Raw genomic sequence first — 538,901 nt, 5'->3', positions numbered from 1 at the left:
TTGGGAGGCCCTTGGGGGCCTTCAGTTGTCTGTAAATCAGAGTTTCGGAGAACATCGGCTACTCTTAGAAAAGTCAGTGAGGTTTTGGTGCACTGAGTGTTCATTCATGAAGGACGGTTTGCTCTCACAATCTGGACCTTAATCTCCTGATTCTGGTTCCTAGGAAGGCATGGAGGAAACTCTCCTGCAGGCATCCCCAGTGGGGTATCTGCTCTATCTATTTCAAGAGTGAGGCCAATGGAAGGTTTTCTCTCATGCAGGGTGTAGAGTTGGAAGACCACACAGGGGCAGGTGTGAGATCATCTTGTAAGAAAACAAGCTTCTCCCTTGTCACCTGGAGAAACTTGCAAATCAATTTGCCATCTATTAATTTGCCATCACACTTCACATAAAAAAAGCATCTTCTGTGGGTTAATAGGGCATCAGTGGGCATCATTAGAGAGAAGTTGGGTGTGTGAGTAGCACTCATGAACCCAGGACTATCTCTGTATAGAACACAAGAAGTAATTTGTTAGCAAAACCTTTTGCAGCATCTTGTAACAGAGAGCAATGATAGTGCAAGATGGAAAATCCAGGAAAAGCAGTTTCACATGGTTCAGAGACAAGCACAAAGAAAATTAACACAGGAGTAGCATTCAGCACATTTAAAGAAAAAAAATGAACTATGTGGCTCTAAGGTAATCAAACCTATATCATCTGAGAAGCTACTTGCCCATTAGCTACTTAGCAGCCTTCTTGGTTATCAAATCAACAGATCAAAAAAAGATGAACTTCCAGTTCCAAAATGGCAGGATAGAAGCAAGCTGGCTTCACTCACCCTCCCTCCCTGAGAAAACCTAAATCAAACGTACAGTGTTGAGATTGTCACCAGCAATATCTGAGAACTCAAATATGAAGGTTAGGCTTTTCCAGGGGCACAGAGAAGCAAAAAAAAAAAAAAAATCTAAGCAGACAGAGATTTGGATTTCTATGTCTGCAACACATCAACCACAATCTGCCCTGCACCAATGATGCAGAAAAATTTGCCCAGACTTATGTGTTCTACACTGGAATACCTGAGATTGAGGCAGACAACCAGCTTCTCCACCATCTTGAGTTCTTGGCAGGAGAATCGTCCCTGCCTTAACCCACAGGATGCATCATGAGTGCCCATAAAAAGAAATCTCCCTGAGGACAGCCAGGCACAAAGGGTGGAAGTGGGACATTATCACCCACAGCCCTGAGAACTCTGCTGTGTTACTCAGACAAAAAGGACACCATTCAGAGTGGCTATTCAGCAGCACTATGCTGTAAGTGGTTCATTCCACAGGCCCACTCGGCACAACCCCCAGCCAGCCTTCCCACACTATCAAGTTATCCCATTTAGAACCTCCACCACTGGGGATGAGCAGTGCTGGGATCTGTTATGAAAGCTTAGGCAAACCTGGGCTTAAGGCATCATGTAGTGCCAAAAAGGAGGTAGTAACCCAGTGGTGGGGTGGGGGAGGGGCAGGTGTACAGAGAAAGAAATTGAAAAACTAAAACGAATCTCTAGCAAACAAATGCAATAAAAACCAAAACAAGCCAGACAGAGACGACTGGCATAAATAACTAATCTATCAATGCAAAGAAATAAACGTACATTCACAGGAAACAAAAGAAAACAGGGAACTGTGACCTCCACAGTCAAAGCAAGGATCTGGTGACTGACCTTAATGTGAGCTCTCCAACCAAAAATTCAAAATAGCAGTTTGAAGGAAACTCGATAATCTTCAAGATAATACAGAAAAGCAATTCAGAAACTTAGGAGAAAAATTTGACAAAGAAATTGAAATCATTTTTTAAAAATCAAATAAATTGTTGAACTACGGAATGCATTTGCTGACCTGAAAAATTCACTAGAGGTTCTTAACCGCAGAATGGATCATGCAGAGAAAGAAATCAGTGAGCTAAAACCACCTATTTGAAAATACAGTCTGAGGAAAAAAAAGTAATTAAAAAATGAAGGTGTGCTGCTGTCATGGAAAGGAACGGAAAAAGTGAGTAAATACAGCACCTTTAACTGAAATATCCAGGTACATGCATTGGAACTAATCAAGGAAATAACTCAACTCACGAAGAACAGAGAAATGTAAGGCAGGCCAATTCTCCACCTGGGAGTGACACAGAGCCAGGAGAACCTCCCCTGCCTAGGGAAGCAGTGAGTGAGTGAGAAACCCTGGGAACCCACGCTTCTTTGCAACTTCTAGTTCAGGAGATTCCCTAATGAACCCACTCCGCCAGGGCCTTCAGTCATAGCTATGTGGAATCTTGGCAGAGCAGCCACTCAGGCACATGCAGAGCCCCAAGAACCTTAGATACCCATGCTTCCCAGCAAAAGCAACTTAACTCTGGCATAGACCCCCATACATATATACCCTTAGAAAAGGGGTTGAATCCAGGGGGCTGAGCAGAGATTTTCTGCAGGTCCTGTTTTCATGGCACCTCACAGGATAAAACCCATTGGCTTGGAACCCCAGCCAGCCACCACCCTGAGCTCACAAAGGGCACTATCATGGCTGGGCCAAAATGATTGCTGATGATAAGCCAGACGCAATGGTATGCGGGACCTACCATCACTGTTAGGTGGGACCAGGCACTGTATCTCTGCAGGGCCATCACCCGGAATATTTCAGTCCACTATGTGCATTTTTCTGAGCCAGACAGATTTGCGCCGGTTTTACACCTCCCTGAGACACATCTCCCAGGGGGAGGAGTGGGAAACCATCTTTGCTGCTTCACAGCCTTAGCGAGTGCCTTAGGGCTCTAGGGAGTCTGAGTCAAATAGGGACTGGAGCGATCCTCTGGCACAGCCAAGAGGCTAAATAGAGAAGCAGTCAGACTGCTTATTCACGTAGGTCTCAAATCCTGTTTCTCTCCACTGGGAAAAATCCGTGATTAGGGTCTCCAGTCACCCCTGCTGGTGTTATGTGGCCATCAGCGGTTTTAAACCTCCCTGGAATGGAGCTCCCAGAAGGAGGAATAGGCTGCCATCTCTTCTGTTTGGCCACCTTAAGCCATTCTTGCCTTCGGGCTTTGGAGCATCTGAGACAACTGGGGGCTAGAGCAGATCCCCAGCACAGCACAGCTACCCTATGAAAATGTGGCCAGACTGCTTCTTAAAAGCAGGTCTCAAATCCCATTCATCCTCAATGGGTGGGACCTCCCAAGCAGGATTATAGCTACCCTGGAGATGTCTTCCAGCCAGCAGCAGTTCAAACTTCCCTGGGATAGAGCTCCCAGAGGGAGGGGAAGGCCACCATCTTTGCTGTTTGGCAGCCTTAGCTGTTCTTGCCTCTGAGCTTTGAAAAGTCCAAGGTCACTGGTCACTGGGAGCTAATGCAGACCCCTAGCACAGCACATCTGCTGTATGAAAATGTGACCAGATTGCTTTTTAAAGTGGGTCCCCGATCCTATTCCTCTTCACTGGGGGGTCCTCCCAACAACAGTCTCCAGCTGCTCTCACCAGTGTTTTCCAGCCAACAGCAGTTCCAAACCTTCCTGGGAAGAAGCTCCCAGAGAAAAGTTTGGGCCACCAACTTTGCTGTTTGGCAGCCTTAGCTGTTCTTGCCTGTGGGCCTTGGAGAGTCCGAGGTGACTAAGGGATTGAGTGGATTCCTACCACGGAACAGCTGCTTTATGAAAAAATGGCCAGACTGCTTTTTTAAGTGGGTCCCTGATCCTGTTCCTCTTCACTGGGTCATATTTCCTGAACAAGGTCTCCAGCTACTTCCTGCAGGTGCGTTCAGGCTGGCAACAGGGCCGTACCTCACTGGGATGGAGCTCCCAGAGGAAGGAACAGGCTGCCATCTTTACTGTTTGGCAGCCTTCACTGTTGCCACCTTCAGGTACTGGAAAATCCAAGGTGACTGGGGACTGGAGTGGACCCCCATTATACTGCAGCATTCCTATGGAGAAGTGGACAGACACTTTGTTACATGGGTCCCTGATCCTGTATCTCTTCATTCAACTGGTCCTCCTGGCCTGGGTCTCCAGCCAACTGCCACCAGAGCTATTGAGCCAGCAGCAATTCTGCAACTTCCCAAGACAGAACTCCCAGTGAGAGGGACTGGTTGCCATCTTTGTGATCTCACAACCCTCAACCTTGCTGTCTCCAGGCTCTGAAAATTCTTCAGGGACCAGAGGCTGGTGAAGACCCCCAGTACAGAGCATCCACTTCATGGAAAAAAGGCCAGACTCTTCTTTATGCAGGTCCTGATCCACACTTCTCCTTACTGGGAAGGAATGCTCAATCTGGGACTCCAGCATAACCACCCTACCCTCACCTGATCAGTTCGATCAGAGGCAGCCCAGAAGTAAAAGGAACAACCACATGCAGAGAGGAGAAAGAACTAATGAAAGAACTCTGGCAACTCAAATGGTCAGAGTGTCTTATGTCCTCCAAACAACTACACTAGTTCACCAACAAAGGTTCTTAATCAGCCTAAGTTGGCTGAAATGACAGAAATAAAATTCAAAATATGGATAAAAATGAAGATCATTGAAATTCATGAGAATGGCAAAACCTAGTCCAAGGAAACTAAGAATCAAAATAAGAAGATACAGGAGGTGACAGATTAAATAGCCAGTATAAAAAAGAAACTGATCTGATAGAGCTCAAAAACACACTACAAAAATTGCACAATGTAATCACAATTATTAACAGCAGAATATACCAAGCTGAGGAAAGAATCTCAGAACCTGAAGACTGGCTTTTGGAAATAGGACTGTCAGACAAAAATAAAGAAAAGGAATGAAAAGCAATGAATGAACCTCTGAAAAATATATGATTATATAAAGATGCCAAATATTAAAATTATTGGCATCATAGAAAGGGGTGAGTAGAAAGGAAACAACTTAGAAAACATATTTCAAGATATCATCCATGAGAATTTCCCCAACTTCGCTAGAGAGACCAATAGTAAAATTCAGGAAATACAGAGAACCCCTGCAAGATTTTATGCAAAAAGATAATCTCCAAGACACAGAGTCATCAAATTTTCCAAGGTTGAAATGAAAGAAGTAATGTTAAAGGCAGCTAGAAGTAAAGGCCAAGTCACCTACAAAGGGAACCTCATTGAGCTAACAGTGGACCTCTCAGCAGAAATTCTACAAGCCAGAAGAGATTGGGAGCCTATATTACATTCTTAAAGAAAAATGTTTCAACCAAGAATTTTACAACCAGTCAAACTAAGCTTCCTCAGCAAAGCAGAAATGATATCCTTTTCAGATAAGCAAACACTCAGAGAGTTTGTTATCATCAGCCCTGCCAGACGAGAGATCATGAAAGGAGCACTAAATATGAAAAGGAGACCATTACCAGCCAATACTAAAACATACTTAAGTACACCAACCAGTGACACTCTACAGCAACCACACAAATAAGTCAGCACAATAACCAGCTAAAAACACAATGACAGTATCAAATCCACACATATAAATACTAACTTTGAATGTAAATGGGCTAAGTGCCCCATTTAAGAGGCACAGAGTGGAAATCTGTGTAATAAAAGCAAGACTTAATGTTATGCTCTTCAAAACACCCATCGCACATGCAGTGACACTTATAGGCTCAAAATACAGGGATGGAGGAAAATCTACCAAGCAAATGGGTAACAGAAAAAATCAGGGGTTGTAATCCAAATTTCAGACAAAGCAGACTTTAAACCAACAAAGATCAAAAAAGACAAAAAGGGGCATTATATAATGATAAAACGTTCAATTTAACATGAAAACCTAACAATCCTAAATATATATGCAGCAAACACAGGAGTACCCAGATTGATAAGGCAAGTTCTCGGAGACCTATGAAGAGACTTAGATTCCCACATAATAATTGGCAGAGACTTCAAAATTCCACTGACAGTATTAGATCATCAAGGCAGAAAATTAACAAAGGTATTTAGGACCTCAGCTCAACATTGGACCACATGGATTTGATAAACCTCTGTAGAACTCTCCACCCCTAAAACAAGAAAATATACATTATTCTCATTGCCACATGGCATATACTCTAAAATCGACCACACTATTGGACATAAAACACCCCTCAGCAAAAGTAGAAGAACTAAAATCATACCAACCACTCTCTCTGATCACAGTGCAATAAAAATAGAAAAGAAAACAAAAAATCGCTCAGAACTATACAATTATATCAAAATTAACCTGCTCCTGAATGATTTTGGGGTAAATAATGAAATTAAGGCATAAACCAAGAAGCTCTTTAAAACTAATGAGAACATAGAACACACCAGAATCTCTGGGACACAAGTAATGCAGTGTAAGAGAAAAAAAAAGTGCTAAATGCTCATTTCAAAAAGTTAGAAAGATCTCAAATTAATGACCAAACATCAGAACAACAACAACAACAACAAAAACTAAAGGTGCAAACCAATCCTAAAGCTATCTGAGGATAAGAAATAACCAAAATCAGAGCTAAATGAAAGAAAATCAAGACTCTCCAAATTTTAAAAAAATCAGTGAATGCAGGAGTTGATTTCTTGAAAAAAAAAATGCAATAGACAGGCTTCTAGCTAGACTAATAAAACAGAAAAGAGAGAATTTCCAAATAAACACAACCAGAAATGACAAAGGGGATTTGACCATTGATCCTGTAGAAATACAATTAATCATCAGAGACTACTAAGAACACCTCTGTGCACACAAATTAGAAAACCTAGAAGATACGGATAAATTCCTGGCTACAGCCATGCTCCAAGCATAAGCCAATGAGAAATTGAATCCCTGATCAGACCAGTAGTGGGACCTGAAATCGAATCAGTAATAAATAGCCTACAAACCACAAAAAAGCCCAGGACCAGATGGATTCACAGCCAAATTCTACAAGATAACAAAAAAGAGCTGGTACATTTTCTACTGAATATATTCCCTCAAAAAATGAGGAGGAGGGACTACTCCCCAACTCATTCTATAAAGCCATCATCATCCTCATACCAAAACCTGGCAGAGAGACACATACACAAAAACCTCAGGCCAATATTCTTGATGAACATTTATGTAAAAATCTTCAACAAAATTCTTGCAAACAAAATCCAGCAACACATCAAAAAGCTAATCCACTACGACCAACTTGGGATTTAATCCTGGGATGCAACATTGGTTTCACATACAAAAATCAATACATGTGATTCATCATATAAACAGAATGAACGACAAAAAACACATGATTATCTCAATAGATGCAGGAAAAACTTTGGATAAAATTCAACAGCCCTTCATGTTAAAAATGCTCAATAGCTAAGGTATTGAAGGAACATACCTCAAAATAATAAGAGCTATTTATGACAGACCCACCATGATTGTGAGTTTCCTGTAGCCTCTCCAGAAGCTGAGCAGATAGTCAGCATAATGCTTCCCATACAGCCTGCAGAACCATGAGCCCATTAAATCTATATTCTTTAAAAATTGCCCAGTCTCAGGCATTTCATTATAGCAATATGAGAATGGACTAATACAGAAAATTGGTAATGAGGGGTGGGGCATTCCTATAAAGATACCTGGAAATGTTGAAGCAGCTTTGGAATTGGATAACAGGCAGAGTTAAAAAGAGTGGAATGCTCAGAAGAGGACAGGAAGATGAGGGAAAATTTGGAACTTTCTAGAGACTTGTTGAATGGCTGTGACCAAAATGCTGATAGTGATATGGACAGTAAAAGCCAGGTAAGAGAGGTCTCAGATGGAGACAAAAAACTTATTGGGAACTGGAAGAAAGGTAACTTTTGTTATGCATTACCAAAAAGGTTGGAGACATTGTGCTCATGCCTTAGGAATCTGTGGAAATTTGAACTTGAGAGTGATAATTTAAGGTATCTAGTGAAAAAAATGTCTAAGCAGCAAAGCATTCAAGGTGTGGCCTGGCTGCTTCTAATAACCTATGCTCATATATGTGAACAAAGAAATGAAATGAACAAAAGCCCATTTTCAAGGGAAGAATTGAGGCTGGCTACAAAAACTTGCATAACTAAAAAGATGGCAAATGCTAATAGCCAAGAAAATGGAGAATGGGCCTTGAAGGAATTTCAGAGATGTTCATGGAAACCCCTCCTATTACAGGCCAAAAGGCATAGGAAGGAAGAATTCTTTCATGGCCAGGCTCAGGGCCCCACCATCCTGCACAGCCTTGGGACACTGCTCCCTGTGTCCCAGCCATTCCAGCTCCAGCTATGGCTAAAAGGGCCCAAGATGCAGCTCAAGACACTGCTTCTGAGGGTGCAAGCAATAAGCCTTGGTGGTTTCCACATGGTCTTAAGCCTGCAGGTGCACAGAGTGTAAGAGTTGAGGCTTGGGAGCCTCCACCTAGATTTGAGAGGATGTATGAAAATGCCTGAATGTCCAGGCAGAAGCTTGCTGCAGGGATAGAGCCCTCATGGAAAATCTCTACTAAGGCAGTGTGGGGGAGAAATGTGGGGTTTGTGCCCCCACACAGATTTTAACTGAGGCACTCCCTAGTGGAGCTATGAGAATAGGGACACTATCCTCCAGAGCCCAGAATGGTAGACCCACCGAAAGCTTGTGTCATGCACCTGGAAAAGCTGCAGGAACTCAATACCAGTTCATTAAAGCAGGCATAGAAGCTGTACCCTGCAAAGCCTCATGGGTGGAGCTGCTCAAAGCCTTGGGAGCCCACCTCTTCAACCAGTCTGCCCTGAATGTGGGACATGGAGTCAAAGGAGATTATTGTGAAGCTTTAAGATTTAATGACTGCCCTGCTGGGTTCTGTGGCTGTAAATGTTATACTTTAACCCCCCCCCCCCTTACTTTTGGCCTATTTCTTCCTTATGGAATGGGAGTATTTACCCAAAGCCTGTACTCCCATTTCATTTTGGGAGTAACTATCTTGTTTTTGATTTTAGAGGCTCATAGGCAGAAGGTACTTGCCTTGTCTCAGATGTGACTTTAGACTGTGAACTTTTGAATTAATGCCGGAATGAGTTAAGACTGTGGGGTGACTATTGAAAAGGCATGACTGTATTTTAAAATTGAGAAAGACATAAGATTTGGGAGGGGCCAGGGGCAGAATAATATGGTTTGAATCTCTGTCCCTGTCCAAATCTTATGTCAAATTGTAAACCACAATGTTAGAGTTGTGGCCTGGTGGAAGGTGATTAGATCATGACGGTGGTTTCTAATGGTTTAGTACCATCCCCAGGGCTGTTTTCATTATAGAGTTCTCATGAGATGTGTTCGTTAAAAAGTATGTAGCTCCTTCCCCTTCTTCCTCCTGCTCCAGTTATGTAAGATGATCCTGCTTCTACTTTGCCTTCCACCATAATTGTAAGTTTTAGGAGACCTTCCCAGAAGCTGAGGAAATAGCCAGCATCATTCTTCTTGTATAGCCTGCAGAACTGTGAGCCAATTAAAACTCTTTTCTTTATAAATTACCCAGTCTCAGGCATTTCTGTATAGCAATGTGAGAATGAACTAATACAACAGCTATCCAGCTAGGTGAAAGATCTCTATAATGAGAAATATAAAACCCTGCTCAATGAAATCAAAGATAATATAAACAAATGAAAAAATATTCTATGCTCACAGATAGGAAGAATAAATATCATTAAAATGGCCACACTGCCTAAAGAAATTTACAGATGCAATGCTACTCCTATAAAACTACAAATAACATTCTTTTTAGAACTAGAAAAAAACTATTTAAAAATTTAAATGAAAATGAAAATAAAAAGAGCCTGAATAGCCAAGGCAATCCTAAGCAAAGAGAGCAAACCTGGAGGCATCACATTACTCAATTTCAAACTATACTGCAAGGCTACAATAATCAAATCAGCATGGTACTGGTACAAGAACAGACACATAGACCAATGGAACAAAATAGAAAGCCCAGAAGTAAGGCCACACACCTATGATTATCCTATGTTTGACATAGCTGACAAAAACAAGTAATTAGGAAGGGACTCCCTGTTCAATAAATGGTGCTGAAATAACTGGCTAGCCATATGCAGAAGATTCAAATTGGACCCCTTACCTAAACCATAAACAAAATCCACTTAAGGTAGATTAAAGACTTAAATGCAAAACCCAGAACTATGAAAATCCTGAAAGACAACCTAGGCATATGAACTGGCAAAAATTTGAACATATGAACTGGCATAAATTTTATAACCAAGATGCTGAAAACAATTGAACCAAAAGCAAAAATTTACAATTAGGTTCTAATTAAATCAAGAGAGTAAACAGAATAACTATGAAATGGGAGAAAAGTTTTGCAACTATGCATCTGACAAAGGCCTAATATTCAACATCTATAAGAAACTTAGTTACCAAAACAACCAAAAAAACCACGTTAAAAAGGGAGCAAGAGAAATAAAAAGACACTTTTCAAAAAAGGACATGAATTTGGCCAAAGAACATATGAAAAAAGCTCAGTATCACTGATTGGAGAAATTGCAAATTAAAGCCACAATAAGATACCATCTCACACTGGTCAGAATGGCTATTGTTAGTGAGTCAAAAAAAAATTAACAGATGCTGGTTATGTTTCAGAGAAGACAGAACACTTAAACACTGTTGGTCAGAGTGTAAAATAGCTCAATTGTTGTGGAAAACAGTGTGGTGATTCCTCAAACAGCTAAGAACAGAACTAGCATTCGACTCAGCAATCCCGTTACTGTTATATACTCAAAGAAATATAAATAGTTCTACCATAAAGACATATGCATGCGAATGTTCATTGCAGCACTATTCACAATAGCAAAGACATGGAATCAACCTAAATGCCCATAAATGATAGATTAGATAAAGAGAATGTGGTAAATACAGACCATAAAACACTATGCAGCCATAAAAATGAATGAGATTATGTATTTTATAGGAACATGAATGGAGCTGAAGGCCATTACCCTTAGCAAACCAATGCTAAGGAACAGAAAACCAAATACTACATGTTCTCATTTATAAGTGGAAGCTACATGATGAGAACACACGGACACAGAGGGGAACAAAAAACATCTGGGCCTTCCTGAGGGTGGAGGGTGAAGGATAAAGCAAGTGAGAAAAAATAACAGTTGGGTACTAGGCATAGTATCTGTGTGTCAAAATAACTTGTAGAACAAGTTCCCATGATACAAGTTTGCCTATATAACAAACCTGCACATGTACCTCAAACTTAAAATTAAAGTTAAATAAATCTAGAGAAGGCAGAAAAAGAACAATGTAAATGCACCAAAAAAGGTACAAATATAGTAGATATTTATCAAAATATATCAATAAAACTTTAAATGTGAGTGACCAAAATATACCAATTAAAAATGGAGATTGCCAAAGTGTCCCCCTAAAAAAGCAACTACAGTCATGTGCTATATACTAACTTTTTGGTTAATGATGTGCCTAATATATGATGGTGATCTTATAAGATTATAATGGAGCTGAAATATTCCTATTGCCCAGTGACATCATAGCCAGTCTAATGTTGTAGTGCAATTACTTTATTTTTATATAAATTTAATATAACCTAAGTTTAAAATGTTTACAAAGTCTATAGTAGTGGACAGTAGTATCCTAGGCATTCACTTTCTCTAACCATTCACTCACTTACTGACTTACTCAGAGCAACTTCCAGTACTACAAGTTCCATTCATGATACATGCCTATATAGATGTATCTTTTTCATCTTTTATACCATAATTTGCTGTAATTTTTCTATGTTTAGATACACAAAAACGTATTGTGTTACAATTGTCTACAGTATTCAGTACATAGACAACACACATGTCTGTAGCTGAGACGCAATAGACTATGCCATACATATAGTCTAGGTGTGTAGTGGGCTATATTATCTAGGATTATATAGGTATGCTCTATGATGTTCACACATGGATGAAATCACCTGACAATGCATTTATCAAAAATGTATTCCCATCATTAAATGCCTCATGTTTATATATGTAGTCTCCAAGAAATTTAATTTAAAGATTCAGACAACTTAAAAGCAAAGATATAAAGAGACACACCATATAATACTAATCAAAAGAAAACTGGAATAGCAATATTATTTTTATAGTAAGCAAATTTCAGAAATTATCAGGGATAAAGAAAAACAGAATGACAAAGGGGCCAATTCTCCAATAAGACATAACAATCGTTAAAGTGTATGCAGCTAACAAGAGAGTGTCAAACTACTTGAAGCTGAAACTAATAGAATTATATATTTCTATTACAGTTGGAGATTTCAATGACCCTCTGTTACTCACAGATAGATCACATAGACAGAAAATCAGTAAGAGTACAGTTGACCTGAACAGCACCATCAATGATCTAACTTATCACCAATGTCAATGATCTCATTGACATTTATAGAGTGTTTCATCCCTAACCACAGAAACAATGCAAATTATTCTCAAGCTTACATAAAACATTCACCAACATAAACCACATAGGATATAAAACATACCTTAACAAATATTAAAAAATAAATTAAACACCACACACCTAAATTGCACATGGGTCAATTAAGGAGTCTCAAAGAAAGAGACGACCTAGCCTCCCAACCTACATCTTTCTCTGGTGCTGGGTGCTTCCTGTCTTTGAACATTAGACTCCAAGTTCTTCAGTTTTGGGACTCAGACTGGTTTTCCTTGCCTCACAGCTTGCAGACAGCATACTGTGGGACCCTGTGATCATAAGCATTTAAAAAATCAGATTGTGAGTGGCTGGCAATATGGCTGAATAGGAACAGCTCCAGTCTGCAGCTCCCAGTGATATCAACACAGAAGGTGGGTGATTTCTGCATTTACAACTGAGGTATCTGGTTCATCTCATTGGAAATGGTTAGACAGTGGGTGCAACCCATGGGGGTTGAGTGGAAGCAGGGTGGGGGGGTCACCTTACCTGGAAAGCACAAGGAGTCAGGAAACTCCCTCCCCTAGCCAAAGGAAGCTGTGAGAGACTGTGCCGTGAGGAATGGTGCACTCTGGCCCAGATACTATGCTTTTCTCACAGTCTTTGCAACCACAGACCAAAAAATTCCCTTGGGTGTCAACGCCACCAGGACTCTGAATTTCAAGCACAAAACTGGAAAGCCATTTGGGCAGACACCAAGCTAGCTGCAGGAGATTTCTTTTCATAACCCAGTGGTGCCTGGAACACCAGCAAGACAGAACCATCCACCACAGAGCCAAGCAAGCTAAAACCCACTGGCTTAAAATTCTCGCTGCCAGGACAGCAGTCTGAAGTCCACCTGGGATGCTCGAGCTTGGTAGGGGAAGAAGCATCCGCCATTAATGAGGCTTGAGTAGGCAGTTTTACCCTCACAGTGTAAGCAAAGCCCCTGGGGAACTTCGAACTGGATGGAGCTCACTGCAGCTCAGCAAAGCTGCAGTAGCCACACTGCCTCTCTGGATTCCTCCCCTCGGGGCAAGGGATCACTGAAAAAAAGGTGGCAGCCCCAGTCAGGGGCTTATAGATAAAACCCCCATCTCCCTGGTATAAAGCATTTGGGGAAAAAGGTGGCTGTGGGTGCAGATTCAGCAGACTTAAACATCCCTACCTGCCAGCTCTGAAGAGAGCAACAGACCTCCTAGAACAGTGTTAAGCTCTGCAAAGGGACAGACTGTCTCCTTAAGTGGGTCCCTGAACCCCCTGCCTCCTGACTGAGAGACACCTCCAAGCAGGGGTCGACAAACACCTCATACAGGAGAGCTCCAGCTGGGATCTTGCAGGTGACCCTTTGGGACGAAGCTTCCAGAGGAAGGAACAGGCAGCAATCTTTGCTGTTCTGCAGTCCCTGCTGGTGATACCCAGGCAAACAGGGTCTGGAGTAGACCTCCAGCAAACTCCAGTAAACCTGCAGTAAAAGGCCTGAGTGTTAGAAGAAAAATTAACAAACAGAAAGGAATAGCATAAACATCAACAAAAAGGATGTCCACTCAGAAACCCCATCAGAAGGTCACCAACATCAAAGACCAAAGATAGATAAATCCACAAAGATGAGGAAAAAACAGCACAAAAAGGCTGAAGATTCCAAAAACCAGAACACTTCTTCTCCTCCAAAGGATCACAATTCCTCACCAGCAAGGGAACAAAACTGGAAAAAAAATGAGTGTGACAAATTGACAGAAGTAGGCTTCAGAAGGTGGGTAATAACAAACTCCTCCGAGGTAAAGGAGCTAGTTCTAACCAAATGCAAGGAAGCTAAGAACCTTGGAAAAAGAGTAGAGGAATTGCTAACTAGAATAACCAGTTTAGAGAAGTAAATAAATGACCTGATGGAGTTGAAAAACACAGCATGATAACTTTGTAAAGCATACACAAGTATCAATAGCTAAATTGATCAAGAGAAAGAAAGGATATCAGAGATTGAAGATCAACTTAATGAAATATAGCATGAAGACAAGATTAGAGAAAAAAGAACGAAAAGGAACACACAAAGCCTCCACAAAATATGGGACTATGCAAAAAGACCAAACCAACGTTTGATTGGTATATCTGAAAGTGACAAAGAGAATGGAACCAAGTTGGAAAACACTCTTCAGGATATTATCCAGGAAAACATCCCTAACCTAGCAAGACAGGAAAACATTCAAATTCAAAAAATACAGCGAACAACACAAAGATACTCCTCGAGAAGAGCAACCACAAGACACAAATAACCAGATTCACCAAGGTTGAAATGAAGGAAAAATGTTAAGGGCAGCCAGAGAGAAAGGTCAGGTTACAGACAAAGGGAAGTCCATCAGACTAACAGTGGATCTCTCTTCAGAAACACTACAAGCCAGAAGAGAGTGAGGCCAATATTCAACATTCTTAAAAAAAAGAATTTTCAACCCAGAATTTCATATCAAGACAAACTAAGCTTCATAAGTGAAGGAGAAATAAAATCCTTTACAGACAAGCAAATGCTGAGAGATTTTGTCATCACCAGGCCTGCCTTACAAGAGCTCTTGAAGGAAGCACTGAATATGGAGAGCAACAACTGGTATCATCTACTGCAAAAACATACCAAATTATAAATAACATCGAAACTATGAAGAAACTGCATCAACTAATGGGCAAAATAACTAGCTAGCATCATAATGACAAGATCAAATTCCCACATAACAATATTAACCTTAAATGTAAATAGGCTAAATGACCCAATTAAAAGACACAGACTGGCAAATTGGATAAAGAGTCAAGGCCCATCAGTGTACTGTATTCAGGAGACCCATCTCATGTGCAAAGACACACATAGGCTAAAAATAATGAGATGGAGGATATTTACCAAGCAAATGGAAGGCAAAAAAAGCAGGGGTTGCAATCTTGGTCTTTGATAAAACAGACTTTAAATCAACAAAGATCAAAAGAGAGAAAAAAGGCATTACATACTGGTAAAAGGATAACTGCAACAAGAAGAGCTAACTATCTTAACTATATATGCACAACAATACAGAAGCACCCAGATTCATAAAGCAAGTTCTTAGAGACCTACAAAGAGACCTAGACTCCCACACAATAAGAGCAGAAGACTTTAACAGCCCACTGTCAATATTAGACAGCTCAAGACAGAAAATTAACAAGTATATTCAAGACTTGAACTCAGCTCTGGAATAAGCAAAACTAATAGACATCTACAGAACTCTCCACCCCAAATCAACAGAATATGCATTCTTCTCAACATCACATCGTACTTATTGTAAAATAGACCACATAATTAAAAGTAAAACACTCCTCAGCAAATGCAAAAAATGGAAACCATAACAAACAGACCACAGTGCAATCAAATAAAAATTTGGGATTAAGAAACTCACTCAGAACCACACAACTACATGGAAACTGAACAACCTGCTCCTGAATGACTACTGGGTAGAAAACAAAATAAAGGCAGAAAAAGTAAGTTTTTGAAACCAACAAGAACAGACACAACGAGCCAAAATTCTTGGACATAGCTAAAGCAGTGTTCACCGGAAAGTTTATAGCACTAAATTCCTAGAAAAGAAAGCAGAAAATATCTACAATCGACACCCTAACATCACAATGAAAAGAACTAATGAAGCAAGAGCAAACAAATTCAAAAGCTAGCCAGAGACAAAACATAACTAAGGTCAGAGCAGAACTGAAAAAGACAGAAATAGGGAAACCCCTTTAAAAATCAACAAATCCAGGGACTGTTTTTTTGAAAAGATCAACAAAATAGATAGACTGCTAGCCAGACTAATAAGGAAAAAAAGAGAGAAGAATCAAATAGACACAATAAAGAACGATAAAGGGGATATCATCACTGATCCACAGAAATACAAACTACCATCAGAGAATACTATAAACACCTCCATGCAAATAAACTAGAAAATCTAGAAGAAATGGATAAATTCCTTGACACATATACTCTTTCAAGTCTAAACCAGGAATAAGTTGAATTCCTGAATAGACCAATAACACGTTCTGAAATTGAGGCAGTAATTAATAGCCTACCAACCAAAAAAGTCCACAGCCAGACGGATTCCCAGCTGAATTCTACCAGAGGTGCAAAGAGGAGCTGTGCCATTCTTCTGAAATCGTTCCAAACAATAAAAAAAGAGGGAATCCTCCCTAACTCATTTTATGAGACCAGCATCATCCTGATATAAAAACCTGGTAGAGGCAAAACAAAAAAAGAAAATTTCAGGCCAATATCCATGATGAACATCGATGCCAAAATCCTCAAAAAAATACTGGCAAACCAAATCCAGCATCACATCAAATAGCTTATCCACCACTATCACGTCAATTTCATCCTGGGATGCAAGGCTGGTTGAACATATGCAAATCAATAAAGGTAATCCATCACATAAACAGAACCAACGAGGAAAACCACAGGATTATCTCAATAGATGCAGAAAAGACCTTTGATAAAATTCAACACCCCTTCATGCTAAAAACTCTCAATAAACTAGGTATTGATGTAACGAATCTCAAAATAAGAAGAGCTATTTATGACAAGCCCACAGCCAATATCATACTGAATGGGCAAAAACTGGAAACATTCCCCTTAAAAACCAGCACAAGACAAAAATGCCCTCTCTCACTCCTCCTATTCAACATAGTATTGGAAGCTCTGGCCAGGGAAATCAGGCAAGAGAAAGAAATAAAGCATATTCAAATAGGAAGAGAGGAAGTTAAATTGTCTCTGTTTGCAGATGACATGACTGTATGTTTAGAAAACCCCAACGTCTCAGCCCAAAACCTCCTTAAGCTGATAAGCAACTTCAGCAAAGTCTTAGGATACAAAATCAATGTGTAACAATCACAAGCATTCCTATACTCCAATAATAGAGAGCCAAATCATGAGTCAACTTCCATTTAAAATTGCTACAAAGAGAATAAAATACCTAAAAATACAACTTACAAGATATGTGAAGGACCTCTTCAAGGAAAACTACAAATCACTGCTCAAGGAAATAAGAGAGGACACAAACAAATGGAGAAACATTCCATGCTAATGGATAAGAAAAATCAATATCGTGAAAATGGCCACACTGCCCAAAGTAATTTATACATTCAATGCTATCTCCATTAAGAGGGCATTGACTTTCTTCACAGAATTAGAAAAAAACTACTTTAAACTTCATATGAAACCAAAATAGAGCCCACATAGCCAAGATAATCCTAAGCAAAAAGAACAAAGATGGAGGCATCATGCTAAATGACTTCAAATTATACTACAAGGTGGGGAGGTTCCAAGATGGCCAAATAGGAACAGCTCCAGTCTACAGCTCCCAGCATGAGCGATGCAGAAGACGGGTGATTTCTGCATTTCCAACTGAGGTACAATGTTCATCTCACTGGGGCCTACCAGACAGTGGGTGCAGCCCACGGAGTGTGAGAGGAAGCAGGGCCTCACCCAGGAAGTGCAGGGGGTCAGGGAATTCCCTTTCCTAGCCAAGGGAAGCTGTGACAGATGGTACCTGGAAAATGGGGTCACTCCCATCCTAATACTGCACTTTTCCAATGGTCTTAGCAAACACCACACCAGGAGATTATATCCCATGCCTGGCTTAGAGGGTCCCACACCCACAGAGCCTTGCTCACTGCTAGCACAGCAGTCTGAGATCAAACAGCAAGGCAGCAGCAAGGCTGGGGGAGGGCCATCTGCAATTGCTGAGGCTTGATTAGGGAAACAAAGTGACCAGGAAGCTCAAACTGGGTGGAGCCCACCACAGCTCAAGGAGGCCTGCCTGCCTCTGCAGACTCCACCGCTGGGGGTAGGGCATAGTTGAAGAAAAGGCAGCAGAAACTTTTGCACACTTAAACATCCCTGTCTGACAGATTTGAAGAGAGTAGTGGTTCTCCAAGCACAGAGTTTAAGATCTGAGAACGGACAGACTGCCTCCTCAAATGGGTCCCTGACACCTGAGTAGCCTAATTGGGAGACACCTCCCAGTAGAGGGCTGACTGATACCTCATACAGCCGGGTGCACCTCTGAGACACAGCTTCCAGAGGAAGGATCAGGCAGCAACATTTGCCATTCTGCAATATTTGCTGTTCTGTAGCCTCTGCTGGTGATACCCAGGCAAACAGGGTCTGGAGTGGACCTCCAGCAAACTCCAACAGACCTGCAGCTGAGGGTCCTGACTGTTAGAAGAAAAACTAACAAACAAAAAGGACATCCACACCAAAACCCCATCTGTACGTCACCATCATCAAAGAACAAAGGTACATAAAACCACAAAGATGGGGAGAAACCAGAGCAGAAAAGCTGAAAATTTTCAAAACCAGAGCACCTCTTCTCCTCCAAAGGAACACAGCTCCTTGCCAGCAATGGAACAAAGCTAGATGGAGAATGACTTTGATGAGTTGAGAGAAGAAGGTTTCAGACAATCGGTAATAACAAACTTCTCTGAGCTAAAGGAGGATGTTCAAACCCATCACAAGGAAGTTAAAAAACTTGAAAAAAGATTAGACGAATGGCTAACTAGAATAAACAGCATAGAGGAGACCTTATATGACCTGATGGATCTGAAAACCATGGCACAAGAACTACGTGATGCATGCACAAGCTTCAGTAGCAGATTCGATCAAGTGGAAGAAAGGGTATCAGTGATTGAAGATAAAATGAATGAAATCAAGTGAGAAGATAAGAAAAGAGAAAAAAAGAGTAAAAAGAAACAAACAAAGCCTCCAAAAAATATGGGACTATGTGAAAAGAGCAAATCTACATCTGATTGGTGTACCTGAAAGTGATGGGGAGAATGGAACCAAGCTGGAAAACACTCTTCAGGATATTATCCAGGAGAACTTCCCCAATCTAGAAAGGCAGGCCAATATTCAAATTCAGAAATTACAGAGAATGCCATAGAGATACTCCTCAAGGAGAGCAACTCCAAGACACATACTTGAAGGAGAAATAAAATCCTTTACAGACAGGCAAATGCTGAGACATTTTGACACCACCAGGCCTGCCTTACAAGAGGTCCTGAAGGAAGCACTAAACATAGAAAGGAAAAACTGGGACCAGCCACTGTAAAAACATGCCAAATTGTAAAGACCATTGATGCTAGGAAGAAACTGCATCAACTAACGAGCAAAATAACCAGCTAACATCATAATGAAAGGATCAAATTCACACATAACAATATTAACCTTAAATGTAAATGGGCTAAATGTTCCAATTAAAAGACACAGACTGGAAAATTGGATAAAGAGTCAAGACCCATCAGAGTGCTGTATTCAGGAGACCCATCTCACATGCAGAGACACACATAGGCTCATCCCTGGGATGCAAGGCACGTTCAACATATGCAAATCAATAAATGTTATCCATCATGTAAACAGAACCAAAGACAAAACCACACGATTATCTCCATAGATGCAGAAAAGGCCTTTGAATCAATTCAACAGCCTCAATCCTAAAAACTCTCAATAAACTAGGTATTGATGCAATATATCTCAAAATAATAAGAGCTATTTAGCAAAAACCCACAGCCAATATCATACTGAATGGGCAAAAACTGGAAGCATTCCCTTTGAAAACTGGTGCAAGGCAAGGATACCCTCTCTCACCACTCCTATTCAACATAGTGTTGGAAGTTCTGGCCAGGACAATCAGGCAGGAGAAAGAAATAAACGGTATTCAATTAGTGAAAGAGGAAGTCAAATTGTCTCTATTTGCAGATGACATGATTGTATATTTAGAAAACCTCATCGTCTCAGCCCAAAATCTCCTTAAGCTGATAAGCAACTTCAGTAAAGTTTAAGGATACAAAATCAATGCGCAAAAATCACAAGCATTCCTATACACCAATAACAGACAAACAGAGAGCCAAGTCATGAGTGAACTTCCATTCGCAATTGCTTCAAAGAGAATAAAATACTTAGGAATTGAAATTCCAAGAGATGTAAAGGACCTCTTCAAGGAGAACTACAAACCACTACTCAATGAAATAACAGAGGACACAAACCAATGGAAGAACATTCAATGCAAATGGATAGAAAGAATCAATATCGTGAAAATGGCCATACTGCCCAAGGTAATTTACAGATTCAATGCCATCCACATCAATCTACTAATGAGTTACCTCAAATAATTGGAAAAAACTCCTTTAAAGTTAACATGGAAGAAAAAACAGCCCACATTGCCAAGACAATCCTAAGTAAAAAGAACAAAGCTGGAGGCATCACGCTACCTGACTTCAAACTATACTACAAGGCTACAGTAACCAAAACAGCATGGTACTGGTACCAAAATAGAGATTTAGAAAAATGAAACAGAACAGAGCCCTCAGAAATAATACCACACATCTACAACCATCTGATCTTTGACAAACTTGACAAAAAGAAGAAATGGGGAAAGAATTCCCTATTTAATATATGGTGTTGGGAGAACTGGCTAGCCATATGTAGAAAGCTGAAACTGGATCCCTTCCTTACTCCTTATACAAAAATTAATTTAAGATGGACTAAAGACTTAAATGTTAGACCAAAAACCATAAAAAACCTAGAAGAAAACATGGGCAATACCATTCAGGACATAGGCATGGGCAAGGACTTCATGACTAAAACACCAAAAGCAAAGGCAACAAAAGCCAAAATTGACAAATGGGATCTAATTAAACTAAAGAGCTTCTGCACAGCAAAGGAAACTACCATAAGAGTGATCAGGCAACCTACAGAATGGGAGAAAATTGTTACAATCTACACATCTGACAAAGGGCTAATATCCAGAATCTACGAAGAACTTAAACAAATTTACAAGAAAAAATCAAACAACCCCATCAAAAAGTGGGTGAAGGATATGAACACACTCTTCTCAAAAGAAGACATTTATGAAGCCAAAAGACACATGAAAAAATGCTCATCATTACTGGCCATCAGAGAAATGCAAATCAAAACCACAATGAGATACCATCTCACACCAGTTAGAATGGCAATCATTGAAAAGTCAAGAAAAAAACAGGTGCTGGAGAAAATGTGGAGAAATAGGAACACTTTTACACTGCTGGTGGTACTGTAAACTAGTTCAACCATTGTGGAAGTCAGTGTGGTGATTCCTCAAGGATCTAGAACTAGAAATATCATTTGCCCCAGCCATCCCATTACTGGGTATATACCCAAAGGATTACAAATTATGCTGCTATAAAGACACATGCACATGTATGTTTATTGCAGCCCTATTCACTATAACAAAGACTTGGAACCAACCCAAATATCCATCAATGACAGACTGGATTAAGAAAATGTGGCACATATACACCATGGAATACTATGCAGCCATAAAAAAGGATGAGTTGATGTCCTTTGTAGGGACATGGATGAAGCTGGAAACCACCATTCTGAGCAAACTATCGCAAGGAAAGAAAACCAAACACTGCATGTTCTCACTCATAGGTGGGAATTGAACAATGAGAACACTTGGACACAGGGCGGGGAACATCACACACTGGGGATTGTCTTGGGGTGGGGGGGGGAGGGATAGCATTAGGAGATATACCTAATGTAAATGACGAGTTAATGGGTGCAGCACACTAACATGGCCCATGTATACATATGTAACAAACCTGTATGTTGTGCACATGTACTCTAGTGCTTAAAGTATAATAATAATAATAATAATAATAATAACAATAATTATACTACAAGGTTACAGCAACCAAAACAGCATGGTACTGCTACCAAAACAGTTAAATAGACCAATGGAACAGAACAGAGCCCTCAGAAATAACACCACACATCTATACCAATCTGATCTTTGACAAACCTGACCAAAAAAAGCAATGGGGAAAGGATTCCCTATTAAATAAATGGTGTTGGGAAAACTGGCTAGCCATATGCAAAAAACTGAAACCGGACCCCTTCCTTACACCTTACACAAAAATTAACTCAATACAGATTAAATACTTAAACATAAACCATAAAACCATAAAAACCCTAGAAGGAAACCAAGGCAATTCCATTCAGGAGATAGGCATGAGCAAAGACTTTTCGATTAAAACACCAAAAGCAATGGCAACAAAAGCCAAAACTGACAAATGGCATCTGATTAAACTGAAGAGCTTCTGCACAGCAAAAGAAACTATCATCAGAGTGAACAGGCAAGCTACAAAATGGGAGAAAATTTTTGCAATCTACCCATCTGACAAAGGGCTAATATCCAGAATCTACAAAGAACTTAAACAAATTTACAAGAAAAAATAACCCCATTAAAAAGTGGGCAAAGGATATGAACAGACACTTCTCAAAAGAAGACATTTATGCATCCAACAAACATGAAAAAAAGCTCATCCTCACTGATCATTAGAGAAATGCAAATCAAAACCACAACGAGATACCACCTCATGCCAGTTAAAATGGCGATCACTAAAAAGGCAGAAACAACACAAGCTGGAGTAGATGTGGAAAAATAGGAATGCTTTTACACTGCTGGTTGGAGTGTAAATTAGTTCAACCATCGTGGAAGTCTGTGGCAATTCCTCAAGAATCTAGAACCAGATATACCATTTGATGCAGGAATCCCATTACTGGGCATATACCCAAAGGATTATAAATCATTCTATTGTAAAGACACATTCACATGTATGTTTATTGTGACACTGTTCACAATAGCAAAGACTTGGAACCAACCCAGATGCCCATCAATGATAGATTGGAGTAAGAAAATGTGGCACATATACACCATGGAATACTATGCAGCCATAAAAAAGGATGAGTTCATGCCCTTTGCAGGGACGTGGATGAAGCTGGAAACCATCATTCTGAGCAAACTAACACAAGAACTGAAAACCAAACACCACAGGTTCTCACTCATTGATGGGAGTTAAACAATGAGAACACATGGACATGGGGAGGGGAACATCATACACCAAGGCCTGTTCATGGGTGGAGGGCCAGGGGAGGGATAACATTAAAAAAATATCTAATTTGGATGATGGGTTGATGGGTGCAGCAAACCAACATGGCACGTGTATATCTATGTAACAAACCTGCACGTTCTGCACATGTATTCCAGAACTTAAAGTATAATAAATACACACATACATACATACATACATACATACATACATACATAATAGAAGTAACAAAGCAAAAGAAAAATATTTTGGAACTGAATAAAAATACAGCTTATTAAAATAGGTGAGATTCAGCAATGAGTTTTTTTAAAAAATTGTAGCATTAGTGCATATAATAGGAAAGAAAGTGGGATCTAAAATAAGTAATCTAAAAACAGTAGAGAGAAGAAGGCACTCTAACCATGAAGCAAGCGGAAGAAAATTAACCATAAAATGTAGGTGATAGGTGGGAAGATGGCAGACAGGAGGCAAGACCAGCTTGCAGCTCCAGCTCAGACAGACAGAGCAGCTTGTGGAGAATCACATTGTAAATTTTTGCTCCTGAACTATTGGAGGAATATACCAGGAAGGCTGAGAGACTCCACAGGCCCTCTGAAGGAAACAGATTCCTCCTGCAGCACCCAGGAGACAGCCCAGATACTGTGAGTGCCGAGATGTGACAGTGGAAAAGGGGAATTATCTGCCCCTGAACACACACTCTCGCTGGGAAACCTGAAGGTCTACATAATGAGGAAAGGATTTGACCTTACCTGAAGATGAGTCGATTTAGAGAGCCCAGCAAAATACAAGGGTAGAGGAACCAGTGGGAAAACCTGAGGGCTCTCTGGGTCCCTAGAAAAGCCATTTCTGACTTCTCTCACGGGGGTCCTTGGGGAGGGCTGCCAGAGGAACTGGGAAAAGATCAAAGGAACAAGGAAAGCTCCAGCTGAACTTTGTAACAATTCCAACTGAATGTGAAGTCTCCTGGCCAGAACATGGGGGAGGACGTGAATCCATTGTTAATACAGGACAAGCAGGGAGGCGTAAAAGCCCTGCTTGCTTTCTCAGCTGAAAGGCTAGTAGCCTGGGAAAGTTATCAGCCCTGCTCGCCCACTGCTGGGAAACAAACTCGGTAATGTTGGGGTGGATCACGGTAGAAATGAGACGGGTCTTTCGAGTTATATGAGAGCTGGGTTAGGCCTACAACTGCCATCTTTCCCCCACTTCCCAGACAACCTGCATGCCACAGCAGAGGCAGGCATCATCTGCCTGGAAACATAACTCCATTGACCCGGGAAGCACACCCTCATCCCCCAGAGCAGCTGCAACAAGCCCCACCCAGGGAGAATCTGAGCTCAGATATAGGTAAACCTGTCCCCACCTGTGGGTGGTCCTTCCCTACCCATCCTGGTAGCTGTAGGCAAAGGTCACATTCTCTTGGGAGTTCCAGGGCACCACCCACCATCTAATTTTCCTTACACTATCACAGCTGATCTCTTTTGAAAGTGCCATGTCCTAGCAGGAGGACAACAGGCATAAAAATAGTACATTAAGCAACCAAAACTAAGGACCCTCACAGAGTCCATTTCACTCTCCTGCCACCTCCACCAGAGCAGGTGCTGTTATCCACAGCTGAGAGACCTGAAGGTGGTTCACATTAGAAGACTCTGTGCAGTCAACCACCAGTACCAATCTGGAGCCTGGTAGTCCTGCTGGGTGGCTAGATCCAGAAGAGAAATAACAATCACTGCAGTTCAGCTCTCATAAAGTCACATCCCTAGGAAAAAGGGGAGAGTACTTAATCAATAAAACACCCCATGGGACACAGAAACTGGAACAGCAAATTGAGACCCAGATCTTCTCTCTGACATAGCCTACACAAATGAGAAAAGACCAGAAGAAAAATTCTGGTAACATGACAAAACAAGGTTTTTTAACACCCCAGAAAATGAACACTAACTCACCAGAAATGGATCCAAACCAAGAGGAAATCCCTAATTTACCTGAAAAAGAATTCAGAAGGTCGATTATTAAGCTAATCAAGGAGGCACCTGAAAAAAGTTGGGTCCAATTTAAGATAATTTTTAAAAAGATGCAAGATATGAGGAGAAAACTGTTCAGCAAAATAGCATAAATTTAAAAAATCACAACTTCGGGAAATAAAAAACACACTTAGAGAAATGCAAAATATACTGAAAAGTCTCAGCAATAGAATTGAAGAAGCAGAAAAAAGAATTTCAGAGCTTGAAGACAAGGTTTTCAGTTAAATCCAATCCAACAAAGACAATAAAAAAAAGAATTTTAAAAAATGAACAAAGCCCCCAAGAAGTTTGGTATTAAGTTAAACAACCAAACCTGAGAATAATTAACGTTCCTGAGGAGGAAGAGAAATCTAAAAATTTGGAAAATATATTTGGGGGAATAATCAAGGAAAACTTCCCCAGCCTTGCTGGAGACCTAAAGATCCAAATACAAGAAGCTCAAAGAACATATGGGAAATCTTTAGCCTCCTTAAAATAAAAATTATCCACCAAGTATTTTGTATTGAGTGAAAGTTAGACTCATAAATAAAGGAAACATATACTCTTTTTCAGACAAGCAAATGGTGAGAGAATTTGTCACTACCAAACCAGCACTACAAGAACTGCTAAAAGGAGCTCTAAATCTTGAAATAAAAACTGGAAACACACCAACACAGAACCTCTTTAAAGCATAAATCTCAAAGAACCTATAAAACAAAAATACGATTAAAAACAAAAAGGGTTACAGGCAATGAATAGAATGATGCTTGGAATAGTACCTCACATGTCAATACTAATGTTCAATGTAAATGGCCTAAATGCTCCATTTAAAAGATGCAGAATAACAGAATGGATAATAATTCACAAGCCAATTATCTGCTGCCTTCAAGAGACTCACCTAATACATAAGGACTCTCATGAACTTAAAGGAGTGGAAAAAACATTCAGTACAAATGAACTTCAAAAGCAAGGAGCAGTAGCTACTCTCATATCAGACAAAACAAACTTTAAAGCAACAGCAGTCAAAAAAGACAAAAAGAGACATTATGTGATGAGGAAAAGCCTTGTCCAACAGGAAAATATTAGAATTTAAAATATATATGGACATAACACAGGAGCTCCCAAATGTATAAAACAATAACTACTAGACTTAACAAATGAGATATATGGCAACATAATGATAGTGGAGAACTTCAATACTCCACTGACAGCATTAGACAGGTCACCAAAACAGAAAGTCAACAAAGAATTTATTTAAACTGCAACCTAGAACAAAAAAACTTAACAGATATTTACAGAACATTCTACCCAACAACCACAGAATATGCATTCTATTCATCAGCGCATGAAACTTTCTCCAAGATAGACCATATGGTAGGCCACAAGAAAAGTCTCAATAAATTTATCAGATGACCAGATAGCAAAAATTTTCTCCCATTCTGTAGGTTGCCTGTTCACTCTGATGCTAGTTTCTTTTGCTGTGCAGAAGCTCTTTAGTTTAATTAGATCCCATTTGTCAATTTTGGCTTTTGTTGCCATTGCTTTTTGTGTTTTAGTCATGAATTCCTTGCACATGCCTATGTCCTGAATGATATTGCCTAGGTTGTCTTCTAGGGTTTTTATGGTTTTAGGTCTGACAAAGGGCTAATGTCCAGAATCTACAATGAACTCAAACAAATTTACAAGAAAAAAACAAACAACCCCATCAAAAAGTGGGTGAAGGATATGAATAGACACTTCTCAAAAGAAGACATTTATGCAGCCAAAAGACACATGAAGAAATGCTCATCATCACTGGCCATCAGAGAAATGCAAATCAAAACCACAGTGAGTACCATCTCGCACCAGTTAGAATGGTGACCATTAAAAAGTCAGGAAACAACAGGTGCTGGAGAGGATGTGGAGAAATAAGAACACTTTTACACTGTTGGTGGGACTGTAAACTAGTTCACCCATTGTGGAGGTCAGTGTGGCGATTCCTCAGGGATCTAGAACTAGAAATACCATTTGACCCAGTCATCCCATTACTGGGTATATACCCAAAGGATTATAAATCATGCTGCTATAAAGACACATGCACACGTGTGTTTATTGCAGCACTACTCACAATAGCAAAGACTTGGAACCTACCCAAATGTCCAATAATGATAGACTGGATTAAGAAAATGTGGCACATATACACCATGGAATACTATGCAGCCATAAAAAAGGTGAGTTCATGTCCTTTGTAGGGACATGGATGAAGCTGGAAACCATTATTCTCAGCAAACTATCGCAAGGACAAAGAACCAAACACTGCATGTTCTCACTCATAGGTGGAAATTGAACAATGAGAACACATGGACACAGGAAGGGGAACATCACACACTGGGTCCTGTTGTGGGGTGGGGGGAGGTGGGAGGGATAGCATTAGGAGATATACCTAATGTTAAATGACGAGTTAAGGGGTGCAGCACACCAACATGGCACAGGTATACATATGTAACAAACCTGCACATTGTGCACATGTACCCTAAAACTTAAAGTACAATAAAAAAAATACAAAAAATAAAAAAAAAATTAAAAAAGGAAAAGTCTCAATAAATTTAAAAAAAGTGAAATTCTATCAAGTACTCTCTCAGACCACAGGAAAATAAAATTGGAAATCAATGCAAAAAGGAACCTTCAAAACCATGCAAACACCTCAAAATTAAATAACCTGTTCCTGAATAATCACTGGGTAAACAATAAAATCAAGATAAAAATTTAAAATTTCTTTGAACTGAACTATAATAATGACACAACCTATCAAAACCTCTGGGATACGGCAAAGGCAGTGCTAAGAAAAAAGTTCATAATCTTAAATGTCTTCATCAAAAAGTCTGAAAAAAAGACAAATAGACAACCAAGAAACTAGAGCAACAAGAACAAACCAAACACAAACCCAGCAGAAGAAAGGAAATAACAAAGAACAGAGCAGAACTAAATGAAATTAAAACAAAAAATTCAAAAGATAAATGAAACAAATTGCTGGTTCATTGAAAAGAGAAATAAAATTGATAGACCATTAGATTACCCAAGAAAAGAAGATCCAAATAAGCTCTATTAAAAATGAAATAGGAGATATTACAGCAGACACCATAGAAAAACAAAAAGATTATTCAATGCCACTGTGAAAAGCTTTATGTGCATAAACTAAAATACCTGGAGGAGATAAATAAACTCAGGGAAAGATACAGCCTTCCTAACTTAAATTAGAAAAAAAGAAAGCCTGAACAGACCAATAGCAAGCAACAAGATTGAAATGGTAAGTTAAAAATTACCAACGACATGAAAAAAAAAGTCCAGGAAAAGTCAGATTCAGAGCTGAATTTTATCAGACATTCAAAGAAGAATTGGTACTAATTCTATTGATGCTATTCCGCAAAATAGAGAAAGGGGAAATCCTCCCTAAATCATTCTATGAAGCCAGTATCACCCTAATACCAAACCAGGAAAGGATATAACAAAAAAAGGAAACTACAGACCAATAACTCTGATGAACATAGATGCTAAAATTATCAACAAAATACTAGCTAACCAAGTCCAACAGCATATCAAAAAGATAATCCACCATGATCAAGTGAGTTTCATATCAGTGATGCAGTGATAAATCAACATATGCTTTAACAAGTTTTAACATATGGTTTAACAAGTCAATAAATGTGATAAAACACCTAATCACATTTAAAAACAAAAGTCACATGAACACTAAATAGATATAGAAAAAGCATTTGACAAAATCCAGCATCCCTTTATCATTAAAACCCTCAGCAAAATCAGCATGCAAGGTACATACCTCAAGGTAATAAAAGCCATCTATGACAAACCAACAGCCAACATAATACTGAATGGGGGAAAGTTGGAAGCATTCCCTCTGAGAACTAAAACAAAACAAGGATTCCCACTTTTGCCACTTCTATTATACATAGTACTGGATGTTCTAGCCTGAGCAATCAGACAAGAAAAAGAAATCAAGGGCATCCAAATCAGTAAACAGGAAGTCAAACTGTTGCTGTTTGCTGATGATATGATTGTACAACTAAAAAAGACCCTAATGACTCATCCAAAAAGCTCCTCAAACTGATAAATGAACTCATCAAAGTCTCAGGATACAAAATTAATGTACAGAAATCAGAAGCTCTGCTATACACCAACAGCAACCAAGCTGAGAATCAAATTAAGAACTCAACCCCCTTTACAATAGCTGCAAAAACAAACAAACAAAGAAACAAACTTTGGAATATACTTAACCAAGGATGTCAAAAATCTCTCAAGGAAAGTTACAAAATACTGCTGGAAGAAATCATAAATGACACAAACTAATGGAAACACATCCCATGATCATGGATGGGTAGAATCAATATCGTGAAAAGGACTATCGGGGGAACCCGCCCCCAATATTTCAGCCTAGGTTCTATTTTCCATAAGTGTTGGCTGGCTGAGAAATAAAGAGAAAGAGTACAAAGAGAGGAATTTAACAGCTAGGGCTCTGGGGGTGCATATCGGTAGGACTGTGATGCCCACATGAGCAGCAGAGTCAGCAAGTTTTTATTAAGGATTTTAAAAGGGGAGGGGGTGTACGAACAGGGAGTAGGTCACAAAGATCACATGTTTCAAAGGGCAAAAGGCAGAACAAAGATCACATGCTTCTGACGAAACAGGACAGGGGCAAAATCAGAACTACTGATAAGGGTCTATGTTCAGCTGTGCACGTATTGCCTTGATAAACATCTTAAACAAAGGAAAACAGGGTTCGAGAGCAGAGAACCAGTCTGACCACAAATTTACCAGGGTGGAGTTTTTCCCCACCCTAATAAGCCTGAGGGTACTTCAAGAGACCAGGGCGTATTTCAGTCCTTATCTCAACCGCATGAGTCAGACACTCCCAGAGCGGCCATTTATAGATCTCCCCCCAGGAATGCATTCCTTCCTCAGGGTATTAATTATTAATATTCCTTGCTAGGAAAATAATTTAGTGATATCTTCCCTGCTTGCACATCTGTTTATAGGCTCTCTGCAAGAAGAAAAATATGGCTCTATTTTGCCCGATCCCACAGGCAGTGAGACCTTATGGTTGTCTTCCCTTGTTCCCAGAAAGTCACTGTAATTGTTCTTTTCAAGGTGCATTGATTTCACATTGTTCAAACACACGTTTTACAATCAATTTGTACAGTTAACACAACTATCACAATGGTCCTGAGGTGACGTACATCCTCAGCTTACAAAGAAAACAGGATTAAGAGATTAAAGTAAGACAGGCATAATAAATTATAAAAGTATTATTTAGGAACTGATAAATGTCCATGAAATCTTCACAATTTATGTCCCTCTGCCATGGCTCCAGCCAGTCCCTCCATTCAGGGTCCCTGACTTCCTGCAACAAGTGTCTATTTATGTTCTTTGTCCACTATTTAATGGGGTTGTTTGTTTTCTTTTCTTGTAAATTTAAGTTTCTTATCGATGATGGATAGTAGACCATTGTCAGATGCATAATTTGCAAAGATTATCTCCTATTCTGTAGGTTGTCTGTTTACTCTGTTTATAGTTTCTTTTTCTCTGCAGAAGCTCTTTAATTACATCCCATTTGTGAATTTTTGCTTTTGTTGCAATAGCTTTTGGTGTCTTCATCATAAAATCCTTACCCACCCCTATGATCTAAATGGTATTGCCTAGGTTTTCTTCCAGGGTTTTTATAGTTTTAAATTTTCCATTTAAGATTTTAGTTTTGTTTGTGTTGATTTTTGTATATGGTAAAAGGTAGGGGTCCAGTTTCCATTTTTTGCATATAGCTAGGTATCCCAGCACCACTAATTAAATAGAGAATCTTCGACTCGTTGCTTGTTTTTGTGAGGTTTGTTGAAGACAAGATCATTGTAGGTATGTGGTCTTTTTTCTGGATTCTGTTCTACTGGTCTATGTGTCTGTTCTTGTAGCAGTACCATGTGTTTTGGTTACTGTAGTCCTGTAGTATAGTCTGAAGTCAGGTAGCATGATGCCTCCAGCTTTGTTCTTTTTGCCTAGGATTGCCTGGGCTATTGGGGCTCTTTTTTGGTTCCATATACATTTTAAAATATATTTGCTAGGTTTTCTTTCTTTTTTGAGATGGAGTTTCACCCTGATGACCAGGCTGTAGTGCAGTGGTGCAATCTTGGCTCACTGCAACCTCCACCTCCCAGGTTCAAGCGATTCTCTTGCCTCAGCCTCCCACATAGTTGGAATTACAGGTGTGCACCACAACACCTGGCTGATTTTTGTATTTTTAGTGGAGATGGGTTTTTGCCATGTTGGCCAGGCTAGACTCGAACTCCTGACCTCAGGGGATCCATCAGCCTCAGCCTCCCAGAGTGCTGGGATTACAGGCGTGAGTCACAGCATCCATTTTCTTCTAGATCTGTGATGAATGTTAATGTTACTTTAATAGAAATAGCATCAAATTTATAAATTGCTTTGGGCAGTATAACCATTTTAACAATATTGATTTTTTAAATTTATGAGCATGGAATGTTTTTCCAATTGTTTGTGTCACCTCTGATTTTTTTGAGGAGTGGTTTGTAATTTTCCTTGTATAGATCCTTCACATGCCTTGTTAGCCATATTTTTGGTTATTTTATTCTTTTGTGGCAATTATGAATTGAAATTTAATCATGATTTGGCTATCTGCTTGACTGTTGTTGGTGTCTAGAAATGCTAGCAATTTTTGCCCATTGATTTTGTATTGTGAGAGTTTGCTGAAGTTGCTTTTCAGCTTAAAAAGCATTTGTGCTGAGACTATTAGGTTTTCTACATATAAAATAATGCCATCTGCAAACTAGGATAGTTTGACTTTCTCTCTTCCAATTTGAATACCATTTATTTGTTTCTCTTTCCTGAGTGCCCTGTCCAGAACTTCCAATAGTATGTTGAGAAGGAGTGGTGAGAAAGGCAATCCTTGTCTGGTGTTGGTTTTCAAAGGAAATGATTCCAGCCTTTGCTCATTCAGTATGACATTGCCTGTGAGTTTGTCATGTGTGGCTCTTATTGTTTTGAGGTAGGTTCCTTTATATTTATTGGGAGTTTTTAACATGAAGAAATATTGAACTTTATTGAAGGTATTTTCTGCATCTATTGAGATAATCATGTGGTTTTTGTCTTTAGTTTTGTTTATGTAATGAATCACATTTATTGATTTGTTCATGATGAACCAACCTTGCATCTCAGGGATGAAGCCAACTTGATCACAGTGGATACCTTTTTGATGTGTTGCTGAATTTGGCTTGCTAGTATTTTACTGAGGATTTTTGCATAAATATTCATCAAAGATATTGGCCTGATGTTTTCTTTTCTTCTTGTATCTCTGCCAGGTTTTGGTATCAGGATAACACTGGTCTCATAGAATGAGATGGGAAGCAGTCCCACCCATTTCAATTGTTTGGAATAGTTTCAGTAGAAATGGTACCAGCTTTTCTTTGTACCTGTGGTAGAATTCAGCTGTGAATTCATCTAGTCCTAGGATTTTTTTAGTTTGTAGGCTAATTATTACTGCCTCAATTTCAGAACTCACCCTCGGTCTATTCAGGGAATCAATTTCTTCCTGGTTCATCCTTGGGAGTGTGTGTGTGTCCAGAAATGTATCTATTTCCTCTAGGTTTTCTAGTTTATGTCCATAGAGTTATTTATAGTATTCTCTGATGCTTGTCTGTATTTCTGTGGAGTCAGTGGTGTTATTCCCCTAGTAATTTGGGAGTGTCTTTATTTGATTCTTCTCTCTTCTTTATTAGTCTAGCTAGTGGTCTATTTTATTAAGTTTTTCGTTAAATACTTGTTTGTGTGTGTGTGTTTTTGGAGTGACTGGTAACAGTTTTTCCTTTCTGTATTTAGTGCTTCCTTCATAAGCTCTTGTAAGATACGTCTGGTGGTAACGAATTCACTCAGCATTTGCTTGTCTGAAAAGGATCTTATTTCTCCTCCACTTTTCAAGTTCAGTTTGACTGAATATGAAATTCTGGTTTGGAATTTCTTTCTTTAAGAATGTTGAATATTGGCCACCAATCACTTCTGCCTTTAGGGTTTCTACTGAGAAATCTCCTGTTAGTCTGAAGGGCTTTGATTTGTATGTGACCTGTTCTTTTTCTCTGGATGCCCTTAACATTTTTTATTTCATTTCAGTCTTGAAGAATCTGATAATTATGTGTCTTGGGAATTATCTTCTCATGGTGTGTCTTACTGGGGTTCTCTGCATTTCCTGAATTTAAATCTTGGCCTCTCCAGCTAGGTTGGGGAAGTTCTCATGGATGATATCCTGAAATATGTTTTCCAATTTGGTTCCATTCTCCACATCTCTTTCAGGTACCCCAGTAAGTCGCAGGCTTGGTCTTTTTATATAATCCCATAGTTCTCAGAGGTTTTTCCCATTCCTTTCTGTTCTTTTTTCTCTATTCTTGTCTGCCTGTCTTATTTCAGAAGGATCATCTTCAAGCTCTGAGATTCTTTCCTCCTCTTGGTCTATTCTGCTATTAACACTTGTATTACATTGTGAAGTTCTTGTATTGTGTTTTTCAATTCTATCAGGTCAGTTATGTTCTTCTCTATTCTGGCTATTTGGGCTATCAAATTTTGCATTGTTTCATTATGATTTTTAGCTTATTTGCATTAGGTTACAATGTGCGCCTTTAGCTCAGTAAAGTTCATTTTTATTTACATTCTGAAGTGTACTTCTGTCATTTCAGTCATCTCAGCCTCAGCCAAGTTCCAAACCCTTACTGTAAAGGTGTTTTTGTCATTTGGAAAAAAGAGAACACTGGCTGTTTGAATTTTCAGTGTTTGTGCTGATTCCTTCTCATCTTTGTAGGATTATCTACCTTTGATCTTTGAGGATGCTGACCTTTGGATGGAACTTTTGGGTTGGGGGGTTGTTTTTCTTTTAATAGTCTTGCCCCCGTTTCATAGGGATGCTGTAGTTTGCTGTGGGTCTGCTCAAGTCCATAGTTGCCTCAGATTTTCCAGTACCTGGAGGTATCACCAGTGAAGACTGCAAAACGGCCAAGGTGGCAGCCAGGCCCTTCCTCTGAGAGCTTAGTCCCAAGACCGTACTGACCTGCTGCCAGCCCAAATACACCTGTAGGAGGTGGCTGAAGAGCCCAGTTGGAGTTCTATCCAGTCAGTAGGAACTAGAAAAGCGACTAAGTGAAAGAAGCAATCTAGCCACACTTTTGTTGAGCAGCTGTGTTATGCTGGGGTATCACTTCCACCCACAGTCAACTTGGGTTCTCTAAAGCCTGAAGGCTGGCATGGATAAGTCACTGAAACATCAAAGATAGAAGCCCACCACTCCCACTAGGAGCTCTGTCCCAGAAAGATTTCATATCTTTGTCAGCAAGAGAACATTGAAGGGAGTGGCTGGAGGCTCTGGTTGTGAAGTCCTCCTCAAAGAGGAGAAACAGAGCAGCAATCCATTTAAGGAAGCTGTGTGTTCACGCTTTTATAGAAAAGCTGTGATGCCTTTAATCCATCTTGAATTAATTTTTGTATAAGGTGTAAGGAAGGGATCCAGTTTCAGCTTTCTACATCTGGGTAGCCAGTTTTCCCAGCACCATTTATTAAATAGGGAATCCTTTCCCCATTGCTTGTTTTTCTCAGATTTGTCAAAGATCAGATAGTAGTAGATACGTGGCATTATTTCTGAGGGCTCTGTTCTGTTCCATTCATTTATATCTCTGTTTTGGTACCAGTACCATGCTGTTTTGGTTACTGTAGCCTTGTAGTGTAGTTTGAAGTCAGGTAGTGTGATGCCTCCAGCTTTGTTCTTTTGGCTCAGGATTGACTTGGCAATGCGGGCTCTTTTTTGGTTCCATATGAACTTTAAAGTAGTTTTTTCCAATACTCTGAAGAAAGTCATTGGTAGCTTGATGGGGATGGCACTGAACTATAAATTACCTTGGGCAGTATGGCCATTTTCATGATACTGATTTTTCCTACCCATGAGCATGGAATGTTCTTCCATTTGTTTGTATCCTCTTTTATTTCATTGAGCAGTACTTTGTAGTTCTCATTGAAGAGGTCCTTCACATCCCTTGTAAGTTGGATTCCTAGCTATTTTATTCTCTTTGAAGCAACTGTGAATCGGAGTTCACTCATGATTTGGCTCTCTGTTTGTCTGTTATTGGTGTATAAGAATGCTTGTGATTTTTGCACATTGATTTTGTATCCTGAGACTTTGCTGAAGTTGCTTATCAGCTTAAGGAGATTTTGGGCTGAGACAATGGTGTTTTCTAGACATAAAATCATGTCATCTGCAAACAGGGACAATTTGACTTCCTCTTTTTCTAATTGAAAACACTTTATTTCCTTCTCCTGCCTCATTGCCCTGGCCAGAACTTCTAACACTATGTTGAATAGGAGTGGTGAGAGAGGGCATCCCTGTCTTGTGCCAGTTTTTAAAGGGAATGCTTCCAGTTTTTGCCCATTCAGTATGATATTGGCTGTGGGTTTGTCATAGATAGCTCTTATTATTTTGAGATACGTCCCATCAATACCTAATTTATTGAGAGTTTTTAGCATGAAGTGTTGTTGAATTTTGTCAAAGGCCTTTTCTGCATCTATTGAGATAATCATGTGGTTTTTGTTTTGGTTCTGTTTATATGCTGGATTACATTTATTGATTTGCATATATTGAACCAGCCTTCCATCCCCATAAAAACTCTAGAAGAAAACCTAGGCATTACCATTCAGGACATAGGCATGGGCAAGGACTTCCTGTCTAAAACACCAAAAGCAGTGGCAACAAAAGCCAAAATTGACAAATGGGATCCAATTAAACTAAAGAGCTTCTGCACAGCAAAAGAAACTACCATCAGAGTGAACAGGTAACCTACAAAACGGGAGAAAATTTTCGCAACCTACTCATCTGACAAAGGGCTAATACCCAGAAACTACAATGAACTCAAACAAATTTACAAGAAAAAAACAAACAACCCCATCAAAAAGTGGGCAAAGGACATGAACAGACACTTCTCAAAAGAAGACATTTATGCAGCCAAAAAACACATGAAAAAATGCTCACCATCACTGGCCATCAGAGAAATGCAAATCAAAACCACAATGAGATACCATCTCACACCAGTTAGAATGGCAATCATTAAAAAGTCAGGAAACAACAGGTGCTGGAGAGGATGTGGAGAAACAGGAACACTTTTACACTGTTGGTGGGACTGTAAACTAGTTCAACCATTGTGAATATCAGAGTGGCGATTCCTCAGGGATCTGGAACTAGAAATACCATTTGACCCAGCCATCCCATTACTGGGTATATACCCAAAGGACTATAAATCATGCTGCTATAAAGACACATGCACACGTACGTTTATTGCAGCACTATTCACAATATCAAAGACTTGGAACCAACCCAAATGTCCAACAATGATAGACTGGATTAAGAAAATGTGGCACATATACACCATGGAATACTATGCAGCCATAAAAAAGGATGAGTTCATGTCCTTTGTAGGGACACGGATGAAATTGGAAATCATCATTCACAGTAAACTATCACAAGAACAAAAAACCAAACACCGCATATTCTCACTCATAGGTGGGAATTGAGCAGTGAGAACACATCGACACAGGAAGGAGAACATCACACTTTGGGGACTGTTGTGGGGTGGGGGGATGGGGGAGGGAAAGCTTTAGGAGATATACCTAATGCTAAATGACGAGTTCATGGGTGCAGCACACCAGCATGACACATGTATACATATGTAACTAACCTTCACATTGTGCACATGTACCCTAAAACTTAAAGTATAATAATAATAATAAAAAAGAAAAACTGTGATGTGCTGGGGTACCCCTTTTACCCCAGTCACCTTGGGCTCCTGAAAGCCCACAGGCTGGAATGGCTGTGTCACCCAAGCAGCAAAGATGGTGGCCTATCCCTCTCCTTGGGAACTCCATACCAGGGACAATTCAAATATCTGTCAGGCCAGAGAATATGGTCGGGGATGGCTGGAGGCAAGAGTTGGGAGGTCCCGCCCAGTGAGAAGAAATGAATCAGGGTTCCATTTAAAGAAGGAGTCTGACTACATTTTGGTAAAGCAGCTGTGCTGTACTGTGCTGGGGTATCCCTTCCTTCTCCAGTTGGCTTGGGTTCCCTGAAGCCCACAGTCTAGAACAGCTGAGTCGTCTAAACAGCAAAGTTGGCAGCCCAATCCTCCCCTAAGCACTCCGTCTCAGGGAGAAATCAAAATTCTAATGGCCATAGAATATAAGTGGGGGTGGCTGGAGGCCCTGGTTGGGAGCAAGAATTTTATTTTTATTCCTGTGGGGTTGGTCATTATGTCACCTTTGTCATTTCTGATTTTTTTAAATTTGAATCTTCTATTTTCTTCATTAGTTTAGATAAAGGCCTATCAATCTTATTTATTGTTTCAAACGGGAATTTTTGGTTTCATTTCTTTTTATGGCTTTTTACAATCAATTTTGTTCATTTCAGCTCAAATTTTGGTTATTTCTTTTCTTCTACTAGCTTTGGAGTTGGTTTGCTCTTGTTCTTCTAGTTCCTCTAGGTGTGATGTTAGGTTGTTAGTTTTATATCTTTCTAACTTTTTGATGTAGCTGCTTATTACTATAAACCTTCCTCTTTACAGTGCTTTACCTATGTTCCAAAGATTCAGGTATGTTGCTTTTTTTTCCCCTTAGTTTCAAATAATTTCTTGATGTCTGCCTTTATTTCATTGCTTATCCAAAACTTATTCAGGAGCAAGTTGTTTCGTTTCCATGTAATTGCATGGTTTTGAGAGATTTCTTGATTTCTTTTTTCCACGGTGGTCTGAGAATGTGGTTGGTATCACTGTGTGTTTTTTAAGATTTCTTGAGGAATTCTTTCTGGTTGTGCATGTGGTTGATCTCAGAGTATGTGCCAAATGCAGATAAGAAAGATGTATATTCTGCTGTTGTTCGGTTGAGTGTTCTGTAGATGTCCATTAGGTCCATTTGGTTGAGTGGCAATTTTGGGTCCAATCTAACACTGTTATTGGGATGTTGAAATCTTCCACTATTATTGTGTGATTATCTTAGTCTCTTTGTAGGTCTCTTAGAACTTCTTTTATGAATTGGGAGCTCCAGGATTGGCTGCATATACATTTGGGGTACTTATGTCTTCTTATTGAATTGAACCCTTAATCATTATGCAATACTCTTCTATGTCCTTTTTGATCATTATTGGTAAAATTTATGTTTTGTCTGAAATAAGAATAGCAACCTTGCTCTTTTTTGTTTTCCATTTGCTTGATAGATGTTTTTCCATCCCTTTATTTGAGCCTATGTGTGTCATTACATATGTGATTGTTATCTTAAAGACAGCAAATAGTTAGGTCATGCTTCCTTATCCAACTTGCCACTCTTTGCCTTTTAAGTGGGGCCAATTAGCTTGTTTATATTCAAGGTTAATATTGATATGTGATAATTTGTGTTTTTTTGTTTCATTTTGAGACAAAGTCTCACTCTGTTGTCCAGGCTGGAGTGCAATGGTGTCATCTCAGCTCACTGCAACCTCTGACCCCTGGGTTCAAGGGATTCTTCTGCCTCAGCCTCCCGAGTAGCTGGGACTACAGGTGTGTGCCATCATGCCTGGCTAATTTTTGAATTTTTAGTAGAGACGGGGCTTCACCATATTGGCCAGGCTGGTCTTGAACTCCTGACCTTGTGATCTACCAGCCTCGGCCTCCCAAAGTGCTGGGATTACAGGTGTGAGCCACTGCACCCAGCCTTTATTATTATTATTATTATTATACTTTAAGTTCTACGGTACATGTGCACAACGGGCAAGTTTGTTACATATGTATACAGGTGACATGTTGGTGTGCTGCAGCCATTAACTCGTCATTTACATTAGGTATATCTCCTAATGCTATCCTTCCCCCCTCCTCCCACCTCATGACAGGCCTCGGTGTGTGATGTTCCCCACCCTGTGTCCAAGTGTTCTCATTGTTTGTTTTTTGAGACAGAGTCTCGGTCTGTCACCCAGGCTGGAGTGCAGGGCATTAACTCACTGCAACCTCCACCTCCTGGGTTCAAGTGATTCTCCTGCCTCAGCCTCCCAAGTAGACAGCATTATGGGCACCTGCCATGACGTCCAGCTAATTTTTGTATTTTTAGTAGAGATGGGGTTTCGCCATGATGGCCAGGCTGGTCTTGAACTCCTGACCTCAGCTGATCTGCCCACCTCAGCCTCCCAAAGTGTGAGCCGCTGTGCCCAACTGATATGTGAGAATTTGATCCTGTCATCATGTTGTTAGCTGACGTTATGTAGACCTGCTTGTAGAGTTGCTTTATAGTGTCAGTGGGATATGTATTTAAGTGTGTTTTTGTGGTTGCTGGTAATGGTCTTTCCTTTCTGTTTTTAGCACTTCCTTAAGGACCTCTTGTAAGGCAAGTCTGGAGATAACAAATTCCCTTAGTCCTTGCTTGTCTGAAAAAAATTTATTTGTCCCTCATTTATACATCTTAGTTTGGCTAGATATAAAATTCTTAGTTGAAGTTTCTTTTCTTTAAGGATGCCCAACACAGGCCCCTGATATGATTTGGCTGTGCCTTCACCCAAATCTCATCTTGAATTGTAAATCCCACAATTCCCACGTGTTGTGGGAAAGGCCAAGTGGGAGGTAATTGAATCACAGGGGAAGGTCTTTCCCATGTTTTTCTAGTAATAGTGAATATGTCTCATGAGATCTGATGGTTTTAAAAAAAGAAATTTCCTCACACAAGCTCTCTTGTCTTCTGCCATGTAAGACATGCCTTTCACCTTCTGCCATGACTGTGAGGCCTCCCCAGCCACGTGGAACTGTTAAGTCCAATGAACCTCATTCCTTTGTAAATTGCTCAGTCTCAGGTATGTCTTTATCAACAGCATGAAAATTGACTAATAAAGTAAATTGGTACCAGTAGAGTGGGGTGCTGCTGAAAAGATAACTGAAAATGTGGAAGTGACTTTGGAACTGAGTAACAACAGGCAGATGTTGGAATAGTTTGGTGGGCTCAGAAGAAGACAAGAAAACGTAGGAAAGTTTGGAACTTCCTAGAGACTTGTTGAATGGCTTGGACCAAGATGCTGATAAAAATATGGACAATGAATTCCAGTCTTAGGTGGTCTCAGAAGGAGATGAGGAACTATTTGGGAACAGGAGCAAAGGTGACACTCATTACGTTTTAGCAGAGACTGCTGGCATGTTGCCCAAACACTAGAGATATGTGGAACTTTGAACTTGAGAGAGATGATTTAGGGTGTCTAGTAGAACAAATTTCTTAGCAGAAAAGCATACAAGAGGTGACTTAGGCGGTGTTAAAGGTTAAAGGTTAAAAACAGAGCATATAAATTGAGAAAATTTGCAGCCTGACAATTCAATAGAAAAGAAAATCCCATTTTCTGAGGAAAAATTCAAGCCTGCTGCAGAATTTTGCATAAATAACAAGAAGCCGAATGTTAATCACCAAGACAATGGGGAAAATGTCTCCAGGGCATGTCAGAGTCTTTTGTGGCAGCCCCTCCCATAACAGGCCCAGAAACCAAGAGGAAAAAAATGGTTTCATGGGCTGGGCCCAGGGTCCCTCTGCTGTGTGCAGTACAGGGACTTGGTGCTCTGCATCCCAGCTGCTCCAACCTTGACTAAAAGGGGCCATGGTACAGCTCAGGCCATGGCTTCAGAGTGTGCAAGCCCCAAGCCTTCCACGTGGTGTTGAGTCTGCAGGTGCACAGAAGAATTGAAGTTGGGAACCTCTGCCTAGGTTTCAGAGGATGTATGGAAATGCCTGAATGCCCAGGCAGAAGTTTGCTGCAGGGGAGGGGCCCTCATGGAGAACCTCTGCTAGAGCAGTGTGGAAGGGAAATGGGTTGGATGCCGCACACAGAGTCTCTACTGGGGCACCGCCTAGTAAAGCTGTGGGAAGTGGGCCACTGTCCTCCAGACCCCAGAATGGTAGATCCAGTGAAAGCTTGCACCATGCACCTGGAAAAGCCACAGACACTCATGCCAGCTCATGAAAGCAGCCAGGAGAGAGATTGTACCCTGCAAAGCAATAGGGGTGGAGCTGCCCAAGACCCATGAGGACCCACCTCTTGCATCAGTGTGATCTGGATGTGAGATATGAGTCAAACAAGATCATTTTGGAGCTTTAAGATTTGTCTTGTAAGCCGGATTTCAGACTTGAGTGGGGCCTGTATCCACGTTGTTTTGGCCAATTTCTCCCATTTGGAAGGGAGGTATTTACCCAGTGCCTGTAACTCCACTGTGTCTAGGAAGTAACTAACTTGCTTTTGATTCTACAGGCTCATAGGCTAAAGGGACTTGCCTTGTTTGAGATGAGACTTTGGACTGTGGACTTCTGAGTTAATGCTGAAATGAGTTAAGACTTTGGGTGACTGTTGGGAAGGCATAATTGGTTTTCAAGTGTGAGGGCATGAGATATGGGAGAAGCCGGGGGTGGAATAATACGGTTTTGCTGTGCCCCCATGCAAATCTCATCTTGAATTGTAACCCTTAATTCCCAAGTTTTGAGGGCGAAAGCCAGTGGGAGGTAACTGAATCATGGCAGCAGGTTTTTCCCATGCTAGTCTTTTGATTGTGAATATGTCTCAAGAGATCTCATGGTTTTATAAAGGGGAGTTTCCTCACACAAGCTATCGTCTGCCGCCATGTGAGATGTGCCTTTCACCTTCTGCAATGATTGTGAAACCTCCCCAGCCACGTAGAACTGTAAGTCCAATAAACACTTTTATTTTGTAAATTGCCCAGTCTCAGGTATGTCTTCATCAGCAGTGTGAAACGGACTAATACAGCCCTCAATGTCTTCTCATTTCTCAGCTTACTACTTAAAGGACAACTGTTAGCCTGGTGGGGTTCCCTTTGTACATGACCTACCTTTTCTCTCTAACTGCCTTTAATGATTTTTTCTTTTGCGTTGACCTTGCAGATCTGTACTATGTCTTGGGGATGGTTGTCTTGTGTATTATCTCACAGGAGTTTTCCAAATTTCCTAAATTTGCATGTCAATTTCTCTAAGAAGCATAGGAAAATTTTCATGGACAATGTCTTCAAATATGTTTTCCAAATTGCTTGCTCTCTCTCCCTCTTTTTCTGGGATGCCAATAATTTTAAACTCCTTATATAATCCCATATTTCTCAGAGGTTTTGTTCATTTTTTAAAATTTTTTCTTTTTCATTTTTGTCTGAGTGGATTTGAAGAACTGGTATTCCAACTCTAAGTTTCTTTTTTCAGCTTGGCCCTTTCTGCTGTAAATACTTTCAATCATATCATAAAATACTTGTAGAGAGTTGTTCAGCTCTAGAAGATTAGTTTGGTTCTTTCTTAAAATGGTTATTTCATTTTTCACCTCTTGTATTATTTCACTGGATTCCTTAGATTTCCTGGATTGAATTTCAACTTTTTCCTGAATCTTGGTGATCTCGGTTGCCATTCAGATACTGTATTCTATGTCAGTCATTTCAATAATTTCAGTGTGGCTAACAACCATTGCTCAGGACCTGGTCTTGTTGTTTGGAGGTAAGAAGGCACTCTGAATTTTAGAGTTTCCGAAGTCCTTGCACTGGTTCTTTCTCATCTGTGGGGGCTGAAGTCCCTTTAATGTTTGTAGTTTTCCTTTAAATGGGGCTTCCTGCTTTTATATTCTTTGATGACCTTGAGTGTTTGACTGTGGTATAAGTCACATTTTGTCAATTGGCTTCATTTCTGCATGATGTCAGGTTGCCAAACCTCAACTAAACACTCCTGGGGTGCATGCTCTAACCCTGTGGTGTTGGGACCAGGCCTGTGGCTTTTATTCTCTGACCCCCCAAGGTTAAGTACCTGCTGTGCTGGGGGAACTGAGGTGTTTCCAGCCCACTGACAAACACACTCTGGTGGAGCATATTGGCAAAAGTGGGGTGGCAGCGAGGCAGCAGTGATTCCCACATGCACACGCCAGCAACTAGTGGGCAGTGAAGTCATCACGCACATCAAAGTTGGTGAAGCAGCAGAAGGAGGCTATGCGGGAGTGCAAGCCAGGGAGTGCATGCCAGTGAGGAATGTCTGTGGGAAAGTGTGCACCAGTAATGGCCCACCTGTAAAAATACTCCAGCTAATAGGCATTATCTGCTGGCAAAAGACTTATGGGCAGGGCTGCTGGCAACTGCCTCAGCTAAGCAGCCAAGGCCACGACAGAAAGTAGATGTGGACATGCACGTACTCTGGGATAGGCCAGCGGAAAGGGGAACATTACCCATCTCACAGGCACGATAGCCTTGTTATGTCCAGGTGCAGCAGCCAACAAAAGCTAAAGCCATTAGAAGAGTATGGCAAGCCTTCTGATGTGAGCACCCATGACCATGAACAACTGCATCCGTTCCCATGCCAAACCTTCTGGGGCACATCAGTGTGCTGTATTCAGTAAACACATCTCACGTGCAGAGACACACATAGGCTCAAAATAAAGGGATGGAGGAAGATCTACCAAGCAATGGAAAATAAAAAAAGGCAGGAATTGCAATCCTAGTCTCTGATAAAACAGACTTTAAACCAACAAAGATCAAAAGAGACAAAGAAGGCCATTACATAATGGTAAAGGGATCAATTCAACAAGAAAAGCTAACTATTCTAAATATATATGCACCCAATACAGGAGGATCCGGATTCATAAAGCAAGCCCTTAGAGACCTACGAAGAGACTTAGACTCCCACACAATAATAATGGGAGATTTTAACATCACACTGTCAACATTAGACAGATCAACGAGATAGAAAGTCAACAAGGATATCCAGGAATTGAACTCAGCTCTGCACCAAGCGGACCTAATACACATCTACAGAACTCTCCACCACAAATCTACAGAATATATATTCTACTCAGCACCACACCACACCTATTCCAAAATTGACCACACAGTTGGAAGTAAAGCACTCCTCAGCAAATGTAAAAGAACATAAATTATAACAAACTATCTCTCAGACCACAGTGCATCAAACTAGAACTCAGGATTAAGAAACTCACTCAAAACCACTCAACTACATGGAAACTGAACAACCTGCTCCTAAATGACTACTGGGTACATAACAAAATGAAGGCAGAAATAAAGATGTTCTTTGAAACCAACGAGAACAAAGACACAACATACCAGAATCTCTGGGACACATTCAAAGCAGTGTGTAGAGGGAAACTTATAGCATTAAATGCCCACAAGAGAAAGCAGGAAAGATCTAAAATTGACATCCTAACATCACAATTAAAAGAACCAGAGAAGCAAGAGCAAACACATACAAAAGCTAGCAGAAGGCAAGAAATAACTAAGATCAGAGCAGAACTGAAGGAAATAGAGACACAAAAAATCCTTCAGAAAATCAATGAATCCAGGAGCTGGTTTTTGAAAAGATCAACAAAATTGATAGACCGTTATCAAGACTAATAAAGAGGAAAAGAGAGAAGAATCAAATAGACACAATAAAAAATGATAAAGGGGATATCACCACCGATCCCACAGAAATACAAACTACCATCAGAGAATACTATAAACACCTCTAAGCAAATAAACTAGAAAATCTAGAAGAAATGGATAAATTCCTCGACACATACACTCTCCCAAGACTAAACCAGGAAGAAGTTGAATCTCTGAATAGACCAATTAACAGGCTCTGAAATTCAGGCAATAATTAATAGCTTACCAACAAAAAAAAAGTCCAGGACCAGATGGATTCGCAGCCGAATTCTACCAGAGGTAAAAGGAGGAGCTGGTACCATTCCTTCTGAAACTATTCCAATCAATAGAAAAAGAGGGAATCCTCCCTAACTCATTTTATGAGGCCAGTATCATCCTGATAGCAAAGCTTGGCAGAGACACAACAAAAAAACAAAATTTTAGACCAATATCCCTGAGGAACATGGATGCAAAAATCCTCGGTAAAATACTGGCAAACCGAATCCAGCAGCACATCAAAAACTTATCCATCATCATCAAGTGGGGATCATCCCTGGGATGCAAGGCTGGTTCAACATACGCAAATCAATAAACGTAATCCGGCATATAAACAGAACCAACGATAAAAACAATGGGATTATCTCAATAGATGCAGAAAAGTCCTTTGACAAAATTCAACACCCCTTCATGCTAAAAACTCTCAATAAATTCAGGATTGATGGGACGTATCTCAAGATAATAAGAGCTATCTATGACAAACCCACAGCCAATACCATATTGAATGGACAAAAACTAGAAGCATTCCCTTTGAAAACTGGCACAAGACAGGGATAATCTCTCTCACTACTCCTATTCAACATAGTGTTGGAAGTTCTGGCCAGGGCAATGAGGCAGGAGAAGGAAATAAAGGGTATTCAATTAGGATAAGAGGAAGTCAAATTGTCCCTGTTTGCAGATGACATGATTGTATATCTAGAAAACCCCTTCATCTCAGCCCAAAATCTCCTAAAGCTGATATGAAACTTCAGCAAAGTTTCAGGATACAAAGTCAATGTGCAAAAATCACAAGCATTCTTATACACCAATAACAGACAAACAGAGAGCCAAATCATGAGTGAACTCCCATTCACAATTGCTTCAAAGAGAATAAAATACCTAGGCATCAAATTTACAAGGGACATGAAGGATCTCTTCAAGGAGAACTACAAACCACTGCTCAATGAAATCAAAGAGGATACAAACAAATGGAAGAACATTCCATGCTCATGGGTAGGAAGAATCAATATCATGAAAATGGCCATACTGCCCAAGGTAATTTAGATTCAATGCCATCCCCATCAAGCTACCAGTGACTTTCTTCACAGAATTGGAAAAAAGTACTTTAAAGTTCATATGGAACCAAAAAGGAGACCGCATCACCAAGTCAATCCTAAGCCAGAAGAGCAAAGCTGGAGGCATCATGCTACCTGACTTCAAACTATACTACAAGGCTAAAGTAACCAAAACAGCATGGTACTGGTACCAAAACAGAGATATAAATGAATGGAACAGAACAGAGCCCTCAGAAATAATGCCACATATCTACAACTATCTGATTTTTGACAAACCTGACAAAAACAAGAAATGGGGAAAGGATTCTCTACATAATAAATGGTGCTGGGAAAACTGGCTAGCCATATGCACAAAGCTGAAACTGGATCCCTTCCTTACACCTTATAGAAAAATTAATTCAAGGTGGATTAAAGACTTAAATGTTAGACCTAAAACCATAAAATCCCTAGAAGAAAACCTAGGCAATACCATTCAGGACATAGGCATAGGCAAGGACTACTTGTCTAAAACACCAAAAGCAATGGCAACAAAAGCCAAAATTGACAAATAGGATCTAATTAAACTAAAGAGCTTCTGCACAGCAAAAGAAACTACCATCAGAGGGAACAGACAACCTACAGAATGGGAGAAAATTTTTGCAATCTACTCATCTGACAAAGAGCTAATATCCAGAATCTACAATGAACTCCAACAGATTTACAAGAAAAAAACAACCCCATCAAAAAGTGGGTAAAGTATATGAGCAGACACTTCTCAAAAGAAGACATTTATTCAGCCAAAATACACATGAAAAAATGCTCATCATCACTGGCCATCAGACAACTGCAGATCAAAACCACAATGAGATACCATCTCACACCAGTTAGAATGGCAATCATTAAAAAGGAAACAAGAGGTGCTGGAGAGGACGTGGATAAATAGGAACACTTTTACACTGTTGGTGGTACTGTAAACTAGTTCACCCATTGCGGAAGTCAGTGTGGCGATTCCTCGGGGATCTAGAACTAGAAATACCATTTGACCAAGCTATCCCATTACTGGGTATATACCCAAAGGATTATAAAACATGCTGCTATAAAGACACATGCACACGTATGTTTATTGCAGCACTATTCACAACAACAAAGACTTGGAACCAACCCAAATGTCCAGCAATGATAGACTGGATTAAGAAAATGTGGCACATATACACCATGGAATACTATGCAGCCATAAAAAATGATGAGTTCATGTCCTTTGTAGGGACATGGATGAAGCTGCAAACCATCATTCTCAGCAAACTATTGCAAGGACAAAGAAGCAAACACCGCATGTTCTCACTCATAGGTGGGAATTGAACAATGAGAACACATGGACACAGGAAGGGGAACATCACACACCGGGCCCTGTTGTGGGGTGGGCGGAGGGTGCAGGGATAGCATTAGGCGATATACCTAATGTTAAATGATGAGTTAATGGGTGCAGCACACCAACATGGCACATGTATTCATATGTAACAAACCTGCATGTTCTGCGCATGTACCCTAAAACTTAAAGTATAAAAAAAAAATCCTTCTGGAGTCCATGTAGACAGGAGTTCTGTCTCGGCCAACTCTCTGGGCAGTTCTTTTTGCCATCTCAAATATCCATGGTGACTGTGTGGTTTCCTGCAGCTAGGATTCTGGGAGTCCGTGGTGAGAGTAGGCCATTCCACATCCATCTCACCCACCCTTTTCTAGGAGTCATTAAGAGCTGGATATGTGTCCCTGTGCTCAGCAACCCCATGCAGGGTTCCAGGCTTCTTCCCTTTGCATCCCAGGGTCTGCATCCTCCCACCATCCACTCTCAATGCCTTCTTCCAAAGATCTATTTGGAATGTGGTGGTCTTCTTGATGATCTAGACTGTCAGTGGGGAACCTCTTCCTTGTTGCATCTAGTTGGCCACTTTGGTTCCCTCTCTAGATTCTTACAATTCAAATTTATTTCACTGATCTTAAATATTTCTCGTTTTTTAATATAGGCATGAAAGCTATACATTTCTTTAAAAAACTCTTACTGTTTCATCTATCAAATTTTGATATGCTGTGTTTTCATTATATTTCTGCTCTATGAAAGATACTTGAGGAAAAAATAAGCCACATACTAGGAGAAAACCATTGCAAAACACTTATATAGTATCTAAAATATACAAATAGTTTTTAGAAGTGAAGAATAATAAAACAACCCAATTTTAAAATGGGGTGGAGACCTAAATATATATCTCAATAAAGAAGATATACAGATGACAAATAAGCATATAAAACAGATGATCAATCTTACATGTAATTTTGGAACTGAAAATCAAAACAATTAGATTCCATTACACACTTACTAGACTGGTTAAAATCCATAACAATAAAATATCAAATAGTAGCTAGAATGTGGATAACTGGAAGTCTCATTTATTGCTGGTGGAAATGTAAAATGTTATGGTCACTTCAGAAGACATTTTTGTAGTTTCTTACAAAACTATACATATCCTTAACACAGAATCTAGCAATCACACTCCTTAGTATGTACCTAAATGAGTTAAAACTTTATGTCCACATAAAACCCTGCACATGAATGTTTATAGGAGCTTTATTCATTATTGCTAAAACATGGACGCAACCTAAATATCCTTCAGTAGGTGAAGGGATAAACTGTAGTACATCAATACAATGGAATATTATTAAGCAATAAAAAATTTACCACTAAGCCACAAAATGACATGGATGAACCTTAAATAAATATTGTTACAAGAAAGAGGCCAGCCTGAAAAGGCTATACATTGTATGATTCTAAAAATATTTCATTTTGAAAAAGGAAAAACCATAGAGACAATAACAATATTGTCTTTCAACAGCTCCAGCATAGGTGAAAGAAATAATTAGGTGTCACACAAGGAATTTTAGGCCAGCGAAACTATTCTGTAAGATACTTTAATGACAGATACATGTAATTACACATTTGTGAAAACCTGTAAAATGTTCAATACACAGATTGAGCCCTAATGTAAACTATGTACTTTAGTTAATAATAATGTATCAATATTGGCTCACAAAATTTAAGAAATGTGCCACACTAATGCAAAAATGTTAATAATAGAGGAACACACAAATAACATAATGCTCAATGGTGAAAGACTCATTCCTATAAGATCAGGAACAAGACAAGGATGCACACTTTTGCCATTTCTATTCAACACAGTATTGGGGGTTACAGCCCTAGCAATTAGGCAAGAAAAAGGACATTTAAAAGACCCATATTGGAAAAAATAAGCAAAATTATCTCTTTAGTATATAACATAATCTTATATGTAGAACACCCCAAAGATTCCACAAAAACATGTTTGAACTAATAAATTCAGAAAATTTGGAGTAATCATTTGCATTTCTATATATTTTCATTCTCTGAAAAGAAAATAAAACAACTCTATTTACAGTAGCATTCAAAAAATAAAATACTTAGGGATAACAATAAAAAGGTGGACTTGTACACTAAAAAAAATAAAAATTTGTGAAAAAAATTAAAGCAGATATAATCAAATAGAGAGATATTCCATGTCCACAAATGAGAAGAATTAATATTGTTAAGATGTCAATATTACCTGAAGTCATCTATAGATTAAATGAAATCTTCATCAAATTTCCAAAGCAATTTTTGCAGCAGTACAAACAACCATCCTAAAATTCATATAAAATCTCAAGGGATTCCAAAATAGCTGGAACAATCTTTAACAAGAAGAATAAAGTTGGAATACTCTTGCAACCTGATTTCAAAACTTACCACAAAGGTACAGTAATCAAAACAATGTGGTATGGCCATAAATGACATAAATAGAGCAATAAAATAGAGTAGAAATAAGCCATTGCACATATAGACAAATGATTTTTAACAATGGTCCCAAGACAATGCAGTAGTAAGTAAGCACCATTTAACAAATGATGCTGGAAAACTGGATACATAAATGTAAAAGAAAAAATTTGAATCTTACATTACACCACATACAAAAATGAACTCAAAATTGATCAAAGACATAAGAGCTAAAGCTATATAACTCTTAGAAGGAAACACAGGAAAAAAGGCGTCATGACATTTGACTTGGAGATGATTTCTTGAACATGACAGCAAAAGCACGGATAGCAAAAAAAAAAGTTGAACTGTAAAAAAATTAAAAAGTTTTATGTATCAAGAGACACTATCAATATAGTAAAATGCAAACAGTTTGAAGATTTCTCAAAATCTAAAAATAAAATTACCATTCAACACAGCAATCCCATTACTGGGTATATACAAAAAAGAAAATAAATCTTTCTTCAAAAAGATACCTGCATTCATATGTTTATTGCAGGACTATTCACAATGGCAAAGCCATGGAATCAACCTAGAGCCCATCGACGATGGACTGAATAAAGAAAACATGGTACATATGCGCCATTGAATACTACACATACATAAAAAAAATCATGTGCTTTGCACAACATGGATGCAGCTATAGGCCATTATCCTAAGCAAAGTAATGCAAAAACAGAAAACAAAGTAACACATGTTCTCACTTATAAGTAGAAGCTAAATATTGGGCATACATGGACACAAACATGGAAACAATAAACACTGGGGATTCCAAAAGAGGGAAAGTATAAGAGGGGGCAAGGGTTGAAAAACTACCTATCAGGTACTGTGTTCATTACTTGGGCCACTGGCTCATTAGAAGCCCAAACCTCAGCATCACACAATATACCCATGTAACAAACCTGCACATGTACTCCATGAATAAGCAATTTAAAATATACTAAAATAACATCCCACAGAATGGGTGAAAATATTTGGAAATAATATATATGTATATACATAATGTCTTAGTCTGTTCCAGCCTCTATGACAAAATACCATAAACTGGGTAGTTTATAAAAAACATAAATTTATTTCTCACAGTTCTGGAGCCTGGGAAGTTCAGAATCAAGGTGCCAGCAGATTTGGTGTGTGGTGAGGGCTTGCTTCCCAACAGACAGCACCTTCTTGCTGTGTCCTCACATGGCGAAAAGGGCAAATAAGCTCCATCAAGCCTCTTTTATAGAAGCACTAATCCTTTTCAAGAGGGTTCTGCCTTAATGATCTAATCACCTCCCAAAGGCTTTACCTGTTAATGCTACCACCTTGGGGGTTAGAATTTCAACATCTGGATATAGGAGCCAAGATGGCCAAATAGGAACAGCTCCAGTCTACAGATCCCAGCGTGAGCTACAGAGAAGATGGGTGATTTCTGCATTTCCAACTGAGGTACCAGGTTCATCTCACTGGGGAGTGTCGGACAGGGGGTGCAGGACAGTGGGTGCAGCACACGGAGCGTGAGTTGAAGCACAGCAAGGCATCAACTCACACAGGAAGCACAAGAGGTCAGGGAATTCCCTTTCCTAGACAAAGAAAGGGGTGACAAACGGCACCTGGAAAATCAGGTCACTCCCACCCTAATACCGCACTTTTCCAATGGTCTTAGCAAACGGCACACCAGGAGATTATATGCTGTGCATGGCTCAGAGGGTCCTACGCCCATGGAGCCTCACTCATTGCTAGCACAGCAGTCTGAGATCAAACTGCAAGGTGGCAGTGAGGCTGGGGGAGGGGCGCCTCCCATTGCCGAGGCTTGAGTAGGTAAACAAAGTGGCCTGGAAGCTTGAACTGGGTGGATCCCACTGCAGCTCGAGGAGGCCTGCCTGCCTCTGTAGATTCCACCTCTGGGGGCAGGGTATAGCCAAACAAAAGGCAACAGAAAACTCTGCAGACTTAAATGTCCCTGTCTGACAGCTTTGAAGAGAGCAGTGGTTCTCCCAGCACACAGCTGGAGATGTGAGAATGGACAGACTGCCTCCTCAAGTGGATCCCTGAACCCCGAGTAGCCTAACTAGGAGGCACCGACCAGTAGGGGCAGACTGACACCTCACACGGCCAGGTACTCTTTGGAGACAAAACATCCAGAGGAACGATCAGGCAGCAACATTTGCTGTTCACTAATATCTGCTGTTCTGCAGGCTCTGCTGCTGATACTCAGGCAAACAGGGTCTGGAGTGGACCTCCAGAAAACTTCAACAGACCCGCAGCTGAGGGTCCTGACTGTTAGAAGGAAAACAAAAAGAAAGGACATCCACACCAAAACCCCATCTGTACGTCACCATCATCAAAGATCAAAGTAGATAAAACCAAAAAGATGGGCAAAAAACAGAGCAGAAAAATTGGAAACTCTAAAAATCAGAGTGCCCCTCCTCCTCCAAAGCAACAAAGCTCCTCAACAGCAACGGAAGAAAGCTGGATGGAGAATGACTTTGATGAGTTGAGAGAAGAAGGCTCCAGAAGATCAAACTACTCCTAGCTAAAGGAGGAAGTTCAAACCCATGGCAAAGAATTTGAAAACCTTGAAAAACAATTAGACGAAAGTCTAACTAGAATAACCAATGCAGAGAAGTCCTTAAAGGACCTGATGGACCTGAAAACCACGGCATGAGAACCACGTGATGAATGCACAAGCCTCAGTAGCTGATTCGATCAAATGGAAGAAAGGGTATTAGTGATGGAAGATGAAATGAATGAAATGAAGTGAGAAGAGAAGATTAGAGAAAAAAGAATAAAAAGAAATGAACAAAGCCTCCAAGAAATATGGGACTATGTGAAAAGACCAAATCTATGTCTGATTGGTGAACCTGAAAGTGATGGGGAGAATGGAATCAAGTTGGAAAACACTCTGCAGGATATTATCCAGGAGAACTTCCCCAATCTAGCAAGGCAGGCCAACATTCAAATTCAGGAAATACAGAGAACGCCACAAAGATACTCCTTGAGAAGAGCAACTCCAAGACACATAACTGTCAGATTCATCAAAGTTGAAATGAAGGAAAAAATGTTAAGGGCAGCCAGAGAGAAAGGTCGGGTCACCCACAAAGGGAAGTCCATCAGAGTAACAGCGGATCTCTCAGCAGAAACTCTACAAGCCAGAAGAGAGTGGGGGCCAATATTCAACATTCTTAAAGAAAAGAATTTTCAGCCCAGAATTTCATATCCAGCCAAACTAAGCTTCATAAGTGAAGGAGAAATAAAATCCGTTACAGACAAGCAAATGCTGAGAGATTTTGTCACCAACAGGCCTGCCCTAAAAGAGCTCCTGAAGGAAGGACTAAACATGGAAAGGAACAACTGGTACCAGCCACTGCAAAAACATGCCAAATTGTAAAGACCATCGAGGCTAGGAAGAAACTGCATGAACTAAGGAGCAAAATAACCAGCTAACATCGTAATGACAGGATCAAATTCACACATAACAATATTAACCTTAAATGTAAGTGGGCTAAATGCTCCAATTAGAAGACACAGACTGGCAAACTGGATAAAAAGTGAAGACCCAACAGTGTGCTGTATTCGGGAAACCCATCTCATGTGCGGAGACACACATGGCCTCAAAATAAAGGGATGGACGAAGATCTACCAAGCAAATGGAAAACAAAAAGAGGCAGGGGTTTCAATCTTAGTCTCTCATAAAACAGACTTTAAACCCACAAAGATCAAAAGAGACCAAGGAGGCCATTACATAATGGTAAAGGGATCAATTCAACAAGAAGAGCTAACTATCCTAACTATATATGCACCCAATACAGGAGCACCCAGATTCATAAAGCAAATCCTTAGAGACCTACGAAGAGACTTAGACTCCCACACAATAATAATGGGAGACTTTAACACCCCACTGTCAATATTAGACAGATCAACGAGACAGAAAGTTAACAAGGATATCCAGGAAATGAACTCAGCTCTGCACCAAGCGGACCTAATAGACATCTGCAGAACTCCCCACCCCAAATCAACAGAATATACATTCTTTTCAGCACCACACCACACCTATTCCAAAATTGACCACATAGTTGGAAGTAAAGCATTCCTCAGCAAATGGAAAAGAACACGAAATGAAGGCAGAAATAAAGATGTTCTTTGAAACCAACAAGAACAAAGACACAACACACCAGAATCTCTGGGACACATTCAAAGCAGTGTGTAGAGGGAAATTTATAGCACTAAATGCCCACAAGAGAAAGCAGGAAACATCTAAAATTGACACCCTAACATCACAATTAAAAGAACCAGAGAAGCAAGAACAAACACATTCAAAAGCTAGCAGAAGGCAAGAAATAACTAAGATCATAGCAGAAATGAAGGAAATAGACACAAAAAATCCTTCAAAAAACCAATGAAACCAGGAGCTTTTTTTTTGAAAAGATCAACAGAATTGATAGACTGCTAGCAACACTAATAAAGAAGAAAAGAGAGAAGAATCAAATAGACGCAAAAAAAATGATAAACAGGATATCGCCACTGATCCCACAGAAATACAAACTACCATCAGAGAATACTATAAACACCTCTAAGCAAATAAACTAGAATATCTAGAAGAAATGGATAAATTCCTCAACACATACACCCTCCCGAGGCTAAACCAGGAAGAAGTTGAATCTCTGAATAGACCAATTAACAGGCTCTGAAATTCAGGCAATAATTAATAGGTTATCAACCAAAAAAAGTCCAGGACCAGATGGATTCATAGCCGAATTCTACCAGAGGTAAAAGGAGGAGCTGGTACCATTCCTTCTGAAACTATTCCAATCAACAGAAAAAGAGGGAATCCTCCCTAACTCATTTTATGAGGCCAGCATCATCCTGATAGCAAAGCCTGGCAGAGACACAACAAAAAGAGAATTTTAGACCAATATCCCTGATGAACATTGATGTAAAAATCCTCAATAAAATACTGGCAAACCAAATCCAGCAGCACATCAAAATGTTTATCCACCATGATCAAGTGGGCTTCATCCCTGGGATGCAAGGCTGGTTCAACATATGCAAATCAATAAACGTAATCCAGCATATAAACAGAACCAACGATAAAAACCATGTGATTATCTCAATAGATGCAGAAAAGGCCTTTGACAAAATTCAACACCCTTTCATACTAAAAACTCTCAAAAAATTCGATATTGATGGGACGTATCTCAAAATAATAAGAGCTATCTATGACAAACCCACAGCCAATATCATACTGAATGGGCAAAAACTGGAAGCATTCCCTTTGAAAACTGGGACAAGACACGGATACCCTCTCTCACTACTCCTATTCAACACAGTGTTGGAAGTTCTGGCCAGGGCAATGAGGCAGGAGAAGGAAATAAAGGGTATTCAATTAGGAAAAGAGGAAGTCAAATTGTCCCTGTTTGCAGATGACATGATTTTGTATCTAGAAAACCCCTTCATCTCAGCCCAAAATCTCCTTAAGCTGATAAGCAACTTCAGCAAAGTCTCAGGATACAAAATCAATGTGCAAAAATCACAAGCATTCTTATACACCAATAACAGACAAACAGAGAGCCAAATCATGAGTGAACTCCCATTCACAATTGCTTCAAAGAGAATAAAATACCTAGGCATCAAACTTACAAGGGATGTGAAGGACCTCTTCAAGGAGAACTACAAACCACTGCTCAATGAAATAAAAGAGGATACAAACAAATGGAAGAACATTCCATACTCATGGGTAGGAAGAATCAATATCGTGAAAATGGCCATACTGCCTAAGGTAATTTACAGATTCAATGCCATCCCCTTCAAGCTACCAATGACTTTCTTCACAGAATTGGAAAAAACTACTTTGAAGTTCAAATGGAACCAAAAAGGAGCCTGCATTGCCAAGTCAATCCTAAGCCAGAAGAAGAAAGCTGGAGGCATCACGCTACCTGACTTCAAACTATACTACAAGGCTACAGTAACCAAAACAGCACGGTTCTGGTACCAAAACAGAGATATAGACCAATGGAACAGCACAGAGCCCTCAGAAATAATGCCACATATCTACAACTATCTGATCTTTGACAAACTTGACAAAAACAAGAAATGGGAAAAGGATTCCCTATTTTATAAATGGTGCTGGGAAAACTGGCTAGCCATATGTAGAAAGCTGAAACTGGATCCCTTCCTTACACCTTATAGAAAAATTAATTCAAGATGGATTAAAGACTTAAATGTTAGACCTAAAACCATAAAAACCCTAGAAGAAAACCTAGGCAATACCATTCAGGACATAGGCATAGGCAAGGACTACTTGTCTAAAACACCAAAAACAATGGCAACAAAAGCCAAAATTGACAAATGGGATCTAATTAAACTAAAGAGCTTCTGCACAGCAAAAGAAACTACCATCAGAGGGAACAGACAACCTACAGAATGGGAAAAAATTTTTGCAATCTACTCATCCAACAAAGAGCTAACATTCAGAATCTACAATGAACTCCAAAAAATTTACAAGAAAAAAACAACAACCCCATTAAAAAGTGGGCAAAGTATATGAGCAGACACTTCTCAAAAGAAGACATTTATGCAGCCAAAAAACACATGAAAAAATGCTCACTATCACTGGCCATCAGAGAAATGCAAATCAAAAGCACGATGAGATATCATCTCACACCAGTTAGAATGGCAATCATTAAAAAGTCAGGAAACAATAGGTGCTGGAGAGGATGTGGAGAAATAGGAACACTTTTACACTGTTGGTGGGACTGGAAACTAGTTCAACCATTGTGGAAGTCAGTGTGGCGATTCCTCGGGGATCTAGAACTAGCAATACCATTTGACCCAGCCATCCCATTACTGGGTATATACCCAAAGGATTATAAAACATGCTGCTATAAAGGCACATGCAGACGTATGTTAATTGCAGCACTATTCACAACAGGAAAGACTTGGAACCAACCCAAATGTCCAAAAATGATAGACTGGATTTAGAAAATGTGGCACATAGACACCATGGAATACTATGCGGCCAGAAAAAATGATGAGTTCATGTCCTTTGTAGGGACATGGATGAAGCTGGAAACCATCAGTCTCAGCAAACTATCACAAGGACAAAAAACCAAACACTGGCTGTTCTCACTCATAGGTGGGAATTGAACAATGAGAACACATGGACACAGGAAGGGGAACAACACACACTGGGGCCTGTTGTGTGGTGGGGGAACGGGGGAGGGATAGCATTAGGAGATATACCTAATGTTAAATTAAGAGTTAATGGGTGCAGCACACCAACATCACACATGTATACATATGTATCAAACCTGCACGCTGTGCACATGTACCCTAAAACTTAAATAAAAAAAAAAGAATTTCAATGTCTGAATTTGGTGGGTGGGAGGAACATACATTCGGAGAAGAGGAAATGATAGATTATCATCTGGAATATGTGTTTTAAAATCCCACAACTGAAAAACAACAACAAAAAACAAACAACCTTATTTAAAAATGGGCAAAGGACTTGAATAAACATTTCTCCAAAGAAGATAACACAAATAACAAACAAGTACGTGAAAACATGCTCAACATAATTAGCCATCAGAGAAATGCAAATCACAACCACAATGAGTACCAGTTTACATCCTTTAAGATGGCAATTACAAAGAAAATAAAGAAAAAATAACAAATGTTGGTAAGGATGTGAAGAAACTGAAACTCTTGTGCATTCTTGGTTGGAATGTAAGGTAATGCAGCCATTGAGGAAAACATTGTGGTGATTGTTTAAAAAATAAATAAATAAACACAGAAGCACCTTATCATCCAACATTTCTACTTATGGGGGTATGCCCTAAAGAATTGAAAGCAGGGACTCAAATAGTTATTTGTGTTCCCTTGTTCATAGCAGCATTATTCACAATAGTCAAAAGGTAGAAGCAACCAAAATATCCATCGATGAATGAATCGATAAACAAAATGTGCTGGACACACACACAGACACACACACACACACACACACACACACACAAATGATTATTCCACTATAAAAGAAGAAAATTCTACTATCTGATATTTATGAACCTTGGTGAAATTGTGTTAACCAAAATAAATCCATCACAAAAGGACAAATATTGATAATTCCATGTTTATGAGATACCCAGCAAAATGAGCTGAATTTTATTCCCCCAAAATTCTTATGTTGAAGCCCTAACCCCTAATGTGACAATATTTGAAGATAGGGCTTTTAGGAGGTAACTAAGGCTAAATGAGGTTATAGGGGTATGAATCCTAATCTAATGGGATTTGTCCACCTGTAAGAAGAAATACAATAGAACTTGCTCTCTTTCTTTCCATGTGCATGCATCGAGGAAACACCATGTGAGCACACAGAGAGAAGGCAGCCATATATAAGCAAAGAAGAGAGCCCTCACCAGAACCTAATCACGCTGCAACCCTGATTTTAGGCTTCCATCCTCTGGGACTGTTAAAAAAAAAAAAAAAAAAAACAAACCCACCAAATTTATGTTGTTTAAGCCACCCAGTTTATGGCATTTATGTTAAGACATGCAGACATGCCTAATATGCTTAGAGTAGTCAAATTCATAAAGACAGAACGTAGAATAGTCATTACCAGGGGCTAGTATCACTACTATGCTGTTTTGATTACTGCAGCCTTCAAATATAGTTTGAAGTCAGGTAATGTGATGCCTCTGGCTTTTTTTATGTTGTTTGTTTGCTTAAAATTGCTTTGGATATTCAAACTGTCTTTTGGCACTATATTTATTGATTTGTGCATGTTGAACCAGCCTTGTATCCCAGGAATAAAGCACTGCTGGATTTAATTTGCTAACATTTTGTTGAGGATTTTTGCATCAATGTTAATCAGGGATATTGACCTGATCTTTTCTTTTATTTTCCTTTCCTCTTTCCTTTCCTTTCCATTTTTCTTTTTTCTTTTCTTTCTTCCTCTCTCTCTCTCTCTCTCTCTCCCTCCCTCTTCCTTTTTCTTTTTTAAAGAAACTTGACCAAAAGACAGTACATAAACACTGGCAGTTGAATGTTGAATGTCACCGTATGCATGAAAGTATGTATTTTGTGGTAATGTGAGCTTTTAATAATAAGTCATATTAAATTCTTAAGTTAAATTAAGCAGGCCTGGCGTTGGCAGTGTAGCCATACCTTTCTGATGTTAGTAAAAACAAAATTGGCGACTTGAAATTAAATCTTGCCAAGGTTTTGATACACTTGTCTTAAGATATTAATTAAACACTTCAGAACACTGATACAAAGTGTCCAGATTCTCAGATGTTTGTTGGGTGAATTTTGTTTAGTTATGTGTGTGTGTTTTTTTTTTTTCAGTGAATGTCTGGCACATTGCAATACTCAAACATGTGGTTATCTTTGTTGTATTGGTGTAATCAGTGACTTGTAGATTCAGCAATAGCATTTGAGCAGTCAGTTTTATCAGCAAGCAATATTTTCAGTTAATAAGGATTCAAAAATCATGTAAAGATTTAAACTTGCCGAATGTAAAGATTGAACCTCAAGTCACCGTAGCTTTAGTAATTGCTTATTGTATTAGTTCAGGTTCTAGCACTGCATGTGCTGTGCATATTCTGATTTTATTAAATAAAAAGATGAACTGCAAAACAAAAAATTTTCTGAAAATAGGCTCTCAATATATTTTGTCTTGTAAAGTTTCTGCTGAGAAGTCTGCTGCTAGCCTGATGGAGTTCCTTCTGTAAGTGACCTGCCCCTTCTCTCTAGCTGTCTTTAAGATTTTTTCTTTTGCATTGGCCTTGAGGAGGATGGTTGTCCTTTATAGTATCTGGCTTAAGTTCTCTTCATTTCTTGGATTTGCATGTCAACCTCTCTAGTGAGATTAGAAAAATTTTCATGGACTATATCCTCAAATATAGTTTCCAAGTTGCTTATTATCTCCCCTTCTGTGTCAGGAATGCCAATGAGTCGTAGATTTGGTCTCTTTACATGATCCCATTGTTCTTGGAGATTTCGTTCATTTTTCTTCATTTTCCTCTTTATTTTTGTCTGATTGAATTGACTCAAAGAACTTGTCTTTGAGCTCTCAGATTTTGTCCTCAGCTTAGTTTATTCTGCTGTTAATACTTCAGATTAGGAAATTCTTTTTTTCATTAATATCAGCTTTATTTAGGTATAATATACATGCAATAAAATTATTTTTTAACATAAGCATTTAAACTGTATATTTCCCTATAACCACTGCTTTAACTACACCACATAAGCTTTGATATATTGTATTTTTGTTTTCATTTTCATTCATTTCTAATTTCTCTTGTGATTTATTCTTTGACCTATTGCTTATTTACGGGTGTGTCTGTGTGTGTGTGTTTAAATTTGCACACAATTGAGAATTTCCAAATTTTCCTTTTGTTACTGATTATTGATTTCACCCCATGGCTGGGTGTGTTGGCTCACACCTATAATACCAGCATTTTGGGAGGCCGAGGTGGGCAGATCACTTGAGGCGGGGAGTTCAAGACCAGCCTGGCCAACATGGCAAAACCCTGTCTCTACTGAATATACAAAAATTAGTAGGGTGTGGTGGTGAATGCCTGTAATCCCAGCTACTCAGGTGGCTAAGGCACAAGAATCGCTTGAACCTGGGAGGCAGAGGTTGCAGTGAGCCAAGATTGTGCTACTGCACTCCAGCCTGGGTGACAGAGTGAGACTCTGTCTCAAAAAAAAAAAAAAAATTCCATTGTGATTGCAGAAGTTTATATGATTTCAATCTTTTAAATTTATTGAGGCTCAATTTGTAGTCTAATTTATACTTGAGAAGAACATGTATCTGCTGTTGTTTAGAGTGTTCTATAGATGCCTTTGAGGTCTAGTTGGCATAGAGTGTTGTTTGAGTCTTCTATTTCTTTGTTGAACTTCTGTCCAGTTGTTCTATCCATTATTGAAAGTGGGGTACTGAAGCCTCCAGCTATTATCACTGAATTTCTATTTCTCCCTTCAATTCTATTAGTTTTTGCTTCATGTATTTTGGGGCTTAGGTGTTAGGTGCACATACATTTATAGTTATGTCTTCCTGATGGAGCAATCATTTTATAATTATAAAATGCCTCTTTTTTTGCTTCCAGTAATGATTTTTGTCTTACAGTCTATTCTGCCTGATAGTAGCATAGCCATTCCAGCTTTCTTTACTGTTTGCATGACATATATTTTCCCATCTTTTTACTTTCAACCTATTTGTGTCTGACTCAGTGTGTCTTCTGTAGACAGCATATAATTGGATCACGTTGTTTTTTAAAAAAATTATTCTGCCAATCTCTGCCTTTTGGTTGGAACATTAATCAACTCACATTTAATGTAATTATTGATAAAGTAGGATATATGCCTGCCATTTCGCTGTTTTCTGTGTGTATTTCCTTTTTGTTCCTCTGTTTTGCCATTACTATCTTCTGTCATTACTGCATTCTTTGTGTTAGGTATTTTTCTAGTATACAATTTTAACTCTCTTGTTGTTTCTTCCACTATGCATTTTTTGAGTTATTTTCTTAGAGGCTGCCCTGAGGATCGTCATTAATATTTTGACTTAAAACTAGTTCAGAATTCTTGTAGTGAATTTTGCAGCTCAAAAGTTCAGTTTGGGTCTTTCTTAAAATGGCTTTTTCAACTTTAAGCTCTTGAATCATTTTACTTGATATCTTGGCTTCCTTGGATTGAGTTACAATTTTTCCCAGGGATTTCGGTGACCTTTCTTGCCAGCCACATTCTGAATTCCATGTGTATCATTTGAGACATTTTGGGCTGTTTAAGAACCATTGCTGGGGAGCAAGTGGGCCCATTTGGAGGTAAGGGGACACTTTGGCTTTTTTAATTGCCAAAGATCTCGTGCTGATTCTTTCTCTTCTGGGAGGGTTGGTGTTCTTTTTTTGTGGTTTAAATTGAGTATACTCACTTGGCTTCGTTTTGAGTTTTCAGAAGGCTAATTAAAGCTTTGTACAGAGTCTTTGTTTTTTGTTAACTTCTTATCCTTGATTTTCCAAAGGGTAAAATTAGCAGTGTTTTTTGGTGTTGTGGTTTGGACTGCAATCCAGTAGATGATGCTTGAGAGCAGTGGGTGGTAGATAGGCTCATATTCAGTCATGTGACTCCTTTGTTCATCTTTGCATTTGAAGCTGTGCTCTATGGGACAGGGAGGTGATCTACTCACCAGGTCCACTTCTGAGCTTTGAGGGAGCCACCTCAGATCACTAGCACTGTGCCCTCAATTTTTTTGTTGCTGTTAAGAGTTTCAAGCCACAGGGCTCCTTTGAGCAGAAGTCTGGTAAAGAAATAGGCCAGACACTTATCAGGTGATCTTATGGAGAGAGGCATGCCTAGTTCCCAAACCAGCCTGCAAACCTAAATGACTCACCTCTCTCAGGTTCTGGAGAGTGCTTGTTCCTCTCCCACTTGAGTGCTGGGCACAGATCCTGGCTCAGCACTCCAGATCCACAGGCTTCAGCCATGGGCACCAGGAACTACTCGTGGCTTCCTCCTCCAGACTCTGGAGTTTAAATTCTGGATATTTTGTAAAACTCAGAGGGCTCCCAGCCTGCTGGAATGCACTCAGATGGAGCAAAGCACCGAGGTTGGGCAAGAGGGCTGTACTCTGAACTTGTTCTTGTGGGTGGCCAGCCAGGAGCCCTGGGAGTGGCTGGCAGCAGGCATGCAGGACAGACATGCACCAGTCTCATAGGGAAGCTAGCCTTGCTTTTTCCCTGGCAGTTATCTAGGGGCAGATCCTCTCAGAGGGAGATGAAGTGCTCTGAAAAATGAATGCTTATGGTCAGGCTCTGCTGGAGCTATCCTGTATACAAAGTCCCTGGCTTTGTGCCTGCTGCAGTTCCATCTCTATCTAATCTCCACGGAGATCCTCCTGCCAGCTCAAACATTTGTGGAAGGATGTGGAATCCCCTACAGCTAGGATCTCAGAGGTCCGTGGTGATGGTGAACACTCTCTCAGTTGCTTCACTTGCTCCTTCCCCAGTAGCTGTTTGGGGCTAGGAACCAGCCCTAACATTTAGGCACCACATGTAATGCTCTCAGCTTCCTCCCTCATCAGTGTCAGCATCTGCATCTATTCTCCATCCACATTTAACATTTTTTTTTCTCCAAAGATCTGTTCAAATTATGCTAGTTTAGCTGAAATCCTAGTCTCTGTATGTGGGAGTGACCCTTTGCAGCTGAATAAAGATGGCCATCTTGAAATTCCTTCCAATGACCATGTTTCTATCAAAAATTACTCATCATAGTTCATGTCTTTTGCAGGGACATGGATGAAGCTGGAAAACATCATTCTAAGCAAACTAACACAATAACAGAAAACCAAACACCACATGTTCTCGCTCATAAGTGGGAGTTGAACCATGAGAATAAATGGACACGGGGAGGGGAACATCACACATCAGGGCCTGTCCGGAGGTGGTGGCTAGAAGAGGGATAGCATTAGGAAAAATACCTAATGTAGATGACAGGCTGATGGGTGCAGCAAACCACCATGGCACGTGTATACCTATGTAACAAGCCTGCACGTTCTGTACATGTATGCCAGAACTTAAAGTACAATAAAAAAAGAAGAAAAAAAACAAATACTGAGAGGATGAAAAAGATAATACACATAATGAGGAAATCAAATTCATCTCTAGGGTTGGGACACATTAATCCATGTTACTGTAATTATGATGGGAACACCTCTGATTATTCAAATGAAATTTAAAAAATTACCCATCATACCAAAAAAGAGAAGTATCTCAAACTGAATGAAAAAAGACAATCTGTGTCTTCACCTCTGTGTGCTTTCTCTTTTACGACAGACCTCCAAGAGACAAGATCCATGTACTCAATCACACTAGGTCCATTTGACCTTTCTCATTCTTCTGTAGTCTCTTCCCTGTGGCTTTTGACAAAAATACTCAGTTCACAATATTAGCTGTCTGCTTCTGATGGGTAGGAGGTATATAATCAAAATACTCCCACCAAAGCACTCTATGGTCTAGACTTGATACATAAAATTTAGCATTCCTCCACAAGGATACCTTGAGGTAACAGGAGATATTTTGGTAAGTGAAAATAATTCCTGCTTGGAACACAGCTTACTGAACTCAGGGTTCCATTTCTTTTGAGTATTAGGCAGTTCTCAATAAATTGATGTATACTGAGGAATGATTCTAAAGAGGTCAGTGATGTCCTGTTTGAGAATAGATTTAGAAAACTGAAGGTACTCTCCAGCTCTACAATTCTGTATTAGGAACAATAGGGAAATGAAAAAGTGTCTCTATATTGCAGTCTAGTCAGTCAGCATCCTTACCCAGAGATGGCAACATCTATTAAGACCAATGCAATACCTTTTCATCTTCAACAAATGTTGTTTCATCTGTTTTTTATCCTTGGCATTGTCAAGAACTTAACTGCAGGTCCAGTGTATATTTTTTCTTATTTTTCCCTTTTAGCTATCTGCTAAAATGAGTAAATGCCACAACTGTACTTTTCCAAAGAAACATAACTATTGACAACTTATAGTCTGTCATGCAGGTCATCTTTCAAATCAAGGCTGAAATTTTCAACAGCTGTGGGAAAAACTAAAACACAGAAACATTGTACAATATTAGTGTTTTTTTAAAGAAATTGTTAGTGCATTATTGAGTATACTAAATATCTGTGATAGATTAAATTAGTTCTAATCTTACTTTTGATTTTGGGAGCCCAAAATAAAGGGAATGTTGTTTTCATGGTTATGCCTTGTTTATGGAGTCAAGTGTTGATATACTTGAGGCATGTTATGTGTCTTCTAATTAATATTTTTATCACCTTGAATTTGTGTCTCTTCCGAGCATTAAACTTTAAGATACTATGGATCTTAAATTCCTTATTAAAAAAATGAAAGTGTGAAAAAAAGAAAGAAAAAAGACAATCAATAGATGCCAACATCAAAATGACAGTGATGTGAAAATTATCAGATAAAGATTTGTAAAAAAAAACATGAAAAAGCTTCAATTACCAATTACAAACATATTGAAGCAAATAAAAAAATCACAGCTACAGATTCATTAAGTTGAGCAAACACAAAAAAGGAAAAAAACAAATAAATCCATGCCATACCACATGTTCTCACTCATATGTGGAAGCTGAAAATGTTCTCATAGAAGTAGAGAGTAGAATAGTGGTTAGAAGAGGTGGGAAAAAGTAACAGAGAGTGGTGTAGCCAAAAGTTAACAAACAGATATAAAAGTACAGCTAAAAGAATGGAATATATTATAGTGTTCTATAGTATTATAGAATGATTATAATTTACAATGTATATTGGAATACTATGCAGCCATAAAAAATGATGAGTTCATGTCCTTTGTAGGGACATGGATGAAGATGGAAACCATCATTCTCAGCAAACTATCGCAAAGACAAAAAACCAAACACCACATGTTCTCACTCATAGGTGGGAATTGAACAATGAGAACACATGGACACAGGAAGGGGAACATCACACACCGGGGCCTGTCGTGGGGTGGGGGGAGGGGGGAGGGATAGCATTAGGAGATATACCTAATGTTAAATGATGAGTTAATGGGTGCAGCACACCAACATGGCACATGTATACATATGTAACAAAGCTGCATGTTGTGCACATGTACCCTAAAACTTAAAGTATAATAAAAAAAAATTACAATGCATTGTGTATTTTCAAATTGCAGAAGAATGGATTTTGAATGTTCCTAACACAAAGAAATGATAAATGTTTGAGGTGATGGATATGTTAATCACTCTGATTGAATCATTATGCATTGTATACACCTATCGAAATACCACACTGTATCCTATAAATATGTACAATTATTATAGGTTAATTTTTAATTAAAAATAATAATAAAAGCAAAAAATAAAGCAATCCATGCCAAGACACATTAAAGTCTAGATTCTGAAAACTAAAGACAAAGAAAAGATCTTTGGTCGAGTAACTATAGTTTACAATAATCTATGATATATCATTATTTTTTATAAGCTCTTGCTCTGTCACCTAGGCTGGAGTGCAGTGGCTTGATCATAGCTCAATGCAGCCTTGAACTCTTGGGCTCAAGTAATCCTCCCACCTCAGCTTCCTGAGTAGCTAAGGCTAAAGGTGTGCACCACCACAAATCACTGAATACTTAATTTTTTTGTGAAGATGGCAGTCTTGTTTTGTTGCTCAGGCTGGTCTCAAACTCCTGCCCTCAAGCAATCCTTGCATCTTGGCTTCCCAAATTATTGGGATTACAGGCATAAGCCACCACACCCACATTACTAAATATTTCAGAAAAGCTAGAGGAGAATAATTTGAATGTGTCTATCATAAAAAGATAAATTTTAAGGTGAAGGATATCCCAATTATGCTATCTTGATATTTACAAATTATATAAATGTATTAAATTATCTATTGTACCCCCAAAATATGTATGTTTAATATAAATTAATAAAAATAATTTTTTAGAAAGAAAGATATTAAAAGCTGTGTGAGAAATGAAACTTGTACCTTTAGGAGAAAAGCAATTTGAATGACATGAACACCACCAGCAGACTGTGATAAATTATGTGTATATAATGTAACACCTAGAAAAACCATTATACAAGCTATACAAAGAGATAGACTGAAAAACATTATAAACTGGTAGTGAAATAAGCCTGTCACAGAAGAACAAATACTGCATGATTCCACTTATGGGAGGTGTCTAAAGTAGTCAAACTCATAGAAGCAGAAAGTAGAATGGTGATTGCTAAAGTTGGGTGAGGGGAAAATGGGAGTTGCTGCTAATGGGTATAAAGTTTCACTTGTGCAAGATGAATAAATCCTAGAAATCTACTGTACAGCATAGTGCCTACAGTTAACAATATTTTATTGTATACTTATAAATTTGTGAAGATAATCTTAAGTTACATTCTTATAAAAATTAATAATAATAAAGATGATGGGAGAAGTTTTTGGAGATGTTGGGTATGTTTATGCCATAGATTGTGTTGACGGTTTCATAGGTAAATACTTATCTTCACACTCATAAAGTTGTATACATTAAAAATGAACAGCTTTTTGTATATCAATTATACATCAAAAATTGTTTAAAAAATAAAAGAATACACATAGATAAAATGTCTACACACACACAGACACACATACACACATATATTGTACCAATTTCTGTTTTCTGGTTTTGATACTGTAGTTAAGCTAGGTAAGAGGTAACCATTTTGAGAAACTATGTGAAAGGCATATGATACCTCTCTGTACTTCATTTGCAACTTCCCATGAACCTATAATTCTTTCAAAATAAATAAAGTTCTAAAATATACCATTTAGGGTAGTATCAAAATTATAAATTAGAAATAATTTAAAAAGTGAGCAAGACCTATATATTAAAACCTAAAAAACATTGCTGAGACATTAAGAATAACTAAATAAGTGGTGTGATATACCATGTCCATGGATCAGAATATTTTACAAACCTCTCCTGAGTGGTTCACCTTGCCACCACTCTCTATTTCACTGTACATCCTCTTAAATTTGCATTAACTCCCCAGCTCCAGACAGTTTTTCAAAGCACAGATGTGGCAAATTTTCATTATTAGGCCCAAAAACTCAGCTGTTTGCTTAATATTGATTTACTTCAAGCACCTGGAATGAAAAAACATAGGACTCCTTAAGGTTAAAATCCCAAGGAAATGAAGGGAAAGATAATAGCAATAATGATTAGACAAGAGGAGCACAAAACAAAACCCACTAAGAGAATAAATGAACTATGACTTCAGGGAACTCTATATTCTCTAACTCCCAAACCTGCCTACTACTTAAACATTTACACTGGTTTATGCAATAATTATAATGAGTTTTCCTATCAGATAGTAGATTTGCGGTAAAAAAAAAATGTTTGCAAGTTTTTATAGCTTGTATTCAGTAGATGAGGGTTTGGATGAGGGATACCCAGACTTATATTAGTACACTCACCATTGAAATCTCTTGTTTAAAGATTGATATATGGTTGTTTCTACCTGTCTTCAGACTATGAGCACCTGGAGAAAATAAAAACTGGCATTTCATCTGTACATCAACTCACAGATCTCAGAACATCATCCTGTACAAAATGCCTCATGTAGCTAGTTTTGCTACTAGGAATTTCACTAATGACTCCAGACTTCTAGTTCAGAAGTCTTTCTATTTTATGAAAGAAATAAAAGATTAGAATATGGTGAACTCAGAGGCACCAACTTTTAGCAGTAGACGGTTTAAGGAGTTTCTCATTGCTACTCCTTACTTCCAAGGCTCCTGGGTTTCTTATCCAAACCTGTGGAAAAAAATAAAAGTTGTGGGCCTGATGAGGAAAATCCATGGATCCTAGGAATGAGATTGTAAGTAGAAATTAAAGAGCACTGATGAATGACCATACTTTATCTAGTATTCTGCCATAATGCACTCTTGTAAGCATCCAGAAGTGGGTCTAGGAACTCACAGAACTGGGAGTAAAAGAGGACTTAAAGTAGAAAAGCTTAGAACCCCTTACATACCATAGGATCCAAACAAGAGAGCAGTATACCTTTGCTCTTATCTTCCGGAGAAATAGCAGAGCCATCACTTGGGTCTGGAACCTAGGTCATTGTCTGTAATTCAGCTGTTCAGAGCACCATCCTGGGGGTTAGCAAACACTGAATCATACAATAATGGAGTGTATAAATAAAATTATTTTACTTACCCCTCTGTGTATAGCTTATCTGAAAATCTCATGGGGAAAAAGGAGAGAGAGTTAGGATAGGAATGTGAAAGCTCTGAATCCCCAGCCAAAATATTAACTAAAAACTTAAACACCTGACTCTTCCCATCTGACACAGGAAGACACCTAAATGTTTTTGAGTAGTCAATACAGGTAGAGAAGAGGAGACAATAAACATAAGGAAAACTAAAACTTTTAAAGGAATAAAAGACTGAATAAACCAGATGATTTTAGAGAAGATTTCAAGGCATCCTGAGAGTACTAGACTTGCCCTCATGGATATATAATGCCTGAATATAAAACAACTTCCTTCCTTCAGAAGCTAAAGCTTGCCCTAGAGAAGCCGATACCTTATAATCCCTGTTTTAAGAACCACGTAAGTTTTATTTTTCTTTCCAAGATACGAGATTAGAGAATTTTAGCATGCCTAGCCACTTGGAAATAGCAAGATAGTGCATAAAGATCACCTCTGTGAATTTTAATTGAAGGAGTAAAACAAAATTCCACTGGAAAAATGAAGGACACGCCAGATCCTGGGGAAGAGAATGCTGGCAAACAGTCTGCAGGTAAACACTGATAAAACTGAGTGAAGCTGCAGTACGTGAGAGAGGCTGAGAGCCTCCCTCTGTTACCATCTTTTCCACTGCGGATCTGAGCAACTCAAGCTGAGGGAGAGTAGTTTGTTCCTCCCAAATCCTGGAGCTAACTTGGATGGGAGATGCTGTGAGGAAAAAACACCACGAAAATGTGCAGATGTTTTCCCAGATGCAGGACTGAGAGTGGAATGCCATTTTTAATTAAAGCACATAAAGAGTCAGCCATCCTTTGCTGACCTGGATGCATGGCCATGCAGGAATTTTACTCTTGGGCCAGGAACTTGAAGAACTGCTCTGGAGTGGGGTAAGGGCCTCCACAGCAAGAACCATGAATAATGCTCCAGCAGTAGGTGATGAAATAGTGTTCTCTCCTGCCACAGGCCTGGGGAAGGAGGAGAGTTGCTACAGCTAAAGTTTCTCATGGGCAAAGAGACTTGAAGCCAGAGTCAGTGTGTTGACATGGAACCAATCTGTGTGTGCCATTGCTGGGTGCCCCAGTCTGTTCCTCTGAGATTGTGGTGCAGTGGGGCCCTCTCTGCTCCACCCCCAGAGAGAAATCCAGGCATTCAGAGAACCCACTTGCTGGCACCAGCAGCCTGAAATGCCCCACCCTCCATGGACACAGATTGTGGTGCAGCAGGGCCCTCTCCACTCCATGCCCAGAGAAATCTCCAGGTATTCAGAGAACCCCTGCACCCAGATGAACAGCCTGACCCAGTCCACCTTTCTTGTACATAGATTGAGGTGCAGTGGGGACACTCTGTATTCAACATGTAGGCAGATCTCCCGGCATTTCTAACACTTGTGTAGACTAGCACTCTAAGTTGCCCTACCATTCTTGGACATAAATTGTGGTGCAGGGGTGTCCTCTGTACTCCACATCCCAGCAGATCTCCAAAAATCTAGAGGACCCACTGTCCTGGATTAAGAGTATAGTCAACCACAATCCCCATGCAGAGAACTTAGGGATGAAGAAGTTTCACTGCTCCGTGCCTAGGCACATCTCTGGGCACTTGGCAGTCACCCACTGGATTCTCCATTGGTGCTGGTGCCTGTGCCTGCCATTGGGGGACCAGTAGGCAGCCTCACCCACCTTGTCCCCCCGTTTCCCCCAAGGCCCAGCACAAGAATTCAGAAACTAAAAGAAATCTGAATGTAGTGACACCACCAAAAAATCGCAATAGCTCTCCAGCAATGTTACCTAATCAAAATGGAAACTAAGAAATGTCAGATAAAGAACTCCAAGCATGGATTGCAAGGAAACATAACAATATCAAACACAACGTTGAAAATCAACATGAAAAATTTCTAGAGCAATCAAGGAAATAAAGAAAGAGATAAACATCTTAAGAAAAAAATCAGTCGGAGCTTCTGGAATTGAAAAACTCACTTAGGGAATCTCAAAATACAGAACAAAGATTTATCAATAGACTGAATCAAGCAGAAGAAAGAATTTCAAAGGTTGAAGACCAGTTTTTTTAACTAACCCAGACAGAAAATAAAGAAAAAAATATTTAAATGAAACAAAGTCTTTGAGATATATGAAAATATACAAAGCAATGAAGCCTATTAATTATTGGCATTCCTGAAAGAGAAGGGAGAAAAAGTAAACAACATTGACACTCTGAAAACATATTTGAGAGAGCAATTCAAAAAACCTTCCCTAATCTTGCTAGAGAGGTAGACAACTATATAGAAGAAATCCAGATGACACTTATGAGATGGTTTTGCTCTGTGTCCCCACCCAAATCTTGTCTCAAATCCCATAATTCCCACGTGTTGTGGGAGGAACCCAGTGGGAGATAATTTCAATCATGGGGGTGGTTAACCCCACACTGTTCTCATGGTAGTGAATATGTCTCATGAGATCTGATGGTTTTATCAGGGGTTTCCACTTTTGCATCTTCCTCATTTTTTCTTGCTGCTGCCAAGTAAGAATGCCTTCTGCCTCCCATCATGATTCTGAGGCCTCCCCAGCCTTGTGGAACTATAAGTCCAATTAAACTATTTCTTCCCAGTCTCGGGTATGTCTTAATTAGCAGTGTGAAAATGGACTAATACAACTTGCAAGATACTATACAAGGCAAACATCACCAAGGAATATAGTCACCAAACTGTCCAAGATAACTCCTAAAAATAAAATCTTAAAGGCAGCCAGAGAAAAAGGTCAGATCATGTACAAAGGGAAATCCATTATACTAAAAGGAGACTTTTCAGCAGAAAACTTGCAAGCCAGGAGAGACTGAAGATCTGCTTTCAACATCCTTAAAAGAAAGAAATTCCAACCAAGAATTTCATATCCCACCAAACCAACCTTTATAAGTGAAGGAGAAATACAATCTTTTCCAGATCAGCAAGTGCTAAGTGAATTTATCAACACTAGACCAGCCTTCCAGTAGATCATTAAGGAAGTTTTAAACATGGAAACCAAAGAACATCCGAGAAAAAAAAAAAACACTTAAATTAAGTACCTATTAAGTACCTAGCCCACAAACCCTATAAAGAAACCACATAATAGAAACTACAAACAAATCAACAACATAACAACTTCATGATAGGATCAAAATCTAATATATCAATATTAACACTGAATGTAAATGATATAAATGCCCCCACTTAATAGGCACAGAGGGGCAAATTGTATAAAAAAATTAACACCCATCCATCTGCTGTCTTCTAGGAACAAATCTCACATGTAATGACACACGTAGTCTCAAAGTAAAGGGTGGGAGAAAGATCTACCATGCAAATGAAAATAAAATAAGCAGGGATCACTATTCTGATAAATTCTTATAAAACAGATTTCAAACCAACAACAGTAAAAAAGATAAATGTTTCAATTCAACAAGAAGACATAAATATCCTCAATATATATGCACCCAACATTGAAGTACCTAAATTCATAAAAGAAATACTTCAAGACCTACAAAAAGACTGAGGCAACCACACAATAAAATTGGGTGACCTCAACACACCACTGACAGCATTAGACAGACTTTTAGGGCAGAACACTAACAAAGAAGTTCTGGACTTTCAATAAAATCTGCCATCTTTTCATGATAAAAATTCTCAACAGACTAGACATCAAAGAAACATACCATAAAATAATAAAAGCCATCTAAATAATAAAACCCAGAGTGAACATCATACAGAGTGGGCAAAAACTGGAAGGATTCCCCTTGAGAACTGGAGTAAAACATAAATGCTCACTCTCACCATTTCTATTCAATACAATATTGGAGGTGCTAGCCAGAAAAATCAGATCAGAGAAAGAAATAAAAGCCATTCACATAGTAAAAGAAGAGATAAAATTATATCTCTTTACAAAGGATATGATTCTATACCTAGAAAACCCTAAAGGCTCAGCCAAAAGACTCCTGGAACTGACAACTTCAGCAAAGTTTCAAGACATGAAAGCAATGTCCAAATATCAGTAGCATTTCTACATACTAATAATGTTCAAGCTGATAGTCAAATCAAAAATGCAATCTCATTTACAATAACCACAAAAAAATCCCTAGGAATACATTTAACTAAAAGGAGTTTTACAAAATAATGTTGAAATAAATCATAAATGACACAAACAAATGGAAGAACATTTAATGCTCATAAACTAGAAAAATCAATATAATTAAAATAACCATACTGGCCAAAGCAATTTACAGAATCAACATTATTCTTATCAAACTACCAATGTCATTTTTCACATAATTTAAAAAAAATTCTAAAATTTGTGTGAAACCTAAAAAGAGCCCAAATACCTAAAAGGAGCCCAAATAGCTAAAACAATCTTAATATAAAGGAAAAAAAGCTGGTGGTATCACATTACCCAATGTCAAACTATACTGTAAGGCTACAGTAACCAAAACAGCATGGTACTGGTATAAAAACAGACACATAGACCAGTGGAACAAAATAACCTAGAAATAAAGCTGCACACCTTCAGCCATCTGGTCTTTGACAAAGTTCACAAAAATAAACAATGAGGAATGAATTCATTACTCAATAAATGGTTCTGGAATAACTGGCTATCAACATGTAGAAGAATTAAACTGTATCCCTACCTTTCACTGTATACAAAAATGAACTCAAGACCTAAACTATAAGAATTCTATAAACAATGCTATAAACACCATTCTGTATATTGGTCTTAGAAATAAATTTATGACTTATTCCTCAAAAGCAGTTGCAACAAAAATAAAAATGGACAAATGTGACCTAATTAAAAAGAGCATCTGCACAGTAAAAGAAACAATCTACAGATTAAACAAACTGAAGAATGAGAGAAAATATTCACAAACTAACAAAGGCCTAATATCTAGAAACTATAATGAACTTAAACAAGTGAACAAGCAAAAAACAAAGAACCCCATTAACAAGTGGGCAAAAGACATAAACACTTTTCAAAAGAAGACATACAAACAGCCAACAAACATATGAAAACATGCTCCACATCACTAATCATCAAAAAATGCAAATCAAAACCATAATGAGATACCATCTTACAACAGTCAGAATGGCTACTATTAAAAAGTCAAAAACTAACAAATGCTGGTGAGGCTACAGAGAAAAGGGAATGCTCATAAACTGTTGGTGGGAATGTAAATTAGTTCTGCCATTGTGGAAAGCAGTTTAGAATTTTGTCAAATATCTTAGAACTATCATTCAACCCAGCATTCCCATTACTGGCTGGATATCCAAAAGAAAATAATTCATTCCACAAAAAAGACACAGGCAACCATTGCCGCAACATGGACACAGCTGGAGGCCATTATCCTAAGCAAATTAATGCAGAAACATAAAACCAAATACCGCATGGTCTCACTTTTAAGTAGGGTGTAATCATTGGGTACTCATAGATATAAAGATAGCAACAAAAGAAATTTGCGACTACTGAGAGGAGAGAGAAATAAAGGGCTAAGTATTAGAAAACTAATTATTGGGTACTATGCTAAGTATGTGGGTAATGGGATTACTCATAACCCAAACTTCAGCATCATCCTATATACTCATGTAACAAACCTGCAATGTACCTTCTGAATTAAAGTTAAAATTCGGTTTTCTAAAAATAAACCGTGTAAACTCCTCAAGAATGGGAAATGTAAACTCTTCAATAACCACTGTTGAAAAAACTGAATATCTGTATGCAGAAGAATAAAACTAGATCCCTATCTCCTGTCATAAGCAAAAATCAAATTAAATGGATTAAAGACCTAAACCTAAGACCTGAAACCATGAAATTACTAACAGAAAATATTGGAGAAATGCTCCAGGACATTGGTCAGCATAAACACTTCTTGAGTAAGACAACAAAAGTATAGGTAATCAAAGCAAAAAACAACAAATGGAAGCATAGCAAACTAAATGACTTCTGCATGGCAAAGAAAAGGATCAACAAATAAACAGATGACCTACAGAACAGGAGATAATATTAGCAATCAACTTATCTAACAAGGAATTAATAATTGGAATATATAAGTAATTCAAACATCTCAATAAAAAATTAATTTGATTAAAAATGGGTAAAGAACTTGAATTCACATTGCTCAAAAGATGACATAAAAATAGTCTACAGGTATATGAAAAAATGCTCAACATCACTAATCATCAGAGAAATTCAAATTAAAATCACAATGAGCTATCATCTCACCCCAGTTAAAGTGGCTATTATAAAAAAATGGGCAATAACAGATGCTGGCATGGATAAAAGGGAACACTTGTACACTGCCAGTGGGAATGTATATTACTAAAACCACTTATGGTATGAAAGTTCCTCAAAAAGCTAAAAATAGAACTGCCATATTGCAATCGAAAAACAGGTTAGTGGCTTACCACATGTAGTGTCCAATGAACAAGCGTGAGTACTGGTACAAAAAAAGAAATTCAATTTTAAAATTAGCTTGGAAGAAGTATCACATTTAAAGTGTCCTGCTGTAAATGTGCTGTTTTGCCTTTGCAGCAAAAAGTAGACATTTTTATAAGGTAGGGGAGGAAATGAGCAAGGGCAGGGGTTCCCTGCTAGCTTGTGCCTTATCTACCAGAAAGTTGAGTTGGCACCTTCCTGGGCAGAAGTAAGTTGTAAAACTGGCCAAGTGGGCATGCTTTCGGCATGCTCTCCTGAGGTGACCCCCTAGATGTGGGAGTTCCAACCTGGAGCACATAGATGAACTTGCCCTGGAGGGAATGTTCAACAAAGCTGACAAAAACAAGCAATAGGGAGAGGACTCCCTATTCAGTAAATGGTGCTGCGGTTACTGGCTAGGTATATGCAGAAGAATGAAAGTAGATCCTTACCTTTCACCATATACAAAAATTAACTGAAGATGGATTAAATATTTAAATGTAAGATCTCAAACAAAAAATTCCAGAAGCAAACCTAGGGAATATCCTTCTTAACGTTGGCTTTGGCAAAGAATTTATGGCCAAGTGCCCAAAAGCAATTGCAATAGAAACAAATTGACAAGTAGGGCCTAAATAAATAAAAGAGCTTCTGAACAGTTAAAAAGAAAGAAAGAAAGAAAGAAAGAAAATCAATAAAAACCAGACAACCTACAGAATGGGAGAAAATATTGACAAACTATGCATCTGACAAGGGTCTAATATCCAGAATCCTTAAGAAACTTAAGCAAATCAACAAGTAAAAAAAAAATAACCCTGTTAAAAAGTAGACTAAGGACATGAAGAGACACTTCTCAAAAGAAGATATACAGGCGGCCAACAAACATGAAAAAATGCTCATTACTAATCCTCAGAGAAATGCAAGTCAAAACTACAATGAGATATTATCTCACACCTTTCAGAATGGCTACTATTAAAAAGTCAAAAGACAATGCTGGTGAGGCTGTGGAGACAAGAGAATGCCTATGCACTGTTGGTGGAAATGTAAATTAGTCTAGTCTCTGTGGAAAGCAGTTTGGAGATTTATCAAAGAACTTAAAAACAGAGCTACCATTCCACCCAGCAATTCCATTGCTGAATATACACCCAAAGGAATATAGATCATTATACCAAAAACACACATGCACTCATATGTTTGTCACCATGTTATTATTCACAATAGCAAAGACATAGAATAAACCTAGGTGCCCATCAATGGTGGATTGGATAATGAAAATGTGGTACAAATATATCATGAAATACTACATAGCCATAAAACAGAATAAAATCATGTCCTTTGCAGCAACATGGATGGAGCCGGTGGCTATAATCCTGACTGAATTAACACAGGAATAGAAAACCAAATATGTATATTCTAACTTATATGTTGGAGCTAAACATTGAGCACATGTGGACATAAACGTGATAACAATAAGCACTGTGGACTACTAGTGCAAGGAGGGAGGGGGATGTGGGTTGAAAACTACCTATTGGGTACTATGCTCACTATCTGGATCCAATATGCTTATGTAACAATCCTACCTATGTACCTTCTATAACTAAAGTAAAAGCTGGAGGTAATGGATATCCCAATTACCTCTATTTTATCATTACACAATGTATGCTTGTATCAAAATTTCACATGGACCCTATATATATGTACAGCTATTACATATCCAGAATAATTGTTTAAAAATTTAAAGAGTGAGATATGTACAATAGATAAGGGAAATGCTTTTAATATTTCAGGTTTACCATAACACATTTTCATGAGTAAAAGGGATACTGAGGCTCTTTTTTCAACTTCTATTTTAGAATCAGAGGGTACATGTGCAGGTTTGTTTCAAAGGTAAGTTGTGTGATGCTGAGGCTTGGGGTATGACCGAACCTATCACCCAAGTAGTGAGCATAGTGCCCAATAGGTAGTTTTTCAGCCCTTGACCTCTTCCTTCTCTCCCTCCTCTAGTAGTCTCCAGTGTCTGTTGCTCCCATGTTAATGTCCATGGGTACCCAATTGTTTAGCTCCCATTTGTAAGTAAGAACATGCAGTATTTGGTTTTCAAGGAAAAAACAAATATTTATAAATTATTACTTATACAATAAGTATAATTACTTATACTTTGGAATTAGTTTGCTTAGGATAATGGCCCCTGGCTGCATTCATGTTGCTGTAAACAACATGATTTCATGCTTTTTCATGGCTGCATAGTATTCCATGTTGTATTTGTACCACTTTTTTTTAATTCAATCCACCATTGATGGGCACCTTGGTTTATTCCATGTTTAAGCTATTATGATGGGCACTGCAATGAATGTACAGGTGCATGTGTCCTTGTGGAAGAATGATCTATTTTCCTTTGGGTATATACCCAGCAATGGAATTGCTGGGTTAAACAGTAGTTCAACTCAGTTCTTTGAGAAATCTCCAAACTGCTCTCCACAGTGGCTGAACTAATTTATATACACACCACCATTGCATATGTCCCCTTGTCTTCACAGCCTCCCCAACATCTGTTATTTTTTGAAATTTTAATAAAAGCCATTTTGACTGGTGTGGTATCTCATTGTGGTTGTGATGTGCATTTCTCTGACGATTAGTGATGTGAGGCATTTTTTCATGTTTCTTGGCCGCTTGTATGTCTTTCAGACTCTTTCTGAGCAAAGTTTGCCAATGTCTATTTCTGAAGAGTCTGCACGGTCACCTATACTAGATTGGGTTAAAAAGAAAAACAATTTGAGAAATTAATATGATCATTATATGAAATGTTTTGCTAAACTTCAGGTTTCATAAACTCCATCTGAGGACACCCTGGCTATCTGTCAACTGTAAGGAGCAGCTCCCACATGGCATTGATCACAGACCCCCATGCACTTGGTCTCAGCTCTGAGAAATCACCTTAGCATGCAGAAAACTTTTCCCTGGCAGTCTCCATTTGGAAGGATGCAATTCCCATTGAGCACCTTCCATCACACACTTAAGAGCCTTGATCATGTAATCTTCAGCACACACCAGCAGAGGGTAGGCTCGATGATGCAGGCAGTAGGTGCAGGGTTGCCCAAATAAAGACCCTGGTTCCAAAAAATCCCAGAAACATTTTGTGGAAATCCCCTCTCAGTAGTAATTCATTTCAAACAGCAATTATAGCACACAAAAGAGTGTTTTTTCCCTTCTTCTCCTCCCCTTCCCTTCTCTTTGTTAATGGCCTTACTATCCCCTTATTTGGTCAGAAAGTACCCTTATATACATATGCTCAAATACATCCAAACTCCTGCCAAATCCTGTAGGTTCATACTGCTACTGTGCTTCTATCTTAAAATCTGATCCTTCTCATCTTTTCCTGCTAGCATGGCCTAGTTCATGTCAATTTTCCTTCCATCTATATTTGGATGTTTCTGCCTATATAGGTTAGGTGCTGGGATATTAACCTCCTCTGGTTTTACTGTGTCCCTTCAGATTAAGCCACATTAAACAAGCCACTAAAATTATCTCTTTAAAACCTCAGTGTGTTTACCATCTGAATGTAGCTCTGTGATGGAAAAATCATGTCTCTTTGATTATTGTGGTGTTCTAGACACTTAGAAGAGCTCTTGGGGGCACAATAGACATTATGTATGGATGTAGAGGAAAGGGAGATAAGGAAGACTCCCTTTTGGTTCTTATTTTGCACAAGAGGTGAATGCAAATAACATTCAATGGAAGTGGATAAAATTAAGGACATCTCAGAGATGTCTGTCCTCACCACATCCAAAGCCTAGGCCTTTGCTTTTGTAAACATGCATATTCTCTTTCTCTTCCTTCTTTTCTATTACTATCCAATTACAAAGATTTAGATTATTTGATCAACTAGCTGCATCAAAGCCAGGTTAACATTTAATGGTATAGAATTGTCTATTTTTAAAAACACATATATATGCATTTACGATGTATCAGGCACTGTTCAAGTATTTTTAAGAAATGTTAACCCATTTAATCATCATAACAACCCCATAAGACATGTAAAATTATTATCCTTATTTTATACATGATAAAATTGAAGTACAGGAATATTAATGAATTTTCTCAAGGTTATATAGCTATTAAGCAGTAGAGCTGGGGGTTTGGGTTCAGAGGTTGAGTGGCTAACCATTGGGCATGCTGCCTCAAATTGAATACATTTGTCCAGAAAGGACATAAGTTCACAACAGGATGTCCCCATTACACAGCTCTGGCATTCAGTTCTAGCAAGAGTAGGGTTCTGGAAGGCCTCTTCCAAAAGAGGCTCAGGCCAGTATTCAGGATCAGGAGTTTCTTGTGATCTTCCAATATCCCCAACAGTGACAGTCAACAGTGCAGCACAGCATTCAGACATGTGAGACAGTGTTGCCTAAACAATGAGAATAAAAGCCTTAAATCCTGAGTAGAATTTCTGCAATTGATAGTAATAGTAATCATTGGCATTTATGGAGTATTATAGGTAATTTACAGAAATAAATTGATTTAACCTGCACAGAATCCCATAAGGTGGGTACAATCATCCAAGTTTTAAGATGAAGAAACTGAAGCACAGAAAAGTTAAAAAATTTCCCAAAGCCTTGCATGCTAGGAATTAGGGAAGCTAGGATATAACTCTTAATAGCCTGGCTCCAGAATTATTGTCATTAATTAACATATGATACTGCTATCCTCTGGAAATAGATTCCGGCCACAGCAGAGGGAAAAAAAAAAGGTCTTTCACTCAGAGATTAAAGAGAAACTACCAGAGGGTTCCCCTACTTCTTCTTCACTCAACTTCCTCTATTCATGTCAAGAGAATTTTCCTAGGCCTTCAAGGACAGCAACCATACTGCCCAGTATGCCAGTCCTATACCTTGTCCTCTGCCCAATATACATAGGGATTTCAAAGAGACATAATATCATCATCCTATTTGCTGCTCTCCTACACTTTTCCCTATCCAGTCTGCAACCCCATAAAGAGTAGACTAATGCTCTCCCACAGGGAGCAAGTGCTGCTACTCACACTGGCCATGACTGGATCAGTAACTCCTCATTAAGACATCTTGTATATCCTCTCCTTTGGCACTTTCTGCTTTTCCTGCTTTCTGCCTCCTTGTGGTGAGCAGACCTGTGTAGGGTTCACCTTATCACCATATTGCCACATCTGTCTGCTCTTCCACCTCTGCTACCCTTGTGGATAGATGAGTGAATGACATGAAGACAGGGTCTGCCAAGCAATCCAATCTCTCTTTCTTATTTGCACTCCCACATCCTCACTCCCTGATCAGACCATTCTAATAATCTTCTCTCTAGTCCTCGGTTCCATCTTCAATAATACTTCTAAAGACTCCACTTAAAATACAAATCTGGTCATTTACATTTCTCTATCACATAAACCATAGTTCACTCATGATGGCCAATCTCTTATGCTGGTGAGGTACACAATCTTCCTTCAGCAAACCTTGTCCTTTCATTTGGATCATTCATTTAGAAAGTATCAATACCACGACTAATGCATTGGCTTGTCAAGGAGTCAGTTCTGGTTTTTCTCCCAGAATACATTTTCCATCCAAGCTATGTTGCCAGTAATAATTATACAGAAGTTCTTAAAGTGGTAGTTTCCAAAATTTTATGGATATTTTAACATGAAAACTTTAAAATTTTCTGACACTTGTGTCACACTCCATATACATTAAATCAGAATGTCTGCGGGGTAAGACCCAGACATTAGTATTTTCTGAAGATCAACAGGTAATTCCAACAAGCAGCAAAATTTAAGAACCACTGCCTTAAAAAATTAATCACTACTGTGTCTCACAGCAAAAACAGAAGTATAGAAAAGCAGGGTATAGGTATTTAGACACTCTTAAGGAAGAACTGGCTCTGAAAATCAGAGGTACTGCCCTGGTAAAGCCAGAATGGATATCTCTGTGCTCACCAAATCTGAAGCCAATCAGGGATAGATGACAGATTTCTAGCTTTCACTGATTGGATTTACAGCTAGCCCATATGCCCTGTTCATAATCCCAGCAAGCCTGAAATTGCAGACAGTAAGGGGGAGGGAATTGGGGTTACTGATGAATGCATATACAAATAGTATAACTTCTATAGTTTCTCTCTCTGAAGTATCTGCCAAGGCCAGCCCTTCTTTAATATTCATGCCATCACTGCCATAGTTAAGGTCTTAAGCCCACTCTCTGGGTTGATTGCAACAGCTTCAGAGTTGATTCACCTATTTCCAAACTCCGTCACACTCATCATTTCCCTACACTGATCTTGTCCTGATCTTATTCAGGAGAAGAGTCAAGGACTATAGAAATAATTGTTTTTCTAGCAGAGAGAACACAATAGACCTGGAGGTGATAAAACGGTAATGAGGGCACCTATAAATAAATTACCCACATTCTTTTAGATTTACACTAATGGACATTATCTTCAGGACAGTTCTGGGTATGAATAGTACAGGAAAGTCCTACCTATAAACTGAAGGATAGAGCAGAGAAAATGAGGAAAGACAAACCAAGTAGGATCCTTAAAGCCACAAGAGCCTCCTGCCCAGTCTCCCCTTACATTCCTGGGGAAATGTGAAAGCAGGGCCAGAAACTTCAGGTGTACAAGTTAGTAGCTCTTAATGTATGCAAGTGACCCACCTCAGGCAGAACAAAGCAGATTGACATTCTTCTGATTACTCAGTCTTTACTCAAAATGCTTGTGGTATATAGCAGGGCCAAAAGTCAAAGGCCTCTTGAGTAATAGTTTCTTTCCTTTGCTAAGAAATCCATTAAGTCCTCCAATTATTTTCAGCCTTTGAAATTTTTATTTTAAAAATTAAGTCTTTTTTCATATATAGTTCTATGAATTTTAACATATGTATAGATTCACATAACCACTGCCTCATTAGGATACAGTACTTTTCCACCACCTCCAAAATTCCTTTGTGCTATCCTTTTGTAGTCATACCTTCCCCCACCCTTAATTTTTGGCTACCAGTAATCTGCCGTCAGTCACTATAACTTTATCTTTTCAAGACTGTCATACAAAACCAAACATAGAGTATGTGACATTTTGAGACTGGCATTCTTTTACTGAGCATAATGCCTTTTAGAATCATCCAACTTGTGTGTATCAATAGCTTATTCCAATTTGTTCCTGAATAGTATTTCATAGTATGGATGTAACAAAGTTTATCTAGTCACCTATGGAAGGACATTTGAGTTGTTCATACTCTTTATTTATTAATAAAAGTGCTGCTATAAACAATGTACAGTTTATTGTATAATCTTAAGTTTTCATTTCTCTAAATAAAACACCTAGGAGTGGGACTGCTGGGTCATATGAAAAGGACATGTTCAATTTTTTTAAATCCAAATTATTTACCTGAGTTGAAGTACCACTTTGCATTCCCATCAGTAATTTATGAGAGTTCCAGTTTCTCTGCATCCTTGCATTGGTATGATCAATATTTTTATTTTAGCCATTCTAATATCTGTGCAATCTTATCTCATCACTGTCAGCACTTCCCTAAATGGCTAATGATATTGAACATTTTTCATGTGCATACTTTCCACCCATAGATCCTCTTTGGTAAAATGTCTGTTCATGTCCTTTGTCCATGTTCTAATTTGTTTCTTTTTCAATGTTGTGTTTTGAAAGTTCATTACGTGTTTTAGATAGAAGTTCTTTGTTGGATATGTGATTGACGAATATTTTCTTCAGGTCTGTCACTTGACTTTTTATTCTCTTTAACAAAGATTTTGCAAAGTAAGAGTTTTCATTTTAATAAAGTCAATTTTATTCTTATTTCTTTTATGGATCAGGCTTTTGGTGACATATCTAAGACATTTTTGCCAGACTCTAGGTCCTGAAGATTTCCTCCTTTCTATTATTCTACATGTTTTATAGTTTTATGTGTTACATTTAGATCTGTGATCCACTTTGACTTATTTCTATAAGGTATGAGGTGCATTTTTATTTATTTATTTATTTTTGCTTATGGATGTCTAGTTTTTCCAATACCATTTACTGAAGACACTATCTTTTCTCCATTCAATTGCCTTTCCACCTTTGTTAAAAATCAACTGATCAGGGGAGGGGCCAAGATGGCCAAATAGAAACAACTCCAGTCTGCAGCTCCCAGCAAGACCAATGCAGAAAAGTGAGTGATTTCTGCATTTCCAACTGAGGTACCCAGTTCATCCCACTGGGACTGGTTAGGCAGTGGAAGCGACCCACAGAGAGTGAGTAGAAGCAGGGTGGGGCGTCACTTCACCTGGGAAGTGCACAGAGCCAGGGGACCTTCCTCCCCAGCCAAGGGAAGTGGTGAGGGACTATGCTACCTGCCTGGGATACTATGCTTTTCCCACGGATTTCTGCAGTCTGTGGATCAGGAGATTCCCTCATGTGCCTACAGCATCAGAGCCCTGAGTTTCAAGCACAAAACCGGGGCAGGCACTGAGCTGCAGGAGTTTTATCCTACTCCAGTGGCATCTGGAACTCCAGTGAGAAAGGAGAACCATCCACTCCCCTGGAAAGGAGGCTGAAGCCAGGGAGCCAAGCAGTCTCGTTCAATGGGTCCCACTCCCACGGAGCCCAGCAAGCCAAGAAACACTGGCTTGAAATTCTCACTACCAGCACAGCACTCTGGAGTTGGCCTAGGATGATCAAGTTTCATAAGGGGAGGGGTGACGATCATTCCCATAACTTTAGTAGGCAGTTTTCCCCTTACAGCGCTAAGGAGACTGGGAGGTTTGGACTGGGCAATATTCACCACAGAGCAGCAAAGCAGCTGCAGCCAGACTGCTCCTCTAGATTCCTCCTCACTGGGAAGGGCATCTCTGCAGGAAATCTGGCAGCTCCCATCAGGGTCTAACAGACAAAACTCTGATCTCCCTGGGACAGAGCACCTGGGGGGAGGGGAAGCTGTGGTAGCAGGTTCAGTGGACTTAATCTTTCCTGCCTGCCAGCTCTAAAGAGAGTGGCTGATCCTGACAAGCAGGATACTCCCAGCACAGGGCACCAGCTCTGCTAAGGGACAGACTGCCTCCTCAAGCAGGTCCCTGACCCCTGTGCCTCCTGACTGAGAGAGACCTCCCAACAGGGGTTAACAGACACCTCATACAGGAGAGCTCCGAGTGGCATCAGGCTGGTGTCCCGAAGCTTCCAGAGGAAAGAGCAGGCAGTAATCTGCTGTTCCGCAGCCTCCACTGATGATACCCAGGCAAACAGGGTCTGAAGGGGACCTCTAGCAAACTGCAGCAGACCTGCAGAAGAGAAACCTATTAGGGGGAAAAAAACAAAATAACAACAACAAACCCAGAAAGCAACAACAACATCAACAGAAAAGAACCACCCAACACACACATAAACCCCATCCAAAGATCATCAGCCTCAAAGATCAAAGATAGATAAATCCACAAAGATGAGGAAAAGCCAGCACAAAAACACTGAAAACCCAGAATGCCTCTTCTCCTCCTAATGGGTGCAACACCTCTCCAGCAAGAGTGCAAAACTGGACAGAGAATGAAATAGACAAACTGAAAGAAGTAGGCTTCAGAAGGTGGGTAACAACAAACTGCTGAGCTAAAGGAGCATGTCCTAAGCCAATGCAAAGAAGCTAAGAACCTTGATAAAAGGTTACAAGAGCTGCTAACTAGAATAACCAGTTTAGAGAGGAACATAAATGACCTGATAAAGCTGAAAAACACAGCATGAGAACTTCGTGAAGCATACACAAGTATCAATAGCCTAATTGATCAAGAGGGAGGAAGGATATCAGAGTTCGAAGACAATCTTGCTAAAATAAGGCATGCAGACAAGATTAGAGAAAAAAGAATGAAAAGAAATGAACAAGAAAACGTCCAAGAAATATTTGACTATGTATAAAGACTGAACCTACGATTGATTGGAGTACCTGAAAGAGATAGGTAGAATGGAACCAAGTTGGAAAACACATTTAAGGATATTATCCAGAACTTCCCCAGCATAGTGAGACAGGCCAACATTCAAATTCAGGAAATACAGAGAACACCACTAAGATACTCCACAAGAAAATCAACCCCAAGACACATAATGATCAGATTCTCCAAGGTTGAAAAAAAAAATGGAAAAAATGTTACGGGCAGCAAGATAGAAAGGTCAGGTTACCTACAAAGGGAAACCCATCAGACTAACAGTGGATGTGTCAGCAGAAACCCTACAAGCCAGAGGAGAGTAGGGACCAATATTCAACATTCTTAAAGAATTTTTAACCCAGAATTTTATATCCAGCCAAACTAAGCTTCATAAGCGAAAAATAAATAAAATCCTTTCCAGACAAGCAAACGCTAAAGAATTTTGTCACCACCAGGTCTGCCTTGCATGGGCTCCTGAAATAAACACTAAATATAGAAAGGAAAAACCAGTACCAGCCACTGCAAAAACACACCAAAATATATAAAGGCCAATGACACTATGAGAAAACAGCATCAACTAGTGTGCTAAATCACTAGCTAGCATCATGATGACAGGATCAAATTCACACATAACAATATTAACCTTAAACATAAAGAGGTTAAATGCCCCAATTAAAAGACACAAATTGGCAAATTGGGTAAAGAGTAAACACCTATATGTGTGCTGTATTCAGGAGACACATTTCACATGCAAAGACACAGATAAGCTCAAAATAAAGGGATAGAGAAACATTTACCAAGCAAACGGAAAGTTAAAAAAAAAAAGCAGGGGTTGCAAACCCAGTCTCTGATAAAGCAGACTTTAGACTAACAATTATCAAAAACGACAAAGAAGGGCATTACATAATGGTAAAGGGATCAATGCAACAAGAAAAGCTAACTATCCCAAGTATACATGCACCCAATACAGGAGAATCCAGATGCATATAACAAGTTTTTAGAGACCTACAAACAGGGGTAGACTCCCACACAATAATAGTGGGGGATTTCAACACCACACTGTTAAAGATCAATGAGACAGAAAACTAACAAGAATATTCAGGACTTGACCTCAGCTCTGGGTCAAGTGAACCTAATAGATAGGTAAGGAACTCTCCCCCCAAAATCAACAAAATATACATTCTTCTCAGTGCCACATGACACTTATTCTAAAATTGACCACATAATTGGAAGTAAAACACTCTAAAAATGCAAAATAACTGAAATTATAACAAACAGTCTGACAACAGTGCAATCAAATTAGGACTTAGGATTAAGAAACTCATACAAAACCACACAACTATATGGAAATTGAACAACCTGCTCCTGAATAACTCCTGGTAAATATCGAAATTAAGGCAGAAATCAAGAAGTTCTTTGAAACCAATGGGAACAAAGAGACAATGTACTAATAAAGTGAGTGAGAGTCTCAAAGGGGGGAAATGAGAGAAGAGAAAAACGCTCTCAGATAGTTTTATATTGTTTTATACTCAATATCTGTCTTAAAAAAAAAAGGAAGCAAAACAAAAAGCAGGCAGCCTGGCACCGAGAACTGGACCCAAACCAGGCCTGGGCCTGCCTGGCCCAAGCCTAGTAGTTAAAATTCAACCCCTGACCTAGCCACTGATGTTATCTATAGATTCCAGACATTGTATGGAAGGACATTGTGAAACTTCCTGCTCTGTTCTGCTTCACTTTGACTACTGGTGCATGCAGCTCCTGTCAGTACCCCCTAGCTTGCTCAATCAGTCACGACCCTCTCGTGTGAAACCTTTAGCATTGTGAGCTCCTAAAAGGGACAGAAATTGTGCACTCAGGGAGCTCGGATTTTAAGACACTAGTCTGCCAACGCTTCCAGCTGAATAAAGCCCCTTCCTTCTACAACTTGGTGTCTGAGGGGTTTTGTCTGTGGCTTGTCCTGCTACATTTCTTGGTTCCCTGACTGGGAAATGAGGTGATTAACTGACAGACGGTCGAGGCAGCCCCTTAGGTGGCTTACCCTTCCCTGTGGAGCATCCCTGCGGGGGACTCTGGCCAGCTTGAGCGATGCGGATCCTGAAAGGGCTCCTGGGTAGGCCTTTTCCCCGGTGGAACACATCATCAGAGCGGTGCATGGCAGGTCCCCACAGAGGATCAACGTAGTGGCTGAACACCAGGAAGGAGCTGGCACTTGGAGTTCGGACATCTGAAACTCGGTAAGACTGGGCTTTGGAACTTGCCCACTCCATTTGAGTGGAAGCGTGGCCTGATCACCCACGACATGCCTGTACCAGCACTTTGGTTTTTATTTTTGACTTGACTTGAACTGCTTGATACTTTGGTTTTGGTTTTGATCTGGCTTGGTTTTCTTGATACTCTGGTTTTGGTTTTGATTCTGGTTTGGTATAAACTGTAAAAGTGTGTGTGTGCCCTTTTTACCCGTTCTTTGTTTTGTGGTGTGTATGTGGTGTGAGTGTAGTGTTTTTTTCTTGAGGAAGCATGGGGCTATTCTGTTAAAAAAAAAAAAAAAGGATGATTTAACTTTAACCACTGAAAATTCCCTTAACCCACCAGGTTTCCTAACAGGAGATCTAAATCTTAATTGACATACAAAGGTCCAACCAGACCTAGGAGGAACTCACTTCAGGACAGGACGATAGATGGTTCCTCCCGGGTAATTGAAGGAAAAAAAAAAGCCATCTATAACAATTCTAAGTTAGTTTGGACTAAACAAGGTCTTATTAATAGCAAAGGATAATTGAAATCCCAAACTTACAAGGTTTTCAACAAAAGTAAAGTTTGCTAAAAGTTAACAGTGTAACATGTATTATAGTAATTTCTAATCTTGTGGCCTTAGACAGTCTAGTCCACAGACATAAAGGAAGTTCGCTGTGGAAAAGAATGGTTATCTTCGATAAAAGGGAAAAAAGGAGGGGGCAAAATTTATGTAAAAAAAGTTATATGGTAAATTCTTCTCCTGAAATAAATTAACTGGTTGTTTAAAGAAAAAAAATGTTTGTAATAAGTCAGAAAGTTAAGCCATGTTGAAGAATTGCCTGTAAAAGTCACGAAAAAAATTATTTTAAAAGTGTGTTAGAAAAAGAATTTATGCAAGAAATGTTGTATAATTTAAAAGTAATTAGGCCTCCTGAATGTAAAGCTATTGAAGAAACAGCAAGGTGTATAAGAAAAGTAAAGTATACCTTTGGTAAAGGGATTATAAGGAGGCATAAGAATGTGGACTTTTACCTATATTAAAAGGTTAAAAAATTGTTGTAAAGGTTTAAGCAAGTTTTAAAATGTTAATTGTGTGTAAATTATGTGTGTAAACATATTAGCTAAAGTTAAAGGGGTATCATCCAGTTTTTCTGTGAACTGGACATTAAAGTAAAAACACAATGGGTTTTTCTTAAAGCACTAACCTGCTCTTCAACAAAAATTATAAAAGTTTGAAAAAAGGTCTATAAAAATCTTACCTTATGGTCCGACATTAAAAGTTGAATACATATGTCTACAAAGTTTTATTAAAACTAAGTTTAACATTAATGACCACTAATATAAAGGTGAAATTTAGCTTATCTGGTATAAACATCATACAAAAAGCATTATTAAATATAAAATGGTGTTTGGCTTTCTTTGGTCTAAAAACTAATAAAAATAGGTGCTAAAAGAAATTTCTCAGTAAGAAGGCACCAAAGACTATAAAGTCCACTGTTGATGTCCCCACATTTAAAACAAAAGGTCAATCTCTTAGAAATTATATACTTGGTTTATCTTCCACTTTTTTTTCCCTCAAAACTAAAAGTCTTGTAGCACAGGTAGCACCCCTAGAATTTCCAGTAAACCAGTGCCAGCCTGAAGATCACCTTCTAATCAAAGGGAGGAAAGAAGAAAAACTCGAGCCAGCCTAGGAAGGACCCTACCTTGTGCTACTAACCACCGAGACTGCTGTTCATACAGCAAAAAAGGGATGGACTCATCACACCCCAGTCAAAGCCCCACCCCCTCGAGTTGTGGGCCACAGTCCCAGGGGAATAGCCTACCAAACTAAAGCTAAGAAAAATTTAACTCTTTCATCTATTCTATTACTCTTTCTTCTTTCATCGCTCTATTGCTGACCATCTAGTTATTAACATAACCAAGTCAATTTCACCTCAAACTATTGCATTTAATGCTTGCCTTGTTATACCCTGTGGGGACTTGCCAAGTCAAAGACAGCTCTCTACCTCAGAAAAGTACCCCTGTCCCTCCTGACTCTCCTCAGGTTAGGCATTAGTAAATTAGGACAATTTAATCCGGGAAAATTTCGATAAAGACTCCAGTGTCAACCAGGAGTCTTGCCACTCAATGTAGAGCTTTTATGCCGTAGTTGGTCCAACATTCTGTGGACCACTAAAGAGCAAGGATGGACTGTCCCAACCGGTTTTTGTAATTTCCTAAAATCATACATTTTTTTACTAGAGGATCATACAAGTTAAAGAATTAAACTTTGGCAATTAAGACAAGATACCAAGATGCAAATGCCTGGTTGGAATGGATCAAATATTCCATCCACACATTAAACAAAAGCAATTGTTATGCTTGTGCACATGGCAGAACAGAGGCCCAGATTGTCCCCTTTCCACTAAGGTGGTCTCCAGTCGACCAGGTGTGGGCTGCATGGTAGCTTTTTTCCAGGATTCTACAGCCTGGAGTAATAAGTTGTGCCAAGCTCTCTCTGCTTTATCCTGAAGTCCAGCACCCCGCAGGTCAGCCCCCAAGGGCCATCCAGCTTCTGTCTCCCAACACTAAGTTCACCTCGTGTCTCTCACGACAGGGAGGAAACTTAGCATTCCTTGGAGACCTGAAGGGATGCAGTGAGCTTAAGAATTTTCAAGAGCTTATCAATCAGTCAGCCCTTGTTCATCCCCAAGCAGATGTGTGGTGGTATTGTGGTGGACCTTCACTGGGCACTCTGCCAAATAACTGGAGTGGCACTTGTACTTTAGTCCAATTGGCTATCCCTTTCACCCTGGCATTTCATCAACCAGAGGGAAGAAGAATAAGACATCGTAAAGCGAGAGAAGCCCCTTATGGGTCTTTCAACTCTCATGTCTATTTAGATGCAACTGGAGTCCCACGGGGAATACCAGATCAATTTAAAGCTTGAAATCAAATAGCTGCAGGATTTGAGTCAATATTTTGGTGGGTGACAGTTAATAGAAATGTAGATTGGATAAACTACATCTATTACAACCAAGAGCAATGAGCTTTTCATGAGTTAAAAGAAAAACTGATGTTGGCCCCAGCCCTGGGGCTACCTGACCTGACAAAACCCTTTACACTCTATGTGTCAGAAAAAGAAAAAACGGCAGTTGGAGTTTTAACCCAGACTGTGGGGCCCTGGCCAAGGCCAGTGGCCTATCTCTCAAAACAACTAAATGGGGTTTCCAAAGGCTTGACCCATGTCTAAGGGCCCTGGCAGCAATGGCCCTGTTAGCACAAGAAGTAGATAAACTAACCCTTGGGCAAAACCTGAATATAAAGGACCCCCATGTTGTGGTAACTTTGATAAATACCAATGGACATCAATGGTTAACAAATGCTAGATTAACCAAGTACCAAAGTTTGCTATGTGAAAATCCCCGCATAACCACTGAAGTTTGCAACACCCTAAACCCCAACGCCTTGCTCCCAGTATCAGAGAACCCAGTTGAACATAACTGTGTAGAGGTATTAGACTCAGTTTATTCTAGTGAGCCCAACTTCCAAGACCATCCTTGAACATCAGTAGACTGTGAGCTGTACATGGACAGGAGCAGCTTCACCAACTCCTGCAAAGTGACTGAAGAAGAGGACAAGCCCTGCTCCAGTCACACGCAAAAGCTGACTGGCCCACACATGGCCGAAGCATGAGAAAACTCATCGCAGGACTCATTTTCCTTAAAATTTGGACTTGTACAGTAAGGACTTCAACTGACCTTCCTCAGACTGAGGACTGTTCCCAGTGTATACATCAAGTCACTGAGGTAGGACAAAAGGTTGCTACAGTCCTATTATTTTATGGTTATTATAAGTATACTGGAACTCTAAAAAGAACTTGTTTGTATAATGTTATTCTATACAAGGTATATAGCCGAGGAAATGACCAACCTGATGTGTTATGACCCATCTGAGCCTCCCATGACCACAGTTTTTAAAATAAGATTAAGGACTGAGGACTGGTGGGGGCTCATAAACTATATGAGTAAAGTGTTAGCCAAAACAGAAGAAAAAGGGGTGCCCAAAGAAGTCACCTTAAAATTTGATGCCTGTGCTGTCATTAATAGTAATAAGTTAGGAATAAGATGTGGTTCTCTTAATTAGAAAAGAGGCTATATGGCAGAAAATAAGTACATTTGTCATGAATTAGGACTGTGTGAAAATGAACGTGGATACTGGTCTTGTGTCATTTAGGCTACTTGGATAAAAAATGAAAAAAATCCTATCCACCTTCAGAAAAGGAAAAGTGGCCCTTCCTGTACCAGTGGTCAGTGTAACCCCTTAGAACTAGTAATAACCAACCCCCTTAAACCTCGCTAAGAAAAAAGAGAGCGTGTAACCCTAGGAATGGATGGAGCTGGACTGGATCCTCAAGTAAATATCGTGGTTTGAGGAGAAGTTTATAAACGCTCTCCTGAGCAAGTATTTCAAAGCTTCTAGGATGAACTGAATGTGCCAGTACCAGAAATTCCAGGAAAAACAAGAAATGTGTTTTTGCAATTAGTCGAGCATGTATCCCAGTCTCTCAATGTCACTTCATGCTACGTATGTGGAGAAACTGTAATAGAAAATCAATGGCCATGGGAAGCCCGAGAATTAGTACCTACAGACCCAGTTCCTGATGAATTCCCAGCCCAAAAGAATCACCCTGCTAATTTCTAGGTTCTAAAAGTGTCAATTACTGGACAATATTGCATAGATAGAGAAGGCAAAGAATTCACTCATCCTGCAGGACGACTTAGTTGTCTGGGACAGAAGCTATATAATAGTACCACAAACAACAACAACAACAAAAACAGCCACCTAGTGGAGTTCATACCAGACTAAGAAAACTCCATTTAGTAAATTTCCAAAGTTGCAAACTGTGTGGACCCACCTGAAGTCCCACCAGGAGTGGAGAGCCCCCACTGGATTATACTGGATATGTGGGCATAGAGTTTATGCCAAATTACCCAACCAGTGGGCAGATAATTGTGTTATTGGCACTATTAAACCATCTTTCATCCTACTGCCCATAAAGAAAGGCAAACTGCTGGGCTTCCCTGTCTATGCTTCCCGCAAAACAAAACAAAACAAACAAACAAACAAAAAACACCATAGCTATAAAAAAAATTAGAAAAATAATGAATGCCCCCCCCCGCCGAGAGAATCATACAATATTATGGGCCTGCTACTTAGGCACAAGATGGCTCGTGGGGATACCAGACTCCCATTTGCATGCTCAACCAAATCATACAGTTACAAGCTGTCTTAGAAATAATCACTAATAAGACTGGCAGAGGCTTGACTATTCTGGCCCAGGAAGAAACTCAGATGAAAAATGCTATCTATCAAAATAAATTGGCTCTCGACTACTTGCTAGAAGCTAAAGGAGGAGTTTGTAGGAAATTTAACCTTACTAATTGCTGGCTACACATAAAAAATCAAAGACAGGCAGTTGAAGATACAGTAAAAGACATAACAAAACTGGCATATGTGTCTGTATAAGTGTGGCACAGATTTGCCCCTGGGGCCATGTTTGAAAGGTACTTCCCAGCACTACGAAGATTTAAAACCGTAATAATAAGAATTATAATAATAATAGGAACCTGCTTACTGCTCCCTTGTCTACTACCTATACTAATTCATGTAATAAAAAGCTGCTACCCTAGTTCATCAAAATGCTTCAGCACAAGTGTACTATATGAATCACTATCAGTCTATCATACAGGAAGACATAAGTAGTGAAAATGAAAGTGAGAACTCACACTAATAAAGTGAGTGAGAGTCTCAAAGGGGGGAAATGAGAGAAGAGAAAAACTCTCTCAGATTGTTTTATACTCAATATGTCTTGAAAAAAAAAAAAGGAAGTGAAACAAAAGGCAGGGAGCCCAGCGCTGAGAACCGGACCCAAACCAGGCCTGGGCCTGCCTGGTCTAAGCCTAGTAGTTAAAATTCAACCCCTGACCTAGCCACTGATGTTATCTATAGGTTCCAGACATTGTATGGAAGGACATTGTGAACCTTCCTGCTCTGTTCTGTTTCACTCTGACTACCGGTGCATGCAGCCCCTGTCATGTACTCCCTAGCTTGCTCAATCAGTCACGACCCTCTCATGTGAAAACTTTAGCGTTGTGAGCCCTTAAAAGGGACAGAAATTGTGCACTCAGGGAGCTCGGATTTTAAGATGCTAGTCTGCCAATGTTTCCAGCTGAATAAAGCCCCTTCCTTCTACAACTTGGTGTCTGAGGGGTTTTGTCTGCAGCTTGTCCTGCTACAACCTGACAAAAACAAGTAATGGGGAAAGAATTCTCTCTTAAATAAATGGTGTTGAAAAACTGGAAGTCATATGCAGAAAACAGAAACTGGACCCCTTCCTTACACCTTATACAAAAATTAACTCGAGATGGATTAAAGACTTAAATGTAAAACCCCAAACCATAAAAACCTTAGAAGAAAACCTAGGTAATACCATTCAGGACATAGGCATGGGCAAAGACTTCATGATGAAAACACCAAAAGCAATTGCAACAAAATCCAAAATTAACAAATGGAATCTAACTGAACTAAAGTGCTTCTGCACAGCAAAAGAAACTATCATCAGAGTGAACAGGTAACCTATAGAATGGGAGAAAATTTTTGCAATCTATCCATCTGACAAAGGTCTAATATCCAGAATCTACAAGGAACTTAAATTTACAAGAAAAAAACAAACACCACCATCCAAAAGTGGGCAAAGGATATAAACAGACACTTCTCAAAAGAAGACATTTATGTGGTCAATAAACATATGAAAAAGAGCTCAACATCACTGATCATTACAGAAATGCAAATCAAAACCACAATGAGATACCATCTCATGCCAGTCAGAATAGCAATTATTAAAACGTCAAGAAACAATAGATGCTGGCGAGGCTGTGAAGAAATAGAAATGCTTTTACACTGTTGGTGGGCATGTAAATTAGTTCAACCATTGTGGAAGACAGTGTGGCGATTCCTCAGGGATTTGGGACCAGAAATCCTATTTGACCCAGCAATCTCATTGCTGGGTATATACCCAAAGGATTATAAATCATTCTACTATAAAGACACATGCACATGTATGTTTATTGCAGCACTATTTACAATAGCAAAGACATGGGAACCAACCCAAATGCCCATCAATGATAGACTGAATAAAGAAAATATGGAACATATACACCAGGGAATCCTATGCAGCCATAAAAAAAGAATGAGATCATGTGCTTTGCAGGGACATGGATGAAGCTGGAAGCCATCATTCTCAGCAAACTAACACAGGAACAGAAAACCAAACACCACATGTTCTCACTCGTAAGTGGGAGTTGAACAATGAGAACACACTGAAATGGGGAGGGGAATATCACATTGCACGGCCTGTTGAGTGGTGGAGGGCAAGGGGAGGGAGAGTATTAGGACAAATACCTAATGTATGTAGGGCTTAAAACATAGATGATGGGTTGTTTGGTGTAGCAAACCACCATGGCACATGTATACCTGTGTAACAAACCTGCACGTTCTGCACATGTATCCTGGGACTTAAAGTAAAAAAAAAAAAATCAATTGGTCATATTTGTTAGGTCTATTTCCGGACTCTCTACTTCGTTCCATTAATCTATGTGTCTATCCATTCACCAACACCATGAAGTCTTGAATAAGTAGGTCTTTAATTTAAGTGTTGTGATTCATCCAACTGTATTCTATTTTCCCCCAATTTTCCTGACTATTCTAGTTCCTTTGCCTCCCCATAAAAAAATTACAAACAGCTTTCTATATTTAAAAAGAATCCCCATGGCATTTTAATGGCAATGATGTTAAATCTGTATATAAATCTACATAGAATTGACATTTTTACTATGTTGTATCTTCCATTCCAAGAACATTGTTATGTTTCTCCATTTATTTAGGTCTTCTTTGATTTTTTATGAACATTTAATACTTCTAAGCATAAAAATTCTTTAAATGTTTTGTTAGGTTTATACATATTTTGGTCTCTTTGAGCATATTTGAATAGTATTGTAATTTTAGTTTCAGTTTCCAATTGTTTACTGATAATATATAGAAATACAGTTGCTTGAGACCTTGTATCTGAAATTATTAGACCTACCCTTTATGCAACCTTATCTCAACTGTTTTCATGACTTCCAACAACCCCTGGCTATCACTTGTGGTCCTCTACAAGGAATCTTCAGGATCAAAATAAATAGTTTGGGGGACTATCACCACCAGGCTGTCCTCTCAGCAGGCACACCTCCCACCATGTCTAAATAAACAGACATCCTATTTGGAAGTTAGCTTCCCATAAAACTCACTAACCTGCCCAAAGGAAAAAAAAAACGTCCTGATAAGGCCATTTCTTACCTGACACAGCAGCTACCACGAGAGCCTAAGATTTGATCATTTATAGTTATTTCACTCCAGAGGCCTAAAGATTGAGCCATAGGCCTATGACCTAGCTCCCGAATCATCAACAAATACTTTAGAGTACAGTTTGGCCACACAGACAGACACATAGGCAGCTGGAACTGCCTAATAAATAGAGAAAATTAATAAGATCTAATATTTGATAGTGCAACAGGGTAACTATAAATAGTAATTTAATTTTACACTTAAAAATAACTAAAAGTATAATTGGATTGTTTATAACACAAAGAATAAATACTTGAGGTAATGGGAAGAAAATAAAATAGAGAACTTCTCAAGGAAACGGTGAGAGACATCGTCAGGAAAATATAGAATAATCAGGCTATTTTAAAGTCCTTTAATTCCCCCATAAGCTAAGGAAAACTATCTAGGAAATATCTTTAGCTCCCATACCCTATGGTGGTGAAGGCAGGAGTATATTGAATGTATCATGTCTCAGAAGTTCTGATTTTCCTCTCCTCACACTGCTTCTACGTAAGGAAATATGTCCTTAGAGACTTTGAGTCTGTGTATATATCAGTGAGGGAAAGGTTATGTAAAGGAAGGGCCTATTCTTAAAACCACAAAGAGAACCACTAAGGCAAACTGATATAAGGCAGGAACCTCTGGGGTCTAATAATCACTCATTGAGTCTCCCCTAAAATTGGTGTGGCAATTTTTAGGAAGATAAGGTACATAGGTGACAACTGCTGTTTTGTGGGCTACTACTTTTATTGTCCTAGAAGACTGAAATTGTATAGGGTCCCCCCAACAATCTCAGCACCTAGGCAGCTAGAGGACAACAGACTTTGGGCCCAGATATAAAGTAGCTATCTTTACCCTCAAGGGTCAGTGTGTGCCTGCCCATGACTGGGCCCTCCACACATCACTCAGTATTCATAAAATGTCCAGTCTCCATCTTTTGCACCCTGACTCACACATTATCATGGAGAGCACCAACTATGGACAGTGCCGTAATATAGTTTGGATATTTGTCCCTGCCCAAATCTCAGGTTGAATTGCAATACCCCATCCTGGAGGTTAGGGCCTGGTGGGAAGTGTTTGGTTCATAGGGATGGATCTCTCATGACTTGGTGTTGTCTTGGTGATAGTGAGTTCTCACAAGCTCTGGTCATTTAAAAGTGTGTGGCACCTTCCCCTCACTCACTATCTGTTGCTCCTGCTTTCACTACATAATATGCAAGCTCCTGCTTAACCTAATGTCATGAGTAAAAGCTCTGTGAGGCCTCCCCAGAAACCATGTGATGTCAATTCTATACTTGCTGTACAGCCTGCAGAACTGTGAGCCAATGAAACCTCTTTTCTTTATAAATTACCCAGTCTTAGGTATTTCTTTATAGGAACGCAAAAACAGAGAATTTTGTCAGGATCATGGGACTAGATTGCAACTCTGGACAGAGCAGCATGTGGAGGCTTGCACTGTGCATTTTAGCTCCAGATCAACTGCAAGAACAAACGGGCAATACTGAGAGGACCCACAGACCCTCTGAAGGAAGTGGACTGCTCCTGCAGGATCCCAGAGACACCCCAAATACGGTGAGTGCCCCAACTGTGGAAGTAGGAAAGGGAGACCCTCCTCTCCCGAACACACAGCTGAAGGTCTGTTTGCAAGAGAAGTTTCTGACTTTACCTGGAGCTGAGTCAAGTCAGAGTGCCAAACCAAGTGAAATACAGGGGTAGAGGAAGCAGCAGAAAGGCCCCAGGAGATCGCGAGATCCCCAAGCAGCCCATTCCTGCCTGGTACCACAAGGATCCATTACAAGGGTGGCCAGAGGCGCAGGGAGTAAAACTCTACAGGAAGAAGGAATTCTCTAGCTGAACTCTGTAACAATTTGAAAGGGCGAGAAGCCTCTTGGCCAGAACTCTGGGGTGGGGGAAGAGGCACAAATCCCGCTTGCAGACTTCACAGGTGGTGGAAGAACTAAAGCTCTTCTCTTTTGCAGCTGGGAGGTGGAAAGTATCCAGCAAGTTTTCAAGCCTGTCTCACCCTCTGCCTGGAAACAGACTCGGGGCTGTTGTGGGCTGCACAGTGGGACTGAGAATGGCCCTCTGGTTTATGTGGCAGCTGGGTGAGGCCTGTGACTGCTGATTTTCCCCCACTTCCCTGACAACCTGCATGACCCAGCAGAGACAGCCACAGTCCTCCTAGGTACACAATTCCTGTGACTTGGGAATCTCAACTCCATCCCCCACAGCAGCTGCAGCAAGACCAGCCCAAGGAGACTCTGAGCTCAGACATGCCTAGCCCCACCCCCACCTGATGGTCTTTCCCTACCCATCCTGGTAGCAGAAGACAAAGGGCATATAATCTTGGGAGTTCTAGGGCCCCACCCACTGCTGGTTGTTCTCCACACTACTACAGCTGATGCTATCTGGAAAGCACTACCTCCTGGCAGGAGACCAACCAGCACAATAATAGAGCATTAAACCACCAAAGCTAAGGACCTTCACAAAGTCCAGTGCACCTTCTGCCACCTCCACCAGAACAGGCACTGATATCTACAGGTGAGAGACCCATAGAGAGTTCACATCACAGGACTCTGTGCAGACCCCAGTACCAGTCCAGAGCTGGGTAGACTCACTGGGTGGCTAGATCCAGAATAGAAACAACAATCACTGCAGTTCGGCTCACAGGAAGCCACATCCACAGAAAAACGGGGAGAGTACAACATCAAGGGAACAATCCGTGGGACAAAAAATCCTGAACAACAGCCTTCAGCCCTAAACTGTCAGGCCTCTGAGCCGAAGCTCAGCCATTGTAACCCCTGTGACCTGCACATATATGTCCAGATGGCCTGCAAGAGCCAAGAAGTCTGGGGCAACCCAAAACTACAGAAGAAGTAAAACAGCCAGCTCTTGTCTTAACTGATTGACCAACCTTACAACATTCCATTATGACTTGTTCCTGCCCTGCCCCAACTGATTGGTCAACCTCGTGACATTCTTCTTCTGGGCAATGAGTCTTATGATCTCCCCACCATGCACCTTGTGACTCCCTCCTCTGCTGACTGTAACTTTCCACTGCTTACCCCAGTCCTATAAAACTGCCCCACCCCTATCTCCCTTTGCTGACTCCTTTTTCGGACTCAGCCCACCTGCATCCAGGTGAAATAAACAGCTTTATTGCTCACACAAAGCCTGTTTGGTGGACTCTCTTCACACGGACGCATATGACATTTGGTGCCAAAGACCTGGGACAGGAGGACTCCTTCGGGAGACCATTCCCATTCTCGCCCTCACTTCGTGAGGAGATACATCTATGACTTCAGGTCCTCAGACCAACCAGCCCAAGGAAAATCTCATCAATTTCAAATCAGGTAAACAGTCTTTTCACTCTCTTCTCCAGCCTCTCTCGCTACCCTTCAATCTCCCTGTCCTTCCAATTCCAGTTCTTTTTCCTCTCTAGTAGAGATAAAGGAGACACATTTTATCCGTGGACCCAAAACTCCAGTGCCAGTCACGGACTCGGGAAGACAGTCTTCCCTTGGTGCCTAATCACTGCGGGGACCCCTGCCTGATTATTCACCCACATTTCAGAGGTGTCTGATCACCATGGGGACGCCTGCCTTGATTCTTCACCTTAGTGAATAATCCAGTACTAGAGTCCATAAAAACTCCCCTGGGTGGCAAGTACCACAACCCACCTCCATGTCTCTACCCTCTCTTTTCTCTGGGCTTGCCTCCTTCACTATGGGCAACCTTCTACCCTCATTTCCCTCTTTTTCTCCCTTAGCCTGTGTTCTTAAAAACCTAAAACTCCTTCAACTAACACCTGACCTAAAACCTAAACGTCTTATTTTCTTCTGCAATACTGCTAGGCCCAAATACAAACTCAACAGTGGTTCCAAATGTTCAGAAAATGGCACTTTTGATTTCTCCATCTTACAAGACCTGGATGATTTTTGTCGAAAAATGGGCAAATAGTCTGAGATGCCTGACATCCAGGCATTCTTTTACACATTTGTCCCTCCATAGTCTCTGCTCCCAATGCAACTCATCCCAAATCTTTCTTCTTTCTCTCCTGTCTGTCCTTCACCCCAAGCTCTGAGTCCTTTGAATCCTCCTTTGCTATGGACTCATCTGACCTCTCCCCTCCTCCCCAGGCTGCTCCTTGCCAGGACAAGCCAGGTCCCAATTCTTCCTCAGCATCCGCTTCCCCACCATATAATCCCTCTATCACTTCCCCTCCTCACAACCAGTCCAGCTTACAGTTTCATTCTGCGACTAGCCCTCCCCCAACCTGCCCAACGATTTCCTCTTACAGAGGTGGCTGGAGCTGAAGGCATAGTCAAGGTTAGTGTTCCTTTTTCTTTATCTGACTTCTCCCAAATCAGTTAGTGTTTAGGCTCTTTTTCATGAAATATGAAAACCCAGCCCAGTTCATGGCCTGTTTGGCAACAACCCTTAAATGCTTTACCACCCTAGACCCAGAGGGGCCAGAAGGCCGCATTATTCTCAATATGCATTTTATTACCCAATCCGTTCCCGAAATAAAGCTCCAAAAATTAGATTACCATTGCTTTTGGTGTTTTGGACATGAAGTCCTTGCCCACGCCTATGTCCTGAATGGTAATGCCTAGGTTTTCTTCTAGGGTTTTTATGGTTTTAGGTTTAACGTTTAAATCTTTAATCCATCTTGAATTGATTTTTGTATAAGGTGTAAGGAAGGGATCCAGTTTCAGCTTTCTACATATGGCTAGCCAGTTTTCCCAGCACCATTTATTAAATAGGGAATCCTTTCCGCATTGCTTACTTTTCTCAGGTTTGTCAAAGATCAGATAGTTGTAGGTAAGCGGCGTTATTTCTGAGGGCTCTGTTCTGTTCCATTGATCTATATCTCTCTTTTAGTACCAGTACCATGCTGTTTTGGTTACTGTAGCCTTGTAGTATAGTTCATGTCCAAAACACCAAAAGCAATGGCAACAAAAGCCATAATTGACAAATGGGATCTAATTAAACTAAAGAGCTTCTGCACAGCAAAAGAAACTACCATCAGAGTGAACAGGCAACCTACAACATGGGAGAAAATTTTCACAACCTACTCATCTGACAAAGGGCTAATATCCAGAATCTACAATGAACTCAAATAAATTTACAAGAAAAAAACAAACAACCCCATCAAAAAGTGGGCGAAGGACATGAACAGACACTTCTCAAAAGAAGACATTTATGCAGCCAAAAAACACATGAAAAAATGCCCATCATCACTGGCCATCAGAGAAATGCAAATCAAAACCACTATGAGATATCATCTCACACCAGTTAGAATGGCAATCATTAAAAAGTCAGGAAACAACAGGTGCTGGAGAGGATGTGGAGAAATAGGAACACTTTTACACTGTTGGTGGGACTGTAAACTAGTTCAACCATTGTGGAAGTCAGTGTGGCGATTCCTCAGGGATCTAGAACTAGAAATACCATTTGACCCAGCCATCCCATTACTGGGTATATACCCAAATGACTATAAATCATGCTGCTATAAAGACACATGCACACGTATATTTATTGCGGCATTATTCACAATAGCAAAGACTTGGAACCAACCCAAATGTCCAACAATGATAGACTGGATTAAGAAAATGTGGCACATATACACCATGGAATACGATGCAGCCATAAAAAATGATGAGTTCATGTCCTTTGTAGGGACATGGATGAAATTGGAAACCATCATTCTCAGTAAACTATCACAAGAACAAAAAACCAAACACCGCATATTCTCACTCATAGGTGGGAATTGAACAATGAGATCACATGGACACAGGAAGGGGAATATCACACTCTGGGGACTGTGGTGGGGAGGGGGGAGGGGGGAGGGATAGCATTGGGAGATATACCTAATGCTAGATGACGAGTTAGTGGGTGCAGCACACCAGCATGGCACATGTATACATATGTAACTAACCTGCACAATGTGCACATGTACCCTAAAACTTAAAGTATAATTAAAATAAATAAATAAATAAATAAATAAATAAAATAAAATAAAATAAATTAGATTACAGCCCTAAAACCCCACAACAGGACTTAATTAACCTCGCCTTCAAGGTGTACAATAACAGACAAGAGGCAGCCAAATGGCAACGTACTTCTGAGTTGCAATTACTTGCCTCCCCTGTATGAGAAACGCCAGCCACATCTCCAGCACACAAGGACTTCAAAACGCCTAAACTGTAGCAGCCAGGCATTCCTCCAGGACCTCCTCCCACAGGATCTTTCTTCTAGTGCCGGAAATCTGGCCACTGGGCCAAGGAATGCCTGCAGAGCAGGATTCCTCCTAAGCCATGTCCCATTTGTGTGGGACCCCACTGGAAATTGGACTGTCCAACTCACCCAGCAGCCACTCCCAGAGCCCCTGGAACTCTGGCTCAAGGCTCTCTGACTGACTCCTTCCCAGATCTTCTCAGCTTAGTAGCTGAAGACTGACACTGCCTGATCGCCTTGGAAGCCTCCTGGACCATCACAGACACTTTGGCTAACTCTTACAGTGGAGGGTAAGTCCATCCTCTTCTTAATCAATAAGGAGGCTTTACCTTCTTTTCAAGGGCCTGTTTCCCTTGCCTCCATAAATGTTGTTGGTACTGACAGCCAGGATTCTAAACCTCTTAAAACTTCCCAACTTTGGTGCCAACTTGGACAATATTCTTTTATGCACTCCTTTTTAGTTATTCCCACCTGCTCAGCTCCCTTGTTAGGTCGAGACATCTTAAAATATCTGCTTCCCTGACTATTCCTAGGCTACAGCCACACCTCATTGCCTCTCTTTCCCCCAGTTTAAAGCCTCCTTTGCATCTTCCTCTTGTATCCCCCCACCTGAACCCACAAATATGGGATATCTCTACTCCCTCTCTGGCAATCTACCACACGCCTATTAAAACCTTTACCCTTACCCTGCTCAATGCTAATACCCCATCCCAAAGCAGGCTTTAAAAAGGTTAAAGCCTGTTATTACCCGCCTGTTACAACATGGCCTCTTAAAGCCTACAAAATCTCCTTACAACTCTCCTATCCTAACTGTCCAAAAACCGGCCATTCTTACAGGCTGGTCCAGGATCTTCGCCTTATCAACCAAATTGTCTTGCCTATCCACCCTTTGGTGCCAAGCCCATATACTCTCCTATCCTCAATACCTCCCTGTACAACCCATTATTCTGTTCTGGATCTCAAACATGCTTCCTTTACTATTCCTTTAGACCCTTCATCCCAGCCTCTCTTTGCTTTTACCTGGACTGATCCTGACACCCATCAGTCCCAGCAGCTTACCTGGGCTGTATTGCCTCAAGGCTTCTGGGACAGCCCCCATTACTTCAGCCAAGCTCTTTCTCATGATTTACTTTCTTTCCACCCCTATGCTTCTCACCTTATTCAATATATTGATGACCTTCTACTCTGTAGTCCCTCCTTTGAGTCTTTTCAACAAGATACCCTTCAGCATTTATTTTCCAAAGATAACGGGTATCCCCCTCCAAAGCTCAAATTTCTTCCACATCTGTTACCTGCCTCGGCATAATTCTTCTTGAAAACATGCGTGCCCTCCCTGCCGATCATGTCCAGCTGATCTATCAAACCCCAACACCTTCTACAAAGCAACAACTCCTTTCCATCCTGGGCATGGTTGGACACTTTAACCTTTGGATACCTGGTTTTGCCATCCTAACAAAACCATTTATAAACTCACAAAGGAAAACCTAGCTGACCCCATAGATCCTAAATCCTTTCCCCACTCCTCTTTCCATTACTTAAAAACAGCCCTAGAAGTTGCTCCCACACTAGATCTCCCTAACTCATCCCAACTCTTTTTCATTACACACAGCCGAAGTGCAGGGCTGTTCGGTAGGAATTCTTACACAAGAGCCGGGACCGCGCCCTGTAGCCTTTCTGTCAAAACAACTTGACCTTACTGTTTTAGGCTGGCCTCCACATTATTCCTGATACCTCACCTGACCCCCATGACTATATCTTTCTGATCCAGCTGGCATTCACTCCATTTCCCCATATTTCCTTTTTTCCTTCTCCTTACCCTGATCACACGTGGTTTATTGATGGCAGTTTCACCAGGCCTAATCGCCACTCACCAGCAAAGGCAGGCTATGACATAGTATCTTATACATCTATCATTGAGGCTACCGCTCTGGTCCACTCCACTACCTCTCAGCAAGCCTAACTCATTGCCTTAACTTGAGCCCTCAATCTTGCAAAAGGATTGCGTGTCAATATTTATACTGGCTTTAAATATGCCTCTGACGTCCTGCACCACCATACGGGCTGAAAGAAGTTTCCTAGTGAGCAAGGGTCCTCCATCATTAATGCCTCTTTAATAAAAACCCTTCGCAAGGATGCTTTACTTCCAAAGGAAGGTGGAGCCATTCACTGCAAAGGCCATCAAAGGACCTCAGACCCCATTGCTCAAGGCAACAATTACGCTGATAAGACAGCTAAAGAAGGGGCCAGTATTCCTACTTCTGTCCCTCATGGCCAGTTTCTCTCTTTCTCATTAGTCACTCCTACTTACTCTCCCACTGAAGTTTCCACCTATAAATCCCTCCCCACTCAAGGCAAATGGTTCTTAGACCAAGGAAAATACCTCTTTCCAGCCTCACAGGCTCATTCCATTCTATCATCCTTTCATAACCTCTTCCATGTGGGTTACAAGCCACTAGCCCACCTCTTAGAATCTGTCATTTCCTTTAAGACATTTGCCCTGCATTTCACTCCATCCTTGGCTACCTTCCCCTTGTTCTTTGGAATCTCCTCCTAGCCCCTCCACTTGCTTGCTTATAACCAGCCCCATGAATAGAAGTGAAAGGTTACTCATAGACATTATGAGCTTACTCATACACCATAAAAATAGAACCTCCCCCTCTACCCAGTTGCCCCATCAATCCCCATTACAACCTCTAACATGTGCTGCTCTCGCTAAATCCCTAAGAGTCTAGGTGCAAGACACCTCTTTTGGTGCTTCCTCTCATCTTTTCACTTTACATTTCCGGTTTTGCCTTACAAAGGTCTTTTCTTCCTCTGCAGCTCCTCCACCTACATGTCTACCTGCTAATTGGATAGGTACATGTACGCTAGTTTTTCTTGTTCCCAAAATTCAATTTTCAAATACGACCATGCAACTTCCTGTCCCCCGCATGACACCAACCAGACAAAAAAGAATTATTCCTCTAATCCCTCTACTTGTAGGCTTAGGACTTTCTGCTTCCACTACTACCCTTGGAGCTGGAATAGCAGGGGTTTCAACTTCTATCATGGCCTTCTGTAGCCTTTCTAATAACTTTTCTACTAGCATTACAGATAAATCACAAACTTTATCAGTCCTTCAGGCCCAGGTTAACTCCTGAGCTGCAGTTCTCCTTCAAAGTCGCCAAGGACTTGACCTACTCACTGCTGAAAAAGGAGGACTCTGTGTATTTTTAAATGAACAATTTTGTTTTTATCTAAAACAATCCAGCCTGCTATATGACAACATACAAAAGCTTAAAGATGCCCAAAAACTCGGCAGCCAGGCAAATAATTACAGTGGATCCACCTGGACACTTTCTAACTGGGTGTCTTGTCTCCTCCCTATTCTTAGTCGCCTGGTACCTGTGTTTCTCCTTCTCTTATTCAGGCCTTGTGTCTTCTGTTTGGTTTCTCAATTCATACAAAACCACATTCAGATCATTACCAATCATCCTATACGACAAATGCTACTTTTAACGACCCCATGGTACCATCCTCTGCCCCAAGATCTCCCAACAGCCTAAATTCCTATTCCTTGTAACTCATTATAAATTTTTTTTAAGGTGTCCATGCAGTCCCTGGTCACGCTTGAAGCAGTCCCAAGAAACATCGCCCCTACACCAATAATCCCCAGTAAAACTTACATTTTCTTTATCTTTTATTATAACTTTATATTTTATAAATAAAAAGACAGGAATGTCAGACCTCTGAGCCGAAGCTCAGCCATTGTAACCCCTGTGACCTGCACATATATGTCCAGATGGCCTGCGGGAGCCAAGAAGTCTGGGGCAACCCAAAACTACAAGAGAAGTAAAACAGCCAGCTCCTGTCTTACTTGACTGACCAACCTTACAACATTCCATTATGACTTGTTCCTGCCCTGCCCCAACTGATCGATCAACTTCGTGACATTCTTCTGGGCAATCAGTCTTATGATCTCCCTACCATGCACCCTGTGACTCCCTCCTCTGCTGACAATTGATAACCACCTTTAACTGTAACTTTCCACTGCTTACTCCAGTCCTATAAAACTGCCCCACCCCTATCTCTCTTTGCTGACTCCTTTTTTGGACTCAGCCCTCCTGCACCCATGTGAAATAAACAGCTTTATTGCTCACACAAAGCCTGCTTGGTGGACTCTCTTCACATGGATGTGCGTGACATAGATCTTCCCTCTGACAGAGCCTACCCAAATGAAAAGGAACAAGAAAACCAACCCTGGTGATATGACAAAACAAGGCTTGTTAACACCCCCCAAAAATCACACTAGTTCACCAACAGTGGACCCAAACTAAGAAGAAATCCCCCATTTACCTAAAAAAGAATTCAGGAGGTTAGTTATTAGGCTAATCACAGAGGGACCAGAGAAAGGCAAAGCCCCATGCAAGGAAATCCAAAAAAATAATACAAGAAGTGAAGGGAGAAATATTCAAGGAAATAGATAGCTTAAAGAAAAAGCAATAAAAAATTCAGGAAACGCAGAATACACTTTTAGATATGCGAATTCTGTGGAAAGTCTCAGCAATAGAATTGAACAAGTAGAATAAAGAAATTTAGCGATCAATGACACGGTCTTTGAATTAGCCCAATCCAACAAAGACAAGGAAAAAAGAATAAGAAAATATGAACAAAGCCTCCAAGAAGTCTGGAATTATGTTAAATGACTAAACCTAAGAATAACTGGTGTACCTGAGAAAGAAGACAATTCTAAAACCTTGCAAAACGTATTTGGGGGAATAATCAAGGAAAACTTCTGTGGTCTTGTTAGAGACCTAGACATGCAATTACAAGAAGCACAAAGAACACCTGGGAAATTCATTGCAAAAAGATCTTCACCTAGGCACATTGTCATCAGGTTATCCAAAGTTAAGACAAAGGAAAGAATCTTAAGGTCTGTGAGACAGAAGCACCAGGTAAACTATACAGGAAAGCCTATCAGATTAACAGCAGATTTCTGCCAGAAACCCCACAAGCCAGAAGGGATTGGGGCCCTATCTTCAGCCTCCTCAAACAAAACAATTATCAGTCAAGAGTTTTGTATCCGTGAAACTAAGCATCATATATGAAGGAAAGATACAGTCATTTTCAGATGAACAAATGCTGAGATAATTTGCTATTACCAAACAACTACTACAGGAACTGCTAAAAGGAGCTCTAAATCTTGAAACAAATCCTGGAAACACATCAAAACAGAACGACTTTAAAGCATAAATCACACAGGAACTATAAAATAAAAATACAAGTTAAAAAGCAAAAACAAACAAACAAAACAAAGCACACAGGCAACAAAGAGCATGATGAATGCAACAGTACCTCACATTTCAATACTAACATTGAATGTAAATGGCCTAAATGCTCCATTTAGAAGATACAGTACCGGAGAATGAATAAGAACTCACCAATCATCTGCTGCCTTCAGGAGACTCACATAACACATAAGGACTCACAAAAATTTAAAGTAAAGGGGTGGAAAAAGGCATTTTGTGCAAATGGACACCAAAAGCGAGCAGGGGAGCTATTCTTATATCAGACAAAACAAACTTTAAAGCCACAGCAGTTGAAAGAGACAAAGAGGGACATTATATAATGGTAAAAGGCCTTGTCCAACAGGAAAGTATCACAAACCTAAATATATATGCACCTAACACTGGACCTCCCAAGTTTATAAAACAATTACTAATAGACCTAAGAAATGAGATAGACAGCAATACAATTATAGTGAGGGACTTCAATACTTCACTGACAGCAGTAGACAGGTCAATCAAGACAGAAAGTCAAAAAAGAAACAATGGATTTAAACTATACGTTGTAACAAATGGACTTAACAGATATATACAGAACATTTTATCCAACAACTACAGAATACACATTCAATTCAACAATGCATGGAACTTTCTCCAAGATAGACCATATAATAGGACACAAAAGGAGGCTTGATAAATTTAAGAAAATTGAAATTATATCAAGCACTGTCTCTCACTATAGTGGAAAAAAACTGGAAATAAACTCCAAAAGGAACCTTCAAAACCACGCAAATACATCGATATTAAATAACTTGCTCCTGAGTGAGCACTGGGTCAAACAAAATCAAGATGGAAATTTAAAAATTTCTTTGAACTGAATGACAATAACAACACAACCCAGGCCAGGCGCAGTGGCTCACACCTATAATCCCAGCACTTTGGGAGGCTGAGGCAGGTGGATCACAAGGTCAGGAGATCGAGGTCATCCTGGCTAACATGGTGAAACCCCGTCTCTACTAAAAATACGAAAAAAAAAAATTAGCCGGGCATGGTGGTGGGTGCCTGTAGTCCCAGCTACTCGCAAGACTGAGGCAAGAAAATGGCATGAACCTGGGAGGCGGAGCTTGCAGTGAGCTGAGATCACGCCACTGCAGTCCAGCCTGGGCAACAGAGCGAGACTCCCTCTCAAAAAATAAAAATAAATAAAAACAAAAAACACAACCTATCAAAACCTCTGGGATACAGCTAAGGCTGTGCTAAGAGGAAAGTTCAGAGCCCTAAACGCCTATATCAAAAAGTCCAAAAGAGCACAAAGAGACAATCTAAGGTCATACCTCAAGGAACTGGAGAAACAAGAATAAACGAAACCCAAACCCAGCAGAAGAAAGGACATAACCAAGATCAGAGCAGAACTAAATGATACTGAAACAAACAAACAAAACTCCACAAAAGATAAATTAAACAAAAAGCTGGTCTTTGAAAAGATAAATAAAATGGATAGACCATTAGCAAGACTAACTAAGAAGAGAGAAAAATGCAAATAACCTCAATAAGAAATGAAATATGAGATATTACAACTGACACCACTGAAATAGAAAACATCATTTAAGGCTACTATGAACACCTTTATGTACATAAACTATAAAACCTAGAAGAGATGGATAAATTCTGGAAAAATACAACCCTCTTAGTGTAAATCAGGAAGAAATTGATACCCTGAACAGACCAATAACAAGCAGTGAGATTGAAATGGTAGTTTAAAAATTACCAACCAAAAAAAGTCCAGGACCAGATAGATTCACAGCAGAATTCTACAAGACATGCAAAGAAGAATTGATGCCAATCCTTTTGACACTATTCCACAAGAGAGAAAAAGAAGGAACCCTCACTAATTCATTCCATGAAGCCAGCATCACCCTAATACCAAAATCAGGAAAGGACACAACCAATAAAGAAAAGTACAGACAGATGTCTTTAAGGAATGTAGATGCTAAAATTATTAACAAAACACTAGCTAACCAAATCCAAAAACATATCAAAAAGATAATCCACCATGATAAAGTGGGTTTCATAACAGGGATGATTTAACATATGCAAGTCAATAAATGTGATACACCACATAAACAGAATTAAAAACAAAAATCACATGATAATCTCAATAGATGCAGAGAAAGCATTCAACAAAATCCAGCATCCCTATATGATTAAACCCTCAGAAAAATCGGCATGCAGGGGACATACCTTAATATAATAAAAGCCATCTATGACAAACCCACAGCCAACATAATACTGAATGGGGAAAAGTTGAAAGCATTCCCTCTGAGAATGGGAACAACACAAGCATGCTCACTCTCACCACTCCTCTTCAACATAGTACTGGAAGTCCTAGCCAGAGTAATCAGACAAGAACAATAAATAAAGGGCATCCAAATTGGTAAAGAGGAAGACAAACTGTCCCTCTCTGCTGAAGATATGCTTGTTTACCTGAAAACCCTAAAGACTCCTCCGAAAATCTCCTAGAACTGATAAAAGAATTCAGCAAAGTTTCCAGATACAAGATTAATGTACACAAATCAGTAGTTCTTCTATATACCAACAGTAACCAAGCTGAGAATCAAATCAAGAACTCAACCCCTTTTACAATAGCTGCAAAAAAAAAAAAAAATACTCAGGAATATACCTAACCAAGGAGTTGAAAGACCTCTATAAGGAAAACAACGAAACACTGCTGAAAGAAATCATAGACAACACAAACAAATGGAAACACATCCCATGCCCATGGATGGGTAGAATCAATGTTGTGAAAATGACCATACTGCCAAAAGCAATCTACAAATTCAATGCAATCCCCATCAAAATAAAACGATCATTCTTCACAGAGCTAGAAAAAACAATTCTGAAATTCATATGGAACCAAAAAATAGCCCACACAGCCAAAGCAAGATTAAGCAAAAAGAGTAAATCTAGAGGCGTCACACTACCTGGTTTCAAACTATAATATAAGGCCGTAGTACCAAAACAGTATGGCACTGGTATAAAAATAGGCACATAGACCAATGGAACAGAATAGAGAACAAAGAAATAAACCCAAATACTTATAGCCAACTGATGTTTGACAAAGGAAACAAAAATATAAAGTGGGAAAAGGACGCCCTTTTCAACTAATGGTGCTGGGATACTTGGCTAGCCACATGTAGGAGAATGAAACTGCATCCTTATCTATCACCTTATAGAAAAATCAACTCAAGATGGATTAAGAACTTAAACCTAAGACCTGAAGCTATAAATATTTTAGAAGATAACACTGGAAAAACCTTTCTAGGTATTGGCTTAAGCAAGGATTTCATGACCAGGAATCCAAAGCAAATGCAATAAAAACAAAGATAAATAGTTGGGACCTAATTAAACTAAAGAGCTTTTGCACAGCAAAAGGAACAGTCAGCAGAGTAAACAAACAGCCCACAAAGTGGGAGGAAATCTTCACAATCTATACATCTGACAAAGGCCCAATATCCAGAATCTACAATGAAGTCAAACAAATCAGCAAGAAAAAAACAAACGATCTCATCAAAAAGTGGGCTAAGGACATGAATAGATAATAATCAAAAGAAGATAAACTAATGGCCACCAAACATATAAAAAATGCTCAACATCACTGAAGATCAGGGAAATGCAAATCAAAACCACAATGTGATACCACTTTACTCCTGCAAGAATGGCCATAATCCAAAAATAAAAAAAAGAGTAGATGTTGGCATTGATGTAGTGATCAAGGAACACTTCTACACTGCTGGTGGGAATGTCAACTAGTACAGTCACTATGGAAAACAGTGTGGAGATTCCTTATAGAACAAAAAGTAGAACTACCATTTGATCCAGCAATCCCACTACTGGGTATCTACCCAGAGGAAAATAAGTCATTATTCGAAAAAGATACTTGCACACCCATGTTTATAGCAGCACAATTCTCAATTGTAAAATCGTGGAAACAACCCCAATGCCCATCAATCAATGAGTGGATAAAGAAAATTGTGGCATATATATATAATACTCAGCCATAAATAGGAATGAATTATGAATTAACAGCATTTGCAGTGACCTGGATGAGATTAGAGACTATAGTTCTAAGTGAAGTAACTCAGGATTAAAAAACCAAACATCATACATTCTCACGGATATGTGGGAGCTAAGCTATGGGGACGCAAAGGTATAAGAATGATGCCATGGACTTTGGGGACTTAGGGGAAGGGTGGGAATGGTGTGAGGGATAAAAGACTACAAATATGGTGCAGTGTATACTGCTCCAGTGATGGGTGCACCAAAATCTCACAAATCACCACTAAAGAACTTACTCATGTAACCAAACAAGACCTGTACCCCAATAACATATAAAAAAAAATTAAAAAATTAAAATTAAAAAAACAAAACAAACAATAAAACAAAAACAAAAAAGCAAAAAGAGAAACAAAACAAAACAAAAAGCCTAACACAGTCATGTAACAAACAGAACACTTGTTTGGAAAAAATGTAGAAATTTTATGAAATAAGCTTCAAGTTCTACCAAGGAAAACAGGAATATAGTAATACAAAGTGTTGTTTCTCCCATACCTATCCCCCGTCATTCCCCTTCTTGTTAATGGTACCAATACCTTTCAGCATTGACTGTGAAATCACTCTCACCATCTCACAATCCAGTAAGAAAATCATATAGACCATAAGTCTGTAATGTCTCACTGGCTAATACTTCCACATTATCATGTCTTACCTAGAATTTTAAAAAGTATTTCACCTACTTAGCACTTCTTACTCCCTCCAATGCATCTTTTAAAATATATCATTCTCAAACTGATATTTTTAAACCACAGATCTAAGTTATAATGTATCTTTCACTCTCTTGCCCACAACCCTTTGACCAAGAGATAAAGCAGAAAATATCTCTGCTGAGCACACATTGGCCACCAGGTTCTGATTCCCATCTATTCTTTCAAGCACAAAACACAGCTCCACACCATTCATGCTCCTTCCAGAATGACTATGACTTATTTCCCTGAAAACGGCCCCTGAGTCACACAATGAAGCCTCTGATTGGAAATTCTCTTACTCCACTCAATTATCATGTGATTAACATGGCCTATCTTCTTTCCTACTATGACATCAGAATTCATTTTCTTGAGCTTTAGTGCTTTTTGTGGCCTTTGTATAGATTCTTCCCTGGTGCCCCAGGTTCTGGCACATAGAAGCTGGACATTTATCCCTGCAGTCTCTGAGAGATAAGAATGTAGGAGGCAGCAAGTCCTGGGTGAGAGAGGAAGCTGGATTAAGTACCACTAGGAATAAATGCAGAGGGAAAAGCAGATCACTGGCTGGGAGAAGCTTTTGGTCTTCCTAGAGATATGTGAACAATCACTCTTTTACAGACATAAGAATGAATATTATCTCTTTTCCAGGTACCTTACCCTCACTAAACCTGGTTGGGGGAAGTCTTCCCATTGCAACATACACAGTTTTGGTCTTTTTAGAGATATGTGAACAATCATTCTTTTACAAACATAAGAATGAATATGATCACTTTTCCTGGCACCTTACCCTCACTAAACTCGGTGGAGAGAAGTCCTCCCATTGCAACACACACAGAAGATGTAGTCTCCATCCGACTCTCTTAGTCTGACATTGAGGGTCTGGCTTCAGACAGAATGACAGTTTTGCCCCAGAGACCTTGCATATGGAAGAGCTGTATGTGGTAATTAAGCTTCTTCCTCCACTCCCTCCAGCATCTGTGACAACAAACAAGAGGATAGGTATATTAGACCACAGAGCTTCACAAAGAAAAATGTTTGTACATGTCTGCACATCTGACATCCGACACCCCTCGTAATGAACCTGTCTTATGGGTTCTGCCACACAACCAGGCCTGATTATAAACTACAGCCTGACCAGCACCAACAATGGCAGAGGCATGAACCCCAATTATGCTTCCAGGGCTATACCACTCTATACCCCAGCTCCACCACTGGGGTCTGTATGGTATGGAAGCATGGAAGCCCCAACACCCAACATAAAGATTCATCAATTTCCTTCAACACCCAGACTGAACATAAGCACTGTAGCCCCACCCAATCTTTATTTGAAATGGTTTCTGAACCTTGTCTTTTATACACAACCTTGATCAGATCCAGCTGTTTCCTGAATACCACAATAGCAAGGATAAAGTCCTGAAACCTGACTCTGCATCTGTCTCAATTCAAAACAGGAAGATGTAACTAGTCCTGTAAGTAATTGGCTCCTGTCCCTGTAATATATCACGTTCAGTTGTAATCCCCAATGATGGAGGTGGGAAGGTGACTAGATCATGGGGGTAGATTTCTCACAGTGGTTTAGCACCATCATCTTGGTGCTGTTCTCATGATAGTGAGTCAGTTCTCATGAAATCTAGTTGTTTAAAAGTGTGTAGCACCTCCCTCGCCCTCTCTTACTCCTGCTCCTGCCATGTAAGACGTGCCTGCTTCCCCTTCACCTTCCACATGATCATAAGTTTCCTGAGGCTTCCTCAGAAGCCAAGCAAATGCCAGCACCAAGCTTCCTGCACAGCCTGCAGAACCATGAGCCAATTAAACCTCTATTCTTTACAAATTACCCAGTCTTAGGTATTTCTTTATAGTAATGTGAGAATGGCCTAAGACACCCTGTCAATCTGCACCTGGGCAGTGTCTTCATAATTCAAGGTGCAGTACAGCAATTCTGACACTGGAGGCTGCGTTGCCTAACAAATAATCACAAGAGCCAGAATTATTCAGGAAATATCTGAGACTGGCCTTTATCTCTAAGAGACAATGGAAAGAAGATTTCCAATAAATATTACAGTTAGTGGCATAGAGGTTTTCCCTCTTTCTCCTCTACATCCTGGTTTATTCCCTGTGTTGATGCCTCCAGATCTACTCCCAGTCACTGGACACAGTCATACACAAACGCATAATGCACAGCAATCCACCTCTGTACAGTCTGACTGACGATATTTTCAACATATGCTGTATTTTTCTGAACATAACCCCATCATACATAGAAAAGCAACTGAAAGTTGAGAAACTGTAAGTTGAGTCATCATAAGTCAGGGACATCTGTCTATTCTACTTTTATGATGCCTGTCATGGCAAATCAAGTAGCCTCCTAATTTCTCTTCCCTGTTCCACTTTCTGATTCTCTCAAAAATCCATCCTCAACACCGTAAAGAGATCGCTCATCAATCCATCAACAACTGACAAGAAACTTGTAATGAATTCGCAAAGAGTTGCATGGAGGAATCAAATGGGTAGAGGCCTTGTTATACATATTTTAAATTAATCTTTACTGTTTAGTTAAATGACAGTTGTTACATGCAGTTGTAAGAAATAATTCAAAGATTACACAGAGATCCTGTGTACGCTTTATTCAGTTTCCCCCAATGGTAAAATTTTGCAAAACTACAGTACAATATCACAACCAGGATATTCACATTAATAGTGAGATACAGAATATTCCATCGCCACAGGGATCCTGCCTGTTGCTCTTCTACAGCTATACTCACTTCCTTCCTGCTCCCACCCCTTTCTTAACCTCTGGAAAGAACTAATCGTTTCTCCAATTCCATAATTTTGTCATTTCAGAAATGTAATATAAACGGAATCACACATCGTGTAATCTTTGGGACCGCCTCATTTCACTCAGCATAATTCTCTGAAGATTCCTCCAGGTTGCTGGTTGTTCTGTGTTTGTTCCTTTACATTCCATTGTATGGAACGGTTCAACAGTTTGTTGAACCATTTGCATTTTGAATGACAACTAGGTTGTTTCCCATTTGGAGTTATGACAAGTAAAGTTGCTACAAACATTCATGCACAGGACTTTGTGTAAACATGTTTTCATTTCTCTGTGATAAATTCCTAAAAATATAATTACTAGATCATATAGCAGTTTTTTTATTACACTTTTAAGTTATAGGGTACAGGTGCACAATGTGCAGGTTTGTTACATATGTATACATGTGGCATGTTGGTGTGCTGCACCCATTAACTCTTCATTTAACATTAGGTATATCACCTAATGCTATCCCTACCCCCTCCCCCAACCCCACAACAGGCCTCGGTGTGTGATGTTCCCCTTCCTGTGTGCATGTGATCTCACTGTTCAATTCCCACCTATGAGTGAGAACATGTGGTGTTTGCTTTTTTGCCCTTGTGATAATAGGCTGAGAATGATGGTTTCCAGCGTCATCCATGTCCCTACAAAGGACATGAACTCATCCTTTTTTATGGCTGCATAATATTCCATGGTGTATATGTGCCACATTTTCTTAATCCAGTCTATCACTGTTGGACATTTGGCTTGGTTCCAAGTCTTTGCTATTGTGAATAGTGCTGCAATAAACATACGTGTGCATGTGTCTTTATAGCAGCATGTTTTATAATCCCTTAGGTATATGCCCAGTAATGGAATGGCTGGGTCAAATGGTATTTCTAGTTCTAGATCCCTGAGGAATCGCCACACTGACTTCCACAATGGTTGAACTGGTTAACAGTCCCACCAATAGTGTAAAAGTGTTCCTATTTCTTCACATCCCCTCCAGCACCTGTTGTTTCCTGACTTTTTAATGATCACCACTCTAACTGGTGTGCGATGATATCTCATTCGGGTTTTGATTTGCATTTCTCTGATGGCCAGTGATGATGAGCATTTTTTCATGTGTCTTTTGGCTGCATAAATGTCTTCTTTTGAGAAGTGTCTGTTCATATCCTTTGCCCACTTTTTGATGGGGTTGTTTGTTTTTTTCTTGTAAATTTGTTTCAGTTCACTGTAGATTCTGGATATTAGCCCTTTGTCAGATGACTAGATTGCAAAAATTTTCTCCCATTCTGTAGGTTGCTTGTTCACTCTGATGGTAGTTTCTTTTGCTGTGCAGAAGCTCTTTAATTTAATTAGATACCATTTGTCAATTTTGGCTTTTGTTGCCATTGCTTTTGGTGTTTTAGTCATGAAGTCCTTACCCATGCCTATGTCCTGAATGGTATTGCCTAGGTTTTCTTCTAGGGTTTTTATGGTTTTAGGTCTAACGTTTAAGTCTTTAATCCATCTTGAATTAATTTTTGTATAGGGTGCAAGGAAGGGATCCAATTTCAGCTTTCTACATGTGGCTAGCCAGTTTTCCCAGCACCATTTATTAAATAGGGAATCCTTTCCCCATTGCTTGTTTTTGTCAGGTATGTCAAAGATCAGATAGTTGTAGATATGTGGCATTATTTCTGAGGGCTCTGTTCTCTTCTATTGGTCTATATCTCTGTTTTGGTACCAGTACCATGCTGTTTTGGTTACTGTAGCCTTGTAGTATACTTTGAAGTCAGGGAGTGTGATGCCTCCAGATTTGTTCTTTTGGCTTAGGATTAACTTGGCAATGCAGGCTCGTTTTTGGTTCCATATGAACTTTAAAGTAGTTTTTTCCAATTCTGTGAAGAAAGTCATTGGTAGCTTGATGGGGATGACATTGAATCTGTAAATTACCTTGGGGAGTATGGCCATTTTCACGATATTGACTCTTCCTACCCATGAGCACGGAATGTTCTTCCATTTCTTTGTGTCCTCTTTGATTTCATTGAGCAGTGGTGTGTAGTTCTCCTTGAAGGGGTCCTTCACATCACTTGTAAGTTGGATTCCTAGGTATTTTATTCTCTTTGAAGCAATTGTGAATGGGAGTTCACTCATGATTTGGCTCTCTGTTTGACTGTTATTGATGTGTAAGAATGCTTGTGATTTTTGCACATTGATTTTGTATCCTGAGACTTTGCTAAGTTGCCTATCAGCTTAAGGAGATTTTGGGCTGAGACGATAGGGTTTTATAGATATGCAATCATGTCATCTGCAAACAGTGACAATTTGACTTCCTCTTTTCCTAATTGAATACACTTTATTTCCTTCTCCTGCCTGATTGCCCTGGCCAGAACTTCCAACACAATGTTGAATAGGAGTGGTGAGAGAGGCCATCCCTGTCTTGTGCCAGTTTTCAAAGGGAATGCTTCCAGTTTTTGCCCATTCAGTATGATAATGGCTGTGGGTTTGTTATAGATAGCTCTTATTATTTTGAGATATTTCCCATCAATACCTAATTTATTGAGAGTTTTTAGCATGAAGGGATGTTGAATTTTGTCAAAGGCCTTTTCTGCATGTATTGAGATAATCATGTGGTTTTTGTCTTTGGTTTTGTTTATATGCTAGATTACATTTATTGATTTGTGTATGTTGAACCACCCTTGCATCCCAGGGATGAAGCCCACTTGATCATGGTGGATAAGCTTTTTGATGTGCTGCTGGATTTGGTTAGCAAGTATTTTATTGAGGATTTTTGCAATGATGTTCATCAGGGATATTGGTCTAAAATTCTCTTTTGTTGTGTCTCTGCCCAGCTTTGGTATCAGGATGATGCTGGCCTCATAAAATGAGTTAGGGAGGATTCCCTTTCTTTCTATTGATTGGAATAGTTTCAGAAGGAATGGTACAAGTTCCTCTTTGTACCTCTGGTAGAATTCGGCTGTGAATCCATCTGGTCCTGGAATTTTCGGTTGGTAAGCTATTAAGTATTGCCTCAAATTCAGGGCCTCTTATTGGTCTATTCAGAGATTGAACTTCTTCCTGGCTTAGTCTTGGGAGGGTGTATGTGTCAAGGAATTTATCCATTTCTTCTAGATTTTCTAGTTTATTTGCATAGAGGTGTTTATAGTATTCTCTGATGGTAGTTTGTACTTCTGTGGGATCGGTGGTAATATCCCCTTTATCATTTTTTTTTGTGGCTACTTGATTCTTCTCTCTTTTCTTCTTTATTAGTCTTGCTAGTGGTTTGTCAATTTTGTTGATCTTTTCAAAAAACCAGCTCCTGGATTCATTGATTTTTTGAAGGGATTTTTGTGTCTCTATTTCCTTCAGTTCTGCTCTGATCTTAGTTATTTCTTGCCTTCTGCTAGCTTTTGAAGGTGTTTGCTCTTGCTTCTCTAGTTCTTTTAATTGTGATGTTAGGGTGTCAATTTTGGATCTTTCCTGGTTTCTCTTGTGGGCATTTAGTGCTACAAATTTACCTCTACACACTGCTTTGAATGCATCCCAGAGATTCTGGTATGTTGCGCCTTTGTTCTCTTTGGTTTCAAAAAACATCTTTATTTCTGCCTTCATTTCGTTATATATCCAGTTGTCATTCAGGAGCAGGTTGTTCAGTTTCCATGTAGTTGAGTGGCTTTGAGTGAGTTTCTTAATCCTGAGTTCTAGTTTGATTGCACTGTGGTCTGAGAGATAGTTTGTTATAATTTCTGTTCTTTTACATTTGCTGAGGAGTGCTTTACTTGCAACTATGTGGTCAATTTTGGAATAGGTGTGGTGTGGTGCTGAAAAGAATGTATATTCTGTTGATTTGGGGTGGGGAGTTCTGCAGATGTCTATTAGGTCTGCTTGGTGCAGAGCTGAGTTCAGTTCCTGGATATCCTTGTTAACTTTCTGTCTCGTTGATCTGTCTAACATTGAGAGTGGGGTGTTAAAGTCTCCCATTATTATTGTGTGGGAGTCTAAGTCTCTTCGTAGGTCTCTAAGGATTTGCTTCATGAATCTGGGTGCTCCTGTATTGGGTGCATATATAGTTAGGATAGTTAGCTCTTCTTGTTGAATTGATCCCTTTACCATTATGTAATGGCCTTCTTTGTCTCTTTTGATCTTTGTTGGTTTAAAGTCTGTTTTATCAGAGACTAGGATTGCAACCCCTGCCTTTTTTTGTTTTCCATTTGCTTGGTAGATCTTCCTCCATCCCTTTATTTTGAGCCTATGTGTGTCTCTGCATGTGAGATGGGTTTCCTGAATACAGCACACTGATGGGTCTTGACTCTTTATCCAATTTGCCAGTCTGTGTCTTTTAATTGGAGCATTTAGTCCATTTGCATTTAATGTTAATATTGTTATGTGTGAATTTGATCCAGTCATTATGATGTTAGCTGGTTATTTTGCTCATTAGTTCATGCAGTTTCTTCCTAGTCTCGATGGTCTTTACATTTTGACATGATTTTGCAGCAGCTGGTATCGGTTGTTCCTTTCCATGTTTAGCGCTTCCTTCAGGAGCTCTTTTAGGGCAGGCCTGGTGGTGACAAAGTCTCTCAGCATTTGCTTGTCTGTAAAGGATTTTATTTCTCCTTCACTTATGAAGCTTAGTTTGGCTGGATATGAAATTCTGGGTTGAAAATTCTTTTCTTTAAGAATGCTGAATATTGGCCCCCACTGTCTTCTAGCTGGTAGAGTTTCTGCCGAGAGATTCACTGTTAGTCTGATGGGCTTCCCTTTGTGGGTAACCTGACCTTTCTCTCTGGCTGCCCTTAACATTTTTTCGTTCATTTCAATTTTGGTGAATCTGACAATTATGTGTCTTGGGATTGCTCTTCTCGAGGAGTATCTTTGTGGCATTCTCTGTATTTCCTGAATCTGAATGTTGGCCTGCCTTGCTAGATTGAGGAAGTTCTCCTGGATAATATCCTGCAGAGTGTTTTCCAACTTGGTTCCATTCTCCTTGTCACTTTCAGGTACATCAATCAGACGTAGATTTGGTCTTTTCACATAGTCCCATATTTCTTGGAGGCTTTGTTCATTTCTTTTTATTCTTTTTTCTCTAAACCTCTCTCTCGCTTCATTTCATTCATTTGATCTTCCATCACTGATACCCTTTCTTCTAGTTGATCACATCAGTTACTGAGGCTTGTGCATTCGTCACGTAGTTCTCGTGCTGTGGTTTTTCAGCTCCATCAATTCCTTTAAGGATTTCTCTGCATTGCTTATTCTAGTTAGCCATTCCTCTAGTTTTTTTCAAGGTTTTTAACTTCTTTGCCTTGGGTTCAAACTTCCTCCTTTAGCTCATAGTAGTTTGATAGTCTGAAGTCTTCTTCTCTGAACTCATCAATGTCATTCTCTGTCCAGCTTTGTTACATTGCTGGTGAGGAGCTGCATTCCTTTGGAGGAGGAGAGGTGTTCTGATTTTTAGAGTCTCCAGTTTTTCTGCTGTTTTTTCCCCATCTTTGTGGTTTTATCTACCTTTGGTCTTTGATGATGGTGATGTACAGATGGGGTTTTGGTGCGGATGTCCTTTCTGTTTGCTAGTTTTCCTAACAGTCAGGATCCTCAGCTGCAGGTCTGTTGGAGTTTGCTAGAAGTCCACTCCAGACTCTGTTTCCCTTGGTATCAGCAGCAGAGGCTGCAGAACAGCGGATGTTGGTGAACAACAAATGTTGCTGCCTGATCCTTCCTCTGGAAGTTTTATCTCAGAGGAGTACCCGGCTGTGTGAGGTGTCAGTCTGCCCCTACTGGTCGGTGCCTTTCAGTTAGGCTACTCAGGGTTCAGGGACCCACTTGAGGAGGCAGCCTGTCAGTTCTCAGATCTCCAGTTGTATGCTGGGAGAACCACTACTCTCTTCAAATCTGTCAGACAGGAACATTTAAGTCTGCAGAGTTTTCTGCTGCCTTTTGTTTGGCTATGCCCTGCCCCCAGAGGTGGAGTCTACAGAGGTCGGCAGGCCTCCTTGAAACTGCGGTGGGCTCCACCCACTTCGAGCTTTCTAGCCACTTTGTTTACCTACTCAAGCCTCAGCAATGGCGGGCGCCCCTCCCCCAGCATTGCTGCTGCCTTGCAGTTTGATCTCAGACTGCTGTGCTAGCAATGAGTGAGGCTCCGTGGGCGTAGGACCCTCCGACCCACGTGTGGGATATAATCTACTGGTGTGCCGTTTGCTAAGACCATTGGAAAAACACAGTATTAGGGTAGGAGTGACCCGATTTTCCAGGTGCCATCTGTCACCCCTTTCTTTGACTAGGAAAGGGAATTCCCTGACCCCTTGCGCTTCCCGGGTGAGGCAATGCCTCACCCTGCTTCAGCTGACGCTTGGTGCGCTGCACCCACGGTCCTGCACCCACTGTACAATACTCCCCAGTGAGATGGACCCAGTACCTCAGTTGGAAATGCAGAAATCGCCCATCTTCTGTGTCGCTCACATTGGGAGCTGTAGACTGGAGATGTTCCTATTTGGCCATCTTGGCTCCACCCCCTCATATAGCAGTTTTCTGTTTAGTTTTGTAAGAAATTACCAAACTGTTTTCCAAACTGGCTGCCACCATTTTACAACCCGAAAAGCATTGTATGTGTAATCCAGTTTCTCCTCATCCACACTAGCATTTGGTGTTGTCTCAATTATTTTTAATTTTAGCTATTCTCATATATGTGTAGTGATATCCCATCTTGGCTTTAATTTGCATTTCCGAAATGGCGAATAATTTTGAACATCTTTTCATATGCTCATTTGCCATTTGTATATCCTCTTTGGTAAAGTATTGTTCATGTCTTTCCATATTTTATTCTCAGATAGTTTGCTTTTACTATTAAGTAATGAGAGTTCTTTAAATATTCTGGAAATTATTCCTTTGTGAGATATTTGTTTTATAAATATTTTCCCCCAGTCCGTAGCTTGTTTTACTGTTCACTTCACAGGGTCTTTCGTAGAGTAAGAACTCAACTTTGCCTATCAGCTTAAAGAGATTTTGAGCTGAGATGATGGGGTTTTCTAAATATACAATCATGTCATCTGCAAACAGGGACAATTTGACTTCCTCCTTTCCTAACTGAATACCCTTTATTTCTTTCTTTTGCCTGATTGCCCTGGCCAGAACTTCCAGTACTATGTTGAATAAGAGTGGTGAGAGAAGGCATCCTTGGCTTGTGCCAGTTTTCAAGGGAATGCTTCCAGCTTTTGCGCATTCAGTATGATATTGGCTGTGGGTTTGTCATAAATAGCTCTTTTTTATTTTGAGATACATTCCATCAATACCTAGTTTATTGAGAGTTTTTAGCATGAAGGGGTATTGAATTTTATGGAAGGCTTTTTCTGCATCTATTGATATAATCATGTGGTTTTTGTCATTGGTTCTGTTTATGTGCTAGATTACATTTATTGATTTGTATATGTTGAACCAGCCTTGCATCCCAGACATGAAGCCGACTTGATCATGGTGGATAAGCCTTTTCATATGCTGCTGGATTCGGTTTGCCAGCCATTTATTGAGGACTTTCACATTAATGTTCATCAGGGATATTGGCCTGAGATCTTCTGTTGTTGTTGTTGTGTCTCTGCCAGGTTTTGCTATCAGAATGATCCTGGCTTTAAAAAATGAGTTAGGGAGGAGTCCCTCTTTTTCTAATGTTTGGAACAGTTTCAGAAGAAATGGTACCAGCTCCTCTTTGTACCTCTGGTAGAATTCGGCTGTGAATCCATCTAGTACTGTGCTTTTTTTGGTGGGTAGGCTGTTAATTACTGCCTCAATTTCAGAATTTGTCATGGGTCTATTCAGGGATTCAACATCTTCCTGGTTTAGTCTTGGCACGGTGTATGTGTCCAGGAATTTATCCGTTTCTTCTAGATTTTCTAGTTTATTCACATAGAGGTGTTTATAATATTCTCTGATGGTAGTCTGTACCATTTCTAGGGGATCAGTGGTGATATCCCCTTTATCATTTTTTTATTGTGGCTATTTGATTCTTCTCTCTTTGCTTCTTTATTATTCTGGCTAGTGGTCTACTTTGTCAATCTTTTAGAAAAAATCAGGTCCTGGATTCACTGATTTTTTGAAGCGTTTTTCGTGTCTCTATATTCCTCAATTCTGCTCTGATTTCAGTTATTCCTTGTCTTCTGCTAACTTTTGAATTTGTTTGCTCTTGCTTCTCTAATTTTTTTAACTGTGATGTTAGGGTGCCAATTTTAGATCTTTCCCAGTTTCGCCTGTGGGGGATTTAGTGCTGTAAATGTTCCTCTAAACACTGCTTTAGCTGTGTCCCAGAGATTCTGGTACGTTTTGTCTTTGTTATTGAATTCAAAGAACTTATTTATTTCTGCCTTGATTTCGCTATTTACCCAGTAGTCATTCAGGACCAGGTTGTTCAGTTTCCATGTAGTTGTGCAGTTTTGAATGAGTTTCTTAATCCTGAGTTCTAATTTGATTGCACTGTGGTCTGGGAGACTGTTTGTTATGATTCTCTTCTTTTGATTTTGCTGATGCGTGTTTTACTTCCAATTATGTGGTCAATTTTAGAAAAAGTGTGATGTGGTGCTGAGAAGAATGTATGCTCTGTTGATTGGGGTGGAGAGTGCTTTAGAGTTCTATTAGGTCGGCTTGGTCCAGAGCTGACATCTCAGTATACAGAATCAATGTGCAAAAATCACAAGCATTCTTGTACACCAATAAAAGACAGAGAGCCAAATCATGAGTGAACTCCCATTCACAAATGCTACAAAGAGAATAAAATACCTAGGAATACAACTTACAAGGGATGTAAAGGAACTCTTCAAGGAGAACTACAAACCACTGCTCAAGGAAGTAAGAGAGGACATAAACAAATGAAAAAAACACTCGATGCTAATGGGTAGGAATAAACAATATCATGAAAATGGCCATACTGCCCAGAGTAATGTATACATTCAATGCTATCCCCATAAAGCTACCAATGACTTTCTTCACAGAATTGGAAAAAACTACTTTAAAGTTCATATGGAACCAAAAAAGAGCCCGCATCGCCAAGGCAATTCTAAGCCAAAAGAACAAAGCTGGAGGCATCACACTACCTGACTTCAAACTATACTAGAAGGCTACAGTAACCAAAACAGCATGGTACTGCTACCAAAACAGAGATATAGACCAATGGAACAGAACAGAGGCCTCAGAAATAACACCACACATCTACAACAATCTGACCTTTGACAAACCTGACAAAAACAAGTAATGGGCATAGGATTTCCTATTTAATAAATGGTGTTGGGAAAACTTGCTAGCCATATGCAGCAAACTGAAACTGGACCCCTTCCTTATACCTTACACAAAAATTAACTCAAGTTGGATTAAAGACTTAAATGCTAAGACCTAAAACCATAAGAACCATAGAAGAAAACCTAGGCAAGACCATTTAGGACATAGGCATGGGCAAAGACTTCATGACTAAAACACCAAAAGCAATGGCAACAAAAGCCAAAATTGACAAATGGGATATAATTAAACTAAAGAGCTTCTGCACAGCAAAATAAACTATCATCAGAGTGAACAGGCAACCTACAGAATGGGAGAAAACTTTTGCAATCTATCTATCTGACAAAGGACAAGTATCCAGAATCTACAAAGAACTTAAACAAATTTACAAGAAAAAAACAACCCCATCAAAAAGTGGGCGAAGGATATAAACAGACACTTCTCAAAACAAGACATTTATGTGGCCAACAAACATATGAAAAAAAAGCTCATCATCACTGATCATTAGAGAAATGAAAATCAAAACCAGAATGAGATACCATTTAACACCAGTTAGAGTGGTGGTCATTAAAAAGTCAGGAAACAACAGATGCTGGAGAGGATGTGGAGAAATAGGAACACTTTTACACTGTTGGTGGGAGTGTAAATTAGTTCAACCATTGTGGAATACAGTGTGGCAATCCCCCAAGGATCTAGAACCGGAAATACCATTTGACTCAGCAATCTCATTACTGGGTATATACCCGAAGGATTATAAATCATTCTACTGTAAAGACACATGGACACGTATGTTTATTTCAGCAGTATTCAGAATAGCAAAGATTTGGAACCAACCCAAATGCCCATCAAGATAGACTGGATACAGAAAATATGGCACATATACATCATGGAATACTATGCAGCCATAAAAAAGGATGAGTTCACGTCCTTTGTAGGGACATGGATGAAGCTGGAAACCATCATTCTCAGCAAACTAACACAGGAACAGAAAGTCAAACACCGCATGTTCTCATGCATAAGTAGGAGTTGAACAATGAGAACATATCGACACAGGGAGGGAAACATCACACACTGGTGCCTGTCATGGTTAGGGGGCTAGGGGAGGATAGCATTAGGAGATACCTAATGTAGATGACGGGCAGCAAACCACCATGGCACGTGTATACCTGTGTAACAAACCTGCATGTTCCGCCCATGTGTCCTAGAACTTCACACTGAACTTTACAGCCCTGGAAGTTGGGTATTTTCCTTCATTCTCCCACTCCTCCTTCTCCTCCGGATGTGGGCCTCCCTCTGTTAATGGCCCAAGATCATAATCAAAAACTAAATCTTACCTCTTCCTGAAGCACCTCATAAACAACGAACAGTCAGGTCCCAGAGATGCCACCATAGTTAATACCCTCCAACAACACCAACACAGTCTCACCTAGGTTCCCTAACTCATTCTATTCCACCCTCCAATCTATCTAGGCAGCACGTTTAGCCAATGAGCTCATCATCCTTGAACTGTCCTGACCAGGGTAAGAGTCAGTTAGACATCAATGTCAGTTAGTTAAATCAGTTAGTCAAGATGTCAGTTAGATATAAGTAAGTTATGTTTAACAAATGAAAGCTAATCTGCCTAAAGGAACATTCTATGTGTACTTGAGTGAACTATAGCACAACTTCCAGCATACCTGGTGCTTCAGTCTCCTGGCTGAAGCTATGCCTGGCTACTTCATTAATATAGGCCCTATACTTGTAAGGACCACACCTTTCTTCATGCTGTCAATTTTGTCTGTAAGCAGCTTCCTCAACATAGCCCATAGAGCTCTGCAAAGACATAACACACTGCCTTAGAATATTCACTTTATGGTAATTTGTGTTAAGTGCCATTATACCCTCTAGCGGAATAATTGAGTATAAAAATAAGATTATTTCAGACATTGGTAAAGTCATGAGAAGAAAATAACACAGGGAAGAATGATATAGAGTTACAGAGGGTGTGGGAGGGACCAGTTGAGGGAATTTAATTCAAGAAAAAAGGTCAGAGAGGGCCTCTCTGACAAATAAAAATCAGGAGATAGAAGCAATAGCTAAGAGAAGATCTCTGGGAGGAACTTTCAGGGAAGAGTGAAGAGCAAATGAAAGACTTGGGGACAGAGGCTTTCTTATGCATAAGTGGTTATGCTCACAGGGGAGCATAGCAAGAGGCCCTAGTGCTGTGACCTGAAGCAGCACTATGGTTGAGAAGGTTCATTCACATAGACATTACTGTACCAGGCAAGGCTACTGCATTCTTTGTCCCTAATCCAGGCAGGGGACAGTCTATATTAACTCTATCTTTAAAATAAGACTCTGTTTCCCTGATGACTGATTCACAGTCTTCATTCAACCCCCTACACTGCTGTCCCAGTGATATTTTTCAATCACAAATCAACATCATTCAGCATTGTACCACAAACATACTTACAAAATTTTAATCCCATTAACCACAGAATATACTCAAATCTCTGATGAACATTTGACTTTTTCCAGAAAATAGAACAGCATTATCCTACTTGCTAGCTCCCGACATATCCCTCACACATTCTATTATTTGGCTATTGGATCTTCTCAGAAAGATCCTGTACCTGGAAAAAACTTCTTCCCATATTTCACGAGTTCTTCAGTCCATGCTGAAATCCTTTCCCCTGGATGAGGCATTCAGAGATACCATGAAGTTGAACTTTACATTATTACAGACTTATTTTTCTTTTTTTATGAGCAGGTAAAACTTTTAGTCTTTATAAGTAACAGTAAATGAATAATATTACTCAGGAATACTCCCTTGGAAGGAGTTCAAAAACATAACATCTTAAAATTTTAATTTAGAGCTTATATTATAAACATTATCAGGTCTTGGCTAGGCCTATAAAAACATTTGAATGAATGGTTTTACAAGGTGAATTTTTTTAAAAAAATTGTAAGAGTGACCATAATAAAAGTAAGAAATTTCACTTACCTTTTTTCATCTTAAATACTTGTCATTTATTCTTCCTGTCTAACTGTAACTTTGTATCCTTTGACCCATATCTCCCATTTACCCTATCCCCACCCTCTGAGAACCACCATTCAACTCTCTGCTTCTATGAGTTCAATTATTTTAGCTTGCACATATAAGTGAGAGCATGCAGTATTTGTCTTTCTTTGCCCAGCTTATTTCACTTAGCATAATGTCCTCCAGGTTCATCTATGTTGTTGCAAATGGCAGAATTTCATTCTTTTTTAAGGCTAAATATCAAAAATCATTTTTTCTGAAGCACTGATCTGACTCTTACTTCATTCCTAGGCCCAAACCTATTTGCTTCCTCTAAAGTACCTACAAGATCAGCCTGGAATCCCCTGAGCTTAGCGTATTAGGACCAACAGGTTCTAGCTCCCATCCACTTTTCAAAAGCAATACCTTTCCTAAAACACTTCATGATCCATCCATTGTGGACTATTTGTTGTGTCCCTAAAATAAGCCCTATACATTCTGAGATTAGCTCCTTCAACCTGATTTGTCCCCCATTATTATATCATTCAAAGCTGTGCTCACATCTTATCACTGACATGAGAAATTTGTGACTTCCCTAAGCTGAAATTTTTATCATTCCCTTTTCTGTCACTGAAGGCAATATCTCTCATAAGGTTCTCATCATTAGCATTATTATATGACAGTCGGCTATATGTATATGGATTTTAAGACACCACACAGCAGGGACTGCATTATTTTCTCAACTGGGCACCCTACAGACACATACAAATACTACAAGGTACAAACTGGAAATTCAAAGCACATCTACTTTTACTTTACAGAGAGAAAACTGGAAATCAGAGATGTTAAAGAATTTGTTCAAGGATACACAATCGTTTAGTGGTAGAAAGTAGACCAGGATCCAGGCCACCAGGCTTCCAGGCCAGCAATCTTTCCTTTTTGTGTGTGCACTGTTCATTATACTAGAGACATGGGACTCAAACAATATGAGTGCAAAGACAGTGAGAAAGGAAAAAACGACCTTTCGACTCATCTGTTTCCTTGGGACCTTGGTCTCACATGCAAATAAGGGGAGACAAGGAGAAGGCACACCCCTCCCACTGCCTCTGGCAGCCAATTCAGCGCCTTTCTTTTAATCCATTATTGTAGCCTTTGTGAATCAATTTCCAGGCCACCAGTCCCCCCTCCCCCCAACTCATCCAGTCTTTCCCTGGTTTTCTCAATGATTTTTCCATAAAGGAAACAAACAGAAGGACAAATTTTAAAGGAAATTCCCATGTACTAAAGGATATACTAAATTTATCTTTGATAAATGTTCAAAACTTTTCAGGAAATAGAACATCACCACTGGTACTCCACTAACACATCCAAAATTCTAACATTTCTGACATGTGGCTAATGGCTCTTCTTTAACCAGAGTCTGTGCTAGAAAGACCTCACCCCAGTCTTTCAGTATAAGCTCAAATCTTATACATTTCACGCAATTAATATCTCTTGTATCAATTAAACTTCCAACTAACTTGGTTCCCCACTATCTATTTGCCTTAAATCTGTAGAAAATAATTCCCAGGATTTACATACCATTTCCTTCACTCTTGAAGCATTACAAAATCCATATATTTTCTTTAACTTGCAGAATTTTTGTGTTCCTATGACCTTTGCATCAGCCAAATCACACTGCCAAGAACACAATCTCTCACCTCTGCTTGCCCGTGCAATGACTATTCATACTTTAGGTTTCAGATTGGATGTTACTTCCTTCCAGAAGCCGATATGGAAACACAAGTCCAGATGAGGTGGCCCTCTTATGAGTTTCCAGTAAACCCAGTGCAAACATTCCATTTTTATTGTACATCAGACCATATTGTGTTGTACTTTCCAAATTCCTGTGGTGTCAAGATTTTTAGTATCTAGCATAGTGGTTGGATGGAGTAGGTTGGCTCTTATACAGTAAATGAATAAATGCAAAAACCAATAAATGCGAGGGATATAGGTATGTCTGTAGACCACAATATACCTCCACACGCTCTTCACTTCTATCTCTTCCAATTATTGGCAGATTCACCCAGATCAAACCCTTCCCATATCCATGACCTCACATTTCATCTGCATAAGGTCCATAATACATGAGACTATCTTCTCCACCTTGTTTTTACAGTGCATTGTCTGAGACTTCTCTGTCAGCAGCATGGCATCTCTTTATTGTCCATATTCCACATAACTTACAACATACAATATTCAAGGACCTGGGGGCATGACATAAGGATGGGTGTGGGGGAGAGGGTGCTGATCTAGGAAACAGTGGTGGACCACTGAGGCTTGAACACTAATAAGGCAGCAAGCCTCAGCAGAACTTCTAGATCATGTATTATCCTTGGGACCTTGTTTTATGAACTCTAGCTTACCTCAATAGTGTGTTGTGGTTTCAGTATAGAAGTTTGAAGAAGGTGGAGAAATTTGAAAACAGTTCTTATGGGAAATGGATAAGAGAACTCATCAGAAAAATGGAGAAGGATGAATACGCTAGGCTGGAGGCCTTACCTTTCCCACAGTGGGGAAAATGACAAAAGCTAAAAAGAGATGTCCAGTGAGTTTTCCCAGGTCACACACACCTTAGTGGTCTGATCAGGAGTAGAATCAGGAGTAGAACCATGATGCTGTAACTGGAGTATTGGTTCATTTCATGTTGCTTCTTCACAGGAAAAAGTACCCAGTTGACTGTGGGCCAAGGTGTGGGTTATGAAGGTGAAAGGACTACATAATTAAAGTCTTATTAGAGAATATGGATAACTTGTTGAAAAAGACCAGTAAGACAAGAATGTTTTGAGTTTAAAAGATCCCCAACTTGTCTTTACTTACTTTCTTATGTACATTTGGAAAACCAAAAGCCACCAACCGCAGCTTAATATATGTGGACTAGGATATTTAGAGTGAAAAAATAATAATAACACATCTTGACTATTTCCACCTCACTCTACTAGCTAGGCCTTAATGTATACACCAATCATACTTGTGGTGCAAAACAGGAGAAGAAAAATATCTCCTGGGATCATGAATTGCAGCACAGCAATTGACCAAGTCTCTGCATGTTTACAAGTAAAGGAAAATGCACAAAGGTCTCTTTTGTTTGATGGTGTTTCTGATTATCATAAAGAAGGATCAATGAAACCATCAGAAAAACATCAGCTTTTGGACGCGTTACAGAGTTCTCATGCTTCATAGTCCCTGGATTCTAGCTCGAATTCTAATCAATGGTGGTATGAGGAGGCCAAATTCGAACCATAAGATACCAGTACAAGATGCCTGAAATGCCAGGCAAAGTACTGTGTTGGAGAAATGTACAAGGAAAAGCAGGTACCTGTCTCGGAAGAGCAATCATCCTAGGCTGAGAAACCAATCATTTATGGATAAATACAGAAAACAATAATACGGGGGAAAACCCAGATTGACTTTGGTTCAGTGGACTCAACTGTGGGAAAGTCCTCCTTTCTTTAGTCTTATTTTACAAGAATTTGTAGATATTTTAAATATTTGCATATAAAGGAAATTTGAATGTGAAAAATAAGGAAATTTGAAAAATACCCAATTCCAGAATGAAACACATGATGAAGTGACCTTTGTTTGAAATATTCAGTGGTGTCTTGATGCCAGCATACTCCTCTAATGAATCTGAAGTCCACTTCTCATTGAGTATGGTAAGCACCTTCTTTGCTCACATGGTCTTTGGCTTTCTCAATTTGAAGACCCACCCCACCTTATTGTGAACCGCAGAGACAGTATGGCCTAACTATAGAAATCCTGGCCAGAAGTCCTAAAGGAGGTTTTTGGAATATGCCTCAAGGTGTAGCAGGAGAGAGAGTGGCCCTTGAAAACAAATCTTGGGGCAAAAGCAAGGTGGGTTTCTTCCCACTTTCACCTCTTCTGCTCACCTTCATCCCCTCCACTCCAGTTTCTACTACTCTAGGAAACATATTACACTGGTCAGTCACTGAGGCTGAATACTAGCCATCATACCCACCCCACTTTTATCCAGTTCTACACTTTTGACCTCTGGAAGGCCACACCACTCAATCAACTCTTTACTCACATGTCCCATATCCTGGTGTGAGCCCTGATTGTATCTCACCTGAACTGCTAGGAGAGCCTCCCAAATGACATGCACATCAGCAGTCTCTCTCCCCTTAATTCATCAGCAAGGTTTTATCATTCCCAGAGTAATCTGTCTAGTGTGCAATGTAAACTCTATTTCATTCCATTGTCCCAACTATCATTCATTCACTTGTAACACATATATCATGTATATACATATATATGTATAGTATATATACATATATATATACATGTATAGTATATATATATGTGTACATATATATGTATATATATGTGTGTGTATATATATATATAGTGTCTACTATGAGCCAGGCACTCTTCTGAGCATTTGAGAAAACAAATACTTGTTTAACTTCTCCTCCAACATGAACCTTCAGGTTCAACCCTAGGGAAAATTTCTGCAGAGAAAACCCCTCGATTAAACAGACAGGGACATCAAGAGAGGGAGAGGGAGTGGGTCTGAATCCTGCTTGCTTTCTAGCCCAGAAGACATCTCGATAGCATATGTTTAACCTACAACTGACTCTTGAAGCTCTAGCATCCATCTTCAATAGTATCTACAAAAAGTGTATCAAAAGTTTACCTAGTCACCTACCATTTCTCTGTACAGAAACATTACTAACTACCATACACTGTTCTAAGACATTTATATATGTTAACTCATTTAATCATAACAAATTACCATTTTATCCCCATGGTATGGATGATTCTAAATCATATAAATATCATAGCTGCTAAGTAGTGATGCTTGGATTCAAACCCAGGAAGTCTAGCTCCAAAGCTTGTTTCCCCAGTGATCCAAGAATCAAACTCAAGCCTCTAACATGAAGTTATCTTCCCTTATATTCAAATTATGCTCACTTCTCACCTCATCCTAAAGTCTCCACAGATGTCATGGGTTAGAATTAACTCCTCTCTCACTGAATGAGCTCTTTTCTTCATCTTCTCCCTTTTCCTTACTCTCCTTTATTGTGAACTCATGATATCTCTGTATCCTCCCACAGAAACACTGGGAACTAGAAAAGATGTGTTCATGGGTTTCAAAGTATTTCAAATGGATTTCAGGTATCTCAGAGCTCATCTGGCTCTACCCCCTTAATAAAGGTGAGAAACCAGACATCAGACATATTAAGCAATATTCCCCATGCCAGTAAGATACTTAATGATAAACTTCAACTCCTTTCTAGAAGGAGCTTTTCACAACTCCTGTTCTAGAATTCTTTCTAGTCTACATGCTGGTTCTGGATTACCCCCCAATGAATACAACAATGTACCTACAGTCAACAATACTGTATCGTACACTTAAAAATGTATGACAAGTATAGGTCACATGTAAAAATAACATAAAATTAATAAAGTAAAAAAATGTCCATTAGTGATGGGGTTACCAGATTGAGAGGACTTAGATTCAGGAAAGATGGAGAAGAAAGAAGGAAATAGTGAAAACAGGAAAAAATAAAAAAGGAAGTGGGGAGGGCAATCCCACTTGCTACTCACCTGTGTCCTAGAACTGTTACCTCTTAGGAAATTTTCAGGCAGGGACAGAAGCCATCAGTCGTTTGAGTAACAAGATGATAAAATCTGTGCATGAACGCATTCAATCTGCAAGAAATATATTGACACAATTGTAACTAGTCATTATTTACTTTAACTGTTCCATGCCAAAATAATTAGAGATTGAAAGCAGAACAAAAGTCAGAGTAGACCTACCCCATTATACTCTTTTCATTTACACTTTCAATTTAATTCCCATGATGTGTAGCTCATGACTGCCTGCCATTCCTGGCTCCTTGAGGCTAGTGCCAAAAGATAGGCCAGTCTCCCTTGAAAGGGTATAATGGAGGACCGCGCACTGAATTGACACACTCAGTGTGTGTTTAAGGTTGGGACTAAAGACTTTTGGTTGAGAATTATGGCTATCCCCTGGAAAAGTAAGGGCAGCCCTGAGGACTAAGACATCCAGGCTTCTACATGATAGGGGTGGTGCTTTGCACAACTGGGACTGGATCTTGACTTGGCATCTTCTTGTGCTTTCACATAATAACAAGGCTTCAACTGGAAGGCAGCTATCCTGGTCTTGAAGGATAGGCAAAGGATGACAAAGAGGGGCAGTTCATAAATTCAGTAGTTCCTGCCATAGACCACCTGTGAAAAGTAACCCTCAAAACTCATTAAGGTGTTATTCTTAGTCCATGGCATTGTAGATATGGCAAAGCTGAAGGCAGTTTCTTGAAAGAAGATACTATTTTTATACCTGACATTTATATGAATTAGCCTCACAAGGCAAAAAAAAGACACCAGGTCCACCCTCCACAGCCTCTCCTAATAAGCAGACTTTACCAGTGTATTTCTGGTGAGAGTGTACCTGGTCATCTATATCAATTTTGACAAAGAAGGAAAAACTGTCTCAGCAATGTGATCTTTGCAATTGGTCTTTTTTAAGCCCTCGTCAAGAAATCTTGTCTAGCAGATTGTGATGCTGTCATATAGACACTAGGGGCACTGTTGCCTAAGAAATACAGGTCCTGGCAGACCAGCCCTAGGGAAAATTTCTGCAAAGAAAACTCTTTCTGCAGAAAGAAATGTAGTGGTCATTTCAAACAGAAATTACAGAAATGGGAGGGTATTTCTTCTATCTTTTTGTACTATGTTCCTCTCTCTGTCCTCTCATTTTCTCAGAATTAGAAATCCTCCTTTCTCAACATACACATGCATACACATACACACACACACAAACACACACACACACACACTTCAGTCAAATCCTGGAAAACCTATCTTCACTGGCACATCTAAATGCTAATCCCTTTTATCTACTTGCTCTCAGTGCTCGCTAGTTCTTTTTTACCCTGTTTTGATCTCTCTGGCCCCTGAATCTAGATTTCTTCTTCTCAGTGCTTCCAAATGTCTCTATCTAAAACTCAAATTTAATCTCTTAGCATTTCCCTGCATAGAAACCTCGAATAATACAGGATGCTCCATCTCATACATCAAGGGCTGGCAAAATATTTCTGCAAAGGGCCAAATAGTAGTTATCTTAGCCTCTGTGGGCCATATGGTCTCTGCTGCAACAACTCAATTCTGCAGTCATCACACAAAAGCAGCCACAGACAATACATAAGTGAATGGATGGCTGTATTCCAATAAATTTTTATTTACAAAAACTGGTAATAGGCTAGCTTTGACCAGCTGCCTGTAGTTTCCTTGACTTAGTATTATCAAGCATAGCCTCCCTTCAGCGAAACTTGCTCCCTATTCCTGGTTTTTGATATTTGTCTAGCATGAAGACAAGACATCCTCATTCCACATACCCATGAACTAATTCATATAGAAAGCCTGCTCTGTTTATTCCAGCAGTCCATCAGCCCCACTCACTTTCTGACTCTGAAATATGCAAGCATAGAGTTCCATATTAGGATAAACTAGTAGGAATACTCACCAACCACCACATAAAATACTTACAATAGAGGCAAAGATATGAGGACTACTAAGAGATTTCCTACCAAGTCACTGTGAGGGTAGTGTTAATGAGACAGGAGTATTTAATCATAGGCAAAATAACAATAATAGTAGGTAACACAGAAAGAAGAAATGATTGAAGGGAAGTAGTAAAGGCAGAGAAAGCTACTAGGAGTTTTTCTCTTTCTACTCACCTTCTTTCAAGGATCTTTGGCCTCTTATGAGGTAGCAAAGCATAATATTGAAGAGCCTTGGCCACGGAGTCAGGCCACCTAAGTTCTCAATATTGGCTCAATCACTTACTTTCTATATGAATTGTAGGCAAGTCTGTGTCTTAATTACTACATCTCCAAAAAGGGAATGATAATGGTATAACCTCTGAGAGTTTTTAACATGATTAAACAAATGGTGCACAGAAAGCAGTTAAAGCAGGGCCTGAGTCAAGATGGCCAAATAGGAACAGCTACCAACATGAGAAACACACAAAACAAATGATTTCTGCATTTCCAACTGAGGTACCAGGATCATCTCACTGGGGATTGTCAGAAAGTGGGTGCAGGACAATCGGTGTAGCACAGTGAGCGTGAGCCGAAGCAGGGAGAGGCATCGCTTCACCTGGGAAGTGCAAGGGGTCAGGGAATTCTCTTTCCTAGCCAAGGAAAGGGGTGACAGACGGCACCTGGAAAATCGGGTCACTCCCACCCAAATACTGCGCTTTTCTCACAGTCTTGCCAAATGGCACATCAGGAGATTATATCCCGTGCCTGGCTCGGAGGGTCCCACGCCCACGGAGCCTCAATTATTGCTGGCACAGCAGTCTGAGATCAAACTGCAAGGCCGCAGCGAGGCTGGGGGAGGGGCGCCCACCATTGCCAAGGCTTGAGTAGGTAAACAAAGTGGCCAGGAAGCTCGAACTGGGTGGAGCCCACCCCAGGTCAAGGAGGCCTGCCTGCCTCTGTAGACTCCACCTCTGGGGGCAGGGCATAGCCAAACAAAAGGCAGCACAAGCCTCTGCAGACTTAAATGTCCCTGTCTGACAGCTTTGAAGACAGTAATCGTTCTCCCAGCACGCAGCTGGAGATCTGAGAATGGACAGACTGCCTCCCCAAGTGGGTCCCTGACCCCCGAGTAGCCTAACTGGGAGCCACCAACCAGTAGGGGCAGACTGACACCTAACAAGGCCAGGTACTCCTCTGAGACAAAACATCCAGACGAAGGATCAGGCAGCAACCTTTGCTGTTCACCAATATCAGCTGTTCTGCAGGCTCTGCTGAGGATACCCAGGCAAACAGGGTCTGAAATGGACTTCCGGCAAACTCCAACAAACCTGCAGCTGAAGGTCCTCACTGTTAGAAGAAAAACTAACAAACAGGACATCCCCACCAAAACCCCATCTGTACGTCACCATCATCAAAGACCAAAGGTAGATAAAACCACAATGATGGGGAAAAAACAGCAGAAAAACTGAAAATTCTAAAAATCAGAGTGCCTCTCCTCCTCCAAAGGAACGCAGCTCCGAACCAGCAATGGAACAAAGCTGGATGGAGAATGACTTTGACGAGCTGAGAGAAGAAGGCTTCAGATGATCAAACCACTCTGAGCTAAAGGAGGAAGTTGAATCCATGACAAAGAAGTTAAAAACCTTGAAAAAAGATTAGACGAATGTCTAACTAGAATAACCAATGCAGAGAAGCCCTTAAAGAACCTGATGGAGCTGAAAACCACGGCACAAGAACTACATGATGAATGCACAAGCCTCAGTAACCGATGTGATCAACTGGAAGAAAGGGTATCAGTGAAGGAAGATCAAATGAATGAAATGAAGTGAGAAGAGAAGTTTAGAGAAAAAAGAATAAAAAGAAATGAACAAAGCCTCCAAGAAATATGGGACTATGTGAAAAGACCAAATCTACGTCTGATTGGTGTACCTGAAAGTGACGGGGAGAATGGAAACAAGTTGGAAAACACTCTGCAGGATATTATCCAGGAGAACTTCCCCAATCTAGCAAGGCAGGCCAACATTCAAATTCAGGAAATACAGAGAATGTCACAAAGATACTCCTCTAGAAGAGCAACTCCAAGACACATAATGGTCAGATTCACCAAAGTTGAAATGAGGAAAAAATGTTAACGGCAGCCAGAGAGAAAGGTCGGGTTACCCACAAAGAGAAGCCTACCAGACTAACAGCGGATCTCCTGGCAGAAACTCTACAAGCCAGAAGAGAGTGGGGGCCAATATTTAACATTCTTAAAGAAAAGAATTTTCAACCCAGAATTTCATATCCAGCCAAACAAAGCTTCATAAGTGAAGGAGAAATAAAATCCTTTACAGACAAGCAAATGCTGAGAGATTTTGTCACCACCAGGCCTCCCCTGCAAGAGGTCCTGAGGGAAGCACTAAACATGGAAAGGAACAACTGGTACCAGCCACTGCAAAAGCATGCCAAATTGTAAAAACCATCGAGGCTAGGAAGAAACTGCATCAACTAACGACAAAACAACCAGCTATCATCATAATAACAGGATCAAATTCACACATAGCAATATTAACCTTAAATGTAAATGGGCTAAATGCTCCAATTAAAAGACACAGACTGGCAAATTGGATAAAGAGTCAAGACCCATCAGTGTGCTGTATTCAGGAAACCCATCTCATGTGCAGAGACACACATAGGCTCAAAATAAAGGGATGGAGGAAGATCTACCAAGCAAATGAAAACAAAAAAATGCAGGGGTTGCAATCTTAGTCTCTGATAAAACAGACTTTAAACCAACAAAGATCAAAAGAGACAAAGAAGGCCATTACATAATGGTAAAGGGATCAGTTCAACAAGAAGAGCTAACTATCCTAACTATATATGCACCCAATAAAGGAGCACCCAGATTCATAAGGCAAGTCCTTAGAGACCTACAAAGAGACTTAGACTCCCACACAATAATAATGGGAGACTTTAACACCACACTGTCAACATTAGACAGATCAATGAGACACAAAGTCAACAAGGATATCCACGAATTGAACTCAGCTCTGCACCAAGAAGACCTAATAGACACCTACAGAACTCTCCACCCCAAATCAACAGAATATACATTGTTCTCAGCACCACACCACAACTATTCCAAAACTGACCACATAGTTGGAAGTAAAGCACTCCTCAGCAAATGTGAAAGAACAGAAATGATAACAAACGGTCTCACAGACCATAGTGCAATCAAACTAGAACTCAAGATTAAGAAACTCACTCAAAACTGCTCAACTATATGGAAATTGAACAACCTGCTCCTGAATGACTACTGGGTACATAACGAAATGAAGGCAGAAATAAATAAGTTCTTTGAAACCAACGAGAACAAAGACATAACATACCAGAATCTCTGGGACCCATTTAAACCAGTTTGTAGAGGGAAATTTATAGCACTAAATGCCCACAAGAGAAAGGAGGAAAGATCTAAAATTGACACCCTAACATCACAATTAAAAGAACGAGAGAAGCAAGAGCAAACAGATTCAAAAGCTAGCAGAAGGCAAGAAATAACTAAGATCAGAGCACAACTGAAGGAAAAAGAGACACAAAAAACCCTTCAAAGATCAATGAATCCAGGAGCTGCTTTTTTCAAATGATCAACAAAATTGATAGACTGCTAGCAAGACTAATAAAGAAGAAAAGAAAGAAGAATCAAATGGACGCAATACAAAATGATAAAGGGGATATCACCACTGATCCCACAGAAATACAAACTACCATCAGAGAATACTACAAACACCTCTACGCAAATAAACTAGAAAATCTAGAAGAAATGGATAAATTCCTCGACACATACACTCTCCCAAGACTAAACCAGGAAGAAGTTGAATCTCCGAATAGACCAATAAGAGGCTCTGAAATTGAGGGATTACTTAATAGCTTACCAACCAAAAAAGCTCCAGGACCCGATGGATTCACAGTCAAATTCTACCAGAGGTACAAGGAGGAACTGGTACATTCCTTCAGAAACTATTTCAATCAACAGAAAAGGAGGGAATCCTCCCTAACTCATTTTATGAGGCCAGCATCATTCTGATACCAAAGCCGGGCAGAGACACACAAAAAAAAGAGAATTTTAGACCAATATCCTTGATGAACATTGATGCAAAAATCCTCAATAAAATACTGGCAAACTGAATCCAGCAGCACATCAAAAAGCTTATCCACCATGATCAAGTGGGCTTCATTCCTGGGATGCAAGGCTGGTTCAATATACGCAAATCAATAAAGGCAATCCAGCATATAAACAGAATGAATGACAAAAATCACGATTATCACAATAAATGGAGAAAAGGCCTTTGACAAAATTCAACAACCCTTCATGCTAAAAACTCTCAATAAATTAGATATTGATGGGATATATCTCAAAATAAGAGCTATCTATGACAAACCCACAGCCAATATCATACTGAATGGGCAAAAACTGGAAGCATTCCCTTTGAAAACTGGCACAAGACAGGGATGCCGTCTCTCACCACTCCTATTCAACATAGTGTTGGAAGTTCTGGCCAGGGCAATGAGGCAGGAGAAGGAAATAAAGGGTATTCAATTAGGAAAAGAGGAAGTCAAATTGTCCCTGTTTGCAGATGACATGATTGTACATCTAGAAAACCCCTTCGTCTCAGCCCAAAATCTCCTTAAGCTGATAGGCAACTTCAGCAACGTCTCAGGATACAAAAACAATGTGCAAAAATCACAAGCATTTTTATACACCAATAACAGACAAAGAGAGAGCCAAATCATGAGTGAACTGCTATTCACAATTGCTTCAAAGAGAATAAAATACCTAGGAATCCAACTTACAAGGGATGTGAAGGACCTCTTCAAGGAGAACTACACACCACAGCTCAATGAAATAAAAGAGGATACAAACAAATGGAAGAACATTCCATGCTCATGGGTAGGAAGAATCAATATCGTGAAAATGGCCATACTGCCCAAGGTAATTTACAGATTCAATGCCATCCCCATCAAGCTACCAATGACTTTTATCACAGAATTGGAAAAAACTACTTTAAAGTTCATATGGAACCAAAAAAGAGCCCGCATCACCAAGTCAATCCTAAGCCAAAAGAACAAAGCTGGAGGCATCACGCTACCTGACTTCAAACTATACTACAAGGCTACAGTAACCAAAACAGCATGGTACTGGTACCAAAACAGAGATATAGACCAACGGAACAGAAAAGAGCCCTTAAAAAATAATGCCACATATCTACAACTATCTGATCTTTGACGAACCTGATGAAAACAAGAAATGGGGAAAGGATTCCCTATTTAATAAATGATGCTGGGAAAACTGGCTAGCCATATGGAGAAAGCTGAAACTGGATCCCTTCCTTACAACTTACACAAAAATTAATTCAAGATGGATTAAAGACTTAAATGTTAGACCTAAAACCTTAAAAACCCTACAAGAAAACCTAGGCAATACCATTCAGTACATAGGCATGGGCAAGGACTTCATGTCTAAAACACCAAAAGCAATGGCAACAAAAGCCAAAATTGATAAATGGGATCTAATTAAACTAAAGAGCTTCTGCACAGCAAAAGAAACCACCATCAGAGTGAACAGGCCACCTGCAGAATCGGAGAAAATTTTTGAATTCTACACATCTGACAAAGGGCTAATGTCCAGAATCTACAATGAACTCAAACAAATTTACAAGCAAAAAACAAACAACCCCATCAAAAAGTGGGCAAAGGATATGAAGAGACACTTCTCAAAAGAAGACATTTATGCAGCCAAAAGACACATGAAGAAATGCTCATCATCACTGGCCATCAGAGAAATGCAAATCAAAACCACAATGAGATACCATCTCACACCAGTTAGAATGGTGATCATTAAAAAGTCAGGAAACAATAGGTGCTAGAGAGGATATGAAGAAGTAGTAACACTTTTACACTGTTGGTGGGACTGTAAACTTGGTTCAACCATTGTGGAAGTCAGTGTGGCGATTCATCGGGGATCTAGAACTAGAAATACCATTTGACCCAGCCATCCCATTACTGGGTATATACACAAAGGATTATAAAACATGCTGCTATAAAGACACATGCACATGTGTGTTTATTGTGGCACTATTCACAATAGTAAAGATTTGGAACCAACCCAAATGTCCAACAATGATAGGCTGGATTAAGAAAATGTGGCACATATACACCATGGAATACTATGCAGCCATAAAACAGGATGAGTTCACGTCCTTTGTAGGGAGATGGATGAAGCTGGAAACCATCATTCTCAGCAAACTACCACAAGGACGAAAAACAAAACACTGCATGTTCTCACTCATAGGTGGGAATTGAACAATGAGAACACATGGACACAGGAAGGGGAACATCACACGCTGGGCCCTGTTGTCGGGGGGTAGGGGGGAGGGATAGCATTAGGAGATATACTTAATGTTAAATGAAGAGTTAATGGGTGCAGCACACCAACATGGCACATGTATACATATGTAACAAACCTGTATGTTGTGCACATGTACCTTAAAACTTAAAGTATAATAAAAAAAAAAACAGTGCCTAGCACATGGTAAGCAGTCAGTAAGTTTCAGCTATTATTACTGTGAGAATCTGGGGACAGAGCCAGCACTCACAGAACAGTCAGGTGGTGAGGAGTCTGCAGTCTTTGGCATGGCTAGTTGTGTCCCAGGATCTGCATTCCAGAACTTCCATTCTGACACAAGATAGAGTGTTGCCTAGCAAATGTATACTCAAAGTCCCGCTGTTCTAGAATTTTATAAAGTTGGGCTCTTAGTCAAAGCGAAGGAAGGAAGGGTCCTTTCAAATAAAGAATTTACTAACAAAGCATTTTTTTCCTGCCAGTGAAATCAGTGAGGAATTCCTGTAGATTTTATCATAACATGTAACAAATCTAGACCTCACCAAACCTTTTCTCTTCTTGCTCTCCTTTTCCTTTTAGATGTTTATTATCTCTCATACAGAATATTTCCCGTTTTCTGTTTCACTTCTTTCCATCTGTCGTCCATTCTTTTCAAAGTGGTATTTGTATAAATCAACTCCCAATAGACTTTTCACTGCTCAACTTAAATGTTCATTTCCTCACCACTACTTGATGAACAAATCCCCGATTCCTCTGCTGAATACTTAAGGTTCACTATATTAGCTCCATTCCACTATTTTGAGTGATTTGCATCCATACTTAATTAACTACATGGTTAGTATTTTTATATTAAATTTATTTTAAATTCAGTTTTTATAATAAAGCAAAATGGTATTTTTGGTCTACAGTTCCATGAATTTTTACACAGGCATAGGCTCATATAACACTATCATAATCATGACAAAAGACAGCTACAGTATCCAAAATACTCCCTCATGCTATTACTTTGTAGTCATATCCTATCACCACCCTTAACTCCTGAGACCCACTAATCTGTTTTTCGACACTTTAATTTTGTCTTTTTGAGAAGGATCTATAAATGGAATATTATTCTATGCAACATTTTGAGACTAGCTTTTTTCATTCAGTATAATGCCTTTGAGAATTGTCCAACTTGCATCTATGTATAGCTTATTCCTATTTGTTCCTGAGTAATATTCCATGGTATAAATGTACTGTAATTTGCTTATTCATTTACTTGTTAAAGGCATCTGGATTTTTCCTACCTTTTAGCTATTATGAATAAAGCCAGTATAACATTTGTGTACAAAGTTTTGTGTGGATATATGTTTTCTTTTTTTTTGGTTAGAAAAAATATTGTTTTTATTTGGAAAATATATTTAAAACTCAGCATAAAACAAAACCAAAGAACAAATACAATTAAACCTAAAAGTGAAACATTTAATTCTACTGCTTCCTATTTCTCCAGATCCATGTTAGCTAAACATGTCACCTGTTACATTTTTAATGTACTTTCACTAATATTTCTGGTGGGCTTAATTTGGAAGGGAGAGTAGAATTACTCTGTGATACTTTGGAGGCATGTCTTACTGGCTACAGGATGGGACAATGAATTTTTGGGCAGCTCTACAGAGCTTAGCCATGTCCCACTGCAAAGGAGACTAGCAAAGAAAGAAAGGAAAGGCATCAGATGCAGATGATGGGAGCCTAGGCAGGACGGCACTGAGAAGAAAAAGAGAGTGAAAAATGGAAGGAAGATAACAGTGAGGCAGGTATGCTGGGAAATTATAGAAAGAGCTCTATCAATAAACCTTGTGCCTCAAAATGGCCAAACTTTCAGAGTATTCCACAGACAAAGTAAAGTTTTTAAAAACTCTGTTAGTTACATGCTTGCTAGTCTTCTATTTTGAATGAGTAAAACCCTATCTAACAATTACCAATAATCATATCTTCAGTGCCACCGAAGGCTTTAAAAATGATACGCTTTGATATTTTCCAATAGTTACATTTCTTTATTCCTTTCTTAGTCTCATTTTTTAAAATATGAGAAATGCTCCTTTTTATTTTTTTAACTAAACTGAAAGTCATGAAACAATTCTGAAATAATAATGGCATTACTTATCTTAAGCTACCCAAATGAGGGGTTAACGGTTTGCCATAATTATTATTGAGTGATTTTCCTGGATGACATCTAACTATTCAAGTAAAGATAATGTTTCAAAAATTTATTTGTGGGTACTTAAAAACTAAATTATCATTAATTTAAAGTCTTCTCAATTTTCTTCTTTATTGACTTCAAGGAAGCATTTATACAGATGTCTGTTCACTGGAAAAATCTTGAACCATTGGCTACATTTAAAAATCATGACAAAACCAAATTGAGTAAGTGAAGATAGAGTTAAGAGGCTGACAATGAAGTAGAGAGATGGCCAAATCTTTGATAGGCCCACCTGCTGTTGCTTTCTACTTTTGATTTCCTGAATCAGAGTAAGAATACACTGACCATCACATTACAGTCATTTTTTTTTTTTTTTTAGGGAGCATGGTATAAAAACTTTAATTGGTTTTATTTTTGCTGCCATTTTTCAGTGTGTATCTGTCTCCCTTCCTCATTTTTAACCCTCTTGAGACTGGATAGAGATTTCCCAAGCAAGTATAAAAGTAATTATATTCAAAGACAGATTTTTTTTTTCTTCCTAAAGGTATCAAGTTAATTGTCTTTTCTGGGGCTAATTGTCTTTTCTTTGGTCCAGGTGTGAAATGACAGCTTGGTGCCGATGATAGTTTCCATTTGTAAGTCCTTTTCATATACATGATCTCATTTTGTCCTCCAGATGTCTCTGTGGCTTGTTCTTTTCGTTCCATTGCTCAGATGAGTAAACTGAGGTCCCACTTGGCAAAGCTCGCAGAACCAGTGTCAGCTCTGCTGTGAATGCTGCTGTTTTCCCATCTTGTTCTACCACTACACAACACAGCAGTGGGGAAGCTACAGGGTTCCTTGTTCTCTAGCTGGCCAGAGCCCCTGAGCTTCCCTGTGGCTGGCAAAGGCAAGTTGGCTTGAGACAATGTTTTCACTGGTTGGTAGGAGAATGAAGACCTCCCCAGCAATGCAGCGAGTTCGAAAAGGAGCATAGCTTTATGCAATAGTTTCCTGGGACAGCTCTAACAAAGTACCAGCAACTGGGTGGCTTAAGACAACAAAAATTTATTAGCTCATAGTTCTGGAGGCCAGAAGTCTGAAACCAGGGTGTTGGCAGGGCCACGGTCCCTCTGAAGTCTCTAGGGAAGATTCCTTCCTCGCCTCTTCCCGGCTTCTGGTGTTACCGGCAATCCTTGGCGTTCCTTGGCTTGTAGTGGCCTCACTCCAGTGGCCACTTCCATCATCACATGGTTGTCTTCCCTGTGTCTCTGTGTCCACATCTCTCTATCTCTCTAAGGACACTAGGGATTAGATTTGCAGTCCGGCCTACTACAGTATGACCTCATCTTGACTTGATGACATCTGTAAAGACCCTGTATTCAAATAAAGTCACATTCACAGGTACCAGGTGTTAAGATTTCAACATGTCTTTCTCAGCCCACAACACCTCATCTTAGTCTAGCCTTCCTGCTGGTTTGATTTAAAAATTACCCTTTTAATACACAAAATTATAGTGCTCATAGATGGTAGTTTTTATTTTATAAATGTATGAGACTCAGAAAAACAGCAAACCCTTATATTTTTATCACTCAAATGAACAACTGACATATGTTTTCTTACAATATTTTTTAAGAACAAAAATATTACAAATGTAGATTTAAAAACTAATGTTAACCATCTTCACACATTATCTTCTCTTTTTGCAGAGAGCAGTGGTTCTCAACCAGGACAGTTTTGGGGGTGCTATTGTCATCTAGTGGGTAGAGGGCAGGGATGTTGCCAATCATCCAGCAATGCAAGGAGAGCCTGCAACAAGGAATTATCTAGTCCTAAATGTTAATAGCATTCAGGTTGAGAAACTCTATTTTAAAGATAAGAATAATCATGATATTGACCTGCATCCTTCTAGAAATATTATTCATTCTTTTTCATACATTTATAAGTCCGAAAGGTATTGTATTGTGGTATTGTATTGTGCATGAGTATTCTCTTTTCTCTTCTTAATTTATTATTATTATACTTTGAGTTTTAGGGTACATGTGCACAATCTGCAGGATAGTTACATATGTATACATGTGCCATGCTGGTGCGCTGCACCCACTAACTCGTCATCTAGCATTAGGTATATCTCCCAATGCTATCCTTCCCCAATCCCCCCACCCCACGACAGTCCCCAGAGTGTGATGTTCCCCTTCCTGTGTCCATGTGATGTCATTGTTCAATTCCCACCTATGAGTGAGAATATGCGGTGTTTGACTTTTTGTTCTTGTGATAGTTTACTAAGAATGATAATTTCCACTTTCATCCATGTCCCTACAAAGGACATGAACTCATCATTTTTTATGGCTGCATAGTATTCCATGGTGTATATGTGCCACATTTTCTTAATCCAGTCTATCATTGTTGGACATTTGGGTTGGTTCCAAGTCTTTGCTATTGTGAATAATGCCGCAATAAACATACGTGTGCATGTGTCTTTATAGCAGCATGATTTATAGTCCTTTGGGTATATACCCAGTAATGGGATGGCTGGGTCAAATGGTATTTCTAGTTCTAGATCCCTGAGGAATCGCCACACTGACTTCCACAATGGTTGAACTAGTTTACAGTCCCACCAACAGTGTAAAAGTGTTCCTATTTCTCCACATCCTCTCCAGCACCTGTTGTTTCCTGACTTTTTAATGATTGCCATTCTAACTGGTGTGAGATGGTGATCTCATTGTGGTTTTGATTTGCATTTCTCTGATGGCCAGTGATGGTGAGCATTTTTTCATGTGTTTTTTGGCTGCATAAATGTCTTCTTTTGAGAAGTGTCTGTTCATGTCCTTTGCCCACTTTTTGATGGGGTTGTTTTTTTCTTGTACATTTGTTGGAGTTCATTGTAGATTCTGGATATTAGCCCTTTGTCAGATGAGTAGGTTGCGAAAATTTTCTCCCATTTTGTAGGTTGCCTGTTCACTCTGATGGTAGTTTCTTTTGCTGTGCAGAAGATCTTTAGTTTAATTGGATCCCATTTGTCAATTTTGGCTTTGGTTGCCATTGCTTTTGGTGTTTTAGACATGAAGTCCTTGCCCATGCCTATGTCCTGAGTGGTAATGCCTAGGTTTTCTTCTAGGGTTTTTATGTTTTTAGGTCTAATGTTTAAGTCTTTTATCCATCTCGAATTGATTTTTGTATAAGGTGTAAGGAAGGGATCCAGTTTCAGCTTTCTCCATATGGCTAGCCAGTTTTCCCAGCACCATTTATTAAATAGGGAATCCTTTCCCCATTGCTTGTTTTTCTCAGGTTTGTCAAAGACCACATAGTTGTAGATATGTGGCGTTATTTCTGAGGGCTCTGTTCTGTTCCATTGATCTATATCTCTGTTTTGGTACCAGTACCTTGCTGTTTTGGTTACTGCAGCCTTGTAGTATAGTTTGAAGTCAGGTAGTGTGATGCCTCCAGCTTTGTTCTTTTGCCTCAGGATTGACTTGGCAATGTGGGCTCTTTTTTGGTTCCATATGAACTTTAAAGTAGCTTTTTCCAATTCTATGAAGAAAGTCATTGGTAGCTTGATGGGGATGGCATTGAATCTGTAAATTACCTTGGGCAGTATGGCCATTTCCACGATATTGATTCTTCCTATCCACAAGCATGGAATGTTCTTCCATTTGTTTGTATCCTCTTTTATTTCCTTGAGCAGTTGTTTGTAGTTCTTCTTGAAGAGGTCCTTCACATCCCTTATCAGTTGGATTCCTAGGTATTTTATTCTCTTTGAAGCAATTGTGAATGGGAGTTCAATCATGATTTGGCTCTCTGTTGGTCTGTTATTGGTGTATAAGAATGCTTGCGATTTTTGCACATTGATTTTATATCCTGAGACGTTGCTGAAGTTGCTTATCAGCTTGAGATTTTGGGCTGAGATGATGGGGTTTTCTAGATATACAATCATGTCATCTGCAAACAGGGACAATTTGACTTCCTCTTTTCCTAATTGAATACCCTTTATTTCCTTCTCCTGCCTCATTGCCCTGGCCAGAACTTCCAACACTATGTTGAATAGGAGTGGTGAGAGACGGCATCCCTGTCTTGTGCCAGTTTTCAAAGGGAATGCTTCCAGTTTTTGCCCATTCAGTATGATATTGGCTGTGGGTTTGTCATAGATAGCTCTTATTATTTTGAGATATGTCCCATCAATACCTAATTTATTGAGAGTTTTTAGCATGAAGGGTTGTTGAATTTTGTCAAAGGCCTTTTCTGCATCTATTGAGATAATCATGTGGTTTTTGTCTTTGGTTCTGTTTATATGCTGGATTACATTTACTGATTTGCGTATATTGAACCAGCCTTGCATCCCAGGGATGAAGCCCACTTGATCATGGTGGATAAGCTTTTTGATGTGCTGCTGGATTTGGTTAGCAAGTATTTTATTGAGGATTTTTGCATCAATGTTCATTAAGGATATTGGTCTAAAATTCTCTTTTTTCGTTGTGTCTCTGCCCGGCTTTGGTATCAGGATGATGCTGGCTTCATAAAACGAGTTAGGGAGGATTCCCTCTTTTTCTATTGATTGGAATAGTTTCAGAAGGAATGGCACCAGTTCCTCCTTGGACCTCTGGTAGAATTCGGCTGTGAATCCATCTGGTCCTGGACTCTTTTTGGTTGGTAAGCTATTCATTATTGCCACAATTTCAGATCCTGTTATTGGTCTATTCAGAGATGCAACTTCTTCCTAGTTTAGTCTTTGGAGAGTGTATGTGTCGAGGAATTTATCCATTTCTTCTAGATTTTCTAGTTTATTTGCGTAGAGGTGTTTGTAGTATTCTCTGATGGTAGTTTGTACTTCTGTGGGATCGGTGGTCATATCCCCTTTATCATTTTTTATTGTGTCTATTTGATTCTTCTCTCTTTTTTTATTCGTCTTGCTAGCGGTCTATCAATTTTGTTGATCCTTTCAAAAAACCAGCTCCTGGATTAGTTAATTTTTTGAAGGGTTTTTTGTGTCTCTATTTCCTTCAGTTCTGCTCTGATTTTAGTTATTTCTTGCCTTCTGTTAGCTTTTGAATGTGTTTGCTCTTGCTTTCCTAATTCTTTTAATTGTGATGTTAGGGTGTCAATTTTGGATCTTTCTTGCTTTCTCTTGTGGGCATTTAGTGCTACAAATTTCCTGCTACACACTGCTTTGAATGCGTCCCAGAGATTTTGGTATGTTGTGTCTTTGTTCCTGTTGGTTTCAAAGAACATCTTTATTTCTGCCTTCATTTCGTTATGTACCCAGTAGTCATTCAGGAGCAGGTTGTTCAGTTTCCATGTAGTTGAGCAGTTTTGAGTGAGATTCTTAATCCTGAGTCCTAGTTTGATTGCACTGTGGTCTGAGAGATAGTTTGTTATAATTTCTTTTCTTTTACATTTGCTGAGGAGAGCTTTACTTCCAAGTATGTGGTCAATTTTGGAATAGGTGTGGTGTGGTGCTGAAAAAAATGTATATTCTGTTGATTTGGGGTGGAGAGTTCTGTACATGTCTATTAGGTACAGTTGGTGCAGAGCTGAGCTCATTTCCTGGGTATCCTTGTTGACTTTCTGTCTCGTTGATCTGTCTAATGTTGACAGTGGGGTATTAAAGTCTCCCATTATTAATGTGTGGGAGTCTAAGTCTCTTTATAGGTCACTCAGGACTTGCTTTATGAATCTGGGTGCTCCTGTATTGGGTGCATATATATTTAGGATAGTTAGCTCTTCTTGTTAAATTGATGCTTTTACCATTATGTAATGGCCTTCTTTGTCTCTTTTGATCTTTGTTGGTTTAAAGTCTGTTTTATCAGAGACTAGGATTGCAACCCCTGCCTTTTTTTGTTTTCCATTTGCTTGGTAGATCTTCCTCCATCCTTTAATTTTGAGCCTATGTGTGTCTCTGCACATGAGATGGGTTTCCTGAATACAGCACACTGATGGGTCTTGACTCTTTATCCAATTTGCCAGTCTGAGTCTTTTAATTGGAGCATTTAGTCCATTTACATTTAAAGTTAGCATTGTTATGTGTGAATTTGATCCTGTCATTATGATGCTAGCTGGTGATTTTGCTCGTTAGTTCATGCAGTTTCTTCCTAGTCTCGATGGTCTTTACATTTTGACATGATTTTGAAGCGGCTGGTATCAGTTGTTCCTTTCCATGTTTAGCGCTTCCTTCTGGAGCTCTTTTAGGGTAGGCCTGGTGGTGACAAAATCTCTCAGCATTTGCTTGTCTGTAACGGATTTTATTTCTCCTTCACTTATGAAGCTTAGTTTGGCTGGATATGAAATTCTGGGTTGAAAATTCTTTTCTTTAAGAATGTTGAATATTGGCCCCCACTCTCTTCTGGCTTGTAGATTTTCTGCCGAGAGATCTGCTGTTAGTCTGATGGGCTTCCCTTTGCGGGTAACCCGACCTTTCTCTCTGGCTGCCCTTAACATTTTTTCCTGATTTCGGCTTTGGTGAATCTGACAATTATGTGTCTTGGAGTTGCTCTTCTCGAGGAGTATCTTTGAGACATTCTCTGTATTTCCTGAATCTGAATGTTGGCCTGCCTTGCTAGATTGGGGAAGTTCTCCTGGATGATATCCTGCAGAGTGTTTTCCAACTTGGTTCCATTCTCCCCGTCACTTTCAGGTACACCAATCAGACGTAGATTTGGTCTTTTCATATAGTCCCATATTTCTTGGAGGCTTTGCTCGTTTCCTTTTATTCTTTTTTCTCTAAACTTCAGTTCCCACTTCATTTCATTCACTTCATCTTCCATCGCTGATACCCTTTCTTCCAGGTGATTGCATTGGCTCCTGAGGCTTCTGCATTCTTTAGGTAGTTCTCGAGCCTTGGTTTTCAGCTCCATCAGCTCCTTTAAGCACTTCTCTGTATTGGTTATTCTAGCTATACATTCTTCTAAACTTTTTTCAAGGTTTTCAACTTCTTTGCCTTTGGTTTGAATATCCTCCCATAGCTCGGAGTAATTTGATCGTCTGAAGCCTTCTTCTGTCAGCTCGTCAAAGTCATTCTCCATCCAGCTTTGTTCCGTTGCTGGTGACTTACTGCGTTCCTTTGGAGAAGGAGAGGCGCTCTGCTTTTTAGAGTTTCCAGTTTTTCTGCTCTGTTTTTTCCCCATCTTTTTAGTTTTATCTACTTTTGGTCTTTGATGATGGTGACGTACAGATGGGTTTTTGGTGTGGATGTCCTTTCTGTTAGTTTTCCTTCTAACAGACAGGACCCTCAGCTGCAGGTCTGTTGGAGTACCCGGCCATGTGAGGTTTCAGTCTGCCCCTGCTGGGGGGTGCCTCCCGTTAGGCTGCTCAGGGGTCAGGGTTCAGGGACCCACTTGAGGATGCAGTCCGCCTGTTCTCAGATCTCCAGCTGTGTGCTGGGAGAACCACTGCTCTGTTCAAAGCTGTCAGGGACATTTAAGTCTGCAGAGGCTACTGCTGTCTTATTGTTTGTCTGTGCCCTGCCCCCAGATGTGGAGCCTACAGAGGCAGGCAGGCCTCCTTGAGTTGTGGTGGGCTCCACCCAGTTAGAGCTTCCAGGCTGCTTTACCTAAGCAAGCCTGGGCAATGGCAGGCGCCCCTCCCCCAGCCTCGCTGCCGCCTTGCAGTTTGATCTCAGACTGCTGTGCTAGCAATCAGCAAGACTCCGTGGGCATAGGACCCTCTGAGCCAGGTGCGGAATATAATCTCCTGGTGCGGCGTTTTTTAAGCCCGTCGGAAAAGCGCAGTATTCAGGTGGGAGTAACCCAATTTTCCAGGTGCTGTCTGTCACCCCTTTCTTTGACTAGGAAAGGGAACTCCCTGACCCCTTGCGCTTCCCGAGTGAGGCAATGCCTCGCCCTGCTTCGGCTCATGCAAGGTGCACCCACTGTCTGGCACTCACTAGTGAGTTGAACCCGGTACCTCAGATGGAAATGCAGAAATCACCCGTCTTCTGCATCGCTCACGCTGGGAGCTATAGACCGGAGCTGTTCCTATTCAGCCATCTTGGCTCTATACTCCCATTTTCTACACAACAAAGTAAAAGTATTAGAGAACGCTAACAAATACTTCATACTATGGAATGCAAAAAGGAGAATAGCATTCATTCATCATAAGTAGAATCTTGCTGGGCAAAGAATATAAGGAGGACAGAAATTTCATGAGAAAATGATAAGGTGATTGCTAAAATATGCATAATAACAGGTAAGAATAATCTAATAAAGAACTTTAAAATATCTATTACCTGGTGTTTGGAAACCAGAGTTATCTCAAAGAAAAACACATCTAAAAGTTCTCACAGGATTCTGTGAAGATTTTTTGCAGTGGAGGAAGTGGGTGTGAAGGGGGCAATGCATTTGCAATGAAATTTGACTTCTCCATGAGCAAGACATCCTTAATGTATTTTTTAAAAAGTTATTTAAAAGGAATTCCTATTTATAACATTTTCCCAATAAAAATCCAAAGTTAAGACATTTTACTCATGTCAAGTATGCTACTCCTCAGCAATATTTTTGGTCACCTGCACTCACAATTTATAAAAAGAAATTTAGTTTATTGCTTCAAGGAAATAAAGGTTATCCACATTTTCCAAATTGTTGTAAAAAGAAATCACTATAGAAAAAGTATTAAGGGCTGGGCACGGTGGCTCATGCCTGTAATCCCAGCACTTTGGGAGGCCTAAGCAGGCAGATCACAAGGTCAGGAGATGGAGACCACCCTGGCTACCACGGTGAAACCCCATCTCTACTAAAAATACAAAAACAAAATTAGCTGGGCGTGGTGGTGGGTGCCTGTTGTCCCAGCCACTCTGGAGGATGAGGCGGGAAAATGGCATGAACCCAGGAGGCAGAGCTTGCAGTGAGCCGAGATTGCACCACTGCACCCTAGCCTGGGCGACAGAGCAAGACTCTGTCTCAAAAAAGAAAAAAAAAAGAAAAAAAAGAAAAGAAAGAAAAAGTATTAAGAATAAAAATAGAATTATTAAATTCTAGTGACTTCCTAAATTAGATCTATTCAGTTTGCCTTATCTAACCCAGGTTAACCTACTGCCAACTTCCCACCTGCAAACATAGGCACAGGTATGATCTTCTTCTGGAGTCCCTAGTGGACATGTGATAGCTAGTAACAAAAGTTGCATGAGAAAACTGAAGTTTAATACTTAAAATAACCAAGTGAATGAAACAAACCCAGAATAGAAAGTAAAGCCTCTAGAAGAGGCACTGCCAATTTTTAGCAATGTCTATGTATTTTAATCCTTGGATGTTAAAAATGCAATGTTAAGTATAAATACTAGTTTGGGGAAAAATTATATCTAGTCTTTAACCACACAGGTTTTCTTTGGTTCACCTTAAAAAAAAGAATATTTTATTCAATTTAACATATAAGCAAACATATGTTCATTTATTTTCCTTTTGTTTCTACTCTCCTGCACTCTCTCACTTATTTGTTTCAGTAGACAAGAAATGCACCATATCCCCCTGCCTGGATGGGTGTTTTTGGAGAAGAACAAGCATATAGACTAAAATCCTCTGTTTGGAAACCAGCCCAATTCAAGGAGGGTTCTGATGCACTGCGGTGAATTTTTGGCAATGAGCGGGTCAGCAGCTTAATAGAGGTGAGAATTTGGGGAAAGAGTGGTCTCTCATCTCTTTTCTTTTTGAGGCACTCTGCCATTAATCTCTTCATGGCTTTTGGACAGTTACTCCGTACCTTACTGAGATCTGGAGATAGGTATCCTTGTCCCACCATAAAAATTATCTGGTCCCTGTTGTTGATGTTTGAATAAGGCAAGTGTCCAGTCATCAATTCATACAGAACAATCCCAAATGCATATACATCTGACTGAAAGCTGTATGAATTTTTATCTTGCAGTCTGATGACTTCTGGTGCCATACACAAAAAAGATCCAGACAACTGTTCAAACTGATGGGACCCACTCCATCAAGATTTCACTGTGGCTAGACCAAAATCACCTATTTCCACTGTGAGGTCTTCATGAAGAACTATATTATTACTCTTGAGGTCTCTGTGGATGATTGACTTGGCGTGTCAGTAATCCATGCCCTGTGCAGTCTGTTGTGCAATATCTATAAGTTTGATCATCTCAGATTTGGTCTCAATTATATGGAGATGGTAATACAAGCTGGAGCCCTAACACCACTGGGTGACAATAGCCAGTTGTGGCTTTGTGGAATAGCCCATGAAGAGTAAGATATTCATGTGTTATGTTTTCCTGAGTACTCCTCCTTCATTTTGAAGGCTTCTAACTGCTGAGGTGTAGGTGCTGCCACATTCAACATTTTCACTGCCACAACACCATGCCACTTTCCCTTGTAGACTGTTCCAAATGATCCAGATCCAATTCTTTGTCCCACTGTAATCTGCCCATCAGGAATCTCCCAATCATCATTCAAGTCCTGTCTACCAAGTGTTTTCATTTGATTCCTGTCTTCTGAGGATGAAGATGACTTCCTTTCTCGCTGAAGTCCTGGAGATTTCTGTAAGACTTTCACGTTAGTGAGTGACCCAGGCAGGGGGTGTGGCAGACAAACCTGTGGTTGAGCCTCCAACACCACGAAATCCTTGGTCTCTGATCAAGTCATCAATATCGTCAGGTTCTATTGTGCTTATACACACATTGGGAGCTGATGAGGACCGGTCTCGCCCAAATTGATTTCAGTGATCTTCATCTGCTGGTCGGAAGGGCTGTGGAATTGGAGTGGATTTTGAAGGAGACAGATTGGTGAGAATTTGGGGACCAGTAGAGTCTGAGGGGGGTGCCGAAGGAGATGATCCAGATGTAAGGGCAGTCTCTGCTAAGGAGGCCTCTTCCTGGGGTATTGAGTGGCGTTCAAAGAACTTGGAGAAAAACAACAAATCAAGATGGTCATAATTAACAAACATCAGTGGAACAACTGTACTACAACACTGGTGAAATTTATAACCACATGTTTGACAGCGGAAACCCTGGAAAAGCAGCTTTTGACAAAAGTCACAAAATGCTAAGGTGAAAAATGTTTTTCGTACAAAGTTGTGTGTTGTAAGTGGAACATTCTCCAACACTTCCACATGCAATTCTTCTCCAGCAAGCCAGGAAACACCAGTGTCCTGGTCAATTGTTTTCTTCTCTCCATCCTGAATTCTGTAAATAGCACCGCACTCTGGGATTAGACCTCTCATCATCAGTGCTTTCATTAGACTGTCTCCGACTGTAACTCCACACCTTGCAGGTACCACTGTCCTCTGCTTGTTGGGCAGGAAGACTCTAACAATAGGTTTTTGTGGTGACTTGGGGTTGCTCCATGTCACATCTATGGGATTTTGAAAAACTGAAAGAGATAAAGGTTTTTTGAAAAACTGAAAGAGAAAAACTGAAAGGCTAAAAGAGGAAGAAGACTTAACGGTGTCCATTGATGCAGAGCTAGAAACAGAACAATCAGTTCCGTTCCCCAGACATTCCAATAACTGTTGTTGTCTTTGTTGGAGTGTATCTAGCTTGCTGGTGTATTCCTCATAGGCCTCCAGATATATTGATGGTGGAATATACTCCCCAAAAAATTTGTATAATAGGGCCTCTATATGTTCCTGTGTCAACTTAATTGATTATTTGTTTGATATTCCATACTTTGTGGTATTTTTCCTACTGGTTCTTTCTTTTCTTAACTTCTTTGGGATTAATTTTTATTAATCATTTGTTCTCTTCTGTTGGTTTAAAAGTTAAAAGTCTGGTTTCTACATTTTTAGAAGATAACCTCCACGGGAATGGCAGGATCCACAGCCGAAGAGGCCGCAGCGCCAGCGCCGGCCTCAGGCTCCACGTCCCCGTTGAATAGAGCCTCACCGGGCTCCGCACTGCCACCACCGCCACTGCTCAGTGCCGCCATCTTATCATATGTTTTCATTTATCTGGGATAAATGCCCCCAAATTCAGTTACTGTGTCATGTGGTAATTGCATGTTTACTTTTTAAAGAAACTTCCAAGCTGTCAAGGACAAGGCAGGTGAAGGCAGTCAAGGGCAAAACAATAATAGCAATAACAATAATAATAATGATAAGGCAGACTCACTCCAAAAGGGAGAATACTAAGGATGCTGGACAAGGTCTTAAGATGGCACAGCTAAAAGACAAAATAAAAGCTTTATAGCTTTGTTCTTATGCTGATCAACAGTGCAGCTCCAGAAGAGTGAAGTTAAACAGAATGGTCAAATTCCTTTATTGCTCCTCCCCATACACTGACTACCAAAGCAAGATGACTTGCTACCTCAGTAACTATGATTCCACCTTTACTTAATAGCATTAAGGATGGCCGAATAGACTGCAACAGAGAGATATTAGGTTCTTCATTTTGTAGGGCTGGGGCTACAGAGAAAAATAAATAGCAAAGAGTCTTAGAAGCAAATACTTCCCCAAATCTCCCAGAATAGGCTATCCAGCTGTACTACCTACCTCCATTTTCCCAGAACTGGTAGAGCTTCAGGAGAACATGGCTTGAAACATGCCCCTAAATAGTAGGTTTTAAGGGCCTATACTACATTTAAATCATTCTATGTTAAGTATTTGAGACATTTACAAGTATAGAAGTTAGAAAAATTGGGTTTAAGTGGATAAAGTGCCAGAGCAGGAAGTCAATGGAGTGTAATGGTTAAGGATGTGGATACTGACAGACTATGGCTGATATTCCTAACATACAAAGAACTCTTAAAAATTGAATGAATAAAACCAAAAACCCAATAGAAAAATAGGGAAAATACATAAACAGACAATTCACACAAAAGATATAAAAACTATCCTCAAACATATGAAAAGATGTTCAAACTCAGAATTAGAGAAATGCAAAGTAAAAATACACTGAGACACAATTTCTCACCTATCAGACTGGCAAAAAAAATGACAACATATTCTGTTGGTGAAGCTGCGAGGAAACAGGCACTCTCATACGTTCATGGTGAGAAAGCAAACTGCTACAACACTTCTGGTGGCAAATCTGCAATACCTAATAAATCTACACATGTCCTTACTTTTTTTAAAAAAGTAACACATTTATTGAAATAAAATTTACCTACTATACAATTCACCCATTTAAAGTGAATACACCCATACAATTTAATGATTTTTCATAAATTCACAGTTGTGTAACCATCACCACAATCAGTTTTACTTCATTTTCATCACCTCTAAAATAAATTGCATTCACAGTAGCAGTCGCTCCTCATTTCCCCTCATAGCTCTCCCCACCCCTATCACTGGGGTGGGGAGAGCAACCACTAATACCTACTTTCTGTCTCTAAATAGCAGAGAGGCATATGGGAAGATATAAGACTGAACATTCACAGCAATCATGGGGAGAATACTAGACTTGCACAGGTTATAAAATTGAGGATTCAAGCTATATTTACCTAAATTCCCAGGGAAAGGGAAGTTCTAAGTCACATCTCTTTAAAAGTGAATGACACTCTTGATTTTAGACCAGGTATACCACTCTCCCTTCTAAGTCAACCTCGAGAAATTTGCTTTTAAGAATAAAAGAGAAGCTCTTGAATTATGCCTCATTGAGTCATGGCATCCACATGATTCTAGAAAGAATATCAGAAGTTCTATACCAAGAAGCCCTCCAGACAATCAAGGAAGTTTAGCAGCTCTGGAGTTGCTAGATATTACTGATAGCTCTTTATCATCCTTTCATAATGACTACTCCATTAAATTACTTTTCCAGAAAAGGAAAGAGTTATACAGAAAATAGTTTTGCACTCCAGGAGCTAAAAACTATTTCTCTCATAATATTGGCCTATGAATATCCAACCATTTACCCAGGCAAATTATTTCTCTGTTACTAATTTTCAAAAAAAGTTGGTCATGGCTAAAGGCAGCTACCCAATGTGAGAAAAGAAAGTTGATGATCAAGGCCATTACTGAGACATGAATATATCACATTGAAAAATCCCAAAATTTCATGGAGGTCTAATGTAGCTATCACAACTTACAGCATCAGAGGCCAGAAAAACTCAGTCTATACCAAGTGAGGTAGACTTTCTTTTATAGATAACTTTCCCTTTTCCTATTATCCTGAAGTTAAAACAGGCCCCCAATCTTAGGAGGTAGCAGAGGAATATGATTCTGAAAGATTATCTGGCCTGAGAACATTCTGATTATCAATTTCAGCTATAGCACAGTAGATAAATGGTGAGCGATAAAGATTTAATTTAGCAGGCCTGAGACTGCTATTCTTAGAAGGGCCTAGTTACAAGGTTGGCCCTTAGCTGACATCTTCAACCTTGGTTCTGGAGTATTCTCAGTCAACAGATAACTTATTAGGGAGGCACACTGTAGATTATATGTGCAAGCTATATGATTTTTGCTGAACACCTACCTTCCTGCTGAATCTGGCAATTTGGCATGTGCCAGGCAGGGAGTGCTTGTGTGATTAGTCCCCAGTAAAAATCTTGGGTCCTGAGTCTCTAGTGTGCTTCCATGGTAGAAATCATTTCACACAAGTTGCTGCATTTTCATTGCTGGGCTAAACGTGCACTCTGTGTCACCCCTCTTAGAGAAGGAGAGCATACAAGGCTTGCACAGGGATTTCTCTAGACTTCACCTGTGTCTTTTTCCTTTATAATCTAGTTGTTTATCCTTATTGCATCACTAGAATAACTCTTAACCGTCCATAAAACTATGTGCAGGCAAGATGATGGAATAGAAAGCTCCACCAATCATCCCCATCACAAGGACACCAAGTTAACAACTATCTACACAGAAGAAAAAAAATACCTTCATAAGAACCAAAAATCAGGTGAGCACTCATAGTACCTGGATTTAACTTCATATTGTTGAAAGAGGCACTGAAGAGACAAAAGTCCTGAATTGCTGATGCTACCCCTCCTCCACTCTGGCAGCCACAGAGTGGTGCAGAGAGCTTCTCTAGGCACTGGGGGAAAAAGAACACAGCAGTTATTACCCAATGAACTCAGTGATGTCCAGTTAGAGCAGAAAGAAAAACCAGACCAAACTCAGCTGATGCCCACTTACGAAGGGAGCATTTAAATCAGACCTTGCCAGAGGAAAATTATCAATTCTAGAAGTCCAAACTTGAGTGCCTGCAAACCTCACCACTAAAGACAATAGCATCCTGTGTCCCCAAGTAAACTTGAAAAGCAGTCTAGGACATAAGAACTGCAACTCTTAGGTGAGTTCTAGTGCTAAATTAGGCCTGGAGACAGTGAACTGAGTGAGCACATGACATACTAAGACATCAGCTGGGGCAGCCAAGGTAATATTGCCATCACCCCTCCGTAACTTCAGGCTGCACAGCTCATGGCTTCAAAAGAGAATCCTTCCTTCCACTTGAGGAGAAGAGAGAGAAGAGAGGGGAGAACTTTATCTTACATCTAAGATACCAGCTAAGCCACAGCAGGATAGGGCACTGGTCAGAGTCCTAAGGGCCCCATTCTAGGCCCTAGATCCCAGACATTTCTAAACACACCCTGGGCCAGAAGATAACCTGCTGCCTTGAAGGAAAGGACCCAGTCCTGACAGCATTTATCACATGCCAACTGAAGAGCCTTTCGACCCTAAATAATGAGCAGTGACACCTGCCTTGGGTGAATGGCTAAGACTTGTTGGCTTCAGGTGAGACTCACAGCACATGACCAGCTGTGGTGGCTACAGGGCAAAACTCCATCTGCTTGAGAAAAGCAGAGAAAAAAAGAAAGGGGACTTTGTCTTTCACATTAGGTACCAGCATGGCCACAGTGGGGTAGAGCAATTCCAGGACTTGAATCTTGGACAGCATTTCTGGACCTGCCCTGGGCCAAAGGTGAGAATATTGTCCTGAAGGGTGAGTCCCAGGCCAGGGAGCATTCATAACAAGCTGACTTAAGAGACTTTGGGTGTTAAGGGAGTATAAGCAATAGTCTGGCAGTACTCTTTGTGGGCTGGGGTGGCAGTAGCTAGGAAATGAGGTTCCTTTGCCTTTGAAAAGGGGAGGGAAGAGTTTTAAAAAATGTGTTTTGTGGTTTGACTGCCAGCACAGTCACAAAGCAATAGAACACTTGGTAGACTTCAAAGGAATTTGACTGTAGTCCGTGAATTCCAAACAGCACTTCTGGACCCACCAGGGAATTGGGGGACCTTGCCTCCCTGAAAGGAAGGACACAGTCCAGGCTGGCTTTGCCACTTGATGATTGTAGAGCCCCAGGACTTTGAGCGAACACAGGAAGTAGAAAGGGAGTGGTCACAGCAGGCCTTAGGCTAGATCCAGCACTGGGCTGGCTTCAGGTCTGACCCAGTATAGCCATAGTGCTGGTGGCCACAGGGTTGCTTGTGCCACCCATTCCCAGCTTTAGGTGGCTTAGAAAGAGAGATTCTTTTTTGGAAGAAAGTAAGGGAAGAGAACAAGTCTCTGCCTGGTAATTCAGAGAATTCTTCCCCAACTTGTCCAAGACCATGAAGAGGATACCTCTATAAGTCTGTGAAAACCACAACATTACTATATTTGGGGTGTCCCCTAGAGCAGAAGCAGCTTAGGTCATGACACCCAAGTCCTTTCAAATACTAGAAAACCTTCCCAAGAAGGGCAGCTACAAATAAGCCCAGAGTGAAGACTATAATAAACACCTAACCTTTCAATGCCCAGACAAAAAAGAACACCAACTAGCATCAATATCAACCAGGAAAATATGACTTTATCAAATGAACTAAATAAGAGCCCAGGATGAATCCTGGAGAAACAGAGATATGTGACTTTTCAGACAAAGAATTCAAAATAGCTGTGTTGAGAAAAATCAAATAAAAAAGCATTCCTACAGGACTTAGATAATAACCTCAAAAGGACAAACTAAGAGTTATTGCCCTAAAACAGGAAGTAGAGAAAAAGACAGGAATAGAAAGTTTATTCAAAGGCATAACAGAGAATTTTCCAAACCCAGAGAAAGATATCAATATCTAAGTAAAAGAAGTTTGAAGAACACCAAGCAGATTTAACCCAAAGGAAACTACCTCAAGACATTTAATAATCAAACTCCCAAAGGTCAAGGATAAAGAAAGGATCCTAAAAGCAGAAAGAGAAAAGAAACAAATAACATACAAGGGAGCTCCAAAACATCTTGCAGCAGACTTTTCAGTGGAAACCTTACAGGCCAGGACAGAGTAGCATGACATATTCAAAGTGCTGAAGGAAAAAAACTTTTACACTAGAAAGGTATATCCAGAAAAAATATCCTTCAAACATAAAAGAGAAATAAAGACTTTCCCAGACAAACAAAAGCTGAGGAATTTCATCAATACCAGACCTGTCCTATAAGAAATGTTAAGAGCAGTATTTCTTGTGATAGTTTACTGAGAATGATGATTTCCAATTTCATCCATGTCCCTACAAAGGACATGAACTCATCATTTTGTATGGCTGCATAGTATTCCATGGTGTATATGCGCCACATTTTCTTAATCCAGTCTATCATTGTTGGACATTTGGGTTGGTTCCAAGTCTTTGCTATTGTGAATAATGCCGCAATAAACATACGTGTGCATGCGTCTTTATAGCAGCATGATCGCAAGAACAAAAAACCAAACACCACATATTCTCACTCATAGGTGGGAATTGAACAATGAGATCACATAGACACAGGAAGGGGAACATCACACTCTGGGGACTGTTGTGGGGTGGGGGGAGGGGGGAGGGATGGCATGAGGAGATATACCTAATGCTAGATGACGAGTTAGTGGGTGCAGTGCACCAGCATGGCACATGTATACATATGTAACTAACCTGCACAACGTGCACATGTACCCTAAAACTTAAAGTATAATAAAAAATAATAATAATAATAAAAAGAGCAGTATTTCAACCAGAAATAAAAGGACAATAATGAGCAATAATCATCTGAAAGCACAAAACTCACTGGTAGTAGTAAGTACACAGAAGAACACAGAATATTATAACACTGTAACTGTGGTGTGTAAACTACTCTTATCCTAAGTAAAAAGACTAAATAATGAACCCATCAAAAATAATGACTACAACAAATTTTCAAGACATAGCCAATACAATAAGATATAAATAGAAACAACAAAATATTAAAAAGCGAGGGACGAAGTTCAACCATAAGGTTTCTACTTGTTTTCTTTTGCTCATTTGTTTGTTTATGCTAACAGTGTTAAGTTATCAGGTTAAAACAATGGGTTGTAAAATAGTATTTGCAAGCTTCATGGCAACCTCAAACCTAAAAACATACAATGGAGACATAAAACATAAAAAGTAAGAAACAAAATCATATCACCAGAGAAAATCCCCTTCACTAAAGGAAGACACAAAGGAAAGAAGGAAGGAAGAAAAGACCACAAAACTACTGGAAAACAAATAACAATATGGTGAAAGTAAGTTTTTACTTACCAATAATAACATTGAATGAAAATGGACTAAATTATCCAATCAAAAAGACACAGACTAGCTAAATAAATAAGTAAAAAGACCCACCGATGTGTTGTCTACAAGAAACACACTTCACGTATAAAGACACACATAGCCTGAATATAAAGGGAGAGGAAAAAGTTATTCCATGTCAATGAAAAAAAAAAAAAAGTAGGAGTAGCTATACTTATGTCAGCCAAAACAGATTTCAAGACAAAAGCTATAAGAAGACACAAAGAACATCACTACATAATGATAAAGGGGTCAATTCAGCAAGAGGACATAACGATTATAAGTATATATGCACCCAACACTGGAACACTCAGATATACAAAGCAAATGTTACTAGAGCTATAGAGAAAGATAAGACCTGGTACAATAATAGCTGAAGACTTCACCACCCCACTTTCAGCACTGGACAAAGCTTCCAGACAGAAAAATCAACAAAGAAATATCAAACTTCATCTGCACTATAGACCAAATGGTTCTAATAGATAATTACAGAACATTTCATCCAATAACTACAGACTACACATTCTTTTCCTCAGCACAGGGATCATTCTCAAGGACAGACCATATGTTAAGTCACAAATCATAATACATTCAAAAACACTGAAATAATATCAAGTAGCTTCTCTGAAGACAGTGGAATAAAACTAGAAATAAATAACAAGAGGAATTTTGGAAATGATACAAATACATGGAAATTAAACAATATGCTCCTAAATGACAAGTGGGTCAATGAAGAAATTAAGAAAAAAAAATGAAAAATTTCTTGAAACAAATAATAATGGAAACACAATACACCAAAACCTATGGGACACAGCAAAAGCAGTACTCAGAGGGAAATTTATAGCTATAAGTGCCTACATCAAAACAGAGAAAAAACTTCAAACAAAAAAATTGATGATGCGTCTTAAAGAACTAGAAAAGAAAGAGCAAACCAAACTCAAAACTAATACAAAAAAAGAAATAACAAAGATTAGAGCAGAAATAAATGAAATTGAAATAAAGAAAACAATACAAAAGGTCAATGAAACAAAAAGTGGCTGTTTTTGAAAAGTTACACAAAATTGACAAAGTTTTACTTAGACTAAGAAAAAAAGAGAGGAATTAAAGTAAATTAAATCACAAATGAAAAAGGAGACATTACAACTGACACTGCAGAAATTCAAAAGATTGTTAGAGATTCAAAAGATTGTTAGTGGTTACTAGGAGTAACTATATGCCAATAAATTGGAAAATCTAGAAGAAATAGACAAATTCCTAGATACATACAAGCTATCAAATGTTTTTTACCAAATGTTTAAAGAAGAACTAATATTAATTCTACTCAAACTATTCCCAAATACAGAGGAGGAGGAAATACATCCAAACTCATTCTATAAGGCCAGTAGTACGATGATACCCAAACCAGAAAAAGACATTAAAAAAAAAAAAAAACTACCGGACAATATCTCTGATAAATACTGATGCAAAAATCCTCAAACAATACTATCAAACTGAATTCAACAATACATTAGAAAGATCATTCCTCATGACCAAGTGAGATTTATCCCTAGGACGCAAGGATGGTTCAATACACACAAATGAATCAATATGGTATATCATATCAACATAACAAAGGATAAAAATTATATGAGCACTTCAATTTATGCTGAAAAAGTTTATAAAATTCAACATCACCTCAGGATAAAAATGCTTAAAAAATTGTGTATAGAAGGAGCAGCACACCTAAACACAATAAAAGCCACATATGACAGACACACAGCTAGTATCATACTGATCCTAGCTAGAACAATCAGACAAAAGAAAGATATAAACAGCATCCACATTAGAAAGAAAGAAGTCAAATTATCCTTGTTTGCTGATGGTATAATCTTATATTTGGAAAATCCTAAGACTCCACAGGAAAACTGTTATAACTGATAAATTCAGTAAAGTTTCAGGATACAAAATCAACATACTAAAATCAGTAGCATTTCTATATGCCAACAGTGAACGATCTGAAAAAGAAATTTAAAAAGTAATTCCATTTACAATAGCTACACATGAAATTAAATACTCAGAAATTAACTCAACCAAAGAAGTGTAAGATTATTATAATGAAAACTATAAAACACTGATGAAGAAAATTAAAGAGGACACAAAAATATTGAAAGATATTCAATGTTCATGTATTGGAAAAATAGTATTTTTTAAACGTTCATACTACCCAAAGCAATCTACAGATTCAATGCAATCCTTATCAAACTACCAATGACATTCTTCACAGCAATAGAAAAAAATTCTAAAACTTATATGGAATAACAAAAGACCCAGAATAACCAAAGCTATCCAAAGAAAAATGAACAAAATCGGAGGAATCACATTATCTGACTCAAATTATACTACATAACTATATGACTCAAATTATACTACATAACTATAGTAACCCAAATAGCATGGTACTGGCATAAAAACAGACATGCAGACAAATGGAACAGAATACAGAACCCAGGCACACATCCACCCACCCATTGTTGAAGTCATTTTTGACAAAGTTACCAATAGCATACACTGAGGGAAAGACAATCTTTTTGAGAAATGGTGCTGGGAAAACTGGATACCCATATGACAAAAAATAAAACTAGACCCCTATCTCCTGCCATATACAAAAATCAAATCAAAATGGATTAAATACTTAAATCTCAGATCTCAAACTATGAAGCTACTAAAGAACACATTGAAGAAGATCTCTAGGACATTGGTCTGGGCAAAGTCTTCTTGAGCAATACCCCACAAGCACAGGCAACCAAGGCAAACATGGACAAAAGCTTCTTCACAGTAAAGGATACGATCAACAGAGTGAATAGACAACCCACAGAATGGGAGAAAATATTTGCAAACTACCCATCTGACAAAGGATTTATAACCAGAATATATAAGCTCAAACAAATCTACAGGAAAAAATCTAATAATCCCATCAAAAAATGGGCAAAATATTTGGATAGACCTTTCTCAAAAGAAGACATACAAATGGCAAGTAGGCATAAGAAAAGATCATTAGAGCAATGCAAATCAAAACTATAATGTGATATCATCACATCCCAGTTAAAATGAATTATATCTAAAGACAGGCAATAACAAATGCTGGTGAGGATGTGGGGAAAAAGAAAGCCTCATATAGTGTTGGTGAGAATGTAAATCAGCACAACCACTATGGAGAACAGTTTGGAGGTTCCTCAGAAAACTAAAAATTGAGCTACCATAAAATCCAGCAATCCCACTGCTGGGTTATTGCAGGATCGGGCCAGCAGCCCGCAATGCAACGGGGCTCTTTCTTTGTTCCCAGACAGATCGGCAGGTCAAGAAATAATAGACACACACAAGATAGTGAAAGCTGGGTCCGGGGGTGTCACCGCCTTCTGGTCCTATGATGCCACCAATGCACTGGATATACCAACATTTATTATTAAGTTTAGTGAGGGTGGGGGTAGGTTAGTGAGGGATTTAGGGTCATTTGATTATGAGGTGAGATGGTCACATGGGGATGAAGTAATTCTTTAACATAACATCTGTATGCAGAAGTACAGTATACAGAGATAAGAATTTACAATATAGTGTGTCTATCAGTAATTTCTAACAGAGCCTTAAAACTGAAACACAGTCTTTCCATAACCTATGATTAGCAAGATATTTATCAGCAGTAACAGTTGCAGCAAAAGCTGGTTACAAACAATCCATAGAAACAGGACGTGAAGCTAGACAACTGGTTAGACCAGAAATTCTCAGAAGGGAGTATGTCTTAACCCTAAAGAGGCCTAGAAGAGCCGTGGCAAGATGAAGGCGTTTATAGCCCTACCTTATCCATATGAAAAGGCACCCCTCATGTGTCCATTTATAGGCCCTCCACAAGGGTCGCAATCCATTCCCAGAGCTATGAACATCTGCTTTTCTGGGATAGGAATCTTGGTGGTATGAAACCTCCCTGACTGCACGTCCATTCATAGGCTCTCTGCAGGAGGAAGCACATCACATGCTGTTGGCTCATTCTGGCAGTCCAACCTGGCATTGTCTTTACACAATCCTGCATGCAATTTTATATTTACAATAATCAGGAGCATTTCATCTTTTATTCCATAGCAATAGTTTCAGGGGGTCTCCCTACACTGGGTATATACCCAAAGAAAGGAAATCAGTATATAAAAGAGATATCTGCACTTTTTGTTGCAGCACTTTTTACATTAGCTAAGACTTAGAAGCAACCCATGTGTCCACCATCAGATGAATGGATAGAGAACATTTGGTACATAAACACAATGGAGTACTATTCAGCCATAAAAAAGAATGAGATCCAATAATTTACAACATAGACAGAACTGGAGATTACTATGTAAAGTGAAATAAGCTAGGCACAGAAAGGCAAACATCACATGTTCTTGCTTATTTGTGAGATCTAAAACTCAAATCAATTGAACTAATGGATATAAAGAATAGAAGGATGGTTACTAGAGGCTGGGAAGGGTATGGGGGCTGAGGAGGAGGTGGGGATGGTTAAAGGGTACAAAAAATATACAATAAATAAGACCTGCTATATTTAGCACAATATAAGTCTTGTATATTTTTAAATAACTTAAAGAATGTAATTGGATTGTTTGTAATTCAAACGACAAATGCTTGAGTAAATGGATAGCCCATTCTCCATGATGTGCTTATTTCACATTGCATGCCTGTATCAAAACATCTCATGTACCATATACATGCATACATATATGTGTGTGTGTGTGTGTGTGCATATATATATATAAATACACACTATGTCCCCACTTTTTTTAAATAATAAAAAGATTTATAAAAGACTATATGCAGAGCCCTGTGTGTCTTTCTAGCAAATCACAAAACACGGGGATAATCTTGGAAACTTCTCACATAACATGCTTATTCAACTAACTACTAGCAACTAGTCCCAATGTTCAAAGAGTGTTCTATGTCATAAAAAGAGTAGCCTAAACTTCAGGTACGTGGTTCTTCTTCACTACCTTAAAAAGCCACTGCAGCCCATTCAAAACTCTTAACATGGCTAGTAAGTGAAAAGAAAATCATTCATTCGTGCAAAAGATATTTATCAAGCACCTACTATATGCCAGGCATGGTTCTTTTAGACTGAGGACACAGAGTGTTTAGATGGACAGGCACTGCAATCCCAAATGTATTATTCTATCCTATCTTGACCACCAAATTCTCCATTAAATACCATTTCATTGTACTTCAACATGGATCTTTCTCCTTCTTAAAGATATGATACCATATTGGAAGTGGTAGAATCCTCATTAAGATGATAGGTTTTATACCCTTTCCCGAACTCCCATTCACAACTAGTATTGCCACTTTGTTTATCGAAGAAGTGTCTCATTTCCATGAACTTCATAAAACCTGAAAGTTGACCAAAGATCTCACTTAATATCCGGGTTCTAAAAAGCACTATTGAGAGACTTCTATAACACTGACCCACAATTTCCCCCATACTTAATATTAAGCAATACTACAACCCTGTCAGGCCCCATAGTACCCAGAAGGGATAAAAACCACCCAAGAAGATATACTATAAGACAGCTGAAAAGCTCCATGGGAGATATAAATGTGTGGCATGCTGCCTTCTCCTTTTCAGACCTGTCATCATTATCTAACATTGACAATAATATTTGTGGCTACTGAAAAACCATGCCAGCCTTTCAAGTTCCAATTGCTTCCCACCCAAACTATGTTAATATCTATTCCACCACTCCCTGCTAGGTCCTACCTATCAATGTCATCCCATGCCTCTCCAACTGCCTAGGAAACTTCATATGGGAAATCAGAATACATAGTGAAATAAGTATTTGACTGCCATTGATACTAATCAGTTCCAATACTTAGCGCAATTGGACAGATATCAGCTAGAAGAGCAGTTATAGGAGCTTTCCTGCTACCACAAAACATTTTAAAATATGTCGGAATTTTCCTTCAGGAAAATCTAGGAACAGTGTGCACCAACTCAGTAAAGGGTTATGTCTACCATTTTTCTGTTAATCTGACTGACCCACATAAGTATCATACATTGGCTGACTCATAAACCTAAGCTACATATACTAACAGGCATTTTAGTAATCACCTCAGACCTCTCACACCACCTCTAAAAGCATATTCTCATTCTCTCATTCTTTCCGACTACACCAACAACCCACTCCGGTTGTTGCTGCCATTGATTCCAAGTTGTCTGCATTTATTCTTGCTCTCATCTTTTAATCTCCCTGGTTCTGGATGTCTGGCTTTGTCTCAGCTTCAAATTCCTGCCTCTAGCCTTCCTTGAGTTGGAATAAACTTCAGTCAATCCCCCCTACTCCTTAACCATCATTTTTCCTAGATTGTTTCTTTTTTTTTTTTTTTTTTTCAGATGGAGTCTTGCTCTGTCGCCCAGGCTGGAGTGCAGTGGCGTGAACTTGGCTAACTGCAAGCTCCGCCTCCCAGGTTCACACCATTCTCCTGCCTCAGCCTCCTGAGTAGCTGGGACTACAGGCGCTCGCCACCACGCCCGGCTAATTTTTTTTTTTTTTTGTATTTTTAGTAGAGAAGGGGTTTCATCGTGTTAGCCAGGATGGTCTCGATTTCCTGACCTCATGATCCGCCTGCCTTGGCCTCCCCCGTGCTGGCTTTCCTACATTGTTTCAACTCATTCTGTTCTCTGGTTTGGTCACCCCAAGGTACCTTGGATGAAAACTCTCTGCTTCTACCTTGGGCCCACTGAGACTTCCACCTCCAGCCTCACCAATATCCATCCATTTTCTTACAAAGAATGGAAGAGTCTTTGACCATCTAGTCCTGATGTTTATAGTTGTGCTCTTTGGAATTTGAATCTTGTCTTTTTTCTAGACCAGGGTTGGCAAACTAACCATAAAAAATCTGATAGTAAAAAAAAAAAATGGCTTTGGAAATCCAGCCTAACATGTAAAAATGTTAGAATCATCACTCTGTCCTAAGAACAAGTAAAAAGCAAAACAAACTGAAGTTAAAAAGAGTATAACTAATATTCTAAGAAAGCAGATAAAGTGGAATCATGTAAAATGCTCAATCAAAACCACAAAATGTAGAAGAAAGTGAAAGGCAAAAATAGAAACATAAAACAGGGTCAACAAACACAAAACAGTAACAAATATGGTAAATATTAATCTGAATATATCAATAATAACTTTGAATGCCAATAGTCTAAATATTCCAAATAAAAGATTAAAAAATTGTCAGATTAGATCAAAAAGCAAGACCCAACCTGTTTATTCTCTAAATAAATGCACTTTAAATACAAACACACAAATAGATTAAAAGTAAATGAATAGAGAATAATACACTACTCTCATACTAATCAAAGTAAAATGAAAGTAGCTATATTATTTCCCGACACAGCAGACTTCAAAGTATGGCAAACTGTCAGGGATAATAAAAAGCATCACATAATAATAAAACTGTCAATTCTCCAATAAGATATAACAATCCTTAATGTGCATGTACCTAACAAAAATGTGCCCAAATATGTGAAGCAAAAACTGATAGAATTACAAAGAGAAATAGATGAATCTACTATAACAGTTGGAGATTTCAACATTGCTCTATCAATAATAGAACCAGGAGTGATGTCAGTAAGAAGGCAGACTAGGATGTGCCAGCCCTCATCCTCTAACAAAAACAATAATGTAAATATTCATAGACAAAAATATCTCTGGGAGTGCTCCTGAGTACAATAACAAATCTGTAGCAAACCAGTGGAACACAAAAACCAAGGATGGCCACATAGAAAAGGGTAGGAAGAATTTTATCCTTGTCCTCCTGTACCCCAGGCTAGCATAGCTCAGTACAAAGAGTAATCACCTCAACCATAAGGTCTCCCAGAGGGGAAATGAAAGCAAGAGAACCTCAGCAGCCCTTGCCACTACCAAGGACCTCTGCAGCATTCACTGCCGAGGACTTCTACAGTCTTTGCCAATGCAGACCCCACCATCCAGAGTTGCTTGGACTCTACACCACTGCATACTCCTAGAGCTGGAGCTGGTGTGCACTCTTCTAGAGCCAGCAACACAACACCTGTCCCCAAGCCTTGGCTCCACCACATGCACCCACACCCACACCTCAGACCTGTTGCCTCTGTATGCTCCTGCACCTGGTGCCCCTGCACACCCCCATAATTGATGTCCCCTTGCAAACCCAGACCTGGTTCTAATCTGGCATTGATATGCACCCTACCCAACCAGTACCCTCATACCCACTTGCAGGAGAAAATCTTTCCCTATAGAATCTAGTCTGTAAAGTCTTCAAGAAGTGACTTCTTCAAATGTACAGAACACAATGCAAGGCTACAAGGAATATGAAAAATCAGAAAACATGATCCCCCGTCACCAAAGGAACATAATAAATTTCCAGTAAACAACTCAAAAGAAATGGAGATCTATGAAATGCCCAAAAATAATTCCAAAAATACTCATTACAAATTCACAAAAGCCACAGACTGGCTGAATGAATTTTAAAAAGTAAGATCCAGTGAAATGCTATATATGAGATTCACTTTAGTCTTAAGGACACATATAATGAAAGCAAAGAGATAGGAATATATATTCCATGTAAATAGTAACTAAAAGAAAGTAGGGGTAGCTACACTTAATCAGACAAAATGGGCTTCAATTCAAAACACTTTTTGTCAAGAAACAAAAAGGTCACTACAAAATGATGAGGATCAACTTGACAGGAAGATATAGCAATTATAACTACACCTGGCCTTGTCTCTCTATTAATCAAAAATATTCTTAAAAAATAAAAGAATAGGGGGGAGGACCCAAGATGGCCGAATAGGAAGAGCTCCGGTCTACAGCTCCCAGCGTGAGCGATGCAGAAGACGGGTGATTTCTGCATTTCCATCTGAGGTACCGGGTTCATCTCACTAGGGAGTGCCAGACAGTGGGCACAGGTCAGTGGATGCCTGCACCATGCATGAGCCGAAGCAGGGCGAGCCATTGCCTCACTCGGGAAGTGCAAGGGTTCAGGGAGTTCCATTTCCTAGTCAAAGAAAGGGGTGACAGATGGCACCTGGAAAATTGGGTTACTCCCACCCGAATACTGCGCTTTTCCGACGGGCTTAAAAAACGCCGCACCAGGAGATTATATTCCACACCTGGCTCCCAGGGTCCTACGCCCACGGAGTCTTGCTCATTGATACCACAGCAGTCTGAGATCAAACTGCAAGGCGGCAGTGAGGCTGGTGGAGGGGCGCCCACCACTGCCCAGGCTTGCTTAGGTAAACAAAGCAGCCCAGAAGGATGAACTGGGTGGAGCCCACCACAACTCAAGGAGGCCTGCCTGCCTCTGTAGGCTCCAGCTATGGGGGCAGGGCACAGACAAACAAAAAGACAGCAGTAACCTCTACAGACTTAAATGTCCCTGTCTGACAGCTTTGAACAGAGCAGTGGTTTTCCCAGCACACAGCTGGAGATCTGAGAACGGGCAGACAGCCTCCTCAAGTGGGTCCCTGAACCCTGACCCCCGAGCAGCCTAACTGGGAGGCACCACCCAGCAGAGGAAGACTGACAACCCACATGGCCAGGTACTCCAACAGACCTGCAGCTGAGGGTTCTGTCTATTAGAAGGAAAACTAACAGAAAGGACATCCACACCAAAAACCCATCTGTACGTCACCATCATCAAAGACCAAAAGTAGATAAAACCACAAAGATGGGGAAAAAACAGAGCAGAAAAACTGGAAACTCTAAAAAGCAGAGCACCTCTCCTCCTCCAAAGGAACGCAGTTCCTCACCAGCAACGGAACAAAGCTGGACGGAGAATGACTTTGACGAGCTGACAGAAGAAGGCTTCAGACGATCAAATTACTCCGAGCTACGGGAGGAAATTCAAACCAAAGGCAAAGAAGTTGAAAACTTTGAAAAAAGTTTAGAAGAATGTATAACTAGAATAACCAATACAGAGAAGTGCTTAAAGGAGCTGATGGAGCTGAAAACCAAGGCTCGAGAACTACGTAAAGAATGCAGAAGCCTCAGGAGCCATGGCGATCAACTGGAAGAAAGGGTATCATCGATGGAAGATGAAGTGAATGAAATGAAGTGAGAAGTGAAGTTTAGAGAAAAAAGAATAAAAATAAATGACCAAAGCCTCCAAGAAATATGGGACTATGTGAAAAGACCAAATCTACGTCTGACTGGTGTACCTGAAAGTCACGGGCAAAATGGAACCAAGTTGGAAAACACTCTGCAGGATATCACCCAGGAGAATTTCCCCAATCTAGCAAGGCAGGCCAACATTCAGATTCAGGAAATAAAGAGAACGCCACAAAGATATTCCTTGAGAAGAGCAACTCCAAGACACATAATGGTCAGATTCACCAAAGTTGAAATGAAGGAAAAAATGTTAAGAGCAGCCAGAGAGAAAGGTTGGGTTACCCTCAAAGGGAAGCCCATCAGACTAACAGCAGATCTCTCAGCAGAAACTCTACAAGCCAAAAGAGAGTGGGGGCCAATATTCAACATTCTTAAAGAAAAGAATTTTCAACCCAGAATTTCATATCCAGCCAAACTAAGCTTCATAAGTGAAGGAGAAATAAAATCCTATACAAACAAGCAAATGCTGAGAGATTTTGTCACCACCAGGCCTACCCTAAAAGAGCTCCTGAAGGAAGCGCTAAACATGGAAAGGAACAACCGATACCAGCTGCTGCAAAATCATGTCAAAATCTAAAGACCATCGAGACTAGGAAGAAACTGCATGAACTAACGAGCAAAATAACCAGCTAACATCATAATGACTGGATCAAATTCACACATAACAATATTAACATTAAATGCAAATGGACTAAATGCTCCAATTAAAAGACTCAGACTGGCAAATTGGATAAAGAGTCAAGACCCATCAGTGTGCTGTATTCAGAAAACCCATCTCACGTGCAGAGACACACATAGGCTCAAAATTAAAGGATGGAGGAAGATCTACCAAGCAAATGAAAAACAAAAAGAAGCAGGGGTTGCAATCCTAGTCTCTGATAAAACAGACTTTAAACCAACAAAGATCAAAAGAGACAAAGAAGGCCATTACATAATGGTAAAGGGATCAATTCAACAAGAAGAGCTAACTATCCTAAAAATATATGAACCTAATACAGGAGCACCCAGTTTCATAAAGCAAGTCCTGAGGACCTACAAAGAGACTTAGACTCCCACACATTAATAATGGGAGGCTTTAATACCCCACTGTCAACATTAGACAGATCAATGAGACAGAAAGTCAACAAGGATACCCAGGAATTGAACTCAGCTCTGCACCAAGTGTACCTAATAGACATCTACAGAACTCTCCACCCCAAATCAACAGAATATACATTTTTTTCAGCACCACACCACACCTATTCCAAAATTGACCACATACTTGGAAGTAAAGCTCTCCTCAGCAAATGTAAAAGAACAGAGATTATAACAAACTATCTCTCAGACCACAGTGCAATCAAACTAGAACTCAGGATTAAGAATCTCACTCAAAACCGCTCAACTACATGGAAACTGAACAACCTGCTCCTGAATGACTACTGGGTACATAACGAAATGAAGGCAGAAATAAAGATGTTCTTTGAAACCAACAAGAACAAAAACACAACATACCAGAATCTCTGGGATGCATTCAAAGCAGTGTGTAGAGGGAAATTTATAACACTAAATGCCCACAAGAGAAAGCAGGAAAGATCCAAAATTGACACCCTAACATCACAATGAAAAGAACTAGAAAAGCAAGAGCAAACACATTCGAAAGCTAGCAGAAGGCAAGAAATAACTAAAATCAGAGCGGAACTGAAGGAAATAGAGACAGAAAAAAACCCTTCAAAAAAATTAATGAATCCAGGAGCTGGATTTTTGAAAGGATCAACAAAATTGATAGACCACTAGCAAGACTAATAAAGAAAAAAAGAGAGAAGAATCCAACAGACACAATAAAAAATGATAAAGGAGATATCACCACCGATCCCACAGAAATACAAACTACCATCAGAGAATACTAAAAACACCTCTATGCAAATAAACTAGGCAATCTAGAAGAAATGGATAAATTCCTCGATCCATACACTCTCGCAAGACTAAACAAGGAAGAAGTTGAATCTCTGAACAGACCAATAACGGGAGCCGAAATTGTGGCAATAATCAATAATTTTACCAACAAAAAAGAGTCCAGGATGAGATGGATTCACAGTCGAATGCTACCAGAGGTACAAGGAGGAACTGGTACCATTCGTTCTGAAACTATTCCAATCAATAGAAAAAGAGGGAATCCTCCCTAACTCATTTTATGAGGCCAGCATCATTCTGATACCAGAGCCGGGCAGAGACACAACAAAAAAAGAGAATTTTAGACCAATATCCTTGATGAACATTGATGCAAAAATCCTCAATAAAATATTGGCAAACCGAATCCAGCAGCACATCAAAAAGCTTATCCACCATGAGCAAGTGGGCTTCATCCCTGGGATGCAAGGCTGGTTCAATATACGCAAATCAATAAATGTAATCCAGCATATAAACAGAGCCAAAGACAAAAACCACATGATTATCTCAATAGATGCAGAAAAAGCCTTTGACAAAATTCAACAATCCTTCATGCTAAAAACTCTCAATAAATTAGGTATTGATGGGACGTATTTCAAAATAATAAGAGCTATCTATCACAAACCCACAGCCAATATCATACTGAATGGGCAAAAACTGAAAGCATTCCCTTTGAAAACTGGCACAAGACAGGGATGCACTCTCTCACCACTCCTATTCAACACAGTGTTGGAAGTTCTGTCCAGGGCAATGAGGCAGGAGAAGGAAATAAAGGGTACTCAGTTAGGAAAAGAGGAAGTCAAATTGTCCCTGTTTGCAGACGACATGATTGTATATCTAGAAAACCCCATTGTCTCAGCCCAAAATCTCCTTAAGCTGATAAGCAACTTCAGCAAAGTCTCAGGATACAAAATCAATGTACAAAAATCACAAGCACTCTTATACACCAATAACAGACAAACAGAGAGCCAAATCATGAGTGAACTCCCATTCACAATTGCTTCAAAGAGAATAAAATACCTAGGAATCCAACTTACAAGGGATGTGAAGGACCTCTTCAAGGAGAACTACAAACCACTGCTCAAGGAAATAAAAGAGGATACAAACAAATGGAAGAACATTCCATGCTCATGGGTAGGAAGAATCAATATCGTGAAAATGGCCATACTGCCCAAGGTAATTTACAGATTCAATGCCATCCCCATCAAGCTACCAATGACTTTCTTCACAGAATTGGAAAAAACTACTTTAAAGTTCATATGGAACCAAAAAAGAGCCCGCATCGCCAAGGCAATCCTAAGCCAAAAGAACAAAGCTGGAGGCATCACACTACCTGACTTCAAACTATACTACAAGGCTACAGTAACCAAAACAGCATGGTACTGGTACCAAAACAGAGATATAGATCAATGGAACAGAACAGAGCCCTCAGAAATAACGCCGCATATCTACAACTATCTGATCTTTGACAAACCTGAGAAAAACAAGCAATGGGAAAAGGATTTCCTATTTAATAAATGGTGCTGGGAAAACTGGCTACCCAGATGTAGAAAGCTGAAACTGGATCCCTTCCTTACACCTTATACAAAAATCAATTCAAGATGGATTAAAGACTTAAACGTTCGACCTAAAACCATAAAAACCCTAGAAGAAAACCTAGGCATTACCATTCAGGACATAGGCATGGGCAAGGACTTCATGTCCAAAACACCAAAAGCAATGGCAACAGAAGCCAAAATTGACAAATGGGATCTAATTAAACTAAAGAGCTTCTGCACAGCAAAAGAAACCACCATCAGTGTGAACAGGCAACCTACAAAAGGGAGAAAATTTTTGCAACCTACTCATCTGACAAAGGGCTAATATCCAGAATCTACAATGAACTCAAACAAATTTACAAGAAAAAAACAAACAACCCCATCAAAAAGTGGGCAAAGGACATGAACAGACACTTCTCAAAAGAAGACATTTATGCAGCCAAAAAACACATGAAAAAATGCTCATCATCACTGGCCATCAGAGAAATGCAAATCAAAACCACAATGAGATACCATCTCACACCAGTTAGAATGGTGATCATTAAAAAGTCAGGAAACAACAGGTGCTGGAGAGGATGTGGAGAAATAGGAACACTTTTACACTGTTGGTGGGACTGGAAACTAGTTCAACCATTGTGGAAGTCAGTGTGGCGATTCCTCAGGGATCTGGAACTAGAAATACCATTTGACCCAGCCATCCCATTACTGGGTATATACCCAAAGGACTATAAATCATGCTGCTATAAAGACACATGCACACGTAGGTTTATTGCAGCATTATTCACAATAGCAAAGACTTTGAACCAACCCAAATCTCCATCAATGATAGACTGGATTAAGAAAATGTGGCACATATACACCATGGAATACTATGCAGCCATAAAAAATGATGAGTTCATGTCCTTTGTAGGGACATGGATGAAATTGGAAATCATCATTCTCAGTAAACTATTGCAAGAACCAAAAACCAAACACCGCATATTCTCACTCATAGGTGGGAATTGAACAATGAGATCACATGGACACAGGAAGGGGAATATCACACTCTGGGGACTGTGGTGGGGTGGGGGGAGGGGGGAGGGATAGCATTGGGAGATATACCTAATGCTAGATGACGAGTTAGTGGGTGCAGCACACCAGCATGGCACATGTATACATATGTAACTAACCTGCACAATGTGCACATGTACCCTAAAACTTAAAGTATAATAAAAAAAAAAGAAGAAAAAAAGTAAAAAAAAAAATAAAAATAAAAAAAGAAAACTACAAAACAATGAAGAAATTAAAGCAGGCACAAATAAATCACAAGATATTCCATATCCATGAAATGTAAGAATTAATGCTGTTAAACTGTCCATACCACCTTAAGATGTTTACAAATTCATGTTCCCCATCAAAATTCCAATGGCATTTTTCACCGAAAGAGAAAAAACAATCTTAGACGTCATATGAAACTACAAAAGACCCTGAATAGCCAAAATGATCTTGAAAAAGAATATCAAATCTGGCCTCACACTTCTTGATTTCAAATTTCAAAGTATATTACAAATCTATAGTAATAAAAACAGTATGATACTGCCATAAAAACAGACACAAAGAACAATGGAAAAACATAGGGAGCCCAGAAATAAACCCATAAATACACAGCCAACTGGTCTTCCACAAGATTGCCAAGAATACAAAATGTTCAAAGAACAGTCTCAATACACTGTATTAGAAAAACTTAATATATTGCTTTTCAGCCTTTTGGCTAAGATGAGGTATAGGAAATCTAGATTATCTCCATGCAAAATAATTAGATTGAACACTTATCTTACACCATTCACCAAAAACAATTCAAAATGGATTAAAGACTTAAACATAAAAAATGAAACCATAAAATTCTGGTGAAAGCTCCGTGACATTGGTCTTCACAGTAATTTCTTGGATAGGACATAAAAACAGTGAGAATAAAAGTAAAATAAACAAGTGGGATTATATCCACCTAAAAAGCTTCTGCACTGCAAAGGAAATAACACAATGAAACGGCAGTTTACAGAATGGGAGAAATTGTTTGGAAACTATACATCTGGTAAAGTGTTAATATCCAAAATATATAAGGAACTCACACAACTCAAAAGCAAATAAGGAAAACCAGATTAAAAATGGGCAAAAAACTTGAATAGACATTTTTCCAAAGAAGACATACAAATACGCAACAGGTATATGAAAATGCAAATGAAATATTCATGAGATATCACCTCATACCTGTTAAAATAAATATTACCAAAAAGTCAAAATATAATAAGCATTGGTGAGGATGTGGAAAAAATGAAACATTCATACGTTATTGATAAAAATGTAAATTGGTAAGCCATTACAGAAAACAGCATAGAGGCTCGTCAAATAAATAAAAATAGAACTATCATTTGACCCAGCAATCCCTCTTCTGGGTACATACTCAAAGGAAGTGAAATCAGCACCTCAAAGAGATATCTGCATTCCTATGCTCACTGCAGCATTATTCACAATAGTCAAGATATGAAAACAATATACATGTCCATAACAGACGAATGGACTAAAAAAATGTAGGGTGTGTGTGTGTGTGTATGTGTGTGTGTGTATACATATATATGTATTTGTGTGTGGGTGTATGTGTGTATAGTAGAAATATTCTCAGCCTTATAAAGAAGAAAATCCTGCCATTCCCAACAACATGGATGAACCTGTACAACACGGTAAGTGAAATAAGCCAGGCTCAAAACAACATATATAAGTGAATATTGCACAATCACTTATATGTGGAATCTAAAGATAGTCAAACTCATAGAAGCAAAAAGTAGAATGGTGATTTCCAGGGGGCTTGGTGGGGCCGGGGTTGGGGGGTGGGCAGCAGGCATGGAGTGGGAAATGGGGAAATGGTCAAAGTGTACAAAGTTTTATTTATCTGAGATAAATAAGTTTTGGAGATCTAATGTACAGCATTGTTAACAATACTATACTGTAAACTATTTTTTCATTTAAATTGAACTTTATTAAAATAGGTGCCAGTTTTCCTCTCTCCTAGTTCCACTGATGAGCTAGCCCAGAACTATATAACTTTGAGCCAAGTTTCCAAAGATGGTAAAGCTAGGAACAGCAAACTAATAAGGACAAATAGGTCACTTTTGGTAATGACACACAAATTAAACTTTCAAAACATGTGCATAGCTTTATTCATCTACTTAGATCTAACCTTTTCATGGAGCTTCAGCAAAATTAGAGTGTGCAAAATGCATTTCTAAAACTTAATGCAAGCAAAGCTTTCACATTTACACTGGCAGGAAATACACAGAGAAACTAACAAGTCACATTAGAGAGAATTCAATCTTTTCTTTAATGACAAGAATTGCACAGCTTATTATTTTGAGAAAATTGTTGCAGACATAGATATTTAAAATTTTCTAAGCAAGGTGCTTTTAACAACAAAATTTTTAAAGTTAGAAAGAGCTGATAACTTGGAACATAGCTCATACAGAATTCCAAATTAAAGTGGACTCCATTATCTCCCTACATTCTGCAAACAATGCTTTGTATAACACTTCTTTAAAACACTAAAGGAGGCAGCAAGCTGAAACTTTTTTCAAAGCACACAAGAAATGGTGTCATCACATTACTTGAAGAAGGTGCTGAGGGGAAAAGAAAAGGGAGTGAAGAATCCTTTTACTATTTCCCACTACAGAACAGCCACTAACAGACTAACAACAAAAAAGATACAACAAAAACAATAAATCGACATCCCCAGCTTATAAAATAGTTCCAGTTTGACAAGATCTATAAATAGAGAACACCATTTGGACAACAGAATGAGCATTTCATACTGCATAAAAATTAGTGAGGTGGTAAGAACCATCAACTATCTCAGGCATTACTACATGGCCTTTCAAAAATTTTTTTAACGTACGTGCAAGGCACATTGATACAAAAATAGCTCTCTGGCCAACAAATATATTAAATAAGAAAATTAAAATTTTGACTTTGTGATATTGGCAACATCAAAATATAACCAGATAGCTTTGGCCCACACATCTTTCTCATACTCCTCCAACTCATTCGGTGTTGCCCACCTATTATTTTTGGTTCAATCACCTTCAAGTTTCGGTATGTGCTTGAGAAATTACTTTTCTTCTTATCAAGTAGCATTCTTACTAAAGTTTTCCTTTGCTAAGTAAAAATATATAAGATAAACAGAATAGTTGGAGTTATATCTTCAATAATTTAATTTTTAAATATTTTTATTATACTCTAAGTTCTGGGATACATGTGCAGAATGTGCAGGTTTGTTACATAGGTATACATGTGCCATGGTGGTTTGTTGCACCCATCAACCCATCATCTACATTAGATATTTCTCCTAATGCTATCCCTCCCCTAGCCCCCTACTCCCTTGACAGGTACCAGTGTGTGATGTTCCCCTCCCTGTGTCCATGTGTTAAAATTGTTCAACTCCCACTTATGAGTGAGAACATGCAGTGTTTAGTTTTCTGTTCTTGTGTTAGTTTGCTGAGAATGATGTTTCCACCTTCATCCATGTCCCTGCAAAAGAGATGAACTCATCCTTTTTATGGCTGCATAGTATTGCATGGTGTATATGTGCCACATTTTCTTTATCCAGTCTGTCATTGATGGGCATTTGGGTTGGTTCCCAGTCTTTACTATTGTGAACAGTGCTGCAATAAACATACGTGTGCATGTGTCCTTATAGTAGAATGATTTATAATCCTTTGGGTATATAACCAGTAATGGAATTGCTGGGTCAAATGGTATTTCTGGTTCTAGATCCCTGAGGAATCACCACACTGTCTTCCATAATGGTTGAACTACTTTACACTCCCACCAACAGTGTAAAAGTGTTCCTATTTCTCCACATCCTCTCCAGCATCTGATGTTTCCTGGCTTTTTAATAATCACCATTCTAACTGGCGTGAGATGGTATCTCATTGTGGTTTTGATTTGCATTTCTCTAATGACCAGTGATGATGAGCTTTTTTTCATATGTTTGTTGGCTGCATAAATGTCTTCTTTTGAGAAGTGTCTGTTCATATCCTTCACCCATTTTTGATGGGGTTGTTTGTTGTTTTCTTGTAAATTTGTTTAAGTTCTTTGTAGATCCTGTATATTAGCCTTTTGTCACATGGACAGATTGCAAAACTTTCTCCCATTCTGTAGGTTGCCTGTGCACTCTGATGATAGTTTCTTTTGCTGTGCAGAAGCTCTTTAGTTTAATCAGATCCCATTTGTCAATTTTGGCTTTGGTCATTGCTTTTGTTGTTTTAGTCATGAAGTCTTTGCCCATGCCTATGTCCTGAATGGTATTGCCTAGGTTTTCTTCTAGGGTTCTTATGGTTGTAAGTCTTACATTTTAGTCTTTAATCCTTCTTGAGTTAATTTTTGTATAAGGTGTAAGGAAGAGGTCCAGTTTCAGTTTTCTGCATATGGCTAGCCAGTTTTCCCAAGACCATAAGTAATCCTTTCCCCATTGCTTGATTTTGTCAGGTTTGTCAAAGATCAGATGGTTGTAGATGTGTGGCATTATTTCTGAGACCTCTCTTCTGTTCCATTGGTCTATATATCTGTTTTGGTAGCAGTACCATGCTGTTTTGGTTATTGTATCCTTGTAGCATAGTTTGAAGTCAGGTAGTGTGATGCTTCCAGCTTTTTTCTTTTTGCTTACAATTGTCTTAGCTATATGGGCTCTTTTATGGTTCTATATGAAATTTAAAGTAGTTTTTTTTTTTTGCAATTCTGTGAAGAAAGTCAATAGTAGCTTGATGGGGATAGCACTGAATCTATAAATTACTTTGGACAGTATGGCCATTTTCACAATATTGATTCTTCCTATCCATGAGCATGGAATGTTTTTCCATTTGTTTGTGTCCTTTTTTATTTATTTCCTTGAGCAGTGGTTTGTAGTTCTTGAGGAGGTCTTTCACATCCCTTGTAAGTTGTATTCCTAGGTATTTTATTCACTTTGTGGCAATTGTGAATGGGAGTTCACTCATGATTTTGTTCCCTGATTGTCTATTATTGGTGTATAGGAATTCTTGTGATTTTTGCACATTTATTTTGTATCCTGAGACTTTGCTGAAGTTGCTATCAGTTTAAGGAGATTTGGGGTGAGATGATGGGGTTTTATAAATATACAATCATGTCATCTTCAAACAGAGACTATTTGACTTCCTCTCTTCCTATTTCAATACCCTTCATTTCTTTGTCTTGCCTGATTGCCCTGGCCAGAACTTCCAATACTCTGTTGAATAGGAGTGGTGAGAGAGGCCATCCTTGTCTTGTGCTGGTTTTCAAAGGGAATGCTTCCAGCATTTGCCCATTCATTATGATATTGGCTGTGGGTTTGTCATAAATAGCTCTTTTTTATTTTGAGGTACATTCCATCAATACCTAGTTTATTGAGAGTTTTTAGCATGAAGGGGTATTGAATTTTATGGAAGACCTTTTCTGCATCTATTGATATAATCATGTGGTTTTTGTCATTGGTTCTGTTTATGTGATGGATTACATTTATTGATTTGCATATGTTGAACCAGCCTTGCATCCCAGACATGAAGCCGACTTGATTGTGGTGGATGAGCTTTTTGATGTGCTGCTGGATTCGGTTTGCCATCATTTTATTGAGGATTTTCGTATTGATGTTCATCAAGGATATTGGCCTGAAATTTTCTTTTTTTGTTGTGCCTCTGCCAGGTTTTGATTGATGTGATTTATACTAAATGTGAGTGGTTCAGGGCAGCATTATTTCTCCTCTATATATAAACAAAATATAAGTCCCCAGCATACATAGATTAATGTTTTCTAAAAGTTCAGCAACAAATCAATGACACTACATCCTTTAAGCCATTCTTCCCAATTCCCCTTGCTGAGGCAGAGAGAGGGAGTAATAGAAACAAAGCTAAGATTTAAACTATTTTCAGTAGTAGGAGACATTTAAGGCCAAAAAGTGTACTATTAACAGAATTCTTAAGTTCCTAAGTTACTGTCCTTCATAGGCCAATACCAGCTAAGAATTAGTTACTTGCACTGATTCCTTCCCAAAGAGAATTTTATAATTCACTCACTCTTGTTAGTGGCTGTGCTACAGGAAAGGTATCAAAGCAAGCTATGGTATATATATGGTATATAGTAATGTAAAAAGTGCATCACATTCTTGATTTTCAGTTTCTCATAGCAGCAGCACAATTAATCTAAGACAGAAAACAGCTGTACTTTCATTCTTAAAATGCAACAATATCTAGTGAAATGTATTCAAGATCATGAAAGGATCCACCTCTATGAAGTATAAATGAAAACAGACTAATAATAATAGACAAACAGGGGTAAACTAAAGGCATTCATTCATATTTACATATTAAAACCCCTTTTGTTAACACCAAATCTTTACATCTAGTAAAAGAATGAGCACTTTAAGAATAAAGCAGACAATATTAAAGCAGTATCCATTTTCAGAGCCTTTGATTAGCACATGAGGAAAAAAGGGTATATGGGAAGCTATGTAATTTGCCTCATGTTGGTTTGTTGGTCTGAAGAGTACAACTTTGATATGCACGGAAAGTAAAACTAAATAGGAAAATAAGTGTTTGTAGCTGTTTTAATATGGCTGTAGAAAAGGGATACTGGCCAGGTGCAGTGGCTCACATCTGTAATCCCAGCACTTTGGGAGGCTGAGGCGTGTGGATTGCCTGAGGTCAGGAGTTCAATACCAGTCTGGCCAACATGGTGAAACCCCATTTCTACTAAAAATACAAAAACATTAGCCCGGCGTGATGGTGTGCGCCTGTAATCCCAGCTACTCGGGAGGCTGAGCCAGGGGAATTGCTTGAACCAGGGAGGTGGAGGTTGCAGTGAGCTGAGATTGTGCCACTGTACTCCAGCCTAGGCAACAGAGCAAGACTCCATCTCAAAAGAAAAAAAAGAAAAGAAAAATATGTTCACACAAAAGACATACACACAATGTACATAGCCAAAAAAGTAGAAACAACCCACATGTCTACCAACTACAACAAAATGTAGTATATCCATACAGTCAAATGTTATTCAGCCATGAAAAGAATGAACTACATGGATAACCCTCACAAAACACTGTCAGCTCCCACTTGGCTTTGCCCTTCCACCTGCCCTGGTAGCTTAACACAAAACACAGAACTTTTGGGAGCTCTATGGCCCTGCTCATTGCCTGAGACACCAGATTACCTTCCCTGGGTAATATAAGGCAGGCACAATTCCCACCACTACCACTGCAGTTGGTGCTCTCTTACAAGCACCACATCCTGGCTGGAGGCCAACCAACATGGTTATGTAGCAACAAGCTGTGAACTTTTTTCCAAGAAGCAACACAGGAACTTAACAGGAAAACAGAAAGAAACCACAGATCCTTTGAAAGAAGCAGCGGGCTGCAGCCTACATCGTGAGCCAGGCAGAAAGCTATTAAGTCCTCAGAGTGCAATAAGGGGAGAGACTGCCTCCAAGATATAGTCTCCACTGGGGAACCTGGCAAACAGCCCACAGTGGAAGGCCTTAACCCTATCCAGTTCTGGAGCTGTGAGCGGTGAGAGTACATGAGGAGGAGCAGCATCAGCATGTACTTTGCATGCACTCCCAGACTCCAGCAAGAATGGAGGGAAGCCATTCCTGATCCTACCTCATAGGGGACCTTGCAGAAGTCAGCTGGATAACTCAGATGGCAGTCCCAGGTTGATAGAAGCTCTCAACTGAGATTCATAATATAATCTCGAGTGGGACAAACCCCCTTAACCAGAACCGAGGGGCAAGGAGGAAGAGTGCTATAGCCACAGGTGCAAGTGTGGAGTGGGTGGGCCCTGGCCTGAAAGCCATGGTTTCTGTCTTGAGGGAGAAGACTTATGGCCTGGGGCAGTTTTGAGTTCTGAGTGTAAACTGCCTAGAATCTATCTAGCTGCTCCTAGTGGAACACTGTGGTGTGTGAAACATGCCTTGCCAATTGTGTGGGAGCTGGGCGGGGCTTACTGCTCCCTGCTACTCCCTCCCCTAAATGCAGATTCTTCCGTGCAGCGGAAGCAGCTGTACTCCTCCATGGAACATTATATCAGTGACCAAATAATTGCCATCTGATCCCCACTGGGGCTGCTGCTTACAACTGCACATGGGGAGTCAGAGTGCAGACTTGACTGACTCAACCCCCACTTGGCTTTGCCCTTCCACCTGCCCTGGTAGCTTAGCACAAAACACAGAAACTTTTGGGAGCTCTATGGCCCTGCTCATTGTCTGAGACACCAGATTACCTTCCCTGGGTAATATAAGGCAGGCACAATTCCCACTGCCACCACTGCAGCTGGTGCTCTCTTATAAGCACCACCTCCTGGCTGGAGGCCAATCAACATGGTCCAATACAGTATATGTAAGCAAAGTAACACAGTGCCCAGGAACAAGAAAACTTGTGTAAGACCTCAGCTATCACCATTGCCTGCAGCACCCTGGTTAACCAGGAAGTCTTGAGTCTGTCCACATGACTAGCTCATTACTACTACAACTGGCACTTGAGAAAGCCAACACACTAAGACTATTTATAACCAAGGAAATCTAACTGATGGCAGTGGCAGGAGAGTGAGAGTTGGTGCTGATACCTGCTGCTGGGAGACTTGAGGAAATGTCACATCACTGGATCCCTTGCAGACATGCCCCAGCACCATCCCGAAGTGTGGCAGTTCCACTAGGTGGGTAGGCCCAGAAGAGCAGCATGATTCACAGTAGCTCATCCCTCAGGGACTCTTACTCCGAGGGGAGGGGAGAGTGTACCACATCAAAAAAGTACCCTGTGGGACAAAAGAATCCAGACAGCAGGCTTTGAGTTTCAGAACTTTCTGCTTGTGAAAAGTTTCTTTAAGCACAGGCACAGGAGCAGTACTAGACTCAGTGGAGAAAGTCTGTGGCTCTACCCAAACAAGCAGCCCTGGTACTTGTGAAGGGTGCTAGAGAAGGTGACTTCTTCCCCTTGCCCACCAATGCTGACATAGCTGAGGCTTCTCCCATAAGAGCTCAGTGGTGGGTAAACCTGTAGACAGCCTTTCTAGAGAACTTCAGGGTGACTGCATCCCCAGAGGAGGAGCACCCTCCAGGTTCAGGCTTGCATGAAGGGTAGAGTAAAGATCCTTTTCTATGTGAAACATCAGCATTTCTGCTAGTGAAAAGGGTGCCTGTCTAATCTGTATAGCTGGAACACTGGATCAGGACTGTGACTTGGAGGTAGATCGCTTTCCTGCTGGCCTGGCAGGGGAGCTGAGGTGGCTCCCTCCCTTCCCCCTGAAAAGACAGTATGTTTCACTGAGAGCTCCCACAGCCACTTCTATCAAGGCTGGGACCTCTGTGCAACTTTAGGTATTGTATTCACCCATTTGCCTTAGCCATGCACAGTTTTTACCCATAGACACTGCTTAATGGCCTGAAGCCTGAACTGTTCAAATGAGAGAAAAAAATACTGGAAAGAAAAACAAATAAATAACAGTGCACACCACTGGGAGCAAGATAAACTTCATGAGACTTCTGCCTTTCAAACCCCAGAAGAGACAGTGAACCTGCTCACACACCAAGTATATCGCTACTATAACCAGCTTCTGAGAAAGCCATCATACAAAGACTCTCTGTAACCAAGGAACTCATACAGAGTCTTCACCACTAAAAGCATCCAGAGTCAAATTAGGTTACAATGAACCATAAACATTTAAGTCATATCCCTAAGGAGAAAAAAGAAATTTCTAAAAATGTAGTCAAATAAAAAAATAAATTCAAAAAAGAAGAAACAGTTTATCAAAATGAGAAGAAGCCAAAAACTAATTCTGGCAAAATGAAAAAACAGGGTTCTATAAGATCCCAAAAATACCACACTAGCTCTCCAGCAATGGATCCAAACCAAGACAAAATCCTTGAAATGTCAGATAAAGAATGCAAAAAGTTAATGATTAAGTTACTCATGAAGACACAAAAGAAAGGTGAACACCAACATAAAAAAAATTAAGAATAATTTGGGATATAAATGAAAAATGTCTAAAGAGATAGATATTTTAAAGAAAAAACAGGAGATGGTTAAAAAATGGCAGATAGAAGACAGAACCAGAGTGCAGCTCTCGCTTGGATGAACAGAACAGTGTCTGAAGATTCACACTGTAAACTTTTGCTCCAAGAACCACCACAGGAACACACCAGGAAGATCAAAATAATTCACAGCCCCTTTGAAAGAAGCAGCTTGCTGCTGAAAACTCTGTAAGACAGCCAAAAAATTATGAGTTCCCAAAGTGAGAGAAAGGAAGTCTGCCTCCGAACACACATAACCACTGAGAAACCTGAAAATCCAGATCTGGGAGAAGGATTTAACCTTACCTAGAGCTGAAGTGGATTTAGAGAGCTGAGCAAAATACGAAAGTAGAAGGTGGAGCGGGAAGAAACCTGTAGGCACTCTTGGTCCCCAGCTCAAGCTTAGGGAAGCCATTCCTTATCTAACAGAGGTCCTTGGGGAAGGAAAGGCAGCCAGAAAGAATTGAGCAGGGCTCACAGGGTGAAGGAAGCTCATAGCTGAAGCTTGTAATAATTTCTATTGAGCACAAATTTTCCTGAGAAGAATCTGGGTGGCGGGGGCAGGGGGGTGGGGCAGGGGCAAACAAGAAGTGCACATACAAGCACAGAAGCCTCAGCTGAAGGTGCAGGCAGGAAGGGAGGGATGAGGCCTGAGAACCCTGCTTGCTTTCTCAAGGGGGATGCTTGAAGCCTGGGGTAATGTCCCTGCCCTGCTCACCAGTTGCCTGGATGTAAACTCAGTGCTGTTGGTGGGGCACAGCAATGAGATTGGCTTTGCTGATTACATGAAAGCTGGGTGAAGGCCTGTCACTGCCGGCTTTTCCCCACTTCTCTGGTGACCTGCATGATGCAGTAGAGGTAGCCATAATTCCCCTGGGAACATAACTTCATTGGCCTGATAACCACCCTACATCTCCAACAGTGGCCACAGCAAGCCCCACTTAAGGAGAGTCTGAGCTCAGACCCGTCTAACCCTGCACCCACCTGATGGTTTTTCTCTATGCACTCTGGTAGCCAAAGGAAAAAGACATAAGCTCTTGGGAGTTCCATGACTGTACCCATCACCCGAGAAACTGGAGTATTTGTCCTGGCCAATGTAGGGCAAGATTGTATCCTCCTTCTACGACCACAGCTAGTGGTCCTTGAAAGCACCACCTCCTGGCTGGAGGCCAACCAACTGAAGCCATTACAGCAACTCCTAACAGAATACCCCTGCTCCAAAGGAGAAAACAACAGCTAATTCCCCTGCCTGCAACACCCTGGCTAATCAGATGTCCTGAATCCATCCATGTCATAACTTCACTGTCAGCATGACAAGCATTTGAGAAAACTGGTGCACTAAACAAAACTACAACCAAGGACTCTCAGAGTCCACTACACTCCTGAGCTACTACTGTAGCATTGGACCAGGTGCTGGTATCCACAGCTGGGAGATTGAAGATGAGTCACATCACAGGACTTTTTGCAGACATTCCTCAGCACCAGCCAAAAGTCAGGTAGCCCTGCTGGGTGTTTAGACCCAGGAGGGCAATCACAATCACTGCAGTCTGGCTCTCAGGAAGTCCTATCCCTAGGTGAAGGGGGATAGCACCACATCAAAGATCACCCCATGGGACAAAAAAATCTGAACAGCATCCCTTGAGTTCCAGATTTTTCAACCAAAACAGTCTACCCAAATGAGAAGAAACCAGAAAAGTAATTCTGGTAATATGACAAAACTAGGTTCTATAACAACACCAAAAGATCACACTAGCTCTCCAGCAATGGATCCCAACCAAGGAAAAAAAATCTGAATTGCCAAAGAATTCAGAAGGATGACTATTAAGCTACTCAAGGAGGCACCAGAGAAAAGTGAAAACCAACTTAGAGAATGTTTTTAAAAATATAGGATATAGATAAAAAAGCCTCCAGAGAAACGGCTATCATAAAGACAAGATAATCACAACTTCTGGAAGTGAAAGACACACATAGAGAAATGCAAAATACACTGAAAATGTTAAAAAATATATAATTAAATGAATAGAAGAATTTCACAGCTCAAAGAAAAGGCATCTGAATTAACCCAATCTATCAAAGACAAAGAAAAAAATTAAAAATGAATAAAGCCTCCCAGAAATTTGGGATTATGTTAAATAATCAAACATGAAAACAATTGCTCTTCCTGAGAAAGAAAAGAAATCTAAAAGTCTGGAAAACTTATTTCAGGGAATAATCAAGGAAAACTTCCCTCATCATGCTAGAGATCTAGACATCCAAATATAAGAAGCCCAAAGAACACCTGGAAAATTTATTGCAAAAAGATTATCACCTAGGAACATAGTCATCAGGTTATCTAAAGTCAAGATGAAGGAAAGAATATTAAGAGCAGTGAGACAAAAGCATCAGGTAACCTATAAAAGAAAATCTGTCAGATTAACTACAGATTTGTAAGCAGAAACCCTAGAAGCCAGAAAGGATTGGGGTCCTATCTTTAGGTTTCTTAAACAAAGTAATTATTAGCCAAGAATTTTGTATTCAGCAAAATTAAGTTTCATAAGTGAAGGTGGTATGGTTTGGCTCTGTGTCTCCATTCAAATCTCATGTTGAATTATAATCCCCATATGTCAGGGGAGGGACCAGGTGGGAGGTTATTAAATCATGAAGGCAGATTTCCCTCATGCTGTTCTTGTGATAGTGGGTGAGTTCTCACAAGATCTGATGGTTTAAAAGTATGGCACATCCCCACCTTGTGCTCTCTCTCATTCTGTCATGTAACATATACGTTGCTTACCCTTTACCTTCTGCCATGATTGTTAGATTTCTGAGGCCTCCCCAGGCATGCAGAACTGTGAATCAATTAAACCTATTTTCTTTATAAATTACCCAGTCTCAGGTAGTTCTTTATAGCAGTGTGAAAATTGACTGATATAGGAATTCTGTACCAGACGAGTGGAGCACTGCTATAAAGATACATGAAAATGTGGAGGCGACTTGGTAACTGGGTAACAGGCAGAGGTTGAAACAATTTGAAAAGCTCAGATGAATATAGGAAGATTTGGGAAAGTTTGGAACTTCCTAGAGACGTGTTGAATGGTTGTGACCAAAATTCTGATAGTGATATAAACAATGAAGTCCAGGCTGAGGTAGTCTCAGATAAAGATAGAAACTCACTGGAAATTGAAGCAAAGGTCACTCTTGTTATGAAAAAACACTAGTGGCATTGTGCCCCTTCCCCAAATATCCATGGAACTTTGAACGTGAAAGAGGTTATTTAGGGTATCTGGAGTAAAAAATTTCTAAGCAACAAAGCATTCAAAATATTGCCCGGCTGCTCCTAACAGTGTACAGTCATATGCATTCACAAACAGCTGGTCTGAAATTGGAACTTACATTTAAAAGGAAAGTGGAGCATAAAAGTTTAAAAAATTTGCAGCTGACTTTGTGGTAGAAAAGAAAAACCCATTTTCTAGAAAGAAATTCAAGCCAGCTGCAGAAATTTGCATAAGTAAAGAGAAGCTGAATGTTAATAGCCAAGACAATGGGGAAAATGTCTCCAAGGTCAGTCAGAGACATTCATGGCAGCCCCTCCCATCATGGGCAAAATGAACTTGTTTTGTCTCAGATGAGACATTGAACTTGAAATTTTGAGTTAATGCTGGAAGGAGTAAAGACTTTGATGAACTGTTGGGAATTCATAATTGATTTTGTAATGTGAGAAAGACATGAGATTTTTTTTTCCCACTTTTTAAAATTATTATTATACTTTAAGTTTTAGGGTACATGTGCACAATGTGCAGGTTAGTTACATATGTATACATCTGCCATGCTGGTGTGCTGCACCCACTAAGTCATCATCTAGCATTAGGTATATCTCCCAATGCTATCCCTCCCCCTTCCCCCCACCCCACAACAGTCCCCAGAGTGTGATGTTCCCCTTCCTGTGTCCATGTGTTCTCATTGTTCAATTCCCACCTATGAGTGAGAACATGCGGTGTTTGGTTTTTTGTTCTTGCGATAGTTTACTGAGAATGATGATTTCCAATTTCATCCATGTCCCTACAAAGGACATGAACTCATCATTTTTTATGGCTGCATAGTATTCCATGGTGTATATGTGCCACATTTTCTTAATCCAGTCTATCATTGTTGGACATTTGGGTTGGTTCCAAGTCTTTGCTATTGTGAATAATGCCGCAATAAACATATGTGTGCATGTGTCTTTAAAGCAGCATGATTTATAGTCATTTGGGTATATACCCAGTAATGGGATGGCTGGATCAAATGGTATTTCTAGTTCTAGATCCCTGAGGAATCACCATACTGACTTCCACAATGATTGAACTAGTTTACAGTCCCACCAACAGTGTAAAAGTGTTCCTATTTCTCCACATCCTCTCCAGCACCTGTTGTTTCCTGACTTTTTAATGATTGCCATTCTAACTGGTGTGAAATGGTATCTCATTGTGGTTTTGATTTGCATTTCTCTGATGGCCAGTGATGGTGAGCATTTTTTCATGTGTTTTTTGGCTGCATAAATGTCTTCTTTTGAGAAGTGTCTGATCTTTGACAAACCTGAGAAAAACAAGCAATGGGGAAAGGATTCCCTATTTAATAAATGGTGCTGGGAAAACTGGCTACCCAGATGTAGAAAGCTGAAACTGGATCCCTTCCTTACACCGTATACAAAAATCAATTCAAGATGGATTAAAGACTTAAACGTTAGACCTAAAACCATAAAAACCCTAGAAGAAAACCTAGGCATTAACCATTCAGGACATAGGCCTGGGCAAGGACTTCATATCTAAAACACCAAAAGCAATGGCAACGAAAGCCAAAATTGACAAATGGGATCTAATTAAACCAAAGAACTTCTGCACAGCAAAAGAAACTACCATCAGAGTGAACAGGCAACCTACAAAATGGGAGAAAATTTTCACAACCTACTCATCTGACAAAGGGCTAATATCCAGAATCTACAATGAACTCAAACAAATTTACAAGAAAAAAACAAACAACCCCATCAAAAAGTGGGCAAAGGACATGAAAAGACATGAGATTTGAAAGAGGCCAGGGGTGGTATGATATGGTTGGGCTCTATGTCCCCACCCAAATCTCATGTTGAATTGTAATTCCTGTGTCAGGGGAGGGACCTGGTGGGAGGTAATTAGATTATGGGAATTAATTTCCCCCATGCTGTTCTTATGATAGTGAGTTCTCACACTGTCTGATGGTTTTAAAGTGTGGCACTTTCCCCATTTCTTTCTATCTCCTGCCACCATATAAGACATGCCTTGCTTCTGCTTCACCTTCTGCCATAGTTGTAAGTTTCATAAGGACTCCACAGCCATGTGAAACTGTGAGTCAATTAAACCACTTTTCTTTATAAATTACCCAGTCTCAGGTAGTCCTTTATAGCAGTGTGTAAACTAATACCGAAAAGATAAAGTCTTTCTCAGACAAACAAATGCTTAGAGAATTTGCCACTATCAAGCCAGCACTACAAGAAATGCTAAACGGAGTTCTAAATCTTGAAACAAAACCTTGAAATACAGCAAAATAGAACCTCCTTAAAGCATAAACCTCACAGGGCCTATAAACCATTACACAAGGGAAAAAAGATATTCAGGCAGTAAGTAGCACAATGAATAGAATGGTACCTCACATCTCAATACTAATGTTAAATGTAAGTTGCCTAAACGCTTCGCTTAGAAGATACAGAATGACATAATGGATAAAAATCTACCAACAAAGTATCTGCTGTCTTCAAGAAACTCACCTAACACATATGGCCTCACATAAACATAAGGTAAAGGGGTGGAAAGAGATATTCAATGCAAATGAAAACCAAAAGCAAGCAGGAGTAGCTATTCTTATACCAGACAAAATAGATTTTAAAGCCTCAACAGTTTAAAAAGACAGAGAGAGACATTATATAATGATGAAAGAATTAGCCAACAGGAAAATATCACAATATATATGCACCTAACACTGGAGCTCCCAAATTAATAAAACAATTTTAAAAAACAATAAAACAGTTACTACTAGGCCTAAGAAATGAGACAGATGGCAACACAGTAATAGTGGGAAACTAATACTCCACTGACAGCACTGGACAGGTCATCAAGACAGAAAGTCAAATAAGAAACAATTGACTTAAGCTATACCCTTAGAACAAATCAACTTAACAGATGTTTACAGAACATTCTACCCAACAACTGCAGAATATATAATCTTTTTATCAGAACATGGAACATTTTCCAAGATAGACCATAAGATAGGCAACAAAAAAGTCTCAATAAATTTAAGAGTATCAAAATTATATCAGTACTCTTGCTGACGACAGTGGAAAAAAATTGGAAGCCAATACAAAAAGGAATGTTCAAAACTTTACAAATATGTGGAAATTAAATAATCTGCTCCTGAATAATCTTTGGATCAACAATAAAATTAAGATAGAAATTTAAAAATCCTTTGAACGGAATGATAATAGTGACACAACCTATCAAAACATCTGAGATACAGCAAAAGTGGTGCTAAGAGGAAACTTCATAGCATTAAATGCCTACGGCAAAAAGTCTGAAAGAGCTTCGCTTGGTTGCAGGGTAGTCCACGGCAGACAAAATGGCAGATGGGAAGGTGGGAGAGGAGAAGGCTGAAAAGATGCAGTGAGCTGGAGCCACTGGAGGACCTGAAGAACAAGTGAAAAAACCGGTGAAAACTAAGGCTGTTTATTCCAGTAATGGAGGGAAAACTTCTGGTCGCAGCACTGAGAAGCCATCAGCCGAAAAAGAAGCTGCAGTCCTCCCAACAAAGCCTACAAAGATCAAGTTTAGATCTGCCACAGGTAGTCACATGACAAAGAAAGCATCAGTCATATCCATCAAACTTAGATTAAGTAAGCCTAAAGAACCTGTTCTGTGTAACTAGTTCAACCATTGTGGAAGTCAGTGTGGCGATTCCTCAGGGATCTAGAACTAGAAATACCATTTGACCCAGCCATCCCATTACTGGGTATATACCCAAAGGACTATAAATCATGCTGCTATAAAGACACATGCACACGTATGTTTACTGCGGCATTATTCACAATAGCAAAGACTTGGAACCAACCCAAATGTCCAACAATGATAGACTGGATTAAGAAAATGTGGCACATATACACCATGGAATACTATGCAGCCATAAAAAAAGATGAGTTCATGTCCTTTGTAGGGACATGGATGAAATTGGAAATCATCATTCTCAGTAAACTATCGCAAGAACAAAAAACCAAACACCGCATGTTCTCACTCATAGGTGGGAATTGAACAATGAGAACACATGGACACAGGAAGGGGAACATCACACTCTGGGGACTGTTGTGGGGTGGGAGGAAGGGGGAGGGATAGCACTGGGAGATATACCTAATACTAGATGACGAGTTAGTGGGTGCAGCGCACCAGCATGGCACACGTATACATATGCAACTAACCTGCACAATGTGCACATGTACCCTAAAACTTAAAGTATAATAATAAAAGAAAAAAAAAAGAACTTGTTCCAACTCTTGCTTCAAAAATTCTTTTGGTAGCAGCAGGTTTTAATGAAGATGAAGGTAGTCAACCTGAGGCAATGCCTCCAGAAGCAAAGATGAGGATTAAAAATATTGGAAGAAATACATTAACATCAGCTGGACCAAACTCCTTCAATAAAAGAAGCATGTGTTTTTTGTTAACCAAAAGCTATGGGAGCAAAATATAAAACCTCATCTTGGTGTAATGCCCATGACTACGACAATTAAATACTCTGTTTTGAAACTGCAGTGTGGGGTGGGTGTAAAGTTAAATGAAACAGTTTCCTTTTTAAAGACTGGTATAAGACTATCTTTGGAGCTGCTTTTCTTTTTCTTTTCCATTTTTTTTAAAGATTGAGTGATACACTAATAAATCAGAGTTTGAAATTAGTGATAATTTATGTTTTCTATACGGATTTCAAGAAATTTGCTAATATTGTAGTTTCATGTGGTTAGTTTCCACAGGTTACAGATGACAACAAAATCAGAAATGATACCTTTTTAAGAATTGCATTTTTTAGACACAACTATTAGCAAATTAAGAGAAAAGCAAAAAGTTATTGTCGATTTATAACTACAAGCATTTACCCTCTTGGCTACCTTATTACCTAAACCGTCTGGCTCCCAAGAACAGCCTTATGTATAGTACTGGGAGGAAAACGCTACTTAACTATTGACTGAAAGTAAATTTAGATAAAATACAGCTTTTTCCTTATGGGTATTTGTTTTGTTTCAAGTCATCATAAACTAGGTATTGCATTTCTGTCAGTGGATACAGATGCTTAGCTCTTAAAAACTTTTTTTTAAGTCAGGAAACAACAGGTGCTGGAGAGGATGTGGAGAAATAGGAACACTTTTACACTGTTGGTGGGACTGTAAACTAGTTCAACCATTGTGGAAGTCAGTGTGGCGATTCCTCAGGGATCTAGAACTAGAAATACCATTTGACCCAGCCATCCCATTACTGGGTATATACCCAAAGGATTATAAATCATGCTGCTATAAAGACACATGCACACGTATGTTTATTGTGGCACTATTCACAACAGGAAAGACTTGGAACCAACCCAAATGTCCAACAATGGTAGACTAGATTAAGAAAATGTGGCACATACACACCATGGAATACTATGCAGCCATAAAAAAGGATGAGTTCATGTCCTTTGTAGGGACATGGATGAAGCTGGAAATCATCATTCTCAGCAAACTATCTCAAGGACAAAAAAACCAAACACCGCATGTTCTCACTCATAGGTAGGAATTGAACAATGAGAACACATGGACACAGGAAGGGGAATATCACACACCAGGGCCTGTTGTGGGGTTGGGAGAGGGGAGAGGGATAGCATTAGGAGATATACCTAATGTACATCGCGAGTTAATGGGTACAGCACACCAACATGGCACATGTATACGTATGTAACAAACCTGCACATTGTGCACATGTACCCTAAAACTTAAAGTATAATAATAAAATTTTTTAAAAAATAGCAGTTTCTAGGCAAAGATAAAAAAAACTTTTTTTAATATTTATGTAAACTGGGGTTGGGTGTGGTGACTCACACCTGTAATCCCAACACTTTGCGAAGCCAAGGTGGGCAGATCACTTGAGGTCAGGAGTTTGAGACCAGCGTGGCCAACATGGTGAAACCCAGTCTACTAAAAATATAAAAATTATCTGCGCATGGTGGTGCGCACCTGTGGTCCAGCTACTCAGGAGGCTGAGCTGGAGAATCACTTGAACTCAGGAGGCAAAGGTTGCAGTGAGCTGAGATTGGGCCACTGCACTCCAGCCTGGAAGACAGAGCAAGACTCTGCCTAAAACACACACACACACACACACACACACACACACACACACACACACATATATATGTAAACTGTTGAATATTTGAAATAGCCCACTTCACCTTAATTGGTCTTGTCTATCTTCATTAGTATTCAAAGAACAACCATTTGCTAAAAGTAAATCAATACTTTGAATGTGCTTTTCTTAGTTTTAATTAGCTAGTTCCTGTAAGCATTTCTACCAGAAATTGAGGCAAATTCTAAGAAAGCTGTTTCTTTTAAAATACAAACCACCATCAAAAATTTAAATGTACATATTGCTTAAGTATTAGGCTGTGTTTATTTTTTAAATGGTATAAACACCAAAGAGAAAAATTTAACATTGTATGCAGATGGAAAACAAGAAGATGCACTTTCTGTAACTTTGTCTAAGGATTTAGATTACTAACTTGTGAAATTCAATTTGAATTAAACTTAACTACAGGCTTTCTTACTAGTAAAATTGTACGGTTTATTTTAAATGTATATATTTTGATCACTTCTAGAAGATAACTTTGGAAAAATTCTTCTAGACATTGGCCTACGCAAAGAGTTCATAAGCAAGAACCCAAAAGCAAATGCAACAAAAACAAAAATAAATAGATTGGACTTAAACTAAAAAGCTTCTTCACAGCAAAAGAAATAATCAGCAGAGTAAACAGAAAATCCACAAAGTGGGAAAAAATACTCAGAAACTATGTATCTGACAAGGGACTAATATCCAGAATCTACAAGGAACTCAAAACAAATAAGCAAGAAAAAAGCAAATAACCCCATCAAAAAGTGGGCTAAGGACATGAATAGATAATTCTCAAAAGAAGATACACAAATGGCCAACAAACATTAAAAAAAAGTTCAAAATCACTAATTATCAGAGAAATGCAAATCAAAAACACAATGAGATACCACCTTACTCCTGCAAGAATGGCCATAATTTAAAAATAAAAAAAAAATAGATGCTGGCATGAATATGGTGAAAAGGGAACACTTCTACACTGCTGGTGGGAATGTAAACTAGTACAACCACTATGGAAAACAATATGGAGATTTCTTAAAGAACAAAAAGTATATCTACCATTTGATCCAGCAATCCCACTACTGGAGTATCTACCCAGAGAACAAGGAGTCATTATATGAAAAAAACACTTGCATACACATGTTTATAGCAGCACAATTCACAGTTGCAAAATTATGAAACCAGCCTAAATGCCCATCAACCCACGAGTGGATAAAGAAAATGTGATATATTTATATATACATATATATATACCACGGAATACTTCTCAGCCCTAAGAAAATGAAATAATTGCACTCACAGCAACCTGGATGGAGTTAGAGACCATTATTGTACATGAAGTAACTCAGAAATGGAAACCCAAACATTTTATATTCTCACTTATAAGTGGGAGCTAAGCTATGAGGGTGCAAAAGGATAAGAATAATATATTGGACTCTGGGGACTCAAGGGGAAGGTTGGGAGGTGGGTGAAGAATAAAAGACTACACAATGGGTGCAGTGTACATTGCTCGGTGATGGGTACACCAAAATCTCAGAAATCACCACTAAAGAACATAGGCATGTAACCAAACACCACCTGTTCCCCAAAAACTACTGAAATAAAAAATACTCTAAATAATCTTTAAAAAGTACAATACATAATTAAATGTTTCATTATATGCATTATCAAAACTAGGCTAGTCTATTTATAGAGAAATTGAGTATCTCACTATTTTGATTTGAAGATAGATGTTGGCAAACAAAGAATAATTATTGTTATTATCATTATTGTATAAATAATATAATGGCTCTATCATATGCTGAATGATCACTAAAATGGAAATAAAGAGTCAAAAAAAAGAAAAAACGAAAAAGAAAAAAAAAAAGAAATACTGGCCAGGTGTGGTGGCTCACGCCTGTAATCCCAGCACTTTGGGAGGCCAAGGCAGGTGGGTCACCAGAGGTCAGAAGTTCAAGACCAGCCTGGCCAATATGACAAAACCTGGTCTCTATTAAAAATACAAAAATTAGCTGGTCATGGTAGTGGGCGCCTGTAATCCCAGCTACTCAAGAGGCTGAGGCAGGAGAACTGCTTGAACCCAGGAGGTGGAGGTTGCAGTGAGCCGAGATCACACCACTGCACTCCAGCCTGGGTGACAGAGTGAGACTTGGTCCCCCTGCTCCAAAAAAAAAAAAAAAAAACAGAGACAGAGGCTCAACTTCAGTAGAAAACACAGAAACATAAAACAAAGCAATGAATACCAAATTGTACCCATCCAATTGAAAAACATTAGAAAGTCATATAATACTAAGTGTTGGACATGATATGAAGATCTGAGAACCCTCAGACCCTGCAGATGCAAACCTACATTGTTGCCTACTCAAGGAAATCAAGAATGAGCACCCCAAGGAACCAGAAACCCCACTCCTAGGTGTACACCTCATATGTTCTCATACTAGTCCTTAGGAAGACACGTCCAAAGATGTAGCCAGGAGCTGAGTGTACACACAGAGAGATAAATGATGAATATATATGGCTAAATTGTAAAGAAATTCAAACAATGCAGAAACATATCGTGAATACTAAAAAAAGATGAAGAATAAAAAAATTAGAAATTTTGGAAGTAAATGACACATTTAGGAAATTACAAAATGCAATGGAAAATTTTAACAATACACTATACCAAAGAGAAAGAATTTCAGAGCTCAAAAAAGGTTTTTTAATTAGTCCAATTAGAAAATAAATAAATAAATAAAAGAACAAAGTCTCCAAGAAATGTGGGACTATGTACAATTGCCAAACCTAAGAATCACTGGTGTTCTGAAGAAGAAGCAAAAACTTTGAAAAACTTGCTTGAGGAAATAATTGAGGAAAACCTCCCTGGCCTTGATAGAGATTTATACATCCAAATACAAGAGGGTCTAAGGGAGAAAAGAATTCTAAGAGCAGCAAGACAAAAGCATAAGGCAACCTATAAAGGAAAACCTATCAAACAGCAGACTTCTCAGCAGGAACCTGACAAGCCAGGAGGGATTGGGGTCCTAGCTTTGGCCTCCTTAAACAAAATAACTGTTGACCAATAAATTTTTATCCAGCAATACTATGTTTTATAAATGGAGGAGAAATAAAGATTTTTCAAGCAAATGCTGTGGGCATTTGACACTACAAGACCAGCCCTACAAGAAATGCTAGAAGTTCTAAGGATTAAGACAAAAGGTCGATATGCACCAGAAGAGAACCTCTTGAATGCATAAAACTCACAGGGCTTATGAAAGAATAACACAATGAAGAAAACAATGTAACTAAGTAGCAATCAATATAATGACTCGAGTAGTACCTCACATCTCAATATTAATGTTGAATATATGTGATATAAATGCTCTTCTTAAAAGATACAGATTGGTGGAATGGATTTTAAAAATCACAAACTGATCTCTACTAAAAATACAAAAATTAGCTGGGTGTGGTGGTGCGTGCCTGTAGTCCCAGCTACTTGGGAGGCTGAGGTAGGAGAATCGCTTGAACCCGGGAGGTGGAGGTTGCAGTGATCCAAGATCGCACTACTGCACTCCAGCCTGGCAACAGAGCAAGACTCCATCTTAAAAAAGAAATTATAAACTGAGTATCTGCTGTCTTCAAGACACACACCTAACATGTAAGGATTTTTATAGACTCAAGGTAAAAGGGTGGAAAACGATATTCCATGCAAAAGACAACCAAAAGTGAGCAGTAAGTCCTATTATTATATCAGATGAAGCACATTTTAAAGCAGCAACAGTAATGATAATAATAAGAGAATCAATCCAACAAGAAAATATTACAATCTTAAATATGTATGCACCTACCTCGGGAGTTCCCAGATTCATAAAACTATTACTACTTGACTTGAGGAGATCAGTAGACAGCAACACAATAACAGTGAGTGACTTTAAGAGTCCACCGACAGCACATGGCCGGGCGCGGTGGCTCATGCCTGTAATCCCAGCACTTTGGGAGGCCAAGGCAGGCAGATCACGAGGTCAGGAGATCGAGACCATCCTGACTAACACGGTGAAACCCCATCTCTACTAAAAATACAAAAAAATTAGCCAGGCGTGGTGGCAAGCACCTGTAGTCCCAGCTACTCAGGAGGCTGAAGTGGGAGAATGGTGTGAACCCGGGAGGCGGAGCTTGCAGTGAGCCGAGATCGCGCCACTGCACTCCATCCAGCCTGGGCAACAGAGTGACACTCTGTCTCAAAAAAAAAAAAAAAAAAGACTCCACTGACAGCACTAGACAGATCATCATGGCAGAAATTCAACAAAGAAACACTGAATTTAAACTGTACTCTAGAACAAATGGACTACACAGATATCTACAGAACATTCTATCAATAACTGCAGAATATACCTTCTTCTCATCAGCACACGGAACATTCTCCAAGATTGAGCATACAACAGGACACAAAATAAGTCTCAATAAATTTTTAAAAATCAAAATCATTTAGAGTATCTTCTCAAACCACAGTGGAATAAAACCAGAAATCAATTACATAAGGAACCCTGAAAACTATACAAATACATGAAAATTGAACAATCTGCTCCTGAATAATTTTGGGGTTAATAAAATCAAGATGTAAATTTTAAAATTCTTTGAAATTAATGATAACAGTGATGCAACTTATCACAACTCCTGAAATAAAGCAGAAGCCATGCTAAGAAAAAAGTTTACAGCACTAAATGCCTACAGCAAAATATCTGAAACCTCACAAATTGACAAATTTACAACACATCTCAAGGAACTACAGAAAGAAGAACAAACCCAAAGCTAGCAGAAGAAAAAAAAATGACAAGGATCAGAGCAGAACTAACTGAAATTAAAAATAAAAGATAAAAAACACAATACCAAAGATCAATGAAACAGAAAACTGTTTTTTGAAAAGACAACATCAATAGACTATTAGGTAGATTAACCCAGAAACAAAAAGAAAAGATTCAAATAAGCTTAATGGAAAATGAAAGTGAAGACTTACAACCAACAGCACAGAAGTATAAAAATCCATCTGAGATTATTATGAACACCTCTATGCACTCAAACTAGAATATCTGGAGAAAATGAATAGATTCCTGAAAACACATATCCCTCCTAGCTTGAATCAGAAATAGAAATCCTGAACAGACCAATAGGAAGCAGTGATATTGAATCAGTAATACAGAATTTGCCAGGAAAAAAAAGCCCAAGGCCAGATGGATTCACATGCAAATTCTACCCAACATTCGAAGAATTGGGTACTACTGAAACTATTTCAAAAGACTGAGAAAGAGCAAATATGCCCTAATTCATTCTATGAAACCAGTATCTCCCCAATACCAAAGCCAAGAAGGGACATGATAAGAAGAAGAAAACAACACACCCATATCCCTGACGAACATAGATGCAAAAATACTCAACAAAATACTAGCGAACCAAATTCAACATTAAAAAGTAAATTAGCCATTATCAAGTGAGTTTTATCCCAGGGATGCAGGGATGGTTCAACACATGCAAGTCAACAGATTCAGAAAAAGCATTTGATAAATTCCATCATCCCTTTATGATAAAAACCCTCAACAAACTAGGTATAGAAGGGACGTACCTCAAGATAATAAAAGCCATACATAAAAAACCCCGCAGCCAGCACTATACTGAATGAGGAAAAATTGAAATCATTCCCTGAGAACAGGAATGCAACAAGGATGCCCACATTCAACACTTATTCAACATAGTACTGGAAATACTAGCCAGAACAATCAGATAAGAGAAAGAAATAAAGGGCACCCAAACTGGAAAAGAGGAAGTCAAACTACCTCTGTTTGCTGATATGATTGTATACTGAGAAAACCCCAAAGACTCCTCCAAAAAATCTCCTAGGTTTGATAAATGAATTTAGTAAAGTCTCAGGTTATAAAATCAATATGCATAAATCAGTGGCACTGCTATATACCAACAACAACTAAGCTGAGAATCAAATCAATAACTCACTTCCTTTTGCAACAGCTGGAAAAAATAAAATGAAATACATAGGAGTATTAACCAAGGAGGCGAAAGAAATCATAGATGACACAAACAAATGGAAATATATCCTATGCTCATGTGGTGAAGAAGAAACACTTACACACTGCTGGTGAGAACATAAATTAGTAAAACTTTTTATGGAAAGGAGTATGTAGATTTCTCAAATAACTAAAAGTAGATCTACCACTTGATCCAGCAATTCCATTACTAGATATCTACCCAAAGGAAAAGAAGCCATTATAATGGAATACTATGCAGCCATAAAAAATGATGAGTTCATGTCCTTTGTAGGAACATGGATGAAACTGGAAATCATCATTCTCAGCAAACTATCGCAAGGACAAAAAACCAAACACAACATGTTCTCACTCATAGGTGGGTTGAACAACGAGAACACATGGACACAGGAAGAGGAACATCACACTCCGGGGACTGTTGTGAGGTAGTGGGAGAGTAGAGGGATAGCATTAGGAGATATACCTAATGCTAAATGATGAGTTAATGGGTGCAGTACACCAACATGGCACATGTATACATATGTAACAAACCTGCACATTGTGCACATGTACCCTAAAACTTAAAGTATAATAATAATAAAATAAAAGAAAAAGAAAAGAAATCTGCACATGTATGTTAATTGCAGCACAATTCACAATTGTGAAGACATGGAACCAACCTAAGTGCCCATCAACTGATGAATGAATAAATAAAATGCTATATATATATATATATATATATATACGCACACACACACCCCAAGGAATACTACTCAACCATAAAAAAGAATGAAATAATGTAATTTTCAGCAACTTGGATGAAACTGGAGGCCATTATTCTAAGTGAAGTAACTCAGGAATGAAAAACCAAACACCATATGTTCTCACTTATAAGTGGGAACTAAGCTATGTGTATGCAAGGACATACAGAGTGGCTTAATGGACACTGGAAACCCAGAAGAGGGGAGAGTTGGAAGAGGATTAGGGACAAAAAACTACATATTGGGTACAATGCACAGTACTTGGGTGACAGGTGCACTAAAATCTCAGACTTCCCCACTATATAATTCATCCATGTAACCCAAAATCACTTGTACCCCTATCACTATTGAAATTTTTAAAAAGAACCAAAAAATAAAATTAAAAATTAAGAAAAAGAAATAAACAATCTGAATAGGGCTATATCTATTGATGATATTGAATCAATGACTAATAACCTTCCAAAACAGAAATCACCAGGCCCTGATGGGTTCACTGGTGAATTCCACAAAACGTTTAAGGAAGAAATTATACCAATCCTGTACAATCTCTTTCAAATTATAGAAGCAGAGGAAATACTTCCTAACACATTCTATCAGGCCAGCATCACCCTAATACCAAAAACCAGGCAAAGACACTACAAGAGAAGAAAACTATAGATCAATATCTCTAATGAACATAGATGCAAAAATTCTCAAAAAAATACTAGCAAATCAAACCCAATGTATAAAAATAAGTATACACCTCAATCAAGTGAGATTTATTCCAGGTATACAAGGCTGGTACAACATTAGAATATCAATTAATGTAATCCATACCATCAACAGGCTACAGAAGAAAAATCACATGATCATATCATTAGATGCAAATAAAACATCTGACAAAATCCAACATCTATTCATAATTTTTTTAAAATTTTAGAAATCTTAGGAAATGAGGGGAACTTCCTTAATGTAATAAGAATTTCTATTTTCAAAACCCTGTAACTAACATCATGTTTAATGGTAAGAAAATAGAATCTTTCCCATTAAAATCAGGAACAGGGCAAGGATGTCCATGAGCAAGGATGACCCTCTTGTCATCCTTTTCAATAACATACTGGACGTCCTAGCTAATGCAATGAGACAAGAAAATGAAACAAAAGGAATACTAATTTGGAAGGATGAAATAACATTGTTTTTGTTCATCAGTTACATGATTGTTTATGCAGAAAATCTGAAAGAATCAACGGAAAAGCTGGAGCTAATAAGCAATTATAGGAAAGTCGAAGGACACAAGGTGAATATACAAAAGTCAATCAGTTTTCTATAAAGCAGCAATGAACAAGTGGAATTTGAAATTACTAACACAATCCCATTTACATTAGCACGAAATACTTAAGTGGAAATCCCATTTACATTAGCATGAAATACGTGGAAATCTAACAAAATATGTAGAAGATTTATATGAGGAAAACTACAAAATTCTGATGAAATCAAAGAAGAACTACATAAATGGAAAGGTGTTCCATGTTCATGGATAGGTAGACCCAATATTATCACGATGTCAGTTCTTTCCAATCTATAGATTCAATGCAATCCCAATCAAAATCCCAGCAAATTACTTTGTGGATATCAACAAACTCATTCTAAAGTTTTTATGGAGAGGCAAAATAACCAGAACACCACAATATTGAAAAAGAATAATGTTAGAGGACTGACACTAGCCAATTTCAAGACTTACTATAAAGCAACAATAATCAAGACACTGTGATATTGATGAAATAATAGACAAACAGATAAGTGGAAAAAATAGAGAACCTGGAAATAGAAATAGACCTACATAAATAAAATCTCCTGATCTTTGACAAAGGGGTAAATGCAATACAATGGAGAAAAGACCTTGTTTGTTTTGTTTTGTTTTGTTTTGTTTTGTTTTGTTTTTAAAGACGGAGTCTTGCTCTGTCTCCCAGGCTGGAATGCAGTGATGCAATCTCGGCTCACTGCAACCTCCACCTCCCGGGTTCAAGCAATTTTTCTGCCTCAGCCTCTTGAGTAGCTGGCATTACAGGCGCATGTCATCACACCTGGCTAATTTTTGTATTTTTAGTAGAGACAGGGTTTCACCATGTTGGCCAAGCTCGTCTCGAACTCCTGACCTCAGGTGATCCACTGGCCTTGGCCTCCTAAAGTGCTAGGAAGGATCATCATTTTTACAAATGGTTCTGGAACAAATGGATATCCACATGCAAAAAATATAAATCTAGACACAGACCTTACACCCTTCATAAAAATTAACTCAAAATGGATTACACACCTAAATATAAAACACAAAACTGTATAACTCCCAGAATGTAACATATGTGAAAATCCAGATAACCTTGGGTTTGGTGATGGCTTTTTAGATGGAACACCAAAGACACAATCCATGAAAGAAAGAATTAATAAGCTGGACTTCATTAAAATAAAAAAGTTGCTCTGCTAAAGACACTATCAAGAGAATAAAAAGGCCACACGCTGAAAGAAAATATTTGCAAAAGACACATGATAAAGAGCTGTAATCTAAAATACACAAAAATTATTTAAAATTAAACAATAAGAAAGCAAGCATCTCAAAAAAAGGGCTAAAGACCTGAACAGACACCTCACCAAAGATATATAGATGGCAAATAAACATACGAAAAGATGCTCCACACTATATGTCATCAGAGATGTGCAAATTAAAACAATGAAATACCACTACAGACTTTTCCAATGGCCAAAATCCAGAACACTGGCCTCACCAAATTCTAGCAAGGATGTAGAGCAACAGGAACTCTCAGTCATTTCTGCTGGAAACACAAAATAGTACAGCTACTTTTGAAAACACTTTGGCAGTTTCTTACAAAACTAAATATACTCTTACCACATGATCCAACAATCTCAGTCCTTGGTATTTACCCAAATAAGGTGAAAACCTACATCCACACAAAAACTTGCACATGGATGTTTATAGCAGCTTTATTCATAACAACCAAAATTTGGAAGCAACCAAGATGTCTTTCAGTGAGTGAGTGTATAAATAAACTGTGGTACATCCAGAAAATGGAATATTATTCAACACTAATAAGAAATGAGTTATCAAGCCATGAAACGACATGGAGGAATCTTAAATGCATATTACTAAGTGAAAGAAGCCAATCTGCAAAGGTTACATACTGCATCATTCCAACTATATGACATTCTGGAAGAGGCAAACTACAGAAACAGTAAAAAAAAAACAAAAAAAATCAATAGTTTCCAAGAGTTGTGGAGAGGGAAAGATGAACAGGTAGAACACAGAGGAGTTTTAGGGCAGCAAAAATATTCTATATGAGACTGTAATGGTGGATACAAGTCATTATATATTCATCCAAACCTACAGACTGTACAACACCAATAGTGAATGCTAATAGAAACTATGGACTTTGGATGACAAATATATGTTGATGCTGATTCATAGATTCTAACAAATGTACCACTCTGGTAGGGGATGTTGATAATGGAGGTGGCTATGCATGTGGTGGTAGGGGTTATATGGGAAATCTTTGAACCTTCCTTTCAATTTTGCTGTTAATCTAACATTGCTCTAATAAATAAAGTCTTTAAAAATAAATTTAAATAAATGTAGGCTTTGCATGCTATATGACCTATGTCACAACTACTCCAACTCAGCATTGTACAAAACAGCCATAGACTACAAATTGACATGAATGTGTTCCAATAAAACTTCATTCATAAAAAGTCAGTGGGCCATATTTGGCCCATAGGCATAGTTTGCCAATCCTTGATGTATACACTTGAACATGGTTTGTCTCTCTGGTTCTTGGCCCTCCATGCTCCTTTGGGTGTGAGCTATCCCTGTCATAAGCCCCCTGGCCCCAGACTATTTGATTAGTGATCGGGCTACCTTAGAAGAGGAAGACTTAGGCAAAATTAACCATGTCAAAACGTGAAAGTTATCAACTTCCCCCACGAACTCTGCTCTTCTCACAATAGCCCCTATCATGGTGATTGGCAACATTGTTCATTCAGGCATTGAAGTTAGAAATCTGGCTGTTAGCTTTAACTTATCTCACTCCTCACCTGCCAACTGGTTGACAAATTCTGTTGATTTCCCCAAACACTATTACATCTTTCCCCTCCTCTCCTTCCCTTCATAGCCTGGCTTAGGCCTAGGCTCTTACCATCTCTTGGTTAGACTACTGTTAATATCTTCCAGCAAAAGCGGGCTACTTGCAGTCCCCCAAGTATGTTGTGCTGTTTCGCATACATTTGCCACTACATATTTCCTTTTGCCTGGAATCCCCTCCTCCCTTAAATCCTGCTCCCATCTCTTATCTTCCTGGTGAAATCCTAGTCATTATTCAAAACCCAACTGGGACTTTCCCTTTCACACTTAATCATTGCCTCCTCAAGGCTACTTGGTTTAAATAGTATACCCTTGACAATCCCAATATACATGTTCCACAAGCCCCGAATTATGAATATTGGAAAATTTAAGTATACATGTCAGAACCTTAGGGCTCAAATAATTAAATAGGCTACTAAATATTGTAACTAAAATGAACTCTGCATTTCATTGCATCATGAATTTAGTAACATCAACCATAAAATTAGCTTAATCTGAAAAGAAACAATAAATCTTTTATCACTTCAGGTAATTTACTGCATATATAACCGTAAATAAAAAACAGAGATCAACCTCGTAGAGACACTTGCTCCCACACAGTAGTCACACAGAATGTGAATCACACATGCATCTCAGCAAAATCACAAATTTCTCCATGTAAAAGACCTTTGGGAAAAACAGTGAGTGTCAAATCCATAAATGCCAAGAGCCTGCTGTACTTCTATTATTGTACTTGTGTCAATGAACAACTACAGCCCCAATGAGAACATGAGCTTCTTGGGGTCAGGCCCACTATTTTGTCATTCTTTTTGTACCAAAGTTGATCTAACAGGAAGCAACCACTCCAAAAACATTTGTTGAATTAAATTACCTCCTAATTGATCTTCCTACTTCAAGGCCATCTTCCTTTCCAAAATCCTGCCAGTTATTTCACAAAAAACATATCCCTGATGTCACTCCATTTCCCCCAAACCTTTGATGGCTCTTCATAATCTGCTTTACATGATTATGTCCCCATGTCATGCTAGGACATATAAGAGCCTTCACACCATGGCCTCATATTCCCAGTCTCATTCTTAGCCTCTCTTCTTCACACACACTCTTCAAGCCACACTAGCTGCTCCTGGAACATTTTTGGACTTTCATTACTCTATGACTTTGTAAATGCTGTTTCCTCTGTCTAAAAGGTCCTCCTCCTCTCATCTGCCTGGAAAACCTGAATTTATTAATGTAGCTCAGCTTAAATATCGCTACCTTTGTAGCTTTCCCTGACCCCTCTCAGAATCACTGTCTCCCTCATTTGTTTTTTTATACCAATGTGTTTGTTCTAAAAACATACTAAGCTGATTCTGCGGGGAGGGAAAAGGGAAGGAGGGAGTGCCCTGTCAAAGGACTTACCCAAGCAGCGACTGCGGCACTACGTGTTAAGCATATTGTTCAAGCAGCAGTGGGAGGATGGAGCTGGATGGCCTTCATGTTATGAGATGCTATGGCTCGCATCTTTCACACTGCGTGTGTGTGTGTGTGTGTGTGTAACTGTGTGGGGGGGTAGCAGGGGGAGAGAAAGAGAACGAAGGGAGAGAGAGAGACAGAGACAGAAACAAAGAGGGCGGACGCAGTGCAGTAAGAGCAGATGGGCGGACCCAAATTTCTTCTGCTTCACGATTTTGCGGAGGTCTAGCCCTGCATCCAGCCTTGAAACAGGGTGGGGAGGAGGCAGAAAGGGGAGGGACTGCACTCCCTCTGAGCGTGCTAGCTCCGACTGCCTGACGGATCACCCTTCCGCTCCAACATGGCTAGTTCCTCAACGCCGTGACTCAAGCCTGTTGTGACAGGCAGGGCGCACTCAGCAGCGCAGCCCCACAGGTGGCGAAGGCTCCGCGAGAGGGTTCCCGCCAGGCTACACAGTGGAGTGCCGCACAGCGCGCCTTCCAGCCTCGCAGCCGCCACCCTAGCGGTTCCGACCCGGCGCCAGCAGGCCTGCTTGGTCGATCTTCGAGCCAAAGATGCGGCGAGGCTGGAAGATGGCTCTGTCTGGGGGGCTGCGGTGCTGCCGCCGGGTACTGTCCTGGGTGCCAGTGCTCGTTATTGTCCTCGTCGTGCTCTGGTCCTACTATGCCTACGTCTTTGAACTCTGCCTGGGTAAGTGGGGCTGGGCACCTAAGGTGGGGAAATTATACTCCAATATAATCGTTTGCCCTACCTTCACACTGGTGTCCCTTGTGTTCTCAAGCCTTCTCTCTGCGGTTTTCCTTTCTCTCCCTGGAGAGTTCCTTGTCCCCAGCCTCTGGCTTCCCACAATATTTCCTGCGCCCTCCCACCAGGATCCCGCCGTGTCTCCATCGTCTCCCACCTAGGGTTTCTTATTTCTTTGCCCTACCCACAATAATGTCCTGGCTCTTCCCACGAGGGCTCCCTTTTCTCATACAGGGCAACCACCTGCACCTTGTGCTCTCCTTCTGGGAGCCCCTACTGTACGAAGTTGAGGAAACAACATACCCTGTGTCTTTAAACTGTTTGCTCACACTAGGAATCTCACCAATGCATCCAACTAGGAGCCCCACCATTTTCCCTCCTACTAGAATCCTACTAGGATTTCCTACTAGGGATTTCCTACTGAGAGTTCCAAAATATTTCCTCTACTCTCTTACTAGCTCTCCTTTTTCACACACTGGAATCTATCGTTTTCCCGTGATCCTCTCACACTGGCTGAAGTGCTTCATATCTTTGTCCACTTGTGATCCCACAGTGCACCCTATTCTACTCCATTAAGATCTTCCCTTTTCACACAGTGGTAAGCCCTCCATTCTCTTTCCCTGTGGGCTCCCCCCATTTAATCATTTTCTTTAATGGGATTGGTATTCTATAATACATCCTCTCTCACATGAGAGGCCCTGATTATATTATACTGGAGTTCCCTCCAGTCTCCTGCCTTCTTGCTTTGAGGAGCATTCGACTCCTTCCCATTAGGAGCCCCACATTATTTTCTGACACCTTATACTGGTGACCCTGCTATTGTCACATGATGATAGTGCCTTCTCCCACTAGAGTCACCTCTTTTACCCTCCCACAAGGGTTTCCGTAATTTATCTCCTATTCCATCAAAGGGCCGCTACTTTTCTAATCATTATTCCTCGTTATGTTTTTTAGGAAACCCACTCCCCACCTCCCACAGTGTTCTTTCACTTTTAGCCCCACATTCTGCCATCCACTTCCTTTGGGATTTCTTATTATTATTTCTTCTTACTTCTCATTGGATTGCACTTGTCCCATCTTCTCAAACTGGGGAAACCCCATTCTTTTTTACTGGGGTTTCTAATATTTTCTACTCCTCCCAATGGGCATATCATTTCTCATTCCCTCTCATTAGACTACCCCTTTTATAATTCTATGATCTTTTTTTACCCTGTCCTGTCACACTAAGGAGCACTCTATATCCTCCTTATTTGCAAAATGGTTCTCACAGTATAGCTTGTGCATTCAAACTCAGAATTCTACAATATTTCCCGACACAAACCCCAAGTCTCTCCCTTATATTATTCCCACTTTCCACTTTAATTCCCCCCATTCCCCATTCTTATTATTATTGGCCTTGCAATGCTCTCATCAACTCACAATGGCGTTTTCATATTATATCCTGTCTTGTTACAATAGGGTCCCTGCTTTTCTCACAGTAAAATCTCCCCTTGTCCCTGTCTTCTCACATTGAAGAATCCCTGTCTCCTCTCAAAAGAGATTCCACTAATACTTGTCAGTCTTGTCACTTCGACACTGTAATTCCATCGCCAGCACCCTTAAACTTGTGGCCTACAATGTTCCCTATTCATCTAGTTTGGGGCTCCAATATGTTTATACTCCTCTCACAGTAGGACTCCTGACCCATTGGACATCCCCTCACTCCCAAGTCCTTCTGAGACTTCTTTATTTTTTCATACCAAACTCTTCTCACCTTAAAAATGATGGTAAGGATGCTGCTTTTTTGAACTCCGGGACCTGACTCCATTTGTAATTTTCTTCTATTACATATTTGCAAAGCAATAGTCTACCCCAGGTAGACTGGGATAAACTAGGGAGGCAGGAGATGATCCTCTTTTCCAATATAGAACTTTCTATATTCTAATTCTATAATTTCCTATATTCTAATTCTAATTACCTCTCTGAATCACAGTTGGAATTTTTCTTACCTCTTCCTTAGAGATATTATGGAAAATGCAGAAAGAGCTCTTAAAATAAATGTCATTAGTTGCCTTCATAGATACAAGTTAGCCTAGTTTTCTTTTGTATCTCAATCCAGTATTGGGATGCATTAAGTAGACTATGCAATGACTGGGAAGCTGTTCTATTCTCAGACCTTACTACTTTGGCTTTTTGAATGATTGATTGAAGGGTCAAAAGTTCAGCACCATTATTGTGGTATGGACATTGCTCCTAGGAGCAATGCCATATTGTAAACAACTTATTTTGGAGTTTTTCAGTATTGACTCATATGAGCTTCACCAAGATATATTTTAAAAATTAATGATGATAATGACTAACACTTATGTATTGCTTACTCTGTGCCAGAAAATATTCTAAGTTCTGTAGATAGAATAACTATATATTAATTCATTTAATCATCACAATAACTATATGAGGCAGGTACCATTACTGTTTCCATTGTACAGATGTGTAAACTGAGGCACAGATGAGCAAACAAGGTAAAGACCAAGTTACTGCAAATAATTGGCCTTCTATAAGTTCTTCTTTAGTCATGTAATATTAACAGATGAATGGAAGCGTAGGACTTATTTGTTTGTTTCAGTTAACATACTTGCACCACACTGCTACATGCCAAGTACTATTTCTAGGTGACTACACACACAGACACTTAATCTTTATAACAAATTTCCAATGTATATACTATCATTACTTGTTTGTAAACTGAGGAACAGACAGAATAAGTAGCTTACCTAAGGTCACAGAGCTAGTAAATGGCCAAACTTAAAACCCAGGCAGTATGTTGCCACAGTCTCCTCTAGACTAATGCAGAGGTAAAAACTTTGTGACATACAAGCCAGATGTAGCCTTCAGATATATTTTGCCTGGCCTGCACAGTGTTTTCTTAACATTTTGCATCAGTTCCCATTATTTAAAAGTCAGGAGAATAAGGCAGCTTTGACTTTCAACTCTGGCTGAACCAGTCCCTCCTGCCATCATCAGTTTAACAATCTTGTAACAAATTAGCAACCTGGGTTTTGGAAAGGTTAAATCAAATTTTCCTAAGGCCACACATTTAGTAATAGTGAAGAGTTGGAAATCCAGGCTGCCTGATACCAAGGCCATACCTTTTCCAATACAAATAAATTAACAAATTTGCATTTCAATATGTCTCAAAAAGTAACATTAAGGACCTAACTTCTTTCCAGGGATAAAACCTGATGTCTTTCTCCCTAACGTTACATTAGAGCTGAAACCAAAAGAGATGCTTTGTCCTTTAATTCTTAGAGTTTGAATTCTGCCATTTACTAGCCTGGAGACCTGGGGCAAGTAACTTCACTCTCTCAACCTCAGTTGTCTCACAAGTACCTTGCTTCTACAGTTGTTCATCCATATGACAAATGGTTGCTTAGCACTCAATATATGCCAGGTATTACTGCTGTGAGGCTCAAATAACATGATGCCTGAAAAGCATGCATCACAGTTCACAACACATTATAAGAGCTCATTAGATAGTAACTTGTGATTAGTAAAGAAATAAAGGATTCTTCCTGACCCAGGAAAATAAGAAGCTTAGCTTTTTAGAGAGGAAGGAAAGTAACAGTATCCATTTTATTGGGGTGAAATTTATATAGCATAAAATTAACCATTTTTAAGTGTTCACCTCAGTGCCATTTAGCACTCACAATGTTGTGCAGCCATCACCTCTATGTAGTTCCAAAATGTTTTTGTTATCCCATAAAGAAACCTCATAAGCATTAAGCAGTCACTCCCTGTTCCCTCTTCCCCCAAGTCCTAGCCAATTATTAATCTGCATTCTGTCTCTATGGATTTACCTATTATGGATGTTCCATATAAATAGAATCATAAAATATGTGTTCTTTTGTGTCTGACTTCTTCCAGTTAACAAAATGTTTTTGAAATTGGTCCACATTGTATTATGTAACAGTAATTTATCCCTTTTAATGGCTGAATAATAGTCTATTGTGTGTGTGTGTGTGTGTATATATATATATATATATATATATACCAGTTTGTTATCCATTCATCCATTAATGGCCATTTGGGCTATTTCTACCTTTTGTCTCTTCTGAATAGTGCTGTTACAAACATTCATGTACAAGTATTTGTTTGAATATCTGTCTTCAATTCTTTTGAGTATATACACCAGGGAGATGGATGGGGATAATTGGACTGTATGGTAATTCTATGTTTAACTTTCTGAGGAACCTCCAAACTATCTTCCACAGTGACTGCACCATTTTACATTCCCATCAAGCAGCACAGAAGGGTTCCAATTTGTCCACATTCTCACCAAGACTTGTTATTTTCAGTTTTATTTTTATTATAGCCATCTTACTGGGTGTGAAGGGGTATCTCATTATGGATTTGATTTGTATTTCCATAATGACTAAAAATATTGAGTATCTTTTTATGTACTTGTTTGCCATCCATATATCTTCTTTGGGAAAATGTCTATTCAAGCCATTGTCCATTTTTTAATTGGGATTTTTAAATTGGGTTGTCTTTTTGTTGTTGAATTTTAATATTTTTTGCATGTTCTGAATACTTGATCTTTATCAGATACGTTATTTGCAAACATTTTCCCCCATACTTGATAGTATCATTTTATACACAAAGATTTTTAATTTTAATAAAATTCAATTTATCTATTTTTTCTTTTGTTGCCTATGCTTTTGGTGTCATATTTAAGAATCCATTACCAAATGCAAGAGCATAAAGATTTACCCCTGTGGGATTTTTTTGTTTGGTTGGTTGGTTGGTTTTGGTTTTTTGTTTGTTTGTTTGTTTTTTGTTTTGTTTTTGTTTTTGTTTTTGATACGGGACCTCACTATGTTGCCCAGGCTGATCTCAAACTCCTGGGCTCAAGTGATCCTCCCACCTTAGCCTCTCAAATAGCTGGGGCTACAGGCGTGTGCCCTGTGTTTTCTTATAATAATTTTATACTTTTAGCTCTCACTTTTAGGTATTTTAGCCATTCTGAGTTAATTTTTTATATCTGGCATAAGATACGAGTCCAGCTTTTTAAAAAAATTTTATTATTATTATACTTTAAGTTTTAGGGTACGTGTGCACAACATGCAGGTTTGTTACATATGTATACATGTGCCATGTTGGTGTGCTGCACCCATTAACTCCTCATTTAACCTTAGGTATTTCTCCTAATGCTATCCCTCCCCCCTCCCCCCACCCCACGACAGGCCCCCGTGTGTGATGTTCCCCACCATGTGTCCAAGTGTTCTCATTGTTCAATTCGCACCTATGACTGAGAACATGCAGTGTTTGGTTTTCTGTCCTTGCGATAGTTTGCTGAGAATGATGGTTTCCAGCTTCATCCATGTCCCTACAAAGGACATGAACTCATCCTTTTTTATGGCTGCATAGTATTCCATGGTGTATATGTGCCACATTTTCTTAATCCATTCTATCATTGATGGGCATTTGGGTTGGTTCCAAGTCTTTGCTATTGTGAATAGTGCCGCAATAAACATACGTGCGCATGTGTCTTTATAGTAACATGATTTATAATCCTTTGGGTATATTCCCAGTAATGGGATCTCTGGGTCAATTAGTATTTCTAGTTCTAGATCCTTGAGGAATCACCACACTGTCTTCCACAATGGTTGAACTAGTTTACACTGCCACCAACAGTATAAAAGTGTTCCTATTTCTCCACATCTTCTCCAGCACCTGTTGTTTCCTGACTTTTTAATGATCGCCATTCTAACTGGTGTGAGATGGTATCTCATTGTGGTTTTGATTTGCATTTCTCTGATGGCCAGTGATGATGAGCATTTTTTCATGTATCTTTTGGCTGCATAAATGTCTTCTTTTGAGAAATGTCTGTTCATATCCTTTGCCCACTTTTTGATGGAGTTGTTTGATTTTTTCTTGTAAATTTGTTTGAGTTCTTTGTAGAGTCTGGATATTAGCCCTTTGTCAGATGTGTAGATTGTAAAAATTTTCTCCCATTCTGTAGGTTGCCTGTTCACTCTGATGGTAGTTTCTTTTGCTGTGCAGAAGCTCTTTAGTTTAATTAGATCCCATTTGTCTATTTTGGCTTTTCTTGCCATTACTTTTGGTGTTTTAGTCATGAGGTCCTTGCCCATGCCTATGTCCTGAATGGTATTGCCTGGGTTTTCTTGTAGGGTTTTTAAGGTTTTAGGTCTAACATTTAAGTCTTTAATCCATCTTGAATTAATTTTTGTACAAGGTGTAAGGAAGGGATCCAGTTTCAGCTTTCTACATCTGGCTAGCCATTTTTCCCAACACCATTTATTAAATAGGGAATCCTTTCCCCATTTCTTGTTTTTGTCAGGTTTGACAAAGAGCAGATGGTTATAGATATGTGGTATTATTTCTGAGGGCTCTGTTCTGTTCCATTGGTCTACATATCTTTTTTGGTACCAGTACTATGCTGTTTTGGTTACTGTAGCCTTGTAGTATAGTTTGAAGTCAGGTAGCATGATGCCTCCAGCTTTGTTCTTTTGGCTTAGGATTGTATTGGCAATGCAGGCTCTTTTTTTGGTTCTACATGAACTTTAAAGTAGCCTTTTCCAATTCTGTGAAGAAAGTCATTGGTAGCTCGATGGGGATGGCATTGAATCTATAAATTACCTTGGGCAGTATGGCCATTTTCATGATATTGATTCTTCCTATCCATGAGCATGGAATATTCTTCCATTTGTTTGTGTCCTCTTTTATTTAATTGAGCAGTGGTTTGTAGTTCTCCTTGAAGAGGTCCTTCATTTCCCTTGTAAGTTGGATTCCTAGGTATTTTATTCTCTTTGAAGCAATTGTGAATGGGAGTTCACTCATGATTTGGTTCTCTGTTTGTCTGTTATTGGTGTATACGAATGCTTGTGATTTTTGCACATTGATTTTGTATCCTGAGACTTTGCTGAAGTTGCTTATCAGCTTAAGGAGATTTTGGCCTGAGATGATGGGGTTTTCTAAATATACAATCATATCATCTGCAAACAGGGACAATTCGACTTCCTTTTTTCCTAATTGAATACCCTTTATTTCTTTCTCCTGCCTGATTGCCCTGGCCAGAACTTCCAATATGTTGTTGAATAGGAGTGGTGAGAGAGGGCATCCCTGTCTTGTGCCAGTTTTCAAAGGGAATGCTTCCAGTTTTTGCCCATTCGGTAGGATATTGGCTGTGGGTTTGTCATAAATAGCTCTTACTATTTTGAGATACGTTCCATCAATACCTAGTTTATTGAGAGTTTTTAGCATGAAGGGCTGTTGAATTTTTTCAAAGGCCTTTTCTGTGTCTATTAAGATAATCATGTGGTTTTTGTCTTTGGTTCTGTTTATATGATGGACTACGTTTATTGATTTGCATATGTTGAACCAGCCTTGCATCCCAGGGATGAAGCCAACTGGATCTTGGTGGATAAGCTTTTTGATGTGCTTCTGGATTCGGTTTGCCAGTATTTTATTGAGGATTTTGCATCAATGTTCATCAGGGATATTGGTCTAAAATTCTCTCTCTTTTTTTTCTTTGTTGTGTCTCTGCCAGGCTTTGGTATCAGGATGATGTTGGCCTCATAAAATGAGTTAGGGAGGATTCCCTCTTTTACTATTTATTGGAGTAGTTTCAGAAGAAATGGTACCAGCTCCCCTTTGTACCTCTGGTAGAATTCGGGTATGAATCCATCTGGTCCTGGACTTTTTTTGGTTGGTAGACTATTAATTATTGCCTCAATTTCAGAGCCTGTTATTGGTCTATTCAGGAATTCAACTTCTTCCTGATTTAGTCTTGGGAGGGTGTATGTGTCCAGGAATTCATCCATTTCTTCTAGATTTTCTAGTTTATTTGCATAGAGGTGTTTATAGTAGTATTCTCTGATGGTAGTTTGTATTTCTGTGGGATCGGTGGTGATATCCCCTTTATCATTTTTTTATTGCGTCTATTTGATTCTTCTCTCTTTTCTTCTTTATTAGTCTTGCTGCTTCCTCGCAATTCTATCTCGGACTGCTGTACTAGCAGTGAGCAAGGCTCCATGGGCGTGAGACCCACCGAGCCTTGCATGGGATATAATCTCCTGGTGTTCCATTTGCTAAGACCATTGGAAAAGCACAGTATTAGGGCGGGAGTGTCCCGATTTTCCAGGTGCAATCTGTCATAGTTTCCCATGGCCAGGAAAGGGAATTGCCAGACCCCTTGTGCCTCCTGGGTGAGGTGATGCCCTGCCCTGCTTCGGCTCACACTCCATGGGCTGCACCCACTGTCCAACCAGTCCCAGTGAGATGAACCTGGTACCTCAGCTGGAAATGCAGAAGTCACCTGTCTTCTGTGTTGCTCACGCTGGGAGCTGTAGACTGCAGCTGTTCCTATTCAGCCATCTTGGAATGATCCTGTTGAATACCAGCTTAATTTAATAGTATACAAAACCCAGCCGTTTGCAGCTCTGTTGCCCCCTTTATGCTATTATCACAAATTACATCTTTATACATTGTATACTCCTTAACGTAGATTTATCATTGTTGTTTTATGCATTTTTTCCTTTAAATTAGATAGTAAAAAGAGTTAAAAAAAACGTAAAACTCAATATTACTTGCTTTTGTAGCTACCTGTATAGTTTACCAGTGTTCTTGTTTTTTTGTATAGCTTGGGTTACAGTGAGTGCCTTTTCAGTTTTTCTAAAGAATGCCCTTTGGCATTTCTTGAAGGGCAATTCTACTAGTGATCAGCTCCCTCAGTTTTTGTTTATCTGGGAATGTCTTGTTTTCGCTTTCATTCTTTGAAGTATAGTGTTGCTGGACATAGAGTTCTGGATATGTGTTGACAGATGTTTTTCTTTTTCTTTCAGCAATTTAAATATCACATTTCACTGCCTTCTAGCCTCTGTGGGTTCTTAAGAGAAATCAGCTGTTAGTCTTATTGTTCTTTTTTGTATGTAAAAAGTCAATTTTCCTGCTTTCAAGATTTTCTCTTTGTTTTTTGGCAATTTGACTATAATGTGTCTGATTGTGGATATCTTTTAGTTTATTCTATTTGGAGTTCATTGCACTTCTTGGATGTTTAGATTCATATTTTTTACCAAATGTATGAAGTTTTTTAGCCATCATTTTTTCAAATACTCTTTCTGTTTTTCCTCTCTTTCCTCTCACTTTGGAAGCCCCGTTATGTGTATATTAGTATGTTAGGATATAGGCTGTATATTAGAGTGTAGGCTCTATTATTGTATATAGTAGAGTGTAGGTGGCTGTCCTCACAGCCTCTACTGATCTGGGATGTGGAGGATGGTAGGCAGCCACTTTAAAATGTCACAGTATCCTCTTACTACAAAGCATCAGTTCTTTTCTTCACCAAGTCTTCCTCTCTGGTTATTGTAACAATTTTACTAGATTCCAGAGTTCTGCAAAAGTTTATTCTGACAGTTTTTGCCAGCTCATTAGTTGCTTTTGAGGAGGGATGTAAGTCTGGAGTACTCTTAGTTTTGGTGCCCAATAGTATCCATTCTGAGATTAAAAAATAAAAATAGCTATGATATAATTCTACTTGAAAGGTAGAAATTTTCCGAAGAGAGAAGAAATATAAACTGATCAGACAGAAAAAAAAAAAACAGAAGAAACATTTTCTAGAAACCAAGTTTCTATAGAGGTAAAAGTATCCATTCAAGCCTATAGGAATCATGGTATTACCACATCTAAAACAGTTTTATGTCATTCATATGACAAACAGTTAAATGTATCATCACACCTGACTAGTAACTTGTTGTAACAAACGCCTAATATAACTCCAATGGTTTTAAAACCTAACTCAGAATCACCTGCTGAGGTTTTCAAATACAAATTTCTGCACCTCCATCCAAAGTTGTGCTATGTGAAGAGAGCCCCGGAATCTATATTTTTATTGTGCTTCCTAAGTAAGTATTACGATCATCCAGGTTTGAGAGGGACTGCCTTAAAAGTAAATGAATGGCTGGTGTGAGTAACTTTTTCAAAGAAGTAAATAAAGACTGACCTGATTAGCTTACTTTCAACAGAAAACACTCAGAAATGTGTCTCAGTTCCCTATATCAAACTCTACCATCTCCTAACCTAGAATCTAAGAAACATCTAAGAGAAAAAGTGGGGGGAATCAAAGTTATTCATTTTGACACTGAATAAATTATTTTAATACCATCATATGTAACTCTGGGAACCATAACATTTTTTAAAATCAGACTTGTTTTGTCCTAAACTTATTGTAGAATGTAACCTGACTAAACAATTTATTTTTGTAGAAAAATGATTATAAATTGCTAACAATAATTAAGTACTTATGTGCAAAGCACCCAAGTGCTTTACACATATGTTATTACTTAATCCTTGTAACAATCTGATAACATAACCAATTTTATCTTCGTTTTACAGATGAGGAAACTGAGGCACACAGTGATTAATTAACCAAGGTCACAGAATAAGTGTCAAGAGCCAAAATACGAATACATGCCAAAGTATATGCTGTACATCATTATAATAAACTCTCTTCCCAAACATGTCATTCGTTAAAAAAGAACTTCATGTTGTAAGTGAGTGCTCATCTCACTGGATATTTTCAAACTTCCTACTCTCCTTTCAGAAGTCCCTTTTGAACTCCACTAATTCTGTAGCCACTAGCCACATGTGGCTATTAAACACTTGAAATGTGTCATCTGGATTCAGATGTTCTGGAAGCATAAAATATACACCAGCATTCCAAAACTTAGTGAAAAAAAGAATATAAATTATCACAATAATTTTTATGTGGATAACATGTTGAAGATTCTGGATATTAGCCCTTTGTCATATGAGTAGATGGCAAAAATTTTCTCCCATTCTGTAGGTTGCCTGTTCACTCTGATGGTAGTTTCTTTTGCTGTGCAGAAGATCTTTAGTTTAATTAGATCCCATTTGTCAATTTTGGCTTTTGTTGCCATTGCTTTTGGTGTTTTAGACATTAAGTCCTTGCCCATGCCTATGTCCTGAATGGTATTGCCTAGGTTTTATTCTAGGGTTTTTATGGTTTTAGGTCCAATATCCAGAATCTACAAAGAACTCAAACAAATTTACAAGAAAAAAACAAACAACCCCATCAAAAAGTGGGCGAAGGATATGAACAGACACTTCTCAAAAGAAGACATTTATGCAGCCAAAAGACACATGAAAAAATGCTCATCATCACTGACCATCAGAGAAATGCAAATCAAAACCACAATGAGATACCATCTCACACCAGTTAGAATGGCGTTAATTAAAAACCAGGAAATAACAGGTGCTGGAGAGGATGTGGAGAAATAGGAACACTTTTACACTGTTGGTGGGACTGGAAACTAGTTCAACCATTGTGGAAGACAGTGTGGCCATTCCTCAAGGATCTAGAACTAGAAATACCATTTGACCCAGCCATCCCATTACTGGGTATATACCCAGAGGATTATAAATCATGTTACTATAAAGACACATGCACACGTGTGTTTATTGCAGCACTATTCACAATAGCAAAGACTTGGAACCAACCTAAATGTCCATCAGTGATAGACTGGATTAAGAAAATGTGGCACATATACACCATGGAATACTATGCAGCCATAAAAAAGGATGAGTTCATGTCCTTTGTAGGGACATGGATGAAGCTGGAAACCATCATTCTCAGCAAACTATCGCAAGGACAAAAAAAACTAAACACCGCATGTTCTCACTCATAGGTGGGAATTGAACAATGAGAACACTTGGACACAGGAAGGGAAACATCACACACTGGGGCCTATTGTGGGGTGGGGGGAGGGGGGAGGGATAGCATTAGGAGATATACCTAATGTAAATGACGAGTTAATGGGTGCACCATACCAACATGGCACATGTATACATATGCAATGAACCTGCATGTTGTGCACATGTACCCTAGAACTTAAAGTATAATTTAAAAAAACATGTTCAAATGAAAATATTTTGATATATTGGTAAAATATATTTTTTAAATTAAGTTCACTTGGCATTCTTTAACTTTCTAAAAAATGTTCCTACTAGAAAATTTAAACTACCTGGCTCACATTATTTCTATTGGATCGCACTGCTGTAGAATTTCTTCAGTGTCCTTTCTACGATTTTTTACCATTTCCATCTAGCCCCAAATTAGGCTTTTTCTACTTGTATACTTCTGTGAACCCTACAATATGCATCTATTTAAAGGAAATTATAAACTATGTTTGGTTGTAACACTGGTTGTCTGTGATGAAAAACTATTCCATATATACCATCCTTCCTTAATTTTTCTCCATACCTACTTGCAAAGAGTCAATAAATAATGAAAGAAAAAAGGAGAGACAGTGCAAAAAGCCATTTGATGATAACTCCAATAATTTACCCCCTAGTAGTGAATGAAACTTAAAGAAACAGAGAAGGTGTATAATTACATGTATCACCACATCACTCTAAAATCTTCATGCCAAGTTACCCATAGCATGGCTAAATGTACGCTTACCCATGAGATTAGTGATAGCAGATTCATTTTGTAAAAGTTTGTTGTGACTCTTGTAACATTTTCACTTTAAATATGACTGAAATATTCTAGCCTCTTTCTTTAATAGTGCAAAAGGCATTATTAGAAAAATACAGGAAAGGCAGAAGTACCAAGATAAGTGCCACATCTTTTAGAATAGATGTCCTTTTGTCCTCAAAAGTATGTAATTTCCAAAAGGGAAGTTTGCAAAAAAAAAAAAAATTCCCTTGGACTTACTTCCTACACAATTTCAGAGGTAATAAAGACTTTACAAGTCAATTCCACTGCCAAACTAATGTCTGAATGTCCTCTACAACATTTCCAAGTGTATGTAATGGGAAACACTTTTTCCCAAGGCTGCTAGTCATTGTCATCGTCATTATCGTTGTCATTATTTTTTCTAATACTGAGCTAAAATGTGTTAACCTGCAGCTTTAACCTATTGGTTCTATTTCTGCCCTCTGCTCTTGGGTCATATAAACCAATCCCATTTGCACTTAAAAGTTCTGCAGTTATTTACAGATAGCTGTTCCCCACCTGGAGAATTCACTGGCTCCCACTCCTGTATACACATGTCTCGTCTCACTATCTACAAGTACTAAGTGACTTTCCCTCACCCACAGTACTTTAGCAAGTAGCCAAGCAAATGGGAGTTAGGACCTCCACTTCTTGTTTAGCTGCAAGTATTCAGCCAGGGATAGGAAACATACCAAACAGCAATTTATCAGCTCCTCCTTATTAATATTGGTCTCCAAGAAACTATGCTTTCTCTCTCACTTCATTTTAAAGATTTTTTAAAAAGAAATGTTACTAGTCCAATTCAGGGCCTAGTGGAACCAATGCAGTCATGCAGCACGTACATACAAAATCATGAAGTCCCAGGTTGACTGATCAATGCTTCATTTCCACTTCCATTTGTATTGGGAAAGTAGCGTATGTGCCTCTTTCAAGCATTCTTAACCAGTATTGATTGTTTAACTGGAAGACAACAACAAGGAGTTGGTATCAATCTTCAAGCAGACTCATTAGAAAAAAGAAAAACATTGTCTGGTCAGATTTTTAACACAGGTGAAATGTAACCATAGTAACAAATCCATTCAAATAATCATGAAAAGGAGAATTTTTAAGACCCAATAAAATAGACCTATATGTGAAGAAAAAAAGAAAGTATGACTGATGAAAGGCCTGAAGAAATAGCCCTTAGAACATAGTCTCATTCTCTGTTTGGACTTTTTCCCTATTTTTCCGACCCTTAACTGTTGATCATTTTGTATGAAAACCATCTTTTGTTTGTTTTGTTTGTTTACCAACATGGCACATGTATACATATGTAACGAACCTGCACGTTGTGCACATTTACCCTAAAACTTAAAGTATAATAATAATAAAAAAAGAAAGCATGTTTACATAGGCCTTTTATTGCTGGATCTCTACCCAGCTAATTAGAGCCCAATGGAGAAAGAAACATTGAAAATCTTCTTGATTAAGCAGCTTCTCATGATTGAAAGCCTTGCTGAAGGTTTAAGACAAAGGAAGATAGCAAAGGATGGAATGTAATCACCCTTGCCTTCCCTCATCTTTGCCTAGTGGTTTCCTAAAGTACTATTATATAAATTACTCAAATGATGCTGTGGAAAATGAGTTAGACAAGACTTTTTAAATATAACTAATTTCTCTCTCTCTCTCTCATCCATCTCTCTCTGTCTGTCTGTCTGTCTCTCTCTCTCTCTTTCTCCTGTCTCTTCACAGTGACTGTTTTGAGCCCAGCAGAAAAAGGTAAGATGATGTTGGAAATTGTATTGATCAGGACCGTGTCCTTTTTTTCATCTGAAAGTAAATAACGTAAAAGCCTATAGACCGAGCAATTTTCCCAGAAATACACTTGGGTGAGGAGAAAGTTTAGAATGATGGTTTTCAGGAAGCTTACACAGAGATAGAGAAAAACATTTTCAGTGTCCCCTTTGGCTGTAGGGCAAGAATTGGAAATTATCAGGATTTATGACAGAGAAGGACACAGTTAAGCACTCTGTCTGACATAGTGACCCTAGGCTGTCTCTTTGTTCAACACTGTTGTCCTAGGTATGTTGCCTTTCTGCCCAGTCCATCTCCTCTTTAAGGCATGGAGTAAAGGCCCCAGAAGAGACTTTAAAGGCTAACTCCTTCACCATCACAGTTCCGGTATATTTATTGTGCTCCTCTCTGCTCCTCACCACCATCTTGGCTTGACCTGCAAAATATACTACCTTTCTAAAGAGATTGTGGCATTTTCCATTTAAAAAGTGTAAGCTAATCATTAGTCTTAATAAACCTTTAGCTTTACATTATTTTATCAGTAATAACTGTGAGTGTTTATGTAGCCACTTTATACAGCCAGTTGAGAACTTCAGGGGAATTAATTGTTATAATTCGTTAACCTACCTAGCATTCATATTATGCTGTTTTAAAGCTCCAATTTGCTGTTATTCATTCAACAGAGGCATTGGCTATAGAGGCAAGAGAGCAGAGTGGTTGGAAGACAGTAGACCATAGTATACAAAAGTGTGAGTTCTGTAGCTAGACTGTCTGAATTCAAATCCTGGCTCTGCTATTTCCTAGTAAATTATTTTACCTCATTGTGTTCATTTTATTCATGTATAGAATAAAAATGATAATACTACCTGTTACATAGAAGTGTCAAGATATAATGAGTAAATGTATGTAGAGCACTTAGAACAGTGGTAAACAGAAGGTACTGGTGAATCAGTACATGTTTCCTACCTTTATTACAAAATTAGAGCAAGTCTTGAGTTGCCTCTTATTCATATGCATGACCCTTAAGGTCAGAGATCATCTTCTGAATAAAATATTAAATAATTATATATAAATATTTTCCACAATAAATTTTCAAGACAAATTGAGTAGAGGCTTAGATGATACTGTACCATAATAGGAATAATGGCATAAGCCAGTGAGACTTGACTAGAAACAGACTCATAGTCTAATGACTATCTGGGGTCCCTTCTAATCCTGTGGATTTGTGACAGATCTGGGATGATCTGGAGCTTAGGAATTTAGTAGAGTCCAGGGATGGGGTGATGATTAAGAGATGAATTTAGGAATGAGATGAACATTAGGCATGATCCATCAGATGATTCACATATAATCAAGAATAATGCATTGCCCACAGTTGCTCATCTTCAAATTATATTTTCACAATTCTATGTAATAGGTTTCAAATTATACTGCACTATTAAAGTAAAACACAATACAGTATATGACTGCCAGTAAGAACATTATTTGGCATTGGCAAAAAAACACAAAAAGCAGTGAATTTAAAGCCTCAAATCACATAACCTTTCAGTCTCCAAAGCTTAAGAAAACCATAGTCAAACATACTGTAAAAGTTTTCCCATTTCTTATCTACTTATAATGATTCCTGTGCTGAGTTGTAGAGTGTCTCCCTAAAATTCACATCCACCTGGAACTTGTAAATGTGACCTTATTTGGAAAGATGGTCTTTTCAGATATAATCAAGTTAAGATGAGGCCATACTGGATTCAGGTGAGCCCTAATACAGTCATTGGTATCCTTATATGAAGAGGGAAATTTGGATACACAGACACATACAGAGAGAGGACAGCCATATGAAAATGGAGACAGAGTCTGGAGTTATGCTGCCACAAGCCAAGTAACACTATGGATTGCCTGCAACCTTCAGAAACTAGGAAGAGGCAAAGAAGGATACTCCCCTGGGCATTTCAGCAAGAGTATGGCCCTGCCTACACCTTGATTTCAGACTTCTAGCTTCCAGAACTCTGAGAGAATAAATTTCTATTATTTTAAGCCACCCAGCTTGGGGTCATTTATTACCACAGCCCTAGGAAACGAATACAATTCCTGATAAATTTCACTCTCTAATGCACTGTTAAAAAGCATTATATCAGTAGCAAATAACCAGACTTTGGTGTTAGATCTACCTCGGATCAAGTATTGACTTTGCCACTTACTATATATGTGATCTTGGGGAACTTAACTTCTCTAAGTTTCACTTTCTTCCTCTGTGATCTTTCATGGTTATTTTGAGCACTAATGAGATTATGTATGTAAGTCTCTTGGTATAGTGCCTGACACATGATAAATACAAAATAATAATTAATAGTATTATGATTATGATTTTTATTGTTATTAACATTGGAGAGGATCTGAAAGATCTCTCTTCTAAGAAGCATAACATATTTCAGGATTATAATTCCTTATGACTACTTTTGTGAATAGATTGTCAAAATCCATACATTTGTATTTTATAGGGAGAACAATTGAGAACCAAAGAAGTAAAATATATTGACCTAGTTATGCTGATTCTACTGCACAGAAAGGACTAAAGCTCAGGTCATCTGAATCACAATCCTGAATATTATAGATATATAATATTTGCCTTGGTTTTGCAGGATTCAGATACTCTTTTTTATTTTTTAATTTTTTTGGATAGATAGTAGGTGTATATATTTAGGAGGTACATGAGATATTTTGATATGGGCATACAATGTGTAATAATCACATCAGGGTAAATGGGATATCCATCACTTCAAACATTTATTATTTCTCTGTATTATAAATATTCCAGTTATACCATTTAGTTATTTTTAAATATACAGTAAAATATTGACTGTTGTCACCCTGTTGTGCCATCAAATACTAGATCTTTTTTAAATATGTGAGTTCATATGTTTTCCCATAGATCATACTTTTAAAAACATGATAATGTATTTATTTTGATTTCATAAATATATTGCATAGATGATTTCATTCAGCATCATACTATCCATATTTTGAAGATCATGACTGGGAAATCGTCCCTGCTCCACCCTTGAAGTAAAAATCTGGGATGATCTGGAGCTTAGGGATTTAGTAGAGTCCAGGGATGAGGTGATGATTAAGAGATAAATTTAGGAATGATATGAACTTTAGTCATGATCCATCAGATGATGCACATATAATTAAAATAATGCATTGCCCACAGTTGCTCTTCTGCAAAAAGGTCCATTAATCATTTTAAACAAAAGTTCAACTAATCTAATAATTAATTTGCATTTTAAATGGTTTGCATACTAAATTTTCTGATTTCATTCATAAAATGGTTGTAATTATTTACCTTTTCAGAAACAGATGTAATTTCTAAATAACAGAACTGTTATGGGTCAACTTGTGTCCTCTCAAAATTCATCTGTTTAAGCCCTTACTTTCAGTACTTCAGAATGTGACTATTTGTATAAGGTCTTTAAAGAGGTAGTTAAGTTAAAATGAGGTCAACTAGGGTGGGCTGTAATCCAGTCTGATGTCCTTATAGGGAAAGGAAATCTGGACACAGATAGGTACAGAAGGAAGACCATGTGAAGACACAGGGAGAAGATGACTATCTACATGCCAAGGAGAGAGGCCTTCAAAATGGCCAATCCTGCTGACACTTTTATCTTGGACTTCTAACCTCCAGAATTGTGAGACAATAAATTTCTGCCGTTTAGAGACCCAGTCTGTGTTACTTTATTATGGCAGCCCTAGCAAACTGATACAAGAATATTAGGTTTCCATTTGAAAATCCAAAGTGTAGAAATATCTGCTTCTAACAAAAGCAAAAATTGGCAAATGGGATCTAATTAAACTGAAGAGCTTCTGCACAGCAAAAGAAACTATCAACAGAGTAAACAATCTACGGAATGGGAGACAACCTACAGAATGGAAGAAAATTTTTGCAAACTATGCACTTGAAAAAAGTCTAATATCCAGCAGCTGTAAAGAACTTAAATTTATAAGAGAACATCAAATAATCCCATTGAAAAGTGGGCAAAGGGCATGAACAGACAATTTTCAAAAGAAAACATACATGTGGCCAACAAATGTGAATAAAAGCTCAATATCACTCATCATTACAGAACTGCAAATCAAAACCACAATGAGATACCATCTCAGAATGGCTACTATTAAAAAGTCAAAAAATAATAGATGCTGGTGAGATTGTGGAGAAAAGGGAACACTTACACACTGTTGGTGGGAGTGCAAATTAGTTCAACAATTGTGGAAGACAGCGTGGTGATTCCTCAAAGACCTAAAAACAGAAATACCATTCGACCCAGCAATCCCATTACTGGGTGTATATTCCCCGAGTAATATAAATCATTTTACCATAAAGACACATGCAAGCAAGTGATCATTGCAGCACTATTCACAATAGCAAAGATGTGGAATCAACCTAAATGCCCATCAATGACAGATTGGATAAAGAAAATCTGGTGCATACACACCATGAAGTACTGTGCAGCTATAGAAAAGAATGAGATCATGTCTTTTGTGGGAACATGGATGGGGCTGGAGGCTATTATCTTTACCGAACAGAAAATACCACATGTTCTCACTTATAAGTGGGAGCTAAATGATGAGAACTCATGAACCATGAAGAAGAGAACAACAGACACTAGGTTCTACTTGAGGATGGAAAGTGGGAGGAGGCAGAGGAACAGAAAAAAATAACAATTGGGTACTAAGATTAATAATACCTAGGTGACGAAGTAATCTATACAACAAACCCCTTTGACACAAGTTTACCTATATAAGAAACCTTTACATGTGCCCCCGAACTGAAAATAAAAGTTTAAAAATAAAAGAAAGATCTGCTTTGTGTCAGATTCTCAATTATACTAACCTTAATTTATTGGTAATACATTAAACATCAGGAAGGTGAGAAGGCACTGAGAGTAAAACGTCTGGGCTACAGTATGATCTTTTAGACTCACCTCCAGACTGTATAGGAAATCCTCAGGTTGGTTTTAATTAGTTATCTCAGTGCTCTCAATAATATATTATTTTATATTTATTATTGTAAAATTACTTTATAATTAAGGTTTAGAGATCAGATAAAAGCCTCCCTTAGATGCTAACCCACTCCTAAAAGACATTTAAATATAGATATTTTTGTTACAAAAATATTTATTGAAAAGTCAAACAATATAGAAATCTAGAAAATGAAAATTTCCAGTTATCTTCACACTGCCTCCTCTATCACTATTCATAGACAACTGCTATATTTAGTTTTATTTGTGTTTGAGATCTTTTTCTTTGCATTCACATAGAAACATATAAGTATAGGTATGTATATTTATATAGGCTTGGTTGTTTATTTTAATTGAGTGATACTGTGCATATTTTTCTGAAACTATATTTTTTAATAATATATCATAAATGTATTTCCATGTTACTATATACAAATATATTTCATTTTAAAATGATCTCCGAGTATTTCATAGTATGGGTATACTAGATTTATTTAACCATTTATTATTATTATTATTATTATTATTATTATTTCAATAGTTTTGGGGGAGCAGGTGGTGTTTGGTTACATGGATAAGTACTTTAGCTGTGATTTCTGAGATTTTGGTGTACCCATCACCCAAACTGTACACTGAACCCAGTGCGTAGCCTTTTATCCCTCACCCCACTCCCATCCTTCCCCTAAATCCCCAAAGTCCTTTCTTATGCATTTGCATCCTCATAACTTAGCTCCCACTTATAACTGAAAACATATGATGTTTGGTTTTCTATTTCTGAGACACTTCACTTAGAATAATGGTCTCCAACTCCATCCAGATAAAATGCCATTATTTTATTCCTTTTAATGGCTAAGTATTATTCCATGATATGTATACACCACATTTTCTTTATCCACTCATTGGTTGATGAGCATTTGGGCTGGTTTCATATTTTTGCAATTCTGAATTGTGCTGCTATAAACATACATGTGCAAGTGTATTTTTCTTATAATGACTTATTTTATTCTTTTATTTTAAACCAAAGATACATAGTAGTGGGATTGCTGAGTCAAATGGTAGATCTACTTTCAGTTCTTTAGGGAATCTCCGTAATGTTTTCCATAGTGGTTGTAATAGTTTACCTTCCCATTAGCAGTGTAAAAGTGTTCCCTTTTTACCACATTCATGCCAATGTTTATTGTTTTTTGATTTTTAAATTATGGCCATTCTTGCAGGAATAAGGTGGTATCTCATTGTGGTTTTGATTTGCATTTCCCTGATCATTAGTGATGTCCAGCATTTTTTCATGTTTGTTGGCCATTTGTATATCTTCTTTTTAGAATTGTCTATTCATGTCTTTAGCTCACTTTTTAATGGGATTATTTGTTTTTTCTTGATGATTTGTTTGAGTTCCTTGTAGATTCTGGATATTAGTCCTTTATCAGATGCATAGTTTAAGAATATTTTTTCCCATTCTGTAGATTTTCTGTTTACTTTGCTGAATATTTATTTTGCTGTGCAGAAGCTTTTTAGTTTAAGTCCGATCTATTTATCTTTGTTTTTGTTGCATTTGCTTTTGGGTCTGGGTCATGAGCTCTTTGCCTAAACCAAAGTCTAGAAGAGTTTCCCCATGTTATTTTCTGGAATTTTTATGATTTCAGGTCTTAGGTTAAGTCTTTGATCCATCTTGAGTTGATTTTTGTATATGGTGAGAGATGAGGCTTCAGTTTCATTCTTCTGCATATGGCTTGCCAACTATCCCAGCACCATTTGTTGAATCGGGTGTCCTTTCCCCATTTTGTGTTTTGTTTTCTTCCTCAAAGATCAGTTGGCTCTAAGTATTTGGCTTTATTTCTGGGTTCTCTATTCTGTTCCATCGGTCTGTGTGCCTGTTTTTATACAAGTACCATGCTGTTTTGTTGACTATAGCCTGGTAGTATATTTAGAAATTGGGTAATGTGATATCTCCAGATTTGTTCTTTTTGCATAGTCTTTCTTTGGCTATGTGGGCTCTTTTTTGGTTTCATACACATTTCAGGATTTTTTTTCTAGTTCTGTGAAGAATGATGATGATATTTTAATGGGAATTGCATTGAATCTGTAGATTGCTTTTGTCGTATGGTCATTTTCACAATATTGATTCTACCCATCCATGAGCATGGGATATGTTTCTACTTGTTTGTGTCATCTATGACTTCTTTCAGCAGTGTTTTGTAGTTTTCCTTGTAGAAGTCTTTCACCTCCTTGGTTAGGTGTATTCCTAAGTTGTTGCTTTATTCAGTTATTGTAAAAGGGGTTGAGTTCTTGATTTGATTCTCAGCTTGGGCGTTGTTGGTTTATAGCAGTGCTACTGATTTATGTACACTGATTTTATATCCAGACACTACTGCATTCATTGACCAGATCTGGAGCTTTTAGGATGAGTCTTTAGGGTTTTCTAGGTGTACGATCATATCATCGGTAAACAGCAACAGTTTGAATTTCTCTACAGATTTGGATTTTTTTTTTTCTCTTTACCAGTTTCTTTCTCTTGTCTGATCGCTCTGGCTAGGACTTCTGATCCTATGTTGATTATAAGTGGTAAAAGTGGGTGGCCAGGCACGGTGGCTCATGCCTGTAATCCCAGCACTTTGGGAGGCTGAGGCAGCCGGATCACCTGAGGTCAGGAGTTTGAGACCAGCCTGACCAACATGGAAAAACCCTGTCTCTACAAAAAATACAAAATTATTCTGGCATAGTGGTGCATGCCTGTAATCCCAGCTACCCAGGAGGCTGAGGCAGGAGAATCGCTTGAACCCAGGAGGTGGAGGTTGCGGTGAGCTGAGATCACGCCATTGCACTCCAGCCTGGGCAACAAGAGCAAAACACTGTCTCAAAAAAAAAAAAAAAAAAAAAAGTGGGCATCCTTGTCTTTTTCCAGTTCTCAGGAGGAATGCTTTCAGCTTTTCCCCATTCAGTGTAATGTTGGCTGTGTGTTTGTCATAGATGGCTTTCATTGCCATAAGGTGTATCCCTTCTATGCTGATTTTGCTGAGGGTTTTAATCATAAAGGGATGCTGGATTTCATCAAATGCTTTTTCTGTGTCTATTGAGATAATCATATTATTATTGTTTTTAATTCCATTTATATGGTGTATCATATTTATTGCTTGCGTATGTTAAACTAGCCCTGCATCCCTGGTAGGAAACCACTTGATCATGGTGAATTATCTTTTTGATATGCTATTGGATTCGGTTAGCTAGTATTTTGTAGAGGATTTTTGCATCTCTATTCATCAGGGATATTGGTCTGTAGTTTTCTTTTTTTGTTATGTCCTTTCCTGGTTTTGGTATTAGGGCGATACTGGCTTTATAGAATGATTTAGGGAGGATTCCCTTTGTCTCTGTCTTTTGGAATAGTTTCAGTAGGAGTACCAATTCTTCAAATGTCTGATAGAATTCAGCTGTGAATTTATCTGGTCCTGGATTTCTTTTTGTTAGCATTTTTTTGTTACTCTTTCTATCTTGCTACTTGTTATTGGGATGTTCAGAGATTCTGTTTCTTCCTGGTTTAATCTAGGAAGCTTGAATATTTCTAGGAATTTATCCATCTCCTCTAGGTTTTCTAGTTTGTGGTCTTGAAGGTATTCATAGTAGCCTTCAATGATCTTTTGTATTTCTGTGCTATCAGTTGTAATATTTCCTATTTCGTTTCTAATTGAGCTTATTTGTACTTCTCTCTTTTTATGTTGGTTAATCTCGCTAATGGTCTATTGATTTTGTTTATCTTTCAAATATCCAGCTTTTTGTTTTATCTTTTGTATTTTTTGTTTCAATTTCATTTAGTTCTGCTCTGACTTTGTTACTTTTTTTTTTCCGCTTGCTTTGGTTTGGTTTGTTCTTGTTTCTCATGTTTCTTGAGGTGTGAGCTTAGATTGTTTGTTTGCACTCTTAAGACTTTTTGATGTAGATGCTTAATATTACAAACTTTCTTCTTAGCACCGCTTTTGCTGTATCCCAGAGACACAATAGGTTGTGTCACTATTATTATTCAGTCCGAACAATTTTTTCCTTTCCATCTTGATTTTACTGTTGATCCAGGAGCAGATTATTTAATTTCCATGTATGTGTATAGTTTTGAAGGTTCCTTTTGGAGTTAACTTCCAATTTTATTCCACTGTTGTCTGTGAGAGTACTTGATATAATTTCAATTTTCTTAAATTTATTGAAACTTTTTTGTGTCCTGTCATATGATCTATCTTGCAAAATGTTCCATGTGCTGATGAAAAGAATGTATATTCTGCAGTAGTTTGGTAGAATATTCTGTAAATATCTGTTAATTCCATTTGTTGTAGGGTATATAGCTTAAATCCATTGTTTCTTTGTTGGCTTTCTGTCTTGATGACCAGTCTAGTGCTGTCAGTTGAGTGTCAAAGTCCCCCACTACTGCTGTGTTGCCATCTATCTTGTTTCTTAGGTCTAATAGTAATTGTTTCATAAATTTGGGAGCACAAGTGTTAGGTGCATATATATTTAGGATTGCTACATTTTCCTATTGCCCTAAATTTTTCATCATTATATGATGTCTCTCTTTGTCTTTTTTAAATTTGTTCCTTTAAAGTCTGTTTTGTCTGATATAAGAATAGCTACTCTGGTTCACTTTTGGTTTCCATTGGCATTGAATATCTTTTTCCACACCTTTACCTTAAGTTTATGTGAGTCCATATGTCTTAGGTGAGACTCTTGAAGACAGGAGATACTTGAGTGGTAGATTTTTCTCCATTCTGCCATTCTGTATCTTCTAAATAGATTATTTAGGCCATTTATATTCAACTTTAGTATTGAGATGTGAACTAGTGTTCTATTCATTATACTAGTTGTTACCTGAATACCTTGTTTTTCTTTTTTTTTTTAATTATACTTCAAGTTTTATGGTACATGTGCACAATGTGCAGGTTAGTTACATATGTATAGATGTGCCATGTTGGTGTGCTGCACCCATTAAATCATTATCTAACATTAGGAATGCCTCCTAATGCTATCCCTCCCCCCTCCCCCCACCCTACAACAGTCCCCAGTGTATGATGTTCCCCTTCCTGTGTCCATGGGTTCTCATTGTTCAATTCCCACCTATGAGTGAGAACATGTGGTGTTTGGTTTTTTGTCCTTGTGATAGTTTGCAGAGAATGATGTTTTACAATTTCATCCATGTCCCTACAAAGGACATGAACTCATCATTTTTTATGGCTGCATGGTATTCCATGGTGTGTATGTGCCACATTATCTTAATCCAGTCTATCATTGTTGGATATTTGGGTTGGTTCCAAGTCTTTGCTGTTGTGAATAGTGCCACAATAAACATACGTGTGCATGTGTCTTTATAGCAGCATGATTTATAATCCTTTGGGTATATACCCAGTAATGGGATGGCTGGGTCAAATGCTATTTCTGGTTCTAGATCCCTGAGGAATCGCCACACTGACCTCCACAATGGGTGAACTAGTTTACAGTCCCACCAATAGTGTAAAAGTGTTCCTATGTCTCCACATCCTCTCCAGCACCTGTTGTTTCCTGACTTTTTAATGATCGCCATTCCAACAGGTGTGAGATAGTATCTCATCGTGGTTTTGATTTGCATTTCTCTGATGGCCAGTGATGATAAGCATTTTTTCATGTGTATTTTGGCTGCATAAATGTCTCCTTTTGAGAAGTGGCTATTCATATCCTTTGCCCACTTTTTGATGGGGTTGTTTTTTTTCTTGAAAATTTGTTTAAGTTCATTGTAGATTCTGGATATTAGCCCTTTGACAGATGAGTATATTGCAAAACTTTTCTCCCATTCTGTAGGTTGCCTGTTCACTCTGATGGTAGTTTCTTTTGCTGTGCAGAAGATCTTTAGTTGAATTAGATCCCATTTGTCAATTTTGGCTTTTGTTGCAATTGCTTTCGGTGTTTTAGACATGAAGTCCTTGCCCATGCCTATGTCCTGAATGGTATTGCCTAGGTTTTCTTCTAGGATTTTTATGGTTTTAGGTCTGACATTTAAGTCTTTAATCCATCTTGAATTAATTTTTGTATAAGGTGTAAGGAAGGGATCCACTTTCAGCTTTCTACATCTGGCTAGCCAGTTTTCCCAGCACCATTTATTAAATAGGGAATCTTTTTCCCATTTCCTGTTTTTGTCAGGTTTGTCAAAGATCAGATGGTTGTAGATAAGCAGCATTATTTCTGAGGGCTCTGTTCTGTTCCATTGGTCTATATCTCTGTTTTGGTACCAGTACCATGCTGTTTTAGTTACTGTAGCCTTGTAGTATAGTTTGAAGTCAGGTAGCATGATGCCTCCAGCTTTGTTCTTTTGGCTTAGGATTGACTTGGCAATGCGGGCTCTTTTTTCTTTCATATGAACTTTGGTAGTTTTTTCCAATTCTGTGAAGAAAGTCATTGGTAGCTTGATGGGGATGGCATTGAATCTGTAAATTACCTTGGGCAGTATGGCCATTTTCACGATATTGATTCTTCCTACCCATGAGCATGGAATGTTCTTCCATTTGTTTGTATCCTCTTTTATTTCCTTGAGCAGTGGTTTGTAGTTCTCCTTGAAGAGGTCCTTCACGTCCCTTGTAAGTTGCATTCCTAGGTATTTTATTCTCTTTGAAGCAATTATGAATGGGAGTTCACTCATGATTTGGCTCTCTGTTTGTCTGTTATTGGTGTATAAGAATGCTTGTGATTTTTGCACATTGATTTTGTATCCTGAGACTTTGCTGAAGTTGCCTATCAGTTTAAGGAGATTTTGGCCTGAGATTATGGGGTTTTCTAGATATACAATCCTGTCATCTGCAAACAGGGACAATTTGACTTCTTATTTTCCTAATTCAATACCCTTTATTTCCTTCCCCTGCCTGATTGCCCTGGCCAGAATTTCCAACACTATGTTGAATAGGAGTGGTGAGAGAGGGCATCCCTGTCTTGTGCCAGATTTCAAAGGGAATGCTTCCAGTTTTTGCCCATTCAGTATGATATTGGCTGTGGTTTTGTCATAGATAGCTCTTATTATTTTGAGATACGTCCCATCAATACCTAATTTACTGAGAGTTTTTAGCATGAAGGGCTGTTGAATTTTGTCAAAGGCCTTTTCTGCAACTATTGAGATAATCATATGGTTTTTGTCGTTGGTTCTGTTTATATGCTGAATTAAGTTTATTGATTTGCGTATGTTGAACCAGGCTTGCATCCCAGGGATGAAGCCCACTTGTTCATGGTGGATAAGCTTTTTGATGTGCTGCTGGATTCCATTTGCCAGTATTTTAGTGAGGATTTTTGCATGATGTTCATCAGGGATATTGGTCTAAAATTCTCCTTTTTTGTTGTGTCTCTGCCAGGCTTTGGTATCAGGATGATGCTGGCCTCATAAAATGAGTTAGGGAGGATTTCCCCTTTTTCTATTGATTGGAATAGTTTCAGAAGGAATGTACCAGCTCCTCCTTGTACCTCTGGTACAATTCGGCTGTGAATCCATCTTGTCCTGGACTTTTTTTGGTTAGTAAGCTATTAATTATTGACTGAATTTCAGAGCCTCTTATTGGTCTATTCAGAGATTCAACTTCTTCCTGGTTTAGTCTTGGGAGGATGTATGTGTCGAGGAATTTATCTATTTCTTCTAGATTTTCTATTTTATTTTCATAGAGGTGTTTGTAGTATTCTCTCATGGTAGTTTGTATTTCTGTGGGATCAGTGGTGATACCCCGTTTATCATTTTGTATTGTATCTATTTGATTCTTCTCTCTTTTCTTCTTTATTAGTCTTGCTAGCGGTCTATCAATTTTGTTGATCTTTTGAAAAAACCAGTTCCTGGATTCACTGATTTTTTGAAGGATTTTTTTGTCTCTATTTCCTTCAGTTCTGCTCTGATCTTAGTTATTTCTTGCCTTCTGCTAGCTTTTGAATGTGCTTGCTCTTGCTTCTCTAGTTCTTTTAATTGTGATGTTAGGGTGTCAATTTTAGATCTTTCCTGCTTTCTCTTGTGGGCATTTAGTGCTATCAGTTTCCCCCTACACACTGCTTTAAATGTGTCCCAGAGTTTCTGGTATATTGTGTCTTTGTTCTCATTGGTTTCAAAGAACATCTTTATTTCTGCCTTCATTTCGTTATGTACCCAGTAGTCATTCAGGAGCAGGTTGTTCAGTTTCCATGTAGTTGACCAGTTTTGAGTGAGTTTCTTAATCCTGATTTCTAGTTTGATTGCACTGTGGTCTGAGAGACAGTTTGTTATAATTTCTGTTCTTTTACATTTGCTGAGGAGTGCTTTACTTCCAACTATGTGGTCAATTTTAGAATAAGTGTGGTGTGGTGCTGAGAAGAACGTATATTCTGTTGACTTGGGGTACAGAGTTCTGTAGATGTCTATTAGGTCCGCTTGGTGCAGAGCTCAGTTCAATTCCTGGATATCCTTGTTAATTTTCTGTCTCGTTGATCTGTCTAGTATTGACAGTGGGATGTTAAAGTCTCCCATTATTATTGTGTGGGAATCTAAGTCTCTTTGTACGTCTCTAAGGACTTGCTTCATGAATCTGGGTGCTCCTGTATTGGGTTCATATATATTTAGGATAGTTAGCTCTTCTTATTGAATTGATCCCTTTACCATTATCTAATGTCCTTCTTTGTCTCTTTTGATCTTTGTTGGTTTTATTAGAGCCTAGGATTGCAACCCCTGCCTTTTTTTGTTTTCCATTTGCTTGGTAGATCTTCCTCCATCCCTTTATTTTGAGCCTATGTGTGTCTCTGCACATGAGATGGGTTTCCTGAATACAGCACACTGATGGGTCTTGACTCTTTATCCAATTTGCCAGTCTGTGTCTTTTAATTGGAGCATTTAGCCCATTTACATTTAAGGTTAATATTGTTATGTGTGAATTTGATCCTGTCATTATGATGTTAGCTGGTTATTTTGCTCGTTAATTGATGCAGTTTCTTCCTAGCCTCGATGGTCTTTACAATTTGGCATGTTTTTGCAGTGGCTGGTATTGATTATTCCTTTCCATGTTTAGTGCTTCCTTCAGGAGCTCTTTTAGGGCAGGCCGGGTGGTGACAAAATCTCTCAGCATTTGCTTGTCTGTAAAGGATTTTATTTCTCCTTCACTTAGGAAGTTTAGTTTGGCTGGATATGAAATTCTGGGGTGAAAATTCTTTTCTTTTTTTTTCTTTTATTTTATTATTATTATACTTTAAGTTTTAAGGTACATGTGCACAATGTGCAGGTTAGTTACATATGTATAGATGTGCCATGCTGGTGTGCTGCACCCATTAACTCGTCATTTAGCATCAGGTATATCTCCTAAAGCTATCCCTCCCCCTCCCCCTCCCCCCACCCCACAACAGTCCCCAGAGTGTGATGTTCCCCTTCCTTTGTCCATGTGTTCTCATTGTTCAATACCCACCTATGAGTGAGAATATGCGGTGTTTGGTTTTTTGTTCTTGTGATAGTTTACTGAGAATGATGATTTCCAGTTTCATCCATGTCCCTACAAAGGACATGAACTCATCATTTTTTATGGCTGCATAGAATTCCATGGTGTATATGTGCCACATTTTCTTAATCCAGTCTATCATTGTTGGACATTTGGGTTGTTTCCAAGTCTTTGCTATTGTGAATAGTGCTGCAATAAACATCCATTTTCATGTGTCTTTATAGCAACATGATTTATAATCCTTTGGGTATATACCCAGTAATGGGATGGCTGGGTCAAATGGTATTTCTAGTTCTAGATCCCTGAGGAATCACCACACTGTCTTCCACAATGGTTGAACTAGTTTACAGTCCCACCAACATTGTAAAAATGTTCCTATTTCTCCACATCCTCTCCGGTACCTGTTGTTTCCTGACTTTTTAATGATTGCCATTCTAACTGGTGTGAGATGGTATCTCGTTGTGGTTTTGTTGTGCATTTTTCTGATGGCCAGTGATGGTGAGCATTTTTTCATAAGCTTCAGCAAAGTCTCAGGATACAAAATCAATGTACAAAAATCACAAGCTTTCTTATACACCAATAACAGACAAACAGAGAGCCAAATCATGAGTGAGCTCCCATTCACAATTGCTTCAAAGAGAATAAAATACCTAGGAATCCAACTTACAACGGACGTGAAAGACCTCTTCAAGGAGAACTACAAACCACTGCTCAATGAAATAAAAGAGGATACAAACAAATGGAAGAACATTCCATGCACATGGGGAGGAAGAATCAGTATCATGAAAATGGCCATACTGCCCAAGGTAATTCGTAGATTCAATGCCATCCCCATCAAGCTACCAATGACTTTCTTCACAGAATTGGAAAAAACTACTTTAAAGTTCATATGGAACCAAAAAAGAGCCCGCATCGCCAAGAAAATTCTTTTCTTTAAGAATGTTGAATATTGGCCTCCACTCTCTTCTGGCTTGTAGAATTTCTGCTGAGAGATCATCTGTTAGTCTGATGGGCTTCCCTTTGTGGGTAATCCGACCTTTCTCTCTGGCTGCCCTTAACATATTTTCCTTCATTTCAACTTTGGTGAATCTGACAATTATGTGTCTTGGAGTTGCTCTTCTCGAGGAGTATCTTTGTGGCGTTCTCTGTATTTCCTGAATTTGAATGTTGGCCTGCCTTGCTAGATTGGGGAAGTTCTCCTGGATAATATCCTTCAGGGTGTTTTCCAACTTGGTTCCATTCTCCCTGTCACTTTCAGGTACACCAGTCAGACGTAGATTTGGTCTTTTCACATAGTCCCATATTTCTTGGAGGCTTTGTTCGTTTCTTTTATTCTTTTTTTCTGTAAACCTCTCTTCTCGCTTCATTTCATTCATTTGATCTTCCATCACTGATACCCTTTCTTCCAGTTGATCGAATTGGCTACTGAGGCTTGTGCATTCGTCACATAGTTCTTGTGCCTTGTTTTTCAGCTCCATCAGGTCCTTTAAGGACTTCTCTGCATTGGTTATTCTAGTTAGCCTTTCCTCTAATTTGTTTCAAGGTTTTTAACTTCTTTGCCATGGGTTCGAACTTCCTCCTTTAGCTCGGAGTAGTTCGATTGTCTGAAGGCTTCTTCTCTCAACTCGTCAAAGTCATTCTCCGTCCAGCTTTGTTCCATTGCTGGTGAGGAGCTGCATTCCTTTGGAGGAGGAGAGGTCCTCTGATTTTTAGAGTTTTCAGTTTTTCTGCTCTGTTTTTTCCCCATCTTTGTGGTTTTATCTACCTTTGGTCTTTGATGATGGTGATGTACAGATGGGTTTTTGGTGTGGATGTCCTTTCTGTTTGTTAGTTTTCCTTCTAACAGTGAGGACCCTCAGCTGCAGGTCTGTTGGAGTTTTCAGGAGGTCCACTCTAGACCCTGTTTGCCTGGGTATCAGCAGCGGAGGCTGCAGAACAGCGGATATTGGTAAGCAGCAAATGTTGCTGCCTGATCATTCCTCTGGATGTTTTGTCTCATAGGAGTGCCCTGCCATGTGAGTTGTCAGTCTGCCCCTACACGGGGTTGCCTCCCAGTTAGGCTGCTCAGGGGTCAGGGACCCACTTGAGGAGGCAGTCTGTCCGTTCTCAGATCTCCACCTGCGTGCTGGGAGAACCACTACTCTCTTCAAAGCTGTCAGACAGGGACATTTAATTCTGCAGAGGATTCTGCTGCCTTTTGTTTGTCTATGCCCTGCCCCCAGAGGTGGAGTCTACAGAGGCAGGCAGGCCTCCTTGAGCTGTGGTGGGCTCCACCCAGTTCAATCTTCCAGGCAGCTTTGTTTACCTACTCAAGCCTAGGCAATGGTGGGCACCCCTCCCCGCTGCCGCCTTGCAGTTTGATCTCAGACTGCTGTGCTAGCAATGAAGGAGGCTCTGTGGGTGTAGGACCCTCTGAACCAGGCATGGGATATAGTCTCCTGGTGTGCCGTTTGCTAAGACCATTGGAAAAGTGCAGTATTAGGGTGGGAGTGACCCGATTTTCCAGGTGCCATCATCAGTCACCCCTTTCTTTGGCTAGGAAACGGAAGTCCCTGACCCCTTGTGCTTCCCAGGTGAGGCAATGCCTCGCCCTGCTTCGGCTAGCACTTGGTGCACTGCACCCACTGTCCTGAACCCAGTTTCCGACACTCCCCAGTGAGATGAACCTGGTACCTCTGTTGGAAATGCAGCAATCACCCGTCTTCTGTGTCACTCATGCTGGGAGCTGTAGACTGGAGCTGTTCCTATTCGGCCATCTTGGGTATTTTTCATTATGTTATTTTTTAGTATGTCCTGTGGGATTTATGCTTTAAGGAAATTTTATTTTGGTGTAATTTGAGGTTTTATTTCAAGATATAGAGCTCCTTTTAACATTTCTTGTAGAGCTGGCTTGGTAATGGCAAATTCTCTCAGCATTTGTTTTTGTGAAAAAGCCTTTATTTCTCCTTCATTTATGAAGCTTAGTTTTGCCAGATACAAAATTCTTGACTAACAATTATTTTGTTTAAGGTGGCTAAGGATAGGACCCCAATCCCTTCTGGCTTGCAGGGTTTCTGCTGAGGAATCTGCTGTTAATCTGCTAGGTTTTTCTTTATAGTTTACCTGGTGCTTCTGCCTCACAGGTCTTAAGATTCTTTCCTTCATCTTGACTTTAGGTAACCTGATGACTGTATGCCTAGGGATGATCTTTTTGCGATGAATTTCCCATGTGTTCTTGGCTTCTTGTATTCGGATGTCTATATCAGTAGCAAGACCAGGGAAGTTTTTCTCGATTATTCCCTCAAATAAGTTGTCCGAACTTTTAGATTTTTTTTCCTCAGGAACAACAGTTATTCTTATGTTTGGACATTTGACATAATCTCAAAATCTTTGAAGGCTTTGTTCATTTTTTAATTATTTTTCTATGTCTTTGTCAGATTGGTTTAATTTGAAAGCCTTCTCTTCGAGCTCTGAAGTTTTTTCTTCTCTTTGTTCAATTCTTTTGTTGAAACTTTCCAGTGTATTTTGCAATTCTTTAAGTATGTCTTTCATTTCCAGAATTTGTGTTTGTCTTTTATGATCTCTATTTCTCTCTAGACTTTTTCATCTATATTTTGTGTTGTTTTTTAATTTCTTTAAGCTGGTTTTCACCTTTGTCTGGTGCCTCCTTGAGTAGCTTAATAATCAACCTTCTGAATTCTTTATCTGCAATTCAGAGAGTTCTTCTTAGTTTGGATCAATTGCTGGAGAGCTAGTGTGATCTTTTGGTGATATTATAGAACCCTGTTTTGTCATATTACCAGAATTGTTTTTCTGGTTCCTTCTTATTTGAGTAGACTGTTTCAGTGGAAAGATTTGGAACTCAAGGGCTGATCTTCAGATCCTTTGGTCCCACGGGGTGATCCCTTGATGTGGTGCTCTCCTTCTTTCTCTAGGGATACAGCTTCCTGCAAATCAGACTTCAGTGATTCTTATTGTTCTTCTGAGTCTAGCCTCCCAGTGGGGCTACCAGGCTCCAGGCTGTTTCTGGGGAATGTCTGCAAACAGTCCTGTGATATGATCCATCTTCAGGTCTCCCAGTCATAGATTCCAGCACCTGCTCCACTGGAGGTGGCAGGGGAGTGAAGTGGACTCTGTGGAAGTCCTTGCTTATATTTTTGTTTAGTGTGCTGGTTTTTTTCAAATACTGGTTATGCTAGCAGTGAAGTTGTCACAGGGACAGACTCAGGACCTCTAGTTAGCCAGGGTGTTGTAGGACATGGAATTAGCTGTTGTTTTCTCCTCTTTGGATCAGGGTTGTTCTGTTATGAGTTGCTGTAATGGCTTGAGTTGGCTGGCCTCCAGCAGGTGGTGCTTTGAAGAGAGTGCCTTCTGCTGTAGTAGAAGGGTATGTAATCTTGCCCTACATTGGCTAGGATGGGTACTCACGTTTTTCAGGTGATGGGTGGTGCCATAGATTTCCCAGGAGTTTATGTCTTTTGTCTTTGGCAACCAGGGCAGTTAAAGAAAAACCATCATGTGGGGGCAAGGTTAGGTGAGTCTGAGCTCAGACTCTCCTTGGGTGGGGCTTGCTGCAGCCACTGTGGGAGATGGTGGAGGGGCGGTGATTCTCAGGCAATGAAGTTATATTCCCAGGGGGATTATGGCTGTGTCTGCTGCATCAAACAAGTTGCCATGGAAGTGGGGGAAAGCCAGCAGTGACAGACCTCACCTAGCGTCCATGCAGCCAGCAAGGCCAATCTCATTCTTGCTTTGCCCCACCTCCCAACTGCACGTTTATATCCAGGCAGCTGGTGAGCAGGGCTGAGATCTTGCCCCAGGCTACAAGCCTCCCCAGTGAGAAAGCATGCAGGGCTCAGGCCTTACCCCTCCTTGCCTGCCTGCCCACCTGGTCAGCTATGGCTTTTATGCTTATATCTGAGCTTTCTGATCACTTCCCCCTACCAGGTTTCTGCTCATGAAAATTTATACTCAGTTGAAATTATTACAGAGTTCAGCTAGAAGCTTTTTTCATTCTGTGGCCTCTCCACAATTCTTGCTGGCTGCCTTCCCTTCCCCAGGGACCTCTGTGAGATAAAGCCAGGAATGGCTTCCCTGGGCTGGAGCTGGGGACCATGAGTGCCTATAGGGCCCTTCCCACTGCTTCTTCGACTTTTATATTTTGCTTGGCTCCCTAAATCCATTTCAGCTCTACGTAAGGTTAAATCTTTCTCTGGTGATCTGGATTTTCAGGTTTCCCAGTGGGGATGTATGTTTGGAGGTTGACTTTTCTCTGTGTCATACTTTGGGAACTCAGTTTTTCAGCTGTCTCATGGCATTTGCAGCAGCAAGCTGCTTCTTTCAAAGGGTCTGTGATTTTTTTTGGTTTTCCTGGTATGTTCTTGCAGTGGGTCTTGGGGCAAAAGTTCACCATGTGAGTCACCAGATGCTGTTCTGTCTGTCCAAGTAGGAGCTGCACATTAGTTTTGTCTCCTGTCTGCCAATTTTCTATTTAACCATTAATGATCAACTTAAAACTGAAGCTTATTTTTTTCTTGATTATGAAAGTACTTGAACGTCTTAAAATGCAAGTAATACAGAAATGGATAACTTGGCGTAAGTTGTTAGTAGTCACTACAGAGTTACAGATGGAGTGAGGTTTGGTAGTGTCTATTGTATACATCATGTTTTAATTTTTTAAGTGATTTTTCCCCTTTACATTTTGACAAGTCGCTTTTGATATAGCTACATCTAAATGTACCATTTCAAAGCTCTGCCTTTCCTATGCTTCAATACGTCTCTCTCCAGTGGGCTGGGCTGGACCTCCCATCCTCCTGTGCCTTTCCCAACATGCCTTGCAGTCTCCACTTGTATCAGGTTACTGATGGTGGGGCGTATATTGAGCCAAAATGATTATATATATATACATGGAAACATCAACCACAGTGCAGCCAATGGTAGGTTTTAGAGTCATGATTTTGCTTCCCACCATAGCTGTGTACCTATCAACACAGCTTTCAATCCTATAGCCTGTAAGTCCTAACACATTTGAGTATGACTATTGAGGAAAATAAAAATATTAGACTGGGAAGTCAAGTTAGATAAATATGTGTCATCTTTTTTTGCCAAATGTCAAAAAATCTAAGATGAAAAGACACCAAAGGTAAATACCTATTTTTAGATCTTTGTTTTTGTCAGATTTATTGAGATATAACTTATATGCAGTGTCACCATTTTTGAGTATACAGGTTGATAAGTTTTGACAGTAGTAAACAGGAATGTAAAAACCACCACTATACAGTTACAGAATATTTATATTACCCCAAATGATTCCCTTTACCCCATTCAAAAGAAACCCTCTCACTCTCCATCCCTGACAACTGCTGATCTGTTTTCTGTCCCTTTAGTTTTACCTTTTCCATAGTTATATAAACTGAATCATACAGTATGGAGCCTTTTGTATTAGGCTTTCTTCACTTAGCATCATATATTTTTAAGATTCATCTGTGAGTATGTGTATGAAGTAACTTGTTTTTATTGCGGAGAAGTATTTCATATTACAGATGATCACAGTTTGCTTATTTATTCACCAGTTTAGGAACATTTGGTTTGTTTCCAGTTTGAAACTATTTTGAATAAAGCTGATAAGAATATATATGTATAAGCCTTTGTGGAGATATATGTTTTTGTTTCTCTTGAGTAAATACCTAGCTGTGGGATTCTTGGGTCATATGGTAAGTGGATGATTAACCTTATAAGAAACTTCCAAAGTGTTTTCCAAAGCAATTCTACCATTTTGCTTTCCTATAATTGATATATGAGAGTTCTCATTATTCCACATCTTCATTATCATTTAGTGTTATAAGTTTGTTTTTGTTGGTGGTGGTGATAGTTTCTTATATTCTATTCCATAAGGTATGAAATGGAGTCTCCTTGTGATTTTTAATTTGCACTTCTGTAATGACTAATCTTTTCATGTGCTTGTTTGCCATCTGTATATCTTCTAATGCGAAGTGTCTGTTTAGTCTTTTGCCTTTTTTATTGAGTTGTTTGTCTTATTATTGAGCTATAACAGATCTTTAAATGCCTGGGTATAAGTCTCTTTGTTTTTAAGCAAATCTGATTCCTCCCCATGGAGCAAAATTACAATCAATGGGAGGGAGTTGTGAGGAGGTATATATATACTTGATATGAGGAAAATGTGTCTAACAATTGGAGTTTTCCAACAATAGAATAGGCTGTTCCAGGAGCTAAGTTCCTCCATTACTTCAGGTGTTCCCAAAAGCTGAGTAAGCAATTATTAGGGATAATGTACAGCAGATTGATGCATCTTCTTAATACATTAGATCAAATGGTATCTAAGTTTTCTTCCAACTCTGAAAATGTGTGAAATTAACATAAATTAAGTCAACATCATATTAATGAGATAGAGGAATTATTGGTTGCATCAACAAAAGGTAATACATTCTGAGGGAACCACGTTGTGATTGGTAGAATCCCTTCCACTTCCTTAGCAAGCAGAGAACTAGCTTACAAATCCCTACCCACCATATAGGCAATAGGGATTCTGCTTTGTGTGTGTGTGGGTGGGTGTGTGTGTGTAGTCTTCTGTGAATATCCCTGACAATTTGAATGCATTGGGCAGTACTTAATCCAAATTATACATGCAGAATAATGATATTTCAACTATCCATTTTAAACCAGGAAAGAAGCCAAAGATTATTCCCCAAGGCATATTGGCCTGTGTACTTTCTCATCCCCAAGATCAATGAATCAATGAAACTTGTGGGTAGGCGTTATCAACAAGAGGACTAGAAATAAACTATTTTCTTTTTTTAATTTAGTTTTTATTTTTTTAGAGACAAGTTCTCACTATATCACCCAGGCTGAAATGCAGTGGTGACATCATAGCTCACTGCAGCCCCAAATTTCTGGGCTCAAGTGATCTTCCCACTTCTGCCTCCCAAGTAACTGAAACTACAAGCATCTGCCACCATGCCCAGATAATTTTTTTTGTAGTGATAGGGTCTTACTTTTCTGCCTAGGCCAATCCTCCCATGTCAGCCTCCCAAAGGGCTGGGATTACATGTGTGAACCACCACGCCTGGCCCATTTTTTCTCTTTTTTAACAAACCCGTGGTTCATCTGCCCCCGAAATCTGTGTAATTTTTATCACCATGTCTCAGAAAACAAATCACTAAGATTTAAGAGGGAGTGAGAGGAAGAAAACAGGTTTATTAAGTCCTAAGAGTATGTCAGATACTTTCACACATTTAAGCCAATTAATTACCACAACAACTTTGACAAGCAGGTATTTTAATCATATATATATATATATATATATATACACACACACACACACACATATATACACATATGTGTATATATGTATATATGTATGTGTGTATATATATACATATATATACACATACACACACACATATACATACATGTGATCATATATATACACTTATGATTATCGGCAAGGTTAACCAGCTTCTCAAGGACATATAGTTATTAAGGGCAAATCCAGAGTTCAAAACCTAGTCATCTGATTCCAAATCCATTGGATTTTGCACGACACTTCAATGCCCAAAACAGACCAAAAAGGAGAGACCTCGTCAGCATGGAACAAACAAAATCTGAAAGGGACTATCAATAAAGTTTATAAACATAAGAAGTTTATATATTTTGGTAGCTTGATGTCATTCACCAAATTCCAATACATGAGTACTAGAAAGCTCTTTGAAACTTAACAATGCTGTTTAAGACAACTAATATGAAGCCCTGCTTTGCATAGTGGCTGGCAAACTTATGAGACTCACTACTCCCAAAGAATTGGTATAGACTGATAATCTAACCAGCTTCATAGAAGGTTTATGTAAATTGATGAGTAGTAGATGCCTAATGGATAATTAGAAGAAATTAGGATACCTGGAAGACAACCCTAACTTTTGAAGTGGATATCAATGAGGAAAACTAAGCCATTTCAAAATGTAATATCATGTATTAGCACCAGAATTTGATCCCAGTATTAGAGATACTCCCAGTGGGTAGCCAGCTAAACATTGGATGCAACTCTTGAGAAAATCTTGAATTCTAGAGGGTGGCTAAATCATGGAAACAACTCTTTTTAAAAAATAATTTCAACTTTTTTTGTAGATTCAGGGGGTACATGTGCAGGTTTGTTAGCTGGGTATATTGCATGATGGTGAGATTTGGGGTACAATTGAGCCCATCACCCAAATAGTAAGCATAGTACCCAATAGGTAGTTTTTCAACCCTTGTTCCCCACCCCCCAACACAGTAGTCTCCATCGTCTATTGGGAAACAACTCTTGAGCAATTCTTGTACTGTCATGAAGAATGAGATCTTGGGCACACCTTATGGGCGTCTTACACCATTATCTTCATTCCTTCAAATAGCTGAAAAACAAGGTCTAGCTTTTTGTTAGAGTTTGCAAAGCAGAGAAAGTAAAGTGAAGCAATGAACTCAAATATTAGAATTAACATTTTATTGCTAAGTGTTAGGCTCAAAGAGAGATGTGACCGTCTGGCTGACAAACCTCCCCCTGATCTGCAGCATCTTAATAACCTTTATGGGTGGCTTTGATGCAGACTGAAATTTGAGAATCACTGCTCTGAGGAAAAGCACTCTGGACTGGGACTGAAGAAACTTGGATTCTGGTTCCATTGCTCCATAACTTTGCTGGGTAATTCTGATCAAATCACTTGCCCCTCTGGGCCTCAGTTACTTCTCTGTAAAATGAGAGTGTTGAACCAAATGATCTCTATGGTCTCACCTTACTCTAAAATATTGGTATAGTTCCTATTTTACCGGTTTATAGAATAACCTCGACTTAGTCATTTAACCTCAAAATCCTTCATTTTCTACCGATTAATTTAACAGTACCCATAATTTCTATGAAACCTTGTAATGTAGGAATGGGAGCCAGCTGTTTCCAATTCCATGATTGAACCAGTTGATGCGTAGTAGTACCTGGAACAAGTTAAAGTCCCACACTTCCCATCTCAATCATTGGAATTAAAAATACGGTTAATGTGCTTAAGATACTGCCAAGTGTAGGAGTTTAGTGCTCAGTCACTCAGGTGATCCAAATTGGTTAACCACATTACCCTTGAAGTGTATAATGAGAGGGTAAACATGAAATTGTTTTCTCCTGATCTCTTTAAAAATCAAAGATTTCACACTCCCATACTGAAGGAACATGGGTTAACATAACTTAGTCATGTAATTTTCCCCGTACAAACCTCATAAAATCAAAGAAACAAAACAATTGCAAAAGATAACACATTAAAAAAAAAATTAAAGGCATTGCCTAAGAGAAAAAAGTATGATAACACTTCACAAAGGCTAGCCTAGAGACACTCCCAGGGGGTAGCCAGCTAAACACTGGACACAACTCTTGAAAAAATCTTGAATTCTAGAGGGCAATGGAAGAGGCGCTCTCACTTATTGATGATGAGAATATAAATTAAATACAAATATTCTTAATGGCAGTTTGGCAGTATCTACAAAAAGACATGCCTTTTGACCTTGCAGTTCCACTTCAGAGAATTGATCCTATAGATATTTTTTGTGCATGTGCTGATGACATATATAAAGATTATTCATTGAAGCATTATTTGTATTAGCAAGAGAAGGGGGAAGAACAAATTTTCCTCAGAGACAGCCTGGTTAAATAAATTATGGTAACTTATAGTAAGTGAAAAAGAAGTAAGGTACAAAACAGTGTGTATAGAATACTGCCATTTGTGGAAAAACACACTATTTGGGTGATTTTATATGTATAAAATCATAAAGGATACACAACAAAGTCATGGCTTTGTGATGTTGGTTGCTTCCAGCTAGGAGAACTGGGTGGCTGGGGGACAGGTATAGAAGGAAGACTTTTCACTGTATACTATTCCATACTTTCAGATTTTAAAACTTATAAATATATTACTTTTAAAAAGAGATACAATTAAAAATGTTAAAATATTACAAATCTTTCATGTTTGTGGTGTACATATATTTGTATAAACATATACAAATAAGAGGATCTGGAATGATACATACCAAACACCAAAGAGGTGTTGTGCCTTAGAATGGGGAGGTGAGAAGTTAGATGTATGTGTGGGGTGGACATTTACCTTTTACTTTATATTGCTTGAATTTTAAAATGAGATTTCATAGTTACAAAAATCAAGCACATATAAATGGTCTTGTCCTGTAGGGCTGGGAGAACTGGGCCAGGAGAGTAGAGTCTCTTTTTTTTTCAATTCAATTATAAATGTATGAGAGGCTCAGTCCTATTAAGTTGGTCTTGAGTCATTATTCCCTTGAGTCTTTCTGACGGATTGAAGTAATAAGACCATACCATTTAAGGACTCACAGTCTTGCAGTCTTATAACCACCTCTGTGGAGAATACCAAAATATCTCATATGAGAAGAGCTATCTAAAAGGCAAAGGGTATGAAAAGAAAGGTAGTAGAGAGCCACTTTTATAACTGTCTCAGAAGTACAACCCGCACTTCAAAAGTATATAATCTTCAATGGAATACTATTCAGCCATAAGAAAGAATGAAATCATGTCTTTTGCAGCAAGATGGATGGAACTGGAGGCCATTATCTTAAGTGAAACAACTCAGACACAGAAAGACAAATACCTCATGTTCTCACTCATAAGTGGAAGCTAAATAATGTGTACATATGGAAACAGACTGTGGAATGATAGATAATAGAGACTGGTATGGGTGAGGGGGTAGGAGAGGGGTGGATGATAAGAAACTACTCAATAGGTACAATGTACATTATTCAAGTGATAGATACTCTTGAAAGCCCTGACTACACCACTGTGCAACCTATGCATGTAACGAAATTTTCCTTGTACTCCATGAATTTATACAAACTTTTTTAAAAGAAAAAAACTGTTTAGTCTTTAACACCTGGCTACATTATAGACTACCTGTGTAACTTTGGTTAATCAACTACCTCTGGTAGTTAATCGACTATCCCTATCTTATTACCTATCTTACAAATTTATTGAGAAAATAAAATGAAATAATATATGTGAAAGCATGTTGTAAACTCTAAAGTGCTGTGTAAATTGTGTCATTATCACCTTTCAGTACTCAAAGTAGCAAAGATAATGACAATTGGCTGAAGTAGTTTTCCCTACATTGTCATAAAGGACATTTCCCCCTTTACTTCAAGAATCACATGGCAACTTTTAAGGTGTGCAACTTGCAGAATGTCTTTGTTTCAGGTTTGTCATTATGGCTTGTTTCTGTCACTGTATGGGAAAATAAAATTAACACTTCATAATAATACCAGAGAATACATGTTAATAAGAAAACAGAATAAAAATTCGTCATGGAGCTTTGTATTTTTGAACTCTTAGAAATGGATAAAAAGACAGTATAAACACTGATTTTTTTTTATTTCAGTTATTTACCTCATACTCTACCATGCCATCTTTGTGTTCTTTACCTGGACCTACTGGAAGTCTATCTTTACACTCCCACAGCAGCCAAACCAGAAGGTAAGAATATTGGTTACTTCTTAAAGGATAAGAACAGAAAAAAGTAGAAGTGACAATAAAGCAAGAAGAGGACAAAAAGAGGAGTAAATAATACGAAAGAGTCAGGGTAATCTTAAAGAACTCCTAGTGATAAAGGTGAATTGAGGGTAGGATAGGCTATTGAAGGAGTTTGTGAAATCACCAGCTCTGGATATCTTTAATACTAAGAAGCCAACTGGGTGCTGTGGCTCACACCTGTATTCCCAACATTTTTGGAGGCTGAGGTGGGAGAATCACTTGAAGCTAGGAGTTTGAGACCTAGGCAACAAAGTGAGACCCTGTCAATACACAGAATTTTTTAATTAGCTGGGCATGGTGGAGCACACCTGTGTTCCCAGCTACTCAGGAGGCAGAGGCAGGAGGATTACTTAAACCCAGGAGTTTGAGGCTGCGGTGACTTGTGATGGTGCCACTACACTCCAGCCTGAGTGACAGAGTAAGACCCTGTCTCAAATTTTAAAAAGAGTAGGAAACCACTACCTGCATTGGTGATATAATTAGAAAACAAGAACCCACTTGGACTCTGAGGCCTCATCTAATTCAATTCTATGAAACCACTATTTTAGTACCAGTGATTATTTTATTTATTTAGTGCTGTTATTTCATTCCAGTGAGACTCTGAAATACAACTCTGAGAAAAAAGCACAATAGTTAAATCAATCATTTTCAGACTGTGTTACCTTAAATGCAAGTGTTTCATGCAATATTTTTAAGGGTTCATGAAATAATTTGTGATTATATCAGGCATTTGTAATGTGTAACTACTCTAAATTAGGGTAGGTTCCAAAGTAGTAAAAGAACAATAGGGAAACTTTCCAGCCTCCGAACATTAGGAAAAATACTGTCTCCTTAATGAAGCCAAAACGGTGCACAAGAAAAATAAAGTTAACTACAGAGAAAGGCAACAATGTAGAAATTGAGGAATGTAAGAGATATGAGATATGAAGAAAATAAAGAGTAAAATGACAGAAGTTATTCATAATAAGTAATTACTTGAAACATAAGTGGATTAAACTATTCAATTAAAAGGTTGAAATTGGCAGAATGGATAAAAAATTGTGATTTACCTTTATACTGTTTACAAAAGTCTAACTTTAGAACCAGAAACATAAATAGGTTGAAAATGTAAAGCTAGAAAAAGATATTACTAGTAAATAGTAATCAAAACAGAGCAAGGGTGGTTATATTAATATCATACAACAAAGACTCTTTAAGTAAAAAAATGTTACAAGAGACAAAGAAGGACATATATTTACAAAAGAGTCAATTTATCAAGAATATGTGACAGTTATAAAATATATGCATGTAATAAGAGAGCCCCAAATTATAAGAAGCAAAAACTGAGAGAAGTAAAGAAAAAAATACACAATAACAGTTACACAGTAATAGTTGGAGACTTCAATACCCCACTTGCAATAATGGATACAATAACTAAACAGAAGGTCAATAAGGAAATGGAGGATTTGAACAACACCAAACCAGCTACATGTAACACACCTATATAGATCACCCAAAAAGAGTAAAATGTACTTTCTTCCTAAGTGTACGCAGAACATTTTCCAGTATAGACCATATATTAGGCCATAATACAAGACTCAATAAATTTAAAAGACACAAAATATCTTCTCTGATTGTGATGGAATGAAACCAGAAATCAATAACACAAAGAAATCTACAGTTTCATAAATATGTGGAAATTAAACACATGCTTAACAAATGAATCAAATAAGACAGCATAAGGGAAATTAGAAAATATTTTGAGATGAATGAAAACAAGAAAAAACTTACCAGAAATTAGGGGATGCAATAAAGCAGTGCTCAGAAAAAAAATTATGGCTGTAAGTACCTTCATTTAAAAAGGATAAAAATTTCGAAATAGTCTGACTTTTCATCTTAAAAAACCATAAAATAAATAGCAATCTAAAACCAAAGTAATCAGAAGGAAATAATAAAGATTAGAACAGAAGTAAACAAAATAAGGAATAGAAAATAATACAGAGACCCAACAAAACCAAAACTGAGGGTTAACAAAATTGTCAAACCTTTATTTAGCTAGACTGAAAAGGAGAGAAGGAGGGAAGAGAAGGGAAAAGAGGAGAGAAGGGAAGGGAGGGGAGGAAGAGGAGGAGAGGAGAAGGGAGGGAAGGGAGGAGAAAGGAAGATAAAAAGAGTACAGGCACAAATTACTTATATTAGGAAGGGAGGGAGGGAAGAAAGGAAAGAAGGAAGGAACAAAGGAAGGGAAGGAGGGAGGAAAAAAGGAAGACGTAAGTTACTAATATCAGAAGTGAAAGTGGAGATGTAACTACCAACTTTAAATAAATTGAATTATAAGAAAATAATATGAAGAATTGTGTGCCCCTAAATTTGATAACCTAGATGAAATGGAAAAACTTATAGAAAGACACAAACTGCCAAAACTGACTCAAGAAGAAATAAAAAATCTGAATAGACTTTTAACAAGTAAAGATATAGAATTAGTAATCAAAAACCTGCCAACAAAGAAAACCCAAGGACCAGATGGCTTCACAGATGAATTCTATCAAATATTTAAGGAATAATTAACATTAATCCTTCCCAAATTTCTTAAAAAAAAATAAGAAACATTTCCTCTGGCTAGTGCAAGTAGGCAAGAAAATCAAATAAAAGACATTGAAATTGAACAGGAAGAAGTAAAATTATCTCTGTTTGTAGGTATGATCTTACATATAGAAAACCGTAAATATTCCACATGTAAAACCCTATTATAAATAATAAATGAATTCAGCAAAGTTGCAGGATACAAAATCACCACATCACGCAAAAACCAATTATGTTTTGATACGCTAACAATGAACAATCTGAAAGGAAACTAAAAAAGCAATTTCATTTATAATAGCACCAAAAACAATAAAATACTTAGGAATAAACATAACCAAAAAAAGTGAAAGACTTCTAAAGTGAAAACTAAAAAATGCCACTGAAAGAAAGTAGACATGAATAAAGGGAAAAGCATCCTGTATTCATGAATTGGAAGAGTTAATATTGTTAAAACGTAAATACTATCCAAATCAATCTATAGATTTAATGCAATTTATATCAAAATCCCAATGATCTTTTTTTTGCAGAAATAAAAAGTCATTTTCTAAAATTTATATGGAATATCAAGAGATCCCACATACCAAAAACAATCTTGAAAAAGAACAAAGTTGTAGCTTCACACTTCCTGATTTCAGAATTTACTACAAAGCTACAGTAATCAAAACAATGTGGTACTAGCATAAGGACAGATATGTAGAACAATGGAATAGGATAAAGAGCCCAACAACAAACACTTGCATATTTGGTCAGAAATCTTCAACAACCATGCTAAAAGCATTCTAATGGAGAATGCACAGTCTTCAACAAGTGGTGTTGGGATAACTGGATGTCCATATCCAAAATAATGATGTAGAACCCTTACCTCACACCATATATAAAAATTAACTTAAAATAGATCCAAGATCTAAACTTAAGAGCTAGGATTATAAAACTTAGAAAAAAAAATCCACAGAGGAATATTTTTATAACATTGGTTTGGGAATTTCTTGGATATGACACCGACACTGTAAAAAAGTAAACATACATAAATTGGACTACATCATAATTTAAAATTTTCATATGTCAAAGGCTACATTTAACAGAGTGAAAAGGCAGGCTACAGAAAAGCAGAAAATATAAGTAATATGTTAGATAAAGAGTTATTATACAGAATATTTAAAAACTACAGCTAAACAAAAAACGTTTTTTAATTTATTTTTATTTATTTTTTTTTTTTTTGAGACGGAGTCTCGCTCTGTCGCCCAGGCAGGAGTGCAGCGGCGCAATCTCGGCTCACTGCAAGCTCCACCTCCGGGTTCACACCATTCTCCTGCCTCAGCCTCCCGAGTAGCTGGGACCACAGGCACCCGCCACCATGCCTGGCTAATTTTTTGTATTTTTTTTAGTAGAGATGGGGTTTCACCGTGTTAGCCAGGATGGTCTCGATCTCCTGACCTCATGATCCACCCGTCTCGGCCTCCCAAAGTGCTGGGATTACAGGCATGAGCCACCGCGCCCGGCCAACTCATTTTATTTTTTAAAAATAATTTCAATTTTTATTTTAGTTTCAAGGGTTATATGTGCAGATCAGTTTTAAAAATGGGTAAATAACTTGACAGTTCTCCAAAGAAGATACCTCAATGATCAGGAATATTTTAGTCAGGGTTCTCTAGACGGACAGAACTAATTGTGTGTGTGTGTGTGTGTGTGTGTGTGTGTGTGTGTGTGTGTGTGTATAAAGGGGATTATATATATATATATAAAGAGGATTATATATATATAAAGGGGATTATATATATATATAAAGGGGATTATATATATATACACACACATATGGGAGTATATAAAAGTGTAAGTATAATAAAAGTACATATATGTGTGTGTTTGTGTGTATATATATATATATATATATATAAAGGGGAGTTTATTAAGTATTAATTCACACAATCACAAGGTCTCACAATAGGCCATCAGCAAGCTGAGGAGCAAGGAAAGCCAGTCTGAATCCCAAAAATGAAGAAGTTGGAGTCCGATGTTTGAGGGCATGAAAGGTCCAGCACAGGAGAAAGATCGAGGCTTGGAGGCTAGGCCAGTCTAGTCTTTTCACGTTTTTCTGCCTGCTTTATATTCACTGGTAGCTGATTAGATGGTGCCCATCCAGATTAAGGGTGGGTCTGCCTTCCCAAGCCTACTGACTCAAATGTTAATCTCCTATGGCAGCACCCTCACAGACACACCCAGGATCAGTCCTTTGCATCCTTCAATCCAATCAAGTTGACACTCAGTATTAACCATCACAAGTCCACCCTTTGTCAAGTTGAAACCATACACATCTCCTGAGACCATACATAATCTTCAAATAAAGACAATAATAAGGTCATAATTATGCCTGACATGATACAACTATCCTTTGTACAACCAGAAACGCACCAATACCCAAACCAAATGCTATTACATAAAGTTAACAATACTTAAATGCTGATATGAAGTCAATAAATCTTATGTCACATGATAAAGGAAAAAGGGAATGGAAGATATTTTCTTAGTACGAGTGTATACATGCACAAATATGTTTTTAAGAAAAGAAGGAGGAAATACTCATGATAATTTTAGTTCTTGTTTCTGCAACTGGTCACGTGGTTGTAGCTGGTATTGATGACCACCTTCTACTCCTATATTACATGCATATTCTTTCTTACCTCCGTTGTGGAGTAATAAATTGATTTCATCTTGATAGTCTGGGTCAGTCACCCCAGGGAACACTATAACTCCATTCTTAGCTTGTTGACTTAAAGGTAGGAGGAGCCCAAACTGTCCAGGTGGCAATCTTAACTTCCAGTTTAATGGAATCGTTGTGTCTCCTGGTGGCAATGTTCCTCCATCTGGAACAAAGACCTCTGGGCAAGCAGAACATAATGTTGTGGGAACAGGAAGCAAAAATTTTGCTAGTGGATCACTAGGGGTGATAGTGAGTAGTGCCACTTCCACTTCCACCACTTGATTTCTAGACACATGAATCCTGCCTATGCAAGAAAGAGTACCATATATTGGATGCTGATTGAAAGCATACACGGCCTTCTGGAGAACTATGCCCCAGCTCTGCGAAGTATTGTCACCTAGTTGACATTGTAATTGTGATTTCAAAAGGCTATTCCACTGTTCTATCAATCCAGCTGCTTCGGGATGATAGGGAACATGGGAATTCCATGAGCATGAGCCCACTGCCTCACGTCTTTAGCCGTGAGTGCATTGGTTAGAGGCAGTGCTGTGTGGATTACCGTGATGGTGGATAAGGGATTCCATGAGTCCATGGATTGTATTGACAGAAGCATTGTGTGCAGGATAGGTAAACCTGTATTCGGAGTCAGTATCTATTCCAGTGAGGAAAAACCTCTGCCCATTCCTAATAAATGAAGTCCAGTATAATCAACCTGCCACCAGGTAGCTGGCTGATCACCCCAAGAAATGGTGCCAGTTTGAATGCTGAGTGTTCGTCTCTGCTGCTGGCAAAATTGGGCACTCAGCAGTGGCCATAGCCAGGTCGACCGTGGTGAGTGGAGGTCCATGTCACTGAGCCCATGCATAACCTCCATCCTTGCCACCACAGCCACTTTGTTCATGGGCCCATTGGACGATGACAGGGGTGGCTGGGGAAAGAGGCTGAGTGATGTCCACAGAACAGGTCGTCCTATCCACTTGATTATTAAAATCCTCCTCTGCTGAAGTCACCCATTGGTCACCACTCACATGGGATACAAATATCTTCACAGTTTATGACCACTCAGAGAGGTCCATCCACACACCTCTTCCCCAAATTTCTTTGTCACCAATTTTCCAATCATGCTTCTTCCAAATCCCTAACCATCCAGCCAAACCATTGGCTACAGCCCATGAATCAGTATATAATTGCACATCTGGCCATTTCTTCCTCCATGCAAAGTGCACAACCAGGTGTGGTGCTCAAAGTTCTGCCCCATGGGAAGATTTCTTTACACCGCTGTCCTTCCGGGATGTCCTAGAAAGGGGCTGTAGTGCTGCAGCTGTCCACTTTTGGGTGGTGCCTGCATTTCGTGTAGAACCATCTGTGAACCAGGCCCTAGTAATCTCTTCCTCTGTCAACTGATCATAGTGAACCCCCCATGAGGCCATCAGTGCAGGCTGGGGGAGAGAAGGCAAGGTGGCAGGAGTGGAGACCATGGGCATTTGAGCTACTTCGTCATGTAACTTGTGCCTTCAGGACCTGCTCGAGCATGATCACGTATATACCACTTCATTTGATGATCGAATACTGATGTGCACAACCAACTTTATGGCTAGATGGGTCACAGAGTGCCCAGTTCATGATAGACAGTTCAGGTCACATGGTGACTTTATGACCCATAGTCAATCGTTCAGTTTCCACCAAAGCCCAGTAATAGGCCAAGAGCTGTCTCTCAAAAGGAGAGTAGTTATCTGCAGAAGATGGCAGGGCCTTGCTCCAAAATCCTAGAGACCTCTGCTGTGATTCACCTGTGGGAGCCTGCCAAAGGCTCCAAACAGCATCCCTATCTGCCACTGACAACTCAAGCACCGTTGGATCTGCTGGGTCATATAGCCCAAGTGGCAGAGCAGCTTGCACAGCAGCCTGGACCTGTTGCAGAGCCTTCTCCTGTTCTGGACCCAACTCAAAACTGGCAGCCTTTTGGGCCACTCGATAAATGGGCCAGAGTAACATGCTCAAATGAGGAATGTGTTGCATCTAAAATCCAAATAGGCCCACTAGGCATTGTGCTAATTTCTTGGTTGTAGGAGGGGCCAAATGCAGCAACTTATCCTTCACCTCAGAAGGAATATTTTGACGGCCTCACACCACTGGAACCCTGGAAATTTTACTGAGGTAGAAGGTCTCTGAAGTTTAGTCAGATTTATTTCCCATCCTCTGGCATGCAATTGTCTCACCAATAAGTCCAGTGTATTTGCTACTTCTTACACACTGGATCCAATCAGCATAATGTCATCAATGTAATGGACCAGTGTGATATCTTGCAGAAGCAAAAAACGATCAAGGTCTCTCAATAAGATAATGTCACAAAGACAGAGAGTTGATATACTCCTAAGGTAGGACAATAAAGGTATATTACTGGCCTTGCCAGCTGAAGGCAAATTGCTTCTGGTGGGCCTTATGGACAGGAATGGAGAAAAAGGCATTTACTAAGTCAATGTCTGCATACCAGGTACCAGGAGATGTGTTAATTTGCTCAAGCCATGAAAACACATCTGTTATAGCAGCTGCAATTGGAGTCATCGTGAAGCTTACGATAATCCACTGTAATTCTCCAAAATCCATCTGTTTTCTGTGCAGGCCAAATTGGAGAGTTGAAGGAGGATGTAGTGGGAATCACCACCGCTGCATCTGTCAAGTCCCTGATGGTGGCACTAATCACAATCCCTCCAGGGATGTGATACTGTTTTTGATTTATTGTGTTTCTAGGTAGAGGCAGCTCTAATGGCTTCCATTTGGTCTTTCCCACCATAATAACCCTCACCCTACCAGTCAGGGAGCCATTGTGGGGATTCTGCCAGCTGCTAAGTATGTCTATGCCAATTATGCATTCTGGCACTGGGGAAATGACCACAAGATGAGTCCGGGGACCCACTGGACACCGGACACTGTAAATCAGACCTGAGCTAAAACTCCATTAATTACCTGACCTCCATAAGCCCCTACTTTAACTGGAGGACCGTAATGACATTTTTGCTTGCCTGGAATCATCAGCTCAGAGCCAGTGTCCAGTAGTTCCCAAAATGTCTGATCATTTCCCTTTCCCCAATGCAGTTACCCTGGTAAAAGGCCACATGTTTCTTTGGGGAAGGATGGGAGAAAGATTATGTTCCTTGGTTCTCCACATATGGTCAAAGGTATTATGTATAGAGTCACTAAACTCCTCGCCTCTCACAAGCCGTGAAACTCCAGGAGTTTGTTAAGTATTAACTCCCACAATCACAAGGGCCCACAATAGACCATCTGCAAGCTGAGGAGCAAGGAAAGCCAGTCTGAGTCCCAAAACTGAAGAACTTGGAGTCCGATGTTCGAGGGCAGGAAGGCTTCAGCTTGGCAGAAAGATGTAGCCTTGGAGGCTAGGCAGTCTAGTCTTTTCGCGTTTTCCTGCCTGCTTTATATTCGCTGGTAGCTGATTAGATGGTGCTTACTCAGATTAAGGGTGGGTCTGCCTTCCCCATCCCACCGAGTCAAATGTTAATCTCCTTTGGCAGCAGCCTTGCAGACACACCCAGGATCCTTTGCATCCTTCAGTCCAATCAAGTTGACACTCAATATTAACCATCACAAAGAAGCACATGAAAAGATGCTGAATATCGTTAATCATTAGATTAATGCAAATCAAAACAATGAGATACCACCTCACACCCTTTATTAAAATCTTTATTAAAAGGCTTACTATAAAAAAAAACTGTAAAACAGCAAGTGTTGGTGAAGATGTAAAGAAATTGGAACATTTGAAGGCTGTTGGTGGGAATGGTAAAATGGTGTAACTGCTATGGAAAACAGTATAATGGTTCCTCAAATAGTTGAAAATAGCACCACCACAGGGTCTAGCAATTCCACTTTTGGGTTTATACCCAAAAGAGTTAACAGCAAGGTCTCAAAGAGATGGCTGTATACCTATGTTTATAGTGTTATTCACAATAGCCAAAAGGTGGAAGCAACCAAATGAACTGGTAAGTAAAATCAAGTATATACATACAATGGAATATTATTCAGCTTTTGGAAAGAGAGGGAAATTCTGACACATGCTACCACATGGACGAAACTTCAGGACATCGTACTAAGTGAAATGAACCAGTAACAAAAGGCTAATATGTATGATTCTACTTATATGAGGTACCTAAAGTAGACGAATTCACAGAGAAAAAGTAGAATGGTCTTTGCTAAGACTGGGAGGAGAGGGAAATGTGGAGTTATTTAATTAGTATAGAATATCAGTTTGGGAAGATGAATAAAGTTCTGGAGATGGATGGTAGTGATGGTTGAACAGTAATGTGAATGTACTTAATACCACTGAACTATATAATTTAAAATGGTTAAATTTCATTACACATATTTATCACATTATTTTAAAAAGGACCAAATACTTAAATGTAAGGCCTAAACTTACAAAACTCTTTGAGTAAAACTTAGGGGAAAATCTTTATTATCTTGGATTTGGCAATGAATTCTTTGATATGACACCAAAAGCACAAGTAATAAAAGAAAAAGTGGATAAATTTGACTTCATCAAAGTTAAAAAAAAAGCCTTTTGTACATCAAACAACACTATCAAGAAAGTGAGATGATCATCCAAAGAATGGGAGAAAATATTTGCAAGTCATATATCTGATGTGTCAAGTGTTCAGAATATATCAAGAATTTCTACAAATAAACAACAAGAAAACAAACAACCAAATTTAAAACTGGTGAAAGGATTTGAATAGACATGTCTCCAAAGAATATATACACATAGCCAAAAAGCACAGAAAAGATGCTTGACATCATTAGTTACTAGAGAATTGCAAACAAGACCATGATAGATACCTACTAGGATAGCCAAATTAAATAAATGAATGAATGAAAAATAATAACTCTTGGAGAGGATGTGAAGAAATCAGAATCTTCATACATTGCTACTAGGAATGTAAAATGGTATGACTGATGTGAAAACAGCTGTGCAAATTTTCATGAAGTTAAATATATAATTACCATGTGACCCAGAAATCCCACTCCTAGATATATACCCAAAATAATTGAAAACAGGTGTTCAAACAAGTACTTATACATAACTATTCATAGCAGCACTATTCACTATAGCCAAAAGGTAGAAACAGTCCAAATTTTCATCAGTGAATAAATGGATAATGAAGGTGTTGTATGTCCATATGCTGGCCGGAATTTTATTCAGCCATGAAAAGGAATGTAGTACTGATACATGGTACAACACGGATGAACCTTGAAAACATTATGCCAGGGCTGGGCACGTGGCTCATGCCTGTAATCCCAGCACTTTGAGAGGCCGAGGCAGGCGGATCACCTGAGGTCGGGAGTTCGAGACTAGCCTGACCAACTTGGAGAAACCTCGTTTGTACTAAAAATACAAAATTAGCCGGGCATGGTGGTGCATGCCAGTAATCCCAGTTACTCGGGAGGCGGAGGCAGGAAAGTCGCTTGAACCCAGGAGGCAGAGGTTGTGGTGACCCGAGATTGTGCTATTGCACTCCAGCCTAGGCAACAGAGAGCAAAACTCTGTCTAAAAAAAAAAAAATTATGCCAGTTGAAAGACACCAGACACTGAAGGCCACATAGTTTTGATTACATTTATGTGAAATATCCAGAAAGGCAAATCCATAGAGACAGAATTCAAATTAATATTTCCCAGGCTCTGGGGATAGAGAGAAATGGAGAATAACTGTTATTAGGTATGGCGTTTCCTTTTGGGGAGATGAAACTGTTCTGGAACTAGATAGTGGTAATGGTTGCACAACACTCTGTACTAAATGCTACTGAATTGTACACTATAAAATGGACACTTTAAATGGAATTTATGTTATGTGAATTTTGCCTAAATAAAAATGACTGTCGTCATCACCTTATGAAGCTTGTAGGCCAGTAGAAAGTCTGATTGTTTGGGAATTTCATAGCCCTAACCTGGGTGAGATGATGACAGAATTTAGACATCCACTACAAATATCTAACACTTAAGACCACATCTTTATTATTTTTAACTTGTAAAAAGAAAAGGAGAGTACATTGGGCCAATTTAATAGCCACAATATTACATTCTTTAATACCAAGTACATCCCAATCTATCATCAATTGCCTCATCCAAAATGCATTTACTGGCTCACTGTATTATAAGTTTTCAATAAGGCTTGTTAGTGCCAGAATTAGGGCATCCAGGCCTGACATCTTATTCCAAACCAAAGCCAGTTTGTTGAGTAGACATGAGATATTTATCACATACAAATAGAAAGTCCTCTTCCTGTGCCTTTCAAGTAGGTGCAGTGTACTATAAGGAAGTTATATTCCCAAGGACATCCCAGAAATTAAAGTGCCACCACAAGGTGCTACTTTTAATTATAATGTTAAAAAGAATTTTTAAAACCTTATAATTTTGTCTTAACTGGTATAACTGTTCTTCTAAGTAAACAAAATAACCAGTTGTTTTTCATATTACTTTGCAGTATTTAGTTCATTTAGCTACTGTTTTATAATATCAGTTTATTGACTTTTGTTTTTTTCTTTGTCTTAAACTTTTATTTTAAGTTCAGGGGTACATGTGCAGGATATGCAGATTTGTTATACAGGTAAATGTTTGCCATGGTGCTTTGCTGCACAGATAATCCCATCACCTAGGTGTGAATCCCAGCATCCATTAGCTCCTCTTCCTGATGCTGTCCCTCCCCCCACCCCAACAGGCCCCAGTGTGTGTTGTTCCTCTTCCTGTGTCCATATGTTCACATTGTTCAGCTCCCACTTATAAGTTAGAACGTATGGTGTTTGGTTATCTGTTCCTGTGTTAGTTTGCTGAAGATAATGGCTTCCAACTCCACCCACGTCCCTGTAAAGGACATGATCTCCTTCCATTTTATGGCTACATAATATTCCATGGTGTATATGTACCACATTTTCTCTATCCAGTCTATCATTGATGGACATTTAGGTTGATTTCATGTCTTTGCTATTGAGAATAGTGCTGCAATGAACATATGCATGCATGTATCTTTATTTATTTATTTATTTTTAAAGAAAAGAGGTTTAATTGACTCACAGTTACACATGGCTGGGCAGGCCTCAGGAAACTTACAATTAATGCATGTATCTTTAAACTCAAATAATTTATATTTCTTTGGGTATATACCAAGTAATGGGATTGCTGGGTCAAATGGTATTTCTGGCTCTAGGTCTTCAAGGAATTGCCACACTATCTTCCACAATGATTGAACTAATTTACACTCCCACCAACAGTGTAAAGGCATTCTTTTATTTGCAACCTTGTAAGCATCTGTTGCTTTTGACTTTTTAGTAATAGCCATTCTGACTGGCGTGAGATAGTATCTCTTTGTGGCTTTGATTTGTGTTTAATAACCAGTGATGTTGAGCTTTTTTTACATGTTTGTTTTGGCCACATGTATGTCTTCTTTTCAGAAGTGTTTGTTCATGTCGTTTGCCCACTTTTTAATGGGGTTGTTTGTTTTTTTCTTAGAAATTTAAGTTCCTTGTGTAATAGACTCTGGATATTAGACCTTTGTTAGATGGAGAGATTGTAAAACTTTCCTCCCATTCTTTAGGATGTGTGTTCACTCTGATGATGGTTTCTTTTGCTGTGCAGGAACTCTTTAATTACATCCCATTTGTCAATTTTTTCTTTTGATGCAATTGCTTTTGGTGTTTTCATCATGAAATATTTGCCTGTGCCTATGTCCTGAATAGTATTGCCTGGATTTTCTTCTAGGGTTTTTACAGTTTCAGGTTTTATACTTAAGTCTTTTAATCCATCTTGAGTTAACTTTTATATAAGGTGTAAGGAAGGGGGCCAGTTACAATTTTCTGCATATGGCTAGGCAGCACTCCCAGCATCATTTACTAAATAGGGAATCCTTTCCCCATTGCTAGTTTTTGTCAGATTTGTCAAAGATCACATGTTTTTGGCGTGTGGTCTTATTTCTGGGTTCTGTTTTCTGTTCCATTGGTCTATGTGTCTGTTCTTCTGCCCATACCATACTGTTTTGGTTACTGTAGCCTTGTAGTATAGCTTGAAGTCTGTAGCATGGTGCCTTTAGCTTTTTTCTTAGGATTGTCTTGGATATTCAGGCTCTTTTTTGGTTCCATACGAATTTTTAAATAGCTTTTTCTAATTCTCTGAAGAATGCCAATGGTAGTTTAATGGGAATAGCATTCAATCCGTAAATTACTTTGGGCAGTTTGGCCATTTTCCCGATATTGATTCTTCCTATCTCATGAGCATGGAATGTTTTTACATTTGTTTGTGTCCTCTCTGATTTTGTTGAGCAGTGGTTTGTAGTTCTCCTTGAAGAAGTATTTCACTTCTCTTGTTAGCTGTATTCCTAGGTATTTTATTCTTTTTGTGACAATTGTGAATGGGATTTCATTTATAATTTGGTTCTCTGCTTACCAGTTGTTGATGTATAGGAAGGCTAGCGATTTTTGCACATTAATTTTGTATCCTGAGACCTTGCTGAAGTTGCTTATTAGCTTCAGAAGCTTTTGAGCTGAGACAATAGGGTTTTCTACATATAGGATCATGTCATGTGCAAACAAGGATAGTTTGACTTCCTTTATTCCTATTTGAATGCCCTTTATTTCTTTCTTTTGGCTGATTGCCCTGGCCAGAACTTCCAATAATATGTTGAATAGGAGTGGTGAGAGAGGGCATCCTTATCTTGTGCCAGTTTTCAAGGGAAATGCTTCCAGGTTTGCCCACTTAGTATGATATTACCTGTGGGTTTGTGATAAATGGCTCTTATTATTTTGAGATATGTTCCTTCAATACCTGGTTTATTGAGAGTTTTAAACATGAAGAGATGTTCAATTTTATCACAGGCCTGCATCTATTGAGATAATGATGTGGTTTTTGTCTTTAGTTCTGTTTATATGATAAATCACATTTATTGGTTTGCATATGTTGAATGAACCTTGTATCTGGGGATGAAGCCACCTTGATTGTTGTGAATAGCTTTTTGATATGCTGCTGGATTCATTATGCCAGTATTTTATTGAGGATTTTTACATCAATGTTTATCAAGGATATTGACCTGATGTTTTCTTTTTTTTTTTTAACAAGCAGGAGGTAGCAGTTTTTATTTTTATTTTTTGTGAGTTTATTTTTTATTTTATTTTATTTTATTATACTTTAAGTTCTAGGGTACATGTGCACAATGTGCAGGTTTGTTACATATGTATATATGTGCCATGTTGGTGTGCTGCACCCATTAACTCGTCATTTACATTAGGTATATCTCCTAATGCTTTCCCTCCTCCCTTCCCCTACCGCACAACAGGCCCCAGTGTGTGACGTTCCCCTTCCTGTGTCCAAGTATACTCATTGTTCAATTCCCACCTAGGAGTGAGAATATGCGGTGTTTGGTGTTTTGTCCTTGTGATAGTTTGCTGAGAATGATGGTTTCCAGCTTCATCCGTGTCCCTGCAAAGGACATGAACTCATCCTTTTATATGGCTGCATAGTATTCCATGGTGTATATGTGCCACATTTTCTTAATCCAGTCTATCATTGTTGGACATTTGGGTTGGTTCCAAGTCTTTGCTTTTGTGAATAGTGCCGCCAATAAACATTCGCGTGTGTGTGTCTTTATAGCAGCATGATTTATAATCCTTTGGGTATATACCCAGTAATGGGATGGCTGGGTCAAATGGTATTTCTAGTTCTAGATCCTTGAGGAATGGCCACACTGTCTTCCATAATGGTTGAACTAGTTTACAGTCCCACCATCAGTGTAAAATTGTTCCTATTTCTCCACATCCCTCCTGTTGTTTCCTGACTTTTTAACGATCGCCATTCTAACTGGTGTGAGATGGTATTTCATTGTGGTTTTGATTTGCATTTCTCTGATGGCCAGTGATGATGAGCATTTTTTCATGTGTCTGTTGGCTGCATAAATGTCTTCTTTTGAGAAGTGTCTGTTCATATCCTTCGCCCACTTTTTGATGGGTTTTTTTGTTGTTGTTGTTGTTGTTGTTGTTGTTGTTGTTGTAAATTTGAGTTCTTTGTAGATTCTGGATATTAGCCCTTTGTCAGATAAGTAGATTGCAAAAATTTTCTCCCATTCTGTAGGTTGCCTGTTCACTCTGATGGTAGTTTCTTTTGCTGTGCAGAATTTGTTGTATCTCTCCCAGGTTTTGGTATCAAGATGAAGTTAGCCTCACAGAATGAGTTGGGGAAGAGTCTCTCCTTTTCAATTTTTTGGAATAGTTTCAATAGAAATGATACCAGCTTTTCTTTGTAACTCTGGTAGAATTCAGCTGTGAATTCATCTGGTCCTGGGCTTTTTTTGATTGGTAGGCTGTTTATTACTGCCTCAAATTCAGAACTCATTATTGGTCTATTCAAGGATTTAATTTCTTCCTTGTTCAGTCTTGGGAGGGTGTATGTACCCCGGAATTTATTCTAAATTTTCTCGTTTATGTACATAGAGGTTTTATAGTATTCTCTGATTGTTGTTTGTATTTCTGTGGGATCAGTGGTGATATCCCCTGATCATTTCTGATTGTGTTTATTTGATTCTTCTCTCTTTCCTTCTTTATTATTCTGGCTAGTGGTCTATCTATTTGATTAATTTTAAAAACCCTGGATTTGTTGATTTTTTTTTGAAGAGTTTTTTCATGTCTATATCTCCTTCAGTTCAGCTCTGATCTTGGCTATTTCTCGTCTTCTGCTAGCTTTGGTGTTTCTTTGCTCTTGGTTCTCTAGTTCTTTTAGTTGTGATATTAGGGTGTCAATTTGAGATCTTTCTAGCTTTTTGGTGTGGGGATTTAGTGCTATAAATTTCCCTCTTAACACTATTTTAGCTGTGTCCCAGAGATTCTGGTACATTGTCTTTTGGTTCTCGTTCATTTCAAAGAACTTGTTGATTTCTGTCTTAATGTCATTATTTGCCCAAGAGTCATTCAAGAGCAGGTTATCCAATTTCCATGTAGTGGTGTGGTTTTGAGTTAATTTCTTAATCTTGAGCTCTAATTTATTATGCTTTGGTCTGAGAGACTGTTATGATTTCAGTTCTTATGCATTTGCTGAGGAGTGTTTTACTTCCGTTTATATGCTCAATTTTAGAGTAAGTGCCATGTGGCAATGAGATGAGTGTTTATTCTGTTGTTTCTGGCTGAAGAGTTCTGTAGATATCTATCAGGTCCTCTTGATCCAGAGATGAGTTCGGGTTCTGCATATCCTTGTTAATTTTCTGTGTTGATGATCTGACTAATACTGTCAGTGGAGTGTTAAAGTCTTTCACTATTACTGTGTTGGAATCTAAGTCTTTTTGTAGATCTCTAAGAACTTGCATTATGAATATGGGTGCTCCTGTATTTGGTGCATATATATTTAGAAAGCTCTTCTTGTTGAATTGAACCTTTTTCCATTATGTAATGTCCTTCTTTGTCTTTTTTTATTTTTGTTGGTTTAAAGTCAGTTTTGTTAGAAACTAGGATTGTAACCTCTACTTTTTTCTGTTTTTCAGTTGTTTGATAAATTTTCCTCCATCCCTTTATTTTGAGCCTATGTGTGTCTTTGCACTTGAGATGGGTCTCTTGAAGACAGCATACCAATGGGTCTTGGCTCTTTGTCCAGATTTATAGTCTGTGTCTTTTAATTGAGACATTTAGCCCATTTACACTTAAGGTTAATATTGTTATGTGTGAGTTTGATCCTGTCATCATGATGCTAGCTTGCTATTTTGCAGACTTCTTTATGTGGTCATTCCATAGTGTCACTGGTCTGTGTACTTCAGTGTGTTTTTGTAGTGACTTGTAACAGTCTTCCCTTTCCATATTTAGTGCTTCCTTCAGGAGGTCTTGCAAGGCAGGCCTGGTGGCAATTAATTCCCTCAGTATTTTCTTGTCTGAAAAGGATCTTATTTCTCCTTCAGTTAGGAAGCTTAGTTTGGTAGGTGTCAAACACTGGGCTGAAAATTATTTTCTTTAAAAATTTTGAATATTGGCCCCAATCTCTTCTGGCTTTTAGGGTTTCCACTGGGAGATCTGCTGTTAGTCTGATCTACTTTCCTTTGTAGGTAATGTGGCCTTTTGCTCTGGCTGCCCTGAATATTTTCTTTATTTCAACCTTGGAGAATCTGATGATTATGTGTCTTGGAATTGATTTTCTCATGGAGTATCTTACTGGGGTTCTCTGCATTTCCTGAATTTGAATGTTGGCCTGTCTTGCTAGGCTGGAGAAGTTCTCCTGGATGATATCCTGAAATATATTTTCCAGCTTGGTTCAATTCACGCCATCTCTTTCAGGTACCCCAATCAGTTGTAGGTTTGCTCTCTTTATATAATTCCATATTTCTCAGATTTTATTCATTCCATTTTATTCCTTATTCTCTATTCTTGTCTGTCTTATTTCAGAAAGATAGTCTTCAAGCTCTGAGATTCCTTCCTCTGCTTTATTTATTCTGCTATTGATACTTGTGATTGCATAGTAAAGTTGTCATATTGTGTTTTCTAGCTCCGTCATGTCGGTTATATTCCTCCCTAAACTGGCTATTCTGGCTATCAGCTCCTGTATTGTTTTATCATGATTCTTAGCCCCTTTGCATTGGGTTACAACATGCTCCTTTAGCTCAGTGAAGTTTGTTATTACCCACCTTCTGAAGCCTACTTCTGTCAATTCAGGCATCTTAACCTCAGCCCAGTTCTGTGCCCTTGCTCTAGAGGTGTTGCATTCATTTGAAGGAGTAGAGACACTCTGGCGTTTTGTTTTCAGCCTTTTTGTGTTGATTATTTCTCATATTTGTGGGCTTATCTATCTTCAATGTTTGAGGTTGCTGACCTTTGAATGAGTTTTTTGTGGGGTCTTTTCTGTTGATGTTGTTGTTTTCTGTTTGTTTTTCTTTTAACAGTCAGGTCACTCTCCTATAGGGCTGCTGTGGTTTGCTGCAGGTCTACTCCAGACCCTACTTGCCTCATTTTTTTTTCATACCTGGATGTATCACCAGTGAAGGCTGTGAAACAACAAAGATGGCAGCCTTCTCTTTCCTCTGGAAGCTCCATCCCAGGGGGGTAATGACCTGTTTCTGGCCCAAATGCACCTATAGGAGGTATCTCGAGACCCCTGTTGGGAAGTTTCACCCAGTCAGGAGGAGTGGAAACAGGGACCCACTTAAAGAAGCAGTCTGGCTGCTTTTTGGTAGAGCAGGTTTGCTCTACTGGAGGGAACCCATCCTTGTCCAGAAAATTTGGAGTCTGCAAAGCCAGCAGACTGGAATGGCTGAATCAACTGTACCACAGAGATAACAGCCACCCCTCCCCCTGGAAGCTCCATCCCAGGGAAAGTTCAGAGCTCTGTCCCTATAAGCCTAGGTGAAGTGGCTGAAGACCCCACAGGGAGGTCCTGCCCAGTGAGGAGAAATGGGTTGGGGTCCCACTTAAAGAAGCAGTCTGGCCAGTCGTGGTGGCTCACGCCTGTAATCCCATCACTTCAGGAGGCCAAGGCAGGCAGATCACCTGAGGTCGGGAGTTCGAGACCAGCCTGACCAACATGGAGAAACCCCATCTCTACTAAAAATACAATATTAGCCAGGTATCGTGGCCCATGCCTGTAATCCCAGCTATTTGAGAGGCTGAGGCAGGAAAATCGCTTGAACCTGGGAGGCAGAGGTTGCAGTGAACTGAGATTGTGCCATTGCACTCCAGCCTGGGCAATAAGAGTGAAACTCCATCTCAAAAAAACAAACAAACAAAAAAGCAGCAGTCTGGCCATGATCTGCCAAAGCAGCTGTCCTGCATTGTGTTGTATATATTTAGCATAAATAGATAAGTCCAAAATTTTCCAAACTGACCCTTCCTCATCGGGACAATTTTCATTCTCTAAAACTGGAGGCTGAAATGGCTGAGTTCACTGAACTGCAGATATGGTGGCTGCCCCATCCCCCAGGAGCTCTGTCCCAGGGAGAAATCAGAGCTCTCTCTGTATTACCCTGGCTGGAGTGGCTGAAGTCCCCACAGACAGGCTCCACCCAGTGAGGAGGAATGGATTGGGGTCCTGCTTATAGAAGCAGCCTAGCCACAACCTGGCAAAGTAGGTACGCTTCACTGTGGGGGGGTCCTTCCTCCTCTGGACCATTTGCACTCTCCAAAGCTGGCAGGCTGGAATGGCTGAGCTGACTGAATCACAGAGATGGCAGCCACCCCTCCCCACAGGAACTTTATCTCATCTCAGGCAGACTTCAGCCTGTTGCAGTTGGCTGGCTAGAATTACAAGCCAGTGGGTCTTAGCTTGTACAGTGCTATGGAAGTGGAGCCTGCAGAATGACACTGCTTGACTCCCTAGATTTAGCCCTCTTCTTAGGTGTATGTACAAATGGATCTCCCACCTTGCTGGGGCTACTGGGGCTGGAGTATGTAAAACTCCTGGGTCTCTGCGTGTGGCTGAGCAGCTGCTCTGCCATGACTCCACACAGCTTTGTGTATCGGACCCAAGGCCCTGGTGGCATGGGATCACCAGAGGATCTCCTTATCGGTGGGTTGCAGTGATCTGTGGGAGAAGAGTGATTTCCTGAGCAGGGTGGCACAATCATTCACCAATTCCCTTGGCTGGGGGTTGGGTTTTTTTTTTTTTTTGTCTCTGTGCCACTCCTGGGAGGGCTATTTCCCCACCCTGCTTTTCTTCATTCTCTATGGGTCTAGTTGTTTGCCTAGTCAGTCCGAATGCGAGAACCTGTATATTTTAGTTGAAGGTGCTGAACTCACTCACTACTTTCATTCCTCTCCATGAGTGCCACGGACTGCTGCTTCTAATCAGCCATCTAGGCCCCTCCCATACCACCTATTGACCTTTGGTTGGGAAAAACAGTATGAATTTGTTCAGTTAATTGGAGAATCTTTAGCACCCTAGGCTAAGGATTAATTGCCTATGGTACACCACATTCATTGTAATAGCCAAAAATGCCCCTACATATTTCCACATACCCCAAGCAGGGTACTTAATTCTCACTCTACCTGAGAATGACAGTACCATAAAAACGCACCACTAGGTGTGGTTCTTAAAACACAGTGTTTGATTTTATATGTTTTCAATTTTTTAAGTTAGATATATTTAAATTATCTCAAATATTTTATTATTTGTTCTGCTATTTTATTGAAGTATAACATACAGACTCTACTCCCAGAATTAAGTTTTAAAGAGAATAATTTAATGAATGTTTCCCCATATATTATACCTATGTAATCAGTATCCAGGTTAAAATTTTAAACATTCTAGTATCTCATAAATCTTCATGCCTCTTTTCAATCAACCTCCTCTTAGAGGTAACTACTACGCTAACTTCTATCACCATAGATTGGTTTTGCCTGTTTTTGAAGTCCATAAAAAAGGAATCCTAGTTGGTACTATTCTATGTGTACCTTTCACTCAACACAGTGTTTTTCAAATTTATCCATGTTGATGCATTTTTCAGTAGTTAATTTCCTTTGATTGCTGTTAGTTATTCCCTTTTATCACACTTGGTTTAACCATTCAGCCATTGAAGTATACTTGTTTCCATTGTTTTGTGTGTTATGAATAAAGCTCCAATGAACATTCTTGTACATGTCTTTTGGCATATAAATATAGTTGTTCCTCAGTACCCACTGATTGGTTTCAGGACCTCCCATAGATACCAAAATCGCAGATGCTCAGGTTCCTTACATGAAATGGCATGGTGTTTGCATATAACCCATTCACACCCTCCTACATATTTTAAATCATCTCTAGATTATTTACAATACTAATACACTATAAATGCTATGTAAATAGTTTTTGTATTGTTTGTTATTTGTATTATTTTTCTTGTATTGTTAATTTTAAAACTATTTTTTAATCCAGTTGGTTGAATGCATGAATGTGGAACCATACATAGGGAAGGCTGACTCTGTGTATCAGAGACTATGTGTGTGTGTGCGTGTGTGTGTGTGTGAGTGTAAATAAAACTTTAATACATGCTCACACATATACACCCAGATACTCATTTTTCTTGTGTATATAAGTAGGAATAAAATTGCTGGGGTCATAAGACAGGCATATATTTAGCATAAATAGATAATGACAAAATTTTCCAAACTGATTGTATAAATCTGCACTCCCACCATGATCTTCTGTACATCAAAATCCACCATAAAGGAAGTAAAAGGGAAAGCCACAGACTGGTAGAAAATATTCAACCAAAGACTAGTATCCAAAATATATAAAGAATTTCTACAAATTAATACCAAAGAAAGACAAACAACCCAATTCTTTTTTTAATGGACCAAAGACTTGAAAAGCTATTTCACAAGAGAATATCCAAATGGCCAATAAACTCATGAAAAGGTGCTCAATATCATTAGTAATCAAAGGAGTACAAAATAAAATCACAATAAGATGCCACTACAAATGATATGGTTTGCAAGAATAGACTAATGCAACACACCAACTAGAAGAGTTAAAATTAAAAACATTGGCAATATCAAATATTTTTTAGATTTTTTCTAAATATCAGTTTTTTAATGTTATAAATGTTTATTATTTTAGCTAACATTTCTTGAGTACTTACACTGTGCCAAACACCACAGCTAAATGCTTTACATTTAACAGTAATTATGGGGATGATATTATTATCTCTATTTCTTGGATGAGGAAATTAAAGCTTGGAGAAATTAAGCAAGAAGCTCCAAGTCACAGAATTTAAATGACACTTAAGTGGTTGGGACTTGAACCTGGATCTGTCTAAATTTACAGTATGTGGCCTTGACAGGGGAGACAACCGTTGCTGTTATGTTTGGTAAGTGCTGGACCCAACTGCTCTCAGAGAGCAAACGTTGTCATAGAGCAGCGTTGCTCAGAGGATTCTGCCAGTAGTTGTCTCTAAAAACAGTCTCTTTATACCCAGTAACGGGATTGCTGGGCCAAATGATATTTCTGATTCTAGATCCTTGAGGAATGCCCGCACTGTCTTCCACAGTGGTTGGACTAATTTACACTCCCACCAACAGTATAAAAACATTCCTCTTTCTCCACATCCTTGCCAGCATCTGTTGTTTCCAGACTTTTTAATTATTGCCATTCTTTTTTTTTTTTATTATACTTTAAGTTCTAGGGTACATTTTCACAACGTGCAGGTTTGTTACATATGTAGACATGTGCCATGTTGGTGTGCTGTGCCCATCAACTTGACACTTACATTAGGTATTTCTCCTAATGCTATCCCTCCCCCAGCCCCCCACCCCATGACAGGCCCTGGTATATGATGTACCCCACCCTGTGTCCAAGTGTTCTCATTGTTCAATTCCCACCTGTGAGTGAGAACATGTGGTGTTTGGTTTACTGTCCTTGTGATAGTTTGCTCAGAATGATGGTTTCCAGCTTCATCGATGTTGCTAAAAAGGACATGAACTCATCCTTTTTTATGGCTGCATAGTATTCCATGGTGTATATGTGCCACATTTTCTTAATCCAGTCTATCATTGATGGACATTTGGGTTGGTTCCAAGTCTTTGCTATTGTGAATAGTGCCACAATAAACATACAGGTGTGTGTGTCTTTATAGCAGCATGATTTATAATCCTTTGGGTATATACCCAGTAATGGGATGGCTGGGTCAAATGGTATTTCTAGTTCTAGATCCTTGAGGAATCGCCACACTGTCTTCCAAAATGGTTGAACTAGTTTACACTCCCACCAATGGTGTAAAAGCATTCATATTTCTCCACATCCTCTCCAGCAACTGTTGTTTCTATGATCGCCATTCTAACTGGCATGAGATGGTATCTTATTGTGGTTTTGATTTCCATTCCTCTGATGACCAGTGATGATGAGCATTTTTTCATGTGTCTTTGGCTGCATAAATATCTTCTTTTGAAAAGTGTCTGTTCATATCCTTTGCCCACTTTTTTATGAAATTGTTTGATTTTTTCTTGTAAATTTGTTTGAGTTCTTTGTAGATTCTGGATATTAGCCCTTTGTCAGATAAGTAGATTGCAAAAATTTTCTCCCATTCTGTAGGTTGCCTGTTCACTCTGATGGTAGTTTCTTTTGCTCTGCAGAAGCTCTTTAGTTTAATTAGATCCCATTTGTCTATTTTGGCTTCTGTTTCCATTGCTTTTGGTGTTTTAGTCATGAAGTCCTTGCTCATGCCTACGTCCTGGATGGTATTGCCTAGGTTTTCTTCTAGGGTTTTTATGGTTTTAGGTCTAACATTTAAGTCTTTAATCCATCTTGAATTAATTTTTGTACAAGGTGTAAGGAAGGGATCCAGTTTCAGCTTTCTACATCTGGCTAATCAGTTTTCCCAGCACCATATATTAAATAGGGAATCCTTTCCCCATTTCTTGTTTTTGTCAGGTTTGTCAAAGATCAGATGGTTATACATGTGTGGTGTTATTTCTGAGGCCTCTGTTCTGTTCCATTGGGCTATATCTCTGTTTTGGTACCAGTACCATGCAGTTTTGGTTGCTGTAGCCTTGTAGTATAGTTTGAAGTCAGGTAGCATGATGACTCCAGCTTTGTTCTTTTGGCTTAGGATTGTCTTGGCAATTCGGGCTCTTTTTTGATTCCATATGAACTTTAAAGTAGTTTTTTCCAATTTTGTGAAGAAAGTCATTGGTAGCTTGATGGGGATGGCATTGAATCTATAAATTACCTTGGGCAGTATGACCATTTTCAGGATATTGATTCTTCCTATCCATGAGCATGGAATGTTCTTCCATTTGTTTGTGTCCTCTTTTATTTAATTGAGCAGTGGTTTGTAGTTCTCCTTCAAGAGATCCTTCACATCCCTTATAAGTTGGATTCCTAGGTATTTTTTCATTTTTATTTTTTATTATTATACTTTCAGTTCTAGGGTACATGTGCACAATGTGCAGGTTTGTTTCATATGTATACATGTGCCATGTTGGTGTGCTCCAACCGTTAACTTGTCCCAAATCAAAACCACAATGAGATACCATCTCACACCAGTTAGAATGGCAATCATTAAAAAGTCAGGAAAGAACAAGTGCTGGAGAGGTTGTGGAGAAATAGGAATGCTTTTACACTGTTGGTGGGACTGTAAACTACTTCAACCATTGTGGAAGACAGTGTGGCGATTCCTCAAGGATCTAGAAATAGAAATACCATTTGACCTAGCCATCCCATTACTTAGCATATACCCAAAGGATTATAAATCATGCTGCTATAAAGACACATGCAAATGTATGTTTATTGCAGCACCATTCACAGTAGCAAAGACTTGGAACCAACCCTAATGTCCATCATTGATAGACTGGATTAAGATTCCTAGGTATTTTATTCTCTTTGTAGCAATTGTGAATGGGAGTTCACTCATGATTTGGCTCTCTGTTTGTCTGTTATTGGTGTGTAAGAATGCTTGTGATTTTTGCACATTGATTTTGTATCCTGAGACTTTGCTGAAGTTGCTTATCAGCTTAAGGAGATTTTGGGCTGAGACGATGGGGTTTTCTAAATATACAATCATGTCATCTGCAAACAGGGACAATTTGACTTCCTCTTTTCCTATTTGAATACTCTTTATTTCGTTCTCTTGCCTGATTGCCCTGGCCAGAACTTCCAATATGATGTTGAATAGGAGTGGTGAGAGAGGGCATCCCTGTCTTGTGCCAGTTTTCAAAGGGAATGCTTCCAGTTTTTGCCCATTCAGTATGATACTGGCTGTGGGTTTGTCATAAATAGCTCTTATTATTTTGAGACACGTTCCATCAATACCTAGTTTATTGAGAGTTTTTAGCATGAAGGGCTGTGGAATTTTATCAAAGGCCTTTGCTGCATCTATTGAGATAATCATGTGGTTTTTGTCTTTGGTTCTGTTTATTTGATGGATTACGTTTATTGATTTTCATATGTTGAACTAGGCCTTGCATCCCAGGAATGAAGCCAATTTGATCTTGGTGGATAGCTTTTTGATGTGCTGCTGGATTCGGTTTGTCAGTATTTTATTGCGGATTTTCACATCGATGTTCATCTGGGATATTGGTCTAAAAGTCTCTTTTTTTGTTGTGTCACTGCCAGCCTTTGGTGTTAGGATGATGCTGGCCTCATAAAATGAGTTAGGGAGGATTCCCTCTTTTTCTGTCAATTGAAATAGTTTCAGGATTGGTACCAGCTCGTCTTTGTACCTCTGGTAGAATTTGGCTGTGACTCCATCTGGTCCTGGACTTTTTTTGTTTGGTAGGCTATTAATTATTGTCTCAATTTCAGCTCCTGTTATTGGTCTATTCAGAGATTCAGCTTCTTCCTGGTTTAGTCTTGGGAGGGTATATGTGTCCAGGAATTTATTCATTTCTTCTAGATTTTCTAGTTTATTTGTGTAGAGGTGTTTATAGTATTCTCTGATGGTAATTTGTATTTCTGTGGGATCGGTGGTGATATCCCCTTTATCAGTTTTTATTGTGTCTATTTGATTCTTGTCTCTTTTCTTTATTAGTCTTGCTAGCAGTCTAGCAGTCTATCACTTTGGTTGATCTTTTCAAAAAAACCAGCTCCTGGATTCATTGATTTTTTGAAGGGTTTTTTGTGTCTCTATCTCCTTCAATTCTGCTCTGATCTTAGTTATTTCTTGACTTCCATTAGCTTTTGAATTTGTTTGCTCTTGTTTCTCTAGTTCTTTTAATTGCAATATGAGGATGTTGATTTTAGATCTTTCCTGCTTTCTCTTGTGGGCATTTAAGTGCTATAAATTTCCATCTACACACTGCTTTAAATGTGTCCCAGAGATTCTAGTATGTTATGTCTTTGTTCTCATTGGTTTCAAAGAACATCTTTATTTCTGTCTCCATTTCATTATCCAGTAGTCATTCAGGAGCAGGTTGTTCAGTTTCCATGTAGTTGTGCGGTTTTGACTGAGTTTCTTAATCCTGAGTTCTAATTTGATTGAACTGTGGTCGGAGAGACAGTTTGTTATGATTTCTGTTCTTTCACATTTGAGGAGTGCTTTACTTCCAGCTATGTGGTCAATTTTGGAATAAGTACGATGTGGTGCTGAGAAGAATGTATATTCTGTTGATATTGGGTGGAGAGTTCTGTGGATGTCTATTAGGTCTGCTTGGTGCAGAGCTGAGTTCAAGTCCTGTATATCCTTGTTAACCTTCTGTCTCATTGATCTGTCTAATATTGACAGTGGGGTGTTAAAATCTCCCATTATTATTGTGTGGAGTCTAAGTCTCTTTTTAGGTCTGTTAGGACTTGTTTTATGAATCTGGGTGCTCCTGTATTGGTTGCATATATATTTAGATTAGTTAGCTCTTCTTGTTGAATTGATCCCTTTACCATTATGTAATGGCCTTCTTTGTCTCTTTTGATCTTTGTTGGTTTAAAGTCTATTTTATCAGAGACTAGGATTGCAACCCCTGCTTTTTTTTTTTTTTTCGCTTTCTATTTGCTTGGTAGATCTTCCTCCATCCCTTTATTTTGAGCCTATGTGTGTCTCTGCACGTGAGATGGGTCTCCTGAATACAGCACTCTGATGGGTCTTGACTCTTTGTCCAATTTGCCAGTCTGTGTTTTTAATTAGGGCATTTAGCCCGTTTACTTTTAAGGTTAATATTGTTATGTGTGAATTTGATCCTGTCATTATGATGTTAGCTGGTTATTTTGCCCATTAATTGATGCAGTTTCTTCCTAGCATCGATGGTCTTTACAATTTGGCATGTTTTTGCAGTGGCTGGTACCAGTTGTTTCTTTCCATGTTTAGTGGTTCCTTCAGGAGCTCTTGTAAGGCAGGCCTGGTGGTGACAAAATCTCTTAGCAGCAACATCAAATATTTTTAAACAATTCAAAAATTAGACTTCTAAAGGAGATTTTTATTTACCTGTTATTATCCGGCACTTCTGCACCAATATTATGAAGTAGGTATTATTTCTTCTATTTTACATGTGAAGAAACAGGTTGAGAATGTCTGATTTTGCAAAGTGATTTTCTGTTAAGTAATAGAGATGAGACTTAAACCTAGAAATTCTGACCACAGATCCTTTTTTTCAACTCAGTCTACCCTTCGGCACAGATAGAATAAATGCTTTCAGGTTCATATTACTTTTTAAGATCAATGGCATATCTTTTGCAAGATTAGCAAAATGTGGCACTATTGTGGCAACAAGCTCCATACGAGACTAAAAAAGTATTCAATAGTGAGAATATCTAAATTTCCACCTATTTACAAGATTAGAATATGCAGTCTCATCCAGCTTCTCCAAGGGTGTTATCAGTGTTACCTATGAAAACTCTTGCAACTTGGTAAGCATGGTTAATTATCAACAGGGCCCTGGCAAAAATGTGTTACACATCTGTATGCAACATCATATTATGAATCAATGGAAAGGGACAAGTCTTGAAATCAGATGAATTGAGTTTGAGGTCCAGCATTGCCACTCGTTAGTTGATTGAGTCCAACTTTAGGCAAGTTACTGAATCTCTCTGTTTTATTTTCTTTATTAAAAAATACACATATCTCATGCTTTTGATAATTGAGATAAAAGCCAGATTATTGAAGTAATTATCCAGGGAACATTATAAGACCAAGTGGTACCTGAGCTTCAAGGGTAGGTAACAAATAATTTCATTAAAGTAGTTATTGTTGTTGGTTTTAATCTTTTCTATTAACTTTAGATAATAAAGTCTTACCTTTCACTCCTGCTTCCAGTTCCACTTGTCCTACACAGACAAGGAGCGCTATGAAAATGAAGAAAGACCTGAGGTCCAGAAGCAGATGCTTGTTGATATGGCCAAAAAGCTACCGGTTTACACAAGAACTGGAAGTGGAGGTCAGTTCATCCAAAGGCAGCTAGAGAGGCAGCTCAGCAAGTATCTCAGAAAGGCTAAGTCATATATGTTCTCAAACTAGCCCTTTTTTTTCCTCCCATCTTCTGAAAACCACTATGGAGATTTTTCTCTACATTTTATTTCTAAAAAATTTTAAACACATATCAAAGCTGGAAGAATTGTATAGTAAACAAACTGTATACCCCAAACTGGATTCTTCTGCTAACATTTTTCTATGTTGCTATATCACATATCTATCCACATATGCATACCTCTATTTATCTTTTGTCAAGCCATCTTATGTTTCTGATGCATTTCAAAGTAAATAGATGACATCAGTAAGACATCTACCTAAATATTTTATTCTGTTTTGTTAAAATTTACATACAAAAACATGCATAATCTTAAGGGTACCATTCCATGTATTTTGAAAAGTGTACACATCTGTGTAACTAAACCCCCAATAAAATTGCCATCACCTCAGAAAGTTCTGTCATGCCTCATTTCCAGTCAATCCGACCCCACCCCACTTCCCACAGACAACCGCTATTCTGATAGCTTTTCACTATAAATTAGTTTTGTCTGCTCTCAAATTTTATATAATTGGAATCACAGAGTACATACTCTTGCGTCTGGCTTCTTTTCTTCAACATAATGTTTGTAAGATTCATCCATCTTTTTTGTGTATTTTTTTATTGCTGAGTAGCATTATATTGTATGAATATATCAAAGTTTATCCATTCACTAGTTGATACATACTTGGGTTGTTTCTAGTGTTTAGTTATTATGAGTCGATTTGCTATGAATATTACTGTATAAGTATCTGTGCAAAGACATATCTTCTTTTTCCTTGAGTAAATATCCAATACAGAATTTTACTCTTAGGTTTCATCTGCATGACTAAAACAGTAGTTGCTGAACTAATTCTCCACCTTTTAAATTTTGAAAACATACAGAGGTATGGGGAATATGTTAAAAAGTTTGAAAACCATGGTTCTTCTGATATGTCATCCTAATGTTTCTAATAAGGATGATTATGTTTCATATTTCAAGGCTTTAGAAAGTTTACTGTCAGATACATATTCATTTGTTTATCATTTATTCAGCAAATATTTTTTAAGATATATGGCAATGGGGGAAATTTTACTATGTTCTTGGTATTATATGATATTAAGGACTTGCTGTTAATTTTGTTAGAGCAATAATATAGTGGTTATGATTTTTAAAAGTCTTCATGCATATGGAAATATTTAAGGTTTGAAGTGACACAGTGTTTGGGATTTGTTTAAAATGATCAAGTAAAAAGCCAGTGGAAGAGATAGGTGAAACAAAAATGACACAATGTTGATAATTGTTGAATCTGGGTAATGGTACTTACCATGGTACCTTTGCTACTGACTATTCTCTGGGACCTTGAGGTATTTGCAATTCCCAGGATAGGCAGTAATAGGAAAGGCTTCTCTGAGGAAATACTATTTGAAGACTTAAATGATAAGGATTTAGCCATGTGTATTAGTCAGCGTTCTCCAGATAAATAGAGCCAATAGAATTGTGTGTGTGTGTGTGTGTGTGTGTGTGTGTGTGTGTGTGTGTGTGTAGAGAGAGAGAGAGATTATGAGGAATCAGCAAATGATTATGGAACCTGAGAAGTCCCACGGTCTGCCAACTGCAAGCTGGAGAATCAGGAAAGCTGGTAATGTAATTATAGTCTGAGTTAAACGGTTTGAGAACCAATAGTGCTGATGGTGTAAGCCCCAGTCTAATGGCAGAAAACTGATGTCTCAGCTCATGCAGTCAGGCAACAACAGCAAATTTTCTCATCCTCCACATTTTTGTTCTGTTCAGGTCCTCAAAGGATTGGATGAGGCCCACCTGCATTGGGGAGGACAGTCTGCTTTACACAGTCTAGATTCGAATGCTAATCTCACCCAGAAGCACCTTCACAGAGACACCTAGAAATAATACTTAACCAAATATCTAGGTACCCTATGACCCAGTAAAGTTGACACACAAAATTAACTATCGCAAGTCCAGCCCTTGTCAACTTGGCACCCATACACATCTCCTTAAGCCATACTCTCCACTTAAAGACAATAACAAGGTTACAATTTTACCTAACATGATACAAATATCATGCATTCAACTGAAAACGCACTAACCCCTTCCACAGAAGAATAGGTATTCTTGAGTGAGTTTACTTTTCTCCTTGCTATTTTGTTAATTAAAAACTAAATACTATGATATAAAATTAACAATACTTAAATGCTACGATGTAAAGTCAATACACCTTATGTTACATGATAAGGGAATAAGAGAAGGAAGAAAACAAAGATATTTGAAATACACACACACAACTGTATTCATAACAGCATAAGAAGGAAACACCCATAACAATAACAGATCTTGTTTCTGTAACTGGTCACATGGTCATAGCTGGTATTTATAGCTACTTTCTCCTACCATCCATTCTGTACTCCCTTTGCCTTTAGCAAGCACCTCAGCTGGTACTGGTTTTTTACCTGACGTGGTGACCCAAATCTCCAGTTCTGAAGAGTCTGGGTCATTAGTAGTCCTGCCTGAATTGGATTGTTGTGGTTTTCCATTGACCTAATCACGGGGCATGGTAATACTAAGAGATGCCCTAAGGCACCTCCTGTATTCTTGACATAGTCTTTCTTTCCTCCATTGCAGAGTAGTAATAGTCTAATTTACACTTAATAATCTAAAAGTCTATTATACCAGTTTACACTCCCATTTCCACCCCTTGATTTCCACCCAGGACTCAAGGAGTGGAAATGGAAGTGGCACCACTCACCATTACCTTTAGTTACCCACTAACAAAATTGGACTATTAAGTCTAATTTACACTTCATAATCTGGATCAGTTATCCCAGCCAACATTGCACCTGCCTCTTGTCCTATTGATTCAGAGATACGAGGATTCCAAAGTGGCTGGGTGGCAGTCTTAACTTCCAGTTCAATGGAATCATTGTTGTGTCCCCTGGTGGAAGTCCTCCCTCTGGGACTAACACCTCTAGACTAGCAAAGCACAAGGTTTCAGGAACAGGAAGAAAACATTTTGTTAGTGGGTCACTTAGGGTAATGGTGAGTGGTACCACTCCCATTTCCACCCCTTGATTTCTGGACCTGTGAATCCTAACTATCAGAGAATCAGCATCATCTATTGGACACTGATTCAGAGCATATACAGCTTTTGGGAAAATCTTGCCCCAGCCCTGCAAGGTATTGGCACTGTAACTGACACTTCAAAAGACCATGTCATCACTCTGTCAAGCTAGCTGCTTCAGGATGATGGGGAACGTGATAACACCAGTAAATTCCACAAGCATGGGCCTACTGCAGCACTTCTCTTGCTGTGAAGGAAGTTCCTTGATCAGATGTAATGCTGTGTGGAATATCATGATGGTGGATAAGGCATTTTGTAAGTCCATCGATGGCACTTTTGGCAGAAGCGCAGCATGCAGGGAAGACAAATCTGTATCCAAAGTGTCTATTCCAGTAAGGACAAAATGCTGCCGCTGCTATGATAGAAGCACTCCAGTGTAATCAACCTGATACCAGGTTGATGTCTCATCACCCCAGAGAATGGTGCTATATCAGGTGCTCAGTGTTGGCCTCTGCTGCTGGCAGATTGGGTAGTCAGCAGTGGCAGTAGCCAGGTCAGCCTTGGTGAGTGAAAGTCAATATTGCTGAGCCATGTAACCTCCATCCCTGCCACCATGGCCACTTTGTTCATGAGCCCATTGGGCAGTAACTGGGGTGGGTGGGGAAAGAGGCTGACTGGTAATCATTGAACAGGTCATTCTGTCTGTTTGATTATTAAAATCCTTCTCTGCTGTAGTGCTATTTTTCAAATGTTTGTGTGCCCCTAAAATTTATATATTGAAATCCTGTCCCCAAGGGGATATTAGGACGTGAGGTCTTTGGGGACATGGTTAAGTCATAAGTGTAGAACCCTCATGAATGTGATTAGTGCCCTTATAATAAGGCTCCAGAGAGCTGCTTTGCCCCTTTCACCATGAGAGGGCACAGCAAGAAAGCACTATCTATAAAAGAGGCCCTCACCAGCACTAAAGCTGTTGGTACCTTGATCTTGGAACTCCAAGCCTCGAGAACCATGCGAATAAATTTGTTGTTTAGAAGCTACCCAGTCTATGGTACTTTGTTAGAGCAGCCCCAAATGGAGTAAGACATGTGATCAACCATGAGTGAGTGTTCACACAAGATACAAATATCTTCACACTTTTTTTCCATTCAGAGAAGTCTTTCCACACACTTCTTTTCCAAATTTCCTTGTACCAGGGCTCTCTTTACAAATGTATTTCTCACAGTGTTAGTGAAAGGTACATTTTCTATACCTTCCTAGTGTGAGTGAGAAGAACTATTCTAAGTTCTACCTTCCATTCTCCTTAAGCCTTTGAATCCCCCCCTCAACATTAAACCAAGGCAGGTCCAGCATTTCCATCTCACTCACTGTGAGCCACCTTTTCATCGTGTTTTAGCAAACCAACCAACCAAATTGTTAGAATGCTTTCTAACTCCCTGAGCTGCAACATTAAAATCAGAATCTCTGCATAGTAGGCCCCTATCAATAAATTTGGCCAGATTCAACTTTATGTTTTTTCCAACATTAGTATTTGTTTCCACCTATGTTCCCTAGATTTCTATCTGTATAAATTAGAAAATTTGAGTAGTTCTTTTGGAGTGTAGTACGTGTCTTCGTGGGTCACACTTTGTACCTTACCTTTAGGGATCTGTTAGGGCTTGATTCTTATTATAGGCCTTAGAAGCAAAGAGGGATGGGTCCAGAGGAGAATCAACATTGTCTTGTATAGTGCCCTGAGTTTCCTCAAGCAATGCAGCGTTGATCCCTTCAGACAGGATTGGAGAGGCCAATACCATGGGCAGTTGGAAGCTGCTTCTACTGGTTGCAGGGAGGCCTCGTCTCCTGGCAAATAAGATGCATTGGAATTTAGGCACTCAGTATCCCTGGCTTCATAAGGGTCTTCCCACATATCCCTATCCTAACTTACAGGATCCAATTCTTTACAAATCAGTGCCCTCATTTTAACAGTAGATACCCTACAAGACTGGGAGTTCAACTATCATTGTAATTCGGCTATTTACAGATGGAATTCTGTGGTTTTCAGCAATCTCAGCCCTGTGGCTACATGCAATAAGCATCTCCTTTAGGAGATACATAGAAGCTTTCAGGTCATTTATCTACCACTTTGGCTGGGAATTCCTGAACTCATCTGTTTCTTTTAGCACTTTGTTCAGTCATGTTAGAAGCTACAAGCCAACCTCATTTTATTCATTGTTTTTCAAAAATGTTAAATATTATCATATATAGTCACCCAGCTACATGCTTCTCATAAATGGTTGACTAAGAGCATCTATTGAAGATACTTTGCATATTTCCATTGTCAGATCATGCCACAGATTACCAGTGCTCTTTTTATTACTTGATACAGTGTCAATAGCATCATCAAAACTACTAAGATTGAAGAGCCAATTCCAGAAACTTCAGAACCAATTCAAAAAACTCATTCCTAAAATTCTGTTTCTTTGGAATAACTATCAGTAGGGTTCTCTATAGAGAAAGAACAATGAGGTATATGTATATAAATTATTATTTACATTATTTACATTGAGGAATTAGCTCACATAATTATGGAGGCTGAGAAGTCCCACTGTCTGCCATCAGCGAGCTGGAGACCCAGGAAAGGTGGTGGTGTAGTCCTACTTTGAGCCCAAAGTATAAGCACTAGGAGAAACTGGTATAAGTTCTACTCCAAGTCCAAAGGCCTCCTGAGAACCTGAGAGCCAATAGTGTAAGTTCCAGTTTGAGTCTAAAGTTCTGAGAACCAGGAACCCTGATCACGTAAGTCCCAGTCTAAGGACAGACTGATGTTTTATCTCATGCAGTCAGGCAGAGAGAACAAATTCTCCCTTCCTCTGAATTTTTTTTATAACGGATATACAGTAATTTATTTAAACATTACCATTTCCAGTCTGCAGTAGTACACATGGTATTTTAATAAATACCATTCTACATAAATTTGTGTGTGTATGTGTGTATATATATATATATATATACAGTGTTGCTTTTTTCTTTTTTTATTATACTTTAAGTTGTACGGTGCATGTGCATAACGTGCAGGTTTGCTACATATGTATACATGTGCCATGTTGGTGTGCTGCACCCATTAACTCGCCATTTACATTAGGTATATCTCCTAATGCTATCCCTCCCCCCTCCCCCCACCCCACGACAGGCCCTGGTGTGTGATGTTCCCCTTCCTGTGTCCAAGTGTTCTCACTATTCAATTCCCACCTATGAGTGAGAACATGCAGTGTTTGGTTTCTTGTCCTTGTGATAGTTTGCTGAGAATGATGGCTTCAAGCTTCATCCATGTCCCTACAAAGGACATGAACTCATCCTTTCTTATGGCTGCATAGTATTCCATGGTGTATATGTGCCACATTTTCTTAATCCAGTCTATCATTGTTGGACATTTGGGTTAGTTCCAAGTCTTTGCTATTGTGAATAGTGCCACAATAAACATATGTGTGCATGTGTCTTTATAGCAGCATGTTTTATAATCCCTTGGGTATATACCCAGTAATGGGATGGCTGGGTCAAATGGCATTTCTAGTTCTAGATCCCTGAGGAATCGCCACACTGACTTTCACAATGGTTGAACTAGTTTACAGTCCCACCAACAGTGTAAAAGTGTTCCTATTTCTCCACATCCTCTCCAGCACCTGTTGTTTCCTGACTTTTTAATGATTGCCATTCTAACTGGTGTGAGATGGTATCTCATTGTGGTTTTGATTTGCATTTCTCTGATGGTCAGTGATGATGAGCATTTTTTCAGGTGTCTCTTGGCTGCATAAATGTCTTCTTTTGAGAAGTGTCTATTCATATCCTTCACCCACTTTTTGATGGGGTTGTTTGTATTTTCCTTGTAAATTGGTTTGAGTTCTTTGTAGATTCTGGATATTAGCCCTTTGTCAGATGGGTAGATTGCAAAGATTTTCTCCCATTCTGTAGGTTGCCTGTTCACTCTGACGGTAGTTTCTTTTGCTGTGCAGAAGCTCTTTAGTTTAATTAGATCCCATTTGTCAATTTTGGCTTTTGTTGCCATTGCCTTTGGTGTTTTAGACATGAGGTCCTTGCCCATGCCTATGTCCTGAATGTTATTGCCTAGGTTTTCTTCTAGGGTTTTTATGGTTTTAGGTCTAACATTTAAGTCTTTAATCCATCTTGAATTAATTTTTGTATAAGGTGTAAGGAAGGGATCCAGTTTCAGCTTTCTACATATGGCTAGCCAGTTTTCCCAACACCATTTGTTAAATAGGGAATCCTTTCCTCATTTCTTGTTTTTTTCAGGTTTGTCAAAGATCAGATCATTGTAGATGTGTGGCATTATTTCTGAGGGCTCTGTTCTGTTCCATTGGTCTATAACTCTGTTTTGGTACCAGTACCATGCAGTTTTGGTTGCTGTAGCCTTGTAGTATAGTTTGAAGTCAGGTAGCATGATGCCTCCAGCTTTGTTCTTTTGGCTTAGGATTGCCTTGGCAATGCAGGGTCTTTTTTGGTTCCATATGAACTTTAAAGTATTTTTTCCAATTCTGTGAAGAAAGTCATTGGTAGCTTGATGGGGATGGCATTGAATCTGTAAATTACCTTGGGCAGTATGGCCATTTTCTCAATATTGATTCTTTCTATCCATGAGCATGGAATGTTCTTCATTTGTTTGTATCCTCTTTTATTTCATTGAGCAGTAGTTTGTAGTTCTCCTTGAAAAGGTCCTTCACATCCCTTGTAAGTTGGATTCCTACGTATTTTATTCTCTTTGAAGCAACTGTGAATGGGAGTTCACTCATGATTTGGCTCTCTGTCTGTTATTGGTGTATTAGAATGCTTGTGATTTTTGCACATTGATTTTGTATCCTGAGACTTTGCTGAAGTTGCATATCAGCTTAAGGAGATTTTGGGCTGAGACAATGGGGTTTTCTAGATATACAATCATGTCATCTGCAAACATGGACAATTTGACTTCCTCTTTTCCTAATTGAATACCCTTTATTTCCTTCTCCTGCCTGATTGCCCTGGCCAGAACTTCCAACACTATGTTGAATAGGAGTGGTGAGAGAGGGCATCCCTGTCTTGTGCCAGTTTTGGTCCTCAAAGGCTTGGTTGAAGCCCACCCACACTGGGGAAGACAATCTGCTTTACTCAGTCTACTGATTCAAATGCTAATCTCACCCAGAAAAACTCTCACAAAGACACTTAGAAAGAATGTTTAATCAAATATCTGGGCACCATATGACTCAGTCAAGTTCACACATAAAATTAACCATCAGAATTAAAACCTGACAAAAATATGGCATATAGGAGGCAGGACTAACTTGCAGCTCCCACTTGGATGGACAAAGCAACATGTGGAGACTCACACCATGAACTTTTGATCTAAGAACTACCACAGGGTGGCCGGGTGTGGTGGCTCATGCCTGTAATTCCAGCACTTTGGGAGGCTGAGGCGGGTGGATCACGAGATCAGGAGATCGAGACCATCCTGGCTAACATGGTGAAACCCCATCTCTACTAAAAATACAAAAAATTAGCCGGGCGCAGTGGCGGGTGCCTGTAATCCCAGCTACTCGGGGGGCTAAGGCAGGAGAATGGCGTGAATCCAGGAGGCGGAGCTTGCAGTGAGAGGAGATCACGCCACTGCACTCCAGCCTGGGCGACAGAGCGAGACTCCGTCTCAGGAAAAAAAAAAAAAAAAAAAAAAAAGAACTACCACAGGAACATACCAGGAAAGCGGAAAGAATTCACAGATCCTTTGAAAGAAGCATCTTGCCACTGCAAACTCCATGAGACAGCCAAAAACCTGTGAGTGCCCAAAGTGTTGAGAGGGGGAAAGTCCACTTCTGAACATGCGTCCCCACTGGGGAATCTAAAAATTCTGATTGTGGGAAAAGGATTTCACCTTCCTTAGAGCGGAAACAAATTTGGAGAGCCGAGAGAAATATAAAAGTAGAGGAAGCAGTGGGAAGAACCCTGTAGACACTCACGGTCTTCAGGGAAGCCCAGACTAGCCATTTCCTTGTCACTAGGGCTCTCTATTTCAAGGGTTCCTTGGGGAACAGCCACAGAGAGAAGGAAACTCACAGCTGAGCTTTGTAATAATTTCAACTGAGCATGAATTTTCTTGGGCAGAATCCAGGGAGATGAACGGGAAGTATAGATACGAGCACAGAAGCTGTGGCAGGCAGGGAGGGGCAGGGCCTGAAAGCCCTGCTTGCTTTCTCCATGGGGATGCTTGTAGCAAGGCAAGATGTCAGCCCTGCAAACCGGCTTCCTGGATATAAACTAGGTGCTGTTGGTGGGTACGGTGAGAGTGAGACTGGCCTTGCTGGCTGCATGGGAGTTGGGTGAGGCCTGTCACTGCTGGCTTTTCTCCACTTCCCTGGTGACCTATATGATGTAGCAGAGGCAGCCATAATCCTCCTGGGAACATAACTCCATTAACCTGAGAACAACACCCCTATTTCCCACAGCAACCATAGCAAGCCCCACACAAGGAGAGTCTGAGCTCAGACATGCCTAACCTGCCCTGATGGCCTTTCTCTACATGCCCTGGTAGCTGAAGATGAAATCTCTTGGGAGTTCTATGTCCCTGCCCATTGCCTGAGAAACCAGAATACTTATCCAGGTGACCCTAGGGAAAGATTGAATCCCCGCTATACTACCACAGCTGATGCTCTCTTGAAAGCCCCACCTCCTGGCTGGAGGCCAACCAACTCAAGCCATTACAACAACACATAAAAGAACGTGGTCGGGCACGGTGGCTCACGCCTGTAATCCCAGCACTTTGGGAGGCTGGGGCAGGCAGATCACGAGGTCAGGAGATCGAGACCATCCTGGCTAACACGATGAAACCCCGTCTCTACTAAAAATACAAAAAATTAGCCGGGCATGGTGGTGGGCTCCTGTAGTCCCAGCTACTCAGGAGGCTGAGGCGAGAGAATGGCATGAACCCGGAAGGCGGAGCTTGCATTGAGCCGAGATCGTGCCACTGCACTCCAGCCTGGGCAACAGAGCAAGACTCCATCTCCATCTCAAAAAAAAAAAGGAAAAGAAAAAAGAAAAAAAGAACAACCCTGCTCCAAGAAAGGAGAAAACAACAGCTAATTCCACTGCCTGGGACATCCTGGCTAACCAGAGGTCCTGAGTTTGTCCACGTGATAGCTTCACTGTTAGCACAAACAGCATTTGAGAAAACCAGGGCCGTAAAAAAAACTACAGTCAAGGATCCTCACAGAATCCACTTCAACTCCCCTGCTACCTCCACTGGAGCAGGTGCTGGTATCCATGACTGAGAGAACTGAAGATGGATCAAATCACAGGACTCTTTGCAGACACTCCCCAGTACCAGCACAGAGTCTGGTAGCTCTGCTGGGTGGCTAGACCCAGAAGAGCAAATAACAATCACTGCAGTCTGGCTCCCAGGAAACCCCATCCTTAGAAAAATGGGGAGAACACCACATCAAGGGATCACCCAGTGGAAGAAAAGAATCTGAACAGCAGCCCTTGAGCCACAGAACGTTCCTCTGACATAGTCTACCCAAATGAGAAGGAACAAGAAAAACAATTCTGATAATATTATAAAGCAAGATTCTTTGACATCCCCCAAAGACCACATTAGGTCACAAGCAATGGATCTAAACCAAGAAGAATCCTGTGAATTGCCCAGAAAAGAATTTAGAAAGCCAATTATTAAGCTGTTCAAGGAGGGATCAGAGAAAGATGAAAAATAATTTAAAGAAATTTTAAAAATATTATAGGATATGGATTAAAATATCTCCAGAGAAATATGCAGCATAAATAAAAAACATCCACAGCTTCTGGAAATGAAACACACTTAGACAAATGCAAAAGAAACTGGAAAGTTACAACAATATAATTGAAGAAGTAGAAGAAAGAACATCAGAGCTTAAAGAAAAGGCTTTTCAATTAACCCAATCTGACAAAGACAAAGAAAAAAGATTCAAAAAAATGAACAAAGCCTCCAAGAAGTTGTGTGATTATGTTAAATGATTATGTTATTCTGAAACCTAAGAGTAATTGGTGTTCCTGAGGAAGAAGAGAGATCTAAGTGTTTGGAAAACTTATTTGGGGGAAAAACTGAGGAAAATGTCCCTGGCCTTGCTAGAGATACAGACATCCAAATACAAGAAGCTCAAAGAACACCCAGGAAATTCATAGCAAAAAATCATCAGGGAGGCACACAGTCATCAGATTATCTAAAGTCAAGACAAAGGAGAAAATCTTAAGAGCTGTGAGGCAAAAGCATCAGGTAACCTATGAAGGGAAAGCTATCAGACTAACAGCAGATTTGTCAGCAGAAACCCTACAAACTAGAAGGGATTTGGGTCCTATATTTTGCCTCTTTAAGAAAATAATTACCAGCCAAGAATTTTGTATCCAGCGAAAGAAAACTTCATAAATGAAGGAAAGATAAAATCTTTTTTAGACAAACAAATGCTGAGATAATTTACCACTACCAAGGCAGAGCTACAAGAAATGTTAAAAGGAGTTCAATATCTTGAAACAAAACCTCAAAATACAGCAAAATAGAACTTTCTTAAAGCATAAATCTCACAGGGCTTATAAAACAAAAACACAATGTAAAAAAGGCATTGATGCAACAACTAGCATGATGAATAGAATGATACCTCACATCTCAATATTAATGTTGAATGTAAGTGGCCTAAATCCTCCACTTAAAAGATACAGAATGGCAGAATGAATAAAAGTTTACCAACCAAGTATCTGCTGTCTTCAACACACCTAACATAAAAGGACTGACATAAACTTAAGGTACAGGAGTGAAAAAAGGTATTCAATGCAAATGGACACTAAAAATATGCAGGGTTAGCTATTCTTAGAAAAAAAACAGACTTTAAAGCAACAACAGTTTAAAAAGACAAAGAGGGACATTATATAATGATAAAAGGACAGTTAAACAGGAAAATATCACAATCCTAAATATATATGCACCTAATACTGGAGCCCACAAATTTATAAAACAATTACTATTAGACTTGAGAAATGAAATAGATGGCAACACAATAATAGCAGGGGACTTCACTACTCCACTGACAGCACGAGACAGGCCATCAAGACAGAAAGTCACACTGACTTCCACAATGGTTGAACTAGTTTACAGTCCCACCAACAGTGTAAAAGTGTTCCTATTTCTCCACATCCTCTCCAGCACTTGTTGTTTCCTGACTTTTTAATGATTGCCATTCTAACAGGTGTGAGATGGTATCTCATTGTGGTTGTGATTTGCATTTCTCTGATGGCCAGTGATGGTGAGCATTTTTTCATGTGTTTTTTTGGCTGCATAAATGTCTTCTTTTGAGAAGTGTCTGTTCATGTCCTTTGCCCACTTTTTGATGGGGTTGTTTGTTTTTTTCTTGTAAATTTGTTTGAGTTCATTGTAGATTCTGGATACTAGCCCTTTGTCAGATGAGTATGGAAGTCAGTGTGGCGATTCCTCAGAGATCTAGAACTAGAAATACCATTTGACCCAGCCATCCCATTACTGGGTATATACCCAAAGGACTATAAATCATGCTGCTTTAAAGACACATGCACACGTATGTTTATTGTGGCATTATTCACAATAGCAAAGACTTGGAACCAACCCAAATGTCCAACAATGATAGACTGGATTAAGAAAATGTGGCACATATACACCACGGAATACTATGCAGCCATAAAAAAATGATGAGTTCATATCCTTTGTAGGGACGTGGATGAAATTGGAAATCATCATTCTCAGTAAACTATCGCAAGAACAAAAAACCAAACACCGCATATTCTCACTCATAGGTGGGAATTGAACAATGAGAACACATGGACACAGGAAGGGGAACATCACACTCTGGGGACTGTTGTGGGGTGGGGGGAGGGGGGAGGGATAGCATTGGGAGATATACCTAATGCTAGATGACGAGTTAGTGGGTGCAGCACACCAGCATGGCACATGTATACATATGTAACTAACCTGCACATTGTGCACATGTACCCTAAAACTTAAAGTATAATAATAATAAATAAATTTTTTAAAAAAGACAAAAAAAAAAACAAAACAAAAAAAAGAAAGTCAACAAAGAAACAACAAAGAAACAGTAGACTTAAACTACACACTAGAACAAATAGACTTAAAAAATATTTACAGGGGCTTGGCGCGGTGGCTCAGGCCTGTAATCCCAGCACTTTGGGTGGCCTGGGTGGGCGGATCACGAGGTAAGGCGATCAAGACCATCCTGGCTAACATGGTGAAACCCCATCTCTACTAAAAACACAAAAAATTAGCCGGGCATGGTGGTGGGTGCCTGTAGTCCCAGCTACTCGGGAGGCTGAGGCAGGAGAATGGCGTGAACCCAGGAGGCAGAGCTTGCAGTGAGCCGAGATCACGCCACTGCACTCCAGCCTGGGCGACAGAGCGAGACTCCGTCTCAAAAAGACAAAACAAAACAAAACAAAATAAACAAAAAATAAAACAAACAAAACAAAACAGATATTTACAGAACATTCTACCCAACTACTGCAGAATATACATTCTATTCATTAGCACATGGAACATTATTCAAGATAGACCATATGATAGGCCACAAAACAAGTTTCAGTAAATCTAAGAAAATCAAAATTATTTCAAGTACTTTCTCAGACCACAGTGGAATACAATTGGAAATCACCTTTAGTAGGAACCTTCAAAACCATGTGAATACATAGAATTTAAATAATCTACTCATGAATGATTGTTGAGTCAACAATGAAATCAAGATGGAAGTTTTAAAAATTCTTTGAACTGAATGATAATAGTAACACAACCTATCAAAACCTCTGGGATACAGCAAAACAGTGCTAAGAGGAAAGTTCATAGCATTAAGTGCCTACATCAAAAAGTCTGAAAGAGCACAAATGGACAATCTAAGCTTACACCTCAAGGAACTAAAGAAACAAGAACAAACCAAACCCAAACCCAGCAGAAGAAAAGAAATAACAAAAATCAGAGCAGAACTAAATGAAATTGAAACAAAAAATAAGAATACAAAAGATAAATGAAACGAAAAGCTTGTTCTTCGAAAAGATAAAATTGATAGACAATTAGTGAGATAAACCAAGAAAAGAAGAGTGAAGATCCAAATAAGCTCAATTTGAAACAAAAAGGGAGATATTACAGCCGATAACAGAAATACAAAAGATCATTCAAGGCAACTAAGGACACATTCATGGGCACAAACTAGAAAACTTAGAGGAGATGGATAAATTCCTGGAAATATACAACTCTGCTAGATTAAACCAGAAAGAAATGGGAACTCTGAAGGGGCCAGTAACAAGCAGCAAGATTAAAATGGTAATAAAAAAATTGCCAACAAAAAAAAGTCCAGGGCCAGATGGATTCATGGCTGAATTCTATCAGACACTCAAAGAAGAATTGGTACCACTCCTACTGAAACTATTCCAAAAGACAGAGAAAGAGGGAATCCTTCCTAAATTATTCTATGAAGCCAATATTACCCTAGTACCAAAAACCAGGAAAGAACATAGCTAAAAAAGAAAACTACAGACCAATATTCCTAATGAATATAGATGCAAAAATCCTCAACAAAATACTAGCTAACCGAATTCAACAGCATATCAAAAACATAATCCATCATCATCATGTGGGTTTCATACCATGGATTCAGGGTTGGTTTAACATAGGCAAGTCAATAAATGTGGTACACCACATAAACATAAGTAAAAACAAAAATCACATGATCATCTCAATAGACGCAGAAAAAGCATTTGACAAAATCCAGCATCCCTTTATGATTAAAATCCTCAGCAAAATCAGCATAGAAGGGAAATATGTTAAGGTAATAAAAGCCATCTATGACAAACCCACAGCTAAATTATACTGAATGGGGAAAAGTTGAAAGCATTGTTCCTGAGAACTGGAACAAGACAAAGATGCCCACTTTCACCATTTCTATTCAACATAGTACTGGAAGTCCTAGCCAGAGTGATCAGACAAGAGAAAGAAATAAAGGACATCCAAATGAATAAAGAGGAAGTCAAACAGTCACTGTTTGCTGATAATGTGATCATATACCTAGAAAACCCTAAAGACTCTTCCAAAAAGCTCCTGGATCTGATCAATGAATTCAATAAAATTTCAGGTTACAAAATTAATGTATACAAATCAGTAGCAGTGCTATACACCAACAGCAACCAAGCTGAGAATCAAATCAAGAACTCCACTACTTTTACTATAGCAGAAAACAAACAAACAAACAAACAAAACTTAGAAATATACCTAACCAAGGACATGAAAGACCTCTACAAGGAAAACTACAAAACACTGCTGAAAGAAATCATAGACAACATAAACAAATGGAAACACATCCCATGCCCATGAATGGGTATAATCAATATTGTGAAAATGACCATGCTGCCAAAAGCAATATACAAATTCAATGCAATTCCCATCAAACTACCATCATCATTCTTCACAGCACTGGAAAAAACAATTCCAAAATTCATGTGAAACTATAAAAGCCCGCATTAGGCAAAGCAAGAGTAAGCAAAAAGAACAAATCTGGAGGCATCACGTTACCTGACTTCAAACTATACTACAAGGCTATAGTCACCAAAGCAGCATGGTACAGGTATAAAAATAGGTGCATAGACCAATGGAACAGAATAGGAACCCAGAAATAAGCCCAAATACTTACAGCTAACTGATTTTTGACAAAGCAAACAAAAACATAAAGTGGGGAAAGACACCCTATTCAACAAATGATGCTGGGATAATTGGCAAGCCACATGTAGAAGAATGAAACTGGACCCTCATTTATCACCATATACAAAAATCTACTGAACTCAAGTTGGATCGAAGACTTAAATCTAAGACCTGAAACCGTAAACATTATAGAAGATAACATTGGAAAAACTTTGCTAGATATTGGCCTATGCAAATAGTTAATGACCAAGAACCCAAAGGCAAATGCAACACAAACAAAGATAAATTGATGGGACTTAATTAAACTAGAAAGCTTCTGCATAGGAAAAGAAATAGCAGAGTAAACAGACAACCCAAAGGCTAGGAAAAATTATGCACAAACTATGCATGTGACAAGGGATGAATATCCAGAATCTACAAGGAACCCAAACAAATCAGCAAGAAAAAAACAATCCCATCAAAAAGTGGGCTAAGGACCTGAATAAACAATTCTCAAAAGAAGATATACAAATGGCCAACAAACGTGAAAATATTCTCAACATCACTAATTTTCAGGGAAATGCAAGTCAAAACCACAATGCAATACCACCTTATTCCTGCAAGAATGGCCGTAATTTAAAAATCAAAGCATAATAAACGTTGGCTTTGATGTGGTGAAAAGGGAACGCTTTTACACTCCTGGTGGGAATATAAACTACTACAACCACTATGGAAAACAGTATGGAGATTCCTTAAAGAACTAAAGTAGATCTATCATTTGATCCAGCAATCCCACTCCTGGGTATTTACCCAGAGCAAAAGAAGTCATTATATGAAAAACACACTTGCACAGGCATGTTCATCGCAACACAGTTTGCAATTACAAATTACAAAAATATGGAACCAGCCCAAACCAATGAGTGAATAAAGAAAATGTTACATATATATATATACACACACACACACACACACACACACACTACTCAGCCATAAAAAATATACACTACTTGGCCATAAAAAGGGAACAAAATCATGGCATTCTCAGCAACCTGGATGGAGTTGGAGACCATTATTCTATGTAAAGTAACTCAGGAGTGGAAAACCTAATATCATATGTTTTCAATTATGAGTGAGAGCTAAGCTATGAGGATGCAAAAGCCTAAGAATGATATAGTGTACTCTGGGGACTCAGGGGGAAGGGTAGGGGGTGGCAAGGGTTAACAGACTACATGCTGGGTACAGTGTTTACGGCTTAGATGATGGGTGCACCAAAATCTCAGAAATCACCACTAAACAACTTATCCATGTAACCAAACACCACCTGTTCCCCAAAAACCTATTGAAATAAAAAAAGTAAAATTAACCATCTTACCAAAAGGAGCAGAGGGATGATCATCCCAGGCAAAAGGAACTGCAAGCACAAAAAGCCTTGAAACAGGAGCAAGCTTGATTACAAGAGCAGATAGGCAGCCAGTTTCACTGGAACATAGTATGAGGAGAGTTTTACAAGATTCATTTGAAGAGATAGGCAGAGGCTAGATGATACAGGCCATGGTAAGGAGTTTGGATTTTATTCTGAAGGTGTTGGAAATCCATTGAGAGTTTTAAGTGGAGAGTGATATGATCTGATTTACATTTTTTTTTATTTTTAGAAACAGGATCTTGCTCTATCGCCCAGGCTGGAGTACAGTGGTTCATTCATGGATCACAGCAGCCTCGAACTCCTGGGCTCTAGCAATCCTCCCGCCTCGGCCTCCCAAGTAGCTGAGGCCACAAGTGCACACCACCGTGCCTGGCTAATTTATTTTATTTTATTTTTTTATAGAGATAGGGTCTCACTATGTTGCCCAGGCTGGTCTGGAACTCTTGGTCTCAAGCGATAGTTGTGCCTCAGTCTCTCAAAGTGCTGGGATTATAGACATGAGCCACTACACCAGATCTGATGTAGATTTTGACAGATCACCCAGCTACTCTGTATAGTAGGTCTTTTGAGGGGCAAGTATGAAAGCAGAGTGATAAATTACACAGATATTGCAGTCAACTAGCTAAGAGACAATGTGGCTTAAATGAGGATAGGAGCATTGACAGTATATTTTAAAATATACAAAAGGACCCAGATATGCATGTTCTTCTCCCTTCCTCTTTGACTCAATTATACCCACGACTTTAGTCACTCACATACTTCCATTAGTGGAAGTAAACACAAATCTCTGCTGAATTAACTGTCTATTGTGTTGAATCAGTAATATGTGCTTAATGTACACTTTAGATGAAATGAATATAATAGTTCAAATTATTCATCATTTTAGTTTTTATACTTAATAATCACATTAAACACAGTCGTACTCTATCAATGAACATCTAGAAAATGAGAGGGAAGGTAAAATACCTTTCATCTAAAGGAAAGGAAGGAAGGAAGAAAGGAAGGAATGAAGGAGGGAGAGAAGGAGGAATGATTTTTTTATATTAGAATCCTAAAATAAGAATTACAGAGTTAAAAGAATCCTAAAATAAGAAATCATCAAAACTGTACAGGTCACAGCCCTGCCAGCAACTTGCTGTGTGACCCTGGGCAAATCACTTGATATGACCCAGATCTTTATTTCCTTTATCTGTGAAATGGTCAATTAAACTAATTGTTCTAGAATGTCTCTTCTGTTCCCCAAATTATTATTCTAGAAACCACTCTCTTTACCATGTTTTAGGAGTGTTATCCACCACATACAATCCAACCTCTGGAGACAGGAGATAAACTGTGAATCCTTATTTTCAGATCAGAAAGTTGGGGGTAAATAGAGGCTAAATGGTTTTTCAAGATCCCTCAAGCATTTGATAGTATAGTTTGTTTTATAATGAAAGATCTTATGACAGATATCCAGATAAGAAACTTTTCTCGTTCCTTTCAGCCCCCAAAAGTGCTTTCAAAATTGGATACAACAAGGAAAAAAATATATACCCCAATTCTCTTATGTAGTCTGCCTTTTGCTTGGTAACTTGAGATGAGTTTGACTATCTATAATCAGTGCATAACAAGTCATCCAGATAAGCTAGTAAGATATAAGGTCTTATATTGAGCCCTAACAAGTGCTAACCACCTTATTTTTTTTTTTTTAATAGCTGTACGATTCTGTGACCGGTGTCATCTGATCAAGCCAGACCGCTGCCACCACTGCTCTGTCTGTGCTATGTAAGTGACGGCCATATTTCCCCTGGGCTGGGCTTGGCCACTGAAGGTTTCCTAGACAACAAAATGACTGATCCTAACATGTAATCATACCTAGATAAGAGCATTTCCTTTCAATTATAATGAGCATATGCCAAAACCCCTCACACGGATGATGATGATCCAAGCTACTCTAAAGATAAGTAAGAGAAGTAAGACCACATTTTAAAAACTAACATTGTATTTGTGGACAGTTTTAGACTTACAGATTTATTGTGAAGATAGTTCTTGTATGTCTCACACCCAGTTTCCCTTGTTGTTAACATCTTATATTTGTATGATACATTTGTTACAATTAATGAACTAATACTGATACATTATTTTTAACTGAAGTCTATATTTAGATTTCCTCAGTTTTTCCATAATGTCCTTTATCTGTTCCAGGATCCCATCCAGGATACCACATTACATTTAATAGTGATGTCTCATCTCCTTAGCTTCTCTTAGCTGTGGCAGTATCCCAGACTTGTTTTTGATAACCTTGACAGTATTTAGGATTAATGGTCAAGTAGGTCATAGAGTGTCCCTTGATTGAGATTTGTTTGATGCTTTCCTCATCATTGTTAGACTGGGGTAATATGATTTGGGGGAGGAAGACGACAGAGTAAGGTGCCATTCTCATTACATCATATTAAGGGTACCTATAAACATGACTTATCACTGAAAGGTTAATTTTGATCATCTGGCTGAGGTAGTATGTCAGGTTTCACCACTGTAAAATTGTTCTTCCTTTCTATGCTTTACTCTTTGAAAGGAAGTCACTATGCACAGCCAACACTAAAGGAATGGAAAGTTATGCCCTCCATCCTTGAAGGTGGAGTATCTACACAAATTATTTCAAGTTATTTTGCTTGGGACATTTATCTCTTCTCTTCATTTATTTATTTATTCAATCGTTTATTTATATCAGTATGAAAGCATAAATATTCATTTTACATTTTGCATTATAACCCAATACTACTTTTTTGTTGCCCAAATTGTTCCAGCTTTGCAAACCCCATTTTTATATTGATACATGTAATGCCTTTTCTCTTGAGTACTTATTCCACCCATATTTTTCTTACCCTTGATTCAGATAGAGGCTATAGCCATATATTTTCTTCTGTATTTTTATTAAACTAAGTATTGAATAAAATGATAGGAGACATCTTGAACCTTTTCTCTGTATTAATAATCTGGAGTTTCCAATCCCTTTGAAAGGTTGGACTTATAAGCATGTAACTTGCTGCTGGCATGATCCTATAAAGTGTTGTTGTGATTACCTCATCCTAGAAATAACTGAGGGCCACAGTTTTGGAGTCACTATAGTGGAAATCTGAGAATGGGTGTTATTAGAGCCATGTAAAAATACTGGTGAAACCTTGAGTTTAATTATGAGATGTTGCTTCATTTCCATAGCCTCACTTATCACACTGTATTTTGTCCCCTTCGTAGGTGTGTGTTAAAAATGGATCATCACTGCCCTTGGTATGTCTGTTTGATTCATTTCTCTCCTCTAAAAGGGTCAAAGTTGCTCAATTATATGCACTTTTCTAAGCATAGTTGTCACATGCCTGTTTCTGCCACCATAATTCACTGGGTTTTATATTTCTGTAGGGGACAGGGGAGGGGTAACATTTTAAATAAAGAAAAAATATAACACCAAAGGTATGGTAGTGAATTCCTGGAGTTACAAAGCTAATGGTCTCATATTCATTAACTTTAGCAATTGAGCATAGTAATGAAATACAGCACAAACATTTCTCCTTTTAACATTACACAATTCAGTTCTGTTTCTAGTTGGCTTGATGTTTGAAATATTCTAGAATGTTAAATTCAGCAATTTTCCAAATTTTGTATATCAGACCCTGCGGGCCAGTCTGAAATCACCTAACTACAAAAACAACATGCCACAACTGTACCAAATGTAGCTGCTAAAACTGTAATACATTTTTAGCAACCAGGATCCAGGTTTGCTTGGATGTGTCACGAACCAGTCCAGAGCTATTAGGCAGGCCAGGTGTTTCTGTGCCTGTAAATGAAAGAATAAACAAGTGAGACATGAACTTGTTTTATCCAGTTTGTTCTTGTTAAGGGACTTCTATCTCTATTGGACTTTTACACGACACATAATGAAGCAGCAGAACTAGCATGATTCCATTGCTTAGTTCACTTATGTATCAGTGTGCTCTCAATCAAGAGGTCCTGATGTCAAATTAGTTTTTCTTTTTTTTTAGGGTTAATAACTGCATTGGATTTTCCAACTACAAATTCTTCCTTCAATTCTTAGCTTACTCTGTTCTCTACTGCCTGTACATTGCTACGACAGTCTTCAGCTATTTCATCAAATACTGGAGAGTAAGTTAAAAATATCCTGAAGGGTCCCTCTAGAACAAATGCACACCCACTCCAACTTGTGACATTGTTCACCCTCTATCTTTTTACATTTTTAAATAGCTAATACTGTTGAAGTAACTGGAAGAGAAGGCACTAAAAACAGGTTTTCCATATTGAATACTCTGAGATTTAGGAAGCTGTTATTTAAAGATTCTAGTTAAACAAGTTTCTGTCATACATGAGAATCTTGCTAAGGCTTTTGGGTACCTAATCTCTTGACTCCTATTGATTCTTTACAATGTATTTCTCCAGTTGAGTTTTAAAGTTCCACTTCCTACCAGTTATAGGTTTGAAAAATGTTGAAACTAATTTTAAATCCCTAGTTTCCTAAGAAAAAGGCTAACAAATCACTCCCCTGTTGTTAGAAAATACTTCCTAATTCCCTATTCAAAGGAGAGTTGCAGAATTCCTATGGGACAGAAAGATATACTGACCTATCTCACATAATGGGGAGGGGTTTTTTTGTTTTGTTTTTTAACTTTGTTTGACAAACACTGGGTTAGCAATTAGGAGAACTGGGATCTAATACTGGATCTCTTACCTGCTTCACTGGCTCATTGCCAAGATCAAATGAAACAGATGTTGAAAGTGCTTTACCTTTAAAAATGTGAGTCTAATAATTATAATGAAATCTCAAAAAAAGTTATTTCATCTACTTGAAGATATAAATCATATCCAACTACTTCCAAAAAAAGAAAAACAAACTTAAGGCAGATTTTTTTATTTACATATGTGTACAAGGTCTGGCAAAAGTATAGTGAAATATGTTCTTTTTAAATGTCATACTAGTGGACTCCAGGAGATATCCCTTCCCCACAACTCCAGTACAATTACTAAGACATCCATGATGAAGGCTGTCCAAACTGAACCTGAATATCAAAAGACAGATGTGGACAGAGCTACTAGTTATTTAGGGATTGCACAAAAGCCTACATAACATGAATATCTCACTTCAAATGGAGACATAAAGCCGTAGAGAAAGAACATGAATTCAGTGACCAGAATATAGACTATAATAAACTGAAGAAAAAAGGAGAAGGGTAAGGCAATAGGAACCTAAATAGCCAAGAATATTTAAATTATTAATCAGTGCATTGATCCCTAGTAATATAGAAAAGATAGTGTAGAAAATTATAGTGATGTGTGTTTTCCATTTCCCTTTCAACTTGCTTAATCAGTTCAGATATTTAATAACTTTAAGAATAAGGAATTATATAATAGATGCCATAATCATTAACTCAGGGATACAAGCAAAACTTTATGCAGAAGTAAAACATTTTCATAAATTTTTCTACAAATATAAAATGCTTCATCATCCCTTCCTTTGTCCCTTTCCACAGCACAGGATTATTATAAAGTTACAATAATTTTAAAATATATTATAAAATCCACATACTGAGCTACTACCCTGAATGTGAAGAAAATCTACTATGTCCAATCAGCAGGGAAAGTGTCGGCCTTGGTCTTCACTATAGACCTTTCTTGGTTCTTAACACAGTAGGCTACTGTTTAGGAACCACTTTTTACCCTTGTAACAAAATAAACAATATTGCATTTCACACATTTTGCCTTTAGCCCACCTAGTCAGCCAATAATCAAATGTCACAGGTGCTATATGCTTTTTTCATTCTTGAAAGATAATATTTGGATATGAATTAATCATCAGTAATGTGCCAATATTCACAAGTAATACCAAGAGTGAACATAACCTTGTTCTCTTTCTATTCCCTCATTTTTTTTCTCCACAGTAGGCTAGCTCATGCCTCACAGATGAGAGGCAAGGAAATGTGTCCTGGCTTGTCCTAAAATGAAAAGGGCATTGACAGTTCAGAGAAATGCTTCCTGGCAGTCTCTTTAGCCAGATAACACTTTAGTGTAGTTTAGGGATGGCTTTCTCTGTTTAAATTGAATATCCCCTTAAAATAAAAAGTAAACACTGCCATATATTTTGAAAGCTGTGTATCAAGGAGACAAGCTGTGCTCCTATCAATAGCAACCTTCATTTGTATGGTACTTTACAGTTTTTGAAGCACTTTCATACCCCTTATCTCATCTGATCCTTACCACAACCCTGTGAAGTAGGCAAAGCATGAATTATTAGTCTTGTTCAAAGATGATAAAAACTGAGGCTCATAGTAGTTAAGTGACTTGTCTATGATCACCCAGCTTGTAAATTTCCAAAGTTAGGACTTTCACCTAAGTCGGACCCTAAGCCCCGTGAACTTACACACTATACCATGTCCTACTGCCCATTATGGCTCTGCTGTGGAGAGCTCTAGCTCCATGAGATTAAAGAATTCAGAAGACCAACAGATTATTTCTCTCTTCTCTATATTAAACAATAGCTACTTTGATAAGAGATTGAGCTTTTCCTTATGCAAAAAATAGTAATACATCCCTCACATATTGGGCCATGGATCTCCTCACAGAGCTATGAATTATTTTAGAATCAGGATAATAGCATTATTCTGCCAGTATTCATCTGCTCTCTCTCTGATGGCTATTACTTTGAGTGATTTAGCTTGGTTATCTCCTGAGAAGGTATTTTTGAACATAGGGCTATCACCCTCTTCTAAAAAAAAAAAAGTTTAAGAAGAACTCTATCAAGGGACAACACAGTAGATATGCTTTGGCAGACAGAAAAATGTTCTTTAAGAGTAATTGGGTGGGGTGAGGGAATAGACTTCAGCTCAGCCAGACAGACTGTGGACTGACTTTATATCAGTCCCTCTTGCCCAGCCATTTTCTACTATCCATTTATATGTGAAACAATAAGAAGTAAAATAAATGTGAGCTTTAAAATATTTTTAAAACATTCTTTAAAAACTAAAGATTGTGAAAGCAAAAACACAGTCAAGGCAAAACCCACTGCAAAGCAATGTATGGAATCTTTTCTATAAGTTCAAAATAAAACAAAAACCAATCTAATTCAATTTGCCTGCTTAGGCCGAGAATTTGTAGAGGGATCATTTCAAAAAGGAGAGTTTCAAATAAATATTCTTGAAGGTTGAAGTTCTTGAGGTAGCTCTTTGCTGGGCTGCTCTGCCCCTATGCAATTTTCACCTGGACCCCCACTCAGCTGACAGCATCTGACTGGCTGAAGATAAGGGGAAGCATCCTTATCTTCATCCTTCAGTATACAACCTGGAAGATTCCCAATATTTCCATACATAAAAATGAATAAAAATATTATCTCAGAGAAGAAAAAAATCTGTACTATCTGAACTTGCCAAGTGTTGCCAAGCCTTAACTTTCTCCTTCCAAATTGGAGTCGAACTAGATCATTCAGAAGTTAAGGGCCACTTAAGAATCACATTTAACTTTATTACTAGAGAGCAATTGGAAATATTTCAAAGTGATTCATCACACTGAAACAATAATCATCACAGGGGAAAATAAATAATAGTCATTCCCCCAACTATTCACTCCAAAATTGAAAATGTTTTCTAAGATTCTCTTCAGAAGATAAATGTTACATGCTGCGCATGTTACAGAACTTTATAACATTCATTCTGGTCTAGGCCGCATGTCGGAAAAAAAGGCTGGTGCCACATGGAAAATAAGATGTCCTAGATAACTATAAAAATCTTTAGCCACCTACTTTTACAGTTGCCTGTAAAAATTCTGCTTGATTTTTACTGTCTAAACAGCTGTTTCACAGGATGTAATATATCAGCACATTCTACCTCAGCTATAAAAAACAACTACACAAAATCTACAACAACTTTAAAATCAGGTTATGACTTATGGGTAGGACATTTTAAAATTCTACCTATATGTTTTAACTTCTTACATACATCACCGTGACATTTTCAATACACGCATGCCCAAGGAAACATGATATATAAAGAATTCCAGAATAACTTACCCTGAGACAAGAGGATAAGGCATATGACTTCAAGATCTCAAACTAAATTGACTACAAGCTGTAAGCGGTCGCATACCAATTATGGCCCGAGAATACCCTTTTCACATTACCCTTTTATAATTGGTACTTAAGATACTCTATTTTACACTGAACTGCACTTAAGCAAGGATCCATTTTAGGCTTTGTAGGCTGAGAGCACACTCACAGGTATCATCATTGACCGAAAGAACCATATTATAAAAATTTTACAGAATCTATTTTTTAAATTACAGCTAGACACTTTATACATGTGAAAACTACTAACCTATATATTTAGAAAAACTAGCCATCCATTTCCACTTTAATCTTTTGCTTGTTTATTATTTCTTTTCTAGGGGGAATTACCCAGTGTTCGCTCTAAGTTCCATGTCCTTTTTCTACTCTTTGTGGCCTGCATGTTTTTTGTCAGCCTTGTGATTCTCTTTGGTTACCATTGTTGGCTTGTCAGCAGAAACAAAACCACCTTAGGTAAGACTGAATATTAAGATTAGGAAAAAACATATTAATGTGTATCAGAGGGACCTGTGAATTGTTCCCAATTAAAACTTCCAGTGAAGCATTTTAGCTGCAGTGACATCCCTCTACCCCCAGACTGAGACAGATGAAAATACATTTTACCAAAATAGAAAGGCATAGTGAGTGAAGCTTATAGGCTAATTATGAGAATATTTTTTAATGAAACCCCACACAGAAACAAAAATGGCCATTGTTCTTTATAGTGCATACTGGGTAATAGCTCCCAAGGTTAATAGCTCAGAAGATTTCTAAAAGGTGTTCACATGAGGAAATTAAAGAAAGAATCAGTACAGAAGGGGATGTCAGAAGGGAGAAGTAAAGTTTGATAAAGATAGTAGAATCTAATTTATTATGCACATCTAAAAACAGAGCCCTGAGAAAAAATCCAAACCAACCACAACAAGAATCCAAAAGTCTTGAGAAACAAAAAAAAAATCAGTAAATATCTGCAATCATCAAGGGGCTGTTTAGGTACTATGGGAATGAGATAAATACATTGAACAAATGATTCTCTAGAAAATGAGTAAAATAAATGAACATATTTTCTGTCAGTTAGTCTATAGGCTATTATGTGGAAAACTATATTACTGATGGATTCCAGTACATTTTATTTCATCTATGGTGAAATAAGTATTTACATTGTGTACAAATCAGTACATGAGGAGTGAGGACAAAGTGTCCAAGTTTTGAATGTTGAATGTTTAGCTAGGATAGATTTGAGAAAAGTTTAGTGCAAAAGCTACTACACATTGGGAATTTGTTTGCTAATAATGCTAACAGCTAAGAAAGTATTCGCATCTATTGGCCGTACATGATGGCTCACTCCTGTATTCTTAGCACTCCTAGTACTTTGGAAGGCCAAGGCAGGAGAATCACTTGAGCTGAGGAGTTTGAGACCAGCCTGAGCAACATAACAAAACCCCATCTCTACAAATAAAAATAAAAATAATTAGCTGGGTGACTATTCACAATAGCAAAGCCGTGGAATCAACCTAAAGGTCCATCAATGGCAAACTAGATAAAGAAAATGTGGTACATATACACCATGGAATGCTACGCAGCCATAACAAAGAACGAGATCCTGTCCTTTGCAGCAACACAAATGAAGCTTGAAGCCATTATCCTAAGTGAACTAACTCAGGAACAGAAAATCAAATACTTCATGTTCTCACTTATAAGTGGGAGCTAAAGACTGAGTACACGTAAACACAAAGAATGGAACAACAGACACTGGGGCCTACTTGAGGAAGGAGTATGGGAGGAGGGAGGGGTTCAGAAAAAAAAATTCACTCGGGTACTATGCTTAGTACCTGGGTGACAAACACCATACCCTCAAGTCACAAATTTACCTATATAACAAACTTGCACATTTACCCTGAACCTAAAATAATAGTTAAAATATTTTTTAAATAATAATCATTAGCTGGGTGTGGTGGCATGTGCCTGTGGCTGCAGCTCCTCAGTAAGCTGAGACAGGAAGATTGATTGACCCTGGCCAGGAGTTTAAGGCTGTGGTAAGCTAAGATTGTGCCACTGTACTCCAGCCTGGGTGACAGAATAAGACCCTGTATCTATTTTTTAAAATGAGAACACATGGACACAGGAAGGGGAACATCACACTCTGGGGACTGTTGTGGGGTGGGGGGAGGGGGGAGGGATAGCATTGGGAGATATACCTAATGCTAGATGACAAGTTAGTGGGTGTAGCGCACCAGCATGGCACATGTATACATATGTAACTAACCTGCACATTGTGCACATGTACCCTAAAACTTAAAGTATAATAATAATAAATTTTTTTTAAAAAGTATTTGCACCCATTTTCTTAACCAAATATGTATGTAGCCCCTAGTTGCTAGGGTGGTAGATTAGCACATTTGGCTTAGAGACCAGCTACGAAGTGGAAAACCACTAAAAGCTTCATGATAACAGAGTCTGAAAACAAAGAACAAATGAGAAACAGTCAGATGCAGCTAGAGTCCAACAGTGAAATCATTTACTTAATGGGATAAATGTGTGTCTAAAAATAATGTGCACTAACATGGTCCCATTCCTTACAGTCTTTGAAGTGATTATGGCTCACCAATTGACATTTTAGCTGAAGTAAAACTCAGTTTCTTACACTGCAGGCTTCAGCATGAACACTTTCATTTTTGAAATGTTTCAAAACCAAATCAACGTCATTACCATCTCTTTATGTGTCATTACTTTCTTCCCAGCTCTAAAGATGGTGGTCATTCGGCTGTTGTTGCCGCTTAGATTCAAATAAAGTGCTGTTAAATCTGTTCCTATATTCTAAATTCAGCAGTACAAAATACATACTACCCCCGTGGCTGCTTAATTATTTCTACCACCATGTGTTTCCCCTGTCTTTTAAAAAGAGAGTTCTAATTCTTTATATGCAGTAACAAGTTTAGTTTGTGTGAAGTGATTAAACTGGTTTTTACTAAGCAATTTAGCAATACCTAAAAATGAGAGGTCTGTGCTACCACAGCAAAAAGATATAATAGAACCAAGTCACATACATGGAGAAATGTAAAATCATGACTATGCTGAAATTTGTTTCTTTATTGCTTTCTTCCTCTTTTCTTCAACTCTCCTGCCCTGCCTTAGAGGCCTTCTGCACTCCAGTGTTTACAAGTGGCCCAGAGAAAAATGGGTTCAACCTTGGCTTCATCAAGAATATCCAGCAGGTGTTTGGAGATAAGAAGAAGTTCTGGTTAATACCTATTGGTTCCAGGTGAGTAAATATTACCACTGGAAGAAGTTAGTACTGGACCCTGCCTTAAACCAGCAAATTCAATTTTGATTGTAGTATGCAGCAGGTATCAGTCCAGTGTGAAACTCTATTCCCCAAGTTCTTCATTTCTAGGTTAATAAAGGCAAATAAAGAGGTGAGGGTCTGATAAAATAGATATTCTCATGCTTTCTTTGTGGCAGTGTGCAGTGGCACTACCAATCTTTTATAACTGAATTTGGTAATATCTATGAAAAAATTTAAGAATCTACTTGCCCAACATCCCAGTAATTCCATTTCTGGGAATTGAATCTACCCTAAAGACAGAGACAAACTATGCACAAAAATGTTCATCACAGCATTATTTATAGCCAATAATTAGGAAACAACCTAAACAGCCAACAATATGGGAATGGATATATATATATATATATATATATATATATATATACTGGATGGAATATTATACAATCAAAAGTAATGGTTATAAAGACTATGTCACAAAAAGGGAAAGTGCTTACTATATTTTAAGTGAAAAAAGAAAAATCCAATACACTGTGATTAAAAACATAAGTATATATAGAAGAAAAACAGCAGAAGAGAAATATACCAAAAAATGTTAAAAATGGTACTATATTTTAAGTGAAAAACAAAAAATTCAATACACTGTGATTAAAAACATAAATATATATAGAAGAGAAACAGCAGAAGAGAAATACGCCAAAAAATGTTAAAAATGGTAAGGGCAATAGTCTTAGAAATTATTTATATTTTCTCCATTTTATATATTTTGTGATTAATACTAATATTATTTTATGAATAAAAATATGAAAAGCAAGAACAAAGATTAATTTGAGGTTGTAGGTAATTCTTTTTTTATTATACTTTAATTTCTGGGGTACATGTGCAGAACATGCAGGTTTGTTACATAGGTATGCACGTGCCATGGTGGTTTGCTGCATATCAACCCATCATCTACATTAGGTATTTCTCCTAATGCTATCCCTCCCCTAGCTCCCCACCCCAGGACAGTCCCTGGTGTGTGATGTTCCCCTCCCTATGTCCATGTGTTCTCATTGATCAACTCCCACTTATGAGTGAGAACATGCGGTGTTTGGTTTTCTGTTCTTGTATTAGTTTGCTGAGAATGATGGTTTCTAGCTTCATCCATGTCCCTGTAAAGGACATGAACTCATTTTTTGATGGTTGCATAGTATTCCATGGTGTATATGTGCCACATTTTCTTTATCCAGTCTATCATTGATGGGCATTTGGGTTGGTTCCAAGTCTTTGCTATTGTGAACAGTGCTGTAATAAACATACGTGTGCATGTGTCTTTATAGTAGAATGATTTATAATCCGATGGGTATATACCCAGTAATGGGATGGCTGGGTCAAATGGTATTTCTAGTTCTAGATCCTCGAGGAATTGCCACACAGTCTTCTACAGTGGTTGAACTAATTTACACTCCCACCAACAGTATAAAAGCGTTCCCATTTCTCCACATCCTCACCAGCATCTGTTGTTTCCTGACTTTTTAATGATTGCCATTCTAACTGGCATGAGATGGTGTCTCATTGTGGTTTTGATTTGCATTTCTCTAATGACCGGTGATAATGGGCTTTTTTTAATATGTTTGTTGGCCACATAAATGTCTTATTTTGGGAAGTGTCTGTTCATATCCTTTGCCCACTTTTTGATGGGGTTGTTTGGTTTTTTTCTTTTTTTTATTATACTTTAAGCTTTAAGGTACATGGGCACAACGTGCAGGTTTGTTACATATGTATACATGTGCCATGTTGGTGTGCTGCACCCATTAACTCATCATTTAGCATTAGGTATATCTCCTAATGCTATCCCTCCCCCCTCCCCCCACCCCACAACAGACCCCAGTGTGTGATGTTCCCCTTCCTGTGTCCATGTGTTCTCATTGTTCAATTCCCACCTGTAAGTGAGAACATGCGGTATTTGGTTTTTTGTCCTTGTGATAGTTTGCCAAGAATGATGGTTTCCAGCTTCATCCATGTCCCTACAAAGGACATGAACTCATCATTTTTTATGGCTGCATAGTATTCCATGGTGTATATGTGTCACATGTTCTTAATCCAGTCTATCATTGTTGTACATTTGGCTTGGTTCCAAGTCTTTGCTATTGTGAATAGTGCCGCAGTAAACATATGTGTGCATGTGTCTTTATAGCAGCATGTTTTATAATCCCTTGGGTGTATACCCAGTAATGGGATGGCTGGGTCAAATGGTATTTCTAGTTCTAGATCCCTGAGGAATTGCCACACTGACTTCCACAATGGTTGAACTAGTTTACAGTCCCACCAACAGTATAAAAGTGTTCCTATTTCTCCACATCCTCTCCAGCACCTGTTGTTTCCTGACTTTTTCATGATCGCCATTCTAACTGGTGTGAGATGGTACTCATTGTGGTTTTGATTTGCATTTCTCTGATGGCCAGTGATGATGACCATTTTTTCATGTGTCTTTTGGCTGTATAAATGTCTTCTTTTGAGAAGTGTCTGTTCATATCCTTCGCCCACTTTTTGATGGGGTTGTTTGTTTTTTTCTTGTAAATTTGTTTGAGTTCATTGTAGATTCTGGATATTAGCCCTTTGTCAGATGAGTAGATTGCAAAAATTCTCTCCCATTCTGTAGGTTGTCTGTTCACTCTGATGGTAGTTTCTTTTGATGGGGTTGTTTGTTTTTCTCTTGTAAATATGTTTAAGTTATTTGTAGATTCTGGATATTAGCCCTTTGTCAGATGGATAGATTGCAAAAATTTTCTCCCATTCTATAGGTTGCCTCTTCACTCTAATGAGAGTTTCTTTTGCTGTGTAGAAACTCTTTAGTATAATCAAATCCCATTTGCCAATTTTGGCTTTTGTTGCCATTGCTTTTGATGTTTTGTTCATGAAGTCTTTGCCATGTCTATGTCCTGAATGGTATTGCCTAGGTTTTCTTTATGGTTTTATGTCTTGCATTTAAATCTTTAATCCATCTTGAGTTAATTTTTGTATAACGTGTAAGGAAGGTATCCAGTTTCAGCTTTCTGCATATGGCTAGCCAGTTTTCCCAACACCATTTGTTAAATAGGGAATCCTTTCCCCATTGCTTGTTTTTGTCAGGTTTGTCAAAGGTCAGATGGTTGTAGATTTGTGACGTTATTTCTGAGGCCTCTGTTCTGTTCCATTGGCCTATATATCTGTCTTCATATCAGTACCATGCTATTTTTGTTACTGTAGCCTTGTAGTATAGTTTAATTTGTGGTTGTAGGTCATTCTTAGAACTGCAACAATTATGCAGGGAAAGTAGTGGATGAGAAATAAACAGTCAAGCTTGTGTTCTCTGAATGACTTTGTGAACCAGATTGAACCACCATCAACTAAACTAGTTCTAGAGCAGAGCTTGCTTGTAGCCTTCTTGCAGCCACTTTTCAGTCCCCTCCTTAGACAGGAATACACTCATGTTCACTTAGTTGAGGTAACTTTGTTGGGGGTAGGGTGGTAATTATGGAAAAATTTCTCCTTGATTGATTGCCTTGATACTTCCTGTGTAGCAGTTAGTATTTTAAAGACTCATGTATTTCAGAGATGTGGTGTATCCAACTAACCTGTCTATAAATCACAAGGCAAAACTATGTCAGTGGGTAATATTGATTAATAACTGTTACCAGATATTACCTATACCCTATTCACATACTCACATACACAAATATCCACACATCATCACCACATCAAAGGGAGGTGTAAAATCAGTCTTCTCTGGAATAAAGAACAAAACCAAAAATCAAAGCCCATTCATTTATAATCAGTACACTTACATTCTCTTTAGAGTGCTATCAATAAAATCTGTCAACTTTCAATTTACCACATACATGAACAGGAGAAAAGGCATAAGTAACATCAAAAGTCATTCAGACTCAAATGTGGAATGCATTCAGATACCTAAACTGAAATGTTCAAACTGTAACCTCTTCTAGCCAGGGCCAGCTCAGTTCCCTCCAATGCATCCCATCTGTTAGTGGCCAGAAATTACCCAGGGAGTTGACCCTAGCTTACCACAGGTAGCCACAAAGCGAGACCCCACATGTGGATAATTGCCCTGAAAATCTGCAGTCTAGAGATGGCTCACTCTGGCTCTTTCCCCTAGTTCCTAATAACCTTTCTGCCATGCACACCAAATAAATAACAGTGCATTCGCGCATTTGTCTTTCACCAATTCACACCAGCTTATCTCCACTGTATTCAGTGTTTCAGAGACTGGTCATCTTTCTTGAAAACTTAGAATCAAAGCAGTGAGATAATTGGATATAAATTGGTATCATCATCATTAAGTGATATGTATGAAGCTTGCTGTGTGTGCATATTGCCATACTGGGCATTTTGGGAAGCAAACTATAGAGTTGCTTACAAACAAGAAGTTAACACTGATGCAGACACACAAATAAGATATGGAAATCGAGAGCAATATAGCAACTAAATAATGCTATTGTAAGAGCCCATTCCACCATGGCTTTAGACAATGAGACTAAATATGGCTAAGAACCCCCCTCTTGTTTTTAAGAGGATTATAACCTTCACAAAAGTCTATGTCAGCTGCAATAGGTCACTGCCTTTCTTTTCCCATCAGCCCTGGTGATGGACACTCCTTCCCTATGAGGTCTATGAATGAGTCACAGAATCCACTGCTAGCAAATGAAGAACCCTGGGAAGACAACGAGGATGACAACCAAGGTAAGTAGGGTCAAAGACTATGAAGTCCACATTAATACAACCAATGCAATGTGGTGAGTAAATAGTGTCCAGAAAGATTTTATAAGCATGTCAACCTCATAAGTGTCCTCTGGATGGTGGAGAGCAAGTATGGCCATATTTGTTTAGTAACCATGGGTAGTTTAGATAAGATTAGATTGCAGCTTGGGAGGCTCCTTACCAGCTTTGTGATTCTGTGATTTATATTACCAGTCAGATATACATCTGGATATATATGGATTTCTAAACAATCCTGCTGGGTAGTCACTTGTAGTACTTTGCTTGAATGTGGAGTTCAATTTAATCAATGGGCAACATTGCACCTTTCTCCATCCTCTTTCATTCACATTGGTTAAATTTTCTTTAAAATCCTATACTCACTCTCTTTTTAGAATGGTTTAAATACACTAAAAACTAAAAGATAGTAATGGGGCAAGCCTACACATGCATGTAGTCTACTTTTCTAAAAGGAAGAGGGGCAAAGGAAAATAAGCTTCAACTTTCTCCTACCAGGTCACTGGGTCATCCTAAGGCATTTTGTAAAGAGCTAAAAGTTGAGTTCTCATATAATGTATCCCCATTGCCAGCCCTATTCCTTGTCTCCACCTGTTGCTGTGCCTACTTTTGTGTCTCCAACATTTACTTATGTTGCTAATAACAACCATTAGAAAGTAGTTTTGGCTACTGTTCCCAATAATGCAGTAGCTGGCAGCAATTTTGAGTAGGAACTTGTAGTAGCTATCACAAACTGTACCTGGGGTGAAGGAGGCTAAATGAAGACATGGAAAAGCATTGAAGTGGGAGCAGCGGTAGAGAGCAAGCCTTTCTAATTTTTTACCCAGTTGGATTATCCAGGCCCTGATTACCAGGAAATCTAGTTTTAGAGAAAAGCATGTTACTAGGCCCAAGGAATACAAAACAGCCACAAATCCATAGATAAAAAAGAAAACAGTTATTGCCCATCCCAAAGAACTTACAAGGGCAACTCCCTTACTTCCTCCTGCTGACTATTGGAAAATTGACTATATTTTGACCTGTCTTCCTTCAGTCTTCAGTCTTTCTGAACTGACTTTTACTTACAGCAGTCACAAGTTATAACAACTCTTATTTTGGTATTAAACCCAAACTCTAATAGAAGCCAAATACTTATCAGGTCTTTACCTGGTTTGAAATAATTCACAATGGAAAAAGCTATTCATAGCTGAGCTTTGTGTTGGCAAGTGGAATACTTTAAATGTAGATATAGCATCACATCATAAAGAGGTTATATTTTGAAGCAGTCTCCAATTCCAGACCTTTTCAAAAATATTCAATCATTAAAAATTAGTATGTTATTTTATAGTTTACAAAGTGCTTTCCTATACTTTTTCTTCATATCCTTTGACCCTCACAACTTTCAGGTTAGATAGGCAGTGTTATTAATAGCATCCCTATTTTATAATTAAGAAACTAAAATTGAGAGATGTTAATCTCACATGTCAAGGTATCTTGATTCCAAATCCTAGCTTTTTTCCACTACACTGCTAGGTCTCTCCTTTGGACAAGTACATATGAGACACAGTGCTGTGATTGCATGCCATTTAGTGATCTGAAGCATTCAACTGCTTCTTACATAATCATAAAATCATAAACTGTAAGGTGCCTTTAGCTTTAGCAAGACCACTATGCCATCTTAGATAGCTGAGGGTTTTTTTTTAAGTTCATTGAAGGAGACTCCACAATCCTCCTTTGTAACCCATTCTAGTATCTAATGCAAGTTCTCATGCTGTGTTATTTGTTAGGTTGATTCTATGTTAACTTCAGTTGCTCCCATTTTCTGTGCATAACTGTCATAGACAAACAGTTCTTACATTTTTAACAACTTAGATTCCTAGGAAAGGTGCTGTAAGTTGAAATTACATGTGTGTATTTAAGTTAATTTCTTTTAGGAATCAAGTGGAATTTTTATTCCTAGCCCAAAATGTAACATTTCATTTAGTATAAATGTGCTTGTATGGCCGGGCGCTGTAGCTCACGCTTGTAATCCCAGCACTTTGGGAGGCTGAGGCGGGCAGATCACCTGAGGTGAGAAGTTTGAGACCAGCCTGGCCAACATGGCAAAACCCCATCTCTACTAAAAAAGTACAAAAAAAAAAAAATAGCCAGGTATGATGACACACACCTGTAATCCCAGCTACTCGGGAGGCTGACACAGGAGAATCACTTGAACCCGGGAGATGGAGGTTGCAGTGAGCTGAGATCGTGCCACTGCACTCTACCCTGGGCGACAGAGTGAGACTCCGTCTCAAAAAAAAACGTACTTGTACATTGCATAATATAAAACAAACTTTTGGCCGGGCGTGGTGGCTCACACCTGTAATCTCAGCACTTTGGGAGGCCGAGGCAGGCAGATCACGAGGTCAGGAGATCAAGACCATCCTGGCTAACACAGTGAAACCCCATCTCTACTAAAAATACAAAAAAAAAAAAAATAGCCAGACGTGGTTGCGGGCACCTGTAGTCCCAGCTACCCGGGAGGCTGAGGCAGGAGAATGGCGTGAATCGAGGAGGCAGAGCTTGCAGTGAGCCGAGATCGCGCCGCTGCACTCCAGCCTGTGCGACAGAGCAAGACTGTGTCTCAAAAAAAGAAAAAAATGATAAAATATGCTAACAATAACCTGTTAGGTACAAATATAATATCACAGTCAGGAACTACATAAAGCCTTTGTGTTCTTTGAAATCATGGCCTTGTATTAGCACAGCAAATTATAAGGTAAAGAAACACCTTTATGAAATCAAGGGATTTAAATAGGCTTCTCTGATGTCATTTTTGAAAATAAAAGGTTTAATTAATGCACAAATATATAGAAAACGCATAAATACACAGTGTATAGATCCATGTAGTCTTCTGAGGAGATTTAACAGGCATCTTTTTAAAGACTTTTGAGTCTTGGGGCTATATTTTAGCTTTTTGAGGAAATGATCCAGAGATGTCTGTTATATTACCACTTTTGCTCATTATAAATTTTCCTGTAGCTTACATAATGAAAATTAAAGATTACAGTATAATTCTTTCTGCTCTATTCAAATTGGGATCCATTTCCTTCAAATTGGATGGGTGGCATCTATGGCTCTACCTGTCATGAGTATCATGAATAATAAGTTGGGTATGATTGTCAGGGTGATTCTTAAATGAAAACTGCTGTGGGTCAGAGCTTGCCTGTATGTGAAGCCCATAAAGAACTTCTTCAGCTTTCTCGGGGTCGGGGGCTGGGAGTAATCCTAGTTCCTTAATATTTCTTGTACAGCTGATTTCTCAGTTTTTTACATCTTTATGGCTCTGGTGCCTTTTTTAATGTTCTGTGTTTTTTTCGTTTTGTTTTGTTTTTGTTGTTGTTGTTTGTTTGTTTTTTCTTGAGACGGAGTCTCGCTCTGTCATCCAGGCTGGAGTGCAGTGGCGCAATCTCGGCTCACTGCAACCTCTGCCTCCCGGGCTCAAGTGACTCTCCTGCCTCAGCCTCCCAAGTAGCTGAGACTACAGGCATGCGCCACCATGCCTGGCTAATTTTTGTATTTTTAGTAGAGTTGGGGTTTCACCATGCTGGCCAGCTGGTCTTGAACTCATATGTTTCTTTATTGTTTCAGTAGTAACAAAGGCTCTGCCATTTTCCAAGTGTCACTCCTTTCAAATTAGTTGCCGAACTCTTTGATTGTGGTCATTTATTTGAGATGCAGTATCCCTGGAAATCTGCAGGAGACAGCCACAGTTAATATTCTCTATGAAATAAAGTTAACAGCGACATTGACAAAGACTCCAGCAACAGAGCAATGTTTTTTTCTATTTGCAAAGGAATAACTCTAGTTTTTAAATATGTATGCTTATTTGTTTGTTTTCTTTCATTGTAAAAATTTAAGATGTACAACATGATATTTTGAAATACAAATACATAGTAAAATGATTACAAGTAAGCAATTTAACAAATACATCATCTTACATAGTTACCTTTTTTTGTGGGATAAGAGTACTTATAATCTATGCTCTTAGAAAATTTCCAGTATACAATACAATATTATTAACTATAGTCCCCATGCTGTACTTTAAATCTCTAGATTTGTTCATCCTAAATAACTACTTACTTTGTACACCTTGGCCTACATTTCCCCCAACCTTGCCTGCCTCTGGTAACCACTGTTGTATTCTCTGGCTCTCTTTGTCTTAGAATCCACACATAAGAGAGATCATGCAGTATTTTTCTTTCTGTGTCTGGCTTATACCACTAGTCTCATCCATGTTGTTGTAAATGGAAGAATGGCCTTCTTTTTAAAAACTGAATAATAGCCAGGGGTGGTGGCTCACACCTGTAATCCCAGCACTTTGGGAGCCCAAGGTAGGTGGATCACGAGGTCAGGAGATCGAGACCATCCTGGCTAACACAGTGAAACCCCATCTCTACTAAAAATACAAAAAATTAGCCGGGCGTGGTGGCACGTGCCTGTAATCCCAGCTACTCGGGAGGTTGAGGCAGGAGAATCGCTTGAACCCAGGAAGTGGAGGTTGCAGTAAGCCAAGATCTCGCCACTGCACTTCAGCCTGGGCAACGGAGTGATACTTCCGTGTCAAAAAAAAAAAAAAAGAATAATAATCAGTTGTATATCTGTCCCGCAATTTCTTTATACATTCATCCATCCACAGACACGTCAGTTGTTTCCATAGCTTAGTTACGGTGAATAATGCTGTGGTAAACATGGGATTGCAGATATCTCTATGAGGTACTGATTTTATTTTATTGGATACATACACAGAAGGGGGATTGCCAGATCATATAGTAGTTCTATTTTTCAATTTTTGAAGAACCTCCATACTGTTTTCTGTAATGGCGATATCAATTCAAATCCCCTCAACAATGGATAAGGATTCCCTTTTCTCCACATCCTCACCAACGTTAGTTATCTTTTGACTTTTTGAGAATGACCATCCTAACTGGTGGAAGGTGATATCTCATGGTGGTTTTGATTTGCATTTCCATAAAGATTGGTGATGTTGAGCATCCTTTCACACACCTGTTGGCCATTTGAATGTCTTCTTTTGAGAAATGTCTATTCAGGTCCTTCACCCGTTGTTTAATCTGTTTATTTGTTTTTTTGCTATTGAGTTGGATGAGTTCTTCATATATTTTGGGTATGAACCCCTTATCAGGTATACAGTTTGCAAATATTTTGTCTCATTCTGTAAGTTGCATTTTCATTTTTTTAAGATTTCAAAATTCCAGTTTCTTGTTTCTTTTTTTTAAATTTTGGATGTATCACTATGAGGAAACCATACTTATTTTACTTGAAATTATTAACACAAAGAATCTAGGAACTCAAAATTGCACTGTGGTTTTAAAAATATTTTTATAATAGATGTACATATTTAAGGGGTACATGTGATATTTTTATACATTCATAATGTGTAAAGATTAAATCAGGTTAATTGGGATATCTATCACTTTAAATATTTATCTTTTATTTAGGCTAGGAACATTCAAATTATTCTCTTCTAGCTATATCGAAATGTACAGGCTGGGCGCGGTGGCTCGCGCCTGTAATCCCAGCACTTTGAGAGGCCGAGGCGGGCGGATCACGAGGTCAGGAGATCGAGACCATCCTGGTTAACAGGGTGAAACCCCGTCTCTACTAAAAATACAAAAAATTAGCCGGGCGTGGCGGTGGGCGCCTGTAGTCTCAGCTACTCGGGAGGCTGAGGCAGGCAGGAGAATGGTGTGAACCCCAGAAGCAGAGCTTGCAGTGAGCTGAGATCACGCCACTGCACTCCAGCCTAGGCGACAGAGCCAGACTCCATCTCAAAAAAAAAAAAATGTACAATACATTATTGTTAACTATGGGCAACCTACTGATCTATCAAACACAAGGTCTTATTTCTCCTATCGAATTGTATACTTACACCCATTAATCAACTTCTCTTTATTCTCCTCTCCTCCCTAATCTTCCTGGCCTCTGGTAACAACCAATCTACTCTCTATCTTTGTGAGATCCACTTTTGTAGCTCCTACATATGAGTAAGAATATGCAATATTTGTCTTTGTGTGCTTGGCTTATTTCCTTAACGTAATAACCTCCAGTTCCATCCATGTTGCTGCAAATGACAGGATTTTAACGTTTTTATGGATGAATAATATTCCATCGTGTACATATACCACATTTTCTTTATTCATTAGTCCACCGAGGAACATTTAAGTTGGTTCTAATATTTTGGCTCTTATAAATAGTGCTTCAGTAAACATCATAGGAGTACAAATATCTCTTTGATACACTGATTTCCTTTCTTTTGGATGTATACCCAGTAGTGGAATTGATGGATCCTATGGTAGTTCTATTTTTAGTTTCTATTGGAACTTCTGCACTATTTTCCATAGTGACTGTACTAATTTACATTTCCACCAACAGTGTGCAAGCATTCCCCTTTCATGTGCTTGGTAGCATCCATTATTCACGGTCTTATTTTAACAAGGATTACATGGTATCTCACAATGGTTTGATTTTCATTTCCCTGAAGAATGGTGATGTTGAGCATTTTTCATATACCTGTTGGCCATTTGTATGTCTTCTTGTGAGAAACATCTATTCAGATATTTTGCCCATTCTAGAATCAGATTACTTGGCTTTTTCTTTTTTCTTTTCTTTTTTTTTTCTTTTTTGCTATTAAGTTGTTTGAGCTCCTTATATATTCTGGTTATAAATCCTTTGTCAGATGGATAGTTTGCAAATATTTTCTCCCATTCTATGGGTTGTCTCTTCACTTTGTTGGTTGTTTTCTTTGCTGTGCAGAAGCTTTTTACCTTTATGTAATCCCAATTGTCTATTTTTGCTTTGGTTGCCTGTGCTTTCAGCGTCTTGTCCTGGAGCATTTCCCCCAAATTTTCTTCTAGTCGATTCATAATTTCAGGCTTTAGATTTAAGTCTTCAATCCATTTTGATTTGACTTTTGTATACGGAGAGAGATATGGGTCTAGTTTCATTCTTCTGTATATGGTTGTCCAGTTTTCACAGCACCGTTAGCTGAAGAGACTGTTCTTTCTACATTGTATGTTCTTGGCACCTTTGTCAAAAATGAGTTGACTGTAAATGTGTAGACTTAGACCTGGTTTCTTTATTGTCTTCATTGGTCTATGTGTGTTTTTATCCCAACACCATGCACCATGCTGATTTACTTAACATTGCTTTGTAGTGTTGTTGTTGTTTTTTTTTTTTTTTTTTTTTTTTTAGAGATGGGATCTCATTCTGTTGCCCAGGCTGCAGTACAGTTGCTCAATCTCAGCTCACTGCAAGCTCCACCTCCCAGGTTCATGCCATTCTCCTGCCTCAGCCTCCCAAGTAACTGGGACTACAGGTGCCTGCCACCACGCCCAGCTAATTTTTGTATTTTTAGTAGAGACGGGGTTTCACCGTGTTAGCCAGGATGGTCTCAATCTCCTGATCTCATGATCTGCCCGCCTCAGCCTCCCAAAGTGCTGGGATTACAGGCATGAGCCACCACTTTGTAGTGTGTTTTTTTTTTTTTTTTTTTTTTTTTTTTTTTTTTTTTTTTTTGGCAGGGACTTCCTTGGTTGCCTGGGCTGGAGTGCAGTGGCACAATCTCAGCTCACTGAAATCTCCACCTCACAGGTTCAAGCAATTCTTTTGCCTCAGGCTCCTGAGTAGCTAGGATTACAGGCGTACACAATGCCTGTCTAATTTTTGTTTTTTAGTAGAGACAGGGTCTTGCCATGTTGGCCATGCTGGTCTCAAACTCCCGGCCTCAAGTGATCTGCCCACCTGAGTCTCCCAAAATGCTGGGATTACAGGCATGAGCCACAGTGCCTGACCACTTTGTAGTATATTTTGAAATTAGGTAGTGTGGTGCCTCCAGTTTTGTTCTTTTTGTTCCGGATTGCTTTGGCTATTTGGGGTCTTTTTTTTGTTCCATATACGTTTAAGAATTATTTTTTCCATTTCTGTGAAGAATGCCATTGGTATTTTGATAGGGATTGCATTGAATCTGTAGATTGCTTTGGGTAGAATGGACATTTTAACAATATTGATTCTTCTTCCAATCCATGCACATGAAATATTTTTCCATTTTTCCTTTATATCCTCTTTAACCTTTTTCATCAATGTTTTATAGTTATCCTTCTATAGATCTTTCACTTCTTAAATTAATTCCTAGGTATTTTATATACTTTGTAACTATTTGAAATGGAATTACTTCCTTGATTTATTTCTTAAGATTGTTTGTTGTTGGTGTGCATAAATTCTACTGATTTTCGTAGGTTGATTTTGTATCTTGCAGCTTTACTAAATTCATTTATTAGTTCTAACAGTTTTTTGGTGGAGTTCTTAGGGTTTCCTAAATATCAGGTCATCTGCAACCAAGGATAACTTGGCTTCTTCCTTTCCAATTTGGATCCCCTTTATTTATTTCTCTTATCTGATTGCTTTGGCCAGGATTTCTAGTATTATGTTGCATAAAATTGGTGAAAGTGGGCCTCCTCATCTTGTTCCAGATCTTAGAGGATCAGCTTTCAATTTTTCCCATTCAGTATTATGTTAGCTGTGGGTTTGTCATATATGGCCTGTATTAATTTGAGGTATGATCCTTTTACACCCAGTTTATTAAGGGTTTTAATCATATAGGGAATTTGTATTCTATCAAATGCTTCTTCAGCAGCTATTGAAATAATCATGTGCTTTTTTTCTTGGTTCTGTCAATGTGATGCATCAAATTTATTGATTTGTGTATGTTGAACCATCCTTGCATCCCTGGGATGAATCTCATTTGACTGTGGTGACTAATGTTTTATTTATTTATTTATTTATTTATTTTAGTATTTATTGATCATTCTTGGGTGTTTCTCGGAGAGGGGGATTTGGCAGGGTCATAGGACAATAGTGGAGGGAAGGTCAGCAGATACACATGTGAACAAGGGACTCTGGTTTTCCTAGGCAGAGGACCCTGCGGCCTTCCGCAGTGTTTGTGTCCCTGGGTACTTGAGATTAGGGAGTGGTGATGACTCTTAACGAGCATGCTGCCTTCAAGCATCTGTTTAACAAAGCACATCTTGCACCGCCCTTAATCCATTTAACCCTGAGTGGACACAGCACATGTTTCAGAGAGCACGGGGTTGGGGGTAAGGTTATAGATTAACAGCATCCCAAGGCAGAAGAATTTTTCTTAGTACAGAACAAAATGGAGTCTCCTATGTCTACTTCTTTCTACACAGACACCGCAACAATCTGATTTCTCTTTCTTTTCCCCATATTTCCCCCCTTTCTATTTGACAAAACCGCCATCGTCATCATGGCCCGTTCTCAATGAGCTGTTGGGCACACCTCCCAGGTGGGGTGGCAGCCGGGCAGAGGGGCTCCTCACTTCCCAGACGGGGTGGCCGGGCAGAGGCGCCCCCCACCTCCCGGACAGGGCGGCTGCTGGGTGGGGGCTGTCCCCCACCTCCCAAACGGGGCAGCTGGCCGGGCGGGGGCTGCCCCCCACCTCCCTCCCGGATGGGGCGGCTGGCCGGGTGGGGGCTGCCCCCCTCCCTCCCAGACGGGGCGGCTGGCCGGGTGGGGGCTGCCCACCTCCCTCCCGGATGGGGCAGCTGGCTGGGCGGGGGCTGCCCCCCACCACCCTCCCTGACGGGATGTCTGGCCGGGCAGGGGCTGCACCCCACCTCCCTCCCAGGTGGGGCGGCTGGCCAGGCGGGGGCTGCCCCCCACCTCCCTCCCGGGCGGGGCAGCTGGCCAGGCGGGGGCTGCCCCACACCTCCCTCCCGGGCGGGGCGGCTGGCCGGGCGGGGGCTGCCCCCCACCTCCTGGACGGGGTGGCTGCCAGGTGGAGACGTTCCTCACTTCCCGGACAGGGTGGCTGCTGGGTGGAGGGGCTCCTCACTTCCCAGATGGGGCGGCTGCTGGGCGGAGGGGCTCCTCACTTCTCAGACGGGGCGGCCGGGCAGAGACGCTTCTCACCTCCCAGATAGGGTGGCGGTCGGGCAGAGACACTCCTCAGTTCCCAGATGGGGTCGCGGCCGGGCAGAGGCACTCCCCACATCTCAGATGATGGGCGGCCGGGCAGAGACGCTCCTCACTTCCCAGACGGAAGTAAAAAGTAAATGGGCAAAGGATGCAAACAATCAACAAAATAGAAATTAAAATGAAAAATAAACATTAAACTTGTTCAACTTCACTGTAAAGACATGCAAATTAAAATAACCTAAAATACTAATTTTTATCTATTAAGTCAGCCAATTTTTACAAATTACAGTACCTATTGTAGGCAAGGACATGCTGAAACAGATGTTCTTATACAATGCTGATGTAAGTTTAAATTCATAGATCATTTTTTGAGTGCAACTTGGAAACACGTATAAAAACATTAAAATCTCATACTTTTTTAATTCAAAGAAACTAGCACTTTAATTTTATTCTGCATTTTTGTGCCTTTATACTACAAAAAAACTATACTTTTATAATATACAATCTGGTGAGTTTTGAAATACGTTTACATCTGTGAAACCATCGCTGCAATCAAAATAATGAATATATCCATCTCTCCCAAAAGTTTTCTTCTGCACTTTTATAAATAACCCCTGCGCCATCACCAGGCAACCACTGATTTATTTCGTTACTATCAGTTTTCATTTTCTAGAATTTTAAACAAGTAGATCTGTACAAATGTATTTTTTTGTTTTGTCTGGCTTCTTCCACTCAACATAATTGAGATTCACCTTTGTTGCTGTGTGTAAGGATAATTGATTTCTTTTTATTGATGAGTAGTATTCCACTGGAGATATATATATATATATATATTATATATATATATACACACACACACACACACTAAAATTTACTTTTCCATCTATTAATGGATATCAGAAGTGTTTCTAGTTTTTTGCTCATACACATAAAGCTGCTATAAACATTTGTGACCAAGACTTTGTGTGAACCTGTGCTTGGGTAAGTACCAAGGAGTAGGATGGCTAAGTCATATGGTAGGCATAGAATTTTTTTTTAATGAACCATTTTTCTATCCTGTCCCTGTGTGTGGTAGATGCTCACTCTCTCATTCTTTCTAGATAGCTTTATCAGATTAAGGAGGTTCCCTTTTTTTAAAATTATACTTTAACTTCTGGGACACATGTGCAGAACGTGCAGGTTTGATACATAAGTATACATGTGCCATGGTGGTTTGCTGCACCCATCAACCCGTGGTATATCTACATTAGGTATTTCTCCTAATGCTATCCCAAACCTAGCCCCCCAGCCCCCGACAGGCCCCGGTGTGTGATGTTCCCCTCCCTGTGTCCATGTGTTCTCATTGTTCAACTCCCACTTATGAGTGAGAACATGTGGTGTTTGGTTTTCTGTTCCTGTGTTAGTTTGCTGAGAATGATGGTTTCCAGCTTCATCTATGTCCACTTATCTGTGGAAGCTAAAAATTAAAACAATTGAACTCATGGAGTTAGAGAGTAGAATGATGATTACCAGAGGCTGGGAAGGGTAGTGGAGGGGTGAGTGCTGGAGGGGAATTGGGGATTGTTAATGGCTACAAAAAAAAAAAAAAAAAAACAGAAAGAATGAATAAGACCCAGTATTTGCTAGGGCAATAGGGTAACTATAGTCAAAAATAATTTAATTGTACATTTTAAAATAACTATAAAAGTATAACTGGATTGTTGGTAACACAAAGGATAAATGCTTGAGGTGATGGATACCTCATTTACCAAAATGTGATGATTATGCATTGCATGCATGTATCAAAATATCTCATGTAACACATAAATATATATATACCTACTATGTACCCATAAAAATTAAAAATAAAAATAAATTTAATAAGATATGTTATCCAATTTTCCATCATCATAATGTTGTGAATAATATCACTAAACATAAATCTTTCTCCTCATTTATAATCATTTCCATAGGATAGAATCCTGGAAGCAAAATTACTGGTATGAATTTTTTAAAGGGTCAATGGATAAGGCCAAATCATTTTCCGGAAAGCTTAAACAAATAGCTACTTGAGGGCCTACTATATGCCAGATATTGTTTCAGGAAGATTATATTATACCAGTTTTACAGATGAGTAAACTAGGATCCATTGACATTATTTTTCTAGAGTTATGGAGATAAGAGGCAAAGCTAGAATTCAGATTCATAATTGCCCAATTTCAAAGCTCTTGTTATTTCCATGTGGATTTCAAAAATAGTATTTTTGAAGTATCAAATTATATATTTACTAAAGAAAATGTGGAAAATGCAAGTAGAAGGTAGAGAAATGAAAACAAATTACCCATGAATCCACCACTTTCAATAGTTCAGTGTATTTCCTCAGTCTCTTATTCCAAATATAATTTTGGGGGTCAAAAATATAGCATTGTATATATAATTTTATATCCTGCCTTTTTCACTTAACATTTTTCAGTGCTGATCTATGCTCTTCATAAATGTAATTTTAATGGTTGCATATTATTGTCAAGTGGGTGTTACCACATGAATATTTACAGTTGTTCAGCTCATCTGTGAATTTCTTCTCTTCATTCCCAGGACTCACCATCTCTGCCTCCCATGAGGCTTACAGAGTTCAATGTTGGAAATCATTGTAATCTTCAAAATAAGTCACCGTGATGGATTGAAAGCTTCAAAATTTGAAAGAATTCCATCAAATACTTGCTGTGTAAATGTTTCTGGACTTTATGTTATTTAATTTACTGACTGAAATCCAATTTGGAATTTGGTAGCAGTTAATTCAAGCCAATTTTTTTTGTTTCTTCATTTCCCCTCCCCCAATCCATGAAAGCCTAAATGTAAAATATATCTTTTCATTCATCTTATCAGGTAAAAGGAAATTCAGAAAATTTCCTTAGAGTCTTTAATTCCCCCACAAAGATTATTAATCACATATATAGGGCCTTTTTGGTGTTGAAGGGAATCAAACTACATTTGCTGCTTGTGTGCGTATGCATTTGTGAACATGTACAGCATATCTATACAAAATTCTGCTATAGTGTGAAAATCGAGGCTAAAAACCTGAAGCCTTTGTTTAATTATGCTTTTCCTCTAAATAGCAACTTAAATATTTGCTAGACTTTGAACCATCGCTATATCAAGTATCTAAAATTTGGGAGGGTGAATCAGTACACTGTGACCAAGGTCCTCAAATTGGAATTTGAACAACAATGTAAAACCTGTTCTGTCACAAATGTTCCTGAAAGCACCACAGCTACTCAAGAAGATCAAATTCAGGACATAAACTTTATTGAACATAATAACCAGTGTTTTTTAAAGACTTTTTTGTCAGGGTGCAGTAAAATTCTCCAATTACTTTTATTCATTTATCTGCTTCCTAGTTTTATTTTAGCCTTTATGTGTTATTTTATGATGAAAGAAAATCTATAAGCCTAAGTTATGGCCCATAGGTTTTGTTAAGGGTTTTCAGAGTGATTTTCAGGTTTAATTTCACTGCCTTTCATAAGGGTAAAGTTTCACAGCTGACATTAGCCTGAGGATTAGCACTAAAGAGCTGTGTTTTCATAGCAGGGGCTATTGTACAGACAGTGATAACCAAATAGTAATATGCCAGTTCTTTCTTCTTTTTTTAGCTTCAGTAGTAGCTAAGCCGTTAATACAGTTTGCATCAATTTCCCCATTTATTTATAATCAGCCTTTCTTTTAGTCCTAGTGCCTGAATCAATGAGTGAGAATACTAGTACTGATTCTTTACAATAATAATATCTTAAGAGTATTGATATCTTTCATTTTTTCATCCAGCAGTCTAGTGCCCAGCTGCTGACAATAAAAGCTCCAACTCTTTTAGAGATCAGTGGAATTTAGAAGCATCTTACAGGTGTCAAGGAATTGAGCTCCTAGAGGGATGGTTTGGCTTACTAATTTATCTTCCCTGAAATATGTTTGAGTAAAAAAGAGTTGCCTGCCACAATTTAGTGTTGGGGTTCCAGTGGAGCTGAGAAAGTGAACAATCCAGCTACTTAAAGCAACAACAAAACCTGTTCATCTGGACCCCTAGGTAATTTTGACCAAGGTGAGACTTTTGGCATAAATTAAATGGATTGTGGTCAGCATTACATTTGAGAGAATACTAGACATGACTACACTTATTAGGGCTAGTGACTTTCTCAAACTCAGAAGCTAAAAAGCAGCCTAGATGACTATGCACACACTGGGTTTCATGATGAAATCTTCTTATATATTCAGATGGAAAAAAAATTCCCCTTACACTCTTTCTCAAAATACTCTCGTTTGGTTTTTCCTGAAGCCTTATTTGGCCATTCCCATGGTTTTATGACAGACAAGCCTTGTCTTCTATTCGTATAGATATGCACCTTTTTCTACATGTATGGCCTTTACTTACTACACAGCAAGTAGGCCTCAAAGTAATCTTCCTCTTTCCCATCAATCATCTTCTGCCAAGCATTCAGGCAGAGCAGCTGTTAACTGTGATTCAAAGTCAGAAAAACATCAAGAACTTCTTTGATGCATAGGGTGTATCAGCACTCAGCTCCCACAGAAGTCAAGTCACAAAATATAGTGTCAGTTAACTATAAGGAAGTTCCGGAGAGGTAAAGCTCAGGAAAGATGTAATGCAAAGCTGATTGTTTAATGTCTTACAGATTTACACTGTCTTTAAAAGGCCAAATAAGGCTGGGCGCAGTGGCTCACACCTGTAATCCCAACATTTTGGGAGCCCAAGGCGGCCGGACCACCTGAGGTCGGGAGTTCAAGACCAGCCTGACCAACATGGAGAAACCCCGTCTCTACTAAAAATACAAAAATTAGCCAGGAGTGGTGGTGCATGACTGTAATCCCAGCTACTCAGGAGGCTGAGGCAGGAGAATCGCTTGAACCTGGGAGGTAGAGGTTGTGGTGAGCTGAGATCGTGCCATTGCACTCCAGCCTGGGCAATAAGAGTGAAACTCTGTCTCAAAAAAAAAAAAAAAAAAAAAAGCCAAATAAATCAGGGTTTTACCAGGGGCTCAGAGATAAAAAGAAAACCTATTCCTATCTTAGCATTTTGGTCTCATTGGTTTATAGGCTCTGATAATATCCCTATCCATGGATCATTTGAGTATTGACTAATGTACATAGGTACCCAACTGGTTGATTATTAATCAAGAATACAGAATTTTATTTAATAATTAGCACACCCTGATCTGGCTTCTTTGCTTGGTTTTCTTTGGATCCCTGTCCAGTAACCTCTGTGGAATCTCATTCCCTAATCGTTGATACTCATTTTCTCCATTTGCAAAATGAAGATACTCATTGTTAGGATCCTACTGCTGAAGGGTGCTATGTCACTTTCTAGTGCTCTTATATGTCTTTAATTATAGGACTGGAATGAAAAGCTTAACCATACAGTATTTCTAAGCAAAATAATGTACTCCATTCTTTTGTCCATGCTCTCATTGCTGATTTGTTCTTGCAGGACTTAGAGCACTTTGTTAATGTTCTTCCATTCACTCCAACAATGTCCTCAGAAAGAGACAGAATAAAAAAATTGTTCCCCATGGTACAGCTGGAAAAATTAAGGGGAAAAGAGATTAAGTGGTCCCCAATGGAACACAGCTGTCTTATGCAGGGCTCACAGTTACCATGTTCAGTACATTGTTAAAGTAACTTGGCTTCCCAGGACTGGAATTATCATGGAGCAGTTAGAATTTTGAGAGTAATTACAACAGGATCACATTCTGAAAGAGTCACATTTTGTCAAAAATCTGAAAAGTATGCAATTTGTACAACTCTTACTTTCTATGTGATAAGAATGCAATATGTGCCTCTTTCCCCTACTAGCCCCATGTGACACATATTTTTCACACTATGTGGCATCAACCAGTGCCATTACCTCCTGTGGCACCATAGAGCCCAATCTCAGGGCAGACATTGCCAAGGTAAAGAATGCACTCCATGTTTATGCCAAATTGCACAAAGTATAGACATTGAGGTTAATGGAGATTTAAGCACAATCCTAGCAAGTAAGTTTTAAGAATACTGAATATTATACATTATTGTAACATGAACCTGAAATTAATTTAACAGGGCCCAAATTCATAGGAATGTAACAGTCATTGAAAGCCTATTCTTTTCACCTCTCATCACACATATCTACATACATGTATGCACATGTACACACACACACACACACACACACACACACATTTTCTCCAAAGCAGGCTGCCTCTTCAGCAGGAGCAAATACTTTAATTTAAAAGAATGATTATCTGTTTTCTCCTTTTAGAAAAAGAGTCTAAGAAACACAGCATGTGAAGAACATTAAATTTATACATTCCAGAATCTCTGCTCTCAGAGTAGCTAAGAGATTCGGTACAGAAGACGTTCTATGGAGAAGCACAGGGGGCATCTAATGAGATTGTCAGGCCCTTGGACAAGATCCATATTCTTAGAAAATTAATGAGTTCCATCTCGTTAGGAATTGGTTGATGAGGTATGGTACATCTGCATTTCTTTAACCATAGCTGTAATGTACCATATTAAATTGTAGCCTTTTGCATGCGGGTATTATATAATAATGAATGGGTGGCTCCTAGTAGCATGCAACCCATGACTGTTTACTTCCCTAAAAGGGTTAGGTCTGTGTCCTGCACAGTGTTCAAAACCATTAAATGTGTTCTTTGTAGCAGGATGGTACACAGCCATCAGCAGAATGAGTTAAAACCAACAATGAATTCAATATACCAGGAAATAGATTGTTAGTAGGGAATGGCATTAAAGGAAAAAAAATTAGATAAGATGCATTCAAGGAATAATTACTTTCACTCTGCTGGCTTAATCAGTGAAGGAACATAAAAGAAAAGCTGGCAGTTGGTCTTGGTAATATATGAACTATATTAGAGTGCCAGAAAAGGAGACCTCAGAAGTTAAGCACAGGTTGCCAATCTGCTACAATTATTTTTCCCACCAATCTGCTCAAAATGATTGTATATAGTATTCTTAAAACCATGTGTCTTGGTGCAGAAATATTGACAAATGCTGGCCAGCTTTATCTTCCTATATCCTTCATTAAAAGTATATGCATATAATTGTTGTTTTTTTTCCTAAATTGTGGCTTTGTTAAACAATGTTGACAAACCCTAAAGTTTCAGACTACTCTAAGGAAGTTTCTATACATCTAATTTCATAGGGGTATAGTGATGTTTATTCACTCAGGTTGATTGGTATGTGTGGTATGTAGACTTCTCTGTAACATCTCACCTTCTGAACAGCCCCTTCCATGCGTTCGGTATTTCTGTCTTATGTTCCTACATGAATATGAATTGGGAAATTAGCTGCAATGGCTTTTAGATAGAAAGCTGACCAGTCTAGTGACACTTAATCACGTTCAGTCTCTACTCAGCCTCACACATCTTTTGCCTTTCACTCTGCCATTGTGATGAAAGGAAAAAGAAAGAACTTTTCTTATGTGCCTAAGGGTGAAGTGAACTCTGGTTTGCTTTTTCTTACACTGAAGGCTATGTGTACTATTCTCCAGATGCATGTCACCTGAAAAAAGGTACATAGAGGGGAACAACAGACACTGAGACCTATCAGAGGGTGAAGGGTGGGAGGAGGGAGAGGACCAGAAAAAATAACTAATGGGTACTAGGCTTAATACCTGGGTGATGAAATAATCTGTACAACGAACTCCCATGACACAAGTTTACCTATATAACAAACCTGCACATGTACCTCTGAATTTAAAAGTTAAAATAAGTATAAACAAAACACACTAAAAAAGAAACACAGTAGCCCACTTACTCCTAACTCATACATTACCCTCAGAGAAATATTTGAGGAGACCCTCATTAAGGTAAGCCCCAAATAAGGTTTCCCTCAATTGATGCACCATTTGCAGGAAAAGTCCTTTTTCAGACAGAATGGAGAAAGCCCCCAATTAGCCAACCAGGAAGGCAGAAGTCATTCAAAATGCAGAGCATTGAAAACTGAAGTTTGGAACAGTCATTGCTGACTTTCTGACCAATTAATAATGGAGAACTTGAATCACTTAAAAGAAGCCCAACCCATAGAGGTCAGGCTTAACACAAAACCAGAAAAAAATCTTTTATTCCAGCCAAGCTTATTTTTTTTTAAAAAAAGTACTTACTTTGTCCTAGGTAAAGACCTCAAATATCTCTGTAGAAAATCCCATGTCATTTATTCTAGTGAATCAGTTACAAAGAGCTCATATTACAAACAAAGTGTTACTGGAAAGGGGTCTGGACCCAGACCCCAAAAGAGGGTTTTGGATCTCATGCAAGAAAGAATTTGAGGTGAATCCATAAAATGAAAGCAAGTTTATTAGAGAAGTAAAGAAACAAAAGAATGACTCCTCCATATGCAGAGGAGCCCAGAGAGCTGCTGGCTGGCCACTTTTATGGTCATTTCCTGATTATATGCTAAACGAGGGGTGGATTATCCATGCGTTTTCCAAAAAGGGGTGGGCAATTCCAGGAACTGAGGATTTCTCCCATTTTTAGGCCATATAGTGTAACTTCCTGACATTGCCATGGCATTTGTAAACTGTAATGGTGCTGGTGAGAGTGTCTTTTAGAGTGCTAAGGCATTATAATTAGCATGTAGTGAGCAGTGAGGAAAATCAGGTCATTTCCATTACCATCTTGGTTTCGGTGGGATTTGCCTGGCTTCCTTACCACATGCTATTTTATCAGCAAGGTCTTTGTGACCTATATCTTGTGCTGACCTCCTACTCATCCTGTGACTTAGAATTCCTAACCACCTGGGAATGCAGCACAGTAGGTCTCAGACTCATTTTACCCAGCCCATATTCAAGATGGAGTCACTCTGATTCAAATGCCTCTGACATATCTTTCCCCTCCTTTTTATAAGAGAACATTTAATCCTAAGGTTTGTAGAGGGTTGAAGATCCATCTTCTGTAACTTTTTCAGGCTGAATAAGGGTGATGACATTCCTGCCTAATTATTAGGGTCTCCTGTAGTTGGAGTAGAGAGGAGCTCAGTCAGAAAGTGTCAGTATGGTGAGGGCCATTTATAACTCTGACACAAGGTGATATCTGGAAAATTAAAAAGTGTTCCATTTAAAGAAAACAGTAAGCTTATCCTGTATTCCTACAAAAGGGTACAACAGCAATATATTCCACAACAATAAAGCAAAATAAGTAATACTATCCCAACTAAATAAGAAGGTTTTCCATGGACTGGGCAACTGTTGGAACCAAGCTGATATGGGGTTGCCAACTGATTCCAATGTGCCCAGAATTAGAATATAGATCCAGATTTTTGACTACCCATCCCTCTTGTTTCTTCTGTGCAGCAGTCAGAGATTACAGATTGGTTCACAGGAATAAGTAGGGTTAGTCTAAATTGCAGGAAAAAAACTCAAAAACAACCAATGAGACTAGAATCTAATAACAGGTATACCATAGTTCTTGAAACATAATTGTTCTCTCTCCAGTTTCCCATTTTTACTAAAGACAAGTTATAATAGGACCAATTCATTTGCAAAAATAAGCCTTAGTCTTATAATTGGCTTGAATATTTGTATAAAGTGCAGCAAGAATAATTTTTTTCACGTAGTAGGCATTTTAAATTGGCTTTGATGAAACTGTTTCATGAGGAATCTCAGATATGAATTTTTTTAAGCTGAGCCCAGCCGTGGGTTGGTACCCTCAAATACCAATGAGTTGAGTAAATTTCTCTCCTCTTGAAGTCCCAAGATAACTTGAACCTGCTGAGCCTATCAGAAAGTGACATTCTTTACTTACCACAGGTTAGAAACCCTCACCAAGGACTTTGCAGAAAAGGCATGAGGCCAGTTTTCCCAAGGGGCTTTTATTGGATCTACAAGTTAAGTTTGATTCCTTAAAAAGAAGCATGCCATTCTAGTCAAAGCCTTGGTAAACCAAGATTCTCCAATTGTGTCCTGCTGCAAAAGAAAACATTCCTATTGCACTTATGCAAATAACTACATTTCCATAAATTAAGAATACAGTTACCAAATTCTAGAGAAATTAGGTAGAGAGAAACAAATATGCTCCAAATTTTGTTCACAGTATATTTTATTCAATTGTTAAAAGCTGTAAAGGGCTCAAAAAACTTTCCTTGACTCTGAAAAACAAAACAAATGATCAGCAACATTTTAAGCAAAAAGTTTAAAAAGATTACTTCAGACTTTTAGTTTAGTCCATGCAGTTGACTCCTGTTCTGCTTGATATTTATGAACATTTCAGCTCTCCATGAGAGTCTTGAAAGTTTTTTCAAGGTTACCATAACTTATGATAACCTGGGATTCCATTTTGTTATTTAGCAAAATTGATAACTTAAAAATTTTAAAAAGGCAAAAACCTTTACTCATGAAGAGGGAAGACTTAGCTTTCCAAACAACCTGTCTCATTTCTTTCCCTTCTTTTTCCTGCAGTTTATTCAAAGGGCAAACAAAAATTTTTATTATCCTTTAATATTATATAAAAATCTTGTTCAAGAGAGAAATTCAAATTTCACCTTTTGCATTAGTGTACTATTAATGTAAACCCCAATTTTTAATAAAACCTGATAGACAAATCTACCCAATTTTAATGTTTGACCATAAGGTTAAGATTTCCATTAACCTTTTACAACCCTTTACAAATTTTTGTTAAAAAAAAGATCAGTGCTCTAAGAAAAACATGTTGTGCTTTTATTCCAATCTTCACTTTATGGAAGACCTAAACAATTCCCCTTTAATTTTAGCCAATATGTTCACACACAATTTCTTTCACAAAATTAATTTTTCACAAACCTTCCACAACTTGCTCAAACCTTCAGCTTTATCCTATCTAACTTAAAATAATCCTTTAACCCTTTAAGCAGAACAATCCACATTCCCATGCCTTTTTATAATCTTTTACCAAAAACATATTTCACTATCCTTACACACCTTGCATGTAAAATATTTTATTTCCCAACAATTACTAAAGTCATGTAAACTAAAAGCATAATGGTTTTTATTTTTCTGATAAAATATTTAAGCTCTTTCTTAAAAAACCAATTAGTCAATGCTCTTTCACATTACACACACATCACATATAAATACACAGATACACAGAAGATTCAATAGTTGTAAGGGTTTTCATTTTCCCATTTCTTAATTAGATTACTACCTTCTGGGTGGAGCCCTTGGAGGAACAGGGCCAGGAAAGCATTACAGTTTCTACAGCCTAATAAGCAGGCACAGCTGGAAGGCAAAAACAAATCCCAAAAATTAAGGGTCCCATTTTTATACTGGATCCCCAAAAGAGAAATGCTGCAGAAAAAGACAATGCAATGATTTTATCATGTATTTTTTTGCAAAGCAATCCAAAGCCAATTAGCCTATTCTTTGATTAGCCCATCCCCCATGGGAGGTTTAACTCTCAGTGGGCAGGGGAACATCTCTATACCTTCTGGGTGGCCAAGAGCATACTACTTTGATCCAAACGTGCAAGGAGCTGAGTATCCCCCCATAACTTTCATTAGCTATCTCCAAAACTATATTTCCTACCTAGTTATTACACACCAAAGCTCTCTCATAATGTAAAGTAACTTCTGATACCCCCAAAAGTAAAAAATGTCAGATAATGCAACACAAAATACAACAGAGTCTTAGATTTTGAGAGGGATCTATTTGCTTTTAATTCCTGGGGTTGCATGATGAAAACAGAGGATTTTCCCAAAATGGGGACTGTGGCACCTCCTCTGTTTTCCCAAGGAGTCCCAGGCTATTAGAACTTGAATAAGCAGACTTTTATATATAGCACTTTAAAAAAATTTTTTTAAATTTTCTTATTACCCAACTTTTGCCAGGCCAAACGGCCAATATTTCTGGCTTTTAAACTTACCAAAGGCAACCTCCCAGGTGCTCAGAGAAAGGAAAATACAAAATGGTCCATGGAGGGGAAGATAATCAACAAATGATAAAGGTTACACAGATATCAAATGAGAAAGGACTCATTCCCTAAGCCAGTATTGAACCCTGAACCCAGGCCACCATTGTGAAAAGACAAAGCCTTAGTTACTAAGCTACAGCATTGGGCAGTTTCCATTGCCCTTCCCAGAAGGAGCCTAGAGCAGCCAATTTTGAGCTTGCAATGGTTGTTAACTGCTCAAGATAATTTTTATAGCTAGTTATGACAGGCACCCAAAAATTTCTGTCTGCTGGATGGCAGAGACCAAGAGAAAGTACCACCATGTGGCTACAAGGTCAAGCTCCCAAGGACATAAAACAAGAGTAAAAGGAAACTTCATCCAATTTTTCCCCAACAGGGACCCGCAGCAAAGTGGATAACTGATCAGTTTGCTGGACTGTCTTGAACAGCAGGCTTATGGAGACCTAAGCCTGTGTTCTATCCTAAGGTATTCCTCTTTATGACAGAGTAATACAGAAAGACAAATTTATAGCACAAAGTACACAAGATTCGCTACAGCAGCCACTCTGCTTAGCACCCAATGTTGAACTGGCAAAGCTCAAACTTGCCCCCAGATTGGCCCTGTCATCTTTAATTCAACAAACAACCAGAAGTTAACATATAGTCTTTGGGCAAGATGGTCACCCTGAGTAACAGAAAATATAGGAAAGGGAAAGAAGAGAAAGAGACAGAGAAAAAAGTATTGCCTGTGGCAGAGTGGGGAAGGTGAAAAGAGCTCAGGGAGGCCAGAGAAACACCTACCCATTGCAGCGACATGGAATCAAAAGTTCAGGCGGCCACTTGTCAGTGGCAAAGGGATCTTTTCCAGCAGTCCCATCAGCTCTCAAGTTTCCCCTTTTGGGGAGATAAAAGCTTCCCATGTCCCAAGATCATGTACATACCCAACCCTGTCACCCATAGCCATTAGCAAAGAGTGCAAGACAGAGTAATCCAAAGCGAATAGTGGTTAACATTCCATAATGCCAAATCCATTTTTATTTGAGGAGGACTTTCCTGAGCAGGATCTCTAACCCCCTAAATCTTAGGAAGGACTAATCTTCGTAAGTTTGGTCTCGAACACAAGTTGGTTTAAGCATGCTTGCCTTTTTCCTAAGAGGGTCCTTTAACCCACTCCATCTTAGGAGAGAGTCTAACTCCCCTAAATTGGGCCTCTAACCCAATCCCACCCTTTACCCAGGTAAAATGCACCCCACTTACCCAAAGTCACCAATTGGTGTTGCAGTTTATTTCCTTTAGGTCGGGGGTCTCCTCAGTATCATCCTTTCATGGTTACCAGGAAGATGTTACTGAAAAGGGGCCCCAATCCAGACCGCAAGAGAGGGGTCTTGGATCTCACACAAATAAAAATTGAAAGTGAATCCATAAAGTGAAAGCAAGTTTATTAGAGAAGTAAAGAAACAAAAGAATGGCTACTCCATAGGCAAAGCAGACCCAAGAGCTGCTGACTGGCCACTTTTATGGTCATTTCCTGATGACATGCTAAACAAGGGGTGAATTATTCATAAGCTTTCCAGGAAAGGAGTGGGCAATTCCCAGGACTGAGGATTCTTCCCCTTGTTAAGCCATATAAGGTAACTTCCTGGTGTTGCCATGGCATTTATAACCTGTCAAGGCACTGGTGGGAGTGTCTTTTAGCATGCTAATCATTATAATTAGCATATAACAAGAATGACCAGGTCACTTTCATTGCCATCTTAGTTTTGGTGGAATTTGGCCAGCTTCTTTACCACATGCTCTTTTGTAAGATCTCTGTGACCTGTATCTTGTGCTGATGTCCTACTCATCCTGTGACTTAGAATGCCAACCACCTGGGAATGCAGTCCAGTAGGTCTCAGTCTCCTTCCACCCAGCCCCTATTCAAGATGGAGTCGCTCTGGTTCAAATGCCTCTGACAAAAGGACAACTGATATCTTTCTAGATTTAAGAAAGGCATAAAAGAGGAAACTTCTGTACAAGAATCTTATTTAAGTAAAGGTTACTGAGGAAATTTAAGGCATAAATGTCTAAAAGGAAACTTTAATTTATAGATATAAATAAAAATATATGTATAATGTCTTATATAGGAATGTGCAAATATATTGACGTGCATTTTCTTTACGTTATAAGCAATATTGTTCAAATCTAATATTCTCACTATGTGCAGTGATACTGAACAATTAGTTTCTCTTTTAATATTACAATATTCATTTTTGCACAGTAGCAAAATATGTCAGTGTTTAGACTTCCAAATCTAGAGGGGTAAAATAATTGTGACAACAAAAAGTACATTTTAAGCAAACATTTTTGAAAGAAAGAATCTGAATGTTTATGGTTTTGAAAAAAAATCTTCTCATAAACTTTAACTGAAGTACTCATATCAATTTTGCACATTAGCACAGTCTCAGACCCAGATCCTGAGAATGTTGGCAAACTCTAAAATAAATCTGGATATAGAATATAAGAAGGTCAATGAAAATAAAACACAATTCACTACACAGGCAAAGCAAAAGTTTTGTTATTGGAACATTAAAGAATGTAGTAATAATTAGTCAAAAATTATGATTAGGTTATACTTACCAATCCACTGTCATGCTATACATAAATTACCCTGGGCAATTAGAAAACACTTATTAGAATAATGTGGTTCAGACGAACCCAATACAAATGCAAATCTGAAGCTACCTCTGAATCACAAAAAGTCTGTGTGTGTGTGGCAAGGCTGCCACATTCTGAATATTGAAGGTCCTGTAAAATATAAAAGATCAAAGGGGAATACTGGGGAAATGAAGCAAGATGAGATAGAAAACAGTAACATTTTTAACCCACTTTCCACTTGATTGTCATTTCCCCTAAACTTTGAGGCCTTCTATTTTCTACTTACGTATTTTCAATCTATAAAAATTATGGTTTTGTTGAGGGTAAAATTAATTTACCTCTTCTATGTCTACCTTATTAGCTGAATAATAACCAAGAAACAACTTCAGACATGCATTTCTACCATTGCCTCACTCTGACTATCTTAACAGAACCACCTGGGGCACCTATTACTGAACATTATTTTTAAATACTTTCATTTGTCATGAACTTATAAGGTTTCTACTCTTTATTCACCTGTAAGTTTTGGACAACCTCAGTTCAGCCAAAGTAATCAGAAACCAGTTTGTGTCTATGTGGCTGTTTACAAGGGGTGTAGACACTAGAGTCCCAGTTTCTAAATTGAAAACTGTATATAATATGGAGTCTCTCTCGTGTTGCACAATCTACATTTTAAGTCTACTTCTTCATAATAATTGTCACTGCCATAGGCTATCATCTTTGTTAACACTGTTAACAAGAAAGATAGGGAAGATAGTAGAAAAGGAGAGGAAGGGAGAGTGCCTGAACTCATTTGAGGTTGCCTAAAACATTATTTTGGTAATGCACTGCTTTTGGAATCTGAAAAAAGCTATGGACACTCTCCACATAAAAATACAAGCATGTGCAGGCACACATACACAAACGCACATGTGCACACATAATTTTACAATTTCAGAGTGTTTTAAACGACTCTGAAATTACATAACTTACTTAACTTAGTTGATAATTTCTACCTTACATTGTGTCCCATCTTTATAGAATCATCAAATCAAATAAGTGCACTCGAATGTGACCCTGTGCTACATGATGAAACTGGGCTACAAGTTACCAATTAATGCAAATTCTATTACTGAGTTTATTATATTTTCATAATTTGTTATTTCCACAATCCTCCACTCCATTACCTGAGGCTTTGGAGCAGTTAGATTAGCAGCAGTATGGCCGTTGCTAAGGATATCAGAGAGATGGGCTATGTACACAACAGGTACTATATAAAGTCCTCTCTTCAGACAACAAGGGACCAAATGTTTTTCATCACATTAAAGGAGCCTTAAGATGATAGATGTTGACGTATTTAGCTCATGACAGTGTTATTTTTAGTAACATTGCCATTGGTTTTTAAATGTCAGAAATGGGTTTTCAAAGAAAATTTTATATTATAAGCATTATGTTCATTTTTACTCTGAAACCCTCTGTTATTTATTGGATCTTGGAAGGTGCATGCTGGAAGTTTTAATAGCTCTTTTAATTGTGTGTTAATTAATACTACATGGCAGTGGCTCTCAAAAGTAGGGACCCTAAAGAACCACCCAAAAGCAGTATGGGAAACAACCTCTGTACCTCATACAGTGCCAGAAACAGTTCATTTAAACCTCCACCAGAGGGTAAAAACCTGGTAATACATGGACAAGGGGCTAGAAAATTCACAAGAGTTTTATGTAGTGAGTAGTAGGGAAATTTTATGCCTAAGCTAAAGAGCGTTCTAAACCTGCCCAGAAAAGCTTAGAAACAAATCTTATAAGGATCAAATTGTTCACAAGTAACTTCACTACATCTCAGAACAAAACTCAATGTTAATTATAACAAACATATCTAGCACCCAACGTGATAAATTTCACACTATCTGGCATACAATAAAAAATTACCAGGCATTCAAAGGAGCAGTAAAATACAACCAATGAAGAAGAGAAAAGTAAATCAGTAAAATCAGACCCAGAAGTAATAGGGACAATGGAATTTGTAGAAAAGTAAAGAAAAAGTATTAAAACAGTTATTATATCAATATTCCATATTTCCATATGTTCAAAAAGGTAGAAGAAGATATAAGTGTGTTAAAGAGGAAGATGAAGGATTAAAAAAAGACAGAGATGAAAAAACATGCCAGATGGTATTAACAGATGATTAGACACTGCAGAAAAATAATTTAGTGCTTCATCACACAGCAAGTTTAAATAGTTTAGAAGCTACCTAAAATTAAACAGAAAAAAAGACAAACAGAACTGATAATCAGTGAGCTGTGGCACATCCTCAAGCTGTTTGATATAAGTGTAATTGTAGTCCTCAAGAAAAGGGGGCAGAAAAATATTTGGAAGAAATAATGGCCGAAGGAGATTAGTTCTAGAATGGTGGTGTAAGGAACTCCACAGGTACTCCCCCCAGCAAAAGCATCATAACTGGTAAAACAATATTTTTAAAGTAAACGTTTTAAGTCTCTGAAAATTGTCTTAAGAGCACATAGCAAATGAAACAATGATTCAAGAAAATCTATTAAATCTCACTATGAACAGTGAGACTCTAGCACTTGAAACACAGCCTGCTCCCTCCATTTTCCCTCCGCTCCACCAGCTCAGCCTGATCCAAGCTCTACTCCAAGTGGGTGCAGCCAAAAACACAGACTCCCTTCTCCCTACTTCTTACCAGTGAAGACTTCAGTATCTGCTCTGGAGTGGCAGGCCACCAAAATTTTTTACCCCTCTCTAGTTCCACATGACAGAAGCTCTATCCTGGGCAGGAGCGACTTAGAACTTTGAGATTCTTCATTCACCAGCCCACAACCACAGGGGAGGGTTCTACCCAAGGCAAGACAGGCTAAGAATACCAGTGCCCCAACAACTTTCATGATAACACTCAAAACATTAGGAATGGAAGGAAACTTCCTAAACATAAAGTACATTTATGAAAAACTCACAACTAACCTCATACTTAATGAAAGACTGACAGTTTTTCCCGTAAGATTAGGCACAGGATTCCCGATTTCACCACTGCTATTCAACACTATACTGGAAATTCTAGCCATAGAAATTAGACAAAAAAGAAATAAAAGTCATCCAAATTACAAAGGAAGAAGCAATACTATCACAGATAGTGAAGTGAAACTATTCACAGATGATATGTTCCTATATAAAGAAAATCCGAAGGATTCCACAAGAAAGCAACTAGAGCCAGAAGTGTTGGCTCATGCCTGTAATCCCAGCACGTTGGGAGGCCAAGGCAGAAAGATCACTTGAGGCCAATTCAAGACCAGCTTGGGAAACATAGCAAGACCCCATCTCTACAAAAAAAGAATTTTTTTTTTAAATTAGCTGTGCATGGCGGTGTGTGGCTAAAGTCCCAGCTACTTGGGAGGCTTAGGCAGGAGCATCACATAAACACCCAGGAGTTCAAGGCTATGATCATACCACTGCACTCCAGCCTGGGTGACAGAGTGATTCTGTCTCAAAAAATAAAAATGAAAAAGAAGGAAATAATAGCTAATAAATAAATTTCACAAAGCTATAGAGTATAAGATAAATACACAGGAAGTTAAGAAAGCAATTTTATTTACAATAAAGAATACCTAGAAATAAATTTAACTAATGAAGTAAAAGATTTACACACTGAAAACTACAAAATCTTGTTGAAAGAAATTAAAGAAAACCTAAATAAACAGAGATATCCGGTGCTCATGGATGGAAATATTTAATATTGTTAGGATGTCAATATTACCCAAAGTGATTTACAGATTCAACACGATTTCAATATTCCAATAGCATTTTTGCATTTATGAAAAAAGCTGATCTTCAAATTCATATGAAACTGCAAGGGGCCCTAAATAGCCAAAATAATCTTGAAGAAGCAGAACAAATTAAGATTCACATTTCTCAGTATCAAACCCTTCAACTAAACTACAGTGATTAAAACACTGTGCTACTAACATAAGGACAGACACATAGACAATGCAACAGAAATAAGAAGCCTGAAATAAACACATATATCTATGGCCAAATAATTTTTTACTAGGGTGCCATGTTCAACCAATGGGAAAAAAGTCTCTTCAATAGCTGGTGCTGGTACAACTGGATCTCCACATACCAAAGAATGAACTTGAACCCATACTTTACACCATATAATAGGGAATTTCAAATAATTCATGGAAAATGCATATTATAATAAAACTATCCACAGCATTCAAAAATGTTTTACACCAAAATAAACCCATACTGTTATAACATGTCTGAACAGGATTTAGCTTGAGGCACTCAGAAAGATAAGTCCCTATCACAGCAACATGAAGTCTGCTAAATTTGAAACAAGAACAAATATCAATATTATAGTGAAGCTTGAGTGGAAGAATAGTGAAATCACTGATGCTTTATGAAAAGATTATGAGAACAATGGCACCAAAAAATAGATATTTGCAAATGAATAACTCATTTTAAGAAGAGACGATACAACATTGAAGATGAAGCCCATGGAAGCAGACCATTCACATCAATTTGTGAAGCAAAAATTCATCTTGTTCATGCTGTAGCTGGAGAGGAGCAGAAACAATAGCCAACATGACAGACATCTCAATTGTTTCAGCATACACATTTCTGACTAAAAATTAAAGTTTAGCAAACTTTACATTTGATGAGTGCCATAACCATTGCACCAAGATCAGCTGCAGACAAGAGCAGAGTTTTCAATGGAAATTTTAAAAAAGTGAGATCAACATCCTAAAGCATTGCTTCAAAGACTTGTAACAGGAGACAAAATGAGGCTTTACCAGAACTATCCTGAAGACAAACACAATCAAAACAATGGCAACAAAGAGGTCGAAGTGGACTAGTCAAGAGCAAAGGTCATGGACACAGTTTTTTGGGTTGCTCAAGGCATTTTGCTTCTTGACTTTATGGAGGGCCAAAGCACAATAATATCTGTTTATTATTAAAGTATTTAGGGTTAGCCAAATATTTAGCAGAAAAATGCCCAGGAAATCATCACCAGAAAATCCTTCTTCACCACAACAATTCTCCCACTCATTCTTACCAAACAAGGGGAATTTTTTGAGAGTTTCAGTGGGAAATCATTAGGCATCCACCTTACAGTCCTGACTTGGTTCTTTCTGACTTCTTTTATTTCAGAATCTTAAAAAATCTGTAAGGGCGCCAATTTTTCTTCAGTTAATAATGAAATAAAAGACTGCATTGACATGCTTAAACCCCCAGGACCCTCAGTTGTTTAGGAATGGACTAAATTATATCACAATTCCTGAGTCCTTTCAACTATCTGGAGAGCCTTCTGAAGAGGGACAGGTGCAAACAAAGCCAGACTGCAAAGACTAAAATAAATATCTAACTCTTCACTACCAAGACACAGGCAGACACCTACAAGTATCAAGACAATCGAGGAAAACATGACTACACTGAATTAACTAAATAACCAGGGAGCAATCCAGAAAAAATAGAGATATATGACCTTTCGGACAGAGAATTCAAAATACCTGTTTTGAGGGAACTCAAAGATATTCAGGAGAACACAAAGAAATCAGACTTCTATCAAATAAATTTAACAAAGAGATTGAAATAGTTAAAATGAATCAAGTAGAAATTATGGATGTGAAAAATGCAATTGGAATACTGAAGAATGCATCAAAGTCTTTCAATAGCAAAACTGATAAAGCAGTAGAAAGAATTAATGAGTTTGAAGACAGGCTATTTGAAAATACAGTCAGGGCCAGGCATGGTGGCTCACATCTGTAATCCCAGCACTTTGGGAGGCCGAAGTGAGAGGATCACTTGAAGTCAGAAGTTTAAGACCAGCCTGGCCAACACGGTGAAGCCCTGTCTCTACTAAAAATACAAAAAAAAAAAAAAAATTAGCCAGGCATGGTGGCAGACACTTGTAATCCCAGCTACTCAGGAGGCTGAGGCAGGAGAATCACTTGAACCCAGGAGGTGGAGGTTGCAGGGAGCCAAGATCACACCACTGCACTCCAGCCTGGGTGACAGAGTGAGACTCTATAAAAGAAAGAAAAGAAAGAGAGGGAAAAAAGAAAACACGGTCAGAAATGACCAAAAAAAAAGGGTAAAAAATAATTAAGCACACCTACAGGACGTAGAAAATACTCTAGAAAGGCCAAATCTAAGTGTTATTAGCCTTAAAGAGGAAGTGGGTGGGGGGGTTGAAAGTTTATTCAAAGAAATAATAAAAGAGAACTTTCCTAACCTAGAGAAATATATCAATATTAAAGTATAAGAAGGTTATAGAAGACCAAACATATTTACCTCAAAGGAGACTACCTCAAGGCATTTAATAAACTCCCAAAGATCGGGGACAAAGAAAGGATACTAAAAGCAGCATGAGAAAAGAAACAAATAACATACAAAGGAGGAGCAGACCTTTCAGTGGAAACCTTACAGGCCAGAAGAGAGTGGCATAACATATTTAAAGTGCTGAAGCATAAAAAAGCTTTTACCCAAGGACAATATATCTGGTGAAAATATCCTTCAAACGTGACTGAGAAAAAAGTTTCCCAGACAAACAAAAGCTTAGGGATTTCTTTCTATATTTATTTTTATTTATTTTAATTATTCTATTTTATTTTTTCATAATTCTTAGTACATTCTGAAGCAAAGGGATTTCATTATCACCAGATGTGTCCTACAAAAAAATGCTGAAGGGAGTACTTCAATAAGAAAATAGAACATTTATGTGCAATAAGTAATTACCTGAAGGTGCAAAACTCACTGGTAATAGTAAGTACACAGAAAAACACAAAATATTACAACACTGTAACTGTCTTGTGTAAACTATTATCCTAAGTAGTAAGACTAAATTATGAACCAATCAAAAATAATACCTACAACAACTTTTCAAGACATATGCAGTAAAATAAAATAGAAATAGAAACAACAAAAGCTTAAAAATTAGGAGGACAAAGTTAAGGCATAGAGATTTTATTAGACTTCTTTTTGCTTCTTTGTTTATTTATGCAAACAGTGTTAAATTGCTATCCACTTAAAATAATCCCGTGTAAGATGGTATTTGCAAGCCTCCTAATGACTTCAAAAAAACAAAAAAACACAACAGATACAATAAAAAGTTAAAAGCAAGAAAATGAATCATATCACCAGAGAAGACAACCTTCACTAAATAAAAGACAAGACAAGACAAGAAAACAACAAAACAACCAGAAAACAAATAACAAAATGGCAGGAGAAAATCCTTACTTATCAATAATAACATTGACTGTAAATGGACTGAACTCTCCAATCAAAAGGCAGAGATAGGGCTGGGCATGGTGGCTCACACCTGTAATCCTAACACTGGGAGGCTGACGCAGGTGGATCACCTGAGCTCAGGAGTTTGAGACCAGCCTAGCCAAAATGGTGAAACTCCGTCACCCCTAAAAATACAAAAATTAGCCAAATGTGGTGATGCATCTCTATAGTCCCAACTACTCAGGAGGCTGATGCAGGAGAATCACTAGAACCAGGGAGGCAGAGGTTGCAGTGAGCCAAGACTTCACCACTGCACTCCAGACTGAGGGACAGAGCAAGACTCAATCTCAAAAAACAAAAAAGACAGAGAGAGGCTGAATGGATTAAAAAGACAGACACATTGATCTGTGATCTGATGCCTGCAAGAAACATGCTTCACCTATAAAGACACACATAGACTGAAAATAAAGGGAGGGAAAAGGATATTTTATGCCTATGGTAACAAAAAAAAAAGAGCAGGAGTCACTATGTTTTTATCAAACCAACTAGATTTCGAGACAAAAACTACAAGAAACAAAGAAGGTCAATATATAATGATAAAGGGGTCAATTCAGCAAAAGAATATAACAATTGTAAATATATATGCCCAACACTGGAGCACTCAGATATATAAAGCAAACATTATTACAACTAAGGAGAGAGATAGACTCCAATAAAAAGAAAATAGCTGGACATTTCAACACATCACTTTCAGCATTGAACAAGTCTTCCAGAAAGAAAATCAACAAAGAAAGATCAGACTTCATCTACACTATAGACCAAATGGTTCTAATAGACATTTACAAAACATTTCATCCAATGGCTACAAAATACACATCTTTTCCTTAGCACATTAATCATTCTCAAGAATAGACGATATATTAAATCACAAAACAAGTCTTAAAATATTCAAAAGCATTGAAATAATATCAAGCATCTTCTCTGAAGACACTGGAAGAAAATTAGAAATCAATAACGAGGAATTTTGGAAACTACGCAAATAGATGGAAATTTAAAGATATGCTCTTGAATGACAAGTGGATCAATAAAAGCTACAGAAACGTGGTCAGACTGTTAAAAGAAAAACCAATCCAAAGGTTAGCAATGTCAAAGACTGAAGGTAGATAATCCCACAAAGATGAGAAGAAAAAAAACAGTGTAAGAACACTGAAAACAGAAACCCAGAGTACCCTCCTTCCTCCAAATTACCACATCACCTCTCCAGCAAGGGTTTGGAACGGGGCTGAGGCTGAGATGGCTTTAATTACAGAAGTAGATTTCAGACGACGGATAGGAATGAAGTCCACTGGCAAAAGGAGCATGTTGTAACCCAATGAAAGGAAACTACAAATCATGATAAACATTGCAGGAGTTGACAGACAAAACAGCCAGTAGAGAGAACAAAAAAAAAAACCGTCCTGTTATAGCTGAAAAACACTACAAGAATTTCATAATGTACTCACAAGTATTAATAGCACAACAGACCAATAGAAGGAAAGAAACTCAGAGCTTGAAGACTGCCTTTCTGAAATAAACACTCCCCAGCAAATGCAAAAGAACAGAACTCATAACAGTCTGTCAGACCACAGTGCAATCAAATTAGAACTCAGGATTAAGAAATACACTCAAAGCTGCACAACTACATGGAAACTGAACAAACTGCTACAGAATGACTACTGGGTACATAACAAAATTAAGGCAGAAATAAATAAGTTATTTGAAACCAATGAGAACAAAGACACGACGTACCAGAATCTCTGGGACACAGCTAAAGCAGGGTTTAGAGGGAAACATATACCACTAAATGCCCACAGGAGAAAGCAAAAAAGATCTAAAATTGACACACGAACATCACAATGAAAAGAACTAGAGAGGGAAGAGAAAACAAATTCAAAAGATAGCAGAAGACAAGAAATAACTTAGATCAGAGCAGAACTGAAGGAGATAGAGACATGAAAAACCCTTCAAAAAATCAATTAGTCCAGGAGCCGATTTTTTGAAAAGGTTAACAAAATAGAACGCTAGACAGACTAATATAGAAGAAAAGATAGATGAATAAAATAGACAAAAAAAGGATAAACAGGATATCACCACTGATCCCACAGAAATACAAACTACCATCAGAGAACACTATAAACATCTCTACACAAATAAACTAGAAAATCTAGGAAAAAATGGAAAAATTCCTGGACACATACACCCTCCCAAGACTAAACTAGGAAGAAGTTGAATCCCTGAATATACCAATAACAAGTTCTGAAATTGAGGCAGTAATTAAGAACCTACCAACCAAAAAAAGCCCAGGACCAGATGGATTCACAGACGAATTCTACCAAAGGTACAAAAAGGAGCTGGAACTATTCCTTCTGAAACTATTCCAAACAATAGAAAAAGACAGACTCCTCCCTAACTCATTCTATGAGGCCAGCATCATTCTGATACCAAAACCAGGCACAGACACAACAAGAAAAGAAAATTTCAGGCCAATATCCCTGATGAACATCGATGCAAAAATCCTCAATAAAATACTGGCAAACAGAATCCAGCAGCACATCAAAAAGCTTATCCACCATGATCAAGTTGGCATAATCCCTGGGATGCAAGGCTGGTTCAACATAAGCAAATCAATAAATGTATTCCATCACATAAACAGAACCAGTGACAAAAACCACATGATTATCTCAATAGATGCAGGAAAGGCCTTTGATAAAATTCAACACCCCTTCATGCTAAAAACTCTCAATAAAGTAGCTATTGATGAAACTTATCTCAAAATAATAAGAGCTACTTATGGTAAACCTACAGCCAATATCATAGTGAATGGGCAAAAGCTGGAAGCATTCACTTTGAAAAGCAGTACTAGCCAAGGATGCCCTCTCTCACCACTCCTATTCAACATAGTATTGGAAGTCCTGGCCGGGGCAATCAGGCAAGAGAAAGAAATAAAGGGTATTCAAATAGGAAAAGAGAAAGTCAAATTTTCTCTCTTTGCAGATGACATGATTGTATATTTTAAAAGCCCCATCATCTCAACCCAAAATCTCCTTAAGCTGATAAGCAACTTCAGGAAAGTCTCAGAATACAAAATGAGTGTGCAAAAATCACAAGCATTTCTATACACCAATAACAGAGAGCCAAATCAGAGTGAACTCCCATTGACAATTGATACAAAGAGAATAAAATACCTAGAAATACAACTTACAAGGGATGTGAAGATCTCTTCAAAGAGAACTACAAACCATTACACAAGGAAATAAGAGATGACACAAACAAATGGAAAAACATTCCATGCTCATGGATAGGAAGAATCAATATCGTGAAAATGGTCATATTGCCCAAAGTAATTTAAAGATTCAGTGTTATCCCCATCATGCTACGATTGCCTTTCTTTACATAATTAGAAATAACTACTTTAAATTTCATATGCAACCAAAAAAAGAGCCCATATAGCCAAGACAATCCTAAGAAAAAGAACAAAGCTGTAGGCATCACACTACCTGACTTCAAACTATACTACAAGGCTACGGTAACCAAAACAGCATGGTACTGGTACCAAAACAGATATATAGACCAATGGAACAGAACAGGGACTTCAGAAATAACACCACACATCTACAACCATCAGATCTTTGACGAACCTAACAAAAACAAGCAATGGGGAAAGGATTCCCTATTTAACAAATGGTGTTGGGGATACTGGCTAGCCATATACAGAAAACTGAAACTGAACCCCTTCCTTACACCTTATACAAAAGTTAACTCAAGATGGATTAAAGACTTAACCATAAGACCTAAAACCATATAAACCCTAGAAGAAAACCTAGGCAATACCATTCAGGACATAGGCATAAGCAAAGATTTCATGACTAAAACACCAAAAGCAATTGCAACAAAAGCCAAAACTGACAAATGGGATCTAATTAAACTAAAGCACTTCTGTACAGCAAAAGAAACTATCATCAGAGTGAACAGGCAACCTACAGAATGGGAGAAAATTTTTGCAATCTATCCATCTGACAAAGGGCCAATATCCAGAATCTACAAAGAACTAAAACAAATTTACAAGAAAAAACAACCCCATCAAAAAGTGGGTGAAGGATATGAACAGACACTTCTCAAAAGAAGACATTTATGGAGCCACCAAACATATGGAAAGGAGTTCATCATCACTGGTCACTAGAGAAATGCAAATCAAAACCACAATGAGATAACATCTCATGCCAGTTAGAATGGCAATCATTAAAAAGTCAGGAAACAACAGATGCTGGAGACGATGTGGAGAAATAGGAATGCTTTTACACTGTGGTGGGAGTGTAAATTAGTTCAACCATTGTGGAAGACAGTGTGATGATTCCTCTAGGATCTAGAACCAGAAATACCATTTGACCTAGCAATCTCATTACTGGGTATATACCCAAAGGATTATAAATCATTCTACTATAAAGACACATACACACATATGTTTATTGCAGCACTGTTCACAATAGCAAAGACTTGGAACCAACCCAAATACCCATCAATCATACACTGGATAAAGAAAATGTGGCATATATACACCATGGAATACTACGCAGCCATCAAAAAGGATGAGTTCATGTCCTTTGCAGGGACATAGATGAAGCTGGAAACCATAATTCTCAGCAAACTAACACAGGAACAAAAAACCAAACACCACATATACTCACTCATAATTGGGGGTTGAACAATGAGAACACATTGACACAGGGAGGGGAACATCACACACCAGGGTCTGTCGGGGGGTGGGAGGCTAGGAGAGGGATAGCATTAGGAGAAATACTTAATGTAGATGATGGGTTAATGGGTGCAGCAAACCACCATGGCACGTGTATACCTATGTAACAAACCTGCACGTTCTGCACATGTATCCCAGAACTTAAAGTATAATTTTAAAAAAGAGAGAGAGAGAGAATTATGGGAGCTACAAGATGAGATTTGGGTGGGGACACAGAGCCAAACCATATCATTCTGCCCCTGGCCCCTCCCAAATCTCATGTCTTCACATTCCAAAACCAATCTTGCCTTCCTGACAGTCTCCCAAAGTCCTAAGTCATTTCAGCATTAACACATATGTCCACAAAGTCTCATCTGAGAAAAGGTACGTCCCTTCTGCCCATGAGCCTGTAAAGTCAAAAGCAAGTTAGTTACTCCCTAGATACAATAGGGGTTCAGCCATTGGGTAAATACAGCCACTCCAAATTGGAGAAATTGGCCAAAACAAAGGGGCTACAAGCCTCATGCAAGTCCAAAATCCAGTGGGGCAGTCAAATCTTAAAGCTCCAAAATGGTATCCTTTGACTCAGTGTCTCGCATCTGGGTTACACTGATGCAAAAGGTGGGTTCCCATTGTCTTAGGCAGCTCTGCCCCTGTGGCTTTCAGGGTATAGCTGCCCTCCTGGCTGCTTTCACAGGCCAGGATTGAGTGTCTGTGGCTTTTCCAGGTTCAAGGTACAAACTATTGGTGGATCTGCCATTCTGAGGTCTGGAGGATGGTGCCCTCTTCTCACAGCTCCACTATGTTGGTGCCCCAGTAGGGACTCTGCATGGGGGCTCCAACCCCATATTTCCCTTCTGCACTGCCCTAGCAGAGATTCTCCATGAGGGCCCCACCCCTGCAGCAAACTTCTGTCTGGGCATCCAGGCATTTTCATACATCCTCTGAAATATAGGCGAAGGTTCCCAAACCTCAATTTTTGACTTCTATGTACCTGCAGGCTCAACACCACATGGAAGCTACCAAGGCTTTGGGCTCCCACCCTCTGAAGCAACAGCCCAAACTGTCCCTTGGCCCCTTTTAGTCACAGCTGGAGTGGCTGGGATTCAGGGCATCAAGTCCCTATATTGCACACAGCAGAGGGACCCTAGGCCCGGCCCATGAAACCAATTTTTCCTCCTAAACCTCCAGGCCTGTGATGGGAGGGGCTACTGCAAAGATCTCTGACATGCCCTGGAGACATTTTCCCCATTGTCTTGGAGATTAACATTTGGCTCCTCGTTACTTATGCAAATTTCTGAAGCCAGCCTGAATTTCTCCTCAGAAACTGGGATTTTCTTTTCTATCACATTGTCAGGCTGCAAATTTTCTGAACTGTTATGCTGTTTCCTGTTGAAAAGTGAATGCCTATAACAGCACCAAGGTCACCTCTTGAATGCTTTGCTGCTTAGAAATTTCTTCCACCAGCTACACTAAATCATCTCTTTCAAGTTCAAAGCTCCACAAATCTCTAGGGCAGGGGCAAAATGCTGCCAGTCTCTTTGCTAAAACATACCAAGAGTCACCTTTGCTCCAGTTCCCAACAAATTCTTCATCTCCATCTGAGACCACCTCAGCCTGGATTTCATTGTCCATATCATTATCAGCATTTTGTCAAAGCCATTCAACTAGTCTCTAGTGGGTTCAAAACTTTCCCACATTTTCCTGTCTTCTTCTGAGCCCTCCAAACTGTTCCAACCTCTGCATCTTACCCACTTCCAAAGTCACTTCCACATTTTCGGATATCTTCAGCAATGCCCCACTCTACTAGTACCAATTTACTGTATCAGTCTGTTTTCATGCTGCTGATAAAGACATACCTGAGACTAGGAAGAAAAAGAGGTTTAATGGACTTACAGTTCCACATGGCTGGAGAGGCCTAACAATCATGGTGGAAGGCAAGGAGGAGCAAATCATGTCTTACATGAATGATGGCAGGCGAAAAAAGAACTTGTGCAGGGAAACTTCTGTTTATAAAACCATCAGATCTCATGAGACTTATTCACTATCATGAGAACAGCATGAGAAAGACCCACATGGTTCAATTATCTCCCACTGGGTCCCTCCCACAACATGTGGGAATTATGGGAAATACAAGATAAGATTTCTGTGGGGACACAGTGCCAAACCATACCAAACTCCCACACAGTAATAGTGGGAGACTTTAACAACCCACTGAAAATATTAGACAGATCATTGAGAGAGAAAATTAACAAAGACATTCAGGACCTGAACTCAGCACTGCATCAAAAGGACCTGATGTATACACACACACACACACACACACACACACATATATATATTTGGCTGGAGCATTCTGTATGTGTATATGTATATATATACACACACACACACACACACGTACACAGAATGCTCCAGCCAAAAACAACAGAATATACATTTGTGTCAATGCCACATGTCACTTACTCTAAAACTGATCACATTATCAGAAGCAAAACACTCCCCAGCAAATGCAAAAGATGTGAAATATGTGTGGTATCTCAAAGCACAAAGCAATCAAATTTTACATTGAGACTAATAAATTCACTCAAAACCATGCAATTACATGGAAATTAAATAGCCCGCTCCTGAGTGACTTTTAGGTAAATAGTGAAATTAAGGCAAAAATTAAGAAGTTCTCTGAAACCAATAAGAACAAAGATACTACATACCTGAAACTTTGGGACACAGATAAGGGAGTGTTAAGAGGGAAATTTATAGCACTAAATGTCTACATCAAAAATCTAGAAAGATGTTAAATTAACAACCTAATTCACAACTGAACTAGAAAAGCAAAAACAAATCAACCCTGAAGCTAGCAGAAGATAAAAAATAACCAAAATCAGAGCTGAAATGAAGGAGATAGTGACATGAAAAACCACTCAAAAGATCAACAATGCCAGGAGTTGGTTTCCTGAAAAAAACAATAAAATAGATAGACATCGAGCCAGACTAATAAAAAAGAAAAGAGAATATTCAAATAAACACGATCAGAAATGAAAAAGGGAATATTACCACTGAACCCACAGAAATACAAACAACCATCAGAAAATATTATTAATACCTCTATGCACACAAACTAACAAACCTAGAAGAGACAAATAAATTTCTGGACACGCACACCCTCTCAAGATTGAACCAACAAAAAATTAAATCCCTGATCAGACCAATATCAAATTCTAAAATTGAGGCAGTAGTAGCATACCAACCGAAAAAAAAGCCCAGAACCAGATACATTCACAGCTGAATTCTACCAGATGTACAAAGGAGCTGGTACCATTCCTACTGAAACTATACCAAAGAATTAAGGAGGACGGACTCATCCCTAACTCATTCTATAAGGTCAGCATCATCCTGAAAACAAAACCTGGCAGACAAAAACAAAAAAACTTCAGGCCAACATACTAGAACATTGACACAAAAATCCTCAATAAAATATTGGCAAACCCAATCCAGCAGCACATCAAAAAGCTTATCCACCACAATCAAATAGGCTTCATCCCTGGGATGCAAGTTTGGCTCAATATACACAAATCAATAAACGCAATTCATCTCATAAAGAGCACTAATGACAAAAACCAAATTATTATCTTAATAGATGCAGAAAAGGCTTTCAGTAAAATTCAACACCCCTTCATGTTAAAAACTCAATAAACTAGGTACTGATGAAACATACCTCAAAATAATAAGAGCCACATATGACAAACCCAGAGCCAATATCATACTAAATGGGTAAAAGCTGGAAGCCTTCCCCTTGAAAACGGGCAAAAGACAAAAATGCCCTTTCTCTGCTTTTATACCATTGGTGGGAATGTAAATTAATTCAACCATTGTGGAAGACAGTGTGGTGATTCCTCAAAGATCTAGAACCAGAAATACCATTTGACCCAGCAATCCCATTACTGAGTATATACCCAATGGATTATAAATCATTCTACTACAAAGACACATGTACTTGTATGTTTACTGCAGCACTATTTACAATAGCAAAGACTTGGAACCAAAACAAATGCCCATCAATGATAGACTGGATAAAGAAAATGTGGAACATATACACCATGGAATACTATGAGCTCATGTCCTTTGCCGGGACATGGATGAAGCTGGAAGCCATCATTCTCAGCTAACTAACACAGGAACAAAAAACCAAACACCACATGTTCTCACTCATAAGTGGGAGTTGAACAATGAGAACATATGGACACAGGGAGGGAAACATCACACACTGGGGCCTGTCAGGGGTTGGGGGACAAGTGGAGGGAGGGCATTACCACAAATACCTAATGCACGCGGGGCTTAAAACCTAGATGACAGGTTGATAGGTACAGCAAACCACCATGTCACATGTATAACTATGTATCAAACCTGCACATTCTGCACATGTATCCTGGAACTTAAAGTAGAATTTTTACAAAATACCCTTTCTCATCATTCCTATTTAACATACTATTAGAACATAGAAGCAGAACATAGAAAGTTCTGGCCAGGAAAATCAAGCAAGAGAAAGAAATAAAAGGCATGCAAATACAAATAGAGGAAGCCAAACTATCTCTGTTTGGAGATGACATGATCCTATATCTAGAAAACCCCATGGTCTCAGCCCAAAAGCTTCTCAAGCTGATAAACAACTTCAGCAAAGTCTCAGGATACAAAATCAATGTACAAAAGTCACTAGCATTCTTATACACCAACAACAGTAAAGGCAAGAGCCAAATCAGGAGCAAACTCTCATTCACAATTGCCACAAAAGGAATAAAATACCTAGGAATACAGCTTATGAGGGAGGTAAAATATCTCTACAAGGAGAACTACAGACCACTGCTCAAAGAGATCAGAGATAACACAAACAAATGGAAAATCATTTCATGTTCATGGACAGGAAGAATCAATACCATTAAAATGGCCATGCTGCCCAAAGCAATTTACAGACTCAATGTTATTCTTATTAAACTAGCTATTAAACTACCATTGACATTCTAAACAGAACTAGAGAAAACTATTTTAAAATTCATATCAAACCAACAAGGAGGCAGAATAGCAAAGGCAATCCAAAGCAAAAAGAACAAAGCTGGAGGCATCATGCTACTCAAACCTAAACTCTACTACAGGGCGGCAGTAACCAAAATAGCATGGTATTGGTACAAAAACAGACACATAGACCAAAGGAACAGAATACAGAAGCTAGAAATAAGACTGCACACCTGCAACTATCTGATCTTTGAGAAACCTGAGAAAAACAAGCAATGGGGAAAGCATTCCTTATTCAATAAATGGTGCTGGGATAACAGGCTACACATATGCAGAAGATTGAAACTGGACCCCTTCCTTACACCACATACAAAAATTAGCTCAAGATGGATTAAAGACTTAAATGTAAAACCCAAAACTATAAAATCCCGGAAAACAACCTAGGCAATACCATTCAGGACATATGCCCAGGCAAAGATTTCATGATGAAAATGCCAAAAGCAATTGCAACAAAATCAAAGATAGAAAAATGAAATCTAATTAAACTAAAGAGCTTCTGTGCAGCAAAAGAAACTATCAACAGAGTAAACAGACAACCGAATGGGAGAAAATTTTTTGAAACTATGCATTTGACAAAAGCCTAATATCCAGCGTCTATAAGAACTTAAACAAATTTACAAGGAAAAAAACAAACAAACCCATTAAAAAGTGGGCAAAGGACATGAACAGACACTTTTCAAAAGAAGACATACGTCCAACCAAAAATCATATGAAAAAAAGCGGCCGGGTGCGGTGGCTCAAGCCTGTAATCCCAGCACTTTGGGAGGCCAAGGTGGGTGGATCGCGAGGTCAGGAGATCAAGACCATCGTGGCTAACACGGTGAAACCCCGTCTCCACTAAAAATACAAAAAATTAGCTGGGTGAGGTGGTGGGCGCCTGTAGTCCCAGCTACTCAGGAGGCTGAGGCAGGAGAATGGCGTGAACCCGGGGCGCAGAGCCTGCAGTGAGCAGAGATCACGCCACTGCACTCCAGCCTGGGCGACAGCAAGACTCTGTCTCAAAAAAAAAAAAAGAAAAAGAAAAAAAGCTCAACATCATAGATCATTAGAGAAATGCAAAGCAAGACCACAATGAGATACCATCTTACACCAGTCAGAATGGTTGTTATTAAAATATCAGAATATAACAGATGCTGGCAAGGTTGTGGCATAAAAGGAATGCTTACACACCGTTGGTGGGAATGTAAGTTATTTCAGCAATTGTGGAAGACAGTGTGGTGATTCCTCAAAGACCTAAAGACAAAAATACCATTCAACATAGCAATCCCATTACTGGGTATATACCCAAAGGAATATAAATCATTCTATTATAAAGACACATGCACGTGTATGTTCATTGCAGCATTATTCACAATAGCAAAGACATGGAATCAACCTAACTGCCCATCAATAATAGAATTAAGAAAATGTGGTACATATGCACCATGGAATACTATGTAGCCATAAGAAATAATGAGATAATATCCTTTGCAGAGATGTAGATGGAACTAAAGGCCATTATCATTAGCAAACTAACACAGGAATAGAAAACCAAATAACACATGTTCTCACTTTTAAGTGGGAGCTAAATGATGAGAACACATGGACATGTAGAGGGGAACAACAAACACTGGGGCCTTTCAGAAGGTGGAGGGTGGGAAGAAGGAGAGGATTAGGATAAATAACTAATGGGTACTAGGCTTAATACCTGGGTGATGAAATAATCTGTACAACAAATTCCTATGACATAAGTTTACCTATGTAACAAACCTACCCTTGTACTCCTGAACTTAAAATAAAAGTTAAGAAAAGTACATATACAAAATGAACTGCTATTAAGCCATGAAAATGAATGAGATCTAGTCATTTGCAACAACATGGATGGAACTGGGGGTCATTATGTTAAGTTAAATGAGCCAGGCACAGAAAGACAAACTTTGTATGTTCTCACTTATTTGTGGGATCTAAAATTAATAGAGTTGTACCGTGGAGATAGGGAGTAAAAGGTTAGTTAGCAGAGGCTGGGAAAGGCAGTGGGGCTGGTGAGGGGATTTGATGATGTTTAATGGGTTTAAAATTATAGTCAGAAAGAATGAATAAGGCCTACTGTTTGATAGCACGACAGGGTGATTATAGTCAATAATTAGTGTACATTTTTAAATATCTAAAAGAGTATAATTGGATTGTTTGTAACACAAAAGATAAATGGTTAAGGGGGTGGATACCCCATTCTCCATGATGTGATTATTATGCATCACACCTATATCAAAACATCTCATGTACCCCATAAATGTATATACCTACTATGTACCCACAAAAATTACAAATTAAAATTTTGTATAAAAAATATGATATAGCTGGTTGGTCATAAACACAGGTAAAACCACTTGGGTATGCCACTGGCATGTGAAGTAAGAGGCAGTCTTGTGAGACTGAGCACATAACCTGTGAGATCTGACATTATCTCCAGATTGATAGTGTTAGAATTGAATTGAATTGATGTGTGTGCTGGTGTATGCTGGACAACAGATTGCTTGGTGTGTGGACAGAAATTCCTACACATCTGGTATCATAAATGTGTGTTAAGTGTGTGAGAGTAGAAAAAACACTGGCTTTTCCTATCTCTAATAGACTATTTAGCAGATTCTGGTAAGTTGAGATGTATAGGGAGAGTCTAAAGTAACGAATAAGAAACTAACAAAAAATGTAGTAAAAAATAGAATAAATTCTAACATTATAAAATATTCACTTAATGAAAAAGAAAGTAGACAAAAGGGAACAGAGGAACAAGAAAGGCACAACATATGCAGAAAAGAAAAAGTAAAATTGCAGACACAAATCCAACTATATTAATAATAATATTAAATGTGAATGGATTAAGCAATCCAATAAAATGTCAGAGATTGCAAGAATGGATGAAATAATATCCAACTGTATCTTATCTAAGGAGAGATACTTTAGGTTCAAAGATAAAAGTGGATAGAAAGTAAAACGATGGAAAAATGTATATCATATAAAGATAAACCATAAGAAAACTGGAGAGACTATACTATTATCAGCCAAAGTAGGCTTTAAACAAAACATGTTAATAGAGATGAAGAGGTACATTTTATAATGATACTCAATGGTGAGAGTCTGAATTGTTTTCTCTAAGACCTGTAACAGTACAAGGCTGTTTGCTTTCACCAATTTTATTAAACATTGTAATGGAAGTTCTAGCTACAGCAATTAGAAAAGAAATAGAAAGCATCCAAATTGGAAAGGAAGAAGTAAAACTATCTCTATATGCTAATGACATGAACTTATATGTGGAAAATCCTAAAGAATACACACACCTAAAAAAAATAGGTAAAGCTAATAAATGAATTCAGCAAAGTTCCAGGATACAAAATCAACACACAAAACCACGCTACATCTACACTAGCAATAATAAAACTAAATGAAGAAAACAATTCCATTTACAATAGCATCAAAAAGAAGAAAATATTTAGGAATAAATTTAACAAAGGAGGTGCAAGGCTTGTACACTGAAAACTACAAAACATTATTGAAATAAATTAAAGACCTAAATAAAAAGGCATTCCATGTTTATAGACTGAAAGACTTACTATTAAGATGTCAATACTACCCAAAATGACTTACAGATTCAATGCAATCCCTATCAAAATTCAAATGACCCATTTTGTAGAAATTGAAACGTTAATCCTAAAATTAATAATGAATTTCAAGGCCCAAATAGCCAAAACAATCCTGATAAAGAAAAACTAAGCAGGAGGACTCACAGCCCCTGATTTAAAAACTTACTACAAAACTACAGCAATCAAAACTGGCATAACAATAGATACATAGAGCAATAAAATAGAATTGAGAATCCAGCAATAAACCCTTACATTTGTGGACAACTGATTCTTGACAAGGGTGCCAAGACAATTTAATGGAGAATGAAAGGTCTTTTCAACAACTGGTTCTGGGACAACTAAATAACCACAGGCAAAAGAGTAAAGTCACCTTGTTTCCTTATATCATACATGAAAATTAACTGAAATAGATCAAATATTACCTGATTCCATTTATACCAAATGTTCAGAATAGCCAAATTCATAAAGATAGCAAATTAGTAGGTTAAGAGTAATTTACGTTGGTATACTCTGCCTGCCCTCACTCCAAGAATGGTTCAAAATAAGTTGTATCCTGTAATGCAGTTCACAGAAATAGGAACCATTGTGAATTACACTCAGACTTACCATGAGAAAGAGATGGTACATAACAGTATACAATGGAACATTTCAGTAAAATCATGACAATATGACTAGTTTTGTCTTCATATATTAATGGGCTGAATTGTGTCCCTGCCTAAAATTCCTATGTTGAAGCCCTAACTCCTAGTACCTCAGAATGTGACTATATTTGGAAATAGGGCCTTTAAAGAGGCAATTTAGTTAAAATGAAGCCTTTTAGGATGGGCCCTGATCCAATCTGACTGGTGTCCTTATATGAAGAGAAAATTTGGATATACAAAGAAAAACCAGAGTCACATACACAGAGGAAAGATCCTGTAAGGACAACCAAGAAGGTGGGTACCTGCAAGCCAAAGAGAGATCTCAGAAGACACTAAGCCTGTCAACACCTTAATATTGGACTTCTAGCCTCCAGAACTATGAGAAAATAAATTTCTGCTGTTAAAGCCACCCAGTCTGTGTTAAAGCCATCAGTTACCATCTTACTTGGAACCTGGAAATAAAGGAATCCTGGTCCCTTGTGATGACATCTGTCCCTAAGAACATCTGCTAAGTGGTCAAGAGCCAATTATGTTGGGTAAGGTATAATAACTCTTACTGACTTGTGGAATGAAACAGAACTGTACTACTACCATTGCACGATATGGTATAACATTAGCATTGCTGGTAAGGTTCTATTACCTTATGTTAATAAGTCATATAATACAAATAACGGTAATTATATGTATTGTGAAATTTAATTAAAGCCTCCTCAGGATCTGATATCAGTGAAAAATTATTGGCTTGAGGAACTAGATCTAGTTAACCACCAGCTAACTAATATGCTAAATAACTATAGGTAAGTGTATCATAAAGCACAAATATCATTAGACCAAGGGAAGAAGCAATCAAATTACTACAAAAATATGAAGAAAATATGAAGATGTATACAATGGCTTTATCGGTGAATTAATTGTTTCTTCAAGTCTATATCTTGCACCAGCTCCTCCAAATGTTGGACATTCTCATGCTAATATTATTAATATATCTATTATAAAATACAGTAGTTTTCCTTTAAGAGAGCCTGAGCCTAGGGCCAGGAAGGTAGACTGTACAGGAAACAGTTGACTCAGTAGGTCTGAGTTGCTCAAACTTGTACATTTTCAGAAGGGTCTATTGTCATGAATGGTCCTTGTCCAGCTACTGGGAATTGAGGTCTTGGAATGTTCTAACTAATAAGATTGTTTTGCATACTTGGAACTTTTACCCACAGTGTACCAATTTGTCTACATAGCCTGTGAGGGCCACTTCTTGCCCAGCATGTGGAAGACAGAGCACAGACCAGTCTGATGTAGCCCACACCTGCTTTTGCTCCTCCACCAGCTTAACACAAAACGCAGAAACTTTTGGGAGCTCTATGGTCCCACCATTGCCTGAGACACCAAAGTACCTCCCCTGGGTAATGTAAAGCAAGCACAAATCTCACCACTACCACCACAGCTGGTGCTCTCTTGCAATCGCTATCTCTTGGCTGGAGGCCAACCAATACAGTCCACTACAGCATCTCCAGGTAGAATAACAGTGTCTAGAAAGGAAAAAACTTGTGTGTGACCTCAGCTATCACCACTGCCTGCAGCATCCTGGCTAACCAGGAGGTCCTGAGTCTGTCCACATGACCAGATAATTACTACTGCAACTGGCATTACAGAAAGCTGTCATACTAAGGCTATTTATAACCGAGGAAACTCAAAGAGTCGACATCACTCCCCTGTCACCCCCATCAGTGCTGGTGTTGGTACCCACTGCTGGGAGACTTGAAGACAGGCCATATCACTGGATCCCCTGCAGACACTCCCCAGCAACAGCCTGGAATGTGCCAGCTCCACTGGGCAGCTAGACCCAGAGAAGCGGCAGCATTCAGAGTAGTCTGGCTCTCAGGGACTCCTACTCCTAGGGGAAGTGGCAGCATACCACATCAAAGTAGCACCCTTGTAGGACAAAAAAAAAAAAATCCAGATGGAAGGCCTTGCATTCCAGAAATTTCTACTTGTGGGAAGTTTCCTTCAGCAGAGGTACAGGTAAGGTGCTGGGCTCAGCAGGGAAAGTCTGTGGTTCTACCTTAACAGTCAGGCAGCCCTGGTGCTTGTGAAGGGTCTTGGAGAAGGGGACTTCTTTTCCCAGTCGTCCACCATTGAAGACAAAGCTTGGGCTTCCACCATGGGAGCTCAGCATGGGTGCATCTGTAGACAGCTTTTCTGGAACACTTCAAGGTGACTGTATCCCCACAGAAGTAGTGCCCTCCAGGTTCAGGCTTACATGAGGAGTAGAGTCACAATACTTCTCTACTTGGACTATCAATATTCTTTCAGATAAAAAGAGGTATCTGTCTGATCTGAATAGCTGAAACACTGAGTCAGGAGTGTGACTGGCAATGGGATTGCTTTCCGGCTAGCCTGGCAGGGTAGCTGACATGGCTCCCACCCTTTCCCCCGATAAGACCTTAGTGCATTACACTGAGAGCTCCTCCAGCCACTGTTTTCAAGGCTGGGACCTCTTCCCACCATGGGGTATTCTATTTATCCACCTGTTTTAGACACAGCCAGTTTCTATCTGGGGACACCCCCTCTACTGACCTGAAGCGTAAACTATTCAACCCAATAAATAAAATACAGAAGAAAAATAAATACATAAAAAAGTGCAGACTACAGGGGAAAGAGACAAGTTTCAAAAGATACCTCTGCCACTCCAACCCCACAGGAAACAGTGAACTTAATCATATACCAAGCACACTGCTACTAAAACAAGCATCTGGGGAAGTTAACATACAAAGACTCTCTATAAACAAGGAACTCATACAGAGTCTTCAGCCTTGAAAGCACTGAGAACTGAATAGGCTACAATAAACTGTAAACATTAAACTCAAATCCTTAAAGGGGGAAAGAAATTTTTAAAACACAGTTTAATAAAAAATCAATTCAAGAATAATTAGAAAAAATAGTCCTCCCTCTCCCTCTCCCTCTCATCTCCCTCTTTCTACGGTCTCCCTCTCCCTCTCATCTCCCTCTTTCTACGGTCTCCCTCTCTTGCAGAGCCTGGACTGTGCCGCCATGATCTCGGCTCACTGCAACCTCCCTGCCTCGGGCTCCAGTGATTCTCCTGCCTTGGCCTGCCGAGTGCCTGGGATTCCAGGCACGCGCCGCCACTCCTGACTGGTTTTTGTATTTTTGGTGGAGACGGGGTTTCGCCGTGTTGACCGGGCTGGTCTCCAGCTCCTGGCCTCAGGTGATCTGCCTGCCTCGGCCTCCCGAGGTGCTGGGATTGCAGACGGAGTCTCGCTCACTCAATGCTCAATGTTGCCCAGGCTGGAGTGCAGTGGCGTGATCTCGGCTCGCTACAACCTCCACCTCCCAGCCGCCTGCCTTGGCCTCCCAAAGTGCTAGGATTACAGCCTCTGCCTGTCGGCCACCCTGTCTAGGAAGTGAAGAGCGTCTCTGCCTGGCCACCCATCGTCTGGGACATGAGAAGCCCCTCTGCCCGGCCATCCCGTCTGGGAGGTGAGGAGCGCCTCTGCCAGGCTGCCACCCTGTCTAGGAAGTGAGGAGCGTCTCTGCCTGGCTGCCCATCATCTGGGATGTGAGGAGTGCCTCTGCCCAGCTGCCCCGTCTGGGAAGTGAGGAGTGCCTCTGCCCGGCTGCCCCGTCTGGGAGGAAGTGAGGAGCACCTCTGCCCGGCTGCCCCGAATGGGAGGAAGTGAGGAGCGCCTCTGCCCGGCTGCCCTGAAAGGGAAGTGAGGAGCGCCTCTGCCTGGCCACCCCCTCTGGGAAGTGAGGAGCGCCTCTGCCTGGCTGCCCCCTCTGGGAGGAAGTGAGGATTGCCTCTGCCTGGCTGCCCCGAATGGGAAGTGAGGAGCGCCTCTGCCTGGCCGCCCCCTCTGGGAAGAGAGGAACGCCTCTGCCCAGCCGCCACCCCATCTGGGAGGTGAGGGGCGTCTCTACCCGGCCGCCCTGCCTGGGAAGTGAGGGGCGCATCTGCCCGGCCGCCGTTTGTCTGGCAGGTGGGGAGCGCCTCTGCCCGGCCGCCCCATCTGGGAAGTGGGTGCCTCTGCCCGGCCTCCCCATCTGGGAAGTGGGCGCCTCTGCCTGGCTGCCCCGTCTGGGAGGTGAGGGGCATCTCTGCCCGGCTGCCCCATCTGGGAGGTGAGGAGTGCCTCTGCCCGGCCACCCCATTTGGGAGGTGAGGGGCGTCTCTGCCTGGCCGCCACCCCGTCTGGGAGGTGAGGAGTGCCTCTGCCCGGCCGCCGCCCCGTTTGGGAGGTGAGGGGCGTCTCTGCCCAGCTGCCCCACCTGGGAAGTGAGGGGCGCCTCTGCCCAGCCGCTCTTTGTCTGGGAGGTAGGGAGTGCCTCTGCCCGGCCGCCCCGTCTGGGAGGTGAGGAGCGCCTCTGCCCAGCCGCCTCGTCTGGGATGTGAGGAGCGCCTCTGCCCGGCCGCCCCGTCTGGGATGTGAGGAGCGCCTCTGCCCGGCCGCCCCATCTGGGAAGTGGGGGGCACCTCTGCCCAGCTGCTCTTCATCTGGGAAGTGGGGAGCGCCTCTGCCCGGCCGTCCCGTCTGGGAGGTGAGGAGCGCCTCTGCCCGGCCACCCCATCTGGGAGGTGAGGAGCACCTCTGCCTGGCTGCCCCATCTGGGAAGTGGGGGGCGCCTCTGCCTGGCCGCTCTTCGTCTGGGAGGTGGGGAGCGCCTCTGCCGGGCCGCCCCGTCTGGGAGGTGGGGAGCGCCTCTGCCGGGCTGCCCCGTCTGGGATGTGGGGAGCGCCTTTGCCCAGCTGCCACCCCATCTGGGAGGTGAGGAGCACCTCTGCCTGGCCACCACCCCATCTGGGAAGTGAGGTGCGCCTCTGCCCGGCCGCCCCATCTGGGAAGTGAGGAGCGCCTCTGCCCGGCCGCCTCGTCTGGGAAGTGAGGAGCTCCTCTGCCCGGCCACCCCATCTGGGAAGTGAGGAGCGCCTCTGCCAGGCCGCCCCATCTGGGAAGTGTGCCCATCAGCTCCGAAGAGATAGTGACCATCGAGAACGGGCCATGATGATGATGGCGGTTTTGTCGAAAAGGGGAAAATGTGGGGAAAAGAAAGAGAGATCAGATTGTTACTGTGTCTGTGTAGAAAGAAGTGGATGTAGGAGACTCCATTTTGTTCTGTACTAAGAAAAATTCTTCTGCCTTGGGATGCTGTTAAACTATAACCTTACCCCCAACCCCCTGCTCTCTGAAACATGTGCTGTGTCAACTCAGGGTTAAATGGGTTAAGGGCGGTGAAAGATGTGCTTTGTTAAACAGATGCTTGAAGACAGCATGCTCATTAAGAGTCATCACCACTCCCTAATCTCAAGTACCCAGGGACACAAACAGGGCCGAAGGCCGCAGGGACCTCTGCCTAGGAAAACCAGAGACCTTTGTTCTCGTGTTTATCTGCTGACCTTCTCTCCACTATTATCCTATGACCCTGCCACATCCCCCTCTCTGAGAAACACCCAAGAATGATCAATAAATACTTAAGAAAAAAAAAAGAAAAAGAAAAAGAAAAAATAGTCTAGCCAAATGAGAAGGAACCAAAAAAAGTAATTTTGGCAATGTGGCAAAATAGGGTTCTATAACACCCTCAAAAATTCACACCAACTCTCCAAGAATGGATCCAAACCAAGAGAAATCATTGAAAAACCAGATAAAAAATTCAAAAGGTTGATTGTTAAGCTACTAAAGGAGATATGAAAGAAATGTAAAAACCAATCTGAAGAAATGTTAAAAAAAATCAGAATATGAATGAAAAATTTTCTAAAAGATGGATATTTTAAAGAAAAAACAATCAGAACTTTTGCAAATGAATTACACATTTAGGGAATTACAAAATGTAGTGGAAAGTTTTAAGAATACACTAGACCTGGTAGAAGAATGAATTTCACAGTTCAAAGACAAGGCTTTTGAATTAACTCAGACAATTTTTTTAAATATCAAAATAAATGAACAAAGTCTCCAAAAAACATGGGATTGTGTAAAAGGGCTAAACCTAAAAAGGAATGGTGTTTCTGAGGGAGAAGAGAAAGCAAAAAGTTTGGAAAACTTATTTTAGGGAATAATCGAGGATAATCTCCCGGACCTTGATAGAGATTTAGATATCCAAATACAAGAAGCCTGAGAGAAATCCTGAGAGATTCATTGCAAAAAGGGTATCACCAAGGCTAACAGTCATTAGGCTTTCTAAACTCAAAGAGAAGTGAGATAAAAGCATCAGGTAACCTAAGAAGGAAAACCTATCAGACTAACAGCAGGCTTCTAAGCAGAAGCTTTACAAGCCAGAAGGGAATGGGGTCCTATCTTTAGCCTCCTTAAACAGAATGACTGTCAGTCAAGAATTTGGTATCCAGCAAAACTAAGTTTCATACATGGAAGATAAATAGTCTTTTTCTGACAAATGCTGAGAGAATTTATCACTACCAGACCAGCTCTACAAGAAATGCTAAAAGTAGTTCTAAATCTTGAAACAAAAGATCAATATCCAACAGAATAGAACCTCCTGAAAGCATAAAACTCAGAGGGCCTATGAAACAATAACACAATGAAGAAAACAAAGTATAGGTATCAACTAATATGATGAATAGAACAGCACCTCACACTCCAACATTAACCTTGAATATAAATGGCCTAAATGCTCCACTTAAAAGATAACAGATTGGCAGAATAGAGTTTAAAAATCACAAACCAAATGTATGCTATCTTCAAGAGACTTGCCTAATATGTAAGGACTCATATAGACTCAAGGTACAAGGGATAGAATATATACTAAATGCAAATGGAAACCAAAAGAGAGCAGGAGTATCTATTCTTGTATCAGATAAAACAAACTTTAAAGCAACAACAATAAAAAAATACAAAGAAAGTCATGATGAAATGATAAAAGGATCAATCCCACAGAAAAAAATTACAATCCTAAATATACATGCACCTAACTCTGGAGATCCTAGATTCATAAAACAATTACTACTAGTCCTAAGAAAAAACATAGACAGCAACACAATAATAGTAGGGAACTTCAGCACTCCACTGACAGCACTGGACAGATCCTCAAGGCAGAAAGTCAACAAAGAAACACTGAATTTAAGCTGCACTCCAGAACAAATGGACCTTACAGATATTTACAGAACTTCTACCCAAGAACAACAGAATATACTTTCTTTTCATCAGCACATAAAACATTGTCTAAAATAGAGCATATAATAGGCCACAAGTCTCAAAACATTTTAATAAATTGAAATCATACCCAGTAACTTTTCAGAACACAGTGGAATAAAACTAGCAATCCACTCTGAAAGGAACCCTCAAAACTATACAAATACATGAAAATTAAACAATCTGCTCCTGACTGACTTTTGGGTTAACAATGGAATCAAGATGGAAATTTAAACATTATTCAAAATGATTAATAATAATGACACAGGTTATCAAAATCCCTGAGTTACAGCAAAAGCAGTGCTAAAAGGAAAGTCTATAGTACTAAATGCCTACATCAAAAAATCTGAAACATCACAAATTGACAACCTAAGGTCACACCTCAAGGAACTAGAAAAACAATAACAAACCAAACTAAAAGCCAGCAGAAGAAAAGAAATAACAAAGATCAGAACACAACTAATGACACTGAAACAAAAAAAAATGAAATCAAAAAGATCAACAAAACGAAAACTTGATTATTTGGAAAGATTAAAAAAGTTGATAGAGCATTAGGTAGATTAACCAAGAAAAGAAGAGAGAAGATTCAAATAAGCTCAATTAGAAATGAAAATGGAGACATTAAAACTGACACCAAAGAAATACAAAAGATCATTTGAAACTACTGTGAACACCTCTATGCACACAAACTAGAAAATCTAGAGGAAATGAATAAATTCCTTGAAACATATGGCCTTCCTAGATTAAATCAGGAAGAAATATATACCCTGAACGACCATTAACAAGCAGCGAGACTGAATCAGTAAGTTAAAAATTGCCAAAAATAAAGCCCAGTTCCAGATGATTCACAGCTGAATTATACCAGACATTCAAAGAAGAATTGGTACCAATCCTACTGAAACTATTACAAAAGATTAACAGGGAAACTTCCCTAACTCATTTGATGAAACCAGTATCACCCTGATACAAAAACCAGTAAAGAACATAAAAACAACAAAAAAAATGACAGACCAATATCCCTGATGGACACAGATGCAAACAACCTCACAAAAATACTAGCAAACTGAATCCAACAGCACCTCAAAAAAGATAATACACTATGATAAAGTGGGTTTCATCCTAGGGATGCAGGAATGGTTTAACACAAGTCAGTCAATAAATGTGATACATCACATAAACAGAATTAAAACAAAAACCATATGATCATCTTAATAGATTCAGAGAAAGCATTCAATAAATTCCAGCATAACTTTAAGATAAAAATCCTTAACAAACTAAGTATAGAAGGGACATACCTCAAAATTATAAAAGCCATATATGACAAACCCACAGACTTTATCATAGTAAATCAGGAAAAGTTGAAAGCATTCCCGCTGAGAACTGGAACAAATCAAGGATGGCCACTTTCACTACTTCTATTTAACATAGTACTGGAAGTCATAGCCAGAGCAATCAGGCAAGAGAAAGAAATAAAGGTTATTCAAATTGGAAAAGAAGGAGTGAAAATATTCCTGTTTGCCAATGATAGGATTTTATATGTAGAAATCCCTAAAGACTCCTCCAAAAGACAACTATATTTGATAAATGAATTCAGTAGTCTCAAGTTACAAAATCAGTATACACAAATCAGTAGCCCTGCTATAACCAATGACCAAGCTGAGAAGGAAATCAGGGACTCAATCCCTGTTACAATAGCTACAAAAAACAGAACAAAACAAAACAAAAAAAACACAAAAACACCTAGGATTATACTTAACCAATGGGGTAAAAGAGCTCTACAATGACAACTACAAAAGTACTAAAAGAAATCGTAGAGGACACAAATGAAAACACATCCCATGCTCATGGATTGAAAGAATCAATATAGCGGAAATGAGAATACAGCTCAAAGCAATCTACAGATTCAATGTAATTCTTATCAAAATACCAACATTATTTTTTAAAGATTTAAAAAGTTAATCCTAAAATTCATAGGGAACCACAAGAGTCCAAACAGCCAAAGCAGTCCTAAGCAAAAATAGCCAATCTGGAGCCATAACATTACCTGACTTCAAATTATACTACAAGACTACAGTTACCAAGACATCACAGTACTGGCATAAAAGTAGATACACAAATGGAATAGAATAGAGAACCCAGAAATAAAGCCTAACACCTACAACCTACTGATCTCCAACAAAGCACACAAAAACATAAATTGAGAAAAAGACACTCTATTTAATAAATCGTGCTAGGTAAACTGGATATCCACATGTAGAAGAATGACACTGGATCCCTATATCTCACCTTTTATAAAAATCAACTCAAGATGGATCAAATACTTAAATCTAAGACATGAAAACATTAAAATTCTAGTAGAAAACCTATGAAAAATTCTTCTGGACATTGGCCCAGGCAAATAATTTATGAATATGTGCCGAGACCAGCTCGGTCGGGGAGACCCTAACCCAGCGGCGCTACAGGAATTAAAGACACACACACAGAAATATAGATTGTGGAGTGGGAAATCAGGGGTCTCACAGCCTTCAGAGCTGAGAGCCTTGAACAGAGATTTACCCACATATTTATTGACAGCAAGCCAGTGATAAGCATTGTTTCTATAGATTAACTAAAAGTATTCCTTATGGGAAATAAAGGGATGGGCCGAGGTAAAGGGATGGGCTCTGGCTAGTTATCTGCAGCATGAACATGTCCTTAAGGCACAGATAGCTCATGCTATTGTTTGTGGTTTAAGAATGCCTTAAGTGGTTTTCCGCCCTGGGTGGGCCAGCTGTTCCTTGCCCTCATTCCGGTAAACCGACAGCCTTCCAGCGTGGGCGTCAGGCTATCACAAGCATGTGACAGTGCTGCAGAGATTTTGTTTATGACCAGTTTTGGGGCCAGTTTATGGCCAGATTTTGGGGCCTGTTCCCAACTTGTCCCCCTTCTTTGTTTTGCAAAGCGATAAAAGCAAAGGCAGCTTTGTCATGGTGAGCTACTTCTCACAGGAGTCAAGATCAGCATCTGCAGACTATATAAAGACAAACAACACAGATTAAAAGCACAATCATCATTGAAATCACAGAGCTTCTAAGTGTTTTTATCCATTTTAATGGGTTACTAGCTGCTAATCTGTCTGCAGCTCCTTCGAGCACTCCAGTTCTGGCATTAAGGTCAGGTGTGCCTGGGATGCTTTAAATATATATATATATATATATATATAGCAATATCCAAAGACAAGTTTGCAGAGTGTCCTTCTAGATGCTTTTTTTATTCTTTCCCAAATTTTGATCTTATTAAGAGCTATTAACAGTTGCCACAAATCCTTATGTTTAGCTCCTACAATGGGCCATATCATTTGAGGTTGAGGTGCCACTATACTGCCATGGTTCCAGATAATAGGAACTCTTGCCATACGTCTTACCATTTGTACCATCTGACCATTCTGTTCGGACCAGTTGAACACAGTGTGGCTGTGACATGCAGACTAAGAGGTGCAATTCAAGCTAAACATCCCCTTAGGGGACCAATCAATAATGATTCCATAGGAATCGTTGTGCAGCACCTCTGCCTGTTCTGCAATGCAATCTTCCTAAAAAAGTACGTTCATTTTTTCTGGCCAGGTTCAATTTTGTTTACAAATAGATTTTTGAGGGCGGTATGCCTCAATTATAGGAGCAGACTTATTATGGTAAATATTGAGACCAGAAAGCATGTGTAACTGTGTCATAAAGTGATTATATCCAGGCATTATTGCCAGCCAAGATTGACAAATATGCCCAATAAGTATAACTGATCTCTGTGTCAGCCCTTGTTGAAGGAATACTCACAGCAATGGTGATCACTGCTATCATAGCTACCATTAAATTACTCATTGTGACTGGTTGTCCCGCTTTCCTCAGGTTTTCTTCCACCATCTGTGACAGCTTCTTGATCTGTTCCCAGGTGGATGGCTGTATTCGATGGGTGTTGCTCATGACAGTTGGGGTCCTCCTCAGCATCAGTCTTGACATGACTGCAACTGGGAGGTACTCGGGATCCTCCCAGAATCTCTTCCTCAGCATCTGGTTCATGATAAGGTTTCAGGTGTCCTGAGGGTATCCAAATCAGTGTTGATTTTGGCCTGGAGAAACACAAGCATAACCTCTACCCCAAGTTATTATTTTACCTATTTCTCAACTTTTTGGTATTGGATATCTCCACCAAACCAGTTGTTCTGCTTCTGTCTTTGCAGCTGGTTTCTGTAGATGCTGTTCAGCTGCTGATAACATCTGGCTTTTAGGAAGGCTCAAAAAATTTAAAGCTGGGCCCCGAGCCCTTGGGGCTGTGCAGATGGTAGGGATGCCAACCCTACTGAGGAGCAGATGGCAGAAACAGAGAGAAACGACGAGGAGCAGTTCGAGTGCCAGGAACTGCTCGAGTGCCGGGTGCAGGTGGGAGCCCCCGAGGAGGAGGAGGAGGACCCGGGCCTGGTGGCTGAGGCCGAGGCTGTGGCTGCTGGCTGGATGCTCTATTTCCTCTGCCTCTCTCTTTGCTGAGCTTTCCGCGATGGCCGCCCTGAGGACTTCTGCCGGACCCGCAACAGCGCAGAGGCTATTATTCATGGACTATCCAGTCTAACAGCTTACCAGTTGAGAACAATATGCATATGTCAGTTTTTGACAAGCATTGCAGCAGGAAAAACCCTTGATGCACAGTTTGAAAATGATGAACGAATTACACCCTTGGAATCAGCCCTGATGATTTGGGGTTCAATTGAAAAGGAACATGACAAACTTCATGAAGAAATATAGAATTTAATTAAAATTCAGGCTATAGCTGTTTGTATGGAAAATGACAACTTTACAGAAGCAGAAGAAGTCTTTGAAAGAATATTTGGTGATCCAAATTCTTATATGCCTCTCAAAAGCAAATTGCTTATGATAATCTCTCAGAAAGATACATTTCATTCCTTTTTTCAACACTTCAGCTACAATCACATGATGGAGAAAATTAAGACTTATGTGAATTATGTGCTAAGTGAAAAATCATCAACCTTTCTAATGAAGGCAGCAGCAAAAGTAGTAGAAAGTAAAAGAACAAGAACAATAATTTCTCAAGATAAACCTAATGGTAATGATGTTGAAATGGAAACTGAAGCTAATTTGGATACAAGAAAAAGGTCTCACAAGAATCTTTTCTTATCTAAGTTGCAACATGGAACCCAGCAACAAGACCTTAATAAGAAAGAAAGGAGAGTAGGAACTCTTCAAAGTACAAAAAAGAAAAAAAGAAAGCAGAAGAGCCACTGAAAGCAGAATACCTATTTCAAAGAGTCAACCGGTAACTCCTGAAAAACATCAAGCTAGAAAAAGACAGGCATGGCTTTGGGAAGAAGACAAGAATTTGAGATCTGGCATGAGGAAACATGGAGAGGGAAACTGGTCTAAAATACTATTGCATTGTAAATTCAACAACCGGACAAGTGTCATATTAAAAGACAGATGGAGGACCATGAAGAAACTAAAACTGATTTGCTCAGACAGTGAAGACTGATTGTGTTTGTAAAAGCTTGATGAAAGGACAGTTAAGTATTTTGATCACTGCATTTTGTTTGAAACTTGTGTCATTGATGTATTTTAAAACTTTTGTTTAAACCATTACAGTATTTTCCTGTGACCATCAATTAATATGTGGGTTTGTGCTATAAGAGTTAAAGCATATGCTATCATTGTATTCTTTAAGAACTTTATTTTGATAAAATGTAAATTTGTTGAACCCTGCCACATTTAGTATCCCCACCCCCAAATCCTGTTCCAATGAAAAAATTAAAACCTGATACAAAAAAAAAATTTCAGTCAACCTATTTTGTGTCTGTAGGCTGACCTCAACCCTGTAACATAACCCATTAAAATGAATTATTTTTTTAAGGCAGAGTTTCTCTCTGTCGCCCAGGCTGGAGTGCAATGGCGCAATTTCAGCTCACTGCAACCTCTGCCTCCCGGGTTCAAGTGATTCTCCTGCCTCAGCCTCCTGAGTAGCTGGGATTACAGGCACACACCACCACGCCCAGCTAATTTTTGTATTTTTAGTAGAGGCGGGGTTTCACCATGCTGGTCAGGATGGTCTCGAACTCCTGACTTCATGATCCACCCACCTCAGCCTCCCAAAGTGCTGAGATTACAGACGTGAGCCACTGAGTCCTGCCTAAAATGAATTTTCTAGATGATTGAATAACAGTAGTCCTTTGATAGGAGATAATGACTTGGTTTATGGCCTTAATATACTACATAATTATTTAAGATGTTTATTAATAGAATGATAAATGTACAGAGTGACCTATAAGCATGACATACTTTTGCTTTCAGTAGTTTCATGTAAAGAAAAAAACTTGAAAATAGTAATACCTGAGGACCCATGGGAATAATAGACACTGGGGAGGTAGGTTGGGGAGCGGGAGCAAGAGCTGAAAAACTACCTACTGGGGACTCTGCTCACTACCTGGGTGACAGGATCATCCATATCCCAAACCTCAACATCACACAGGATACCCAGCTAACAGACCTGCCCCTGTGTTCCCTGAATCTAAAATAAAAATCAAAATAATTTTTTTAAAAAAGAAAAAGACAATAGTATTACCCATGGGACAAAATTTGTACTATTAGCAAGAATCATTTTGTGTCTCATTTAGAAACAATTTGACTTTTGCTCCAGTGTTTAAACTTTGACAAAAATGGTTTTGAATAGATCTTTATAACCTGATGCCGTAAATACAAGATTCTCTGATACCTTCATTTAACATATCAATATTGGGCCTAAAACAGTATTCTGTAAAGCTTAAATTGGTATTAACTATGATCATCTTCATGTCTATGATAGATAATAAACAAGGTCATACATACCTTACTAAACAATTTTGGTTTTTCACCAACATTTTATTCTTTAAAAGATTTAGACTAACAGAATTATTTAGGATTTCGAGTCATGTGCTTTATTTAGCAAGTGAGTAAAAATATTGGAAGATTGAAGTATTTGCATAAAAAAATCAAATGGTAGTCTTTTGTAATCTCTATTGTATTTCCTATTAAGGTTTCATATATTACTTTCCCATTGTTCCTGAATTTGTTATCCTGTATATAAACAGAAACATGGATGAGTAAAAAAAAAAAAAAAAAAAAAAAGTTTAAAGATAATAATGTTAGATTCAATTACATATGGGCTGTCCTGTAATCCCTGTTTCTCCCTCTTTTTTGTTTTTGTCATCAGTTGTTCAACTGTATGAAATCATAACTGAGCATTGCAATAAATCTCTTCCCTATAAATTTATAGGTATAGAAGTTATGATTGGTTGAATAGTCCCAGGTTGTTCATCGGGCCCTTCACAAGGCAAAATATAACTACTTGGATATACTTCAGGGGCTTTACCAACTCCAACTGTGTTAAATTGAGTGGGTTGAACTGGCCAAGTGGATGGCCAGTGCTGTAGAGAAATAATTGAAATGTCCGCTCCTGTATCTACCAAACCTTTAAATTTCTTTCCCTGAATAGTTATTTCACAGGTAGGATGTTTATTAGTAATTTGATTCACCCAGTAAGCTGCTTTGCCTTGTTTACTTGTGCTTCCAAATCCTCCTGTTAGTTTAATTTCACTTTTCCCCATTTCCATATACGGCACAATCAGGAGCTGTGCTATACGCTCTCCTGGCTCTGCTTTCCAGGGAACATAAGTAGATATAACAATTTGAATTTCCCCATTGTAATCTGAATCAATGACTCCTGTTTGTATTTGTACCCCTTTTAAATTTAAACTAGACCTTCCTAGAAGTAATCCTATCGTCCCCGCTAGCAAGGGTCCACAGACCCCTGTTGGAACTTTTTGTGGGAGTTCCCCAGGCAGAAGGCTCACAGTTTTTGTGCAGCAAAAATCTACTGCAGCACTACTGGCTGTGGTGGGGGACAGACATTGTACAGACGTGAGGGAATGGCCTGAGCCAGAAATGCCTCGGTTTGGAACGGGGCCAGGGATGGGCCCCTCATGGGTTTCCCGAATTTAAAAGGAAGAGGCTCAAATGTAGCTATAATATTTCTCTGTTGATCTGGGGGGTGTATTCTAACAGGGAACTGCCAAGCCTCTAAATCACCTTCTCATCTAGCTCGCTGAATTCCTGCCTGAATAGAACTGAGAGTGGTCGCTTGAGGCTCTGCTCGAACAGTCACTGGGGCAACTACTTTTCACCCAGTATCCTCTGGAAAAGAAAGATCTGGAGGGCCAGGCCACTCTTTTTCTTCAAAATAAGGAGGGGGTACAGAAGGGTAGGGATGAACCTCTCCCTCCTTTGCCGCTATAGCTTTAGCTGGCAAACAAACCTGCTCTGTCACCTCTTCTGTTACTCATTACACTTTCCTTCTTCCTCATCATTAGTGTGAAAAGGTTCCAAGGTGGAACGAACCAGAGCTCACACTTGTCCCATTGTTACCTTGATGCTTCCAAGCTCCCTTTCTTACTCACCGCAGGGATTGCTTTAAGAGTACTCGTGTGTCCTCCAGCTTAGTTCCACATTCTCCAACTGTTGCTCTGGCAACCCTTTGACCTGGGTTCAAGCCCCATGTATGGGCACCACTTGCCAAGACCAGCTCGGTCAGGGAGACCCTAACCCAGCGGCACTAAAGGAATTAAAGACACACATACAGAAATATAGATTGTGGAGTGGGAAATCAGGGGTCTCACAGCCTTCAGAGCTCAGAGCCTTGAACAGAGATTTACCCACATATTTACTGACAGCAAGCCAGTGATAAGCATTGTTTTTATAGATTATAAGTTAACTAAAAGTATTCCTTATGGGAAATAAAGGGATGGGCCGAGGTAAAGGGATGGGCTCTGGCTAGTTATCTGCAGCATGAACATGTCCTTAAGGCACAGATAGCTCATGCTATTGTTTGTGGTTTAAGAATGCCTTAAGTGGTTTTCTGCCCTGGGTGGGCCAGGTGTTCCTTGCCCTCATTCCGTTAAACCAACAACCTTCTAGCGTGGGTGTCAAGGTCACCATGAGCATGTCACAGTGCTGCAGAGATTTTGTTTATGACCAGTTTTGGCGCCAGTTCATAGCCAGATTTTGGGGCCTGTTCCCAACAAATATGACCTCAAAAGCAAATGCAACAAAAACAAAAATAAATAAATGGGACCTAATTAAACTAAAAAGTTTCTGCACAGCAAAAGTAATAATCACAGTAAACAGATAATGAATAAAATGAAAGAAAATATTTGCAAACTATGCATCCAACAAAGGTCCAATATCTAGAATATACAAGGAACTCAAACAAATCAGCCAAAAAAAAAAAAAGTCCCATCAATAAGTGGGCAAATGACATGAACAGACATTTCTCAAAAGAAGATATACAAAATACAAATGGCCAAAAAACATGAAAAAATACTCAACATCACTAATCATCAGGAAAATGCAAATTAAAACCACAATCTGATACCACCTTACCCCTACAAGAAAGGCCATTATTAAAAAGTCAAAAAAATAAGAGATGTTGATGTGGATGTGGTGAAGAGGGAATGCTTAAACACTGTTGGTGACAATGTAAATTAGTACAACCTGTATGGAAAATAGTATGGAGAATTCTTAAAGAACTAAAAGTAGTAGATCTACCATTCAATGAAGTGATCCCACTACTGCATATCTACCCAAAGAAAAAGAAGTAATTATATCAAAAATACACTTGTATGTATATGTTTATTGTAGCAAAATTCACAATTGCAAAACTATGGAACCAACCTAAATGTCCATCCACTAATGAGTAGATCAAGAAAATGTAGTAGGCTAGGTGCAGTGGCTCATGTCTGTAATCCCAGCACTTTTGAAGGCCAAGGTGGGAGAATCACTTGAGTCCAGGAGTTCAAGACTAGCCTAGGCAACATAGCAAGACCTCATCTCTACTAAAATTCCAAAAAAAAAAAAAAAAATTAGCCAGGTGTGAGGTGCATGCTACTCCAGGGGCTGAGATGATCACTTTATGGGGGATAGCGGCTGCAGTGAGGCCTGATCATGCCACTGCATTCCAGTCTGCACAACAGAGTGAGACCCTGTCTCAAAAAAAAATGTGGTACATATACAACACCATGGAATACTACTTAGCCATAAAAAAGAATGAAATAATGTCTGTTGCAGCAACTTGAATGGAGCCAGAGGCCATTATTCTAAGTGAAATAACTCAGAAATAGAAAACCAAAACTGTATGTTCTCAGTTATAAGTGGGAGCTAAGCTATGGGTATGCAAAGGCATACACACTGGAATAATGGACTTTGGAGACTGAGAAGGGGTAGGGTGGAAGGGGAGTAAAGGATTAAAAAAACTACATATTCAGTACAATGTAAACTACTCGAATGATGGGTTTACTAAAATCTCAGACTTCAACACTATACAATTTATCTATGTAACCAACAATGACTTGTACACCAAAATATATTTAAATAAAAAAATTAAAAAAAAAACATAGTCTGTGAAATAATGTGACTTATGGGGAACACCTGCTTTCTTTCTTGTGGTCTGTTTTGGTAACTGCAATCAACCATGCAGGCACTGTGTGCCTATGTGACCAAACCCCACTAAAAAAACTTGAATCTTAGGCTCAAATGAGCTCTCAGGTAGACCACACTTCACATGTGTTCCTATAAATTGTAGATAGAGGAATTAAGTGAATCCTGTACAATTCCACTGGAAAAGGACTCTTGGAAGCTTGCACCTGCCTGGTTTCCTCCAGACTGTGCCACATGTGCCTATTCCCTGTGCTGATACTGCCTTGCATCTTTTTGCTGTAATAAGCTATAACCATGAATATAATGACTTCTGGGTACTATGAGTCCTAGAGTTGGTCTTGGGGATCACCAAAACAGGTACAACAGAAAATAATCTAAGTAACATAAAAGAAGGCAGTAATAGAAATACAAGACATATAGAAAACAGCAAAATGGTAGATGTAAATCCTACCTAGGCAGTAATTATATTAAATATAAATGGAAGAATAACAGCAGATTTATCATCAAAGAAATCCAACAAAGACAGTGAAGAAACATTTTTAAACTACTAAAAGAAAAATGCTGCCAACCTAGGATTCTATAACAGTGAAATGTCTTTCAAAAGTATAGGTGAACTTTTGCAACTTTTCAGACACACAAAAGCTGAAATAATTCATTACTGGGAGATGTGCACTACAAGAAATAGGAAGTCCTTCAGGTATAAGAAAAATAATACCTAATGGAAATCTAAATCTACACAAACAGAAAACACCAAAAGTGGTAAATATGTAGGTAAATAAGAAAGACATTCTGAGATCTAGCAAGATGGCTGAATAGGAACAGCTCTGGTCTGCAGCTCCCAGCCAGTCCAACACAGGTGGGTGATTTCTGCATTTCCAACTGAGGTATCCACTTCTTCTCATTGGGACTGTTCAGACAGTGGGTGCAGCCCATGGGGGGCAAGCAGAAACAGTGTGGAGTGTTGCCTCACCCATGAAGTGCAAGGGGTCAGGAACCTTCCCTCAAGGGAAGCTGTGAGGTATTGTGCTATCTGGCCCAGATACTACACTTTTCCCACGGTTTCTGCAACCCACAAACAAGGAGATTCCCTCGTGTGCCCACACCACCAGGGCCCTGGGTTTCAAGCACAAAACTGGACAGCTGTTTGGGCAGACACCGAGCTAGCTGCAGGAGTTTTCTTTTATAACCCAGTGGCACCTGGAACCCCAGCGAGACAGAACCATTCACTCCCCTGGAAAGGGGGCTGAAGCCAGGGAGGCAAGTGGTCTTGCTTAGTGGGTCCCACCCCCATGGAGCCCAGCAAGCTAAAACCCACAGACTTGAAATTGTCACTGCCAGCACAGCAATCTGAACTCAACCTGGAACGCTTGAGCTTGGTGAGGGGAGGGGCGTTTATCATTACTGAGGCTTGAATAGGCTGTTTTCCCTCACAGTGTAAATGAAGCTGCCAGGAAGTTCGGAATTGGTGGAAGCCACCACAGCACGGCAAAACCACTGCGGCCAGACTGCCTCTCTAGATTCCTCCTAACTGGGCAGAGCATGCCTAAAAGAAAGGCAGCAGCCCCAGTCAGGGGCTTATAGATAAAATTCCCATCTCCCTGGGACAGAACACCTGAGGGAAGGAGCAGCTGTTGGCACAGCTTCGGCAGACAAAATGTTCCTGCTTGCCGGCTCTGAAGAGAACAGCAGATCTCCCAGCAAAGTGCTTGAGCTCTGCTAAGGGATAGACTGCCCCTCAAGTGGGCCCCTGACACCCATGCCTCCTGACTGGGAGATAACTCCCAGAAGGGGTCTACAGACACCTCACACAGGAGCACTCTGACTGGCATCTGGCAGATGCCCCAGTGGGACAAAGCTTCCAGAAAAAAAAATGAGGCAACAATCTTTGCTGTTCTGCAGCCTCTGCTGGTGACACACAGGAAAACAGGGTCTGGAGTGGATGTCCAGCAAACTGCAGCAGACCTACAGAAGAGGGACCTGACTGTTAGAAGGAAACCTAACAAACAGAAAGGGATAGCATCAACATAAACAAAAAGGACAACCATGCAAAAACCTCATCCAAAGGTCATCAGTATCAAAGATCAAAGGTACATAAATGTAACAAGATGAGGAAAAAAACAGCACAGGGGGGTGGAGCCAAGATGGCCAAATAGGAACAGCTCCAGTCTAGAGCTCCCAGAGTGAGCGACATAGAAGATGCGTGATTTCTGCATTTCCAACTGAGGTACTGGGCTCATCTCACAGGGGAGTGTTGGAAAGTGGGTGCAGGACAGTGGGTGCAGTGCACCATGTGTGAGCCGAAGCAGGGCGAGGCATCGCTTCAACCGGGAAATGCAAGGGGTCAGGGAATTCCCTTTCCTAGTCAAAGAAAGGGGTGACAGATGGCACCTGGAAAATCGGGTCACTCCCACCCAATACTGCACTTTTCCAATGGTCTTAGCAAACAGCACACCAGGAGATTATATCCCTCGCATGGCTCAGACGGTCTTATGCGCACAAAGCCTTGCTCACTGCTAGCACAGCAGTCTGAGATCAAACTACAAGGTGGCAGCGAGGGAGGGGTGCCCACCATTGCGGAGGCTTGAGTGGGTAAACAAAGCAGCTGGGAAGCTCGAACTGGGTGGAGCCCACCACAGCTCAAGGAGGCCTGCCTGCCTCTGTAGACTCCACCTCTAGGAGAAGGGGATAGCGAAACAAAAGGCAGCAGAATCCTCTGCAGACTTAAATGTCCCTGTCTGACAGCTTTGAAGAGAGTATTGGTTCTCCCAGCATGCAGCTGGAGATCTGAGAACGGACAGACTGCCTCCTCAAGAGGGTCCCTGACCCCCAAGTAGCCTAACTAAGAGGCACCCTCCAGTAGGGGCAGACTGACATCTCACAGGGCTGGGTATTCCTCTGAGACAAAACTTCCAGAGGAACGATCAGGCAGCAACATTTCCTGCCCACCAGTATCTGCTGTTCTGCAGCCTCCGCTGCTGATACCCAGGCAAACAGGGTCTGGAGGGGACCTCCAGCAAACTCCAACAGACCTGCAGCTGAGGGTCCTGACTGTTAGAAGGAAAACTAACAAACAGAGAGGACATCCACATCAAAATCTCATATGTACATCACCATCATCAAAGACCAAAGGTAGATAAAAACAGAAATATGGGGGAAAAACAGAGCACAAAAACTGGAAACTCTAAAAATCAGAGTGCCTCTCCTCCTCCAAAGCAACACAGCTCCTCACCTGCAACGGAACAAAGCTGGATGGAGAATGACTTTGACGAGTTGAGAGAAGAAGGCTTCACACGATCAAACTACTCTGAGCTAAAGGAGGAAGTTCGAACCCATGGCAAAGAAGTTAAAAAAAATTGAAAAAAAAATTAGACGAATGGCTAACTAGAATAACCAATGCAGAGAAGTCCTTAAAGAACCTGATGGAGATGAAAACCAAGGCAAGAGAACTACGTGAAGAATGCACGAGCCGCAGGAGGCAACTCGATCAACTGGAAGAAAGGGTACCAGTGATGGAAGATCAAATTAATGAAAGGAAGCGAGAAGAGAAGTTTAGAGAAAAAAGAATAAAAAGAAATGAACAAAGCCTCCAAGAAATATAGGACTATGTGAAAAGACCAAATCTATGTCTCATTGGTGCACCTGAAAGTGACAGGGAGAATACAACCCAGTTGGAAAACACTCTGCAGGATATTCTCCAGGAGAACTTCCCCAATCTAGCAAGGCAGGCCAACATTCAAATTCATGAAATAAAGAGAACGCCACAAAGATACTCCTCGAGAAGAGCAACTCCAAGACACATAATTGTCAGATTCACCAAAGTTGAAATGAAGGAAAAAATGTTAAGGGCAGCCAGAGAGAAAGGTCGGGTTACCCACAAAGGGAAGCCCATCAGCCTACCAGCTGATCTCTAGGCAGAAAATCTACAAGTCAGAAGAGAGTGGGGGCCAATATTCAACATTCTTAAAGAAAAGAATTTTCAACCCAGAATTTCATATCAGCCAAACTAAGCCTCATAAGTGAAGGAGAAATAAAATACTTTACAGACAAGCAAATGCTGAGAGATTTTATCACCACCAGGCCTGCCCTAAAAGAGCTCCTGATGGAAGCACTAAACATAGAAAGGAACGACCGGTATCAGCAACTGAAAAAACATGCCAAATTGTAAAGACCATCAAAGCTAGGAAGAAACTGCATCAACTAACGAGCAAAATAAGGAGCTAACATCATAATGACAGGATCAAATTCACACATAACAATATTAACCTTAAATGTAAATGGGCTAAATGCTCCAATTAAAAGACACAGACTGGCAAGTTGCATAAAGAGTCAAGACCCATCAGTGTGCTGTATTCAGAAAACCCATCTCACGTGCAGAGACACACAGAGGCTCAAAATCAAGGGATGGAGGAAGATCTACCAAGCAAATGGAAAACAAAAAGCGGCAGGGGTTGCAATCCTACTCTCTGACAAAACAGACTTTAAACCAACAAAGATCAAAAGAGACAAAGAAGGCCATTACATAATGGTAAAGGGATCAATTCAACAAGAAGAGCTGACAATCCTAAATATATATGCACCCAATACAGGAGCACCCACATTCATAAAGCAAGTCCTTAGAGACCTAGAAAGAGACTTAGACTCCCACACAATAATAATGGGAGATTTTAACACCACACTGTCAACATTAGACAGATCAATAAGACAGAAAGTTAACAAGGATATCCAGGAATTGAACTCAGCTCAGCACCAAGCAGATCTAACAGACATCTACAGAACTCTCCACCCCAAATCAACAGAATATACATTCTTTTCAGCACCACACCACACCTATTCCAAAATTGACCACATAGTTGGAAGTAAAGCACTCCTCAGCAAATGTAAAAGAACAGAATTTATAACAAACTGTCTCTCAGACCACAGTGCAATCAAACTAGAAGTCAGGATTAAGAAACTCACTCAAAACCGCTCAACTACATGGAAACTGAACAACCTGCTCCTGAATGACTACTGGGCACATAATGAAATGAAGGCAGAAATAAAGACGTCCTTTGAAATCAAGGAGAACAAAGACACAACATACCAGAATCTCTGGGACGCATTCAAAGCAGTGTGTAGAGGGAAATTTATAGCACTAAATGCCCACAAGAGAAAGCAGGAAAGATCTAAAATTGACACCCTAACATCACAATTAAAAGAACTAGAAAAGGCAGAGCAAACACTTTCAAAAGCTAGCAGAAGGCAAGAAATAACTAAAATCAGAGCAGAACTGAAGGAAATAGAGACAAAAAAAACCCTTCAAAAAATTAATGAATCCAGGAGCTGGTTTTTTGAAAAGATCAACAAAATTGATAGACCGCTAGCAAGACTAATAAAGAAGAAAAGAGAGAAGAATCAATTAGATGCAATAAAAAGTAATAAAGGGGATATCACCACCGATCCCACAGAAATACAAACTACCATGAGAGAATACTATAAACACCTCTATGCAAATAAACTAGAAAATCTAGAAGAAATGGATTAATTCCTTGACACATACACCCTCCCAAGACTAAACCAGGAAGAAGTTGAATCTCTGAATAGACCAATAACAGGCTCTGAAATTGAGGCAATAATTAATAGCTTACCAACCAAAAAAAGTCCAGGACCAGATGGAATCACAGCCGAATTCTACCAGAGGTACAAGGAGGAGCTGGTACCATTCCTTCTGAAACTATTCCAATCAATAGAAAAAGAGGGAATCCTCTCTAACTCATTTTATGAGGCCAGCATCATCCTGATACCAAAGCCTGGCAGAGACACAACAAAAAAAGAGAAATTTAGACCAATATCCCTGATGAACATCGATGCAAAAATCCTCAGCAAAATACTGGCAAACCGAATCCAGCAGCACATCAAAAAGCTTATCCACCATGATCAAGTGGGCTTCATCCCTGGGATGCAAGGCTGGTTCAACATACACAAATCAATAAATGTAATCCAGCATATACACAGAACCAAAGACAAAAAACACATGATTATCTCAATAGATGCAGAAAAGGCCTTTGACAAAATTCAACAACACTTCATGCTAAAAATTCTCAATAAATTAGGTATTGATGGGACGTATCTCAAAATAATAAGAGCTATCTATGACAAACCCACAGCCAATATCATACTGAATGGGCAAAAACTGGAAGTATTCCCTTTGAAAACTGGAACAAGACAGGGATGCCCTCTCTCACCACTCCTATTCAACATAGTGTTGGAAGTTCTGGCCAGGGCAATGAGGCAGGAGGAGGAAATAAAGGGTATTCAATTAGGAAAAGAGGAAGTCAAATTGTCCCTATTTGCAGATGACATGATTGTATATCTAGAAAACCCCTTCGTCTCAGCCCAAAATCTCCTTAAGCTGATGGGCAACTTCAGCAAAATCTCAGGATACAAACTCAATGCTCAAAAATCACAAGCATTCTTATACACCAATAACAAACAAACAGAGCCAAATCACGAGTGAACTCCCATTCATAATTGCTTCAAAGAGAATAAAATACCTAGGAATCCAACTTACAAGGGATGTGAAGGACCTCTTCAATGAGAACTACAAACCACTGCTCGATGAAATAAAAGAGGATACAAACAAATGGAAGAACATTCCATGCTCATGGGTAGGAAGAATCAATATCATGAAAATGGCCATACTGTCCAAGGTAATTTATAGATTCAATGCCATCCCCATCAAGCTACCAATGACTTTCTTCACAGAATTGGAAAAAACTACTTTAAAGTTCATATGGAACCAAAAAAGAGCCCGCATTGCCAAGGCAATCCTAAGCCAAAAGAACAAAGCGGGAGGCATCATGCCACCTGACTTCAAACTATACTACAAGGCTACCGCAAGCAAAACAGCATGGTACTGGTACCAAAACAGAGATATAGACCAATGGAACAGAACAGAGCCCTCAGAAATAATGCTGCATATCTACAACCATCTGATCTTTGACAAATCTGACAAAAACTATCCATGGGGAAAGGATTCCCTATTTAATAAATGGTGCTGGGAAAACTGGCTAGCCATATGTAGAAAGCTGAAACTGGATCCCTTCCTTACACCTTATACAAAAATTAATTCAATATGGATTAAAGACTTACATGGTAGACCTGAAACCATGAAAACCCTAGAAGAAAACCTAGGCAATACCATTCAGGACATAGGCATGGGCACGGATTTCATGTCTAAAACACCAAAAGCAATGGCAATGAAAGCTAAAATTGACCATTGGGATCTAATTAAACCAAAGAGCTTCTTCACAGCAAAAGAAACTACCATCAGAGTGAACAGGCAACCTACAGTATGGGAGAAAATTTTTCCAATCTACTTATCTGACGAAGGGCTAATATCCTGAATCTACAATGAACTCAAACAAATTTACAAGAAAAAACAATCCCATCAAAAAGTAGGCAAAGGATATGAACAGACACTTCTCAAAAGAAGACATTTATGCTGCCAAAAGACACATGAAAAAATGCTCATCATCACTGGCCATCAGAGAAATGCAAATCAAAACCACTATGAGATACCATCTCACACCAATTAGAATGGCGATCATTAAAAAGTTCGGAAGCAACAGGTGCTGGAGAGGATGTGGAGAAACAGGAACACTTTTACACTGTTGGTGGGACTGGAAACTAGTTCAACCATTGTGGAAGTCAGTGTGGCAATTCCTCAGGGATCTAGAACTAGAAATACCATTTGACCCAGCCATCTCATTACTGGGTATATACCCAAAGGATTATAAATCATGTTGCTATAAAGACACATGCACATGTATGTTTATTGCGGCACTATTCACAATAGTAAAGACTTGGAACCAACCCAAATGTCCAACAATGATAGACTGGATTAAGAAAATGTGGTATATATACACCATGAAATACTATGCAGCCATAAAAAAGGATGAGTTCATGTCCTTTGTAGGGACATGGATGAAGCTGGAAACCATCATTCTCAGCAAACTATCACAAGGACTAAAAATCAAACACCGCATATTCTCACTCATAGGTGGGAATTGAACAATGAGAACACATGGACACAGGAAGGGGAACATCACACACTGGGGCCTGTTGTGGGGTAGGGGGAGGGGGGAGAGAAAGCATTAGGATATATACCTAATGTTAAATGATGAGTTAATGGGTGCAGCACACCAACATGGCACATGTATACATATGTATCTAACCTGCACGTTGTGCACATGTACCCTAAAACTTTAAATATATATAAAAAAAGAAAAAGAATAAAAAAAGATAAAACACTATTTCTCATAAAAAGACAGAATTAAGTAAAGTAAAAAAATTATCTTTATATTTTATAAGTGGTCTTGGAATTCAGAAACATGGTATATGTAAAATAAAAGAAAAACAGAACCACATGTTGGAGAAATTCTCTAATATAAACTGTGAAATAAGGAAGATTGTTTTTTTAAATCCTGGATTAAATTACATTTTGATAAAATAAAAATTTTTTTTTAAAAAGTGCAAAAATGCTGAAAATTCCAAAAGCCAGAATGCCTCTTCTCCTCCAAAGTATCACAACCTCATGCCAGCAAGGGCACAAAACTGGATGGAGAATGAGTTTGATGAATTGACAGAAGTAGGCTTGAGAAGGTTGGTAATAACAAACGATTCCAGCTAAAGTAGGATATTCTAACCCAATGCAAGGAAGCTAGGAACCTTGATAAAAAGTTATAGGAACTGCTAACTAGAATAACCAGTTTAGAGAAGAACATAAATGATCTGATGTAGCTGAAAAATACAGTACGAGAACTTCATGAAGCATACACAAGTATCAATAGCCGAATTGAGCAAGTGAAAGAAAGGATATCAAAGATTGAAGATCAACTTAATGAGATAAAGCATGAAGACAAGATTAGAGAAAAAAGTAATGAAAAGGAACAAACAAAGCCTCAAAGAAATATGTGACTATGTGAAAAGACCAAACCTATGATTGATTGGTGTACCTGAAAGTGAGGGGGAAAATGGAAACAAGTTGGAAAACACACATCATGATGACATCCAGGAGAACGTTCCAAACCTAGCAAGACAGGCCAACATTCAAATTCAGGAAATACAGAGAACATCACAGGTCAACATTCAAATTCAGGAAATACAGAGAACACCACTAAGATACTCCTTGAGAAGTGCAACCCCAAAACATGATCGTCAGATTCACCAAGGTTGAAATGAAGGAAAAAATGTTAAGGGCAGCCAGTTAGAAAGGTCAGGTTACCTACAAAGGGAAGCCCATCAGTCTTACAATGGATGCCTCTGCAGAAACCCTACAAGGCAGAAGAGGGTAGGGGCCAATATTCAACATTCTTAAAGAAAAGAATTTCAACCCAGAATTTCATATACAGCCAAACTAAGCTTCACAAGCAAAAGAGAAATAATATCCTTTCCAGACAAGCAAATGCTGAGGGATTTTGTCACCACCAGGCCTGCCTGACAAGAGATACCAAAGGAAGCACTAAATATAGAAAGGAAAAACTGGTACCAGCCACTGCAAAAACATACCAAAATATAAAGACAAATGACACTATGAAGAAACTGCATCAAGTAATGTGCAAAGTAACCAGCTAGCATCATGATGACAGGATCAAGTTCACACATAACAATATTGACCTTAAATGTAAATGTGCTAAAAGCCCCAAATGAAAGACACAGATGGGCAAGTTGGATAAAGAGTCAATACCCATTGGTGTGCTGTATTCAGGAGACCCATCTCACATGCAGAGACACACATAGGTTCAAAATAAAGGGATGGAGGAGTACTTATGAAGCAAATGGAAAGCAAAAAAAAAGCAGGGGTTGCAATCCTAGTCTCTGATAAAACAGACTTTAATCCAACAAAGATCAAAATAGACCAAGAGGGACATTACATAATGGTAAAGGGATCAATGCAACCAGAAGAGTTAACTATCCTAAATGTATATGCTCCCAATACAGAAGCACCCAGATTCATAAAGCAAGTTCTTAGAGACCTACAAAGAGACCTAGACTCCCACACAATAATAGTGGGAGACTTTAACACACCACTGTCAGTATTAGACAGATCATGAGACAGAAAATTAACAAGGATATTCAGGACTTGAACTCAGCTCTGCAACAAGCAGAACTAATAGACATGTACAGAACTCTCCACCCCAAATCAACAATATACATTCTTCTCAGCACCACATCGCACTTATTCTAAAATTGACCACATAATTGGAAATAAAACACTCCTCAGCAAATGCAAAACAATGGAAATCATAAAAACCAGCCTCTCCAGACCACAATGCAATCAAATTAGAACTCAGGATTAAGAAGATCACTCAACAGCACTTTGGGAGGCCAAGGCAGGCAGATCACAAGGTCAGGCGATCATGTCCATCCTGGCTAACACAGTGAAACCCCATCTCTACTAAAAATACAAAAAAAATAGCCAGGTGTGGTGGTGGGCGCCTGTAGTCCCAGCTACTCTACTCGGGAGGCTGAGGCAGGAGAATGGCATGAACCCAGGAGGCGGAGCTTGCAGTGAGCCAATATCGCACCACTGCACTCCAGCCTGGGTGACAGAGCAAGACTCCATCGCAAAAAAAAAAAAAAAAAAAAAAAAAAGATCACTCAAAACCACATAACTACATGGAAATGGAATGACCTGCTCCTGAATGGGTACTGGGCAAATAATGAAAATAAGGCAGAAATAAATAAGTTATTTGAAACCAATGAGAACAAAGACACAACATACCAGAATCTCTGGGATACAGCTAAAGCAGTGTTTAGAGGGAAATTTATACAACTAAATGCCCACAGGAGAAAACAGAAAAGATCTAAAATCAACACCCTAACATCACAATAAAAAGACCTAGAGAAGCAAGGGCAAACAAATTCAAAAGCTAGCAGAAGACAAGAAATAACTAAGATCAGGGCAGAACTGAAGGAGATAGAGACGGGAAAAACGGTTCAAAAAAAATGTATCCAGGAGCTGGTTTTTTGAAAAGATTAAAAAAATAGGCTGCTAGCCAGACTAACAAAGAAGAAAAGAGAGAAGAATCAAATAGACACAATAAAAAAATGATAAAGGGGATATCACCACTGACACCACAGAAAAACACACTACCATCAGAGAACACTATAAACATCTCTACACAAATAAACTAGAAAATCTAGAAAAAAATGGAAAAATTCCTGGACACATACACCCTCCCAAGACTAAACCAGGAAGAAGTCGAATCCCTGAATATACCAATAACAAGTTCTGAAATTGAGGCAGTAATTAATAGCCTACCAACCAAAAAAAAAGCCCAGGACCAGATGGATTCACAGCCGAATTCTACCAGCGGTACAAAGAAGAGCTGCTACCATTCCTTCTGAAACTATTCCAAACAATAGAAAAAGAGGGACTCCTCCCTAACTCATTTTATGAGGCCAGCATCATCCTGATACCAAAGCCTGGCAGAGACACAACAAAAAAAAGAAAATTTCAGGCGAATAACCCTGAAGAACGTTGAAACAAAAATCCTCGATAAAATACTGACAAACCAAATCCAGTATCACATCAAAAAGCTTATCCACCATGATCAAGTAGGCATCATCCCTGGGATGCAAGGCTGGTTCAACATACACTAATCAATAAACGTAATCCGTCCCATAAACAAAACCAACAACAAAAACCACATGATTTTCTCAATAGATGCAGAAAAGGACTTCGATAAAATTCAACACATCTTCATGTTAAAAACACTCAATAAACTAGGTATTGATAGAACATATCTCAAAATAATAGGAGCTATTTATGACAAACCCACAGCCAATATCATACTGAATGGGCAAAAGCTGGAAGCATTCTCTTCAAAAACTGGCACAAGTCAAGGATGCCCTATCTCACCACTCCTATTCAACATAGTATTGGAAGTTCTGGCCAGGGCAATCAGGCAAGAGAAAGAAATAAAGGGTATTCAAATAGGAACAGAGGAAGTCAAATTCTTTCTGTTTGCAGATGACATGACTGTATATTCAGAAAACCCCATTGTCTCAGCCCAAAATCTCCTTAAGCTGATAAGCAACTTCAGCAAAGTCTCAGGACACAAAATCAATGTGCAAAAATCACAAGCATTCCTATACACCAATAATAGACAAACAGAGAGCCAAATCATGAGTGAACTCCCATTCACAGTTGCTACAAAGAGAATAAAATACCTAGGAATACAACTTAAAGGGACGTAGAGGACTTCCTCAAGGAGAACTACAAACCACTGCTCATGGAAATAAGAGAGGACACAAACAAATGGAAGAACATTCCATGCTCATGGATAGGAGGAATCAATATTGTGAAAATGGCCATACTACCCAAAGTAATTTATAGATTCAATGCTATCCCCTTCAAGCTACCGTTGACTTTCTTCACAGAATTAGAAAAAACTAAATTTCATATGGAACCAAAAAAGAGCCTGTATAGCCAAGACAATCCTAACCAAAAAGAACAAAGCTGGAAGCATCACCCTACCTGACTTCAAACTATACTACAAGGCTACAGTAACCAAAACAGCATGGTACCGGTACCAAAACAGATATATAGACCAATGGAACAGAACAGGGACTTCAGAAATAATACCACACAACTACAACCATCAGATCTTTGACAAACCTGAGAAAAACAAGCAATGGGGAATGGATTCCCTATTTAATAAATGGTGTTAGGAAAACTGGCTAGCCATATGCAGAAAACTGAAACTGGACCCGTTCCTTACACCTCATATAAAAATTAACTCAAGATGGATCAAAGACTAAAATGTAAGACCTAAAACCATAGAAACCCTAGAAGAAAACCTAGGTAATACCATTCAGGACGTACGCATGGGCAAAGACTCATGACTAAAATGCCAAAAGCAATGGCAACAAAAGCCAAAATTGACAAATGGGATCTAATTAAACTAAAGAGCTTCTGCACAGGAAAAAAAAAAAAACTATCATTAGAGTGAACAGGCTACCTTTTGAATGGGCAAAAATTTTTGCAATCTATCTATCTGACAAATGTCTAATATCCAGAATCTACAAGGAACTTAAACAAATTTACAAGAAAAAAACAGCCCCATCAAAAAGTGGGTGAAGGATATGAACAGACACTTCTCAAAAGAAGACATTTATGCAACCAGCAAACATTGGAAAAAAAGCTCATCATCACTGGTCATTACAGAAATGCAAATCAAAACCACAATGAGATACCATCTCACACCAATTAGAATGGCAATCATTAAAAAGTCAGGAAACAACAGATGCTGGAGAGGATGTGCAGAAATAGGAATGCTTTTACACTGTTGGTGGGAGAGTAAATTAGTTCAACCATTGTGGAAGACAGTGTGGCGATTCCTCAAGAATCTAGAACCAGAAATACCATTTGACCCACAATCCCATTACTGGCTATATCCCAAAGATTATAAATCATGCTACTATAAAGACACATGCACACGTATGTTTATTGCAGCACTATTTACAATAGCAAAGACTTGGAACCAACCCAAATGCCCATCAATGATAGACTGGATAAAGAAAATGTGGCACATATACACCATGGAATACTATGCAGCCATAAAAAAGAATGAATTCATGTCCTTTGCAGGGACATGGATGAAGCCATCATTCTCAGCAAACTAACACAGGAACAGAAAACCAGACACCACATGTTCTCACTCACAAGTGGGAGTTAAACAATGAGAATACATGGACAAAGGGAGGGTAACATCACACACTGGGCCAGTTGGGGCATGGGGAGCAAGGGGAAGGATAGTATTAGGACAAATATCTAATGCATGCGGGGCTCAAAACCTAGATGACAGGTTGATGGGTGCAGCAATCCACCATGGCACATGTATACCTATGTAACAAACCTGCACGTTCTGCACATGTATCCCAGAACTTAAAGTATATTTAAAAAAATGAAAATACCTTTTTTCTTATTTCTTTTTATATCACTTTAAAAGTATCAAAAACAAACAAAAACCCACAATGTATTATAAGGTTTAACATGTGTAGAAGTAAAACATGACAATAATAGGGAACAGACTCGAGTGGGGGAATAGAAGTACATGAAGTTCTTATCTTACGCTTGAAGTGGGCTGTGATAAATTAAAGTTATATACTATAAACCCTAAAGGAACCACTAAAAGAAGAAAGTATTGCATCTAATATAATCCAAATGGATAAAATGGAATAATAAATAATAATGCAAAAGAAGGTAGAAAAAGAGGAAAAAGTGAATAATGAACAAATAGAAGGCAAATAGCAAGATGGTAGATTTTAAATCAATCATATCAATAATCACATTAAATAAAAATGGTCTAAACATCCTGATTAGAAGGCAGAGACTGTCAAATTGGAAAAATAAAGCAAGGCCCAACTCTAGGTTACCTATAAGAAACCCAGATTAAATATAAAAACAATTCAGGTGTGGTGGCACATGCTTGTCATCCCAGCTACTCAGGAAATAGGAGTTGAATTCCAGCATGGGCAATATTGCAAGACTCTGTCTCTAGAAATAAAATTTTGAAATGTTTAATTTAAAAAATCTATAAAAACACAAATAGGGCTGGGTGTGATGGCTCAAACATGTGATCTCATGGCTTTGGGAGGCTAAAGTGGGAGGATCCCTTGATGCCAAGAGTTCAAGATCAGCCTGGGCAACATAGCAAGACCCCATCTCTACAAAAAAATTAAAAATTAGCCAGGTGTAGTGACGCATGCCTGTAGTCCTGGCTACTTGGGAGGCTGGGGCAGGAGGATCACTTTAACCTAGGAGTTCAAGGTTACAGTGAGCTATGATCATGCCATTGCATTCCAGCCGGGGTGATGGACTGAGACCCTGCCTCAAAAAAACCCCACACATAAGTTAAAAGTAAAAGGATGAGGCCAGGCATGGTGGCTCACACCTGTAATGCCAGCACTTTGAAAAGTTGAGGCGGGCAGATCACTTGATGTCAGGAGTTCGAGTCCAGCCTGGCCAATGTGGTGAAACCCCGTCTCCACTAAGAATACACAAATTATCCAGGCATAGCAGTATACGTCTGTAGTCCCAGCTACTTGGGAGCCTGAGACAGGAGCATCACTTGAACCCAGGAGGCAGAGGTTGCAGTGAGCCAAGATCACGCCATTGCACTCCAGCGTGGGTGACAGAGTGAATGAGACTCCATCTCAAAAAAAAAAAAGTAAAAGGGTGAACAAAGATATGCCATGTTAGTATTATTCAAAAGAAAGCCAGAATATTTACATTAACATCAGGCAAAGTAGATTTCAGAAGAATAACAGGGATAAAAGGGAATATTTCATGATAACGAGTCAGCTTATCAAGAGAACATAACAATCCTAAAAGTTTACACTCCTAACAACAAAGCTTCAAAATACATAAAGCAAAAACTGATAAAACTGAAAGGAGAAACAAACAAATATAAATTTTAGTCAGAGATTTCATCGATCTCTCCCAACAACCGATAGAATAAGTAGACAGAAAGTCAATAAAGTTGCCTCAGAAGGAGCAGATGAAAAAAGAGAAAATCAGTAAAGTAGAAGACTTGAACAACACTATCAACCAACTTAACCTAATTGACATAGAACACTCTATCCAAAAACGGCAGGATAAAACATAGTTTTCAAGCACCCATGGAAGATTTACCAGAAGAGACTATATTCTGGGCCATAAAACAAGTCTCCATAAATTTAAAAGGATTCAAATAATAAGAAGTATATTCTCTCACCACAGTGGGATTAAATTAGAAAGCAATAACAGAAAGAAATCTGGAAAATCCCGTATTTGGAAATTAAATGACATGTTTCTAAATAATCCTGGGTCAAAGAAGAAATGAAAAATGAGCAATTATTTTAATATAAATGAAAATGAAACATACTATATCAAAATTTGTGAGGTACAGCTAAATCAATATTTATAGGAAAACTTATAACATTAAATGCTTCTATTATAAAAGAAATGTCTTAAATCAAAATATGGTCTCCAAAACAACGTTAGCATCTCGTGGGAACTTGTTAGGCCACAGCAATCTGTGGCCCTCTAGGTGATTCTGATGCACATTCAAGTTTTGAGAACCACTGCATATACGATTGGACCATTCTTTTTATTGTGCTAGGGTGTGTTCTTCAGCAAGGAATATACAAAGTTTATACTACTCTGAAGTTCATATTACTTAAAAACAATCTTGTTTTCAATAGTCTGTTAATCTTGTGTTAAATTTAGAATACTTAAAAAATGTCCCACGCTCAGAGTCCTGCAAGTGATTAACCCTACAAATAATGCCTCATTTGCTAAAAAGACCCAAACTTCAAAACCCATAGGTATAATTTTCTTGAAATCTAGAGAGGGATAGAAGACAAATATCAGGGGCGACTATGACCTCATTGAATACTTCCTACTGTTCATTCTAGGCCCTTCATGTGGGAACCAAATGTAGTCAACTAAATATCAATCGAGGAACAAAGACATGTTAAATCTAAATGGCTGGTAATACAAAAATAATTTGCTTAAAATATGGTTTTATATCTACACTTGAATATAAATTTGTCTGCTGTTTTGGAAAGTCACCTCAAATGAAATACTGAAGCCCTAACATAAGCAATAATTTAGAAGCATTAACTCCTATAGTGGTAGGCATCATCTTTTCAACTAGTTTGATGCACCAATCTCAAGCATATCTGTTCTCCATCTAAATTTGCTGGTTCACATCTGTGCTGGGAGAGGGAGATAGAAATTCTAGCTTTAACGGGCTTTAGTTATAACTTCTGCTAGTCAGGAGTAAACAAAATCCACACTGTATCAAGACAGTTAACTGACAAGTATAGATGAGAATTTCAGTAACAACTTGAAAGCAACATTTGCCATGGAAGAACTGTAATATGAGTAATTTATTAATCTCAATTTATTATATGACAGTATTCAAAAATAAAGGGAAAAATATACTGAAGTTCTTCTAGTATTCTAGTCCCCAAAGGAAAAATATAATCCAATCTACACCAGGCTTCCTTCCTTTCCCCCAATCTTTGCTGATTTCATCAGCTTTGATTCTTTCTAAGACATTTCCTTCTGCTCTTTTCTGTGCTTTTGAACAGAGGCCCACAACAGCTGCCTATGGGGCCATGGGAGTATAATTAATCAAGTAATCAGCTAGCCAACACTGTTAAAATGTTTTAATATCAATGTAAAATGAGATGAGAGTTTTACAAGCAGATTTCAGAACACCAACATTGATTTCCAATATGATTTCTCTCCCTTTCAGAAGCCTAAAGATGAACATATACAAATCTTAGGGGTTTTTACAAAAAGCATGGTTTTTTTCTATTTTCATACATATACAGTTGACAAACATGCAAAATAACTAATTTCCAAATCAAAGGTCTCTAGCAGAAACATTCAAATTAAAAATGAAGCATTTAAATTTACTTACTGGCCATGAAATCCAGCAAGAAACCACCCTTTCCCCCACACTTCAGAAAAACCACCAATTCCTTCCTAGAGGATTGATGGCATTAACAGTACTTGGCTCTCCCTTGTCAGCATCCAGACATCCCTGGTTCAATCTTGTAAATTAATGTTACAGTTCCAATTACTAAAAATGCCCCACCATCTTCTTCACTGCATTACAGCTTAGCAAGGCACCTACCAACAATGCAGTTTGGGAAATGAGCCATGAAAAACATAATGGCCTGAGAGTTAATCATACATCCTAGGTCTGCCAATTGAATGAGGACATTAATGGGAATGTAAAATTCCAGGAGACATTCTTTTATTCTCCTCTCCAAGTTACTAGCATGTCCAGTATCAGAAAGAAAACAGTAGAGGAATGTGGCAATAGCCACATATGTGAAACCTTACTAGAGCTAAAACCAAACTAAACAAAATGCAAACTACAGTGGGACAAAGAACTGACTCTCATTTGAGTTTTATTTGTGGCTTCAAGCAACCTCCAAACTAAGAGGCTCATAAATTAGGAAATAATTTTAATGCACTGAGGGTTCAGTAATTTGCATTAGAATATTATTAAAATTTATGTTTTGTAAGAGTTGCATATACTTCATTGTTGAATTCGGTGCCAACAGTAAACAAATAACTAAATGAGATATAACCTCAAATATACCCACTTCCAAAACTAAAAAGCATTTTAACACATTTTTCTCTGCCACCCTCAAGTGAATCAGTAAAACAAATAGAAAATCAAAACATGATTGTAATATTACACAAGATAATTATTTTACTTAAATAACTTAGTCTGTTCCAAAGTATTTCTGTCCAAAATGTGTAGGTGCAACAGGATGAACTTCAGTAGTTAAAATTGTGATCTCTGGAAACTCCTGAATGATTGATTTGGCACCTTCAAAAAAACAAAAGTTATTATGGTAGGATGTTTTGGTAACACCAGTTGTAATTCAGGAATTTTGTAGTTATTGCCACTAGGTCTAAAATTGACAGAAGACAGAGAGCAATGATCTTTGGATACCTAATCAGACTTGGTTAATCTCTTCCTTTGTATAAAGTCTGAAAAGCTTTGACAGTAGTCAGACTATGCCCCCTCCATCTCACTAATACATTCTTAGAATTATTATTTTATACTCAAGTTGAAAAATATAATTGTTCAGTTATAGAAACTTTCCCCCTAAAGAGTATTTTTTATTTTGTTTAATTTTAAAGGTGACTGTAATAGAGTGAATACAGTCCTTTTTAAAATGAGGATCACAGGCCAAGCACAGTGGCTCAAGCCTGTAATCTCAGAGCTTTAGAAGGCTGAGGCAGGAGGATCACTCAAGGCCAGGAATTTGAGACCAGCCTGGGCCACATGGCAACACCCCATCTCTATTAAAAAAAAATTAAAGAGGAACACACGTAAGATGATGGTTTCCCAACTGAAACACTGTGAAACAAGCGTAGCGTTTCACAGTGTACTTGCTTTTCACAGAAAAAGCTGGTGTGTCAGAGCACGCCAGCTTTTTAGAAGTTAGGACTCTAGCTTATGGGGAGGGGAATAGGTAGGGAAAAGTAACAAGGACTAGGATATTCATTGTAGAGTGATTTGGCATAAGAAAAAATGTGAAAGTATGTAAATAACTCACAATAAGGAAATGGTTAAATAAATAACATATATTCAAAGGATGTAATATATAACTGTTAAATCATATTTTTGGAAAATATTGAATGGCATCAAAAATGTACATGGTAAATGTAAAAATGTAAAAAATGTATAAATAACAGCATTAGAATCACATAAAATGTTATCACCAAGCTTAAGAGATGACCAATACAAATTATGACTATTTTAATTACCCTGTCAAACTAAAAATCCATAGCAAAGTTGCCACAGAATAAAATTTTTCAGCATAAATTTCAAAGAATAGTACACCATTCTCATGTATACTATTAGAACTAAAAAGAGTGCTTTTCTATTCCCAAAGGTAAAAATTTTAATAATTATTGGATTCTCTCAATATTTTCAATGCCACCTGTGTTTTATATATATAAATGATAACTAAGCAAATCGCCTTTTGTTACCACCAACATTTGAACTACAAGTAATATTTAGTTATGAAACAGCAAAGTAATCAAACAGGCCATAACTCCTGTCAATAACCTACTGAAACCAGCTTTCCCAACTAGATATACTGTAGCCTCTTCAGAACTGGCTAAGACTTAGAAATTTTGGAAATGAGAAAACACCTGACTAGAGAAGCCATATATTTCCCTTTTTAAAAATTATGAAGCAAATACAAATTCATTGTAGAACATTTGAAAAATACCAATTTAAAGCTTAAAAACAAAATGAAAAGCACTTAGAATCCCACCAGCCTAAAATAACCACTATTAATATTGTGTATGCATTTTGAAACCAAAATTGAAACAACACTGTGTGTCTGTCTAGCCTCTCATGCTAAGGAAAGATTTATTAGGTTCCATATTAAATCCAACTCTGATTTTTGTAATTAAAATAGTCATAATTTGTACTGGTCATCTCCAAGCTTGGTGATAACACTTTACCCTATTCTAATGTTGTTATTTTTATACTGCTTTTTTACATTTACCATGTACATTTTTGGATGCCATTCAATATTTTCCAAAAACATGATTTAACAGTTACATAATAGTATATCCTTTGAATATATATTATTTATTTAACCATTTCCTTATTGTGAGTCATTTGTATACTTTCACATTTTTTCTTATACCAAATAACTCTACAATAAACATCCTAGAAGCTAAATTTCTACATGCACCTATACTTATTTTCTTAAAATATATTCCCAATTGTTCTGCAATGTATGGCAAAAAACACTAAGATCTTAAGTTAGGTACACCTCCTTCAGGAATGGAGAACACACAGTTCTCTCTGCCCTTTGAGCAGAAGTCTAACTTTAAAAACTTCTGCTCTTCACTTCACACTGCAAAGATTACTTCGGTAAGACTACAGGGCTAGCTAGAACCTTATGTTTCTTGCTGTTTGTGAGCAGTTCTCAGGCTCAGGTGGCGAGCCAAGGGAAATAGGAACCTTTGAGTCATTTGCAGGCCAAACCAGGAAAACAATTGCAATTCTTTTAAATGGGGTTAGTTCATACTTCTCCATTTGCATTTGAACATTAGAATGGTATAAAATGTTATCACTAAGCTTACAGATGACAAACACAAGTTATAATTACCCAAATTAGATTCAGATTTAATGTGAAAGCAGATAAACTTTTCCTCAGGATTAGAAGCTAGAAAATGCATACTTACCCACCTCAGGACTATATGGAGCCCTAGTTACTGCCTCATGCTGAACTCACCATGAGGAGTGGAGAACAGACTGAGTAGGATGATAACACTGGGTTGAACTCCATGTTCTATAAGAACCTTTACAGCTTCAATTACAGTATTTCCAGTGCCTGAAATCAAAAGATAACCAAATGAATTAGCAACCTTAACATTCATTTTTAAATGTCTTTTTTCTTTTTTTGGGGGGAGGGGGGACAGGGAATCACTCTGTCACTCAGGCTGGAGTGCAGTGGCATGATCTCGGCCCACTGCAGCCTTGACCTCCCAGGCTCAAGCCATCCTCCCACCTCAGCCTCCCAAGTAGCTGGGACTATAGGCACGTGCCACCACACCCAGCTACTTTTTCTATTTATTGCAGAAATGGGTTCTCCATATGTTGCCCAGGCTGGTCATAAACTCCTGGGCTCAAGCGATCCTTCCACCTCGACCTCCCAAATTGCTGGGATTACAGGTGTGAGCCACAGCACGCGGCCACAAAATGTCTTTGAAGTAAGAGCAATATAGCAATCTAACATAAGAAACCACTTCATATGAAGGTACTTGTTCTTTATCCATGCTATCTTCAATAATGAACATGACACATACACTTTTCAGTTATCAAATACCAAGCCCTAAATTCATTTAGTATGAGGTATCAAATTTAACATATTCCCTCTCACCTCCCTTAAAGACCATGCCAAGTGTGGTCTGAGTAAGCTTAAGAAACAGAACAGAATAGCAGGAAAAAATATTACCTCCAGAGAGAATAAATTATTGAGGAAAATCACTGCTGTACTCATTAGGCTAAAGAGGAGATATGTTTCAATATATTTTCTGTATTCCATATATTTTGCCTCATTAAATCCTTTGTTTCAGTGTGTTCAAGACGGAAGTTTGTTGGGGCTAATAAGGTCTGACTACTGTATATTCTCTTACTATGCAATAAAAACTCTCCAGTGAACTGCCTGGGGCAGTTTTCCCAACTGAGAAAAAAACATTTAGAAACTCTTTTTGCCTTTTATATAAGGGTACCTAGGAGGCAGGCACTAAGTTGAATTTAAACCCTAACCAAAGGTTACAAATAAATGGAAGCCACTCACTGAGAATTGGATACATCAGAAGGACTTTTCTCCGGTAAATGTCTGGGGGGAATTTGGCATAATATACTTTGGCTCTTTGTGTCTCCTCATCACTCTGAATCAGGATCTTTCCAATTCGTATGGATCGACAGCAGTCTCGTAAACCTTGTTCCATTGCCTCACCTTGAAGAAGAAAAAAGATTAGGGGAAAGAGAGAGAAAGTCCAAGAACAGGCCAAAGTATAGTTTGTCACTGTTATTAATACAAAAAGGAAGGAAGATGAAAATAATTATTTTGAAGCTGACAGCTTTTATTTCTGATATGCTCATATTTCATACTTAGTGGAGGTTAATGAAACCAGGTTAAGGGCTGGTTAATGAAACTAGAATAAGCTAGTTTTATTGCTAGCTTACAAGTTTTAGAGCTGTCATGCTTCCGTGATTACAGGAAATAAAGCATTTTGTTGAGCAGCTCCCTGAGCTTTTTTAATATCAGGAATATTTTTATCTCTATTATTTTAAAGAAGCCTTTAAACCACCTAAATTTGTGACTTTTGTATGAGAAAATGCAAAAGATTTATGGAAGAATAAAGGCTGTAGATCAGAAAGTCTCCTTTTAGGTCAAGGTAGCATCAGGGGACATCACTTAGCTCAACAATGACTTCTCAACAGCAAAGATTTTGCTGCAAGCAGTGAAAAAGTTGTATATTGTTCCCCCTCTCCCAGGTAATAATAACTAGCACTACCACCGTTGATTTCTGAACACAGAGCTATTTTTGAGTCTGAATTCCTTTAAAGAAGTGTTTGCCAAAAGGCAGTCATTCTCATGCCATCTTCAAGATTTTAGGCCATATCAGAATTCTACCAATACTGGCATTTACTTAACATTTTTCTTAAATTTATTGTTTTCACTTAAACTTATTTTAAGAGGAAACTATATCACTAGTGTAAACATAAAACAAGTTTCTTTCTAATATATATGAAAATCAACAAATGGCTATTAAGGTTATAAGCAATGCTGTACATCACCACAAGTCATCTAGTACATACTAAGGGTACAAGGACCATGCTTGTGCCTTTAGAGAAGAAGCTGAACTGAAACAGAAGAAACTGCACCTTAAAAGTCCATTGTCTTTACCAGTTTTTAAAAGTTGAACATCATTGTCCTGAAATGTCCTGAAATGCTATCAGTGCTTAAGAGCTTCCTCCTAGAAAAAAAGGAGCTTAAAGTTCCTAGTTTACTTGAGGCATTTAATTGTTCACAAACATAACTTCATAACCAGAAGAGAAAAGTGAATGTTTATATGTTAAAAATTAAACTATATGTATTCAGTGCAAACAAGTGGAGCTTCTACCACTTATGCAAAAAAAACATAAATCTTACGTGAAACAATTAAGTTGGCTGAATGGAAAAAACCCCATGTAACAGGTAAAGGTTCTAATCACAGGCAAGTGATTTTGCTATACAAAGGTTGGTTTAGAAGGGTAATCAGTTGAACTCAAACACAAATACAACATTCATAAGACCAGCAGATGGAAATACCTAGAATTAATGACAGTCAAGCACTTTTGCCTATGTGGTCACGTAGTCATCATATATAAAGTTTTAAAGTATTAGGTTGGGTATGGTGGCTCATGCCCATAATCCCAGCACTTTCGGAGACTGAGGCAGGAGCATCACTGGAGGCCAGGAGTTTTAGACCAGCCTGGGCAACATAGCAAGACCTCATCTCTACCAAAAAAAAAAAAATGTGTTTTTTAATTTGCTAGGTATAGTGGCATGTGCCTGTAGTACTAGCTGCTCAGGAGGCTGAGGTGGGAGGATTACTTGAACTCAGGAGTTTGAGGTTACAGCGAGCTATGATCATGCCACCATACTCCAGCCTGGACAATAGAGTGAGACCCTGTCTCTAAAAAAAAAAAAGTAAAAATATCAAACAAGTCATTTAGCTCAACAACAGAAATAAAAACAGAATAAATATTTTCTCCAGTCAGGTATTCAAAGTTCTCCAAGCCCGAATTTATACCATATTCCCTCAGTCTTCAAACTGACCTGTTCTCCCCAAGATAGCATCACCACATCCTCCTATCCTCCCATCCTCCTCTGAATCTCTTTGAAAGCTGGCTTGCCCATGGGAGCACTCTATTAGGGAATACGCTCTGTAGTTAAAATTAGCCAAACCCAGCCTCACACAGGCCATGACTCCACAGCACCATGAGGCTAGATAACACAGGTAGTGAGATTTAACTAAAGGCAGGCTGCAATTATGACAGACAAGCCTGCCTCTCTTCTGGAAAACAGCAACCATTTCTATGCATACAAAGAGACAAAAATCACACACACGTGAACCTACCGCTTCTCATTATGCTGACCCCACAATTTCCCTTCTCAAATTTCACTCCTTCATACTTGTACCCTGTTAGGAAATAAAACCAAAGAATTTATCTTTCATCACTGGAGTAACCTACGTATTTTATAAAGTGTCTACGGTTTAAAGTAGATGGGCACAAAGCAACCCTTGTTCAGACACACTGTATAATGCCTGAGATTCCCTGTGGAAATAATGAGATGAGTCATGATTTTTCAGTTATTTCTTAATTCTTCATAAGAAACCTGTGGGGATAATTGGGAGAGGCAGACTTCATTGAATGGGAATAGGACTTATTATAACATGATATTCACATACACATTCCTCAAACTGAATTCAAAGAGAATCACTGCACTCTGAGAATGCTATATACCCCATCAATTCAAACTGGGACCCCACTGTGAGCCACAGCAGAAAGCTTCCTCATTCCATTCTTCTTTATGAGCCTCCGTTCTTCTTTATGAGCCTCCATTCTGCCTTAAAAGCAGAAGAAAGTGGCTGAAATAGTTATTAAGACATGTTCAACTCTTGGTCTCATCCTGAATTTGTGTCAATTATGATGCTACAAACTCAGTCCCCAAGTTTCATAAAGTAAACCCTTTGAATAGAACAGTTTTACGTTATTTACTAAACCAAATCATAATTTCAAATCCCTGAAACAGGGATCTTTGGCTACTTTCTATTAAAGGATAGAACAAAGCACCTTCTCCAATTCTTATCATTTTTAGTTTTCTTTTTTACTTTCTATCCTTTTTTAACATGTAATTTCAGTGCCAAAACAGACTTGCCCATTTGTGCTCACCAGCAGCTTTCCCATAGAGATGAAGATAAGCTGCCAGCAATTCTTAACTATGGTCTCAATGGGCCATCATTAGAGGCAACACGTGCATGCTGAAGAGTATTTGTTAACCTTTAACTTGAATTGACAAGCAAGCCCTTAACAAAAAATCATCTACACAGATTTCTTTCCTAAATGCCTGAGTTTTATTTTTAAGATTTTAAAAGAATAGCTCCATCTAGCCCTTCATTTTGCATATTTATTGTACTTAGACTGCTTTACTTACATCTTTCCCCATTCTAGCTCAGAATTTTTATGAGGAAAATTTGAGAATAACAGCCCTAGTTACCTGTTGGAGTGGTCACCATGCATTCTTTATATGGCAGCTGATTCAATCCCTCTTCCACAACAAGTCTGATCTAGAGAGTCAAAGGAAGAAGAAGTTGAGAACCTGCTGGGAATCTCCTGTTAGCTGTTAGCTTCAGGAGCTGAACAGTAGGCAGAGTCATGAACACACTAGGCAAAGGTTTCACTTGTGGAGGCAGTAAGGGGCCCCCTATCATGTGTTAGATACAGGGATAGATCCAAATGCCATACTACTTGCTGCTAGGTATCCAACCTCAGATAGGCCATGATTGCCACCAAAAGGCTCCAATATTCCTTCTGATTCTCATTCTGTCAGTCCAGACTATGAGGGACACAAAACTCCAGCAAGTGACAACAGTCATGGCAAGCACTCTTGGAAGTAATATACTTCTTATTATTCTGGAAATAGTGCTCACTGGGAATTTCTCTGCTTTATTCAGTACCTTGGAAATCATTAAGTCAGATTATTTTTAACAAAGGCCCACCATAATGTAAATAAAGCCTGAAACTTCTTTAGAGGAAATAAATGAGTGCATTGGCTGAACCAATTTACTGAGCTTGAAGGAGGATCCAGTAAAATGCACTGGGGCTTCTCAGCTAAAGAAAAGGCTCATATCAATCATAATGTGTGGTACAAAGGAAAGCATCACTCAGAACTACTAGAAGAGCCTCCAAAAACAAGATATGGTAATTCCATGAACAACCAAAGCCAACTACAGTAAAAGTAATGCTGAGTCTGCAATGCACATTTTATCCAATCAACATTACATTACTGATTGAGAATCTGCAACAGCAGGGAGAAGCACCAGGCCCTATGCTCTGTTATCACAACATATAATAACACCCTGCTGCCATTAAAACAATCAATTCTAAATAAGCCAGGATTTTGTCAGCCTGCAGCATCAGACAGAGGGCCCAGGCACCTCATGAATACTGCACATGTGTGCATACTCACCTCCAGCCACCATCTTCTGTGGAGATTTTTTTATGAGCAAATTACAAGGGTAAAAGAGGATTCTTTTCTTTGAAGAGCCTAGATCTTTTCCTCCTAGTAACAGTCCTCTAATGAGTCTTACCTCCTATCCCCATCCCCTCCAACACTGGGACAGAAATTAGTGTGCCCAACTCTCACAGGAGTGCATAAAATCAGAAGAGTGACTAAAATATAAAGAACCCAAGGATCTGAGGGCCAAGGAAGCCAACCCTGACAAATTCAGGATGAAATTAATATATATATAATAATATATATTAATGGCATGTGCTGCAGGAGATAGTGTACTAGAAATCCTCAAGAAGATAAACCTAAATAGCTCCAGTCTCTACCACAACCACAACAGACCCTTTTTCACCCCATATCAGGACCTTGAAAGCCACCTGCAGAGAACAGAGAGAGATCCAAATCATTATCCCCTCAGGCGAATTATGCCATAGGTCCTTACTATCTCACTGGGCTAAGATTATGCTTGCCCTTTCAGGGAAGCATCTTACAATAACCGTGAACTTAACTCCTACTTTCTATAGAAAAAGAGCATAAGAACAGCAAAAGAAAGAGGAACCATTTTCTACCAGTAAACACCAAAACAGCAGCCATTAAGATACAAGTTCTTCAAGCCTGTTCTTTTGGTTTGATAAAAGCATAAAAGACAGAATGACGTAACTATTGCTCCAGGAATGTCAACCACATTTATCTTGTTACTATCTAAGGGTTATTACTGCCAATGAAAACTCAAATAATTTTAAATAAAATTGGTCTCTGAACCAAGAATACTTACGATGAAAAGCAGAACAGGAGTTGTCTATGCTCTTTGGAATAAATCCTCAGGCAAAACCTAAATGAAAAGTTTCATGCCTTTTTTTCACATTCCTTTTAATCATCTACCTTAATCTGATTATAACTTTGGGGCTAAGAAGCCCTGTTCATTCCTTTCTTTCCCAAACTAAATTTGCACTTAGTTTGTAAATCTAGTATTTAGATCATAAACACCAAGAGATTAGGGACCATGCCTACATTCTTCACTATTGTATCTCATCTCTCTGGACACAGCCTAGCACAATACCTGATTCACGCAAGTTTAGTGAAATACATTCATGTAATATACACTAAACTTCATGAATATACACTAAATATAAATATACATTAAACTATATATAAATATAAATATACACTAAACTTTCCTGAATGTAATGTATTTTCTGCTGTGGATTAAAACTAATAGCCACAGCAGAAAACATGTCAACCTCACTTCAAGCACTGAGCATGCTTAGATATTAACACAAGAAGAAAACACAGTGCTTACCCTGAAGACAAACCAATTTGGACTGAGATCCTCTCAGATCACACTAGCTAAACAGAACTGGGCTTGGTCAATTCTTAATAGGAAGTGCCTGAGGAAACCATAGACAGTCAAATGTACTATTTCACATGTGAAGGCTAGTACAGGAAAGAAGAGGCAAAATAAGCCTCCCCCTGCCGCCGCCGTAAACTACAAGAAATATATATTTTTGTACATTCGTTGGATACCACAAGTGTAACTATGAGGTCTCCTTACATTTTTGGTTTTCTTTTAATGTACTTCACTGCCCTAAGAGGAGGCACTTAAGAATTGCTGAAACTCAAGTTACCAAGACCCATTTGAGAGGTAGTGGTATCTCAGAAATACAGGGAATTAGTTCATGGGCAATGCTTTGTGGTGAAAAGTATTGAAGTAGATCTTTAATGCAACAGTGAAACAACACTTCATTAGCCTAGCAACATGATGGTTACTTAGTACAATCTCTTTCAGCCCCAGAATGCTCTAGAACAAAAATATCCCTTGGTCTACCATGGTTATATCACTAGGCAAAACAATGAAATGAAAATGAAAAGCCCCCACCTACCAAACGATCCGCAGAAAACATGAAGTCACCTCTACTGGCTGTCCTAAAAAAAGATAATACAAGTTTTAGTCTAAATTAGAGCTTTAAGGCAAAATGTTATTTAATATGTACAGTAACACTGATATTAAGACCTATAACATACTAAAAGCTTAAATGCTTACATGTACAGACTATTACTGAGGCAAGATACTTTTTACTAGGATACAGGCACCTAAATGAGATAACTTGATCAATAATGAAAATGCTTGATACCAACATTAGAGACTGGAACTGAAAAGATCATGCAGTCCCCCACTGAGCTGCCCAAGTACATATTAGTCAACCGGGAGATGAACAAGTTACCCCTGGAGGGTGAGAGCAAGTCCAGAGCTAAAGTTGAGAGGAAACTTTGCAGTAAGAGAAGCAGTTTCTCCCCATTCTCCCCCTCAACTCACCTTGATCTAAAACCCATATTACCAAGATAAGTAACCCATCTACTTTGTAATCCTTTTTGGAACTGGAATGGTACCAATAAATAAATCCTCTGCTTTTGCTACTGCTTTCAAAAACATATAAACTAATTTCCGAGAACTCATTCTCAAATAATTGATAATTTGTTCCTTTTGACTGTTTTTTCAAATGAGTACTTCATTCCCTAGATCTTTCTGCCATTTTCCTGTCCATTTCCTCTGGTCAATATCCTGAGGTAACCAAGTAATAATAATCCAGGGCTACGTCTACCCACAAGCTGTTAACGAGCCAAAAAGGGAATGTTAAATAACTGATGTTATTTCTGCACATAAAAATGTAGTATTGTTCCTCATCTTTCTTCCATATAAGTTAAATGATCTGACTGAATGGATTGATTTACAGCTTATGTACTTAAAAACCCCCATCTGCCTATCTATGGACCACCTAAAGTATTCTCCAAAACAGCCTCAAAATGATATATGCAAACACATATTATCTCAGTATATCATTTATTTCCACTCTTTTGCCTCAAGTTGCATTTGATTTCTCTGAGATGGAAAAAGCAATGAAATAGCCCTGACACAAATGGCATTAGGTTTCTTAGAGTAACCACAGTTCTATCATACTACAGATATTAGCTCTCTAAAATATAAACCACAATTTAGCAACAGCAAGAATATAGGTCTGTGTTGTTTATTTACAAAAATTCCTTAAACTCAGAAAACTCTATCCACACATACCTACACACACACAGAGCCCCTTTAAAACAGGCTCAATTTCACGTACTGTGGTTTTCAAATAAGACTATACAATTACACCAGCACCTTTCATTTATATAATTAATCTTCACTCAGTGAACTGCAAAAAATACTGAAACCTACTGCTCTGTTTGCTAGGTCTATACAAACTTACCTAGGCAGCTAGAACATAGTTTTTCAATAAGAAAGAAGTCTGGATTTGACTTAAAGACATATGCGGTGTTATATATTATAGGAGACACCTGAAATGTCAGTTTTAATTTCTTAACAGTTAGATATCACTTTATTACAGAGAAACAGTATATTAGGTTAAGTGATCAGAGTTGCCCAAATCTGTTATTTTACTTTGGAATCAAACATTTTACCACCTTTCACACCCTCCCCCACAAAAAAATCAGCCTCAGCTGATAACTTTTGCACAATAAGCACCTGCTTTCTCGATATTCCAAAAAAGGTACACACTATGAGAACCTAATATGAGCTGTTATCTCTTGACAGCTATTTGACCTCCAATAAAATCATTTACCACTCCAAGTAACTCTACTGCAAGCTGTAATTACTTACCTATTTCCTGCTGTATAGACAGACTTCAGATCCATATTATTCATTTTAAATCCATTTAGAAATTAAAGTATATCTAGAATACAATAAGTTGACCTCGTTTTTTTTTTAAAAAATTCCACAATGGCCTTCAATATCATATTTAAATCTTTAACATTGTTAAGACTAGAGCTTCATAAAGCAGGTATTTACTTGTTGTATCAATGAAGCTGCATGTATTCTCTGAGGCTCTATTTTAGACACAACGCTAGGCTGAATTATTTGTTAATAGGGATGTTTTAATATGAACCAGACTCCAGATCTTCTTCATTCCACACACTTCATTTTAAATCATAACCGTAATCTCTCCTACTGGAAAAAAAGCTTTGAAAGACACATTAATTATCTTCTATCTGATAACAGTTCCAAATAAAGTCTAATGTAAAATTATCACAATGTAAAAAACACACATGCACACATCCCTGGAATATTTTTAAATACATCTAAAAAACCAAATATCAAATATTTAAACAGATAATGATATCCAGGCACTTGTAATCCAAAGTATAGATATCTAATTGTTAAGCTGAGCATATTTTAAATTGTACAAACCCAAGCAGGTTTAGCGATGCAGATTTAACCATATCTGAGAACCCACTTTTCTTGACACCTCCTCACATAAACAAATGTGTCACACACCTGTAGCATAAGACAAACGCCAAAGGCAGTCATTTTAAAAAGTTATCTTCACACTGAAACAACAAAAGAATGGGATTCATACTGGAAGCCAAATCCTCATTTTTTAATTTACTTTTTTTCAACTTTTATTTTACATTCAGGGGGTACATGTGCAGGTTTTTTACCTGGGTGTATTGCATGATGCTGAGGTTTGGGGTACAAATGATCCTATCACCCAGGTACTTAGTATAGTACACAACAGTTAGTTTCCCAACCCTTGTCCCCCTCCATCCTTCCCCCATTTAGTAGTCCCCAGTGTCTACTGTTGCCATCTTAATGTCCATGAGTACCCAGTGTTTAGCTCCCATTTATAAGTGAGAACATGCAGTATTTGATTTTCTGTTCCTGCATTAATTCACTTAGGATAATGGCCTCCAGCTGCATCCATGTTACTGCAAAGGACATGATTTCATTCTTTTCTATGGCTACATAGGATTCCATCATATATATTTACCACACTTTCTTTATCCAATCCACTGTTGATGGGCACCTACATGGATTCCATGTCGTTGCTGTTGTAAATACTGTTGTGATGAACATACAAGTGCGTGTGGTTTTTTGGTAGAATAATTTGTTTTCATTTGAATATATACCCCGTAATGGGATTCTTGGGTCAAATGGTTTCTAATAATTTGAGAAATCTTGAAACAGCTTTCCACACTGACTGAACTAATTTACATTCTCACCAACAGTGTATAAGCATCTCCTTTTCTACACAGCCTTGCCAAGATCTGTTGTTTTTTGACTTTTTAATAATCACCATTCTAACGGGTGTGAGATGGTATTTCATTGTGGTTTTGATTTGCATTTATCTGATGATTCGTGATGATAAGCATTTTTTCATATGTTTGTTGGCTGTTTGTATGTCTTCTTTTGAAAAGTGTCTGTTTATGTCTTTTGCACCTTTTTAAGGGGGTTCTTTGTTTTTTGCTTGTTCAATGTGTTTAAGTTCCTTACAGATTTCTGGATATTACACCTTTGTCAGATTCAGAGTTTGTGAATAGTTTCTCCCATTCTGTAGGTTGTCTGCTTACTCTGTTGATAGTTTCTTTTGCTGTGCAGAAGCTCTTTAGTTTAATTAGGTCTCACTTGTCAATTTTTGTTTTTGCTGCAATTGCTTTTGAGGACTTTGTCATAAATTCCCAAGGCCAATGGTAAGAAGGGTAATTACCAGGTTTTCTTCTATGATTCTTGTAGTTTGAGGTCTTACATGTAAATATTTAATCCATCTTAAGTTTTCTACATGGTGAAAAGTGGGGGTCCAGTTTCATTCTTCTGCATATGGATAGCCAGCTATCCCCAAACTATTTATTGAATAGGTAATCCTTTCCCTATTCCTTATTTTTGTTGGCATTGTTGAAGATTAAATAGCTGTAAGTCTGTGGCTTTATTTCTGGGTTCTCTATTCTGTTCTATCAGTCTGTGTGTCTGTTTTTTCACCAGAACCATGCTGTTTTGGTTACAGTGGCCATGTAGTATAGTTTGAAGTCAGGTAATGTGATGCCTCCAGCTTTGTTCTTTTTGCTTAGGATTGCTTTGGCTATTCTGGCTATTTTGGGGCACCATACGAATTTCAGAATAGTTTTTTTTTCCAATTCTGAGCAAAATAATGTTGGTAGTTTGAGAGGAATAGCATTGGATCTATAGATTGCTTTGGGCAGTGTATCCATTTTACCAAAATTGATTCGTCCAATCCATGCACATGAAATGTTTTTCTACTGTGTCATTTATTATTTCTTTTAGCTGTGTTTTGCAGATCTCTTTGTAGAGATCTTTTGCCCCCTTGATTAGATGTATTCCTAGGTATTTTTTTGCAGCTATTGTAAATGGAACTTTTTTTCATTTATTTACTTTATAGATATGGGATCTCACTATATTGCCCAGGCTGGTCTTGAACTCCTCAGCTCAAGTGATCCTCCTGCTTTGGCCTCCCAGTGTGCTTGGATTACTGGCATGAGCCACCATGCCCAGCCCTGTAAATATGATTGTGTTCTTGATTTGGCTCTCAGCTTGAATATCACTGGTGTATATAAATACTACTGATTTTGGTACACTGATTTTGTATTCTGAAACACTACTGAAGTCATTTATCAGTTCCAGGAGCCTTTTGGTGGAATCTACAGGGTTTTCTATGTATAGAATCATATTTTCCATGAAGAGAGATAGTTTGACGACTTCTTTTCCTATCTGGTTGCCTTTTATTTATTTCTCTTGCCTGATAGCTCTTGCTAGCACTTCCAGTACTATGTTGAATAGGAGTGGTGAGAGTGAGTATCCTTGTCTTGTTCCAGTTTTCAAGGGAAATGCTTCCAGTTTTTGCCCATTCAGTACAGTGTTGGCTGTGGGTTTGTTATAGATATATGGCAGTTATTATTTTCAGGTATTTTCCTTTGATAACTAAGAAATGATTTTTTTGAGTGGTTTTATGATAAATGGATGGTATACTTTATCAAAAGCTTTTTCTGCAGCTGTTGAGATGATCATATATTTTAAAATTCTTTTTATGTGTTGAATCACATTTAGTGATTTGCATATGTTGAATTATCCTTGCATCCCAGTAATGGCACCTACTTGATCATGTCAAATTAACTTTTTGATGTGCTGTTGAATTTGTTTCGCTAGTATTTTGTTGAGGACTTTTGCATCTATGTTCATCATAAGTGGCTTGAAGTTTTCTTTTTTCATTGTGTCTTTGCCAGGTTTTGTTATCAGGGTGATGCTGGATTCATCGGATTCATAGAATGAGTTAGGGAGGAGTCCTTCCTCCTTGATTTTTTTGGAATAGTTTCAGTAGAATTGGTATAAGCTCTTCTTGTATGTCTGGTAGAATTCAATTGTGACTCTATCTGGTCCAGGTCTTCTTTAGGTTGGTAGGTTTTTCACTACTTATTCAATTTTGGAACTTAATGTTGGTCTGTTCAGGGTTTCAATTGCTTCCTAATTCAATTTTAGGAGAATGTTTGTTTCCAGGAATGTATCCATTTCCTCTAGATCTTCTAGTTTCTGCATCTAGAGTTGTTCATAATAGTCTCTGAGGATCTTTTGTATTTACATGGGATTATTTGTAATGTCACCTTTGCCTTTTCAGATTGCACTTATTTGGATCTTCTCCCTTTTTTTCCTTTGTTAATCTAGCTAATGGTCTATCGATTTTGTTTATCCTTTCAAAGAAGTAACTTTTGACTTTGTTGATCCTCTGTATGAATTTTTGTGTATCAATTTCATTCACTTCCACTCCGACTTTAATTATGTATTTTCTTCTGCTAGCTTTGGGGTTAGTTTTTTCTTGTTTTTCTAGTTCCTCTAGGTGTGACATTAGATTGTTAATGAGATCTTTTTAACTTTTTGAGGTGTTTAGCACTATAAACTCCTCTTAATGCTGCTTTTGCTGCATCTCAGAGATTTTGGTATGTTGTGTCTCTGTTTTGTTTCAAAGAATTTTTTGCAAATCCTCAATTTAATGTGGACTTGTTAAACCTGACTCTTTCCTAAATATTAAGTGAGACTGTCTATAAAGCACTTTAACATTTCCTGGGGCTGTAGCAATTGTATATATTTAAAAATATCTACATCTCATAGTAGACCCAAAACAACATGAAACCTTTTAAGAGTCTCACTGATCTTTCTTTCAATAAACTAATATTTACTTATCCACAAGATATAGAAATATGAAAAAGAGGAAAATTTTTATAATATTAAAATGTTAACATGGGGAGCTTCTCCCATCTTCTTACTAAGGCTCACTACTACTAGTACTATTACTATTACTACAACTTCTAAATGGAGGGATTCTCCCCTGAGATAATTACAACTTCAATTCTCACAGCAGATATTGACATTTTATCACTCATTCTGTTTCTTCTCTCTATTCAGAATACACTTAACAACCCTCATCTTTTTTTTACAAAAATCAATTTAACAACTACATATACATACGTATGTGTGTGTGTGTGACATATATATATCCTAAATTACAAAGACTTAAGTATATAACTCTTCTTAAAAAAAGGTCCATAAATTACAGGAGGTACCTAATGTTATACACATATTACTACCTTCTTTTCCAGAGGCCACCATCTATTAAAAGCTTCCTTGGTGCCCAGTAGTAACCACTTTTGGTATATTATCTCATCTAATCCTCATACAATTTAAGAAGTAGATTTTATTATCACTACCACTTTAGCAATGAGAACAGTGAGGCTTCCAAAAGTAAAGTCAGGTTCCTCACAGCCTGGAGCTCTCCAATTCCAAGGCTCTGAGAAAAGCAATGACTTATATTTTGCCCTAATAAGGGAATGCTTACTACTAAAAGGTAGCCAATTTTTTAGATGTCCTGTTATGATACTTCTCTCCCTGTGACTCCGATTGATACGTATATACAATGGAAACACAAAACAATGAAAGAGTTTGGGAGGCAAATAAAACATCATTAAAATATTCCTTCTGAAGAGGGAAAAGTTTTTATAACGTGGCTTGTAAAATACGTACTAAGGTTACCACATACAAGAATACACTCTTTCCAACAATGACTAAAGCAAAATCTTGTGACTTATCACCTAAAAACAACTTAATTTAAATAAAATGCTAGTAGCACTGAATTAATTGTCATTTCAAAAATTTAAATATATCACTCTCTCTGGGAGGATTATATACAAAGTTTGTTTGTAGCATATGGGGCGAGGGGCAGGTTGGGTGTTGTAGTTGGGCATAGGTTTGCCAGATTAAGTAAATCAAAATCAGGACCCACCCCGCCCCCAAGTAAATTTGTATTTCAGAAATCCCATGAAATATTTAGGACATACTTAACATAAAAAATTATTCATTGTTTATTTGAATTCAGATTTAACTGAGCATCCTGTACTTTGCCAGGCAATCTAAGTTGAGGAGGAAGAATTAAATGGACTCAAACTCAGCTCTAATGTGCTTTTTTTGGTTTTGAGCAACAAGTTAAAGGAAAGTACAACAAAAAAAGCTTTTCCGGCAGGTTTTAACCAAAGGAATGTTTCATTTAAAGTTAATGTTTAATGAAAACATGAGCTTTACATCCATAACTACTTTATTATTATGTGATCACTAAAATATAGTCCCAAAGTTTGTCGTAGTATACAGATGATTTATGAATGGTTTTCCTTCTCCTTCCTTTACCTTCACAAAAACAAACCCCCAATGAAGAATTTGGAGCAAATTTAACCAAAAGCAAAAAGTTTAAAAAAAATAATATTATGTTACTATTTTTTTTTTTGCCAGGTGCAAGGCATCAAGGCCACAGCACTTCAGCGCCTTCTTAATAAACTCACAGAGTGTCAATAACTATTTACCTGCACCTCAAAGCTGCATTCAATGTGAACATTCAAAATAGGACAGAGGAGAGGACCCACAGACCCTCTTAAGGAAGCAGATTGCTCCTGCAGGACCTGGGAGATACCCCAAATACTGTGAGTGCCCCAACTGTGGAAGTGAGAAAGGGAGACCCTCCCCTCCCAAACACACCCCCCCACTGAAGAATCTGAAGGTTTGTTTGTGGGAGAAATGTATGACCTTACCTGGAGCTGAGTCAATTTAGAGAGCCGAGTGAAATACAGGGGTAGAGAAAGCAGCAGAAAGGCCCTGGAAGCTTGCTGGGTCCCCAAGCAGCCCATTCCTGCCTGACAAAACAGGGATCCATCAGGAGGGAGGCCAGAGGAGCAGGGGGTAAATCTCCACAGGGAGAAGGAAATCTCTAGCTGACCTTTTTAACAATTTCAATGGGGCAAGAAGCCTCCTGGCCAGAACTAGGGGGAGGGCACAAATCCAGTGTGCAGACTCCACAGGCAGGGAAAGAAGTTTTTCTTTCTCAACTTGGAGGCGGGTAGTCTGGGCAATTTTTCAAGCCAGTCGTGCCCACTGCCTGGAAACAGACTTGGGGCTGTTGGAGGGGGCATGGTGGGAGTGAGACCAGCACTTCGGTTTACATGGGAGCTGGGTGAGGCCTGTGACCCCTGGCTTTCCCCCACTTCCCTGACAACCTGCAGAACTCAGCAGAGGCAGCCATAATCCTCCTAGGTACACAACTCCAGTGACCTGGGCATCTTGACCCCATCCCCTACGGCAGCCACAGCAAGACCAGACCAAGGAGAGTCTGAGCTCAGACACACCTAGCCCTGCCCCCACCTGACGTTCCTTCCCTACTCACCCTGGTAGCAGAAGACAAAGGGCATATAATCTTAGGATTTCTAGGGCCCCACCCACCACCAGTCCCTCTCCATACTACTACAGGTGATGCTCTCTGGAAAGTGCCACCTCCTGGCAGGAGGCCAACCAGCAAAAAAATAGAACATTAAACCACCAAAGCTAAAAACCATAATGGAGTCCACTGCACCCCCCTGCCACCTCCACTGGAACAGGCACTGGTATCCATGGCTGACAGACCCATAGGCAGTTCACATCACAGAACTCCATGCAGACAACACCCAGTACCAGCCCAGAGCTGAACAGACTCTCTGGGTAGCTGGATCCAGAAGAGAGACAACAATCACAGCAGTTCAGCTCACAGGAAGCCACATCCATAGGAAACGGAGGAGAGTACTACATCAAGGAAACACCCCATGGGACAAAAGAATCTGAACAACAGCCTTTGGCCCTAGATCTTCCCTCTGACAGAGCATACCCAAATGAGAATGAATCAGAAAACAAACCCTGGTAATATTACATAACAAGGCTCTTTAACAGCCCCCAAAAATCACACTAGTTCACCAGCAATGGATCCAAACCAAGAAGAAATCCCTGATTTACCTGAAGAAGAATTCAGGAGGTTAGTTATTAAGCTAATCAGGGAGGCACCAGAGAAAGGCAAAGCCCAGTGCAAGGAAATCCAAAAATGATACAAGAAGTGAATGGAGAAATATTCAAGGAAACAGATAGCTCGAAGAAAAAACAATCAAAAATTCAGGAAACTTTGGACATACTTTTAGATATGGGAAATGTTCTGGACAGTCTCAGCAACCGAATTGAACAAGTAGAAGACAGAAATTGACAGCTTGAAGACAAGGTATTTGAATTAACCCAATCCAACAAAGACAAAGAAAAAAGAATAAGAAAATATGAACAAAGCCTCCAAGAATTCTAGGATTATGTTAAACAACTAAACCTAGGAATAATCCGTGTTCCTGAGGAAGAAGAGAATTCTAAAAGCTTGGAAAACACATTTGGGGGAATAATTGAGGAAAATTTCCCCAGCCTTGCTAGAGACATAGACATCCAAATATGAGAAGCACAAAGAATGCCTGGAAAATTCATCACAAAAAGGTCATAGCCTAGGCACATTTTCGTCGGGCTATCCAAAGTTAAGATGAAGGAAAGAATCTTAAGAGCTGTGAGACAAAAACACCAGGTAACCTATGAAAACCTATCAGATTAACAGCAGATTTGTCAGCAGAAACCCTACAAGCTATGAGCTATCTATCTTCAGCCTCCTCAAACAAACAAACAAACAAAAAATCAGCCAAGAATTTTGTGTGCAGCAAAACTAAGCATCATACATGAAGGAAAAATATAGCCTTTTTCAGACAAAGGCTAAGAGAATTCACCATTATCAAGCCACCACTATAAAAACCACTAAAAGGAGCTCTAATTCTTGAAACAAATCCTGGAAACACATCAAAACAGAAACTCTTTAAAGCATAAATCATGCAGGACCTATATAACAAAAATACAAGTAAAAGGCCAAAACTAAAAACAAAAAAAAACAGTACATAGACAACAAAGAGCACAATCAATGCAACAGAACCTCACATTTCAATACTAACATTGAATGTAAATGGCCTAAATGCTCCACTTAAAAGATACAAAACCGCAGAATGGATAAGAACTCACCAACCAATTATCTGCTGCCTTCAGGAGACTCACCTAACACATGAAGACTCACACAAACATAAGGTAAAGAAGTGGAAAGAGACACTTCATGCAAATGGACACCAAAACCGAGCTGGAGTAGCTGTTGTTATATCAGAAGAAACAAACTTGAAAGCAACAGCAGTTAACAAAGACAAAGAGGGACATTATATAATGGTGAAAAGCCTTGTCCAATGGAAAACTATCACAATCCTAAACATATATGCACCTAACATGGGACCTCCCAAATTTATAAAACAATTACTAACAGACCTAAGAAATGAGTTAGACAACAACACAATAACAGTGGGGGACTTCAGTACTCCACTGACAACACTAGACAGGTCATCAAGACAGAAGGTCAACAAAGAAACAATGGATTTAAACTATACCTCGGAACAAATTGACTTAACAGATACATACAGAACATTTCGTCCAACAACTGCAGAATACATATTCTATTCAACAGTGCATGGAACTTTCTCCAAGACAGACCATATGATAGGCCATAAAACAAGCCTGAATAAATTTAAGAAAACTGAAATTATATCAAGCACTCTCTCAGACCACAGTGGAATAAAACTGGAAATCAACTCCAAAAGTAACCTTCAAAATCATGCAAATACATGAAATTAAATAACCTGTTCCTGAATGATCACTGGGTCAAAAACAAAATCAAGATGAAAATTTAAAAATTCTTCAAACTGAATGACACATACCTCCCAAATAATGACACAACCTCCCAAAACCTCTGGCATACAGCAAAGGCAGTGCTAAGAGGGAAGTTCACAGCCCTAAACACCTACATCAAAAAGACCGAAAGAACACAAACTGACATTCTAAGGTCACACCTCAAGGAACTAGAGAAACAAGAACAAACCAAACCCAAATCCAGCAGAAGAAAGGAAATAACCAAGATCAGAGCAGAACTAAGTGAAATTGAAGCAAAAAAAAAATTTATAAGATAAATGAAACAAAAAGCTGGTTCTTTGAAAAGATAAATTAAATTAATAGACTATTAGCAAGATTAACCAAGAAGAGAGAAAATCCAAATGACCTCACTAAGAAATGAAACAGGAGATATTACAACTGACACCAGAGAAATACAAAAGATCATTCAAGGCTACTATGAACACCCTTACACACATAAACTAGAAAACCCAGAAGAGATGGATAAATTCCTGAAAAAAATACAACCCTCCTAGCTTAAATCAGGAAAAATTTGAGACCCTGAACAGACCAATAACAACCAGCAAGACTGAAATGGTAATTTAAAAATTACCAACAACAAAAAAAGTCCAGGATCAGATAGATTCACAGCAGACTTCTACGAGACATTCAAAGAAGAATTGATAACATTCCTTTTGACACTATTCCACAAGACAGAGAAAGAGGGAATGCTCCCTAATTCATTCTATGAAGCCAGCATCACCCTGATAGCAAAACCAGGGAAGGATATGACCAAAAAAGAAAACTACAGACTGATATCCTTGATGAACATAGATGCTAAAATCCTTAACAAAATACTAGCTAACCAATTCCAACAGCACATCAAAAAGATAATCCATCATGATCAAGTGGGTTTCATACCAGGGATGCAGGGATGGTTTAACGTATGCAAGTCAATAAATGTGACACACCACATAAACAGAATTAAAAACAAACATCACAGGATCATCTCAATAGATGCAGAAAAAGCATTCAACAAAATGCAGCATACCTCCATGATTAAAACTCTCAGCAAAATCAGCATAGAAAGGGCACAACTTAATGTAATAAAAGCCATCTATGACAAACCCACAGACAACATAATACTAAATGGGGAAAAGTTCAAAGCATTCACTCTAAGAACTGGAACAAGACAAGGATGCCACCCTCACCATTCCTCTTCAACATAGTACTGGAGGTCCTAGCCAGAGCAATCAGACAAGAGAAAGAAATAAGGGGCATCCAAATTGATAAAGTGGAAGTCAGACTGTCACTGTTTGCTGAGGATATGATCTTTTACCTTGAAAACCCTAAAGGCTCCTCCAGAAAGCTCCTAGAACTGATAAAAGAATTCAGCAGTTTCTGGATACAAGATTAATGTACACAAATCAGTAGCTCTTCTATACACAAACAGTACCCAAGCTGAGAATCAAATCAAGAACTCAACCCTCTACAATAGCTGCCAAAAAAAATAAAATCCTTAGGAATTTACCTAAGGAGTTGAAAGACCTCTACAAGTAAAACTTCAAAACACTGCTGAAAGAAATAATAGATGACGAAGATGGCCATATAGGAACAGCTCCGGTCTACAGCTCCCAGCGTGAGCGACGCAGAAGACGGGTGATTTCTGCATTTCCATCTGAGGTACCGGGTTCATCTCACTAGGGAGTGCCAGACAGTGGGCGCAGGCCAGTGGGTGCGCGCACCGTGCGCGAGCTGAAGCAGGGCGAGGCATTGCCTCACCTGGGAAGCGCAAGGGGTCAGGGAGTTCCCTTTCCGAGTCAAAGAAAGGGGTGACGGACACACCTGGAAAATTGGGTCACTCCCACCCAAATATTGCGCTTTTCAGACCAGCTTAAAAAACGGCGCACCACGAGACTATATCCCACACCTGGCTCGGAGGGTCCTACGCCCACGGAATCTCGCTGATTGCTAGCACAGCAGTCTGAGATCAAACTGCAAAGCGGCAGCGAGGCGGGGGGAGGGGCGCCCGCCATTGCCCAGGCTTGCTTAGGTAAACAAAGCAGCCTGGAAGCTCCAACTGGGTGGAGCCCACCACAGCTCAAGGAGGCCTGCCTGCCTCTGTAGGCTCCACCTCTGGGGGCAGGGCACAGACAAACAAAAAGACAGCAGTAACCTCTGCAGACTTAAATGTCCCTGTCTGACAGCTTTGAAGAGAGCAGTGGTTCTCCCAGCACGCAGCTGGAGATCTGAGAACGGGCAGACTGCCTCCTCAAGTGGGTCCCTGACCCCTGACCCCCGAGCAGCCTAACTGGGAGGCACCCCCCAGCAGGGGCAGACTGACACCTCACACGGCAGGGTATTCCAACAGACCTGCAGCTGAGGGTCCTGTCTGTTAGAAGGAAAACTAACAAACAGAAAGGACATCCACACCGAAAACCCATCTGTACATCACCAACATCAAAGACCAAAAGTAGATAAAACCACAAAGATGGGGAAAAAACAGAACAGAAAAACTGCAAACTCTAAAACGCAGAGCGCCTCTCCTCCTCCAAAGGAACGCAGCTCCTCACCAGCAACGGAACAAAGCTGGATGGAGAATGATTTTGACGAGCTGAGAGAAGAAGGCTTCAGACGATCAAATTACTCTGAGCTACGGGAGGATATTCAAACCAAAGGCAAAGAAGTTGAAAACTTTGAAAAAAATTTAGACGAATGTATAACTAGAATAACCAATACAGAGAAGTGCTTAAAGGAGCTGATGGAGCTGAAAACCAAGGCTCGAGAACTACGTGAAGAATGCAGAAGCCTCAGGAACTGATGCAATCAACTGGAAGAAAGGGTATCAGCAATGCAAGATGAAATGAATAAAATGAAGCGAGAAGGGAAGTTTAGAGAAAAAAGAATAAAAAGAAATGAGCAAAGCCTCCAAGAAATATGGGACTATGTGAAAAGACCAAATCTACGTCTGATTGGTGTACCTGAAAGTGATGTGGAGAATGGAACCAAGTTGGAAAACACTCTGCAGGATATTATCCAGGAGAACTTCCCCAATCTAGCAAGGCAGGCCAACATTCAGATTCAGGAAATACAGAGAACGCCACAAAGATACTCCTCGAGAAGAGCAACTCCAAGACACATAATTGTCAGATTCACCAAAGTTGAAATGAAGGAAAAAATGTTACAGGCAGCCAGAGAGAAAGGTCGGGTTACCCTCAAAGGGAAGCCCATCAGACTAACAGTGGATCTCTCAGCAGAAACCCTACAAGCCAGAAGAGAGTGGGGGCCAATGTTCAACATTCTTAAAGAAAAGAATTTTCAACCCAAAATTTCATATCCAGCCAAACTAAGCTTCATAAGTGAAGGAGAAATAAAATACTTTACAGACAAGCAAATGCTGACCGATTTTGTCACCACCAGGCCTGCCCTAAAAGAGCTCCTGAAGGAAGCGCTAAACATGGAAAGGAACAACCGGTACCAGCCACTGCAAAATCATGCCAAAATGTAAAGACCATCGAGACTAGGAAGAAACTGCATCAACTAACGAGCAAAATCACCAGCTAACATCATAATGACAGGATCAAATTCACACATAACAATATTAACTTTAAATGTAAATGGACTAAATTCTCCAATTAAAAGACACAGACTGGCAAGTTGGATAAAGAGTCAAGACCCATCAGTGTGCTGTATTCAGGAAACCCATCTCACGTGCAGAGACACATATAGGCTCAAAATAAAAGGATGGAGGAAGATCTACCAAGCAAATGGAAAACAAAAAAAGGCAGGGGTTGCAATCCTAGTCTCTGATAAAACAGACTTTAAACCAATAAAGATCAAAAGAGACAAAGAAGGCCATTACATAATGGTAAAGGGATCAATTCAACAAGAGGAGCTAACTATCCTAAATATATATGCACCCAATACAGGAGCACCCAGATTCATAAAGCAAGTCCTGAGTGACCTACAAAGAGACTTAGACTCCCACACATTAATAATGGGAGACTTTAACACCCCACTGTCAACATTAGACAGATCAACGAGACAGAAAGTCAACAAGGATACCCAGGAATTGAACTCAGCTCTGCACCAAGCGGACCTAATAGACATCTACAGAACTCTCCACCCCAAATCAACAGAATATACATTTTTTTCAGCACCACACCACACCTATTCCAAAATTGACCACATACTTGGAAGTAAAGCTCTCCTCAGCAAATGTAAAAGAACAGAAATTATAACAAACTATGTCTGAGACCACAGTGCAATCAAACTAGAACTCAGGATTAAGAATCTCACTCAAAGCCGCTCAACTACATGGAAACTGAACAACCTGCTCCTGAATGACTACTGGGTACATAACGAAATGAAGGCAGAAATAAAGATGTTCTTTGAAACCAATGAGAACAAAGACACAACATACCAGAATCTCTGGGACGCATTCAAAGCAGTGTGTAGAGGGAAATTTATAGCACTAAATGCCCACAAGAGAAAGCAGGAAAGATCCAAAATTGACACCCTAACATCACAATTAAAAGAACTAGAAAAGCAAGAGCAAACACATTCAAAAGCTAGCAGAAGGCAAGAAATAACTAAAATCAGAGCAGAACTGAAGGAAATAGAGACACAAAAAAACCCTTCAAAAAATCAATGAATCCAGGAGCTGGTTTTTTGAAAGGATCAACAAAATTGATAGACCGCTAGCAAGACTAATAAAGAAAAAAAGAGAGAAAAATCAAATAGACACAAAAAAAAATGATAAAGGGGATATCACCACCGATGCCACAGAAATACAAACTACCATCAGAGAATACTACAAACACCTCTATGCAAATAAACTAGAAAATCTAGAAGAAATGGATACATTCCTCGACACATACACTCTCCCAAGACTAAACCAGGAAGAAGTTGAATCTCTGAATAGACCAATAACAGGAGATGAAATTGTGGCAATAATCAATAGTTTACCAACCAAAAAGAGTCCAGGACCAGATGGATTCACAGCCGAATTCTACCAGAGGTACAAGGAGGAACTGGTACCATTCCTTCTGAAACTATTCCAATGAATAGAAAAAGAGGGAATCCTCCCTAACTCATTTTATGAGGCCAGCATCATTCTGATACCAAAGCCGGGCAGAGACACAACCAAAAAAGAGAATTTTAGACCAATATCCTTGATGAACATTGATGCAAAAATCCTCAATAAAATACTGGCAAACCGAATCCAGCAGCACATCAAAAAGCTTATCCACCATGATCAAGTGGGCTTCATCCCTGGGATGCAAGGCTGGTTCAATATACGCAAATCAATAAATGTAATCCAGCATATAAACAGAACCAAAGACAAAAACCACATGATTATCTCAATAGATGCAGAAAGAGCCTTTGACAAAATTCAACAGCCCTTCATGCTAAAAACTCTCAATAAATTAGGTATTGATGGGACGTATTTCAAAATAATAAGAGCTATCTATGACAAACCCACATCCAATATCATATTGAATGGGCAAAAACTGGAAGCATTCCCTTTGAAAACTGGCACAAGACAGGGATGCCCTCTCTCACCGCTCCTATTCAACATAGTGTTGGATGTTCTGGCCAGGGCAATCAGGCAGGAGAAGGAAATAAAGGGTATTCAATTAGGAAAAGACGAAGTCAAATTGTCCCTGTTTGCAGACGACATGATTGTTTATCTAGAAAACCCCATCGTCTCAGCCCAAAATCTCCTTAAGCTGATAAGCAACTTCAGCAAAGTCTCAGGATACAAAATCAATGTACAAAAATCACAAGCATTCCTATACACCAACAACAGACAAACAGAGAGCCAAATCATGAGTGAACTCCCATTCACAATTGCTTCAAAGAGAATAAAATACCTAGGAATCCAACTTACAAGGGATGTGAAGGACCTCTTCAAGGAGAACTACAAAGCACTGCTCAAGGAAATAAAAGAGGATACAAACAAATGGAAGAACATTCCATGCTCATGGGTAGGAAGAATCAATATCGTGAAAATGGCCATACTGCCCAAGGTAATTTACAGATTCAATGCCATCCCCATCAAGCTACCAATGACTTTCTTCACAGAATTGGAAAAAACTACTTTAAAGTTCACATGGAACCAAAAAAGAGCCCGCATCGCCAAGTCAATCCTAAGCCAAAAGAACAAAGCTGGAGGCATCACACTACCTGACTTCAAACTATACTACAAGGCTACAGTAACCAAAACAGCATGGCACTGGTACCAAAACAGAGATATTGATCAATGGAACAGAACAGAGCCCTCAGAAATAACGCCACTTACCTACAACTATCTGATCTTTGACAAACCTGAGAAAAACAAGCAATGGGGAAAGGATTCCCTATTTAATAAATGGTGCTGGGAAAACTGGCTAGCCATATGTAGAAAGCTGAAACTGGATCCCTTCCTTACACCTTATACAAAAATCAATTCAAGATGGATTAAAGATTTAAACGTTAGACCTAAAACCATAAAAACCCTAGAAGAAAGCCTAGGCATTACCATTCAGGACATAGGCGTGGGCAAGGACTTCATGTCCAAAACACCAAAAGCAATGGCAACAAAAGCCAAAATTGACAAATGGGATCTAATTCAACTAAAGAACTTCTGCACAGCAAAAGAAACAACCATCAGAGTGAACAGGCAACCTACAACCTGGGAGAAAATTTTCGCAACCTACTCATCTGACAAAGGGCTAATATCCAGAATCTACAATGAACTCAAACAAATTTACAAGAAAAAAACAAACAACCCCATCAAAAAGTGGGCGAAGGACATGAACAGACACTTCTCAAAAGAAGACATTTATGCAGCCAAAAAACACATGAAAAAATGCTCATTGTCACTGGCCATCAGAGAAATGCAAATCAAAACCACTATGAGATATCATCTCAAACCAGTTAGAATGGCAATCATTAAAAAGTCAGGAAACAACAGGTGCTGGAGAGGATGTGGAGAAATAGGAACACTTTTACACTGTTGGTGGGACTGTAAACTAGTTCAACCATTGTGGAAGTCAGTGTGGCGATTCCTCAGGGATCTAGAGCTAGAAATACCATTTGACCCAGCCATCCCATTACTGGGTATTTACCCAAATGACTATAAATCATGCTGCTATAAAGACACATGCACACGTATGTTTATTGCGGCATTATTCACAATAGCAAAGACTTGGAACCAACCCAAATGTCCAACAATGATAGACTGGATTAAGAAAATGTGGCACATATACACCATGGAATACTATGCAGCCATAAAAAATGATGAGTTCATGTCCTTTGTAGGGACATGGATGAAACTGGAAACCATCATTCTCAGTAAACTATCGCAAGAACAAAAAACCAAACACCGCATATTCTCACTCATAGGTGGGAATTGAACAATGAGATCACATGGACACAGGAAGGGGAATATCACACTCTGGGGACTGTGGTGGGGAGGGGGGAGGGATAGCATTGGGAGATATACCTAATGCTAGATGACGAGTTAGTGGGTGCAGCACACCAGCATGGCACATGTATACATATGTAACTAACCTGCACAATGTGCACATGTACCCTAAAACTTAAAGTATAATTAAAAAAAAAAAAATAGATGACACAAATGAATGGAAACACATCCCATGCTCATGGATTGGTAGAGTCAATATTGTGAAAATGATCATACTGCCAAAAGCAATCTACAAATTCAATGCAATTCCCATCAAAATACCACCATCATTCTTCACAGAATTAGAAAAAACAATTCTAAAATTCATATGGAACCACAAAAGACCCCACACAGCCAAAGCAAGACTAAGCAGAAAGAACAAACCTGGAAGTGTCACACTACCTGATTTCAAACTATACTATAAGGCCACATTCATCAAAACAGCATGGCACTGGTACAAAAATAGGCACAAAGACCAATGGAACAGAACAGAGAACTCAGAAATAAACCCAAATACTTATAGCCAACTGATCTTCGACAAAGCAAACAAAAATATGAAGTGGGGAAAGGACACCCTTTTCAACTAATGGTGCTGGGATAATTGGCTAACCACATGTAGGAGAATGAAACTGGATCCTCATCTCTCACCTTATACAAAAATCAACTCAAGATGGATTAAGGGCTGAAATCTAAGACCTGAAACTATAAAAATTCTAGAAGATAACATTGGAAAAACCCTTACAGACATTGGCTTAGCCAAAGATTTCATGACCAGGAACACAAAAGCAAATGCAATAAAAACAAAGATAAATAGCTGGGACTTAATTAAACTAAAGAGCTTTTGCACAGCAAAAGAAACAGTCAGCAGAGTAAACAGACAACCCATACAGTGGGAGAAAATCTTCACAATCTATACATCTGACAAAGGACTAATATCCAGAATCTACGAGGAACTCAAACAAATCAGCAAGAAAAAAAAAACCAAACAATCCCATCAAAAAGTGGGCTAAGGACATGAATAGACAATTCTCAAAAGAAGATATACAAATGGCCAACAAATATATATATATGATGGAATACATATCAAATATATATACATGATGGAATACTAGTCAGCCATTAAAGAAATGAATTAACAGCATTTGCAGTGACCTGGATGAAACTCATGAATGGAAAACTAAACATCATATGTTCTCACTAGTATGTGGCAGCTAAGCTATGAGGATGCAAAGACATAAGAAAAATATAATGGACTTTAGCAACTTGGGAGGAAAGGGTGGGAGGGGGTCAAGGGATAAAAGACTACAAATATGATGCAGTGTATACTGCTTGGGTGATGGGTGCACCAAAATCTCATAAATCACCACTAAAGAACTTACTCATGTAATCAAATACCACCTGTACCCCAATAACTTATGGAAAAAAATAAATAAGTGAAATCTGAAAGCTTTAAAAAAATAAAATAAATGTTGAAATTATTGCAAAAAAATGGGACAGAAAAACAAGGGAAACTATCATTTTATCTGATTACAATTGCTACATTAATTATCCTTTGTGTCAGGGACTGTGCCAGGTCAGACCCCCTTTATGCCTCCTTGGAGTCCAGTCTAGTTAGATATACCAGGATATGCCCAGTAAATGTTATAACAGAGGTCCGTATAGCTTAGTGGTGACTTCCTCCTTCCTGCTCTAAAAGTCAGAGGAGTCATACAGGAAACACACAAAAACCGAAAATATGTCCATGTTTTAAACAATTTGCACGTCACAGTTTTTTTCTGCGGTGGGCATTTTGGTTTTGTGCAAGTTGGAAGGAAATGTTGGGAGATTCCTCCAGTGTTGATGTAATGCTAGGTCAGGCTCTCTAGCCTAGTTCTGTTTAGTGTGTGGAATCCCTGGATCACCATATCTATAGCCCGAATCAGCAGGCTAGCAAATCAGCACACAAGGGAGACTGGCCATTCTCCCAGGGGCAATGGCCCAGTCTAAACACAGCACAATTACCTGTGGTCAGGTTTTACTCAAGACTATACAAACAACTGCTAAGGATGGGAGTCAGGAACTTGTATTTTAAAAAAAGAGAGAGAGACTCCACAGGCAATTCTGATGCACACAGCTTTGGTTAAGGACAATACATTACTTAGTCACATAACTCAAATCACATTAGATTGCACTCACATTAGGGTTACACAGGATGTTCATTCACCCTAAGGATAATTTTCTCCCCTCCAGGTGACTAAAGAGAGTCACAAGGCTGAATTGCTCCTTTTTTGGTCCTATGTCACATACTGACATACTCTAACATTGCTAAACTTTTAAACAAGCAGCTTGCTGAGGCCATGCCAAAGCCCCACCTAGGACAAATACACAGGAAGCATTCAACAGCTCACACAACAGCTTTAATGTTTCAGGAAACAAAAAATAAAAAACAAAAAACTGGACAGGGAGGATGATCTTTTAAATACACTGCATTGCCTTTAAATATGAGGTCATGAACTATATTCACAGGAAAAGCACATTACTCAGATTTTGCTGAGTTTAGTATATAACGGAGGCAGAAGAGAAGGATGTGTGGTTTAATCCATTGCAACAACAACAAAACGACATAAATGAAGGAATTTTTTCTTATCCCAAGTTCACCAGCAACCCACATACGTATGGCTGAGCAAATAATCTACTCAGTGTTTACTGCACTTTCAAAGAGAGAAATTTATTTCCTTGAAATTCAATAATACAACCAACATATTATGTTTCAAATATTGCACATTTCAAAAACTAAAAAGACATTTTAAATCAATACAGACAATGTTCTCAATCTTGCCTGTTTCACATATATACAACAACATGCAGTCCTGCTGGCTCAATCCCGATTTCCCCATACCAAAGTCAATTCACAAAGCAATCCCTTCACTATATAGATGCTAAGGACCAGAAACAATAAAAGAAAAAATATGTACTCCAGTGGCTTCTATTATCGGACAGTTCCACAGTGCACATTTATGCTGTCACATCAAAATAGAGAAGAGAATAAGCCCCAAAGAGAACAGGGTATGATAACTGATGGCACCTTCCATAACTAGACCTACGTAAATATAGCTCCTCTTACCATAGGCACCTTAAACCAGCCTCCTAGAGGGGCTAAAACAGGTCTTGTGAGAGAGGATGACAATTTTTTAAAGATAAAGGGAATATAAAGCCTCTAATTTGGTTAACAAAAACAAAACTAAAAACAATGTCCCCAGCCTAAATAAGCAGCAATACATTACTAAAAATTGTGGTGGGTCTTTCCATACTATATCAAAACAAGATAAAAATTATCTACAATATCCCAGTATTCATTTTCAAAATAAAAAAGTGAATTCCACATAGAGTTAAATTCATTTTACTGTCTTCTGACAAATCAAGAAGACAGCACTTATGAATGCAATTAGAAGCATGCACAAATCCAAACATGAGGCTTGAAATTCCTTAAATGTGAACAGCTCTTCGCAGTTCATAATGAATATTCATGAACAGTATCTTGCTTTAGCCTCCCAGGGGCTCCATGTGATATTTACCAACATCTTCATTTTACAAATGATAAAGGTGAAGCACAGAGATGCTAAACATATTGCCTAAATCACTCCTCTGGATCCTGCTGTCTCCTTCCAAACTTAGAGGAAAAAAAAAAAAGGATTCCACTTACACCCAGGTTTACTACATAACCCAGGTTTTTCTGACTAATGACATATAATCAGGTCTTATTTTGTCATATGTGAATGCTAAATGCCATTCCCTCTCCAAGCGCTATAGCAAGGGCACTTCACCTTTACATTATCATGACACTTTGTGAAATCTAAAAAACTAAGGAATCCTCACCCTCTAAAAAAAAAGGCACATATGTGAATGTTCATAGCAGCATTATTCATAATAGCCAAAGAGTGGTAAACCACCCAAATGTTCACCAACTGATGGATAAACAAATTGTGGTATATTCATATAATGGAGTATCATTTAATCATAAAAAGGAAAGATCCCACATGGATGAACCTTGAAAACATGCTAAATGAAATGAGTCACAAAATGACCACATATTGTATGATAATGAAATGTCCAGAATAGACATTTTTTATATGTAATGTGCAGAATGGACAAACCATTAGAAATAGAAAGTAGATTAATGATTGTCTAGGGCTTTGGGTGGGTTGGGTGAAAATGGGGAGTGACTGTTTAATGGGCATGAGGTTTCTTGCTGGGGTGATGACAAATGTTCTAAAACTGTGGTGATGAATGCACAGCTGTGAACATACTTAAAACCACTGAATTATACACTTTAAATTCTTGAACTGTATGGTCTGTGAATTATATCTCAATAAAGATGTTATTTAAAAACAACTATTAAAAATCTTCATATGAGTAAAATTTCCCAGATAATTTATGAGGGTTTGTTAAAGCCCTGAACCCATCTACTGGTACGAGGGAGTCGAAGACCCAAGCTTAGTAACTTCTGCTCTATAGAAACAAGAATCATCATCTATTTTTCTTTGTTGTATATGTAAGATTTATTTTGGCTGCCCCTACCCTACCACAACTACAGCAAACCTATGCCTCCTATTTTTTAGGATCACTATTTTGTCTATTAGATAACATAACCACAGTAGTTTTCAATATTGATTCATTAAAAAGAGTAAAATAGTATAGTTTCATAAATATAATTTTAAGAGCTACAAAAAAACTCTAGCAATTGAGCATCTATTATTTGCAAGGCATGGCTGGCATTCAAAAATGTAAAAGATTTCTGCCTTCAAGATGTCATAGGCAGGATAAGATCTATACAAAAATAACAATATACGAAAAAGAAGGTGAATCTTGCATTAAAAAGACCAGGGAAGATAAGCCAGGAATAATGATTAAAGGGAAGCTTCTTGGCAGAGGTGGACAATTATTTAAAGCTGTGTTTCACCCTGAAGAATAAGTATCCTGAACGTGCATAAAGGAGACACAGGGAATTCCAGATGAGAGCAGAAACAGATATGTTTCAGAATTGTTCCTAGGAACTATGAAGAAGGGCCTTCATCCCAAGCTAAGGGGGCCAGGCATGGTGGCTCACACCTGTAATCCCAACATTTTAGGAGGCCGAGGCAGGAGGATTGCTTGAGGCCAGGAGTTCAAGACCATCGTGGACAATATAGCAAGACCTCCATCTCTACAAAAAAATAAAAAATTAGCCGGGGGCAGTGCCATGTGCCTGTAGTCCCAGCTACTCAGGAGGCTAAGGCAGGAGGATTACTTGAGCCCAGAAGTATGAGGGTACAGTAAGCTGTGATCTCACCACTGCACTCCAGCCTGGGTGACAGAGAGAGATCCTGTCTCAAAAATATCAATCAAGCTAAGGATCCTGGACTTTATTTGGTAGGCTCTGAGAAGCCAAAGAAGGTTGCTGAGTAGGGCAATTACTGAATCAAAGATGTATGTTTTGAAGATTGATTGTACAGTAATGTATGGGTGCATGTGGAAGAGAGGAAAAACTGCAAGCAGAGAAACAGTATTATTACAATAGTGTAAGACAAGGTTTCTAGAGTCTGGTTTAGGGAGTGGCATCTCTCATTCAGTAGCCATTTTTAAAAGATCAAGGCATGTCCCCCCAACCCCTGCCACTAAAAAAGGGGTGTTTTGACATGCTGCTCATTTAAAGTGCTGCCAATAAAGAAAATAGCTGTAGTTCATCATGGTACATATTTCCCTGGAGAAAACCCATTTACAACGTAGGTTTAGAAATTTCAAAATTACATTTTAACATGAAGTTCTGGCTACATTGGTTTGTGGGATTAGGAAGGGCCAAAGGCTCCTTTAGGCTCCCTTTGATCCATTAACTATGTTCTGTGAGTTTACAGTGAAAAATGATAAGAGTTGGACGATAAGCTTTCATGTGATCAAGTAAACCTGAACTCCAAGACTAAAAGACCTTGTTTGCAGTAGCAAATACTAAAGGGTCAGGGCCTGAATAGAATTGCCTTGAAATTGCTTTATTTCTATTTATGAACCTGAGGTGATTGGTGGTAGTGCATAACCTTGGATAGTAACCATTTCTGGGTTATAGGTTTACCATGTGGACAAGCACTGGCCACATAGTATAGGGGAGTTTACCTGCCTGGAATGGCCAAGGAGTTGTCTTTCCTGGGAGAGACAAAGAGCCCAGAGGCTACCTAAAGTCTTCCTCCCCACCCAAAGTGATGTTAGACACCGGAACTTGGAAAGAGAAGGTTGGCGTTCGAGTCACACGACACACACACACACACACACACACACACACACACACCAAATAAAAGGTCTTACCCCAATCTCCAAAGTTTGCCAAGGCCAAGAACACTGTCTCTTAGCCCTTTTACTTCCAATCCCCGCCCACAGCCTGCAAGACCCTCCACTTCCCTTTCCCCTTCCGCTCTCGGCTTACTTGTCCCGGATGATGGTCTGTAGCTCCCGGATCTGATCATTCATAGGCAGCAGCTTAAGCTGCGCCCCTATCTGCCGGGAGAGTTCGCAGTCCTCTAGGAAGGAGTTGCCAGCTGGTGCGTCATAGCTGCTACTGTCACCACTACCACTGTTGCCCTCTGAGTTGAGGCTGGAGCCGCCGCAGGCCCCAGAGTCCAGCTCGGCCGGCAGGCTAGAATGGGCGTACCCCGTGAGGAGAATCACCTTGGCCCTGGAGGCTCTGTTTCCCCCTGCGTGGTCCAGGATCGGATCGCCAGGTCGCAGCTGCTCGGGACTTGGGGTTGAGGCAGAGTTTACTTGCTGGTTGTGACAGGGCATGGAGTCCGGACACTGTAACTCCGTGGCCATACACCGGGCCCCGGGCTATCCCCGCTGCTACTGAACCACTAAAGATAAAGAGGAACGGGTAGAAAGGACAGATGCTCACGTGCTCTCTCGGTTGCTCCCGCCTCCTCAGAACATCTAACCCTGGCTGTCCTTTCACCCCTAGGCCGCTGTTGGTTTCCTTTAGCACACTTTGGCTCACCCCCGCCCACACCAGACGTACTGCCTGCCTAGACACCCTATTGGCTGCACTCCTCGCCACTCTGCGGCGCCACTGCTTGTTAACCCTTTGAGTCACCCTTGCTACGTGGGTTCCCACAGGTAGCTAAGCCCCCGCATCGAGGCCAAGGATGCCAGCTTGAAGGATCTTCCGGGGGCCCCTGGGGCTTCTGCATTCAGAACTTTGGGTGATTAGTAGAGCCAGGAAAAACTGGGGGTGGCAGGTGATGATACACAGTTACACACGTAAGGCCCATGTTTTCAGACTTTGTGACCTAGCAGAGAAATTATATCTCAGTAACCGCATCTTCAGTTAGCTTGTCTGCATAACAGAAGGAAGAAGTAAAAAAAATGCCTAGCAGGCTGCTGAAGAGGCTGTCCTCTACTAGACTGTTCTAGAAACTGCAGCTTCCCAAGTATGCTTGACCGCCAAAGCTTTTCTTATCTTTATTGGTTGGGCCCTACAGTGTACACGTTGTCATGGGGACTCAGGCGGCATTTCAGATCCACTATCATTTTGAACTTTTTAAGTACTTGGAAAGACGCTTATTTTTAAGTGTATGGACGCACTATAATGGCCTGAGGTAAGAGTGTCTAGGGCAGTACTTTTCAAACATCAGTATGTACCACAATAATTGTAAAGCTTGTTAAAATGCAGGTTCTTACGGCTCATTTTTGAGATTGTGATTCTGTAGATCCGAGATGGGATACAAGAATCTTTTTTTTTTTTAACTTTTAAGTTCAGGGATATATGTGCAGGTTTGTTACATAGGTTAACTTCTGTCATGGGGGCTTGTTGTAAAGATTATTTCATCGCCCAGGTATTAAGCCTAGTACCCACTAGTTGTCTTTCCTGATCCTCTCCCTTCTCACACCATGCACTCTGCAGTAGGCTCCAATGTGTGTTGTTCCCCACTATGTGTCCATGTGTTCTCATCATTTAGCTCCCACTTATAAGTGAGAACATGCAGCATTTGGTTTTCTGTTCTTGTGTTACTTTGCTAAGGATAATAGGCTCCAGCTCCATCCATGTCCCTGCAAAGGACATGATCTCATTATTTTTTATGGTTGCATAGTATTCCATGGTGTATATGTACCACATTTTCTTTATCCATTCTATCATTGATGGGTAGTTAGGTTGATTCCATGTCTTTGTTATTGTAAATAGTGCTGGAGTTAACATATGTGTGCATGTGTCTTTAATAAAACAATAATTTATGTTCCTTTGGGTATATACCCAGTAATGGGATTGCTGAGTTGAATGGTATTTCTGTCCTTCCTTTTTTTAACATGCCTATACAGATTTTTTAATAATTTTTTTTTATTTCCATAGGTTATTGGGGAACAGGTGCTGTTTGGTTAGATGAGTAAGTTCTTTAGTGGTGATTTGAGAGATTTTGGTGCATCCATCACTTGAGCAGTATACACTGTACCCTATTTGTAGTCTTTTATCTCTCAAGCCCTTCCCCACCCTTTTCCTCCAAGACACCAAAGTTCATTGTAGCATTCATATGCCTTTGTATCCATCATAGCTAAGCTCCCACTTATGAGTGAGAACATACAATGTTTGGTTTCCCATTCCTGAGTTACTTCACTTAGAATAATAGTCTCCAATCTCATCCAGGTCGCTGCAAAAGCCATTAATTCATTCCTTTTTATGGCTGAGTAGTATTCCATATATATATACATATATATATACACATATATATGTGTATATATACATATATATACACATATATGTGTATATATACATATATATACACATATATGTGTATATATATACATATATATACATATATATGTGTATATATATACACATATATATACATATATATGTGTATATATATACACATATATATGTATATATATACATATATACACATATATATGTATATATACATATATACACATATATACGTATATATACACATATATATGTATATATACACATGTATATGTATATATATACACACATATATATATACATATACGTGTGTATATATATATAATCTCACAGCTTCTTTATCCACTCATTGATTGATGGACATTTGGGTTGGTTCCACGTTTTTGCAATTGCGAATTATGCTGCTATAAACATGCGTGTGCAACTATCTTTTCTGTATAATGACTTCTTTTCCTCTGGGTAGATACCCAGTAGTGGGATTGCTGGATGAAATGGTAGTTCTACTTTTAGTTCTTTAAGGAATCTCCACACTGTTTCCATTAGTTGACATTCCTACCAGCAGTGTAGCAGTGTTCCCTGTTTGCCACATCCATGCCAACATCTACTATTTTTTTATTTCTTTGATTATAGCCATTCTTGCAAGAGTAAGGTGGTATTAAATTGTGGTTTTAATTTGCATCTCTCTGATAATTAGTGATGTTGAGCATTTTTTAATACATTTCTTGGCCATTTGTATATCTTCTTTTGAGAATTGTCTATTCATGTCCTTAGCCCACTTTTTGATGGGATTGTTTGTTTTTGTCTTTCTGATTTGAGTTCCTCATACATCCTGGATATTAGTCCTTTGTCAGATGTATAGATTGTGAAGATTTTCTCCCACTGTATGGGTTGTCTGTTTACTCTGCTGACTGTTCCTTTTGCTGTGCAAAAGCTCTTTAGTTTAATTAAGTCCCAGCTATTTATCTTTGTTTTTATTGCATTTGCTTTTGTGTTCCTGGTCATGAAATCTTTGGCTAAGCCAATGTCTATAAGGGTTTTTCCAAAGTTATCTTCTAGAATTTTTATAGTTTCAGGTCTTAGATTTCAGTCCTTAATCCATCTTGAGTTGATTTTTGTATAAGGTGAGAGATGAGGATCCAGTTTCATTCTCCTACATGTGGTTAGCCAGTTATTCCAGCACCATTAGTTGAAAAGGGTGTCCTCTCCCCACTTTATATTTTTGTTTGCTTTGTCGAAGATCAGTTGGCTGTATTTGGATTTATTTCTGATTTTGTGTTTTGTTCCATTGGTCTGTGAGTATATTTTAATACCAGTACCATGCTGTATTCGTAACTATTGCCTTATAGCGTAGTTTGAAACCAGGTAATATGATGCCTCCAGATTTATTCTTTTTGGCTATATGGGCTATTTTGCTTCAATATGAATTTTAGAATTGTTTTTTCTAATTCTGTGAAGAATGATATTAGTATTTTGATGGGAATTGCATTGAATGTGTAGATTGCTTTTGGCATTATGATCATGTTCACAATATTGATTCTACTCATCCATGACATGGGTTATGTTTCCATTTGTTTGTGTCGTCTATGATTACTTTCAGAAGTGTTTTGAATTTTCCTTGTAGAGGTCTTTCACCTTCTTGTTCAGGTATATTCCTAAGGATTTTTTTTTTCACATAAAGTGTTTATTTTTTCCTTATTATACTTTAAGTTCTGGGGTATTTGTGCAAAATGTCCAGATTTGTTACATAGGTATACATGTGCCATGGAGGTTTTCTGCACCCATCAACCCATCGCCTACATTACGTAGTTTTCCTAATGCTATCCCTCCCCTAGCCTCCCAACCCCGAAAGGCCACAGCGTGTGATGTTCCCCTCCGTGTATCTATGTGTTCTCATTGTTCAACTCACACTTATGAGTGAGAATATGAGGTGTTTGGTTTTCTGTTCTTGTGTTAGTTTGCTGAGAATGATGGTTCCCAGCTTCATCCATGTCCCTGCAAAAGACATGAACTCATCCTGTTTTTATAGCTGCATGGTAATCCATGGTATCTATGTGCCACATTTTCTTTATCCAGTCTAAAATTGATGGGCACTTGGGTTGGTTCCAAGTCTTTGCTATTGTGAATAGTGATACAATAAACACATGTGTGCCTGTGTCTTTATAGTAGAATGATTTATAATCCTTTGGGTATATACCCAGTAATGGGATTGCTGGGTCAAATGGTATTTCTGGTTCTAGATCCTTAAGGAATCCCCACACTATCTTCCACAATGGTTGAACTAATTTACACTCCGACCAACAGTGTAAAAGCGTTGCTATTTCTCCACATCCTCTCCAGCATCCGTTGTTTCCTGACTTTTTAATGATCACCATTCTAATTGGCGTGGGATGGTATGTTATTGTGGTTTAAATTTGAATTTCTCTAATGACCAGTGATGATGAGCTGTTTTTCATATGTTCGTTGGCTGCATAAATGTTTTCTTTGGAGAAGTGTCTGTTCATATCCTTCACCCACTTTTTGATGGGGCTGTTTGTTTTTTTCTTGTAAATTTATTTACGTTTTTATAGATTCTGGATATTAGCCCTTTGTCAGATGGGTAGATTGCAAAAATTTTCTCCCATTCTGTAGGTTGCCTTTTCACCCTTATGATAGTTTCTTTTGCTGTGCAGAAGCTCTGTTGTATAATTAGATCTCATTTGTCCATTTTGGCTTTTGCTGCCATTGCTTTTGCTGTTTTAGTCATGAATTCTTTGCCCATGCCTATGTCCTGAATGGTATTGCCTAGGTTTTCTTTTAGGGTTTTTATGATTTTAGGTCTTGTGTTTAAGTCTTTAATCCATCTTGAGTTACTTTTTGTATAAAGTGTTAGAAAGGGGTCCAGTTTCAGTTTTCTGCATATGGCTAGCCTGTTTTCCCAACACCATTTATTAAATAGGAAATCATTTTCCCATTGCTTGTTTTTGTCAGATTTGTCAAAAATCAGATGGTTGTAGATGTATGGTGTTATTTCTGAGGCCTCTGTTCTGTTCCATTGGACTATATATCTGCTTTGGTACCAGTACCATGCTGTTTTGGCTACTGTAGCCTGGTAGTAGAGTTTGAAGTCAGGTAGCATGATGTCTCCAGTATTGTTCTTTTTGCTTAGGATTGTCTTGGAAATGTGGGCTCTTTTTTGGTTCCATATGAAATGTAAAGTAGATTTTCCAGTTCTGTGAAGAAAGTCAGTGGTAGCTTGATGGGAATAGCATTGAATCTATAAATTCATTTGGGCAGTATGGCCATTTTCACGATATTGATTCTTCCTATCCATAAGCATGGAATGTTTTTCCATTTGTTCGTGTTCTCTCTTATTTCCTTGAGCAGTGGTTTGTAGTTCGCCTTGAAGAGGTCCTTCACACCCCTTGTAAGTTTTATTCCTAGGTATTTTATTCTCTTTGTAGCAATTGTGAATAGGAGTTCACTCATTATTTGGTTCTCTGTCTGTTATTGGTGTATAGGAATGCTAGTGATTGTTGCACAGTGATTTTGTATCCTGAGACTTTGCTGAAGTTGCTTATCAGCTTAAGGAGATTTTGGGCTGAGATAATGGGGTTTTCTAAATGTACAAACATGTCATCTGCAAACAGAGACAATTTGACGTCCTCTGTTCCTATTTGAATACCCTTTATTTCTTTCTCTTGCCTGATTGCCCTGGCCAGAACTTCCAATACTATGTTGAATAGGAGTGGTGAGAGAGGCCATCCTTGTCTTGTGCTGGTTTTCAAAGGGAATGCTTCCAGCATTTGCCCATTCATTATGATATTGGTTGTGGGTTTGTCATAAATAGCTCTTATTACATTGACATACATTCCATCAATACCTAGTTTATTGAGAGTTTTTAGCATGAAGGGCTGTTGAATTTTATCAAAGGCCTTCCCTGCATCTGTTGAGATAATCATGTGGTTTTTGTCATTGGTTCTGTTTATCTGATGAATTACATTTATTGATTTGCATATGTTGAACCAGCCTTGCATCCCAAGGATGAAGCCAACTTGATCGTGACAGACAAGCTTTTTGATGTGCTGCTGGATTTGGTTTGCTAGTATTTTATTGAGGATTTTCACCTTGATGTTCATCAGGGGTATTGGCCTGAAATTTTCTGTTTTTGTTGTGTCTCTGCCAGGTTGTGGTATCAGGATGATGCTGGCATCATATAATGAATTAGGGAGGAATTCCTCTTTTTCTATTGTTTGGAATAGTTTCAAAAGGAATGGTACAAGCTCCTCCTTGTACCTCTGGTAGATTTTGGCTGTGAATCTGTCTGGTCCTGGACTTTTTTTTTGTTGGTAGGCTATTAATTACTGCCTCAATTTCATAATTTGCTATTGCTATATTCAGGGATTAGACTTCTTCCTGGGTTAGACTTGGGAAGGTGTATCTGTCCAGGAATTTATTCATTTCTTCTAGATTTTCTAGATTATTTAGGTAGAGGTGTTTATAGTTTTCACTGATGGTCATTTGTATTTCTGTGGGACCAGTTGTGATATACCCTTTATCATTTTTTATTGTGTCTATTTTATTATTCTCTCTTTTCTTCTTTATTAGTCTGGCTAGCGGTCTAATTTGTTGATCTTTTCAAAAAACCAGCTCCTGGATTCATTGATTTTTTTTGAGGGTTTTTTGTGTCTCTATCTCCTTCAGTATTGCTCTGATCTTAGTTATTTCTTGTCTTCTGCTAGCTTTTAAATTTGTTTGCACTTTCTTCTCCAGTTCTTTTAATTGTGATGTTAGCGTGTTGATTTTGGATCTTTCCTGCTTTCTCTTGTGGGCATTTAGTGCTATAAATTTCCCTCTAAACAATGCTCTAAATGTGTCCCAAAGATTCTGCTATGTTGTGTCTTTGTTCTAATTGGTTTCAAAGAAAATCTTTATTCCTACCTTAATTTCGTTATTTACCCAGTAGTCATTCAGGAGGAGGTTGTTCAGTTTCCATGTAGTTGTGCAGTTTTGAGTGAGCTTCTAAGTCTGGAGTTATTTTTCTTTTTTTTATACTTTAAGTTCTAGGGTACATGTGCACAACGTGGAGGTTTGTTACATATGTATACATGTACCATATTGGTGTGCTGCACCCATTAACTCGTCATTTACATTAGGTATATCTCCTAATGCTATCCCTCCCACCTTCACACACCCCACGAGAGGCCTTGAACTGTGATATTCCCCTTCCCATGTCCAAGTGTTCTCATTGTTCAATTCCCACCTATGAGTGACAACATATGATGTTTGGTTTTGTGTCCTTGTGATAGTTTGCTGAGAATGATGGTTTCCAGCTTCATCCATGTCCCTACAAAGGTCATGAGCTCATCCTTTTTTATGGCTGCATAGAATATGTGCCACATTTTCTTAATCCAATCTATCACTGATGGACATTTCGGTTGGTTCCAAGGCTTTGCTATTGTGAATAGTGCCTCAATAAACATACATGCGCATGTGTCTTTATAGCAGCATGATTTATAATCCTTTGGGTATTTACCCAGTAATGGGATGGCTGGGTCAAATGGTATATCTAGTTCTAGATCCTTGACGAATCGCCATACTGTCTTCCACAATGATTGAACCAGTTTACAGTCCCACCAACAGTGTAAAAGTGTTCCTATTTCTCCACATCCTCTCCAGAACCTGTTATTTCCTGACTTTTTAATGATCGCCATTCTAACTGGTGTGAGATGGTATCTCACTGTGGTTTTGATTTGCATTTCTGTGATGGCCAGTGATGATGAGCATTTTTTCATGTGTCTGTTGGCTGCATAAATGTCTTCTTTTGAGAAGTGTCTGTTCATATTCTTCACCCACTTTTTGATGGGGCTGTTTTTTTAATTCTAAATGTGTTTCAGTTATTTGTAGATTCTGGATATTAGCCCTTTGTCAGATGATTAGATTGCAAACATTTTCTCTCATTCTGTAGGTTGCCTGTTCACTCTGATGGTAGTTTCTTTTGCTGTGCAGAAGCTCTTTAGTTTAATTAGATCCCAACTGTCAATTTTGTCTTTTATTATCATTGCTTTTGGTGTTTTAGACATGAAGTCCTTGCCAATGCCTATGTCCTGAATGGTATTGCCTAGGTTTTCTTCCAGGGTTTTTATGGTTTTAGGTCTAACATTTAAATCTTTAATCCATCTTGAATTAATTTTAGTATAAGGTGTAAGGAAGGGATCCAGTTTCAGCTTTCTACATATGGCTAGCCAGTTTTCCCAGCACCATTTATTAAATAGGGAATCCTTTCCCCATGGGTAGTTTTTGTCAGATTTGTCAAAGATCAGATGGCTGTAGATATGCGGCATTATTTCTGAGGGCTCTGTTCTGTTCCATTGGTCTATATCTCTGTTTTGGTACCAGAACCATGCTGTTTTGGTTACTATAGCCTTGTAGTATACTTTGAGGTCTGGTAGCATGATGCCTCCAGCTTTGTTCTTTTGGATTAGGATTGACTTGGCAATGTGGGCTCTTTTTTGGTTCCATATGAACTTTAAAGTAGTTTTTTCCAATTCTGTGAAGAAAGTCATTGGTAGCTTGATGGGGATGGCATTGAATCTCTAAATTACCTTGGGCAGTATGGCCATTTTCACAATATTGATTCTTCCTACCCATGAGCATGGAATGTTCTTCCATTTGTTTGTATCCTCTTTTATTTCATTGAGCAGTGGTTTGAAGTTCTCCTTGAAGAGGTCCTTCACATCCCTAACAAAAAGAAAGGACATCCACACCAAAACCCCATCTGTATGTCACCATCATCAAAGACCAAAGGTAGATAAAACCACAAAGATGGGGGAAAAACAGCAGAAAAACTGAAAAATCTAAAAATCAGAGTGCCTCTCCTCCTCCAAAGGAACACAGCTCCTCACCAGCAATGGAACAAAGCTGGACAGAGAATGACTTTGAAGAGTTTAGAGAAGAAGGCTTCAGATGAACAAACTACTCCGGGCTAAAGGAGGAAGTTTGAACCCATGGCAAAGAAGTTAAAAACATTGAAAAAAGATTAGACAAATGGATAACTAGAATAACAAATGCAGAGAAGTCCTTAAAGGACCTGACAGAGCTGAAAACCACAGCACAAGATCTACGTGACAAAGGCACAAGCCTCAGTAGCCGATTCGATCAACTTGAAGAAAGGGTATAAGTGATGGAAGATCAAATGAATGAAATGAAGTGAGAAGAGAAGTTTAGAGAAAAAAGAATAAAAAGAAATGAACAAAGCCTCCGAGAAATATGGAACTATGTGAAAAGACCAAATCTATGTCTGATTGATGTACCTGAAAGTGACGGGGAGAATGGAACCAAGTTGGAAAACACTCTGCAGGATATTCTCCAGGAGAACTTCCCCAATCTAGCAAGGCAGGCCAACATTCAAATTCAGAAAATACAGAGAATGCCACGAAGATACTCCTCAAGAAGAGCAACTCCAAGACACATAATTGTCAGATTCACCAAAGTTGAAATGAAGGAAAAAATGTTAAGGGCAGCCAGAGAGAAAGGTCAGGTTACCCACAAAGGGAAACCCATCAGAATACCAGCTGATCTCTTGGCAGAAACTCTACAAGCCAGAAGAGAGTGGGGGCCGATATTCAACATTCTTAAAGAAAAGAATTTTCAACCCAGAATTTCATATCAGCCAAACTAAGCTTCATAAGTGAAGGAGAAATAAAATCCTTTACAGACAGGCAAATGCTGAGAGATTTTGTCACCACCAGGCCTGCCCTAAAAGAGCTCCTGAAGGAAGGACTCAACATGGAAAGGAACAACTGGTACTAGTCACTGCAAAAACATGCCAAACTGTAGAGACCATCGAGGCTGGGAAGAAACTGCATCAACTAACGAGCAGAATAACCAGCTAACGTCATAATGACAGGATCAAATTCACACATAACAATATTAACATTAAATGTAAATGGGCTAAATGTTCCAATTAAAAGACACAGACTGGCAAATTGGATAAAGAGTCAAGACCCATCAGTGACACACAAAGGCTCAAAATGAAGGGATGGAGGAAGTTCTACCAAGCAAATGGAAAACAAAAAAAGGAAGGGGTTGCAATCCTAGTCTCTGATAAAACAGACTTTAAACCAACAAAGATCAAAAGAGACAAGGCCATTACAAAATGGTAAAGGGATCAATTCAACAAGAAGAGCTAACTATCCTAACTATATATGCACCCAATACAGGAGCACCCAGATTCATAGAGAAAGTCCTTAGAGACCTACAAAGAGACTTAGACACCCACACAATAATAATGGGAGACTTTAACACTCCACTGTCAACATTAGACAGATCAATGAGACAGAAAGTTAACAAGGATCTCCAGGAATTGAACTCAGCTCTGCACCAAGTGGACCTAATAGACATCTACAGAACTCTCCACCCCAAATCAACAGAATATACATTCTTTTCAGCACCACACCACACCACACCTATTCCAAAACTGACCACATATTTGGAAGTAAAGCACTCCTCAGCAAATGTAAGAGAACAGAATTTATAACAAACTGTCTCTCAGACCACAGTGCAATCAAACTAGAACTCAGGATTAAGAAACTCACTCAAAACTGATCAACTACATGGAAACTGAACAACCTGCTCCTGAATGACTACTGGGTACATAACGAAATGAAGGCAGAAATAAAGATGTTCTTTGAAACCAATGAGAACAAAGACACAACATACCAGAATCTCTGGGACACATTCAAAGCAGTGTGTAGAGGGAAATTTATAGCACTAAATGCCCACAAGCGAAAGCAGGAAAGATCCAAAATTGACATCCTAACATCACAATTAAAAGAACTAGAGAAGCAAGAGCAAACACATTCAAAAGCTAGCAGAAGGCAAGAAATAACTAAGATCAGAGCAGAACTGAAGGAAATAGACACAAAAAACCTTTCAAAAAATCAATGAATCCAGGAGCTGGTTTTTTGAAAAGATCAACAGAATTGATAGACTGCTAGCAAGACTAATACAGAAGAAAAGAGAGAAGAATCAAATAGATGCAATAAAAATGATAAAGGATATATCACCACCGATCCCACAGAAATACAGACTACCATCAGAAATACTATAAACACATCTATGCAAATAAACTAGAAAATCTAGAAGAAATGGATAAATTCCTGGACACATACACCCTCCCAAGACTAAACCAGGAAGAAGTTGAATCCCTGAATAGACCAATAACAGGCTCTGAAATTGAGGCAATAATTAATAGCCTACCAACCAAAAAAAGTACAGGGCCAGATGGATTCACAGCTGAATTCTACCAGAGGTACAGGGAGGAGCTGGTACCATTCCTTCTGAAACTATTCCAATCAATAGAACAAGAGGGAATCCTCCCTAACTCATTTTATGAGGCCAGCATCATCGTGATACCAAAGCCTGGCAGAGATACAAAAAAAAAAAAAGAGAATTTTAGACCAATATCCCTGACTAACATCAATAGTCCTGAGTTCTAATTTGATTGCACTGTGATCTGAGAGGCTGTTTGTTATGATTTCTGTTCTTCTGCATTTGCCGAGGAGTGTTTTACTTCCAAGTATATGGTCAATTTCAGAATAAGTGCGATGAGGTGCAGAGAAGCATGCATATTCTGTTGATTTGGGGTGGAGAGTTCTGTAGATGTGTATTAGGTCTGCTTGGTCCAGAGCTGAGTTCAAGTCCTGAATCTCCTTGTTTATTTTCTGTCTCATTGATCTGTCAAATATTGACAGTGGCATGTTAAAGTCTCCCACTATTTTTGTGTGGGAATCTAAGTCTCTTTGTAGGTCTTTTAGAACTTACTTTATGAATCTGGGTGCTCCTGTATTAGATTCATATATATTTAGGATAGTTAGCTCTTCTTGTTGCCTTGATTCCTTTACCATTATGTAATGCCCTGCTCTGTCTCTTTTGATCTTTGTTAGTTTAAAGTCTGTTTTATCATAGACCAAGATTGCAACCCCTGCAGTTTTTTGTTGGTTTGTTTGTTTGTTTTGCTTTCCATTTGCTTGGTAAATTTTCCTCCATTTCTTTATTTTGAGTCTTTGTGTGTCTTTGCACGTGAGATGGGTCTTCTGAATACAGCACATTGATAGGTCTTGAATCTTCATCCAATTTGCCAGTCTGTGTCTTTTATTTGGATCATTTAGCCCATTTACATTTAAGTTTAATATCGTCATGTGTAAATTTGTTCCTGTCATTATGATGCTAGCTGGTTATTTTGCCCATTAGTTGATGTACTTTTTTCATGGTGTTGATGGTCTTTACAATTTGGTATGTTGCTGCAGTGGCTGGCACTGGTTGTTCTTTCCATGTTTAGTGCTTCCTTCAGGAGCTCTTGTAAGGCAAGTCTGGTGGTGACAAAATCCATCAGCATTTGCTTGTCTGTAAAGGATTTTATTTCTCCTTCTCTTATGAAGCTTAGTTTGGCTGGATATGAAATTCTGGGTTGAAAATTCTTTTCTTTAAGAATGTTGAATATTGGCTCCCACTCTCTTCTGGCTTGTATCATTTCTGCTGAGGCATCTGTTGTTAGTCTGATGGGCTTCTTTTTGTGGGTAAGCTGACCTTTCTCTCTGGCTGCCCTTAACATTTTTTCCTTCATTTCAACCTTGGTGAATCTGAATATTATGTGTCTTGGGGTTTCTCTTCTCGAGGAGTATCTTTCTGGTGTTCTCCATATTTCCTGAATTTGAATGGTTCTGTTTATGTGATGGATTATGTTTATTGATTTGCATATATTGAACCAGCCTTGCATCCCAGGGATGAAGCCCACCTGATCGTGGTGGGTAAGCTTTTTGATCTGCTGCTGGATTCAATTTGCCAGTATTTTATTGAGGATTTTCACATCAATGTTCATCAGGGATGTTGGTCTAAAATTCTATTTTGTTTATTGTATCTCTGCCAGGCTTTGGTATCAGGATGATGTTGGCCTCATAAAATGAGTTAGGGAGGATTCCCTCTTTTTCTATTGATTGGAATAGTTTCAGAAGGATAGGTACCAGCTCCTCTTTGTACCTCTAGTCAAATTCAGCTGTGAATCATTCCGGTCCCAGACTTTGGTTGGTTGGTAGGCAGGCTATTCATTATTGCTTCAATTTCAGAGCGTGTTATTGGTGTATTCAGAGATTCAACTTCTTCCTGGTTTAGTCTTGGGAGGGTGTATGTGTCCAGGAATTTATCCATTTCTTCTAGACTTTCTAGTTTATTTGGGTAGAGGTGTTTATGGTATTCTCTGATGGTAGTTTGTATTTCTTTGGGATCTTTGGTGATATCCCCTTTATCATTTTTTATTGTGTCTATTTGATTCTTCTCTCTTTTCTTCTTTATTAGTGTTGCTAGCAGTCTATCAATTTCGTTGATCTTTTCCAGAAACCAGATCCTGGATTCATTGATTTTTTTGTAGGGTTTTTTGCATCTCTATCTCTTTCAGTTCTGCTCTGATCTTAGTTATTTCTTGCCTTCTGCTAGCTTTTGAATTTGTTTGCTCTTGCTTCTCTAGTTCTTTTAATTGTGATGTTAGGGTGTCAATTTTGGATCTTTCCTGCTTTCTCTTGTGGGCATTTAGTGCTATAAATTTCCCTCTACACACTGCTTTAAATGTGTCCCAGAGATTCTAGTATGTTGTATCTTTGTTCTCATTGGTTTCAAAGAACATCTTTATTTCTGCTTTCATTTCATTATTTAACCAGTAGTCATTCAGGAGCAAGTTGTTTAGTTTCCATGTAGTTGTGCGGTTTTGTGTGAGTTTCCTAATCCTCAGTTCTCATTTGATTGCACTGTGGTCTGAGAGACAGTTTGTTGTGATTTCTGTTCTTTTACATTTGCTGAGGAGTGCTTTACTTACAATTATGTGGTCAATTTTAGAATACATGTGATGTGGTGCTGAGAAGAATGTATATTCTGTTGATTTGGGGTGGAGAGTTCTGTACATGTCTATTAGGTCTTCTTGGTGAAGAGCTGAGTTCAAGTCCTGGATACCTTTGTTGACCTTCTATCTCATTGATCTGTCTAATGTTGACAGTGGAGTGTTAAAGTCTCCCGTTATTATTGTGTGGGAGTCTAAGTCTCCTTGTAGGTCTCTAAGGACTTGCTTTATGAATCTGGGTGCTCCTGTATTCAGTGCATATATATTTAAAATAGTTAGCTCTTCTTATTGAATTGATCCACTTACCATTTTGTAATGGCCTTCTTTGTCTCTTTTGATCTTTGTTGGTTTAAAGTCTTTTTTATCAGAGACTAGGATTGCAACCTCTGCTTTTTTTTTGCTTTCCATTTGTTTGGTAGATCTTCCTCCATCCCTTTATTTTGAACCTATGTGCGTCTGCACGTGAGATGGTCTCCTGAATACAGCACACTGATGGGTCTTGACTCTTTATCCAATTTGCCAGTCTGTGTCTTTTAATTGGAGCATTTAGCCCATTTACATTTAAGGTTAATATTGTTATGTGTGAATCTGATCCTGTCATTATGATGTTAGCTGGTTATTTTGCCCATTAATTGATAGTTTCTTCCTAGCATCAATGGTCTTTACAATTTGGCATGTTTTTGCAGTGGCTGGTACCCATTGTTTCTTTTCATGTTGAGTGCTTCCTTCAGGAGCTCTTGTAAGGCAGGCCTGGTGGTGATAAAATCTCTCAGCATTTGCTTGTCTGTAAAGGATTTTATTTCTCCTTCACTTATGAAGCTTAGTTTGGCTGGATGTGAAATTCTGGGTTGAAAATTCTTTTCTTTAAGAATGTTGAATATTGGCCCCCACTCTCTTCTGGCTTGTATGGTTCCTGCAGAGAGATCTGCTGTTAGTCTGATGGGCTTCCCCTTTGTGGGTAACTCGACCTTTCTCTCTGGCTGCCCTTAACAGTTTTTTCCTTCATTTCAACCTTGGTGAATCTATTATGTGTCTTGGGGTTGCTCTTCTCAAGGAGTATCTTTGTGGTGTTCTCCGTACTTCCTGAATTTGAATGTTGGCCTGTCTTGCTATGTTGGGGAAGTTCTCCTGGATAATATCCTGCAGTGTTTTCCAACTTGTTTCCATTCTCCCTGTCACTTTCAGGTACACCAATTAAATGTAGATTTGGTCTTTTCACATAGTGCCATATTTCTCAGAGGCTTTGTTTGTTCCTTTTCATTCTTTTTTCTCTGATCTTCTTTTCTCACTTTATTTCATTAAGTTGGTCTTCAATCTCTGATATCCTTTCTTCTGCTTGATCGATTCAGCTGTTGATACTTGTGTATGCTTCAAAAGGTCTCGTTCTGTGTTTCTGAGCTCCATCCGGTCATTTCTGTTCATCTCTAAACTGGTTATTCTAGTTAGCAATTCTTCTAACCATTAGCTTCCTTGCATTGGGTTAGAACATGCTCCTTTAGCTCGGAGGAGTTTGTTATTACCCACCTTCTGATGCCTACTTCTGTCAATTCATCAAACTCATTCTCCATCCTGTTTTGTTCCCTTGCTGGCGAGGAGTTGTGATACTTTGGAGGAGTAGAGGCATTTTGGTTTTTGGAATTGTCAGGCTTTTTGCACTGGTTTCTCCCCATCTTCATGGATTTATCTCTTTTTGGTCTTTGATGTCGGTGACCTTCGGATGGGGTCTCTTAGTGGATATCCTCTTTGTTGATGTTGATGCTATCTCTTTCTGTTTGTTAGTTTTCCTTCTAACAGTCAGGTCCCTCTGATGCAGGTCTGCTGGAGTTTGCTGGAGGTCCACTCCAGACCCTGTTTGCCTGGGTATCACCAGCAGAGGCTGCAGAACAGCAAATATTGCTGCCTGTTCCTTCTTCTGGAAGCTTCATCCCAGAGGGGTGCCTGCCAGATGCCAGCCAGAGCTCTCCTGTATGAGGTGTCTGTTGGCCCCTACCGGGATGCGTCTCCCAGTCAGGATACATGGGGGTCAGGGACCCTCTTGAGGAGGGATTCTGTCCCTTAGCAGAGCTCACTGTGCTGTGAGATCCGCTGCTCTCTTCAGAGCCATCATGCAGGGACATTTATTTCTGCTGAAGCTATGCCCACAGCCGCCCCTTCCCCGAGGTGCTCTGTCCCAGGAAGATGGGGGTTTTATCTATAAGCCCCTGACTGGGGTTGCTGCCTTTCTTTCAGAGATGCCCTTCCCAGAGAGGAGGAATCTAGAGAGGCAGTCTGGCCACAGTGGCCTTGCTGAGCTGCCATTGGCTCCACCCAGTTTGAACTTCCTCGAGGCTTTGTTTACACTGTGAGAGTAAAACCTCCTACTCATGCCTCAGCAGTGGGAGATGCCCCTCCCCAAACCAAGCTCAAGCATCCCAGGTCAACCTCAGACTACCGTACTGGCAGCGAGAATTTCAAGCCAGTGGATCTTAGCTTGCTGGGCTCCATGGGGGTGGGACCTGCCAAGCCAGACCAGTTGGCTCCCTGGCTTCAGCCCTCTTTCCAGGGGAGTGAATGGTCCTATCTCACTGGTGTTCCATGCGCCACTGGCGTATGGAAAAAAAAAAGAAAGAAAAAAGGAAAAAAAAAAAAAAAAAAACACCTGCAGCTAGCTTGGTGTCTGCCGAAATGGCTACCTAGTTTTGTGTTTGAAACCCAGGGCCCTGGTGGCATAGGCTCCACAGGGAATCTCCAGGTCTGCAGGTTGTGAAGACTGTGGGAAAAGCACAGTATCTGGGCCAGAGTGCACCATTCCTCAAGGCACAGTCCCCCATGGCTTCGCTTGGGTAGGGGAGAGAATTCCCTGACCAATTTTGCTTCCTGGGTGAGGTGACGCCTCACCCTGCTTCAGCTTGCCCTCCATGGGCTGCACCCACTGTCCAACCAGTCCCAATGAGAGGGACCGTGTACCTCAGTTGGAAATGCAGAAATCACCCTTCTTCTGCATCAATCTCATTGGGAGCTGCAGACTGGAGCTGCTCCTATTTGGCCATCTTGCAAGCAAATCCCTCAGATTTTTTTTAAGGGATCATAAAAGGGTTGAGTTCTTGATTTGATTCTCAGCTTAGTTGCTGTTGGTGTATATAAGAGCTACTGATTTGTATCCAGAAACTTTACTGAATTCTTTTATCAGTTCTAGGAGCTTTCTGGAGGAAACTTTAGGGTTTTCTAGGTAAACAATCATATCATCAACAAACAGTGACAGTTTAACTTTCTCTTTATCAATTTGGATGCCCTTTATTTCTTTCTCTTGCCTGATTGCTCTGGCTAGGACTTTTAGTACTATGTTGAAGAGGAGCAGTGAGAGTGGGCATTGTTGTCTTGTTCCAGTTCTCAGAGAGAATGTTTTCAACTTTTCCCCATTCAATATTATGTTGGCTGTGGGTTTGTCATAGATGGCTTTTATTACTTTGAGGTACGTCCCCTTTATGCCAATTTTGGTGAAAGTTTCAATCATAAAGGGAGGCTGGATTTTGTTGAATGCTTTTTCTGCATCTATTGAGATGATCATGTGATTTTTGTTTTTGATTCTGTTTATGTGGTATATCACATTTATCTACTTGCATATGTTAAACCATCCCTATGTCCCTGGTGTGAAACCCACTTGATCATGATGGATGATCTTTTTGATATGTTTTTGGATTCGGTTAGTTAGTATTTTGTTAAGGATTTTAGCATCTATGTACATCAGGGATACTGTCTGTACTTTTCTTTTTTGGTTATGTTTTTTCCTGGCTTGGGCATTAGAGTGATACTGGCTTCATAGAATTATATAGGGAGGGTTCCCTCTTTCTCTATCTTGTGGAATAGTGTCAGTAGGATTGGTCGCAATTCTTTTCTGAATGTCTGGTAGAATTCTGCCATGAATCCTTCTTGTCCTGGACTTTTTTTTGTTGGTAACTGTTAAATTACCATTTCAATCTCACTGCTTGTTATTGTTCTGTTCAGGGTATCTAATTCTTCCTGATTCAAGCTGGGATGGTTATTTGTTTCCAGGAATTTATCCATCTCTTCTAGGTTTTCTAGTTTTTGCAAATACAAGTGTTCATAGTAGCCTTGAATGATCTTTTATATTTCTGTGGTATCCGTTGTAATATCTCCCATTTCATTTGTTAGTGAGTTTATTTGGATTTTCTCTTTTTTTTTCTTGGCTAATCTTGCTAATGACCTATCGATTTTATTTATCTTGTCAAAGAACCAGCTTTTTGTTTCATTTATCTTTTGTATTTTTTGTTGTTGTTGTTTCAATTTCATTTAGATCTGCTCTGATCTTGGTTATTTCCTTTCTTCTGCTGGGTTTGGGTTTGGTTGGTTCTTGTTTCTCTAGTTCCTTGAGGTGTGACCTTAGATTGTCTGTTTGTGCTCTTTTAGTCTTTCTGATGTAGGTGTTTATGGCTATGAACTTTCCTCTTAGCACCAGCTTTGCTGTACCTAGAGGATTTGATATGTTTTGTCACTATTGTCATTCAGTTTGAAGAATTTTTTAATTTCCATCTTGATTTCATTTTTGACCCAATGATCATTCAGGAGCAGATTATTTAATTTTCATGTATTTGCATAGTTTTGAAGGTTACTTTTGGAGTTGATATCCAGTTTTATTCCACTGTGGTCTGAGAGAGTGCTTGATATAACTTCCATTTTCTTAAATGTATTGAGGCACCTTTTGTGGCTTATCATATGGTCTATCTTGGAGAAAGTTCCACGCACTGTTGAATATAATGTATTTTCTGTGGTTGTTGGATGGAATGTTATGAATATATCTGTTAAGTCCATTTGCTCCAGAGTACAGTTTAAATCCATTGTTTATTTGTTGACTTTCTGTCTTGATGACCTTTCTAGTGCTGTCAGTGGAGTATTGAAGTCCCCCACTATTATTGTGTTTGCTGTCTAACTCATTTCTTAGGTCTATTAGTAATTTTTTTTATAAATTTAAGAGCTCCAGTGTTAAGTGCATATATGTTTAGGATTGTGATACTTTCCTATTGGACAAGGCCTTTTACCATTATATAATGCCCCTCTTTGTCTTTATTAACTGCTGTTGCTTTCAAGTTTGTTTTGTCTGATATAAGAATAGCTACTTCAGCTCGCTTTTGGTGTCCATTTGCATGAAATGTCTCTTTCCATCCCTTTACCTTCATTTTATGTGAGTCCTTGTGTGTTAGGTGAGTCTCTTGAAAACAGCAGGTAGTTGGTGAGTTCTTATCCATTCTGCGGTTCTGTATCTTCTAAGTGGAGCATTTAGGTCACTCCCATTCAATGTTAGTATTGAGATGTGGGGTAGCATTCCTTTAATTGTGCTATCTGTTGCCTATATATTTTTGATTTTGTTTAATTGTATTTTTCTTTTATAGGATATGTGAGATTTATGCTTTAAAGAGGTTCTGTGTTGATGCGTTTCCAGGATTTGTTTCAAGATTTGGAGCTCCTTTTAGCAGTTCTTGTAGCGGTGGCTTGGTAGTGGTGAATTCTCTCAGCATTTATTTGTCTGAAAAAGACTGTATCTTTTTTTCATATATAAAGCTTAGTTTCACTGCATACAAAGTTCTTCGCTGATGATAATTTTTTTGTTTGAGGAGGCTTAAGATAGGGTTCCAATCCCTTCCAGCTTGTAGGGTTTCTTTTGAGAAATCTGCTGTTAGTCTGATAGGTTTTCCTTTATAGGTTACTTGGCGCTTTTGTCTCACAGCTCTTAAGATTCTTTCCTTCGTCTTAACTTTATATAACCTGATGAAAATGTGCCTAGGCAATGATCTTTTTGAGGCGAATTTCCCAGATGTTCTTTATGCTTCTTGTATTTGGATGTCTAAGTCTCTAGCAAGGCTGGGGAAGTTTTCCTCAATTATTCCCCCAAATATGTTTTCCAAACTTTTAGACTTCTCTTCTTCTTCAAGAATGCCAATTACTCTTAGGTTTGGTTGTTTGACATAATGCCGGACTTCTTGGAGGCTTTATGTTTTCTTAAATTTTTTTGTCTTTGTTGCATTGGATTAATTCAAAGACATTATCTTCGAGCTCTGACTTTCTTTCTTCTACTTCTTTGATTCTATTGCTGAGACTTTCCAAATCATTTTTGCATTTCTATAAGTGTGTTCATTGTTTCCTGAAGTTTTGATTGTTTTTTATTTATGCTATTTCATTGACTATTTCTCCCTTCACTTCTTATATCATTTTTTAAATTTCCTTCCATGAGCTTCATCTTTCTCTGGTGTCTTCCTGATTAGGTTAATAACTAACCTCCTGAAATCTTTTTCAGGCAAATCAGGGATTTCTTCTTGGTTTGGATCCATTGCTATTGAGCCTCCCAGGTGACAAAGCAAGTATGGCTTTCCTTTTTCCCCTACTTGTGGAGTCCACACACCAGATTCACAGCCTCCCCCGAGTTCTGGCTAGGAGACTTCTCAATGAGTTCAAGTTGTTACAAAGTTCAGCTGGAGATTTCTTGCTCCCAAAGGCCTTTTCCCTGTGCCTCTGGCACCCTTCTGAAGGACCCCTGTGAGGCCAGGCAGAGATGGGTTGCTAGTTTACCCAGGGAGCCCAGAGGGCATTCTCTGCTGCTTCCTCTACCCCTGTATTTTGCTCAGCTCTCTAAATTGACTCAGCTCCAGGTAAGGTCAGAATCTTCCACAACCTAGACCTTCAGTTTCCCCAGTGGGGGTTTGTGTTTGGGGATGAATAATCTCCCTTTTCTACTTTCACACTTTTGGCACTCAAAGTATTTGCATTGTCTCTCAGGTCCTGCAGGGGCAATCTGCTTCCTTCAGAGGGTCTGTGGGTCCTCTTAGGTTACCTGATTTATTCCTGCAGTGGTCCTCTAGAAAAATTTACGATCTGAGGCTCCACGCACTGCTCTGTCCATCGGAGTCAGCACTGCAATCTACTCCTGCCTCCCATCTGCCATGATCCTCTAAAGAGACTTCGGTTTTTCTGTTTTTAGTTCTTTTAGGAATCACCACACTGTCTTCCACAATGGCTGAACTACTTTACACTTCCACTTACCGTGTTTAAGCATTCAATTTCTTCCACAACCTTGCCAGCATCTGTTATTTTTTGACTTTTTATTAATAGCCATTCTTACTTGTTGGAGATGCTATCTCATTGTGGTTTTCATTTGCATTTCTCAAATGACCAGTGATGTTGAATATTTTTTCATATAATTTTAGGTTGCACATATGTACTCTTTTGAAAAGTGTCTGTTCATGTCCTCTGCCCACTTCTTAATTGGGTTGTTTGTTTTTATTCTTTTTTAAAATTTTATTATTAATATACTTTAAGTATTAGGGTACATGTGCACAACGTGCAGGTTTGTTAATATGTATACATGTGCCATGTTGGTGTGCTGCACCCATTAACTCATCATTTAGCATTAGGTATATCTCCTAATGCTATGCCTCCCCCTCCCTCAACCCCACAACAGTCCCCACAGTGTAATGTTCCCCTTCCTGTGTCCATGTGTTCTCATTGTTCAATTCTCACCTATGAGTGACAACATGCGGTGTTTCGTTTCTCGTCCTTGTGATAGTTTGCTGAGAATGATGGCTTCCAGCTTCATCCATCTCCCTAAAAAGGACATGAACTCATCATTTTTTATGGCTGCATAGTATTCCATGGTGTATATGTGCCACATTTTCTTAATCTAGTCTATCATTGTTCGACATTTGGGTTGGTTCCAAGTCTTTGCTATTGTGAATAGTGCCACAATAAACATATGTGTGCACGTGTCTTTATAGCAGCATGATTTATAATCCTTTGGGTATATACCCAGTAATGGAATGGCTGGGTCAGATGGTATTTCTAGTTCTAGATCCCTGTGGAATCGCCACACTGACTTCCACAATGGTTAAACTAGTTTACAGTCCCACCAACAGTGTAAAAGTGTTTCTATTTCTCCACATCCTCTCCAGCACCTGTTCTTTCTTGACTTTTTAATGATCACCATTCTAACTGGTGTGAGATGGTATCTCATTGTGGTTTTGATTTGCATTTCTCCAATGGCCACTGTTGATGAGCATTTTTTTCATGTGTTTTTTGGCTGCATAAATGTCTTCTTTTGAGAAGTGTCTGTTCATATCCTTCACTCACTTTTTGATGGGGTTGTTTGTTTTTTTCTTGTAAATTTGTTTGAGTTAATTTTTGTCAGATGAGTAGGTTGCAAAAATTTTCTCCCATTCTGTAGGTTACCTGTTCACTCTGATGGTAGTTTCTTTTGCTGTGCAGAAGCTCTTTAGTTGAATTAGATCCCATTTGTCAATTTTGGCTTTTGTTGCCATTGCTTTTGGTGTTTTAGACATGAAGTCCTTACACATGCCTATGTCCTGAATGGTACTGCCTAGGTTTTCTTCTAGCATTTTTATGGTTTTAGGTCTAACATGTAAGTCTTTAATACATCTTGAATTAATTTTTGTATAAGGTGTAAGGAAGGGATGCAGTTTCAGCTTTCTACATCTGGCTAGCCAGTTTTCCCAGCACCATTTATGAAATAGGGAATCCTTTCCCCATTGCTTGTTTTTCTCAGGTTTGTCAAAGATCAGATAGTTGTAGATATGCAGCATTATTTCTGAGGGCTCTGTTCTGTTCCATTGGTCTATATCTCTGTTTTGGTACCAGTACCATGCTGTTTTGGTTACTGTAGCCTTGTAGTATAGTTTGAAGTCAGGTAGTGTGATGCCTCCAGCTTGGTTCTTTTCGCTTAGGATTGACTTGGTGATGCAGGCTCTTTTTTGGTTCTATATGAAATTTAAAGTAGATTTTCCAATTCTGTGAAGAAAGTCATTGGTAGCTTAATGGGGATGGCATTGAATCTATAAATTACCTTGGGCAGTATGGCCATTTTCACGACATTCATTCTTCCTACCCATGAGCATGGAATGTTCTTCCATTTGTTTGTATCCTCTTTTATTTCATTGAGCAGTGGTTTGTAGTTCTCCTTGAAGAGGTCCTTCACGTCCCTTGTAAGTTGGATTCCTAGGTATTTTATTCTCTTTGAAGTAATTGTGAATGGGAGTTCACTCATGATTTGGCTCTCTGTTTGTCTGTTATTGGTGTATAAGAATGCTTGTGATTTTTGCACATTGATTTTGTGTCCTGAGACTTTGCTGAAGTTGCTTATCAGCTTAAGGAGATTTGGGGCTGAGACGATGGGGTTTTCTAGATATACAATCATGTCATCTGCAAACAGGGACAATTTGACTTCCTCTTTTCCAAATTGAATGCCCTTTATTTCCTTCTCCTGCCTGATTGCCCTGGCCAGAACTTCCAACACTATGTTGAATGGGAGTAGTGAGAGAGGGCATCCCTGACTTGTGCCAGTTTTCAAAAGGAATGCTTCCAGTTTTTGTCCATTTAGTATGATATTGGCTGTGGGTTTGTCATAGATAGCTCTTATTATTTTGAGATACGTCCCATCAATACATAATTTATTGAGAGTTTTTAGCATGAATGGCTGTTGAATTTTGTCAAAGGCCTTTTCTGCATCTATTGAGATAATCATGTGGTTTTTGTCTTTGGTTCCGTTTATATGCTGGATTACGTTTATTGATTTGCATATGTTGAACTAGTCTTGCATCCCAGGGATGAAGCCCACTTGATCATGGTGGATAAGCTTTTTGATGTGCTGCTGGATTTGGTTTGCCAGGATTTTATTGAGGATTTTTGCATCAGTGTTCATTAAGGATATTAGTCTAAAATTCTCTTTTTTTGTTGTGTCTCTGCCAGGCTTTGGTATCAGGATGATGCTGGCCTGATAAAATGAGTTAGGATTCCCTCTTTTTCTATTGATTGGAATAGTTTCAGAAGGAATGGTACCAGCTCCTCCTTGTACCTCTGGTAGAATTCGGCTGTGAATCCATCTGGTCCTGGACTTGTTTTTGTTGGTAAGCTATTAATTATTCCCTCAATTTCAGAGCCTGTTATTGGTCTATTCAGGGACTGAACTTCTTCCTGGTTTAGTCTTGGGAGGGTGTATGTGTCGAGGAATTTATCCATTTCTTCTAGATTTTCTAGTTTATTTGCATAGAGGTGTTTATAGTATTCTCTGATGGTAGTTCGTATTTCTGTGGGATCAGTGGTGCTATCCCCTTTGTCATTTTTTATTGTGTCTATTTGATTCTTCTCTCTTTTCTTCTTAATTAGTCTTGCTAGTGGTCTATCAATTTTGTTGATCTTTTCAAAAAACCAGCTCCTGGATTCATTGATTTTTTGAAGGGTTTCTTGTGTCTCTATTTCCTTCAGTTCTGTTCTGATCTTAGCTATTTCTTGCCTTCTGCTAGCTTTTGAATGTGTTTCCTCTTGCTTCTCTAGTTCTTTTAATTGTGATGTTAGGGTGTCAATTTTAGATCTTTCCTGCTTTCTGTTGTGAGCATTTAGTGCTATAAATTTCCCTCTACACACTGCTTTGAATGTGTCCCAGAGATTCTGATATGTTGTGTCTTTGTTCTCTTTGCTTTCAAAGAACATTTTTATTTCTGCCTTTGTTTTGTTATGTACCCAGTAGTCATTCAGGAGGAGGTTGTTCAGTTTCCATGTAGTTGATCAGTTTTGAGTGAGTTTGTTAATCCTGAGTTCCAGTTTGATTGCACTGTGGTCTGAGAGACAGTTTGTTATAATTTCTTTTCTTTTACATTTGCTGAGGAGTGCTTTACTTCCAACTATGTGGTCAATTTTGGAATAGGTGTGGTGTGGTGCTGAAAAAAATGTATATTCTGTTGATTTAGGGTGGAGAGTTCTGTAGGTGTCTATTAGGTCTGCTTGGTGCAGAGCTGAGTTCAATTCCTGGAGACCCTTGTTAACTTTCTGTCTCGTTGATCTGTCTAATGTTGACAGTGGGGTGTTAGAGTCTCCCATTATTAATGTGTGGGAGTCTAAGTCTCTTTGTAGGTCACTAAGGACTTGCTTTATGAATCTGGGTGCTCCTGTATTGGGTGCATATATATTTAGGATTGTCAGCTCTTCTTGTTGAATTGATCATTTTACCATTATGTAATGGCCTTCTTTGTCTCTTTTGATCTTTGTTGGTTTAAAATCTGTTTTATCAGAGACTAGGATTGCAACCACTGACTTTTTTTGTTTTCCGTTTGCTTGGTAGATCTTCCTCCATCCCTTTATTTTGAGCCTATGTGTTTCTCTGCACGTGAGATGGGTTTCCTGAATACAGCACACTGATGGGTCTTGACTCTTTATCCAATTTGCCAGTCTGTACATTTTAATTGGAGCATTTAGCCCATTTACATTTAAGGTTAATATTGTTATGTGTGAATTTGATCCTGTCATTATGATGTTAGCTGGTTATTTTGCTCGTTAGTTGATGCAGTTCTTCCTAGCCTTGATGGTCTTTACAATTTGGCATGTTTTTCCAGTGGCTGGTACTGGTTGTTCCTCTCTGTGTTTAGCACTTCCTTTAGGAGCTCATTTAGGGCAGGCCTGGTGGTGACAAAATCTCTCGGCATTTGCTTGTCTGTAAAGGATTTTATTTCTCCTTCACTTATGAAGCTTAGTTTGGCTGGATATGAAATTCTGGGTTGAAAATTCTTTTCTTGAAGAATGTTGAATAGTAGCCCCCACTCTCTTCTGGCTTGTAGAATTTCTGCCGAGAGATCAGCTGGTAGTCTGATGGGCTTCCCTTTGAGGGTAACCCGACCTTTCTCTCTGGCTGCCCTTAACATTTTTTCCTTCATTTCAACTTTGGTGAGTCTCACAATTGTGTGTCTTAGAGTTGCTCTTCTCAAGGAATTTCTTTGTGGTGTTCCCTGTATTTCCTGAATTTGAATGTTGGCCTGCTTTGCTAGATTGGGGAAGTTCTCCTGGAGAATACCCTGCAGAGTGTTTTCAAACTTGGTTCCATTCTCCCCGTCACTTTCAGGTACACCAATCAGACGTAGATTTGGTCTTTTCACATAGTCCCATATTTCTTGGAGGCTTTGTTCATTTCTTTTTAGTCTTTTTTCTCTAAACTTCTCTTCACACTTCATTTCATTCATTTCGTCTTCCATTGCTGATACCCTTTCTTCCGGTTGATCACATCAGGTACTGAGAGTTGTGCATTCGTCACGTATTTCTCATGCCATGGTTTTCAGCTGCATCAGGTCATTTAAGGACTTCTCTACCCTGGTTATTCTAGTTAGCCATTCGTCTAATTTTTTTTCAAGGTTTGTATCTTCTTTGCCATTGGTTTGAACTTCCTCCTTTAGCTCGGAGTAGTTTGATCATCTGAAGCCTTCTTCTCTCGTCAAAGTCATTCTCTGTCCAGCTTTGTTCTGTTGCTGGTGAGGAGCTGCGTTTCTTTGGAGGAGGAGAGGTGCTCTGATTTTTAGAGTTTCCGGTATTTATGCGCTGTTTTTCCCACATCTTTATGGTTTTATCTACCTTTGGTCTTTGAAGATGGTGACATACAGTTGGGTTTTTGGTGTGGATGTCCTTTCTGTTTGTTAGTTTTGCTTCTAACCGTCAGGACCCTCAGCTGCAGAGTTTACTGGAGGTCCACTCCAAACCCTGTTTGCCTGGGCATCAACAACGATGGCTGCAGAACAGCGGATATTGGTGGACCACAAATGCTGCTGCTTGATCGTTCCTCTGGAAGTTGTGTCTCAGAGGAGTACCCGGCCCTGTGAGGTGTCAGTCCGCCCATACTGAGGGGTGCCTCCTAGTTAGGCTACTCGGGGGTCAGAGACCCACTTGAGGAGGTAGTCTGCCCATTCTCAGATCTCAAGCTGCGTACTGTGAGAACCACTACTCTCTTCAAAGCTGTCAGACAGGGACATTTAAGTCTGCAGAGTTTACTGCTGCCTTTTGTTTGTGCTCTGCCCCAAGAGGTGGAGCCTATAGAGGCAGGCAGGCCTCCTTGAGCTATGGTGGGCTCCACCCAGTTCGAGCTTGGCGGCTTTGTTTACCTAGTCAAGTCTCGGCAATATCTGGTGCCCCTCTCCCAGCCTCACTGCCGCCTTGCAGTTTGATCTCAGACTGCTGTGCTAGCAATGAGCAAGGCTATGTGGGCGTAGGACCCTCTGAACCAGGTGTGGGATATAGTGTCTTGGTGTGCCGTTTGTTAAACCCATTGGAAAAGCACATTATTAGGGTGGGAGTGACCTGATATTCCAGGTGCCATCTGTCACCCCTTTTTTTTTACTAGGAAAGGGAATTCCCTTACCCCTTGCGCTTCCCGGATGAGGCAATGCTTCACCGTGCTTCAGCCCACACACAGTGTGCTGCTTCCACTGTCCTGCACCCACTCTCTGGCACTCCCCAGTGAGATGAACCGGTACCTCAGTTGGAAATGCAGAAATCACCCATCTTCTGTGTCACTCATGCTGGGAGCTCTGTTTTTTTTCTTAAGCCACCCAGCCATTCTGATTTTTAAAAATCATACACTTTGACGAAGAGTGACTTACAGTCTCCCTTTTAAAAGAGGGATAACTTGAAAATTAGAGACCAACTAATTATGCTAAAGAATTGAGTGACATTTGACAAGTTTCTTCCTCTCTCTGTATTTCACTTTCCCTGTCTATAAAGTGACATGCTTATTCTCAATCAGGTGATTATTTTAAAAATAAATAAGACATTTATGCAGCCAACAGACACATGAAAAAATGCTCATCATCACTGATCATCAGAGAAATGCAAATCAAAACCACAATGAGATACCATCTCACACCAGTTAGAATGCCGATCATTAAAAAGTCAGGAAACAGCAGGTGCTGGAGAGGATGTGGAGAAATAGGAACACTTTTACTCTTGGTGGGACTGTAAACTGGTTCAACCATTGTGGAAGACAGTGTGGCGATTCCTCAAGGATCTAGAACTAGAAATACCATTTGACCCAGCCATCCCATTACTGGGTATATACCCAAAGGATTATAAATCATGCCGCTATAAAGACACATGCACACATATGTTTATTGTGGCACTATTCACAATAGCAAAGACTTGGAACTAACCCAAATGTCCATCAATGATAGACTGGATTAAGAAAATGTGGCACATATACACCATGGAATACTATGCAGCCACAAAAAAGGATGAGTTCATGTCCTTTGTAGGGACATGGATGAAGCTGGAAATCATCATTCTCAGCAAACTATCACAAGGACAAAAAACCAAACACTGCATGTTCTCTCTCATAGGTGGGAATTGAACAATGAGAACACATGGACCCAGGAAGGGGAACATCACACACCGGGGCCTGTTGTGGGGGGGGGGAGGGGGGAGGGATAGCTTTAGGAGATATACCTAATGTAAATGACGAGTTAATGGGTGCAGCACACCAACATGGCACATGTATACATATGTAACAAACCTGCACATTGTGGACATGTACCCTAGAACTTAAAGTATAATAACATAAAATAAAATAAAAAATCAAAAACAATTAATTTAAAATATAAAATGAGATTCATTTAGTATTTGAAACTTAAATTTTCTTCCAATGTTGACATTCTCTATTTTGTCTTCTGAAAAGTCATTTCCTTTTTATATATTAAGTTTAAATTATATTTATTTGTTTTTAACTATTATTTTGGTTCAAGGGTACATGTGCAGGTTTGTTATTCAGGTAATTTCCGTGTCACATGGGTTGATATACAGATTATTTCATCGTCCAGGTGATAAGCATAGTACCTGATAGGTAGTTTTTTTATCCTTACCCTCCTCCCTTTCTCCACCCACAAGTAGGCCCCCATGTCTGTTGTTTTCCTCTTCGTGTCTATATGTACTCAGTGTTTAGCTCCCACTTATAAGTGAGAACATGTGGTATTTGGGTTTTTGTTCCTGTATTAGTTTGCTAAGGATAATGGCCTCCAGCTCCATCCCTGTTGCTGCAAAGCACATGATGTCATTCTTTTTTATGGCTGCACAGTATTCCATAGTGTATATGTACCACATTTTCTTTATCCAGTCTACTGTTGATGGATATTTAGGTTGATTCCATGTCTTTTCTATTGTGAATAGGGCTGCAGTGAACATAAATTTGCATGTTTCTTTATGGTAGAATGTTTTATATTTTTTTGGGTATATACCCAGTAATGGGATTTCTGGGTCAAATGGTAATTGTTCTTTGACTTATTCGAGAACTCACCAAACTGCTTTCCACAATGGCTGAACTAATTTACATTTCCACCAGCAGTGTGTTCTCTTTTCTCCTCAACCTCTCCAGCATCTATCTGTTTTTCTTTTCTTTTTCTTTTTTTTTTTTTTTACTTTTTATTAATAGCCATTCTGACTAGTGTGACATGGTATCCCATTATGGTTTTGATTTGCATTTCTCTAATGATTAGTGATGTTGAGAATTTTTTATATGCTTGTTGGCCACATGTATGTCTTCCTTTGAAAAGTGTCTGTTGATGTCCTTTGCCCACATTTTAATGGGGTTGTTTGCTTTTTGCTTGTTGATTTGTTCAGTTTTTTTAAATAGATTCTGGATATTAGACTTTTGTTGGATGTATAGTTTGCAAATGCTTTCTCCCATTCTGTGGTTGTCTGTTTACTCTCTTGATAGTTTCTTTTGCTGTGCAGAAGATCTTCAGTTTAATTAGATCCCATTTGTCAATTTTTGTGTTTATTGAAATTGCTTTTGGTGTCTTCATCATGAAATATTTGCCAGGTCCTGTGTCCAGAATGGTATTTCCTCATTATCTTTCAGGGTTTTTTTTATGGTTGTAGGTTTTACGTTTAAGTCTTTAATCCTTTTTTAGTTGATTTTTGTATATGGCAAAAGGAAGGGGCCCAGTTTTAATCTTCTGCATATGACTAGCCAGGTATCTTTGAACCATTTATTGAAGAGGGAGTCTTTTCTCTGTTGCTTGTTGTGGTCAACTTTGTCAAAAATCAGATGATTATAGGTGTGTGGCATTATTTCTGGGCTCTCTATTCTGTTCCATTGGTATATTCTGTTCCACTGGTGATACTTTTTGTATCAGTATCATGCTATTTTGGTTACTGTAGCCTTTTAGTATAGTTTGAAGTCAGGTAATGTGATGCCTTTTTTCTTTTTGCTTAAGATTGCCTTGGGTACTCTGGCTCTTTTTCAGTTCCATATGAAACTTAAAATAGTTTCTTCTATTTCTGTAAAGAATGTCATTGGTAGTTCGATAGGAATAGCATTGAATCTGTACATTGCTTTGGGCAGTATGCCAAAAAGCCAATTCTTAAAATTATTTTTCCATACAGGAATCTTACCAACACATTCAGAGATTCAAAGAAGTATGAGTAACAGGTAAAAGGAATATCCGAGTTTTTGGTGGGATTTGAGCCTTGGTCTGGCTCTCTGTTTTCCATTGTTTTGTTTGTTTGTTGTTTTGGTATTGGTATCAGTGGTATTTTTCTCCCTTTATTTTTCTGCTTTTTGTCTGATTTTCCAGGTCAGTACACTGTTAGCTATAATTACAAAGTAGAGAGTTTAAATTGGATTGGATGATAAGAATTGCAACCTAGAATTGTAATATCACTCACTTTTGAAAACCTGTGCATCTTTTCACCTGGCACATAATGCAAATTAAAGGGTCTCTCATTTGAAAAGTGGCATCAACTAACTTGAAATGGGCAGGAACAATTGAATGGCTACTTTGCCAATGAGTACTCTAAGGAAAAACATTGAAACAAAGTATAGTATTATTAGCAGTAATCGAAATGCAGTAATGAATTTTAAATGTTATTGTAGGGCATTCCAGGATGAAAACTGCACTATAGTTTTGTTCAGTATCTCATTAGGCAAGTAGCCTTATTCTCAATGCCACAGAATATGAATTAGAATAGTACAATTGCCTTTGTGCCTTGTGTTTTCACTTTCATAGAAAACATTTATGCATACATTTACCTATATTAGCTAATAAGCATTTGGTCTATTCATCCAGCCAGTTTAATTATTTAAGACTCTATTAAAGCAAAATTCACTAATGACTAATCATAACACCTTAAATTTGGTGTTTTATAATTTACAAAAAAAGTTTCATCTACGTTCTCTTAATTCTCCAAAAAACTTGAGGATTGCCAATCCTCATTTACAGACAATATTTGTGTAATTCTCTTTCCTTAAGTGACTTGTTCATGGTTAAACATCCAAATGGAACAGACCCAAGACAGGAACCCTAGTCTTTTGACTCTAAATCCAGTTTTCTTTATACACTCCCATAGATTCATGAAATAATTTAGTTTAAAAATACTGGTCAAGCCCTTACTATTTGCCAAGCATGTTGCTAGATGCTAGAACAGACACAGGAAAAAATGAGAGAAGATCTTGAACTTCTCCATGGTTACAGAGGTCATGGATAGCATGTTTTTTAAAAAATGAAAGGATAATGTTAGGCAGCATGGAAACCTTCACCAAAGATACTAACAGCAGAATTGACAAATTTGAGGTTAACTCTCTTGTTTCCCACATTTTGATGAAGGCACAAAACCAAATAAAGAAAAAAAAATGAGAAATTTCTCCTGAAATAATTAAGATGACTATAAACTTCATTTTAGGTTTTAAGCTGTAAATTTGAGATGATCCCTAAAAATCATTGAAAACAACAAACCATTTGCATGTACTAATAGGAATCACTCTCATTTATCTATACAATGCCTTTACAAAACACTTTTATATAGGTTATCTTATTTGACATTGTGAAGTAATTAGGCCCACAATTATTATTCCTGTTTTACAGGTAAGAAAATTTGACTTGGTGCCTAATTTGAAGTCACATCATAAGGAGTAGAGTTGAGAGAAGACAAAAGAGAATTAATATTAAACCCTATTTTCTATGCAATATGCTTTATCTCACTTAAACCTTCCAACAACCCTAGGAGGTAGGACCTATTGTTATCTCGATTTTACAGATAAGAAAACAGATCTATTGAGATTAAGTAACTTGATAATGGCATACAAGCAGTAAGTGCAGGAGCAGACACTGGAAACTAAGTTTGATCACGTCGATATGACTTTCTAGAACCTGGGTCCTCAAATTAGTCCAGGTTACATTATTCTACTGTATATCACACTTTATGTTTGTACTAGATAGTATTTCACATGAAATACTAGATTTAGCCTATGAACCAAAAATTGCACTGTATAGCTGGGAAAGGGAAGTCTGATATGATTTTCTATTAATACTTAGTCCTCTGATGAACAATTTGGCAGTATCTTTTTGCACTAAGCTCCCAGAATCCCTTAATTGAAGTTGACTTTGGTGATGCTCAAGCCACTGCACTGTAATTTTAAATTTCTTATGAACAAAAATCTGTTAACTAAAAGGATAGCCAATGTTCTGAACAAATACTGTTGATTCACATTTATTCCAAATGATTATTTGTATCACCTTGCATATGTCTATCTTACCTTATTTCTTAGATATCAAAATGTCTACTGGGTATATTTTCTTTTATGTTGTTGTTGTGCTTTTTATTATTATTATTTCATTCCTTTTTGGGAAACAGGTAGTGTTTGGTTACATGGATAAATTCTTTAGGTATGATTTCTGAGATTTTGGTGCATCCATCACCCAAGCAGTGCACACTGTACCCAGTGTGTAGTCTTAAATCCCTCAGCCCCTTCCCACCCTTCCTCTCAAGTCCCCAGAGTCCATTGTATCATTCTTATGCCTTTGTATACTCATAGCGTAGTTCCCAATTATAAGTGAGAATATATGATGTTTGGATTTCCATTCCTGAGTTACTTCACTTAGAATAATGGTCTCCAACTCCATCTAGGTTGCTGTGAATGCCATTGATTCATTCCTTTACATGGCTAAGAACAATTCCATGATACATACGCACGTTTTCTTTATCCACTCGTTGGTTGATGGGCATTTATTCTGGTTTCACATTTTTGCAGTTGTAAATTGTGCTGCTATAAACATGCCTGTGTAAGTGTCTTTTTTATATAATGACTTCTTTTTCTCTGGGTAGATACCCAATAGTGAGATTACTGGATCAAATGGGAGATCTACTTTTAGTTCTTTAGGGAATCTCCATACTGTTTTCCGTAGTGGTTATACTAGTTTACATTCCCAAGAGCAGTGTAAAAGTGTTCCCTTTTCACCACATCCATGCCAACATGTATTATTTATTTATTTTAATTATGGCCATTCTTCCAGGAGTAAGGTGGTATTGCATTGTGGTTTAGATTTGCATTTCCCTGATCATTAGTGATGTTGAGCATTTTTTTTTTCCTGTTTGCTGGACATTTGTATATCTTCTTTTGGGAATTGTCTAGTCATGTTCTTAGCCCACTTTTTGATGGGGTTGTTCGTTTTATTCTTGCTGATTTGTTTGAGTTCCTTGGAGATTCTGGATATTAGTCCTTTGTTGGATGCATAGCTTGTGAAGATTTTCTCCCACTCTGTGGGTTGTCTGTTAACTCTGCTGATTTTTTTTTTCTGTGCAGAACCTTTTTACTTTAATTAAGTTCCATCTATCTTTATTTTTGTTCCATTTGCTTTTGGGTTCTTGGTCATAAATTTTTTGCCTAGGCCAAAGTTTAGAAGAGTTTTTCTGATGTTATCTTCTAGAATTTTTTGGTGTCAGGTCTTAGATTTAAGTTTTTGATCTATCTTGAGTTGATTTTTGTATTAGGTGAGAGATGAAAATTCAGTTTCATTCTTCTAGTTTTGGATTGCCAATTATGCCAGCACCATTTGTTGAATAGGGTGTCCTTTCCCCACTTTAGTTTTTGTTTGCTTTGTTAAATATGAGTTGATGTTAAGTATTTGGCTTTATTTCTGGGTTCCCTATTATGCTGCATTAGTCTATGTGCCTATTTTTAAACCAATACCATGTTGTTTTGGCAACTACAGCCTTGTAGTATACTTTGAAGTCAAGTAATGTGATACCTCCAGATTTGTTCTTTTTGCTTAGTCTTGCTTTGGCTATGCGGGCTCTTTCTTTGTTCCATATAAATTTTAGAATTGTTGTTTCTAGCTCTGTGAAGAATGATGGTGGCATTTTGATGGGAATTGCATTGAATTTATAGTTTGCTTTCAGCAGTGTGCTCCCCATCCATGAGCATGGGATGTGTTTCCATTTGTTTGTATCATCAATAATTTCTTTCAGCAGTGTTTTGTAGTTTTTCTTATACAGATATTTTACCTCTTTGGTTAGGTATATTCCTAAGGGCTTTGTTTTTGTTTTTTGCAGCTGTTGTAAAAGGGGTTGAGTTCCTGATTTGATTCTCTGCTTGGGCACTGCTGGTGTATAGCAGTGCTACTGATTTGGGTGCATTAATTTTGTATCCTGAAGCATTACTGAATTAAGTTATCGGGTCTCTGAGCTTTTTGGGTGAGTCTTCAGGGTTTTCAGATATATGATCATGTCATCACCAAACAGCAATAGTTTGATTTTCTCATTACCAATGTGGATGCCCTTTATTTCTTTCACTTGTCTGATTGCTCTGTCTAGGACTTCTGGTACTATGTTGAATAGAAGTGGTGAAAGTAGGCATCTTTGTCTTGTTTCAGTTCTCAAGGGAAATGCTTTCAACTTTTCCCCCATTTAATATAATGTTGTCTGTGGATTTATCATAGATAACTTCTATTACCTTAAGGTATGTCCCTTTTATGCCAGTTTTGCTGAGAGTTTTAATTATAAAGGGATGCTAAATTTTGTCAAATGATTTTCTGCATCTATCGAGATGGTATGATTTTTGCTTTTACTTATGTTTATGTAGTGTATCTCATTTATTGACTTGCATATGTTAAACCAACTCTGCATCCCTGGTATGAAACCCACTTAATCATGATGTATTATCTTTGTGGTATCGTGTTGAATTCATTTAGCTGGTATTTTGTCAAGGATATTTACATCTATGTTCATCAGGATACTGGTCTGTAGTATTCTTTTTTGTTATATCCTTTCCTGGTTTTGGTATTAGGGTGATCATGGCTTCATAAAATGATTTAGGGAGGATTCCCACTTTCTCTATCCTTTGGAATAGTTATAATAGGATTGGTACCAATTCTTCTTTGAAGGCTTGCTAGAATTCAGCTGTGAATGCATCTGCTCCTGGTCTTTTTGTGGTTGGCAATTTTTTTATTACTGTTTCAATCTTGCTACTTATTATTGGTATATTCAAAAGTTATATTTCCTCATAGTTTAATCTAGGGGGGTTGTATATTTCAAGGAATGTATCCTTCTTCTCTAGTTTTCTAATTTTCGCACATAAAGTTGTTCACAGCAACCTTGAAAGATCCTTTGTATTTCTGTGCTATGGGATGTAATATCTCCCATTTTATTTCTAATTCAGCTTATTAGGGTCTTCTTCCTTTTATTCTGGTTAATCTTGCTAATGGTCTATCACTTTTGTTTATCTTTCAAAAGAACCATCTTTTTGTTTCATTTATCTTTTGTATTTTTTTCTTTCAATATCATTTAATTCTGCTCTGATCTTTGTTACTGCTTTTCTTCTGCTGGGTTTGGGTTTGATTTGTTCTTGTTTCTCTAGTTCACTGAAGTGTGAGCTTAGCTGTCTGTTTGTGCTCTTTCAGACTTTTTGATGTAGGCATTTAATACTATGAACTTTTCTTGTAGCACTGCTTTTGCTGTATCCCAGAGGATTTGACTGTCTGTGTCACTATTATTGTTCAGTTCAAATGATTTTTTAATTTCCATCTTGATTTCATTGTTGACGAAAGGATCATTCAGAAGATTATTTAATTTTCATGTATTTGTATACTTTTGAGGGTTCCTATTGAAGTTGATTTCTAATTTTATTCCACTGTGGTCTGCAAGAGTACTCGATATAATTTTGATTTTCTTAAATTTCTTGAGTCACTTCTTGTGGCCTATCATATGGTCTATCTTGGAGAATGTTCCATGTGCTGATGAAAAGAATGTATATTCTGCAGTTGTTGGGTAGAATGTTCTGTATATATCTGTTAAGTCCATTTCTTCTGTTAAGTCCATTGTTTCTCTGTTGACTTTCTGTCTTGATGACCTGTCTAGTGCTGTCAATAGAGTACTGAAGTTTCCCACTATTGCCATTTATTTCATTTCTTAGGTCTGGTAGTAAATATTTTATAAATTTGGAAGCTCCAGTGTTAGGTGCATATGAATTTATGATTGCGATATTTTCCTGTTGGTCTAATTCTTTTGTCATTATATAATGCCCCTCTTTACCTGTTTTAACTGTTGTTGCTTTAATGTCTGTTTTGTCTGATATAAGAATAGCTACTCCTGCTTGCTGTGGGTGTCTATTTGTATGGAATATCTTTTTCTACCTCTTTACCTTAAGTTTATGTGAGTCCTTATGTGATAGGTGAGTCTGTTGAAGACAGCAGATACTTGGTTGGTGGATTTTTATCCACTCTGTCATTCTGCATCTTTTAAGCAGAGCATTTAGGCCATTTGCATTCAATGTTAGTATTGAAATGTGAGGTACTGTTCTATTCATCATGCTAGTTGTTACCCAAATACCTTGTTTTTCTTATTGTATTATTGTTTTATAGGTTCTGTGAGATTTATTCTTTAAGGAGTTTCTATTTTGGTGTATTTCAAGGTTTCATTTCAAGATCTAGGATTCTTTTTAATATTCCTTTTTTTTATTATTATTATACTTTAACTTTTAGGGTACATGTGCACAATGTGCAGGTTAGTTACATATGTATACATGTGCCATGCTGGTGCGCTGCACCCACTAACTCGTCATCTAGCATTAGGTATATCTCCAAATGCTATCCCTCCCCCCTCCCCCCACCCCACAACAGTCCCTAGAGTGTGATGTTCCCCTGCCTGTGTCCATGTGTTCTCATTGTTCAATTCTCACCTATGAGTGAGAACATGCAGTGTTTGGTTTTTTGTTCTTACGATAGTTTACTGAGAAGGATGATTTCCAATTTCATCCATGTCCCTACAAAGGACATGAACTCATCATTTTTTATGGCTGCATAGTATTCCATGGTGTATATGTGCCACATTTTCTTAATCCAGTCTATCATTGTTGGACACTTGGGTTGGTTCCAAGTCTTTGCTATTGTGAATAATGCCGCAATAAACATACATGTGCATGTGTTTTATAGCAGCATGATTTATAGTCCTTTGGGTATATACCCAGTAATGGGATGGCTGGGTCAAATGGTATTTCTAGTTCTAGATCCATGAGGAATCCCCACACTGACTTCCACAATGGTTGAACTAGTTTACAGTCCCACCAACAGTGTAAAAGTGTTCCTGTTTCTCCACATCCTCTCCAGCACCTGTTGTTTCCTGACTTTTTAATGATCGCCATTCTAACTGGTGTGAGATGGTATCTCATTGTGGTTTTGATTTGCATTTCTCTGATGGCCAGTGATGGTGAGCATTTTTTCATGTGTCTTTTGGCTGCATAAATGTCTTCTTTTGAGAAGTGTCTGTTCATGTCCTTTACCCACTGTTTGATGGGTTTGTTTTTTTCCTTGTAAATTTGTTTGAGTTCATTGTAGATTCTGAATATTAGCCCTTTGTCAGATAAGTAGGTTGCGAAAATTTTCTCCCATTTTGTAGGTTGCCTGTTCACTCTGATGGTAGTTTATTTTGCTGTGCAGAAGCTCTTTAGTTGAATTAGATCCCATTTGTCAATTTTGGCTTTTGTTGCCATTGCTTTTGGTGTTTTAGACATGAAGTCCTTGCCATGCCTATGTCCTGAATGGTAATGCCTAGGTTTTCTTCTAGGGTTTCTATGGTTTTAGGTCAAATGTTTAAGTCTTTAATCCATCTTGAATTGATTTTTGTATAAGGTGTAAGGAAGGGATCCAGTTTCAGCTTTCTACATCTGGCTAGCCAGTTTTCCCAGCACCATTTATTAAATAGGGAATCCTTACCCCATTGCTTGTTTTTGTCAGGTTTGTCAAAGATCAGATAGTTGTAGATAAGTGGCATTATTTCTGAGGGCTCTGTTCTCTTCCATTGATCTATATCTCTGTTTTGGTAACAGTACCATACTCTTTTGGTTACTGTAGCCTTGTAGTATGGTTTGAAGTCAGGTAGTGCGATACCTCCAGCTTTGTTCTTTTGGCTGAGGATTGACTTGGCAATGCGGGCTCCTTTTTGGTTCCATATGAACTTTAAAGTAGTTTTTTCCAATTCTGTGAAGAAAGTCATTGGTAGCTTGATGGAGATGGCATTGAATCTGTAAATTACCTTGGGCAGTATGGCCATTTTCACAATATTGATTCTTCCTACCCATGAGCATGGAATGTTCTTCCATTTGTTTGTATCCTCTTTTATTTCCTTGAGCAGTGGTTTGTAGTTCTCCTTGAAGAGGTCCTTCACATGCCTTGTAAGTCGGATTCCTTGGTATTTTATTCTCTTTGAAGCAATTGTGAATGGGAGTTCACTCATGATTTGGCTCTCTGTTTGTCTGTTGTTGGTGTATAAGAATGCTTGTGATTTTTGTACATTGATTTTGTATCCCGAGACTTTGCTGAAGTTGCTTATCAGCTTAAGGAGATTTTGGGCTCAGACAATGGGGTTTACTAGATATACAATCATGTCTTCTGCAAACAGGGACAATTTGACTTCCTCTTTTCCTAATTGAATACCCTTTATTTCCTTCTCCTGCCTCATTGCCCTGGCCAGAACTTCCAACACAATGTTGAATAGGAGTGGTGAGAGAGGGCATCCCTGTCTTGTGGCAGTTTTCAAAGGGAATGCTTCCAGTTTTTGCCCATTCAGTATGATATTGGCTGTGAGTTTGTCATAGATAGCTCTTATTATTTTGAGATACATCCCAGCAATACCTAATTTATTGAGAGTTTTTAGCATGAATGGCTGTTGAATTTTGTCAAAGGCCTTTTCTGCATCTATTGAGATAATCATGTGGTTTTTGTCTTTGGTTCTGTTTATATGCTGGATTACATTTATTGATTTGTGTATATTGAACAAGGCTTGCATCCCAGAGATGAAGCCCATTTGATCATGGTGGATAAGTTTTTTGATGTGCTGCTGGATTCGGTTTGCCAGTATTTTAATGACGATTTTTGCATCAATGTTCATCAAGGATATTGGTCTAAAATTCTCTTTTTTGGTTGTGTCCCTGCCCGGCTTTGGTATCAGGATGATGCTGGCCTCATAAAATGAGTTAGGGAGGATTCCCTCTTTTTCTATTCATTGGAATAATTTCAGAAGGAATGGTACCAGTTCCTCCTTCTACCTCTGGTAGAATTCGGCTGTGAATCGATCTGGTCCTGGACGCTTTTTGGTTGGTAAGCTATTGATTATTGCCACAATTTCAGATCCTGTTATTGGTCTATTCAGAGATTCAACTTCTTCCTGGTTTAGTCTTGGGAGAGTGTATGTGTCGAGGAATTTATCCATTTCTTCTAGATTTTCTAGTTTATTTGCGTAGAGGTGTTTGTAGTATTCTCTGATGGTAGTTTGTATTTCTGTGGGATCGGTGGTGATATCTCCTTTATCATTTTTTACTGTGTCTATTTGATTTTTCTCTCTTTATTTCTTTATTAGTCTTGCTAGCGGTCTATCAATTTTGTTGATTCTTTCAAAAACCAGCTCCTGGATTTGTTAATTTTTTGAAGGTTGTTTTGTGTCTCTACTTCCTTCAGTTCTGCTCTGATCTTAGTTATTTCTTGCCTTCTGCTAGCTTTTAATGTGTTTGCTCTTGCTTTCCTAGTTCTTTTAATTGTGATGTTAAGGTGTCAGTTTTGGATATTTCCTGCTTTCTCTTGTGGGCATTTAGTGCTATAAATTTCCCTCTACACACTGCTTTGAATGCGTCCCAGAGATTCTGGTATGTTGTGTTTTTGTTCTCGTTGGTTTCAAAGAACATCTTTATTTCTGCCTTCATTTCGTTATGTACCCAGTAGTCATTCAGGAGCGGGTTGTACAGTTTCCATGTAGTTGAGTGGTTTTGAGTGAGTTTCTTAATCCTGAGTTCCAGTTTGATTGCAATGTGGTCTGAGAGATAGTTTGTTATAATTTCTGTTCTTTTACATTTGCTGAGGACAGCTTTACTTCCAAGTATGTGGTCAATTTTGTAATAGGTGTGGTGTGGTGCTGAAAAAAATGTATATTCTGTTGATTTGGGGTAAAGAGTTCTGTAGATGTCTCTCAGGTCTGCTTGGTACAGAGCTGAGTTCAATTCCTGGGTATCCTTGTTGACTTTCTGTCTCGTTGATCTGTCTACTGTTGACAGTGGGGTGTTAAAGTCTCCCATTATTAATGTGTGGGAGTCTAAATCTCTTTGTAGGTCACTCAGGACTTCCTTTATGAATCTGGGTGCTCCTGTATTGAGTGCATATATATTTAGGATAGTTAGCTCTTCTTGTTGAATTGATCCCTTTACCATTGAGTAATGGCCTTCTTTGTCTCTTTTGATCTTTGTTGGTTTAAAGTCTGTTTTATCAGAGACTAGGATTGCAACCCCTGCCTTTTTTTGTTTTCCATTTGCTTGGTAGATCTTCGTCCACCCTTTTATTTTGAGCCTATGTGTGTCTCTGCACGTGAGATGGGTTTCCTGAATACAGCACACTGATGGGTCTTGCCTCTTTATCCAATTTGCCAGTCTGTGTCTTTTAATTGGAGAATTTAGTCCATTTACATTTAAAGTTAATATTGTTATGTGTGAATTTGATCCTGTCATTATGATGTTAGCTGGTTATTTTGCTCATTAGTTGATGCAGTTTCTTCCTAGTCTCGATGGTCTTTACATTTTGGCATGATTTTGCAGCAGCTGGTACCGGTTGTTCCTTTCCACGTTTAGTGCTTCCTTCAGGAGCTCTTTTAGGGCAGGCCTGGTGGTGACAAAATCTCTCAGAATTTACTTGTCTGTAAAGGATTTTATTTCTCCTTCACTTATGAAGCTTAGTTTGGCTGGATATGAAATTCTGGGTTGAAAATTCTTTTCTTTAAGAATGTTGAATATTGGCCCCCACTCTCTTCTGGCTTGTAGAATTTCTGCTGAGAGATCTGCTGTTAGTCTGATGGGCTTCCCTTTGAGGGTAACCCGACCTTTCTCTCTGGCTGCCCTTAACATTTTTTCCTTCATTTCAACTTTGGTGAATCTGACAATTATGTGTTTTGGTGTTACTCTTCTCGAGGAGTATCTCTGTGGCGTTCTCTGTATTTCCTGAATCTGAATGTTGGCCTGCCTTGCGAGATTGGGGAAGTTCTCCTGGATAATATCCTGCAGAGTGTTTTCCAACTTGGTTCCATTCTCCCCATCACTTTCAGGTACACCAGACGTAGATTTGGTCTTTTCACATAGTCCCATATTTCTTGGAGGCTTTGCTCGTTTCTTTTTATTCTTTTTTCTCTAAACTTCCCTTCTCGCTTCATTTCATTCATTTCATCTTCCATTGCTGATACCCTTTCTTCCAGTTGATCACATCGGCTCCTGAGGCTTCTGCATTCTTCACGTAGTTGTCCAGCCTTGGTTTTCAGCTCCATCAGCTCCTTTAAGCACTTCTCTGTATTGGTTATTCTAGTTATACATTCCTCGTAATTTTTTTCAAAGTTTTCAACTTCTTTGCCTTTGGTTTGAATGTCCTCCCGTAGCTCAGAGTAATTTGATCTTCTGAAGCCTTCTTCTCTCAGCTCGTCAAAATCATTCTCCGTCCAGCTTTGTTCTGTTGCTGGTGAGGAACTGCGTTCCTTTGTAGGAGGAGAGGTGCTCTGCTTTTTAGAGTTTCCAGTTTTTCTGCTCTGTTTTTTCCCCGTCTTTGTGGTTTTATCTACTTTTGGTCTTTGATGATGGTGATGTACAGATGGGTTTTTGGTGTGGATTTCCTTTCTGTTTGTTAGTTTTCTTTCTAACAGACAGGACTCTCAGCTGCAGGTCTGTTGGAGTACCCGGCCGTGTGAGGTGTCAGTCTGCCCCTGCTGGGGGGTGACTCCCAGTTACGCTGCTCAGGGATCAGGGGTCAGGGACCCACTTGAGGAGGCTGTCTGCCCATTCTCAGATCTCCAGCTGCGTGCTGGGAGAACCACTGCTCTCTTCAAAGCTGACAGGGACATTTAAGTCTGCAGCGGTTACTGCTGTCTTTTTGTTTGTCTGTGCCCTGCCCCCAGAGGTGGAGCCTACAGAGGCAGGGAGGCCTCCTTGAGCTGTGGTGGGCTCCACCCAGTTCGAGCTTCCAGGCTGCTTTGTTTACCTAAGCAAGCCTGGGCAATGGCAGGCGCCCCTCCCCCAGCCTTGCTGCTGCCTTGCAGTTTGATCTCAGACTGCTGTGCTAGCAATCAGCGAGACTCCGTGGGCATAGGACCCTCCGAGCCAGGTGCAGGATATAATCTCCCGGTGCGCTGTTTTTTAAGCCCATCGGAAAAGCACAGTATTCGGGTGGGAGTGACCCGATTTTCCAGGTGCCGTCTGTCACCCCTTTCTTTGACTAGGAAAGGGCACTCCCTGACCCCTTGCCCTTCCCAAGTGAGGCAATGCCTCGCCCTGCTTCGGCTCATGCACGGTGAGCGCACCCACTGACCTGCGCCGACTGTCTGGCACTCCCTAGTGAGATGAACCCGGTACCTCAGATGGAAATGCAGAAATCACTCGTCTGCTGCGTTGCTCACGCTGGTAGCTGTAGACCAGAGCTCTTCCTATTCAGCCGTCTTTCTAGCATTTCTTTTAGTGCTGGCTTGGTTGTGGCAAATTCTCTTAGCATTTGTGTGTCTGAGAAAGACTTTATCTCTCCTTCATTTATGAAACTTAATTTCACTGGATACAAAATTACTGATAATTTGTTTAAGGAGTTTATCAATAAGACCTGGATCCCTTCTGGCTTGCAGGTTTTCTGCTGAGAAATCTGCAGTTAATCTTACAGGTTTTTCTTCATATGTTACCTGATCCTTTTGCTTCATAGCTCTTAAGATTCTTTTCTTTGTCTTGACTTTAGATAACCTGATGACTGTGTTCCTAGGTGATGATCTTTTTGCAATGAATTTCCTGGGTGCTCTTTGAGTTTCTTATATTTGGATGCCTATAACTCTAGCAAGACCAGGGAATATTTTTCTTGATTATTCTCTCAAATAAGTTTTCCAAACTTTTAGATTTCTCTTTTCCTCAGGAACAACAATTATTCTTATGTTTGGTCATCTAACATAATCCCAAATTTCTTGGAAGCTTTGTTCATTTTTCAATTCTTTTTCCTTTGCCTTTGTTGGATTGGGTTAATTCAAAAGCCTTTTGAGTGTGGAAGTTCTTTCTTCTAATTGTTTTATTTTATTGTTGAAAGTTTCCAATGTATTTTGCATTTCTCTAAGTGTGCTTTCACTTCCAGAAGCTGTGATTGTCTTTTCTTTATGATATCTATTACTCTGGAGACTTTTTCATCCATATTTTGTTATTTTCTAAAAATTTCTTTAAGTTGTTTTTCACCTTTGTCTGGTGCCCCTTGAGCAGCTTAATAATCAACCTTCTGAATTCTGTATCTGCAATTCAGAGAGTTCTTCTTGGTTTGGATCCACTGCTGGAGAGCTAGTGTGATCTTTTGAGGGTTTTATAGATCCTTGTTTTGTCATATTACCAGAATTACTTGTCTGGTTTCTTCTTATTTGGGTAGACTGTTTCAGTGGAATGTTCTGGAACTCAAGGGCTGCCATTCAGATTATTTTGTCCCATAGGGTGATTCATTGATGTGGTTCTCTCCCTCTTCCTCTAAGGATAGGGCTTCCGAAGAGTCAGACTGCACTGATTGTTATTGCCTTCTTTGGTCTAGCCACCCAGTGTGGCTACTGGGATTTAGGCTGGTGATGGGGTATGTCTGCAAAGAGTCCTGGGATGTGATTCATCTTCAGGTCTCCCAGCCACAGATACTAGGACCTGCTCCAGTGGAAGTGGCAGGGGGTGAAGTGAGCTCTGTGGGAGTCCCTGGTTGTAGTTTTGTTTAGTGCACTGTTTTCCACAAATGCTAGTTATGCTAGCAGTCAAGTTGTCATGTGGACAGACTCAGGATCTCTGACTAGCCAGGGTGTTGCAAGTGGTAAAAATAGCTGTTGTTTTCTCCTTCTTTGGAGCAGGATTTTTCTGTTATTAGTTGATGTAATGGCTTGGTTGGCATCCAGCCAGCAGGTGATGCTTTCAAGAGAGCACCAGCTGCAGTAGTAGAAGGGGGATATAATCTTGCCCTATGTTGGCCAGGATGAGTACTACGGTTTTTTGTTGATAGGTGGGGCCATACAGCTCCCAATAGCTTATGTCTTTTGTCTTAGGCTACCAGGGCAGGTAGAGAAAAATCATCAGGTGGCTGTAGGGTAGGCAGGTCTGAGATCAGACTCTCCCTGAGTGGAGCTTGCTCTGGCCACTTTGAGTGTTGGGGGTGAGAGGGTTCTCAGGCCAATGGAGTTATGTTCCCAGGGGCACTATGTTTGCCTCTGCTGTGTCATACAGGTCACCAGGAAAGTGGAGGAAAGCCAGCAGTGACAGACCTCACCTAGCTCTCATGCAGCCAGCAAGGCCAGTCTCACTCCCACTGTGCCCCACCAATAGCAGAGTTTATATCCAGGCAGCTGGAGAGGAGGGCTGTGATCTTGCCCCAGGCCACAAGCCTCCTTGCTGAGAAAGCAAGCAGGGCTTTCAGGCTTCACCTCACCACCTGCCTGCAACTTCTGCTGTGGCTTCTGCACTCATATCTGCACTTCCTGTTCACCTCTCCCTAACCCTGGATTCTTCTCAGGAAAGTTTGTGCTCAGTCAAAATTATTACAGAAGTTCAGCTAGGACCTTCTTTCACCCTGTGGCCCCTCCCCAATTCTGCTGGCTGCCATCCCTTCCCCCAGGACTTCTGTGAGATAAGACCAGGAATGGCTTCCCTGGGGCTCAAGCTGAGGACTGGGAGTGCCTACAAGGCTCTTCAAACTGCTTCTTCTACTTTTTTATTTCACTCAGCTCCCTAAATCTGTTTCAGCTCTAGGTAAGGTTAAATCCTTCTCCCATGATCTGGATTTTCAGGTTCCCCAGTAGGGATGGGTGTTCAGAGGCTGACTTTTTCCCCTCTCACACTTTGGGAACTCAGTTTTTCAGCTGTCTCACCAGCGTTTGCAATGGCAAGCTGCTTCTTTGAAAGGGTCTGCGAATTCTTTCAGTTTTCCTGGTATGTTCCTGTGGTAGTTCTTGGAGCAAGAATTGGGTATATTTTTAAATGTATATCTCATCTTCTTTACTATTTACTTTCCTGGCTTTCAAAATTTTTTCTTTAATGCCTGATCCTGTTATTGTTTGTTTATTTGCTTTTTTCCAGGTTTCCTGAGGCATAATGACAAATAAAGTTATATATATTCAAGGTATACACGATGATTTGACATACATATCCAATATGATATGATTACCACAATAAAGCTAATTAATACATCCATCACTGCATATAGTTACCATTTTGTTTGGGTGTGGTGAGAACACTTAAGGTCTACTCAATTCACAAATTTCAAGTCTACAGTGCAGTATTATTAACTATAGTCAACCATATGGTACATTAGACCCTCAGAACGTATTCATTTCAGAACTGAAAGTTTGCACCCTTTTACCAACATATCTCCAATCCACCTTCCTATGCAGCCTCTGGCAACCAACATTCTACTCTCAGCTTCTATGAGTTTGACTTTTTTGGATTCCACAAATAAGTGATATGACACAGTATCTTTTTTCTGTGTCTGGCTTATTTCATTTAGCATAATGTTCTCCAGATTAATCTATTTTTCACAAATGGCAGGATTTCAAAATTTTAAAATCATTTTCAAATACATATTGCCAACTTTTTGAAGTTAGTTTACTTGTAAGTACAATGTATAAAAGGTATATAAAAAAGAGAACCTGTTAAATTAATATATTAAAAACTAAGCTGTTATGGTTCCCAGGTTATGGCTACTTCTTCTTGCCTATAGAACTCAATTATCAACAAAAGCTATATTTTACCCTCCAAGCAAGTCTTCTGGAGGATATATAAAAAAAGAAGAAAAAGCAATATTTCAAAACCAAAGAGAAAGAGAATGCAATTCTGCTGAACACTGCTATAGGCATAATAATGCAAAGAGTAAGGCAAGGAAGGAGTGAAATAAACCATTTGATGATGCTGGTGTGGGGAAGTCAGGGAAGGCCAAATCTAAATGAAGGGAAGTGTGATGGATACTGTACAACCCTCATCCTCCATGAAGAACTCAGGCAGTCATGTCTAGCTTGACTAGACATGAGTTACAAGGTGTAACTAATTCCTTTCCTAGGAATTGTCCTAGGCTGAGGGATCTGCCCTATTCAACATTATGCATCCTTTTCTTCAGGTGCAGACTGCATCCATTGACAGATCCATGTGAAAATACAAAGACCTAGAGTCCTTGCCTCAATTTGAAACATCTTTGAAGGGCTGTCTCAATCTCAGAACTCCTCATGAAGTTGGATGAGTCCTTTGTTGCAATTTCTCTCTCTTCTTAGTCCTGCTTCTTTTAGTCCCTCTCAGATATTGTTCTCAAGAGCACTCCCCAATAAACTTCCTGCACAAACATCTCTACCACAGAGTCTGTTTCCAGAGGTACCCAGCTTATAACAGATAAAAAACTTAATTCCAAATAACCTTACTATCAATGTGCCTGTGTGAATTTGATGCTTTAAACTATTTAAAAAAAATAAAAAGAAAGGAGGCAATGCTGAAGCTGACTAAACTACTTTGCAAATTGCAGTATCAGACCTACTTATCAGGGAGTCTGACTGACAAGATTAATTGACTGAGTTCTGGCTTTGATTTGTTAAAATGAAGTTAGAAGCCTGAACTAACATGTACCTGCTTGCAAAAGTCTCAACATATGTCCCTTAATTATTGCTGAGATGAAATTCTCTTTGTAAGTATATGCACTATGTATTATATTGCATTTGGCTTCTTTTACAGTATTTCTGCTGATTTTAGGAGTTCTCTTCAGTTGGGGTACCCCATGAAAAAGAATTCAATATCTCCTATTTGAGACAGCATCAGACTAGGAGGCAAGAAGCAAGGATTTTGATTCCTTCCATTAGCTATATTTAGGAACTTCGGCAAGTTTTTTCCCCTCTCTGGGCCTCAGGTTCTTCATTCATCGAATGTGGAAATAGGGCTCCAGGGTTCCATGTAGATCTCTTTATTATCTTATTATGATATTTGTTCAATGGCACGTCTGTGGAAGATTCCTGAGTGGAATACTGAAGTTCTGACCAAAGTAATAACTGGGGCTGAACTTTGACTTTGACTCCAGGCCCACAACACATATATTCCAAACACTACCCCTGCCACCCTCATCCACTTCCCTTTAATCTCATGTATATTGTCATACAAAGTCACGTAACTAAACAGTTGATAAAATGTGGAGGAGATTAGAAAACCACCAGTTTGTTTATATTTGTTTAGTGGGAGCCTATGCCCATGGCCATTGGGAAGCATTGCCATGGCCCAGGTCAAGTGATTTACATATCAAATACCTAAAGACTTGACTGGACGATGGAGTGGAAAAGGCAGTACTGGGCACTGAGGTACACCTAAGCTCACATACATGCCCAAAGCTTGTTTGTGCCCAATTTGCAATGAGAATAAAGAGGTCTTAAGCCTTCTGTTTCTATTCCCTATTCTCCCATACCAGAAGTGCCTTTATGCTCCTTCCCTCTATTGAAACCAGTTCATTCATTCATTCAACAAGTATTTATTGAGAACCAACTTTGTGCCAGACAGTGTTCTCAGATGTTGAGTGGTGAACAAAAGAGAAAATTATCCCAGCCCTCATGGACGTTACAGTCAATTGGCAGGGAAACAGACAATATACAAAATAAATAAGTGAAACATGCATTACATTAAATGATGGCAAGCAGGGAAAGGGAATCGAGAGTGATGGCAGAGAGAGTACATTAATTTTAAATGTGGAGGTCAGAATAGGCCCCACTGAAAAGATGCCATAAGAACAAAGACCTGAAGTAGATAAGAATGCAATCTCGGGAAAGTATTTCTGGCAGAGGGAATAACACGTGCAAAGGTTCTGAGATAAATGTGAGGTTAGTGTGTTAATTAGCAGAGTGACTAGGATGGAGCTGAGTGGTTGAGGGAAAACAGTAATAGCAGATAAGATCATAGAGTAAACTGGGTATGGAGTGGAAAGATTGTGGAGTCTTTTAGGACATTGTGAGAACATAACTTTCCATGTGATTAGAAGACATCAAATGGTTTTAATCGGAGGAGTAACATGATATGGTTTAGGTTTTAACAGACTCACTCTGGCATGTTAGGAGATAGAAGGGGAGACACATCTTAAGGGTAGGCACAAGTTTACAATAGTTAAGAAGCTACTGCAATAATCCACAGGAGAGATAATAGTGGCTTGAGCTGGCTGCAGGGGGTGAGAAGTGGTCAAATCTTGATATATTTTAAAGATAGATCTTTTAAATTTTGCTGGTAGATTGCATGTGGGATAAGGAGGGGAAAAGAGTCAAGAATAATACCAAGGTTTCTGTCCAAAGCAACAGGAAGATAAAAATTTGTATACACTATAAAAAAGAACATTCTATTTACTGAGATAGAGAACACTATGGATAAAGCAGGTTTTAGGGTGAGGTATAGATCAAGAGTTCAATTTTAGACATGTTAAGTTTGAGATGCCTATTAGATATCTGAGTGGAGATGTTAACTAGGAAGCCGCATACAGTATTTAACTCAAGTTTAGGGGGATAGGTCCTTGGAGATGTACATTTGAGAGAAATCAGCGTATAGTTTATATTTAAAGCCATGAGACTGGATGGAATAAAAAGAGTGAATATACAGAAAAATAGAAGAGGTTCAAAGACCTCTGAGGGATTGACTTCTGGAATGATACCATGAGTAGCTCTGCTAACCCACTTTCCAGAATAACTGGTGAAAATTGTTTAAAAAACAAAACACTTAAAGCCTCTGGAAATGGTCCTAAGGTCAAACAGCAAGTGAAGAAATATCTGCTCAAGTCTGTGGCATATGAATCAAGCCTGCTCTCTCTTCCCTCCTCCCAGATCAGCAAGGTAGAAACTTCACTCCAGGCTACAGCAGCCAAGAATATAGGACTGCCTCTCCCCCAACTGGAAGCATTCTTCTCAGGAGGAGTAAAACTGCATTTCTCATTCTGCCCCCAGCTACTGGTTGCTGAGGCTGTTCCAGGTAACTGTGGTCAAGAGGTAGGAGCTCCCTTCTTATGCCCATTCCCCACCTAGTGTGTGTGTGTGTGTGTGTGTGTGTGTGTGTGTGTGTGTGTGTGTGTGGTTTTTGGTTTTGGTTTTGTTTTTGTAGAGATGGACTCTATGTTGACCAAGCTGGTCTCAAACTCCTGGCCTCGAGCAATCCTTCTACATCAGCCTTCCAAATTGCCGGGATTATAGGCATGAGTCTCTACACGTGGCCTCAACCCCCACTTGTGAAATGAAGGCTCTAACTTGAGCATGACATGCTGAGAATACTGGCGACCCAATAGCCCTTTCCTTGATTTTTGAGGCAGTGGTTCCACATCAGAAGAGGTAAGCTGAGATCTCAAACTACTGCGACCGCTCCACTGAGTGTTCTGCTCCTAGAGTGAAAGTGTTACTCAGAAGCTTGCCATTGTTCTCACCTCCAGCTACAGAACCTTGCTTAGAGATTTTGCCTGAGTGTGGGGAGAGTGAGAGAAAGAAGCAGGCTATCAAACAGGTAGTTCAAGGAGCTTGATTTATTTGCAACAGAGTGTAGAGGCATTTAAACCTAAGAGCCCTCTCAAAAACAGTGAAAGTTGTGGTGAAAGGGAACTAAGAGGATATTCATTCCTCTAATGAAAATATAGCCTAGAATATAGGCCAGTAAGTATGCAGGAGAGAACCAGGGAATAAAACATGTAGGAGGAGCCTGCCTGGGTTCAGAATAAGTACTACCTCAGGAACTATTCCTTAGAAGGAGATACAAGTTGATTAGATTAGTTAATAGTTGAATTTGTGCTCCAAGACATTGTAAAGATAGGAACTCAATGGCTGGGTGTGATCAGGAAAAACATGGAAGAGAACTATACCAATAACACCATGATTCCAAGGTGACTGTGGAATACTCAAAACTTTGCCCTCCTGAGGATTAACGTCAGAGACCTAACAATGTGAGTGATAAGGAGGAGGGAAGGGAGATAGAGGTCACTGAAATAATTTATTCTAAAAAAAAAAGAAGGAAATAATAATAAGCTGTGGGAGCAGTACCAATATTTGCTACAATATGTTCTCAAATGTCCAGTTTCCAATAAAAAATTTTGAGGCATGCAAAGAAACAGGAGAGTATGACACATATATTTGGGGAAAATAAACAGGCAACAGAAGTTGCCTGTGAGAGTGACTAGAAACTGGATTTAACAGGAAAAGTTTGCAAATTAGCCATTATAATATATTCACAGAACTAAAGTAAAGCGTGATTAGAGACATAAAGGAGATATAATGACAATGTCACATCAAATAGAGAATATCAGTAAAGAGAATTTTTTTTAAACAACCAAATGGGAATTCTGGAGTTGAAAGTACAATAACTGACATATAAAAAAAAAATCACTGTAGGACCTCAACAGTAAATTTGGATTTGCAGAAAAAAGAAATAATGAGCTTGGAGAACTATTGATAGAGATTATGCATGCAGAGAAAAAAAGGAATGAAGAAAAATAGGAGGTAAAGCAAGATGACTGAATAGAAGCCTCCACTGATCTTCCCCTCCACAGGAACACCAAATTTAACAATGATTCACACACAAAAAAACCTTCATGAGAACCAAAAATCAAATGACTGATCACAGTACCTGCTTTTAACTTCATATCACTGAAAGTGGTACTGAAGAGGGTAGGAAATACAGTCTTGAATTGCTGACACCACCCCGCCTCCATCCCCCAGCAGTGACCACGTGGTACAGAGAGATAATCTGTGCATTTGGGAGAGGGAAACTGCAGTGATTGTGGGACTTTGCATTAAAACTTACTTCTGTCCTGTCAGTGGAAAGCAACATGATGCAGAACTCAGCTGATGCCCACAGAGAGAGCATTTACAGACGTTCTAGCCAGAATGGAATCACCAATCTATGCAGTAAGAACTTGATATTCAGCAAGCTTCACCACTGTGGGCTAAAGTGCTCTGGGGTCCTAAATAAACATAAAAAGTAGTCAAGGCCACAAGCAACGCAAGTCTAGGAAAGTTCTAGTGCGATGCTGAGCTTGAAGCCAGTAAACTCGGGGGGCACATGGCCTAGTGTGACACCAACCAGGGAAGCTTAAAGAGTGCCTTTGCCACCCCTCCCCCAACACCAGACAGCCAGCCTAATGTGAAGCTCCAAAAAGACTACTTCCTTCTGCTTGAGGAAAGGAGAGGGAAGAGTCAAGTGGATTTTGCCTTGCAACTTGGTCACTAGCTTAGCCACAGCAGGATAGGGCAGCTGACAGAGTCATGAGGACCCCATTCCACGCCCTAGCTCCTGCATAACATTTTGAGACACACCTTTGGCCAAAAGGAAACCCAATGCCTTGAAGGGAAGGACCCAGTCCACAAAAGATTCATCAACTGTTGACTAAGGACCCCTTGAACCCTAAATAATCACCAGCAATAGCCAGGTACTACTTGCCGTGGGCCTTTGGCAAGACTCCAAAAATGTGCTGGTTTCAGATGTGACCCAGAACATTCCTACATGTGGTGGCTATGGGAGAGACTTCTGCTTGAGAATAGCAGAGGAAAGAGTAAAGGGGATTTTGTCTTGTAGGTTAGGTACCAGCTCAGTCACAGTGGGAAAGAACACCAAGTGGGCTCTTGCAGTCACTGATTCCAGGCCTTGGCTCTTAGATGGCATTTCTGGACCTGCATTGGGCCAGAGGTAAGCCCACTGCCCCAAAGGGTGAATCCTAGACCAGGCAGAATTTGCCACAGGCTGACTAAAGAGCCCTTGGGCCTTAAGTGAATACCAGTGGTAGCCTGGCAGTGTTCCCCATGGGCCTGTGGGGTGGTGGCCATGGGAAGAGAATCCTCTGCCTGTGAAAATGGGAGGAAAAAGAAGGAAGGACTTTGTCTTGTGGTTAGGTGCCAGCTCAGGTGCAGTAGAGTAGAGCACATGGCAGATTTCTAAGGCTTCTGACTCCAGGTACTAGCTCCTAGATGGCATCTGAACATACCCAGGGCCCAGGGGAACTTGCCACCAGAAGGGAAGAACAGAAGCCTGGCTGGCTTTGTCACCTGCTGATTGGAGAGCCCTAGAGCCTTGAGCATACATAGGCAGTGGCCAGGTAGTGGTTACAGTGGGTCTTGAATGAGACTCAATGCTGTGCTGGCTTCAGTTCTCATCCAGTACAGTCCCAGTGTGATGGCCACAGCAGTACTTGTGTCACTCCTCCTCCTCCCCTAGCTCTAGGCAGCTTAGCACAGGGGGAGAGACTCCATTTGTTTGGGAGAATGTAAAGGAAAGAATAAGAGTCTCTGCCTGGTAAACCAGAAAATTCTTGCCAATTTTATCCAAGACAACAAAGGCAGTACTTCTATGAGTCTGCAAGAACCACAGCACTGCTGGACTGGAGTGCCCTCTAATGCAGATATAGAAACAGTGACCAAAAACTTTGGTCACAACAACTAAGTACTTACAAATACCTGAAAAGCCTTCTCAAGAAGGACAGGTACAAACAAGCCCAGACTGCAAAACTACAATAAATACCTAACCACTCAGTGCCCAGAAACTGTTCATCAAACATCCACAAGCATCAAGACTATCCAGAAAACATGACCTCACCAAATGAATTAAATTAGGTACCAGGCATCAATCCCAGAGAGAGAAATAAATGTGACCTTTCAGAAAGAGAGTTCAAAATGGCTGTTTTGAATTTATTTGAAGCTCAAATAAATTCAAGATAACATAGAGAAGGGAATCAGAATCCTATCTGATAAATTTAACAAAGAGATTGAAATAATTTAAAAGAATCAAGCAGAAATTGTGGTGTTGCAAAAAGCAATTGACGTATACTGAAGAATGCATCAGAATTGATCAACCAGAAGGAAGAATTAGTGAGCTTGAAGACAGGCTATAGGAAAACACACAGTCAGAGGAGACAAAAGAAAAAAGAATATAAAACAATGAAGCATCCCTATGAGATCTAGAAAATAGCCTCAAAGGGGGAAATATAATAGTTATCAGCCTTAAACAAGAGGTAGAGAAACAGATATGGGTAGAAAGTTTATTCAAAGGGATGATAACAGAGAATTTCCCAAACCTACAGAAAGATATCAATATTTATGTACAAGAAGGTTATAGAACACCAAGCAGATTTAACCCAAAGAATACTACCTTGAGGCATTTAATAGTCAAATTCCCAAAATGTCAACAATAAAGAAAGAATGCTAAAAGCTGCAAGAGAAAAGAAAAAAAAAAACAAACAAAAAACAGACAACACAGCATCTGGCAGCAGGTTTTCCAGTGGAAATCTTACAGGCGAGGAGAGAGTGGCATAACATATTTAAACTGCTAAAAGAAGAAACATGTTTACACTAGAATAGTATATCCCATAAAAATGTCTTTTAAATGTAAAAGAAAAATACTTTCCTAGACAAATGAAAACTGAGGCATTTCATCAACACCAGACCTGTCCTATAGGAAATGTTAAAGGAGTTATTTAATCATAAACAAAATGATGTTAATGAGCAACAAGAAATCATCTGAAAGTACAAAACTCACTGATAATAGTGAGTATGGAGAAAAACACATAATATAACACTGTATTTGTGTTGTGCAAACTATTTATATCTTAAGTAGAAGGACTAAAAGATGAACAGATCAAAAACAACTACAAAAACTTTTTAAGACGTAGACAGTACAATAAGACATAAATAGAAAAAACAAAAAGTTAAAAAGCAGGGATTGAAGTTAACATGTAGAGTTTATATTAGTTTTTCATTACTTCTTATTTAATTTTTTATGCAATCAGTATTAAGTTGTAATCAGTTTAAAATAATGGGTTATACAATAGTATTTGCAAGCATCACAGCACCCTCATATCAAAAAATGTACAATGGATTGAAAAACATAAAAAGCAAGAAATTAAAACATACCATCAAAGAAAATCACCCCCACTAAAAGGATTACAGGAAGGAAGGAAAGAAGGAAGGGAAGATCACAAAACAACCAGAAAACAATAAATAAATGGCAAGAGTAAGTCCTTATTTATCAATAATAACATTGAATGTAGATGGACTAAATTCCATAATCAAATGAGAAAGAGTGGCTGAATGGATTAAAAATCAAGATGCATTGATCTGTTGCCTACAAGAGACACATTTCACCTATAAAGACGCATATAGACTGAAAACAAAAGGATAGAAAATGATATTTTATACTAATAGAAACCAAAAAAGAACAAGTGTAGTTATATCAGAAAAAAAAATAGATTTCAAACAAAAGATATAAGAAGAGACAAAGAAGGTCACTGTATAATGATAAAGAGATCATTTCAGCAAGAATATATAACATGGTAAATATATATGCACTCAATACTGGAGCACCCACATATATAAAGCACATATTGTTAGAGCTAAAGAGAGAGACCACAAAACAATGATCGTTAGAGTCTTCAACACTCCACTTTCAGCATTAGACAGATCATCCAGGCTGAAAATCAACAAAGAAATATCAGACTTGATATTCACTATAGAACAAATGGATCTAATCAATATTTACAGAACACTTCATCCAATGACTGCAGAATACACATTATTTATGTTATATTATAGTGCAGATTAAGTCTGGTGTTTTTTGTTGATTTTTTTATCTGGAAGATCTGTCCAATGCTGAAAGTGGGATGTTGAATTCTCCAGCTATTATTGTATTGGGGTCTGCATTTCTCTTTAACTCTAATAATAATGGCTTTATATATCTGGGTGCTCCAGTGTTGGGTGCATATATTTACAATTCTTAGATCCTCTCACTGAATTGGCCCCTATCTGTTTTTTGCTTTCCTGTTCATTAAAATGTTGTGTCATTGGAAAGAGGAAGAATGTATTGAATTCCAGTGGTATCATTGTTTAGTCTTATATTTATTTATTATATTTATTATAGTTTGGAGTAAAACATTCCATAGTTTAGAATTACAATAAAAACTCTTGATGAAGCCCACCTATTATCTCTCTGTTACTGAAACCACACAAAAGAGTTTTGTTGTCTACATCTAAGAATGATAGCATCAAGATCCTTGCATATGTGGAACTACCTTCTGTTTTTGCATTTAGCCTAATACACTATGGAATTCACACCTCTTTACCTTCTTATATTTCATACTGCGGAAATTTAAATCCAGCTGTGTCCATGGCATGAAGCCTTGCCTTTCAATTACTTTGTCTTTCCGAGATCCTCATGGACTACTTACTACTTATTGATCATGAATTAAATTGAACTCCATTCAGAGGCAAATGAAATGAGCTGTTAGGCAGAGAATTCAATTAGAAGGCAGAAGACCTGTCAATACTTGAAGGCCTGTGCCACAATATCCAAGTGTTTTATCATAAACTCCCTCCATTTTAGTAACAACACTCTTTTTTTAAAAATTTTATTATTATTATACTTTAAGTTTTAGGGTACATGTGCACAATGTGCAGGTTAGTTACATATGTATACATGTGTCATGCCGGTGTGCTGCACCCATTAACTCATTATTTAGCATTAGGTATATCTCCTAAAGCTATCCCTCCCCCGTTCCCCCACCCCACAACAGTCCCCAGAGTGTGACGTTCCCCTTCCTATGTCCATGTGTTCTCATTGTTCAATTCCCACCTATCAGTGAGAATATGCGGTGTTTGGTTTTTTGTTCTTGCGATAGTTTACTGAGAATGATGATTTCCAATTTCATCCATGTCCCTACAAAGGACATGAACTCATCATTTTTTATGGCTGCATAGTATTCCATGGTGTATATGTGCCACATTTTCTTAATCCAGTCTATCATTGTTGGACATTTGGGTTGGTTCCAAGTCTTTGCCATTGTGAATAGTGCCGCAATAAACATACGTGTGCATGTGTCTTTATAGCAGCATGATTTATAGTCCTTTGGGTATATACCCAGTAATGGGATGGCTGGGTCAAATGGTATTTCTAGTTCTAGATCCCTGAGGAATCGCCACACTGACTTCCACAATGGTTGAACTAGTTTACAGTCCCACCAACAGTGTAAAAGTGATCCTGTTTCTCCACATCCTCTCCAGCACCTGTTGTTTCCTGACTTTTTAATGATTGCCACTCTAACTGGTGTGAGATGGTATCTCATTGTGGTTTTGATTTGCATTTCTCTGATGGCCAGTGATGGTGACCATTTTTTTACGTGTTTTTTGGCTGCATAAATGTCTTCTTTTGAGAAGTGTCTGTTCATGTCCTTCGCCCACTTTTTGATGGGGTTGTTTGTTTTTTTCTTGTAAATTTGTTTGAGTTCATTGTAGATTCTGGATATTAGTCCTTTGTCAGATGAGTAGGTTGCAAAAATTTTCTCCCATTTTGTAGGCTGCCTGTTCACTCTGATGGTAGTTTCTTTTGCTGTGCAGAAGCTCTTTAGTTTAATTAGATCCCACTTGTCAATTTTGGCTTTTGTTGCCATTGCTTTTGGTGTTTTAGACATGAAGTCCTTGCCCATGCCTATGTCCTGAATGGTAATGCCTAGGTTTTCTTGTAGGGTTTTTATGGTTTTAGGTCTAACGTTTAAGTCTTTAATCCATCTTGAATTAATTTTTGTATAAAGTGTAAGGAAGGGATCCAGTTTCAGCTTTCTACATCTGGCTAGCCAGTTTTCCCAGCACCATTTATTAAATAGGGAATCCTTTCCCCATTTCTTGTTTTTGTCAGGTTTGTCAAAGATCAGATAGTTGCAGATATGCGGCGTTATTTCTGAGGGCTCTGTTCTCTTCCATTGATCTATATCTCTGTTTTGGTACCAGTACCATGCTGTTTTGGAAAATCAATGTACAAAAATCACAAGCATTCTTATACACCAACAACAGACAAACAGAGAGCCAAATCAGGAGTGAACTCCCATTCACAATTGCTTCAAAGAGAATAAAATACCTAGGAATCTAACTTACAAGGGACGTGAAGGACCTCTTCAAGGAGAACTACAAACCACTGCTCAAGGAAATAAAAGAGGATATAAACAAATGGAAGAACATTCCATGCTCATGGGTAGGAAGAATCAATATCGTGAAAATGGCCATACTGCCCAAGGTAATTTACAGATTCAATGCCATCCCCATCAAGCTACCAATGACTTTCTTCACAGAATTGGAAAAAACTACTTTAAAGTTCATATGGAACCAAAAAAGAGCCCGCATCGCCAAGTCAATCCTAAACCAAAAGAACAAAACTGGAGGCATCACGCTATATAACAACACTCTTTTTATGCTGCTCAATACCTTAACCAAAATTAATTTTCCTGCCCGTCAAGACTCCACTCATGACTACAACAATGTCCTTAAAATGCTCCACTGACTCATACACCAGGTCTTCTCAGACTAAGGCCACCATGTCCTAATTCTTTTTTTTGAAAATACTTATTTCTCGGCCAGGCACAGTGGCTCACGCCTGTAACCTAGCACTTTGGGAGGCCAAGGCAGGCGGATCATGAGGTCAGGAGATCAAGACCATCCTGGCTAACACGCTGAAACCCCGTCTCTACTAAAAACACAAAAAATTAGCCGGGCATGGTGGCGGGCGCCTGTAGTCCCAGCTACTCAGGAGGCTGAGGCAGGAGAATGGCGTGAACCCAGGAGGCGGAGCTTGCAGTGAGCCGAGATTGCGCCGCTGCACTCCAGCCTGGGAGACAGAGCGAGACTCCGTCTCAAAAAAAGAAAAAAATTACTTATTTCTTCTCCTCTAGGGTAAAGTTTGCTTAAGCTTAGTATATTATTCTCCAGCTGGATGGTCAAACAGAATGTGCCAAAATGTATATCCAAACTAGTCATCCAGTGTTTCTCAAAACCTTAAAAAATGAATGCTATCCTTTCCAGGGCACAGCTTTCATTCAAAACCAAAAATACTCCTGTGCAATGCAGAATATACTATTTCATGTAATTAATGCTTTTTATCTTCTATGTTTTCTGGCTGCTACCACCAGCACCACAACCCACGAGTAGACTTCAGAGAATTATCCAGCCATTCTTGCTTTGTTCCTGATCTTACAGGGAAAAGTTCTTGTTTCTCACTGGTAAGTATGATGTTAACTGTGCATTTGTTGTACATATTCTTATGAAGTTGAAGAAGTTCCTTTCTATTCTGAATTTGCTGAGACTGGTTATCATGGGAGTTGAATTTTGTCAAATATTTTTTTCTGTGCTTATTGAATATGATTATGTGATTTTTCTTCTTTAGCTTATTGATTTATTACATTAATTGATTTTCAAATGTTGAACTAACTTTGCATGCCTGGGAAAATTACCACTTGATTGTGGCATATAATTATTTTTCTGTATTGTTAGATTTGATGTGTTAATGTTTTATTGAGAATTTTTGCATTTATGCTCATCAAAAATATTGGTCTATAGTTTTCTTTTCTTGTAATGTCTTTGATTTTGGTATTAGGGTAATGCTGGCTTTATAATATGAATTAGAAATTATCTCTGCTTTTATCTTCTGAAAAATATTACAAATAATTGGTATTATTTCTTCCTTAAATGTTTGTAGAATTCCCCAGTGAATGTAACTGGACCTGGTACTTTTGGTTTGGGGAGGTTATTGATATTTATTTAATATATTTTAAAATTATTTTTAGTATTTCTTTAAATTTCAACTTTTATTTCAGATACAGGGAGTACGTGTGCAGATTTGTCACATGGTTATATTGCATGAAGCTGAGGTTTGTGGTATGGATCCTGTCACCAGGGAGTGAGCATAGTAGCCAATAGGTAATTTTAATATCTGTAATGGATATAGGGCTAGTCAAATTATATATTTATTTTGGATGAGTTTTGTTAGATTGTGCCTTTTAAGAAATTGGGTCACCCAGGTTATCAAATAATGAATATAGAGTTGTTCATAATATTTCTTTATTACCCTTTTAATGTCCATGGGATCTTTAGTGATGTCCCCTCTTTCATTTCTGATATTATTAATTTGTGTCTTCTCACTTTCTTTCTTAGCCTGGCTACAGGCTTATCAATTTTATTGATCTTTTCAAAGAACCAGCTTTTCGTTTTGCTGATTCTCTTTATTAATATCCTGTTGTCAATTTCATTGATTTCTGATGTGATCTGTATTATTTCTTTTCTTCTGCTAACTTTGGATTTAATTTGCTTCCTTTTTTTCTAGTTTCTTAAGGTATAAGCTTAAGATTATTGATTTTGTGTCTTTTTTCTTTTCTCATATGTGCATTCAGTACTATAAATTTCCCTCTCAGCACTGCTTTCACTGCATGCCACAAATTTGGATCAGCTGTCATCTCATTTTCAATTAGCTAAAAATATTTTTAAATTTCTATTAAGATTTCTTCTTCTAAAAAAAAGATATCTTCTTTAAACAAAACCATGTTATTTGGAGATAAGTATACATTCATGAAACTATCAGCACAATCTATGCCATAAAACTACCTGTCACTTTCAAAAGTTTTCTCCTGCCTTCTTATTTGTGTGTGTGTGTGTCTGTGTGTGTGTGTGTGTCTGTGTGTGTGTGTGTGTGTGTGTGTGTGTGTGTGTGTTGAGAATACTTAATATAAGATCTACCTTCTTGGCAAATTTTTTTGAGACAAAGCCTTACTCTTTCACCCAGGCTTGAGGGCAGTGGCACAATCATGGCTCACTGCAGCCTTGAACTCCTGGGTTCAACCAATCCTCCCATCTCAGTCTCCTGAGGAGCTGGAACTGCAAGTGCACACTGCCACACTGAGCTAATTTATTTTTTATTTTTTGTAGAACCAAGGTCTTGCTTTGTTTCCCAGGCTGGTCTCAAACTGCTGGACTCAAGTGATCCTCCTGCCTCAGCCTCTCAAAGTGTTGAAATTACAGGCATGAGCCACCACACCTAGCTAAAATTTTAAGTACACAATACAGTATTATTAACCATAGGCTCTATGCTGTACAATATATCCCTAGGACTTATTCAACTTATGTAACTGAAAATTGTATTCTTTGTCTAATAACTTTGATTCCACCTCATCATGTTCCCTTCAACAACTATTCCACTCTCCACTTCTATGAGTTTGACTATTTTAGATTCATCACATAGGTGGTATTATGTAGTATTTGTCCTTGTGTGTTTGGCTAATTTCACTTAGCCTATTATCCTCCACACTCATCCATATTTCACAAATGGCAGGATTTCCTTCTTTCATAAGTCTGAATAATATTTCATTGTATGTGTATACTACATTTTCTTTATCCATTCATCTATCAATAAACATTTACATTGAGTCTCTTTGGCTCGTGTGTTATTTAGAAGTCTGTTGTTTGATTTTCAAGTATTTTGGGATTTTCCAGCTATCTTTCTGTTATTAACTTCTCATTTAATTCCATTGTGGTTTGAGAGCAGACATTGTATGATTCATATCCATACAAATTTGTTAAGGTGTTTTGTGGCCCAGAATGTCATCAGTCTTGGCGAATGTTTTGTGTGAGCTTGAGAACAATGTATAATCTACTGTTGTTTGATGAAGTGCCCTTTAATTGGTGTTAATTAAATCTATTTGATTAATGGTGATATTGATTTCCTCTAGGTCCTTATTAATTTTCTGCCTGTCAAATCTGTCCATTACTGAAAAAGACAGGTTAAAGTCTCCAACTATAATAGTGAATGTATCTATTCCCTTTTACAGTTTTATCATTTTTTGCCTCATGTATTTTGATGCTATTGTTAGGTGCATACACATTAAGGATTGTTAGCCCTGTTGTATAATTGGCCCTCATCATTATGTAGTAAACCTCTTTATCCTGATACTTTTTTTTGCTCTGAAGTCTGCTTTGTCTTAAATTAATACAGCTACTACCACTTTCTTTTTATTAATATCAACATGGTATGTCATTCTCCATCCATTTATCTTTTTATCTATATGTGTGTTTATATTTAACGTGGATTCCTTGTAGAAAACATATGTTTGGGCATTGCGTCTTGACTCCCTCTGACTATTTCTGTCTTTTAATTGGTGTATTTAGACCATTAACATTTAAAGTGATTATTTGTAAAGGTCTAAACTTTTACTTTGTTTAATAAAACTCATAGATTCTTTTGCCAAAAATAGGATTTTTAAAGCCTGAGAAAAAGTAATCATTTTTTTAAATCTGTTATAGACCAGTCTCAAGAGACACATTTATATCAATGTTTAACAGAAGTTCAAGATTCAGACCAAAATGCACGCATATATAACCCCTTACTTGACTCTCGCAATAAATTCAGATGCTAAAATCCATTATTTAACTACAGTACTTTGGCTCTATCATGTATGTTACTGGCATGTGTGAGTTATTAAGTCAGACTGCATTCCAAATAGCACACGGCTGCAATTCAGTGTGAGGAGACTGCCTATAAAACACCTGCTTAATCCCATTCACTGTTTATAACCAGAGACTTTCTGATTTCACTTTACAATGAATGTGCCCAGAATCTTGATTTCCTATATGTCTAAATTCTGCAATGTCTATATTGCAAAATGTAAACCTAGCCAACTACTTTATTTTTTATTTTATATTGTTTTATTTTAAGGTCAGATGATACATGTGCAGGATATGCATGTTTGTTACATAGGTAAATGTGTGCCATGGTGGTTTGCTGCACCTAACAACCCATCACCTAAGTATTAAGCCCTGCATACATTAGCTATTTACCCTGATGTTCTCCCTCCCCCACACCCCTGACAGGCCCCAGTGTGTGTTGTTCCCCTCCCTGTGTCCATGTGTTCTTATTGTTCAGCTCCCACATATGAGTGAGAATATGCAGTGTTTGGTTTTCTGTTCCTGTGTTAGTTTGCTGAGGATAATGGCTTCCAGCTTCATCCATGTCCCTGCAAAGGACATGATCTCATTCTTTTTTAAGGCTACGTAGTATTCTGTGGTGTGTATGTACCACATTTTCTTTATCCAGTCTATCATTGATGGGCCTTTGGGTTGATTCCATGTCTTCCCTATTGTGAATAGTGCTGGTATGTTGTCTCTTTGTTCTCATTTGTTTCAAAGAACTTCTTGATTTCTGCCTTTATTTCATTATTTACCCAGTTCAGGAGCAGGCTGTTCAATTTTCATGTAGTTGTGTGGTTTTGAGTGAGTTTCTTAATCTTGAGTTATAATTTGATTGCCCTGTGGTCTGAGAGACTGTTTATTATTATTTCAGTTCCTTTGCATTAGCTGAGGAGTGTTTTACTTCCAATTATGTGATCGATTTTAGAGTAAGTGTCATGCGGCACTGATAAGAATGTATATTCTGTGGTTTTTGGATAAAGAGTTCTGTAGATATCTAGCAGGTTTGTTAGTCCAAATTGCATCATTTTGTAAGCCGCCTGCCATTTTGCAGATCTTGATCAAAGTGAAACATTCCATGGTAGTTTGGGCTATGAGAAACAGCCTGCTTCTTATCATATTCTGCTGAGAGAAAGTGCAAGGAACACCACATTCTGCCAGAACAAGGGCCAGAACCACCTCATCCTGTGAACAGGTTATCAACATTTTTCCAGGCAGCAAGCCATGCCCCCACAGTCCCCTCCCACTCAGGCCTATGAATTGCCCAAGCCTATAAGCCACGGTGGGCTCTGGCATTAAGCTGGTCCCCCACCTTAACAGGTTTTTGCGATATACTGGTATTGCCGTTAAGCTGCCCTCTCTCTGTGTGTGTGTCTTCCTTTAACTCTCAACTTCCCTTCAAAACCTAACATTTTGGTGCCAAAACCTGGGATGGGGATTGGGTTCTAAACAGGTAAGTCTTCTCTTGCAACCTGGAAAGCAGCAAGCAGCAAAAACTAGACCCAGGACTGCTTCCAGATCCTGAGTGGACTCCTTGTTCCCAGCCCTGCTTCCCTCATTTTCTCATCTTCTCCAGCCCTGGGCTGACCTCCAGATCCTGATCAAACTCTCCATCCTCTTTTTCTTTCTTTCCCTTTTCTGGGTGGCTCTGACAAGGATCACCCCCATTGCTGGACATCACATCCAACACTAATCTCCAATTAGTGGGTGAGTCTCCCTTTTCCTCCTTTCCAAATTCCTCTCTATTTCTGATGGTTCACCAGAAAATCCCAACTCTGGGTGAGAGGTCTCCTCTGTCACCAGGTGACCACGGCCTGCCTTCTCGGGGTGCCCTTGAATGCTCACCATTCCAGCCACTCCGGCCTCTGGGGGACTGCAAAGAGCTGTGGGGATGCTCCAGCTCAGCTATCCTATGTTCCTTCTCCCGGAGGAATTCGGGTACTCACTCCTCTCCAGGGTACTCACTTTCCTTTGGAGTATTCACTCCCCTCTGGGGTACTCACTCCCCTCTTCTAAATTTCTCACCCTTCCAGCCACCAGTATGGGGCAAGTCTCCTCAAACCTCCTCAAGACACCACTCTCAGGTGTCTCATCTGGAACCTCCCAGCCCAGGGCTTAGTGGACTCCATTAAAACTGAATACCTTATTCACTCCTCCCAAATGTCTCATCTGGATCCTCCAAGCCCAGGGCTTGGTGGACTCCATTAAGACAGAATGCCTTACTTTCCTCTCTTATGTTGCCTAGCCCTAGTGTAACCTGGAAAACAATAGTCAATGGCCAAAAAACAAAACATTCAATTTCCAAATTCAACATAATCTAAAAAACTTCCTCCAACGCAATGGTAAATGACGTGAGATGCTTTGCTTATCTCTGTTTGCAGCTCTCTCTCTCTGCCAATCATGTTCACCTTTTCAAATCCTCCTCCTCAACAAAAAACCCGCAAAAATGCCTCCTCCTTTGGACAATCCCTCCTCTAATTTCAACCTGGCAAACAATCCCCCTCCCTCGGTCCCCCTCCCACCACCATCCCCTCCTTATTCTCCTTTGGCTGCGGCTCCTCCACCCCCTTACTTTTGCCCTCCGTCCCCCTTTCCTTCTCCACTGCAAATCAGCTCTCACACCCAACCCCCTTTTCCTGAAAACCAGGCACACATCCAAAGGCCTTCCAAAGTCCTTTCCTTGCAGGAGGTGGCAAGGGTCAAAGGCATAATCTGAGCTCATGTTCCCTTCTCCCTAGCCATCCTCTCCCATCTTAAAAAGATAATTGGCTCCTTTTCCATGGATCTCACATCTTTCCACAAGGAATTTCTGTATGTCACTCAATCTTATAACCTTACCTGGCATGACATATATGTAATCCTCTCCTCCACCCTCACCCTGGAGGACAGGGGACACATCTGGATGAATGCCCAGGCCCATGCAAACAACCTCTACCAACAAGATGTTGCTCATAACCCAATAGGGATTCTGGCTGTCCCCAAAACTAACCCCAATTGGGATTATCAGGCAACTTCTGCAGACACAGCAACAAGGCCATATAATATCAAGCCTCCTAGCTGTCATAAATAAAGCTGCCCCTGCTCTTTTCCTCTCCTCCCTTTCAAAGGCCATGACTAAATATACCACCTTAAGCCCTAATACCAATAAGGGCAGAATCTACCTCCATTTATACTTCATCTCCCCGTCAGCCCCACACATCCGAAAGAAATTTTTAAAATTGGAGAATAGCCCTCAAACCTCCCAAAGAGACTTAATCAAAGTGGCCTTTAAGGTCTTTAACAATAGAGAGGACGAACTAAAAACCCAAAAAGTAAAAAGAGACCAGGCTAAATACCAGATGCTGGCAGCTGTCATTCAACAGGGTTCCCAATGCATACAGAAGTCCTCAACTTTGCAACAGTCACTGCCAGAAGCCTGTTTTTAGTGTGGCCAACAGGATCACTGGGCAAAAGCCTGCCCTAATCCCAGGCCACCCTCAAAACCTTACCCTATCTGTGGTATCAAGAAACACTGGGCCAGGAACAGTAGCTCATGCCTGTAATTCCAGCACTTTGGGAGGCCAAGGCAGGTGGATCACCTGAGGTCAGGAATTTGAGACCAGTCTGGCCAACATGGTGAAACCCCGTCTCTACTAAAAATACAAAAATTAGCTGGGCATGGTGGCAGGTGCCTGTATCCCAGCTACTTGGGAGGCTGAGGCAGGAGAATCACTTGAACCCAGGAGGCAGAGGTTGCAGTGAGCTGAGATCATGCCATTGCACACCAGCCTGGGCGACAAGAGCGAAACTCTGTCTCAAAAAAAAAGAAAAAAAGAAACAACACCGGAAGTCAGACTGTGCTCAGCCAAACTCTTCCTCCCGCTTCATCACCTCTAACTGAAGACTGACAGGGCCTGGAATCCATTGGCCCGTCACCACTACCACCTCGGAACCCAGGGTAATGCTGTCGGTCTCTGGTAAGCCCATATCTTTCCTATTAGATATGGGGGCTAGTTACTCGGTTTTACCAGAATATTCTGGAACCCCTCTTAGTTCTTCTATTATGGGAATTGATAAACTCCCCTCTAGGCACAAATAGACTGGTCCTCTATTATGCAACCTATTTAACACTCCCTTTACCTACTCCTTCCTGGTTAATCCTCAGTGCCCTACTCCTATCTTGAGGCAGGACATATTAAGTAAATTCCACGCCTCCATACAATTTGCCTCCGGCAATTCTACCCATTTTATTTTACTCTGCAGCCCAGATGCTTCCCTCTCCTCCCCCTCATCCTCATTATCCACTCTGTTACTTTCTGTTAATCCTGAAGTTTGGAATGTTTCTAAACCCACAATAGCCACACATCACATCCCAGTTAAAATAACCCTCCAAAACCCCTCCATTTTCCTTCATCAGTCTCAATATCCCCTTAACCCAGCCAGCCTCAGGGGCCTCAAACCTATTACCTGTAAACTTTTACAAGCTCAAATTCTCAAGCCTGTAAACTCTTCCCACAACACCCCTATCATGGCTGTCAAAAAGACAGATGGGTCTTACCACTTTATCCAGGATCTCTGAGTTGTAAACCAGGTGGTGGTGCCAATCCATCTGGTGGTCCCCAAGCCATATGCTCTACTCTCCCATATTCCCCCATCTACCACACACTTCTCTATATTGGATTTAAATGATGCCTTTTTCACTATTCCCTTAAATCTAGCTTCCCAAAGTCTTTTTGGTTTCACTTAGTCAGATCCTGATACTCAAACATCCATCCAACTAATATGGACTGTACTTCCACAGGGGTTCTGAGATAGCACCCACCTATTTGGACAGGCCCTCACCAAGGACTAGGCTGAACTTCCCCTTGCTCCTAGCACCCTCCTCCAATAATCAATAACCTCCTTCTCTGTAGCCCCTCCATCTGTCCATGCAACACACCACTTAGCTTTTAAACTTCCTCCATAGCTGAGGATATTTGGTCTCACCCACAAAGACTCAAGGTAGCCCAAACCCAGATTACTTACCTTGGGCTTGTCCTAACCCCTAACTCTCCAGCCATCCCAACTCAATGTAAGGAGCTAATTTGGGACATGCCCCTTCAAAGGACCTCCTCTCCTTCTTGGGCCTTGTGGGATACTTCTGACTGTGGATTTCCAACTTCAACTTGCTGACCAAGCTGCTCTACACGGCCTCACATGGGCCCATCCTAGAACCCCTGAACCTAGCTTGCCCCATCAACTCTCACTTTAAAAAATGAAAAAGTGCCTAAAATGGTCCCAGTACTGAGACTGCCCAACCACACCAAGCTCTTTCCTCTGTATATACATTGTGACCGAGGCCTTGCTCTTGGACTACTCTGCCAAACATATGGCAATGCCCCACAAGCCACTGCATACCTCTCAAAACAACTGGACTTTGTCATCCAAGGCTGGCCACCCTGCCTAAAAATATTGGGTGCGGTCACATTGCTGGCCTCAGAGGCACAGAAACTCACTCTCTACCAACACATTACTATGGCATCTTCCCATAACCTGCAGAACTTCATAAGCTACCAATCTCTTCTATACCTCCCATCATCCCGTTTACAGCAGGTGCATGCCTTATTCATAGGAAACCCTCTAATCACCTTCCAGAGATGTAAAGCTCTCAAGCTAGCCACCCTCCTACCTGTAAACACTTCCAGCTCTGAGCTCTATTACTCCTGCCTGAACCTCTTGAACTCCCTTTCCTCCCACTTCCAAAACATCTCGGAAGCTCCTTTGCAGGTAAACACCTACATGGTTCATTAATGGAAGCTCTTTTAGGGAGCCATGGCTATACTATCATTGCTGAAAATAAACTCCAAGAATCCAATGCTCTTTCACCCCATAATACCTCTCAACAGGCAGAATTACCTCTCAACAGGCAGAACTACCTGTAAACAGGCAAAGATAGTTGCCCTAACCAGGTCCCTGATCCTACTAAAGGGAGTGTTAACATTTACATCAATTCCAAATAAGCATTTCACATCCTACACTCTCACACCTTAATCTGGCAGGAAAGGGGTTTTCTAACTACAAAAGGAACACCCATAGAAAATGGCAAACTCAAACACAGGCTGCTGGAGGCAGCTAAACTACAACTACAGGCTGCCATTATCCATTGTAAGGGATACCAAAAGGCTACAAATGCCATAACCAAGGAAAAGGTTTTAGCAAATTTGGCAGCCCAGCAGGCAGCTCTTAAAACCCCATCATTGGCCAAGTGTGGTGGCTCACGCCTGTAATCTCAACACTTTGGGAGGCCAAGGCGGGCAGATCACGAGGTCAGGAGATCGAGACCATCCTAGCTAACACGGTGAAACCCCATCTCTACTAAAAATACAAAAAATTAGCCAGGCGTGGTGGTGGGCACCTGTAGTCCCAGCTACGTGGGAGGCTGAGACAGGAGAATGGCATGAACCCAGGAGGTGGAGGTTGCAGTGAGCTAAAATCATGCCACTGCACTCCAGTCTGGGCAACAGAGCAAGACTCCATCTCAAAAAAAAAATCATTATTGCCCATTTTTCCCAGCATATTCCCTGTATATACCCAGGCAAAACAAACCTCACTCACCCAGGCTGGCATGGTTCAGGAAGGAAAATAGTTCTACCTCAATGATAAAATTTTTTCACAAGTCCCAGAAACCTTCTGTACTTTCATATGTGCACAACCATTTTTATGCCGGTTATTGGCCCCTACTCCAGCTCTTAAAAACTTGTATAGATTCTCCCACCATGGCTGCCAATCTCAAAGATATTACTAAGGCATGTCCCCTTTGCACTCAAACTTACCCTCAGGAAATTATCAAATGACCTCCTTTCCCCACACATCAGGCCCGAGGGCACCTGGCAGGGCAGCACTGGCAGATCGACTTCACCAACATGCACCCCGTAAAACAAGTTTGGTACCTTCTAACAATAGTAGATACATTCTCTGGATGGATAGAAGCTTTTCCTACCACCACCGAAAAGGCACACACTGTCACTTCTATTCTCCTCACCCATATTATCCCCCAGTTTAAACTCCCCTCTTCCATCCAGTAGACAACGGGTCAACATTTGTTTCACAGGTTAACCAACAGCTGGCAAAGGCTGTAAACATTAAATGAGCTTTTCATATTCCTTACTCCACCCAATCTTTAGGTAAAATTAAATGGGCCAATGCCCTTTTAAAACAACAACTAACCAAACTCTCCTTAGAGGTTAACATGATCTGGACTTCACTTCTCCCATTGGCCCTCATGCGTTTGCGAGCCATTCCCCAAAAGCCCCTCAGCCTAAGCCCATTTAAACTCATGTACAAATGCCATTTTATCCTCCAGAATCTCCCTGTATCTGCTCCCCCTTATGTACAGGATACTTGGCTGGCATTACACCTCACTCAACATCTAATAAGACAGCACGCAAATGCTTACTTGCCCCAGTCTAAAAGTCCATCCTCCAAACACTCCTCCCTGTCCCTACAACCAGAGAGCTGCATCTGGATTGCAGGCTCCTCCTCCTAACCTCTCCAACCTAAATGGATGGGTCCTAACCAGGTTATCTTAACTACTCCCACAGTGGCAAAAGCTAATGTCCCTTCCACACTGGATACACCATTCCAAGCTAAAAAGAGCACAAGATCCACATCCAGAAATTTTCTCACCCCCAAAATATTCTTCCTTCTTCACAGGACCAACCTCATTGTGCTTAACAAGAGTTCCAGAAGTTGCCAATCCAGAAGGCCCTGGTCCATAACACTCTCTGCCTCTAATTTCAAATCTTCTCTTATACCTTGTTTCAGATCTTTCCTGGTATTCCCTCCCCACATCCCTAGGCAGTCCACACACATTCTTCACAGTAATCCAGGATCTATGGCTGCAGGACACCTTCACTCCTACTCAAATCTCCTTTTTCTCCTTGTGTCCTCTTTGTCCGTGGGATACTCTAAGTCCCCACCCACAACCTCTAACAGCTGGACCCCCTTCGTCAACCTCACACATTGCCTCTTAAATCAGTCACACTCCCCTCTTTCTTCCAACTGTTAAACACCTCTTACTAACCCCTCCCCTCTCTGCTGGCACAGCTCTCCGTGTAGCCAAATCAAGGGCTCTCCTTGGAAAAAATGCACAAACAGTTCCCTCAACTGCAACCTATATCCTTCTGCCCTATCAGAACCGCAATGGCTATTAGTTAACAAAAATCCATTTCTCTATCTCTCTCCAAAACCAAACAACCTTCACCTCCACCCCCACCAACATTCCCTATCAGGCCCTCACAGGGGTTACCCTTGTTAACAGCTATTCAACCTAGAAAAACAAAAAAGTTGGGACAAAAAGTTTGTCCAGGATTCAACCCCCATCTTCTCATGGCTCACTGCCTTCACTTACAACTCTTGCCTGTCAACCCCTGGTCTTTTTTCCTGTGTGGCAAAAAAAGCTTATCTTTGCCTGCTGGCAGGTGAGTTAAGAACATACACTCTGGTGTTTTAATCTCCAAACATTAACATTTTGCCTAACAACCAAACCATTCAGGTTCCTTTAGTAATCCCTATTTCCTCCTCCTCCACATATACCCAACAGCCTGTACACTTCATTCCCCTGTTAGCAGAACTAAACATCTCTGCTGCACTCAGCACTGGGATAGCAGGTTGCCCCTTTCTTAGGGTCCCTAATCTTCCTCCTACTAATACTAATAATTGGCCCATGTATACTCATCTTCATATCCTGCTTTATCTCCCGAAGGCTGAACTCCCTTGTCCAGGCAACCACCCAGAAACACATTGATACCATCCTTCTCCACCAAGTCCAGTATCAGTGCCTCCAGGAAAACAACTCTGAAGTCGGACACCCACTGCTTAAAAACCCAAACCCTGATTACAGGGCCCCTATTCAGCAGGAAGCAACCAGATAATCAAAAACACCCCTCTTCCTTTTATATTAAAATAGAAGACAAGAATATTAGTCCAAACTGCACCATTTTGTAAGTCCCCCCACCATTTTGCAGACCTTGGTCAAAGTGAAACATCCCACTGGGTATTTGGGCCATGAGAAACAGCCTGCCTCTTATCATATTCTGCTGGGAAAAAGTGCAAGAAACACCACATTCCAACAGAACAAGGGCCAGAACAGCCTCATCATGGGAACACATTATCAACATTTTCCCAGGCAGCAGCCCATGCCCCCCCAGACCCTGCCCATCCAGGCCTATAAATTGTCCAAGCCTGTAAGCAGTGGTGGCACTGGCATTAAGCTGGTCTCCCACTTCTGTAGGCCTTACGCTGGACATAAAGCCTGCATTTGCTGTTAAGCTACCGTGTGTGTGTGTGTGTGTGTGTGTGTGTGTGTGTGTGTGTCTTTAACCCTTGCCTTCTCTTCAAACCCTAACATGGTCCACCTGATCCAGAGCTGAGTTCAAGTCCTGAATATCCTTGTTAATTTTCTGTCTCATTGATCTGTCTAATATTGACAATGGGGTGTTAAAGTCTCCGACTATTATTGTATGGGAGTCTGAGTCTCTTTGTAGGTCTCTAAGAACTTGTTTTATGAATCTGGGTGCTCCTGTATTGGGTGTTTATATATTTAGGATTGTCAGCTCTTCTTGCTGAATTGATTCCTTTACCATTATGTAAGGCCCTTCTTTGTCTTTTTTGATCTTTGTTGGTTTAAAGTCTGTTTTGTCAGAAACTAGGATTGCAACCCCTGCTTTTTTCTGCTTTCCATTTGCTTGGTTAATTTTTCTTCATCCCTTTATTTTGAGGCTATGTGTCTTTGCATGTGAGATGGGTCTCTTGAATACAGCACACTGATGGGTCTTGACTTTTTATCCAGTTTGCCAGTCTGAGTCTTTTAATTGGGGCATTCAGTCCATTTACATTTAAGGTTATTGTTATGTGTAAATTTGATCCTGTCATCATGATGCTAGCTGGTTATTTTGCAAACTAGTTGATACAGTCTCTTCATAGTGTCATTGGTCTTTGTACTTTAATGTGTTTTTGCAGTGGCTGGTACCAGTTTTTCCTTTCCATGAAAATATGGAATGCTTCACAAATTTGCATGTCATCCTTGCACAATGGACATGCTAATCTTCTCTGTATCTTTCCAATTTTAGTATATGTGCTGCCAAAGTGACCACTTAAAGTGATTATTGATATGATTGGGCTAATATCTACAATGTTTGCTGCTGTTTTCTATTTGTTGCCCTTGTTTTTTGCTTCTATTTTTATCTTCCATCTTCTTTTGCATCTTGTGGTTTTAACTGAGAATTTTACATGATTCCATTTTCTCTGACATAAAACATATCAGTTATAATTTTTTTTTCTCCTTTTTTATTTATTCAATTGAGTTTGCAATATAGATTTAAAACTAATCCAAGTTCATTTTCTTTTCTTTTTTAAAATAGAGACAGGGTCCCTCTATGCTGTCCAGGCTGTGTCTCCAAATCCTGGGCTAAAGGGATCCTCTTGCCTTAGACTCCCAAAGTGCTAGAATTACAGGCATGAGCCAGCACGCCTGGCACAAGTTCACTGTCAGGTAACACTGTACCACTTCATGGATAGTGTGAGTTCCTTATAATAATAAAAGAATCTTAGTATCTCCCTCCCTTCCCTTCTATAATTGCTGTCATTCATTTCACTTATATATAAACATATATATTTAAACATATATATGAACATATTGATATTATTTTTAGCAAACTTAACTGTTAGATTAAGTGTAAGAAAATAAAAGTTTTAATTTTACCTTCACTTATTGATTTTCCCATGGTCTTCCTTTTGCTATGTGAATCCAAGTGCCTAACCTATAATTTTCATTTTTCTGAAGAACTTCTTTTAACAGTTGTTTTCCCCCCAAGAGGTTTAAAGTTTTTATTTTTACAAATCACAGCTGATGGAGAGCAAAGCCTTCACCTATAGAGACCATGCTCCAACTAAGGCCTAGGGCATTGCTCTAGGAGAAGAGTTGTTCCCAGGAAATGGGACGACAACAGTCAGGAACGTGCAAAGTCCAGAGTCCGGGGTGGAGAGGGGTCAGGGCCCAAGGACCTCAGCTAGAGCAGCCCTGGCAGCCACAGTGCATGCACTCAATGATGCAGCCCACTTCTATCTTTGTTTTAGGAACACAGCAATTGCAGTTTGTCCCAAAATTGGTGTTCCATGTCTGAAGGCACAGCAGCCAGCACAAGTTCTCATAGCCTTGCTTTTTCCATATTGTGATTAGGTTTTTTCCTGCATAGCCTTCTTTAATACAATATTCATAGAGTGCTCTGGTTATGACTTTCCACTTATAAACAAAGTCAATGATATGGTATATTTTCTGGTGGTACATCCTGAAGATGGGCAACAGAGATTCCACTTTCCACTTTCCTTGAGCATCCTCAATGTTCCAGGCACTATGATACCTCCAGGAATACAGCAGTCAATACAACACTATTTCTGTCTTCAAGAAACTTGCAGTTTATTGAAGTTCACAGTCATAAACACAAATAATTATGATATCAGGAATTTTGAAACAAGTGCCATAAAAGAAGCCCAAGTAGTCTGCTAGGGGAGCAGAAAGAGAGGAACAAATTACTTTCTAGTGAAGCAAATAGGATTGACTTTATTAAAAAGCTGATATTTTAGTTGGGTTCTAAAGGGTAAGCATTTTAGTGACTGAGAGAACAAATGCAAAGACATTACAGGCTTAAGAACTGCAGGAGACAAAGGTCAGAAGATGTGAAATGGACTGACCTAGCTCCAAATAGAAATTACAGGAATTTAGGATAAGTGGAGGATCTTGTAGATGATGACTCGGGCAAGGCCAGATCATGGAACACTTGAAAAGCATGTTAAATGTTTGGACTTAAATCTATAGGCAGATTGGTTTTTTGTTTGTTTGTTTTGTTTGTGAAACAGGGTCTCACTATTTCACCCAGGCTGGAGTGCAGCGGAATGATCATAGCTCACTGCAGCCTTGATCTCCCAGGCTCAAGCAATCCTCCCACCTCAGTGCCTGCTGAGTAGCTAGAACTACAGGCATTAGCCACCACATCTGGCTAATTTTTTTGTTTTTTATGTATTGTAGAGACAGGAACTCACTATGTTTTCTAGGCTGGGCTCTAGCAATCCGCCCACCTCAGCCTCCCAAAGTGCTGCGATTACAGGCATAAGCCAATGCTCCTGGCCTATATGCAGAGTTTTGGAAGAAAAAAAAAAAGAATGATGTGACTCAAACTCTGTTTATAAAGAATAATTCTCTTTTTGAGACAGGGTCTCACTCTGTTGCCAAGGCTGGGGTGCAGTGACGCAATCTTGGCTCACTGCAATCTCCGGCTCTTGGGTTCAAGTGATTCTCATGCCTCAGTCTCCTGAGTAGCTGGGACTACAGTCTCCACCGCCATGCCTGGCTAACTTTTGCATTTTTTGGTAGAGACCAGGTTTCACCATGTTGGCCAGGCTGGTCTCAAACTCCAGACCTCAAGTGCTCCTCTCGTCTTGGCCTCCCAAAGTGCTGGGATTACAGGCAAGAGCCACCATGCCCAGCCAAAAAAGAATAATTCTGACAGCAATATGTAGCTTGTAGCACAGGATAACAAGACTAGAAGCAGGAAGAAGCTATTACAAAAGTCCAGATGAGAGATAATGATTATCGGGCCTAGGACAATAGCAGTGGAGATGGAAGAAAGGAACTAGATCATAAAGATACTGTGGAAGCAGAAAGAATGCAATAGGAAAGTTAGTGTTGCTGGTAAGGGAAAAGAAGAAAACAAGGAATTTCATCTGAGTGACTGGTTGAACCACCATTAGTAAAAGTAGGGAATAAAGAGGAGAAACAAGTTTGGGAGGTGGAAAGATATGAACAGACACTTCTCAAAAGAAGACATTTATGCAGCCAACAAACATGACAAAAAGCTAATCATCACTGGTCACTAGAGAAATGCAAATGAAAACAACAGATGCTGGGGAGGATGTGGAGAAATAGGAACGCTTTTACACTGTTGGTGACGGGTTGAAGGGTGCAGCAAACCATTATGGCACGTGTATACCTATGTAACAAACCTGCACATTCTGCCCATGTATCTCAGAACTTAAAGTATAATAATAAAAAAAAATTTTTTTAAAAGAATTGCGGACCCCAAGAGCCCACTTGGTGCTCTACACCCCTGTGGCTGAGCTGGTACCTGCAGTGCAAGACAAAGTCCCCTTTATTTTCCCTCTGTTTTTCTCAACCAGAAGGAGTCTTTCCCTGTAGTTACCACAGTTGGGAATGTGCTGAGTTTCCCCTGCAGCAAGCAAGTCTCAGAGCCTCACCGAAGGCCCACAGTGTACTATCTGAGTATTGCTGCTGATTATTCAGTGACCAAGGGCTCTTTAGTCAACAGGTGATGAGTCCTGCCAGGACTGGGTCTTTCCCTTCAAAGCATCATGTTCCCTTCTGTCCCAGGATATATCTAGATATATCCAGGAGCTAGGGCTTCGAATGGGGGCCTCATGACTCTGACTGATGGCTTATCCTACTTGGATATCTAAGATGCAAGACAAAGTCATCTTTACTCTTCCTTCTCTCCTCAAGTGGAAGGAAGGGGTCTCTTTTGGAGCCACAAGCTGTGCAGCCTGGGGTTTGCGGACAGCTGGTGCAAGCACTTTCTTAGCCTCCCTGGCTTCTGTATCAGTATGTTGCATGCCCACCGTGTCCTCTGGCTATAAGCCTAGCTCAGCACTAGGACTTGCCTAGGAGTTGCAGTCCTTGTGGCACAGACTGCCTTTCAAGTTTATTTAGAGCCCCAGAGCACTTTAGCCCATGGTGGTGAGGTTTGCTGTAAATCAAGTTCTGATCATTGGGATGTGTGAATCCCCTCAAGGCAGGGCTGGCCTATATGCTTCTTCTGTGGACAGGCTAGGGCTGAGTTTAGCCCTGTTTTGCTTTCTGCTGTGATAGGGCAGCACTAGGTTCAATACAATCTCATAGTCACTGCGCTCTCCTTCTCCCAAGTGCAGAGATTCTCTCTTCGTGCCACAGAGCTGCTGCTGGGGGATGGGGTTGGAGTGGCATTGGTGATTCCAGACTGTCTTTCCTACACTCTTCAGTTCCTCTTTCAGTGATATAAACTAAAAACCACATACTGGGTGCTCACCTATCTGCATATGTGATAGAACATATGTGCATATGTTCTGCATTTTTATCATTTCTTCAGGTTTATCTTCTAGTTTATCAATTTTTCTCTATCAAAAGTGCTACCAGTTCTAATAAAATTGTAAAGCTTTTTATTATGAAAAATTTTAAATGTGTACAAAGTAAACAAAATAGTTAAATGGATGCCCATAAACTTATCACCCAGCTATAACAACTTTGATACTTCTGCCATTCTTGTTTTATCTATACTGGCTCCCTGCCCCACCCTCAATTTGATTATTACTTTCATAGATATTTTAAAGTAAAATGTACCTGCACTGAATTACACTAATCTTAATTGCATACTTTTGGAAAATACCATGCAACTTATACCCCTATCAAGTTATTTGACATTTTCATATCCCCAGAAATCTTCCTTATGCTACTTTCCAGTCTCTCACTGGCAGCTTTAGAACTCCACATAAAATGGTATAATACAGTATGTCTAGCTTCTTTCACTCAGCATAACGTCTGGGAGATGCCTCCATATTGTTTAAATATCAGTAATTCAGTCCCTTCTATAGCTGGGTAGTATTTTATTGTGTGAATATACCACAATTTTTTTATGCAGTTTATGCATTCTCCTGTTGATAAACATTTGATATGTTTCCAATTTGGAGCTATTATGAATGAAGCTGCTGTAAGCAGTCTTCTAAAACTTTTAGTGGACACATTTTTTGTTGTCATTTCTTTTTGATAAATACCTAGGAGTGCAATTGCTGGATCAAAGTAGGTTTATGCTTGCCTTTATAAGAAACTGCCAAAATTCACTTCAAAGTTCTTGAACCATCTAACATTCCAATCAGAAATGTGTGAAGGTTTTGGTGGCTCCAACTCCTTTCCAGTACTTGGTATTTTTAGTCTTTTCAATTTTAGCCAGTCTAGTGTATATTAATTCATATCTCATTATGTTTTTCATTTGCTTTTCTCTGAAGACGAATTATTTTGATCACTTTTTCATGTCTTATTGGGCTTCTATAGAGCATCTGTTAAGTTTCTTGTCCATTCATTATTGGAGGATATTTCCCATTTATTATCTAGTTTTAGAAGTGTTTATATAGGATACAAGTCTTATGTCTGATATATGTTTTAATTATTGCAGTTTTATTTCTGGAAGTTTTTTGGATTACTTTTGGAAACATCTTGAATATGTCTTATACTCCCTAGATCTTTATTCATATTTCAATTGTTTTATTTTTTAAACATTGTAAATATTATCATTTCAAATTCTGTGTTTGATCATTCTAATATCTAAAATCCTCACGAATATGATTCTGTTGCCTGTATTTTCTGATAACTTTTATTCATGTTGTCTTGTGTACTTAAATGTTTTGTAACTTTTAACTGTGAATTCATAATTCTTGGAGCTTAATCTGTGTTGATTCTTTAAGTCATAGGATGAAGCGGGTTTCTCCAGAGAAATTTGTGTTTGCCACCGCAAACCAAAATTCTTGGTTTCAGGTACTTTAAATGATTAAGTATTGTAAATTTGGAGGTGGTTGCTGGCCTTTGCTTAAGAAGTCTTAAGGAGGATTATTTTTTCTTTTTCACTTTGTGCCAATATTTCAGACAATTTCCCCTGTTCAGTGAGTGGGGAGGGAGGTGGGTGTATTTCTAATTCACTGTTCTTGAAGGTATCACCAGTGGAATCTCAAATCTACAATGGGTCACTTCACTTTTTCTCTCATCCCCTAACATCCCAACGGATTGCAAAAAACGAAGCCCGATTTACTAGAAACAGCAAATTCTCTCATGGCAAAAGCTAGATCAGTATTTTACTTTCCTCCCTTAGTTTCATTCATCACTTTTATTATTATTATTATCTTTTTTTGAGAAAGAGTCTCACTTTGTCACCCAGGCTGGAGTGCAGTGGCACGATCTCGGCTCAGTGCAACCTCCACCTCCCAAGTTCAAGTGATTCTCATGCCTCAGCCTCCCGAGTGGCTGGGATTATAAGCACGTGCCACTGTGCCCAGCTAATTTGTGTATTTTTAGTAGAAACAAGGCTTTGCCATGTTGGCCAGGCTGGTCTTGAACTCCTGGCCTCAAGTGATCCACCTGCCTTGGCCTTCCAAAGTGCTGGGATTACAGGAGTGAGCCACCAACTCGGCCTCTTTCTATTATTATTTCTTAATATATTTTGAACTCACTGATGCATCTATCCATTATTATTAGTTTTCAACAAGAAAGTTTATCAAGATATCTAATCAGTCCTAGACCACTGTATTGCTAGAAACAGGGATATAACAGTTGAGCTTTTGATCAATAATTCGTCTCAGACTTCTCATTTGTAATACTCAGATAATTAAATTTACTCATTATCAAAACATTAAAAACTCATTTACCTGGGTGTGGTAGCATGTGCCTATAGTCCCAGGTACTCAGGAGGCTGAGGCAGGAGGATCACTTGAGCCCAGGAGTTCAAAGCTGCAGTGAGCTATGATCGCACCACTGCACTCCAGCCCAGGCAACAGAGTGAGACTATCTCTTTAAAAAAAGTTTTTAATAACAAAATTTCAAAAACTCTTATTCGTGGATTGGAAGTATTAACATTGTTAAGCTGGTAATAATCTACAGATTGATCCACAGACTTAATACAGTGCTTATCAAAATTCTAACGACTTTTTTTTTCAGTACGGAAAAGCTAATCCTAAAATATACATGGAATTGCAAGGGACACAGAATAGCCAAAACAATCTTGAAAAAGAACAAAGTTGGAGGACCCACATCCTAATTTTATTTTATTTTTTAAGTTTTTTCCATCACTCCAAGGTTAATTTTAAAACTTGATAGAGATAGCCAACTAGACTCAGCCAGGAGGAACATCTAGCACCAAGGGACTAGGACATTGGGAAGACTGGTGCACTCCTAGCAGATCTTCAGAGGAAGGCATTGAAAGTGGGTGGAGGGAAGACACAGATCCTGGGCTGAAAGGGGAGGAAGCTGGGAACCCTGAACGGGGTTACTGCACACCAGGACTCATTCCTGGTCCCCAGTGACTCCTGGGGAAGGGGTGAATTGAGCAGGCAAGGAGCAACTTTTTCTCGCCATAGGCCTCTGGATTACTGGCAGCAGGAGACCCCACGACCTTCATGGACACTTCAGCTGGCAGTGAGAACTGCTTAGAGAAGTGGCAGGGGCAGAACTCTGGCTGGTGCAGAGCTCTGAGGGTTTGGTGAGAGAGCATCTATGAGGAGCACAGCCAGGGATGCCCACCCCCTAAACCTTACATTGCTCCCCTAGGAGACTTTAGCCCTGTGGGAACTGTTGGACCTGAACAGTGCAGGGCAGTCTTGCCCACGAGATGGTGCCAGTTCAACCTGAGCACCCCTTGCTCTGCTGGCCTCTCCTGGGGCCCCAGCCTGGCCACATGTGCTTGCAATGGATCCTTGGATGCCCAGGTGGGGTGACTCTTAGAGGCCCACATCATAGTTCCTGCACTGGCAAACTGTGCATGACTGGCGAAGAGCTCCAGCAGAGTGGCCCCCATGGGCACATACCAGCCCACCCATGCCATCACCCCACCACACCATCCCCCATGCCACTTTACCTACACACACTTGCCCACGGCCACCTCCTACACTGCTTAGCTGGTGTCTGTGTGTAGGGGGGTGAAACTTTCCCCCTCCTTCACCACCAGCATGCATGTGCACATGCACCCTACCATGCCCCTGCTGCCAGTGTGAGTGCACCGTGCCCCCCGCCATGCTGCCATTGCCATCAGAGTGTCCAAGGGCATGGAAACTGCCAGCCACACACCCACCAGCTCCCCACCCCCATACTGACACTGCTGCTTGCATAAAACTAGGCATGCAGGCCAATGTCCCCACCCATGCACTGTGCGGCTACTGCTGCCTGCATGAACGTGCACAAAGAGGACTCTGGTCAAGCACCTGCCAGCACCTTGGCCCTACACAAACACTTTTTTGGTGAGAAACTATGCATGGAGACCATCAGACCCACCCCTACTCTGAGCAGGCACCGTCACCCGTGTAAACACATGCTCAAAGGGCACTCATAGTCCCATGCCTACCAGCATGTCAACCCCAAACTAACACCACCACCAGTGCAAATGTGCATAGAGACTCCAGTGGGACATCCTGCCCCCCTACAAAATACTTCAACCACCACCCCTGAAAACACCTTCATGGAGGATGGCACCCCTGAACCCACCAGGACTCTTGACACAGCTGAGGAGCATGCACCCTGCTGTGCTGCCTCTGTTGTTGGCATGTGCAAATGAGGACAGATCCAGGTACCACCACCCTACAAACACTTTGGCTGACATCACCCATCAGAGTGTTGTCACCAGCATTCTGGGAACACTTTGGCCTCTCTAGTGCAGCAGGTTCCAAACCTCAAGGGGCCAGAGAAAAAAGCCAGGGGCATGATACCCACTCCTAAGAGTTAGAGCATGCAATTCAGGAATCCTGACTGAGCCTTTGGCCCTGAAAATCTTTCAGAAATGAAGCCAGCTGACAGAACCCACCTTATACCACAACCAAACTCCCAAGGACATCAAATAGGATAAAAGAGAAAAAACTCAACCAAAGCACAGCAACTTCTAAGATTAAAGGAAACATTAGCCCACAAAGGTGAGAAAGAACCAGCACAAGAACTCTGGCAACTCAAAAAGCCAGAGTGTCTTCTTACCTCCAAATGACCATACTACTTCCCCAGAAATAGTTCTTAACCAGGTGGAGATGGCTGAAATTACAGGAATAAAATTCAGAATATGGACAGTAACAAAGATCATTGACATACAGGAGAGAAAGTCAAAACCTAATCCAAGGAATCTAGGGATTATAATAAAATGATACAGAAGCTGATAGATGAAATGGCAATTATAAGAAAGAACCTCACAGATATGATAGAGTTGAAAAACACACTACAAGAATTTCATGATGCAATTGCAATTATTAACAGAATAATTGACCAAGCTGAGAAAAGAATCTGAGGGTTTGGAGACTGGTTCTCTGAAGTAACTGAGTCACAGAAAAATAAAGAAAAAAAACAATAACAAAGAATGAACAAAACCTCCAAGAATAATAAAATAATGTAAAGAGACCCAATCTATGACTCACTGGCATACCTGAGAGGGAGAGAAACCAAGGAACTTGGAAAACATATTTTAGGATATCATCCATGAACCTCACTAGAGAGGCCAAAATCTAAATTCAGGAAATGCAGAGAAGCCCTGCAAAATACTACACAAGAAGACCATCCTCAAGACACATAGTCGTCAGATTCTCAAAGGCTAAAATGAAAGAAAAAATGTTAAAGATAGCTAGAGAAAAGGGACAGGTAACCTACAAAGGGAAGGCCATCAGGCTAACAGCAGACCCGTCAGCAGAAACCCTACAGAGCCAGAAGAGATTGGTGGTCTATATTCAGCATCTTTAAGAAAAGAATTTTTGACAAAGATTTCATATCTGGCCAAACTAAGCTTCATAAGTGAAAGAAAAATAAGACCCTTTTCAAACAAGTAAATACTAAAGGAATTTATTACTACCAGTACTGCCTTAAAAGAGGTCATGAAGGAGTGCTAAATATGGAAACAAAAGGCCATTACCAACAACTACAAAAACATACTTAAGTACATAGACCAGGAAAAATATAAAGCAACCACACAAACAAGTCTGCGTAATAACCAGCTAACAATATGATGACAGAATCAAATTCACACATATCAATATTAGTACTAACCTTGAATGTAAATGGGCTTAATGCATCAAATAAAAGGCACAGAGTGGCAAGTTGGATAATGAAGCAAAACACAATGGTATGCTGTATTCAAGAGACCCATCCCCCATGCAATGATGCCCATAGGCTCAAAGTAAAGGAATGGAGAAAAATCTGCCAAGCAAACAGAAAACAGAAGAAAGAAGGGGTTGCTATTTTAATTTCAGAGAAAACAGATTTTAACTAATGAAGACCAAAAAAGACAAGGAAGGGTATTACAGAATGGTGAAGAGTTCAATTCAATGAGAAGAGTTAACTACCCTAAATATATACACAGCCAACACAGGAGTATCCAGATTCATAAAGCAAGTTCTTAGAGACCTACAAAGAGATTTAGATAACCACACAATAATAGTGGGAGACTTTAACACCCCATTGACCACATGAGACATATTATCAAGGCAGAAAACTAGCAAAGACATTCAGGACCTTAACTCAATCCTGGGACAAATAGACCTAATAGACATGTACAAAACTCTCCACCCAAAAACAACAGAATATACATTCTTCTCATCTGCACATGCCACATACTCTAAAATAGACAATACAGTTAGGAATAAAACAATCCTCAGCAAATTAAAAAAAAACCTGAAATCATGTCAATCACACTCTTGGACCACAGTGCAATAAAAATAGAAATCAATGCTAAGAAAATCAGTCAACACCAGACAATTACATAGAAATTAAACAACCTGCTTCTGAATGACTACTGGGTAAATAATGAAATTAAGGCAGAAATCAAGAAGTTCTTTGAAACTGATAAGAAAAATACAACATACCAGAATCTCTCGGTTACAAACAAAGCAGTGTTAAGAAGGAAGGTTATACGCGGTTCCAAGATGGCCGAATAGGAACAACCCCAGTCCACAGCTCCTAGCATGAGTGACGCAGAAAACAGGTGATTTCTGCATTACCAACGGAGGTACCAGGTTCATCTCACTGGGGCATGTCGGACAGTGGGTGCAGGAGAGTGGGTGCAGCCCACCAAGCGAGAGCCAAAGCAGGGTGAGGCATCGCCTCACCCGGGAAGTGCAAGGGGTCAGAGAATTCCCTTTCCTAGCCAAGGAAAGCTGTGACACACAGCACCTGGAAAATAGGGTCACTCCCACCCTAATACTACGCTCTTCCAAGGGTCTTAGCAAATGGCACAGCAGCAGATTATATCCCGTGCCTGGCTTGGAGGGTCCCACGTCCATGGAGCCCCGCTCATTGCTAGCACAGCAGTCTGAGATCCAACTGCAAGGCGGCAGTGAGGCTGGGGTAGGGGCACCCACCATTGCTGAGGCTTGAGTAGGTAAACAAAGCGGCCGGGAAGCTCGAACTGGGTGGAGCCCACCACAGCTCAAGGAGGCCTGCCTGCCTCTGTAGACTTCACCTCTGGGGGCAGGGCATAGCTGAACAAAAGGCAGCAGAAACCTCTGCAGATTTAAATGTCCCTGTCTGACAGCTTTGAAGAGAGTAGTGGTTCTCCCAGCACAGAGTTTGAGATCTGAGAACAGACAGACTGCCTCCTCAAGTGGGTCCCTCACCCCTGAGTAGCCTAACTGGGAAGCACCCCCTAATAGGGGCAGACTGACACCTCACACAGCCGGGTACCCCTCTGAGACAAAGCTTCCAGAGGAATGATCAGGCAGCAACATTTGCTGTTCAGCAATATTCGCTATTCTGCAGCCTCCACTGCTGATAACTAGGCAAACAGGGTCTGGAGTGGACTTCCAGCAAACTCCAACAGACCTGCAGCTAAGGGTCCTGATTGTTAGAAGGAAAACTAACAAACAGAAAGGACATCCACACCAAAACCCCATCTGTACGTCACCATCATCAAAGATCAAAGGTAGATAAAACCACAAAGATGGGGAAAAAAACAGAGCAGAAAAGCTGAAAATTCTAAAAATCAGAGGACTTCTCCCCCTCCAAAGGAACACAGCTCCTCGCCAGCAACAGAGCAAAGCTGGATGGAGAATGACTTTCACAAGTTGAGAGAAGAAGGCATCAGACAACAAACCTCTCCAAGCTAAAGGAGGAAGTTCAAACCCATCACAAAGAAGATAAAAACCTTGAAAAAAAATAGACAAATGGATAACTAGAATAACCAGTGTAGAGAAGTCCTTAAATGACCTGATGGAGCTGAAAAACATGGCACGAGAACTATGTGATGAATGCACAAGCTTCAGTAACCAATTCAATCAACTGGAAGAAAGGGTATCAGTGATGGAAGATCAAATGAATGAAATGAAGCGAGAAGAGAAGTTTAGAGAAAAAAGAGTAAAAAGAAATGAACAAACCCTCCAAGAAATATGGGACTATGTGAAAAGACCAAATCTATGTCTGATTGGAGTACCTGAAAGTGACAGGGAGAATGGAACCAAGTTGGAAAACACTCTGCAGGATATTCTCCATGAGAACTTCCCCAACCTAGCAAGACAGGCCAATATTCAAATTCAGGAAATACAGAAAAGTCCACAAAGATACTCCTTGAGAAGAGCAACTCCAAGACACATAATTGACAGATTCACCAAAGTTGAAATGAAGGAAAAAATGTTAAGGGCAGACAGAGAGAAAGGTCGGGTTACCCACAAAGGGAAGCCCGTCAGACTAACAGCGGATCTCTCGGCAGAAACTCTACAAGCCAGAAGAGAGTGGGGGCCAATATTCAACATTCTTAAGGAAAAGAATTTTCAACCCAGAATTTCATATCCAGCCAAACTAAGCTTCATAAGGGAAGGAGAAATAAAATACTTTACAGACAAGCAAATGATGAGAGATTTTGTCACCACCAGGCCCACCCTACAAGAGCTCCTGAAGGAAGCACTAAACATGGAAAGGAACAACTGGTATCAGCCACTGCAAAAACATGCCAACATGTAAAGACCATCGATGCTAGGAAGAAACTACATCAACTAATGAGCAAAATAACTAGCTAACATCACAATGACAGGATCCAATGCACACATAACAATATTAACCTTAAATGTAAATGGGCTAAATGCTTCAATTGAAAGAAGCAACTGGCAAATTGGATAAAGAGTCAAGACCCATCAGAGTGCTATATGCAGGAGACGCATCTCACGTGCAGAGACACACATAGGCTCAAAATAAAGGGATGGAGGAAGATCTACCAAGAAAACGAAAACAAAAAAAGGCAAGGGTCACAATACTAGTCTCTGATAAAACAGACTTTAAGCCAACAAAGATCAAAAGAGATGAAGAAGGCCATTACATAATGGTAAAGGGATCAGTTCAACAAGAAGAGCTAAATATCCTAAACATATATGCACCCAATGCAGGAGCACCAAGATTCATAAAGCAAGTCCTTAGAGACATGTAAAGAGACTTAGACTCCCACACAATAATAACGGGAGAGTTTAACACCCCACTGTCAACATTAGACAGATCAACGGGACAGAAAGTTAACAAGGGTATCCAGGAATTGAACTCAGCTCTGCACCAAGCAGATTTAAGAGACATCTACAGAACTCTCCACCCCAAATCAACAGAATATACATTCTTCTCAGCACCACAACGCGATTATTCCAAAATTGACCACATAGTTGGAAGTAAAGCACTCCTCAGCAAATGTAAAAGAATAGAAATTATAACAAACTGTCTCTCAGACTACAGTGCAATCAAGCTGGAACTCAGGATTAAGAAACTCACTCAAAACCGCTCAACTACATGGAAACTGAACAACCTGCTCCTGAATGACTACTGGGTACATAACAAAACAAAGGCACAAATAAAGATGTTCTTGGAAACCAATGAGAAAAAAGACACAACATTCCAGAATCTCTGGAACACATTTAAAGCAATGTGTAGAGGGAAATTTATAGCACTAAATGCCCACAAGAGAAAGCAGGAAAGATCTAAAATTGACACCCTAACATCACAAATAAAAGAACTAGAAAAGCAGGGGGAGGAGCCAAGATGGCCAAATAGGAACAGCACAGGTCTACAGCTCCCAGCGTAAGCGACGCAGAAGATGGGTGATTTCTGCATTTCCATCTGAAGTACCGGGTTCATGTCACTAGGGAGTGCCAGACAGTGGGCGCAGGTCAGTGGGTGCGCGCGCGAGCCGAAGCAGGGCGAGGCATTGCCTCACTCGGGAAGTGAAGGGGGTCAGGGAGTTCCCTTTCCTAGTCAAAGAAAGGGGTGACAGATGGCACCTGGAAGATCAGGTCACTCCCACCTGAATACTGCGCTTTTCCGACGGGCTTAAAAAACGGGGCACGAGGAGATTGTGTCCCGCACGTGGTTCGGAGGGTCCTACGCCCACGGAGTCTCGCTGATTGCTAGCACAGCAGTCTGAGATCAAACTGCAAGGTGGCAGCGAGGCTGGGGGAGGGGCGCCCGCCATTGCCCAGGCTTGCTTACGTAAACAAAGCAGCCTGGAAGCTCAAACTGGGTGGAGCCCACCACAGCTCAAGGAGGCCTGCCTGCCTCTGTAGGCTCCACCTCTGGGGGCAGGGCACACACAAACACAAAGACAGCAGTAACCTCTGCAGACTTAAATGTCCCTGTCTGACAGCTTTGAAGAGAGCAGTGGTTCTCCGAGCACACAGCTGGAGATCTGAGAACGGGCAGACTGCCTCCTCAGGTGGGTCCCTGACCCCTGACCACCGAGCAGACTAACTGGGAGGCACCCCCTAGCAGGGGCAGACTGACATCTCACATGCCCGGGTACTCCAAAAGAGCTGCAGCTGAGGGTCCTGTCTGTTGAAAGGAACACTGACAAACAGAAAGGATATCCACACCAAAAACCCATCTGTACATCACCATCATCAAAGACCAGAAGTAGATAAAACCACAAAGATGGGGAAAAAACAGAGCAGAAAAACTGGAAACTCTAAAAAGCAGAGCACCTCTCCTCCTCCAAAGGAATGCAGTTCCTCACCAGCAACAGAACAAAGCTGGACGGAGAATGACTTGGACGAGCTGAGAGAAGAAGGCTTCAGAAGATCAAATTACTCTGAGCCAGGGGAGGACATTCAAGCCAAAGGCAAAGAAGTTGAAAACTTTGAAAAAAATTTAGAAGAATGTATAACTAGAATACCCAATACAGAGAAGTGCTTAAAGGAGCTGATGGAGCAGAAAACCAAGGCTGGACAACTACGTGAAGAATGCAGAAGCCTCAGGAGACGATGCGATCAACTGGAAGAAAGGGTATCAGCGATGGAAGATGAAATGAATGAAATGAAGCGAGAAGGGAAGTTTAGAGAAAAAAGAATAAAAAGAAATGAACAAAGCCTCCAAGAAATATGGGACTATGTGAAAAGACCAAATCTACATCTGATTGGTGTACCTGAAAGCGACGGGGAGAATGGAATCAAGTTGGAAAACACTCTGAAGGATATTATCCAGGAGAACTTCCCCAATCTAGCAAGGCAGTCCAACCTTCAGATTCAGGAAATACACAGAATGCCACAAAGATACTCCTCGAGAAGAGCAACTCCAAGACACATAATGGTCAGATTCACCAAAGTTGAAATGAAGGAAAAAATGTTAAGGGCAGCCAGAGAGAAATGTCAGGTTACCCTCAAAGGGAAGCCCATCAGACTAACAGCGGATCTCTCGGCAGAAACTCTACAAACCAGAAGAAAGTGGGGGCCAATATTCAACATTCTTAAAGAAAAGAATTTTCAACCCAGAATTTCATATCCAGCCAAACTAAGCTTCATAAGAGAAGGAGAAATAAAGTATTTTACAGACGAGCAAATGCTGAGAGATTTTGTCACCACCAGGCCTGCCCTAAAAGAGCTCCTGAAGGAAGCACTAAACTTGGAAAGAAACAACCATTACCACCTGCTGCAAAATCATACCAAAATGTAAAGACCATCAAGACTAGGAAGAAAATGCATCAACTAACGAGCAAAATAATCAGCTAACATCATAATGACAGGATCAAATTCACACATAACAATATTAACCTTAAATGTAAATGGACTAAATGCTCCAATTAAAAGACACAGACTGGCAAATTGGATAAAGAGTCAAGACCCATCAGTGTGCTGTATTCAGGAAACCCATCTCACATGCAGAGACACATATAGGCTCAAAATAAAGGGATGGAGGAAGATCTACCAAGCAAATGGAAAACAAAAAAAGATGGGTTGCAATCCTAGTCTCTGATAAAACAGACTTTAAACCAACAAAGATCGAAAGAGACAAAGAAGGCCATTACATAATGGTAAAGGGATCAATTCAACAAGAAGAGCTAACTATCCTAAATATATATGCACCCAATACAGGAGCCGCCAGATTCATAAAGCAAGTCCTTAGTGGCCTACAAAGTGACTTAGACTCCCACACAATAATAATGGGAGATTTTAACACCCCACTATCAACATTAGACAGATCGATGAGACAGAAAGTCAACAAGGATACCCAGGAATTGAACTAAGCTCTGCACCAAGCAGACCTAATAGACATTTACAGAACTCTCCACCCCAAATCAACAGAATATACATTTTTTTCAGCACAACACCACACCTATTCCAAAATTGACCACATAATTGGAAGTAAAGCTCTCCTCAGCAAATGTAAAAGAACAGAAATTATAACAAACTATCTCTCAGATCACAGTGCAATCAAACTAGAAGTCAGGATTAAGAATCTCACTCAAAACCACTCAACTACATGGAAACTGAACAACCTGCTCCTGAATGACTACTGGGTACATAACGAAATGAAGGCAGAAATAAAGATGTTCTTTGAAACCAACGAGAACAAAGACATAACATACCAGAATCTCTGGGATGCATTCAAAGCAGTGTGTAGAGGGAAATGTATAGCACTACATGCCCACAAGAGAAAGCAGGAAAGATCCAAAATTGACACCCTAACATCACAATTAAAAGAACTAGAAAAGCAAGAGCAAACACATTCAAAAGCTAGCAGAAGGTAAGAAATAACTAAAATCAGAGCAGAACTGAAGGAAATAGAGACACAAAAAACCCTTCAAAAAATTAATGAGTCCAGGAGCTGCTTTTTTGAAAGGATCAACAAAATTGATAGACCGCTAGCAAGACTAATAAAGAAAAAGAGAGAAAAATCAAATAGACACAATAAAAAATGATAAAGAGGATGTCACCACCGATCCCACAGAAATACAAACTACCATCAGAGTATACTACAAACACTGCTACGCAAATAAACTAGAAAATCTAGAAGAAATGGATAAATTCCTCGACACATACACCCTCCCAAGACTAAACCAGGAAGAAGTTGAATCTCTGAATAGACCAATAACAGGATCTGAAATTGTGGCAATAATTAATAGCTTACCAACAAAAAAGAGTCCAGGACCAGATGGATTCACAGCCGAATTCTACCAGAGGTACAAGGAGGAACTGGTACCATTCCTTCTGAAACTATTCCAATCAATAGAAAAAGAGGGAATCCTCCCTAACTCATTTTATGAGGCCAGCATCATCCTGATACCAAAGCCGGACAGAGACACAACCAAAAAAGAGAATTTTAGACCAATATCCTTGATGAACATAGATGAAAAAATCCTCAATAAAATACTGGCAAACCAAATCCAGCAGCACATCAAACAGCTTATCCAGCATGATCAAGTGGGCTTCATCCCTGGGATGCAAGGCTGGTTCAATATACGCAAATCAATAAATGTAATCCAGCATATACACAGAACCAAAGACAAAAAACACATGATTATCTCAATAGATGCAGAAAAGGCCTTTGACAAAATTCAACAACCCTTCATGCTAAAAACTCTCAATAAATTATGTATTGATGGGACGTATTTCAAAATAATAAGAGCTATCTATGACAAACCCACAGCCAATATCATACTGAGTGGGCAAAACCTCAGAGCATTCCCTTTGAAAACTGGCACAAGACAGTGATGCCCTCTCTCACCACTCCTATTCAACATAGTGTTGGAAGTTCTGGCCAGGGGAATCAGGCAGGAGAAGGAAACAAAGGGTATTCAATTAGGAAAAGAGGAACTCAAATTGTACCTATTTGCAGACGACACGATTGTATATCTAGTAAACCCCATTGTGTGAGCCCAAAATCTCTTTAAGCTGATAAGCAACTTCAGCAAAGTCTCGGGATACAAAATCAATGTACAAAAATCACAAGCATTCTTACACACCAACAACAGACAAACAGAGAGCCAAATCATGAGTGAACTCCCATTCACAATTGCTTCAAAGAGAATAAAATACCTAGGAATCCAACTTACAAGGGATGTGAAGGACCTCTTCAAGGAGAACTACAAACCACTGCTCAAGGAAATAAAAGAGGATACAAACAAATGGAAGAACATTCCATGCTCATGGGTAGGAAGAATCAATATCATGAAAATGGCCATACTGCCCGAGGTAATTTACAGATTCAATGCCATCCCCATCAAGCTACCAATGACTTTCTTCACAGAATTGGAAAAAACTACTTTAAAGTTCATATGGAACCAAAAAAGAGCCTGCATTGCCAAGTCAATCCTAAGCCAAAAGAACAAAGCTGGAGGCATCACACTACCTGACTTCAAACTATACTACAAGGCTACAGTAACCAAAACAGCATGGTACTGGTACCAAAACAGAGATATAGATCAATGGAACAGAACAGAGCCCTCAGAAATAATGCCACGTATCTACAACTATCTGATCTTTGACAAACCTGACGAAAACCAGCAATGGGGAAAGGATTCCCTATTTAATAAATGGTGCTGGGAAAACTGGCAAGCCAGATGTAGAAAGCTGAAACTGGATCCCTTCCTTACACCTTATACAAAAATCAATTCAAGATGGATTAAAGACTTAAACGTTCAACCTAAAACCATAAAAACCCTAGAAGAAAACCTAGGCATTATCATTCAGGACATAGGTATGGGCAAGTACTTCAGGTCTAAAACACCAAAAGCAATGGCAACAAAAGCCAAAATTGACAAATGGGATCTAATTAAACTAAAGTGCTTCTGCACAGCAAAAGAAGCTACCATCAGAGTGAACAGGCAACCTACAAAATGGGAGAAAGTTTTCACAACCTACTCATCTGACAAAGGGCTAATATCCAGAATCTACAAAGAACTCAAACCAATTTGCAAGAAAAAAAACAAACAACCCCATCGATAAGTGGACGAAGGATATGAAGAGATATTTCTCAAAAGAAGACATTTATGCAGCCAACAGACACATGAAAAAATGCTCATCATCTCTGGTCATCAGAGAAATGTAAATCAAAACCACAATGAGATACCATCTCACACCAGTTAGAATGGCAATCATTAAAAATTCAGGAAACAAAAGGTGCTGGGGAGGATGTGGAGAAATAGGAGCACTTTTACACTGTTGGTGGGACTGTAAAGTAGTTCAATCATTTTGGAAGTCGGTGTGGCGATTCCTCAAGGATCTAGAACTAGAAATACCATTTGACCCAGCCATCCCATTACTGGGTATATACCCAAAGGATTATAAATCATGCTGCTATAAAGACACATGCACACATATGTTTACTGCGGCACTATTCACAATAGCGAAGACTTGGAACCAACCCATATGTCCAATAATGATAGACTGGATTAAGAAAATGTGACACATATACACCATATTATACTATGCAGCCATAAAAAAGGATGAGTTCATGTCCTTTGTAGGGACATGGATGAAGCTGGAAACCATCATTGTGAGCAAACTATTGCAAGGACAGAAAACCAAACACTACATGTTCTCACTCACAGGTGGGAATTAAACAGTGAGAACACTTGGACACAGGAAGGGGAACATCACACACCAGGGCTTGTCGTGGGGTGCGGGGAGAGGGGATGGATAGCATTAGGAGATATACCTAATGTAAATGATGAGTTAATGGGTGTAGCATGCCAACATGTCACATGTATACATATGTAACAAACGTGTATGTTGTGCACATGTACCCTAGAACTTGAAGTATAATAATAATAAAAAAATAAAATAAAATAAAGTAAAATAAAAAAGAAGGAAGGTTATACACTAAATGCCCACATCAAAAATTTAGAAAGATCTCAAATTAACAACCTAACATCACAACTAGAGGCCCTAGATAAACAAGAGCAAACCAATATCAAAGGTAGCAGAAAACAAGAAATAACCAAAATCATATCTAAACTGAAGGAAATTGAGGTGTTTAAAGCCATACAAAATATCAATGAATCCAGGAGCTGGTTATTTGAAAGAATCAATACAGTAGATAGACTGCTAGCCAGACTAATAATAAAGCAGAGATGATCCAAATAAACATAATCAGAAATAAAAAAAACATTATCTGACCCCACAAATATACAAAAAAACACAGAGAGACTGTTATGAACACCTCTATGCACAGAAGTACAAAATCTAAAAGAAATAGATATATTCCTGTACACATAAGCCTCCCAAGATTTAACCAGGAAGTAATTAAAACCCTGAACTGACCAATAATGAGTCTTCATATTGAGTCAATAATAAAAACCCTATAAACCAGAAACAGCCTAAGACCAGTAGAATTCACAGCTGAATTCTAGCAGACATATAAAGAAGAGCTGGTACCATTTCAACTAAAACTATTCCAAAAAATTGAGGAAGAAGGAATCCTCCCTAACTCATTCTATGAAGCCAGTATCATCCACATACCAATACTTGGCAGAAACACACCAAATAAAAGAAAACTTCAGACCAATATTCCTGATGAACATAAATGAAAAAATCCTCAAAGAATGAGTAGCAAACTGAATCCAGCAGCACATCGAAATGCTAATCCACCATGATCAAGTACGCTTTATCCCCAGGATGCGGGGTTGGTTCAACATATGCAAATCCATAAATGGGATTCATCATATAAACAGAACTAAAAACAAACAAACAAACAAAACATGATCATCTCAATAGATGCAGAAAAGGCTTTTTGATAAAATTCAAAGTCCCTTCATGTTACAAACCCTCAACAAACTAGGCATTGAAGGAATATACTTCAAAATATTAAGAGCCATCTATGACTAACCCACTGGCAGCATCATACTGAAAGAGCAAATGCTGGAAGAATTCTCTTTGAAAACCAGAAAAAGACAAGAATGCCCTCTCTCACCACTCCTATTTAACATAGTACTGGAAGTCCTAACCAGAGCAATCAGGCAAGAGAAAAAAATAAAAGGCATTCAAATAGGAAGAGAGGAATTCAAACTATCCCTGTTTGCAGATGATATGTTACTATATCTAGAAAACCCCATAATCCCTCCCCAAAGGCTCTTTGATCTGATATACAACTTCAGCAAAGTTTCGTGATACAAAGTAAATGTACAAAAATCAGTAGCATTCCTATACACCAACAACACCCAAGCTGAGAGCCAAATCAAGAATGCAATTCTATTCACAATAGCCACAAAAAGTATAAAATACCTCAGAATACAGCTAACCAAGGAGGTGAAAGACCTGTACAACAATAATTACAAAACACTGCTCAAGGAAAGAAGAGAGGATACAAACAAATGGAAAAACATTCCATGCTCACGGATAAGAAGCATCAATACTGACAAAATGGCCATACTACCCAAAGCAATTTACAGATTCAAAGCTATTACTATCAAACTACCAATAACATGCATTACAGAATTAGAAAAAAACTATTTTAAAATTAATATGGAAGCAAAAAAGAGCCTTAATAGTCAATCCTAAACAAAAAGAACAAAGCTGGAAGAACCACATTACCCAATTTCAAACTATACTACAAGATACAGTAACCAAAACAACATGGCACTGGTAATAAAACAGACACGTACACCAATGAAGCAGAATAGAAAGCCCAGAAATAATGCTGCACACCTACATCAATCTGATTTTTGACAAAATCAGCAAAAACAAGCAATAGGGAAAGGACTCCCTATTCAATACATGGTGCTAAGATAACTGGCTAGCATACGCAGAAGACTGAAACTGAACCCCTTTCTTAAACAAAAAAAGATGGATTGAAGACATAAATTTAAAACCCAAAACTATAAAAACCCTGGAAGACAATCTAGGCAATACCATTCAGGACATAGGCATGGGCAAAGACTTCATGATGAAGATGCCAAAGGCAATTGTGACAAAAGCAAAAACTGACAAATGGGATTGAAGTAAACTAAAGAGCTTCTGCACACCAAAAGAAACTATCAACAGAGTAAGCAGACAACGTATAGTATGGTAAAAAAAAATTTGCAAACTGCATCCAACAAAGGTCTAATATCCAGAATCTATAAGAAATGTAAACAAATTAACAAGCAAAAAAAAAAAAAAAAAAAAAAAAAAAAAAACAGAGAAAAGGGGGAAGATGGAAGACAGGAAGCAGGACTAGCTTGCAGCTCCAGCTCACATGGACAGAGCAGAGTGTGGAGACTCATATCGTGAACTTTTGCTCCAGAAATACTGCAGGAATATGTCAGAAAAGCGGAGAGAATCTACAGACCCTCTGAAAGAAGTACATCACTCCTGCAGGATCTGGGAGAAAGCCCAAATACTGTGAGAGCCCAAGCTGTGAGAGTGGGAAAGAGGGATCGTCCACCCTCAAATACACACCTTCACTGGGGAACCTGAAGGTCTAGATCATGGGAGAATAACTTGAGCTTACCTGGAGCTGAGTCAATTTAGAGAGCTGAGCAAAACACAGGGGTAGTAGAAGAAGCAGTGGGAAAAGCCCTGTGGGCTATCTGGGTTCCCAGGGAAGCCATTTCTGACTTGTCTCACAGAGGTTCTTGGGGAGGGCTGACAGAGGAACTGGGAAAAGACCACAGGGAGAAGGAAACATCCAACTGAACTTTGTAACAATTCCAACTGAATGCAAAGTGTCCTGGCCAGAACTCGGGGAAGGGCATGATTCTGGTGTGCAGATTCAACAGGTGGGGAGGCAACAAAGTGAGAGGTGACAGCGTGCTGGCAGTCCTCACAGCCCTTGCTCGCTCTTGGCACCTCCTCTGCCTGGGCTCCCACTTTGGCGGCATTTGAGGAGCCCTTCAGCCCACCACTGCACTGTGGGAGCCCCTTTCTAGGCTGGCCAAGGCTGGAGTCCACTCCCTCAGCTTGCAGGCAGGTGTGGAGGGAGAGGCGGGAGCGGGAACCGGGGCTGCATGCGGCGCTTGTGGGCCAGCTGGAGTTCCGGGTAGGCATGGGCTTGGCGGGCCCCGCACTCGGAGCAGCCGGCCAGCCCTGCCAGCCCCGGGCAATGAGGGACTTAGCACCCGGGCCAGTGGCTGCAGAAGGTGTACTGGGTCCCCCAGCAGTGCCAGCCCACCAGCGCTGTGCTCAATTTCTCACCGAGCCTTAGCTGCCTTCCCGCGGGGCAGGGCTCAGGACCTGCAGTCTGCCATGCCTAAGCCTCCCACCCACTCCATGGGCTCCTGTGTGGCCCGAGCCTCCCCGACGAGCACCACCCCCTGCTCCATGGCACCCAGTCCCATCGACCACCCAAGGAAGGGCTGAGGAGTGCGAGCGCACGGCACGAGACTGGCAGGCAGCTCCACCTGTAGCCCCAGTGTAGGATCCACTAGGTGAAGCCAGCTAGGCTCCTGAGTCTGGTGGGGACATGGAGAGTCTTTATATCTAGCTCAAGGATTGTAAACACACCAATCAGCACCCTGTGTCTAGCTCAAGGTTTGTGAGTGCACCAATTGACACTCTGTATCTAGCTGCTCTGGTAAGGATGTGGAGAGTCTTTATGTCCAGCTCAGGGATTGTAAATACACCAATCAGCACCCTGTGTTTAGCTCAAGGTTTGTGAGTGCACCAATCGACACTCTGTGTCTAGCTGCTCTGGTGGGGCCTTGGAGAACCTTTATGTCTAGCTCAAGGATTGTAAATACACCAATCGACACTCTGTATCTAGCTGCTCTGGTGGGGCCTTGGAAAACCTTTATGTCTAGCTCAAGGTTTGTAAACACACCAATCAGCACCCTGTGTTTAGCTCAAGGTTTATGAATGCACCAATCGACACTCTGGTGTCTAGCTGCTCTAGTAGGGCCTTAGAGAACCTGTGTGTCAAAACTCTGTATCTAACTAATCTGATAAGGATGTGGAGAACCTTTTTGTCTAGCTCAGGGATTGTAAACGCACCAATCAGCAACCTGTCAAAACAGGCCACTCAGCTCTACCAATCAGCAGGATGTAGGTGAGGCCAGATAAGAGAATAAAAGCAGGCTGCGCTAGCCAGCAGTGGCAACCCACTCAGGTCCCCTTCCACACTGTGGAAGCTTTGTTCTTTCATTCTTTACAATAAATCTTGCTACTGCTCACTCTTTAGGTCCACGCTGCTTTTATGAGCTGTAACACTCACCGCAAAGATCTGCAGCTTCACTCCTGAGCCCAGCGAGACCACGAGCCCACCGGGAGGAACAAACAACTCCAAATGCACTGCCTTAAGAGCTGTAACACTCACCACGAAGGTCTGCAGCTTCACTCCTGAGCCAGTGAGACCACGAACCCACCAGAAAGAAGAAACTCCGAACACATCTGAACATCAAAAAGGACAGACTCCAGACTCACCATCTTAAGAGCTGTAACACTCACCGTGAGGGTCCGCGGCTTCATTCTTGAAGTCAGTGAGACCAAGAACCCACCAATTCCGGACACATTTTGGTGACCACGAAGGGACTTTCGCCTATCGCCAAGCGGTGAGACAACCGCCAAGCGGTGAGACCATCGCCTATCGCCGAGCGGTGAGACTTTCGCCTGTCGCCAAGCAGTGAGTACCATCGGACCCCTTTCGCTTGCTATTCTGTCCTATCTTTCCTTAGAATTCGGGGGCTAAAAACTGGGCACCTGTCGGCCAGTTAAAAGCGACTAGCGCAGCCGCCAGACTAAAGACACGGGTGTCAGGCTTTCTGGGAAAGGGCTCTCTAACAACCCCCGACTCTTCGGAGTTGGGACCGTTGGTTTGCCTAGAACCAGCTTCCACTTTTCCTGTACTTCTGGGCTGAGCCGAGGGTCGACAGAGAGGAAAGCCATGCAGCTCCGGGGTCCCGACAACATGTTGGTTGACCCTGCGGCCATGAGTGGAACTCTCACAAGCATGTCGCCCAAGCGAGACTCGCCCATCTATCCTATCTATCCTGACCTTTGCCCTCTGGGTCCTAATGCCTGCCAGAGAAACTTCCTCTCGCCTCTCTTCTCTGAGGTTAGACCCACCTCTAAAAATTGCTACCTGTCTCTAGTGCTTTTCTAGTTTCTCCTATAAGAATGACTTCTAGTATAAACTCCAGGACTCTGTTACCTTCTTTAGGCACCTGGGCTCACCAATCGGAAAGACATAATTTTTGCCCAAAGCCCCGTTGTAGTGGGGACTACCTGGAATTTTAGGATCCCTCCTCAGACTAACAGGCCTAACAAAAGCTATTCCTGCAGCTAGGATATGGGGAGCCTCAGAAATTGTATCCTTCCTATTTATATAAGTGAGGACAAAAGGTGTCACTCCTCCAGCCCTAGAGATCCTTTCCCTCCCTCAGGGTATGGCCCTCCACTTCATTTTTAGGGCATAACATCTTTATAGGACAGGGGTAAAGTCCCAATACTAACAGGAGAATGCTTAGGACTCTAACAGGTTTTTGAGAATGCGTCGGTAAGGGCCACTAAATCCGATTTTTCTCGGTCGGTCCTCCTTGTGGTCTAGGAGGACAGGCAAAGGTGCAGGTTTTCAAGAATGCGTCGGTAAGGACCACTAAATCCGACCTTCCTCGGTCCTCCATGTGGTCTGGGAGGAAAACTAGCGTTTCTGCTGCTGCGTCGGTGAGTGCAACTATTCCGATCAGCAGGGTCCAGGGACCATTGCGGGTTCTTGGGCAGGGGTTGTTTCTGCTGCTGCGTCAGTGAGCGCAACTATTCTGATCAGCAGGGTCCAGGGACCATTGCGGGTTCTTGGGCAGGGGTTGTTTCTGCTGCTGTGTCGGTGAGCGCAACTATTCCGATCAGCAGGGTCCAGGGACCATTGCAGGTTCTTGGGCAGGTAGAGAAACAAAATAAACCAAAACCATGGGCGGTTTTGTCTTTCAGATGGGAAACACTCAGGCATCAACAGGCTCACCCTTGAAATGCATCCTAAGCCATTAGGACCAATTTGACCCACAAACCCTGAAAAAGTGGTGGCTCACTTTTTTCTGCACTACGGCTTGGCACCAATATTCTCTTTCTGATGGGGAAAAATGGCCACCTGAAAGAAGTACAAATTTCAATACTATCCTGCAGTTTGATCTTTTCTGTAGGAGGGAAGGCAAATGGAGTGAAATACCTTATGTCCAAGCTTTCTTTTCACTGAGGGAGAATACACGACTATGCAAAGCTTGCAATTTACATCCCACAGGAGGACCCCTCAGCTTACCCTCATATCCTAGCCTCCCTATAGCTCCCCTTCCTGTTGATGATACCCCTCCTCTAATCTCCCCTGCCCAAAAGGAAATAAGCAAAGAAATCTCCAAAGGTCCACAAAAAACCCCGGGCTATCAGTTATGTCCCCTTCAAGCTGTAGGGGGAGGGGAATTTGGCCCAACCCAGGTACATGTCACCTTCTCCCTCTCTGATTTAAAGTAGATCAAGGCAGACCTGGGGAAGTTTTCAGATAATCCTGATAGGTACATAGATGTCCTACAGGGTCTAGGGCAAACCTTTGACCTCACTTGGAGAGACGTCATGCTACTGTTAGATCAAACCCTGGCCTTTAATGAAAAGAATGCGGCTTTAGCTGCAGCCCGAGAGTTTGGAGATACCTGGTATCTCAGTCAAGTAAATGATAGAATGACAGCTGAAGAAAGGGACAAATTCCCTACTGGTCAGCAAGCAATCCCCAGTATGGACCCCCACTAGGACCTTTACTCAGATCATGGGGACTGGAGTTGTAAACATCTGTTGACCTGTGTTCTAGAAGGACTAAGGAGAATTAGGAAAAAGCCCATAAATTATTCAATGATATCCACCATAACCCAGGGAAAGGAAGAAAATCCTTCTGCCTTCCTCAAGCGGCTACGAGAGGCCTTAAGAAAATATACTCCCCTATCACCTGAATCACTCGAGGGTCAATTGATTCTAAAAGATAAGTTTATTACCCAATCAGCCGCAGATATCAGGAGAAAGCTCCAAAAGCAAGCCCTGGGCCCTGAACAAAATCTAGAGGCATTATTAAATGTGGCAAACTCAGTGTTCTATAATAGGGACCAAGAAGAACAGGCCCAAAAGGAAAAGCGAGATCAGAGAAAGGCCGCAGCCTTAGTCATGGCCCTCAGACAAACGGTTGAGAGGTCAGAAAATGGAGCAGGCCAACCACCTGGTAGGGCTTGTTATCAGTGTAGTTTACTAGGACACTTTAAAAAAGATTGTCCAATGAGAAACAAGCTGCCCCCTCATCCATGTCCACTATGCCGAGGCAATCACTGGAAGGTGCACTGCCCCAGAGGACGAAGGTTCCCTGGGTCAGAAGCCCCCAACCAGATGATCCAACAACAGGACTGAGGGTGCCCGGGGCAAGCGCCAGCTCATGTCATCACCCTCACTGAGCCCCAGGTATGTTTAACTATTGAAGGCCAGGAAATTGACTTCCTCCTGGACACTGGTGCGGCCTTCTCAGTGTTAATCTCCTGTCCTAGACAACTGTCCTCAAGGTCCGTTACCATCCGAGGAATCCTAGGACAGCCTGTAATCAGGTATTTCTCCCACCTCCTCAGTTGTAATTGGGAGACTTTGCTCTTTTCACATGCCTTTCTTGTTATGCCTGAAAGTCCCACACTATTATTAGGGAGGGATATATTAGCCAAGGCTGGAGCTATTATCTACATGAATATGAGGAACAAGTTACCCATTTGTTGTCCCCTACTTGAGGAAGGAATCAACACTGAAGTCTGGGCATTAGGAGGACAATTTGAAAGGGCAAAAAAAAATGCCTGCACAGTCACGCAATGCGAAAACACAAAGAGGTAGGAATCTTACACTGACAAAGCCATAAAAATGGGAAGGAGAGGGGAGAGCAGCAGCATAAGTGGCTGGCAGAAGTAAGGAAAGACCAGCAAGAAGGAAAGAGAGAAAAACATCAGAGAAAGAGAGAGAGAAAGAAACAGAGACAAGGAGAAGGAGTCAGAGAGAAAGAGGGACAGACACAGAAAGTCAAAGAGAGAGTTAAAAAGAGAGAAAGAGACAAAAAAGAAGTCGAAGAGAGAAAGGGATGAAAGTAGTAAAGGAAAAACAGTGTACCCTATTCCTTTAAAAGCCAAGGTAAATTTATATCTACACAGCCAAGGCATATTCTACTTATGTGGATCTTCAACCCATATCTGCCTCTCAGACAGTTTGCAAGAAATAACAAAATCTATTCTTCCTTTACAATCCCAAACAGACTCTTTGGCAGCAGTGACTCTCCAAAACCACTGAGGCCTAGACCTCCTCACTGCTGAAAAAGGAGGACGCTACACCTTCTTAGGGGAAGAGTGTTGTTTTTACACTAACCAGTAAGGGATAGTATGAGATGCCGCCTGGGGTTTATAGGAAAAGGCTTCTGAAATCAGACAACGCCTTTCAAATTCTTATACCAATCTCTAGAGTTAGGCAACATGGCTTCTCCCCTTTCTAGGTCCCGTGGCAGCCATCTTGCTGTTACTCACCTTTAGGCCCTGTATGTTTAACCTTCTTGTCAAATTTGTTTCCTCTAGAATCGAGGCCATCAAGCTACAGATGGTCTTACAAATGGAACCCCAAATGAGTTCAACTAACAACTTCTACTGAGGACCCCTGGACCGACCCACTGGCACTTCCCCTGGCCTAGAGAGTTCTCCTCTGAAGGACACTACAACTGCAGGGCCCCTTCTTTGCCCCTACCCAGCAGGAAGTAGCTAGAGCGGTCATTGGCCAAATTCCCAACAGCAGTTGGGGTGTCCTGTTTAGAGGGGGGATTGAGAGGTGACAGTGTGCTGGCAGTCCTCACAGCCCTCACTCGCTCTTGGCACTTCCTCTGCCCAGGCTCCCAGTTTGGCGGCATTTGAGGAGACTTTCAGCCCACCACTGCACTGTGGGAGCCCCTTTCTAGGCTGGCCAAGGCTGGAGCCCACTCCCTCAGCTTGCAGGGAGGTGTGGAGGGAGAGGTGGGAGCGGGAACCGGGGCTGCATGTGGCGCTTGCGGGCCAGCTGGAGTTCCGGGTAGGCATGGGCTTGGCGGGCCCCGCACTCGGAGCAGCCGGCCAGCCCTGCCAGCCCCGGGCAATGAGGGACTTAGCACCCGGGCCAGTGGCTGCAGAAGGTGTACTGGGTCCCCCAGCAGTGCCAGCCCACCAGCGCTGCGCTCAATTTCTCACCGAGCCTTAGCTGCCTTCCCACGGGGCAGGGCTCAGGACCTGCAGTCTGCCATGCCTAAGCCTCCCACCCACTCCATGGGCTCCTGTGTGGCCCGAGCCTCCCCGACGAGCACCACCCCCTGCTCCACGGCACCAGTCCCATCGACCACCCAAGGGCTGAGGAGTGCGAGCGCACGGTGCGAGACTGGCAGGCAGCTCCACCTGCAGCCCTGGTGTAGGATCCACTAGGTGAAGCCAGCTAGGCTCCTGAGTCTGGTGGGGACGTGGAGAGTCTTTATATCTAGCTCAAGGATTGTAAACACACCAATCAGCACCCTGTGTCTAGCTCAAGGTTTTTGAGTGTACCAATCGACACTCTGTATCTAGCTGCTCTAGTGGGGCCTTGGAGAACCTTTATGTCTAGCTCAAGGATTGTAAATATACCAATTGACACTCTGTATCTAGCTGCTCTGGTGGGGCCTTGGAAAACCTTTATGTCTAGCTCAAGGATTGTAAATACACCAATCAGCACTCTATATCTAGCTCAAGGTTTGTAAACACACCAATCAGCACCCTGTGTTTAGCTCAAGGTTTGTGAATGCACCAATCAACACTCTGTGTCTAGCTGCTCTAGTAGGGCCTTAGAGAACCTGTGTGTCGAAACTCTGTATCTAACTAATCTGATAAGGACGTGGAAAACCTTTCTATCTAGCTCAGAGATTGTAAACGCCCCAATCAGCGCCCTGTCAAAACAGGCCACTCAGCTCTACCAATCAGCAGGATGTAGGTGAGGCCAGATGAGAGAATAAAAGCAGGCTGCCCGAGCCAGCAGTGCAACCCGCTCAGGTCCCCTTCCACACTGTGGAAGCTTTGTTCTTTCACTCTTTACAATAAATCTTGCTACTGCTCACTCTTTAGGTCCACGCTGCTTTTATGAGCTGTAACACTCACTGCAAAAATCTGCAGCTTCACTCCTGAGCCCAGCGAGACCACGAGCCCACCGGGAGGAACAAACAACTCCAAACGCGCTGCCTTAAGAGCTGTAACACTCACCGGGAAAGTCTGCAGCTTCACTCCTAAGCCAGCGAGACCACGAACCCACCAGAAAGAAGAAACTCCGAACACATCTAAACATCGAAAAGGACAGACTCCAGAGGCACCACCTTAAGAGCTGTAACACTCACCGCAAGGGTCCGTGGCTTCATTCTTGAAGTCAGTGAGACCAAGAACCCACCAATTCCGGACACAAAAGCACTGCTTGCTTTCTCAGCTGGGAGGCTGGTAGCCTGGGCAAGTTCTCAGCCCTGCTCACCCACTGCCTGGAAACAAACTTGGTGCTGTTGGGGAGAGCATGATGGGAGTCAGACCGACCTTTTGGGTTGTGTGGGAGCTGGGTGAGGCCTGTAACTGCCAGCTTTCCCCCTCTTCCCTGATAACTTGGATGACACAGCAGAGACAGCCATAATCCTCCTGGGAACATAACTCCATTGATTTGGGAACCACACCCCTATCCCCCACAGCAGCCTCAGCAAGCTCAGCCCAAAGAGAGTCTGAGCTCGTACATGCCTAACCCTGCCCCCACCTAATGGTCTTTCTCTACCCATCCTGGTAGCCGAAGACAAAGGGCATATTCTATAGAGAGTTCTAGAGCTCCACCAATCACCTGATCCTTCCTATACTACCACAGCTGATGCTCTCTTGAAAGTCTGCCATGTCCTGGCAGGAGGCCAACGAGCATAAAAATAGTGCATTAAACAACCAAAACTAAGGACTCTCACAGAGTCCATTTCACTCCCCTGTCACCTCCACCAGAGCAGGTGCTGGTATCCATGGCTGAGAGACCTGAAGACAGTTCACATCACAGGACTGTGCAGACAACCCCCAGTACCAACCTGGAGCCTGGGAGCCCTGCTGGGTGGCTAGAGCCAGAAAAGAAATAACAATCATTAGAGTTCGGCTCTCAGGAAGCCACATCCCTAGGAAAATGGGAAGAGTACTACCTCAAGAGAACACCCCATGGGACAAAAGAATCTGAAAAAGCAGCATTGAGACCCAGATCTTCCCTATGACATAGCCTACCCAAATGAGAAGAAACCAGAAAAACAATTCTGGTAACATTAAAAAAAAAAAAAAAACCTTCTTTAACACCCCCCAAAAATCACACTAGCTCACCAGCAATGGATCCAAACCAAAAAGAAATCCCGGATTTACCTGAAAAAGAATGCGGAAGGTCGAGTATTAACTTAATCAAGGAGGCACCAGAGAAAGGTAAAATCCAATTTAAGGAAATGAAAAAATGATACAAGATATGAGGGGAGAAATATTCAGTGAAATAGATAGCGTAAATAAAAAACAATCACAACTTCAAGAAATAAAGGACACATTTAGCAAAATGCAAAATGTACTGGAAAGTCTTAGCAATAGAATCGAACAAGCAAAAGAAAGAACCTCAGAGCTCGAAGACAAGGCTTTTGATTTAACCAAATCCAACAAAGACAAAGAAAAAATAATTTTAAAAAATGAACAAAGCCTCCAAGAAGGTTGGGATTATGTTAAATGACCAGACCCAAGAATAATTAGTGTTCCTGAGGAAGAAGAGAAATCTAAAAGTCTGAAAAACATATTTGGGGGAATAATTGAGGAAAACTTCCCTGGCCTTGCTGGAGACCTAGATGTTCAAATACAAAAAGCTCAAAGAACACCTGGGAAATTCACCACAAAAAGATCATTGCCTAGGTACATCATCATCAGGTTTTCTAAAGTCAAGACAAAGGAAAGAATCTTAAGAGCTCTGAGGCAAAAACACCAGGGAACCTATAAAGGAAAATCTATCAGAATAACGCAGATTTCTCAGCAGAAACCCTACAAGTTAGAAGGGATTGGGGTCCTATTGTTAACTTCCTTAAATAAATTATCAGCTAAGAATTTTGTATGCAGCAAAACTAAGCATCATAAATGAAGGAGAGATAGCCTTTTTCAGACAAACAAATACTGACAGAATTTGCCACTACCAAGCCAGCACTAAAAGAAATACTAAAAGGAATCCTAGATATTGAAACAAAACCTTGAAATACACCAGAAGAGGACCTCCTTAAAGCATAAATCTCACAGGACCTATAAAACAATAACACAATAAAAAAACAAGGTATTCAGGTAACAACTAGCATAATGAATGAAATAGTATCTCAAATCTCAATACTAATATTGAATGTAAATGGCCTAAATGCTCTACTTAAAAGATTACAGAATTGCAGAATGGGTAAGAATTAACCAACCAAGTATCTGCCATCTTCAAGAGACTCACCCAACACATAAGGACTCACATAAACTTAAGATAAAGGGGTGGAAAAAGATATTCCATGCAAATTGACACCAAAAGCGAGCTGGAGTAGCTATCCTTATATCAGACAAAAAGAACTTTGAAGCAAAAGCAGTTAAAAAAGACAGGCCAGGCGTGGTGGCTCACACCTGTAATCCCAGCAATTTGGGAGGCCAAGGCGGGTGGATCACTTGAGGTCAGGAGTTTGAGATCAGCCTGGCCAACATGGCAAAACCCTGTCTCTACTAAAAATGCAAAAATTAGCTGGGCGTGGTGGCGTGCACCTATAGTCCCAGCTACTAGGGAGGCTGAGGCAGGAGAATCACTTGAACCCGGGAGGCGGAGGTTTCGCTGAGCCAAGATCGCACCACTGCGCTCCAGCCTGGGTGACAGATTGAGACTCCATCTCAAAAAAAAAAAAAAAAGACACAGAGCGACATTATATAATGATAAAAGGCCTTGTCCAACAGGAAACTATCACAATCCTAAGAATATATGCACCTAACAGTGGAGCTCCCAAATTTATAAAACAATTACTACTAGACCTAAGAAATGAGATAGCAACATGATAATAGTGTGAAACTTCAGTACTCCACTGACAGCACTAGACAGGTCATCAAGACAGAAAGTCAACAAAGAAACAATGGACTTAAACTATACTCTGGAACAAATGGACTTAACAGATACTTACAGAACATTCTATCTAACAATCACAGAGTATACATTCTATTCATCAGCACATGGAACTTTCTCCAAGATAGAACACATGATAGGCCACAAAACAAGTCTTAATAAATTTAAGAAAATCAAAATTATACCAGGTACTCTCTCAGCCACAGTAGAATAAAATTTGAAATCAACTCCAAAAGGAACCCTCAAAACCATGCCAATATATGGAAATTAAATAGCCTGCTCCTAAATGATCATTGAGTCAACAATGAAATCAAGATGGAAATTAAAATCAAAACCACAGTGCAATAACACTTTACTCCCACAAGAATGGCCATAATTAAAAAACCAAAAAAAAAATAGATGTTGGTGTGGATGCAGTGAAAAGGGAACACTTCTACACTGCTGGTGGGAATGTCAACTAATGGAAAACAGTGTGGAGATTCCTTAAAGAACTAAAAGTAGAACTACCATTTGATCCAGCAATCTTACTCCTAGGTATCTACCCAGAGGAAAAGAAGTCATTATCTGAAAAAGACATTTGCACATACATGTTTATAGCAGCAAAATTTACAATTGCAAAAATATGGAACCCACCCAGATGGCCATCAATCAACAAGTGAATAAAGAAACTGTAGTATATATACACTATGGAATACTACTCAACCATAAAACGGAACGAATTAATGGCATTTGCAGCAACCTGGATGGGATTGGAGACTATTAGTCTAAGTGAAGTAACTCAGGAATGGAAAACCAAACATCATATGTTGTCACTCATAAGTGGGAGCTAAGCTATAAGGATGCAAAGGCATAAGAATGATACAACAGACTTTGGAGATTCAGGGGAAAAGGGTGGGAAGGGGGTGAGGAATAAAAAGCTACAAAATGGGTTCAATGTATCCTGCTCGGGTGATGGGTAAACCAAAATATTACAAATCACCACTAAAAAACTTACAGCTGGGCACGGTGGCTCATGCCCGTAATCCCAGCACTTTGGGAAGCCTAGGCGGGCAGATCACCTGGGGTCGGTAGTTCAAAACCAGCCTGACCAACATGGAGAAACCCAGTCTCCACTAAAAATACAAAATTGGCCAGGCATGGTGGCGCATGCCTGTAATCCCAGCTATTTGGGAGGCTGAGGCAGGAGAATCACTTGAACCCGGGAGGCGGAGGTTGCGGTGAGCCGAGATCGTGCCACTGCACTCCAGCCTGGGCAACAAAGAGCGAAACTCCGTCTCAAAAAAAAAAAAAAAAAAAGGAAAGAAAAAAAAAGAACTTACTCATGTAACCAAATACCACCTGTTCCCCCAAAACCTACGGAAATTTTAAAAATGATAAAAAAGGACAAAATTTTTAAATAACCCCACCCCCACCCAAAAAAAGAAAACAGAATATTTAATGATGGTTAATATCAAAATTATTTTGGGTCCAATAAGAGATGAGGTGTTCCATCTTTTTACAACCTTATTTTAAAAGCAAATAAAATATTCAGTTTATTTGTTTGTAAAACAAGTATTTGACACAAGTTTAATGGGGTGAATAAATCTCAAATATGTACAAATAAGTGGGGAAAGTACAGAGATGGACAGGTCAATGTAGGCATCAATTTACTACAGGTACTTCTCATTCTGAAAGTAAATCTGCAATTCATTTTAGAAAAAGTGCGATGGGAAAGGAACAGAACGGAGGTAAATGACAAAATATACTAGTAGCATACCTAATGAATCACAGATTTGTCTTATTTTCTCATCTGTCCATGATACTTGCTAATTATTTCATTTATTTCAGAGACAAGCTAAAAAACAGGCAGCAATGCCTGCAAGCTGACTGAGCCCGTAGCTTTGAATTGAGGGGGACAGTGGGAGGGCAACCTCTCACTGTATTTAATACATAAAACAGAAATCCAAAACACTTTCCAATTTGTACTTGTTTGGGCTGGCTAAGGGAAACAAATGCTGATGTGTCACAGTCCAGGATATGTGAATGTTGCCTGCAATCACAAATTAAAAGTAAAGTGAACATTTAAAAAAACAAAAAACAAAAAACAAGCAAAAACCAAAAAACCCTGTTAAAATGTGTGAAAAGGACCTGGACAGACACTTTTCAAAAGAAAATATACACGTGGCCAACAAGCATATGAGAAAACGCTCAACATTGCATAGTAATGTTTGGAAACTATTTTTGAAATTATAAGATTAAATGCATATGCAAAGTGAAACACAGCATTTAAAAACTACACAAAAATCAATTCACCATGTCCTTCAATGATTTAATTCAAATATTGCTTGAACCCCCATTATGGGTCTAATATGATAGTTACTTAAAGATGATAAAGAGACATATATGATCCAGGCCCATGAATAATTTAAAGAGCAATTCTGAAGTCGTACAATTCATGCTTTACATACAACTTTAGGAGATCCGGTGTGGGGAAAGATTTTTGTAATACATACAACCAACAGGAAACTTATATCAGAATATATAAATGTGCTTGTATATAAAAAAGAACATGAAAATCAGCAGGAGGCTTGATCAAGCATTTCACAAAAGAGGATACCCCAATTACTGATACAAATTTTTTACAGTGCTAAATTTCATAGGGAAAGTGCAAATTACAAAAAGAAAATACAAATTGAAAATGTAGAGATACCACTGCACATTAGCAGAATACCAAAACTGAAAAGGATGTACAATATCAAGTATTGTTGAAGATACATGATTCAGAGATTCTACTCCCAAGTCTATTCACAAAAGAAATGCATGCACATGTACACCCAAGGGATGTATATAAGAATATTTATAGCAGCGTTATTCATGATGACCCCAAACTGGAAACAACCCAAATGTCCATGCAATGGAATATTCATGCAATGGAATACTACATGGTAATAAAAAATTATACAGCTATATGTCACAACGTGGATCACAAACAGAAGATTAAATAAAAACACCAGATGTAGAAAATAACTATATGATTCCATTAAACAAAATTTAAAAGAAGGCAAGTGTAACCAAAGTAAGGATGTCTTTAGTTTTCTTTTGTGGAGAAGAGAAGATTTATTACTGGGGGCTCCTGGGAATTTGTTAATGCTCTGTTTCTTCACCTGGGTGGTAGCTGCTTGGATATGCTCAGATTTTAAAGAATTCATAGAATTGTTCATTTATCTTTTATACACTTTTATTTACATTATTCACAATAAAAAATGTTAAAAAAAGAATTGGAAAGAAGGCTATTTGGTGAGTAGAGGATCTGAGCAGATGAATTTGAATGGTCTTAAGGATTGGGGGCATCAAGCTATTATATAGTCTCATGAACCCACCTTTGTTATGAAGTTAGCTCCATGGAGGAGGCTGTCGTAGTTTGTCCGACTTTCTCTTCTCCAGAAAGTGTTACAGACAACATGCTCAACACTATCCCTACTGAGTGGAAACTGACATTCCTATTTTTATCTGTTATTACAATATCATTCTTCTCAAATGCAATTTCTTTTCAGAATAGGTTGGTAATTGGTAAATAGGGAGGAGACAGGAGAAGTGTTTAAAATATGGAAAGAGGGTTGAAAAACAGGGTTTAAAAATCATGTTGATTTTAATTATCATATACAATGAGTACAAAAGAGGAATAAAATGATAACAAGCCCCTTATGGACAAAATTATTGTAAGACTAAACTAGAATGACCAACCATCCCATTTTGTCCGAGGATATTCTGGTATTGACAGTCCTGCATCATATTTAAATCCTAAACTTAAAATATCTGTTGCTGATTATGTGCGAGGTTAATGATTTTCCCCCGATCTTGCTAATAATCTGAATGAGCTAGAGAATGTTATATTTCAGAAACTTTCCATGATATGTGAATTCTTCATCATTTTTATGTCAAATTTATTATTTAGTCAGGTGCAGTGGCTCACCCCTGTAATCCTAGCATTTTGGGAGGCCGAGGCAGGAGGATCATTTGCACTCAGGAGTTCAATAGCACCCTGGGCAACATAGTGAGACCTCATCTCTACTTTTTTAAAAAAGAAAAAATTTATTATCTTAAAAAACAGAAAACAATATTAAAAAATCATTAAACTTTTAAAAATTGACCAATCATCTGTTTCACCTTTCAATTTTTCTCCATATGAATGTGCTTTACCTAATTAATACTTTTTGTTAATTTAGCCTTTCTCTTTGGTATTATACTGCAGGCATTTAAACATGTCATTGACATGCCTATCAATCTTTTCTTGTGTTATTTCATCTGCTGCTTCAAACATTGGAGAATTGTAATCCCTGTGGATTCTTCTTAGTTTCAATTAAATAAAATGTCTCTTCCAGTCCCCAATCTCTTATCCTTTCCTTGACCTTCGCTTTAAACATTCCTTGTTATACATAGACCCCAAAGGCAGATCTGACTTTTAATCCTGAAGCCCTTGTTTACCTTTTACATATAAAAGGATCAGATAAGGGGAAAAGATATTTCAATTTATAAGGGTTTATAAGTAAAGGTTAAACAAACTGGGCTTGTTGAGCTTTGAAACTGGATTAGCTTATTGATGTGGGGGAGAAGAATTGAGGAATTTTAAAGAAAAGACTTCAAGTAGATGAAAGAATAGATAGTATTGAGCAACTGTTCTCCACTTCTGTTGAGAATGAAAGGAAATGGACATACTAGGGGGAGAAGGATTTAGTCTTGGAAATATAGAAATGATACCCAGCTATTGGGATTAATATATTGGGAGACAAGATAGCCAAAAAAAAAAAAAGGATTAAGTTGATCTTGCCTTGGTTGCAAAGTTATATACTACACAATAACAATTAAAAAATTTGTATAGCATTTTGAAGTTTACAAAACAATTTATCATAATTACTTCATTTGAACCTCACAGCAACCTCGTGAAGGAGGTATTTTATTCACTTAGGGAGAGTATTATATTTACTTAAATCTACTTAAGGGTGAGGAAACTGAGTTTGAATTGCCAAACATCAAAGAAGCTGGCAAGTAATACAACATGATTTTTTTAAAAACAGTTTTATTAGCTATAATTCATATACTATATAATTCACCTATAAAGTGTATGATTCAATAGTTTTTAGTATATTCATGGAGTTTCGCAACCATCACCACAATCAACTTTAGAACATATTTTCATTGCTTCAAAAAGAAACCTCATATACATTAGCAGGTATTCCAATTCCCCAGCACTAGGCAATCACTAATCTAACATTCTATCTTTATAGATTTGTTATTCTGGCCATTTCATATAAATGGAATCATATATGGTATTTTTTATTTTTTTCACTTAGCATAATGTTTGCAAGGTCCATCCATGTTGTAGCATGTATCAACACCTAATTCCTTTGTATGGCTCAATAATATTTCTGTCTTGGTCTGTTTGTAATGTTATTACAGAGTTTCTGATAAGGGGTAATTTATAAAGAACAGAGATTTATTTTTTACAGTTCTGGAGACTGGGAAGTCCAAGGTTGAAAGCTCTGCATCTGACAAGGGCCTTCTTTCTGCATCACCCTATGTTGGAAAGCAGAAGGTGAAAGGGCAAGAAAGCATGCGTGTGCATGTTAGAGATCAAACTCACAACCTCAAGCCCTTTATTTATTTATTTATTTATTTAGAGACGGAGACTTGCTCTGTCACCCAGGCTGGAATGCAGTGGCATGATCTTGGCTCACTACAACTTCTGCCTCCTGAGTTCAAGCGATTCTCCTGCCTCAGCCTCTTGAGGAGCTGGGATTAAAGCATGTGCCACCACGCGCAGCTAATTTTTGTATTTTTAGTAGAGATGGGTTTTCGCCATGTTGGCCAGGCTGGTCTTGAACTCCTGACCTCAAGTGATCCACTGGCCTAGACCTCCCAAAGTGCTGCTATTACAGGATTGAGCCACTGCACCCAGCCCTCAAGTCCTTTAGTAATCAACATTAGTTCATTCATGAGAATGTAGCCCTCATGACCTAAATATCACTCATCAGGCCTCACCTAATAGGAATTAGGCTGAATTGGGGATTAAGTTTCCAAAACATGCTTTTCAGGGGGCATACTTAAACCATAGCAATTTTATTGTATAGATATACCACATTTTGTTCATTCAGTCACCAGTTGATGAACATTTAAGTTGTTTCTACTTTTTGGCTATTCTAAACAATGCTGCTATAAACATTCATGTTCAGGCTTTTGTGTAGACATATTTTCATTTACAACTTGATCTGCAACCCCAGTTTTTTGTCATAGGCAGAATTCTAAGATGGCCACTATCATTTCCACCCTCTAGTATATATACCCTACATAATCCCCTCCACTTGAGTGTGGGCAGGACTTGTGAATATGGATGGGATAACACTCCCCTGATTTGATTATGTTACATGGCAAAGAGAAGGGAATTTGCT

The 538,901-nt window shown here is 39.3% G+C and overlaps 2 protein-coding genes, 1 long non-coding RNA gene, 1 other non-coding gene and 3 pseudogenes across 8 annotated transcripts; 3 read left to right on the top strand and 4 right to left on the bottom strand.

The window, feature by feature from the left end:
- Nucleotides 1-65,715: 65,715 nt before the first annotated feature.
- Nucleotides 65,716-207,954, bottom strand: LOC134729782 (uncharacterized). The gene is made up of 6 exons (XR_010111207.1): nt 207,826-207,954; nt 184,712-184,900; nt 132,570-132,674; nt 112,724-112,911; nt 67,893-67,957; nt 65,716-67,562 (listed from the first exon to the last, which is right to left on the bottom strand). It is a non-coding gene; the product is annotated as an uncharacterized LOC134729782 (long non-coding RNA).
- On the bottom strand, nt 151,388-154,962 carry LOC100983348 (serine/threonine-protein kinase B-raf-like; annotated as a pseudogene).
- Nucleotides 192,756-194,213, top strand: LOC100983018 (PEST proteolytic signal-containing nuclear protein-like; annotated as a pseudogene).
- On the top strand, nt 207,843-324,646 carry ZDHHC15 (zinc finger DHHC-type palmitoyltransferase 15). 3 transcript variants are annotated; one of them, XM_063601596.1, is made up of 11 exons: nt 208,018-208,569; nt 222,872-222,898; nt 249,758-249,852; nt 277,840-277,960; nt 296,894-296,963; nt 298,434-298,466; nt 299,216-299,336; nt 303,618-303,750; nt 306,412-306,538; nt 311,175-311,278; nt 323,858-324,646. In XM_063601596.1, exons 1-11 carry the CDS (start codon nt 208,434-208,436, stop codon nt 323,914-323,916), a joined length of 1,026 nt encoding a protein of 341 aa, XP_063457666.1. In that variant the 5' UTR covers nt 208,018-208,433; the 3' UTR covers nt 323,917-324,646. The 3 variants fall into 3 exon arrangements, with proteins under 3 accessions (XP_054962907.1, XP_063457667.1, XP_063457666.1); XM_063601597.1 differs by lacking the exon at nt 222,872-222,898 and having other exon boundaries at nt 207,995-208,569; XM_055106932.2 differs by lacking the exons at nt 222,872-222,898; nt 296,894-296,963; nt 298,434-298,466; ... (3 more) ...; nt 311,175-311,278; nt 323,858-324,646 and having other exon boundaries at nt 207,843-208,569; nt 277,840-278,653.
- Nucleotides 324,647-337,348: 12,702 nt separating this feature from the next.
- Nucleotides 337,349-370,142, top strand: LOC100979532 (telomeric repeat-binding factor 1-like; annotated as a pseudogene).
- Nucleotides 370,143-391,982: 21,840 nt separating this feature from the next.
- Nucleotides 391,983-428,588, bottom strand: UPRT (uracil phosphoribosyltransferase homolog). Of its 3 annotated transcripts, XM_055106356.2 has the most exons (8): nt 427,838-427,916; nt 411,081-411,182; nt 403,052-403,094; nt 400,158-400,227; nt 399,016-399,078; nt 396,684-396,845; nt 395,616-395,714; nt 391,983-393,178 (listed from the first exon to the last, which is right to left on the bottom strand). In XM_055106356.2, the coding sequence occupies exons 3-8, from the start codon at nt 403,070-403,072 to the stop codon at nt 393,072-393,074; spliced, it is 522 nt and encodes a 173-aa protein (XP_054962331.1). In that variant the 5' UTR covers nt 403,073-403,094; nt 411,081-411,182; nt 427,838-427,916; the 3' UTR covers nt 391,983-393,071. The 3 variants fall into 3 exon arrangements, with proteins under 3 accessions (XP_054962331.1, XP_003824444.1, XP_034805660.2); XM_003824396.5 differs by lacking the exons at nt 411,081-411,182; nt 427,838-427,916 and adding an exon at nt 427,956-428,588; XM_034949769.3 differs by lacking the exon at nt 411,081-411,182 and having other exon boundaries at nt 427,838-428,137.
- A 70,819-nt stretch (nt 428,589-499,407) lies between these two features.
- LOC112438515 (U6 spliceosomal RNA) lies at nt 499,408-499,514 on the bottom strand. The gene has a single exon (XR_003026931.1). It is a non-coding gene; the product is annotated as a U6 spliceosomal RNA (small nuclear RNA).
- Nucleotides 499,515-538,901: the final 39,387 nt, after the last annotated feature.

This window comes from Pan paniscus, chromosome X, assembly GCF_029289425.2.
Source record: "Pan paniscus chromosome X, NHGRI_mPanPan1-v2.0_pri, whole genome shotgun sequence".
Taxonomy (NCBI): domain Eukaryota; kingdom Metazoa; phylum Chordata; class Mammalia; order Primates; family Hominidae; genus Pan; species Pan paniscus.
This window is presented reverse-complemented; position numbering and strand designations above follow the sequence as displayed.

Bases quoted from the DNA above. Each gene is read 5' to 3' on its own strand.
- ZDHHC15 (XM_063601596.1), top strand. From the start codon at position 208,434: ATGCGGCGAGGCTGGAAGATGGCTCTGTCTGGGGGGCTGCGGTGCTGC. The intron at 299,337-303,617 runs GTAAGTTAAAAA...TTTCTTTTCTAG, and splicing joins ATTTCATCAAATACTGGAGA to GGGGAATTACCCAGTGTTCG. The intron at 306,539-311,174 runs GTGAGTAAATAT...TTTTCCCATCAG, and splicing joins TTAATACCTATTGGTTCCAG to CCCTGGTGATGGACACTCCT.
- UPRT (XM_003824396.5), bottom strand. From the start codon at position 428,341: ATGGCCACGGAGTTACAGTGTCCGGACTCCATGCCCTGTCACAACCAG. The intron at 403,095-427,955 runs GTAAGCCGAGAG...ATCTTTTTTTAG, and splicing joins CAGACCATCATCCGGGACAA to GACAGCCAGTAGAGGTGACT. The intron at 393,179-395,615 runs GTGAGTTCAGCA...GTTTTTTTGAAG, and splicing joins TCTGTTCTCCACTCCTCATG to GTGCCAAATCAATCATTCAG.